Source organism: Spermophilus citellus (assembly GCF_964194105.1).
Source record: "Spermophilus citellus genome assembly, chromosome: 10".
NCBI lineage: Eukaryota > Metazoa > Chordata > Mammalia > Rodentia > Sciuridae > Spermophilus > Spermophilus citellus.
The window spans coordinates 98,560,779-99,048,365 of record NC_138197.1 but is presented as its reverse complement, the minus strand read 5'-3'; the positions used below and the strand labels follow the sequence as shown (position 1 = coordinate 99,048,365).

The following is a 487,587-nucleotide window of genomic DNA, read 5'->3' as shown; positions in this document are numbered from 1 at the left end:
ACTTAAAAACTCAATTGAGAATACTACCAGCAGAGTAGAACACTTAGAAGATAGAACATCAGACAATGAAGACAAAGTATTTCAACTTGAAAAGAACATAGACAGCTCAGCAAGACTGTTAAGGAACCATGAGCAGAACATTCAAGAAATATGGGACAACATAAAGAGACCAAACTTAAGAGTCATTGGGATACAGGAAGGTATAGAGGTCCAAACCAAAGGAATGAGCAATCTATTCAATGAAATACTATGATAAAACTTCCCAGACTTGAAGAATGAGACAGAATCCCAAATCCTAGAAGCCTACAGGACGCTGAATGTGCAAAATCATAAGAGATCCACACCTAGACACATTATAATGAAGATGCCCAGCATACAGAATAAGGAGAGAATTTTAAAAGCTACAAGAGAAAGGAAGCAGATAACATTTAGGGGTAAACCAATCAGGATAAGAGCTGATCTTTCAACACAGACTCTGAAAGCTAGAAGATCCTGGAATAACATATTTCAAACTCTGAAAGAAAATGGGTTCCAACCAAGAATCGTGTATCCAGCAAAATTAATCTTCAGGATGGAAGATGAAATTAAAACCTTCCACGATAAACAAAAGTTAAAAGAATTTGCAGCTAGAAAACCATCTCTTCAAAACATCCTTGGCAAAACATTTCAGGAAGAGGAAATGGAAAACAACAATGAAAACCAACAGTGGGAGGTAGGACAGTAAAGGGGGCAAAATAATCAAAGAGGAAAACAAACCATGTTTAGTAACATAAATAAACAAATATGGCTGGAAGAACAAACCATATCTCAATAATAACCCTAAATGTTAATGGCTTAAACTCACCAATTAAGAGACACAGGCTAGTAGAATGGATCAAAAAACAAGACCCAACAATATGCTGCCTACAGGAGACGCATTTGATAGGAAAGGATATACATAGACTGAAGGTGAAAGGTTGGGAAAAATCATATCACTCATATGGACTTTGGAAACACAGGAGTTTCCATACTCATATCAAATAAAATAGATTTCAAGCCAAAGTTAATCAAAAGGGATAAAGAGGGACACTACATACTGCTCAAGGGAACCATACACCAACAAGACATAACAATCATAAATATATATGCCCCAAACAACTGTGCAGCTATGTTCATCAAGCAAACTCTTCTCAAGTTCAAGAGTCTAATAGACCACCATACAATAATCATGGGAGACTTCAACACACCTCTCTCACCACTGGACAGATCTTCCAAACAAAAGTTGAATAAGGAAACTATAGAACTCAATAACACAATTACTAACCTAGACTTAATTGACATATATAGAATATACCACCCAACATCAAGCAGTTACACTATTTTCTCAGCAGCACATGGATCCTTCTCAAAAATAGATCATATATTATGTCACAGGGCAACTCTTAGACAATATAAAGGAGTAGAGATAATACCATGCATCTTATCTGATCATAATGGAATGAAACTGAAAATGAACAATAAAAGAAGGAAGGAAAAATCATGTATCACTTGGAGAATGAACAATAGGTTACTGAATGATCAATGGATTATAGAAGACATCAAGGAGGAAATTAAAAAATTCTTAGAGATAAATGAAAACACAGACACAACATAACGGAATCTATGGGACACATTGAAAGCAGTTCTAAGAGGAAAATTCATTGCTTGGAGTTCATTCCTTAAAAAAAGAATAAATGATCTCATACTTCATCTCAAAATCCTAGAAAAAGAAGAGCAAAACAACAGCAAAAGAAGTAGAAGGCAAGAAATAATTAAAATCAGAGCTGAAATTAATGAAATCGAAACAAAAGAAACAATTGAAAAAATTGACAAAACTAAAAGTTGGTTCTTTGAAAAAGTAAATAAAATCGACAGACCCTTAGCCATGCTAACAAAGAGAAGAAGAGAGAGAACTCAAATTACTAGCATACAGGATAAAAAAGGCAACATCACAACAGACACTTCAGAAATACAGAAGATAATCAGAAATTATTTTGAATCCTTATACTCCAATAAAATAGAAGATAGTGAAGGCATCAATAAATTTCTTAAGTCATATGATCTGCCCAGATTGAGTCAGGAGGATATAGACAACCTAAACAGACCAATATCAATTGAGGAAATAGAAGAAACCATCAAAACACTATCAACTAAGAAAAGCCCAGGACTGGATGGGTATACAGCAGAGTTTTACAAAACCTTTAAAGAGGAACTAATACCAATACTTTTCAAGCTATTTCAGGAAATAGAAAAAGAGGGAGAACTTCCAAATTCATTCTACGAGGCCAACATCACCCTGATTCCTAAACCAGACAAAGACACTTCAAAGAAAGAAAACTACAGACCAATATCTCTAATGAACATAGATGCAAAAATCCTCAATAAAATTCTGGCGAATCGGATTCAAAAACATATCAAAAAAATTGTGCATCATGATCAAGTAGGATTCATTCCTGGGATGCAAGGCTGGTTCAATATATGGAAATCAATAAATGTTATTCACCACATCAATAGACTTAAAATTAAGAACCGTATGATCATCTCGATAGATGCAGAAAAAGCATTCGACAAAGTACAGCATCCCTTTATGTTCAAAACTCTAGAAAAACTAGGGATAACAGGAACATACCTCAACATTGTAAAAGCAATCTATGCTGAGCCTCAGGCTAGAATCATTCTGAATGGAGAAAAATTGAAGGCATTCCCTCTAAAATCTGGAACAAGACAGGGATGCCCTCTCTCACCACTTCTGTTCAACATAGTTCTCGAAACACTGGCCACAGCAATTAGACAGACGGAAGAAATTAAAGGCATAAAAATAGGAAAAGAAGAACTTAAATTATCACTATTTGCTGATGACATAATTCTATACCTAGAAGACCCAGAAGGGTCTACAAAGAAACTATTAGAGCTAATAAATGAATTTAGCAAAGTGGCAGGATATAAAATCAACACGAATAAATCAAAGGCATTCCTGTATATCAGCGACAAATCCTCTGAAATGGAAATGAGGAAAAACACTCCATTCACAATATCCTCAAAAAAAATAAAATACTTGGGAATCAACCTAACAAAAGAGGTGAAAGACTTATACAATGAAAACTACAGAACCCTAAAGAGAGAAATAGAAGAAGATCTTAGAAGATGGAAAAATATACCCTGTTCATGGATAGGCAGAACTAACATCATCAAAATGGCGATATTACCAAAAGTTCTCTATAGGTTTAATGCAATGCCAATCAAAATCCCAACGGCATTTCTTGTAGAAATAGATAAAGCAATCATGAAATTCATATGGAAAAACAAAAGACCCAGAATAGCAAAAACAATGCTAAGCAGGAAGTGTGAATCAGGCAGTATAGCAATATCAGACTTCAAACTATACTACAGAGCAATAGTAACAAAAACAGCATGGTACTGGTACCAAAACAGGCGGGTGGACCAATGGTACAGAATAGAGGACACAGAAACCAATCCACAAAGTTACAACTATCTTATATTTGATAAAGGGGCTAAAAGCATGCAATGGAGGAAGGATAGCATCTTCAACAAATGGTGCTGGGAAAACTGGAAATCCATATGCATCAAAATGAAACTGAATCCTTTTCTCTCGCCATGCACAAAAGTTAACTCAAAATGGATCAAGGAGCTTGATATCAAATCAGAGACACAGTGTCTGATAGAAGAAAAATTTGGCTACGATCTACATACTGTGGGGTCGGGCCCCAAATTTCTCAATAGGACACCCATAGCACAAGAGTTAATAACTAGAATCAACAAATGGGACTTACTCAAACTAAAAAGTTTTTTCTCAGCAAAAGAAACAATAAGAGAGGTAAATAGGGAGCCTACGTCCTGGGAACAAATCTTTACTCCTCACACTTCAGATAGAGCCCTAATATCCAGAGTATACAAAGAACTCAAAAAATTAGACAATAAGATAACAAATAACCCAATCAACAGATGGGCCAAGGACCTGAACAGACAATTCTCAGAGGAGGACATACTATCAAACAACAAGCACATGAAAAAATGCTCAGCATCGCTAGCAGTCAGAGAAATGCAAATCAAAAGCACCCTAAGATACCATCTCACTCCAGTAAGATTGGCAGCCATTAGGAAGTCAAACAACAACAAATGCTGGCGAGGATGTGGGGAAAATGGTACACTTGCTCATTATTGGTGGGACTGCAAATTGGTGCAGCCAATTTGGAAAGCAGTATGGAGATTTCTTGGAAAGCTGGGAATGGAACCATCATTTGACCCAGCTATTCCCCTTCTCGGTCTATTCCCTAAAGACCTAAAAAGAACATGCTACAGGGACACTGCTACATGGATGTTCATAGCAGCACAATTCACAATAGCAGGACTGTGGAACCAACCTAGATGCCCTTCAATAGATGAATGGATAAAAAATAATGTGGCATCTATACACAATGGAGTATTACTCTGCATTAAAAATGACAAAATCATAGAATTTGGAGGGTAATGGATGGCATTAGAGCAGATTATGCTAAGTGAAGCCAGCCAATCCCTAAAAAACAAATGCCAAATGTCTTCTTTGATATAAGGAGAGTAACTAAGAACAGAGTAGGGATGAAGAGCATGAGAAGAAGATTAACATTAAACAGGGATGAGAGGTGGGAGGGAAAGCGAGAGGGAAGGGAAATTGCATGGAAATGGAAGGAGACCCTCATGGTTATACAAAATTACATACAAGAGGAAATGAGGGGTAAGGGAAAAATAATACAAGAGGGAGAAATGAATTACAGTAGAGGGGGTAGAGAGAGAAGAGGGGAGGGGAGGGGAGGGGAGGGGGGATAGTAGAGGATAGGAAAGGCAGCAGAATACAACAGACACTAGTATGGTAATATGTAAATCAATGGAAGTGTAACTGATGTGATTCTGCAATCTGTATACGGGGTAAAAATGGGAGTTCATAACCCACTTGAATCAAAATGTGAAATATGATATGTCAAGAACTATGTAATGTTTTGAACAACCAACAATTTAAAAAAAACCTGAATAACACAGGTATCAAGGAATCTATGAGAGGGCTGGGGATATAGCTCAGTTGGTAGAGTGCTTGCCTTGCATGCATAAGGCCCTGGGTTCAATCTCCAGCACCACACAAAAAAAAATCTATGATAAAGAAGTTTGAAAAATAAGAATACATTCTCTAATGACAAATGCTTCAGTAATATCAATTAATTCACTGTATAAACATGCCCACAATTTGCCATACTATATTGTTTGGTATGTACACACACATACATATATGTAAATAGATAGATAAGAATATATGAATACAAAAGTCAGTTTATCCTATACTCTTACGATTCAAGATACTTCTGTGACCTCATATGTGACTGGGGGTGGGGAGTAGTGTATCACATACATTCACCAGTAGATATCACTTGTAATCCAATTCAATTCTGACCCTACCTACCAGGAGATATTATTGGATCTTGCAGATTGGGAGCTCAGTTCTAGAAGACTTGTGTTATTCATCCTGTCACTCAAAAGCTCCAGTTTGTTTTACATGTGCTTCTGACCTGCCAGTTATAATCAGTCTCCCCACAACCCCTTCATTGAGTTCTATTAATTTTCTAGAGCAGCTCACAGAATTCAGGGAAGCACTTGACATAATTTATCAGTTTATTTTAAAGTATGTTACAAAGAACATAACTAACAAGATGCATAGGGTAAGGTGTGAGGTGAGGGGTGTGAAACTTCCTAGGTGTCTCTAGGAATATCATCCATCCTTCAGGAATTTCCATATGTTCAGGTATCTGGAAGAAGTCTGCTGGGTTTTATGGCAGCTTCATTACATAAATGTGATTGATTAAATCATTGTCCATCAGTGATCATCTCAAACTTCAGCCCCTTTTTCCTCCTGTGAGGTTGTGTTAAGGGGCTGAATGTCCCAACCCTCTAATTGTGACCTCATCCTAGGGGTGAACTCATTACCACACAAAAAGACACTTAGCACTTTGGAGTTACAAAGTTGTTTGCCAAGAAACTGGGTGAATATCAAATATATATTTTATAATATCACAGTATATTTCCTCCTGTAGCCCAGAGGACACAGGATTTATCATGAACACATCCTTGTTGCTGTCATAATGGGGACAAAAAATGTTAATTAATTACAAAAACGGATGAACAATTTTAATTGTGGCATATTGTGACCATAGAGAAAGAAGATTTGATACTGTGAGAGTGTTCACGACAAACTTGCCTTAGAACTGATGCCTAAGCTGAGCACAAAGGCACATATTTCTAGTCCTAGCTACTCTAGCTGAGGTAGGAAATTTGCTGGAGCCCAGAGCTGCCAGGTCATAGTGTATTCACACTAAGCTTGGTATCAATAGAATGGCCTCCAGTAGAAGAGAAACATCAGATTGTCTGCATCAGAAATGGAGCAGGTGAAAACTTATGACTGAGCTGAGATCAAAAAGAATGAGAATTAACAAGGTGAAGTAGAAGAGAGAACATTGTAGCAGAAAAGAATCTGTAAAGCCCCTTTGGGCTTGATAAAAGGCCCTTCGAGCAGATGTGGAGACAAAGCAGGGGCTTGACTAGAAAGGAGTAATACTAGAGAGGTAGATAGGAGTCTGCCATGCTAAAACCTTGTGGGTCATGTCAACAGAGCTTCTTCTGTTTTTACTGTACATGCAATAAGCTTAGAGGGGAAATGGAATAGTTGACATGATCAGGTGAATATTCTGAGACACTTGCTCTGGGTGCAATATGTAGAAGATATCAGAGTGGTTATGTTAATCAACTTTCTGTTGCTGTGATAAAATACCTGAGAAAATTAACTTATGGCAGAAAGACATATTCTGGTTCATGCTTTCCGAGATTTCCATCTGTGGTCAGCTGGATTCATTGCTATGGGTTTCTGGCAAGGCAGAACATCATAGCAGGGAATATCTGAAGGAGCAAAGCTGGTTACTTCATGATAGTGGGGTAGCAAAAAGAGAGAGAAGAGCCAGGGGGCAAACTACAGTTTTCAACGGCACATCTCTGATAACCTACTTCCTCCTAGGCCCAACCCCTAAAATTATTAATTCAGGAATTAATCCATGTCGAGGTCAGAGCCCATGATCCAATTATCTGCCAAAGACCCCATCTCTGAACCCTGCCAAACTGGAGACCAAGCCTTTAAAAATGTGAACTTTGGGGGAACATTTTAGATCCAAACCATAACAGTAGTATTATGCAAGTTTATTTCTGTTTCAATTAACAAAGTTCCTACCCACTCATACTAATTTAAGAAAAAAGATCATTTGTTGGCTCCAAAATTGTAAGCTGTGGCCAAGAGAAGATATTCATACATTTTAGGATCCAGTTGCTCTATGTTATTTTCAGCTATATATCTCTGTGCATCACAGCTCTGCTTTGTACTGTGTTCACTTTATTTTTAGGCAGGTCTCCTTTCTAAGGGTAAGATGACAGCTGGCAGCCTAGAGGCAAAAATCTCATATATTATCATCGCAACAGAAAGAGAGCCTCCTTTTCCCTGTAGCTCCAGCAAAATTTCCAGAACTGGCACTTACAGAGCAACTTGGTTCCCATGTCAATCCATGAAACAATCATTATGGCCACGGGGGGGGGCGGGGGGAATGTACTCATGAACTGAACAACTGCTCACTTTTGGAGCCAAGTTGTTCTATTGATTCTACCTGAACAGCATGACCCAAGAAAAGGAAATGGACAGCCCACCCCCCAAAGCATGAGTGCTATAGCAGAAGTAGGAGATCGACAGGAATTATAGAGGGACAGATTAAGAAGATCTTAAGACAGTCCCAGAGAAAAATAACCATAGTTTGGATTAAAGGTAGAGATCTGGGAAGTATTTAGGAAAGTAAATCAATAGGATTTTATAATGAATTGGTTAAGAGGATGGAGAGAGAGAGTTATGAGATAACAGAATAAGGCCTAAAATTCATGTTTACATAGCTGCTAATATCATTCACTGGAAGTGTTAACATTGGAAGAAGATCAATTTTGGAGGTAGCAAGAGGGGGGAATATGATGGACTTAATTTGGAGTATGTTGAGATGCCACTGAGACTTCTGAGAGATTTTGGAACATTTGGGTATATAGGACTTAAGATTGGGGGAGACATCTGGCATAGATGTATAAACTTTCCCAGGACTGAAACAGTCCATTGATTTGAAAGTTATTGATGACTATGGACAGTGATGGACAGAAGCAGAAATCAGTGGAGTGGGTGAATGATACGGATGCAGAGACAGTTATTATGGTAGATTAAATACGGAATCAAATTCATTACTGTTTCCTCCACTCAAGGGGGAGTTAACTTTGCTTCTTCTTGATTTTGTGCTTCCTTTTGTAACTTTCTTGACCAAAAGAATATTCTGGGCCTTCTAATACTAAGTCATAAAGAATTTCTAATACAAATTCATAAGAAGCCTTGCAACTCTTGCCTGAGTCTCCTGAAACATGTACTGTGAAGAAACTCAAATAGCTAACTGTGTTTTCTTGGGCAAATGATAAAACTCCTTAAGCCTCCATTTCCTTATATGCATAATGATTAGCACTCAATAATTGCTAGTTGCTGCTTTATCACCATTCCCAAGTGATAGAGAAGTGAATTAAATGATATAGAATTAGGATTTCTTATTTTCCCTTTAACAAAGAATTACTTATTTAAGATTATAAGACTAATGATTTTAGTGATGACTATTTATAATCTTATCATAAGCTAAGTCACAAATCAACAAAAGTATCATAATAAGAATTCTTAAAGAAAATAAATTTGATGGCCTGTGCTTTTGGGACAATATGGAGACATTCTGTGGTGATATTTTCAGAGATACTTTGCCATTTGAGCAGAGCTTTTCTGAAGTTACAAATAGCTGCACTCTGATATCCAAAAATACCACCTCCGCAAGTCAAAGAATTATATTACCACTTTAACCTAGTAACTGTCATAAGAGAAAATTTCAGGAAATACCGCTCTCAGATTAATCTGAGAATTGTTAAGAATACCATATAAATAGCAATTTATGGTTATTATATAGCCATTAATTTTATCTGTATTGCATCTTTCAAATGAGAGGAAAATGAGACAATCAAGACATCCTGAGTTGTACAGCATCTTGCTTTCAAATACCATTGGATTCAGTTTTCATATGTAACTTAGTGAACCTCCATTTCCCAGGCATGAGGAAAAGAGATGCTCTTTGGACTCATTTCTTGAGAACCTCTTCCCCATCAGATTTGCAGATGAAGATAGGGACATTGCCCTAGTTGCTTCTAAAATTTGATGGTTGCATGTTGTTTGGTTTAGATATGTGGTGTCCCTCAAAATCTCACGCATGAGACAATGCAAGAAAATGTAGAGGTGAAATGATTGGGTTACAAGAGCCTTAACCTAATCAGTGCATTAACCCCCTGTTAGGGATTAACTGAGCAGTGGTAATTATGGGCAGGTAGGGTGTGGCTGAAGGAGGTGGATTCCTGGAGGCACGACTTTGAGGTACATAGTTTATCCTGTTGACCAGCATGTTCTCTTTCTCCTTTTCTCTCTTTCTCTCTCTCCCCCCACTCTCTCCCTGCTTCTTGGTTCCATACTCTGAGCATTTTCCCTCTACCACACTCCTGCACCATCATGTTTTGCCTTACCTCAGGCTCAGAGCAAAGGAGTCAGTCAACTATGGACTCAGACCTCTGAAACTATGAGCCCCCAAACAAATTTTTCTTCCTCTAATTGTTCTTGTCAGGTCCTTTGGTCACAGCAGCACAAAGGCTCTCACCAGATGAGGTGAAGGGCTCTGATAACAAACTCAGAGGTAGCTCAGTTGTTCACTCCTGGGGATGTATAGGTGGCAGAAACCTCTCCTCACTCAAAACATTTTGTTTGTTCCACTCCTTTTCCCCTGCTACTTTCTTGAAGTAAGAAAGACTTCTCTGGATCTGAACCCATGGAAAACCAATTTACAAAGGCTTTATATCCAAAAACAAGCATATATGGCTGCAAGTGATGTGTTGTACTGGGCCATTTACTGAGTAGACACTGAATACTGAGTATTCAGTGCTGGTACATTGGAAATAGGAGTAATTGTCCAACCTGGCACAAATCCTATTGTCTTTAATCAAATGATACTCACGGTTTGCATTAAATCCAGATCCCTGGAAAAGCTCTAAAAACTCAATCATTATTATATTTACTAAGAATATCGAATACACTTGCAAAGTTATAGAAGTAAATGGGATTTGGTAAGGAAAAATTAATTCCCTTGAATTAATAGTTTTCTGTCATTTATCTGCTTAGTTTTTATGAAATAGAACAGAATGTGAATTGAATTTTAAAAAATATTTAAAAAGGTTTTTCTTTCTCATTCTAAAAACAAATCCTCAACCTCTCTACAGAAATATCAAAAGGAAAAAAGATGTGCCTAGCATAGTGTCTAATATAAGTGAATAACTCAAACTTGTGTTGAAACCTTATATAAATCTCTATCATGACCTCTTGAATTCTCTTCACCTAAAATCCTTATACCCCCAAGTCAGTGATACTCCCAAAGCACTTACTTGTGTGCTAAAAGTCAGTATTCCATATCAGGCAATGATACTAACATCGTATCATGTTGATTTTACAATGACCTCAATAATTTTTTTTTTTTTTTTAGAAATCAGTCCTTCTCCTTCCTGTATCAAATGATTTAGATTCCTTTAAGCCTGGTGACTGGTCAAGCACAGAAAACTCATCATAAAGAAGGGGAATGTTTCTGAGAACATTAGTATTGCCAAACTCTAACAGAGTCTGTCTGCTTTGGCTAGTATAAGTAACCACAAACCCTTAGCAATTTTAAATTAAGGCACAAATTAGAGGGTGAAATAAGTATTTATATTTGTTCTTTGTTAACAGCTGTTTTTAATGTTTCAGGGATGTTTCTTTCTTATTTCTCTCTAGTGCAAACTTGGGAGAATTATCCCAAGGTTGTTTCAACCTAATTTTCCACTTAATCATTTTTCATCTCAATTCTTTCTGGAAGAGCTTTAAGGTGATGACATATGTCCATTTCTCTCCCTCCTCTCTCTCTCTCTCTCTCTCTCTCTCTCTCTCTCTCTCTCACACACACACACACACACACACACACACAATTATTAAACTCAAAAAAGAAGACAACCACAGCCTGAAGTCTGCTTCTCTTAGGGATCCTTTGAGTTAGTTTTCTTATGCTGGCACTCTAACAACACAGAAAGTCAGTCCAATTCCTTTAAACAATTTTAATGACAATATTAACATATTAATATAACAAGATGGTTTCAGGCAGGAAGGAAAAGTAAATAAGACTTAACTCATGATTTCTAAGTTATTGTAGATATTAAAATCATGTAATATTGTGCGGTCTTTTAGCTTAAACATGTTGTACTGAAGAACTTCTACTTTCCCTTCACACACACACAAAACTTGACATTATATATAAAATAATAAGATAAAGGAAAAGTTTTCCTTTAACAGGCTCCCTTGAAATATGTTTAAAATAGAAATATGATATTTTTACTTGTGACATCAAGAGTTCCTAAAGTAGTCCATGAGATGGTAAATATTCAGATTTACGTATAAAACAACTGTTTATGTTCAGCCCACCTTTAAAGATTTCACGTTAATGACTGATGACATGATTAGGGTTGTTCTTTTAAAAAGTTAAGAACCAAAATATTTTTTTAGTAAACAATTTTATTTATGGTGGAATTTCCAAAATTTCTTATATCTTGAAATTATCCACAAAGTACTATTTAGTGCTTCCATTGAAAAGATGCATTTCTTATCAGAAATTTCTTATTGATATAAGAAAAGATCAAAGTATATACCATAAGGCAGTATTGCTCTATTTTTATTTAATACAATATAACAAAAGATTAAGGAGAAGAGCAAAAATTAAATATATTTCAAATTCCCTGTAACTGATTCCAGATATTAAAATGCTTTGAAGAAAAAATAAAGATCTAAACAACAAAGATATTATTTTGATGAGAAATATTTATATAAAAATATAAGTTAAGCATTGCAACAAGCTACCCTCAATGAATTACCTCCACCAGAAATAATATTATTGGAACTATATAACTAAAGAAAAGAAGATGAAGTTAAAGACAAAGAAGAAGAAAAGAAGGAGAAGGAGAAAGTATTAATTGTAACCATAACTTTTAGTTAAATATGCTTTCTTATAAAGTGGCAAGGTAATATGTACAAATTTACAACTGAAAAGAAATCATTATATACATGTTGTCTTCATTCTGGACTTGTTGGCCTTCTCCTCTTGGATAATGGGCCCTCCTGGCAAAACTGATCCAGACTAGGTATTTAGTTCATAGCACGTGATAGATAAGCCTGGAACTAGAAGCCCCTGGAGTTGCAGGCTGCAAATCAGTGCTGACAACTGGAGAGAGAGAGGCTGGGTCCTGGAAAGGCAACCCAGGTTGCTCTGAGGAGGTGATCCGATCCACAATGCTGGACAAGCAATCCAAGCTGGATAAGGAGCTTTTATCTGTAGCATATACTAATAATACAAGGGGAAAAACATTAAAAAATTATCCCTAGATAAACAGACTTGCTTATTTGACCCTTAAGCTACAGGTCAGCTCTTTTGACACCAAAGGTCAGGTGATCACAGAAAGCCTGATATAGAATTTGCAGCAAATATCTGGCAATTCCTGAGGGTGGAGTGTGGAGTGAGGAAGCCCCCTGGTAATATTTCAAGGAAAAGTGTGTGTGTGGGGGGGGGGAATTGGGAGCAGAAAATGTGAATGTATTTTATTCTGCCACAGCCTCTCCACAAGAACATTCCCTTTCCTTCCCTTTACCAATACTACCTGGAAGAATAGACTCTTCTATGATAGACTGAATTGTGAGGTTGAACTGGCCTTTAAATGCTTCTGAAATTATCAGTTCTTACCATTTGACACATCGGGACAGTAGACAGTGTCAAAACTGCTGCTCTTTCTGGACCAGACAGGACTATTACATTCAGGCTATAATACAAGAAACAAAAGATATTTGTTTTCAGGTTTGGCAAAACTGACTTAGGGCAAGGCAGTGCTTGCCACAAGCTCTGTAAACTGACCACTCTCAGTCACCTTCATTGCCTTGATTTAGGAAGGGTTAGCCCTCTCCAAATTGCCAGGGCACAGAGGTCAATCTCTGTACTGGGAGAAGAGGAGAACAACAGCAAAGCAAAGAGGGGTGGAATTCAGCAGCAATGTGCATTGGGTTAACCATGCAAAATGGATTGGAATAGAAGGAAGCCACACTAATTCTGGGAGAGAATATTTTCCCAGGGCAAAAACACATTAAAACCTGGCAGCATTGGAGCAAACGCCCTCTGAAAAGAATGCACCAACAATCTTCCAGCCAGGCCTCAGCAGAGCCTGGACTGAGGCCATGATGTTTTTATTTCTTCATTAAGTTATAAACTCTGGGGCAGGGAGAGCTTCAGATAGTTGCCTTTAAATGTTAATATATGGCAGAGGCTGCCGGTGATATAATTTGGAAATAAAACAAGTAATGGAGAAAATATCATAGCACCTATCTTGGTGCCAAATCTCTACTACAATGTCTATCTACAACCTGCTAGGAAGTCAAACTAAAATCGTATTCAAGGTTTTTTTCCTGGCATGTTTCTAAATCTGGACACCACTTTTCTCTTAAAGCCACTCAACAACTGCCTGTACCCCAGCCTATTTCACCTCACCTGATTTAATTGAGGTCTAAAGGAGTTTTAGAAAAGATTGGGGAAGCTGAGGGTAGGTACCACAGCTGTGACTTACCATGCCATCTGAGCAGTTGGAGGTGGGGCTGGTGGGCTCTGAGCAGCTCTGTCCAGGCAGGCTGTAGTAGTTCTCCACCTGTTCCCTCAACAACTCCTGCAAGCTCTCGATGTAGCGGATGGCATTTCTGAGGATCTCCACCTTGGGTAGCCTCTGGTTGGGGTTAGTCGTGGTGCATCTCTTGAGCGTCTCGAAAGCCTGGTTGACCTTCTTCAGGCGTCTCCGCTCACGCATGGTGGCTGCCTTCCGCCGATCCATAGTGGTGGACTTCCTCTTGCACGCTTTGCAGGCCCACATGAGGCAGTGACCAGCCTGGTGGTGGCCGGTAGGCGCTCGCACGTGCTCGTCCTCGTCTGAGCCCTGCAGCTCTGCTTTGTGCGCCCCAAAGGCACCCATTCGTGGCTCGAACTCATCCCCAAACTCACCCTCAGGGGACGGGATACAGGAACCATCGTAAAAGTACTCAGAAGGTGAGAACTGGCAGCCGTCCATCATGTCCATCCTGCGAACAGGCCAGCAGTGCACCTACTAGACGGCAGCTGGAGAGATAAAGGAGAAACGCGAACCTGGGGCCACTGCAGTCGGGCAAATCCCAGGCGGAGCTCACTGGTTGGTTTCTCCGGTAATTAACAAGGGCAGACGCCCGCTGGCCTGGGTCGGCCGGCTGGGGTTGGGGCTCTTTATATATTCTTGGGGGTGGGGGAGGGAGGCTGGCCCCAGTAGTCGGGCACTATTAGCATATCCCACCCTAACCCCCTCAGGGGCTGTCTGGGCAAACCTCTGCCTTTCCTCTGGGGACAATTTGCTATTTACTTCCCCCCACTTTTTGAAGCTAATGGCTTTACTGCATTTCTGCTGGGACGGGCATGGTTTCCCTACCTGCTCACTTGCACTCTACTAACCTAAATTGAGGGACCACCTAGAGTGTAACAAACAAAGGAAACAACTTATGGCAGTTGTTCACTCACAACAGGATTAATAGTGATTAAGAGTCAACAGAACTCCCTACTTGTCAGCTGACATCAAAAGCCTACTTGCCCTTTCAGTCTTGGACATGAGAAATCAACCAGTCTGGGGAGGTTTCTTTCGGTCTCTGTCTTCCTTTCTTTCTCCCCCATGAAATATTTCCTAGCAGTTTTTTTTTTTTTTCAATGAATTCGATAATGGTTGCTAAAAACTTGAAGTGACCCTTTCAATCATGGAGTGATTCCAGAGTTTCTTTTTCTTTTACCAGCTATTTTGAAAGGATTGAGGTGAGTGAATTTCTGATCAGGGTGTCATTTCATAGGCGTTATGTGAATGGGGAGAGATGGGTGGGAGCTTCCTTAAGACAGCACTCGCTTGGCGCTCTCCCTGTTATTTCTTAGGTGGGCTAAGGAGAGCCAGTAGACCGGGCACATTCCTCCCGCCCTTGCTTTCTTCCTTTCTCCCTTCTCCACATATTCGCTGAGCGCCTCCTACATCGTGCCAGGGCTCGGCTAGACCCTGAGCAGGCCGATGATCCGCATTGAGAGGGTCTCTACAGTGGCAATGGAAGAAGTCCCGTTTTAGACCTCAGACTCCCCGCAAAGTCCTTTTCCAGGAGCGAGTCTCCTTTTTTCCCTTTCTGTGCTCCGCCCGATCATTTCTACAGACTAAACAGCCAAACTGGGCTTTGGGGTCGCTAATTTTCTGCTTTCAGGCAAACTAACACCGTTACAGATGCGTCCCAGCTGCCGGCACAGCATCCCGGGCTAGTGTAAAATTTCCAATTCTTCCAACCAGGAGTGACTTCACACACTTCAATGACAAAAGCCTTCCAGTAAAGCAATCCCCAGCAGCAGTCTTTGAAATTTTGGTGGATAGAAGGCAAGTGACATTTAAATAATAATCTATTCAATCAGCTTAGTAATTACTAACACTTTTAACCCACTTTCAGATCATTTGAAGTGAGGAGATGCTGTTTATATTTAGGAAAACAATTACTTAAAGTCTACACAAACAGTTGGAGGTCTTGGACCAGGGCTTGTGGCCCATAGAAAGGAAGAGGGAGTGCTCTGGATTTCACCTAGGGATATCCAGTTCAGTATATGTGACTCAAAAGTTATTGGGTGGGGTAGAACTTTCCTTTGTATCTTTTTTTTTTTTTTTTTTTTTTTTTTTTTTTTTGCAAAACTGCTTTCCTACCTATAGTTACCAGGATACTTATAACTCTTCCCAGGTTAAGATCTCTCCCAAGTGAAGGTCCTAAAACCAGCATGAGAGTGTGACAATGTCCGTAAATGAGGTTTATACCTTTACTACCTTGCCTTTCCTCTCTTCTCATCTGTCCCCACTCTGTCATCCCTAAGACAATGATTTCCCTTGAAAATCAGAATTCTTTTCACATCAACCTCAGCTTAATTGTCTGGCCCGTGGGAAATCCATCTGCATTTTACTTAGGCCTATTTACAAGTGGATGGTTTTGAAATGAATACAGTCCCAGGGCTACCCCAGATATAAAACTTAAGTTCCTGAAGGATCGAGGTTCCTCCATCACACTGGTGGAAACATTTGAATGAGCAGCACATCACTGCCTCTAAAATACAATAGTGAGTAGATATTCTCATCCAGGAGTTCACAGCCAAGTTCCAGGATTCTGGTCAGCAAACAGCAACCCTACAAACAGCAACTATAAAGCACCCCCACTTGTGGCATCCACTGTCCACCATTAGCATATGTAAAGCAGGTAAAGCAGTGTGATTTAGAAACAAACAAACAGGCCTGGTGTCACAAGCCTGTAATTGCAGAGGCATGGGAGTCTGAGACAGGAGGATCACTGGTTCAAAGCCAGCCTCAGGGAAAAAAAAAAAAAATCTCTAAAAAAAAAAAAAATACAAAAAATCTCTAAATAAAATACAAAAAATAGGGCTGGGGATGTGGCTCAGTGGTTGAGTGTCCCTGAATTCAATCCTCGCTCCTCCCCGTCCCCCAAAAAAACTTGGTCTTGAAAGTTGAAGTGGAAGATAGAAGTTACACTTCTGCCTGCCTTTCAGCTAATTTCTGAAAGCACTTAACATGCTTTGTACCCAGTCCCCACAGCATGGGGTATGTGTAGCTAACAATTATTGAGAATTTTCTTCTTTCGGAGCAATTCTTCTTAACCCATTCCATATATTTACTCAATTAGTACTCCTGAGAACTCTGTCAGAGCTATAATCAGACCGATTTTTCAAAAGAAGGTAAAGTAAACTGGACGTATAAGATAATTTGCCCCAGGTCACACTTATTGGAAACAAGGCAGGGTGTCCTTAGAGATCGTGCTGTTAGAGGTGAGTTTGTTTGTTTTCTTCAATCAATTCCAGCTGGGTGTGCTTCCTCAGCACTAGAGCAGAAACTCACAAATGCTGGATGCTGGACATCTTGCCCTGGCTTTTGAGCCCGGGAAGACGCTGTCACTCAGGAGCCTCTGTCAGTAAGGATAGTTCTCAGAGGTTAGGCTGTCTTTGGTAAGGTGATCTCAAAACAAATTTACCAGAGTGCTGCGGGCGAGTGGAACTAAAGAAGCCAAGAAAACACGAGCACCCGGAGGCTTAATGAGACCTGCCAGGGGGGAACAGGGTCCCGGGGTTGAGGGCCCTCGGGACTCAAGTGCTGAAAATAGGATCTCAGAGCACGGAAGAAAAAATGGAGGCAAAACTTTTAAACCACTATCAGAGGTGAGAGAAGAGTGAGATCAAAAACTGGGAGGCAGTATGCAAGGAAGGAAGGAAACCCGCACCCCAAAGATGACAGGGGATCCCTGATTCAGGGGAGGTTGGCTGGGTTTTTTTTCTCAGAAGCCGGGGAGGGAAGGAGAGGAAGAAAGAGGGAGGGAGAGGTAATGAGGAACTGGATAAGCATATAGAGGACAAAAATTTAGTGGAGAAATTGAACGGGAAGCATAGGAAAAGTTCAGATCTGCTTTTAAAAAGACAACTTAGCTGTCAATGTGCCCTCTTCTACCCCCAAATAAAACTAGATTAGATTTTGTATGTCATGGAAGAAATGAAAAGATAAGCTGCTTTCCATTATATCTCCAGAGAAGTGAATTTGTTACATGTAGGGGAAACTCACATTTATTTATATGTAAACAGGTTTCTAGAAATAATATTCCAACACTGTCTGCTAGGGAAGCCTCCCAGTAAGCAAATGTGGGAAAGAAAGCTCAGCCACACTGTACCCAGCCACCCAGAGTTGAAAATGAATGCCCTCCAAGATGCTGGTGAGACAGATGGATAATTCATGTATTTGCAATTTTGAATTTCAGATTCTGAACAAAAACAAATACACGTTTAGTTTTCTAATGACTCAGACTTTCATAAACAGGCTATAATTGCAGTGACCTATAAGATTACCTCTAAGAAACTGTCAACTTTTGATCTTAGCAGAACCTATGTAAACAAATAAATAAATAAAAATAAGAACTATTGTCAATGGACAGACCACACCATCAAAATGATGTTCATCACTTTTTCCTAGTAAAATTTGCCCACTGTAGGAATTCTGTATTACTGAAAATTCATCATACTTCTCTTAGTGGGACAAACTAAATATACATAGAAAGATTACATGTGGAAAGATTAATCCATTTCAATTCACTTCTGCCCCTATCAGCAGACCCTATTAACTCCTGGAAAAAGGGAGTTCTTGGGATTTTTGGTTATCATAGATGACTTCACAATATGCTAAGCAATTTCAAACTGCTATTAGCTCTGAGAACCCCGGGGCACACCTAAGTAAACACATTAGTACCTGCCAGAGCTGTTGGAAGAATTTGTGGAGAAGACAGCTGAGGAAGACATTGGCCTCTGCTTGAATTCGAAGACTCCCAAGAGAGATCAAAGGACTAAGTTAGGACATTTAGCAGCCTTGAGAGTCCAGAAAGTAGCCAGTTCTTATAGCATTATCTTTTGTTCCAGCACATGGCATAGTCATTCCATCTCACAGACTGACTCTGAACTCAGCTTGCAGAAAAATTGCTTTTTTTGCAGACTGAATCCTGTAGGACCAAGGATCATCTTTTACAAGTTAAGTTAGTTTGTGGGAATGACTGGAGGGGCCTGTGGGAAGATACCATATTATTGCTAATTTACAAATGCATAGAATTAGACAATGAGATATTCAAAGTTTAAAAAAATATATTTTTTAAAAAAAATTTTCCTAAGTGGTGTTGTGGGAAGGGGGTTTTTAAATAAAGAAATGGGATATGGTATTACTAAATAAAGCACAAATGATAAATTCTTTTAACTAAAGAATGTCTTTTTAAGGATAAAGTTTACTTTTAACTTAGCAAGTTTGCTCTGCAGCCTCAAGAGTAGTTGGGAACACTGAATTTAAGTACCCTTCCCACCCAAAAAACATACAAAAGAGTTTGGAAGAAAAGGGAGACCACTTGGCATAATTGGATTTCCACAATATTCAGGTTTGGAATTCAATGATCCAGATATGATGATTGAAGTTAGTTTGAGAAAACTTGTATTCGATGTTCCACAAATTATTTCTATAGTTGTATAACAGAAAATCACTCATTACTTCATACCTGAAAACTGTGTATATGCCTCTGGAAAAGAGGCTCTGATTCAATCCCAAATGGCTTATCTTTACCAAGTTATTATGTCTTGATTTTTCTGCTTCCACAGCCCTGTTTGTTTTGGCTTTGGCCTTGGTAAAGATTATCATCATTAATATCAAACAAAAACATTTTAATTGCAAACACACCAAGGATTTCTTTGGAAATCCACTGTCAGCTACAGCAGTGGAGGTCACACAAAGTCTTTGGGAAATATTTGCTCTATTTAACGAAGAGACTTCCATAGGCAAACGGATTCCAAACAATTTCTCAAGTTACCTAGCTAGCTAAGAAAGATAGAGAGGATTTGGTTTGCAAAGACTGAATAAAATCTATCAACAAGCAAAGTCCATGACTTAATAAAAGCATTCTGTTGCTGAGCAATTTATAAGAGAAATCTTATTATAAATATATATGCAATTGTAAAATAAATGAATTCACCTCATCAATTAAAACATTTTATTTCAGTTGTGTAATGAATTTGATTCTTTTAAATATAGGTATGTGTGTATGTATATATATATATGTGTGTGTGTGTGTGTGTGTGTGTGTGCACGCATGCACACACACACACACACACATTTTAGAGCAAGTCTCTAGGGAAAAAAATCCAGATATATAATATGGATATTATTGGGAACATATGCAACTGGCACATATTCACACATATTTTGGTTGGATAATGTGATTGGTAAATGTTTCTAAGTTTAATTTAACAATGTCTTAATAAGGTTAAAAGTCAGGTTTCATTTCCGAATTTTTCTCTGCTAGCCTCAACAGTAGTTGAAAACATTGAATATCTTTATTCCCTGCACCCTGTGAAAGAGTTTATTTTTTAAAAATAATGTAACTGCTCTAACTTCCAGTTCACTAGCTAACCACTCTTGAGAAAGAACTTTTGGAAAACAACTGTCAAAGACCACCAAATTACTCTATAGACCATAAAGTTTTCCACGTTAATTTCCCAAAGCTTCTCTTGCAGGGTACCTGGTAGTTGAGGGTAGGACCTTGCAGCCATCTGGGCTTTATACTTGCCACATGGAAGGACCTCGCTATTCCAAAGGATCATCTTCTCTAAAGTAGACATAACAACAGTACTTCTCTCTGGCTGGTTGATGAAGGATTATGAGTCAATGTGGAAACTGCTAAGAATGGCTCATTCACATTGTCCCAGTTCTCTTTGCTATGAATACTTTCCCCATCCAGAGCCAGCAAAGGCTGAAGGAACTGGGACTTTTTGTGGAAGAAAAACCTTTTGATGGTCAATTTAGATTTATTAATGAAAAATAAAGTGATCTGGCATCTGGAGCTTATTTTGTCACTATTTTGGCTTAGGACTTTATATATCTTAGTGCATCTTTGCAACTCCAGGAATCAGGCCCTGTTGTCCTCATTATTTTGTAAATGAAGAAGTAGGCCCAAGAAGCAGCAGTGACTAGCCCAGGGCTACACAGTAGCAGCCTGAATTTAATCTAGGCAGTCCACCTCCTCCAGAGGCTCAGTGGTTTGCATCCTTAAACCTCCTGCCTGCTTCTCTCAAACCTTTAAAAGGGATTATATGTCAATATCAGTTTCCTCTATGAACTATTCTGTGTTTTATAAGTAGCATGTTCTAACCACCAAGTGCACTACTGGATCTCCCCTCTCTGCATTCTAAAAATATTTTAGAAGAAACTGCAATTATCCATGTGCTCAGAAGACTAACTACAGTCTGAGCACACCTCAATCCAGAAAATTCTAAATCAGAAATGCTCTTAAATCCAAACTTTTTGACTGCCTATATGATGCTCAAAAGTTTTCAGATTTTGGAGCATTTTGGATTTGGGAATTGTGGGATTCAGGGTGCTCAACCACAAAGCCCATACAAATATTTCAAAATCTGAAAACATTTGAAATCCAACACACTTCTGGATAAGGAATATTCAATCTGTATTACCCTTAGGAAGAGGATTTCTCTTCTAAAATGGAAAAGGGGCAAGCTATATCTCCAGCCTGCAGGGAGCGCTACTTGTGGCATTCTCAAGTGGGGTGCACAAAAGGAAGATGAGACCTTGGAGTGTTAAGAAGCCAGGTTGAACAGGGAAATACAGCAATGGGTTTGATTTTTTACATCTGTGAGCTGATTGTCAGCTGTGGGGAAGAAAGGGGTAAAGTAGAGGGGTAAGGTAGACATTAAGGGGTGGAGGTAGGAAGTGAAGGTATGCTTTGGAGAATGGAAGGGAGAAGTAGAAATTCTAAAGAAATGGCTTGCTCCTCTTCTCCACTTCACTTCCCACTGTGTTTCTTGGTGGTCTTTTCTTCCTGAAGTTACAGGATAAACAAACCTGGCACACGTTGTAAAATCCTCATGATGAGGAATTCCTGGGGCTTAGAGTCTCTGGGGCTCTGCTGTTTGGCCCAGCTAAGAGATTTCATGTGTGTTGTTGTTGTTGTTTTTTGCCCTCAACCATTTAACCCTTTCCCTCTCTTAAAGCAACCCACCTTTCAAAGAAGCCCATCCTTCTTTTATCTTTGTATTTGAAAAACAAACCCAGGCCAAAGAGGCCTTAAGGATATGCCAGTCTGATAGGGACCAGTCTAGTTCAAGAAAACTGTGGAGGAGGCCAGTACAGCCCCCTGGGTACTCAGATCAATGCTGGGAAACAGCCTGCAACATCAAGGAGAGGAAAATAATTTGGATTAAATAAGCTGAAAATCTTTTAGGGAAATCAGAAAAGAATTTTGTTTTGGAATTTCTTGCCAACAAAATTTTACTAGATTGAAAATTCAGTTGTTAACTCTGGGTAAGTAAGCCATACCCAGATCACCATGTACAGAATGGTAAGAAGAGGAAAAAAGACAAAGAAAAGGAAGAAAGAAATGGGTGCTGATAAAGGGAAAACAGATTCCTTCTGGATACTCTTCACTTCTAATTACAAGTGTAAGATCTATATGAAATATTAAATTACCCAGTTTAAATCAGACAAAAGAAAATTACTCAGCCTGAAAGAAAGCACCCCAATAAATGGGCTTCTGTGGTGTCAAAATTAAAATATGGCTCCTCTTTATTTTTGTACACATGCCCTCAAATGTATGTTTCCAGTTGAATCAAATTAAGGCCAACTTTGTTCATATAGAAACTTATTTTTAATATTACAATACCAGGATCCTCACACATTTTATATACAATCCATCAGTCCACATTTAAAATATACTTCTTAAGTTTACATTAAAAAAATGAACGTACTAAGACTATATACAAAAATACATTAAGTACCACTAAGATTAACGTTCCCACTTCGCTTTAGACAGGAATGAACTTCTTTCGCATGTGGCACAAAGGATCGCCGTAATAAAAGTTAATATATTACAAAACCAACCAAATAAAAACAAAACAGGGATGCTAGACCTAAGGCACTGGTGCGGTTCCCAAAAAAAAAAAAAAAAAAAAAAAAAAAAAAAAAAAAAAAAAAAAAAAAAGAAAAAGAAAAAAATAGAAGCCCAAAGCCAAAAGGCCCTTTCGTTTGAGTTTGAACAAGTTTCTTTATAAATATGTCTCCTTCCCTTTCCTAAAATCTGGGGTCTGGGTGTCTAAATGGTAATGAATGTGACCTAATCTAAAGGATTAGGTGGAGAAGGAGTCTTCCTGCTGCGTGGAACGCGCCGGCCCAGAGTTACTTTTCCACCACCTCCTCTACGCAAGGGAGTTTGCGTTCCTCGGAGGAAATACTGTCCACAATGGAAGAAAGGCATCGAAGGCTGCTTGAGGCCGACGAATCAACGTTTGCTCCTCCTGAACACAAGAAACAAATAGGAACACACACCAACAATGCACCGTGTAAGGAAGAGGCAGGCAGCTCTGTGCCCCGCCGGAGGCCCCTTTGACAGCGCAAGAAGACCACGTTCGTGCGCTCTGAGAGCTCGGTTCTAGCAGGATGCGCCCCTGCGCTCACTTTTGAGTCCGGAGCGAACTCCCCAGCTCCCTCCCGGGATGCTCTCTAGCGCAGCCCAGTGCCCTCCCTTTTACTTTACCTTCCTTAGCAGTTATCACGAGCCCCCTGGAATGATCCGAAACACTTGGCCACTGGGAGCTGCAGGTGCGCAGGAAATCCGCACCCTCAAGCTGGAGGGAAAACCAAAGCCACAGATTAGGAAAGAAACAAATTCCGGGGGAGGGGGCCCTTCTGGGGGTGTCTCCTCTGCTTCCTTGGGCCGGGTACGCATTTCCTGCCCATTGGAGCGACCTGGTCTTCTTGGGTCACTGGGGGTTCATCTAGAGAGGAACGGGAGGGGCAGGCAAGAAAGGAGTAAGGGAAGAGACTCGGCGCTGGAAGTTAAGGCCCCGCGGAAGGCGTTTAATCAGCCTTTACATTTCCCTCCCCGGCAGCATCTGGGGCTTACAATTTCTTGCTTGGGTCTGTAGCTGAAGGGGTCCACCCCTAGCTCCTGCATTTTATCCTGCTGATCTAATCGGTGCAGCAGGTCCTGCAGCCGCTCAATGTAGCTGATGGCGCTCCGCAGAATCTCTACTTTGGGCAGCCTCTGGTTGGGGTTGGCTACAGTTCGCCGCTTCAGTGCCTCGAAGGCCTCGTTGATTTTCTTTAGCCGCCTTCTCTCGCGCAGAGTGGCGGCTTTCCGACGGTCGGTGGGGGCAGACTTTTTCTTGCACGTCTTACAAGCCCAGATCAGACATTGGCCGGGGCAGTGGGGAGGCTGCAGGCCTGGGGGTGCCAGTACATGCTCCTCTCCGCTGCTGTCGCTCCCGGCTTCTGGGGGCATTTGGTCCTGGCAGGGAGATAGGGTACCATCACTCCCTGGATACAAAGGAGAGCCCTCTGCTACTTCTAACGGCTGCAGGGTAACATTTTCCCCGTCCAAGTAGAAGAAATAGGAGCCAGTTTCAAAAAGGTCCATCATCATGTTCTCCTCCTTGGCCTCTGACTCGATCTGAACTGGGTGATGGACTCAAAACCCAGAGGAACCACCCAGATGGCATTTAATTAGTGCGGTGACATAAGTCGACCCAGCTTTATATATAGTAGCTCCTGAAACTCAATCCAACTTTTAGCTGTCATGGAGCATCAGTCTCCCAATGTGACTGCAGCTAGTGCTCTCTAGAACATCTAGTTTGAAAGAAAACTGAGACGTGTCGCCACCCAGAGTGAAGTGACAGTCTGTATGAGGAACAGGTTAAACCAAAATACAAGAAAGAATCCCGTAATTTAAGCAAAGCCTCGAACACTTCCATTTTGGACAGTTTAGACACCAACCTGCTTACAAGACAACTTCAAAACAACTGGGGATTAACACTGCCCCATTCCCCTCCCCCTGGGCTCATCTGAATTCTAAGTATAGACTCATGGTGAGAGATTTCAAAGGCAATAGCCATTGCTCCAAAATAGCCTGGTTAATATTTGCAGTGTGGTTCAGCTCTTTCCTCTCTCCTGCCTGTCAAAAAGATGTTATTCCTGTGATTAAAACCATTACAGTCCTTCAAAGGTTACACATGACTTTCAGGCTTCAGCCTCTATAGGAGCAGGTAAATAATCTCTTTCCTCTCTTTACTAAAATGTAAGATAAGTTGGGAGCTGGAAGGGGTGGTTGAAGGGTGCACTCATATCCCATGCTCTATGAAATGACCCTCTGGATTCTTCCATAGACACCCTTCTCCTTGGCTACCTTTTTTTTTTTTTTTTAAATGGAGAGGGGCAACCAAGATCTGAATTCTGTTTCCTTCCATGGAGAGCAGTAGGACATATGAAGTAAGAGATGAGATAGAGAATGGAATACATGTAATAACTCCTCAAAAATAGTTTTAGTGAAGATAAGACTCACCCAGAGCTACCTGATATTTTTGGGATGCACCTGTGGCCCCCTCCCAGGTACTTGTGTTATGGCTCCTGTTCTACACACTGGGTGCTCACTGCTTTTTCATTGGCATTCTGGCTATCCATCTACTACCGATAAGTTGTTTGATAGGATTCATATGAGAAAGGTAGTAACCAAGGCACAAGCAGGGTTATAGATTTTTTTTTTAAATTATTGCAGCTTGTCCATGGTCCACCCCCCCCCCCCCCACACACACACAGTTCTTTGTGAGGCAGAACAGAAAAGGTGAAGTGCAAGGGCCCTAGATTCCAAAGGACTCTCTTCAAGGCCCTTAGGACTTTGTATTTATGTGCCCATGTGTAAGTACTAGGTTTTGATTTTCTTTGAGGTAATAGTGGTTGACCTACAAAGTTTGGGTAAGGTCTCAGTCAAACAATGTCATGCATGCGAGGCATATAGCATATTGCTGTTTGATGAACATCAGTTTTCATTTATAGTATAAAGCTGTGTTAGGGCTAAGACCAATTCTTATGAAGGAAAAAAAGGTACAGCTGTTGGAAAGGTTTATTCCCCCTCTGTCTGTCTCTCTCTCTCTCTCTCTCTCTCTCTCTCTCTCTCTCTTTTTGTTGTTGTTTTTGTTCTCTCTCTTCCTTTTGTTTAATGTTATTTCCTCCCCTCAAGCTCTGGAAGGACTCCCTCTATTGATAAGTGGCCCTTGGGATGACAGTCAACCTTGGTTTTGACCATTATAGTCATTGCCTGAAAAACCAGATGGAAAACATAAGGTCTTATTATTCTTCTATTTTCCCTATCACTTTGTCTCCTTTAAATAAATAGAGTGAAGATAATGCAAGAAATCAACTGTTAGACAATTTAGGAACCAGAAAAAGTTTAACTCAAGTTGCTTATTCCAGAAGGCAACTCCTCACAATCTCTATTGACTTTGGATGTTAAGTTTTGATATTTTGGGCTGTTTTTAACGGTGGATGATGATGATGATTTAGCTGCAAAATTCCTTAAAATTTAAAAAAGCTTCTTAAAATTTTGAAAAGGTAGAAAGCACAGGGAAGAGCAGCAAGAAATCAGTAGTTCTTTTGTGATATTTTCTTCCATTTCCATCAGTCCTTGCTTACTAAATTTATTAAGACTGTAGAGGAAACGCTTCAACAGCCCAGGGCAAAATTGAACATTTGTTATGGAAAATGAGTGTGGGCTCTTAGCATAGATTAAGCTACCTCTTATAAAAAGTTAATTTTTGACCAGCAAAAGTATATAGCATTGTTGTTCAAATAATTAATAACTGAAATGCATTTGTTCAATATTACTAGTCACTAAGTGTCGGATAAGTGTTGTGGGTGTTCAGGATAATGCAGTAGACTACCAATCCCTCTTCTCATGGAATAGGACTCTAGAGGGAGGAGTGAAATTTGACGGAGGCAAACAATGGAGAAATAGCCTTGAAATTGAAATGGGGACACGGAAAGCCTAGAATAGAGTTGCTTTTGGCCTATGAAGACTCAGTGAACTCTAATGTCAAAGCCTTATATTTCCATCTATAAAATTGGTATAATGACAAAAGATGTCCATCCTCTCAAGGTTTGTTATGAAGATATTTTATTTTTTTAAAAATCTGAAATCAATTAAAAAATAGAGCACATTTGGGGAGAGCAAGGTGTAGCAGGGAAAAGTTGATTAATGGGGTAGTGAGTTATAGTTAGGAGCAAGAAGTTCTGGTGAGCTATTGCATAGATGGATGACTTTCGATAGTAATAGTGAAACATTACAAATTTCAAAAAGCTACAGGAAAAGGATTTAAATTTTTTCACCATGTTATAGATTGGATAAGTGTCTTCTCTCCAAAGCTCATGTGTGAGACATGGCAAGAGTGTTCAGAGGTGAAATGCTTCAATTATGAGAGTTGTGACCTAAACATTGAATTAATTCATTGATTTGGATTAACTGTGTTTTAATTGGAGTCAGGTAGGGTGTGGCTAGAGGAGGTAGGTCACTGGGGGTGAGCCTTTGGGATTTATATTTTGTCCCTGGTGAGAAGAGCTCTGCTTCCTGTTTGCATGTCCCAAGCTGCTTTCCTCCTCCATGCCCTTCTGCCATGATGTTCTGCCTCATCTTGAGCCCAGAGCGATGGAGTTGGCCATGTATGGACTGAGACTTCTGAAACCATGAGTCCCAAATAAACTTCCCCCTCTAATTATTCCTATCAGGTCTTTTGCTCATAGCAAGACAAATACATTATTTCACATGTTTAACGAGCTAAATATGTTTAACCTGATTTAAACATTATACAACATATACATGTATCAAAATATCATGTGGTAATTAATCCATTACTGTGTACATTTTTTTTAAATGTAGCATACTCTATAAAATACTTTTATTACTGAGATTATTGGTACAGAGAAAGATGAGATATTAAAAGTATAACTATTAAAAGATTTTAGAATTTGGGTAATAAAAGTAACATTGAAGTCATACCATTCTTAGACTTGCCACTGATTTTAAGAGGTATCAGATAGATGAACAGCATGAACCTGCTAACCCTAACCCTAACCCTAACCCTAACCCTAACCCTAAACCCTAAACCCTAAACCCTAAACCCTAACCCTAACCCTAACCCTAACCCTAACCCTAACCCTAACCCTAACCCTAACCCTAACCCTTTTCCATTTCTGTTTCCTTCGTTCAGGTGTTCTCACTAGAGAAAAACCCAGGAGCGATCTCCTGGAGAAAAGTGGCTCTTTTTTTGTGTAAAGTCTACCTTTACCTGCTGAATTGCTGTGCCTTACTAAATCACAAAGCTCTTTTCCCAACATACTCTAGCACTCGGGGCAGTAAAAGTAGGTTTAGTATTCACGTTGGTTTAAACAGAGTTTCCCCTTGTTGTTGTTGTTTTGAGGGAAGAATGTGGGAGGAGAGAACACAGAAATGGCAGCTTGGGAAACAGCCATTCTTTATTAGATTAGGTCAATGGGAAAATACGCACTGATTCCAAACAACTCACTTATGAACTCTTGGAACTCAAACTGTTTACAAAATGTGAGATGCTTGTAATTGCAATTAGACTATTTCTAAGCAGAACTTGGGACACATAGACCTTGAGATGTGGTCACAACAGGTTTATATTAACCAAATCCTCCGAGCTTTAAATAGTTAAAATGTAATTTAAAAAAATTATCCAAAAAGTAGATGATAATTAGGGAATAATTGTATTATCAATAATAAACTGCTCCTAGGGCTAGAGTTCATTCACAATACAATTTGAAAACTAGGTTAAATGACAGAACTGAAATTTTTCAAGTAGTTTACCACTCTATTATTTTATTTCCATAATCTTCAGTAAAGCTTGAGTGTGTCTAATTCACCTCCTTGGAAAGGAGTAAAAAGAAAAGAACTGTGGTCAGCTTATTAACAATAGATTTTAGCTATGGGATTTAAGAAGAAGTATATGCAGTACACAGAAACAGAGCTTTAGAGCAAAACAAAAATCTAAGTCTGAAGTATTTTTAATTACGTGTCCCAAGCCTCTCAGTTTTATGAGGTCAAATGGCATATACTAGTCATATCCACAAGCTTATTAGCATGAAATGAAATAATACATGTTGACTCTATAATATGGAATATACACGTAGCAAATATTAGTTCTCAATTTATAAGACCTCTGATTGGAACATTCACAGTGAACTGAAAAACAGATTTGGTGAGAAAAAATGTTTAAGATAAATCAAGGACTTATTTAAGTTAATGTTATCATGGAAGTGAAAATATTAAACTAGTGACTCTAATTAGAGTGTCTCATGGTGTTTAAACCTCATTAAATTTCCAATTTATCAAGAGAAAATGACACTAGCTTAAAGTCACACAAATGAAATAACCGAGTTAGTAATTTGGAAGGAAAGGAACACAATCCTCTCAAAGTGTATAACAGTAAAGAGTCTCTTCTGCATGGGAAATTGGAGGTAGGATGGTTTGGGGACAGAAGCTTCTGAGATTCAGGTTTGGTATTTCTAGGGAGCAAAGTTGAAACTTTGGGGAAAATCTTTGTGTTGGAATGGTCATGACAGGAGAAGGCAGCTCAAGGAAGAAACATTCAGAGACATTGGTGAGAAATGGTGAAGATATTTTCGGGTATTATATGTAGGGGATTTGGCTCTATTGTTATATAGGTGGTTCAAAAAAAATGCAATTTTAGTCATTAGCTGAGAAAGTAGAACTGAATGCCAAAGCAAAAATGATTATGGTTTTTCAGCTATGTAAAGAGAAAAAAGAAAGAAAGGGTGGTAGAAGAAAGGAGAGAGAGAAGAAAGAAGAAAAAAGAATGAACAGAGCTCAGTCAAGCCTGCCAAGAGAGGGGTCAGCTAGCAAGGACAGTGAGTGGCCCTAAAGAGTAAAACGGTAGAGGAAGGGCCTGCTGACTGAAAGGCAGAATTCAGAAGAGGCAGATTAGTACTCTAAACTCGTGGCTACCAAATGAGTAACATGAACCCATGCACCTGTAACCTACCCAATCTGCAGACAGTTTGTGCCCAGAGATTCCCAAACATTGTGGTAAAAATAGTCTTGCACTTAGACTGACAGAAAGTTTGAGTCACTTCAGGGGAGGCGGGGCAGGGCACAAATCAAGAAGAGGAAAAGGAAAGATATTGATGGCGAATCCTCTGCCATCTCCAGATGGAGGCAGTGAGAAGTTACACATGGAAATGGGGCTGGACTCTGGACTCCTGACTGGGGAGGGCTTTGGTTGCAAGACGTGCTGTGGAACAACCTTTTACCAACAGCTCCAAAGAAATGAGTCTAGGACCATGAGGCTATTCTATAGATCTTTCTAGAAAAATACCCACACCTCAATCCCTTCAACCTGAGAGTAAGAACAAGATTCCACAAAAACCTGTGTTCAGTATATATTCTAGCCTCAAAATGGCACTCAAAAAGGATACTGCTCATTGTTAATCTCCAAACATGATTCCAGAGAAGGAGCCCATAAATGCTCTTTTACCCAAGAAACTCTCAAACCTGTTTTTTTTTTTTTTTTAAAGGTGGGGGAGTGGAGGGAAGTCCTCTTCATAAATCTGCACCTCCCTCCCTGCCCTTTTCATTGAGATTTCTGAATTTGAGAGTGGGCCATTATAATTATTCCAGGTCAAGAAGTCCTTTCTTGTGAATGACCAGCTGGTACAGGCTTGCTTAGAAGTGAGTGGGTCTGACTTTCAGCACTAAAACGGACAAAATCACAGGCAAATCAGAAAAAAAATGGTCAAACTATTTTCCAGAAAAACACCATAGGTGTTTATATGGGTCTAGTGTATAGAGTGCAGAATATATAAAGTAATTTTTCTTTCACAAAGTTGCTGTGATTACATATACTGGATTTGATGTTAAACAGAAATTCTAGGCCAAATCTGCTACATGTTCGTTGTTTGACCACAGGCAAGTTTTTTTTTTTTTATTATTAGTTGTTCAAAACATTACATAGCTCTTGACATATCATACTTCATACATTTGATTCAAGTGGGTTATGAACTCCCATTTTTTCCCGTATACAGATTGCAGAATCACATCGGTTACACATCCACGTTTTTACATACTGCCATACTAGTGTCTGTTGTATTCTGCTGCCTTTCCTATCCTCTACTATCCCCCCTCCCCTCCCCTCCCCTCCCATCTTCTCTCTCTACCCCATCTACTGTAATTCATTTCTCTCCCTTGTTTTTTTTTTTCCCTTTCCCCTCACTTCCTCTTATATGTAATTTTGTATAACGATGAGGGTCTCCTTCCATTTCCATGCAATTTCCCTTCTCTCTCCCTTTCCCTCCCACCTCTCATCCCACAGGCAAGTTTTATAACTTCTCTAAGTCCCAGTTAACTAGCCTGTAAAATGAAAACCACATCACTCTCTAAGATTATTTCAAAGCTTAAAACAATTTTATTAAAACACAATATACAACATATACTAAGCATTCCATACAAATAAATATTATGTCATTTAACCCATACTTGAAGAAAAAAAATCATCTATTATCTATCCCAACAAATCAAACTCTTTTTTACTTGCTTCCCAAATAAACAGAATTTTATTTAATATCATAAAATGTAAATTTTTATATTATATAATTTTATTTAAATATAATTATTGGACAATATTATATGTTTATACAGCCTTTTTCACTTAAAATATTACATAAACATTTTCCATGGTGCTGTATACAGCTAATATTGAAAATGTCTAAGATATATGGAATGGTTTTTCTATGTTGTTAAAATGTTTTTAAAATGAAGTGAATTGCGATATTTATATGATCCAAATTACGGAAGTGCCTGGTATTACTATCTTGCTAAGTTAGACAGATGTCTCTAGTATAGAAGAGTTAGCCAAGTATTTTGTTACCGTCCTCCAACTGGCTGGTTATGACATGCTGCCTAAAATGGTTAGTGCTTTAATGCCTATGTCAGTGTCTGCCGTGACAAATAGTCACCACTGTACAAACACATTATTCCATTACATTTCTCTACCAGTTTGGAAAAAAATAGTTGTATAATCTCTTATAGATCTCATATTTTTTCAAAAGGCCAGATATTTTTGTGTATGGATAATACATGTTAGTTTTTATGTTAGTAAGTGATATAAGGATGCCAAAAGTTGTACTATATTCATCTTGCATATAATCTGGAACTTTTTAAGTACAAATTATATTCAGCATGTCAGTGATCATGGGAAGATTAATCATATTAAATTTTATGCCCCTTGATTTCATGGATTTGTGGTAGCTGTTGGGATATTAGGAAAGCTTTGCTATATAATTTTACAATATAAGAATATTTTTTTAGACCCTTTAAATTTATATTCTCATTTTCTTCTTTAAATTTAAGCTATCATGAGGGATACACTGCTTGAATTATAGCAATACCATGTTCAAGAATTGCTGTTTTAAAAGGGAATAGAAAAATGAAAAGCAAAACACAGGCATGTATTTTTATTTCATAAAGTTCTATCTGTCATTCCACCCTTTAAAAAAACAAACGAAGAAGCAGCCATAGGCCTCTGAAGTGCTTCAAATGAAAGATATCATTGCATCTTCACAATATTTTGCCAAGTATGTTATATAATGGTGTTCATTTTAGAGAAGGAGAAAGCAACACAAAAGTATAGTTATCTGTTTACTAAAAGTCATATTATGAACTAATCTCTGGCTCCTATAGCAATAGTTCATAAAACCAAAAAATATTTATTCTGAACCTCCTTAGAGTGACCAAAAGAATAGTCTTCAAGGGCCATGAAACTGTTGAGTGTTTATTTGGTTGCTGAGAGGGTAACTTCTGCTTTTTTCTAATCGCATGGTCAAAGAATTGAGTATTGATCACTGATAGCTAAGATTAGGACCTGTGTACCGTCCCATTAAGAAATAATGATGCAATGATATTTTCTACATATACTATCATGCACATACAGCCTGTCCCAGATAGCACCAAGTAGATGTTTGGGGCTGGGGTTGTAGTTCAGTGGCAGAACACTTGCCTCATACATGTGAAGCACTGAGTTCTATCCTCAGCACCACATGAAAAATAAATAAACATCTATAACTAAAAAATAATATATATATATTTAAAAAATAGATGTTCAAATTAAGATACTTAAAATACATGATCTATTTCATTATGCCAAAACACAGTGAGAAGCACAAGGTAAAGAGGTAGACTAGTTTAGCACACATTTGTGACAGAATATAAGTGGAGTGGAGAAACCACATTATCCAAGTCCTGAGTTACACAGTGCTCTTTGTCCTATCTTTTTTCCTCCCCAAAGTCTGCCCCACTTACAAAGAGTTACAAGGACCAGGATTGAGGGTGACCAAGGGATGTCAGTAGATGGAAGGTATCTGAACAAATACACAGATGTTCTGAACGCCCAGTACAAAGCTAGTGCTCACCTAATGGAGCATCATTCCAATTGGCCATCACATGGTTTGAGGATATTATGGGATTTTTAAATTATTGGGAAGTGTAAATGCAAATGCAAAAATGGAGACAGAGAGGAAAATAAAACAAATATTGATCTTATCTGTTTCTACAAGAGAGTACATGGAAAAAACAATTCTAGGATTTTTTGGGGGAGGGGTTAGTTGTAATTATTAGTGCATGTTAATTGTACAAGAACAGGTTTCATTGTGACATTTCCATCCATGCATAAAATGTGCTTTGATTATATCCACCTTATTTGTTACCCTCTCTGAACACCCATCCTTTCTCCTGGTCCATTTTCCTTCTGTAATGATCCCTCTTCTACTTTCATGTTATCTTTTACCCCCTAGATTCCACACATGAGAGAAAACATGAGACATTTGTCTTCCTGAGTCTGGCTTTTTTTGTTAACCATGATGATCTTCCATTCATGTTTCTGAAAATGACTCAATTTTATTCTTTGTGACTGAATCATTTTCCATTGTGCATATATACTGCATTTTCTTTATCTCTTCACCTGTTGATGGGCATCTAGGCTTATTCCATAACTTAGCTATTGTGAATAGTGCTACATGTGTAAGCAGGTATCTATTGCATGCTAGCTTTGATTCCTTCAGTATATACCCATGAGTGGTAGAGCTAGATCATATGGTAGTTCTATTTTTAGTTTTAGTTTCTGTTTTCCATAGTGTTTTTGCTAAGTTGCATTTCCACCAATAGTATACAATGGTTCCTTTTCCCTAAATCCTTGCCAGCATTTGTTATATTTTGTTTTCTCAATAATAGCCATTTTGACTGGGGTAAGATAGAATCTCAATGTAGTTTTGATTTGCATTTCTCTGAGGACTAGAAAAACAATGAGCATTTTTTCACATATTGATTGGTCATTTGGACTTCTTTTGAGAAGTGTCAGTTTAGCTGACTTGCCCATTTATTAAGTGGATTACTAATTTTTTTAATGTCAAACCTTTTGAGTTCTTTATGTATTAATCCTCTTTCAGACAAATAGCTGGCAAAGATTTTCTCCCATTCTGTAAACCATCCCTTAATCTGCTGACTGTTTTCATAGCTGTACATAAGCTTGTTAATTTGATATAATCACATTTATCAAGTCTTGCTGTTATTTTTTAGTTATTAAAGTCCTGTACAGGAAATTGTTGCCTATACCTAATCTTGAGGTTTTCCCCTTGTACTTTCAAAGTTTCAAGTCTTACATTAAAGTTTTTTTTTATCTATTTTGAGTTGATTTTTGTATTTAGAACCTTTTTGAAAAGTTTTTATTTTTGAAAGTTTCCCATGATTTAATAGGCTGGAACAAATTAAATCTTAATATCATGTTTGGATATATTTAGTTTACTAATATGAATTACACTGAATATTTAAACAAAGTATTTCATGAATCATTTATAAAGAAAATCTTTACAATAAATGCCTTTCATATAATGTCCCCTAAAATGGAGATTGAATATGCTTTAAATTTTTAATTACTTTTCAGTTAAACTTTTAGTCAGATTTAATAATCAGGAAAAAATATTTTTAACTTTTATTACTTCTCATGTTCACAGAATGGAGAGAATTGATTTTAAATGAGATTACTATGGCAAAAGGCTAAACTTTAAAACAATTTAGTTCCAAATATTTTAAGTTACTCAGAAACAGGTTAGTTTGTGTCTTTTCTTTTTCAAAGTGGTGGGCACATCAGTTTAAGAATTAACACATAGGCTGAGGGTAAAATTTCTTCCTAAATTTGTTTCCAAGAAAACAGAAGAGCATATACTGTTGAAAATCAGCAAAATGAAGGTACTTACATGGCCCACAATAAAGCGATTCTTTCTGCTAACCACTGTAATGTGTACTGTGACAAGCATGACTCCTATGATAAAGTACAGTGTTCTGTTCATACAAACAAGGGCTCTATTAATATGTTTTCCTCAGCTCCCCTTCTCATTTCCAAACACTCTTGGAATTGACACCAACTGTCCATTTTGACACTTGTTCATTAATTTGCTTTCAACCGACCTATTTTCTTCACTCAGCTGTTGCAGTAGTTCAAGGTTTTACAAACTCTCTCATATGCTCTTTGTTGAACATTCTGTGTTCAGAGGACCATCTAACAACACAGTCCTAAAGGATGTCACAGAGTCATTAGCACCGTTTGCCACTTGTTCCATTACCCACTCTCACAAGGGAAACTTAAACTTGACCTCTAAAAAAAGGGAAATGAGTGAGATCAATTAGTTTTCTCCATCAGAACTTGATGGTCAGGACAGCAGTAGTTCTTACCGATGCTTTGTTTTTCAACCAGCGGACGTAGTTCCACACACATGATCTGAGTGTATCCTTTTTGTATATCCCTAATTGCAGACTTTTTGCAGATTTTTTTTTTCCCTTCAATTGGGAACCATGTGTTCACATGCTGTAGGAGTGAGCGCATTTTGTAGCTGTGGCTGGAAGCACTCACAGATCCCAGGCAAGAGAGAATGATTATCGTATCTCTTTGGGAAACAAGATCAGCCTTGCTAATTTTTATTTGTGATCAGGAAAACCCCTCAGTTTGAAGATTAACGGGCATAGATATGGATAGTATAAGGAATAGTTACAATTGTGTACATTTGTTTTGTAATAAAATGAAGTTGGACCATGAAGTGGTATGACTTTTCCACGACACAATAAGCTTTTTCTTGTGTGCCAGTTTTTGTTTTGGGTTAGTGAGAAATATCACATCACAAAGAAAGAATGCCAGAATCCAGGGTTACTTTGAGCTTTACCAATCCGTTGTGCTCTGCCTGGAAATGTTTATATTTGAGGTTTGCCAAAAGTTAGTGATTATCATACAATTGCTATGCTTAACAATGTTGTAAGTGTGATAAATGATGTTTGATTGTTTTGATATTCTTTTACCATTTTGTTCAGATCAATTAATGAGGCTTAGTCTTCAGATTTTGTATTATGTAATGATGAAATTGCATTAAAATACTTTAAAAAAATTAAAATACTTTAAAAAATAAGTATTTTTTTCAATTTTATACATAGGATACTACAATAATTAAACTTCTCATATTTCCAAATTTTATTTTTACTTCTTTGAAGATTTGGTATTTTAAATATTTTTAAAAGATTTTAATAGCTGTTTTTTTTCCTTAATCTTATTCATGTCGATTCACCAAAAAGCTTTTTTGTTTTGTTTTGTTTTTTGTTTTTTTCTGACTTTGAAGAAAATCCCAGATTTCTCAATGGAATAACTAATCTTTTTAAGATTAAAGTGATGATTAAAATCAGCTTTGGGATATATGATAATACCATAATGCTATTTTGGGCAGTGGTAAATTGAACAGTTTTATAAATACATTATCTTAACAATAACCTCAGCCTCAGGAAAAAATGAAGTTTGATCATATAAGATCATATAAGATTAGTATGAATTATTACTGGTTTTTCTGAAGGTGCAGTAATATTGATCTGCCTTCAGAAGAGGGCAACAGGACTTTTCTGGGGCTCTAAGACTTTCCATAGAGAAAAGGCAAATGATAAAGAGGGAAATAGAAGAGGAGAGGGGGAAGAGAGAGAGCAAATGAGGGATTGAGGGAAAGGCTAGAAGGGGCTAAGACAGCTAGAAGGGCTAGAATGGAGTTGTGGAGTCATTCTGAGCTCAAAATTGACCATTAGACTTTTATCCAAATCAACTCTAAAAACATCTCACAAGATTTTAAAGATCAATGCATAATCTGGATTTATTTAAAATGTTTGGTGTTATTAGATTAAGATAAAAGACCTTAAGGTATACTACATCTTCTTTTTAATAGTTTGCTTCCTTAGGTGGCAAGGGGCTGGGAGGAGTTTGGAAAAGTTAGCGTAGGAATCACAGAAAGCTGGGAAGCACTTGCTGCTGTCTCCTACATGCTCTTACTTCAAAGTTCATGACTGTGAGGAAATACTCTCATGGAGTGTGTGTGTGTGTAGTATGGATCATCACCCTATACCCATTTTTCACAACTGTCTCTTTCCACATGGCTCATACTGATTACAGTATTTGGTTCTATGATTATTTGTATCCTCACACTTATCACACTGCCCTACTGTGCATATTGGCTTATATTTCTCACTACCTAGGGCAGGAACTGTATAACCTTGACAGAAGACTACCTGCTCTAAGACATGCACTATGTAATCTTTGCAAGTGAATGAATGGAAATGGTAATTATCAAAATCTTCCCTCATCTACTTATTTAGAGATGAAGTAGCATTATTTTTTATCAGACATTTATTTGTATTTGGGACTTGTTTAAATTTTATGGGTGCTTTGCCCCCAAGATGCATTTCTAAATCATGATATTCATTTACCCTCTTTGGAAATATTTCTCAAACTTATGTCTTGGTGGGTATTTCTGGAACCTTTATGAAATGTTTATAGTCTACTGAAAAAAATATTTTGCAACAAGATTTTTCTTTTTGTTGCTGAAATTGGTAAGCTTTAGACACAAGTGTGGCTGTTACAGCTAAATCATAATATACCAGTTGACTCCAGTCATTCAGGCCATGTTTTTAATGAGAATAGTATTATTACTAACTGCATATTTAAAAAGCAGTGGAGAATTACTTATTCCTAGTTACCTGCTTCTGAATTATTGGCCATCACAGCTGTCCTCTCTATCAATGAGAGTCACTCTCTCACCCAATTGGTTCTTTAAGAGTGAGCCTCAGGACATGTGGTTACTCAATCTTTGCCTCCTCTAAAGAATGTTCCAGAAGCCAGAACTGGTGCCTTCTTCTGAATCCTGTGGTACCTGAAGGAAGTATGGAACTCAGTATGGAAAGTTGTAATACTTACCTCTGTTCTCTGTATAACTCAAATTTCTCATGAAATCTTGGATTGGATAGTCATAAAAATATTTTAATTTACCTCAAGACAATTTTGTGAAACACTCGTTAGTCTAGTAAGTCCTAGCTTTAAAGTTAGTTTGAATGTTAAATATTTGGTAGCCCACTCTTGGAGGCCTTTGAGGTTTTCACTGGCATATATGATGGTATTGAAATCATCAGACCTTGAGAGTCATGATCCTGAGATCAACTGCATCACAATCCCTAGGGGAGATTGTTAAAATCTGGATCCCCAAGATCCACTAAAGCCCTAATGAACTGGAATTACTTCTGTAATTGCTGATATGGTTGTTGACAGTATTAAATGTGTCGAGCCCAGTGGACCTCAAACTTGGCTCCCCACTAGAACCAGCTGGGAAACTTGGAAAATGACTAGTATAGCTGAGAGTGAGAATCTCCGGCCTAACACATTGCCCAACACCTATAACTGATCATTTCACCTGAGTTAGAAGAAAATTAATAACTAATTAAAAACCAATCTCTAATTCTAATTTATTAAGTGAAAGAAAAATCAGTTGAACCTCCAAATAATTTTTTTACATCAAATAGGAATAAACCTTGACTTTCAGCAAACATAAACTCTCCCAAATACATATAGTTAAGTGATTTTTACATTAGTAAAAATAAATATTATTTACATTTAAACAGTATTGATTACTGTATATATGCAACTCCTTTTCTTTAGAAAAGTTCTACTTTAAAACATGGATTCTAGAATACAATGTCAAGAAAACAACCCATAATTATATACTTAAAATTGAAAATTCTTATATGATGATAATGACAAATACCAATATGTATTGAGTACTTAGTGTAGGCCAGTTATCATTAATGTTTTTTAGGTATTCTTTTTTTCATAATATTTCTAAGAGAATTGATACCTGCCCCAAATTTTTACATTGTACAGATAAAGTAAAAATATAGTCTTAGTACACTTTGTGTTGTTATAACAAAATAACTGATTCCGAGTAATACATAATGAAAAGAGGTTTATTTGGCTCATAATTCTGATGACTAAAGTTTCAAACGTCATGGTGCCAACATCCTGGCAAGGACCCCCTGGCTACATCACACGTAATAGAGAGGTGGAAGGGAAATGTGTGTGGAGAAGGAGCTCAGTACATGGGGAACCTAACTTCACAATATCTTATTCTTACACAGGACCTAATCCATTCCAGTTAGACAGGCGTTGGCCTCTTGCAAATGTGGTTCTCCATAATCTAATCACTTTCTTCTTGGCTCCACTTCTTTCTATAACATCAATGCTGCCACAAGGGACCAATCTTTCAGCACGTGAACATCTGGAGGACATACTATATCCAAAACACAGTATAAATATATAGAAAGTAAAAGCTAGCATAAATCAATTGTCATTTTATAAAGAATTCTTTATCAGAAGTAAATTTGCATAAGCATATCTCAAATTGTAAATAATTATTATTTTATTTTAATTTTTTTGCTTATATATAATTACATACATGATTATAAGAAAAATGAGAGTTGAAATGCAAACTATCATTATGTCTACTGCTATATCATGTATCATTTCAAAATCAAGTAATGGGTTCCTGTTTGATAGAGTTAGATTGTATGAAATAAATATACAATATTATTAATGTATTAAAATAGGTATACAATATTTCCCTTTATAGATTGCCTTAACAAAGTAATATTTCAAAAAGTTAAGTAAATAAGAGAAAGTGAGATTAATGTAAAACGTAAACTTAAGTAGTGATGCAATCAACTTCTTAGATCCCATAATAAGAAAATTCAGCAGATTAGGTGGTTCCTTTCAATTGACTTAATTTAGCATATTTTCAAGTGGTTTCATTAATTTTTTTTTGTAAAAATTCATATAATTCAAGTCCAAGCCTTGAAAACAAAATGGTCATATATACTTCTAACCAGTGCTTAAATCCCTCAATTACTGTATTAGGTATCTCTATAAAATCTTAATGCATTTCTTTAGTAACAATGACAAGGGAAAAAAGCAATAGCATTACTGTAAATTGTTAATAGTAGTTATCCATAAGTACTAGAATTACAAGTGATGCTAATTTAACTTAATTTATATTTTTCTGTAGCCTGTAAACATTCTATAATAAACACTTCCACTTTTATAATAAGAAAAATCAAATAAATATAGCTTAAGAATATAAAATAAAAGGAAGAATTCAGTCACACATACCTGATAAATAACACAGAATCTTAGCTTTTAGGATCAGGAAACAAGATATGCACTACATTTTCAGGAAAGAAATCTTAATGCTGATTCAAAAGTATTACAGAAATATATCTTTTTTTGGGGGGGGGAGGAGGGATGGATAAAAACAAAATTGTTCCCAGAGTTTGGAGTGAATCTTAGCTTTCTGGTGACACTGAATAGCTTCTGATTGTGGAAGCAGGAACTGGGTAACGTGCTCTGGGTAATATGCTTTAGTCATCTGGGAAATTCAGTTATGTCTGGGGCCACCCTAGACAGGAGCTATGCACACACCTTTAAGTCCTGAGTAAAGAGTTACTGGACTGGTATTGCACCCCTGCAGTGAAAGTGGACTTTACCTCTGCTTGGATAAGAAAGGTGCAGCTCTGGGAGTGGGCGTCACCTGATGGGGTTGAATTACACCCACCTGTTTGTTGTAATCCTACTCTTTTGCCCTTTTTTGGATAGAATGTTCTATGGATTAGCTCCTCCCATTAATAAAACCCAGGTTTAAGGTGTGCTCTCTTTCTTTCTTGCCTGCCTTGCCTCCTTTGTGGGAGCTGGGTCAGAGAGGCCATCCCAGAACCCAAAGAAAAAGATATTTCTCTTTTTGTGTGTCATTATTTCATGCCAGCCCAGTTCACTTGGAGTGACCCTGACAAGTTTAGTCATGTGTTGCAACACACTTACATTAAAAAGTCGTGTAAGAGCTGAGACACAATAAAGATTTTAAGGAGTTTATTTGAGCCAGGTGGGCATGGCGTCACAGCTACTCAGGAGGTTAAGGCAGGAGGATCAAAAGTTAGAGGCCAGCCTCAGCAACTAACTTAGATCTTATCTCATAGTAAAAAATAAAAAGGGCTGGGGTGGGGGGTGGGAGGTAGCTCAGTGATAGAGTTCTCCAAGTTTAATCCCACTACTATGAAAACAAACAAAAAAACACTCTGACTTGAGAACACAGTGATTTATGAATTGGGAAGCACCAAATTGGAAGAGGTTTTGAGATCTGCAAAAGATACACAAGTAAAAGACTTTTAAGAGTACATAGAGAAAGAAGACAAGCTCATGTGGTATAGTTATCCAGTTGCTTCCTCTGGTCTTCTCCACTGGAAAGTTCCTAGTTAAATAACTGTAAGTTGATTGGTGGTTTTGATTTGTTGAGCTGGAGTTTTTTCTCTGATACTGGTATTTACAAAAGACAACTCAAATTAGATTCACCTGTGCTTGTAATTCAAGCAAGGTTAATGTTACCTTCAAAGCATAACTGGGTCTTGGTTATGTAATTTTTCAGGCCTGGTCTTGTTTTAACACTTCATTCCAAATTATAATAGATTATATTATAGGCCATTGTTATGAAATTTATTAGGCCGAGAAGTAAGGTTACTCAAAGTAGTCTAAATTTCAGGTTTTGTTTCTAGGACACACATATTTGAATTTTTCTAAATTATGGAGAAAATGTAAAGGTCTAACAATGGGCATTAGAAGCTGAGTGAACTATAATCCTGAGAAAGGTAAAATATATTTATAGACTGTAAATGAAAATATAGTATGATTTTTTTTCTCTCTCAAATTTATTTTTGTCTCCGGTGAGGGAGTTAAATCTAAAACACTTTCATTTTCTTCCTAGAAGCCAAGTTCCCTCCCATAATTTACTTAATAACATTATCTTTTCCATTGGCGGAAAGCATTTCCTTACTGGCTACTGAAATCCCATAACATGGTCTGTGCTAGAAAACCTTTCGGTTTCATTGGAGTATTGGTTGCTTTTAATCTCGACAATACACTTCCAATTCTATTTAGATAATAAAGAATTTTAATATTGGAAAGGCAGTTCCTATTAATAAAAAATGTGAAACCTACTTCACAGTTATTTCTTCTTCTGGATGAACTTAAAAGTTTTTTCAAGTTTGAAACAATCAAATACTAAAACAATTTTTAAATTAGCATTTTAAACTTATGAAGCAATTGAAGAATCATTGTATGCTTTATCATGGGCTTCCCATACTAAAAAATTAGTTACATTTTAAATTTCCCTGTCCTATAATTTTCTTCAGATATGCACACAAAGTGCCTCTTCGTTATTTTATACTTTGGACATTGTCAGTGAACTAATTTTCCCCATTATATCTTCTCACTCATATTAATTGGCTGTTCCTTACCTGAATTAGAGACTATTTTATTAGTTATAATTTTTTCAATTTATTTGTATCTTTTAGGTATACAATATTTTATATCAAATAATGGCTTTGTGTGTGTGTGTGTGTGTGCGTGCACGCGCGTGTGCGTGTGGTGCTGGGGATTGAACCCAGGGCCTTGTGCATGCAAGGAAAGCACTCTACCAAGTGAGCTATATCTCCAACCCAGCAATTTTGACTTCTCTAATTTATTTGCTTTATTATTGTTTTGATTAAACTCATCGTGGATACACTTTTGGTACTTTATTTTGATGATTTTTCTGCCTTTAAATCTTTCTGGTACACTAGTCATTTGGAATATTTATTTATTTATTTATTCATTTATTCACTTGTTCAGCTACCATTTATCTAGTATCTAGGCACTGTGAATGGTGTGTGTGTATGTGTGTGTGTGTGTGTGTGTCTGTGTGTGTCTGTGTGTGTATAGATGGTAGATAGATAGTTATAGATTATATAGGTGTTCAGATAATGAGAGGTCATAGAACCCTCTCTGGTTCTCTGCTTGGTGAATGTCCCTGAGGAAGTGAGCCACCACTGAATCTGCAGAGGAGTGCATCCAGCTCCAAACTGACGCACTTCCCTGCCACTGGCTTTACTTGGATCTGCATGGCGCCAGTTCCTGGGTTCTCTTTTAGCCTTGCTTCACCTGCCTGTTATGACATTTTACCTCTTACCAGTCGACTCTCATGTGTCCTGCCAGCCTGTTTGCCACCTGTTGCTCCTTACTGTACTCTCTGGACCTGGTGTCTGTCTCCGTGCATGTGCGCGTTGGCAGCAGAGTCCGACCTGCCTGGGCATCTCCAGCACCTGCCTCACCCTGAGGGATATCTTGTTCTAGGATATATTGAAACTGACTTACCTTATCTTTGGACTTAAATTAATTGAATGAGATCTTTTTAAAAATATGCTAAACCCATTTCTGTTTCCTTAAATAGTAAACATATAAAAGAGAAAAAACACTTCCTAACCCCATAGGGACATTGTTATATTTATTTTTATTCTATAGAGTGGCTATTGAAATATGTTGGGTTTCAACAGATATTTTTGAATTTTGGTGTTTTAAAGGTATATTTTCTTTTAATAGGAAGATGTATAAATATACATGTGTTTGTATGTACACTGAAGAATACAAACTGTCAGTTTTCTTGAAACCAGATTGCTGTGAACTAGGAACCCAAGTTTGCTGAAGTGTATATAATGAGGGGTGAGGGCAGATTATTGCTGAACTGTTTTCATAAGTTGCATAACAGTACAGAATTCCTTTTTTTATCAACCTCAGTTATTTAAATACTTCCAAGTTCCTGATTTCGTTCTGGATAATGGATAATCCTGAACAAATAATATATTAATCTACACCATTTTTCCTGTCTCTGCCAGCTTCATTTATATTTGATCCAGAGGTATTTGTTTGCTCCCTAACTGAAAAGATATTTATTTTTGCATGTGAGTATTGGTAGGAAAATATATTGCCATATAGGCAACATTATTTTAGGTCTGCTAAAGTTAACTTTCAATTGAACATATTTGCTTGAGTGTTTCTCATGTAAGATGTTAGGCTAAATGCAACATGGCTAAAATCATGAGAAATATTTAGTCCTTGTTTATAAGCAGCTGAAAAATGAAGAGCAATAAATTGAAAATACCTGTTGGTAAAAACATGTAAAAATGCCTTCAGAAAGTTACTAAGAAAGGTATTAATTGAAGAAGTGTGGCAGCCAGCATGTGGTACTGGGAATGTGTGGGATGTGTTCTAGCAAGCAATGAAACACCTGACCTTGTTCCTCCTATCTAATTTTGTACCTACTGATAACCTCTCCATATCCTGGCAGGTATTCTAATTTTAGTTACATAGAGAATAAAAGGAGAAATATTGTGGGAAAATTAATTTTTTAAGTGTTATCTTAATTCCATAGGCAACTAAAGGCTATTGAGCAGATTAGTGAAATGATCAGAACTGAAGTTAAGAGCATAAATGTGGCAACAAGTGTAGCGAGTCAGAAAGATAAATAATGAAATTTGGTTTGGAATAAATATAGGCTGGAAAAGGTAGCAAATAACACAAAGAATATTAGACTAGCTATCTGATAATAAAGGCTGGCAGTATCACTATGGTGACACAAATAATTTAATTTGCATCAAATAATAGTATCCAGATGCTTCTATTGAGAATGAGGGTGTAGTTCATGTTGTATGTGACAAGTCCAAGTAGGTAAGATCAGAGACATTATCTTTTTTTGTTGTTTGTTTAACATTATCTCCCATTACTTCTGAGGAATGAGGCTTTTTAAAAAATATCTTTATTTTATTTTTATGTGGTGCTGAGGACCGAACCCAGTGTCTCATACATGGTAGGCAAGCACTCTATCTCTGAGCCATGACACCAGCCCCCAGAGACATGATCTTAAATTTGGTGTTCTCTCTGTAATATTGCAGTGTTGGAAACGCTGCAGGCTCAGAAGCCAGACTTTCCATGTTCAAGTCTGGGCTCAGTTCTTTACTTAACATATAACCTTAGGCCAGTTCTGTACCTGTTTTTGCTTATCTCTAAAAGGCAAATAAATAATAGTACCTATTTTCAGAAATTGTCACAAGAAAAATGACTTAATACTGGTAAGGGACTAGAGTTGCAGCTCAGTGGTAGAGTGCTTACATAGTGTGCATGAGACCCTAAGTTTGATCCTCAGCACCACATCTCAAATAAAGAGAGAGAGAGAGAGAGAGAGAAAAATTGGTTTGTTCCTTCGAAGAGTGCCAGAATATGATAATGGTTCAATAAAGAAAGTTATTAATTGTAGCAAATAAAATTATAGTAGTCTGTTTTATGCAAATGATCTATTTAAGTACATACTTTAAAACATAAATACCTAAAATTCTGTAGTTAGTACCCAGGGAGTAGGTGCTAATCCTGTTACTGCCTACCAAATTTATGAATGTACTAAACTCAGACTGACTGAAGCAACCTTGTGTTCCAGGGAGAGACCAGCAAGTGAATTCGCCATGTCTTCCATGGAAGTTCACAAGGTTATAAATACCAAGTGCATAGCAGCTTAATGAATTCTCTAGAAAGCACTTGGAGCATGTCAAGTTTTATTTTTAATATTTAAACCATCAATTGTTAGTGGTAATTGCTTTGGGAATGGAGTATTAATAAATGCAAGCACATATTTCTTTCCATATTGTATTCATTCAGGCAGGAAAGCTTGATATTGATAATTTTGAAAATAATCCATAAATGTTTTGTATCATATATTTAAGTAAATAATTCAAGTTAAACACACATGATTTTAAAATTGTAAATATTTTTTTTATTATACTTTAAATTGACAGGTAAAATTGTATGTGGTTATCATATATATGTGTTAATGTACATATACATTGTGAATGCTTAATTCTAGCTAATTAACAAATGCATTTCCTCACATAGTTATCACTTTTGTGATGAGAATACTAATTATCCACTCTGTATTTTTCAAGAATCCAATATATTGTTATTAATTAGTCACCATGCCGATCAACAGAGCTCCTGAATTTATTCCTCTGATATAACTGTAATAATGTTTTGTTTTGTTTCGTTTTTTGGTACTGAGTATTGAACCCAGGGGTACTTGGCCACCAAACTGAACTACATCTCTAGACCTTTTTATTAGCATCTCACTAGGTTGCTTAGGGCCTCACTAAATTCTTGAGGTTGGTATCAAATTTTTGATCCTTCTGTTTCAGCCTCCCCTGTTGCTGGGATTACAGGTGTGTGCCACTGCTCCTAACTGATTATGTATCTTTTGATCAATAACTCCTCCCTAAGCACTCAGCCACTATGCTTACTCTCTACATATATGAGATCAACTTTTTAAGACTCTATAGATGAGTGAGATTGTGCAGTTATTAGTATCATGAAATATTTGAAAACTATAAGAAATAATATATTTTCCACTCATTAGTTAATTTTAGCAAATCTAAAAATGTGACTAAATATACTTCAAGGTTTAAAACAAAAAAAAATCACAAATATATTTGAAACTCTTGTATATTCCGATGATTCTATCTTCCTGTCTACATTCCTCCCATGACAGGGGAAATCATGATTTTTCCCACTCATTATTTTACATCTGTACTATGAAGAATGCATTCATAAAAATACTAATAAGAATTGTAATGCATTCTGCTGTTATATATAAACTAAAAAACATAAAATAAAGTGGGGATTAAAAAAATTCTACTTGTATTTAAAAGACATGTAAATGGAATATTATAACTATTTTGAAATTATTTCTCATTATATATTTCTTTGATAAACTTTATTTATATAATTTATATAAAATAAAATGAATTCATTTTATGCATGTGATTTAAAGCATTTACAGTATAAATATTTCTGTGTAAGTATGAAGAAAATCTTTACCCTCCCCAAATGTTCTCTTGTCCATTTTAATCAATGCCTCGCCCACCCAGATAAAAATTTATTCAGTTTCTGTCATCAATGATTAATTTGGCATATTCCAGAATTTCATGAAATGGATTTTTACAGTATGTTCTCTGTGTGTCTCCTTTCACTTGGCATGTTTTTGAGAATACTCCCTATTTTTGTATCAGTAGTTTATTCCTATTTTATTACCAAATTACATTTCATTGCCCCAATATACCACAACTTGTTTATACATTCCCATTGATGTTCATTTGCACTATTCATATTTGGGCTATTATGAATAAAGTTACCAAGAACATTAATACTAGTCCTTTCATGCAAGTATATTTTAAGTTTTCTTGGATAAATGAATAGAAGTGGTAATGTTGAGTGCTATGATAATATGGTAGGTAGTATGTTAAACCTTATAAGAAATTGACAAATTGTTTTCCAAAGTGACTGTATCACTTTATACTTCCAGTTCTAGCTTTTCTAAATCCTTGCTAGGATGACTTGGTATTTTCAGTACTAAAAATTTAATCTTTTGATTGGGTGTACAGTGATATTGTTTTAATTTGCATTTTCTCAATGACATCATGTGATGTATTGGCCCTGTATATATGTGTGTGTGTGTGTGTGTGTGTGTGTGTGTGTGTGTGTGTGTTACCTTGTAAATAAAAATACATTCTTGGTACTTGTATTCTATTACATATACTGTGACCCTTTTCTCCCATTCTGCCGGACTGTTGGTACAACTTTTCATCTTCTTAATACTGTTTTTGAAGAGCAGAAGGCTATATTTTTAATAAAGTGTAATTTATCAATTTTTTTACTTTGTTTATGGTCTATGAAATCTTTGCTTATTTAAAGTCATGGAGATGCTCTTTTGCTTTTGTCCATAAGATTTATAGTTATAGCCTTTCCACATAGGTCTGTGATCCATTTAAATTTAATGTTTGTGTTTGCTATGTGAAATAGAATGGGAGATTCATGATCTTTCATATGGACATCCAATTGTACCTGTACTATTTGTTGGAAGGATTATTCCTTTCTCTTTAATTACCTTGTCACCTTTGTTAAATACCAATTTACCATCCATGTGTGGGTTTATTTTGGGCATTCCATTTTTCCTTTCATTGAATCTATCTGTAGATATACCTATTGGATAGGTAATACAACTGCATGCTATTTCAAAATGATTTTAGTATTCCAGGTCTTTTACATCATTCCCATGTAAATTTTAAAATCAGCTTATCAGTTTCTAAGAAAATATTTATAAATTGTTATGAAGAAAATTAAGGTCTTAATAATATTGAATTTTTGAGTTCATGAACATGCATTTTATAAAATTTATTTGAGTCATCTTTCATTCTTGTCATCAATGTTTAGTTTTAGTTGTAGGCCTTGCACATATTTTGTTAAAATTTTCCTAAAGCTTTTCACATTTGTAGATGCTATTGTTAATGGTATCTTAAATTACAATTTCCAGTTGTTCATTACTAGTAAATAGAAATAAAACTGATTTTTGTATCTTGACCTAGTATGCCAAGACCTTATTAAAGCTACTTCTTATATCTAGCAGCTATGTTTTTGTAGATTTCTCAGGATTCTCTTCATACATGATTATGCCTCATACTTGTATAGATTTATTTCTTCCTTTCAAATTTATCCCATTTATTTCTTTTTCTTTACAGCTAGGAACAAGTAGAATGCTCAACAGAAACTGTGAGAGCAGTTTCTTTTTCTCCCTTTTTCTTTCTAATAGGGCAAAACACTTCAATATTTCACCACTGAGTATGCTACTGCTTCAAGTTTTTTTTGTAACTATAATTTTCATACCATAGCCTGTAACATTTCTGCATACAAGTCAGTTTATTTTCTTTTCTTTGATATCAAGAACAGGTATATCCTTTCTGTGTTGCCTTTGAAATTGATGTCTTTAGTTTTTGACTTGTAATAAATTATTTGATTATGATAAACTTTGGTATAAGCTGTATGCATGTGTGTGTCTATGAAGAAGTGGTTTTGTGTATGGACTGAAGTGGGAGAAATCAAATGTGTATGCATACATGTGAACATTTATCTCTTCACATTTCATTGAGATTCTTGAATATGTAAATGGACAAATAATTTGGGAAATATTTGGACATTGTTTATTGAAGAATTTTTTTCTGTCTCCTCCCATTCTGTAACTCTTATTACTGTTGTGATAAACTGCTTGAAATATCCTCCCGGTTCCTGAGGATCTTTATTTTTCCAGTCTTTATGTGTGTGTGTGTGTGTCCATGCATCAGTTTTGATGATTTCTGTTGCCCTGCTTTAGCATTTATTGATTTTCTGCAGTGTTTAATCTGTTCTTATCATATACAATTAAGTTCTGACATCAGATGTTATAGATTTCAGCCCTGAAAGTTTTAAACACATTTTTAAATTTACAGTAATATTTATTTTTCTTTATTAGCATATTTCAATAGCTATATTAAAAGATTTTGTCTGCTAATTCTATAATTTCTGTTATTTATGCATCTGTTTCTATTAATGGATCATTTTCCTGGTTATGGTTCAGATTTTACTGCTTTTTTTATGTGTCCAGCAATTTGTAGTTAGATGTTAGGTATTATAAATGTGCAATTGTTAAACATATTATCTGGGCTTCATTTTAAAAAGATTGAGGGCTTTTCACTCTAATGAAGCTTAATTTAATTTGACATTTCAAATCTTATTTTACAGTTTTGTGAAGGAAGTCTGGTTTACTGAGAGCTGTTGGCTTCTATAGAGCCTCAGGTGTTCTCTATGCATATTTCATTCAAAAAAGAATAGTTTGGAGTTTAAAATTTAGAAATTAATTTTAATAAATTTACAAATTAGTTTGGGAATAACTGATATCTTTATAATATTGTCTTGGCCCCTAAAATGTGACATATTTTTCCATTTATATAAATGGTGATTTTTATCCTTTACTTCCATATTTTCTCCAAAATCAATGTTTCACATACATCATTATTTTCATGTGATTAGCAGAAAGTCTCTAACTGGCTAGTTGGGAATTGGGACACAGAGTGATTATGACATTTATTTATAATAATCATTTCACATTTTTCAAAGCCTGTCATTTGTAACTTATGGAGGTATCTTCATAGGGTTATTGAAAGAATTTCTTTTTGGATGGGGGGAAACCAGAGAAACTCAGCTTCAACTTTAATTCTCATCTTTACTAAATTTGATTTTGAATACGGCAATTAAGCCTTCATTATCTTTACCAATGTTACAGGATCCTGCTGATCTTAAAAAGTTGTAAGGACTAACTGGAATAATGAGTATAAAAATACTCTAAAAATTTATAATTTATTAAAATGACTTCCAAGTCCAATAATAATTTTTATGAATAGTAAAATAATTTAAATGTGTGACTTTAGAAATATAATTTTGTTAACAGAGGAGTAAGAGAAGTATAATTTTTTTAACCTTCTATTAAACTAGTTTTATTTCCAAAGGATGATATTGAAGGTAATGATTCAGAATGTCCAACTGAAATATTCTGAAATGAAAATTTTCTTGACTTGATTACTGACTCATATTTTAAATTATTTGTATACATGTATATATGTATTCATTTCAATTAAAGCATTACTTAAGAGGGCTTAATTGTTCATTTATAAAAATATCGATGGTCATATATTGTAGAAATCAATATATCTACCATAATTTTCTCTTCAGTCTTCCCATGTGAACAGAGATGCAAATATGACACTAATATCACAAAGCACAATATAATACTAAACTGGGATGCATTATTTTACTGATATATATTGAACACTGACTACCCTTGGTAAAGGCTGTATTAACTTTGTAAAGTTACTGGACTTTTCAAAGCATTTTCTTACGTGTGATTTAATCTATTCCTTAAAACATCTCCCTGAGCAGGTGGACATACTAGGCCTGATTCCATATGGAAACTCTATCCATATTTGTAAAATAAATTGCCATGAAATATCACTTGTCTTAAGGAGGCAAGTTGTTTTTCTAAGATAATGCTTTATAAATTTTTCTCCCTCATTTTCACTTTTTAATATCATTGAGAATTTCTGATCATTTTGTTTTCCAAGCCTTATCAAGAAATTCACTGATTTTTTTAACATTTGGTCCATGAAAATGGACTTGGTTATCACAATAATGGCATGAACTTATAGAATACATTGCTGAACTTAAGATTCCAGTTTTAAAATCTAGTGGTTTGGTACAAACATGTGGACAGCAAATTACTGTTGTTTTTATGAAAAGGTCAAAGTTTAATTAGGATTGTTTTGCAAAAGACTTCTTTTTCATATCACCTATAAAACAAAAGAAGAAAATTATGCATTTGAATGCAGGATAAAGGTAGAGGTAATACCCACAGCTGCTCTCCTATCTGGCAAACCATTCTGAAGGGTCCTGTTTCATTTGGTTCATATGACACACATGTTGCTCATTTATTGTACATGTGCTTCAACGAATTTTGACAAATTAGATCTAAAAATGTTACAGATGTTCCTTGTTATTTTAATTTGCACTTAGTAGCCATCAATAAAATGTGGGTATACACTGACTCTTTCACAATGTAATTTAAAAAATTCAGCTATCATAAATACATGATTTTTAATTCAATCATTTTAGTTATGTTTTCTTGATATAGTGAGTCATGTGCATTTAACAAGTTTTTTTTTTCTGGTAATGAAGTCAAGTCTTTTAAAGAGTGTTTCAAGTAATTTCAGGTTGATCTAAAATCATTCCAATCCTGACTAATATCTTTTGAAGAGTCATACATTTTTTTTTTAACATATGGCCAGGGATAAGGCAGCAATATTATTAACTTGGTTACATACTAGAAATTATTCTCAGGACTAATCTATTCTTACTCAAGTAGAATTAATTTTAACACAATCCTCAGGTGATTTGTATGAAAGTTAGTTGAAGTTTGAAAAGTGTTGTTTTAGAGATCTAATGCTAGCACTCTTGTTTTATGTACTCATGTGCATATACATGAATCAAACCTGAAACTCTGTTTATATAGATATAGAAAATGGACTGGACCAAATTTTAACAATTTTTTTATTATTTAATATGCTAAAAAGTTATTCCAATAAATATTTTCCACAAGTTTTGTTTTCTGTCTTTCATGAATCCAAAACCTATATTGGTTTGCCATATGTTTTCAATGACATGAAGGACACTGGAAACTTTATAACTCCAAAATGTATCTTTTAGATTTCTCATCATTTTTATTGTTTTCTGTAACTTCATGTAAACTTGTTTGTTGGAACAGTAGTGGATTGTATTTATTTACATTTCCTTGCCATGAAAAAAAACAGATGAAAATTTTACTGTTCTAGAGATTGCTTGTTTGAATAAAGGGCTTAATTTCTTGGATAGTGAATTTCATACTAAAACAATTTACTCTTTGTTTACCTTGGGAAATGACTATATATTGATTATTTACATTATATAAATCATGTCATGCTTACTTATATGTAAAGCATTATTTTACATTATGTTATATATGATATAATTAAAATAATTATCAATTATATCTTGATTTGTAATATGAAATCAAATTTATATTTAATTAAGGACCTCTAAAATAATTCTGGAAAATAATTAATTAAATTTCAGGGGTTTTTTTGACCATTACACTTTCTATATGATTGGAACAGTAGAAATAAGCATATTTATTATAGAAGAAATAAAGTAGTTAATACTATTTACTTATGACATTAATTGAAATCTATGACAAAATAATTTCACATAGCTCAATTTATTTAGTACAATATCAGTATCTAATAAAACAGAGGCTGAAAGATTTATTTTTAAATCTCTACTTTGCTACAACCTGGTTAATTTCTTTGTTTTAAGTTCCCCTAAACACACTCCTCCATAATCACCCTTGGGAAATGAAATAAAGACCAGTTAATATAATCTCTTCAGAAGTCTGTTGGCACCACAGCAGTACATCATAAGTTCACAAGCTTGTACCACACTATATGATTTTATTATTATTTTTATACATTTCTGCTGAAGAAACATTTTAAAATTGTTAATAAGTTGAATATAAATATAATGTGCAAATACTCTGATACCTTTTTGTATTTAAATATACAATACAGTGCTATAACTTGTGCCTGACATCAGACAAATGTGGGCAGGCTAGAAAGGTACTTTATAACTTCGTTATGTGCAATTGCACTTTTAATTTTTCCTTTCATTTTTTCAAACTGAAGTTCACAATGCAATTTTAATAGCCCTAAGTTCCTCCAAAGAGCTACTGTGTGTTGTATAAAGGCTATGTAATCCCTGCAGTGTCAGGGGGTTAGTGTTCAGCTGTTCAGGATCAGGAGATGATATCTCAGCACTCATAAAACAGAGGATTCAAAACACAGAGGCATACATAGAAGTACAGATCATTATGACAGTTCTAGAAGTCATCCACAAGAAACGTCAACACCCTAGAGGCCAAAATAACACTACTGAATCAACATTTACGGCTTTTGTTCAAAATTATAACCAATATATAGGGAAGATTCACACTGAACCATTAATGCTAGTATAATAATAATTTTACATTTGGCTTGTTCCAAATATGGAGAACTTCAAAACCCTATGGGATATCTTCTCTTAAACATTTTAAATGAACAATATTTATTCTGTACAAAACAAGTGACTATGCTGAATTAGCAGTTTCCTAGAACTGTCTGTAAAATGGTCAATTCAGGTAGTAAGGCAGTAAGGGAAGCATGAAGATTTCTTTAGGATTGCATATTTCAATTCAGAAGCATGAGGGGGTAGTTTTGGCCCCTGGGGTTGAAAAATAGCTTCTTGTTGTAATCGTTGATCTGAATATTTACATGGTAGTTTCTTCCCATTCAAGCTCAACATCACCTATAACACAAAGTAGCATGTCACAAGAGAGTACTGAAGTTAACAGTTCAAAAGATTAAAATGTTTCATGGCAAAAAGACAATCCAGATGAAAAGGCATTTATCTCACATTGAATGAGAGAGAAATGAAGAAACTGATGTGCAGTAAACTAGTTTTGAAGTATTTTTAACTTATGGTTATTATAATATCAGTGCTCCTCTTATAGGCAGTAAACTAGCAAATTTGGTACACCCTGATTCTGTTTACCTTCCATGGCATCCAAAGAATCCATTTTCTGAAGTGCAGAATAGTTAACGAAACAGATAGGTTGATTGCTTCCTTTATTTGATAAAAGATCCAGAATGCACTGGTGTAAGAAGATATACTGTGCCTAGAAACAAAAGGAAAAATGATTAAATGAAGGATGGGGTGGGACTATTTCTTATAAGAGAAATTATACTGTTTCAGCAAAAAGCAGTATTGAGTTCAACAAATGTGAAATGGATAAGTTAGAGACAGATTTTATTTCAGTAAATAAACAATTTTCTACAATTTCCAAAATAATATTTTCTAAATCCCTGTGGCTTCTTGTAGCTTTGAGTTTTTTTAAATACTCATCACTAAATACAAAGTGTTAATATATTCTTTCTTGTTGTGATTATAAAAGCAGCAAGTCTTTCTGATTACTTAAATTTGTTTATGAGCCTCCTTTTTCCTGTTAGATCTAATTGAGTAATTTATAAATACTTTTCTTGTCAGAATGCAGAGCTATATTTAATCCTGCAGTTGTGAGTGAGCACATTTATACACCATCAACTCATTTAAAATACATCTAATAATTCTGCTAGTCATCTGGATTTTGGCTCTCTTAATACTAAGTATCTATTCCCCTAAATACCAACTGGTTTGCCATACAAATACCCGAACACCTAGGTGCAGGACATGGACTTCTAACATTTCATCTGAATGTATGGGGTAAATTCAGTACCATCCGGATTCATTAGACTTATTCAGTATAATTCAGTAATTCATTAGCATTTCTGAATTTTTACTTCCCCCAAAGTATTTAAGGTTAAAAACCAAAGATGTATGTTTTAAATCATCCTGATTTGTACATAAGAAGTATACCCAACTGTAAGGAATATCACCAAATGTTTTAAGACATATTTACAAACTGACAATTGATTTAAATAGAACATCCTCAAAAGTGATCATTTTAAGAGGTTATATTCCTATCTATGGCTACAATACCCCCAAACCTTTTTTTTGGAGGGGTGGAACTCCTTTATTGAAACTGTCTTTGAATATTACTGGTCACGATTAGCAATATCTCATTGTTTGTGGATTACAAAACATTCCCACTAACACTTCATCACTAGGAAGTCAGTTCTATGAGAGCAGAACTCTTAGTTGCTGCTGTGTTCCCAATGCCTGTAATAAGTGCCTAGCATATAATAGTTGTGTAATAAATGCTTGTTGATTTAGGCTTATTTAATTCTCAAAGCTAGCCAATCTTCACCATTTATGGGCAGATGTGATTTGGAGAACATCCAAAAGTCATTAGGGGTCAAACTTTGCAAGTGAAGTGAATGATCAAGTTACAGAATTCAATTTTTGGTAAGAAATGAAGTATTATAAAGCAATAATAATTCTACTGAAATTGCTGGTAAAGTAATTCTAAGAGAGTTTTTCAAATACACATCACACAGTAAATATAATAGCATTGAGATATATGTTGATGAAATGTGATTTCTTTGAAAAAAATTTAAATTGAACAATTCTGGTATTTCTAAAAAACACATTTGAGTTTGAAGTCACATTTGACACATGAAACTTCTGACTGTCCAGATCTCATCTCCTCCATGGGAGAGAATGATGGGTTAAACTGCCAGCATAGCAAGCCAAGCTCTTACAAGACAGCGCTGCAGGTTCCAAGGTCCCTCTGCCATCCTGTGTTATTGCCAAGGAGGCTGCAGAGTGTCATTGAAAAGTTCAACCCAGTTGCTACCCTTGATAGTCATGTTAACTTAAGAGAAGTTTGATGCTCTATTTCATTATCTGGAGATGCACAAAATCTATCCTGTGACTTTTAAAGGACTTAAAATGTGTAAAAATGCATGCAAATTGAATTTCAATAATGGTTAATAGTTGGATTGATATGGAGCCCTTGTAAAACCTCTGGACAAGTATCTAACTTTCAGGGCCAACTATGAATAAAAATGCAAAGTTCTTTCCTCAAAAATTAAGACTAAGAAACACACATTAAACCAAATGTAGGGCCCTTTACAGAGTGGGCATCTGTCAAACTACACAGGTTGCATATTCATGACGCCAGTCCTGGTCACATGTCATATTCTATTTCTGAAACAAACTAGGGAAGAGTGATGCTTCACTCATTTGTTCTTTTTAGCATATAAAGGAATGAACATGAACTACATTACCTAGTTTTACCTATCACAGAATTAAAATGGCTGTGAAAGATTCTTACACAGAGACTTACGTTGAAATCAAATATGCAACATGCAAGACAAAATAAATGACAAGAATTGGAAGGTCTGACATCCTTCATACTTCTAGAATAGATTTGTAGCCAAACCATGAGGTTAAAATAACAATGTAATCAGATCTGACAAAAGGCCAGATCTCTTTTTAAAAACTATAAATAATTAAAGATACATATTTATGACTATTATCAGAAATATCTTGACCTGGGTGTATTTCTTTTTGAAAATTCCTAATGATAATATGAAGCCATAGCAATTAGCAAGGTTTTCCAAATATTGCATATTTGATCTTTGGTATGTTTATCAATTATTTATTTTTCGTATATTTCATAATTCACATAATTATACAATATACATTTAAAAAATAAGTATCTGTACTAAAGTTGAATACTCAAACATTTTTTTTTTCTGAAAAGTTGGATATCTCTGACCTAGGGCAGCATTTTCCTACAGCATTAATGTCCCATGACGTGCATTACAAGTTTAGGATCTAAAAGGGTTGAAGGGTACCACAGTTGGCTCTGTATTTGTTATTTTCATGGTGTATTAGCCTAAAAGGTCTAAGGAATTCTGTACTTAAAAATTAGTTTAATTTATTTCTCACACTCATTTTATCAGGGAAGTCTGTTTCCTCACCCCTTTAATAAATTTAATGCCACTTAGTTTTTAGCACATATTTTGGAAAATACTCTGAGAGCAGATCTGTGTATTTACTACAAGAACATCTCTGTATCTGCATAGTATACAAACTTTGATCAGAAGATACAGATAGAAACGTCTCCTATTAAGTTAGATAGACTGGAATGAATTTTGGCTCTGATACTTACTAATAATATTGCATTGGAATATCACTCATGTTCTTGGAACATCTGCTTCCCTATTTTGTAACATAAAGTCAATAATACCTAGTCTATTAATCAGTTTACTGACCCTGATTCACAAATAAAGAATTAAATCAGGATTAAATAAGAAAATAAATGTAAAGGATCTAATATAGCAACTGGAAACTCCTTAACACTCAATAGAGGGTTGTTAGTCTCACTACCATTATACTGTGTTTTTAAAATTTTTGTACCAGGGATTGAACTCAGGGGCACTCAACTGCTGAGCCACATCCCCAGCCTTTTTTTTTTTCTTTTATTTACAGACAGAGTCTCACTGAGTTACTTAGTATCTCGCTGTTGCTGAGGTTGGCTTTGAACTCATGATCCTCCTGTTTCAGCCTCCAGAGACCACTGGGATTATAGGCATGTGTCACTGCACCCAGCTGTATGTTTCCTTATTGAATAAAAATCTATTTATTTTATAAATATCTTTGCCGTCATACTAAAACAATGAACAAAATATTCCCAGTTAGTTGATTATTTGCTGCAACAATCATGGTTAGTACTAATAAGTAACAGAGATAAATATGGACACATGAAATTCATAGAAACTCAGTAACATCAATATTTTACACTGTTTTCCCAATTATAAATATATTTAGCATATTTATAAGAGGAATTCATTTGAATTCACTTTCTAAGCTCCCCAAAGTTGCTAAATGATAAATACAAATCAATTTAATTAATTATTTTCTACATGCCTGTCAGTATAAACAAGGATGAACAGTCAGTAATTATACTTAAGGGTGACTTTAGTTCTCTCATCATCTCTACCAGCTGCTCTACCCAACAAGTTTATAAGGTAGGAAAAGAGTTCCTACTGTGCATATAACAGCTTCAAGTTCACTTCCAAGCAGATTGATGCACTAAGTTCCACCCACATAGAAATCCTAGAGTTGACACCAAGAAATGAGTGCAGGCTTAGTTCTCTTACCAGATTCTGCACCATACACATTCTTTCACTTCTCAATTCAGCTACTAGTCCATATATATCCACAAAGTCATGGTCATTTATATGTTGTGTCAAGTGGTCCAGAGCAATAAAAACTCCAGTTCTACCAACCCCAGCACTGCAGGAAGAACAACATTACATGGAAATTAGTCATCTATTGATGGTGACGAAGATAATGAGCTATAGCAATAGATTCTAAACAGTTTCTTTGCTTATTTGGAGATAGATTTTCTTTGGACTTTCTTTGGGTTTTGATTGTTACCAAGATTGTGTTTAGTTATACCAAGATGATTATCAATACTTTATCAAATATTTATATTTTCTTTTTTAACTACTTGAATTTTTATCTTCTTTCATAATAATATTTAATAAATATGAAGGATACTCAACTTTTTTATATTTAAGGAATTTTTAAAATCTCTTAAATTTTTTTTATTTTTGCAGTGCTGGGAACTGAACCCAGGCCGTACACATGCTAGGTAAGTGCTCTACCACTAAGCTACATCTCCAGCCTCATTCAAAATTCTTAATACCAGAAACTTCATATTGGCCATATTTTTAGTTATCCATAGAAATTCTAAATATTGAAAATATAAAATATTTGGTCCATATTGCATTTCCTATGTATCATATTAAAAATAATCTCTCACATCTTTTTAAAAATATTTTATAAGTTGTTGATGGACCTTTATTTTATTTACTTATTTATATTGTGGAGCTGAGAATCAAACCCAGTGCCTCACACATGCTAGGTAAGCACTCTACCACTGAGCCAAAACCCTAGCCCTCTCACATCATTTTGCTTTCTCCAGAGAACTTTTTTTTTAACCTCCTATAGTTAATAAAATTTGCAAGTTATTTTCTTTTAAGAAATTAATTTAATACTCAAGGACAGGTGTTCCATAGAAACTGTCAATTGAGTAACATAAGAGCCAAATATCAGTAATTTCCTATTATTCAACTTAACATTTCCAATGACGGTAGAATGAATACACACATGCCTGAACAAGGTAATCAGACGTTAAATCACTTAATACACCTTTCTAGCCATCTGAGTTATGGCAGTAAGCAATACAAAGTGCCCATGTGTGTGGAGCTTATACCCTGGAGGACAGCGGTACACAAATGAACACAGGCAAAGAAGATGGTTGGTGATAACAAGTGCTATAAAGGAAGATAAATCAGGCTAAGGAGATAGAGAGTGATAGGGCTGAATAGGGTAATCTGACAAAGCTATTCTGATAATGTAATATCTGAAAAGAAATTTGCATAAGGTTGGGGAGCAGACCAAGGAAGTGTGGTGGAGAGGACCACTAGATCCTAAGGTTACATAATGAGAAGAGATCTGAGTGAGAATATGGTCTGTGTGTTCAAGAAACAAGAAGAATGGGCGGGTGAGGTTACAATGGGAAGATGAGAGGTGCCCAGGGATGGGAGCACTTGGTGGGCTGGAGGAATGTGGAATGTGGGATATGGATGAGCAAGAGGAGGATTAAGGATGACTTCAAGGCTTACTTGACCAAAGCTGGAGGGACCTGATGTTTACCAACACTAGGACAATGAGGAGGAGTTTGGAGATAGAATCAAATGTCCTGTTTGGGACATATCAAACTTTTAGAAATTTTTAGTCATTTGGGTTATCATGTTGAATTAAAAGCTGTAGGGGATGTTTAAAGTTGTGATGAGAAATGGGAAATGTTTAGTAGACAATATAAAAATGATATTTAAAGACAATCATTAATCTGGGCATATTTTTTTCTTAAATTTTAGTTATTTAAATCTCAAAAGAGGAGATGCTATTCTTTCTGATGCTTAAACTAGAAAAGATACTTTTCTTTTTCACTGACTTTTAGTGCCATGGCAGTGTGTACACATGATTTGAAAAAGCTATAAAAGCAGCTTTTTTTTTTTTAAAGAGAGAGTGAGAGACACACACACACACAGAGAGAGAGAGAGAGAGAGAGAGAGAGAGAGAGAGAGAGAGAGAGAGGATTTTTTTTAATCTTTATTTTTTAGTTTTCGGCGGGCACAACATCTTTGTTTGTATGTGGTGCTGAGGATCGAACCCGGGCCGCACGCATGCCAGGCGAGCGCGCTACCACTTGAGCCACATCCCCAGCCCCTAAAAGCAGCTTTTTAAACTTAATTTATTGTTCATTAAAGGTTTAATTATCGATAACAAAAAACCAACCACTGGCCCTAAATACAAAATGTTATAATACGTATGCTACATATTATTCTATTAAAAATATTATGTATATGGAGAATAATTAAATTGGGAGGGCAAGCATGTAGCTTTTACTTTTTGAATTATATGCTTTGTAAATATAGACATTGTTCACACTTCATAAAATGCAAATTTATGTTTTACTCTTATAATTAAAAAATTCAAAATATCATAAGAGTTGCATAATAATTTAACTTACATATTGAGTTTTTCCTTGAAAAAGATTTGAAAATCTGATGGATTTACCTTTTCTTATATATTCAACCAAATTAATTTCAATGTATTGTTAAAAGGCTATGATTAAAATATATTGATAAAAACACATTTTATTGTTTAAAATATAGACAACAAAAACTTTACAATTTTAACAAATTTTAAATCTACAATTCTGTGATAGTAAGTACATTCTCAGTATTGTGCAACCATCTCCACTGTCCATTTCCAGGACTTTTACATCATCCCAGACTGTAAAAATAAGCCTCTCTATCCCTTTCCAAGTAATTACATTATTTTCTATATCTGTAAATGTATCTGTTTTATGTATCTTTGGTAAATGGAATCATAATACATTATATTATCACCCATTTTCCTCTAATCTCCAAACTCCAATTGTGAAAAAGACTCAAACTGAATTATGGCATTTGCAGGTAAATGGATGAAGTTGAAGAATATCATGCTAAGGGAAGTAAGCCAATGCCCCAAACCCAAGGCCGAACGTTCTGAGAAGTGGATGCTAATCTATAATGGGATGAGTGCAGGAATTTTGGATTGGGCAAAGGGGAAGGAGAGTAGGGGAGGAGGCTTAGGGATAGGAAAGACAGTGGAATGAGGTAGACATCATTACCCTAGGTACATATATAATTGCACAAATGCTGTAAACTTATTTTGTATACAACAGGATAAGTGAAAAATTGTGCTCTATTTGTGTACAATGAATCAAAGACCATTCTGCTGTCATGTATAACTGATTAGAATAAATACATTAAAAAGTTTTAAAAAAAGAAAGTTGCAATCTTGTCGAAAAAAATTTAAAAGCTCAAACTGAGATTCACTTAGGTATATTACATTAGAAAACTTAAATTATAACTGTGTGTCTAGAAAAGTTTTGAATGCTAAACAGTCTGGAATTTAATTTGTAAGAATAAAATTGCATTCCCAATGGAAATCCTGAGGAAAAAGTCAATTTACAGTCATACTTTATTAACCATGTTTAAAGTCCTCATTAAAAAAGAAAAAGATTTGAGTAAAATTTTGTAAAAATCTGGAACCATACTTGATTTTATTTTTTTAAGTTTATTTTTCCTAATTCATTCCGTGTAATTCAAAAATCTAGAAAATTTTTTCTACAAGTAAATTTTGATAGTAGAATAGGGGCAACTGAAATAATGAAAGATGAGATGTTACACAACTTGATATCATGAAAATAAAAAGTCCACTTTGGCTTTCAAGTCCATTCCCAGCATTTAAGAGAAGGTTTCTCTGAATCTTTCTTACCTGCAGTGAACAATCATAGGTGTGGTGTCATGTGCTCTGCTTGCTCGAACCAACTTTACAAAGTGAATTAGAGGGGTGCTGTTTTCAGGAACTCCATGTTCAGGCCAACCAGTAAAATTACACTGTCGAACTGTCATATAATCTCCATGCTACACAAAGCAACAGATTTATGAATAATAAAATTATTTAAGTACTACAAGAAGGCTGAAGACAATCTATGCCTGAGCTTTTGGAGATAAGCTTATAAAAATGACTATTCACCAACAGAACAGGTTCTGTTTTCATTATTTCTTATTTTTTATTGCAATAAAGAGAATTTCTTGTTGGTAGAAGGTAATAATAAAAAATTTTGGATTCAAGTCCTCCTATAGAGTATTAAAATTTAAATATAGTTAGAATATCAGATTTTGAAACAATTTTGACCCCCACACTTGAATACATTCATTAATTATACAAAACACAGGTATTGTGTATCTAATGTCAGGAAATATACAGATCCTTATATTATTTTCTGTGTGTCTAGGCATATAAACCAACAGAGTGGGACCTTGCACTAACTCTTCTGTACTGGTTCTAGATTAAATAGAAAATTAAGCCATTAGAATTTAGAAAGCAATGAGTAATGTGGGGACTTGCCATCTTAGCCCATATAAGATTATTTATAATCAAATTAAACAAACCCAGTGACTTAGTTGTTTTTCTTCCTTTTTCTGTTTTTGTCAACCTAAGAATTTGATGTTAATTACTTAATATACACTTTAATCATGTGATTGGCAATGAAACACAGTGATATAGATACTACAGGAAGATAGCAATTAAAAACTTCTATTTAGAAAACAGTGGGAGAGCCTTGTTAAATATAGAGGTATTCTTCTAAGTGATAGTTTTAGAAATTAATTTTACTTGAGACATTTAAATCATTCATATTTTATACACGTCCCCTCCCCCCTTTTTTACCCTTTCAATTTTCAGATCCCTGATGGTCCAATTTATCTGAACATCCTCCATAAGCTTTGTAATAACTATATCTCCAAAAACAGTAACAGGTTTATTGTCCTCTGGCCAATACTGATGGCATCTTATCTGCATCAGAGAAAATCAACAATCATAAATGTTACTGTTATATATACATATATGTGCTATAATGGTATATATGCTATATATGTGTGATTGTTATTTATATGTATGTATATATATGTTATATACATTCTTATATATTTGTTATATACATTGTTATATATTTGTCATATATATAAATATAACATTGTTTTATATATATATAACATTGTTATATATATATATATATATATATATATATATATATATATATATATAACATTTACTACTACTAAGTTAAAACTCCTTTACAGACATCTAAATTATTGATGACTTACAGTACTAGCTGAAATATTCACACATATTAACACAACTGTAAAATAACATTTTGTGAAAAGATTTTTATGTAACTTACCCGCCCTTTTTCAAAACACTGTGTTAGCATTACTAATGTTTTTGCTCTTGTTTCCCACACCATTCTCCAAAAATCTCCAACTGTTCCTGGCAATGGACCTTGAGTAGCAATAAACTCATTTGGACACAAGTAGCCCTAGAAAGAAATAATTACATACACTGCATCAATGTTTATATTTATATAGAATATTTCATTTTTGATCAATATCTGAAAAATATGCAAGTGGTATAAAATACTTCATGTTTTTAAATGCCAAACAATCTTAGATATTAAAAATTTTCAAAATCTACTTTTAGCTTCACAATCTGTTATATTGTAAGGGATTTGCTGATAGATAGGGTATTGAGAGAATTATATTATTCAAAAATGACTCTAAAAAAAGATGAGGAAGATTTCAGGAAGAGCATATTTGTTGGGAAAATCATGAATCCATACTGGACATTTTACCTTAAACAGCTATTAGATATTAAGTGAGCATGATATGGTGGTCATTAGGTATATTAATGTGGAATTCAGGAAGAAGTTCAAAGTAGAAAGATAAATTTGAAAGTAATTAGCACATTGATCATAAAAATCAATGACATCACAAATAAAATGAGTTTGGAAATAATAAATTCAAGGATTGATCTCTAGATATTTCAATGCTTAGAGGTCAGAGTAGATGAGAGAAAAGCAGAGACTAAGATGAAGGATCAGAGCTGCTAATAGTTCAGATAAAGTAGGGACTGACACGGTGTTGGTGTTAGTCTTTTGAGTAGTTAATTGGTGACTTGAAATTTCAGTGTTGTATTTGCTTAGCATTGAAGCATAATTTGAGTGAGTTGAACAGGTAAGAAGAAAAAGGAATTGGAGTAAGTACGGACAATTCTTCAAGGGACTCTAATGTAAATGGGACATAGAACGACAGGGAAGAAGTAAGGGAGAGCAGAGATATCAATTTTTTTTAAGATGGCAGAAACGACAATGTTTGTTTGTTTGATGGAAGAATATAATTAATTGGACAGAAAATAGAGAAAATTCCTCAAACCACATTCTTGAGAGACAAGGGATAGGCTGTTGCTGGTAGACAGGACAGCTCATCCACTGGCCATAGAGAAGAGATTGAATATATGGACATACATGCAGAGATGTGGGAAAATTTAATTGCTTCCATTTTATCCATGAAATAATGAAAAGCATAGCAGATGTAGGTGAAAATGTGGGAAGGGGTATTGAAGATGAGAGAAAGAGGGTGAGAGTTTAGAAAGGAGGGAGCCAGAAGGGATTCAGGGGGTTCATAAATACTGCTTTTCGTATGTAATCTGTATAGATCAATTGCACCTACTGTCCGGTTTCCATCTCAGTCATAGTCATATCCTGTACTGTCAGTTATCCCATATCTGGTGGAATATTAGAGAGTATGAGCTATTGATTTGTTTCTAATTATTAATGAATTAAAAAATGGTACAAATCAATAGGTATTGATACAATCAGTTGCCTTTTCCTGACCTTATAGTATCACAAAACATTAGATTATTAGTGCAGTGATTAGATGTAAATATCTGAATATATATATATATATGTATATATATACACATATATATATATATAATTATATAAATCAAAACAAAACTTCAAGATGCAGTAGAGTTAACCTAAAACAAAAATTAATAAGCATAAAATTTTGGCAAAACATTTAAAGAATTAAACATTCAAAAGACTCAAACAATTATAAATTAATAAGTAAATGTTATCATAATAGTATATTCATGTAGCTATTTCAATAGAGATTTAAAGTTCTAGCATAGAAATAGGATGAAATTCAAAGTTGCCATACCCTCCTTAAACTCTCCCTTACTTACCCTTCTAAGAAGCCTTAAATTCTCTCCTTATTCACTACTTCAACAATATGCTCCATTATATGCCTGTAATTTGGGAGTAATTATCAACCACAGAATTAGAGTAAATTCTTTTCCTCTACCATCACACTGGCTCACAGGAAATAAGACCAAGAAAATGAATGTTTGATACTAGTGAAAGGATAGAACGTTATAGCAGAAGGGCCTCAACAGAACTGAAGGAAGTTGCAGGCTTGTTTGAAAGGACTCACAAATTGGAAAACTAAAAAAAAAAAAAAAAAACAACTATGGAGAGCATGGACATACAGGAAATCATCAAGTATCTGTAGGTTCCTGTGATAATAATGATTAACCTTACATGTATCAGGAAAAAAAAAGAATTGAAGCCCATGGGTAAAAATATAAGAGGACACATTTAATTTTTTAAGCTTTAAAAAGCATATGTATAATACAGATTCGTAGAGACAGAATCATCTGCCTTAGGAGAAAGTGGATGAATCAATGACAGGAAAGGCTGACATTTAATTCCTGAGGTAAATGTCAAATTAAATGAGTGGAAAGGCACTACCAGTCCTACTCTAAGGTTCAATTAATTTTGTCAACCACAAGTGGAGGTCTTGGATGCCTGTAAGTACCTATGATGGTGATGAATACTGATGGAACATAAGAGTCATAGATAAAGGGAGAGTTGGTTCATTCAATTTTCAATCCAATGTACTATGCATTTATTATCTACAATATGCGAGAGAATACATTAAGTATGTCACAATTCTCTACAAGTGGATTCATTTATGATATGCTCATTGAGTGGCTACAATGGAGTATTCATTCTACAAGTAGCTGAGGAGAGAAAGAATAGGGCATCATCACCCACTTGAAGAACTACAAATTAGAGAGAAAAAAGTACATAATAGGTTTTTATATTGTATAGAAACAACTGCCCATTTGACTAATTTTTTCACTGAAAGAAGTCATCAGACCTTATTGTGTAGAAATAATACATTAACAAGATTTATGAAACAGTGACAAGACCAGGAGTATGTAATATCAGGTTGTATGTCTGCCATAAAATAGTAAAATGATTGTTGATCAACAGGAATCTGATCTGAGCCTCCACATTCCCATCTATAAAATGGGGGCTGTATAGTGTTGTTATAGGTAACTAGCATATTGAGGTCAGAGAATTTGTAAGGAACTTGTTTTTTAAAATATTTGGAAAGGAAATATAATTTCAGTATTTATGTTTTATAAAAATATGAAATATATAAATATGTCAACTTACGGAAACATAACTGGCATTAATGTAATCCGATCCTGGAATACTAGCATCAGCTACCAGCTTCACTCTGTTGTTATTATCTAAGAAGAAAATATAAAAAATAAATGCTAATTGACTTTCTAAATTACCACTACCTTTTTACTATGAAAGTAATGTAAGAGTTCATGAAGCTAGGGACACACAACTGTAATCTCATCTACTCTGTAGTCTGAAGTAGGGAGATCACATGTTCTGGGCCAGACTGGGCAATTTTTATTTTGGTAGGGAGGATTGAACCCAGGGGTGCTCTACCACTGAACTCCATTCCCAGCCCTTTATACTATTTTTTATCTTGAGACAGGGTCTCCCTAAGTCGCTTAGGGTCTTGCTAAATTGCCAAGGCTGGCTTTGAACTTTCGACACTCCTTCTTCAGTTTACAGAGCTGGTGGGGTTACAGTGTGTGCCACCGCATCCAGCCAGCCTGGGCAATTTAATAAGATCCCTTTACAAAAAAAAGAAAAAAGAAAAGAAAAGAAAGAAAGGCAAAAGAAAAATAAAAGAAAAGAAAGAAAAGAATAAAGAGTTCATAATATAATATTATAATTTTACAGATAAGTATAAAATTACAGTATGTTCCTCTTAGTCCATATTTCTTCTATGCAGAGATAATGACTATTGATATGTTCTTGTATATATTTTCAAAATTTTCTGTACATACTCTCAGGAAATTAACTACAAATGGTATGATATGCACCCTGTCCCACAGATTACTTTTCCCATTTACCTAATCTTTCCATATAAGCATAAATATACCTAGCTCATTATTTAAAAAGACATATTGTTTCTATTTGTTTGAATCTCATGCATTTATTTAACTCTTTATGGTGGATTAAATTGATCTCACTTGTTATTATAAAATGCTGAAAAACATAATTGAACTTTTTCATATATGTTGGATTAGTTTGTAGAAAATATTACCAGGAGTAAAATTCTCAAATCACATGTGTGCCTCTCAAATTTTGAAAGATACTGCCAAGTTCTTCTAGACTTTTATTAATTCATATTTGAACAAGTGTTTAGGAAATTCTGTTACAAAATATTCAACATTTTTATTTATATTCTTTTGATAGATACATAGTGATATTTCATGGCATTTATTTAATTTCCTTAAATATGATCAAAATTGAGCTTTTTTGCTTATGCTTATTGGTTATTTCAAATGCCTTTTCAATCCCCTGTCTTTTAATATATTCTCATTTTTTAACTTAAAAAATATTTAATGCTAGCTATACACATAAAATACATTTGTTATAAGTATTAAATTTTTTTTCTTAGAGGAAAACCAGTAGAGTAGAGGAAAGGGAGCAGTTGAGGGAGGAGGGGAGGGAAAGCAGAAATTCTGGGGATTGAAATAGAACAAATTCTATTCCATTCATGTATGTTATGTCAAAACACACCCTGTTGTTATGTATGACTACCAAGCACTAATAAAAACATAAAATTTTTTCTTCTTTATAATTTGTGTTTGGCTCTATCTTGCCATAGATAAAATTTATACTATTATGTAATCAACTTTCTCCCTTTTAAATTATAGCTTCTGGATTATGTATTGTTCATAAACTTGTTTGAAATAACAAATATTCTTATTTATACAAAATTTCTGCAGTTTCTCCTGATATCTTAATGATTTTTTTCTGATTTACTTTTAAATATTTCAATCTTTCATCTATTGGCATTCTTTTAAGGAATGTGATAGAAATATACACACATATGCATATGTATGTCTTTTATTGTTTTTTGTTATTTGGCACAATATACAGTCTAAATTTTTTAACATTCTATCCTTTACCTGATTCAAAACACCATTTCCATTGTACATTAGATTTCTCTATGTATTTTGTCTATTTTCATTGTACATTAGATTTCTCTATGTATTTTAGACCATTTACTCCTTCTCATTAATTTATTTGTCTCTAATACAAAATTTCTAATTATCATTCTTCAGAATATTTTAAGATCTTATAAAATTAGATACTCATTAATTTTTTTCATGTGTCAGAAATTTTTTCCTGATAATTTTTATCAAGTGATATAATTGAAATTATCATAATGATAATTTTAACTAAACGTGGACATGACATAAAATATCTATTATTCATGGAAGAAAAATGGGTAAAGGAGATTGGGTCTGAATTCTAGACGATCTACCTATCATACATACGCCATTGAGTGAACTACTTAGCTTCTCTGATCCTTAGTTATCTCAAGTCTAACACAACTCTATTTACTTCATATAATCCCCTTGAGGAAAATTTATGTGAAAGTTAATAGGGAGTGCTCAATACATGTTGTCAGAACTTGAGTATATACACTATATGTTAAGATAATTTAGCCATATTATCAGAAATTATCGTTACATATCCAATGTGATTAAGTTGACTGATAGGGAATTTAGACAAATTTCTGCAAAGGATTCATGTTTCCATGACACTGAATTCTGCATGATCTAAATATTTGAATGACACTGCAGCTAGTCCTGTAATTCAGGAAGGGACGCCATCGTGTTTCTATTCACTCGATATGCCTGTTTATAACTAGCTGAGTCAACAACAAGCTAAACTTTTCCTCTCAGTGTTGGAATATTAAGGTCATAGTGTCCTGTCAAACAGAGTTGGAAATCTCTTCTCCAAGTGTGTGATGCTAATTTGGGTATCTTAAAGCCCTGTAAGCGAATATCTTCTAAAATGCACTGTGATATTTGAAATTCTACTTCCTAAGTTACTCAGAGGAAACAAAGAATTTCACTTAGCTGCCTCAAGCTAAAATTAATTCTATTGAAATATGTTCCTTCCCTGCAAGGAAGGATGTGTCTTCAGCTTTATGGCAGGGGTAGGGGTTGTCTCTGTAAGCACCATGCTGTGTGTGTGTGTGTGTGTGTGTGTGTGTGTGTGTGTGTGTGTGTGAAAGAGAGAGAGAGAGAGAGAGAGAGAGAGAGAGAGAGAGAGAGAGAGAGAGAGAGAGAGAATGAGAGAGGGAGGGAGAGAGGGAGAAAAGAGATAAACTGGAGTCTTTCACCTATAGAGATGGCTATGACTTTGTAGCTTGGTTATCTCTGGACTGCAGAAGCTAAGGGCCTGTGACAATCTTTTTCTCCCAGAAAGTTTGCAGATTTTAAATGATCTATTGTTAACCTTCTTATGAACTAATGTTGAGTGCTTCCTGGGTTTCAGTACTGATCAAAGTGATTTACATATCATTTCAATTAATCCTCACAGTAACTTTTTCACTAAACAATATGCTTATAACCACTAAGGTGTTTAGAACAGAGAGAGGATTGCACCCCAGGGAGTCTGATTATTTTTGCCTTAGCCTCAGATGTGGAGAGTTGGGGTGTTCATATTCCTCAGTCCATTTTATGGTTTCAAGGTTGTTGTTTAGTTCCATCAACCACTTTTATTCCCTTACCATCTTTTAAGTAAGAAGCTGGAACTGACTTTTCTTATGGTTAAAATGGGATTCTACATAATAACACACTGATGTCTAAGTAACAGAAGATTGAAAACTCACATTTTACAAATATCTTTATAAGATCTTGAGTTTTACATGTTTTAAATTAGACAGTTCTTGGAAATAGGTAAGATATTTGAATTACTTATTACATGTGTTGATATAAATTAAGTCCTTCATATACAACAAATACAAATAGAAATACATACTAATTATTCCACTATGAGGTAGGTTAGTTAGGTGGGTAGAGGGGAAGGACAATGAAGGACTGACATTAGGCCTATGCACCAAGAGGAATCTAGGAGTCATAAAAGTGAAACAGTAGGGAACCTTATCTAAACAGGCAGGCACTGGGAAATGAGGTCTAGTATGCCTAACCTTCCCCAGGCTGCACAGAACTATAACCCCTTGAGGAATTATTACCTAAAATCCTGGGGCCCTAACTAAAATTATCAGAAAAGTGGGGTGTGGTACACCAAGACCCCCTGCTTCAGCTAATTATAACCCTTCAAGGGGAATTATGGTTTTCAAATAGGTGCCATCATATCTCTTGCAAACAACACTGTCACAAATACCCTGTCAACCAGAATATTCAGGCCCTCACCAAGGAAGTTGCTGGGTGCTATTCAAGGAGTAATAAACCAATTTAGGGGAGACAGGGAAATCAAGGCAAAAACAAAGTACATAGTTTCCTTAAAAATTCCAGCCGTTGGGCTGGGGCTGTAGCTCAGTGGCAGAGCACTTGCCTAGCATGTGTGAGGCCCTGGGTTCGATCCTCAGCACCACATAAAAATAAAATAAAGGTATTCTGTCCATCTACAACTACAAAAATAAAAAAGAAAAAAGAAAAACTCCACTCGTGTGAGTACCTCACAATCCTCTCTTTGAGGGGGTCTATGCAGTCCATCTGCTGTAAATAACCTTCTGCTTTCATTCTCTATTAAACTTTTGCTATGTTTCACTCGAATTCTTTCTGAAAAGTCATAAGGACCAGAACCCAAGGATTTGCAGTGGTTGCCCTAGCTCAACCCGGCAGGACCCCAGCTCTGTAAAACCACAGCAACTGTCTTTCAATCAGATTAGAATATTTATTTTCATAGAACAACACTGAACAAGCATGAAACAAATAGTCTAGAAGAAATTCAGTGCAGATAAATATAAAAACATGGGATTCCCCTTTAAACATATGATGTAGCCAGCCCAGGTTAACTCTCTGAAACGGAGAACAAAAGATGTTGAGAAAGGTCATGATTTTGAAGTTTAGAAATGTATTACTAATTTATTTCCTATAACAAAGTATTATTTGTCATCTTTCTCATTAAGTTATTTATTTATGATTAGTTTTTTGGTAGAAAGGATTTTAGGTGGTGAAAGAATTTGCATTTTCATCTTTGTCTGGTTCTTAGGAATTAACAGGTTGCATTAGATTACTACCTCCTGTATCATGTTTCCCTAGATCTGTAAAAGTTATCCTCCAGTTTTAGAATAACAGAATTTGGTCTGTTTCTTCATATCCACATCTTTATGTTCTGTGATTATAACCTTCTCTAAGTCCTTGAATTTCCAGATAGAAAAGTTCAATTTTTTAGAATAGAAATTTTTCCAATACACTTTGAAAATTCATAAAAATAAAATATATAATATATATGTATATACATATGTACACATATAAACTTTAAAATAAATAATATTTTAAAACTCTATGTTTTGAAATAATTTTTCAGAGCATCAAGAATATCACTTAATTTTTTAATATAAAATATATTAGATCAGAATGGTGACAGTAGGACCATCTCTTAAAAAATAAAATATAAAACATAACTATTAGTAACAGAGGAATTTCACATTTTTCCCTGTATACCACTGCCAGTTCTTAAAACAATAATACTGTTTCTTTTCTTATTGATATGAGAACTAAGATGTATTTTGGTAAAGCACATCTCTGCCTCCTTTGTAAAAGCAGTTTTGGTAAACATACATTTACTGTGATGTTTGATCAGTATTTCGTGAGGCATTTTTTATGTCCCATAGGGCTATGCTCTTGAGGGAAACTAATGCACAAAGTGTGAACTTTCTCTTTTCATTTGAGACTGGGTCTGTAGGAAGATGTAAAACATGTTCCTTACTTGGGTTAAATTACAAAGCTAAGAAACCATTAGATCTACAGTTTCTTGCACCTGCAAAAGTGAACATTGTGTGAACAAGCTGAAAACCATATATATTAACTCCAGTAAATGTGAACAAAGCAAAAGGTATAATTTGAAAGCCACTGTTAATGAGATACATTGCTATAATTCACTTAATATGAATAAAACATTTAAGAAATACAAAAAATTAAGGTGGTGAACATTTTAAAACACTTCATAGATATACCAGCAACAATAAGGGTACATACATGGTTTTATATTTGGAAAGCGATTTTTTGCTCTATTCCAAGGGAGATCTGCATCAGTTGAAGAGAGATCCTGAAGAAATTTTGGTAATTCCTGTGAAATAAAGTCATTGCAAAAATTACATTTCTCAGAAGTGCATGAGAAATGCCACAGTAAAATATGATTCTTTAAACCTTTTTAAAATTTTTTAATTGAAAACACCTATGTTAAGTGTGGAAACAAGGTCAAATGAATAGTAGTAAGTTTACCTAAGCTTTATAAGTTAATGTTCATTAACTTAATAATGTTGATCAGTTAATATTGCCCTCTATTGAGATAATTTCTTTGCACTTTGGGAGGCCCTAAGATGTGGCAACCAGGCTAGTGACTCCTTCCTATGTCACTCATGGTTTTATCAGCTACACACTGGCTTTTCCTTAATATTTTAATGTCAACTTAGTAAGACAAAGGGAGTTCATGATTTATTTTTTGTTTTTCCTCCTTGGGCAGTGTGATTTCATGCCTATTAATTGGTACAACATTGGTCAGTTTGAGAAGATGCCAGAGGTCAATTCCTGTGCTCAGTAGGCACTGTTAAATTGATAGTGGAATGCAAAGGTACTATTAAGAATTATCAGACACAGACAAAGGGTCAATAAAATCTATTATTGACATTGGGGTTAAAAAAAATCACAATATTATCTACCTTGTTCTTTGTAATACAAGCATCTTGCAGAAAGCTGCTGCAAAACATATGCATTATTTTCTTGAGCAGGTGATTTACATTTATGAAATTTGTGATTTTCCATTTTAGAACCCTCAGCTTGCCAAATTCCTTATAAATGTTAAAATGTGAGTTTTTACATTTTTTTCAACATTATTATAAAGTATTTGTTTTAAATCAATGATTCTCCTCTCTCATTTTTCCTTAAAAAGTTGAACTGGACAGTTGTTTGCATGTGGTCCTGTGTCAGAAAAGAGAGTGGAAGCAGCTGGATTCTGATGTGCTGGCACCACAGGTTTCAATTTTTTTTTTTCTTTCAGGCATTGAACCCAGGGCCTCAAGCTTTCTAGGAAAGCACTGTACACTAGCTGTACCCCTAGCCTGCTAAATTTTTTTTAATGAAATGAGGAGAACTAGAAGAACTTCCTTGTTTAAAGGCTTTGGGAGCATATAAAGAGGAGGAAAGAAATTGACTGAAAAATGGTATTTACATTTTGCAATTACTTCACATTAGAAGTGTTAGAAATTGACTGAAAAGTGGTATTTACATTTTGCAATTACTTCACATTAGAAGTTTCCACTTATAAAGTGACTCTGACCTTAATCACCAAGGTATAAGTGAATATGACCTGAGTTAAAATCTGTATCAAATATGCATTTGTTTATTACTGTATAATAATTTTGTTTTAAAAAAATAGGATAAAAACAGTTTAAATTTAAACGTTTTTTTTCTTGAAACCATGGTCTCAAAAAAAAGTTAAACTGGAAACTTTCACAATATGTGAATATGTTATTGCTAATAAAACTTTTGATCTACTTAGTCATACATAATGTAATTTTGTTCGCTCTATTCTCGCAAAATTTTACTTTTGTTCCTGAGAAAGTGAAAGTTCTCACTGTATAAATGCTAAGAAAAATTTGATGGTTCCATTGATTTTGTTAAGTCCAAACCAATATTACTTAAGAAGCATAACAAAAAAGCTGCAGGAAATACCATTAATCTTCTCACACTTTTGTTATTATTCCCTGAGAGACTGAAATATTTTAATCCTAAATTATTTAAGCCAATTATTTGAATCTTTGTTCATAAATTCACACACTGAAGCACTCATGAAAAAACAAAAAGAAATAGAGATTTTGGTGACAGAAATCTATTTTATTTTTATAATATAAAATAATTATCTAAGATAGGATAGACACAAGTCTCAAAACAGCTTACAGATTTGATATCAATCTGAGTCCTTAAATAATCTCAATTTTGTAGATATGAAATGTTAAAAACAATATAATGATTCCCAACTTTTAAAAAAGTTTTAAAGTAATAAATTCTTAAGTTTTACATGTCTCCATAATGATATATCATTTATTCCACAGTTACTTAAAAAATAGGCCTTGTAAAACAGGCCATTACTTATTTTATTTTTTTAAATTATGGGATAGTTCTAGAAATAATACTATTTTTATAGTTTCTGGAAGCATCCAGTTCTGTTCTCATATTCTTCTGAACTGCTAATGTACACTAAGCATGCAAATAAAAATGGAATAATTTAGTGTCTATATCTAAACCAATTATTTAAATGTAAAACTAAGTTTATCATATGACCTAAAGCTCATATGCAAACAAAAACTACTGAACACATTGCTCTGGATTTGCATCTACACCTAGATGAAAGAACGAGAAGAAAAGGGGCCAGGCTACCATTGAAGGGGAGGTCTGAAGATGAGCACCTTTTCCTGACACAGTAGGTGAATAATTCTGATCAGGTTGCACTAGAGGCCACCCAGTGTAACATTACTATCCAAACAATCAACCTGGTAATTGGGTATTGATTATCAAGGCCAGAGTCCTTCATGGCCTTGCATGCTTAAAATGGACATGAAATGTGACACATGAAACGAAGGGAGGTCTTGCAATGTTGTGACAACTGCTGGTAACATACCGAAAATTCTTCTTGAAACTTTAGGTTGTTGTTTGTGCAAAGCTCTTCAACATGTTGCAGAAAGGATTTCTTGCTTATTGGCCTCCATGTAAAGAAAAGTATAAAATGGAGTCTTGTTAGAATGTATTCTTTCATTTAAGCCTGGTCACTGGCTATACTGTTAACATGAAAAGAACAGGAACATTTCAAAAACCAAATGCAAAACAGACCTCTAAAGTCACTCTGTCATGAAGTTAACTTGCTCTCTTTGAGTTCATTTTCTTTGTATTCACAGTACAAAACTCTTCCAATTTTTTTCAGTGACTTTAAGTGAAGGATTTAACATTTTCATGAATAAGGTTTTTCCAGTAAATGTAAGGGCATAAAGTTATCATTGAATTCTAAAGCACATAATACCTCTTTGTCATACAGAAAACATTTTATACATTACAAGGTTTTAGAAGGTATAAAATATTGCAGTGACCTCATTCTCATAATGACATGGTTTTTAAATCCCAAGGAGTTTAAATATCCCTGTATTACTTCCCAAGCTAAAATACAGACATGCAGACTTCACCCCAGAGAGAGAGAGAGCATTTCTCCAGTTACCATGCAATTAGTCATGCTTTTATGATTTATATCCAGCTTAGAGGTTTTTCCAACAAACATACAAACAGGGAACCACACATTAAGATTGGGAGTTGATATTCAAAAGAAGAAAAAAGTATTTTGTGAACTTACTTGATAGATTTTCTATAACTAAGTAACCTGCAACAAAGATTGTGTTAAATGCATTGTGAGTTGGAGAGGACAGCTCATTCTGAAAGAATTCTAGATTAAAATCAGAAAATTATAATAAATCAGTAACGTATAATATATTACATCATAACTAACATGCAGTTATTATTTTAAATTCGACTTCACTTTTTTGAAATTACATTACTTGGCCTCAAATATGGCCAAATAATATTTTAGCTTCTCTCTCTAGCTAAAAAGGTGCTATTATTATATTCTTAAGCATCTGGGACTGTGAATTAAAATGGGCCACTTCTTATATCTTGCATAGTATTTGGTGGTCTAAAAGAAAATTAATGTAGATTTTAAAATATTTTCCTTATCTATACAGAGTTCTGGTCATGGGAGAATAAATCTGTAAAAATGACATCATTTTGCCCAAATCTTGTTCCATGAGTGTGTTTGGATGAATATACAGCCATAACAAATTACAATCATTTCAGTTACTTTAGACATGTCTACAACAGATCATTGACCAAGTTATTTACATTCTAAAAACACAAATATTTTTAATAGCCAAATAGAATATGTAACACACACAAACTTAGAGATGAATGCACTGTTAATAAAACATCATGCACAACCAATTAGCACTGCAAAAAAGGCACAAAAAGCACAAATACAATGAAATATAGTGAATAACATATAACCTTTTTCAAAGTTTTACATTTTAAATGATATTGGTAATAATCTTACTGTATTCCTTAAGTGAAAAATATTTATAAAAAGATGTATGTTTTGAAGTAACAGATGAATGAATGAAATAGAAGAATTTGGTTAAAAAACATGGTATAATGAATATTGTGAAAATGGCCACAAAGAGGTGTGTTCAATGAAGAAAATATGAACCAAAAGGAAGCATATTGCATTATAAAACAGGAATTGGTGAGGAATATGGGGATGCTGAAGTAGGTATTATCAAGAAGAATGATAAAATTCTCAATGATAGGTGGGTCTCTCCAAACATCCAATAATCAAATATGGCATCAAAATGACAAGCTAGAGCAAAGAATCTTGACACATAAGCAAAACAGAGCTTCCCACAATTTCCTGGAATGATTCTGAAAGACTTTCTGACTCTAAGTAGGTGAATACAAATAAGGCTGACTGGGCTATTTAATCAGAAGTATCCTTAACTTTTGGAAAGGGAAAAGAGTGTTTGAAACTAGGAGCTGCTAGAAGTATCTCTGGCAAAGACCAGCAAGAAGAACAGATGAAAATGAGCTTGAGCCCACACTACCTACATACACCTACTTGGGTAACTGGGGTCGAATGTTCCCATGCTGACATGTTCTTCAAAAAATAGGAAAGCAGGGCAAATTCTAGTTAACTGAGCTTAAGATGTAAATGATTAAGATGCTTCAATGAGCAAGATCCATTTCCCTGATACTGAAAAAAATGGAAATTCTTGACTTGGGTGGAGATCACTTTTATAATCACAGAGAACATTATTCTGCTTGTGATTGGTAAAACACAAACACACTATATCTGACTTAGTGACAGGCCTCTGCTCCACTTATTTAAAGGACATACTGTCATTCTACAATGAAGAAATTCTCTCTTTCCCAGAAGACCCAGGAATATTTAAGGCTGTACTAGAAAAGCACTTTTACTGGGGTAACGAATCTAAAATAGATGCTAGTTTCTGAGAAGCCAGCAATAAATAAATCTGAAGAATCAGTATACCTTTGTGAAATATCTATGAAACATTAAACATGAATAATCACATCAAAGTATAAATGCACGATAAATAGTGAAAGCATAATCTTATTCATTATTACTCATGTCCTTGCTCTTCTTTCAATAATGACCTTTATTCTTCATTTAGAAATTCTACTTAAATAAAAAAATATATTTTCTAAATCCAATTCTCTTCAGTGAAAAACTCTACAGGAAGTTGCTTTAATTTTACTGTTCTTATTTTATTTTGTCTTTAAAAGCTCTCTTGAATTATTAGAATTTTAAAATACAACTGGCTAGGTATTGAGTTTGGGTAGATATTTGCGATTCCTTGCCTCATTATAAAATATGATGACCTAGTGTCTTCAAATAACTTCTTTAATAAATACCACTTATGTTATCTTGAGCAAGTTACTCCTCTGTTTTACTTTCCAGATTTGGAGAATGGGGAAAACATGTAAATTATGCTGATGAATATAAATGGTTTAGAGAAGTCCCTGGCTTCAGTAAGGAATATGTATAAATGAGTTACCATCATTCGCATTATAATTAATATTTCTAGTTTATTTCATATATCTCAAGCAGCTCCAATTCATATAATTCTACAGCTGACACTGACATAAAGGCGAGGATGCGGGGAAAAGGTACACTCATATGTTGTTGATGGGACTGCAAATTGGTGCAGACAATATGAAAAGCAATATGGAGATTCCTTGGAAATCTGGGAATGGAACCACCATTTGACCCAGCTATCCCTCTCCTTGGACTATACCAAAGGATTTGAAAACAGCACACTATAGGGTCACAAGCCACATCAATGTTTATAGCAGCACAATTCACAACAGCTAAACTGTGGAGCCAACCTAGATGCCCTTCAGTGGATGAATGAATTAAAAAAAATGTGGCATATATACACAATGTAATTTTACTCAGCAATAAAAGAGAAAAAAATCATGGCATTTGCAGGTAAATGGATGGCATTGGAGAAGATAATGCTAAGTGAAGTTAGCCAATCCCCAAAAAACAAAAATGCCAAATGTTTTCTCTGATATAAGGAGGCTGACTCAGAGTGGGGTAGGGAGGGGGAACATGGGACAAACAGATGAATTCTAGATAGGGAAGAGGGGAGGGAGGGAAAGGAAGGAAGCAGGGGATTAGCAAGGATGGTGGAATGTGATGGACATCATTATTCAAAGTAAAGGTATGAAGACACGAATTGAGTGTCAACCTACTTTATGTACAAATAGATATGAAAAATTGTGGTATATATGTGTAATAAGAATTGTAATGCAAAAAAAAAACAAGTACATGTATAAAGACATGAATTGGCATGAACATACTTTATACAAAGATATGAAAAATTGTACTCTATATGTGTAATAAGAATTGTAATACATCTGCTGTTGTGTATTTAAAAAAATAAAATCAATTAAAAAAAAGGAAGGGATTTTTTGTTATTTTCAAAAGAACATTCTCTTTATTTTACTCAAAAGTGGGTACACTAGATAGTGCTAAATTAAACAGAAAGAGTCCCTATTGTGTTCTTCCTAATCAGCGTCCTCTATAAAGAGTGGTCACAAATATATAGACTACAAATCCAAGCTTTCAACTCAGGATACCAAACAAATAACTAATATAATGACACTATAATAATTCAGCTTTTGCATAATCACCTGAAACATTTCTAATCATGCCCACAGTTCTGACATCATTCCTTGCAAACCCCTCACATTCCCTGCTTGTACTCCAGATAGTCTCTTGCTCTCCCTTCCTCTCAAGTTGGTACCACTCCAGGTGCTCCCCCTACAATGAAATTCCACTTATTCCTTAGTATCTGATTCAAATATTAATAGCTTATTGTACAAAAAAGCCAATTATGTTTTAATTCTGTGCAATCAAAATTCTAAGGATTAGTCACCTTCTACTCTGTGCTATGGCTATTTAAGTACAAGCATTAAGGATACATGCATTTAGGTTCATATATACTTGATGCTGGGGAAGGATTAATACTCAGCTTAATTCATGCCCTTCCTAACCTTCTACATAGTAGAAATGGATCAAACATTGGGAAATATAAAATTGTGGGTGAATTCAGCCTAAGATACACAGTAAACAAAATATAAGTGCTCTGGTTATTTTTATGAATTGCACGAACTTTTTCACTAAACTATTAAGAAACAGAATTCTCATTAGGTTATAATTCAAAGCTTTAAACATGATCATGTGATTCATTAATAACTAATATGTGAATCATCATATCACCTAACATTTGACATTAATGAGTGTTAGGTGTCTTGTTAGAAAGTTGGATATGTGAACAATAAAATTGCTCTTGCTTATTCAACTGATAAAACAGGAGGTAGGCTGTGTGTTGTCTTTGTTTTCTTTTGTACAACTTGCTTTATCAAAACCCAATGACTTTATGTAATCTGTGTTTATATAACATAAGAACATATATTTAACAAATTTATGTTTATATAACAATATATAGTTATATGTATCATAATTTATGTAATAAAAAATGCTCAGCACTTTAAATTGGAAAGTAGCCAGTTATATTATTGAAATCTGGACAATTCTCAGATCTATTTCCACTAACTACTGAATATAAATTGATTTTAACCTCCACTATCAGTATAGTATTTCAATAGTAGTTTTTATGTAATTTTCAGTCTATGTTTATATTATAATTATGTGTGAATTGAAATCCTGAAATACCTAGACAGCTCAAATTTGAGAAGGCATTTTTAATAAATTATGCATTTCAAATAAAAATTGACTCCCCCAATTCTTGTCTATAGTGTACACATCATTGCTTTAACAGTTTTAGCTTCATGTTGTATGATCATATTTATCTCTTAGGTACTAGTTGTGTTTTAAGTTTTATCCTTTATATGACGTTTTTACACTTTTGTTTTAAATTTAGACAATTATTAGTTCGACAATGTATAAAGTTAGAAAAAGTGAGACATACATTGAGAAAAATGCTTCACAAAATGTTTACGAAGAATAAACTCTTTGTAGGAAAAACTGGTTAGCTAAGCATAAAAACTCAGAAACTAGTGTGTATAAAAATCAATGATATTTCAAAAGGAATGCTGTTTTCAAATCAAGTGACCTGAGGAGATATTTAAATTCAATTAGAAAAATTTTAAATTTACAGTTTTAAGACTCTGTTGAAAATTGTTAAATTTAAAAATTTTTGGCTGAGACAGTGCTCTGATTCACACATGAGAGTGAAGGTTAAAATCAAATTATATTCAGTTCATTAGTGGAAAAATCAATCTGGATTCATCCAGATTTCAGTAAGATAACTGACCACTTTTCAATATAAAGGGCTAAACGCTTTTTATTACATCAATCTTAGCTGTCTTAAGTCCTATGCCTTTTTGTTGAAAAGGGCATTATTTCACATCTGAGCTCATTTCTTTAAAGTCTATCAAAAACTTGAATTCCCACTCAGATTACTCTTGATGGATCCAGAGAGGAACCATTTATTTATGTTGGCAGTGGTGATTGAAGACCGTATTGTCACAGAGACTCAGCTTTCCCTCAAGGTCAATTAGTTGAAATCTATAGGGAATTAAAATATAGTCTTAATAGAGAGCCATAGCTGATAACCTATAGATGAGCAGCTTAAATCAGCATTAGCAGAGGCAGAGAACAAATTGAGAAACTTTGTTTTTTCTATTTAGCCAGTTAAGACAGGTTAAAAATGAAAGAACCTCAAATTTATTGCCTTCATATAAAACTATGTATATGTTCACCATAATATGTTCTGGTTATTCAAATAACAACTTTGTGAAGAATCTATGTCTCTGGTAAAATATATTAATTAATATTTCCAAGTTTTATAGAATGCTGAATATGAGTCTTTATATATTTCATTGACTAGACTAAAATTTATATCTAATTTCATGATATTCTATTACTTCTCCAAAGCAATATTGTAATGTTTTCAGAGGTATCTTCATTTTTTTTCTTTCTCTTCTTTCATTTTTTCTAGGCTTTAAAATAGTGTCCTTTAAGATATTTCTTTTCATTCTTTTACCAAATTGCCAATAATTTTTCTGGAGTCCACACTACCAATTAAAAATAATATTTTAGGGTTAGCTGGTACTATATAGCTGACTATAAAACTTCATTTGGTAAGTGAAACATATGACCTGAATCAGTGAGTGATATAATATTTTTGGTATTTAATTAGATGAGCAATTAATTAGTAAGTGATATCTAGTATTTTCTTAAAATGCCTCCTTATATCTGTAAGGACAAGTATGTTTTACAAAAGCAATAGGAACTTGAAGGACAGCTCTTTGGAAGCAATATTCCTTCCTTTAACATAGTATTTCCAGTGCATAGATAAGTGACTGGCATTCAAGAGGTGCCAGTTGAGATTTCTTTCATTCAAACAAGGTAAAATGGCCTTTAGACAGAGATGGGAATCCAATACTCTTGCTGATATCAACAATTTGAGGTGAGATTCCAGAGTAGCCAAAGTTGAATTTTATTTATTACTAAGTCTCTCCACGTTAGCACTTTAGAAAACAAATTCTTGACATATGTTTTATTTCATCAACCATGTATTCTAAATTTAAACCATGGGTATAATGTAGCTATCTCAAGGGCAATAGGGCAGAAGCTGAGGATAGAGAGGAGAGACTGCTGACAGCTGTGTGAAGAGGTGAACAAGGGCTCCAGATGAAGACTTCAATGGAGAGATGACAGAAGGCATCACACAGTCTCAAAGAAGTCTTACAGCCTGAGCTGTTTGCTAGGTAGCAATATCAGCAGGTAAGTAATGACGGCCCTGTATTGGAACTTACAAGCAGCCTCAGAAAACTAGATTTGGAAGATGCTCAAATCTGTTAATACAATGCATGTGGAGGTTCTATAAAGGTTCTGATTAACCAACCCACCCTACTAAGTTCAGCTCTGCCAAGGTAAGAGCTCATTCTGAGCAGAACATTATTTAATCATTCTGGGAAAGGAAAATTTGTGATAAACAGTGAACAGTTTTATAAATTGGAGGTAATTTTCCAAGCTCCTAATGGCATGAAGGGGGGAAAATGGAGAAGAGATTCTATTTTATGATGATGAATAAAGACATTCAACAGAGTTGCTCATCCAGACCACTTGTCAGTTTAGAATGCCAAAAGGTCAATTTTGAGTGCTCTTTGGAAATGGATATTTTACGTGTGATGTGATCAATTAAATCTTCAACCCAATAGCATCTTACTTTGACAAATGTTTGAATCCCATCAGACAGAGCCAATGAACAAAATACATTTTCATAAAATGAATTTAATTCTGTCAATGAAACTTGTTAATTAGTTAATCTGAAGTAAAACAGGGTTACTCCTGATTGCAAAATGCTAAGTGTGTTTAGACTAGAAACAGGCCTGGCTTCCTCTGTTTTAATCATACTGAATACTACTCCTGGTCAACCATAGCATCAGGAGTTCTGGCCCCATGCAGACTTATGGCTAATGGAAACTGATTCCTCTTTAGTAGATTTATGATTCTGAAATCAAATATAGTTTCATTTTCTGTCTCAATTCATGTCCTTTCCATAAAGAAATTTATTATCTCTGGGGCACTAAATCAGCTTCTGGGGGTACCTCTAATGCTGACAATCTGCTATTTTACTTTCTGATTATGTCAAGAAATTTTTGTGCCAGGATACAAATGGCATTTCTGAGCACCAGAGGAGTTTCTAGAAACAGGGACAGTTGGCTACCCATTGGTCAGGGCAGAAGAAAAATTTCATGTGCCACTCTCTGTGTGAACCAGAAGAGCAGAAGGCAGAAATAGGAAATGTCAATGTCTTGGTCTTTACAGATTCCAATCTATAGTTGTAGAAATGAGCTCCTGTGAAGTGTAAATCCTGACATCACCCATCAGATGGAGAACTGAGTTCTTATATGATGGTAGTAATATAATGAGAAACCTGCAAAGAAATCTAGGTAAAAACTTAATTTACTATTAAAGCTAATACCACATAAGCAAACACAGCAAATTTTTAAGAAATGCACATTATGAGTCAATGTGCATTTTGATAACATTAATTTTACCATATCAATAACATGCAGTCTTACAGAGGAAACATTGTAAGTACAGAGGTACAATTGTTTGGGGTCTTTGGGGAAATAGCATATGAAGCAAAAAAAAAAAAAAAAGAGTTCAATATCATGTATTTTAAAATACAGAGCACACCACCTGACAAGATTGAAATAATCACAGCAGAACTCTGCATTACCACATAACTTACTGGATGACAAAAATCTCCTTGCGTCTAAAGAAAAATGAAGAGTATCTGGAAGTAAAGAGTCATTATTTATTTAGTATACAAACACACTACATTATCTTTGATTTGCTACTACAAGAACATGAGCGTTAAATACCTTAAACTTCATTCTACTTGCAGGTATTTCTTGTATTCTGGATTCACATATTTTTGTCACTGCTTGCAAAAATAATTTAAATTTAGGACAGAAGCAAAATTAATGACTAGAATCTGTCAAACAATGATTACAATTAAAATGCTATTTTAAAAAGCTATTTTTCATAAAGTTTCATATGTCAGTCAAATATAATAAATTCTTATTGAAGAATTGCATTTCCAAAGGTTTTCCAGTTTCTCCAAGTTTATCCTTCACTAAAGTTTCATTTCCTCTCTGCCCCATATCAGGAGAAATAAATCAAAAAAGTAGTTCTCTCCTTAGACTCATTCTCAGCATAAAAATTACTGCTGGAAAAGAATACCATGGTTCTTTGTCTTTTAAGAGTGTTTACATTAGTCTCTTCTAGTGTATTTCAGAGTTAGACACTGTATACACTCATGTGCACACATGTGTGTGTATCTTGACACCTCAGAATCAGACAACTGAGCAACATCATGGCTCTCCTTACTATCTACATGACCATCATGATTATTGACAGTTACTTAACTGCCCTTTGTATCACCTTTATTTTTAATCTGCAAAATGGGGTCATGAGCACGACTTTGTGGTAACAAAGTGTTGAAACAGTTCAGTGAAATCATTGCAAATGCAATGTTTACCATATAGTAGCTGCTCATAAGCAGCAGCAATCACTGTGTTAGCAAACCATGGCAAAAATAGATTGGAGTAGTTTGTGATATTAAAAATATAAATAACAATAATAACAATACCAGATGTATTCTGGTTTATAGTTTACAAAGCACATTCATAGGCTTCTCTTAAATAATAAGTTGTTGATGATACATGGAAAAAATATTCAATATGCACTCTTCTAAAAATCCACTAAAGAGAAAGTTATTGAAGAGAGAAAGGTTCTATTAAAATAACTTTTACAATCATTCAATTATTTCCTTTTGTTAAGAATTTTAATTCTATTTATGTTTACTGGATAGGGTTTTGAGACTTAAAAATATGTGCCATTATTCACTCAACTGAAATAGGCAGATTAGTGTGAAATGATGTGCAAAATTTTGGAAAAAAATATGTTCTAAAGAAACTGAATTTCTGTCAAGCAGCATTGATTAATTTTATTTTACTTTCTTCACGCAATTTAGTCACAATATAAAACAAACTCCTATAAATTAATTGTAGAAAGATATAGTAAAAAAACTTTTCTAACAAATAAATCTTTAAACAAAAATTTATAACTCTCTTGGGAAGGTAATTTGTGTTACAATTAAACAAATTAAAGATGATCCATAGGGTCAATTTCATGGTCTTTAATAAGAGGCACAGTTTTGTATCTCACCTGTATTGATCTTGCCAACAGATTGCCCTCAAAATCTTTCTCACCTTAGTAACTCAAGTGGCTGTTTTACAGGAGTCATAAGAAGTTGTTTTGTTTATCAGATAACAAATCCCAAGGATCATTTTCTAATCTAGTGAATGTAAACTAGGTCATACTCAGATATTAAATATCCTTTCTAAAAAATATAGTTTGTGTTACCTAAACTTAAATGTAAAATGTGCATAACTGTATAATTATCAATCCAATGAAGGATGTAAAATATTATTTTAGCATATCTCTGAATGTTCTTAAGTTTAAGAGTTTAAGCAGCACCAGATTGGACCTGGTGGAGTGGAAAGAAGGGAGAGGGGATAGGAATGGGAAAGTCAGTAGAATGAATCAAACATAACTTTCCTATGTTCATATATGAATACATTACCAGTGTAACTCCACATCATGTACAACCACAAATATGGGATGTTATACTCCATGCATATATGATATCTCAAAATACATTCTACTGGGGGGAGGCAGAGAGGGAGCCTGGGGTGATACAGTGATACAGTGCTTGCCTAGCATGTGTTAGGTACTGGGTTCAATTCTCAGCACCACATTGAGTAAATAAATAAATTAAGATATTAAAAAGTACATTCTACTGTCAAGTATGACTAAAAACAACAAATAGAAAAAAGAGTTTCAGTAGTACTGTTTGGATTAGAGAAAGGGAAATGATGGAAAGGGAGGGCGAATGGGAATAGAAAAGAGTAGAATGAATTGGAAATTACTTTCCTGTGTTCATATATGAATACCCAACCAAGGCAATTCCAAATCATGTACAAACCAAAGAATGAGAAATTGTACTCCATGTATATATAATATGTCAAAATACATTCTATTGTCATGTATAACTAAAAAGAACAAATAAAAAATTTTTTAAAAAGAGTTTAAGTAGTACTGAATCATTATTTTACTTCTGTTCTTCTTTGGAAAGAAAAAATGTAACATGGAAGGCTATCTTCAAACACTTTGTGAAACAAGGTAAAACATAATTAGAGTTTACATGTACAAAAATTACAGGATGGGCTTTAAAACATAAGTATATAGTGGGGCATAAAAATTAAATAACATCTTAAATATAAAATCGCAAATCAATATAACTTTGCTTTTGTCAATGAATATTCATTAATTAATTTAAGTTATTATTTAATATTAATATTAATTTAAGACTCAATTTATTGATTAGCTATTCTCTCAAATCATTTGCTTTTGGACATGTGAAGATATAGAACACAGGAAAATTTACAAGCTCAGTTTTACATGAAAAGTTTGGCAGGTTAGAAGAAAAAGAACAAGGCTGAGATTCAAGCAGAAAGCACATATGTTAGCTGGGTAGATTTAAAAGAACTAAGTTCTTTTTTAAGATAACAAAGACACATGATGAAAGCTACACACAAATCTGGGGAGCTAACTCTACCTCCTTGATTCTTTGCTCCCAGAACCTCCACCATCAGTCCCTGATATGAAACAAATTGAGATCTTTGAGTTCTTGGAAAACAATGAAGAACTTTTCAGCTCCACTGAAGGTCAGGCCCCTGGGATATGTGCAGGTAGTTATTATTTTCCAGTCCTGTCTAATGTATTATGAGTCTACTAACATGAAAAATTATAGATCTCTATGATGAAGAGTTAATACCCAAATAACTCAATATTTATTTTTAATGAATTTCTGTAATACAACCAAAAAAATACTATTATGTGCTATTGCTATTACAAACAAGTGTTTTGAAGTCATGAATTCCAGAATCATAACACACAAATGAAAAAGTGAAAATCATGGAAATGAATATTTTCAATTTTGCTATTACTAGAGTTAATACATAATAATTTTCTATGGGGCAAAAAATATTCAAAGTATTATTTTACTTCTATAGCCTTTTACAAACCATGTACTATATAAATAAATAGACACAGAACTAGAAAATAAATAATATGGAGTCAAGGTCAAATAGGGCAGCCCCTGGATTATAAATACCCAATAATCGGCAAGCTATAAAGTCATTGCCCCACATGTCCATGATTTGAAATTTTTCTATAGCTGCAAGATGATAGTCATTGTAAAAAGTCAAAACAAAATAAGTTTTACAAACTTTACAATTTTTAAAAAAATAATGGCTGTATTCAGTGTTCAGAAGTGGAGGATGGACTAAATTGTGAACATACACTGAGCTTAGGGAAACCAGCCTCACTATAGAAGGTCCACTGCCCAGAACAGTGACCTCCTTGATAGAGAATACTTTCTCCACTCTGTGTGTGTGTGTGTGTGTGTGTGTGTGTGTGTGTTTTATATTTCTAAAGATCTGCATACAAGGGATTGTGGGGGCTTAATAAAGATTCCTTTAAAGAAAATAAAAATGTTCAGCAAGTATTATAGTCTCCTTGACATTTACAGTTTAGTATGAACAGATTCAACTAAAATTGTTTAAATCATTCAAATTAATTGTACCCAGAGATCCGAAGTTATCCCTTGTACATTTTCAGGTGTTCAGGAAAGGCCCTTGGGCTCCCAGTCTGTAGAGGGGTCACAAGGAACTGAAAAAGGAGTGCAGAAATGGAGGCAGGAGGACATACTAAAATTCAGTTGGCCCATGAGGAAAAGAGAAGAAATTTTCTTTTACTATGTAGCATGACCCCTTCAGGTCCAGAACATACCTAGTATCCTAGGGTATTATCTAGCAATACTCTACTGTTCTATCATATGGTTAGCTTTGGCAGGTCATGGTGGGAATTTCTTAATCTCTTATATATAACTTCCTAATGTAAAAAAAGATAACCTATATAATATACAATCATTTTACATGTACGTCTTTGGTACACTATCCATTTATAAATGGGAACAGACTCTATTAGAGTATAAACAAAGATCAGCATTCAAATGTTTAAAAAGTAAATTTTTGTATGCTACAAAGCAAGTTTTATTGTGGTTTAGTGATATGCTAAATAACCTTAATTTTATAACATTTGGAAAGACCCTGCTTATCCAGATGACACCTCCTTCTAAGGCACATATTAGATATTTTTTTTTTTTTTTAGACATGCTGGAAATACACTTGCAGAGTCAATCTATTAGGTAAAGACCAACTTTGAAAAGTGACAACAACAAATGATTCTTTTTGATACTCAAGACCTTTAATGTTATATTTTAAAAATTAACTAATTTTTAAAAATTACTCTTTCTTAAAATGTCAAGAGAACTGTGTAGTACTGTGTAATAATCTTGAATTTATACGCATCACATTCTGTTGGATCTTATAAGAAAAATTATTAACTTCTTAAGACAACTTGTTAAAACAGCCTGATGATAGCTACTAAGAACTTAATGAATAACTTATACACAAGTTTTAAAATGTGCCAATATTTCAAATAATTCACAATTCTTTTAAAAAGATTTAGGATTTTTAAAAATCAAGCACTTTAGTATTTCCCATACATACCAGTGACCATATTTAGTACACACATTTATACTTCTCCTTCTGAAGGTAATTTGTTGATCTGCATTTAGTTTTTAAATACTAATCAATTATAAATACTAAAATGTTATATACAGTTTATAAATTTAATTTTATACTAAAATAGGGAGGTTTAAGAGATGCTCTCAAAACTGACATAAACAATATCAAGTTATTATAAATGTAATTAAACTTGTTATTAAAAAAGTGGACATTTTGAAACAAATATGATGTATAAGAAATCTATCACATGAAATGAATTTTTAAACAAAATGTAAAACATAATGTGTAAAAATATTTGCCTCAGGAAGAAAATCTTGTTGAACATTAGAGTCCGAGGTTCATATTGAACTCAAAATATTAGAAGATTAAGTGATTCTCTGAACACCAGTGAGAAGTGTGTGGAAGACAGAGGTCACCCTTTGAAAGAAGATCTCTGTGACCTGTGTAAACTGGAGCCCCACAAACACTTCCAACAAGCATAGGTCAGGGTGGGGTCATGGCTCCAGGCCCTCTGGACCACTGTTCGCCCAGTGGAGTGTGCTCACCGCGTTAATCTCTCGTCCTTCAGCTCCAGGTCTGCCACTGTGATGAGCTGATCCAGCTTGAATTTAGTGTCAATAATTTCTGCATCCCGAGGAGAGTATGTGCCACCTTCTTTCTGCTTCTGTCGAATTCTAAAACAAGTACAATAAAGTCCAAGAAAGGAATATCTTAAAAAGCATAAGAATTAGGTTTAGTTTTCCTTTCAAAAAATTGTATTGGTGCATTATAATTATACATAATAATGGGATTCATTGTTATAGTATTACATATTCATACATGTACATGATAATAATATGGTCGATTTCATTCCCCAGTACTTCCCCTTTCTCTCTGTTCTTATTCCCAGTCCCCTTTCCCTACTGGGTTTTTTTTCTATTAGTTTTCTTTAAAAGTGAAGACATTTAATCAGATCATTTCTTTGTTAGAATCACTTCTCAGAATATGTGGCAATTTTAGAACTATTCAATTTTGTTTTGCCTGTTTTAATTCCACAGAACATTTTATACTAAAGACTTTTTAAATATAAAAATTTTGAAACAAATTGTTTGGTTTACATCCACAATTTAATAAGACTTGGTTGATCAAGGCCTGAACAACTGGCATATTTGAAATAGATGAGTCCGGGAGACTGAGGCCATGACCAGTTTCTTCTCACTTTAGCTGTCTCACTGATTTGCCATGAAAATAAAATATGTTAAAGTGGAAATAGCTCAGTACTATTAATGTCAGTGCTAAATAAATTCATTGTTTTTATATAATGAAACATTTTTACATGCATGCAAATACATATAAATGATTTTTAATTGTCTCATTGAATTTTTATGAAAATATTATGAAGAATATTATCTTTATTATAATCAGAAAACTCAGGTTCAAAATGAAGTCAGATGAATCTGACAGCCTTTTCATTGATCACTTATCTATAAATAATATTGATATTATGAGGTAATATGTAGCTATTTTATCAGCCACATAATTAACATTCATTATTTATTATGTATTACATATTGATGAAGAAATAGAAATTATAAAACATGGTCGCTATCTTCAAGGCACTAAGGACCACTGCCCTTATGGATTTCAGTCCTGCATTATTATTATTTCTTCTGGAAATCAAGCCCACCTGGATGAGTTCTCACTGCCTCTGAAGTGAAAACTCTCTCCATCCCTTTGGGTTAGGATTCCAAGAAGCTCCAGCCCACATATCCCATCCAACAAGAATTAGATGCTTCTACAAGCAATTCTAGTCTGCCTATCCTCCAATAATGATGGATAACTTCTACAAAAGTGCTCCCTGTCCTCTGCCCTGTTTGCCCACTGATAGGTTGCACATGACAGCATTAGTTTGGGACTTCTTTCAGTCTTAGTTCCTTTACTGTCCTGTCCCTCAGACTAAGGAGAGTAGTTGCTTTCTTGCATTTGCTACTTCTAGGCTCCTTAGAATTCTCTTTTACCCACTTTTAGTAGTTTACCATTTCTTTTATTTAATATTTTTCACATTAAATTTTTCCCATTCAGATTACAGGAATTCCTTCCTTAGTAAATCTATGCTGCATATGTACTTCAGAACATCAGAGTACACATGATAAATGAATAAAAAGATTTTTTCTGTCAATTTAAGAAAACTAAAAAGTAAATGTTTCCCATTCATGTAACTACTGAGGATTCTGTCTCTTGATTGGACTGTGATTGATATAATGCCCATAAAGCATCCTGGGAACGAGAGTACAAACAAATCTTACCTTGCAAATGCAAATATGGCTGTTCCAAGAAGAATTATTGAAAGGATACACAATGTTACTGAAAGAATGACCTCTACAGTTCTTTCTGAAAGTCCTTCACCTGGAAAAGAGGGGCGACATTATCAGTAAACATTGTCATAGAATACTATTTTGGGTTTCAAATCACAAAGAAAGATTTTTTTTTGTTATATTGCTCAAGAATACTAGTAAAAAAAAAAACCTACTTATTCTCTTTTCCTAGATCATTTAATTTGAGGGCTCAATCCTTGGTCCTTTCCTCTTTCTAAACTCACTCCTTTGTAATCTCATCTAACCTCATCGTTTTTACTTTTTACCTGTATGATGATGACTAGGATTTTAACCTATCAAATGCCATTCTTGTATAACCAATTGCTTACTACACAAGTTTATTTATAAGTATAACTAAAATATCAAAATTATTATGTGCGAAGCTGAGCCCCCACACTTTCTTCTTTTCAACTGCATCCTTCCATCTATCAGAAGAAATTTTATTACTCCTGTTGCTCAGGGTTAGGGTTAGAAATATATATATATATATATATAATATATATATAAATATATAAATATATATATATAAATATATAAAATTCATGAAGAAATTCTGTTGCACTGTATTCAAAGTATGTACAGTATTTACTATATGAATGCAAGGAGCCTTGGAGAGATAGTAATTCCAAAGTAGGAATAGGAGTAAAGTAAATTCAAAATATATAATGGTACCATAAAGCCAGGAAGCTAACAAAGGCTAATAGCATGAAGTGAATAAAAGATCGGGGCTGTGGTTGTGACTCAGTGGTAGAGTGCTTGCCTAGTATGTGTGAGGCACTGGGTTTGATCCTCAGCACCACATAAAAAAATGAGCAAATAAAGGTATAAAAAAATCATCTTGAAGGGGCTCCTAATGGCCAAAGAGATAATGATTTAATATGTTAAAGAATAAAAAATGAAATTTTTAAAACAGGTTGAATATATTTTAATGAATGATTTTATATTTTAAAAATGATTTTAAAAATCATTTTTATAACATTCATATTATCAATAAGAGAAAAATAAATAAAAATACTGATTTGTAAGATTTAATTATGGCAACACCATTTTCTTACTATAAATAATTGTAATCAACTCTGATTAAAATTTGTAATTTTATGGTTCATATGAATTGTATTTTATGGATTCTTTTTTTAAAGAAAATAGCCCTAGTTAAGAAGATAAAGCTCTTTGTTTGAAGAGAATTCTACTTAATAAATGTAGAAAGAATAAAATAAAAGAAATGCAGAGGGATAAAATTTTAAAATGACCATTTCATATTCTTAATGAAATAACTGATTCAAGTAACAATCATAAATGTATTTTAAAATGATTAAGAGAAAGGTTGATAGGGAATTAAACCACATCACTGAAGAGGTAAAATACTTGAGAATCTGCCTGAGTGACCATTTCATTCTCTGCAAGGGTTTGTTCAAACACCTTCTCAATGACTACTTGCTATGGACTGAACACTTATCACCCCCAAATTCATATGTTAGAGTGCTAGCCCACCAGTGCGGCTGGATTTGGAGAAAGGAAGAAATTAGTTTAAATGACATCATAAGGGTGGGGCTCTGATCAGATAGAATGAGTGTCCTTGTAAGGACAGATGCAAGAGAGTTTACATTATTGTGCTTATTCTCTCTCCTTCCTTCTTCCACTCTCCTTCCCTCTTTGCCCTCTTCCTCTCCCTTTCTACTTCCACACTTGTACCAAGTAAATGCCATGTGAGGACACAGAAAGAAGGCATCCATCTGTAAGTCAGAAAAAGGACCTCACCAGATACCACATGTGCTGGAACCTTGATCTTAGACTCTACATTGTAAGAAAATAAACTTCTGTTTTGAAGACACCTGGTCTACGGTATTTTGTGGTGGCAGTCTGATCAGACTCCACCCTATCTAGGATACCACCTGTACCTTGGATAGAGCATTAATCTCCAGGTTATACAAAGAACTCAAAAAATTCAACACCAAATAATAATAATAATAAGCTAATCAGTAAATGGGCAAAGGATTCGAACAGGCACTTAACAGAAGAAATACAAGTGGTCAACAAATATATGAAAAAAATGTTCAACATCTCTAGCAATTAGAGAAATACTAATTAAAACCACACTGAGATTCCATCTTACTCTAGTCAGAATGGCAATTATTAAAAATATAAGTAACAACAAATATTGGTGAGGATGTGGGTAGAAAGGTTCATTCATACATTGTTGGTGGAATTGCAAATTGGTGCTACCACTCTGGAAAGTAGTATGGAGATTCCTTAGAAAACCTGGAATGGAATCACCATTTGACCCAATTATCTCACTCCTTGGTCTATACCCAAAGGACTTAAAATCAGCATACTACAGTGACACAGCCATATCAATATTTATAGCAACTCAATTTACAATACCCAAGCTATGGAAGCAACCTAGGTATCCTTCAATGAATGAATAGATAAAGAAAATGTGGTATTTACACACAGTGGACTATTACTGAGCCATAAAGAATAATTAAATTGTTGCATTTGCCAGTAAATGGATAGAACTGGAGAATATCATGCTAAGTGAAATAAACCCACCCCCCAAAACCAAAGGGCAAATGTTCTCTCTGATATATGGATACTAACCCACAACAAGGAAGGGTAGGGTGGAGAAGAAAAGAAGTCCACTGATTAAACAAGGGAAATTAAGGGAAGGAATGGGAGGGGTATAGGGAGGACAGTAGAATTAATTGGACATAACTTTCCTAGCCTTGTATTTGAATACATGACCAGGTTAACTCAGCATTATGTACAACCATAGGATCCGAATTAGTATAAGTTACACTCCATGTATGTATACTATGCCAAATTACATTCTACTGTCATGTGTGACTAAAATAAATGAGCAAATAAATAAATAAAAATTTAAAAAATTAAAATAAATACACATTCCATGTACTTTCTGCCTCCCCTCTTCTACACCCCTACACTCTGTTCTGCTTTTTCTTTTCTCCATATTTCTCATGTTTTAAAATATTTACATATTTTTTATTCTTATTATTTACTGTCCAGAATGTAAGCTCCCTGAGGACAGAGGTCATTGTTCTATTCAAAACTACGGCCAAGTTCTGAGACTAGTAATGGAAAGATTGCAAATGCTCAAAACACATTTGTTAAATTTACTAATGAACAAATATATGATTTTGAAGTGATATTAAAATTTTCAGGTTGACAATTTAGCACTGAACAAAATAAGATGAAAATTATTTAACAGTTATTTTAGGCACAACTACTAATTATAAGCAATTTTAAGTTACATGATTTGTAATTTTGCTGGAAAAAAATGTTTCAGTTCAATGAAATAACACATTAACTATCTATAAAATATGCAGATTAATATTTCATCTTTTTCTCTAGATTGTTGCTTATGAATTGCTACCAATATGAAAAGGTTCCTGTGGCTATCCTGCATGGTACATTTAAATGAATAGTGAATTTTTAACAGTTATCAGAGCTCCATGGTCCCCTACTATCTCCAGCTTCATTTAAAAGATGCTGTTAACAGCCCATATCTTAAAAATATTTTAGCTGCACTGTTTTTATACATTAAAATATGGTTTGTTTTATAAATTTCACATGCTATCTCTAATTGGATATGCTTGGGAAAGGAAGCATAAAGATGAATAAAGAATCATCTTATCAGGTTCCAATGAATCACTGGGCCTTAGAACTTAGTGGGAAAAAAATGTTTTCATAGACCACACACACACAAAAACTTCAGATTAGATTTCCATTTCAAAGCACTGGCCAAGTGAGGAAATGACATATAATATATTAATAAACAATATGTAATCTTCTGGGCACATGCATTTCAAAAGTGCCACCAGGAGAGGACAAAATGTGCCCTGATTATCAAGTTCACTTTCTGATTCACTGCTGTGCATGAACCCACAGAGCATTACCAGTACAGAATGAGGTCACTTCTCCAAATCCTTTCAGAGAAAATAGAATTTTTTTACTTGCTTCTTTTTGTAATATGCACAAGTCATTTCCTGACTTGATTTAAAACACTGTGACAGAACAAATTAAATTGTTTTGCTTGCATAATTAATTGTCCTGTTGTAATTTAATTCATCATAATTTCAAAGCACTAACTTTTCATAGCATTATCTTTTAACTCAAATTATTATTTAAATTCAACATAGGGATCCAAAGTTTTAAGCTTTTAAAAACACCTATAAGAAGACCCTTGAATTAAATGACATATAAAACTTATAATACCATGTCTGGCTCCTCATACAGATACAGATAAAGTGCCTTTTTATTATTTTAAAAAGTTCTCAGAATTAAAGTGTAGGAAATTTTTCTTTCTCTTTGGTATTGGGGATTGAATCTAGGAGTGCTTAACCACTGAGCTGCATCCCAGTGCCCTCCTTTTAAAAAAATATTTTTGTTTTACACACAGGGTCTCATTATGTTGCTTTAGGTCCTCACTATGTTGCTGAGGCTACTTTGAACTTTTGATCCTCCTGCCTCAGCCTCCCAAGCTGCTAGGATTACAGGTGTGTGACACCACACCTAGCTAGGGAGTTTCTCTGTTCTTTTGATCCAGTGCTAGTCATTTGGGATATACACACACTGCACAAAGAATTACTCAATTTCATTATTTAAAAAATGTATTTAGATAGGAGAAATACATGATAAGTATTTGATGTGATAGATATATTAGTTAGAAAGATTCTCAATCTACACTGTATACATTTATCTCAGCATCATGTTGAACCCATCAATACACACAATAATACTCAATAAATGTTTTTAAAAATAAATACAAATTATAATGCTTTCGAGGGATGTCATTTCTATCCATTAAAATTGGCAACATGTTAAAAATGGATAATCAACATTTTTTGCCAGGGTGTGGGAAAAAGTCACCCTTCATTGTAAAAAGGCATTATCTTACCTATGTGCACAAAAACAAGGCCTGCTCATTTGTGAATGTGAATGATAACTTCAAAAAGTCAAGACAAGGAAATGAAAAAGACAGCAACTAAAAATAATTAAAAATATTGAGAAGACAAAGTGGTACAGCAAGGACAGGGAGCCTGTGAGAGCAGAGACGTCACCACTAGTAGTGAAAATGCAAGTTACTTGGGCACATAGTGATTTTTAGCCAGTATGGTACAGTAGTTGTAAACATAGGACTCACTGGAGTTGTGTTGTTTTGATCTGAAAGCCAAGCCTGACAACACTTTCTTTTCTTTTCTTTTCTTTTCTTTTCTTTTCTTTTCTTTTCTTTTCTTTTCTTTTCCCTTCCTTCCTTCCTTCCTTCCTTCCTTCCTTCCTTCCTTCCTTCCTTCCTTCCTTTCCTTCTTTCTTTCTTTTTTTATTTGTGGCTAAAATCCTTGGATAAACTGCTTAAAGATGTGATTCTTCAGATTTCTTGCCTATGTATTGGAACTATCATAAATAAGAGGTCATGTTACAGAGTTAGAGTGAAGAATATACAAGTTTACATGTAAAACCCCTTAAAAGCTTGGAACATGAACAAACGATGTCAGCTATCTTTATTAATGAATATTTCATATTCATACATCCATTGCCTCATCTGAATTAATCTCCTAATTAGCTTATGAGGTATATATTACAGTACTCTTTCTGAATTAATATTTCAGAAGTTAATTTGCTATGTAACCAACCTGAGGTCACAAATGCTGCATACATACTAAAATTGCCTGATTAATAATGCCTGTCTGACTGCAGAGTTTGTGAGGTCTAGCGCCACATCACTGCTTTGTTAACAAAATAAAACTCTCCTTTGCTCCTCTGGTGCCTTGGAAGAAGTGATCCTTTTGCTGCAAATGACACATAACTCCGTAGTTCTGCATCTAAGTGAGTATATTGGGACTTTTCATTGTTAGCACAGTAATTAAATGAGAAGTGTTATGACAAAAGAAAACAATCACGGAGTGCCTTTGCCATGGGGTTTAAGGTTTCATCTAGTGCAGCTTTAATGAGAGCCCTGTAAGGTGCAGAAAGGGGGTGACTGGTATTCAAATCACAGGAATCCACTATAATTAAACCTTGTAATCAAAACATTGCTTACAAGCTGTTTCCATAAACTGGTGTGCCCAAGAAGGATTTAAAAAAAAAAAGAGTTTGAATATCTTGTGAATTATGTTAATAAAAATGCTAATGCTCAGTATTGAATGAAAACAAAATATGTACATTACAAGTATGTTTTTTAAGGACTAAAGTAATGTCTATGTCATTTCCCTTGTTTATGTCTATGGTACATAAAAATTTCCCTAAATGCAGATGCTTCTTCACTGTGGCCCCATTTAACTTTGTACTTTAGTTCCTTTTACTGAACTTAAACGTTTTTTAGTTAGTCAGTCTATAGTGATTTTTCTGCCTCTATTTTTAATTCCATATAACATTTCTGAAAGGGACAACTACCACCAAAATAAATTGATATGCAAGCAACTCAGCCCGAGTTTATCGCCTGTGGTGTGCAAAATACCAATGAGTGAATGCTTATCCACGGGTGGTTGGATGACCTAGATGGGCCCTGGACTTCTTTCACTGAAGTCTAGGATTACATGCACACTTAAGTCTTTACTTGCCAGGAATGCTGACACTACTAGCCTGCTGTGGATGATATCATCTATCCTAACACACAACATATATGGGAGAAAAAGGATGCAACCGTCCTTTGCCATTTTCTGATGACACGAGGGGTATTATACCAATTACTTCACTCTTTGCTTATCCCCATCCTCATAGCCATAAAATCGTTCTTGCCATAGACTTTTGCTCATTATAGAAATTGTCACTTTTATTTCCTGTTCGAGTCTTTCTACTCTTTCTTGACAATGTTTTGTTTTTTTTTTTCCAAGAACTGTTTTGATTCTATGGCCTTCTATTAAAGTCCTCCTTTCCCATCTGTCACTTTTTTACTAGCTAAATATATATTGCACGACAAAAACCAATTACAAAGCCACTATTTATCAGGATAGACTCCTTGGAAGACCACTCTAAAGGGGAGCCTAAAAGGCCATCTTTATGTCACTGTTAACAAGTAATATACTAAAGTATGAGAAATTTGATAATAGATACATGGGACCCTTTCTTGTCAGTAAGTCTTACCAGCCCAAAGACTACTGTGTTCAGTCTATAATTCAACAGTCCCTCCATCCCTACCCTTCTCAGGATCCTGTGCTTTGTCCTTCAGGTCACATATCTCACATGCTCTAGATTCTTGCTGTTACCAGAGCACACAAACATTTGTATCTAGGCCTCTGGGGTGGTGGTGGTTATGATTCCAGTGAAGGAACCAGATAACAAACTGTGTAATTTTGTTACTTTCCATAATTGGTTGTTGTGTTCCAATACTTTGACTGTGAACGGAGGGCATAAATACAAGGCCATCGCTGAGAAGCAGCAGGATACTAGAGTGCTGGATGAAGCCCATCCTTGGCCAAAGGGAAGCCAATTGTCAGAATCTAAGGAATCATGTCCCTGAACATCAGGATTCCTAATGCCTGGCTCTCCCCATTCTTTCTTATTTCTATTACTCTGGATGCCTCCAATAAGTGAATGAACATGTCCTCCTATCTATCATCTGTATGAAGTCCGAAAGCTGAGGAGAGACAAATCACATAATACCCAGCACAGCAAGCCTAGTTCTGTTCAGCCTTGCTCCTATAAAATAGCATCCAAAACAAATGAGTTATCCATATTGTCTTTTATCATTTACCAGTAAATGTACCAGGATCACTATTTAGCTGCAGTGATGGCTTCTGAATACTGTAAGCTATAGCAAACTATACAGATGACCACAAGACATTCATTTTGCCAAGGTGGTATTAGGGTGTAATAGACTCACCTACCAACTGAAGAACTGCTTGATACAATTTCAAAATCACAAATCAAGTTGGCTATCTTGAAAAAGATTAAAATATTGGGTGAACTTAATCAGGCCAGTGATTTTATAGAATTAAACAGCTTAGCCAAAGATATTTGTTTTATTCCTCTGTAAACACTTGTTAGCAATCCATGTGCCCCCAATATTTTATTTCTTCAAGATGGAGTTTCTCTATGTAGGGCCTGCAGAAGGTGGCTCTTTATACAATTAATATTTCCACAATCTGATGAGAATTTCTGCCTAAAAATGGTAGAACAATCTATCTTTCTGCAGTTATGACTCTCACTGAAATCTACCCCTAGCTCATAATCTGTCAAGCAACAGCTCACTAGGATCTGAGCATCACAAAGTGTATACATTTTCACATAGCCCAGAGACACACTATTCTTGAGTCCCTTAAGGTATTATAGATGGCTAACTTGGGGGGTTTGAGGGAATGTGCAAAAGAAATAGGAATCCCTCTGACCTCTCAGTAAAGTCCTAGGGAAATAATTTCTCCTAAATACAGATATTTATATAATCTTGAATTATATACTATCCAAAAGAAGCTATGAAGCACTTAAAAATTCACTAAATATAAAATATTAACATCTTTACATATATTATTTCATTTTAAACTTTCAATAACCCTTCAAAAAGATGCTCCTATTACCATTTTTCAAATGGAAATTGAGATTATAAAAATTAAATTATCTGTTTTAAGTGACAGAGCCAAACATTTGAACCCAGTCCTCAAATCTTTTATCTGAAGATTGTGGTTATGGAATCCTATGCTGGCATGCTAGAATCCATGTCAGACAATTAATTATAAAAATAATCTAATGTTGGTTTCTACATCTGTAAAATGGAGCAAACATTAATACCTACATTTTCCATTTCTAACACAATTGACGCTATAGGTTGTCCTGTGCATTGTAGAAATTCAGCAGCACTCCTGACCTCTGCCCACTAGATGCCATCACCATTAACAACAGCACTGTTTTGGCAAACACAGATGGTTCCAGACACTGTCAAATATCCCCTATGGCATAAATCATGCTGGCTGAGAAACACTGAACCAACTTGTAGGGAAGGGTTCATCAGTTAATACAAGAGAAGAATCTAGAAGTGTGTCTGGTACAGAATACTTAATGTTAGAAATAATTATGGGATGGTAACTTTGATGACAATGAGGATGATGATATATATGTGCACTTGACTAAAGTGTGTGAGTATCTGATTTAGGTCTTATTTAGATGAGTGTAATTGAAGAAACTCATGAAAGAGTTGAATAAAAGAAAATAACTATATTAAGGGACTTATAATCTTCAAGTGTTTTAGATTTATTCAAGCAAAATTTCTATAAGCTTATTACTCTTTTATTAGACAACAATATTTGACACATCAGATTGTATATTTAAGAAACCAAATAGCTATTTATTTAGGTAATGTTAGCAGATGTCAGCATAGAACCAATACCCTACAAAATCTAAACCGGGATCTAAATGGACAGATAACTCTTTTCAAAGAACATTAGAAACACTATTTTTCCATACAACTAATCTTGAAATAAGTTTGCACATGAATATCCAGCCACAAATTAATAAATTTTCTAAATATTTAACAAATGTTTCAACTATAATAAACATGCTGAGATTATAAATTAAAATACAAAATTTGTCTTACCTAAAGTCTTAATAGGGTCAGAGTAATCAGAGTCAGTAAATTGTCCCATGACATTTGTGGCTCTAAATTTAAATCTATGAAGTAAAAAATAAAATTAAAAACAAACAATTTGCACATCACATGAATGAATAATTTAGCAAACAATTATGAAAACTGAATATTTTATTCAAGAGAAAATGAATTTGCAACATGTAATCTTAGAATTTAATTACCTTCAGGACAAATTATACTGAATCTATATGAGATGAATAATTATCCTGCACTTGGGCCTGTTGAGTTTGTGACTAAAAATGTGGTCAAACTCATGAAAAGTCAGAAGTTTAAGCAAATCACCTTCCTCATAGATTCATTTGGATGGAATGATTTAATATATATGAAAGTGTGTTCCACTAGGATACTTAATAAATATAAGGCATAATAACTTACATACCTCAACCATTTTTGAAAGTACTATTGAATCTGGTTATAGGATAATGTTAATTATAATGATAATACAAAACATGGCTTTTTCACATGTAAATAAGAAAAGTGCTTCTTATTTCTGTGTGTGCACAGTTGTATTTGCCCACTTTTCTTTTTGCTTTGCTTTTACAATATTGGAAATAGGAGTTCATAACCCACTTGAATCAAATGTATAAAATATGATATGTCAAGAACTATGTAATGGGGGGCCGGGGATGTGGCTCAAGCGGTAGCGCGTTCGCCTGGCATGCGTGCGGCCCAGGTTCGATCCCCAGCACCACATACAAACAAAGATGTTGTGTCTGCCGATAACTAAAAAATAAATATTAAAAAAATTATCTCTCTCTCTCACTCTCTCTTTTAAGAAAAAGAACTATGTAATGTTTTGAACAACTAATAATAAAATTTTTTTTAAAAGGTACAAAAGAAAATGAAGCCTAAAAATTACAGGGTGATTTTATGATGTCACAGACAATTGAAATCTGTCTCATTTAAAAACGCAAGACACAGGGTATTTAAAATATAAAACCAACAAATTGAAATAATGATCTACTCCCTACCATTATCAAATTCCTATGATTTTATTTGTTATATGAAGAGTGTGTTTGGGAAACAAATATACAAAATAATAAATAAGAATAAATATGAAATTTTGTGGTACATTATTTTTAAGGCTATCACATGCTTGATGGGTAAAATTCAAGCAATAACCTAGAATTTAAACAAAAGTAATTACAATTTCATACTAAATGTCAAAACATTACTTTTTTAGTTGCTTAATTTCTCTCACTTTTCTAAAGTTAACTTGGCCTAAGACATTTATAAGGAATTTATTATCCAGGTATGATGGTACAACTGTAATCCCAGCTACTATGAAGCCTGAAGCAGGAGGATCACAAGTTATAGGCCAGCCTTGGCAACTTATTGAGACATTGTCTCAAAATACACAGGTCTGAGGATGTAGCTCAGAGGTAGAACATTTGCGGTACATGCGTAAGACTCTGGGTTCAATAATTATGCTTTAACTAGTAGGAAAAACTGAAAGAACTTGGTTTTTAAAAAATAATTCATAAGAAAAACTATATTTTGAAAATCAAATAAGGTGAAGTTGCTGCTTTTAAAAATTATAGTCATATGGGGCTGGGGTTGTATCTCAGCAGTAGATTGCTTGCCTAGCATGTGCAAGACACTGGGTTCAGTACTCAGCACCACATAAAAATAAATAAATAAAATAAAGGTATTGTGTCCAACTACAACTAAAAAATAAATATAAAAAATTACAGTCTTATAATAATCGATTCAATAGAATAAATCAATCAATAAATTTAACAAAGAACTTAATAAAGCCAAAATGTCAGCACTGATTTTTAATATATTAAGTTATTAATGGCTACAAGATTCCAAAATAATAAAGTAATAAAGATTTCTATCAATCATTCAGATGTTTGGTATGATAAAAGCAGAGTTATTGCTAGGAGTGGCATACAGGGAAACCACTGTTAGTTGAGAGTATGATAGTGTTTCTGAAAACCTGTACATAAGCATACACAGTAAGATGAGTGAAAGACACATTAGTCACATTGTCCTCCACCAAACAAATTAAATTCCTCTACCTATTTATGCTCTCCAATACCATATTTTCATATTACTTTTATGTAACTTATCACATCAAAGCCTAATTTCTTTCAGATTTTCATGACTCCCATATAATACTACATATTTACAGAATGAAAAGATAACGCCTTGTTAATCTTTCAATTTCCAGTGCCTAGAAGATCAGATCCACTCCACATACTGGATGTCCAGTGCTTATTGGAAAGACGAAAGATGAGGAGATGGATGGATGAAAGATTCCTACAGACTTGCTGACAACATGTGCTTGACAGAAACTGTACTTACAAATACTGCTTTTTTGGTTTCAGAGGTCCATTGCAAATTTTGTCTTCATTGCCAGGAATCATACATGCATTATCAGCACCTATGACATAGATTTCTTCATTGCCACTGAACTTTGTCTTTCCTTCTATACATGGAGGGTTAGGGAAGCCTTCATTTGTAAAATATGGCCTTGCTTTATTAAAATATGCATCATACCACTTTGTTACATTTCCATCATGCTGAGCTAGTTTCAGGAAAAAAAGAGAATAATGATTACAAGTAACATATGAATGCATTTTCACATTTATAAAGAGTGCTTTCATAATTACACTAGGGGAATCTAGATGCAACATCACTTGCTCTGTGAACAACTAGGGATGACATAGCTGATCTGCCTTGATAGACAGGTAACCCTGTCCTGCTCCCTCACACAAATCTAAAGCATCATTATGAACAATGATTTCTCACATATAGAAAGAATGTCCTTCAGTCAAGGATCACCCTCTTCTACACACTTCAGAAGAAGCTATCATGATTCCACTTTGCCAAAATCAAAACAATTCTACCAGTGTGTGGATAAAGTAAATCATACACATTCTTTTTTGTGTGTATGATGTTGGAGATTGAACCCAGGTCCTTGTGAATGCAAGGCAAGCACTCTACCAACTGAGCTACATCCCCAGACCTAAAATACACATTTAAAAATTCCTTTTCTCATTTTGGTAAAATATATTATGCATAAATAAATGGGTACTATAATGAGTGATAATATTAATAATTTATTCAACTTGAGTTGTGTGATACTGAAATTTCTTTAGCATTCAGGAATGCACACTGCACAATTTGACAAGAGATATTGACATCTGAAGATACCTCCTGTTTCTGCCACAAGCACTTGTACACTTTTGATTGGCCCGTGATCATCATTGTAATAACATATTGGCATTCTGATTGTAATTGTTGTTGAAGTCACAAGCAGTTTTCCTGTGGCATCATAAATAGGGGTTGGCTTGGTTTTTGGTCTTGCTGGAGCTTTAAATAAAAAAAATAAATAAACATCACCATAATTGATTCTTTTGTTTCTAAACAGAAAAAAAGTTAAATTCTCATTTCATGCTGGTAATTTACAGATAAAGTGATGGAAAACATGAATAACAAATGAAACAGTTGTGTTTGGAAACAGCAGATATTTAGCAATTATCATCTTTTGGTGGTATAATTATGTATTTGAGACTTGCCTGAAATAATGGGGCCAGGTGTGATTTTTCAGGCATCTGAGTCCTCTTCATATGTTAAAAAATTTTAGTTTATTTATGCTCTCACCCATATGTAAATTTCATAAATGCATAAAAATGTTTACATATAAATAACATTTTAGTGTAAGTTTTTCTTTTACTTCCTTCAGCTGGTTCATTGATTTCTAGTCACAGCAACATCCCTCTTACAGTTAATCCATAGCAAACACCTGGCTGACAGCCTTCTATATTTGTCTTCACATTTATATAATCATACAGAAACATAAACGGTCCACAGTATGGCCTTTTCTCACTGTTTGCTTTTCCAAATAAGGTTATATCATGCAGTATGATTACCCCACATATTGCTTTACCCACTTCACCATGACTTGTATCTTTCTGAATCCCCAGGTACTATGTTAACTCATTCTTTTTTTTAATCTTTATTTTGTTTATTTATTTTCATGTGGTGCTGAGGATCGAACCTAGTGCCTCACATGTGTGAGGCAAGTGCTCTGCCACTGAGCCACAACCCCAGCCCCTAACTTATTCTTCTTAATGACTACTGTACATGGTAGAGCTGCATCACACTGACTCAACCACCCATTTTGTAATGGGAATTCACTTTTCCTCCAGTTTTGAATGCTTGCGGTAATAATTAAACCTTGCACAGTTAGCTTTATTTATTTATCCTTTTATTTTCATAGAATAAATTCTCAAGTGTAGAATTTCTGGCAAATAACACATAGATTTATAACTTTAATAGATCTTTCCAGAAAAAAAATTTTTTGAGCAGGTACCGGGTATTGAACTCAGGGGCACTTGACCACTGAGCCACATCCCCAACCCTATTTTGTATTTTATTTAGAGACAGGATCTCACTGAGTTGCTTAGTGCCTTGCTTTTGCTGAGGCTGACTTTGAACTTTCGATCCTCCTGCCTCAGCCTCGTGAGTCGCTAGAATTAGAAGTGTGTACCGCCGCACCCAGCTCCAGAATAATTTCTAAAAGTACTACAATAATTCACATTTCACTATTAATTCATACAAATATACCCCAAATCAATATTTCTAAGAGCTCTGTTTGTTTGATTTAATCTTACAGCTATATATACATACATATTATACACACACACACACACACACACACACACAGACATGTATATGTATGTGTGCACATGTATGCCCATACACATAAGTGCTATTTGAGCATCAGTTAAGTTACTTAACCAAACTTCAATTTTCATATTTTTGAAGTCTTTTTAAAAAGTCTCTCAAGAATGGCATAAAATGAGTAATACTGTTTCTATTTTATAGGCTTATGTCACAGACCTAACAAAGATTTAAGTATCAATATTTTAATCAAATCTCTTGTTTTTACTTGATTCTCTTGTTCACTCTTTTAATTGCCAAGTTCAAATGATATTTCTTGTTTGTTTTGTAGTGTCTGGGATCAAACCCAGGCTTCATGCACACAAGGCAAGCAATCTACCACTGAGTAATAGCTTCAGCCTGCATCCTCACCTGATGCATTAGTATGGTATTCTGACATATAAAAGTTAAAATGAGATTGGATGTGTAAGAGGTGTATTGGGGGAAATATGTGTGAAGAATAAAGGATCGGAGAGCAGGAGTATGTAGCAAAAGATTTCAGACCACAGATCATGGGTATGACAACTGTAAAGCGGAAAAGAAGGATGAATTTAGTAAAGAAGCTGGGGTTTCAGGGAATTTCAAACCCTCAGCTGGCTGCTGGAGAGATCCCAAGCAAAATTTCAGCTAGAGAAATCTAGTTTGGGTCATTACAACTACTTTAATGAGACTACTAATTCATTATTCCATGTTACCAATAAAATCATGCATATTACTAGAGAAAATTATTTCTTTAAGACTCTAACACTCCCACTGTACTATTAAAATTTTTCTAGACTAGTAGTAAGTCTCCCTGCCTTAGGTAAGGAGTGAAAATCAGAATCACCTTGACATCGGAAGTTTTGTTAAAACCTAAAAATCATGAGTCCACTGCTATCTGCTTGCACATCAATCTGCCACTAAATAATAGACAGAAATTAAGATGGCATGACTCATTCTCTTATCTGTGAAGTCATTTTGTGAAACAACTAATGGTTTTTAAGACATAAATGTATTTCTATATTCCAAAGTACAGAATTTATCAATTAAAATCAATTAATACTTATAAGTAGTATTTTAGATATATTGTTCATTGATTAAAGGATAAAATTTAAGGATTCCTCTAACAGTGAATATTTCTTATTCTTAATAGTACAGGTACTCTCTTAAGGCTTTTTCAAAGAGAATCTCTCTTAACCCTCACAACTATCTGTGAGGTAGGAAATGGAAAGCTCCATTTCACAGGCTTAAAGAGATTAAAAAACTTTCCCAAAGTCAAATAGATACCAAGTGGCCAATTCAGTATTCATTCTCAGGAGCCTAACCCCAAACCCAGGCAAATGCTGGCGCTTTTAATCACGTTCTCTATTTTTCCTACCAAAGACTGAGAAAAGTTACTTTTTGCTTTAGAAAGAAAAGTCATGGGTGGAATTCTCTTTAGGGTCCAAACATTTGAATTCCTTCATTGTTGTTTTTAATTTCTCTGTATTTTTTGTTGCAAATTTTTAGAGAGATGGCATAATCGATTGCTTGATTTCAGTCTGACTGACTGAATGGCCCTAAATTCCTCTAAGCAACCTTTCTTGGGTTTTGTGGGTCATTTTGGGGAGGAAAAAACTTTAGTTATATCTTCTATAAAAAATAGTCACCAGGATAATGGATCAATTGATTTACTTTATAGCCAACATCATTAAGTTGATCGGTACACAATAAAAAAATCTGATTAACTGAAAAAAAATATGATAAATCAGTCAAGACTAAATAGAACTAGTCAAAGTCTAGATGGAGACAATTTGAACAAGTTAAATTCTTGATAAAAAGAAAATTCAGGCTATAAAATTTGTTTTTGAAAATTTTAAATTTATAGCAAAAGAAGTAGAAGATAAAAGGAGGGCATTCTTTTTAACATAATAATTAATATCAGACAATTAGATTATATTAATTAAATTCTACTATTCAGACAATTAAATTCTACCTTTAAATAAGCATGTGTTAAGTAATAATTATTTGTAAATATCATTACTTAATATTATATTAATAATAAATGTCATTACTTAATACATGCTGGTTATATACATATGTATCCTTTAAATGCTTGGCTTATCTTTAATTCTTATGTGGAATTCAATTTATAATCACTCTTTGATAAAGAAAACAGCATTTTATATGAAGGCAGCTTATATGAAGGTACCTTTGATATCCATGGTTATCCTCATCTGAACTTTAGGCCCTGCACCAGCACTATTGATTGCATAAACCTAAAACAAAGAAACATTTTGTTACTATTATCAAGTTCTTTCTTATGTGTATGTATAACAGAACAAGGTGATATATAATTTTAAAATGATTCCTCTTTTAAAAACAATTGCCTGTAGCCTATTATATTTCTTGTAGCCACTCAAATGAATATAATATATATAAGAAGAACTGGAATAAGAAAGTATTTCTTAAAAACTGATATGCTGGTACTAAGCCCTGAGAACAAAGGCAGAGATCTTTTTTTTTTTTTTTTTTTTTTTTTTTTTTAATTTATTTTTTTTTATTGGTTGTTCATAACATTACAAAGCTCTTGACATATGATATTTCATACATTAGATTGAAGTGGGTTATGAACCCCCAATTTTACCCCAAATGCAGATAGCAGAATCACGTCGGTTACACATCCACAATTTTACATAATGCCCTAATAGTAATTGTTGTATTCTGCTACCTTTCCTATCCCCTACTATCCCCCCTCCCCTCCCCTCCCAACTTCTCTCTCTATCCCATCTACTGTAATTCATTTCTCTCTTTGTTTATTTTCCCATTCCCCTCACAACCTCTTATAAAGGCAGAGATCTTAACAGCTCATTCACAGAGACCAGGAAGGACTGTGGCTTCCATTTGAACTCGGAGGAGGAGCAGCGGAAAAGCCACTCCATCTACACTCTCTCCATCTACTTTAACATCTGCTACTGCTCTCAGTAGCTAGGTAACTCTGGCCTCCTATAAGTCCTCATTCAAGATCCCCCTTTTTTGCTTCTGAGATGAAATCCTATTCCTTCAACCTCCCGTTTTCCTGTATTAAATCATCCCTCTGAAAGTTGGCCTTTATGCCCTTCTTCACCCCTGCCCTGAAGTATCTGATGCTATAACCTGTGTAATGCAGCATATACACATAAAGCATTTCTGTTTGTATATTCAGAGAGTGATTTACACAAATGTGAAGGCTTTCAATTAACTCTGTGCTTAGGGAGCTGTGGAACTGGAATCTTCCTCTATTCACTTTAATCTTGCTATAAAATTTTAAAAAAACTGTTCTTGGCCAACTTCATTGTACTTGGTAAACATAATTCAGTATATAATGTATCTATTGGAATTAATAAATTTTATACATCTTTTCATTCTATCAATATTTTGAAAATATTTTAATTGGATTATATATATATATATATATATATATATATATATATATATATATATATGATATGATAGTGTTGTAAATAAACCAAGTCCATGACATATGGACTTAAAATGAATAAAGAAATATTTGCTGGTGTCTTAAATTTAAAAAAGGAAGTATTTAAAAATAAAAGTGATGGCATGGTTCATTGTTTTTACTTCTTTTTCTTTCTTTCTTTCTTTTTGGTTGTTGATAGACCTTTATTTTATTTATTTATATGTGGTGCTGAGAATCGAACCCAGTGCCTCACACATGCCAGGTAAGTGCGCTACCGCTGAGCCACTTACTTCTTTTGTTTAAAGAAATAAAAACAGGGGCTGGGGATATGGCTCAAGCGGTGGCGCGCTCGCCTCGCATGCGTGCGGCCCGGGTTCGATCCTCAGCACCACATACAAACAAGGATGTTGTGTCTGCCGAGAACTGAAAAATGAATATTAAAAATTCTCACTCTCTCTCCTCTCTCACTCTCTAAAAAAAAAAAGAAATAAAAACAGCCCCAGTCCTGTTTTTATTTCTTTATAGTATGAAATAATATATAAGTGAGATAATAAGTGAAAGAGTTGGACAGTGCTTCTCAAATAGCAGTGTGCAAAGAAATCATCTGTAAACCTTGCTAAATGCAAATATTTAGATTTTGCTTCAGTAGGTCAGTACAGGTGCCCCTTTACACATTTCTAACAAAAGGCAAGGTGTTAAAAATGCTTTATATTGTACTTTGCAAATAATGCAAAAACAGTGTTTGCAAACAGTTACAGGATTTTAAATATATTCTTTAATCATAAATTGATTATACTTTGTTTTAATTTCTGTTTTCTTTCTTACTCTCAATAGCCAAAACAGTTATAACAATAATTACCAACAAATATAAATATTTAATCTGCACAAAAATCCTATGAAGTTGTTCATTATTCCTATTACCCAGCTTTTACATAGGGAAACTGAGACATAGATGTTATAAAGTTGCCAAGATACAGAATACAGCTTTGAATCCAGGTCAGTTAGTTCTCTTAATCACCATCCTTCCCCTAGTGGATCTTTTACAATGTGGTCCACTTCATGGCATGTACAACAATAATTTAACAAGACAGATTATATGAAGATATAAAATTAAGGCATGGGAATGAATAAATATAAGGATGTATATTCATTTTATATACACAAATTATTAAAATGTTCTCATAAACAAATTTACAAAGAACTGATAGGAGGATTAATTTCTATGGTATTTATAGGTTTAGTGTGAATTCTATGATTTAAAAGATGATTTTTTGCTGAACCAAATAACTATTTGAAATTCTGAGGCATGATACAAAAAAAGAAAGGATGAAACAAATTGTGTGTGTACATGCCTGTGTACATGTATATGAACTCACGTATATATTTATGTTACACATAAACAGTTATTTCTGTTCTCTGCCTTTGAAATTTGCTTTTACATTTTCATTTATAATCACACATAAATGGTTTTCTTTGGGGGCCGAATTTTTTATTTATATTTTACTACTTTTCTACCTTCAATATGTATTTGCTTTCTCTTTTATTTCTAGATGTTTACTAATATTGTGCAAACTTCTCATTTATCTACATATTTTAATAGCACATGCTGGGGGCTCAGTTGGTAGAGTGCTTGCCTCGCATGCACAAGGACCTGGGTTCAAAAAATAATAAAAAGAAGAAGCACGTGCTGTGTTATAATAGAAAATAAGCAATGTTATTCCTCTACATCTGCTTTACTCACAAAAAGATGTGGGAAATGCAAAACATACACAAACAGTATTTTTGAATGCTGACTTTGCATTTAGGTAAACAACTAAAAGTTATAGATGCTTACACTGATATTGTATGTATGTCCACCTTTTAGTCCTTCTAACATTGCAATGACAGATGTGTCTGTTTTCTGGATGATGCTGAGGTTATGAATGTGGACAGCTGTGGGATCGTCTTCTCGGTAAACCAAAGCTTGGTATACTCGGATATTTCCATTAGGTTGAGAAGGAGGAAGGAATGTTAACTGAAATTTTGTAACTTCATCTGGTATCTTCTGAAATGTCATGTTGTTAGGTGGATCCTTGGGTGCTAAAATGAAATATATACAATTTAAAAAATTTTAATTTGTTCTTTTTGATATCCTTATGAAATTTATTTGCTTCAAATTTCTGTTTTTAAAGAGTATTATATGAATTATTTAAACCATAATTTATAGAAAACAGCAAAATGTATCATCAAATCATTGACAGTTGCAATTCATAGAAACTATAATGATGACCCAAGTTGTTTGCTTATTTATTTTGCCTTTCAAATGCATTTATTTTTATTTTTATGCAGAATGTGTTTCTATGACTTTAATACTATTTATTTATGGCAGTGCTAGAGATCAATCTTATTTTTTTATTTTAATAATAATATATAGTCCCATGTAACCTTCCCCTAGCTTTCCCTAGTAGTAACATCTTCAGTGACTGCAGTTTAACATCAAACCAGGAAACTGATGTTGATATAATGTTGTTCACTGGATTACAGATCACATTTTTTCCTTTTTTTTTCTTCAGTGCTGAGGATTGAATTCAGGGCCTCACACATAATATGCAAGTGCTATACCACTGAGCTACATCCCCAGTCCTAGATGACAGAGCTTATTCTGGTTTCACCATTGTTTCATGCTTTTGTGCATGTGTGTATAATTCTATACAAATTTATCCAATGTATAGATTCTTTAATTGCCATCTCAAACAAGATATGAAACTACCCTATCATCTTTAAGAAACCTGTTCCTATTATCCCCTTGTACTTACACTACATTCCTCTCCAAAACACAATCTTTCTCCATCTCTATTGCTTTGTCATTTTGAGACAACAATGACATAATGATCTTGAGGCCCATGGGTTTTGCTAAATGTGTCAATAGGTCATACTCTTATATTCTTGAGTAGTGTTCCATTTCATGGACGTACCAGAGATTGTTTAGTCATGGAAGGACATTTGGGTTGTTTCTAATTTTTTAATTACTAAAAAAAGGTATTAACATTCATGTATAGATTTTTTTTTTAATTTTTATTGTTGGTTGTTCAAAACATTACATAGTTCTTGACATATCATATTTCACACTTTGATTCAAGTGGGTTATGAACTCCCATTTTTACCCCGTATACAGATTGCAGAATCACATCGGTTACACATCCACTGTTTTACATATTGCCATACTAGTGTCTGTTGTATTCTGCTGCCTTTCCTATCCTCTACTATCCCCTCTCCTCTCCCCTCCCCTCCCATCTTCTCTCTCTACCCCATCTACTGTAATGTATAGATGTTTGAGTGAACATAAGTTATTGACTCTCTGTGGTCAATGTTCAAGAGTGTGATTTCAGAGTTACATGGGAAATGCATTTATAGTTCTATAAGATACTGGAAAACTACTTTCCCATGTAGCTATATCATTTCACATTTCCACTAGCAATGTATCAGATGTTCAGTCTCTGCATCTTTGCCAGAACTTAATATTATCACTATTTTAAATATTATTGTTATGTTTTTAATAAAATTATGAGGCCTTTTATATCTCATCATGGCTTTAATTTGGATTTATCTAATGGTTAATAGCATTGAAAATCTATTTTATATGTTTATTTGTCCACCATATCTACAGGGTGGTAAAATATTTGTTCATGTCTTCTGCTTATTTTCTAAGTGAATTTTTCAAGTGCTGAATTTTAAGAATTATTTATATATCTTAAATATTTCAGGTTATTTTAGATAAATAAAAAGTAGCTTATCAGGTGTTGGGATTGTGGCTCAGTGGTGGAGTGCTTGCCTAGCACACATGAGTCACTGGGTTCGATCTTCAGTACCATGTTAAAAAAAAACTAAATAAACAAAATAAATTATGAAAATGATATGCATGAAGAAAAATTATTTTATAAATATAAAATTCATAACTTTATAGGCAAAATGAATAGAGAACATAATTAAAAGACTTTCTAAAAATATTTTTACCAATTATATTACCTTACAGATAGCAGCAAATAAACTCTAACAATACATCCCTTCATCTGCTTTTTCCAGTGACATATCTGGTGGCAAAGAACATCAGGATTCTGAAGGAGGATGGGGCAAGCAGGATCTGGGAGGCTGACTTTCCACATTAAATTCCTACTTGTTATAATCTTATTCATTCAGACCCTGTTCATAGGACCTTGAGAAACTCTGTATAGATTCTGACATTTCTTGGATAGTTACATAATAAATTATATCACCTGATGAAGTAAAGAAAACATCTATGATAAATGTGATCTGGATCCTAATATTGAATTCCAGATCATTGTTTTAATTTTCATTCCTATCATAGGGTAGAAATAATTAAAATATAGTTTTAGATATAGCATTATTGGCTATAGAAGCTTAGAAAACTCATCTCTTACGCAAGGTAACTCAATTTCTGAAACACTTAGCAGATTTCATAAGCATAGAAAAGTACAACTGGGTACCTTTATGTTCCATATTTATAAGGATTGAATATTCTATATTTTCACTTTGCCTCAAAAATAAATAGCTTTAATTTTGATGATCACAGTAGCAATGAATTATTATTATTTTTATTGACATTCTTCAGAAACTTCTCAGAACTTATATTCTGTTTAATGTAGAGTGAGGAACTGTAAGACAGACAGCTTACTCAACCAATGAGGGAGGTCACTCCTACCTGATTCTAAAGTAGTCACAATGACTTCAGGGCTTGACTTCCCTTCTACATATGCAGCACTTACATTTCCAGTAAATGCAGTGATCACCACAGAATATCTGGTAAATATTTTTAAGTCTTTAATTTCCATGGTTTTATTTTCTTCATTTGACTTGACAAAGGAAATATTGAATTCATCATGATCTACCTATGAGGAAAAAACACAGTTAACAAGAAGCAATACTGGAGTATTTTGTTTTACCAGAACATAATAATACAAAGCTACATGTACATTCATATAACATTTATAGATTAACTTATTTATTTATATATTTACTTATTTAACAATCAGATAGCCCTGGAAAAATCTGAAGTGTTATTATAACAGTTCATTAATTAGTAAATATTTTAGTAATTGAAAGGAAAAGAAAATAATCAACCAGCCATGGTCAATCAATCCATCAAATGCACAAGCAAAAAAAAAAAATCATTTTTTTCAGTCAATGAAATTACTTTCTACTCTAATGCTTTGTTTAAAAAAAAGTATATAGATTTTGGACTGTGTTATCAAGGGTTCAAATGCGAATTGGCCACTTGACAAACCACTCAGGCTCTATATATCTTACCTTCTATGTATGTGAAATTGGGGTGGTAAAATAATTACAGAATTATATTGAGATTTAGAAAGAAGAGATCTTAAGTAATTGGTACAGAAATTTTGATCTTAAAAAATTACATTACCCACAAAAAGAAAATTCAGAGGTATACGTATATAAAATATGTGTGTGTGTGTGTGTGTGTGTGTGTGTGTGTGTGTGTATACGCATATGTTAACGCTCTATGACCTGAAACACAATTTTTGGAATGTAACTTCTTTCTGAAATGGACTTTGATATTTTCCACCCCTTTTATTTAACTCCATTTATTGCATTCTGATAATGACCATAGTTTGAAAAACTCTTGATCTAGCACAATGCATGACAGTGGATAAAGACTCAATTGCAAATGGCATAATTATTTAATGTGCAAAATGAGTACCTGTAGGTCTATTAAATGTAGCCATGTGACTTGTTCAAATGTGGTTTTCCTGCAATGGAAGTTCTGGCCCATTGGCTCTAGACATTAAAAATAGCCGAAATTTTTAACAGTACATAGAAGTGCTTTTCCTAAGATCCATGAGAAAATTCAAAACCCTTGTTGATTTACTACTCTAAAGTACTTGAAATAAATACTTAAAATCTGGTTTAATATATGACTAGCACTATTAAGTTCATTTTTGACTTGTTCCTCACTTGTAATTTTAAAGCTTTTGTTGTTGTTCAATATGTTTCTGTAATTAGTCTTTTCTAAGACCTTTTTTAACTTGAAGATGTTACCATGAAAGCCCAGCTAAAGGCTAATGAGTAATACCAGTATTGCAAACAGTTGAAAAGACCATTCCCAGCTCAAGACAAAGCAGTGGAGACCAATGTCCCACTTCTCTAAAGAGGCAGAAAAACTAATCAGCATACGAAGTCTATTGATCAGACATATGAACCCACTGGTAAAAAGTGTGTATTTAATTAATTGCCATTATTTAAATATCACATAAAATATGGCCTTTTTTAAGTCTAGGTTTATATTCATAATGGGTACAAATTATCTTGTTGGGTGTGATGGCACACGCTTGTAATTCCAGTAGCTCCGAAGGCTGAGGCAGAAGATCACAAGCTCAAAGCCAGACTTAGCAAGTTAACTGAGGCCCTAAGCAACTGAGTGAGACCCTGTCTGTAAATAAATAAATAAACAAACAAACAAACAAACAAAAAACCAGTCTGGGATGTGCCTCTGGATTCAATCCCTGGTACCAGAAGTAAATAAATAAATAAATAGTAGATAAATAACCTAGAGATAAGTAAGTAACAGTTGACCCCTGTAATGGGGCCTGGGTTTCCATTTCCATTTCATTTGGTTTCATTTTCATGGTTTGATGTTGCTTGCCTAACTACTACAACTATTTAAATTCTGTATTTGTAGACCTGAGATGATTTCCTCAAGATTTCATAGCTCCCCAGTAGTGGAGATGAGATTGGTTTTTTAAAAGTCCAGAACTCTCTTCACTGCGACAAGTCGATGGGCTTGATCTTATAAATTACACTATTTATAAATTAAATGATTCCAATGCTCTTCACTGAAACAATAGATAACAAATATCAAATAGCAAAAACATGGCACAACATGCATTGTGCTGTATCCTACCTTTAAAATATTTAATAAAATCTGAAAAGAATTCTGGTCCTCAAACTCAACATATACAAAAGTTCATTATATTTTCATTAAACCTACTTCACCTTGGTTGTTAACAATTACTCTCCCACTTACCCAGGATGGACACCTCAGATCATTTTACCCCTCATTTTCCTTCTATCAATTCCAAGCTTGTTTGCTCACTCCACAGTTGATCATCTATTATTAATATGAAATCACTCTTATAATTTTTGAGTTATAACAATACAATGTCAGTAATTAGACCCTGGATCTTCTTTTCCTGCCAAGCTTTTATTTTTTTTCTTCTTGTCCTACCTCACCTCTACCCTTTCTATCTGGTGTAACCTTATTCAGCCATCAAGTCTCAGAGTAAATTTAACGTGCTCTTTGAAGTCTCTATCTGTTTTCCTCCATAATAGAAACTTTAGTTTGCTAACTTGTCTTCCCCAAAACCTTCATACCTCAGACTCTATAATTAGCCATTTAAATTCCTACATCTCCCTTTTGAGTATGAGCTCCTTGAAAGCAGAACTTTACTTTTTCATTCTTGTTCTAGTGAATAAAAGCTATTCAATAACTATTTATTAAATGAAAGAGTAAAGGGAACAATGAATAAAAGACCTCAAGATGCATTCATTTTTAGTAGAATCATCCAGAATGATATCTATGCCCAAATGTATTTAGTGTCAATTTGAAAACAAATTTTGTTTGAAAGTCTTTGAAAGGAAGGTTTTTATGCTCTTGTGACTCACATTTTTCAGGAGCCAGGCTAAAGCATAAATCCTAAATGCACTGATAAGTGTTTTTCCTTGGTCTGAGAGTCAAAGATTTTAAAATGTTGATGGTTACATCTTTCTTAAATGAGCTTCAGATAAACTCTAAAGTGACAGTGACCATATCATATTTGTTCACTTCTACATAGCCAGCACCTGGCATGATGCTGACATTAGTTGCATTTATAAATGATGTTGAATTAAGGAAGGAAATAGCTCTACTCTTCAGAATGCTATCCTCAGGTACTCATCATAGTTGACATGTTCCATAGTTAATATCATCTACTCCTATAAAATTAATTATCTTCTAAATATCAACACTTCCAAAATCTGCTAATCCAGAATTTCCCTCCTGTGTTCCACAGCCATATGCAGTACTTTGTAATGGGTACGTTGACTGGAAGACTCTGAGACACCTCAATTTCAGAGTGTCTCCTACTAAACTCGTTTTTTCCTTTATGAATCTATTCCTTCTTATAATTTTGCAAGTTAAATATCCTAAAATCATTCCTGATTTGTCCTCTCACTCAATTAGATGGCTGATTTTTTTCACCAAATTTTATAAATTTAAATTATTTTTCATTCTTTTCCCTTACTACATTTATTTGTTCCTATGTTTTCTTGACTTCTGTCTCTTTGTCTAAATTTGCACCCTAACACTGGTCTCAAACCATCCACTATAAACCTACTCATCCTATACAATAGAAATCAACATCACTACTTTAATTCCTCACAAACTGCCACCCACCACTCTTTTTTATGGGGTGGGGGTGTACCAGGGATTGAACTCAGGGGCACTCAACCACTGAGCCACATCCCCAGTCCTGTTTTGTATTTTATTTAGAGACAGGGGATCACTGAGTTTCTTAGAGCCTTGCTTTGCTGAGGCTGGCTTTGAACTCGTGATCCTCCTGCCTCAGCTTCCAGAGCTCCTGGGATTACAGACATGAGCCACCAAGCCCAGCTCACCCCACTACTCTTAAAATAAAACCCAAACTCTGTAACATGTTATGTAGTTATTCTCCCAATCTAGCTTCTTAAACTCTTCTTTCTGAATGCTGTGACCTGAGATAGCAGCACCGCTCACTTTTTCTTAAATGAGAATTACTCTGTTTTCCTTTGCTTTTCAGGAACTGCCTTAATTATTTTTCAAGATTTAGTTCTGATTTTATGTTATCTGGAAGATGTTTCCCCTAATGCCTTTTCTTTTCTCATTCTCTTTTATGAGCCTATTTCTACTATATTTTAAACATTATTTGTTACAGATGGACACAATACCTTTATTTATTCATTTATTTTTATGTGATGCTGAGGATCAAACCCAGTGCCTCACATGTGTCATGCAAGTGCTCTACCACTGAGCCACAGACACAGCCCAAACCAATGCATTATTATCAATTAAACCCCTGGTGTGTGTGTGTGTGTGTGTGTGTGTGTGTGTGTGTGTGTGTATATATATAATCTATCCCCTGAGAATTAGTATAATAATAATTGTTTTACTAAAACCTGATACTTAGTAGCACTTACTTTGTGTCAGGAAATGCTCTAAGATTTTTATGCATTATTAAGTGATTTAGTCCTCATGGACTCTCTATAGACTACTATTATTTTTTATTTTACATATACAAACACTGAAACACAGAGAGATTAAGTAAACTGCCTAAGGTCTAACAGATCTGGGACTCTAAACCAAGTAGCCTGTTTCCAAAACTTGCATCCTTAATCATGATCCATACTGCCTTTTTTAAAAAAAGGTAAGACATGTATTACTGATTTGACGTCAATCAGGTAGAATGTTGGTCCAGTGATGACAGCAGGTTCACTCCAACTGATGTTGATGCTGAAAGGTGATGTTGCTACAACACGCACATTTTCAGGAGGACCATCTGGAGCTATGACAATAGAAAATCAATTATTCTGCCACACTAGTTAGCACTTGCTACAGTACAACAATAGAAAAGACCATGAAAAATGGATACTCATAATGAATTCATTTTATATTAATTTACAGTTCACAGCATGCTAAAGGTATTGGCAAATTAAATGAACTAATTATTTATACTTAAAACTTCCATCAGAAATTGGTTAATTAAAATAAAAAATATGTGATTTAAACTTAAAATCATATTTTTGAAAGAAACTATACCATTTCTAAAATAAACATTTTGAAATGTTTATTTTAGAAATAGATAATCTAGCAATGCCATTTTAAGAAAACCCTTTGAGAAACATATTTGACTACCAAAAAGAGGCAAAGGAACACAGTTGAAAATAGAAACAAATGTAAGGGAATTATGGTTAAAATATATTGTCTCACAAGTGTACAAGAGTAAATTGGGTTTGCTTAACTGTTTTCACTGAAGGGATAGAATAGTAAATAGGTCATTCCATTGTTCTGATCTATTATTAAAAATAGTAAACTTTGAATAGATCTTGAATTCACCATGATTCAAACTAATTCTTTAATTTGTCCTAATTTTCTAATTTTTTTTTTAGTCTAAAACAAGGGATAGTATCTTAAGAATTAATACTGTTGAATACCCTTATGTGTAAATTTCAAATTGCAAAACCACTAGAAATCAGAAGGGTTAAGAGTACATTGAAAAAGACTTAGTCACAGTTAATCTGACAAGGACATTAACCTTAGAACAGTGTTGTGCCCATCTCTGTCCTCCCAGGGACCCTAGTCAATTCTAATGCTGTTGAATATTGGGAGGCAAGTATTTCCTGCTTCCTACTTTTAAATTTATATGAGAAAACTTTACTGAACAAACTCTATTACATAGAATCTGATAAGATATAAAAGAAAGATAAAATATCCCTTCCCTCAAATAATTTATAACCTAGGAAGAACAACAAGCTGTACAATCTTGACAAAAGAATAAAATGTCCAGACCTCATCTCTCCATCAACTGCATATTTCATAGCATTTAAAAGAGAATCGTGAAGACGAAATATGTGAGAGTTGCTAGTTCAGTGTTGGGAACATTACTATCCAAAAATATAATAAAGGGCCTAGTTAAGATAAGGACTATCTGGAAATACAAATAATTTTCTATGAGAGGGAAAAGGGAAAGTCCTTGACTATAGACAAAGCTTGGAGGCAAGGTAAAATTGCACAGAGAAGATGGGAATTGTAGGCTTTGGAAGATGAGATAGATTTCCATAATCAGAAGGGCAGGCTTAGGGACACTCCTATACTAGGGGATCATAACAAAGCCACAAAGACACAAACAGCAGTGTGTGCAGACAGAATTGTGTTACTGTAGAACTGCTCTTCTTGGTCAGCTTCCATGTATTATTTTCCACATTCAAAAATACTCTGGGAAGGAGTCCAAAACCTTTACTAGACTTCCAAAGAAATCCATAGTACAAAAAAAATGGAATTCCTAAATTCAGGGAATAGAGATGTCACAGAGAGAGCAGGGTTTGGAGTTCATTCTTTATAACAGGATGGCACTAATGTTCTTCAGAAAGAAAGTATTTTTCTAATGACTTAGGAAGAAAACAGCAGGTGTGAGAAAAGAGAAAATGCACACTGTTTCAGCACCTTGTCTCTAGGTGGGCTATTTCCAAAAAGCCAAATGAGATAAGAGATTGTAAAGTAGAAAAGTGACAGTAGATGTAGATAAGAAGAGATGAAACCTATGGCCACTTAGACAATTTAACAATAGAAGAACCCAGGGGCAGACCAGATGTGGGTACAAAGTAAGACAGAGGAAGTAGTAAAAGTCAAGTCATGGATTAATGCTGGAATAATGTCATGATATATCTCACAACAGCACATTTTGGGAGATATGGAAGATGATAAATTTGAATTTGCACTTACTGAATCTGAGAAACTCAAAAAGACTTAGATCCTTACCTGGCAAATGGAAAGGTGAGTCTAGAACTAGGAAGATAGGACTAGGATAGAAAAGGTTCTTTTTATAAAAATTTCAGATAATTTTTAAAAAATTGGTAGAGTCTAAATATGGCAGGTACATCTGGTTTCAAGTGAACCACATGTTTTATAGAGAGTCAGGTTTTACTTCATAGGTATTTAAGATGTTGCTATGTTCTGAAGTGTCCCCTCCAAAATTTGGGTGTTGGAACCTAATGGCCTATGTGATGGTATTGAGATGTGGGGTTTTAAGAGGGGATGATGTCATGTAGGCTTCTCCCCTCATGAATGGACTAAGGCCATTATAAAAATAGACTTCACAAAATATGCAGGTAGCTTTCCCTTTAGTTTCCGATCATGTGAGGAATCCTCACCAGACAATCAGACCTGTTGGCACCTTGATCTTGGACCTTCCAGCCTCCAGAGCTATGAGAAAATAGATTTTTATTCCTTGTTAATTACTCAGTCTCTGATATTTTGTTGTGGCAACACAAATTAGGCTAAGATAGAGGTTAATAGAGTGACCACCACCTTCATAAGTGAAATGACTAATATTTACAATATATTTTCCAGGAAGATAATGTTATAAAATATATTTTAACAATAGCATTGACATATTTTAGTGACTAGTACACAAATGTAACTATAGTAATAAATGAGAGAGACAGGAAATTAGGGACAGATTGTACAGAGCCTTTAAGGTTACTGCTAAAGCTTTTGTAAGAATAAATATTATGCTGGGTACAGTGGCACACACCTGTAATGCCAGTGGCTTCGGAGACTGAGGGAGGAGGATTGCGAGTTCAAAGCCAGCCTCAGCAAAAGTGAGGCTTTAAGCAACTCAGTGAGACCCTGTCTCTAAGTAAAATACAAAATAGGGCTGGGGATGTGGCTCAGTGATCAAGTACCCCTGAGTTCAATCCCCAGTACCCCACCAAAAACAAAGAATAAATATTGGAGGGAGGAGAGGGGTAGGAAAGATGGTAGAATGAGAAGGCCATCATTACCCTAGGTATAGGTATGATTGCAGAAATGGTGCGACTCTACTTTGTGCATAACCAGAGAATAAAAAGCTGTGTTCCATTTGTGTACAATGAAATAAAATGCATTCTGTTGCCATGTATATCTAATTAGAACAAATTAAAAAATTAAAATATTTTTCTAAAAAAGGAATAAATATTACGGAGAAAAAGACAATGCCATAGATCATTATCATGAACTAGAAGAGGCTATGATAGGTTGTGGTTTTTGATATCTTACCCCATACAAGAAAGATGGGCTAACATTAATTGGACCAAAGGAGGGACAATTATCTCCAGAATCAAGTTGATTCATATACCTCTATATAATACACAAAGCACTACTGGGGCTTACACTTTAAACCAACTCATTCTAGCAGGCAATCAGAGTATCATCTCAGTGTTGGTGCCCAGGGATCATGAATAACTTGCTGAGAATTTTTTTTTGACCAAGAAAGTTGATGACATTTTTCTAATGATATTGATGGTAGTTTATGTTTGGAAATATTGTCAGGGGAATTTTTTCACATCATCTTTGCTCCAGAGTGTGGCTCTTTTTGAGTCTTAACTGAGAAAAGATCCAAAGCCATTTCCCAAGACAAACACTGACTTGCAAATATGTCTGTACCTAGCTCAGAAAATCTTGTTTCAAGTTCTTGTCTTTCACAGTAAAATGTCAACCCTGCAATCATTCCTTTGATACCAGCAATCAAAGCCCTCATCAGGGAGTGTCTGCCACCCCAAGCAGAGCTGAGAAAAAAGTGACATTCAAAGATCATTCCTGACACATCTAACTACCCATACTAATAAATATTTTACGTTCCATGCATGAATCAGTCATTTCAGAAAACCAAGGTATTTAGCTCATCACTGAGTTGAACCTAAATGTCATTTCTTGAACTTTTAATCATTCTAAGCCACATTTGTATTTTCAGTAAACTTTTAATGAAATTTCCTGTTTTGTTACACAACTGTTCCCTGTATTCTATTAACCTGTGTTTTTGAAGTAGTGGAACTCCTACATAAAACTAAAAAATAAAAGTAAATACACATAAGAGAATATATGTAAATATATTGTATGTATATAATACAAAATATATATATTTTATCTATTGGAAGTGATGAAAAGAGTTATCTTATTAATTGAGAGGTAATATAAGAGAAAGATTTTTTAAAAGTCCTCATTTATTATAAATTACCACCTAATTATTTTAGTATTATACAAATAATATGATGTACTTATAAGTACAGAAATATTTCAACCCTTTTAGGTAACTTTCTTATGGAATTTATCAAAATTCCCATGCCAAATATGCCCAGAATTATATTTCTTTTTTTAGCACAGTATATAGTAATCTATTACTAGAGTCTCATAAAAGGGAAATACAAAATTACAATTATGAATGCCAACTGCCAAAGTAAAGAAAGCTAATGATGGTAAAGGAATGGGGAGCTGAAGACATTCCAGTTTAAAAGCATAGTAACTTACAAGCATCTTTAAGAGACTTTGTTTGTCTCCCCATAAAATGTCACACTCTGATTTAGGATTGTTTGTGAAATGAATCTAGTCAGTAATGGGCCAAGATATCACTATACCCTCTCTCTTATAAATCACAACAATTTACTCAGTAGGAATGATCTATCCTTATTCTCTCATTCCCCATAATCCAATCACTTCCTCTCATAAGCACTTTTCCCCTGGTTTTCACAATAATGCATTTTCTGTAACTAACAACCATCATTTCCTGATTATCATGCTTCTATCCTTGCACAGGAATGTGGGTCTTATGTGGGTCAGGGTCATCTTTCCCATCCATCTGTGTCTCGATGCTAAGTGTGTTAGCTGAAAGGTGAGTCTGGATAGACCATCATTATGCCTAGACCATATAAAAGTTTGAATGTCTCCAAGTCTGTGCCACTTTGACTAAGAACCAATGAGCTTTAATATGTCTAATACTACACTTTCACAATAAACACAAAGACTTTTTAGCAACTTTGCATTCTGCAAATCTCTGTATGTCTAATTTAGTTGCAGAAAACACTATAGAAAATTCTGTATGGTTTAGTGCACTGTTCTATGGTGAATTTCCTAATAAGCATAAAATAAATACAAGATTTCCTAATAAGCATAAAATAAATACAAGACAGCAGTTCACAAAACATCTTGAGCTCTGTGTGTGTTGATTTAAATTTTCTGTACATATACTTGAATTTTAAGTCCAGTTTAAATTTTATTTAAAAAGCCTATCAATGGAGTATTTTAATTTCAGGATCTGATAAATGGTTCTCCCAGATTTCTAATGACTATCATCACTACATGAAGGATCCTGTTGTTTCTCAGCTATAGAAGTTTAACTATGCTGGCACTGTGAGTTTACTTTGATTCAGCACACCTGGAAGAATTTGCTTTGAGTTTTAGATGTCTCTAGAGACCAGAGGACATCTAATTGGCTGTGTGGACTCCTTGTGTTTTAAACCATTCAGGGCATCCAGGGTCCTGCAGAAGCTCAGCAATTAGATTTACCACATTTCCACCATTAAGCAACTCTGTGATAATTGGTCGTCCTTTCCTAGTGTTGGCCATTTCCCTAGAGCCCAGGAATTCACTGGCCCATATAGCATACCACTCTTGCTGTATGAAATATTTCAAGGCAAGTCATTTTACCAGACTTCAATTTTGTTTTATAGTTAAATTTCCCAACAAGGTAGTACCATAATAACAAGGACTATAAACCCAAGAATATTGGATTAAACTATTTAATGAGTACTGAGCATGATTCATGAATGTTCATAGTACTAGGTTCTACAGTATAATCACCTTATTTGATGATTAAATGAGTTATCTATCTAATTTTAGACTGGCTTAAGCTGAAAACAAAATACAAACAAAACCCCTCATTTCCATTGCTAGGAATATGAGGTAAGAATGAAAATATTCTAATTTTAGTACTATTTATTTAGGATCAGGTAATACATCTTTTCCTAAAATAGCATCATGTTTCCAAAACACTGTATACAATGGTGAGTCTCCATATATGGTCTCCAGACCAAGCAGCATCAGTTATACTGGGCAAGTCATAGAAACACAATTTTTTTTTTCTTAAGAGAGAGTGAGAGAGGAGAGAGAGAAAATTTTTAATATTTATTTTTTAGTTCTCGGCGGACACAACATCTTTTGTTGGTATGTGGTGCTGAGGATCGAACCCAGGCCGCACGCAGGCCAGGCGAGCGCGCTACCGCTTGAGCCACATCCCCAGCCCATAGAAACACAAATTCTGAAGGCAAAGCCCAGACTTACTGAATCATACCCTGGGTTTGAGGCACAATCAAATAACATGCCCTCCAGGTGTGCCTACAGTCAAGTTTGAGAACCAGTGCTCTCCAGTATTAACATACTATTTGAAAAAGTATAGACATTGTTTTTCAGATTAGGGAGTAATGTTTATAACTCTTAGTAACAAAGGTGGAAATTGGGATTAAATTACTGCATCTATGAAGGCTAGAAAAGGAGCTGTGGAGGACATTTGGAAGCTAGTGGTCAATAGTGAAGAAATGGACATTTGTGCACCAAGTTCTACAGTTTGGTCTACTCTGATGTGTCATTTTATTTTAATTCGGGAGAACCAGGAAATAGGTTCTTTTTACCATAACCTCCTCTGATCCCCAAAGTTTCTAGAATACCATGTCTTCACATTCCATAAAAACATAAGAAAATGCCACTAATTCCATACTACCTTTAAGCTCTACATGGGAACAACCTGGAATAACTGAGGTAAGACCATTAGGGCTTGGATAAACTGAACATTGCTGTTTTGTCCTCCCATTCATTTGTATACAGGCATAATCTGGGTAAAATAAATATCAAGGGTATTAATAAAGAAAAAGAAAAATTCAGAAAACCTCAAATGTTAAGTTTGAGGTTTTATGTTTTAAAGAAAGTTTTAGCCCCTTTGTGTGGGATTGGAGATGGTTGCATTTTATACTAGAAGCTTGTATAATAGCCTCAGCTATTTCTTAGACCCAATAGTCAAAGATAATAATATTGCAGAGTGAGAATCCTTATAATTTCCTTTAACTGCTGTTTTTTGTCTTAAAATTTTTTGCTTACACAAATGGGATTTCAAAGATATTTTTATTATATTCTAAAAAATTTGCTTAATAATCTGGCAAGCACTTTTCTGACATTAAATATGTAGATGGATGCTTTTAAAAATAGTTATAATTTCATATGCTAACTGTTGCCTCCTTTATGCATGAATTCACCTGAATCTGTTCTCTTTGAATTTCTTCTCTTTGTAATCACACTTAGCCACCTCCCACACTATCTTAAGGCTTTGCACAAGTCCTAGTCAAGATCTAGGAGTGCAGACTTTATGCTAGAAATGAACTAGGTTCATGAAAGTATCAAAGTGTAAAGTACTTAATGAAAGTATCAATGTGTAAAGTACTTGAACTCAACCAGCACATGAACTCCAGAGCCTGGGGTTCCCAGTGAGCCTGACCAAAAAATACCCCAATCAATAGATTTATACTTAAACCATAGGATCTTCCATAGAATTTGCTATAATTAAATGAGAGTTCTCTTTACCTCCTTAGAAAAAGCAGAGGTAACAGAGTTGAATACTTGTTGATCTAGAATCTGAACTTAGGTTAAAAACCAAAACTCACAATGTTAATCCTACTTCACACTTCTTTTTGGACCAAAAGAGAGAAGACTCTCAAAAAAGTAAAAGGAAATGCAATTCAAGGTAAGATTTGAAGTCTGAGATGAAAAAGGAAGAAAGTTCATTTGAATTTTAAAAGGATTAAATGAAGCTGAATGGGTACAAGTTTGCACAACACCCTTTCTCCCACTTTTAAAAATGAAAACAAGTCTTTAAAATATATACATGATTTATAAAAACATAGGAGTAATTTCCTTTGATTTTTTTAAAATGATTTTTCTGAAAACACATTTTACTTGCTATGTTAAGTGCAATTTCAACAATAAATAATTTTAACTATTTAAATTCTAGAAAAATCATTTAGTAATCTGACAATAGCTCTTTTGTCACTATTAAGTTGAGCAATCTATTAAATACTTTGATTTTATATGCTTACTATTTACCTCTTTAAATTACTATTTCACCCACTGTCTTTACTTTGTAGTCATATTTAGCACCCCAAATTTTAACATTATGCTTCCTCATTTTCTTTATGAGGCAACAACCTAGTATGATCCTGGCTTACTACACAAATTTATTACCAGTTCATTATTTTGAGAATGACTTGGGTATTTTGAATGCTGCAATACATTCTGAAATAAGCATTTATTAATTTTCTTCATTGTTTGAAAGCCTTTTAAATTAATTGTATACAAAATTCTTTCCTACGTGAAAGAACTTCCAGGATGGAAATAGGAAAGACAGTAGAATGAATCAGACATACCTTTCCTATGTTTTTATCTGAATACATGATCAGTGAAACTCCACAGCACATATAATCACAAGAATGGGAAGTTCTTCTCCATGTTTATATAATATGTCAGCATACATTCTACTGTCATGTATATGTAAAAAGAATAAGTAAAAATGAATAAAAAATAAATTTATTATGTTAATTAATAAAAGAGAAACTCATAAAATAATTAACAATATAAAATGTACTATTTTATTGAAATAAAATAAGCTAAATTTATCCAACAGAGACAACAACTGATCAGGAGAATTTTAATTTTGACATTAACTACACAAGTATTTGAAAGACAGATTAGACAAAAAATAAAATTAGTATAAACTGCTTTGAAATATGGAGAATTTTGACAGCCAAATGCTTTTGCATTGACATCAAACACCTTCCTTCCATACCATAATGATTTAGGTAACAAGTATACATGAAAGGTAGAAACATATAAGATATGGCTACCTGGTCACTCTTGTTTTTAAGGAATTCAGAGTCCCACAAAAGAAAGAGACATCAATAATTATGATGCAGTATGTTCAGTGCTTTAGAAACAAGCTATAGGAGGTGGGAGTGGAAAGAGGGATTTCTTGAAGGCTTTTCAAAGGAGATACTTAACATGAAATAGAAAGAAAAGGTAGTTGGTCTTCAAAAGAGGAGGATGGGAAAGATGGTAAGAAAGAACTGCTGAGATTATGCAGCATAAAGGAGGAGCAGTGCATGTATGGAGATATAAACCAAAGCACAAGTAACCACATATCACTTACTAAAAGACTGATTTTTACATGCAGGCAAATAGCAACCCATCAGAGATGTTTCAACAGAGGAATGACATGGTCAAGTAAGCATTCAAAAGCTGTGTGCAGATGAAGGGTAGAAAATAGAGACAGAAAGAACATTTTTATATCTTTGCAATAATCTAGGAGATGAATGTTAAGAGTCTGGTTTTAGAGACACTTAGCAAAGATAAATAAATAAATATAAGAGATATTTAGAACAGAAATTTAATAGAATTCAGTTATTGACTTTTGAGAGATAAAAGCAGCTAAAAAGAATTAATAATGATTCTTAGATTGCTAACTTGAATACTAGATGAACAGTGGTGCAAGACATCAAGGCAGGAAATCAGTAGGAAGACCACACTGGCAGCGGGGTGGGGCAGTGGTAATATGAAGTCTGAGATGTCTGTGGAAACTCTCATGGCCATACCAAAAACTTCAATATACAGGTCTAGAGGAGAGAGATGATGTTGTTTTGAATTATACATTTGGGAATTTCAGGCACCTAATTTACAAGAATTTCAACAGCATCTCCTTTCACAGAAGTATAATCATCATGTATAGGATAAATTATATTTATTTTCTCTAGTGACAGCAGGATAGAGCACATCCTAAAAATGTATTGCCACCAAATAGGCTTCTATATGTCTTTGGTTATATTTTCTTATTTATTTATGGTTAACATTGCTCATTAATATGCAATTTCATCTTTATAGAAAAGATAATTTCTGTGTAACCAGAGTGTTGATCACATTTTAAGTGTATTATACAGTTTAGAATAAACCAAGAAAAATAATTGAGTGTATACTAATGCATTAACAATTTTTTTAATTTCAATAATGCTAAGATGTACTCTGCTCTTTGTTTATTTTCTTCTTCTTTTTAAATTATAAAGTTACAGTACTTAGAAACTCCTTTGATGAGGCATGTTTTGTTGAATTTCTTTTTTTTAACCTAACAGATGTTTGGGTAGTTAAAATTCCTCATGAGTATGGTATCCTGCGGTTTTCACAACCTAAGTGTTACCCCAGGAATCTTCCTTTCTTGCTGTCTTCCAGTCCTGGTGGTCTATAGGAGATGCACATTACAAAAGAGACCCATCTCATTCCATACTAATTTCACACCCACACTCCTTTAAAGCTGTACAATTCCTCAGCATTGTTATGTATCTATTGTGCACCACACAGATACTTAACAGCTTTCCATTTTCCATTCCACACCAAACACAGATCTCAAATTGCTTTTGAGTATATAATCAGAAAAATAAGAGATGAGTAAGAGTCTGTAAGACTTCATTGTTTCAAGTATTTCTGCCTTTTATAATTTTTGTGCTTTTTATCTATAAACACAGCATGAAGTAGAGTTATGGGTATTCACAGATGATTTAAGGAGAAAAAACAATTAGACTTTAATTATCTAGATCAGAGAATATAGGGGAGAGAAATGTTAGCTTGAGTTGACTAAATATTGTTTCTTCCTTCACTCTGTTTTACGGTTGTAGATTCGGATTCAGAGTAAACCAATTTAATTCTCAGCTTGCATTCTGACTTTGCTTCCTGGATCTTCTATTCTGTTGCACTGCTTTATGATCTCAGAGAGAGTTCATAACAACAAATTTTCTTATGCTATGAGCCATTTTAGAGTCTTTTATAATATTTATAATTCATAATGGGCTGTATTTTATTTGAACAATTTTAAATTTTGACCAATTTAATTTCCAAATAGTTATCAAACACCAACTCTTCATCAAGAAACTCCAGGTTTTGATAAGATGTTATATTAATAAGTGCTTGGGCAAAATTTGATACCATTAGAACAAAATGCACACTAATTGGAAACAATGATTTTAAACTGTTATCTTTTTTCTAATCTAGAGAAATGGCTATTATTATTTCATCTTAAGTCATAGCATGAAATTACATACCATTTTTGAATCAATGACAGACAATACAAAACATTGATTTTGTTCATCCAGATTGCTTTTTGTTTGGACAATGTCATATTTTAATCTTTGGTATGTAGAATCAATGTATAAACATTACTCACTTTGACTCTGAAGAAAAAAATGACTACTCTTCAAGATTTTTATTGACTGAATAACTGAATAACTCATTCCTTTTCTTATTATACTATATGATATTTCAGTATACATATTATATTACAATAATATATGTGATGTCTCTTTGTCTTTCATGTCAAATGCAATCTTAGATTCTCTCTCCTTGTCTTCATATCATAAAAAATTTCCTTTACCATACAATTATGAAATTCAGAATTCAAATATATTTATTATTATAAAAATGTCCCCTCTATAATTGAAAGCAAAACATTCCTCCATTCCTCATACTAAAAGACAACCAACTCATTGTCATAATTTAAACATTAAGTAATTTATTATTTAAACATTAAGTAACTTATTATCCTCACCCACATATGATCAATCATTTGAGAAGCTATAAATTTTTGAGACTGCCAAGAACATCATTATATGCTCACCTTTCTTAATAATAGTTGTAGAAAGTCAACTTTATGAGCAACTAAAACTCTTAGCTTTAGAAATGCTTTAATCTATAAGCACTTATTTATGTTTTCTAGTTACTTATATTGGAACACTTATTCCTTTTCAACACCAACAAGCTCAAAATACCTATTCTTGTTGATTAATCCCAAACTGACTTTTATTTCCCACTGGGAAATAAAATATGATCATAAATATTAAAATGGTGGAAGAATGACATTCAAGTAGAAAGGTTTGAGAATGCAGGATTATTTAATAATTCCACTTCTAGTTTTATTTTCCAGCTTCTGAACTGATCATGTTATATTTTGTTTTATGCCAATTAAATGTCTTCCATAATAGCATCAATTAACTATGCTTATAAGAGATGGTACATTTACAAAATATATTTCTTGGCACCATGCAGTAGGTAGAAGCAGGTCATCTCCATGTGAGTGCTCATCAGGACTAAGATGAAAAACCCTTCATGACAGAAGACACATAGGTACAGGTATATTTTAACCAAAAATTACAGATGAGCTATTCACAAGCCAGATCTGATATATTCGGGTTGAACAACTAAATTTTTTTGAATTTTTAAAAATTAGTTGCAAGCAAGAAATTGAGTATTTTCTTGTTTCCCTGCAAACATCAGAAGACCTAGTAGCATGGGCTGTCTATAAGACAACATCAGCCAGAGGTAAGTGGTGGCTGCCACTTCAGAGAGTACATTCTCTTGTTAATCTGCCATGGTTTCCATCACTTCAAATTAGCACATATGAGTCAATTTCATTCATTTTGGTTCCTGTCAGACTCTTTGAAGGAACTTACAGTTCCTGGAGCTTAAAAGTTTATTCAGTCAAATGTCCCACTTTTCTATCAGATCTTGTGATTTCTAACTACGTCTGTCAATTGAAGCAACTAACACCTCTAACTTTAACCATCTTTAAATTTTTAAGCACTTATTTCTTTGTTTTCCGTTAGATTAAAGTAGGTATTTCTTACCAAGTTAGGAGGTTCAAAATAACTATTCTTATTCACTAGTCTCCAACTTGAATTTGATTTTTTAAAATTATTTCTTTCTGTTATGGTACTGCCATCTTCACCATCACCACTACAAAACAATTCCTTCTCCTTTCTCCACTACAGCTTATTCAATCAAGTTTAACTCACTCAGGAATTATCTACAGAGTATCTCTAGGGATGATTCTAGGCAATAAGAAAATAGCAAAGATTAAGCAGTCTCTAAAAACAAACAAATTAATTAAAATTTAAAAATAACAGGTATTTCTAAGTGTTTATCATAATAGATATTGTAATAGACAATTATTATGTGGCAATTTTAGATGGAGTGGTCAGAGAAATTTATTGTGAGCAGGGATCATTTAAGTAGAAATCTATACAGAGATCTCCTGCTCATATAAAGTAAGAAGTGGAAGAACATTTCATCCAAAGAAACAGGGAATGCAAATTCCCAAGTTCTAGAAGTTGAATGTGTTTAAGCAGCTAAAAAAAAGTCCAACATGAGTGGAATGCAATGGTAAGGGAGGAAATGGTCACAAACAAGGTTGATTGTGTTAGGGAAGAGCCAGATCACATAAGGATTTGTTAATCATGTTCAGAAATTTGTACTTTATTCCCAGAGCTGTGGGAATTCATTGGGTAGTCTTAAGCATGAAAGTAGCATCATCTTTTTTAGGTTTTGTAGGATCCGCCTGACAACCCAGGAGGCCAGTCAGGTTAGTGCAAATTATAGAAATAGTGATTAAGGGCTAGACTAACGCAAATTCAGAGAAGGGCTTCAAGGGTGTGGTTGAAGCGAGCCACTGGTAGAACTGAGGAGGAAAGGTGCAGTGCTTGGATTTTCATTTTCTGCCAATGGTTGAACAACAGTATACTTTACTAAGATAAAAAAATAACTGGAGATGAGAAGCTTTGTTGTTTAGACCATATTAATTTTGAGAGATTTATCTGAGACACACATCCAATGATATCGGTTGATGAGATAAAGATCCTAATGTGGAGTTCAGGGAGAACATTCAGGACTAGAAATAGAGATTTGAGAATAATCAGTATATAAGTAGAATTGAAAGTCATAAGACAGAGGACACTTGGGGTAAAATCTCCTAGGGATTGTGTGCTGGTAAAGAAGAGAAAAGACATACCTAGAGTTAAAAAAAAAAAAAAAAAAAGGCTATGAGGAGAGGTCAGCAAAAGAGCCTGGGAAAAGGCTTCAGGATGCAGGAGAAAATCCAGAAGAGCAAATCTTACAGAAACCAAAACTTTTTAAGTGCTAAAAAAAGTTGTTTGAACAATGTGTTGAAGGCTACTACCCCAAATGTTAGATTATATTAGCAAACATTTATTAGATGTTATCACAAAAATGATGCTATGCAATCTGGGGAACTGTAACAAGAGATACAATTAGGGGTCTAGGTAAAGCCTCAAGATGAAAGCTTATTTCAATATCTATAAGAGCCTAACACAGTACCCATTTGCCACAGAAAATCCAATGTGTCTCTGTGTGTGTATGTGTGTGTGTGTGTGTGTGTTTATAAACTCTACTAATAGCTACCAAAAATCTTAAGAAAATGTGATTTGGATTTTCAAGGAATCACTGAGTAAGAGCCTTGGTCAAGAAAGGAGGATGGTAGCATAAACTCTGTATTTAGAGAATTTACATGAGGTGGTATTGGGATGGGTGTCCTGACCCACCTGAAATTTGCTCTGGGAGCTGGAACTGGGATAGAAATGACTTTTCAGAGAACACAGAGAACATGACACAGAACTCTGGTTTCTGGGACTTGACAGGCAATTGCTTTGTACTGCATGAAAATCTATGTTCTATGCAGACAGGGTTCAGGATAAGTAATAGACATTTATTTACTTAATTATGGTCAATAATGTCTAAGCAAATAGGGTGACCAGTTGATTTTTAAAATATAAAACGTAAGTTGCAAGAGGAATCCTTATGTATACCTAGAGTGTTTATCATGGAAAAAACATTTAAACAGATTTTTTTTTTCTGAATGGCAAAGTCCTGAAAGATGTGTAGATAGCATAATAGTTTTGAGAAATAATTTACATTTCTTTGTATTTCTTTTTTTTTTCTCCCTTTTTCAAGCTGGGAGCCAGATGCTTGGCATTTCTTTGCCTTAGAATTCTGTTTAGAAAAAAACACAAACTGAAAAAGTGCTTACAGATCCATTAGGATTACTACACTCATGTGTGTGTGTGTGTGTGTGTGTGTGTGTGTGTGTGTAAGCCTGAAATCACTAAAGGATTTTAAAAGTCAGCATAAAAGCAGCAGAGCCTCCAGATATCAGGAGAAAATATAGGCACTAATAAAGGGTACTACCTGGCATCAATGTAGCAGTGTAGCCTAATGGTATACCCCAAGGGTCTTCCCACAGTGCTTGGCTGAAATACCAGAATTTGGGACCTTAACAAACCTCAGGAGTTTTTTAAAAAAAGCCCTAAAAGTTATTGAAATTGAATTATCCATTGGATTTCAATTAAGTTTAAATTAAATGTTATTTTTTTGTTTAGTAATTTTATGCACAATTTATTTAGTAGAAAGTATTAATATGTAGATATAAAATATAACAGAAACCAACATATACATATGTTGATATATATATATATATATATATATATATATATATATATATATATAGACAATACTTACGGCCAGGCAGGGTTTGTGTGGAAATCCAGTTGGAAGCATTGCCATAGCCAGCATTGGTGCTGGCAGACACTTGGAATCTATACCATCTAAATTTCTTTAATCCATACACTGTCTCTTCAGTTAAGTCAGCTTCATAAAGGTACTGAACTTTTTGATACTCAACACATTCTTCAGATTGCCATTCTCTGCATTCTTGAGCACGGAGTTGAGTGGTTATCTTGTAATTTTGGAAGTAACCAAGGATAGAATCAGGTCTTATCCATGTCAGTGTTGCAGTAGTTGACTGAACATCAGAAAAAGCAATGTTTGTGGGAGCACTGGGAACTAAAAATTAAAGGGAAAAAATAAAAACAATTTGGATTATCAAATATCTTATAATCAGAAGGAAGGAATAAAAATTTGAAATTTTTCTATTATGATGCACCTAGTAGAGATCTATTAGATTATTACCACACTTAGATTAACATCCACATACTTAATGAGCAGACCCCTACAGAGGACAAAACTGTGATTTTTGAAAAATTCCTAATTTTGCTCCCAAATACACTCACATGTGGCCTATGTAAACATACTTTGGTTTCAGATTTAAGAAAAAAAATTTTACTGCTACAAAAGAAAATGGCATGCTTAAACCCTCTGAAGAATTTCCTCGGTATGGTCTGAATTTTATTTTTGTATTTTTTTCCCAAGAAAGGTATTTTTATATTTAAATGTATAAATACACATAAGCACATTTTACTGATAATGTGGATTATAAAATTATTTTAAGTAAATAGGATTACTGAATGAGTTAACTTATATAATTAGTTTAATTTTATTTTATCCCATGTTTACTCAGGATTGACAAAACTTTTTCTAGAACATCGTGTGACACATTGATATTAATAGGCAGATTAAAGTATCAGTATATAATCTATAATCACATGGTCCTACTTAAGAGTCATACCATCCTTGGTTTTCTAAAGTCAAACCATGTCAGGTTCTGAGACTTGTGTTAGGGATTCAAGATACAAAAAAAAAAAAAAAAAAAAAAAAAAAAAAAAAAAAAGCTCATGTCCTGTTTGTAAGAGATGTTTTATTAGAATAGTAACATAAGCCTGTTATGGTTAAAAATATGAAGAATGAATGAACTAACAGATAATAAAACTTTTCTCAGCCATGTTGCTCTTACACATGCATGTCTTTGCCAAAATCACTGAGATGAAGAAACATAATAATGACTTGCATGACTATTACATAATTCATGAGAACTATGTTAACATTCACACTTTAAAAATAAAATTAATAAAAATTTAGAAACTCATTAATTCCTAAATATATCATAGTAGTTCAAAATACAATAAATGTCTAAAGAGCATCTAAATAGTGCAAGCACTACTGTAGGTATAAAAAATACAATGAATAAAATAGACAAAAATCCCTACTCTTGTGAAATTTACATTGGGGAGGCTAAATGTGATAAAAAACTATAATTTGGTATTATATATAGTACATTAGAAAGATTATCATTGATGTGGAAAAAAGTAAGGGAAGAAGGGTAGAAAGTTTCAGGGTTAATGACACTTTAATAGTGGTCAGAAAGGGCCTCATTAATTACAAGACATTAGGTTCCTAATGAAAGTGAGGGGTGCAGCTATGTGGAAATGTCAGGGAAGAAAATTCACAGCAGGGGAAACTATGACAAAAGGCTGTAAAGTGGAAGTGTGGCTGGTGTATTTGAAGAATAACAAGGAGTCCCGAATGACTAGCAGGAGCTGACATCTGAGAAGAGATACTGAAGGTGCACCATGTACATTATGGGAGGACATTATTATGACTTTCATTTAAGCATAAGAATGATAGGCTCCACCATGTTTCACGGAATTACTCTACCTATAGAATTGGGAATAGACTGAAAGGAGACAAGGTGGAACAAGGAGACTAGTTAGTTGGTATTGCAACATGAATGCAAGAGATCATGGTGGCCAGGACTAAGATGGTGGCAGCAGAAGTAAAAAATGCAGTTCCTGAATGTATCCAGAAGGAGAGCTGACAGGATTTACTGACATGTGACATGAGGTATAAGACAATGAGAGGAACAAAAGAAAGATTTATAGACTTTGCATTGAGCAAATAGAAAGATGAAGTCACTAATAACCAACAGGGGGATGACTATGGAAGGGCTAAGCCCTGGGAGAAATAGATTAAGCATTTGAGTATAGTAACTTTGAAATGCCTCTCAGATAGCCAAAAGGAGCTGTTGAACAGAACATGGATACTGAGTCTGGAGTTCCATAGAGAGAAGTCTAGATGTCATTTAAAAGTTTGAACTTTCAGCGGGTCCCAGTGGCTCAGGAGGCTGAGGCAGGAGGATTGGGAGTTTAAAGCCAGCCTCAGCAATTTAGCAAGGTCCTAAACAACTCAGTGAGACCCTGTCTCTAAATAAAATACAAAATAGGGCTGGGGATGTGACTTCTTCTTGACAATAACAAACTAAAAAGCTACACAACAGCTTGGGGACTCACTGTGTCAGAGGGGCTTATACAGAGCTTATGAGGCAATGGAAAGTAATCAAAGGTGTCAGAACGAAATGTTCAGAAATATATTTTATCAAGAATTGTACAATAGGAAAGTGAAAAATTCATATCTATATTGGTGGTTAACTCTATAAGGACAGGCAAATGAGCAAATCACAGACTCTCAGCATTTGAAGGAAGCATAAAGACCATCTAGGTCAAACTATTTTGGGGAAATCTTCAGATGCCCAGCTACTGAATACAAAGTTTTCTAGTTAGTTCTTCAACCAAACACTGGTCCAGGTACAGATATGAAGGAATTTTGCTGTTGGAATTAAAAATCTAGATTCTTTATTAAAATAAAATATATCCAGTGGATCTGACCTTATAACATGACTCCTTTAAATCAGAGCATTTTCTTTGGCTGATTACAGAAAAGGGACAGATTTAAAGCAAGAGATGAATTCAATGTTTGAAAACTTCTCCATTGCTATCTTTGAAGAAGGAGGAAGCTCATACTAAATAATGCATGTCAAAGAGTTGATAGCAACCCTTGGCCAAGAGCCTGTCAGTCCTAGAGTAACAAGGAACTAAATTCTATCATAACCCTATGATCTTGGAAGAAGATTCTGAATTCCATATAAAAATGTTGTTGACTTACAACTTCATTTCAGTTTGTGAGACAAATAACCCAGGCACAGCATGTGTGTGATTCTGATCCATAGCATTATGAGCTAAAGGGTGCTATTTTAAACCATCAAATTTGTCATAATTTATTACACAGCAACACAAACTCAATATAAACTGACCCCTTACTACTTAGGTAGCTTCTGCGTAAGTATATAGAACAAAGTGAAATTCAAAATCTCAAGGGGCTTTTATTTTAAAATTTATTTTTAAATAACTCTATTAGTTTGTTTAGCCTACATTATTTTGAACTGATACCTACTTACCTATAAATCTTCATGCTGCACTGAAAATCCCCAACCTAAAGAGGTCTCATCTATATTTATCTCTCCACTTGAACATTCTGTATACAAGATCTAGAAACATTTTGCTTCTGAATCCATATCAATAAAAATATTGAACAATAACTAAAATATGTATATTTCTCATAAGTTACATGCACATAAAATGTCAATTTACAAATTGGATTGTACCTCCCAGAATCTAGGCTAATGCTTGGAACAAACTAGTCATTTAATAATTTTTTTTAATATGAGCAAGTGAATAGAGGGTATAATGGGATTGAATTTAGACTGATGGCCAGTAAAGCTTGACTGATGAGGAGAAATTTAATAGGACACCTAAAAAATACAAAGTAGCTTCTCAAATGAAAAGCATAAGATGTGTTAAGACCCAGAGTAAGCCAGATGCAGTGGCACATGCCTGTTATCACAGCTACTCAGGAAACTGAGGTACAGCTGGGATTATAGGCATGTATGCAGGAGGCTGAGAAAGAAGAATCATAAGTTTGGGCAACTTAGAGAGACATGTCTCAAAATAAAAAATAAAAAGGTCCCAGGATGTAGGGGATATAAAGCACTCTTGGGTTCCATCACCAACACTGAGCAGAGGGCCACCCAGAGGAAGACATGACAAGTTGAAAGCATTTAAAGAAAGCTCCTGGATCCATAAGGAGATAAATGGAAAGACAGAAAATGGGACATGGGACATATAGATAGGAATCAACATCATGTTAAGCCTACTGAATTTAAAAGTTTTGGATCTATCCTAAATGCTGCAAAAATACTTGGAAAGTTTTATACTGACTTTTTGTTTTCATTAAAATTTTCCCCATGGGGACCAGGGAATATGGTCTGGACACTTCCCTTTCTTTGGGGATCTACTACTGATGACCCTTTCATGTTTCCACTTCCCTTTCCTAGAGTTTTCTAAGCCACTGAAGTGGGAGGGAAGCAGTCTCATCTATTCAAGAGGGATCACTACATGTCCATAGCTCTCTGACCAACTTTTTTTCCCTTCAATTATGAGAAAAAAAGACATTAATGACAAATTTTGATGCAAAATACAATTGTTGGCAAATGACTAGTGGTTCAGACTCTAGCAGTCTCCAAAAAAAGTGTTTCAGAGAAGAAAAGGTCTAAATACAAGAGTACTTTAACTTGGCAAATAAACAAGGTTCAGCCAAGTGTTATTTTTAACCTGGCTGTGGGAAGCATAACAGCATTTCAGTTGCCTACTATGTCACAGGCACAGTGATGGGACATTGGAATTTACAGGCACTCAGTATGTGTTTATTGACTGCATGAATAAATTATGGTTCACTAAAGCAATGCTTTGATTTTCATGTATGTTGTGGTTTGGATATAAGGGGTCCCTCAAAAGCTCCAGTGTTAACGCAGGGATGTTCAGGAGTGAAATGGTTACACGATGAGAGCTATAACCTAATCAATGGATTAATTCATTTGCTGGATTAATAATTTAAATGGACTAACTGGGTATAACTGTAGACAAATGAATATGAATGGAGGAGGTGGGTCAATGAGGGATTGTGCTGCATCTTATTCCCTTGGTTCCTTCTTTCCTCTCTCTGCCTCCCTGCTGTTTTGGGCTGAGTAGATTTCCTCCATTGGCCATTCAGCCATGATGAGGAGGCCACCCATGAATGGAACCTCTGGAACTGTGAGCCAAAACAAAAATTCCTCCTCTAAGTTGCTCTTGTCAGGTATTTTGATCACAGCTACAAAAAGCTAACACAATGTGGCATAAAATCCAAGTCCACATTTTTTCTATCAAGTGTATTTAAAAATATGGGCCAGAATTAAATATAATATGAGGCCAAAGATATATTAAAACCCAAAGATAATTTTTACCAACAAGTCAATTTCACAAATACTCACAAGTGACCAGGAATAGCCCTCATTTATATCTAGTATCTTCTCTTTTGATAAACTGTGTGTTGAACTGGACTATTTCAAGGCAACTGCCCTATTGAATTACAGATACAAAAAGGATTACACTCATTTTAGCATGGAGAATCAGATTTCCATTCCTTAAGAATGACTAAAAACCTCAAACTGTTCTACCCACAGATGGTACTAATTTGAACACATCATTCCATGCTTCCTGGAGTAATCACACAGCTTGCTTAAATTTTCTAAACATGACTGAACTGTGATGAAGCGATCAACGTTAACTGCCAAGGTATTCAGTAAATTACATTTTTATTCATAAATAATTCTTACTAGCAAAATAATTTCATCACAGTTGAAATGATGGTCTGCAGAATTATATAAGTAAGACTTGTTAGAGAATTAAATGTATGCCCATTTTAGTGACTAGTTAGCAGATACTACTTAGAAGATGTATGTATGTGTAAATTATTCTGTTAATTTCTGAATGTCAATTACTATAGTTTCCCAACCTCTCATGACAGGACTTTGATAATAGCTTATGCTGACTTCTCCCTGACCTGGTTAAGTACATTAACTTGGAGGACCAAGTTTTATCAGTTCTTTATTTATAACTATGTATTTTGATCTTTAAGCACAGATATACTCTTTCTTAAGCAAAACAGATGCCTGAAAATTTATATTTATGAAATATACCTATAAAACATATAAAAGTACCAACACAATCTTTCCCAGTTTTCTAAGAATATTTTAGTCTTTAGAAATTTTAAATAATTTATAACCTTTAAAACACAAGGTGCAGATGTATAATCTAAGCATACACAAATTATAGTTTGCTGACCCCAACATAGTATCATTCAATATAGAAATCGACATTCCTGAAAAGTTCATTACAAAGCAAATTTAAGCATACCATATTTGAATTTTACACTGACTTGTATTTAATCTATAACACTTTAAGTAGACATTCACCTTGAGTTGTATGGGTAGGTTACAAGTCTTAAGGTATGAAGTCCTTTTCATACACATATGAAAAATAATTTAGTTAATAGAAGCAACTACTATGAGCTTATAACAATAGGACAAGCTCAGTGGAAGATGACCTGGGAGATTATATATATACTTTTTTTTTTGGTACCAAGGATTGAACTGAGAGGCACTTGACAATTGAGCCACATCCCCCAGCCTTATTTTATATTTTATTTAGAGACAGGGTCTCACTGAGTTGCTTAGCACCTACCTTTTGCCAAGGCTGGCTTTTTATTTGTAATCCTCCTGCCTCAGCCTCCTGAGTCGCTGGGATTACAGGCATGTGCCACCATGCCTGGCTTGGGAGCTATAATTTGAAGGCAAGTGAGGATTGATGGAGATGGGGAAGAAAGGATGTTCAAGTAGGTTGAGTATGAGAAAACAAAATGTTTGTCAAGGGCTGGGAAGTATCCTGATTGGAGAAAAATAGTCAATGAAAGTAATAAGAAAAAATACGAAGGCAATGAGGTGTGGTGCTATTGAAAGAGAGAAAGTTTGAGAGAGAAGTTTATATGACTGCTGTAGGCAATGAGAACAACTGACAAATTAATTGGTAGAGTATAAATTCAAAGAAAATCTGAAATTTCGTATAGCTTACTATTAAGGCAAATTTTATGGAAACTGGTTAGATGTTATATATACATAATATAATGCTGATTATAATGATAAGAATAACCAGGAAGGGAGCTAAAAGAAAATACAGAGGAATATTGACAGAATGTGATGATCTCCTGAGTAGAAGTAAACAGAAATAAAAGAAATTGAATGAACCCAGGTTTTAGGTTAATAGACAAAATGTATGTTGCAGAAGTAGGTTTTGAATTTGATTCTGAGTGTTAGTTATAACAAACAATACAAAGATAAAAATCTATATTTTAAATTTCCATAATGATAAAGACAAACTAAATAAACAAAAACACAATAATCCCTGGTGCTGCAATCAAAGATATACTTCTTCTAAAAAATAACATAAAAGAGTGTAGCATGTAATTTAATGAAAAAGATCCTCAACAACATCTTTTCATAGTAAATACTAAATATGTCTAACTTGATTCTTTTTTATAATGTCTCTCAATGAAGGTGGATGGAATAATTTTTCAAATACTTTTAGTAAAGCTATTTTCTTCAGAGTTTGTAATTATATAATTCAAAAATACTTCTTTTTGGAAGTCTGCTTAAATCAGAAATGGAGTAGCCAGAATATCATTAACCAAAATTAGCTACACAAACATGATTTTGGGTAGCACTACAGAGAAAATATGGATTTACACATTCATATTAGTGTGCCAAATTAAATTATCTTATAATAGAAGTTTACTCTACTTGTATGAAAGAACACAAAGAAAATATCCATAAATAGGACTAAGATTTACTAAAAATGTTTCAATTCATGTACAGATGAATAACTAGGCACCCCAAATTCCATAGAATTTAGCTCTAATAATTTTAGCCTATAAACCCAATATTATTGGACACATAACCTTATTAAAATATTTTAGTCAAATCTCTTGGGGGGGAATGTCTTTTATTTTGTAGAAAACTATGAGGAAAACTGGTTTTACATGTAATTTCTGGAGATGGAATGAGTTGACATACAGTCACTAGCTTTGATGGTTCTATATAGCAAGTCAGAACATAAGAATATCTACCCAAAATAACAATTTTGATTTAGTTAACTTATCTAAAACAGTTCTTAGGGAAGTAATTAGTTAACAGACTTATCTCTTTTTGTTTTCTTCACATTTTTATAAGTGCATTACTTGTAAGTAATGATGGGATTTGTTATTAATATATTTGTACATGCATATAATATTAACATGTATACAATATTAACATGCATACAATATTAATATTTTTTTGGCCAATATCACTCCCTAGCACTTCATTGACTTGTCTCTTAAGGCAACTCCTATAACATCTGGAGTTCAAATTGAGCCATAGATGGTAATGAAGAAGTGAGAAAGACATATTCATTTTGAAGGGTTCACTTGAGGATGAGTAACAGGGACAAACAGACTTGTCTCGGAAGGAGAAGTTTTGTTATCGTTTGGATGTAAGTTGTCTCCCAAAACCACACGTGTGACACAATGCAAGAAGGTTTGGAGGAGAAATGATTAGGTTGTGAGAGTCTTAACCCAATCAGTGAATTAATTCCCTAATAGGGATTAAATGAGTGGAACATAGACTAAAGCAAAGATATGACTCTTCTGGGGTTTTGACATGAGGACTGTTTTGTTTAATCAGTTCTTTAATTTGGTGGATTTGAACTTCAACCTGTATTTCCTGTAGTCAGCAGCTTCTAAAACTTCTACTCAGAATTTCCAGCCATTGCTTTCTACTGTGCTCCTTTGATTCCCCTTAATGCATGTAATTAAGACATTGGGTAGGAATTTCAAGAGAGTGTAGACCAAAGAGTTGAGTCTAACTCCTCCACGGCTTTCTTCTTTTCAACTACTCTGGCAGCTTTGTAGTCCACTCTCAAATACTTCAAGATGATAGAGGTTTCCCTTTCAGCTGAATTCATACTAGTGATATACAGGAGAGTAAGTGTGATACAAGCTATCTCCTGATCAGACTTACTTGAATGTATTATGGCTTGGGACTAGAATAATTTTTGTGAAATTAATCTTTAACTAAAATATGAATTGAATTCCCATCAAGATCTTGTCAAATATTATGGTCAAACAAAGCACTTTTGTACATAAATAGCTTTTAGGAATATTTTGTAATGGGTACATAAAAATCTTTTCATAATCAATCTGTATAGATGGCACTAGTTTTCCTAATCTATCCATTCATTCATTCATATATACATTAATGTATTCACTTATTCACTTGTTAAAGAAATACTTATTATCAGTCTGTGCCAGACTTATATGCTTATCTGAGTTTCTTCTGACTTTCTTTCCCATACTCCCTCACTTCCCATTAACTACTGATTTGACAAGATAGCTAATTTTTCATCATCTGCTGTTCTGATGCTATAATTTCTCCCCAAAGTCTTCATTCACCATTATGATTCCAATTGCTTATGTATAGAGATATGTCCAAAAATGGCTTTTATTTGGTCCCCTATCCTAAGGTAAACTTGTTTTGGTCAGCTTTCTTTTTTGCTGCTGTGACTAAAAGGACCTAACCAGAAAAATTGTAGGGGAGTAAAAGTTTATTAGAGGGCTCATGGTTTCAGAGGTCTTAATCCATAGAAGGCTGGCCCCATTCCTCAGAGCTCAAGGTGAGGCATAACATCATGGTGGAAGAGTGTGGCATAGAAAATGATTTGAAAGAAGCTATTAAAACATTTTTACTTAACAGAAAATATGGTCATAATTAGAGATCAAATGGGGAATCTCAGCATAGAAATGAAAATAATAAAACAGAATTAAGAAAATGGATGGCAGAGTAGAGGAAAGCTATATCCCAAGCTGCTCCATGGCATGGGACTAAAGTAGTGTACAGCTTCTTAGCAAGGTAGGTGAAAGAAAGATTTCACTAAATTTTAATACTGGACACTCAAAGCAGTTTAGAGACCCAGAAATTTGGGTATAATAAACAAAGAAGAAACAATACATTGGAGCCAACCCAGTAGTCCCACTGACAGTGTGGATTCATCATGGAGGGATAGGGAACATATTCTTGGTATGAAGAAACCTGAGATAAAAAAATGCTGCCTAATCTTAACTCATCCAGAGGCTGCACTATGTGCTGGTGCTTGAAAAGTGTGCTCTTTTGCTTGAAAAGTATGCTCTGTATCTCAACTGGTTGTGGATAACTGAGGCAGAAGCCACCTTGGGCAAGTATGCCACCAGGGCAAATGTAGGACTGGGAGAAAAAAAAAAAAAACACAGCCACAGTACCTGATCAAATGACTTAAGCCGGGCTTTACAGAATGTAAGTGAAATACTCAAGGAGTAGAGGGTTCCCTAGGGGATTACTGGGAAGGGTGAAAGGGAGACTGACTTACTTCTCTATTATTTCTGGCAACTCAAGTAATTAACTAAAGCTAGTGGGATTCTGAGCAGAAAAGGGTTAATATACTCAGGGACTAAGTCCAGGAAAGCTGGGCTCCTGGGCAGTAGTGATTGGAACATCAGTTTCTCTGCCCCATGATTGAATTTCTTGGGAGTCTCCTGAGAATCAGACCACAGAAGAGATCAGCTACTGCCTAGCCTTAGGGATAGGTCAGTGTCAATCTAGTCTCACTAAAGAAGGCTTCACTCAACAAAGCCCTGAGACCTGATTAGATCTATTGGAACTCCCCTCAGAGAAAACTGCAGAAGCTCTACACTGCAAGGGCACTGAACTAGTCCAAAAGAACAAAAATCCTACTGACAGTATGTCCTAACCCATCCCACCTCCTGCTGGCAAAAAGGGAAGGTGAGTCTTCTATCAAACAGCTTCAATCTTAAGTTGTTCCAACTGGCAGCTCAGAGAGCAACACAAAAGCAGAAAGGGGTTAATAACCCCCACCCCTTGCTCTATCAGTACATAACTCAAGAAGAATGGGGGACTGTTGGACATAGGCAGTGACCACTCAATCTGGTCAACTATTTTGACCACCTTAGCGGAGAAGCTTCCCTCACCCTTCACTAAGATTTTTTATTTTTTAACAATACAGTGGCCTAAATAATATTTATTATTATTTCTTTCCCTTCTATAACAGTTTCACAAATCTAGTCTAACAAAGGAAGCACTGTTTAATGAGGTCATTCAGGGCATATTTTTTTTTCCAAATTATTGCTCTGCTCTCCCCAGAATGTCTGTGTTCTTCACCATGGTCAGAATTGGGCGACTGTAGATGGAAGAAAAAAGAGAAGGAGGAGGAAGAGGTAGAGGAAAGGAGAAGGCAACACCCCCCAAAAATATTTTTCTGTGAGTAGAGGGAGACCTAAAGTGAGTGCATAATTTATTTCTGCTCTTATTTCTTTGTTGGTATCTTGGTCACATGAGTACATATAGAAAAAGGAAGAGTGTCTAGGGTTTGTACCTTTCCCAATACCCTGTCCACAGGCAAACAATGTGTGTTCTATGTGTGCGTTTATAGATGAATGCATTCTTGAGATATGTATATTCACTCTGTTAAAATTTATTTCAGTGTATTAGATAGAGTAGAGGACTGTGTTCTTTAATTAAATGGCAGCTAACCCCAGCATCAAAAAGTATTTCTGTCCATTAGAAAAAATAAATTATAAGTATAATAACAAAATTTCCTTCAAAAAAAAGATATTTTAATATATTTTTATTTTTCATTTTTTCCTTATGTGTGTTGGGGGAGTGTGTATGCATACATGTGAATTCTGGCTGTGCTGGTTGGTTCAGGGACATACATACATACACTTAATTGTTTCTTTTTCTCTCATTTTGAGCATTTTTGTAATGTACTCATTTTTTCCTAGCATTGTCTTTTGAGAGTTTGGGTTTTGGGACTGTGTATTTTGGTTGGCTTTTTATTATTTTCATTTGTTTATTTATCTCATTTCTCTTTCTCTCTTCTCCTAATAGTCAAATTCTATTTTCCTCTCTCCCTCTTTCCCAATACCTTGCTTCTTCTGTTTTTCCCCTCTTTCCATATAAACATCACCTGCTATGTCTCTTCTGCATATTCTCTGTTCACTTTCTGAAATTTTAAAGTTTAACTTCCCATCACATTTCCTTTTCCCCTAATTAACTGTATTTTTTACCAGTTTTAAGAATTAATTGGTTTATATAACTCCTGCCATCACCAATAATGCTAATAGAATAATTACTGCTGTGGATGATAAAGCTGACATACACCATTTGCTTTAGATCTAGTTCATGGTTATTTTTTTACTGTTGATAATTTCTGAACCCACAATTCCTTTTTATTGGAGGCAATTAATGTTGAAGACATCATAGTAAGAATGGGGTATTTATTTTCACACTGTTTATTGTTTGCAGTGGTTGTTACTATTGTTAGTTTTGCCCCATTCTGAGAGGAACTGAGAACCTATGGGGACACTAAAAGTTCACAGGTTAGAGATTCTGCTCCTGAATTAAATGAAGATCCCTTGATTCCTCCAACTCAAAGAAGTGAGGAGACAAAAGCCTGGAACCAACAAAGACTCAAGGAGAAACAATTAGAGATGGAACTCAGATTCTACTGTTTGACATCTATGTATATAATTAACAACAGAGAGAAGTCTCAAAACAAATAAGGTAATTATACACAAAAGGGCACATGCACAAAAAGAGGTAGAGGAATCCACCTCAACTGATGCATAAGTCCAAGACCTCTGAAAACATGAGAAAACAGGCAAACAATTCTCTCCCAAAATCCACAATCACCCATCAAAATATTCCACTGATAATGAGGTAGATGAAAACTCAGAGAAAGATTATAAAAAACTGATTATTAAAATGGTCAATGAACTAAAAGAAGATCTAAGGAAGGAATTAAGAGTGAAATCACAGGAGATAAAAGACACATTATGTAGAAATAGAAATAGTGAAAATAAACCAAACAGAACTTCTAGTAATGAAAGTCACTATTGCCTGACATGTCCAGCAGATGGAATGACTAGCCGATGCAGGCAGTAAACTGGATTGAGAAAATTAAACATAAATTATAGAAATAAGGCAAAGAGTAATTTATTAATTAAAGCAGGGAGTGGTGGGTGACCAGCCCTGGTACAAATTGGATCTGACAACGAAATGGAGCCTGAGAAATTATGTATGGGTAGGCACACCAAAAAGATTCAATAAGGACCTTCTTCAGAAAAACAGGATGAAAATGGAGAAAACAAGTTGTTTAGAGCTTGACAGGTTACACCCATTTCTAAGTGGCTGCATTTGAGTCTAGGGTTGTGAACTAAGGCAGGCCACCAACATGATTTGGGCTTTCTTGAACTGGGGAATTTCACCCAGGAGTTCCAAGAAAAGCAACCAACCTGCCTTATGATGGCTCAAACAAACCCATAATCCATACATGGCCTCCAACAGCTCATAATCAAATTAAAAGCTCAATTGAATGTATTAGTAACAGATGAGATAGTGTAGAAAATAGAACCTCAGCCTTTTAAGACAGAACTTGAGGACTTGAAGACAGGTTACATGATCTTGAGTACACTGAAGGCAATAAAGAGGGAAAAAAACTATAGAACATGACCAGAATATACAAGAACTCTGGAACAACTTTAAAAGACCAAACCTGAAAGACATTGGGAAGGAAGAAAACATGGAGATACAAACTAAAGGCATTAAGAACATGTTCAATGTGATAATCCAAGCCCTAAAAGAAGACAACTCCCAGCCAAGGTTACTAAATCTAGCAAAGCTCACTTTCAAATTTGAGGGGAAAATAAATATTTTCCATGCCAAGAATAAGCTAAAAGAATTTGTGAGCAGTGAGCTAGCACTATAAAGGATATTCAAAAATAATCTGCACACAAAAGAACTAAAAAAAATCCAAGCTACCAAACAGAGGAAGTTCAGTAGAAGAATAATCCAGTAAATGAGAATCAATACAGGATAAAATATAGCAAAATAACCCCAAATGGCTGGAAACCACAGACACTTATCCATTGTAATGTTGAATGTTAACAGTCTCAACTCCCCAATTAAAAACACAAATTAGCAGAATGGATCAAAGAATAAGATCCCAACAATGTGCTGTTTACAAGAGAATCATCTTATAAGCATCTACAGGCTGAAGGTAAAAGGATGGCAAAAAAAAAAAAATTATTCCATGCATATGGTCCAAGAAAACAAGCAGGCCTAGCTATTCTTATACTGGCAAAACAGATTTCTAAGCAAAAAATAATCAGAGGAGACAAAGAAGGTCACCACATTCTACTAAAGAGGAAAATCCAACAAGATAAACAATAGTAAACATTTATGTCGTAAATGTCAATGCATCCAAGTACATGGAAAAAAATAATTCATGACATTAAATCCCACATAGACTTCAACACAATACTGGGTCATTTCAATGCACTCTTATCACCAGGTCATCAGAACATAAAATCAATAAAGGTATCTCTAAACACAACAACACTTATGAATCAAATGGACCTAATGGACATCTATAGTTAAGAGCCATCCGTGGGCTTTGTGTGGATTATATCAATATTGCAACCTAGTGAACAAGAAGATCTGGTGTCTGGGAACTTTCAGTGGAAATTTCCTCTGGCTAAGACAGCCCAGACACATTGTGAGTCTTATTCAAGCTCTGTCTGGTCCCACACAGTACCAGAGATGGGGTGACCTGCTTCAGCCACCTAGCCACACAACCTCTCTGAGATGGGTATGACCTGCCAAGATGCCAATCAACCTGCTGACTGCAAGACACCATGAAGCAAGACTCCACCGCTGAAACCTTATCCCTGCCTTTGATGTACCCCCTTTAATAACCATTGGAGCCATTTTCTAATTGTCTAGCTCCAGCTCCTGTGTGGACTGAACCTAACCTATCAGGCAGGGGCTCCATCCTTTGAAACTATTTTTCTGACTTTATCTTTGGTTCTCATTAATTATTCTAGACTTTAATTTCTTAGGTGGCTTATATTCACTTGAGCCACCTAATGAGGCACTGGCTTTTTCCCCATAATCTACAGAACATTTTACCCTGAAATATCTGAATTTACCTTCTTTTTGGCTATGCATTCAAATTTTCCCAAAACAAATTATATTCTAGGCTACAAAGCAAAACTTAGCAAATATAAAAAATCAGTATAATCCTATGTATCCTATCAGATCATATTAGAATGAAGCTAGAAATGTAGAGTAGGAAAAATTATAGAAACTATACAGACACATGGAGATTGAACAATACTCTCTAAAATAAAGAATGAGTCAAAGAAGAAATGAGAATAGAAAATTTTAAAAATTCTTAAAAATTAATGAGAACAGAGAGATACAATACACCAAAATTTCTGGGACAGTATGAAAGCAGTTCTAACAGGAAAACTTATAGCACTGAGTGCCTATATTTAAAAAAAAATAGATCTCAAATAAATATGCTTATGTTCCCACTGCAAGGCTTTAGAAAAAGAAGAACAAACTAACACCAAAACTAGTAGAAGAAAGGAAATAATTAGTATCAGAGTAAAAACTTAATAAAATTGAGAATAAGATAAAAAAAAATCAATGAAATTGAGAATAAGAAAACAATAAATCAATACAACAAAGAGTTATTCTTTGAAAAGATAAATAAGACTGACAAACCCTTAGCCCAACTAACCAAAAAAAAGTGAGAAGAAGCAAATCAACAAGATCAGAGATAAAAAAGGACATATCACAACAGTCCCTTCTGAAATCCAGAGGATTATCAGAACCAATTTTGAAAATATTTACTCCAATAAATTGGAAAATATGGAAGACACTGATAAATTTCTAGACACACATGACCTGCCCAAATTAAATCAGGAAAATACTGAAAACCCAAACAGACCAATATTAACTAATGAAAATGAAACAGTAATTAAAAGTCTTCCAAAAAACAAAGGCCCAATTCCTGATGGATTCTCAGCTACATTCTACCAGTCATTTACAGAAGGAACTAATACCAATCTTCCTCAAACTGTTCCATGAAATTGAAAGAGAGGGAACACCCACAAATACATTTTATGAAGTTATTATAACCATAATACCAAACCAGACAAAGATATATTAAGGAAAGAAAACTACAGACCAATATCTCTGATGCACATAGATGAACATAGATCCTTAATAAAATATTAGCAAACTGCATTCAAAAATACATCAAAAAGATAATACACCATGATCAAATGGGTTTTATTCCATGGATGCAAGGTTGTTTCAAAATATCCGAATTAGGTACCAAAACAGGCGGGTGGACCAATGGTACAGAATAGAAGACACAGAGACTAATCCACAAAGTTACAACTATCTTATATTTGATAAAGGGGCTAAAAGCATGCAATGGAGGAAGGATAGCATCTTCAACAAATGGTGCTGGGAAAATTGGAAATCCATATGCAACAAAATGAAATTGAATCCCTTTCTCTCGCCATCCACAAAAATTAACTCAAAATGGATCAGGGAGCTAGATATCAAATCAGAGACACTGCGTCTGATAGAAGAAAAAGTTGGCTACGATCTACAAATTGTGGGGTCGGGCTCCAAATTCCTTAATAGGACACCCATAGCCCAAGAGTTAACAACCAGAATAAACAAATGGGACTTACTTAAACTAAAAAGTTTTTTCTCAGCAAGAGAAACAATAAAAGAGGTAAATAGAGAGCCTACATCCTGGGAACAAATCTTTACCCCCCACACCTCTGATAGAGCCCTAATATCCAGAATGTACAAAGAACTCAAAAAATTAAATAATAAGATAACAAATAACCCAATTAACAAATGGGCCAAGGACCTCAACAGACACTTCTCAGAGGAGGACATACAATCAATCAACAAGTTCATGAAAAAATGCTCACCATCTCTAGCAATCAGAGAAATGCAAATCAAAACCACCCTAAGATACCATCTCACTCCAGTAAGATTGGCAGCCATTATGAAGTCAAACAACAACAAGTGTTGGCGGGGATGTGGGGAAAAAGGTACACTTGTACACTGCTGGTGGGGCTGCAAAATGGTGAGGCCAATTTGGAAAGCAGTATGGAGATTCCTGGGAAAGCTGGGAATGGAACCACCATTTGACCCAGCTATTGCACTTCTCGGACTATTCCCTGAGGACCTTAAAAGAGCGCACTATAGGGATACGGCTGCATCAATGATTATAGCGGCACAATTCACAATAGCTAGACTGTGGAACCAACCTAGATGCCCTTCAATAGATGAATGGATAAAGAAAATGTGGCATCTATACACAATGGAATATTATGCAGCACTAAGAAATGACAAAATCATAGAATTTGCAGGGAAATGGATGGCATTAGAGCAGATTATGCTAAGTGAAGCTAGCCAAGCCCTAAAAAACAAATGCCAAATGTCTGCTTTGATATAAAGAGAACAACTAAGAACAGAACAGGAAGGAAGAGCATGTGGAAAAGACTACAGTAAACAAAGACGAATGGGGGGAGAGAAACGGAGAGAGAAGGGAAAGCATATGGAAATGGTAGGAGACCTTCAAGGATACATAAAATTATAAGAGGCTATGAGGGGCAAGGGGGAGGGAAAAAAAAGGGAGAGAATTGAACAACAGCAGGGGAGATAGAGAGGGAAGATGGGAGGGGAGGGGAGAGGAGGGGGGATAGTAGGGGTTAGGAAAGGTAGCAGAATACAACAGACACTAATATGGCATTATGTAAAAATGTGAATATGTAACAGATGTAATTCTGCAATCTATATTTGGGGTGAAAATGGGAGTTCAAAACACAATTTGAGTCTAATGTATGAAAGATGATATATCATGAGCTATGTAATGTTTTAAATAATCAATAAAAAATTAAAAAAAAATATCCAAATCAATAAATGTAGTTCAACCTTAAGTAGAATTAAGGGCAAAAATCTGATGATTATCTCAGTAGATGCAGAAAAGGCCTTGGTAAAAGCTGACATCCATTCATCTTAAAAATATTCAAGAAGCTAGGAATCAAATGAACTCCCCTCAGTTTCACAAAGGCCATTTATGACAAGCCAAAGCCAATATTGTACTGAATGGAGAAAAACTAAAAGCATTTCCTCTAAAAATCAGGAACAGACAAAGCTTTCCACTCTCACTACTCTTATTCAATATAGTTTTTAAAACATTAATCAAAGCGATAAGCCAAGAAAAGGAAATCAAAGAGATACAAATAAGAAAATATGTCAAACAATCTCTGCTTGCCAACAATATGATCCTAAAGACCCATAAAACTTCACCAGAATACTTCTGGAGCTTATAAATAAGTTTAGCAAAGTAGCAGGACACAAGATTAAAACTCATTAATCAATAGCTTTCCTATCCTCCAATAGTGATTAAGCTGGGCAAGAAATCAGAAAAACCATCCCATTCACAGTAACCTCAAAAAAATTTAAATACTTTGGATTTAAACTAACCAAGGAGATAAAAGAGCTCTACAATGAAAACTTAAAACACTGACGAAAGAAACTGAAGAAGACCTTAGAAAGGGAAAGACACTCCCTGTCTTTGATAAGCAGAATCAGTATTGTCAAAATGACCATACTACCAAAAGCAATATAGAGATTCAATGCAATCTTCACCAAAATACCAGTGACATTCTTCACAGAATTAGAAAAAAAGAATTCTTAAATTCATTTGGAAGAATAATAAACCCAGAATAATCAAAGCAATACTAAGGGGAAAAAAAGCAGGAGGCATCACAGTACTTGATATAAAATAATATTACAGAGTTTTAGCTGACAAAAACAGCATTGCATTGACATAAAAATAGACATGAAAACCAATAGAAGAGAACAAAAGACACAAAGGCAAATCCACATCCCTATAGCCATCTGACATTTGACAAAGATGCTAAAAATATATCTTGGAAAAGAGATAGTCTTTTTAACACATGGTGCTGGGAAAACTGGTTAACTATATGTAGGAAAATGAAATTAGACCTCTCTCTCTCATGTTGTACAAAACTCAAAAATTTAGGAATTATACCAGAAACTGTATAACTGCAAGAAGAATACAGGGTAAGCACTCCATCATATAGGTGCTGGCACCAACTGCCTTAACAAGACCCCCAAAGTACAAGAAATAAAGAATTCTAGATATGATAAATATATTCAGACTTCTTAATTTATTTAATATCTACTGGCTCTGTAAGTAAAATTAATACAATACACTGGGATTTATAATATATACTATTATATTTGAAATATTTATGAAATATTTAAAATATATAGCTATCAAATATGACAACAGCAGCACAAAATATGAAAAAATAGATGAGACTACACTGTTGCAAGTTCATATATTTTATATAAGTTATACAAAATTATAGTAGATATAATTAACTAAAGAATCATATTATAATCACTTGTGCAACCACTAGAAATAATAATATAAAAAATAGCTAAAAATCTAAAAGTGGAATTAAATTATAATGCTAAAAATATTCAGTTAACCCAAAATAATACAATAAAGAACAGACAATCTAAAAAGAGACAAGACAAATAGAAACTAATCAGCAAACAGTATAACGCAACTCAACTAGTTGTATTTAAAGTCTAAGTAGACTAAATACTCAGAATATACCCAAAGGACTTAAAAACAGCATACTACAGGGACACAACCACATCAATGTTTATAGCAGCACAATTTACAATAGCTAAACTGTGGAGCCAACCTAGATGCCCTTCAATGGATGAATGGATAAAAAAATGTGGCATATATACACAATGTAATTTTACTCAGCAATAAAAAAGAATAAAATCATGGCATTTGCAGGAAAATGGATGGCATTGGAGAAGATAAGGCTAAGTGAAGTTAGCCAATCCCAAAAAAACAAATGCTGAATGTTTTCTCTGATATAAGGAGACTGACTCATAGTGGGGTATCGAGGGGGAACATGGGAGAATTAGATGAATTCTAGATAGGGAAGAGGGGTGGCAGGGAAAGGGAGGGGCAGGGGATTAGCAAGGGCAGTGGAATGTGATGGACATCATTATCTAAAGTACATGTATGAAGACTCGAATTGGGTGTCAACATACTTTATATATATATAAACAGATATGAAAAATTTTGGTATATATGTATAATAAGAATTGTAGTGCAAAAAAACCCAAAGTACATGTATAAAGGCATGAATTGGCGTGAACATACTCGATATTCAAAGATATGAAAAATTGTACTCTATATGTGTAATAAGAATGTAACGCATTCCACCGTCATATATTTAAAAAAAATAAAATCAATAAAACTAAAAATAAATAAATAAATAAATAAATAAAAAGCACTGATTGTCAGATAAGGTAAAAACAAAAGACTCAATTATATGCTGCCCACAAGGGATGTATTTTGCTGTTCACTAGAGACACATTTAAAGATGATACAAATAATTCAAAAGGAAAAGGAAAAGAAGATATAAAATGTTAATATCAGACAAAGAGTCTTTTAAGACAAGGACTGTATTCAAAATAGAAAGGGAGAACCTATAACGGGTCAGTAAGGAAAATATAACATTATAAATATGTATGTTTGTGGTAAGCATCTTTAAAGTACATGAAGAAAGTACAGATAGAATTGAAAAAAAGAAGTGAATAAATATAAAATCATAGTTTGATAATTCCTTCTCATTAATTGTTAGACTTAAGCTGACAATTAGTAATGATACAGATATTTTGCAAAACACTCTCAACAATATTGAATTAAAGACAGAATTATATAGCCAACAACTGAAGGATATACATTATTTTCAAATGTGCATGATAATCCAATGAAGAAAACATCTCAATAATTTTTAAAATTAAGTTTTATATAAGTGTTCTCCAATAAAATAGAAGTTAAAAAGGGCTTACACAAGGGTCTATAGCAAAGTCTCAAATATTTGTAAATTAAACATAATTTAATTAATCAGAAATCAATTAAATGGAAAACACAATTAATAGAGAACATTAACCAATCAAAAGTGGTTCTTTGTTATGCTTAGTGAAGCTAGCCAATCCCTCAAAAACAAATACCAAATGTCTTCTTTGATATAATGAGAGCAACTATGAACAGAGCAGGGAGGAAGAGTAGGAAGAAAAGAGTAACATTAAACAGAGACATGAGATGGGAGGGAAAGGGAGAGAAAAGGGAAATTGCATGGAAATGAAGGGAGACCCTCATTGCTATACAAAATTACATATAAGAGGTTGTGAGGGGAATGGGAAAATAAACAAGGAGAGAAATGAATTACAGTAGATGGGGTAGAGAGAGAAGATGGGAGGGGAGGGGAGGGGGGATAGTAGGGGATAGGAAAGGTAGCAGAATACAACAATTACTAATAGGGCATTATGTAAAATTGTAGATGTGTAACCGACGTGATTCTGCAATCTGCATTTGGGGTAAAATTGGGGGTTCATAACCCACTTGAATCTAATGTATGAAATATGATATGTCAAGAGCTTTGTAATGTTGTGAACAACCAATAAAAAAAAAGTGGTTCTTTGGAAAGTTTAGTAAAGTTTAGAAACACTTATCAATATGTATGAAGAGAAAAAGAGAAAAAACACATAGTTCATGTCATAAATAAAAGCAAATTATCACTACAGACGCCAAAAACCTTAAGCAAATTAATATGACCGATAAAATGGTCAAATATTTTGGAAATACAATTTTCATAAACTGATATAGGAAATATGGACAGCCCCAAATCTACTAAAGAAGTCAAAGTCATAAAAAGTCACCACAACAGAAAACTCCAATTTTAGATGGTTTCATTGTGAGATTCTATCAAACAATATATAATTAAATAATAATAATAAAACTAATTGTGAGAAGAAACAAGGAAAGAATACTTATCAACTACTTTTGTCAGGCTTGGTATAAATACCTACAGAAGATATTTCACTTTAAGGAAATGATCAGACCAATATTGTATCCTGAACATAGATACAACAACTCTACATAAAATATTAGCACATCAAAACTAGTCATACATAGTAGGTCAATGCATCTGATAAAGTATGGGTTAACCTAGGAATGTAAGTTTCACTTAACATTCAAAAATTCATGTAAGTAATCACAGTAACTGAATAAAAAATCCAACTCAAAAATTTATAAAGTCTAGTTACAAAATTCAATGTTTATTCAAAAACAAATATGTGGAGTCAACTATAGATAAAATTAATCTCAATTTGATACAGAGCATTTACAGAAAGTCTACAGCAACGTTATACAAACTGATCCTTCCCCTAAGACTAGGAAGAATGAAAAGATGTTAACTTTTACTTCTACTGAGAAATGAAATTGACTTTAAGTTATATTATGTGCATATATGAATATATAACAAAGCCCACTATAAATAATTATAATGCACCAATACAAATTACCTTTTAAAAAAGCACTGTATTAAGAAATCTAGCCAGTGTGATAAAATAAGAAAAAAATCATGGAATTAAGAAAGAGGTAAAAATGACTTTAATTCTATAACATAATATTTTAATGTAGACGATTCTAAAGGAATATATTTTTAAAACTTCTAGAATTAAGAAAAGAATTTATTGAAGACATAATATAATTCCAATGTGTTTCTATATTCTGCATCAAACTGATAACTAAAAATAAATCTACTTTAAATAACAAAAACATTTCATAGGAATAATTTTAACAAAAGACATAATAATTTTAACAAACTCACTGAAAACTATAAAATTGCTGAAATAATTAAAGGAGCCTTGAGAGATAAAGAAATAGTTCATTGACAACTTATTTTATTTTATTTTAGGTGGTACTGGAGATTGAACCCACAGACACTCTACCACTGGGCTATATACCCAGACTTTTTATTTTTTTATTTTGAGACAGGGTCTTGCTAAGATGCTGAGGCTGGCCTTGAATTTGCCATCCTCCTCAACCTCCCTAGCTGCTGGGATTACAGGGGTGCAAGACCATACCTGACTGACAGTTCAATATTACCATGTCAGTTTCCCCCAAAATTCATGTACATTCTATGGAGTTCCGATGAAAATGACACAGACATTTTTGTAAAAATTAAAGATGATTTTAAGTATGAAATTTATATGGAAATGCAAAGACCCAAAAGTAGCCAAAATTTTGAAAAAGAACATATTTGTAAAACTTATATTACCTGACTTCAAGATTTATTATACTGCTATATTAATGAAGCCAGTGTGATATTATCATAAAGATAAATAAATAAATGGAAGAAAACATTCAAAAAATAGATTCAAATGACAGTTGATTGGTTTATGATAAAAGTCCCAAGGTAATTCCAAAGGGGAAAGAAAAAGTTTTCAAAAAATTGTCCTGGAAAAATTATATAGATTTTGTAAATGTATAAAAAATGAACCTCAAATCATACTTCATACTACACACACACACAATTTGAGATGAATCAAAAAATGAATAAACTAAAATTATATAATTTCTAGAAAATATACAGAATAATATATCCTGTACCAACATGAGATTAAAAATTATTAACTTGGATTTTCATCAAAATTAAAATTACCTCCTCATCCACAGGTGTCATTAAGGAGATAGAAAGTCAATCTATCAACTAGGAGATAATACTTAGTAAATGTACATCTACTAGGGGATGTTATGGCTTGAATCTTAAATGTCCCACAAAGGCACATATGCTAAAGGATTGGTCACCTGCCTGTGGCACTACATGGAGATGGTGGAACTTTTAGGAGATGGAACCTAGTGAAGTTAGGTCATGGGGGAATGCCCTTGAAGAGGATATTGAGAACACAGCCCATCACCTCTCTTCTCTGCCCCCTAGCTGCCATGAAGTAAACAGCTTTGCTCCACCACTCAATCCTTATCATGTTGCTCTGCCTTACCACAGGCTCAAAACAACCATGGACTGAAAACTCTAAAAATGTGAGGCAAAATAAATCTTCCCTCCTGTAAGTTGTTTATCTCAGATATTTGTCATAAAGATAGAAAGCTGACTAATACAAAAGACTTGCATCCAAAATATATAAAGCACTATAATTCAATATTCAATATTCAAAGACAAAACAATTCCAGAAAACAAAAATGTACCTAAGACTTAACAGAAAATTCTCCCCAAACAGATTAACCCTCACTTTGCACATTAAATTTGATTGAATTTCTGTTACTATTGTTTAGTTAATTAACATCTGTTCCCCCAAAACAGGGTTCAAATTTGTAACCATGGTATATTAACTGTCAATAATTTTGTTAAAAAAAGCTTCACCACTAGTCCTTTTATCTGCAAAAATCACTACAAATAACAGATGCAATCAGTAACCAATCACATTTTTTCCTTTCAAGATTTGTCATCAGTTTGCCATTGTGTATTCATTATTCAGTGAGTGAACAGCTAGCAAATTATGTAATTATGTTGTCTCCTTGCCTCCCAGTGATGAACTCACAAGACACATTGGCACACAAAGATGGCAGCAGAGTAACACAAGTGGTAATACTGGAAGTTAATCTGAACCAAACTTAATTGAGTTTTAGAAGACATGGCTGACCACGGGAATGTTGACACTGCTGCTATTCAAGAAGCTTCAGATAGACAGATGGAACAACTTAGTGAAGACAAACTTATGGATGAATGAATGTAAATAAGAAAAATGGTTATGATGAAAAAGATGGAGGATGATGCCCCATGAGAAGTAATGCCAACAAAAATTTCACATTAAAGGAACTCTTACCAATATCTTATTATATTAAAGATGCAAAGGAGAAAATCTTGGAAGATGATCCAAACTTTGAAAAGAATACAACAATTCACCAAAGCACAAAAAAGATGCTTTCTATATCATAAACTAGACACTGAGAATAAGAAAACACTTTTACTAAGTCTTTTTTTTTAAAGAGAGAGAGAGAGAGAGAGAGAGAGAGAGGGGGGGGGGGAGAGTTTTTTAATATTTATTTTTCAGTTTTTGGTGGACACAACATCTTTATTTTATTTTATGTGGTGCTAAGGATCGAACCCAGTACGCCGCGCATGCCAGGCGAGCCACATCCCCAGCCCTTACTAAGTCTTTTCTAAAAATATAAAATGCTAATTCTCAATGTTTCTAACATTTTAAATTACATTACATTAAATATTAATTTCAGTACTTTTAAATTTTCACATACATTTAAAACTGACAATAAGAATGTTTTAGTGTTATCATAAAAATTTTTGAAGATCACAGAACAATTATAATTTAAGTTTTATTAAGTTTTCTTTGAATAAATTCAGCTTGTATAGTCATTTTTGAGATCCCATGCCATGTTTTAAAGCAAGGACTAGCTGTATATGAATGACCAACAACCACATGGAAGTATCCAACATCTTTAATCAATAGGGAAATGCAAACTAAAGTTACAATGATAATAGTATTTTAGACCAAACAGAATAACTAAAATTAAAAAGACTGATAATAAATTCTGCTAAAAATGAGAAGTACTTTGAACTCTCACACGTTGCTATTGAGTTTACGTTTAATGTAGTACAAACACTATTAAAAACTATTTTCTTGAATAAACATGCACCTGGCTTAACACCCAGCAATTTCATGCCAAAAAAAGTTTGTACAAAAATATGTGTAGCATTTTTGTTCATAATATTAAGATTGCAAAAAATCCATGTGTCCATCAAAAGAAAACACACAAAAAAGGAATATTCACATGATTGAAAATGAGTCATCAATGAAAGAACATATTACTGAGACTATACCAACATGAATTTCACAATTATATCAAAATAAACAGGCCCAGCTATAAAAGAGCCATTACAGTTGAAGAACAACTGAAATTAATCTATGCTGACTGAAATCAGGATGGCAGGTCCTTGAGAAGTATTTATGCCAGAAGAAATTCTGTGGGAGATGGAAATGGTTTAGATGTTAATTAGATAATGGCTATGTGGATTATGCATTTTTTTCAAATTCACTGAATTTTTAAACTTCTGTTCATTTATACAGTTCTATTCATTGCACTATATATAAATTTCCTGTAAGTAGAAAATAAAAATACAAAAAGATTTCCCATTAAAATGAAGCAATAATATCCAATTAAGTCACAAGTTATACATGTATATAGAAACTAAAAGTGCTAAATGTTGGTACTTTCTGTATAATATTTTAAAAGTATAAACTTTTAACAGAAAAAGCAATCATGAGTTTTACTCTATTCGTCATGTATCCATACAAGAAAGAAAGTCTGTGCTTACAACTGTTTTCTACTATTATTTGGTACCTGTTTACTTCATAGGCAAAGCTCCTAAAGTCACTTCTGAGAATAGCATCCTATTCAGTTTTTATTTTATTTGTTTTGGTACTGAGGATGGAACCCAGGGGCAATGTACCACTGAGCTACATCTCTATCACTTTTTTATTGTTTATTTTGAGAAAGAGTCTCACTAGGTTGCTTAGGACCTAGCTAAATTATTTGTTTTGGTGCTGGGGATTGAACCCAGGGCCTTGTGCATTCAAGGCAAGCACTCTACCAAATGAGCTTTATCCCCAGCCCCCAACCTAGCTAAATTGTTGAGATTTGCTTTGAACTTGTAATCTTCCTGCCTCAGCTTCCTAGTAACTGGGATTATAGGCAATAGTCACCATGCCTGGAAAAATAGATTTCTTTATAAATGTATTTATTTGTGGTACTATGGAATTGAATCCAGTGCCTTATACATGCTAAGCAGGTATTCAACCACTGAGCTACAAGCCCAGCCTCCTATTCAGCTTTTAAAAGGCATGTCTTAATGCATTTAAACACTAACATCCTAAATACAAAGTTCACTTTACATTTCAGATCTAAAGTTTTAAAATATTTGCTCTCTTGTGGTATAATAAATGTCATTAATGTAGTTGTATTTAAAAACATAAAACAGAATCTTGAGTTTTTAAAAACCCTATATAAAGTAGGGTTAATTTAATTAGTAACAACTTCAGAAAATTGGGCTACCAATTTTTAATGCATCCTTTAATTGATAAATATTTAATTATTGTAATCTATATGGAATAATATCAGTTTCTAATTTCATAAATTATTTTTTAAGGTAGTAATTCTTCATAACAAAGTGTCTAAGTACAAAAGAAATGCATGATTTCTTCAAGGTTGCAGTGAGAAGGTGGTGAAAAGTTAATTTACAATAATTCATTAACAACTAAGAAATGTTACTTTTATTTTATTTGGATTTTGAAAGCATTTTATCTTATAGTGGCTGCTACTTATGCATGTCTTGTATTTTAAAAAGTACCCTGTCCTAACTTAACATATTTTATGCCATGAAACTTGGACTATTTGAAATTCACTAAGCCAAGATTAACAAAAATATGTACAACGATTCCATGATTCCATTCAGTCCCTTTCTTTATATTTCATTGTACTGATTTGTAATTAAGAATAATGATGCATTGTTATTTAAGAAATATTTATGTCATCAAAACTCATTTATTCTACATTGCAGAATGTTTATACCATTAGTAAATATTTTCCATGAAGTTTATAATCTCATACAAACAGACAAAATCCTGAAACTTTCAAGTAATATGGTTACCAGAAAGAAAGAAGAGGACTTTTGCATGCAAACACACATTTACTTGAAAGGGGAAGTAAAAAAGAACAAGGGAAAAAATTAGGTAGGAGGTTGATATGTAAAGGCTGTTATGAAAAATATCAGCTACAGCTGCATAGGACAGGAATGGAAAATAGGGTAATAAGATATGCCCCAGTTCCTAAATAAGTTAATAAAATGCTGCTTGAAGAACAGCTGGCATTAGCTGGAGCTTGAATGAAGCAAAGAGTGGTTGCCTGCAGTCCACTTAATTAAAGGTATTACAACATCAATGGATTTAGGGAGAATTATGCAAAGTGACCCAAATTCATTTTGTACAAAAGATATTACATTTAAAAGGACTTTAAAATTTTAAATTTAGAATTTGATACCTAAAGCAATTTGAAAATAGTAAACATTACACTTTGGAACTGGTCCAAGACCAAAAAAAAAAAAATGTGATATGAGTCTTGGAACTTAAACTATTTCTGAGAATGGCCTCAGTATTTCATAGATCTGATTATATTAACTTACAGTATTTTTAGTGTTATAGGTTAAGCACATATTTGAAAATTGAACTTTAGTTTTCCTGACTTTTAAAACTGTTTGGACAAAAATATGTATATACTTACAAGTGTACCTGTACATGTAATTGAGAAAGTTTTTATAGTGAAAAAATTTCCCTACTTTACAATGATTCTACTTAGATATTGTGACACTGTGAAAACAAAATAAAACAAAACAAAAACTATTCCAAATCCACTACACACAAATTATCTATGGAACTTACAAAGCAGGGTAGGCATCATAATATAGTAGAAAGAGTCTTGTACTACTGACAATTTTGCTAATACCTAATTGTACAAAACAGTAGGCACTTAAGTTCTGAGCATCATTTCCCATGCCTGCAAAATGAAATGACCAAATGATGTTCTCTCTGAGTTCCAATGAAGGTCTGAAATCTTAAGCCTAAGAAATATATTGCTTTATCTGTGTTCCCAATAGTCCCTAGGAGTACTTGATACTTTAATATCAAGTATGACATTAAAAAATACACACTCTGATGGACTTTAGTTTCAAGGAAGATGGAGTTGATGAACTTTTCTCTATTCCTCTTACTATGTACAAATAAAAGCCATGGACATTACATATAAAACAAACCAAAGACAACTCTAAAGAGTTGAAAGGAAAAAGTCAAACAGGTAGGGAAACCAGGACCAGAATAACAGCATGGTGGTGAATTCCTTAAGTTTCCTTTTTGCCTTAGTATTGCCCCAAGTCAACAATCCAGAAATGCCAACCAGTTGACAAAAGCTCCCATAAAAAACCTGCTCTCTCAAGTCCATAAAAACAAATAAAATCACCACAAAACAGTGCAGCCTAGCAAGAAAGAAAAATTTTAAACAATAACAGTTCTACTCTATTCAAAAGCATAGCAAAAACAGTGGTCTTGCTCCCTCCTATGTCAATAAAGACTCACCAGGAGCTTAGTCTTCTTCCTTATCTTCTTCCCCAGTCATATTTGACAGAGTGATGTTAGAGAAGATAAAATAGGGAGCTAAGACTTCCACTCACTTTATCATAACAAGACCTCTCCACCATCAGTGGAAGATACGTGGAAGCAGTAAGAAAGCGTCCTACTCCTGGTTAGGGTGCTCTCTGTGGAGGTCAAGAGTGAGCCAAACTCTCTTGCCCAGAAAGTCCTCTCCTTAGGTGTCAATAAAGGTCAAATGGGGAAGCTGAATATCCACCCCAATATGGCAGTAACAGAGGTGCTCTTCCTTTCTCTATCAGAGTGATATCAAAGGAAGCTGCTATGATCTTAATGTTTGTGTCTTCCAAAATATGTAAGTTGAAACCTAACCACCAATGAGACCATATAAGGAGACAGAAGCTTTGGGGAAGTGATTAGGGGGGCAGAGCCCTCATGAATGGGATTTATTCCCTTATGAAGAAGGCCTCAGAGAGCCACCTTGGCTCTACACCATGTGAGTATACAGTGAGAAAGAGCCATCTATAAACAAATAATTATCCTGCTATCGCATCAACTGTGGACTTCCCAGCCTCCAGAACTATCGTAAATACATTTCTGTTGTTTATAAGCCATCCAGTTTATGGCATTTTATTATAGCAACCCAAATGGACTGAGACAGACCTTTTATAAATTTAATGTCTCTAATACTTACAGGGCCATTCAAATTTCCTTTCATATTAATGAACTATTATAGCTGCACTTTTTAAAGAATGAGTCCATTTCATCTAAAATATAAAATTTATGCAGAGTTTTTTGTAGATTTTTTAAATTATCCTGCTGATGTCTATAGTGTCTGTCATGATTTTATTTCTAAAGATTGTGATGTGTGTTTTATCTTTTTGTCTTTATCATGCTTGCTAGAGGTTTGTCAATTTCATTTATCTTTTCAAAAAATCATGTTTTATTGATTTTTCCTGTTTTTCTCTTTTCAATTGGATCAATTTCTGCTTTTATCTTTATTGTTCTCATTCTTTTGAATAATTCAGGTTTATCTTCCTTTTCTTTTCAAGACCTTGGGCAAAGGGAGATTAGATTATTAACCTGTGATATTTCCTATTTTCTACTCTATGCATTTACTACTGTTACTTTTTCCTTCACTACTTTAACTCAGTCCCATAAATTTTGATATGTTGTATTTTCATTTTAATTAAATACATTGCAATTCATTCAATTCAATGTATTTTTGAAAATTTCTTTTGAGATCTTTTTAAATCCATGGTTTATTTATAAGTACTATTTTTAAATAATTCTTTGATATTACATTTCAGTTACAAATTTGCATCCTATGAGCACATAAACATAATTTCAAAACTCTCTATAAAGAGATCTTCAGGCTGATAGTTTCACTAGGAAATTCTTCCAAAGATTTAAAAAATAACAATAATTCTACAAAATCTATTCCAGAAAGTAGAAAAAATTAATTTAATGAAGCTAGAATTCCCCTTATACAGTAACTAGACCAAGACAATGCACAGAGAGAGAGAAAGAAAGAGTGAGAGAGAGAACCCATGTAGAGGTCAACATCCCTCATGAATGTAGGTACAAAAATTCTTAGCTAAATATCAGTAAAAATAATTCAATAATTGCTGTGATTTGAATATATCCCCGAAAAGTCATGTGTTAAAGTCTCAATCCCCAAATTCACATGTTAAAGGAATTTGTAGGCAGGGCCTTTAGGAAGTAATTAAGATTAGATGAGGTTGGGGCAATCATGACATTACTGGTTTTCTACCAGAGTTAGCATGCTTGCTCTGTCTTGCCATAGGATACCCTTACATGTGTTCTGGAGCACAAAGATGACAAGCCTATGTTAGAGCCATGCTTTTGGATTCACCAGCCTTTAGAACTTTAAGCCAAGTGAATTATTCTTTAAAAATCATCTGAACTAAGGTATTTTGTTATAGCAACATAAAACAAACTAAGATAGTAATATGCAAATATATACACCATGGCCAAGGAAGGGGTCATTGATCCTAAGAACCTAAGGCTGGTTCATTTATTGGAAAACCAGTCAGATCAGTATAACTCAATATAAACCATAGAGGAAAAAATCACACAAACACATTAATGCAAACAAAAAAGCACTTGACAAAATCCAATACACATTCATATTACAAATTCTTAGAAAAATATAAATAGAGGAGAATTTCTTCAACTTGCTAAAGAGCATCTACTAAAGTTCTACAACTAAACATCATATGTAGTAGCAAAAGAATTGAATGCTTTCTACCATGAGATCAGGAACAAGGCAAGAATGTCCTGTGTCACTGCTTTTATTCAACACTGAAGTGAAGTTCTATTCAGTGCAGTAAGGCAAGAAGCAAATAAAAAGCAGACAGTTCAGAAAAGAAGAAATAGAACTGTCCCTATTTACAAACTAAACTATTCCTGTTTTTAAATAATTTTCTAAATAGAAAAGTCCAAGAAATCTACAAAAAGTTCTTAGAACTCATTGAGTTGTGGGAAAATAGCTTGGCTTGTAAGACTCAGTGAGGATGGTTATTGGGCAGCAGCCATCAGGCATCCCCCAATGGCTCTTGGATCCTTAGTGACATGTTAATACCACCACACAACATTGGCATTCACCATGTAGGCAGGGATGGCACTGCTAACCCAGGGCTCCCTGATGCTGCAGTGCTATGACCCCTGCCTGGCCCTTATGCTCATCAGTTCCTCTACTCCTGCTTCAGACACACACCTAGCCTCCTCTCTACAGCCCATTCCAGCTGGAAGCAAGCTCCCCCTTCCAATCAGCAGATTTTTCAGAAAACAAAACAAGAAGACAGCCGTTACTATCAGTAGGGACAGTTGTAAACTGTACTTAAGCAGAGTGAAGTTTGTACTTGGAAAAATCAACCTGACTCTGTATCACTCACAGGATCTAATTTTCCAGATGTCTTCCAGATAAAGAACTAGACTGTCTTTGCCTTCTGACAAGTTGTAATACTATGTATCTGTTAAAAAACTAAGAAAGTAAAGTTTGACAGGATTATAAGCAAATCCTCAATATCAAACTAGCAGAACAACTGCAATGTTTCACAAAATTTACACATGATCAAATCATGTAGCCATGTGGGACAAGGTCAATCAACTGTATCCTAAAGCTCTTTAGCATATGTGAGTACCAAGTTTGAATTCTAGCAATAGTTGCATACACTGTTTTCAACTGACTTGATATCACATTTCAGCTGAATTTTCATAGAGAAAACATTTAGCCATTTCCAAAGATCCACTTTTATACAACTTGAAAGACCTTGAAACTTTCTAGTTTCCACAGCATATATATATATATATATTTTTCTTATCCAATGGTCAGTTGTACCCTTTGATGATAGATTTTCCAAACAAAAATAACTAGAGCAGCAGTTTAGCAAAATACACCTTCAGTGGCTTTCAATAAAGGCAAAGTTTCACCATGCATAGTTCTGTAAGAAGAGTTGTGTAACAGTGTGTGTACATTTATGTGTTTTAAATTATTATTTTACAGTGTAAACTTTTTTTCCACTCTGAGGTTTTTCTGACTGTGAATTTCTGCACAACAACCATGGTTTAAAATACTTTCTTGGTTTACAAAATGTCATTAATATTTTGGGGGCATCTAAGTTATGAAGTGGATTGCTTAATGTGCAGGTATTATTGTTAAACATGGGAACTATTTCCAGACATAGGAAATGAATCAAAAGTTAGCATGTACATTAGATGTGATTATAATGTAAGTGAAATAAGACGGGCACCAAAAGACAAGTACAGCATGATCTCATTCACATGTGGAATATAAAAAATTTGATCTCATGGAAGTCAAGAGCGTGAGGTGGTTACAAGAGGTTGCAGAGACTAGGGGTGAGAATGGGGAAAGGTTGATGAATGGGTTCCAAGTGAAAGAGAGGAATAAACTGTTCTGATGTACTACTGCACAAATGGATGATTGTAGAGAACCACTACACACTGTACATTTCAAAAATCCAGAAAAAAGGATTTTGAAAGTTTTCACATGAAGAAATTATAAATGTTTGAAGAAACAGATGTTTTACCTGATTAAACTATACAGTGCCTACATGTATCAAAATATTACATGGTGCCCATTAATGTGCACAATATTTATGTTTTTTATCTAAAACAGTTAAAAAATAAATTAATAAAAACATAATGTAGGTTTGTAGTCCAAGGTCTATAAATTATTAATGAAGAATCAAAATAAAATAGAGATTGCCCTTGATATATGGTCTGCTTAGCTGTGGTAGAAAAATATGGTGACCGCTAGTCTGAAGATTCCCACAAAGGGCCTTTGTTCATCTAATTTATACAAAAAGCTCCCAATACTCTGAACCTCCAAAGGGAAAGATATCTTCTGGAGTTAGAGTATTGGGTTAGCTGGGAAGCACAGCACAGAAAATCATAAGGCTGGGCCTGACCCCAACGGCACTGCTGCTTGGGAAAAGCCTCTGCATATAGGTCATTAAAAATTAAATTTGTTTCCTTTGATCAGGTTCCCCTAAAGTATTTAAAAGATGTCCATGTTTCATTGCTTAAGCTATGCTTTTGCTTTTGGTAATTCCCTGTCCACAGTTGCTTACACTTGTCCTGCACTTTGTTTCCAAGGTCAAAGAACAGAAAGTAGCCCTTGTTTTGAGGAGGTAAAAGTTAAGGTTACATGTATTTTATACACTGGAACTAGTTCAGAATCACACATTACAAAATGCCAATTGAAAAAAGAAAGGAGAGGGAAGGAAAGTTCTATTAGAAATTTCATTTAGTTTTAATATAGAATATATATTTAAAAATTATGACTTATTTTTTTAAATTCTGGAATTATTTTTAATTATGCCAATATCTCTAAAATAAGGTGGTATTTGGAGATAGCTGTTCTAATTACATGGCTTAGAGATATTTTGGAGTATCTACATCTGGAAATTCTTTATTAATGAATCTCTTTAACTTAAATGCCACCAGACTTTAAATATTGTTCTTTGTGTATTATTATAGTATTAACAAGCGTAGTTGCAAAGAAAATACTTAAGCTTAAAAAGAAAAAGCAATTCAATAGGGGAAAGATGGTTCTTTTAACAAATGATCTGAAGCAATTAGGCATCCATAGACAAAATATGAACCTTGATCTAAGTCTCATGAATTTTACAAAAATTAATTCAAAATGGATTACAGATTTAAATTGTTAAGATTGTAATATTCTTAGAGAAAATAATACATAGGTTAAATGCTAAAGAAAAAATGGATAAACTGTATTCAATCAAAATTAAAATCTTTTGTTTTGTGAAAGACCCTACTAACAGGATGAAAAGACAAGCAAGCCTAGAAGAAAATAACCAAAAGGAAATCATTTTTTTATGCTTTACTTATGCTGCTTCTTAGTCTAAACAATGTGTCCAATTTTCCATTATAACATATTCAAACTTTTGTGACAATTATGAAAAACTGGGAGAGTAACCTTCCCTTCCATACTTTTTCCAATAAAATACCCTCTGCTCTAGTCAGTTTACATCTCAGTCTGACCCCTCATATTACACTCCTTTCACCACTACACATTTTCTATTGCTGCATTTTGGGATTCTGTTTACTCTTCACTATTAACCTCACTATTTTCATTAATAGTGACAGTGCCACAGGGTGGCTCAACAGGAGTGCTCCAGCCCATCCATAATCTCCTTCTGATCTCCCTGAAACCCCTACCCAAGATACTTCAAATGAGAGGTGTGCTTTGTTTTGATACATACAACTGACATTTTCTTTCAGTATATTGAGTAACAACAAAAAAAGAATATTTAAAAAACTAGATGATTTTATTATTCTATATCAGACTAAGTATTTGCCTATGAAATTCAAGGTTTGGAACATATACCAACTCATTCTCCTATAATTAGGTTGCTGGTTCTAAGCCTCTCTAAATTCTGAAGCTGCCAGTAAGTAACATCCAATTCATATTCCATGTCTTCATTAAACCCTTGAGTGAAATCTATTTCTCCTGAATTACTAAATGATTCAATGTATAAAACTGACCAACATGTTAGTGAGTATGCATTTATATGCATTGGATATGTCTTTATGATGCTGGTAGAGTTAGGTGAATATACAAGGCAGAGATCCCCAAGTTCTTCTGGCACTCAAATTTGGGTCTTGAATCTCAAATCCTAAGCCTTTTTAGTAAGCAGTAAACAAGTATCTGTTGGTCAACAGTCCATGGTACTGTAAGAAGTATAAAAAAACACTTATCAGATGTTAACCATAAGAAAACTATTTATATATAATAATGAAGTCTATTTAAAAGCTATACCACCTGAATTTCAATTAAATTACTAATGTTAATAGTTATTTCTTTGATCAGTGACAAGCAACTATAATGTCTTATGTTTTCAGCAGTTACAAACTGTTAAATAGAATATATCAATTCACTTGCTTAAGAACGGAGAACCAAGCCATTTTCTGAGTCCTTGACTTTTCACCTGGATTCCAAGGACGGGTGAAGAAAACAATGTGAATTTTTGAGTTAGTGTATTAATTTGCAAACATTAAAAATGTTTTTACCACCCACATTCAATCTATTAATGTTACATAAGAATTTTTAAATTCTTATAAATGATATAAATATTTTATTTTAAAAAAACAAGCTGGTAAATGGAGATCAGATTTAGCCATAATCATAGTTTTCTGAGTAATCTCTGCAGCACTTAGGGAAATCCACAAAATAAGGATCTCAATATATATTGTGAATAGTAGATTCATTTCTTAAGTAGTTTCTTGTCGGCTGTGCAGAAGAGGATTCAGAGTTTACATATATTCTAGTAAACAGTGCAGGAATATTCAATAAAATAAGAGTAGGTTAAAAATGGGGGAAAGTTAATATATTCCCAGTCAATCATATCTATCATTGTATAGTTGCAAACTCACAGTATTTCCAGTGGGTCCCTGCATGTGTGTGACAGTCCCCTTGGACAAAAGACTAATAAAGAAGTCACTGCTGAAAAAGATACTTATAAAAATTGCAACTTCATATTTTATTTCCTTTCAAGTTTTTTACATCTGATGGATGTAGCTTATGTTTTCCCTTTTGATTCTAAATTATAGAACTTTAAGAGATTGAATTAACCCAAACTATAAAATTATTTTCCACAAAGATCAAGTTTTTAAATCTTGATATCAAATCAGCACATTTACTAAGACTTGATGATAATATAAATAATCGTATGCACTTTGAGCCAATTCAAGGTTCCAAAAGTTATCTTACACACACATGGACTTGTTATATTGTTTCTATTGGTACATATGATATATGTTGACATAACATGCTTTTAAAGTACCCATGTTATGCTTTGGGGAACCCTCATTTTTACTGTCCTATTTGAACATGTTTGACTGCAATAATTGAACCAGTTTAGACACCAAACACTAATCTCCTCATAAATTCAATCACCATGATGCATGTTTAGCTGTGTCCACATACGATCAAGTTTACACTGAAAAAATACCCAATAATCCCTGGAAGGAATGTTAAGGTCAAACACCAGGAGTGAGAGAGTAAGCCAAATTTGATTTCACTTTATGTCAAAAAAAAGTATAGAGTCAGTGACTCAGAGCTGGCTATACACTGTGACTAATCTTAGACTACCATAAATTAAAGTTTGCAACAACTATAAAACTGCTTCCATTCTGAACAATGAATCCCTAGTTCTTACTCACCTCTCATCCTCAAACAATTCATGTGGACACAGATAAAACAAATTTACCTAATAAGTATTATAATTTATCTAATAAGTAATATAAACATATACCTAGACCCCAAACTTAATTTTAAAGATAAAAAAATTAAAATATTATTTAATTTGTAATTAATATTTTATTTTCATATAAATGACTCTTCTTCATTAAAATAATTTTTACATTTTCTCAGTAGAAAATATTTATAATTTTGCCTGATGGATGTGCAGAAATAATATACAGCAGTGGAGTAAACACCTTTGTGAAAAACAATACATTTTAGAAGAAAACAACTCATTTCTTCTTTCAACATTTAAGTGCCTCCAACACCTCAGATCTTCTGCTAGAAATTTTGAATAAAACAAAGACAAACACATTGTGTTTCGTTTCTAGACAAGACAAACACATCGTGTTTGTCTCTAAAACTCTTTCCCTACAAGCAAATAGTTTAGAGAGAAATTGGGTGGTTTCCAAACTTCAGCATTAACAACTTCTCTGCCTTGCTTTCCCAGTTCTGAACTTCTCTCATTTATTTCAGAATTATTGTCCCGTTTTTTTTTATTTGCCAGTTACCTAAACTTCAGCTTCTGTCCAATGATTGAGACCATTTTACCTGTGCTAGACCACCCTGATGCAGACCACCTGCCTGGATTTGAACATATTTTATTCTTGCAGACTCTGCATAGAATGATCTGCTTCCCTCCCACTGGGAAAACACCTGTCACCTTTTGAAGGACTTGTCTGACCCTGTTTGCTTATCCTCAAAAGTTCCTGAGTAATCTAATCCAGTAATTCCCCAAACTTAAGAGTGTCAGAAACACTCAGAGATGCTTAGATATATGTGGATTCAGAGACTTCACTACTTGAGGTTATGATTCAGAAAGCCTGATTTGAAGTTCAGGAACCTATAATTTTAAAGCTTGACATGTCCTTGAAAGTTTTAATGAAGACCCCACATTTAAGCTGGGATTTGAAGAATAAATAAACCTGTGTGTAACATCAAATAATATAGGTAAATGTAACAAAGAACCTAATGGCAAGATGTGTCAGGTATGTTTAAATATGAGAATTTACTCAATTATTGGCCCACAGTAGGTGTTTAACTAATATTTGCTAAAAATGAATAAATTCAATCTATTGTGCTGAATGAATAAAGTCTGGGTGGATGCATCAGCTGTATGAGGAGAAGCAGTGGAGGAATTAGAATGAAAAGCTAGAGAAGAGATAAATTCCAACTGGTGACAAATTCTAGAATATATTTTGTAGGGAATGAGATTAAGTAAAACACTTGAAATATAAAGTTACTCCTACATATTGTGCTTCTCATCCTCACCTTTATGTTTCACAGACCCAAATCTTCATGTCTGGGCCTTACTCTTCAGATAATAAACTTCGACTGAGGAGGCATATGACATCTAAATTGTATGTAAGAACAATCAATTAAAATGAGTAGATGGACAGACAGGCCGCCTATGTTAGGGTGTTATGGCTTAGATATGAGGTGTCCTTCCCAAAGCTCCCATGACAATGCAGGAATGTTTGGAAACAACATGAATATATTGTGAGAGCTTAACTAATCAGTGGATTAATCCATTTAATGGATTAATTATTTTTATAGATTACTGGGTGGTAACTACAGGTGGCATATAGGGTATGACTGGAGGAAGTAGGTCACTGGGGCATGCCCTTGGGGATTATAATATAATCATGAACCCAAAATAAAGTTTTCCTCCTCTAAGTTGCTCTTGTCAGGTATTTTGGTCACAGTGATGAAAAGCTGACTAACATAGCTACTGAGGATATCATTACAGGATGTAACAAGAGTCTAATACATAATGGTGACAGTCAAGATTGAAAAGAAGGGGTAGGCAGGCATGGCTGTGCATGACTGCAATCCCAGCAGGCCTGTATTCCCAGCTATTTGTGACACTGAGGCAGGAGGATTGCAAATTTGAGACCAGTCTGAGCACCTTAGTGAGGCCATGCCTAAAAAATAAGGATTAAGAATGTATGTGGCTCTAAGGTAAAACACCCCTGGGTTTAATCACCAGAGAAGGAAGGAAGGAAGGAAGGAAGGAAGGAAGGAAGGAAGGAAGGAAGGAAGGAAGGAAGGAAGGAAGGAAGGAAGAAAGAAAGGAAGGAAGGAAGGAAGGAAGGAAAAAAGGAAGGAAGGAAGGGGGAAGGAGGGAGGGAAGAGGAAAGGGTAGGGAAGAGAAAAGGGAAGGGAAGGGAAAGGAAGAGAGGAAACATAATAGGAATTGAACTGATAAGATCTAACAATATGTAGAAGAAATAAGGGAAAGAATCACATAGACAATGAGGCTTGGGATCCAACTTAGTATCAAGAATAAACACAGAAAAATGAGGAAAATGACATTTCATGTAAAAGGAATATTTTTAAATCCTTGAGGTTAATATGCTAGCCCAGTTCCCAGCTAAAATTTTCCAATAATTTGTATGCATGAGAAAGAGACAGAAATAGAGGATAAAATGTAAGAGAGAATGGAATAAATGGATGTAGTAATGTTGGAGACATGACATTAAAGTAAAAATGAACAGTTAGATCCCTGAAAAGAGGAAGGTGAGGACATCCTGAGAGAACATATCTAGAGGGCATAATAAAGATAAGGGTGAATTTTGATGTGAAGGACACCATTAGGTTATTAGTAAAAGAAATAATAATATCAGATATAAATGAGAGAATGTGTAGACTAGGTTTAGAATGGGAGCAAAACATTCTTAAAGAAAATGGGCAGAATTTCACCAAGAGACACACTGAAGATGGTGGGACAGCTGGGACAGTTATAAAGATTAATTCATTGCTGAACAAGGTAGAATAATTTCTGTTTTTTCCTAACAATATCCAGCAGCAATCAGATTGAGGAAAACAATCAGTGGGACCTTCTCCATTAGCAACCCTCCTAGAAGACAACTCACAAGGACATGGTTTGAGACCTAAGAAGCAGGAGATGGTGTCATTGACATGTAGACATTCCTGCCTGGAAAGGGAGAACGTGAAAGTGGAAGGACAATTTCACTGGAAAGATGAGAAGGAAAGGATGCACACCTAGATATTGAAGCCAGAGAGGAGACAGGCCGTGACCTATAACTCTTGGTTTACAGTTTCAAGGGAAGAAACATGAGCAAAATTGGGGACACAGATTTCACAAGAGGGGACAGGTTGAAAGAGGTTTCTAACATAAAGGGACTGAGGTTTACAATAGAAAGGGACTGCATTGTATGTGCCAATTCCCACAATTCCTAATAGGGCTGGCCATCCGGGGAAGAGGTATTATCAGGAAAGAATCAGGTTTTAATTTAGGTGAGCAAGCAAGAAATGGTAGAAAATAGAAGGAAGAGGGAGATTATGATAGGAAGGAGCACCATAAAGGAGAATGAGTTTCTTCTAAACTAGAGCTTATGACCCATTCTGTTATGCAAGTAGATGAATAAAGGCAAAAGAAAATAGATAAAAACAAGTCTGATCCTGCAGCCAGGGAAGCATCTAAAATTATTCTACATAAATATTTTTTAGTGATGTAAATTATTTATTTCAATATATGTTCTTTAAAAAGCTTTCAAATGTTCAAAATGTTGTAAATCTCAGGCTTAAGATAATGGGTCTCAACTGGAATTATTAAATAGTAGTCATATGATTTTTGAAACCATAATTGCTTGAATTAATATGTATATGAAATACATTAGCATATAAAATTATTTATAAAACATTTAATATAATTTCTCAAAGCAGGAATTTTGAGCTGTAGTGATCACATAGGAAGGTAGAATATGCTTAAAGTTGTAGAATCTTCTCAATACAAAATTTCATATGTCTTTTAATGAGATAACTTGCTTTTTTACTAAATATACTTACAAGTATGGCACAGTAGGATAGACATAATTGCAATTAGTGATTTGCTTTTATAATAGAGCACCTTCTTTTCACAATTAGAGGAATATTTTCAGAAATGCATTATTTTGTTACCTTAAGTATCTGCAGTTGTTTCTACCAGTGGATAAGCAAGCTGGTGGTAGGTAGGAGAAAACTGTCATTTAAAACTTTATTAAAAATTCCAACCAGGCCAAATTATAGTGAATATCCATTGGTCATAGATCTTCCCACTGAATTAAGATATAGTTTATGTATGCCAGTGAGTATAGTACACATGAATTCTAGGATCAACTTTATTGTCAACCATATTAGCTCTGACCTGACACTGTACTTTAATTCTTCACCTTCTTTTTCTACAAAAATAATTTTTTAAAAAATAACCCAACTGAGAAGTTTGCAAGTTCATTCCTTCTTTTAAATTATAATAATTTACATTTACAGAAACATAATAAGATAGATTTTCTTTTTTTCCCCTCCATTCAGTCTCCCAGTGCTGTGGACAGGTTCACTGTGCTACACAGCTGGATTCAGGTAGCACAAGGCTAGGGCCACACCTGCTGCATTTTTAATATTTGTGCCATGTGGGTAGATAAAAGTGCTGCGGCAGTAAACAGCACTGACTAGTGCACAACCCCATCCACCAGTGGTCCCATGAGATACCTGTTTCAGGTGGTGTGCTCACACTACAGGTGCTCTCACTGCCCTCTCCAGCTGATGTCGCAGCTCTTATTTTGAAGACGTATGAGGTGTTTGCAAGAAGCTTTACAAAAGTGTATGTGTGATTTTGGGGAGAAGCTTTTGCAGAATTCCTTTCCACCATTATTATATAATGCGTAATTATTCCATTTGCTTTCTTGGGAGGATCCCATGTCACTAAAACTGACTGCCAGTTGCTTGCCATACACTGCAGATTCTGTACAACATCTGGAACTTAAGAGATAAACATATGTCCAAAGTTAAAATTGATGCCTAGCATAAAATAGAGTAAATAATTTAATTATATGATGGTTAGATGAAATCATGTTTAGGAGTGCAGAAAGAATAAAAATTTGAAGGATCATCTTTTCAATGCTCACAAAGCTCTTTAGATAGGCCGAATCAAATGCTATTGGCAGACTTTCTAAGCTATCTTGTTAATGCTTAAAATACTGAACCAGTCACTGAATATTTGCCAAGGTCCAAGAAGCAATTACATTCTCAGATTCTCAGAAGCAACGGAAGCCCAGGTAGTAGTTTTGATGCCTGTTTTCTTAATCAGAAAGGTACAATCTTACAGTATCTTATTATGCAAAATATAGATATAGGTTCCTCCATAATGGGACACATTCAGGTTTTACAGTACTGGAAAACCCATAATCAATTTAGGGGACTTGGTTTTATACTGGGATTCTTCTTTGGAAGAATCCTGAGAACCTAATTCTTAAGCTTTTTAGAAATTATCAATGGAGATATTTAAGCTGTCCCATGTTGTTGTGTGTTTTTCCCCCCTTAAAACCTCTCTGAATTTTCTTGAACTCAATTTCTCAATAGTCCACTATATCTAGTTGACCTATCTAGTTGACCTAGATGAGAAATAATACTCAAGTCTTCTAAAGTGACTGCATATTGGAGACCGGTTACTCCTCATGGAAATGTCCAACAGTGTACCCTAACAGTATTAATAGTATAACTTTTATCATTAGAGTAAAAAGAGAATAGTAGCAGGAAAATTAGTATATAGTTAATGTATAGATTGCAAACTATAAGTAGCAAAATAATATAACTTCTTGTCATTAGGTAATTTTCAAATAGTGATTTCAAGAATACTCAAGTAATCTGTGACTTGCCTACAATTCTTCCTGATGGCCTAAATTTATCTCTTATAAACCTTTCTTCCTCTGTAAGATAAAGACATCAGTAAAGAAGAATAAATTTAGGAATGTTTGAATGAAGAAAAGATCATTTCTAGGATGATTAAGGCCTCAGTTCATCTGAAAAATCATAGAAAAGCTCAGAGGTCAGATTCAAATCTAGACACTGATTCAGAGCTTCCACTATGAATACTATTTATTTGACTAGTCTTATAGGAATGATATTTTTTTTAAAAAGACTCAGGTGTTCATAAGTTAATGCAAAAATTATTAATTCATCAGTGAGAGGTCTCTGGTTTCAATTTAGAGATTCACTAAAAAGAAAAAGTGCATCCAGAGATGCTAAAAAGAAATGACTGGAACAAGAATTTGCACTCATTCAGTTATCATTGACACAAGATAAAAGGGTGAGGAAGAAATGTCTTTAAATATAAGGCCCAGCTGGTAGAAATAAAAGTATACTTTAAGCCACCATTAAGTAGGTCAAAAATAAAAACTGTTGAGTCCCCACACAAAGGCAAAATGCAGCACACACCGGCACCGGACCTGCAGTAGGTAAATTGCTGGTGAATTAGGCCAGAGAGGTATTTCATAGTCCCTGAAATGTTACAGTGGTATTGTGGGAAAATAAAGGGCTTATGTAGTGACTCCTTCTTCTCAAATGTCACACTCAATCATTAAAGAAAATCATAGAGATGTTTCATAAAAATCAAAATCATCATAAAAACTTAGAACATAAAAACTTAAAAGTGACTGCTAGTAAATTTCTCCCCATCTTCCCAACTATTTCAGATAATCCTAATAATTAAGTAATTTTCACAGATGTCCAGAATCTTACTTTGTTACAAAACTAGTCTTATTTCAAATTTCACAGCTCCAAAGGGAAAACTATGTTTATATATATAGTTAACCTAGATGAGATACACACACACACACACACACACACATACACATACACACACACATATGATTTCACCAACAAAACTCAGTCTATCCTTAAAGCACTGAAATTCAATTTTCCTGTGAGTGAAATATTGAATAATGAAACTATTACATAAACTGAGAGAGGAGAAAAAACATGTTAATTATAAAAGAAAATATTTCAGCTTGTGTCTAACCTGATTCTTGGGTTGTGAAGTTTACTACATTACTAAATTGATTGCCATTTCCAACTTTCGTAAATGCAGATACACTGACAGAATAAGTGCTAACTGGTTCCAGTCCACCAAGTTTCGCTTCAGTTTGAAAACCTGAAATATTCTGAAAAATGGGGGGAAAAAGATTCTTAGTCATAATGCGCCAACAAAAATTTGTTTGTAACTAGAAGAAATATTTTAATATAATACAGAAATCTTCTATATTTAGCCTATGAGTTAATGAATATTTTAATTAAAATATAACAAATATCAACATTTTTTTTGGAACACAGGTTGTGCTCAGCTTAGGCCACAAAGATAAATCAGGCAGTACTCTCTTTGTCTTGAAGAATCCCACAATTATCATTTTTAAAAAACTAAAATATTTTATTTCCATCTTGTTTCTCTGATTTTTACATGGAATTATATACTCATTATTTCCCTTAAATTTGCAAAAATTCAGACGTTCAGTTTTTAAATTCAATTTGTGCTGGATCAGCAACACTTGATTTTTCCTGAATTTATCTAAATTCCTTTTTAATACACACTGACATGCCTATATAATCTAATTCAATCATCAACTACTGTTTGTAAGGTACTGGGGATAAAGCAGTGAATAAATAAAATCCCTGTTTCCATGAGCTTAAACTAGGAGTTGTCCCAGACAACTCTGAAATTTCTAATTTGATATAATTGTTTTAGAAAAACGAGGAAAAGAACAAAACATTTATCATAGTTGACCAAAGAAGAATATGAATTATCATACAAAAATGTACCACTCACTGTCAAATTTTCATTCAAACATAATGATCCTAACCAAAGAAGACCATTAAAATGAAACAATTATTATTACAGAGATAAGACAATCTCCTAGGTAGCAAAAGTTTAAGAATATTAAATTATATCTGTCAACATATAAAACATGTTGATTGTTTATTAAACCTTTCATTAGCAGAAATTCAATAAGAATATTAGGTTTTGATGCATTTACAATTATAGTCACATTTTAAAATAATCTCTAGTGGCATACATTGGGGACTTACTGCATCACCTTATTTCCTCTTGTTTTTCATACTTACTACTTGCAAATCATATTGATAGATGACCTGGAGATTTTAAATACATGTAAGACATGGTCCCTGCCATCAAGAAATCTTTATATTACCTAAAACAATCTACAAACAATTGCTGACTGAGAAGAAATTAAACATACAACAAGTGAATTCCAATTTTAATTAAAAGGGTATGTACCCAGAAAAAAAAAAAAAAAACTGAACCCAACAGATTACAAAGCAAGGATATGAGAGTAATTTTTGGGTAGTCACTCACTATCTCTGAGTAACCTAAGTTACCTATTGATCTTATTCAGGACCACTGAGATAGCAGTTCCATTGAGAATGATTCTGAAAATTATTATTCCTCTACAAACCCACAGATAATTTAAAAGAAGAAAATAAATTATAGAAACTGATACTGTCAGAATGCAGGGTAGATGAAAAAGAAAGAAACACAATGGAGTGGAAGCTAGGTAGAGGAAGGAAAGCAGATGTAGTAAACTGAATGTTAAAAAAGGAAAGAACGGCATTAGAGTATTAAAGCACATTTAAAGGAATTTTAAATAAATTAATATTTTGAAAACCAATGTAAGGGAAAATGTCTTCTATAAAGTAGTTTTCTTTGGGGCATGAAGTTTTAAGTAGCTGCACTTACAACTTAAAGAAACTGAGTTTTAGGAGGTTAGGCCGTTTCCCTAATGAACCCCAGTGAGTCTCAAAGACAAGGTCTGAACCAGGTAATGTGAGATCAAAGCCCTTGCTTTGCCACTCTGTTTAGGGTATCTCCTTTGGAGACTGTCATTCTAAGGAGATACGATCATACACATGCAGCCACACTTCAATGCACATACACAATTATTCTAGGCATGTGAATACACAGAGAAAATTATTATTTTTCCCTTTTGATATTTCCCCATAACCTGTACAGACAAAGGAAATTTTAAAAATAGGAAAATGTTGAGATTGAACCAGAGAATAGGTAATAGAAAGTTATAGGCTTCATATAATTAATATAATTTCACACTTCTGGGAAACAGATTCTATACCTACAGAGTCATGTAATTTAAATTCTCCCTAGCCTATCAGACTTTAAAATAGTATCTTGTTCTCCAGAAAGAAAGTCATTGTTATTGATGACAGACTTTAATCACCGCTTTTGATTTTCACTATTCACTTTGTAAACAGCACATGCTATAAAAATGATTTACCATAGTAACAAATTATAATTCATATAATATTGGACAAAATGTTTACTGTATACTTTCTGCACTGCTATTGTAATCAAGTAAGACTATTTCAGGACTTCATTCACCTTTGAAGAAAAATAAGAAAACTTTCTTAAATGCTAATTAATTATGAGATATTTTGGCAATTAAATCCTAGCAATCATGCATATGTACTTCAGATTCTTTGTTACATAGGTTCTTTGGGGGAATTTTTACTGATCCTGGATCCTAAAACATAGAAAAAGGAAGGGATATTTAGAGTTATAGATGAATTAGCAGTGAAAGTAAAAGAATAAGAATTTATCTTAGATCATTGAGTGTAGTATCATATGCTATCAGGAAAGATTATCAAAGGTGTAAATGCCTTTACAAAAGTTAAAAAAATTCATTTGGTATTTCTTTTCATTATATATATATACACACACACACACACACACACACACACACACACACACATACTGCATTTCACAATAGATTTTAAATAAGCCAGAAAAAGATTAATATATACTTTCCAGCATTAACAAAATGGTACAATTAGTTCTTAAACTGTAGATATCTAAAAGCTACAAATTTAAATATATTGCTCTAGGAAGTACACAGCTTACATAAATGCTTTTTGCACAAGCATCTTTTAAGTTTTAGGAAACAAAAAAAAATTTGAAAGGTTGCCATTGTTTAATTCATTTTTATTTTTTAAAGAGTGAGAGAGAGAGAGAGAATTTTTCAATATTTATTTTTTAGTTTTTGGCGGACACAACATCTTTGTTTGTGTGTGGTGCTGAGGATCGAACCCGGGCCACACGAATGCCAGGCAAACGCGCTACCGCTTGAGCCACATCCCCAGCCCACCATTGTTTAATTTAAAAACAGCCAATTTTCCACCTACATGTCCAAAATTCAATCTCAGAATTTTTGAAATAAACATATACTATTAGAATCAACCTACCTTATAAGATATAGTATCACTTTCATGTTCATGAATTTTAAGACTGTATATTTTAACAATACCGCCTGGAAGAGGACTGGGGCTCCATTTCAGCCATACAAAGTCTGAAGTGTAGTTGATTAAAGTCAAATTTTGAGGAGGTGCTAAAGGCACTGTAGGAAAATACATCACAAAACTTTTATTCATAACACTTGTAGCATTGAAATTGCAATGTAACTGTAGCTTCTTGAAGACACTAAATAAAGAAGGATTTAGAAAATGATCATATTTTTAATTTCAGAAACAAATACCATAAGTAATTATATTTTTGTTCTTGGAACATAATAGCTCCAAAGTAGCTTTAAACAGAACACATAATTCTGAAAATTGAATTAGGAAACGAAATTTGGCAAAGTAGATGAAAAATTGTAAGCCTGCTACAAATCAACAATCAAATATTCTTTCATTTTCCACTCTGTTCCTTAGATCAAGAGAAAGTACTGGAACAATGAAATCATTTGAAGGAATGTGGATTCCGGCTTACCTGACTCATCTGTGTAAAAGAAAAGAATACTGGGGGGACCGAGTCCTTTAACAGTTCTTGCAGCAGCAAAAAAACTATATAATGTAAATGGTGAAAGCTCTTCCAATATTATATAGTTATCAGAAGTAATAAAAGAATAATTTTCATTTGGTCCTTGTAAAATTAAGTCATAACTTATTATTGCACCATTTGGCTTTACTGGGGGATCCCATGATAGGAGAACTGAGGTAGAGGAAAGGTTTTTAAAAGTGTTGATTATTGGTGAAGTTTCTGGGACTATAAAAGAAAAAGAGAATAATAAATGAAACAAAAGCAAATTAGCATTTTAAAAAAACTTCAATTATAACTGGACTTAATTTTATTAGCAAATTTTAATTTTAATAAGCTTAGAACATGTTTATTGAAAGGCTCATTACTTGAGAACAAACAGAACCTACATAGTTGTAAGAATAATGCTTCTTATAAAAATCAATATAAATGAAGAGAACAATAGTCTGATTAATAGGCAATAAAAGGTCTAGCCTACCATCTTCTTCAGTTTTGATGAGTAGCTGGGCAGTATAGATATCAGAGAATCCCTTTTCTGTTGATGGAGTGATTTCTAATATATAATCAGTGTATTTTTCCAGATTATCAAAATATATGCTGCTGTCATATGTAACTAGAGGTGGTTTCCCATGGCGAGGAGTCTGCTGTATATTCAGTGAAACATAGTAGAAGACTAGACCGTTTGGGTGAGACGGTGGGACCCAGCTTACATTTATCGCAGTTGATGAGATAGACTGGTAAGTCAGGTTTCCAACAAGCCCTTCGGGTACTATGATAGGTAATGAGCAAAATATAAAATCATCAGTTACCCTATGCACAAACTGAGTACAATAATTGAAATGGCATCTATTACATGACAGTTCTTACATTATTATTTAAATGCAGATGCGGTCAAACATTGCCTATATAAAATACCCTTTAATAATTATTTGAGAATTATTCAAAATAAACACTGCCATCATTAATATATGAGTGAATTATTTTTATATAATATTTTCTTGACTTTTCTTTCCTGCAACATGGACTATGTGTGTGAGAAAGAGATAGAGAGTAATGTGTGTGGATTTATTTTTGAGTATTTAAATATTTTGGTAATCTGTATTGTCTAAATAATAGTTAGCTTTTTTCTTCTAAAGATTATCCTATTGAACATATGAGGAAACATACTCAGTAATAAGTGACTTGCTCAAGGTTATACTAAGGTTTTCTGATTTCAACTTATAAAAGTTCTAGTTCTCAGATATCAGCTATATTCTGAGAATCAACTTTATTAATGTAAATTTGAAATCCCACTTGGAGCATTGAAAAAATGCTTATTATTTATGGTGCTATAATTATACTTGTTAAAATATTATACATTCCAAAAATCTTGGGAGAGATCTGCATTTAAAGAATACCTGAAATGATATTGACCACATATTATACTAAAAGCATTATTTCTAAAGACTCCTTAAATTTACATTTCCACATATTTATTGTATTTTGTTGATCAACTTGCCAACTATTCAAAAAAGATTTTTTCCAACAAGGTAAGCATTCATTTCTCATGATTATAGTGTCTGTCAACTTATGACTTCCAAATAATACATATGGAATTTTACTGTCATCAGAAACATAGGTGAATACCATTTATCAATAGGAGATTAATCTTTAAAAATAAACAAATAGCCAACAGAAACAACCACAAGGGAAATAGGCAATGATCCACTTATTGTATTGTCACAACTGAAACCTAAAAAAAAATTAAGAGCTTCAATCATTTTAGTTTTCCGAATACTCAGTACAAACAGGATTCTGCAGAAACTGCAAATAAGAAATTTCTATTGAATTAAAAAATAAAGGCTATTCGGAGTATATTAGTCACAAAAACAATAAAAGAAAAGTGCTACATAAAGTCCTATGTGGATTCAAAGTCTGGAAAGGAAGCAAGTTGCTGGAGATTAAAAAAAAAAGTCATTCCTAAAGCAGATGGACAAATATATTAACAATTAGAAAATTCATCCATGGGTACAGAAGCATTTTTCATTTCTATAATGGCAGGCTGTGACACATTTTGAAGCAATAAAAGCAAGAAAAAACTAATGAATGGATGGTAGCAGTATTCATGAAATGAAGGGGCTATTATTTTTATAATAGTTTTCTTATATTAAATGAATTTTCAAATTCTTATAATGAATAAATATGCCTAAAAAGATTTTATTACCAATACGTGAAATAATCACAAAGTTTTAAAGTAACTTAATTGATATTAATAAATGTTTTTTAGTTACGTACTGTCTTGATCTGTGTATACTTGAATTATGTCACTGATTTTATTCCCATTTCCAACTGAAGTACTTGCTGTTAACCAAAATGTATAGTAGCTGAATATTGCCAGTTTATCTATTATTGCAGAAACGGTCATATTGTCAAACTCATTGGTTACTTCATAGAGTGTAAAATTCTGAAAAATAAATATATTGTTTTTGATGTACTTGGATGTTTTAAAATAATTATTATCCATGCATTGATTCTCTCTTACTTTAATATATTAAGTTTTAGAAAAATCAATATAGATTATTTTCATTGCAATAATTAAGCTGGAAATATGTTTGCTTTAAAAGAGGAATAGATGCCAATCACAAAAATACAAAAAGCAAAGGTTCTCATAAGTGGATGCTGATCCATAATGGGGGACATGGGAAAAATTGATGAGCTTTGATGGGGCAAAGTGGAGGGAGAGGTGGGAAGGGGGCATGGAGGTAGGAAAGATGGTGGAATGATATGGACATCATTCCTCTAGATACATGTATGACTGCACATATGTTGCAATGCTACATCATGTACAACCAGAGAAATGAAAAGTTGTGAGCACTAATCCATCCAGCTGAAACAACTGGTCAGCCCTTCTCATCCTACGGAGGTAAATGCCTACCGAGCCTTCATAGGTAGTGGCCACAGGTTTGAAACGGGGCTTGGGAGAGACAGTAAGGACCCACCCGTTGCATTGGTTGCCCACAAAGGGAAACAAACTGTCGCCATTTGCAAGAGATACCACCATGGCAGAGAACTCACGTCATCAGACTGCGGCAGAGGAGATAACTTCATTGAAACCTGCGGCTACAGGTGTGTAATTCCCTAGCCTTCCCTCTCAACACATCGGGGAAACCTTAAGGGCCCCTCCCAGCTCTCCCCTAAGGGCCCCTCCCAGCTCTCCCGTGAGCGCAACAGCCAGACCGAGGGAATCAGAGGTGGCGCAGGACCCGCGGCGCGGAACTACCGCTCCCACCAGTGCTGACAGCTGAGGTCTCTTGCACCAGCTACCGGGGGCGTGGCTACCGGAGGGCAAGTAAAATTTGCTGAGGATTCTCAGCCCCAAGCTCTACAAACTTAGGGTCTGAGGGAATGGCAAACTGGAAGAGTGTGCCCAGTCGTTCATGAAAACAGGGCTCCCGGGAGCAGCAGACCTGGCGTGTAGCCAGTATTGTGGTGAGCGGCACCCGTGAGAGGGGCCTGGGTAGAGGAAAAGTGGCAAGTGACTAGACACAAGAGGAGGCCCTAGGCACTCAGGATTGGAGACACGCCCAGTCTGGGAGGAGCTGCTGCACAGTGATTGGTTCCCGCGTATTGACAGGAGAAACTTGGCCTGGTGGGCACAGCGCCACCTACTGGAAGAGAAGTTAATCAAACTCTCAGACTGCATTTATTAGTTTTTTTTTTTTCATTTTTTCTTTCCTCTTTTTTTTTTGATTTGGGTTTTTCTTTCATTTTCATTTTTCTTTCATGTTGTTTTTTTAAATTTTTTTTACAATTTTTTTTAAATTTTTTTTCTTCTAATTTTAATTTTAATTTTTTTTTATTATTTAAAATTTTTTTCTTATTTTATTTCCTATTTTTTTCTTCTTTTGTCTTTTCATTTATTTTCAATTATCTTATCCCCCCTTCCTTGAACTCTCCCTGATTACTCTTATTCTCTTTAGTGACTTCTTCCCTTCCCTTCTAATACCTTTCCTCCCAAGCATCTAATAAATTTATCAGAGCAAACAGTAACTCATCAGTCAAACAGAACAAGAAGTAACATGAGCAGCTTCAAAAAGCAAGGAAGAAAAGGAGTACAAACAATGCAGGACAGCCTAAATATTCAGGAGGACCTAGAGTCATCAGAAAAATGGTCATATAAAGAACTCAAGGAACACCTTAGACAGATGGAATGGAACCTTAAAGAGGATACAAGACAGCAAATTCAAGCAGCGAAAGAACACATTGAGAATGAATTACATAAACAGATAAAAGAAGAAGTTAAGCATCTTTATCAGGAGATAGAGATTATAAAAAATAATCAAACAATAATTCTAGAAATGAAGGAAACAATAAACCAAATTAAAAACTCAATTGAGAGTATCACTAACAGAGTGGAGCAAGTAGAAGCCAGAACATCAGATAATGAAGACAAAATATATCATCTTGAAAAGAGTCTAGCCAACTCAGAAAGGCTGGTAAAAAATCACGAGAAAAACATCCAAGAGTTATGGGATAACATAAAAAAACCAAACGTATGAGTCATCGGGATAGAAGAAGGTACAGAGATTCAAACCAAGGGAATGAGTAACTTGCTGAATGAAATAATTACAAAAAAACTTTCCAGAAATGAAAAAGGAAACAGATATACAAATTGAAGATGCATACAGGACACCAAGCACACAAAATCACAGTAGACCAATGCCAAGACACATTGTTATGAAGATATCCAATATACAGAACAAAGAGAAAATATTAAAAGCTACAAGAGAAAGGAGACAGATTACATTCAGGGGTAAATTAATAAGGTTAACAACAGATTTTTCATCACAGACACTGAAAGCAAGAAGGTCATGGAACAATGTATTTCAAACACTGAAAGACAATGGATGCCAACCAAGAATTCTGTATCCAGCAAAATTAAGCTTCAGGTATGACAACGAAATAAAAATCTTTCATGATAAACAAAAGTTAAAAGAATTTGCAGCCAGAAAACCAGCATTGCAAAGCATTTTGAGCAAAACACTACACGAGGAAGAAATGAAAAACAATAACCAAAACCATCAGTAGGAAGTGCCTCAGTAAAGACAGAGGGCGAGGGGAAAGATAATCATGGAGAAACAAACTAAATTTTTTTAAGAAAAGGATGAATAATCAAACATGGATGGAAGTACAAACCATATATCAATAGTAACTCTGAATGTTAATGGCTTAAACTCTCCAATAAAGCGACATAGGCTGGTATCATGGATTAAAAAAACAAATCCAACAATATGCTGCCTCCAGGAGACAAATCTGATTGGAAAAGACATACACAGGCTGAAGGTGAAAGGATGGGAAAAAATATACCATGCACACGGTCCTCGTAAGCAAGCAGGGGTGGCCATCCTCATATCGAATAAAATCGTCTTCAAGACTAAGTTAATCAAAAGGGATAAAGAAGGACATTATATACTGTTAAAAGGAACCATTCACCAACAAGACATAACAATTATCAATATTTATGCACCAAATAATGGTGCTGCGACATTCATAAAACAAATTCTCCTCAAGTTCAAGAATCAAATAGACCACAACACAATAATTATGGGTGACTTCAACACACCTCTCTCACCATTGGACAGATCCTCCAAACAAAAGTTGAATAAAGAAACTATAGAACTCAATATCACAATCAATAACCTAGACTTAACTGACATATATAGAATATATCAACCATCATCAAATGGATATACTTTTTTCTCAGCAGCACATGGATCCTTCTCAAAAATAGACCATATATTATGCCATAGGGCAACCCTCAGTAAATATAAAGGAGTGGAGATAATACCTTGCGTTTTATCTGATCATAATGGAATGAAACTGGAAATCAATGATAAAAGAAGGAAGAAAAAATCCTACATCACATGGAAAATGAAAAATATGTTACTGAATGATCAATGGGTTACAGAAGACATAAAGGAGGAAATCAAAAAATTCTTAGAGATAAATGAAAATACAGACAGAACATATCGGAATCTATGGGACACAATGAAAGCAGTTTTAAGAGGAAAATTCATCGCCTGGTGGTCATTCCTCAAAAAAAGAAAAAACCAACAAATAAATGAGCTCACATTTCATCTCAAAGCCCTAGAAAAGGAAGAGCAAAACAACAGCAAATGTAGCAGAAGACTAGAAATAATTAAAATTAGAGTGGAAATCAATGAAATTGAAACAAAAGAAACTATTGAAAAAATTAACAAAACTAAAAGTTGGTTCTTCAAAAAAATAAATAAGATCGACAGACCTTTAGCCATGCTAACGAAGAGAAGAAGAGAGAGAACTCAAATTACTAGCATACGGGATGAAAAAGGCAATATTACAACAGATCCTACAGAAATACAGAAGACAATTAGAAATTATTTTGAAAACCTATATTCCAACAAAATAGAAGATAGTGAAGACATCGATAAATTTCTTAAGTCATATGATTTGCCCAGACTGAGTCAGGAGGATACACACAATTTGAACAGACCAATATCAATGGATGAAATTGAAGAAGCCATCAAAACACTACCAACCAAGAAAAGCCCAGGACCAGATGGGTATACAGCGGAGTTTTACAAAACCTTTAAAGAAGAATTAATACCAATACTTTTCAAGTTATTTCAGGAAATAGAAAAAGAGGGAGCTCTTCCAAATTCATTCTATGAGGCCAACATCACCCTGATTCCGAAACCAGACAAAGACACCTCAAAGAAAGAAAACTACAGACCAATATCTCTAATGAACCTAGATGCAAAAATCCTCAATAAAATTCTGGTGAATTGAATACAAAAACACATCAAAAAAATTGTGCACCATGATCAAGTTGGATTCATCCCTGGGATGCAAGGATGGTTCAATATACGGAAATCAATAAATGTTATTCACCACATCAATAGACTTAAAGATAAGAACCATATGATCATCTCGATAGATGCAGAGAAAGCATTCGACAAAGTACAGCATCCCTTTATGTTCAAAACATTAGAAAAACTAGGGATAACAGGAACTTACCTTGACATTGTAAAAGCTATCTATGCCAAGCCTCAGGCTAGCATCATTCTGAATGGACAAAAGTTAAAGGCATTCCCTCTAAAATCTGGAACAAGACAGGGATGCCCTCTATCACCACTTCTATTCAATATAGTTCTCGAAACACTGGCCAGAGCAATTAGACAGACGAAAGAAATTAAAGGCATAAAAATTGGAAAAGAAGAACTTAAATTATCACTATTTGCAGATGACATGATTCTATACCTACAAACCCCAAAAGGGTCTACAAAGAAACTACTAGAACTAATAAATGAATTCAGCAAAGTGGCAGGATATAAAATCAACACGCATAAATCAAAGGCATTTCTGTATATCAGCGACAGAACTTCTGAAACGGAAATGAGGAAAAACACTCCATTCACGATATCCTCAAAAAAAATAAAATACTTGGGAATCAACCTAACAAAAGAGGTGAAAGATTTATACAATGAAAACTACAGAACCCTAAAGAGAGAAGTAGAAGAAGATCTTATAAGATGGAAAAATATACCCTGTTCATGGATAGGCAGAACTAACATCATCAAAATGGCGATATTACCAAGAGTTCTCTATAGCTTTAATGCAATGCCAATCAAAATCCCAACGGCATTTCTTGTAGAAATAGATAAAGCAATCATGAAATTCATATGGAAAAATAAAAGACCCAGAATAGCAAAAGCAATTCTAAACAGGAAGTGTGAATCAGGCGGTATAGCTATACCAGACTTCAAACTATACTACTACAGAGCAATAGTAACAAAAACAGCATGGTACTGGTACCAAAACAGGCAGGTGGACCAATGGTACAGAATAGAGGACACAGAAACTAATCCACAAAGTTACAACTATCTTATATTTGATAAAGGGGCTAGCATCTTCAACAAATGGTGTTGGGAAAACTGGAAATCCATATGCAACAAAATGAAACTGAATCCCTTTCTCTCGCCATGCACAAAAGTTAACTCAAAATGGATCAAGGAGCTTGATATCAAATCAGAGACTCTGCGTCTGATAGAAGAAAAAGTTGGCTCCGATCTACAGATTGTGGGGTCGGGCTCCAAATTCCTTAATAGGACACCCATAGCCCAAGAGTTAATAACAAGAATCAACAAATGGGACTTACTTAAACTAAAAAGTTTTTTTCTCAGCAAGAGAAACAATAAGAGAGGTAAATAGGGAGCCTACATCCTGGGAACAAATTTTTACTCCTCACACTTCAGATAGAGCCCTAATATCCAGAGTATACAAAGAACTCAAAAAATTAGACAATAAGATAACAAATAACCCAATCAACAAATGGGCCAAGGACCTGAACAGACACTTCTCAGAGGAGGATATACAATCAATCAACAAGTACATGAAAGAATGCTCACCATCTCTAGCAGTCAGAGAAATGCAAATCAAAACCACCCTAAGATACCATCTCACTCCAGTAAGATTGGCAGCCACTATGAAGTCAAACAACAACAAGTGCTGGCGAGGATGTGGAGAAAAGGGTACACTTGTACATTGTTGGTGGGACTCCAAATTGGTGCGGCCAATTTGGAAAGCAGTTTGAAGATTCCTGGGAAAGATGGGAATGGAACCACCTATTGCTATTGCCATTCTCGGACTATTCCCTGAAGACATTAAAAGAGCATGCTACAGGGATACTGCCACATTGATGTTCATAGCAGCACAATTCACAATAGCTAGACTGTGGAACCAACCCAGATGCCCTTCAATAGATGAATGGATAAAAAAAATGTGGCATCTATACACAATAGAGTACTATGCAGCAATAAAAAATGACAAAATCATAGAATTTGCAGGGAAATGGATGGCACTAGAGCAGATTATGCTTAGTGAAGCTAGCCAAACCCTAAAAAACAAATACCAAATGTCTTCTTTGATATAATGAGAGCAACTATGAACAGAGCAGGGAGGAAGAGCAGGAAGAAAAGATTAACATTAAACAGAGACATGAGATGGGAGGGAAAGAGAGAGAAAAGGGAAATTGCATGGAAATGAAGGGAGACCCTCATTGCTATACAAAATTACATATAAGAGGTTGTGAGGGGAATGGGAAAATAAACAAGGAGAGAAATGAATTACAGTAGATGGGGTAGAGAGAGAAGATGGGAGGGGAGGGGAGGGGGGATAATGGGGGATAGGAAAGGTAGCAGAATACAACAATTACTAATAGGGCATTATGTAAAATTGTGGATGTGTAACCAACATGATTCTGCAATCTGCATTTGGGGTAAAATTGGGGGTTCATAACCCACTTCAATCTAATGTATGAAATATGATATGTCAAGAGCTTTGTAATGTTGTGAACAACCAATTAAAAAAAATTAAAAAAAAGAAAAGTTGTGCTGCAATTGTGTACAATGATTCGAAATACATTCTGCTGTCATATATACCTAATTAAAATAAATTATTTAATTAAAAAGAGGAATAGATGGTAGAAATTTTTCTTCTTTTTTTGATTTTATTTTTTGATTTTTATTTATTTTTATATGACAGTGGAGTGCATTACAATTCTTATTATACATATACAGCACAATTTTTCATATCTTTGGTTGTATACATAGTATATTCACACCAATTCGTGTCTTCATACATGAACTTTGGATAATAATGATCATCACATTCCACCATGATTAATAACCCCATGCCCCCTGCCTTCCCCTCCAACCCCTCTGACCTATCTAGAGTTTATATATTCCTCCCATGCTCCCTCTCTCCATCTCATTATGAATCAGCCTCCTTATATCAAAGAAAACATTTGGCATTTGGTTTTTTGAGATTGGCTAACCCCATCCATGTACCTGCAAATGCCATGATTTTATTCTCTTTTATTGCTGAGTAATATTCCATTGTGTATATATGCAACATTTTTTTAATCCATTCATTTATTGAAGGGCATCTAGGTTGGTTCCACAGTTTAGCTATTGTGAATTGTGCTGCCATAAACATTGATATGGCTGTGTCCCTGTAGTATGCTGTTTTTAAGTCCTTTGGGAAATTTTTCTTTAAAAAATAAATATACCAAATAATCTTTAAAGCTTATATTGGTAATGAAAGTGAAAACGCTGTAACTGTGCTGATCAGTGGCTGTTTTCCTTATGAAACACTTAAGTACTTTTCAAAGTATTCACTGTTTTTAAACAAGTTTGGAAATATAAATTTTTTAAATTTTTTCCTCTCATTAATTATAGAGGAATTATGAAAGTGTTTACCTCTTTCTATAAACTCAAATATTTATTATTATGCATCTTTAGTGAGCCCTCTTTGTTCTATAATTTTGGAGAGCAAAGAGAAATCAAATGTACTCTCTAATGTACAGAATGACATATTTAAGTTCTCATTCCTGATAGTTATATTTATCCCAAAGATTTTTTTTTAATATTTAAGGAATTCTTGCAATTGTTTTCCTTCTGGTGAAAAATTAAAAACAAATCACATAATCTAACAAAATGAATTCTAAAGTAAAGGAAAATAGATTTTTAAAAGCACACCACAAATGAGTATGAATAATTTTATAATAATGTATTTATACTAAGTAATCTGAATCATCCCAACCCACATGGAAAGCTTTGAGTCTTATAGACCTTACATTCAAGTTCTGGCAGGAAAGCCCTCAATAGATTATCTACTTCTCTTCCCACAACTGTAAAAAGCAAATGATCATCTCCACTTACAGAGAGCTTTGAAGATTAGATTACAATGAGGCACATAAAGCAATTAATACCATATTTGGCACACAGAAAAAACAATAATGGCAATTAGTTTTGTTAAAATAATTAACAATTTATAATTAATTTGACTAAATGTATAGACAAGATGGTTCTGAATTTTATCCAGAAATTACATTCAATAAAATTTTGTGGTTCTTTTCCTAGTTTGAGGGAAGAAAAGAGGGAATGAAATAAAGATTTACTTCAATTTTTTGGTTAGTTATTTTGGAACAGCCATATTAAAGTCATATAACAACACACAAAATAAGATGTATAAACTTTAATGCCTTCCAATATATTTATTTTACATATGAAATAACTGGCTAATATAAAGTATCACTTAAAAATATTAATTACTTAAAACTTCTTGGTATAAATTTTAATTTTTTATTTTTGTTTGCTACAGAATTTATTCTAATTACCTATAACATTGATGACTTGAGTAATAAATAATTTTGAATCATCAAGAAGTCCTGTTGGGTTGTGTGACTCAGCATGCATAGACATGTAATAAATTTATTAAATGAGATCAATTATCCAGATTATTATTTCATTCATCTATTTACTTTTGTCTCCAAAATGTATTTTGGTCCTAATTACCTTAATTAAGGATTATTCCTTGGTTTATGTAAATACAGTCAGAAAGTATTTAGTAAAAGCTTTCAAATTTTATTAATTAATCAACCAAAATTCACTTAGTTCTTGTTATATAAGGCATTCTGCCAGGCACACTGAAAAGACATGACATAAATTGGTAGTAATTAAAATGGATGAGAGTTAATAATCTACACAAAACAGTGTGTGACAAATAAAGAAAGAACAAGATGGACTGCCAAGTAGGGGTAGAGAGATTAAGTTCCCCAAGATAATAAGAAGGAAAGATCACTCCAAACTCAAGTGTTCCAAAATTATAACTAAGTACTGAAAATGTTTGTCAATTATAATAATTTTATATTCTTTCTATTAAAATGTTTATTGAGCATTAAAGCTATGTATACGTCACTTTGTTCCAGGGAACATGAGGGAAAGGAAAGATAATGTCACATGTTCTTTCCTTCAAAGTATTGCTACAATGTAAGGGAAATAAGAAAAGTAGCAGACACCTGCAATAGGAGTTAATATGACTTACTCAGCATGAGGTATTCTCATGGGGATAGGAAAGAAGAGAAGAAAGAACAAGGAAAAAGCTATAAACCTATTCAGCTATACAATTCTTGCTATGAGGAGTTCTTCTACAAACCCCAAATAGAAAATCAGGTAGCAAAGATGTTGATGCTATTTTTAACAATAACCTTAGGAATACTTTAAAGCAGGAATGAACTTGAAGCAATATGAGACTATACTTCTCAAGCGCTTTAACATCATTAGCCTGTGCCCTTTTGCAGCTGTCACACTTAAAAGCATTCTTAAGATTACTTAAAAGATAACATGTTCTAAGACAAATGAATTGCAAATGGGATCATATTATATACCAAGTTTGAATATATAGGTTTAGAAAAGGATGTTGAAACCATAGTTGGATGTTTATACTTGATTATTTAGATGTGGACAAAGAGAATCAAATATAATCATGTTTAAACTGTAAGCACATTGTAAGAGGCAAACATGGCTAAGATGTAGAACTATAGAAACCATTTTGCAATGCTTGTTAAATGTATGAAAGAAGAAAAATTGCAATTTGAATGCCTTTTATGATATAATGAATATTGTTAAAATTGTATACAATACTGTGGTGAAAAACTGCCTCACTAATCTCCATTTTTTTCTTTCATAAACAGAGCAGAACAAAAAGAAATGATAAAAACTACTTGATGTAAAACAGAGAATAAAACTGGACCCTTCCTTTTCTTTCTGCTCTTAAGGAATTTGTTTTTAAAATTTATACAATTAAATCTATTTCTATATCTGCAAGTCTTTAAAAAGTAGTTTTCATTTTGGCATGACGTTTTAAGTAGTTGTACTCGTACAACCCCAGGTTTAGAGGGCAGATTGCAAACACTGACCCAGCCTCTGGACTCATTTTTTTCTCTCTTCTGGACTAGTCGTGAGATGGTTTGCAAAGTTCTGCCCTTACCTATTCATTAGCCTGCAATGCATCACAGTGGCACTAAAGCAAGCCTTGCCTAATCCCAGAGGTTGTCACTCACAAGCACTGACTCTAGGACTAATCTTGGATTGTCAGGCACAAACAGGATTAGACAACTCAGAATTACAAAGTTCTATCTCTACTCTCCTGTTACTTAAAAAGATACAAAGACTTGCCACAATCACAATCAACACACAGTCCATAATTTCTTCTATTTTCAAAATTATCTTCTAACTCTTCCCACCTTTGATTCAATCACAACAACTCCAATTTTGTCCTTTACAAAGTTCTGTGAAAACTTAATCTGGATAAATACTATAATTCTGTGGAAAAAAAAATTGAAAATATTTTTCTAAATTAAATGAATTTGGGCTACCATGACTATCATCATATACATCCCATAAAGTGCCCACTACAAACAATGCAAGCCTAGAACCTTAACACCACAAATTTAAAATAATCACATTCCTAGGATCTTCATCATATCTGATTTTAAGCAATAATAATATTATAATAACTATAACATCTTGATCATAATCAAAAAATTTTTAAATGAAGAAAAACACAAACATATCCAAACCCTAAAACGATTCATATCGTAAACAAACAAAGTGAAAATGTGTTTTTAGCTATGAAAATAACAGAATAAATAAAAACCATCAACACTAAGAACAGTTCTTGGAGGAAGTATAATTGAGGGCCATCTATACATATAGAATTTTAAATAGGTGGCATCTTCATTGTTATTTAAATACACTTAAAACTGATATAGACATGGAGGGGTGTTGAACTGCATCTAATACATTCTCCACCACATTTTTCCATTGGTGGGAGTTTTATAAAATATGTCTGTGCACAATTATGAAAGTAAAATAAGTAAATTTCTTTACCACAGCAAGTCTTCATTAACAACATAACTAAAGAATGTAATAAGAGAAAATTCAGTTCTTACCTGAATAAAAGTACCTGAAGTATTTCTATAATAAACAGAATAATATTGTATAATCCCATTAGGCTTTGAAGGAGGTGTCCAAAAGAGAATTATTGATGAAGAACTGAGATTTACATAATGAACATCTCTGGGAGGATCACTGGGTGCTGTAAAACAAATAATTGAACAACAACAACAACAAAAACCCTGTACTTGTGGCCTCTAGTAGTGTCTGAAATACCTGAATTTTCCCACACTTGTTAAGCTAAAGAAATGAGAATTATTTTCTTAAAACAACTTAATATATTACCTATTTAGATGTCAGAAGTGAAATCCATAAGACACCCTGACTCATCCTACCACATTAAGAATCATTGGGACAGTCTACCATACCAATATTCAAGTGGAGGACAGATGGATTTCATACTATACTACCCTGGGGGCCAGGAGCCATGTAATGTCTATAATGTCAGCAGCTCAGGAGGCTGAGACAGGAGGATCACAAGTTCAAAGCCAGCCTCAGCAAAAATCAAGGCACTAAGCAACTCAGTGAGGAGACTCTGTCTCTAAATAAAAAATACAAAATAGGGCTGGGGATGGTACTCAATGGTTGAGTGCCCTCAGTTCAATCCCCAGAATCCCCCCCCACCCCCGCACCAAAAAAAAGTTCCCTGGCTCTAAATCTTGCTGACTACTCTAGATTTTAAAGCAACATAATAACAAGTTTCCAATAGAAAAAACAAAATAAAATACCTATCTAGTTTAGAATTGTGAAATTGAATAATAAAGGTCAGAGGTAGAGAGCTGACTTCATGCATTTTATTTTCTTCCATTTAACAATCACAAATAATAAACAAATGTTTATTATGTGTCATGTAAGTGTTGTGTTGAGTGCACTCACAAACATAAATTTATTTAATCCTCATAAGGACCATATGAGTAGATATGATATTGCTTCTACATTATAGATGGGAAATTGAGGCAAAGATTGATTAACTAGCTTTCCAACATCACACAACTAGGAAGTAGATGCAATTTTGAAAATGGATATTAGAACTGAAGATGGACCTCAGTGGTACAGTGTTTTTCTAGGAGGCAAGGCCCTGGGTTCCATCCTAGGGTCCACCAAAGAAAAAGAGAGAGAGGGAGAGAAAAAGAAGAAAGAGAAAGAAGAAGAGAAGTAGGAAAAGATGATGATGGTGACAATAATATGCATTTATCACTCAAATATTTTGATACTGAATGCTTTTCTAAGCACAATATTCTTAAAATTGGCTTCTATTCATAAGAACTCACCTCCCTCTGGTGTTCGAAAGTTAATGATATTGCTTCTTGTTTTTCCATCACCAAATCTAGTGCTAGCTGTTACATAGGCACTATATTCAACATTATAGTCCAAATCTGAAAACTCTAATGACGTTCCAGTTACATTAATGGTTTTTAATGATGATATATCCCTGAGAGAGAAAAAAGAATATTATCTGCATAATTGGCTTTTAAATTAAAAATTTCCATCTACTTTTTAAGCACAAGTATTTAAAACGTAAGTAGCATTTATATATAGAAATGTATTAATCTAAATTAATAGGATAACGATTTCACTTATCCTAAGATACTAAAAATAGTGAATTTCAGAATATTTTAGTGAATTAACTTCATTTGCTTTCAAGTACATTTAGTAATTCAATCGAGTGTTAATAACATGTTCATAATTACAGTTTGGGCCAATTTTAATGGGTCTCTAGGAATACTGTATATTCAAAGTAATTACAGCATTCCCTTTTATACTAATGGTTTACTTGTTCAAATATTTTTTCTTTTTAAATGTCAGCAAAATCTTACTTATATAACTGATTGTCAAACAAAGCTATCTTTCATATATTGTATAAAAATGGCATTAACTTCAATCAAAAAATCGTAAATACAGTTTAGTAGTATCTAAAATAGCAAGTCTATGGGCTCTCCTTTACTTATTTAATAGAAATGATATTGAAAACAACATATGTATATCATACAGGAAAGAATAAAACAGTTCACATCTCTGACTCAATCAAAATCTTATAGGTATTTAAAAGTGGCATGCCAGAAAATAAAATAAGTCAAATCAATATGAACGCAAAAACTCTCCAAGTAAGTACCAAAAAGTCCCCCAAAAGAATGAAGTGCTGCAAGTTATTTAGCACTACAACTAGTTTATTTTAGTCACATTCGCTCAGTTTCTAGAGTTTTGAATTGAACACAGATTACTATCTAAAAACAAGGAATGAACGTGTATATAGTTGTGCTAAAAATGTGCATCTGAAAAAGAAATACACGTTTTAGAACAATAAAATATTATAGAATTTCAACAAGGGAATATTATCAATATCACCGAAAAAGAATGTCTCATATAATCTCATATTTTTCTTTTCTGGAAACACAAGGTACCCAAAAAGTAACTGGATATCCCTTCTAAACAGAAAACACTCTTTCTTTACTCCTTAAATATCTAAATATGGAAATACTTAAGAGGAATAATAGATTTTACATGAAATAAGGGTAACCACCAAGAGATAACACTTCAACCATGGTTTTACTATTGCAGACTTGCCAATTTACTCCAAATACAAGTATTGTTATCTGTAAAATAAATAGCTTAGCATGGTGAGAAAAATCTTGGATTCAGAGTCTACAACTGGAGACAGGTGGGATTAGCCAGGCCATTCAGCAATTTGAAACAGTTTCATTTCTCTTCCAAAAGCAGTAGGGAGAGCTTTCTTTGACTTCATTGAGATCACAGAAGAGGAGCTTTTAAAATTCTTAATGCTGTAGCTGTTAGTTTCAGAAAAAGATGCCTTGTCATGGAAACTTGACCCAATTCTGCACTGCTGTTGTTCATAGGTCACAGTCATCAGAATACTGCAGAAGAGCTAATCCAATTCAGATCTTTAAAGCTATGGTGTTAGCTAAAGTAATCTAATTGCCTTATGTCTATTTTGAAAATTACTCTTCAAGCATATTTTACAATGCACCTTACCTCAGTATCTTCTTGCCCTGATTCTTCACAGCAAAATATTACAGATAAGTATCTGGCTACCATTAAAAAAAACCCAAATTTTGTTCTGTAGATAAGGCAGAATCAAAAAATTGCATAGAAAATGCACATTAAAATAAACTTTGTCTCAAGTATTTAGATATTATAGTAACAAGAAGATAGTCTCAATAAATTTTCCTTATAAGAAACTCAATAATTTATTTCAGTAGACATAAAGTAGATATACTTTATACATCTGTTCTGGTTTGCCATAAGAGATAAGATAGTCCTAGCTGCTGCAGTCCGGCTGCAGCAAAATAACCCGGGGGGTGACGAACAACTTGTGTACATTGATACAGCAGGAGTGGGAGCCGTTTATTGTAGGACAGGAGGGGTATATATACATTACACACAGCTTATCTTAATTAACATAAACTAGATACAGCAGTCAACCAATAAGGAATCTCCACACTTAATGGCTCGCTGGCATCATTTCACAAACCACTCCCTCTGGCAAAATGCCAGGCACCATCTTGATGTTTTACAGACCTTAACACCTAGCAAAACATTTTCAGATACTAATGCCTTATAAGTTTGGATTTTTTTTAATTTTAGAATTGTGATTGGTATTCTAATAAATGAGATAGAAGAAGATCTGAGCATAAATAAACTTTCAATGAAATAGTTCAGTATATATCTTTGGCTTGCATGAAATGTTCTGTCATAAAACTGAGAACTAAGGGGAAGGGAAAAGAAGAGACAAGTGAACTGTCACTGAGGCTCCCTCTCCATCTTCCTTATTCTGAGTATCTGTTGCCCCAATGGTGGTAACACAGAAACCTGTAGTCTAAGGCATGAGATCTCCACTCTCTAAGGAGCCAACTAGGGAGCAGTTCAACAGCAGAGAGGGTTCACTCCCTCCCACACATAAGAAACCCAGCTGAGACACTGCTGTGTTGAGCTGTACTCTTGGGATTAGCTGATTAGTTTTAAAATCTGTTTTGCTCTTAATTGACTTAAAATATTAGAAAAGAACTTTCATATGTTCCTTCATCATGCTTTATTTTCATATATAAAAATGTATGTTCTGAACCTTGATTTTCTTTCTCTTATGTTAATAAGAAATCCAAATCATTATGTTTTTATAACTACATAATTTGGGGGTATTATAGTTTTCCAGTCTTTCTTCTAAGAATTAACTTTTAGGGGGTTTCTCTTTATTTCTTTAGCTATTACTAACAATGCTGCAGTAGGCATCCTTCAATAAATACTTTTCACAATAGTAACTTCATTTCTGCTTGTTAAGTTGTGTGATTGTTAAGTCATATGGACTGATACATCCTTTATACTAATGATTATTGCTCCAAAATGATCATCATTCCAAACTTTAAATTATTATTTAGAGTCACACCAATAACATATGAGAATACATATTTTGGCAAATTCTTCATAATTTCTGCAGATCTAATTGACAAAAATTTTAGTTTGCACATCCCTGACTATGAGTCAAATGAAATGTCTTTTTATATGTCTATTGATCATTTGTGGTTCCATTTTAAAAATATCTATTCAAACATCCTCTTTGCTGTCTTCTATTGAAGTTTTTTTAAAGGAGAAGAGTATATGTCTGAATTAGGGAGGACCAATCTTTAGCCAGTGCTAAACATAGATGACTTCTTCTCCGCTCCCTGTGAAATTAGAGATGATATTGTGAACTCTATATTCAATAAAACTTGTTTAAATCTACTTTGTGCCTGGCAAAAGTAGCAAAAGCAAAAAATAAAGAGAGAGAGAGAGAGAGAGAGAGAGAGAGAGAGAGAGAGAAGAAGAAGAAGAAGAAGAAGAAGAAGAGGAGGAGGAGGAGGAGGAGGAGGAGGAGGAGGAGGAGGAGGAGGAGGAGGAGAGGGGGAGAGGGAGGGAGGGAGGGAGGAAGGGAGGGAGAGAAAACAATAATCAAAGAAATAAGTTAAGATCAAAGTAGAGAAGAGAAGACTAAGGCACACCCCAGGATACAGTAAGCTGCTCACTGGGGAGGGAGCCTGCAAAGCCTGAGAGTAGAATAGGTAGCTGAGTGGGGGAGGAAGCCAGAAGGCCCAACTGACAAAGTGATTTTAACTCTTAGTCACAGACTGTGTGAAAATGAAAGGAATATAAATGTTATACAATACTTAATTTCTTAAAATATTTCACTTTTCAATAAATGTTAATACTAAGAAAAAAATTAAGGGCAGGCTTCATTGCCATCATTTTACTGATCTAATATTAAACCTCAAAGACTATTCTTATAACTTGGAAATTTAATTTGGAAGTTTAATTTGGATTACTTTGACATTATTTTGAATAAATATAAAAATATTTTTTGTTGTTTTTGTTTTTTATCTTCACTCATAGAAGAAAATGTCTCATACCAAGAAAATATCTTATGTTGGGAAAAAATTTAGTCTTTGAGATGAAGTTATTTACTACTTAACATCTTTTTTCCTCAAAAAGGCAACCACATTTGACATCTAGATCAAAAAGGAAAAGTGGAGAATAAGAGCAATTTCTTTGCTTTACCAATTTCTTTGTTCATTTCTGATAGTTACCATGATAAGTAACAACTGTCTAGGAAGGAATCTTGAATATCCAAGCCAATGGAAGACAAACAAATTTCCCCATTGCTAAAGTATGAATATGTGTGGTTTCCTATACAAGGTTTAAGACTCTTTGAAAGGGCATCATCTTAATTATAATTCATCATTTAATATTTTGTTTCATGGAGGTAATCTAACTTGATGATATCCATTCTTGTATGCTTCTATGAATTTATTTTTTTTAAATTCTCTGCCTTTATCTAAACATTATCTAAACATTCTATTTTAATCTTTTCACTCACTAAATACTGATCTCCAAAGTAAGGAATATCTACATTCAGGGCTGGTGTTGTGTCTCAGAGGTAGAGCACTCGGCTAGCACATGCAAGGTCCTGGGTTCAATCTTCAGCACCACATAAAAAATATATAAATAAAATAAAGATATATATAATATATATATGTATATATATCTACATACACACATTTATATGATATATATATATAAAGAATATCAGCATTCAATTACTGAACTCTATCGAACTATTTTCTTCCTCATATGAATCAGTGATTCACTAATTTTCATGCCCTATAATGAAACTGCTCTTTCATGTTACACCTTATTCTAGAATAATAATTACTTATCACAGCTTGGTAATATCAGTGTTAGTAATAATGTATTCAACGGCCCCAAATTAGCCAGGTATGGAAGGTTCCAAAAACTTAGAGACAAGGAATAAGGATCCAAAATACATAAAAAGAGATTGTAGAGAGATTTTATCACCTGAGAATGGAGGCAAAGGTTAAGGATGTACATGAGTTGATAGGTTTGGAGAGCAAGTTGTTGGGGCAATAAAGTTTGAGATAGCCACCTTCATTTTCAGTGCAGAACGGAAGTTGAGTTACCTGCTATCAAAGAGGTAAGAGGGGCTGGAGGATAGAGAAAATAATTTGGGACAAATTCTAAGGAAAGCAAGAGGAAAAGCTCATCAAAACCAAGTAAAATGAATTTCAGAGGCTCTCAAAGTTCAGTAAGGATGGCAAAAGCAAGACGGAGTGAATATTATATCCTATTTAATTAGTGAATGAATTTTTATTGAGAGACTGTAATATATGTACTATAGTCTATGATGAGAATATGAAGGTGAAAAAGACTCTGCCTCTGGTTTGAAAGGTTTACATACAGTCACAGTTAAAGGATGTCATCCCCACTGGGCTCAGAAATTTGTGTTAAGGATGTCAGAAAGTGAGCTATTGGATTAATATAGAGTTATTAACTACCACTGCTTTTCTGAAGTTCATATGTATCCAGGTTTTCCATTCCTTTGAAAGTTGTAAGTTATAACTCACTAGGATTTTGTGATTTTACTCAAGTTTGAAACTTTGTTGTCAAAGTTGTTCAAAATAGCCTATTATCTCTTCATTTTTAAGTAGCTGTAGTTATGTTGACTTTTCATGAATAACATTAACTTGTGCTTTTCCTTGTTTCTCTGGATCAATTACCCCAATTACTTTCTCTCATTATTATTATATTTATTATTTTTAATTATAGTTTAAAAGCCATGTATTAATTTTACTTTCTCCTTTTGTAAATTTTTAATTTCAATATAATTTAATTTCATATGAAATTTATAACTTAAATGTGATTATTAATGACAAGCAGGTAATTATTGGTCTTTTCTTCTCTGATTGAATATTTATCCACTCTTGTACAAATGGAGACTAAAGCATCATATTTGATACTTTAAAGCATTGTGTACTAACTAATGAATACAATTTTTATGAGGAAGAAGACTCACTTTTAGTAAACAATAACTATAACGGTAGAGTATAATGATGAGTAAATAATTTTGACCTAAATTGTATTTAAATCTATAGAAGTTTGACAATCATTTAGCAGGGTTTAAATAGTGCAAATAGATCTCAAAACACTTTTCTATTGAGAAATTAGGTTATGGATTCAATAAATATAATATAAAATTAATCTTATGAATGAAATCAAGAAATAAGAAAGACATATTTTCCTCCCTAAATTTGCCAAATACAGTAGAAATTTAAAAAAAAATCTCTAAAAAGCCAAGGTCATGCACAATGCTTAATGTGTAATAAATCTTAAAGTACAATCAGTGGTGGATTGTCTGCTAATAAAAGCTTTCTAAATTATAATCACAAATATGGAAAATTGAAAAAATACGCCATCCAGGTGGTCATTTTTTGTTGTTTTTTGTGAATCAGTGCTCTCTCAACTTATTTATAGTCATTTTCTTTCTTTTTTTTATTCAGTAGTAACAAATACCTTATCACAAAATTAATTTCTCATAACAAGGCTTCATTTCTCAAAGACAGTCCTGCTTAGGACTCTATAATTTAGTTAAATGATATCAACCTTAATCCTTGCTTTAAAATATAAACATGTGGATTTTGTATTAACCTAAAATTTAGATTATTGTTATTCCTGGTCCTTACCAAAGAATACAATTTCAAACCATCTGCTTTTCAATTACTGTAAAACACTGGAAACTTTGGTTATAAAAAAAAGCTGAGGAATAGGCAAACCTCTAGATTCAATTATGATTCTAGCCTTCAAGCAAGCAGAAGCTACAGAAAGCCATCACTAGAATGCATTTGATCATTACTTTCTGTGAAATCACCTTTATTTAACTTTATACTTTAGGAGAAAATTCTTATTGCTTTCCAATTCTCTTTCTGTATCTCTACACAGAATTCACACAAATCATATTTGGAATCATAAATCCAGTTGAGTATTAAAAAAGTTTTGAATTCCAAAGTATGAAACTAGTTCTTCAGCCTAGTTTCATCCAACTAAAATCCTTCATTCTCAAAGTTAGCCTCCCTATAATCAATAATTATATAAACACCCCGATGCCCTAAATTGGCAGTTCTGGATTCTATTTCACACCCTCTCTCCATAGCTTTTGATTCCCATGTGGGTATCAATACATCAGAGAAAGCATACACAGGATGAAACATATAACTATGGAAATCCAAAGTACTAAGAAACTTAATATTGACCCAAACATTAGGATGTGCACCCACATGATCTCTTCTCCAGATTCTTCATACTCTGCTTTAGAAATTGTATTGAATACTTCCTATATGCCTGACAATGAACCAGTAACTAATGATAAGGTTTAGTCCACATTCCCCTAGAGCTTACCACGTAACTGACAGGTCCTTATTAAACAAGAAAATACGAATGGGTTGAGAATTATAGAAAGAAAACTAAGCTCTTTCAGGATTCAGGTCTTTATTAGAGTAATACCAGTAGTATATTCATTTTTTGTACTATTCATATTATTTAAGAAGGAAGTAACTGAAATAACTCAGTGACAAACTGAATTCTTAAAAATAGAGCCAAATAAATAGAAACACACACACACACACACACACACACACACACACACACACGTAAACTGGGGGGAGAAAAATGTTAAATGATTCTTAGTACTATACAGGATTTTAATTTTTCATTTAAACCTTGCACCTAAACATCACATCTCTGGAGAAAACATCCCAAGGCCATTTGATTATACTCTCAGTAAAATCCAAATTACTCATTCTGGCCTCAGAACTCCATATATTTGGCCTGTCCACCTCTAAAGCTTCATTTTTTCCCACTTTTCCTGATATTATTGAGTTCCTATATCCATCTAGTGTATCCCCCGCCATTTCAGTTACATGTATCAATGAATTTGCTTTTTCTTAAGCCAATTTAGGATGTGTCCAGTAATCAAAACTAAAAAGAAACCTGACTGCTATTAATATTGCTCTATTCTCATTCTTTTAATATTTCTTCAAATGTCTTAACCCCAAGTTTTTCCACTATCCTTATCCCTGTTCCCCTAACAAGCTCTGCCTTCTCCATATCCAACTTCAGTAACAAGTAATACAACTGGTTTGACATTTCAAAGAGTATAACTTTCATTCTCTCATAATAGGTAGCGTCCATTACCCAATGCTGACCAATAACAAACCAGTGATTTTTTTATAGAAATATCACTTATAAGTTGATACAATAAGCTTAGTCTTGTTACAATTCTGTCTTTACCAAATTAAGACTTCCTTAATCTTATAAGTATACTGCCAATTTTCTAATATTTATGCCAATTATAATATTTATAATGCCAATTATAATATTTATTCCAAATGCTATGGAAAAAGCAGGATTTGGGGGTAAGACAGACATGGGTATGATTTCCGACTGTCAACTTCAGTTCTGTAACATTAGTAAATCCTTAATCTCACTAAGATTCAGTTTCTAGAATTGTAAAATGGGGGTAATATGGAGATAATACCTTCCATTTATGGTATTTTTGCAAATATAACTAAGAAAATATGTGTGAAAATATTTGTTTTTTTATTTTGTTTTAATTAGTTATGCATGAAGATAGAATGCACTTTGATGTATCATGTATAAATGGAGTATAAACTTCTCATTCTTCTGGTTGTACATGATGTAGAATTACACAGGTTTTGTCATCATATGCATATAGGGTAATAATGTCAGATTCATTAAACTATCTTGAAACACATGTTTTAAAATGGTAACTACTGTACTGGATTGAGTACTTTTCTTCAGCCCTCTGGGACATTTTGTTCCCCAAGGCTGAAATGCAAAGAAATCACTATCTAGTCCAGTTTTGTGCATTTTACAAATATGATAAACAAACTCCCTAAATTAAGAGATTAAAAACTCAAGATTCAGACATGTAAAATAAATGACTAACAAGTTTAGATTTACACAGGGAATACTAGGAGCTATGATAAAACAGAGCAAATGCTCCACCTAAAAGGGCAGCCACTATTCAACTCCAGGTCATCTTCACTGTGGTAAATACTGTACAAGTATACCGATATTTATAAGAAACAAAAGGAACCTGGAGTTTTACTAGGTATGGACTGGTTTTTAACTGTTGACAATTAGAATTTGTGAGCTATTTGTAAGTCCAGTGTAGCATGGGTGGCCCATGGATAGTCTGTTTGTGACTTTGGCACCCAAGCTTCAGAGTGATTCATAGAAATGACTAGCAGGATAGAGCTGAGACACAGCTTTCATCATCCCACTGGAAATCTCACATTTATCTTTACAAAGCACTCTTGTACTCTTAGAGACTCCATCTACCTAGGTTTTGTTTCTCCCACTCTCCCAAGCCTAGCCCATATTCTGTTCCATAATCAACCTCCTAAAAGGTACCCTGCCTTCAATCCTTCACAGGCTGCCTCCAGGGAGACCCTCTCTAACTCATTAACTGATCTTTACCACCTTTATTCCACAATGGGAGGTCAATTCAGGAAATCTAAAATGGGCCCTTCCCATTCCTATTACTAAATTCTCTACCCATTAGATGATGTTTAATAGGGTGATAATCTTTAGAAACTAGAAGAAGCAGAACCAGGAATACTTTAAAAGCATACAAAAGGTCCTGTACAATGGTAAGTTTTTATATTATGAAGGAAATTATTTGATCAGTGATATTTAATAAAGAGTTGCATCTGAATAATTTTTACTTCCAAATCTATTTCTCAGCAAGTACTTTTTAGTTATTTCACATAGATATATTTTATCTTTAATAAGTCTAAATCATGTTAAGGTTCTAATATTTTGCATCTCCACAGGGAGGTTAGCAAACATTTGTCAAACTGAGTCAAATTTTTTCTCTCATACTTATTATTAAGAAAAATTAGAAACATTTTAAAGTCAAGATTCATATATAGCTAGAGTTTTTAGCATCACTTTCATTCCACAATATTTTAGCAATATTTTTTGGGACATTCACGTGGAAATTTTGGAAAAAACTGTTAAATTTTATTGACACTTATGAAAGCAAAACTGTTAAACAAATCTACCTTGAATTAAAAAATATAGTAAGTGAATAAGCTTTATATTAGTTTACTAGAACACTATGCCTCAATTTAAAATATAAGAGAATAAATTTATAGTACTCTAATAAATACACATTTATTAAATGGTGGTTGCCCTCAGAATGCAAGGACTGTGCATCATTTGAAAACATAATTTATTGAAATCACTGAGGAAAAATGCAACTTTACCATCTTGATAGATGAACAAAGTTATTGCAAAAGCAAACTTTAGAAGGAAAAATCATTTTTAAATGCAATGGATTAAAACCAATTCTGAACACATCATCTATAAACCAAATGTGACTCATACAGTAGTGGAAATAAATTACACATGATCCCTCATGAGCTATTCTGTACAGAAATATTCATGACAAAGAGAGAAGTCACCCAGTATAACAAATATAATACACAGCCTTTATTTTGAAAACACACTTTAAAAAACACCCAGAAGAGTATACTTAGAAGAATTTGTAATTATTAGAGCAACTGAACTATTATAAATGAGAACTAAAAGAGAAATAGGGACCCTTGAAACAGGGGTCCTGCCATTTATGACATCCACTATTTATTCATATTTTCAGAAAACACACAGATAATTGAGCAGTGAAGTCAAGATTTAATCCCACCTCACTGACTCAAATCCATGTTCATTATATCAATACCTGCTTCATATCTTCTCAATAAAATTGATTATGGCAAGAGCCCAAAAAGAGTATTAGTAATCACTAATGAGAGAATCCAGAATTATGACCATTCACTTAGCAATATTGGCTAAAGCTGCCAAAAAGTATTTTAGTAAGAAGATGTTGGAAACTTAAAAATACTTAAAAATATATACTTCATTATAATTTATATATGTTTCAGATAATATTCTTAAATATGTCTCCTTTTGTGTTTTTTTCTTTATGTGATCAATTTCACTGTAGAATTCATTATTTGAATTCTACAGTGGAATTATGGCAGAAATGACAAAAAAAAAGTCAATTTTGAGTCTCTAACTCTTAAAACATACTCTTCATTCATCATCCATTCAACAAGTAATAATTCAATTTACGTTAGTTATTTAATGCTAGTTTTATATCCTAAATATCACAATGAACAGTAGAACTTGAAGTACACAGGTATGTGTGTTTGTGTATAAACAAACCCAAGTTTTGTTGAGAGATAAGTGTTTCTGACATTCCACTTGCACAACTCTAGATGATTTGAAACCACAGAGTTTTATATTTAAGACCTGATATAAAAAGTAAGGACAATTCTATCAGTTAAGTCAAAGAAAACACCTTTTACTACAAAGAAATAAGCAGAAAAGAGCAAACTAGTCAGACTAGAGTATCCTGGGATCTTAAATGATAAAAATACCCAAATAGGTTTGGGAGGGAAATCTCAGGGCATAGAGGGTTTGCTTCAATGTAAAGAGAGTCCTGCTTCTTTTTAGCAGTGAAAGAAAAAATGCAAACCCTTAAGAAAGCTCTGTTCAGTATGGCACTCTGCAGACCTAAGAGTTCCTCCAGCAGATGACTGAGAATGGAAGAAGGATGTGGAAGTAATTTTCCTAAACACTGCACACTGCTGACTGGGACAGAGGACACAGTGGAACATATCTAGCTACCTGACCATCAAAGCATACTTTCCAGAAGAATCAGGGGACTAAGACAAGCACTGAGGCTGAACCAAGTTAAAAAGGAAAATAAAAACCTTAAAACTAGAAACTATGACTACAAGTCAGTACTGGAATAATTCCCAAGATTGCCAAGTTAGATGAATTACAACTTCACAAACCTGGAATTCCTCACTCCCTTTCCTTTCTGTTGCACCTAAAATCTATCTTGAGAAGAGAGACTAAGAATGGATACCTCTGAAAGATGAGATAAAAAGTACAAGCAGGGAGTGAGACTTTGAACTGATTGAATAAACACCCCAAGAGAGATTGAACCAAGCCCAGAGGGAGAAAGAGAAAAGAATGAGTTATCTCAAATAAGGACATTTACCATCCCCCATCATTATGGCAAAAACAAACAAAAAACAACACACACACACACACACACACACACACAGGGAACATGCTATAGAAAATAAAGTTATGTTTTATATGACATCTAAATTGCAGCATATAAAATTCTAGCCTGGCTATATTCTTAAGTAATATAATAAGTGCTATTAATTATTTTCAATAAGTCTGGCTACTATGCATTTCAGAATTCAAAACAAGTAGAATCTTTGCAAAGTTCCTAGAGTAGGTGGCTCCCATGGACCATAACAGGTCACACCCAGAAAAGAGAAGAAACAGGTAAACAGCATCCTTTAGAATATGGTCTCCAGCCACATATGTGCTACACATTATGCCAAGAATAGCTGAGGCTCTGGGAAGAGAAACCTGGTCACTACAGAGGACCACGGTTCTCACAATGTGGGACTGGAAACCAAAGGCAGAAAAATTTTGTGATAATATAAGTGAAAAAGGTTAATTATTCTCTCCTTTTATCAACCCATTTTGCTTAAATTTTTTTCTAACTTAGTAAATGACATAAATGTCTAGGATTCACCACTCTTGATTCCTCCCCCCTCCCCTTTCTTTCTTTTAATCTCTACAGCCAATGTATCACCAAGTCATATCAGCTTGTCTTCCACAGCTAAGAGATGCCCACTCTCTCTTCTACTCTGTTATCATCTCTTGCCAACACTACTAAAATATCTTCCTACCTTGGACCCTGCTAACAACTTCACCCCCTACAATTCATTTTCTGTAAAAAACCTCAAAGTCCTTGAAACACTCCATAACTCCCATTTTATTTAAAATTAGGACCAAATTCCCATCATGCTTAGTTCTTAAATTTTTTCTTCCTTCTGCCCTCTATATTACTCTTCAATGGTGCCCAAATCCCCAGCAACAGTGGCCTCTCTGGTCTTCAAAATGACAAGCTACATTTCCCCACAGAGCAAAGATAGCTGATATTTATTCTCTCTCTCTCTCTCTCTCTCTCTGGAAAGCTCCCTTCTGCAGATCATCACATGTAAGAAGCTCCTTCTTGTGATTCAGAACACACTTTAATGCCACCTTTTCAACAAGGTCTTCTGGGAACATTCTATCAAAAGCAATCCTCTTTTCCATGAGATCCATTCATTTCTGTTTATGGGTATATAATCAAGTTATCTCTTCAGAATCCAAGTTCCTTGGAGGAGTGGGTCTTGTGTGTGTCTTGTTCATATGCATTTAAGTATTCTAACAATATTGCCAAATGAAAGAAGGAGTAGGTTAATGTGGGTAGGGGGGTTAACTTCTTCCCACTGCTTCCTTTTCACTAACATCTTTTATGATACTCCCAATTTTGCCATAACATGACAAAATGACTAAGAATCAAGCAATAAAAAAACACAAGGATATGTATCTCTCAAGAACAGTAAGAAAAAGGCTTAAAAGGGGAATACGAAGAGAAAAATCTTAATTTATGAAAGAAAAATAGACTTTAAAATATTGTAGCCTCTCATTCAAGGTTGGGCCTTCCAAATCAGAAATATAAAAGAAAGGAAATGTCTGTTTTATAAAGTATTTCATTTTCTAAGTAGAAATATTTAAAATTCATTAGGAAATGTGTTACATAACTGGTGAGTCCTCCTAAGAGGACTTACATTAGATCAAAGGGAAGATTTTAATCTGCTGAGTTTTCATGAAGCAAGACAGCCATCACAAGACACACTGTTTTTTCACAAATGAAAGATAAATAAGCAATCAGCACATAAGGGATGAGAAAAAATAAACATGCTTAGTACCTCTCAATGGAAAACTGGCCTTAACAGATTTCTGAAAAAATTTTAATTGATTTTTTTTCCTTAAAGAAACTTTAAAAGACAGTGGCATGATATTCATGTAAAAATTTAGAAGAGTTTAAAATTATATGCTTGTAATCATACAAATTGGTGTATCAGACTTTTAAGAGTATAATTAGTGTAATTGTCCATAACATTATTGCTTTTTTTAAACTGCAAAAATTATATTATTTGTGCTTGGACTACTACATAATATGAGGAAAACTTACTTCTTAATAAAAGCAAATTAACTAACCTATTAATAATCAGGTTCCTAATGCAGCATCACATTCTGAAATAAAAAACTACATTCCTATCATGTTACAGATTAATATTTGTTCTCAGAACTATTTCCAAAAAAAAAAAAAATCTTACCAGACATAAACTGTGTAATAGAGGATAATTCCATTTGGCTCCAGAGGTGGTTTCCATGACAACTTCACTGTGACACCAGACAACTGTTTTACAGAGAAATCTTGAGGGGGAGAATCAGGAGCTGAAAAGTGGGTACATAGAATAATGCATTTCATTAAACACATATAAGAAAAGGTTAAGATGGAAATAGGTTTTTTTAAATGAAAAACTTTCTGGTAAATGAATCATGTTCAGAGCTTTTTTTCACAGGAACAACAGTCTGTTTACTTTCAAATGAGATGATAAAAGAAGATTTTGCATGGTGGTGTCAGAACATCTGTTTCTGTGATTCAATGGAAAAAAATATTTCATGAGAAAATAGAACAAGGGATATGTCACAGTGACTCACCTACTATTCAAGTACATCGTGGTAAATGAGCATCCTCTAATACAAATGAAAACTTTATTGGGGTGAATAAATACAATGTACAGCCAAAAGCTCTCCAGACAATAAAGAGTCTTGGGGGCAAAATCACACATCCAAGAAATGGAAAAGGAATAAGCATTACATTGGGAAAACAGTTAAAATGACTGACCTCATTAAGGAAAACTACATTCCTCAATTTCAGTTGTGCCATTAAACTGTAAAGTCATATCAAATGTATTCACTGAGTCTTCAAAATTGAATAGTTTTCAAAAGAAACACCAATGTAGCACAAAAACAAGAAAAAAATAGGATCTACTTGTAATTCTGCTATAACAATATAAGAACACAAAAAATTAGCTATTCAACATGGAATAAGTGGTATAAACAATTACTGCAACCTGGTAAGACAAATTTTTATTTCCATTTGGACAAAACATTTAGAGAGCAATTCTCATCTGCTGTATTACTGTACAATAATGTCTTAAAACTGAAAATACAACTTTTTTGCATATAAAATAGTATAACTCACCAAAATTTGGTTCACTGTTGCAGTTATGAATGAAAAGTAAACTCATAGGTAGCTAATACAGATTTTGAGAATATGTTCAGACCTTTTAACTGTGTTAATTGATATATAGTTCATGGATAGATCACTCTTTTCAATAAAAAAGCCATTCTCTACCCTGATCTTCATTAATCATATAACTTGGTCAAGAACTTAGATGGATGTTTACCTCAAAAGTCTACACTTTTAACAGCCTGCGTAATTCAGATACATAACACAAGTTGGAGTCTTGACTTGACTGGTAAAAGCTCTGACTACACAAAATGTATGTCCAGTATGGCCTGATTCCTTCATATAAAATCTCAAATTCTCACCATTAGGACTATTTGACTATATTATAGATAAAAGAGTGAGTACTATTTCCAGAAGGGCATTGTTAAAATTATTTAGTACATGTTATCATAGATCATATCTAAGAAAGAGAGCTAACCTTCACCCTTACTCTTCCATCATTGACATACTGGGAAGGATTTATTTATAAAGTTAATCTGCACTTTGAGAACAAGGAGAATCTATAAATGAAAGAAATGAAAATTCAGACAGACAGCTTTGATGGAGAGTAAGTACAATAAATATAGACAATGACAAGGGACAACTAACTCATAAGAGCACTGCACTTAGAAACTGGGGCAGCCCAGTGCAAAGTACCAGGACACTTTGGTGAAATACTTTGGTGAAAGTTAAAGAGGAAAGGAACTTGCAAAAGAAGCAAAGGGTCCCCAAGTCTTTGTTATTTTGAATAGAGTAACAGGAATGCAGGGGAAAAAAGCTTTCATCCTTTTGGAAGTGTCTAATGTACATTCCTCCCTTATGAGTGATGCTAGGGAGATGTTCAACATCGACAGGGTACAGGCTAGCTAAAAGGTAGGAATCTTGAAAGAAAGAAAGGAAGGGAAAAAACTCCATAAACACTTAAGAGGCATCCAGATCCACCCCTCATGGCAACAGGAATTCCTTTTATAAAAAAAAAAACCCTAATTGTTTCAAAATATACAGTGTATAAAATATAAAATATAAAATCCAAATCCTAATACCAACTATAGCCCTCAAAAGTCATTTTCTTAACATGATACAAATCTAATCACCTTGTGAGATGCCAACGTAAAGTGGTCTCAGTGGAAAAGCTGATTTTATTCAGGTTAGGAAAGAGTATATGTAAATATTCAATGTGAAGACTAATAACATTCAGGGCCAATTATGTTGAGAAACTTGGAAAACAGCCTGAATTCATTATAAAGCTAATTCTAATGCCATTTTAAAAATGCTTAAAGTTGTCATATACAGAATCTTCTCTAAAACTTATATAAATGCATGTTTTTATAAATGTGAAAGTGGAAAGACACAGTGGTAGCATACATCATTTAATATTCAAGTCATTCAAACCAAATATTTAGCTCTAAAAGTTCCCATGAAAAACATATTGTGTGAAGAGTAAAAATTTGCTCTCAAAATGTAGGCCCTCTGTTCACCTCACAGATAGTTTCTTTTGCTGAGAAGAAACTTTTTAGTTTGAGTCCATCCCATTTATTGATTCTTGGTTTTAATTCTTGCGCTATAGGAGTCTTATTAAGGAAGTTGGGGCCTAATCCCACATGAAGATTAGGGCCTACTTTTTCTTCTAATAGATGGAGAGTCTCTGGCTTAATTCCTAGGTCCTTGATCCAGTTTGACAGGGGTTCAATTTCATTGCGTTGCATATGGATTTCCAGTTTTCCCAGGACCATTTGTTGAAGAGGCTATCTTTTCTCCAATGCAGTTGGAGAAGATAATGCTAAGTGAAGTTAGCCAATCCCCAAAAAACAAATGGTGAGTGTTTTCTTTGATATAAGGTGACTGACTCATAGTGGGGTAGGAGGAGGGAGCATGGGATGAATAGATAAATTCTAGATAGGGCAGAGGGGTGGGAGGGGAAGGGAGGGGGCAGGGGGTTAGCAATGATGGTGGAATGTGATGGACATCATTATCCAAAGTACGTGAATGAAGACATGAATTGGTGTGAACATACTTTATATACAAACCAAGATATGAAAAATTGTATTCTATATGTGTAATAAGAATTATGATGCATTCTGCTGTCATGTATTTAAAAATTAAAAGCAATTAAAAAAAAAGAAAAACATATTGGGCTTTTTCAGAATACTGATGACTTCAAAATTTTAAAAAGCATTTTATATCTGAATTTATTTAATGTAAATCTTACTTAACTAGCTTCACGTATAACATAACAATGTAATCTTTATATAATCACGTTATGGGACATACTGATAGGTGAGGCTAGGGGAATATTTACATTAGGATTCATTTTATATATGTGTTTCTTGAAATGTTATGGAATCACAGATTATCAGTATGCACTTTTATATTTACCATCTTCCTCAGTCAATATGCCTATGGGTGCACTCCGAACTCCTTCACCTTTGAGTGTACTAGCAGACATCTCAATTACATATTGGGTATATTTTTTCAGTCCTAAAGAGAAATAAAATGAATAAGTTTGACATTTAGAAATATCCTTTAAGAATGTGAGAGAGTCAGACTATGAAATGGTTCTCAATTCCACAATTTCCCCCAAGTAAAAATTGAATAAAATGTAATTATATAGTAGTAGTAATTCCTATTATGAGAGAAAAAAATATAGGATAATGTAGAAAAGAATTAATGTAGAAAATTCTTTCATATAACATGCAATAAACTCCTGGCATATTGTACCAAAAAGAATTTTCATACCCTGTGTAGAAATAACTACACTAAAACCATTTATAATGTAAAATTCAGTTAATATTTTGAGGCCACACTGTCAATATAAATGTAAATATTCAGCATTTGATTTGTTCTTTTACCTTTAATGTTCTGGGTCAAAGAGGTTGTATTTATACTTTTTTCCTCATTTCCATTACTCCTCTTGAGATAAATTGTATATTTTTGTATAATTCCATTGGGACTATGTGGTGGAAGGAATGATATCTCAATTTCTCCAGAAGAAATATTTTTGTAAGTAATATTTTCTGGTGCACTACTGGGCACTGGATAAAATAAAACACATAATGGCATAAAACAATTTCATCCTAAAAATCTTTTCTGCTAAAATTCTCTAGAATATTTATATACAAAATTAACAAGAGTGTGATTATCATATATACCCTGAATGGATCAAGGTGTATAAAAATTGGACCTTGCACAAGTGTACAGGAAAACAATTTCAAAGGAAAATGCATACAATGATTCTGCAGAATAACACAGGATTATACATTTATTAAGAGATTTAATACTGTAAAAGCTGTTTTGAACTGCTGAAAATGCAAATGCTAGAAAGAGAACAGGAAAGCACTTAAAAATTGATTTTGTTCTTCATTAATAATACTTTTTTAAAAAAGCTTAACAGGTTAGTTTCAGACCATAGCAAATTCTCTGACAAGACAAGGAACATCTCCTAGATCTGATGCTGCAGAGTATAACCTAGCAGCAAAATTGTCTCCTAAGAATAGAGGGCATCAGTAAATAAAATATTAGTTTTCTGCATTTAATAGTGTTCCTATTATATCAAATATAATATTCATAAAATGACTCTCTGTGCATATTCAATTATAAAAACTATATATGGGATTCTAATTCTGGCAAAATATGGGAAAACATACTCTACCCTCATATCTTATTAAAAATAAAAATAAAACTCTGTATAACATTAAAACAAATTTTCTTTAAGAAATTTCAGAGTTGACAAAAAAGAAATTAGTGGTGGCCAAAGAAGAAGCAAAAAATTAAAACAGAAAACACATAAACATAGTGAAAACAGGAATCCAGAGAAGGAAGCTGTACTAACCAACCTTGCCTTATAAGTGCCCATTATCCTGACAGTACTGCATTTTCCTTATTAACATTTGTGTAGACTTCCACAGAAAGAATATAAAGCCTTAGGGATGTTGAAAGAGAAGGAATATCCTTGCATAAAGAGCTGGAACCCCCCCCCCCCCAAAATGCAATTTCAACAAGAACCAATATATTGGAGAACTCCAGGGGACACAATGAATATCTCTGTGGAAGCCACAGAGTTCAAGTGAGTGGGATCCCCAGGACCAGCAATGGGGTGCCCTCATTCTCAGTGGCTGGTAGAAATAAATCCTAATGAACAGAGGAAAGAACACACGTAGAAGAGAGAATAGAAACATTTTCCTTCTGACATTTCTGAGTGAAAAGGCAGAAAATAAAAAAATATGCCGTTTTGGAATTACAAGCCTATCCCCAAGAGCATATATGGCTTAAATCCATGATACTTGTATATAACCTAAAGAAATCTCTATTTCAGAATTTAGACTAAAATGAAACTGTGCCCTTACTCCTGAGCAACTATATGAAATAAATATAAATCCTCCCTGGAAGAACTCAACTTCAATTCAAACCACGTAAATTACTCACAGATAAAGTGGAAATATGAGCTCACTGAAAAAAAAATCACCAATACACAAACAAAAATCACTAATAACACCAACAGTAAAAGTCAGCAAAGAAGAAGGAAAAAATAACACACACACACACACACACACACACACACACACAGTAATTATCTAAAGGCTTCAGATATGAAAATTATTAAATGTTCAGTATATTTCAAAAAATTAAATGTTTTTAAAATATCAGCAAAGTACTCTATATAAATAACAATAAATAATATAGATACGTATGGAATGGATCCAAATACATTTTCTAAAACAGAAGAACAAAATAACTGAAATTTAAAAAAGCAGATTAAATAGATGAAGAGAATTCATTTAAATGATAGTAGTTTCAAAGAAATTAGCAAGAGGGTAGCTCAAATAGGAAAGACAGTGGAATGAATCTGACATAATTTCTGTATGTACATATATGACTGTTACCAGAGTGAATCTCCACATCATCTACATCCACAAGACTGGGCTCCTAATTAGAATAAGACATACTTCATGTTTATATAAATATATTAAAATATACTCTGTTATGTATACCTAAAAAGAAGAGATAAAGCAAACCAATTCATACAATAGTACAAATATGTAACAGCAAATCCAATTACTATGTATAACAATAACACACCAATAAAAATGTGGAAAATAGATAATGTAAAAGAACTCAGAATGACACCAGCAAAGTTATTACCAGTTAATGTAAAGTCCTATACGAGAACAGAGTATGTTCATTGGGTATTTGTTTTATAATCATAGAAAAAGTTTAAATGTATACTTATATAAAGCATGCAAAGTGGGATTTATCAACTGTCACAGAAAATTATAATTTAAAACATTTACATTACTTTCAGTAAAATATTCATCAGCAATTAAAAAGAGTGTGCGGCTCAAAGAAAAAATTGGGGAAAAGTGTAGAATGGTAGTTGAAAAATATAAATGATCTGCTGAAGGGGTCCAAAATAACAGAATGAAGTAAAGAAATATCTGAAGGGATAATGGCTGAGACTTCAAAATTTTTGAAAGATGTCAGAGTTCAGAAGAAGAAATCTCAATAAATCAATAGAAAGAAATTTGCTTTTAAAAAATCATGTTTTAACGCATTGTGAAAATATAGAAGATCAAAGAAGAGAAGATCTTAAAGGCACCAGAAAGAAGACAAATCAATTAAGGAATGACAGACTGACAATTGACAAGAACTGAAGAACTACTAGAATTCTATACACAGAAAAATAACCAAGGGTGAAACAAAAACGTATTCAAATAAGCAATAACTGAGAGAAAATACTATTAACACCTCCAGTAAAAGAAATGATAAACAATATAGTTTAGGTACTTACTTACTTATTTATAATGCATACTGGATACTGAATTCAGAGACACTCTACCACTGAGCTACATCCCCAGCCCTATTCATTTATTTATCTATTTGTTTATTCACAGAGTCTTGCTAAATTGCCCAGGTTAACCTCAAACTTGAGACCCTCCTGCCTCAGTCTCTTTGGTAGAGTAGCTGGGATTACATCAGGCATCATCACATCTGGCTAGGTACATTTAAAAAAAAATATTTGCCCAAGATGAAAGACCACAATTATGAAGATTATGGCTTAAAAATTGCCTGTATAGAACAATAACAATAATGACTATTTAGGGGAGGGATTAAACAGTATAAAATAAGTACGTAAGCATTATTGCCATTTTAGAGTCCTGTTATTAATATTCTTTTCTTTCAAAAAAAGAAATTTAGCCATTTATTATCAGTATTTTAAATAAAATGGGTATAAAAATTATTACTTATAAATGTGGTTAGAGTAACAAAACTTAGAAACTTTGAAAGCATAGACAATGTGTCCCCTCAATTATTATAGGGTATATAGTATCAGTTATAGGGTATGTGACATCGAAGGCAGATTTAATAGGAAAAACTGACATAAGAATGTCAAGACTTTGGGAAATTATTATTCAATGCATAGTTAGACATAACAACATATAGCAATATAATCCTACTCCCCTTCCCAACATCCTAAATCTCCACTGTCACTTTAAGCCAATCCACCATACTGAGAAAAATCCTCAAAACCCACTGTGAATGCTTCCATTATCTTCTGGTTCTAAACAAAACTTTAAACCTATTGAGTACATAACACTTGAGCTCTCTCAGGTACCAGACTTGTTCTTATAATCCCTCTAACCATAGGGTCCAGGAGTTGGGTAGTCACATATATTACTCTTCTTTTCCATATGCAGATTTTTTTTCTCCTTCTTTCTTACTAAAGAATCATAGATCCTTTGCAGACAAATTTTATCAAGCATTGTTGAGACATCTTCCTAACTGACCTCACTTAAATCACTTATGTCACTTTCCTAAAACAATCATCTGGCACCATTTCCCCCAAAGCTTAAAGATGTTGTCACCTTGGTGACTTATTTTCTCTCTACCAGTCTTAGAGATGTCAGTATCCATGCAAATAATCTGCCCAGTTCTCTGGACTCCATGTTCCTTGGTCTTCCTAATGCCAGTGCTCTTCCTCCACACCCTAACCACTTCACCACACCCTAACCACTGGCTTTCATAGCAACACCTGAAACCTGGCCATTACCATTGGCTCTCAGTTCTCTTCTCTTGGGTACCACCACCTGGCTCAAAGCTTACTGACTCTTGAATTCCCCATCCCCAAATTCTTTGACCCTTTTTCACTGCCCATCACCTTCCTTATGTAGAGCACAGAGTCACTCTAATCTTTCCCTAGCAATTTCCACTGACTCCTTCCATTTCTATGTTACTTTCCTGGCAAAACTTCAACTCAGGCGAAATCAAACTCTATACTACTTCTACATCCCCATGGTAGCATTTAAAAATGGATGCACCAAAAACCACTCTATGCAGAAAAAACACACTTCAATTTATCCTCTCAAAGGAGTCTTTTGCATTGCCTGGTACACATTTTTTAAATTTTTTTTAGTTAGTTCAGTCTGCCACTAGGTGTGTTTTCACCATCCCCTCTCTCCCTGAGCCTCTCCCTTCCTTATTCTAACCTGATAAATTTGCTTCTCATTTTACAAACTCATAAATTTGCTTCTCATTTTACAAAACATAAATTTTACAAACTCAAAACTAAATTATCTTCCTACCACAAGTTTTCCTTTAGATGCCTATTCTCCTTTCTGCTTTCCAAGGCCTAGCCTCCACTACTGCATTATATTCCATTCCTCCTGGCTATTGAAAGACTTTACAATGTGAAACTATTCAGATGTATACTCGAACACACATGCATTGTAATGTGCATCATGGTAAAAAAAAATCAATCTCCTTCAATTCCACTCACCCTTCAGTTATTGCTCCTCCCTTCTATCCTTCACTTGCTATCAAAACTCAAAAATCTGTCTTTACTCAAATTGTTACACTTTTTTACCTATTGTTCTCTCTTCATCACACTTTAGTGAGGATTGTTTTCCCATTCCTTTCTATGAAACCTACACACATGAAGTCACTGATGACCTCCATCCTGCCAAACCACCAATCAATTGTATGCTCTCATTTTTCTTCACTTCTCAACTGCATTTTTTGAAATAAGAAATATATTCCTTCTAACTGAAAAATATGAATTTACTTGGATTCCAAGACATGATCTCCAGAATTTTCTTCTTCTTCACTGGTAACTTTTGCTTAGTCCTTCACTGGCTCTTCCTTGATTTCCCAATGTCTATATTGTATTGGCCAGGATACAGTTATATGCTACTCATCATCTCTTTCTATATTCATCCTCATGTGACTTCATCTTGTCTATTGACTTCAAATACTATAAATATGGTAATGCCTTTAAATTGTGTATTTTTTGAGATTTAAACTTATTTACCCCATTGTTTTATGACAGGGTACTTGGATATCCCAAATGTGTCTAAAAGGGAACTCTTGAATTTTCTCCAAACTGACCTCTTCCTAGGATTTACCTTCAGTAAATGGCATTACCATTCACCCAGACCAATAATCCAATAACCATGATTTTCCTCTTCATTCCCATATCTAACATACTCAGCAGAAACTTTCCAAAATTGTTCATATCGTGTTCTTTTTTCTTAATTCTCCAGTACCTTCTGGTTAAAATTAAACTCCAAACTTCTTGGAATGGCTCCCAAGAACCTACAATTTGCCTCTGCATGTCTCTGTCCTCAACTGCCAATTTTCTACCAATAACTCATACTGCTTGAATGAGAGGAATGCCCAGTTCTTCATCAACCACACACACAAAAAAAATTCTCCCCATTTGCAGAATTGGCAATTGCTATTCCTCCTTCATGAATACTTTTCTTCCTGTTTTGATCTAATTTAGTCCTACAAATCATTAATTTCTGGACAAATACAACCTGAGGCCATTTTTCTTACCCACATCTCAAGTAGCTTGCTTTATATTCTATGATTATCTCTCTTCTTCTCTGGTATTTTTCTTAGTTTCTTCATAAAGCTTACCACTACACCAAAATCATAAATTTGTTTACTGTTTTTTTTTTCAAATCTATGACTTTTCCAGAATGTTAAATTCCAAGATTGGGACTTTGTCTTGTTTATTGCCATATCCACCTAGATAGTAATAGTAGCATATAATATGGAATCCAGAAAAAAATATGTTCAGTGAATGAATAAATACAATGTTACAAAATATATCAAAAATGAGGAAGAAGTTCACACATAACAAAAATAAATAATATTGTATTGAAAATCTTCTAAATCATTAGAAAAAAAGGAATTAAAAATGTTGTGGTTAAAATTTATAATAAATAACCCAATCAATAAAGGGGCCAAGGAACTGAACAGACACTCCTCAGAGGAGGATATACAATAAATCAACAAACAAATGAAAAAAAAAATGTTCAATATTACTAGAAATTAGAGAAATGCAAATCAAAACTACTCTAAGATTTCATCTCATTCCAGTCAGAGTGGCAGCTATCAAGAATACAAATAACAATAAGTGTTGGTGAGGATGTGGAGAAAAAGGCACACATACATTGCTGGTGGGACTGCAAATTGGTGCAGGCAATCTGGAAAACAGTATTTTCTCCTTGGAAAACTTGGAATGGAACCACCATTTGACCCAGCTATCCCACTCCTTGGTTTATACTCAAAGTATTTAGAAACAGAATACTACAGGGACACAACCATATCAATGTTTATAGCAGCACAAGTTTCCATAGCTAAACTGTGGAACAAATACAGATGCCCTTCAGTAGATGAGTGGATAGGGAAACTTTGGTATACATATGCAATGGAACATTATTCAGCATTAAAAGAGCATTTGCAGGGAAATGGATGGAATTGGGGAATATGATGCTAAATGAAGTAAGCCAATCCCGAAAAACCAATAGCCAAATGTTTTCTTTGATATGAGGATGCTGAATCATAATGGTGATGTTGGGGGGAGAATGGGAGGAATGGAGGAACTTTAGATAGGGCAAAGAGGAGGGAGGAGAAGGGAGGGGGCAAAGGGGTAGGAATGATGGTGGAATGAGTTAGACATCATTACTCTAAGTACATGTATGAAGACACGGTGTGAAAATATTTTGTGGACAATCAGTGACTTAAAAAATTGTGCTCTATATGTGTAATAAATATGAAATGAATTGCATTCTGCTACTAATTCTAACAAATTAGAATAAATAATAATTTAATTAAAAATTTTTGAAAATTAAAAAAAAATTATAACAGTGTAACTTCTGATTCTGAAAAACTCTAAGAATTTGTTAAGCTGTCCTTCTGCAGTTGCTTGCCTGCCACCAATGGTCAGGACAAACGTGCATCCCTAAGCTCATGCATCTCAGGCATTTCATTCCTTTATAATTAGGGTATGACCAGTGCTGGATCTTCAGCAAGACAACCCAATGACTCACTGATTCTGGGGAGTGAAGATGCACTTAGAATTTTTCAACTAGTATGAAGAGTATTCCCAACTGTAGTAATATTTTGCAAAGTATATAACTTATAAATAAAAAATAATAATTATAATTAGTTGGAAAAGCTGAATCTATTTAAAATCTAAAAATAAAAGACAAAATATGTTTCTTGATGATCCCCAAATGGGAAGTTACTCTGAATATACCAAAAGGTTTTTGTTTGGTATACATAGTAGTAATGTATGCAAACAAATTTTAAAAAGTTATTGATTGATGAAAATAAGCTTACAAGAGTTCTACTCAAATTTTTGGTAATCATCTACATCCATTAGTAGATAATGTATACATTGTTGGTCCAAATCAGAAATGTTCAAGGTGTTTGGTTAAGGTTTCACTGTAAAGAACGTTATGTCTTAGGAAGACAAGGAAATATTGCAGATAATAAAAAGATTTTTATGGGAACTTCTTAGTGTTATGTTTTTGGATAATCACACACTAAGCATGAGAAAATAAAAAAACTAATCTTAAGCTTGTAAACTGCATAATCTATAACCACAAAACAAACATACATAGATACACATACACACACTCACACAACATAAAAAAAATCAATCTAATATTGATCTTCCTGTTTAACATAGAGTATTTCACTTCCAAGCATTAGTAAACTCCAATTCTCCAAATAAGATAAGGCATTTGAATAGATAACTTACTCCTATTTGTAATTAACAGCATTAACACTTCACTGAGTTAACACATCACTCAATTTCTCACAAAACTTTATTGAAGAGTGGGTACTTATTTTGTAATAAGGAAAAGGTATTTCCCTCATTTAATAAGATTATTGAGCCTGGGCACAAAGTGTTGTTCTTGAGCACATTTTGCTTCCAAGGACATCTTGAGACCACTAAACCCTGGCTGCTGCTTCTACCCAAGGAGCTAAACTTGGGGGCTCAATCATAGTAGACTGACATAGGTATAGATTCCACTGTATTTCACTTCCACACAGATGGAGAATGCACAGACCTTGAGACCACCTCAAGTTAGGACAGAGAGCCAAAAATCAGGAGGAGAGGCACTAAACCCAAGACTATCATTTAGGTTTCTTTGTTTTCTGAGAAGTCTGTGTCAACACAACCCAACAGTAGGCTAGGAAAACCTGGGCTGAGTCACTTCTCCTCTTCAGTATTTTTCTAGGTATATCTCAGGCCTATTCATTGAATCCTAAATGGGGCTCAATAGACCTACTGTGAAGCCCCAAATTTACTTCTTATCACCTATGATTTATGAGTACTTTTACTCAAATAGTAATTGATCCTCTTGCCTATGAAGAGTTCTATGTTTTATAATGTATTGTCCAGAACTAAAATTCTTTTTAAGATTATATCTAAAATTAAATTCTTATATTCACTTGAGGTTTATAATCTCTCCCTTAGAATTAAGTCCAGACAAACAGATAATGAAAATTAAATCTACTATTTCAATTCTAAGTTAAAGAATACATACATGTACAAATCTGAAAATAAAAATTATTATATACTGCATCATTAAATTCAGATGCTCTTGATGTTGTGACCACTTAAGTAGTAAAAGATTTGGTAAGCATTCATGTATGTGGTAATTCCTTAATATCACAACAGGATGTTTCAGAGTTATTACTTTGCTTCCTCATGCTGTGCAAATAGCGAAATATCACAGTAAAAATGAACAGGGAAATCCTAAATATATTTTTTAATTTACCACCTTTATTGTTGGTCTGCAAAACAACATATGATGTGAAAGTAAAAGGGGCTTTATGGTCAGATGGGTTTGGCTTCCACTTCTAGCATCATCAATTACCACCTAGATGACCTTAAGCAATTACACATCCACCAATTAATATCAACTTCAGGAGGTCAGAAATAAATTTCTTTGACATTTCTATATAACCAGTAGGACCCAGCATATTGGAAATATTTATTCACAGAATGAGCCTCTGAGAATCTCAGTTTTTCATGAGACATAAAGATAATACCTTATGCTTTACTCTAGAATTTAAAAGACAATTTGTGTGACAGCCATTACCACAGCCCATGGCATCTAATAGGCATTCAAAATATGCTTGTTTTTTTTCCTAGGCCTAGTATAAAATAACACTGAGTCACTAAAAGGGAAATATATCCCTCAAAAATACTTATTTTAGGTATAATAGCTATAAAAGCAATGATGCATACCACATAGTTTTATGTCAGTTAACTTTAAATTAAGGAATATATCAACTCCTGAAGATATAAAATGCTCATTATTCTCCTATTGTGTCAATGGAAATTACTCTATTTCTATGAGCACTTTGTACCAACTCAACATCTTAATTTCTGTACAGAGTCTCAAGAGAATACTTTCACTCAAAGGTAAGCTGCTTTACTAGATTTGTAGATCCTCAAAGTCAAGGACAGAACCTTGCAAGTAATATCTGGATAAATCATAGAAAATTGCTGATATTTGGCCACTTATGACCTATAAAAGTGGCAATTTCATGATGTTCAGCCAGTAGACAGTTCACAAATAGTCTCCTGCCCACTCCATCTTCCTCATTAAGATTTGAGTAGCCAGTTGCAGTGGTGCACACCTGTAATCCCAGTGGTTCCCAAGGATGAAGCAGGAGGATCAGAAGTTTGAGGCCAGCCTCAGTAAGGCCCTATCCAACTTAGCAAGACCCTGTCTCAAAATTTAAAAAGTGGGGAGAAGGGAGGCTCAGGACGTGGTTCAGTAGTTAAACAGCCCTGGGTTCAATCCCCAATACCCGAAAAAAAAAAAAGAAAGAAAGAAAGAAAAAAAAAGAAAGAAAGATCGATAGATCCAGGTTGAATGCTACTTCCTCTATAAGGATTCCCCAGCCATTTTGTGTTTCCACTCTGTTTTGTTATCTATATCACTACGGAAAGTAGTATAAAGATTCCTTAGAAAACTTGGAATGGAATCACCATTTGACCCAGCTATTCCACTCCTCGGTCGGTCTATACATAAAGGATTTAAAATCAGCTTACTATAGTAACACAGCCACATTAAAGTTCATAGCAGCTCAATTCACAATAGCTAAACTGTGGAACCAACCTAGATGCCCTTCAATAGATGAATGGATAAAAAAACTGTGGTATACATACCAATGGAATATTACTCAGCATTAAAAGAGAATAAAATCATGGCTTTTGCAGGTAAATGGATGCAGCTGGAGAATATCATGCTAAATCATGTAAACCAATCCCCCAAAAACTAAAGGCCAAATTCTCTGATAAGTGAATGCTGATCCATAATGATCTATAATGGGGCAGGGGGTGGGGGGCAGGAGAAAAATGGAGGAACTTTGGGCATAAGGGAGAGAGGGGAAAGGGTATAGGGGCAGGAAAGATGGTGGAATGAGATGGACATCATTACCCTAGGTACATGTATGACTGCATATATGGTACCACTCTACATCATGTACAACCAGAGAAATGAAAAGTTGTTCTCCATTTGTGCACAATGAATCAAAATGCATTATGTTGTCTTGTAAAACAAATTAGAACAAATAACAAAAAAATATCAGAATTTATTCCTATGGGTGTGTCTCTGTTTTTGCCTAAATTAAAAGCAAGCAGTTATTCAATTCAAAATTTACAGGTACATTAAAACCGCGGGTTTCTCAAGATCTTTCATTTGTAAAATTCACTGATTTTTTTTTCCATGCTAAGGATCAAACCCAGGGCTTCATGCGTGCTAGCAAATATTTCACCACTAAACTATGCTCCAGCACAAAAGAACTGGTCTTTATTAGGAGTCATCTTGTATGTAAATCAGGCTTAAAAAAAAACTTGCATGGCCAAAACTTTTCTCACATTTTTGCCAGAAAGAAATCAAATAAATATATGAATTACACACAACAATAAAGAATCATGAGGAATTTGAAGTTAAAAATGTAAACAATACAACAATTATCAGCTACGTTTATACACCACTAGATTTTATTCAGCAACAATAACAAGAAAAACTTACCAGTCTCAGAAGTTCTTACAGAGAGTAATGCAGATGACTGATTGCCATGACCAAATTTGGTATACGACCTGACAGAAATGTTATAGAGAGTGTAAGGTTTTAAGTCCCTTAAAGTTATACTTGTTGTTGAGGTGTTCTTTATAAGCAAAGTATCCATATTTTTATAGAGAACTTCATAAGCAACAATAATCCCATTAGGTTTTTCAGGTGGTGACCACTTTAACCTTATTTCACTTGCAGATACATCTATTACTTCAACATCTTGGGGTGACGATTCTGGCTCTAGGGGAAGAAAACAAAATATTAAGCACATTGTTTAATGCTTATTCCTTCAGACATGGAAGAAGGAATGAAGCAGAAACAGTAGCCATGTAATATCACTCTCTTTCTTTCTTTTTAAGTTAAAATTGCACCTGATATTCTTACCATCTTCTGGAGTTCTCACAAAGATCTCATTTTCTTCAGACAAAGAGCTTTCTCCAACATGAGTAGAGGCAGCCACTCTCATTTTGTATTTTGTGTATTTCTTTAGCCCTGCAAGGATAATAGGAAACTGTTTAATGTATTAATGATATTTAAGATAGGGGAAGTACAAATGATTTATTAGAGGGATTGTTATCTAAATCAGTTTCCATATAATCCCAATATCCCCATATTCCTTGAACTTTTTCAGCATTTCCATGTATATGATGTCTAAGTTCTTTCCTAAAATATTAAGACACTAATCTAAAGCTGAAAAATAACTTTTGGCACATAGAAAGGGGAATGGTTGGCTTGGCAATACTTCAGCTGCTGTTCACATTCATTCAAATCTTCAACAATGAGTTACTTCAGTGTACCAGTTGTAGTATTTCCTCAGTTAAGCAAATTTCTATGAAACTTGTGATCAGATGCTTTTTATTCCTTTGTGGGTAAATACAGTTAAAGAAAAACATGTTTAATCAAGTTATTTCTGCAAGTATTTTTGAAGATATCCATGGATCTGTAGAACAACAAAATCTGAAATGATATTGCATGAATCCTGTCTTGTTTAAGGTATATAGAGATGCATATTTTCATCAAATTAGGAATATTAAAAAAACATATTTTTTTGCGCTACCTGTTATGAGAAAGCTGTTATCTATAGTAGTCATCTGGAATGCTCTGTTTGTATCCAGTTCCATTGCATAAATGGTATAATGGGTTATTTTTCCATTGGGATATTCAGGAGGATCCCAATATAGCAAAATAGATGAAGAACTAATATTTTTATAGTTTATAGTTTGAATGGAGCTTGGCACTTGAAAAGAAGAATGAAAAATTAATATGAATGAAAAGAAAAGCATTATAGTATGCAAGAGCAGTATTTGCAGGTAACTGTTTCAAAGGAAATACAGTCTTACCTTGTTCATGCGTCCTAACATTGAGAACCGTTGGTGGTCCTTCTCCCATGATGGTGAAAGCAGATACACTAATCATGTGCTCAGTGAAAGGAGCAAGTCGCCTGATAACGTAAGACAGCTGTTCGGCAGCAATGTCAGTGATATACTGATTCCTTGTGGTTACTGTTTGCATCAGTGAGGAGAGAAAAAAAATGGGGGGTGTTATTAGGAGAGCTAAAGAAATGAAAATTTTATTTGGATTCAAAACCATTTCTGTTCAGTGAAAACTGATATCACATTATTCATTAATCTCTTCATTTACTTCTCTCTATATAAAATATAGATCATAATTAATAAAAAACATAAAATCATTGATTTTAGAGATCATATTGAATATTAGTATGAATTCTAAATATTCCCCCTATAATGTCTACAAACACATTGTGCTCATAATATAGCATCATTAGTTGTCATATCTATTCTGAACATGAAATTAGTGCTTTGAGAAAATATAATTTTCTATGGGAGACTGTCTATGATTTTTTTCTGAAAACAAAGACTAGACAATAATATTAAATTGAAATATTATGAATCAACACTGTTTATTAGGAGAGCTAAAGAAACGAGAATTTTATTTGGACTCAAAATTCACCATACATTCACTAGTCAGTCCCAACAATTTCCTCAAAGCCAGCATCCTTGAATAACTGAAACATAAATATGACTGAACAGAGATGTCAAACGTTAAATTTTTACTTAATTTAGAACTGGTGCTTCCAAAATGCTTAATTAACAATTAGACAAAATTTGAAGTATTTTAGGAGACATCTTTATCAGAAATCATGGACCTCTTAATTTGTAGTGCTGCCCCTAGTCAGTTTTGCACTAGAAAAAAAAAAAGATTGCTAAATGAAATAAACATGTATCTAATAAAATGTGATTTTTAAAACTAATTCTACCATAAATAGAATAACACTTAATTTGGAGTGAGAAAAATGCCAAATCTGTGAAAAGGCAATGAAATAAAATATTCTTCTTAACATTTTATAAAAATCAAAGAGATAATCTAGAGCTGTATCATATAACCAAATATTTTTAATTTGTCACATATGACACTGTCCTTTTAGAAACAATAAGATCCACTGACCCTGAAGAGCAAGTGTATATGCTAATGACATCACCACATCATTGGGGTCACCTACACCTGTTTACTACTCCATGCACTAGAGTTGTAACTTTCTGACCTATTTACCTTTAGTGACATTTGAAAACCTATTAGTCAAAAGCTGCAAAGAATGTGAGGCCTGTAAATGATTTGAAGATATGTTAATCCCTTCCCATCACACCTGCTTTGGCAACTGTAATAACTGATTGTCTATGCAGCTTGGCCAAAGACTCTAGGGTGCTACTTTCTCTAGGAAGAAGGTCAAATGGGTTAGGTGGGGCCAGCTCCTGCCTGTGTGGCATTTCCATTTGCTGAATGAGGTTAACTGACGGTTGAAAAAAATTTGACTCCAGCCCATGGATCATTAATAATATGGTTGAACTTTAAGCTAAGGTTCACATCTCTGCTAGCTATTACTGGTGGTTTCAATGCATTTCATAGAGAATTAAAATTTTACCTACCTACGGGTGAATGCTGGTCTTCAGCTCTACTCCTTACAAGAAAGTTATTATGTACATCATTGTTATACACAAATGAAGCCAGTGAGTGCAGATCAGAAGACATCTCTGCTGAGCCCTCATAAAATCCTATCATTGGCTCCACTATATTCATCATCTCTGGAGACATGGGATCATTTATATACTGTAATTAAAAGTAGATGTTTACAATGACTAGAAACTCAGTTATACTTAATGACTTGTAGCTTTGGAGACACATATTTTGAAACAATATTATTTCCATAACTATTGCCTTCTTTATGTTATAAGATTTCATTCTCCAGCTACTAAAACTCTGCACCACCATAACACATTGTGATCACTCTACTTTTCGACAACACACTGTATTTTGAGAAGAAGCAGGTATTTGTTTCTGACTTGAGTTATTTCTGTATGGCAAGATTAGACAATCTTATGTAAAAGTTTCACGACTGAAATCCTTTCAACTTCTCATCCCACAATGGGAGGTGTTCCAGGAATCCTGACTTATTAAAGATGTGTTTGTTTTTCCTATCTAAGAATCTTTGTTTGTATGACAGGTATGAGAGTCTTGCATGCCTATTTGTAATTGTCAATGACAATAATTCATCTAACTAAAGTAAAGTTACAGAAAAGAATAAAACTTCATGGTAAGAGTTTTTAAACAGGGGCCATGGCAAATCTATCCACAGTTCTGGACCTATGAAACATTATAAATAACTGCCATTGTTCCTAGATTCCATAATGTAATTCATACATGTCAAGGTCCACTAGTGGCAGATAATGTAGCGAAGGCATCAGGAGCAGACTGTGGGTGGAGGAGAAGGTATTGCTGGGATAACAAGATGCCTTTCTCCCTATCCATCCCTAGCAAAATAACTGATTGAAACAGAATGGGAAAAGATATTTTGGTCAAAAAATATTAGATATTTATATAGAATGTCAATGTCAGAAGTAAGGTTTAATATTCATAGAAGAAAATGTTCCCTAAAGAGACTTTATACCCACTGCAGTGCAGGGCCTTTGTTGGGATTCTAATTTGAACATCTCTCTCTAGATAGGCTTTAGTGATAACCAGGGAAATTTTAATATGCTCTAGGTATTAAATGATGCCAAGACAATATTTTTATTTGTTAGTTGTAGTCATAGTACTATTAAGTGGATGAAAATGCTCATTTCTTAGTTTTTTGCTTAGCCACATAGGAGAAAAATAATGTGATGTCTAGAAATTTATTTTAAAATACAACTGCACTACCAACAGTCATGGGAACCAGCTGAGGATGTTGATAACTTTTTAATCCATGTGCATATATAGAGACATGCTGTACTCTTCTTCCACTTCTAGGCCTGCTTGAAATTTCCCAAAATAAAAGGTTTTTGTTTTTTTTAATGATGCAAACTTACTCTTTAATCAATTCCTTTTCAAGTTCTGCTTCAAAACTCACCTACAAAGCCCTTTCACAAAGAATTTATTCTATTCTTTATCAAGTCTCTGCTCAAGCTTCAACATTTGAAAGTATTTAATAGTATAGGATGTGAGTTTTTTTTTTAAGTGGCCCCTGTCTTTTAATTACTTTATATGTTTTTGAGTTGTCTTAATTCCTAGAGCCAAAAAAAGGGTTGATCATTAACATCAAAGCACTTAGTGTTTAAAAAGACAATTGTGGATATCCAGGAAAAAATTTTAGGAAGGCAAGAAATTTTAGGACAGTTCAGTTAATTCAAAAATCTACCAAGGCACCTTATTTAAACACTGTTTTCTGATAAAGAATGGAGACATAATTCAAAACAATATCCATCCTTCAAATGACATATATAAAATAAAATTACCTAAATCATTTTGCACCTTAACCACAAAAGGATTCTGCAGAAAAGCAGGGGACACCGAGGAGATCTAAAGGGTTGTGATAAAGCGCCCTGGACGGGGAGCCTCACAGAGGATAAGGTGAAGATCTTCTACCTTCCAACAGCTCACTTGAGCTCTGCCTCCACAGGGGAATTAGAGAGGGCACGAATCACAAACACATAATTCAGAGATGCTCTGGTATTCCAGTCAATAGTTTATGCCTGAGCCCCACAGCTGTTTCCACCATCAATCAGTCACCCTTTGAGAATCCAGTGTGTACAAAGGCCCTATGAACAAGACACTGAGGTAACACAAAGAATTTCCCCTTGAACTATGATTTTTTGCACTAAATCTCTCCATGTTTTCTTCTTCATGTCAGATAAATTATTGAGAGGTAAACCATAGCATTCCATCAATTACCTAAGTAGTTCTGTAGACAAACTTCCATTTTAATGTAAGAGTTAACGTGAGTACTTTTGACTCTGAATTTCTCCCAAATTGTAGTTTTCATTGAAAAAAATCCTCCACATCTCAGACAGTAATTTAAACATTGGTTTTGTAACAACCTAGAACATCACCAATCATCATTAAGTGTGCCATGTTGTAAATACCTCTCAGGCTTTGCCTTGTTCAAAAAGACATTAGATTGGATATTGGGTTTTTCAAAAGAGAAAATGAAGTAAAAATTTTAAGGGCAAAAATGATTGGAAAGAATGAAAACTTAAGAGTAATGAGAAGGGGTGGAAACATGGGTGGAAAAGCAGTAACTGACTGGGCACAGTAGCACATACCTACACATGACTACTGAATTTCTCAGAACAGTACACTAAAAAGGGGAAATATTACTGTATGTAAATTATACTTCAATAGATTGACTTTCAAAGAAGCAGATTTTTTTTTAAGTGATGGGAAAGTAGCCCAGTACAAGGGCACACAACTGTAATCCCAGCAACTCAGGAGGCTGAGGCAGGAGGATTCCAAGTACAAAGCTATCCTCAGCAACTTAGAGAGGGCTTAAGCAACTTAGTGAGGCCATGACTCAAAATAAAAAATAAAAAGGGCTGAAAATGTGGCTTAGTGGGTTCCATCCTCAATTAAAAAAAAAAAAAAACCCTAAAAACAAAAAAGAAAAAAACAGGGAACTGGAAGTTAAACAAAGCTCATTGCAACATTTAAAAGTTTGGGATCCATCAGTGCAGTGCTACTGACATTCTCTATTAGATAATTTCATCATGGGGAGCTGTCCTGTGCAGCATAAAATGTTTAGTGATATCCCTGGTCCATAACCACCAGAAACACCCTCCCACTTGTGACATTGAAAATGTCTTCAGAGATTACCATATGTCTCCTGGAGAGCACAGTTGCCCCCAGTTGAAAACCCTTGAGTCAGAGAATGTCACAATTCATCAACATGAAAGGCCTTGCATATGCTACCCGGGAATCCTTGGAATTTATGTGAAAGAATTAGAAGTCTTCAGAGTTAAATTCCTAATCCACCTGAATAAACCAACTTGATTTTACATATAATAATCTTTGTTAAAGCAAGTGCGATTTTATTTTTTATTTTTTTTAAAAAACTATTATATCTATCAATTTAGACTCACTAGAGTTCTAGTGAATTGAATTAATGAAATGTTTGACCTATTCTTAATACTTCTATTTTAAAATAGACATAATTGATACTGTTAAGAAGTAATAAAAAGAAAGTTTACAATTAGCACATGTCTGGAAACTTCCTTAAGGATACTGTGTCATTCTACACATTGTTCTGGTGAAGGAATCCTTAAGGCTCTCTAAAGCAAACACACCTCAAAGTCCTACTAAGTAAGGTTCAGTCCTCGGCCTCATTTTGTACCAACTGGTGGGGCACTTAGCTGGCTTTCTTCCCAGGTTCACCAGTGACGAACCTTGATATACTCAAGGAGTATGTACAATGAAAAGATGTACTGACATTAATACCAGAGGTTTATAATACTTAGGCAGCAAAAGAATGTCTATTGGAGGAAAAATGTTAGGCTTCTAATAGAAGAACAAGTACAGGATGAAATCAAAGTGTGAAATTCAATTAAAAAATAGCTTCTTGGAGGGATGACTTTAAGGGTTTTCAGACTTCAGACCTAAGGAAATTAATTTTTATGTTTGACTATTTTGGTCTAAGGAGAAAATAATCCCACTCAAGTTGATTCTAGTTAAATGCCATACAGTTTCTTGTTCTCCTGTGTACATTCTGGGCCTAACAGAACTTCACTGTCACTTGATAAACAGATGCTGTGGGATCATAAAGAAGAATGTTTTAAAGCTTATTGACTGCTTTTATGGTAATGAATACCCAATCATCAGAGTTGATCAAATACTTTAACAGAGGCTGGATTTCTAACCATTCCTTAGGAATGCTATAGATGAGGTTCATATGTAAGTTGAGAAGCTGAAATAAGTCTTCAAGCCCTGAGATTCCATTTTTAACATAATTTTTAAAATATCCATTTAAATATCAAAAGTAAAATCTTACACATATTTTGAATTGTTCAAATACACCCTACTTATTAAGATACAAATAAAGCATGAAGGGTGAATGGAAAAAAATTCCATAAAGGTTATGAGACCAGATCAAGCCTAGCATAGGAGGATTATATTTTAATATTTTTAAAGGTTCATCATTGGGATATAGTCACATGGTTAACAAAACTAAAACCAAGGAGTTATAAAGAATTTGTAATGAAAATAACAATGCTGTTCATATCTTCCCTATTTCAAGCCTTTCTCCTCAGAAGCAACACTTCTACCCATTTCTACCTCTTAGTGTTTATTCAATCACTAAACAGCATGTTCACACACTCCATTATGTTAGCATCTATTGACTTTCTACTTTTTATGGTAGTGAGGCATTCTCAATTTTTATTTTGTTATTTTTATCCTGTAAATAGTATTCTAAAGACTAGAAGGATAATTTTCATGGGTATGTGAAACATGAGGCAGTGGACTGGAACAGTATGGTGGTAGCCTCTCAGGGGGTCCTGTCATCCCCACCAACTGCTATTGATGCTTTTGCATACTCTCTCCCCTTGAGTTAGAAGAGACCTGTGGCTTGCATGTAACCAATAGAATAGTAGGGATGGAATGTCACTCCCATAACCATTACCTTATATAGACCCTCCCTGCTGGTTTGCTGTTCCTTAAACAATCTTTATGTCAGAGACCAAGGGAACACTCTAAGGGATGAGGGAATTCTAAGCCTGCAACTCTATACCAAGGCTTTAAGTCAGCCACTCCTCAGACCATGTTCTTCACATACTTGTCTGGATAGACCTTTTTTTTGTGTGTGTCCTGTGGAAGCCTCACAAGTCACCATTGTTGTCCCAGGACTTCTGTATTTTCAGTATCATGCTTCATCAGTACTTCACAACCTTCTTCCCACTTCCCATTCCTATATCCTATTATCCCAAGGAGGAGGGTTGTTTTGTTTTATGGGGAGAAATTAGTTTAGATATAATGAACTGTGCCAGAACCTTCCCACATCAGATACAAGTAGAAATTCATAATGTCAGAGAGAAAGGTCAGAGTGCAAAGCCAGGCAAAGAAATCACATACAAACAGGAAGCAGTGACTGAAACTGTGAAACCATACAAAGAGAGTGTTATGAGGTGGCTGAAAACAGAGCCCCCCAGAACACCTGTATCATAGAGTCAGAAAACAATAATAAGAACTAGCTCTTTTATTTTCTTCATTTTTAAATGTTTAAAGCCAAAGTATTGCAAAGTCACAACACAGAAAAGCAGAGGAAGAAATAAGAAGAAAATAGTGATGTGCTAAGGACACAGGCCATCTGGATTTAGAGCATCTGCTACTTTCATCTCCCATCACTCTCCTGAAAGGTGAACTCAAACACCAATCACATGGGAAAGCATATGTATCAAAAATGAGTTTGATCTAACAAAAAAAGATACTATCACAGACATAAAGTAGAATGTTTCCTTCTACTGAGAGAAGATAAGGGAATACTGAATGTCAAGTAGAGTGAAAGGTCCAATACCAAGAATCATAATCAAAACAGGTCACAATAATTAGCATACCACTATGTGCCAGATACAGTTCTAAGCTCTTTGCATACATTAACTCATTAAATCCTCATCATTAACCCTTTGTTCCAGGAACCTATAACCTCTGCTTCAAAGAACAGGAATCTGAAGTTTGCAACTATGCCAGGATTGAGTCATTGGTAATGGCAGAACTAGCTGTCTCTTGGGCTTACAAGCAACTCTTTTGCTATCCACACAGTAAGAGACTAGATCCACATCAGGATTTAAATCCAGATTTGTAGGCTCCAAAGGATATGCTCTCTCTACATCACAGGAATTGCATACCAGATAGAGGCAGAATCACAAGCCTTTCTATAATCACTTAGCTTCAAGAGAAAAACAGGTCTGGCTGGCCATTCAATAGATGTTATCAGCATAAGTGGGAGACCTGTTACCTGGTCCAAAGAAGGTTTTGTCTAATTTAAGACCTTCTCAGCAGGAATAAAGGTTTAAGCTTTTGCCCTTTTTTTTTTTTAAAGAGAGAGTGAGAGAGGAGAGAGAGAGAGAGAGAAGAGAATTTTTAATATTTATTTTTAGTTCTCGGGGGACACAACATCTTTGTTGGTATGTGGTGCTGAGGATCGAACCCGGGCTGCACGCATGCCAGGCGAGCGCGCTACCGCTTGAGCCACATCCCCAGCCCCTAAGCTGTTGCCCTTTGCCTGAGTTTTCAACTAGAGTATCAGAGGAAGCATAACTCAACATCCTTTACACAGAGGAAAGGAGTCAACACAAGATTAAAATTTAACCCTGGGATGGAGATGGTGAGCAACTTGGACTGACAAGTCCTGGTGGCCAGAGGGCACTAACTACATGGTAAGGTCAACTTTCAAGTGTCAGAACTGTGGGACTAGAAATAGAGTATCAGTAAGTGCGGGGAAAAGTAACCGCACAGATAGCAGGAGCAGCAATCCTGAACCCTAACAATAGAAGCCAGTTATTGAATAACTTTTAGGTATCACTTAAGGTCAAATGATGGCTGCACTGGTCCTAAGTTTGTTTATTCTTTTGAGTGCCCCAGGGAGCTGCCAGTACCTCAACATGACTAGCCTGGAGGCTGAAGGGGTCTTCACCAAGTGAGCAGCTGGCTAAGTGAGGTAAACAGAGATACTGATGCCAAATCACTGCTGCCTGCACTTCCCAGCACAAATAAAGGGTGGGGGGAATGAGATTTCCAGGATGGATAAATGCAAACATATTGTCAAAAGATCCTGTTCCTCTCATTTTAAATCTATGAAAGGCTTAAATCTCTTTTAGTTCTGTGATTTCTTTAATCAAATATGCTTTTTAAAAAAAATAAGGCAGCTCTGAGAAATTTAGCTTCCCAAGACCAAACAGGACAAAATCTTTTGTCAACAACAGCTACTAAAATCACTGTGTCTTTTCATTGGCAACTGTTCCAAATTACAATCCTCTGAAAGAGTATTAAAGTCATAACAGGAGTTTCCAAACAATTCATTAACTGAATTAGCATGATAAAATTCGAATACAGAAGTACCTTTAGTTCTGCCTAATTGCTCAGTTAAGATTTTTCATATGCTGAAAAAGGATAATGATAATAGCATTTAACTAATAATATATGTCCTAAAATGAAATATGATCTAGCCACATAATCAACATGCCCCAATTTACATCACTTTCTACTAGGAAGCTTGTCAAATTGTTTATGTGGAAGGCTGGCAAATCTTCTAAATTTTCATGGCCAGAACTAAGAAGAAAGGGCTCACAAGGTGGAAATGAAAGTGCAATACCTCGTCTTTTCCTGTAAGCAAGGTATTTTCCAAAACTACCCCGGTCTCTGAAACCAATACTTTCACTCGATATTGGTTAATGATTCCATTTGGTTGTCGTGGTTTTCTCCAAGTAATTCTAATTTCTGTGGCTTCTACATCTGCTAGTTGTAAATCAAATATTGCACCTGGAACTAAAAGAAAAAAGGGTGGGCCTTAAAAATACATTTTAAAATAAAAAATATTCCCTAAATACTTAGCTCATGATTTAAAATATGTAATCAATTCTATAAGAAAACTAACTAAAACAATTTACTAATTTATTAAAAATCAAATATAAGAGTCTCTAAATATATGGACATTTGAAGTTAAATATCTGCACAATTTCCTCAAAATGTAAATAAAGGGTAAGATAACATAAAATAATTTTCCAAAATCAAACTGCCATAATATTTGGTTGTAACAAATTAATTCATAATAATTTTCCCTGAGAAGCTATCTGTGAATGTTAATGCCCAATTGAAACCTTGAAGGCTTCATAAAAATTATAATAATATATCAAAAAAAGAATATCCAGAATACTTCAAAAAATCATACAATAAATTCAATTAAGCCATCTTTTAATTTATTTCACAAAAATTTGTGAGGAACTGATTGATTTTTTTCTTCTGAATTTTCAAATTGGTTATGTGAGCCTCAAATTTCAAGTGGCTTCATCCTTTGTAGTAGTAAAAAAAAAATAGGGATAAATTAACAATTGGTTCAAGACAATGCACCACAGGCTTAAAGCAAACTAGTTATAAAATCATCCACAGGGACATTTGGGAAACCTCCCAGTGCCCCAAAAGTAATGAACCAAAGATAAACATGTCCTGGGCTTTTGACTACTCTGTTTATAGCTCATTATATAATTACAAATATCCTTCTGATTCTGACTTACCTTATCTATAATGAGGCTAAAATTTTATCTTTCCTTTAACCACACAAGGTTACTATAAGGAATAAATGGTTCAAGGGAATTTCCAACATGTAGGTTCAAGAAAGAGAAAAAAATGCCATAAAATATTATCCCTTATGATTTATCTTCCTGACAATGGGATAGGTATAGCAAACTCTAGTTAGAAGAAAGACACATTGTTTTAAAAGAAAACAGAAGAATGACTCCATTCCCTTTAAGACTGTAGAAAGAAATTAAAAATAAAACCACAACTCCCATAAACAGCACTTACAACTAGAGAATATAATTATGCTTAAATTAATCATGTAGTAAATTATAACTATGGAATTCTCATCTGATAGATTAAGAGGTTTTTCTTTGTCTCTGTTAAATAACCAGAAAAGAACCCTCCTAGATATTGTAACCATATAAATATTTCTAAATATTTCATGGATAGTTTGTGGCTAAGTGTATGAATTAACCATTCTGTTCATCAAGATTTCAGTGCCCAGCATGGACAAAACCCATGTTTAAAACTAAGAGACAAACATAACATGGGTGCACCTACAATTTGCTAGTTCTTTGAATTTGATTTTCTAAAAACATTTCAGTCTCTGAATATAGAAGGATAACTCTTTAGATGATCTCCTCCCACAGATGTTTTAATCTCACAGAAAAATACAATCTTCTGTGGAAGGATACAGGAAACTTCTCTATCCATCCTGGGACTAGAACCCCATGACAAGAGTCACTAGTTCATCATTCAAAAGAATGAATGCTCATCACATAAACACTGCTGTAGGCACCTGAGAAGAGGAGAATGAAGACAGACAAAACCCTATTACAGGCTACATCCTATAAAAATTTTATTTCATTAAAATATACCTAGTACCTATATTCCTATCACTATTTTTGCCCATGTACTTTTTTCAATGGTAGAAAGACTTTCCAATTAATTGTGGAAATAATACAGCTATTTAAATAGCAAACCTCCCATTCCACCTTTCTTTTACACATTATTTTGGGGTTACTATGTAGAAAATATTTTAGCCAGCATTGCATAACATAAATCATACAAGATATTGGGCATTTTCACACCTAATTTGAACTGACAAAGAATCTTAACTAAAAGCCAGTTTAATGACTACATTGATCAGATTAATCAGACAACTGAACTGTACCTATTGAAGAATAAGTGAAATGGGCCAATCCTCCTGATGTAACACAGTAATGTGGTAGGAGGATATCAAATATACTCAGTAGAGCAGAATATATATATATATATATATATATATATATATATATATATATATTTGTCTTGTTTTGCAAGCCAGACCTATAAATGGTATCAAACATTGTTTATCTTTTATATTTTTCAATAAAACAAGTATTGTCCCATGATACTAGTACCTCAAATTAAAATTCAAGTAAGGATTAAGTGGTTCTATATTTTCCTATGAGGGGGGAAAAGCTCAGAGGATAAAGGAAATGGAGTAGACAGCATTGTATCTTGTCTTCAGAAAGATACTTGATCTGTTATACCACAAATTCTTACAGAGAAATCAGAGAGGTGTGGATTATACCTAATTCCTTTAATATTGATACAAAATTCACTAAAGAAAACCAAACACATAAGACGATTAGTCATGGTGCAGCATCAGTTCTGAAAGTATTACCCACAGGGAATACCTTAGAGTCATTACCAAGTCAACACAAAATCTTACTAGTAAATGAAAAACAGAATAAATATATGATTGGCCAAACATATTCCAAATAGTCTGAGGTTCTCAAATGAAAAACTATTGCAAGAAATTTAACAGGGACAAATAATATTCTAGCAAATAAAATACACTATATTGGGCTGGGGATGTGGCTCAAGCGGTAGCGCGCTCGCCTGGCATGCGTGCGGCCGGGGTTCGATCCTCAGCACCACATACCAACAAAGATGTTGTGTCCGCCAAAAACTAAAAAATAAATATTAAAAAAATTCTCTCTCTCTCTCTCTCTCTCTCTCTCCTCTCTCACTCTCTCTTTAAAAAAAAAATAAAAATAAAAAAAATAAAATACACTATATAACTTTTTTCATTTTCTAGCAAATTAAACTCTCATTAGAAGAGCATTTCAGGAAAAAAGTATTAAAAATAAAAGCACTGGAAATCACAAAATTGACAGGTTCTCAGTGTTTCTCCAACAAAGATTTTACTACTATTTTGCAGTTACTAAGGACAAAAGTCTTCAATTCCATAGTTTGTTTATGGGAGAAAATACACATTTCAAAAATGTGTCTGATTTTTAAAAATACTGACCCTACTTATATTTGACACCAGTGACAGAGAAATCATTAGGCTATACTGAAGCAATAAATTTATGTATGATTTTTTAACTTCCATACAAATAAGAAAATGTTGTTGCTTGTGTTACATTTATCAGCATTATCTAGTTTTAGAATTTGCAACTCTATGACATTTTATAACACTGGAGATTATTAAGTTATTGATTTTTCTCCAAATCATCTCTATTTCTTGCCTATGTAGATATCTACTCAGTACATATCAGTATATAATATATATTAAAGAATATATGTATAAAAATCTTAGAAAAAAGATAGGGTAATTTTATAACAGGAAGATTTTTGGTTTGTTTTTTTGCTTTTAGGGATTTAATCCAGGGACACTTTACCACTGACCTATATCTCCAGCCCTTTTTGCTTTTTATTTTGAGACAGTCTCACTAAGTTGCTTAGGGCCTCCTTAAGTTTCCAAGGCTGGCCTCGAACTTGTATCCTCCTTCCTGAGTTACTGGGATTACAGGTGTGAGGCCAGAAGGAAGTTGATTTGTTTCTGATGAAGTAGACTATGGATCATAACATCCTCAGCAATAAACCCTCTGCAATGTGAAAGCACACATTATTCACTACACAAGTCAATTCAATGTTTGTCTATGAATACTTGGAGCTTTATCAGAATCCCAGTTGTTTGAAAAGGTATTAATTTTAAACAAGAAAACTAGTCCTAATTATTTTTTAAATAGACTAGAGAGTACTTTTAAATATGGGAAATATGTTAACTTGAGTAACCTTAATTACAATACAAGGAAAATAATGGTTTAAATAATTTTTTTCATTTATTTTTGGAGAAATAAATGAAAAATAATAATCTAAAATTAAGATACTAATTTTAACTGGGTGTAGATAGTTCTAATGAATTATTAGATTGTTCTCATATAGTTTAAAGATTCCCTTATTTCAAACTTTTATTATTGGGACCAAGATTAATTATTATTGTCAGAAGCATAAAAAGTCACTTGATGATTTTGCCAGAGCATTCTATTGAAGCAATGCCTGAGGCTGAAAATCCCCCCAGAGAACTTCATGGAGGAAGGTGGGCATTAAGAGGTAAGACCCAAGCCTTTCCTGCTCTTGGTGGATCCCACCTGTTATCAAAGGGCTCCCCTGAGATCCACCACAGTATGGTCTCCATAACCAGTAGCTCAGGAAGGTAGCAGGATGAAACTCAGGACAAATTGCTTTTTTTACAGGGCAAATAGAGTCATCTGTTCAAGATGATTTGGTATGAAAAATAGCCCATATGAGAAGCATTGAACAATGTCTTTAAAGTTCTACTTATTTTGTGAATAAAAAATATGGAAACAAAGGGAAATAAATTTTAAGTAATATCCAAAGCAAACACATAGCATTACATGTGATCATATATTATCCAGTTCTCTGTCTTTGTCAAATGGTTTAGGCCAAGAATGATAATGATAAACAATTATCTTAAATTAACAGATTCAGTTTAGAAGCAACAAAATCAGCTGGACCTGAAACAAGTCAAAAGTTTAGGATGTATTTAATTGTATAACATAAGAATAGAAATTAATGGGTCAAATAGTTGGTTGAGAAAGTGCTATTAAAACCAAAGTCCAGGAGTCTGCAGTATTTAATAGCCATCCATAAACATGTCTAGCTTACTGAGAATTTAAGAGCAGTTTTTACATGGAGATAGGGCAAAAGTTAAGGTCTAATGGGAATCCACAAAAAAACAAGATTCTTCTGATAGACATTGGTAAAATTTTAGTATGAAAAAGTGAGAGCATTTTCCTATGAGTATGCATTCCTGGACATTAAAATTTTCATTTGGGAAAAAAACACTTTTTTTTTTTTTTTGCATTCTTTACAAACTCAAAATATTACCAAGGTTTGTTTCTTTGAAGGGGAAGATGTACAAAATTTTCTAATGGTTGGTGCCCTCTAATGGTCAGATACTTGAATGATTTATCTGATGAATGCATGCCCAATTTAGTTTGTGTGTGTGTGTGTGTGTGTGTGTGTGTGTGTGTAGCCCCACAAGTGTATATTTAACATAACAGTTATTGTGTATTAGCTCCCATACCAATAAAATGTGGAAAGAATTTGTTGTCAAAATGATTTTTAAAAGAGTTTATTGTAAAAATGATTTTATTATCAATAATTATAATCTCTAACTAGAAATGAAGATATTTAGCAAGTATAGTGTGAGCCGGGAAAATGTTATGAAATAGTATAATCAGCATTTTCTAAAACAGTAGAATTCACCTAAAGTAATCATGCTTAAAAAACAAATGAGAAAATTTCTTGATTAGAAATAGTATTTTGATAATTTTAGTAAATGTTGGTAAATCTGTATTAGGGACCAATTAAGAATCCTCACTTGCTTAGAATTTCCTTTGATTATAAACAGTTTGTTAATAGGCATTGAGAATACAGAAATTCCTATGAAAACTACTTTTGTGAAAAAAATTCCACCATAAACAATGTGGTTAAACAACACTAAATGTGTTCATTTTAAGTTATGACTTCTTCAGGTTTTGCCCAAATTCATTGTGAGTTCCTAACGGACTAAAACTTCATATATGTCTTTATCTTGTTTGATATTTGGCTACTTTTATAATGAAGTATGCTATAAGTTTAATGTTCTGGAGAACATATATTCAGAGCAAATTAGGCAAGAGTTTAAAAAAGAAATAATGCTGGGACTGGAGTTGTGGCTCAGAGGTAGAGCGCTTGCCTAGCATGTGCAAGGCCCTGGGTTCAATCCTCAGCACCACATAAAAATAAATAAATAAAATAAAGGTATTGTTTCCAACTACAACTAAAAAATAAATATGAAAAGGAAATGATGTTAATTAAATATAAGCCAAATTGCTTTATTTTTACCAATTCAATAAAATTGATAAGTTATCAAAAATATCTCATTAACTCCCTAAAAGAGATACTCTTACCATCTGGAGGAGTGAATATGGAAAGATTTGACTTGGGTCCAACCCCTGCACTGGTTTCAGCAGCAACATAGACATCATACAGTGTATATGGTGTTAAGTTAGTGAATGAAAATTTAAGGTCTTTTGTGCTATTATCCAAAATACGACCTACAAAAAAGCAGAAGATGCCTATGGATTATTTTTTGTCAAGCATGTAATCATTCTCATTTTTACATATAGAGCCAAGGACAATAACCAAAGTGTTAATCTATATAGTAATATTTATTATTATAATATTAAAAGTGAATGAATATATTTTAAACATTTAGCTTAATTGTAGATTGATACTACTTTAACTAAAACAATAAAAAAATCATGAAAATAATCCAGTGTTTAAAATTACTTTTACTGTCATAAAAATCTGTTGAATACCATGTTATTTTGGACATAGTTAAGAGAAACACCAGATTTTATCAACATAAAAATAGTGACATTATTTTATATTCAATTTATTCAATGTCAATGCTAAATTTTCTGTAAGAAGATATCTTTTCTGTAAGAAGATATATGTTGAAAATATTTCTAGCTTAACTTGTGAACAAAATTTTTGAATAGTCAATCAGCAGAACTCTTTAAATCCTCAACTTTACCTCTGATTATTTCCTTCACCTTTTTCTCTAATTGAAACCTGCCTATTCTCTAAGTACACTTGCTTCTGTTCCTCTGTAGCCACTCACAAACAGTGGCAGTCTATTTTTTTCACCACAGGTCTCATGATTAGGCTTCAGGTGGGTGAGAGATTTCTACCTGTTCCTTACTGACCCACCTGGGACCACTCCTGCTGCTTCCTTATAAACCCCACAGCTTTAAACCCCACATCATCAATGGCATCTCCTAGCCCTCCAGGTCTTATTTTAGGTGGTTTAGCTCTTGGTTGAATGCTGCCATTTTAATTTGTGGTGATATTAATATCCTGAAAGGTGATCACTACATCATGTTGACTTCTCCATAATATATTTCTACATCCTATCTCAGCTACTTCTTCTAGGCCATAAATTAGCACCACTACCAATAACTATAAATTATTCATTAGCTCTATTCCATGCAACTGTTTTTGACCACTTTTCTGTATCTCTTCTTCACGTATTCTAGGACCTGAAACAACAATTCTCTAAATGCACTGGAATTTCCACGTCAATCCCTTTATCTTACTACCTACTTTATTTTTCATTTTGTTTAGTCACCATTTGATGCTTTATCTAGCCTCAATGTCATAGTCAAATGCAATGGCTGCCTTATAGAAATTCTCATTTCCCTTAAACTTCCCTTGTTGAAGGAACTGAAGAAAAGCACAATAAATACCATTTCAACTAATCCTATATTGTTATCTTGATCCAATTCCTGGATTAGATTCCATTCCATTTAAAAAGATGTTAACTTCTGCCTATGCAATCATCATTCCAACAATTCTCATCTTTCCTATTTTCTTTCTTTTCAGCAAACAAACATGGTTTATTTGTTCCTAATAAAAAAATCTGTTGACTCTGATCACCCTACTCATACTTCCCACCTGCATTCATGACTTCACTTTGCAGCAAAACTCAAGAGTGTCTATATCCTCTGTTTCAATGATCTTCTCCTATTCTTTCTGAAACCATTTCAATGGTTTCAGGATGGAGTATCACCATAATTGCTCTTGAAACAATCACTAGTGATTTCATGTTGCTAACTGCCATAGTTGCTAAATGCATCTTAAAATATCAGCCAGTCTAAAAAGAAGAAAGTTTCCCTAAGTAAAGTTGTGAAAATTAATATCAGATAGAAAATATGTATCAGAAAATTATCATTTTTTAAGGAACCACACATATTTCAGAATTTTAGAAACATAAGTTACTGAAGGATGAAAAATAGAGGTTGCTTATGTGCTTCATACCATAGGAATTTCAAAATGAAATGCTTTGGAAATTTGGATCTTTTTTGATTGTTCCAAATAATAACAATATGTGGATTTGTGTTGTTTCATCATTGTTTGAAGGAAATTTCTTTCATAGAACAAAAGGTTCTCAGATTAAGAAAGAATTTTAGAGTTTCTTTAATTCACATCCCACAGTACAATATTTGAACTCCCTAAATTATTTGTAGCAAGTGATGAGGTCCTGTTTGTTTTCAATGGATAAATTGTCATCTTGTGACGTTTCCCAAATTATTATTTTTAATAGACTTCATTTTCAGAACTGTTTTAGGTTAACAGTGAAGTTTAGCTAAAGGTATAGAGAATTCCCATGTAATTATCAAAGCACAATGATGGTTCAAAATTAGATTCATTATCCTAAGTAGAAATTTGATTTAATATAATCTAAACCCATTGTTCTTCGTGGATATAAATCAAGGTCTTGGTCTAGGGCTGTAGCTCAGTGGTAGAGCTCTTGCCTAACATGCGTGAGGCACTGGGTTTGATCCCCAGCACCATATAAAAATAAATAAAATAAAGGCATTCTATCTATCTACAACTAAACAAAAATTTCTTAAAAAAATAAGTCAAGGTCTTCTTGTTTAAATACCTTGAAGGGTCATATCTCCTCCAATGCTTCCTTTATTGGGGAGTAGTCTCTAATTCCTTTACCTCCACATGAATAGTGGAGGTAAAGGAACTAGAGTTAGACTCACTTATGGTTTTAAGCAAAAAAGTCCAAAGGACTTCCTTGTTATTTTTTTTATATTTTCCTCAGGTTTAGGGTTTTTAAAAAGGAGGTTGGTAGTTTTTAAATGTTTGATACTAGTAATGCATTTAACAATTTTTACTCCAAAAGGTAAACACAAAATCAATTAAGACTTACCTGACGGCCCATATAATTCAACTCTATAACTAAACTTCCCTGTTACTACACTTGGTGGGTCCCACAAAATTGAAAAGGACTTTCCTGTAACATTGCCCGCTATACAGTTTTGTGGTGGTCCTTCAGGCACTGAAATTATTATAGAAAAAAATGAACATATAATACATATTTTAAATAAAGGAATATCCTATTAAATACACATAATAAGACATAAAATCAAGGAAAAAATCTAATAGCAAAACTTTTTTAACATACAGGAAAAATAGAGTATAATTAAAGAATTTGAGTAAGACTTGCTGAATCATTAGATTAACTTGTAAATATACAACAATTACTAATTTTATTTAGAACTGTGTGTGATTTCACATGTAATTTCATTCTTATATTCACTATAACATTCATAGTAAATGCTACATTGTCATCAAATATATATACCTGCATATATATCCTATTTGACAACATCTGAATATCTGCTGATGAACATCTTCTGTTGGATGGATAGGTGAAAGGGTCAAAAAATAATCCTCAGAATTTATTGGCAATGATCTTTACTATTTAGTACCAATATCTGTCTTTGGTTCTGAGAGGAAATTTACAACCCACTGTTATAAGATTCAACTGTAATACTCATATAAAAGTAATAATGACATTTTAAAATATCTAATTTTCACAGCTATTTCTATATCTTATTCTCTTTTAAATGAAATGAAACAATTACATGTGTTTATTCAAAACAAAATTATTGTTTACAGATTTTATTTTATGTACTACTAATGAAATTTTTTTATATCTTAAAAGAAGTAACAAGTATAGGGTTGGGGTTGGGGTTCAGTGGTAGAGCGCTTGCCTAACATGTGAGGCTCTCAGGACTGCATACAAATAAATGAATAAAATAAAGGTTCATATATCTAAAAAATATTTTTTAAAAAAGAAGTAACACATATAGACAAAGGAAAAGATTTGATTCAGAGATGATTATTTAAATTAAGAAAAAGTAATTTCAAACTTATGTATGATAGAAAATAATAGAAGCTGACAACAATATCACTAGGAAAAAAAAGAGTATCCTTTAGTGAAATTATCCTGCTAATAATTTCCAGTATACACAAAAATTAATAACTGCAACTGAATTCCTGTTACTATATTATGACATACATAATATATCAGACATTTATTATGTATATGATATATAAACTATATATATATATATATATATATATATATATATCAGTATTATGATATGTATGTGTATTCACGTAAACATCATATCATATCAAGCATCTACAATGTAGATAATATGTGTGCTAATGTGTAAATATTATGGTACTATGTCAGTAACCATATAAACTTATATACATATATTCAAGTATATAAATACTCAAACTTAAGAAATATGTCCTCTTAGAATTTATTTAATCCTAACACCATTATTTAATCCTAACAACACATTCAAACTGAAGTTACTGTTTCCATCTCCATTTTTCAGATGAGAAAACTATCCTGCAAAGAGGATATAAGTAGGTATATATTTGAGCTACAGCTTTTATCTGATACTGAATGGTAATCACATGCTAGTTCTACATCGGATAACACCCATAACATATTAAAGATGATTTAGAAAGTCAGAGTTGATTGTGAAAAAATTGCTGAGGTCATAGAATGATAAATGCTGACCATTGGATCATAGTTAGCAGCTGAGGAATCCTTCATTTCAAATCTTTGTTTTGTTTTGTTTGTTTGTTTGTTTTTTACATACTTAGTTTAGTACCATAATATAAAAGAAAATCAAAATTTTTAGATACTGCAGATGGGATGTTTATTATCTATTACCAGAGGGAAAACAGTTACGGAAAAGTAAAGAAGGTTAACAAAATAATCTAAATGGAAAACAGGAAAGATTATTTCATAAATAATTTAAATATTTTTTTCTAACCAAATGAAAGCATACCTGATTCTGGTGTTCTGACAATGGTACTATCAATATAACCTGCTTCAGTTGTAACAGCTGAAACTTCAAAAAGATAGGTTGTGTAAGGTCTCAAATGTGTCACTACAAAACTGATAGGCTCTTTCCACACAGAGCTGATCCTACTCCTTGTCAACGAGCTCGATGTATATGTGGTACGCGGTGGAGGCGTGACTCTACCAAGGGTTGGAGAAGGACTGGAGGTACTCCACAGAAAAGAATCACTGTTCTCCTGGTGAGTAAAATGAACACCAATAGGAAAATAATGTGATATCACTGGGTAAACACACAAAAATATCACTCCTGTCTTTTTCCTTTATATTCCAAATATTGATTGTCTGTGTGTGTGTGTATGTGTGTGTATGTGTGTGTGTGTGTATGTGTGTGTGTTTGAGAGAAAGATTTTAGAAGATTATATTATGGGTAAATTTGCTATATGGTAATTAGTCCACTTATGTCTACAATTTTAGAACACAATATATGTATTATATTCTTTATACTTTAATCTTTCTTATGGGTAGGATTAAAAGTGGTTTAAAATAAAGGTGAAACTATAGTAGGAATGTTGAAAATTCATGTTAACAGTATAAGAGCCAAAGAGCTAAAATAATTTTAAGTATAACCACTTTATAACTGTTAACATCATTTTTTATCATAAGTCCTCAAAATATACCACTACTAAAACATGTTAGGTGTGACAATATGTGCATAGGCATGTGTGTGTATTAGAAATGTATCATAATTTGAAAACGAAGAGTTTGAGATTTCTACAAATGATTTTTAAAAAATTGTTTTGTTTGAATGTTTCTCCATCAGTAATACCTCAATAATCACCAAAATGATTTTAGGAAAAGCATTATTATAGTACTTCTTGATGATTCTCTTTGATGATTAGAATGACAAATTATTTTTGTTTCGTTTTGTTTTGTGTGATACTAGGGATTGAATCCAGGGCTTTGTGAACCCTAGGCAAGTGTTCTACCACTAAGCCACACCCCCAGGCCTAAAAAAAAATTTCTTTCCCCAAGGTATACACTATAAAAACTAAATCTAACTCTTGCCAATTAATCCTTGCAAACTAAATTTCCTACATGTACAAATATAACCATTCCTCCAATCATCTTACACATTTTCACCTCAGGGACTTAAAATATGTCCTTTGCCTGGAAGAGCTCCCTCACAAATCTCCATTTAACCTTTTTACATGCTTATCCCAAGGTGACTTCTTTCATGAAGTTTTATTCCAGAGCTTCTTTATTTTGGTACAGAGGATAAAACTCATGAGTACTCAAGCACTGAGTCACATCCCCAGCCCTATTTTGTGTTTTATTTAGAGAAAGGTTCTCACTGAATTGCTTAGCACCTCGCCCTTGCTGAGGCTGGTTTTGAACTCACAATCCTCCTGCCTCAGCTTCCTGAGCCTCTGGGATTTCATGCATATGCCACAGCACCTGGTTTATTCCAGAGCTTCTTAAGAGCTTTTCATCTTTCTCCCAATTGCCTCCAATGATTCGTATAGATAAATATGTGTCACATTACACTATGGCCTAGTAGTATGAGTAATGAGGTAAAAATAAGCACTTTGGTGAATTATATAGTATCCAGATGCCAAACACTTCAAAACAAACATTCACCTAAAACTTCCAAGGCACAGAAAGTGTTCCAAAATGCTTACATTACATTCTGGGAGTTTCCCAGTCAAGATGTCTTCTACTCTGACAGAGACGTCTTTCACTACTGTCCCACTCCTGGCATGTTTGACACTAATCTTGAAGCTGGTAATTCTGCCATTTGGTTGCCGAGGTAAATACCAAATCAAGTTTACTGCTGAGTAGTTGAAGGCCTCAACTGTGAGATTGACCACTTTTCCTGGAGCTGGGTAAATGAAAGGGATTGAAGAAAGGTAAAAGACACTGTTACAAAATTTAGAAAGGCATTTATATACCTTCAGGATGTTAAATTTCCTTGCATTATGAAATTAAACATAAAAACAAATTGAATGGTCTACTTAAGTATAACTTCTAAAATTTAATTTGCTTTAGCCTAAAATTTTAAAAAATTCATTACTTCACCATTATTGAACGAATACATGCATTGGCAAAATAGTTCAAACAAATATGATATAATATTCAATCTATAGTTATTTGTGAATATACAAAAAAGAACAAATTTCTTACTTCCTTAAATATATTGGAATTATGTATACTAATTAGATGTTGAATCAAGTGGCAAATTGAAACAATTACCCAAACATTTGCACCAGAACAACAGGACTGTTATAAAATATGTAGTACCTAACATCAAGTAGATAGATAACCGACCAATAGTTTGTGACTATTGTATGTTGAGTTTTATATACCTCAAATTTGGCTTTCTTTAGAATTATATCATACTTTGCATTTAATCATTAATTATAATAATAATCTGATAAATGGGCCAAAGACATGAACAGATATTTCTCAGAAGATGATATACAATCAATCAACAAATATATGAGAAAATGTTCATCATCACTAGCAATTAGAGAAATGCAAATCAAAACCTCTAAGATTTCATCGCACTCCAGTCAGAATGGCAGCTATAATGAAGACAAACAACAATAAGTGTTAGCGAGGATGTGGGGAAAAAGATACACTCATACACTGCTGGTGGGACTGCAAATTGGTGCAGCCAATATGGAAAGCAGTATGGAGATTTCTTGGAAAACTGGGAATGGAACCACCATTGGACCCAGCTATACCTTTCCTTGGTCTTAAAAGCAGCATACTACAGGGACACAGCCACAATTATAGCAGCACAATTAAAGGACTTAAAAGCAGCATACTACAGGGACACAGCCACAATTATAGCAGCACAATTCACAATAGCTAAACTGTAGAACCAACCTAGATGCCCTTCAATAGATGAATGGATTAAAAAATGTAGCATATATACACAATGAAATATTACTCAGCAATAAAAGAGAATAAAATCATGGCATTTGCAGGTAAATGGATGGAGTTAGAGAAGATAATGCTATGTGAACTTAGTCAATTCCAAAAAACCAAATGCTGAATATTTTCTTTGATATAAGGAGGCTGATTCATAGTGGGATAGGAAGCAAGAGCATGGGGGGAATAGACGAACTCTAGATAGGACAGAGGGGTGAGAGGGGAATATGATGATCATTATTATTCAAAGTACATGTATGAAGACACAAATTGGTGTGAATATACTTTGTATACAACCAGAGATATGAAAAAAGTGTACTCCATATGTGTAATAAAAATTACAATGCACTCCACTGTCATATATAAATAAAAGAAAAAGAAAAATAATAATCTGAATACTATTTTAGTTGGATGAGATCAGTATGAAGCCAAGTTGAAGGAAAATTATGTCCATTAATTTAATGGTAAGATATATAAAGATATTATTTACTCTCTAGTAAATAATCAAGATCCTTCAGCTGGGCAAGATGGCAGGCTTATAATCCTATCGGCTCCAGAGGCTGAGGCAGGAGGATTGAGGTCAAAACCAATCTCAGCTACTTAGTGAGGCCCTAAGTAACCCAGAAAGACCCTGTCTCTAAATAAAATATAAAAAGAGTTGGGGATGTGGCTCAGTGGTTAAGTGCCTCTGGGTTCAATCCTTGGTACAAAAAAAAAATGTTCAACAGATAGAACAAATGTGATAAGTCACTTTGCAAAGAAACCAAAACCAAACCTTAGAAGTAAAACAGTGTATGATGGTAAAGGTGACTAGTATCATGATGACAAATAAGTAGAGTTTAGGTTTGCACTATAGTGAAGAATGCCAGGATATAACTTAGAAATAAAAGCTGTATGAATCATTTGAGGTGTACTAGGAAGCTGGGCCCTGTTGTGAACTAAATGTTAGTCAGTAGGAATGAAGAAACTTGAAGACGCTGCATTTTAGTGGAAAAAAAATGAAATACAAAAATTATTGAGAACGATTACTAAAGGATGAAATAATGGAAGAAAATTTTATCTCTAAGAGGATTTGATAAAATGGAATTAAAATGTAAGAAGTGTAATGACAATATGGTAATTCTCTGATACTAAAGATTTAAAATTTGTATTTCTCTGGAGTAAGTAAAATATAATATAACAAAAAGAAAGATGTTAAATATATGATGCTGTGAAACTGCAAAATTAAAATTTTATCATGATTATTAATCATATTTAAATTTTCTTATTTGCATAATCTATGCATTTAAGTATTCCTGAAATAGTTATATATCAATAACAAATTATATATGAGCTAACAATAAGTCTTAACAACAGTCATAAAGAACTAATCAAATTCAATTAAATCTGAAAAGCAATATCTACTAAGTAAGATATTTCTATTAACTTGTTTTATTTTTGCCTCAGAAAGACATATCTGGTGTATTTTCCTTTGTGATTTTATGGTGTTTGAAGATTAATTCCAACTCTTTTCTACGGTTGGCAGTCTTTCCCTATTTTAAATATTCTAGTTTTTACTTCTCAATTTTATGCATCAGAATTTCATTACTTCTTGATTATTTATAGGGTGAATTTATCCATCTTTATCCAATTAAAAATTTAATACTGTATATGGGCTGGGGTTATGGCTCAGTGGTAGAGCATTTGTCTAGCACGTGCAAGGCCCTGGGTTAGATCCTCAACACCACATATAGATAAAAAAAAAATAAAAGATATTGTGTCCAACTACAACTAAAAAATAAATATTAATTTTTTTTAAATTTGATACTGTACAGATGTTTTAGCACACACCTTAAGGAAGTGTATACATACACAAGCATGTGAAAGTATCTCCAATTTTCAAAGTATAATCTGTATAAAACATATCTTTTGAGTCATTAAGAACTTTAAAAATCTTCACAGAGTTTCAAAGTGTTTTTTGCATTTCCATTAGATAACAAGGTGCAAGTACTATTTTTAATATTTACCTGAAATGATATTGCACAAAAAATTAAATGTTGGGCTTTTTGAGCTCAAGGATGGAATAATATCAATTCAGTAATAGGATCACTGGTTAATCTATATTTTACTCATAGAAAGACAAATTACTTCTAATTTAACAATAATAAATGCCATTTATTCCATAATTCCGTAATTGCAAGAAATATATTGGTGATTTCTGGTCTAATTGAACATCTTCAAATTAAAAAATAAGCAGCAAGTCAGAAAAGAGACTCCTGTTCTAGCATTACTTTCACCATATCCTAGAGTTCCTCTACTTTCTCCCAATCATCAGTTGCCTGAGAGAGAACATCCCTAGAAATTAGGTTGATTAATGGAAGTACAAAATACATAGGGATCAAACTCTGTCGAATTGAAGTTATAGTCTGCTTGTACCATCTTCTAGCAGGAATCAAATCAAGATCAAGATTAACAAAATAAAACTAAATTCTATATCATTCAAAAATCATTCCAATTGTTTCCCCTAAAACGGAAAACTGACAGATTTTTTTCTCTTATATCCTACTGCCCACTTAATTTTAAAGTGATACTTTTTCCATTTTATCTTTAGTTGTACAGATAATCTGAAAGTCTGTGTTTAAAATCAACAGAAGTTAGACATCAAAAATCATTCATTTCTAATTTTAAATATTCTCCAAGTTCCCAACCCCAGTAATCTCTCATTACTCCTTCAAAGGAATTCAGCATCTGATCACAGGCTTCTCCTGATGAGGTCTCAACCAGGAACTGGATCATAAAACTTACGTTTTTTTTAACCCTGACTACTGTATCCTATTAGATACAAAAGGCCCATATAAACTTATCCTTTTGGCAGTGGACCATCAGAAGGTTTTTATCTATTGACATATAGAACATTCAGGATTGTATAACATTACAGAAATTGTTCTACAGAACTTTTCACCCATCTGACATATTACTTAGTAATACATGTATTTGTTTATCTTATCCCCCTAGAATATAAGCTCCATGGTGAACATTTGTTGCTGAAAGAAGAGGCCATAAGTTATGTAGTCATTCTCCTATATATTTGGTTCTAACAATTTGCTATTATAAATAAATAAAAGCACCTGCCTTTAATAACAACTTATTTTTATAACAAAGCTTATGTTCTGGGCTAATATATATAATAAAAATATATAAGTGAATGTGTAATGTTTCAGGTTGATCCAATGGAAAAAATATATATTTGTTGGAAATAGGGTCAGAAGGAAATGAGGGTTATTCTACAAGATGCAGCCAGAAAAATAACACATAGGATCTGCATTAGCTTGAGGAGAGAGTTCTATGGATATTTAGAGAAAGCACATCCCAGATAGGAAGAAGAGCAAGTGCAAAGGTCCTCTAGATGGAAGATCAGTGTGATTGAAGCAGATGGAGAGACAGTAGGAAATGAGGAAGTTAGAAAGAAGGAAAAGCATGCAAACAGGGAAAGGACACAGGGTTTCATTCCTAATGCCATGTAAAGAAAACAGAAGTAACATAATCTGGCCTATGTTTCAAAAGATGATGCAGCTCCTGTGGCGAGAGTTTGGCTGCAGGCAAGCAAGTTGGAAACAGGAAGACCAGTAAGGAGTTTTTCAATCATTCAGGCAAGAAAGTTGGTTGGAAAGGGTAATTAGCAATGAAGGGAAGATTCTGAATATTTTTTGATGACAGTGCTGACAGGAGTTGCTGAGATTAAATGTGTAGTGTGAGAGAAGAGTCAAGCATGACATCAAGAGTCTTCCTCTCAGCCATTGGAAGAATTGAAGCAGTCTTAAACTGGTTTGGTAATGACTGCATGTCATGGAATGAAATGATAACCATTAAAATTCATATTTCCAAAAATCTAATGTCACAAAATGCTTATAATTTAATATTTACAGGAAAAGACAGGATATAAACTTATATAACTTGTACAAGCTAATTTTCATTAATCATATATTCATACTGACATATACTCATGGGGAAAAAAAGATCAGCCAGAATTGTACTAAAGTAATAATCGGGATTTTTCGGGATGAAAGGAGTATTTATAAATTTCATTGTGAGTTTTCTTCTTATTTTTAAAAATTTTCCAAGATAACATTTAATTGACTTCTATAATCAGAAAGAACAATACATAATTAATGATTAAATTAAATATTACAAGAAATTAAAAGTAATGGAGTAGCCATGCTATTGAGAATCTTATACATTTGAGCATGATATTTTGTTTATATCCCCATTTACTTTGACTGAAACTCATGACAATATTATTTCAAAATAAATCATTTAGAAAAATGATTTACCACTTTCTGCAGTCTGGAAAAGAAAGGGATTGCTAAATATTCCAATTCCAGCACTGTTTTCAGCAGCAACCTAAAATAAATCAAAAGGATTACGTTCAAATTTTTGCTCTCCAATTAATAATAATCAGAAATTAAACTCAGACTTGACCATAGAGTAAATACCCAAATTGTCTTTTCCTCTAAGTATTACAAAATTTCCAAGGCAAATATAGAGCTATCCACAAAATCAAAACAGGAGGCACCATTGTCAATATTTTGTAGATGAGGACACTGGTCAAGTCAGGTCAACAACTTGCCCCTGGTCACAGAGGAATAAATGGTATAACAAGAATTGAGTGAAAGTTGCATTTTTTCCATAACTCAATCTTTGTCCACTATATACACTATATACATGAAACTATGATTATTTCTGTGATAAATATAAGACACCATTTATACTGTATTTGAATTTAGTTTACTCTCTACTGGGCAAATAAATACTGATGAAAAATATTTGTAAAATAGTGAATATATTTGATTAATAATTATACTGAATATAAAATATATTCTTTTTAATGAATAATAGTCAAATAGACTTAAACAATGCAATCAAATAGACATCAGACTTGAATAATGTAGTCACACAATAAACTTAATAGTAGGCAGAAAAGTATATCATAAATGAGAATACAACTCAAGTTTTTGCAAAATGTCATCATTGCAACAAGACAACCTTGGTTTAATTGTAGCTATACTAAGTCTCAGATGACTAACATTGGGCAGTTTACTTAACTATTCAAAGGCACATTTTTCTCATCCTTAAATTGGAATAATAATGTACTTAAATCATAAGAATGTTCTAAGACTAAGCGAAATAACATATGTAAAATATATAACAGGGTTTCCCCACAGTGTTGCTTATACCGAAGCTATCAAATGTACCATACCAAATACCCATTGGAATTCTGCAATGGCTAACATTTATTTGAACAAAGTAAACGTCACAATGATGATTTATAAAGTGAGAGATGAAACAAACAGTAGGGGCTGCCCTATAGGCCTGAAATAAGAGAATTCAAAGGAATAAAAATTCAGCCTCTATAAAAATAGATCTAAATAGAACTAAGTTAGTGATATCACTTTTTTCTCAACAATAGTTACTTATTTCACATTAAATTTGATATTTATTACACCAAGTAGCATATTTTAAACATAAGTTAACCTGAATATGTGCATGTTCCAAGAAATACCTACATAATGTAATTTTCAGAGGTCAAAAAAGATTGCCCATTCTTTAACTTATGCTTCTACGTGAAACAGCTATCACAATTTTTTTTTATTTTGACTTCTGCATAAACAAAAGTTTACTTATTTACTTTCTCACTGGGAAAATCCTACTATGGGCATGTGCTCTCCAATTCAGTGTTCTTAATTCCAGAAATAGGCATGTTTCCAATAAGGAAAACTTTCTGGCAAAATGTTGCCCATCATTTCTTCCCATCTAAGAAGAGCATCTCAGTTATATATGATCACATATTTAGCTTTCACAGATTTTCCTCTATGTATTCAATTATATTTAAGTCTCAAAGAACATATGGGTGTTATGTTGAAAATAGTAGGAAGACAAAAAAAAATCTCTATTCTTTACTAGCCCTTGGAAATGTCATAGATATCCCTTAATTGCAAATATTTTGATATGGCCTTACTAATTCGGATTGCTTTTTATAAGCTCTTTTTTATTTAGTATTCAATTAAGAAGCTGTTAGATTTTACATATTTAACATTGTAAAGAATTTAAAATGTCCATAAATACAAAACACATAGTAAATGCTCAACAAATATGTGTTGAATGAAATTGAATTGAATTTATTATTTTTAGTAAAACTGGCTCTTTAGAAGTTCTTAAACCAATATCCAAAATTTCAAAAATATGTATGCAAATGCAAAAGGGTAAGGAGAAAAATAACAGAGCTAACATTAAGTTTAATCAAAAAGTACTATATTTTCAGACTAGGGATATAGCTCAGTGACAGAGTACTTGCCTAACATGCATGAGGCCCTGGATTCAAACCCCAGCACCAATTAAAAAAAAAAAAGGAGAATATTGTCACTTGTAAAGCCCAAATTGCTTAAATTAAACTTATTTGCCATAAAAGGCATTGAACTAAGCTCTTTAAAACAAGTGTTGTATATAAATGTACATGTAAACTGAAATGAAAAGATATTACAACAAAGTTTTAAAATCTCAGGTGGGTGTTGAGGCTGTTGACTCAGTTTCTCATTCTTCAGTCACTGCATTCAGATTCAAGTCTTGACCAGGTGGAAAAAAAAACTACTTTTTATTTTTAAAATGAATAAAATATTAAGTAGTTATTTATAAAATAATTACCTTAATTTCATATGTTGTTCCAGGATTAAGGTTAGTAAGAAGAACTTCCAGACTGTCTGGCTTTGCCCTGACTTGTGTGTACACGGTTTGCATCCACGGGCATACCTCCTTATATTTAACAATGTAAGATATAATTCTTCCATTCGGGTTAGGTGGTGTGTTCCAAGAAAGAAGAATCCCAGCAGATCCAACTCTCTCCCCAGCTAGAAAGACTGGAGGACCTGGTTCTATTTTATTAAAAAATTAATTTTGTTAAAAGGTCAAACTATTATTGTATTTCCATCCCCCAGAAAATATGAAGAAAAGTATTTACAAATGTAAACTACCAAAGTTCCCAAAGGTTAATATTAATTTATATTCCCTAGAGCTCTGCTACATAAATAAATACTTTAATAAAAGCTTTGCAGAATACCAAAAACATTCTTTTATAAGAATGCAAAAAATGTAATGCTACTAAATACTACATGCCAAATACCCCTTTGATGCCAAATCATTTTTAAAAGAAACTTACTGATTGCAAGTCTTACGCACAAGAGCCAAACAAACAAGAAACAGCTTTAAAAACTGAAAAATCCTTTCTGAGCAAGAGCACTGAGCTTAATTTCATGGCTCTGTATTATTTAAATGTTACCATCAACAGTCTCTGATCCATTTCACAAACAGGTATAGAGTAATCATCTTTGCTCTTTAAAGGTAAAGGAAGCTAAAGAACCAGAAGAAAGCAGGTTAACAGATCACTTTCTTAAGTTTCCATTTTGCTTTAATTATTCTAAACTGTTTGCATGCATATAACACTCATACTGGAAATATAAGTCTATTCATGCAATTGAGTTTTACTGACTCCAAATATTTCATTAAAAAGTGATTTTAAAACCATATACTCACTTGTAACATTTGTTGTCACTGTTCTACTAACAGGTGAACTATATGTTGCAGCAGAAATAGAAGAGATGGTTGTGTCAAACCTAGTATTAGGAACAGCATCAGAAACATCAACCTAGAATACCAAAACCAAATAATCTTATTAAAATTATTCCTGAAAAGTGAGCTAAAATAATAAATCTATTACTACCAAAACATTAACACTTCACCACATAACTCTGCACAGTTTAAAATATCACAAAACTTCCATATTATTGTAAAATATAAATTTGTTATGTCATGTAACTATTTACCAGATAACTTATAAAAAACAATTTTACAGAGCATACTGAATCATCAAAGCTTAAATCAGTATTTCTATCTATACTAGTTCATTGTCTCAAGGAACAACTATTTAAGAATCTCTTAAAAATCTACAATCTGTTGCTCATGCCTGGTTTTTAAGAGTATATAAAATACCTGTGTCTCTGAAGTTCCAATAAAAAATAAAAGAAAAATGATAAGAAAATCCATCATTATTACATTTTTCAGGCAGTACAATCACATTGATGGCTCTAGAGAGAAATGTTGCCTGCATTAATGATTTAAAGACAGATCCTCCTGGCAAGTATACAATTAATGAGCCTGGATTACTCAATAGCTCTGCCCTTTCTTTGTTAAACTATTCATGAACTCTTGGATGGCTGGCTGTAGGTTCAGGGTAGACTTGAAAAAAAAAAAAAAAAAAACGTAGCTGCTGCTAAGGTAACAGTCAACCAATGCTGAAACTGACACTCATCAATTCAACATTGTTTTTGTCTTCATCTTATGCTTTTAAAAACACTCCAAGGAGTAAGTTTTCAGACTGGATGAATTTCATAAAGAACCTTACTACAAGGTCCAAATATAAATATAAGCAGGCTGGCCAAGTACGAAATAATGAAAACTATACCTGATATTCTCCACCTCCAAGATCTTCGATAGTAACAAAGCCACTGTCAGGAACAAGATCCACATGATACCTGTCCACATGGTTGGAGGGCAGGCTCCAGCACAGAGAAAAGTGCCATGCAGAAGTATTGAAGGCTTTAAGTTTCTAGGATTTTCCAGTTCTAATAGTGGTTTAAAATAGAGTTATTCTAAAGTTCCAGAAAATGAAAATCAATAGTCTGAGGGTTGGGTTCCAAAATAATTAAGTGTAGAAAACAGTACATCCTTCAAATTATCTCTTTGTATATCTGTAACACCTAGTTTTTAAGTACAATGATCGGAAATAATATATCAATTTATGTATCTATTCCTAGGATATCCTTTACTTGTTAAAAATCTGTTGAACATTTCTAAATGTTTATTCTCTTATTGAAAAATTGAATCATTTTAAGACAAAGTAAATGCAAACTATCCAATAACTGGAAATTTACCAAACAGAAGATAGCTGGCAAATAATGGCCAAAACCCACCAAATTTTTCAAAAAGTAAGCATTTCTGATGAATATGTGGCTAGGAAAAGGCTAATTTTTATATTGAAAATTAAATACAATTTCTCATTTTTAAATGAGAAATACCTATTGTCCTAGCTATTTCAACGTAACTATTTCTACCTTTGCTTCCACTGTTTTTCAAAATTTTGTTTATGCTGCCTGTACCTCCTTAAAGGGAGTTTTTCACATAAAGTTCCTCTGATTGGTTCCTAATGAGTCAGGTTTGCACTCTGCCTTATCTTTAGTATAGAGAGAGACTATGAAGCCAAGCATGTGAAAATATGCCTGATACAGACCCAATCTAACAGCAAAAGAAAGGAGTATGGAATTAATCATTGAATTCCACTTATTTTAAAACTCCGCTACCAGAGATTTGGCAATGGATATATTGGAAAAAGAAAATGTATATTTCCTTTACAAAATTCATAGGGCATATTATAAAAAATTAATACAATCAGCCAATTTCTTAGTATTTTAGAGGGAATATTTTGTAACAGGTTTTCTTTTATTTTCTTTGACAAATTTCCCTAATGCTTATAACATATCTTCTCCTTAGTACCTAAATCTGATATCAATTATTTACCGTTCACTCCAATATTCTCAAAGATAAAGAAATTCCCTTGGCATCATCCCCAGGTTTTCCATGTAGTGAGCACTGCCATTTTCTGGTAATTTTTTAGAAATATTGTAAACCCAGAATGAAAGATCAGAGGAATATCCAGTTAGTAATGGGTAGGCTTCCTTTCTTGTGCATAGCTGCTGGGTTTTTTTTTTTCCTAGAAAATTCTGCACACATACATATTTCCTCTGTATTTTCAAGCTTAAGAAAAGAGGGCTTGATTCTCCTTACCAGCCCACACTGAAAAACAAAATCTACCATGACGACCAATCCAACCAGCTACTCCTCTCCAGGACTGATTTATGTGAAGGTTAACATTTTTTCATGGATCCCAGAAAGTAATTAATGTCTATGAAGCTTTAAGCAAAAAACTATAAAATAACTGGAGGAGACTTTAGAAGAAAAAGGAAGATGCAAGAAGTGAAAGGCTGATTATGGGGATGGTAGTGATATGGGACTTGGTTTCCTAGACTGTGGTTTAAGATTACAGTGAAGGACTCTTGGCTAGGAATGAAATGTGTCTCACCAAGAGGAAGAATGTATTTGTCTGGAAATTTGCCAATCTGATTAAGATGAAAAGTCTAGAAGCTCCACAGGAATTAAGTAAAAATCTTTCTAAGCACAGTGGATATAAGCACTAGAAATGGAAAAAAAAAATTGGAATAACTAAAGAAAGTCAAACCGAGTTTATGGGATCAAGCAAGAAAGTGACACAGTCTGGTGATCATGCAGACTATGTTTAAAGATTTAAATTTTTTTTCCTAAATGCAATGGAAAATCACTGAAGAATTTTAAGCAGAAAAGCAATCTGATTCATGCTTTTTGTTGTTGTTGCTTTAAAAGATCATTTTGGAATATGTATATGAATTGGGTGGAGACAAAAATGGCAGCAAAAGACTAATTAGTAGGATTTTGTGGTAGTCTAGACAGAGAGGTAGGGGGAGATGGAGCAATGCCAAAGTCATTATTGAGAAGTGCAGTTTCCTGGATATGAGCTTGAATATACCATTGACTAAAAGTAGACTCCATAATATGTGATATGCTCTTTATGGAATTTAATGTCCCCAAAGGCAGGTAAATACAAAGCAAAAATACTGTTCTTGACCTAATTGTCAAGAACCAATAAAATCATATCATAAAGTGGAAATATCTGGAGTTTAAAGAGAAAAAATATCATCATATCAAATTTAATTAGGGCTAGGAAAAGGAATTCTACTCTTAGTTGTTTATTCAAGATTGTAATTTCCTAAAACCTAATCCTCAAATCTGATATCATTAAATAGATGTTCTGTAATCAAACCACTTTGTCAAATAACTCCTTCTTTAAGTTAAACAGCTTTCTTTTATTTAAGGATATTTCAGAGCCTTGGATATATGCCAGTAGGTCATGTGATTGACTAAAGCAGCACAGTCCATGAAAGTCACATAGGAAATTTTGGATTTTTGAGTAGCCATATTTAAAAAATAAAGAAAAACATGTAAAATTAATTTTAATAATAAATTTCATTTACACTAATATGTCAAAAGCATTATTTCACATACATCAATGAATAAAATGGTTTTGTGATCATTATCTATTTCCTATGTATCAGCACTGTGAGCAGCTTTGAACATGACATTTAAATTTATTATTTCATGATATAATAAATACTATAACTGATAGTGAAATCTCAGCATAAAGGCTTGTAAAATAAAAATCATTAACCCTGAACAAGTTAATGGTATAATGTGAACTGTGTTGAACACCTTTATATATTTTTATGTAACATTTATGACAGTTTCATATACTAGAAATGTTCCTGATAATGACATTACCTTAGTTGATTTTTCCTCTGACTAAATTTTGTCTCAGTGAGCAAACCCTGCCACTGGCACCAATAGCACTTCCTCCTATACCCATACATAGGTGAGAACATTTTATCACACTCTCTTCAGTCATTTATATCCAACCACTCATATCAGTGCTTACTACGGACTGATGCGATTTACTTCCTAGGGGACTTCTGACCATTTTGAACACAAATTCTGATTGGCACAATGGAGACGGTCCTGCTGGCATCTAGGGAGGAGAGGTCAAGGATGTTGCTATATATACTACAATGCACAGAATATGGTCCCACAACAGAGAATCACTCAGACAAAAAGGCCAATGGTGCTAAGGTTGAAAAGCCCTGCTGCAGACTAACACTTCAAGGATGGGTCTAATTTTAATGTGTTTGATTGTATACTTTACCCACTGTAACATCTAGAAGAAAAAGACATTTGACACTTGATTTAACATATGTGCTCTTTTGGAATTAGTAAAATGTATAGTGTCTAAAAATATGTACTATAAAAATATTTAAAATATTTATAGAATGTTTACAAGCCAAAAGAAATGCCAGAGATCATCTAATCCCAACTTCTCAGAAACCTGATGCCCTACAACAGTGGGTAACTTGCCTAAGAGTACTCAGCTAGTAAGTGTCAAATTTAGGAGTAAAGCTAGTGTATGAATTCTAAACTCATTGCTTGCTTTGCATTACCATATACATATCACATGTCAAAGAATAATAGTGTATCCTAGGCAGAATAATGTCCCTCCAAAGATACCTACATACTGAACCTTGGAACCTACAAATATATTATGTCACTGAGTAAAAAGTACGCTGCAGATGGAATTAAGATTAAAAATCAGAAAATTGAGATATTAACCTGGATTTTCCAGGTACAACCAGTCTAATCACACAAGCCCTTTAAAAATAGAAGAGAAGATAGAAGAGTCAAATATAATGGGGAAAAACTGAAGGAGATTTGAAGCCTAAGTTGATCTCAGCCCTCTTTTTTGGCTTTAAAGATGGATGAAGGGAATGACAAGTCAAGGAATCAGGCATCCCCTAGAAGTAAGGAACAACTCAGGAAATGATAACCTCTGTCCTATAATGCCAAAGAAGTAAATTCTGCAAATGGCCAAAATGAGCAAGTAAATGGATTCTGGTGTCAAGCTAAGAGAAGGGAACACATCCTACAAATACCTTGATTTAGCCAGTGAGAACTATGTTGGATTTCTGACTCACAGAATAATGCAATATAAATTTTTGCATTGGTACAAGCCACTAATATTTTGGTAATATATACAGCAGTAATATAAAATTAAGAAAGTGCACAACAGTCAAAAAATAAATGTCCATAGACCACATTATTATCATATGCCTCTGATCTGTGTGTCATATGTGAAAACCATAGCCTTAAAGATCACTTAAAGTAATCCTCATGTGTTATTACTGAAATCTTGTTATGTTTTGAAATATTGATAGGTTTTACAGCTGTACTCATATTTAAAAATTTTTCTTTGAAATATCCCAAATATGTTTTTGTTCTCTTGATATATAAAGCAAATAAAATCTTGCAATATTGAATTACTTTACCGTTCAACAAATACACAACACTCACTTTTACATTCATAATTTTGCATGGGTTGTTCCCTTTCTCTGTGGAACCCCCCCCCCTTCCTATATGCCCTCTTGTCAGATTAGCAAATTCCTAATACTTACAGATACGGCCAGCCTTAGAGAGCCTCTTCCATCCTGTCATGAGCTCAGCATTTCCTATTATGAGCAACCACAGTAAATTTGAACGTACTTCCATTGTATCACCTATTGATTTGACTTATACCCTATGTGTTTTTTTATTATTATTGGTTGTTCAAAACATTACAAAGCTTTTGACATATCATATTTCATACATTTGATTCAAGTGGGTTATGAACTCCCATTTTTACCCCGTATACAGATTGCAGAATCACATCAGTTACACATCCACGTTTTTACATATTGCCATACTACTCTATGTGTTTCCAGGCTTGTATTCTTTACTAGTCTTTAGCTATCTAAGACTGTTTTTTCATGTATACAGCACATATTAGAACATCAAAGGAAGAAAAAAGTTTTTAGGAGAATAGATTATCCCTAAATCTACAGCCTAATTTCCACTAACTAGAAATTGAGTATGTTAACTACACTTATTGAGCACCACTACATGCCAGACAGTTTCATGCCATTTATATTTACATATTATTTCAAAAATCCTCAGATATCCTAATAAAGTGAATTTTTACCATCAGAAATATTCTATAGATTATAAGTTTTCATATTTCAAAAAATTGAAATTTTTTACCTTAAATAATACAATGTGTACTATAAACATGAATTTTTAAAAGATCACAAAGCATTTGTATGCCTTCTACAACCCTAGTAAATTTGCCACTTCATTCAACACTGCCTTTTACTCTAAGTACTGTGAAGTTACATTTGTTCATAACTGTGTCCTCAGTCATCATTCCCCAGATAAAATATTCATTTGAAAGTGTTCTGTTTAGTAATGAGTGAACTTGGTTGAAATGCACATTAAATTTGCAGAAATAGTCACAGCTTTTAAGATTAAGCCACATGTTCTAGATAGTTCTACTGAAAAGGTAAATTATATGCAAATAGAAATTGTATATACAGATGTAAAATAAGGCAAATGTGAATAATGTAATTTAAACATCTATGTGGTAATCCTTGAGTTTACTTGTGTATAATATCCTACTTGTTCAGCTTTGCAAGTAGAGAAAGGACATTATATACGGGTTTTAATTCAAGTGGCATGACACACTCCCTAGTTTCCAAATATATTTCCTCATTAATCATAAATCATTCCTTTAGACTTGTGTTTGTAGCCATAAGTATTCTTAAAAGATATAATCACAATTTTGATGGCTGAAGATGAATGAGAAGAGGGAGCAAGAGCCAGGAAGAAGGCAACTCTGAAATGTGATCCTTCTCAAAGATTTTATCATGGCTGTATCACATCATTTTTAAAAATAATTTTAACTGATGCATAAAACACAACATTATACATATTCATGGGGTACTGTGTGATATTTCAATACTTGAATGCATTGTGCAAAACTTAAATCAGGTCAAAAAAACTTATCTCCTCAAACATTTATCTTTTTTTTCTGATAAAAACATTCAAAATCCTTTCTTCGAGCTTTTAGTTCACTATGGTTATTGTTGCATTTTTAATCCACTCATCAATGGAAATAATAGTTACTTTCACTATCATTTAGTCTCCATTGAGAGAGGACTTTGTAAACTTCCCCCCAAATATTATAGCAAATACTATTATTCCACCCATGCCAAACTTACAAAAACACTATAATTGATAATGAATATGTAAGTTTATTATGACTGATAATGAATTTATAAGTTTCAGGGAAGGAAAAACAGAAGACTCTGCTTATGACTCCTAGATCAGTAGAAAATGAAATGTATTTACACAATTATAGCCTAATATGTGTATGTGTGTGTATTCCAAGTGTATGATATATATAGCATGTAAATACACATACATTTATACATTTGGCTTCAGATTATTAAAAACTCTGTGTAGATCTTAATATATTTAGATATACACATACTTTTCTTTAAAATTCACTGTATTTTGAGATCTTTTAAACATATTCTTATCCATTATTATTCCTTAATTATCAGGATTTATGTTTTTATATAGTTGTAGTCTTGCTGAACCATATTATTTTTAAGGATTGTAAAATGAAAACCTTGTATTTACTTATCTCTAGTCACTTTTTTCATTACAGACACACTGTAATCTTTGCCTCTTACTGTCTTCACTTGAAACACAGTCCACACCAGGAGTCAAATTTCTAACTTTGACTTTGTTGACATAAAAAATTACTTTAAATAGCTTATATTTTCTAGATGTCACACAATAGGATATCTAGAAAAAGAGAAAAATGAATGTTTGTTTTTTATCATTTAAAAAGGATTAATTTAGCACCAACTTGTATTATTTGTATTTTCATAAATGAATACTGCAAGGTAGGAGCTGTGGTACTTCCTACACACTCAACTGGTGCTAATTAAAGCTGAATTCATGTGGTAATAGCACAGTAGACTGACTCAGAAGTGTGTGCACAAAAAAGACCAATAGTCTCACTCTTTTAAATTTCATGCACAATGTATATGCAGCATTTATATTATGGTGGAAATAGATAGAGATGACTTTCACATGTGTGACATATATGTACACACATAGGTATACTGTCAGTATTATACATGTTATAAATGTACTGATTAGATATACTTAATAATGAGTGAGACTACTTCTGTTGCTCAAATATTACATACAAGTGTATTTTAGAAACAGCTAATCTTTAGGGCCAGTATCTACAACCCACTCTTCCAACTCTGTGTAAGCAGGAGCCTAGGGAAGAAAGCAGAAATGAATAGAGTCCTGAATTCCTGGTCTTCTGGTGAACAAATTCCATGGTTTTTTTCCTGACTGAACAAGAGATGATAAACAAGATGCTTCTGCGCATACCTTGCATTCCAGTGAAATGAGGAGAGCCCCATGTGTATCACTATCATGAATTGTATACTAGAGAGATAAATCTCATAGTTACACAGGTAACAGACCTCTTGTTCAGCCCCTGTAGGTAAAGGAAATTGGAGTGAGAGAAAAGTGAAAAAAGCATAGTTGTGGACAAATGTGCACACCCTCTTTTGCCCTGGTAAAAATGCCAGCATCTCTCATGGGTCAAGAATGACCACATGCAGTGGTTGGGCTTGAATCATCTTACCAGTGTCTGACCTGACAAGCCTGGCCTTTGCTCAAGGAAACTCCAGGGGCAACTAGCAGCTGGCTATTCTGGAGGAAAGAGGCAACAGGAGTTGAAGCCAGTGTTGGGTTTGTGGCATCATAGAAGTAGGCAGTGAAAATAAACTAGAGTCCTCCAAAGAATTCACACATGTACTTTAAGAAAGGGCCCATACTTGGAGAACTATTAAACATATGCCATTGAAAACCAGTCCATGTTAGTCAGAGGCATAGCAAAAACCAACAAGAGAGAGAACTTAAAAAATAGACACCTGGAATAGAAAAAGCACTCCACATTTTTGTTAAAGGATGAATGATAAATGTCAAACTCCATGCTAAAACATCTTTCATCATACTGTGGGCCAGGTCAATCAATTATTCATTAAAGTTTGAGAATAAGCATGGCCTATAGAAAATTTCAGTGCAGTGATTTGATAGTTCTTATACCCTGGAGATTTTTCTTAATCCACTGAAAGCTACTTATAATAATCTTTATTCTTTTTTTTTAATTATTTTATTGTTGGTTGTTCAAAACATTACATAGTTCTTAATATACCATATTTCACAGATTGATTCAAGTGGGTTATGAACTCCCATTTTTACCCCGTATACAGATTGCTGTGTCACATCAGTTACATTTCCATTGATTTACAAATTGCCTTTCTAGTGACTGATGTATTCTGCTGTCTATCCCATTCTCCACTGTCCCCTCACCCCTCCCCTCCCCTCCCCTCCCCTTCTCTCTCTCCATCCCCTCTATTCTTTATCACTCCATACTTCATGCTTGTAGTATGGAAAGAAAAATATGACTCAATGAATAAATCATTAACTTACAAATTATTCAAACTTTATTATGCTTGGAAAAACAACTGTGATACGAATAAAACAAATTTCCTGGGAAGACATGGTTATCACTGTTTTATGGGAAAAGTACTTTGGTACTGAAGGAGAATAACTGTGGGATCTAGAAGACAATCATTGCTTATCTATTGATAAGGTGTCACTGACAGTAACATTGCTTGCCTGACATATGGAAAGACAGAAAGGGTCCATAGAATGCTGAGAACTTTTGGTATGAGGAAGGGTGGTAGGAGAAAGTATGTGCAATAGTAGAATATAACCTTAATGGAGTGCTAGGTTCAGTCACACTGTGAGTCATGTGAAAGCATCCATGAAAGATAAAAGGAAAAGAATCTGTCTGTAATGATTTAAGCATAAAATCATGCAACCAAATTTTTAATGCAATTCCAAAACTACAGGGTTCTCCTCTCTAAAATGAACCTAAAGCACACATGCCTAATAGAAACCAATTGAAGAAAATGTAATTTGTGCTTTATTTCTACTTTTTAAGGGTAGTATGGAGACCTGGGATAATTAATTTTAAATGAAGTGAGAAATGATCCCAATTATGCAAGTGCACTTTTCTGAGTAAACAGGATACTATTGCCTGATTCATTAAAATTTAACATATAATCTCATTGGCTGAGAAAGACTCAGATAACCATTAGTGATATAATAAAGTCCATAACAATAATATGAACTCTAACAATTAATATGTCCCCTTAAAGTCAGTGTCACTTAAAAACAGAGACATACTTACCATCCTCTGGAAAGCATGTGTTCATATAAATATCATAAAAAGTCATTGTAAGGTTATACTTTATCTAACAAAAAATAATTGTATGACCTCCATTAACCCCATGGAAAGATCGTTCCATTTGGCATGTAGCTTGAAATATGAGAATTATGACAGACAGACAAGGGTAAGAAATGAGAATCTTTTACAATTAACACTGAAAATGCTTGGACTTTTCATTACAGATTACTTATACTGAATATAGGAATGAATTGAATCACTCAAGAAAAGATGGAATTATTCATAGCTGATTTATTGCTCAGGATGCCCCTAAATGTCATGTGACAAATAGAATACTCACTCCTGACTTTGTGACCTTGCTAGTATAGAATACCCCCTCCTATTTTCCATGAGCTGAATCCTACCTGTTTTTGAAAGTTCATCTTAAGTTCAACTCTTCCCTGATAATTATATTCAGAACAGATATCTTTCCTCTGTAATCACCTCAAACATATGTGATGGTGCTGGGTGTGTAGAGTTTTATTTATTAAGCAAGTATTCATTGAACACATACTAAAGAGCAATCATTATTTGAGCATATAGGAATGCTATGGCAAAGACAGAAAAGGCTTCTGATTATAGGGAAGTTACACCCCAGTGTTGGCATCTGATAACAAGCAACTCAGTAAGTAAATTTATAATTCCATTCAATAACAGGGTTGCTAGAAAGAGAGGTTTTATCTATATTTGGTAACTACGGAAAGAGAAGAGAAAAATATATGTAAGCTGAGAAATCAATGATGGGAAAAAGTCAATCAAAACTGGAGGCCAATTTTCAAAGGGAATGTGTATGCATATAGTACTGATGGCCATGTTTGAAGAACAAAAAGAGACATATATGGTTGCTAATTTAGTAGTAATACAGGAACTTTTGGGGCTGGATAGTTAGATAAAGATCCAATCAGGTGAGATCTTGGAGACCATGGCAAGTTTAGACTTTATTTAAAGAGCAATGATAATCCACTGGAGAATGTTAAACCAATGTTATATGAATTGTATGGATATCAAGAATAGAAACAGAGAAACCAGTTAGGAGGTGAGATCCTGCTGTGAGTGTCACATGAGTTGCTCCTGTTGGTAAAAGAAGATAAGAGGAATGCAGCAGAGATGGAAGAAGTGGACACATTCAGAGTCTATTTCAGAGGTAGAAATGGCTAAATTTCCTTATGGATTGAAATAGCATGAATTGAAGACAACTGAGCAGGTGACTGCAAGACAATGTCTTCTGATAATTGTGTGGCAAAAAAAAAAGGGTAAGAAGGAATTCATTATAAATTAAGCCTCCTAATTATGAAATGAAAAGACTAAGTAAAAGATAACAATAATTCAATCATTTATTCACTGAAATAGTTAAAAGAATTAACTCTCACTATGCATTGGGCACTGGTCTCAGTAGTGGTACAAAAATTGTGGTCAAAGAAAATGTCTTTGCTCATGGAATTTACCTCTCAGGGTATTTGCCAAGCACATGATCTCATTGAATTCTCTCAACAAGTCTATAGAATAGACAGTGATCTCCATTTGACGGCTAAGAACTAGGACCAAAGTGGATAAAAACTTAAGTATGTTAGTACTTGTGCATAGATAATACCAATAAAGGATATGATAAAAGTAACACAGAAAAGGGACATTTCATGTGTCAGAAGATGTCATTGGCTGCTAGTGGGTTCAGAGAGGCTTCAAGGAAAAGTGAGAGTTGAGCTGGGTATTGATGGATCAACCTTTGCCATTCCTCCACTTTAGCAATAAATCCAGATGCCAATAGTCACGCTTTACAACTACACTGTCTAGTGTGACAGCCACTTGCCACATATGGCTAATGAGTGCCTCAGATGAGTTGGGCCAGAATTGCAATGTGTTTTTAGTTAAAACAAACACCAGATGTTGAATAGTTAATATAAAAAAATATGTAAAATATCTCAATAATATTTATGTTGGTTTACATATTAGTATTTTGAATACATTGGGATAAAATATATTTCTAAAATTATTTTCATTTATTTCTTTTTACCTTTTTAATGTTTATCATAGAAAATTTTAAATTATATATGTTTCTCATTTGTGGTGCACTTTATATTTCTTTTGGACAGTGTTGGTCTATAATACAAATTTACTCAGAATTCATAAAAACTAGATGAAAGGTGTAAGGAAGGGAATGGCAAACTTCTATAAATATTCTATATTGACTACTTGATTTTTTTCTAAATTCACACTGAATTCTGTTAGTTCTTAAATACGCAAGCCAATGTTTATTCTCATGCTCAGAATAGATTACACCTTCAATTCCATTACAGTTCTGAGATTCTTATAAAGGATATAAATCTCATTGCAATCCCAAAGCTCATGAAAAGAAAGCCAGAAATCTAATAGCTTCAAAGAATTACTAAATAGAACAAATATTTGGTGTTTAAATGAATTTCACAGTTTATCCGTAGTAATAAATGTCCCATATCTTTTGAACTCTCAGAATGCTGGGTAAAACAAAAGGATTTCTGTTCTGTTAAAATATAACTGTCTTATTAAACTTATGAGAATATTGTACATAAATATATCCCTGAGCTTAATTCTTCTTATACAAAAGATAACAAAATTAAAGTCATGTTTATTAATCTAGTGAAAAATACAAGAGTGTCCTCATGTTCTCTACAATATAGACTTTAATGACTTCATGCCTCATTTTGCATTGGTAGAGAACTTTGAGAGCCAAGGTGAATTCATATTGCAGATGTAAAATTGATAATGGAAGATTGTATTTAAGACAATTCCTTTTAAAATTTGCCTTGGTCAATCCACTAGACTTTTAACACAGAGCACCTTTTTCCCTGGTTTTAGAGGACTAGGTGATCTGCCCCTCCCAAAACTAAAGGGAAATATTATCTTATTTCCTCCAGGCAGTATTGAGCTTTCTCTAAAGTCGTCCCAAGTCTGGGGTTCTGCTTAGCAAGCACCATGAGGACAAGAACATGTGGAATGAATTTTTTTTTGAATGTTGCATGATGAATTTGTTGAATGAATGGAATTGTTTCAGAAATCACTCTGCTGTCTGAATGCATATAAAATCCCCATCCTTTGAAAACAAAAAATCTCCCTTTGCCTTTCTTCTAATCTTAATCTATTGATAATGAAAGCTGTGTAATAAAGAGACCAAGTCCATTTTTTAAATGTTTGACTAGATGTGGGTTGGATATCTATTTCAATCTGGGATCATCACATTCTCTTCTTTGGAATTTAGGGAGATACTTTTTCCCCTGTGGCTGATATATAGCATTTATGCATGAAAGCTGTGTGTGGCTCTTTTATTCACCACACGGATTTCTTAGCAGGGAAAGCCAGTCTTCAAAACAAATTATGCAAATGAGAAGAAAGAAGTAGAGAAAGAAAGAAAGAAAGAAAGAAAGAAAGAAAGAAAGAAAGAAAGAAAGAAAGAAAGAAAGAAAGAAAGAAAGAAAGAAAATTTGTCTGTCTAGGCTCTTAGTGGCCTTAATATCTAATTCTAGTTCTTCCCAACATCCAGCTGATTTCTAATTCTTCATCTCTTTGAGATATTCTTGGGTTAATATAGTCTGGTTTATTTATTTATTGCTTAAACTGTTTCAGATTATTTTATGGTATTTGAAACTGAATCTCCAGAACAAGATTGAAAGACAACCTCTGGCACAACACCCAGCTTAACCTTCTGGGATCCTTACTCTGGCCAGTGCTAACATAGAAGCTTTAGACTCCAGAACCACCAATCTGTGATTCATTTTTGTGTTCTATGTACACGTGTTTAACCAACTAAAAATCCAAACTCTTTGAAAGTTAGACAAAACTTTCACTTCTATTTGAGAAATTCCCATGAAAACTTGGTGATTTTAAATATATAAATTTAAAATTTACTTGGGAGAAGTTAAAGGAGTAATACAATGATTTCTAAAACTATCACTATAAAATGAAGGACACAAAGGAGTAATTAAAAAAAAAAGACTGTTAAGATTGTCAGAGAGTAGCACTGCTATTTACCTGGAACTTTTGAAAGTCTTCTCATAATAGTTTCCACAACAAATACATCTTGTTCTCTTTCTGCCTCCAAATCAGCAAATCTGATGGAGAGTCTGAATCCAGATCAATGAAATAAGATACCATAATGATAGCTTTAAAAAATAACATTTCTGCCATTATATTATCTACACTATACCAATAACACTGACTCTAAGGAGTACTATAGACAAGACAGAATACCTATGTAAGTATTTCTAGTCAATTTTATCACTATGTGATCTTGTCTAAGTTCTTTTACCCAAGTCCAGTCTTCCCATCTCTACAGGAAAAGGGAAAATATTTTTTCCTAAAAAATCTCTTCCAATAATTATATAAGCTATGTACTTTCACTTTTATTTTTCTCACAGCAGAATTCAAAATGAAGTTATTACAATAGTTTTTAACTTACAAATTATGTATCAAATAAAGTAAGAGATAGATCTTCTTTTAGTAAGTTCACAAACTCCTTTTCCCTTTGATTATTGAAGAAGGCTGCAGAAAATTATTTATCAAATTGGCAAAATGTCTCTATTTGTAACTGAAATTTTGAGTTAAAATATTCAATTCTTTCCTTAACTGAAAGAAATGTAATATTAAAATATTATTGCAATTTCACGCCTAAAATTCAAATTTCGCACGTGATTTTTTCCTGCATTCACATTGATTTAATTTGTTTATAATTCATTTTAGTGACAGATTTAAAGTTGAGTCACTGATTCACACTTCTTTTTTATTATATTTTTCTGTGATGTGTATTCCTTCCCAACTGGAATTATTATTCTATGTTTTGGCTCTATTTTGTATATTTATTAATATTCTATCTACTTCCAAGTAGATTTAAGGCAGCTTCCAAAGAAAGAAGAGTACAAAAAGACTAAAAATTATTAATATACACTAGAAAATAAAACACAAATTGTAAGTTGGAAAGAGTAGGGGGAAAAGTTACCACCTTGTCTGGGAGAACAGATTCATAAATTAACAATATCATGAAATAGTAAAAGTATTATTAACTCCTGGTTAGAAATGAGGAACTTCGGGTGCAAGTTGAATAATGATTGACACCAAGTTGTCATGGGCCAGTCTATATGGGCAATGACCAAACAGACTCCATTTTGCTCTGAGACTCCACGTCATATAAGAAATGCTTCTCCCATGGGAACATCCCACCTCTGTACCCAACAAGAGTTGCTTAGCATAGCATGTTTGGCAACATAAAATGGCAATTCTTATACAATGTAAAAGTGTTCCCTCTTTGGTACTGGTTTTTCCTGGAAAATGTATCCTCTCAGAGACTTATTATCTAGATGTAGTTGAGTACATTCTTTAACTTGTACTCAACTAGGGATGTTTTGGCTCACTCCCTTTTCTGATTATTTTAGATCTCATGATGTTTGTTTATGGTTTTGAATCACAGAAACAGGCACTTATGCTTTAATATGGTTTTATACTATAAAAGGTGTTCTCAAACCTGGGAGGGGATCGAAGGGTGTAGACTTGCAGCCTACCCCTTGGCCCGCCAGCTGGTGAATCTGGACAGCCAACTGGTGAATAAGATAGATCTCCTGCTTTAAGATAGATCTATTGCAATCTCACCTTAACAAAGTCACAGAGCCCAGAATGGGTAGAGTCAGGCTCTCCTGTGATGTAGAGGCATTTCCACTAAAGTAGATTGTTAGGAGGTCAGAATTTGACATCTGAGAAATGTGAGTTCAAATCTACGTGATATCATGGGTTTTGTTTTTGTGGTTTCTTTGGTTTGGTTTTTGTTTGCTTTTTATTTGTTTCTTCACAGTGCTGTGTACTGAACCCAGGGGCTTGTGCACACTAGGCAAGCACTCCACCCCTGAGTTACAACCCCAGCCCTCTGTGTCATCTTACAGAAGCTACTGAAATTCTCTATGCTTCAGTTTCCTCATTTGTGAAATATGTAAAAATATGCACCTCATTATGATTGATTGGATAAACTTTCCTTTGCCTCATTTAGAGTTAAGTGATATAAAGCACAGAAAAAGCTAGCAGAGTGACTGACAAAGGTACTTAATGGGATGTGCTCAATATGGTGATGATAACGGTGATGATGGTGATGGAGACAATCAGAATGACAGTTCAAATCTGCAGCCACAAAGCTTTCAATAATAACAAATGGTGTCATTTTAAAAAGTGAAAACTTTTTTATCTATTTCTTAGGGTGTTCTTCATGAGAGGCAGAGGAGTGTCATATCAGTTTTCGAGTCAGACAGCTGGGCTAAAACTAAAAAGGGTGCTTCATAATGAGTTACAAACTCCTGATCCTTACTTCACATTTGGGTAACCTGCAGCAATTTTGTGATTGATAGCTTAACCACAGAAGATGAATATATTGTACAATAATTGCTTGATATTTTTCAAGTTTATTTTTTTAGGAATTGATATAACTGTTACCTTCCTTCACAAAGCAACTTCTAAGATTAAGCCTTCCCTCATAATTAAGAGGGCCTTGGCCCCATCACTGAAAGGCCTCTTCAGAATGTGGCATAAGTTCAGGCAGGCATATACATAAGCAACACTCATAAGGTTAGAAAAGGTAAATTGAACCCCAAAAATGCAATCAATAAAACAGCACCATACTTTTTTCCCCCATGCTGCATGGCTTTTTTTCCCCTAAAATATTAATAGATTTAGTCAAAGTATTGGAAGAACATTGACTATTTCAATGACAACAGTACCTCCAGGTTTTAAGCACTTTGCATTTTCACAAAGAGTTTCACTTTTGATTTTAGAAAAAGATGTCTTTACCTCCTTGGGAATAATTATTCTCATTTTCTAAGTGAGAACTTAATGGCTTTGCCCAAGGCCACATATCTAATAAGTGATAGAGACAGGAATAAAACTCAGACATTCTCCATGTAAATGCAGTGCTCCTCCTAAGCATTTCACAAACCACTTCATAGTCATTTAATTAGATATTTACTTAAACACTACTATTTCCCATTTTTTTAATCCATTAAAAGTTAAATATGTAATGAACTTACAAGGGCTAAGCATGAGAACAGCAGGATGGCTTTCTTTTAGTCCCTTGGTAGTCATAACATTAATTAAAAAGTTAGTCCCCAAAGTAAGTCTATTACACATGAATGTTCTACAAGTTAAATAAAAATCACATAATAAAACATTTAGCTCAGAAAGCGTTAGAAAACTCCATTTTTCCACACCATCTACAGAAGAACTTTTTATGCATTTTATATTTTAGTGTCTACCATGGAAATTATTTGTTATGCTTAAACACAAATGGTTAATAACATATCATAGTTCTTACAAAAATCATTTAAATTAAAAATAGCATATTATTTATAAATATGACAATGCCCTGAATTCTCATTTATTGGCAAAAATAATCTCTCACTGTATGTCAGACTTAATTATTCTGATTCCATTATAGTCCAAAAAAGTTGTCTTGAAATTTTTTTCTAGTTTTTGTTTCTATTCATCCATTAACATATATATATATATATATATATATATATATATATATATATATATAAAATGCTAATTTAGTATCCCATGTAACTTTATATAATTTATTTTTTAATACTATCATACCTTTTAGTGCAAGGCAAGATTTCTTCTTTCATTAAACTTTCACTGGATATTGAAATAATGTACCCATCCTGGAGAATTCTGGCTGAAGCCCAGCAAACAGTCTCTACTATGGGTCATAAACTCAACTGCATTTGGGGCTGGATCATTTAAAGCATAGACAATAAAATCACATTTTCTACAGGATAAAGAACCTGCTTTAAAACAGGCTAAAAACATTCTTAGCTTTGACTCCCTGCAAACTCTGAGAACAACTAAGACATTCCTTTTATTCTACCAGGTAGATATAAGAAGTTAAACATTAAAAGAGAAAAAAACAACAAGAAGCATTTTAAACGGTGAACTAACCTCTGCACATGTCCAGTTGTGCTGTACTCAAATTTTCCTTTGCAAATTATATCTTAAATTTGTGCAATCATCAACCTCAGAAATATTTAATTATTGTTAGAACTTGTCCTAATTAGTGACAAGTTTAATCAGCAGGAAAATTAATTGCAATCTAAAAATGAAATGCCTCCCTGCTTTCCTAAGGGAAAACATTAAATTGAATGGCACAATATGTTTTATATACATCCATATCCATGAAAGGAACAAAAATGCCCAGATATTCTCTCTCAGTCTCATTCTTTGTTAGTACAATAAAAGAATGCCAGTCATGACCAGCTTCTAAATACATAAATCAATGTTCCCAAAGTAGCAGCGTCCACAATTAAAATCACTATTTTAGTAGAATAGTTGACAATTTTACTTCACTGGATATATGACAACTTGTACATTCTGCACACATCTTTACCAGTCACCCTTTATTTTATATGAGTACCATGGGATAAATCACCATCTGCCATTGGAAGTATGTTGCTTGCACTGGGAAAGTGACACTTCATTGTCTGCTTAGCTAAATGATGGAGAAATTAAAGCACAAGTGGAGAATCTGGCAGGCCCCAGGCAGGCAGCAACACTACTGTCAGATTGCACATACACAAAGAATGTTGTGGAAACTCGTATTAGGGGAAACCGAAAGAGACACTACACATAAAGAAAAACTGGAAGAATGAACCACTTAATTAATTTTCCCCTAAAAAGCCAAGTAAATATCTGGATACTAAAGAAATGACTAATGTGCTTACACCAGCTGTACATGTCTATATTTCTTTTATGTTAGGGTTACCATCTTTAAAACCTTCTCCAGTCCAAATTGAAAAGTCATACACAATGCCAGGATCTAGGTTAGAGAATGCTGCTGTTTCTTTAACCACCTTCGGGACCTATCAATCAAAAGGAAGAAGTTATCCAGTGTTCATTTAAGAAAAGTTTCATAACAAACACAAGCAAAAGAGCTTGGGAGTTATTTAGTTTCAGTATTATCTATTGTCGGAATGCAGTAATATTGGTTTCGACATAAGAGACTCAAGTCTAATTCCACCAAGAGCCCCCTCTAACATACCATGAAAGAAGCAGCACGGCTGATACATGTGATTTCATAATTCTGAAAACTCCCACCAGTTTGATTCCACAGCATTTCTATGGAAGAGTGTGTAACTTTGCCTTCATGGATATTTGATGGTGCTTCCAGACCCATCCAAACACATAACACGCTTAAATTTTTCTTGGATACTTTCTAATTGGGTTTTCCTTTTTAACGTATCATATTCAAGGGAATAAAAAGCATCACGAGAAACAAAGGATGATAACAAATAATTCCATCCCTCTATCCTCATTAAAAATAGTTGTTTACATAAAATGAAGCAAATAAAATGATAACCAGCTGCAATACTGAGAGCCACTTCAACGCCATTACATACAGTTTATTTTGATGTTGCAGCAAAAACTATATAGGAGCAAATTCACAAAAACAAATGGTTGACATTTAAACGAACAAAGAGGAATTAAAGCTTCCTGAAATTATCAGGATAAGCTAAAAAGCAATAAGAAAATATGAAGTCTAGACAAAGAAGTAAAAAATCCCCTCTTCATTGAATATTCACTACAAATGAAATTTTATCTGATGATGTTCAATGTGATTTTTTTGCCATTTTTAAAGATCCAGTCCATCATAAAAGAAAAAATATTTTAGAAAAATGGCAGCTTGACTCTAATCTTATATAGTGATTTATTTTGCTAATTTTGATCATGATATAATATATTCAGATGATCAAGTATTATATGCTTTTAAAGACAATAACTGTCAAATAGAATGCTGCCCAGGATGATTTATAATACAAAGAAGGAAGACATAAAAATTGCATAAAAACTGGAAACAAAAATAAACTCTAACAATGTGTTAAGATGATTATTGAGGGCTGGGGTTGTGGTTCAGTGAAAGAGTGCTTGCCTAGCATGTGTGAGGTGCTGGGTTTGATCCTCAGCACCGCACACACAAAATAAATTAAAAATAAAGTAAAAAAAAGATGATTATCAATATGCTATGATACAGAAATACTGTGGTTTGTGACATCAATTTGGGACTATATTATGGAAAAGTAGAGTTTAAGCAGAAATGGAAAGATTACAGTTTGGGGTAAAAGATACATTGTGACATAATGACATATACAGACTTATAGACAAGAAGAGCAAATAATAATGAAACTGGAGAAGTTATAGTCAGAATTATGTTTGTGGGTCTTCATGTGATTTTTGTCTATGGTGTTTATTGTTCTTTACCATTATTTCTATAATTACTCAATGAATATTTTACATAAATTTCTCATATCCAAAATGTTCAAAATTCATATTTGTAGAATTTTTAAGTGACTTAACGAGAAGATAAATCAATATAAATCTCAAATAAGTAATTTAAGATAAACATTCTATATTAACAAATGTTAATTTTAAATAGTGAAGGAGCTAAGAAAAATGTTCACTAGGGCTAGGGTCGTGCTTAGTGGTAGAACACTTGACTCATATGTATGTATGAGGCACTGGGTTCAATTCTCAGCACCACATATAAAAGTAAAATGAATAAAATAAAATTCCCATCACAACTAAACAAAAATTTTCCCTAGTTCCAGATGAATGACAGCATGAAGAGATCAAACATAGGCTTAGATTTTGAGAAGGTCCCAGGGACCTAGATATTAAAAGATAAAATCTAGCTCTCATGACTTCCTTAAAATCAGATTCATTCCTCACTCTTGGATCCAACCATGTAAAGCTCCATTTAAAATTCATACATGTTATTTGTTAATGAAAATATAAAAAATTCATGATCTCAATTTTACATAGGGTCAGCTCTACCTCTATACTTAGGTAGTGAAGAGAAGGTTCAATAGTGAACTATTTAAAAGATCATTACTCAGGAGGCTGAGACACGCAGATCACAAGTTTAAGGCCACTTAGCAAGACCCTGTCTCAAAATTTTTAAAAAATTTATAAAAAGCCTGGGGGTATAGCTCAGTGATAAAGCATACCTCTGGGTAAACCCCATCCAGTATGGAAAAAGTCTTTGAAAAGTGAATGTAGGCTACTAATTTGAAATGATACACAAAATTGAAATTACAAAAAAAGTGTATGTAAATCTTAAAACATGTATTTTAACTGCAGGCACATACTACATCATACTACATACTGCTTAATTTAGTCCTATTAATAATGGAAACAAAGAAATTATATTCTGCACCTGGGGTTAAACTACTAGCATATATTTTACTATCATGCTTTAAAATCATGATTACATTTAGCCCCCTTCAATTACATATGTATGCCATCAGTATCTCAATTTTGAGCATTTTAACAAATAATATTACAGAGGCATTATGACTTTCATAGGAAATAGCAATTCAAACTGGTTTGGGCTCTGAAAGTTAAAAAGAGATAATTAGTATTTTTAAAATTTCAAGCATATCTCTCTGTCTTTGGTCTAGGGTGTTCTAGAATTTGAGAGAGTATTAAATGCCTATGTATTACATATATTTATTATGTGAGGATAAGAAAGAAATAAAGGATCCCAGTGACTCTGGAGGCCAAGAGATTTCTCACATCCTCCCTTGAATGTATATCTCTTCGAGGATTCCAACATGGTGGCGGGTGCGGAGAGATCAAGTCTCTGACCTCTTAAGCTGTGCGGGCATAGGGAGTCCTAAACAACCTAAATCTGTTTGCTCAGGATCACTAGGCAATGCTGAGCTGACGTAGATCTGGGGCGAACAGTCTGGGCCTCTCAGAACACACACTGAGCCCGGATCAGCTGAATTCAAGCTCCCGTTCACCTGCTTCCCGCAGACAAACAGCTGTGACTCAGCATTAATCCATCCGGCTGAAACAACTGGTCAGCCCTTCTCATCCTAAGGAGGTAAATGCCTACCGAGCCTTCATAAGTAGTGGCCACAGGTTTGAAACGGGGCTTGGGAGAGACAGTAAGGACCCACCCGTTGCATTGGTCACCCGGCAAAGGGAAACAAACTGTCGCCATTTGCAAGAGACACCACTATGGCAGAGAACTGACGTCATTAGACTGCGGCGGAGGAGATAACTTCATTGAAACCTGTGGCTACAGGTGTGTAATCCCCTAGCCTTCCCTCTCCACACATTGGGGAAACCTTAAGGGCCCATCCCAGCTCTCCCGTAAGGGCCCCTCCCAGCTCTCCTGTGAGGGAATCAGAGGTGGCGCGGGACCGCTCCCACCAGGGCTGACTGCTGAGGTCTCTTGCACCAGCTACTGGGGGAGTGGCTACCGGAGGGCAAGTAAAATTCGCTGAGGATTCTCAGCCCCTAGCTCTACAAACTTACGGTCTGAGGGAATGGCAAACTGGAAGAGTGTGCCCAGTCGTTCATGAAAACAGGGCTCCCAGGAGCAGCAGACCTGGCGTGTAGCCAGTATTGTGATGAGCGGCACCCGTGAGAGGGGCCTGGCTAGAGGAAAAGTGGGAAGTGACTAGACACAAGAGGAGGCCCTAGGCACTCAGGATTGGAGACTCGCCCAGTCTGGGAGGAGCTGCTGCATAGTGATTGGTTCCTTCGTATTGACAGGAGAAACGTGACCTGGTGGGCACAGCGCCACCTACTGGAAGAGAAGTTAATCAAACTCTAAGACTGCATGTATTAGTTTTTTTTTTCTTTTTTTCTTTTCTCTTTTTTTTTTTTGATTTGGGTTTTTCTTTCATTTTCATTTTTCTTTCTTGTTGTTTTTTTAAATTTTTTACAATTTTTTAAATTTTTTTCTTCTAATTTTAATTTTAATTTTTTTTATTATTATTCTTTTTTTTAAAATTTATTTTATTTTTTTACTTCCTATTTTTTTCTTCGTTTGTCTTTTCATTTTTCTTATCCCCCCTTCCTTGAATTCTACCTGCTTACTCTCATTCTCTTTAGTGACTTCTTCCCTTCCCTTCTAATACCTTTCCTCCCAAGCATCTAATAAATTTATAGGAGTAAACAGTAACTCAGCAGTCAAACAGAACAAGAAGTAACATGAGCAGCTTCAAAAAGCAAGGAAGAAAAGGAGTACAAACAATGCAGGACAGCCTGAATATTCAGGAGGACCTAGAGTCATCAGAAAAATGGTCATATAAAGAACTCAAGGAACACCTTAGACAGATGGAATGGAACCTTAAAGAGGATACGAGACAGCAAATTCAAGCAGTGAAAGAACACATTGAGAATGAATTACATAAACAGATAAAAGAAGAAGTTAAGCATCTTTATCAGGAGATAGAGATTATAAAAAATAATCAAACAATAATTCTAGAAATGAAGGAAAGGATAAACCAAATTAAAAACTCAATTGAGAGTATCACTAACAGAGTGGAGCAAGTAGAAGCCAGAACGTCAGATAATGAAGACAAAAAATATCATCTTGAAAAGAGTCTAGCCAACTCAGAAAGGCTGGTAAAAAATCACGAGAAAAACATCCAAGAGTTATGGGATAACATAAAAAAACCAAACTTACGAGTCATCAGGATAGAAGAAGGTACAGAGATTCAAACCAAGGGAATAAGTAACCTGCTGAATGAAATAATTACAGAAAACTTTCCAGAAATAAAAAAGGAAACAGATATACAAATTGAAGATGCATACAGGACACCGAGCACACAAAATCACAGTACAACAACGCCAAGACACATTGTTATGAAGATATCCAATATACAGAACAAAGAGAAAATATTAAAAGCTACAAGAGAAAGGAGACAGATTACATTCAGGGGTAAACCAATAAGGTTAACAACAGATTTTTTATCACAGACACTGAAAGCAAAAAGGTCATGGAACAATGTACTTCAAACACTGAAAGACAATGGATGCCAACCAAGAATTCTGTATCCAGCAAAATTAAGCTTCAGGTATGACAACGAAATAAAAATCTTTCATGATAAACCAAAGTTAAAAGAATTTGCAGCCAGAAAACCAGCATTGCAAAGCATTTTGAGCAAAACACTACACGAGGAAGAAATGAAAAACAATAACCAAAACCATCAGTGGGAAGTGCCTCAGTAAAGACAGAGGGCGAGGGGAAAGATAATCATGGAGAAACAAACTAAATTTTTTAAAACAAGGATAAACAATCAAACATGGATGGAAGTACAAACCATATATCAATAGTAACTCTGAATGTTAATGGCTTAAACTCTCCAATTAAGCGACATAGGCTGGTATCATGGATTTAAAAACAAATCCAACAATATGCTGCCTCCAGGAGACACATCTGATTGGAAAAGACATACACAGGCTGAAGGTGAAAGGATGGGAAAAAATATACCATGCACACAGTCCTCGTAAGCAAGCAGGGTGGCCATCCTCATATCAAATAAAATCGACTTCAAGACTAAGTTAATCAAAAGGGATAAAGAAGGTCATTATATACTGTTAAAAGGAACCATTCACCAACAAGACATAACAATTATCAATATTTATGCACCAAATAATGGTGCTGCGACATTCATAAAACAAATTCTCCTCAAGTTCACGAATCAAATAGACCACAACACAATAATTATGGGTGACTTCAACACTCCTCTCTCACCATTGGACAGATCCTCCAAACAAAAGTTGAATAAAGAAACTATAGAACTCAATATCACAATCAATAACCTAGACTTAACTGACATATATAGAATATATCAACCATCATCAAATGGATATACTTTTTTCTCAGCAGCACATGGATCCTTCTCAAAAATAGACCATATATTATGCCATAGGGCAACCCTCAGTAAATATAAAGGTGTGGAGATAATACCATGCATCTTATCTGATCATAATGGAATGAAACTGGAAATCAATGATAAAAGAAGGAAGGAAAAATCCTACATCACATGTAAAATGAACAATATGTTACTGAATGATCAATGGGTTACAGAAGACATAAAGGAGGAAATCAACAAATTCTTAGAAATAAATGAAAATACAGACACAACATATCGGAATCTATGGGACACAATGAAAGCAGTTTTAAGAGGAAAATTCATCGCCTGGTGGTCATTCCTCAAAAAAAGAAAAAACCAACAAATAAATGAGCTCACACTTCATCTCAAAGCCCTAGAAAAGGAAGAGCAAAACAACAGCAAATGTAGCAGAAGGCAAGAAATAATTAAAATCAGAGCGAAAATCAATGAAATTGAAACAAAAGAAACTATTGAAAAAATTAACAAAACTAAGAGTTGGTTCTTCGAAAAAATAAATAAGATCGACAGACCTTTAGCCATGCTAACGAAGAGAAGAAGAAAGAGAACTCAAATTACTAACATACGGGATGAAAAAGGCAATATCACAACAGATGCTACAGAAATACAGAAGACAATTAGAAATTATTTTGAAAACCTATATTCCAATAAAATAGAAGATAGTGAAGACATCGATAAATTTCTTAAGTCATATGATTTGCCCAGACTGAGTCAGGAGGATACACACAATTTGAACAGACCAATATCAATGGATGAAATGGAAGAAGCCATCAAAAGACTACCAACCAAGAAAAGCCCAGGACCGGATGGGTATACAGCGGAGTTTTACAAAACCTTTAAAGAAGAATTAATACCAATACTTTTCAAATTATTTCAGGAAATAGAAAAAGAGGGAGCTCTTCTAAATTCATTCTATGAGGCCAACATCACCCTGATTCCGAAACCAGACAAAGACACCTCAAAGAAAGAAAACTACATACCAATATCTCTAATGAACCTAGATGCAAAAATCCTCAATAAAATTCTGGCAAATCGAATACAAAAACACATCAAAAAAATTGTGCACCATGATCAAGTAGGATTCATCCCTGGGATGCAAGGATGGTTCAACATACGGAAATCAATAAATGTTATTCACCACATCAATAGACTTAAAGATAAGAAACATATGATCATCTTGATAGATGCAGAGAAAGCATTCGACAAAGTACAGCATCCCTTTATGTTCAAAACATTAGAAAAACTAGGGATAACAGGAACTTACCTTGACATTGTAAAAGCTATCTATGCTAAGCCTCAGGCTAGCATCATTCTGAATGGACAAAAGTTAAAGGCATTCCCTCTAAAATCTGGAACAAGACAGGGATGCCCTCTATCACCACTTCTATTCAATATAGTTCCCGAAACACTGGCCAGAGCAATTAGACAGACGAAAGAAATTAAAGGCATAAAAATTGGAAAAGAAGAACTTAAATTATCACTATTTGCAGATGACATGATTCTATACCTAGAAGACCCAAAAGGGTCTACAAAGAAACTACTAGAACTAATAAATGAATTCAGCAAAGTGGCAGGATATAAAATCAACACAAATAAATCAAAGGCATTTCTGTATATCAGCGACAAAACTTCTGAAACGGAAATGAGGAAAAACACTCCATTCACAATATCCTCAAAAAAAATAAAATACTTGGGAATCAACCTAACAAAAGAGGTGAAAGATTTATACAATGAAAACTACAGAACCCTAAAGAGAGAAGTAGAAAAAGATCTTAGAAGATGGAAAAATATACCCTGTTCATGGATAGGCAGAACTAACATCATCAAAATGGCGATATTACCAAGAGTTCTCTATAGGTTTAATGCAATGCCAATCAAAATCCCAACAGCATTTCTTGTAGAAATAGATAAAGCAATCATGAAATTCATATGGAAAAATAAAAGACCCAGAATAGCAAAAGCAATTCTAAACAGGAAGTGTGAATCAGGTGGTATAGCGATACCAGATTTTAAACTATATTAGAGGGCAATAGTGACAAAAACAGCATGGTACTGGTACCAAAACAGGCGGGTGGACCAATGGTACAGAATAGAGGGCACAGAGACTAATCCACAAAGTTACAACTATCTTATATTTGATAAAGGGGCTAAAAGCATGCAATGGAGGAAGGATAGCATCTTCAACAAATGGTGTTGGGAAAACTGGAAATCCATATGCAACAAAATGAAACTGAATCCCTTTCTCTCGCCATGCACAAAAGTTAACTCAAAATGGATCAAGGAGCTTGATATCAAATCAGAGACTCTGCGTCTGATAGAAGAAAAAGTTGGCTCCGATCTACATATTGTGGGGTCGGGCTCCAAATTCCTTAATAGGACACCCATAGCACAAGAGTTAATAACAAGAATCAACAAATGGGACTTAATTAAACTTAAAAGTTTTTTCTCAGCAAGAGAAACAATAAGAGAGGTAAATAGGGAGCCTACATCCTGGGAACAAATTTTTACTCCTCACACTTCAGATAGAGCCCTAATATCCAGAGTATACAAAGAACTCAAAAAATTAGACAATAAGATAACAAATAACCCAATCAACAAATGGGCCAAGGACCTGAACAGACACTTCTCAGAGGAGGACATACAATCAATAAACAAGTACATGAAAAAAATGCTCACCATCTCTAGCAGTCAGAGAAATGCAAATCAAAACCACCCTAAGATACCATCTCACTCCAGTAAGATTGGCAGCCACTATGAAGTCAAACAACAACAAGTGCTGGCGAGGATGTGGAGAAAAGGGTACACTTGTACATTGCTGGTGGGACTGCAAATTGGTGCGGCCAATTTGGAAAGCAGTTTGGAGATTCCTGGGAAAGCTGGGAATGGAACCACCATTTGACCCTGCTATTGCCCTTCTCGGACTATTCCCTGAAGACCTTAAAAGAGCATGCTACAGGGATACTGCCACATTGATGTTCATAGCAGCACAATTCACAATAGCTAGACTGTGGAACCAACACAGATGCCCTTGAATAGATGAATGGATAAAAAAAATGTGGCATCTATACACAATGGAGTACTATACAGCAATGAAAAATGACAAAATCATAGAATTTGCAGGGAAATGGATGGCACTAGAGCAGATTATGCTTAGTGAAGCTAGCCAATCCCTAAAAAACAAATACCAAATGTCTTCTTTGATATAATGAGAGCAACTATGAACAGAGAAGGTAGGAAGAGTAGGAAGAAAAGAGTAACATTAAACAGAGACATGAGATGGGAGGGAAAGGGAAAGAAAAGGGAAATTGCATGGAAATGAAGGGAGACCCTCATTGCTATACAAAATTACATATAAGAGGTTGTGAGGGGAATGGGAAAATAAACAAGGAGAGAAATGAATTACAGTAGATGGGGTAGAGAGAGAAGATGGGAGGGGAGGGGAGGGGGGATAGTAGGGGATAGGAAAGGTAGCAGAATACAACAATTACTAATAGGGCATTATGTAAAATTGTGGATGTGTAACCGACGTGATTCTGCAATCTGCATTTGGGGTAAAATTGGGGGTTCATAACCCACTTCAATCTAATGTATGAAATATGATATGTCAAGAGCTTTGTAATGTTGTGAACAACCAATAAAAAAAAAGAAAGAAAGAAAGTGGATATTCTGACAAACTATATATAGATTTATATAGTAAAAGTGTATTATGAATTTTCATTTTCTGATTCTCAATAGTACTCCTAAGAAGCCTAAGAATCTGAGTTTTTTCAATTTTTTTACCCTCTTATCTGTTAATTAAGCAAATATTTAGAAGAACCTATACACAAGGATGTGTGCTCAATTTAAGTAAATGGGGCCAGGTTCCTGATTTCAGAGAGTTCCCCGTCTCAGGAAAGAGATGTATAGATCAGTACCTAGATCTGAGCTGAGCTAGCAACATGAGCAAAGCATTGCTTAGGGAAGAATAGGGAATCATCAGTTCTAGCAGAGACAAAGGGGAGGCCTTTCTAGAATTGAAGAGATTTTATCAGAGGCTTGAAAGATAGTAGGGGTTTACCAGTCTATAGGAAGGGGAAGTAGTGATGAGTGGATTTCATGCAAAGCAAGTAACATGAGCAAGACATGGAAGCCCAATAGGGCAACATGGTGTGTTGAAGGCACACCAGGTTCTTTCAGCCATTAATCTGCAGTGCAAAATTAGTCACTTTGCTTTCATTTCATTTGCTCTAAAATGGAAAAAAAATAGTAGTATTTATATTGTAGGTCTTTTGTGATGACTAAATAAGAGACCATTAGTATATAAAGTGCCCAGGGCAGTACCAGGCAAGTGGCAGGCACTTGGGGTAGTTAAGTCACTGGGCATATGTGATGAGCAGGGACTGGACAGAAAGTCCATCTCTGAGGCAAAATGCTGTGGTCTCTAAGAGGCTTGCGTGCCATGCTAGGGAGATGTGACTGTATCCTGTAGGCAACAGGGATTTTGAGCAGGCATATCATTTCATTTTTAGAAACATGTTCTGGCAACAGTTCGGAGGAAGGATTCATTTACATTTTACACTCTCCTTGACCTCTATTAAAGAGCTTTATTGTACCTCAATCCTCTACTGTGCTATTTAGGGCTTATTTGAAATTTTAGACAATTTCTATTCACATTATTTTTTCCTCAGGCCAATATTAGCCACTTCTATTTGTGGATTATTAGGATACCATCCAGTATTTCCACAAGTCTGCCTTTTTTCAAAGCAGGTATTGTCTTCTAAAATAAACATACTAAAAAGCATTTTCCCCCCTCCAGAGAATAGTTAGATGACCCTTCCTTTTCCATTTTATTTGCAACATCTGGCTTGATGCAATGGAACCTGTTCTAAGTTACTGTTAAATAGTTGATAATGTGATTCTGCCACTTTACTCAGAAGACAATACTATGGGAAAGAATTTCCATGCACGCTGTAATTAGCATTCTGAGACATAAAATCAATGCAATATCCCCACCAATTCACTCATCTGTAACTTGCAACCTTCTTGCCTTTTCCATTCTGGGTGGTAATGAGGAAATGTTCAATAAACTAACCACAACAGATTCCATATGGTACACTACTGGGCTTCGAGGTACATTTACCATAGTTTTCCCTTGCCAGTTATAGACCCTTGACTTTCTTTTTTCTGTCATCACTAGCATTTTCTGTGGGTTTTCTCTTTAAATTCCATACATCCTTCTAAAATTACAAAGGTCTTGCAGCAGCCATGGTCTTTCCAAAGCTAGGGTGACTTCCCAGAAGCATTCAATCCATCTCAATCTCTGGACAATGACCTAAGAAAGCTTCCAACTGTGTTTTGAGCAGGCATTAAAAGATTCAGAGATGAGAAATGAATGACCAGTACAGCTATGGAACCAATTCTTTTCTATATTCCTGAGTGCCGAACACATTTCTAAAAGAAGAGACTTTGAGCAGACATCATCTGAATGCCAGTTGTAAAAGTATATAAAGTCACTGCCATCCCCTCCAATGGGTATACATGAGGTTTTAATTCAATTCTACTTGTCCTAGGAAATGGGGTAAATGGTGTTAAGACAAAACAGTTTGCAAAGGGTTACCAAAACTGGAAAGGGGCAGAATGAGACTGAGTTCTCCCTTGTCTTTCAAACAACCGGAAAATCACACGGGGGATGATTTCATTGATTAAAAGGAAAAAAAAAGTATTGCAACATTCTAGAGATTTCTGACAGGTTTCTATCTCTGTAATTGTGACTTCTGTACTTATGTGTTTTCCTGAAAAAGCAGTATCAAAGGTAGTGGCAGCAGCATATTTAGTTTTTCAAAATGAATTGAACAGAATTAGGTCAAAATAAAAGGCTTCTATTATAGGAAAGGTAGAATAAGGTCTCAGTAATGTCTCATATACCATAAAATTTGTCCTGCTACACCAAGAGTGAAAAAGAAAACCCAAATACCAGTTCCTCTACAGATCTTCAACACTTAAGAAAACCTGGGTATGGTTAATTCCTCCAACAAAAAGAGAGACCACTCAAACAGCTGCGAGGGCTTTACTTCCCTCCCACTCTGCATGGCCACCACTCCCCAAGGCCACCCCTCTACTCCTGTTGAAAAATATAATTCACAACAAGCATTCTCACAGTGCTTACTGCCATCAAGCCCTAAGTTCCACAATTATATTAATTTCACAAAGTAGGTAAGATATTAATTATTCACATATTAAGGAGAAGGAAACTGAAGACCAAAGAACTTGAGTGACTCTGTGAAGTGTGTGAATTAAGTCAGGGAGCTCAAATCCTAACCCTGCCAATCTGGTCCCATGGGCTGTGCTCATAAGCACTCCCTTTATCCAAGTACACATTTTGTGGTTCAAGTGCACAGTCATGGAGATCTGGTTCTAGAAGTTATTTCCAGGACAAATTAGAGAGACAGACAGATAGGTTTCAAAGGGGAAAATAAAACAGATGTATCTGTAAACTCTATTTTCTTCTACATGCTTCTAACAGTTCATTAAAAGACAAATGTCTCTCCTGCTTGACTGCTTCAAATGTGTGGAAGAGAGAGAAATATGATGCTGTAAGTTATAAGCATCAAATATTCACTGAAGGTTTCCAAGGAAAAGACTTGTGCCCATGTACTTTGGGATGGGTTAATATTTGCTTTATGATCTTGAGACAAGTAAAAATGGTGAATAAATAATCTGTCAATGCTGAAAGTGATTATCAAGATGAAGGAAGGAACCAAAGACACAATAGGAGTTATGAAAGACAGTGGAGTGCTTGAAGGAAATATTGATGATTCACCTGGAAACAGAACATAGTCAACAGGGACACATAATGGATATTTGTAAACATGTCATGCCTCTCAGGTGTATCAGGAGTAGATGTCTCTGTGATGCTCTAAAAGGAGGCTTGGGTCCATGGTGGGGAAAATAATGGAAATGAGTCCTAAAGGTCCCAATTGATCAGAAACACTGCACTGGGAATTACATATCAGATGGCAAGATCTCTGCCCTAATAACTTCAAACCTCCAAATGCTATTCTTCTTCTTTGGATATGTATATATTAATACATGTTTCAGCATCCATGTTGGATAGCATATCACAAATAACTGAATTGCACAGAGGTAAAAATTCTCTGTAAGCTGTAGAAACAGAACTGATGAACAAGATTCCACAGAGCTCACTATCTGGAAAGAAAGTCCACCAAGTTTATATTTTAGATGGTAGATGTACTGAAATATGCAAAGTACCTTAGAGGCAAAGAATTATAGGATGTTTGATCTGGAAGGAAATTTAGAAGTAACTTATTCAATGTCTTAACATTTTTTTAGAAGGAAAATATAGGTCCTGGGATAATATAGAGATGTTCTCTAACCTCATATTACCAATAATTGGTAGATTTAAGAGAAATATTTTCCTTCCTTCACATTTTAGACCTTCTGTTCTGCCATTAAATACTTAGTATGTTGTTTTATAGGCATGAAATAATTCTTTTGGGTAATACCTCTTTCTTGTTTTCTCCTTCATAGCTACTTCCAACTGTAATTATCTGTAGATAGATTTTCTTAAAAATTTAAATATGGAAATGTCATACGTGAATTTAGTTTTAGTCTTAGGATGGTGAAATAGGTTGTAGTACTGGTTGAGTGTGAATACTGCTGGATCATCCTCCCTCTTACTCTCTCCTATCAATTTGCCCTTATTGTTTGCTAAAATGCCTATAAGCTCCCATAATCTTTTCTTTGGTGTCATGAATTTTTACCCAGATTGCTCAAGTTAAAACTCAAGTTCTCTCCCTTCCTTCCTCCATCATCAGCACATCAGCTTTGGCTTTCTACTGTATACTGTACAGTGTATCTTCCACTTCCTCTGCATGGTCCCTACCTTATTTACCATAGTCTCTTGCTGGGCTTCTACAACACCCTCCTGCCCAGTTCCTCTTCTTTCAGACCTTTACAATTCATTCTTTATACATAGCAAGAGGAAATTCTTTGAAGCACAGATCAAATTTCATTCTCCTGAATAAGACCCTCAGTGGCTTTCCAGATCCCTCAGAACAACAAAAGTGCTGCCTGACAGATCCATGTGATCTGACTCCTGGGAACCTCTCCATGACCATTCCCCACTACCTCTCTCCCTCCTAATTAGGTATACCATAGGCACACTCCTCTTCTCAAATGCACATGCTTTATCTTATCTCACAGCCTTTAAACTATGCATTCTCTATCTTGTCCCATGCTGAGTCCTTCTTATCCTTTGGGCTTCTATCTAAATGTAGCTTCTTTATTTTAGAGACTGTTCACAGTAGGACCCTTCATCCCTCTTCAATTATTCTATCACATCACTTTATTTTTTTACTTCTAGTATTTATTGCAATCTACAAATTATCTCAATTTAATTTTTTATTTTGAGTTTTTTGGGGTTTTTGATTAAATTATTGATTTGTTCTCATTTGTTATATATGATGGCAGAATACAGTTCATTTCATATTACACATATAGAGCAAAATTTTTCAAGTCACTTATTATACACAAAGTATTTTCACAACATTCCTGTCTTCATACATACACTTATATACATATTACTTCATTTATTTCTACTTTCAAAATTCTCAGTAATTATTTATTGAATGAATTACTTATATTTGAAAAAGAATATGGAAACATATTTGTTTGGTTTCCCCCAAATTTTATAGTTGTGCTATAATATAAGTCTATCTTTATGAACACAATTATAATATATATAACTATATTCAGGTACTATTCTAAATCATTGTATTTATTAAATCAGCATTCTAAGGACAATTCCATGAAATATGCACTATTATTTTCACTATTTTATAAAAACAGAAACTGAGGCATAAACAGGTGAATATATTGCCCAAAGTTACTCAAACAGTGGGACCCAGATTCAGATCTACGCTCTTGCAGATCTTAGGTAAAGTTCTTAATCCCAAGACAATGCTACCTTCAGACTATGATGGAGCATTTTCAGGAAAAAATTAAAATTGCTCAAGGTTATGAGGCTATCACTAGCAAAAGCATACCAAATATCTACTTAAAAAGGTGGAACCAGCTACTGGAGAAGTCCATCAAGAAACATTTTATAATACTCCTAAATGCACAAGTTATCTCACAAGAATGAAAGCTTTTGATTCTCATGTAGAGTATGCTGAGTAGTTACCAGCTCACTCAAGTTCCCATTAATGACTGTTACCATTTCAATGTCAATACCATTCCATGAATTACATTATGAATCTTAAATTTATTAGCATCCTTTATAAAAACCTTCCTGACATCACTGGGATCTAATATGAATGTGGCTTGAAGGTAGATCTCAGGGCCATTTTGTGGAGACTCCCACTGAAGAATGACAGTCTTCTCCCACATTGTCAGGATTAGCATAAATGTTCTGAGGCAGAATAATACCCAAGATTATCAAATAAATTTATACATATATCTTCCTTCATTAGCATTATTCATACCTTAAATAAAAATATATTAATAAATGTTTAAACATTATTTTAATGTTAATATTAGCATTAATATTAATAATATTATTCAGTGTTTCAATTTTAAAAATCCTTAGGATACCATGTCTTAAAAAAAGAATAATTTAAGAAAAAATTTTTATTTTTAATTCAATTTAAATTTGATTAATAGCTTTATTAGAAGGAATAAACATAAACTTTACAACTCAAGGAAAACTGGGAATATCTTCAACTGTTCAGCAAGTTCTTCAGCTTTCTAAGAGTGTTATCAGAATAATAGTCCCATTTTTGAGATTATTCATTTTTTTATCAAATACTCATGGGGACCCACTTTGTGCCTGTTACTCTTCTAGCCATGTCAAGTATGTCAATAAAAAAATAAATAAATATCCCTGTATTGGTGGGTTTTAAGTGAATACATTAGATAGTACTTTAGAAGTAATATGCACTACAGAAAAAAAAAAGAAAAAGTAGATCAGAGTAACAGAGGTAAGAGTAAAGTGGCTTTGGTATTAGGTAGGGATTTCATGGCAGGTGTCTGTGAAAAATGGAAGTTCTGGAAGAGTTAAAATGGGTGGAGGATGCAGACACAGAATTCAAGAAGAATATGAAAGTTGAAGAAACAGCTAAATAAACATCCTAAGTTGGGAGCATATTTGGTGTATTCAGGGACAGAGAGAAGCTGGAAAGAGGTTAAATTAGTATGGAGTAAACAGAAAGCCAGTTCAAGGAGGGCTTGCAGATCTTCCTCGAAATCAAATGGCAGCCAACAGGAAGTTCTGTACAGAGGCACACTACCACACTATACTAAGACCAGAGCGAGGCCACAGAACAACAGGCAGCAGGCCCATTTGCCCAGGAAAGAGAATGAGAGAGAGAGAGAGAGAGAGAGAGAGAGAGAGAGAGAGAGAGAGAGAGAGAGAGAGAGTTGGCCTGGACAAAAACAGTACCCAGCAGAGGACTGGATATAGATCAACTCTGGATTTATTCTGAATATATAGAATGCCTATAAGCTCCCACAATCTTTTCTCTGGTGTCATAAACTTTTACCCAAATTGCTCAAGTTAAAACCCTAGTTCCCACCCTTATAGCACCAACAAGTTCTCCAGACCAATTGGGAGAGAGCTTTGACAGTAACAAAAGAGTCAAGGACAACTTCATAGATTTTTACCTCAACAGCTGGGTGAATGAAATTATCATGAATTAAGATGAGGAGGGCTATGGGTAGAGTAGACTTGGGTGGAATTACCTGAGTTTATTTGAATAACAATTCTTGTGATTTTTAGAATCATACGATTCTACGGACATTGTAATGCCTTCCTTATAGCTTTGTTTGACCCTTATTATATGTTTCCATGAACTTTTAATAGTTCTTAAGTGCAACAATAAATCATCAGTTCAAGCCTATAAGGCTAGTTGTACAATTTTAAACTGCCTAGTAGTTTTATTTTAAATGATATTTAAGAAATTTTCCATGATTTTTTATAATTACTTGGTTTGCAGAAACTATAATTTGATCTCCTATCTGTTTTGATATAATTAAATATTGCATTTTAACTTTTCAGGAAAATGTCATTCTTGTGAGGGAAATCCCCTTTCATCACATATCTAAATTTCGCAAACAATAGCTAGGGTTTAAAGTGATTATTTGTCTAAAATTATCTGAAAATGCCAGGGTGAAACAACTTCAGCTCTTATATTCTTGCAAAACTTACAAACCTATTATAAACATTTACTATAATAGCTGACTTAGGTGAAATCTACTGAATGCCACACATGGCATAGATACTGAGGAATCCATAGGATTTGGTAAATCTATGATAGTCCTAAAATTACTCATAGAACTTTCTATGCACACATTTGGATTTTTATGGGCAAGAGTAAAAAGATATATGTATTTTTTTCCACAGTTTTAAAACTGTGGAAAGTCTTCATGATTCTCCAAAAGTTAAACTTTATTAAAAAAAATACACTTCCTACTATGTATCAAGGCACTTCATGTTCTGTGTCTAGCTTATATTTTTCTAGACTCTCCCAGTATACATCTCTGTATTCCAGCCACACCAAAGTAAAAATGTTCTAATGCTCAAATGTCAGTGTCTTGAAGATGCTGCCTTCTTTGGCTTTCCCAGTCATCCCCAAATAAGACATCTCTTTTCTGTTTGTCTCTGACTGTACACTGCTGTTTGTTCTTTTTTTTTTTTTTGACCCCAAAGTTTTATTTTATTTTATTTTAATTTTTTAATTAGTTACACATGACAGTACAATAATCTTGACATATCATATATTTGAATCAAATGGAGTATAATTTCTCATTATTCTGAGTGTACAGGTGGCAGAATCACATTGGTCATACAGTCAGTCATGTATATACATACAGCAATACTAGTGTTTATTGTTCTACTGGCTATGTCTTTCTGCCTTCCCAGACCCACCTGCTGGTTAATTCCCACCTTTCCTTTATGATCCATCCTTCTTTCAATCAGGTAAACCTCCATGACTATCCCTGCACCCTGACCCTGGGTAACTAATCTCTCTCCATATTTCATCATATACAAAGCATAATTCCTATAATAGCAATGGTAATGCAGCATCATCACTGGCTTTCTGCTAACTTATGCCTCATTTAATTAGTATATAAACTCATTCAGACCAATTCTTACTCAAGTAGTTATCACTGTTCCTGATACTGGAAAATAATTTATTAAGTGAATAATTTTAAATTTTTTTAAAAAATGAATATTGTCTCAAACTTCAGAGAGTTAAAAAAAGAAAAAGCACTGTTTTCCTAAATCCTAGACATGTACAAATATGTCATCTTACAGTTTATGAAATATAAAGAACAAATGGCTCCCACATTAAATGTGTAGACCCATGCTGTACCTCTCTCTAGTCCCAGTACTAAACAGGTACTTAAAATGGAATATTTTAAGTTGACTTCAAAATTAATGGGTGAGAAATCTTCCTAGTCTATGTGTCAGTTTAAAAGGAAATCACCTTCCTAAACTGTTAAGGGTCCAACCAAATATTTACTAATTATAGGCAGATAAAACACTTGCTACCTAATATTCAGTTAGAAATTTATTTTTAATTGGAATTTGCAACTCTGGATGCTTACATGTTAAACATTTGCTTTTAGTAAGCACTAAATTGTATTTTTTATTATTTTCAAAAAATCTCAAATATTCCTGACCAGAATAGAAATGTGAATTATGGCTATGCATATGCAGAGTTTCCATTCCTCCTACCTCAGCTTTAGTGTTTAAATTTTAGCTGGTGAAATTTAAAAGTAAAATAGCCTTGTATGCAGCATGTTAAATACACATGGGCAAACAAAACACTATGCTCAGAGATATACTGCCAAGATGTGCTTAGTTATGCCTAGGTTCATAAGATAGTCTTTTATATTTTCAAAAAAATATATTGCCCTATACTCAAGGGGATAAATTTAATGAGAATTAAATACTATAATTACATTCTAGACAAGGATTCAAAAACTGCCAAGTGTTTCTGAATGGAGAGCAGAAACACGTTTGCCAAAACTCACAGGATGAGACTGCCCCCTAGAGGTCAATTCATTGCATGGTGTAGGAAAATAACCAAGACTTTAAAATGAGTAAGCCTATTTGAACTGAGTAAAGTAAGATCCATATGATTATTTATCTCATGGTAAGTTTACGATCACTTTATTTTCCAGACAATGTTATTATAAGGAAGATGACTTATGAATTCTGCTAGGAAAAAAATGTAAATTGGAATAATGTTTAAAGAGTACATGTAAATCTAAATGAGTTACTTAGAATTAATTGTGATTCAACATTCAAAAGCATGTTCAACTGAGTATTTGTACCTATTAAGGTCAATATGGTTAAATTTCAATAAGCATTTTTAAATATGTGACTTGTATACTTTTGATGAATAGGCGATGTGCTTACCTGTAACTACTGAAATAGGTGTCTCAAAGCTTTCTGCTACACTGAATAGATGGACCAGATAACGATGAAAAGATTTGAGACTCCAATTTTTATTATTGTTATGTTGAATTTTTCAACAAATACCTCTTCTGATTTATTGTTTTCAACATCAAAAATAATTATAAGATGATGGTGTAAAAATATTTCTGTTGGAGTCACAGAAGTAACTCTGAAATTTTGGGGTGATAATGGGCCTGAGAGAGAAAGTATCAAATATTTGGGTATTAGCAACATGATTTGGCAGGAAAATCTCTCATTTCTCAGTGTTAATCTCTAGGGCTTGGAGATGAAAGAAAAACTTTGTTTGAGTCCTGAATTGTTTAATTACTAGTTCCACTTCCTCTGTAAACTACTAACCCTCTCTGAGTCCCAGTTTTCTTGACTGTAATATGGGATTTAAAGTAGTAGCTATCTCATAGAACTTTTGAGATGAAACAAGATTAAAGATGTACAGCACTTGGCAAAGCATTCAGAGCACATTACTGTTCAATAACTATGGTATTATCCTCACTACCAAATGGCACTTGGTATATTCAATAATAACATATTATAAATGTCTTTTACCTCCTCTGCCTTCTTCAGACTGGAGGACAAGGACTTCTTATTATTCACCCTTCATTCCCATTATCACTGGAAATCAGGTACTTACTTTCTTATAAAAATATTTTCCCACTCAAAACATTCATCCAAATCCAGTGATTTTACTAATTACTGTCTCCAGATTTTAAAACAGTGCCTTTCACATATTAGCTTCAAACTAACACACATTCCCCTTCCAATGCAACTGTGTACACCGTCTTCACATCCCTTCTTCAAGAGTGACAGCTCATAAGTTAAAATAAGTCCATCTGGGTCTCTGTGTAGCTTTTTTACTCACCAAATATTGTGATTCTATTAATTTTTCTTTTTTTTTTTTAAAGAGAGTGAAGAGAGAGAGAGAGAGAGAGAGAGAGAGAGAGAGAGAGAGAGAGAGAATTTTTAATATTTATTTTTTAGTTCTCGGCGGACACAACATCTTTGTTGGTATGTGGTGCTGAGGATCGAACCCGGGCCGCAGGCACACCTGGCGAGCGCGCTACCGCTTGAGCCACATCCCCAGCCCTGTGATTCTATTAATTTAAATAACCTTTCAAAAACTGTTTTCTCATTTTAATAGCTACTTTCTGGTTTAAAGCTAAGAAAGAATATGTTCAGAGTGCTTTGCAAAATGTAAAACAAGTGCTACAAGCTATAGCCATAATGGATTTCCACTGTAGCTAAGGTCAAGTTCAACCATATGAGACAGACACCCCCCACACTCACAAAATTAGCATCACCTTCCTCCCATTCTTATTTTACCCTCATGTCCAAGAAAATCCACTTCTTCTGTACTATTCTTCCACAATCCTCATAGCTACACTTCTGCTCACAAAATACTTTACTTGCTCCAAGTCATGAGTCAAAGCCTCTCCTTTCCAGGAGCGTTCCTGTCACTCATAGTGGACACTAATAAGCATGTATTAAGTGTATTATTGGTTGGAAGTTAGGTTATTATATTTTTTCTGTATACCCTTGCAGACTTTTAATTTTACTCCTTATTAATTTCTCCATTGTGAGCCTTTTAAAGACAGGGCTTATATCTGTTCACATCCTGCTCTGAATATGTATCAAATTCAGCTCCATAAAATTTTATATTATTTTATTTTATTTTCCTTTTTTTATTGGTTGTTCAAAACATTACAAAGCTCATGACATATCATCTTTCATACATTTGATTCAGGTGGGTTATGAACTCCCATTTTGACCCCAAATACAAATTACAGAATCACATAGGTTACACATCCACGTTTTTACATATTGCCATATTAGTGACTGTTGTATTCTGCTACCTTTCCTATCTCCTACTATCCCCCCTCCCCTTCCCTCCCATCTTCTCTCTCTACCCCATCTGCTGTAATTCAATTCTCTCCCTTGTTTTTTTTTCCCCTTTCCCCTCACAACCTCTTATATGTAATTTTGTGCAACAATGAGGGTCTCCTTCCATTTCCATGCAATTTCCCTTCTCTCTCCCTTTCCCTCCCACCACTCGTCTCTATTTAATGTTAATCTTTTCCTCATGCTCTTCCTCCCTGCTCTGTTCTTAGTTGCTCTCCTTATATCAAAAAGACATTTGGGATTTGTTTTTTAGGAATTAGCTAGCTTCACTTAGCATAATCTGCTCTAATGCCATTCATTTCCCTTCAAATTCTATGATTTTGTCATTTTTTAGTGCTGCGTAATACTCCATTGTGTATAAATGCCACATTTTTTTATCAATTCATCTATTGAAGGGCATCTAGGTTGGTTCCACAGTCTAGCTATTGTGTATTGTGCTGCTATAAACATTGATGTGGCAGTATCCCTGTAGCATGCTCTTTTAAGGTCTTCAGGGAATAGTCCGAGAAGGGTGATAGCTGGGTCAAATGGTGGTTCCATTCCAAGCTTTCCCAGGAATCTCCATACTGCTTTCCAAATTGGCTGCACCAATTTGCAGTCCCACCAGCAATGTACAAGTGTACCCTTTTCCCCGCATCCTCTCCAGCACTTGTTGTTGTTGGACTTCATAATGGCTGCCAATCTTACTGGAGTGAGATGGTATCTTAGGGTGGTTTTGATTCGCATTTCTCTGACTGCTAGAGATGGTGAGCATTTTTTCATGTACTTGTTGATTGATTGTATGTCCTCCTCTGAGAAGTGTCTGTTCAGGTCCTTGGCCCATTTGTTGATTGGGTTATTTGTTATCTTATTGTCTAATTTTTTGAGTTCTTTGTATACTCTGGATATTAGGGCTCTATCTGAAGTGTGAGGAGTAAAAATTTGTTCCCAGGATGTGGGCTCCCTATTTACCTCTCTTATTGTTTCTCTTGCTGAAAAAAATCTTTTTAGTTTAAGTAAGTCCCATTTGTTTGTTCTTGTTATTAACTCTTGGGCTATGGGTTTCTTATTAAGGAATTTGGAGCCCGACCCCACAATATGTAGATCGGAGCCAACTTTTTCTTCTATCAGATGCAGAGTCTCTGATTTGATATCAAGCTCTTTGATCCATTTTGAGTTAACTTTTGTGCATGGCAAGAGAAAGGGATTCAGCTTCATTTTGTTGCATATGGATTTCCAATTTTCCCAGCACCATTTGTTGAAGATGCTACCCTTCCTCAATTGCATGCTTTTAGCCCCTTTATCAAATATAAGAAAGTTGTAACTTTGTGGATTGGTCTCTGTGTCCTCTATTCTGTACCATTGGTCCACCCGCCTGTTTTGGTACCAGTACCATGCTGGTTTTGTTACTATTGCTCTGTAGTACATTTTGAAATCTGGTATCGCTATACCCCCTGATTCACACTTCCTGCTTAGATTTGCTTTTGCTATTCTGGGTCTTTTTTTTCCATATGAATTTCATGATTGGTTTATCTATTTCTACAAGAAATGCCATTGGGATTTTGATTGGCATTGCATTGAACCTATAGAGAACTTTGGGTAATATCGCCATTTTGATGATGTTAGTTCTGCCTATCCATGAACAGGGTATATTTTTCCATCTTCTAAGATCTTCTTCTATTTATCTCTTTAGGGTTCTGTAGTTTTCGTTGTATAAATCTTTCACCTCTTTTGTTAGGTTGATTCCCAAGTATTTTATTTTTTTTGAGGATATTGTGAATGGAGCGGTTTTCCTCATTTCCATTTCAGAAGTTTTGTTGCTGATATACAGGAATGCCTTTGATTTATGTGTGTTGATTTTATATCCTGCCACTTTGCTGAATTTATTTATTAGCTCTAGTAGTTTCTTTGTAGACCCTTTTGGGTCGGTTAGATATAGTATCATATCACCCGCAAATACTGATAATTTAAGTACTTCTATCCTATTTTTATGCCTTTAATTTATTTTGTCTGTCTAATTGCTCTGGCTAGTATTTCGAGAACTAAATTGAATAGAAGTGGTGATAGAGGGCATCCCTGTCTTGTTCCAGATTTTAGAGGGAATGCCTTCAGTTTTTCGCCATTTAGAATGATGCTAGCCTGAGGCTTAGCATAGATAGCTTTTACAATGTTGAGGTAAGTTCCTGTTATCCCTAGTTTTTCTAATGTTTTGAACATAAAGGGATGTTGTACTTTGTCGAATGCTTTTTCTGCATCTATCGAGATGATCATATGGTTCTTATCTTTAAGTCTATTGGTGTGGTGAATAACATTTATTGATTTCCGTATATTGAACCAGCTTTGCATCCCAGGGATGAATCCTACTTGATCATGGTGTACAATTTTTTTGATATGCTTTTGTATTTGATTCGCCAGGATTTTATTGAGGATTTTTGCATCCAAGTTCATTAGAGATATTGGTCTGTAGTTTTCTGTCTTTGAAGTGTCTTTCTCTGGTTTCGGGATCAGGGTGATGTTGGCCTCATAAATTTGAAAGAGCTCCTTCTTTTTCTATTTCTTGAAATAGCTTGAAAAGCATTGGTATTAATTCTTCTTTGAAGGTTTTGTAAAACTCCGCTATATACCCATCCGGTCCAGGGCTTTTCTTGTTTGGTAGTCTTTTGATGGCTTCTTCTATTTTCTCCTTTGTTATTAGTCTGTTTAAATTGTGTGTGTCTTCCTGACTCAATCTGGGCAGATCATATGACATAAGAAATTTATGGGTATCTTCACAATCATCTATTTTATTGGAAGATAGGGTTTCAAAATACTTTCTAATTATCTTCTGTATTTCTGTAGTGTCCGTTGTGATATTGCCTTTTTCATCCCGTATGTCAGTAATTTGAGTTCTCTCTCTTCTTCTCTTCGTTAGCATGGCTAAGGGCCTGTCAATCTTATTTATTTTTTCGAAGAACCAACTTTAAGTTTTATCAATTTTTTCAATGTTTTTTTTTGTTTCAATTTCATTGATTTCTTCTCTGATTTTAATTATTTCTTGTCTTCTACTACATTTGCTGTTGTTTTGCTCTTCCTTTTCTAGGATTTTGAGATGAACTGTGAGTTCATTTATTTGTTGATTTTTTCTTTTGTTGAGGAATGAACTCCAGGCAATGAATTTCCTCTTAAAACTGCTTTCATTGTGTCCCATAGATTCCAATATGTTGTGTCTGTATTGTCATTTATCTCTAAGAATTTTTTGATTTTCTCCTTTATGTCTTCTGTAACCCATTGATCATTCAGTAACATATTGTTCATTTTCCAGGTGATGTAGGATTTTTCCTTCCTTATTTTATCATTGATTTCCAGTTTCATTCCATTATGATCAGATAAGATGCACACCTTTATATTTACTAAGTGTTGCCCTATGGCATAATATATGGTCTATTTTTGAGTAGGATCCATGTGCAGCTGAGACAAACGTGTATCCACTTGATGATGGTTGATATATTCTATATATGTCAGTTAAGTCTAGGTTATTGATTGTATTATTGAGTTCCATAGTTTCTTTATTCAGCTTTTGTCTGGAGGATCTGTCTAATGGAGAGAGTGGTGTGCTGAAGTCACCCATAATTATTGTGTTGTGGTCTATTTGACTCTTGAACTTGAGGAGAGTTTGTTTTATGAACATTGCAGCATAATTGTTTGGTGCATACATATTGATAATTGTTATGTCTTGTTGGCGTATGGTTCCTTTTAACAGTATATAGTGTCCTTCTTTATCCCTTTTGATTAACTTAGGTTTGAAGTTGATTTTATTCAATATGAGTATGGCCACTCCTGCTTGCTTCCGAGGACCATGTGAATGGTATGATTTTTCCCAACCTTTCACCTTCAGCCTGTGTATGTCTTTTCCTATCATATGAGTCTCCTGAAGGCAGCTATTGTTGGATCTGTTTTTTTAATCCAGGTTACTAGCCTATGTCTCTTGATTGGTGAATTTAAGCCATTAACATTTAGGGTTACTATTGCTATATGGTTTGTACTTCCAGTCATGCTTATTTATTTATTTATTTATTTTAATTTGGCAAGTTTTTGCTCTTTGGTTATTTTTCTCCCCCTTTACTGAGATACCTCTCACTGTTAGTTTTGGGTGCTGTTTTTCAATTCCTCTTCTTGTAGTATTTTGCTCAAAATGCCTTGCAGTGCTGGTTTTCTGGATGCAAATTCTTTTAACTTTTGTTTATCGTGAAATATTTTAATTTCCTTGTCAAATCTGAAGCTTAATTTTGCTGTATACAGTATTCTTGTTTGGAATCCATTATTTTTCAGCGTTTGAAATACGTTGTTCCAGGATCTTCTCACATTCAAAGTCTGTGATGAAAAATCAGCCCTTAACCTAATTGGTTTACCCCTGAATGTAATCTGCCTCCTTTCTCTCGTAGCTTTTAATATTCTCTCCTTGTTCTGTATGTTGGATATCTTCATAATTATGTGTCTTGGAGTTGGTCTATTACGGTTTTGTATGTTTGGGGTCCTGTAGGCTTCAAGGATTTGGCAATCCATTCCATCTTTCATATCTGGGAAGTTTTCTAAGATTATTTCATTCAACAGATTGTTCATTCCTTTGGTTTGAACCTCTATACCTTCTTCTATCCCAATGACTCTCAAGTTTGGTTTTTTTATGACATCCCATATCTCTTGCATGGATTGCTTGTGATTTTTTAACATCTTTCTGCGTTGACTATTTTCTTTTCAAGTTGATAAACTTTGTCATCGTTATCTGATGTTCTGACTTCTATTTTATCTAGTCTATTTGTAATATTATCGTTTGAGTTTTTAATTTGGTTTATGGTTTCCTGCATTTCTAGGATTACTGTTTGATTTTTTTTTAAAATCTCTATCTCCTGGTAGAGTTCCTTCTTTGCCATTTGAATTTGCTTATGCAATTCATTTTCAAAGTATTCTTTCATTTTTTCGAATTGCTGTCTAATGACTTCTCTAAGATTCCATTCCATCTGAGGCAGGTATGCCTTGAGTTCTTTCTCTGTCCATTTTTCTGATGCCACTAGGTTCTCCTGTAGATTTAAGTTGTCCTGTGTTGTTTTAAACCTTTTTTCCCTTGTTTTTTCATGTTGTTCATGTTACTTTCCAACTCTGTTTAACTGTTGTGTTTCTGTTTTCTCCTATATATTTGTTTTGGTTTTGTATATCTCTGTGGTCTCTCCTTTGTGGTGGGAGACTATGCCTAGAAATGTTGGGCTTTATTGTACTTAAAAGCTGATTCATTCAATTCATAAAAGGCTTCTGGATTCTGTATGCATATAGTGATTTGTTGTTTGGTCTTAGGACTTTATGTTTAGGTTAGGTGCTATGATGGTATGAGGGTTAGTATGTCTTGGCTACTTTGGAAGATTGTTCTACTGAAGGGGGATATTAACAGGCGATTGGATCAGGGTGTTTGGTAATAGCTAGGTATTTAGGAGCCCTATAGACAGCCTCAAAACCTTCACCTATTTGCATTTAGACAATTACACGTAATGGGAAACGTAATGCTTGGGATAAAAGTTGGGGGGTAGGGGAAGGAAGGTGCTCTTAAAAAGAAAGAAGGAGAGAGAGATAGATAGAATAGAGGAGAATGGAAAGAACAATAAAACTTGAAAAGGGAAAGAAAGAAAGAAGCAAAAGGGGAGAAAAAAACTAATAAAATAGAAATTTTAAAAAATGAAGTCTTAGGGATCCATTTTCTTCTCTTCCAGTAGGCGGAGCTGTGCCCTCCAAGCCGAGCTTCTCCCCTCTATGTACCAACAGCAATCCTTGTAAGGCGGCTCCTGGGAGTCTCTCAATCCTGTTAGTCCAGAGCCATTTAACTTCTCCGGCCCCTCCCCCCCTTCCTCCTGCCAGGCAGCCAGGTCCTGCTCACTGGAGGCGGTTCCCCAAGGATCTGGTTACACTTGCAGCCCCACCACATGCCCTATTTCCCGAATGACTGAGCACTCTCTCTGTCATTCATCTAAGCCCCAGTGCTGTGGAGCGGTGATCTGGAAACCGACAGTTTAATTTTTCTGGACCCCTTTGGTGGGCACGCCCTTGGAAACTGGTGGCTAAGACCTTGGGTGTAGCCGCTGGTGGTAAGGGGAGTGGGGATTGAGAATCCCCACTGCTTCCCTCGGCCCCTACAGTCACGCCCACGCTGCTGGTGGTAGGGGGAGTTTGGGGTCGGGAGTCCCTCGGCCCCTACAGTCACACCCATGGAGAGATTTTCGAGGTTTCCCGGCTATTTGTATCTGGTGGGGGTGGGAGTCACACACCTGCTAAAGCGGATTCCACTGGGAAGGAATCTCGTCAGCCAAACTCTGGTGATGTCACCTCTCTGGTATGGCCGGCCCCAGGCTCCTTGCCGGAGTGTCCGAAGGGAGGGGTGGGACTGGCCTGTCTCTGGTCTGACCCGATCTCGGTTGGTTTCGGTTCCCGGTTCGCTATTTCATGAAGGGTTGGTTAGAGACCTCTTCATAGGGTCCCTGCACTGCGCCTGCTGATCCACCTCGGAGGCTGGTCACTGAGCCACGCAGTGGCGGGTGGCAGGTCTGGACCTCCGCGCCACATGGCGGAGATTCACTGTCTGGGGCAAACTGTCACCTCCAATAATCCTACTAATTCCCAGCAGGTCTCACTTCAGCAGACTTTTGCTAGAAATTTCTCAGCAGGTAGAATCTAAGCATATTAATGCATCTCTCTGACCCCGTTATTGAGGAGGTACTGAAAGCGCTGCCTCCCTGCCCACTGCCATGTTGGGTCCCCCCAAAATTTTATTGATTACCACTGTGGACTAAGCACCAGAATAACAGGTGATATCAGATAAATAACCTGCCCTTAGAGTTAACTGGAAAGTCAAACACATGAACAGACTGTAATCTAAAATTAAAGATAAAGGTATGCCCGGATTATTATCAGAAAATACCAGACCCGGAGGAATATCTACCAAAGACAGAATTAAATACTTAAAAATGTATACATTCAGCTCTCTTAAAACTTATGTGTTTCAACAATGAATACTGGACTTAAAATAGTTTTTGCCTCCCACTCATTTACTACAAAGAGTAAAAATCTGTAAGTATGACCTGGAGACAGTTTGATAATTGCTTTTTATTATTTGGAGGTATGCTTTCCAAATGTATAACCCAAATAATATTTAATGATTACCTTATATCCAGTTTCAGCCACTTATTCAAAATATTCCAACCACTCAAATCATTCCAACTAAATACAACTTCAGTTGTTCCAACATCCTTTAGATGAAATAAAAACCTTTCCTGAAGAGAAGGTGCTGGAAAAAAATATAAAGGAGAATGATTTTTAGTTAGAAATTATAATTCCCTAATGAAAAATGAAATAATTTAAGATAATAAAATAAAATAATAAAAAGAATGAGTGAATATAAAAAAGAATATTCAAAAATAAAATTATATTCATATTCACAAATATTTGGCAATGGAACATAACAGAAAAATCTTGTAAAGAAATAGTTTGGTCCAGTTGCATTTTGCTGTAAAATATAGCAATCTGTTTCATTCTTGGGGACCAGTAGAAAAGAAAATATTTTTAAGATGATCCATCCATCCATGAGAGATGACTTTCTTTCTGTAATAAAGTACACAAATTAAGCCAATTAAAAGGAGAAGTATCTATCTTTCATAACTGCATTTCAAATGTGTGTACTTGAATATTTTAATTAATCATACCTGTATCATAAATTTTCTAACATTTTAAAATCATCAGTTTATTATTTTTATGTGGATTGCCTTCACGGTAAAGGAGCCGGAGATAGAGCTGATTGTCATTCAGTCACTGGCCATAAGTTTTCAGGCAAATTGATGACTTTCATACTAAGTTTCTATATTCTTTTTTGCCAAATGAATATAATAATATAAATTACCTCTTAAGATTGTTGTGAAGATCAAAGAGTCAGTTTATTCAAAGGGCTTGACACAATGCCAGGCAGACAGAAATTATTCATTAAATGTTAACTAATGTTATTTTAAATCATTAGTTTCATCTAAGAGAGGTTATTATACTTTTCTGCTAAGGAATGTCCCTGATGAACATCAATAACCCAAATTCCCACAAATAATGTCATTTCTCTATATAGGCATATGACTACCCTCCTTGAAAAGGATAGCAAGAGAAGTATAAGCTCTGACAAATATATCTGTTTTCTAATATTACCTCTGTTACATGCCAATATGAATTCCTAGGCAACTTCTAATCTCTTATAAACTAAGTGTTCTCACTTGCACACAGGAGATAATCATGAATACTGTGCATGGTTGATAACAAGCTTAAAGAATGTGTGTAAAACATCCAGTAATACATAATCATATATTATATTATATATATATATGCTTTATATTTTATATATAGGTGCTATGAAAATAGAAGAACCTATGTCTATATTATAATTATCCTGCCATGCCCCCCTCAAGCTCAGCATCAACTCACTTGTGTGTCTGAGATTAAAGAGATTTCCTCCCTCCAGATATTTTAAATATATTTTAAAACAATGCATTCAAATTCACCTAACATAATGGAGAAGCACGATTTCCTTGAAGAATATGCTTTTTTGCATATATGGTGCTGTTGTTTTGGAAGCAAACAGAAGCTCAGAGACAGTATATTCAAGTGGTCAGGATATGAGTTTTGTTCAGAGGTTCAAGGCCTGACTACATGACTCTTTCCTAGCTATCCTACCCACAGAGTTTATGAAAGACATTCTCTTCATCTATAAAATGGAAATAATAATAGTACTTACATCATAATGTTGATATGAAAACTAAATGAGTGTTACCTAAGTAGCCCTAAGTAGTAGGAAAAACTACTAATCTTTCATTCATTAAGTTTCTACTGATTACCAGGTCCTAGCTGGAAGCTAGGAATGCAAGATAAATAAGACATGGTGCTTATCCTTGAAGTCCAGTAAGAAACACACATTTAAAGGTTAGTTAATTTCTCAACCTGCCACTGGGATTATTACTCAGGAGGGGACTTTGTGTCAGCCTCAAGAGACCAGTGACCAAGTCACTCTTAGAGTGACTAAAAGCAGACAGTGATGTAATGCCCCCGGAGGCAAGTTCATCTCCTTGCATCTCAATTTCCTCATGTGTCATACAAGTAACACACATAGGTGCTTTAGCATTTAGGAGGCAATACAGGAGTCAGCTATTATTAAAAATAATTTCTTATAGTTACATTCATGATTCCTTTACTGCCCCAATTATATTTTTAAATATTCAAAGGAGAGATTGTGTCTTAGATATCTTCGAATAATTTATTGCTCAGTGGTGAAGCCCTTGCCTAGCATATGCAAGGTCCTGGGTTCCATCCCCAGCACTGCCAAAAAAATACAAAATTAAAAGTCTTCCTTTATATGAATAATTTATTGCAACCAGAGATGCCTTGTAAGTCCCACTTTGATTATCATGACAATATACCCTGAGCCTTATAACAGAAATCAGTTAAACTATCCAAAGAGTACATCCAAATGTAAATGGTTTATAACAATAACATTAATTGTTAGAAATAACTATATATTCATGAATTGGTCTACTGAGAAAGTGCATGCAGGAGTGGGGGTCTAAGCCATCTGAATGTCTGAGATGAACTTTAGTTAGAGAAATCTTTATTAGAACATCATTTATTGCCTATTAAAAGATAAAAGAAGTTCAATAAAATGATAACAACTTCAATTAAAGATTGTCAAGTTTTTTTCCATAGCTTATGCAAAATTCTAGAGAAAAAAAATTGGTCTCAAATTGATAGGATTTGCCTTGGGTCACTATAGATAATGAGATCAGGGAGAAAAGATTTATCTTTGAGTGCCAGGAAGAAAAAGTAAAAGGACATCAAGAAGAAAACAGACTAAACTGAGATAATTGTTTAGGACTTGGGTTTTTCATACAAAACAATGACCAAAATGAAATTCCATAATTTTAGGAATGTCGAAGAAAAAATGTCACAAACTCCATATTTCACAGGTATTTAAAAAAATCTTTATATATATATAACATATCTATTTTAGTAATATTGAGCATCTCAACCCTGGATGTGTGAAGAAAAAGGAAGGAAATGGAGAAATTTTCCATAATTTTAGATTTGACTTACTATATTAATAGCAGAGGCTAATAAATACAGGAAGTATTCTGTTCTCTTACACCTGTTCCCACCATGTCAGGGAAAGACCTAAAACTTGGAGAAGCAAAAAACTGATTTATTCTCCTTCTCCCTGCAGTTTTCCAAACTTGGTTCAATTCTAATCAAAGATGAGTAATGGAGAAACTTCCAACAAGATGAAAGATTGATATGTGTATAATGATCATAATGGACCTTGTAATATCTGAAAATAAGACTGTTCACAGATACTTTAAAGTTATCTAAAAAGTTTTGGAATCTTGGCAAACCATTGCCAGAGTTAAGGAAGAGAATTCACTTGACACAGTTTAAAGGAAGTGGTGGGAGAAAAATAGAGTTGGTAAACTAATTCTTTGCCTTGCTAAGTCCAGTTTGTCCAATAAGTCATTCCAATGCCACAATGACAATTATAAAGTGGAGCTATGTTAGTTCATTTACAAGCAGTTTTCAGTGACTACTTGACTAGATCACTCTTAAAAAGAATGATACAACTTTCAAATTATTATAGAAAATATAATAAATATATTAATTAATAATGAACCAAAGATCTATTTACCTGTTTTAACTTAAACATCCAGACTTTGAAATACACTTTTGAAATCCAAATGCAACTGTTTGAATTCAAATGTAAATGCATATAAGGTTGCAGGTTTCAAATTCCCCCCACTTATAAACCATAACATTATTTTGTATAATTTGTGAAGAATTATTAAGAGATATTGATACTGATATGTTATTGGGAGAAAGCATATTCCAATTAAAAGAAATACTTATACTTGTTGCTATTGTTTTAATATCACTAGTTGAAATTCCACCTAAAAAAAATGAGGGAAAATAACTAGTACTGTTCAAATAAAACTGAATGAAACACTAAGTACATTGTACTATAAAAGATTTTTCATGACTGAAAATACATCTACCTGTTACAGTTTGGTAATTGTCTCACACACACACACACACACACACACACACACACACACACACACAAACACACATAAGCTCATGTTAATGCAGAAATGTTCAGAGTTGAAATGCTTACATTGTTAGAACTGTAACCTAATGAGTGGATTAATCCATCTGATGGATTAATAACTTGAAAGCACCACTGTACTGGACAGTAAATGTGGGCAGGCAGGGTGTGGCTGCAGAAAGTAAATCACTGGGGATGTGATCTTGGGGATTTATATCTTGCTCCTGGCTCCTCCTAATTTACCTCTCTGCTTCCTGTTATGAGCTCAGCAGCTTTCCTCAGCCACACCCTTCCACCATGACTGTTTCACCCCTGGTTCAGAGAAATGGAGCCAGCTGATTATGGACTGAATCTCTGAAAACATGAAACCAAATAAACTTTTCTTCTTATTATTGTCAAGTATTTTGGCACAGCAATGAAAAGCTGACTAACCTACTACCCATAAAATGTTTTATAGACTTTCTGATATCAAATCTAGATTTTAATATTCTTAGATAATCTGAATTATATGTAAAATCTCTAGTATACCTACCCATTAGCACTAGTACACATAAAATTCAAAAAAAAACACGTTTATTCTTGTCTTTTATATCTTTTATATTCTTGTCTTTTATTCTTCATTTTCCTCTAGTGTTATTGATTTCTGAAGATTTTGTGGTTCTTCCAGAATGCTTTTGATATTCTGTAAATAATCAGATTCAAATGCTTGAGAACCATTTAGTGAACATTAACCCCTATGGCCTGTTCATCACATTCATATGCAGTTCTTCAATACGGATATAAATAAATTCACAAAATATTTATTTTTACCTAAAATTTCACTGCTTTTAAAATAATTAATCTTTTATGATATATAAGTTCTGCAAAGGAAAATATAGCAATTCCTATGGAGAAGTTAAGTTGTAACATTTATTATTGAAGATATTTCATAAAACATTAACATTTTATATATTAACAAAATAAGAAAACCCAATAATTGTTAAATTGCTGTATATGATGTGGCATTTAGTTATAATAAATTTATACAATGTTTAATTTTTTGTTAGAATAAAAATATATGGCTAACTTATTTTGAAAAATTATTAACAAGTTGATATTTTAGAAAATAAAATTCAGGATTTCTTCCCATAGAAAATCTATCCCATTCAATAAATATAGTTGTTGTTTGTTTTTTTCATTGGTATATAATGGAAACTCTTTGAGATCTAAATGGAAAAGAAAATAACTGAAAAATAATAAAAATGTATTCTTAATTTTAAGTTTATTTATAAAAACTGAAGCCTAAAATATGCCATTATAATTTTTTAACTTTATAGATTTTTTTAACTTAGAAGGTAATTGTAAGCTTATTTGGCTTATGAGTCTTTTTAATTTTATAACAAATTTATTTTTTAACTGACACACAAGAACATGAAAAAGTACATATTAATGGGGTACCATGTGATATTTTAATACATATAAGCATTATATAATCAATACAAATATTTATGACTTGAGGCAAAAACTTTTGAAATTCTTTCTTCTAGCTTTTTGGGATTTAGCTCAGTGGCAGAGCGTTTGCTTAGCACGTGCAAGGCCCTGGGTTCAATCCTCAGCACCACATAAAAATCAATAAATAAAATAAAGTTTTTTAAAAAAGGAGAAAAAAAACAAACAAAAAAAGGTAACCTTTCTTCTAGCTTTTTGAGACATAAAACACAATTACTATCTACAGTCACTCAACTACGCAACATAGCATTATTCCTACGTGATTGCAACTTAGATTGCAACTCTCCTCATCCCTCTTCTATCCTACTCTCCTCAGCCTCTGGTAACCCCATTCTAGTCGCAATGTCTATGGGATCAACTTTTTATATTCCACATATGAGTGAGATCACGTAGTCTTTGTGTGACTGGCTTATTTCCATCCATGTTGTTAAAAATGACAGGATTCCATTCTTTTTATGTCTGAATAGTAATCCAGGTGTGTGTGTGTGTGTGTGTGTGTGTGTGTGTGTAAATAATTTCTTTCTCCATGATAGGACACTTGTTTTATTTCCCTTTCTTGGCTATTGTGAATAGTGTTACAATAAACATATGAATGCAAATGTCTCTTCAAATAATGATTTTATCTCTTTTGGAGATGTGTGTGTGTGTGTGTGTGTGTGTGTGTGTGTGTGTGTACCCCCCCAGTGCCAGGATTGCTGGATCATATAGTAGTTCTATTTAAAATTTTTGACAAAACTCCATTGTTCACATTCCCATTAACACTGTTCCAGTGTTTTATAAGCTTTTTCGACTGCTGTGACTAAAAGACCTGATAGGAACAATATTTGGGAACTCTTGGTTTTGGAGGTCTCAGTCCATAGAGAGTCAACTCCATTCCTCAGAACTCCAAGTATAACATCACAGCAGAAAGGTATGATACAGGAAAGTAGCTCACATGATGATCAGAAGGCAGAGAGAGACTCCACTGGCCAAATACAAAGTATATACCCCAAAGGCAAACCCCCTATGACCCACCTCCTCCAACCACACCCTACCTGCCTTCAGTTACTACTCAGTTAACCCTTATCAAGGGATTAATTCATTGATTGGGTTAAGGCTGTCACAACCCAATCATTTCACCTTTAAATGTTCTTGCATTAGCTCCTGCATGAGCTTTTGAGGGACACCTCATATCTAAACCATGCAGCCAGTTACCTTTTCTCTACATACTCACAAGCACTTGTTACACTTTGTCTTTTTTATAGTAGCCATTCTTACCAACATGCAGTGATAATTCATTATGGCTTTGATTTGCATTTCTCTGATGATTAGTAATGTTGAACATTTTTTCATATACTTTTGGTCACTTGTATATTTTCTTTTGAGAAATGTCTACTTAGGTCTTTTGCCCATTTTTAATCCAGTTATTTGAGGGGTTTTGCTATTGAGAATATGAAGTTCCTTATATATTCCAAATATTAACACCATGTAAGATGTATAGTATGCAAATATTTTCTACTGTTCTTTAGGGAATATACCAAATTATAATTCAAAAACATATCAGCAGAGTTACTCCTGAACCTGTGGAGGTTAATACCAACCGAGCCTTCATAGGCAGTGGCCACAGGATTGAGACGGGGCTTTGGAGAGCCGGTCAGGACCCACCCGTTGCATCGGACACCCAGCAAAGGGAACAAACTGTTGCCATTTGCATGGGATATCACCATGGCAGAGAACTGACGTCACCAGAATGCAGTGGAGGAGATAACTTCATTAAAACCGGCAGCAGCAGGTGAGTAACCCCCTAGCCCTCCCTCTCCACACAACGGGGAAACCTCAAGGGCCCCTCCCAGCTCTCCCATGAGCATGATAGTCAGACCGAGGGAACCAGGAGTGGTGCGGGACCTGCGGCTACCGCTCCCACCAGCACTGAAAACTGAGGTCTCTTGCACCAGCTACCTGGGGCATGGCTACCGGAGATTCTCAGCCCCACGCTCCACAACCTTAGGGTCTGAGGGAATGGCAAGCAGGGAGAGTGTGCTCAGTCGTTCAAGAAAATAGGGCCCTGGGAGCAGCAGACCTGGCATGTAGCCAGTATTGTGATGAGCTTCACCAGTGAGCGGGCCTGGATGGAGGAAAAGTGGGGAAGTGACTAGACACAAGAAAAGGCCCTAGGCACTCAGGATTAGAGACCCGCCCAGTTGGGGAGGAGGAGCTGCTGCACAGTGATTGGTTCTTGCTTATTGAGAGGAGAAGCTTGGCCCCGTGGGCAGAGCTCCACCTGCTGGAACAGAAGTTAATCGAACTCTAAGACTGCATTTTTTAAATTTTTTTATATATTTTTTTAATTTTTTTAATTTTTAATTTTAATTTTTTAAATTTTTTTTTAATTTTTTTCTTTTCTATTTTTTCTTTTGTCTTTTCATTTCTTTTCAATTTCCTTATTCACCTTTCCTTGAATTCTACCTGTTTACTCTCATTCTCTTTAGTGACTTCTTCCCTCCCCTTCTAATACCTTTCCTCCCAAGCATCATGATGCTGTTTATGTGTAATTTACTAAATATTTATAGGTAAATGTTCCGAGGTGTTATATAGTGCTACCAAGTCCCTAGCTACCCCCAAATACTCCATATCATTCTCCTGTTAATATCCCTCATCAGTAGAGCAACCTTCCAGGTTGCCAAGAGATACCAAACTCAATACGATCACATCATTCGACCTAAATATAAGTCCCAAGACCAAACTGCAGACTGCTATATGCCATCAGAATCCATACACAGTTTAAGAAACGAATGAATCTGCTTTAAAGTGCAACAAAACTCATCATCTCTAGTCATAGTCTCCCATCACAAAAGAGCGACCCCAGAGATACACAAAACCAATAAATTTATAGGAGTAAACAGTAACTCAGCAGTCAAACAGAACAAGAAGTAACATGAGCAGCATGAAAAAGCAAGGAAGAAAAGGAGTACAAACAATGCAGGACAGCCTAAATATACAGGAGGACCTAGAGGCATCAGAAAAATGGTCAAATACAGAACTTAAGGAATACCTTAGACAGATGGAATGGAATCTTAAAGAGGACATGAGACAGCAAATTCAAACAATGAAAGAACACATTGAAAATGAATTACATAAACAGATAAAAGAATCAAATAAGCATCTTTATCAGGATATAGAGATTATTAAAAAAATCAAACAATAATCCTAGAAATAAAGGAAACTATAAACCAAATTAAAAACTCAAATGAGAGGATCCCTAACAGAGTGGAGCAAGTAGAAGCCAGAACGTCAGATAATGAAGACAAAATATATCATCTTGAAAAGAGTCTGGCCAACTCAGAAAGACTGGTAAAAAATCATCAGAAAAACATCCAAGAGATACGGGATAACATAAAAAAACAAACTTAAGAGTCATCGGGATAGAGGAAGGTATAGAGGTTCAATCCAAGGGAATGAGCAATCTTTTGAATAAAATAATTATAGAAAACTTTCCAGATATAAAAAAGGAAATGGATGTACAAATTGTACATGCATGCAGGACACCAAGCATACAAAATCAAAGTAGACCAACGCCAAGACACATTGTTATGAAGATATCCAATATACAGAACAAAGAGAAAACATTAAAAGCTACAGGAGAAAGGAGGCAGATTACATTCAGGGGTAAGCCAATAAGGTTAACCACGGATTTTTTATCACAGACGCTGAAAGCGAGAAGATCCTGGAACAACGTATTTCAAACACTGAAAGTCAATGGATGCCAACCAAGAATTTTGTATCCAGCAAAATTAAGCTTCAGGTACAAAAACGAAATAAAAATCTTTCATGATAAACAAAAGTTAAAAGAATTTGCAGCCAGAAATCCAGCATTGCAAAGCATCTTGAGCAAAACACTACACGAGGAAGAAATGAAAAACAATAACCAAAAACAACAGTGGGAAGTACCTCAGTAAAGCGAGATGGCGGGGGGGAAATCTAATCATGGAGAAACAAACCAAATTTTTTAAAAAAGAGATAAATAATCAAATATGGCTGGAAGTACAAACCATATATCAATAGTAACTCTAAACGTTAATGGCTTAAACTCTCCAATAAAGTGACATAGGCTGATAACATGTATTAAAAAAATAAATCCAACAATATGCTGCCTCCAGGAGACACATCTGATTGGAAAAGACATACACAGGCTGAAGGTGAAAGGTTGGGAAAAAACATACCATGCACATGGTCCTCGTAAGCAAGCAGGGGTGGCCATCCTCACATTGAATAAAATCGACTTCAAGATTAAGTTAATCAAAAGGGATAAGGAAGGACATTATGTACTGTTAAAAGGAACCATTCACCAACAAGACATAACAATTATCAATATTTATGCACCCAATAATGGTGCTGCAACGTTCATAAAACAAACTCTCCTCAAGTTCAAGAATCAAATAGACCACAACACAATCATTATGGGTGACTTCAACACACCTCTCTCACCATTGGACAGATCCTCCAGACAAAAGTTGAATAAAGAAACTATAGAACTCAATATCACAATCAATAACCTAGATTTAACTGACATATATAGAATATATCAACCATCATCAAGTGGATATACTTTTTTCTCAATAGCACATGGATCCTTCTCAAAAATAGACCATAAATTATTCCATAGGGCAACCCTCAGTAAATATAAAGGTGTGGAGATAATACCATGCATCTTATCTGATCATAATGGAATGAAACTGGAAATCAATGATAAAATAAGAAAGGAAAAATCCTACATCACATTGAAAATGAACAATATGTTACTAAATGATCAATGGGTTACAGAAGACATAAAGGAGGAAATCAAAAAATTCTTAGAGATAAACAACAATACAGACACAACATATCAGAATCTATGGGACAAAATGAAAGCAGTTTTAAGAGGGAAATTCATTGCCTGGAGGTAATTCCTCAAAAAAAGAAAAAACCAACAAATAAATGAGCTCACACTTCATCTCAAAGCCCTAATAAAGGAAGAGCAAAACAACAGAAAATGTAGGAGAAGGCAAGAAATATTAAAATCAGAGAAGAAATCAATGAAATTGAAACAAAAGAAACTACTGAAAAAATTGACAAAACTAAAAGTTGGTTCTTCGAAAAAATAAATAAGATCGACAGACCCTTAGCCATGCTAACAAAGAGAAGAAGAGAGAGAACTCAAATTACTAATATATGGGATGAAAAAGGCAATATCATAACAGATGCTACAGAAATACAGAAGATAATTAGAAATTATTTTGAAACCCTATATTCCAATAAGATAGAAGATAATGAAGACATCGATAAATTTCTTAAGTCATATGATTTGCCCAGACTGAGTCAGGAGGATACACACAATTTGAACAGACCAATATCAATGGATGAAATTGAAGAAGCCAACAAAAGACTACCAACCAAGAAAAGCCCGGGACCGGATGGGTATACAGCAGAGTTTTACAAAACCTTTAAAGAAGAATTAATACCAATACTTTTCAAGTTATTTCAGGAAATAGAAAAAGAGGGAGCTCTTCCAAATTCATTCTATGAGGCCAACATCACCCTGATTCCGAAACCAGACAAAGACACCTCAAAGAAAGAAAACTACAGACCAATATCTCTAATGAACCTAGATGCAAAAAACCTCAATAAAATTCTGGAAAATCAGATATAAAAACACATCAAAAAAATTGTGCACCATGATCAAGTAGGATTCATCCCTGGGATGCAAGGCTGGTTCAATATACGGAAATCAATAAATGTTATTCACCACATCAATAAAATTAAGATAAGAACCATATGATCATCTCGATAGATGCAGAAAAAGCATTTGACAAAGTACAGCATCCCTTTATGTTCAAAACACTAGAAAAACTAGGGATAACAGGAACTTACCTCAACATTGTAAAAGCTATCTATGCTAAGCCTCAGGCTAGCATCATTCTAAATCGCGAAAAACTGAAGGCATTCCCTCTAAAATCTGGAACAAGACAGGGATGCCCTCTATCACCACTTCTATTCAATATAGTTCTCCAAATACTGGCCAGAGCAATTAGACAGACAAAAGAAATTAAAGGCATAAAAATAGGAAAAGAAGAACCTAAATTATCAGTATTTGCGGGCAACATGATTCTATACCTAGAAGACCCAAAAGGGTCTACAAAGAAACTACTAGAACTAATAAATGAATTCAGCAAAGTGGCAGGATATAAAATCAACATGCATAAATAAAAGGCATTCCTGTATATCAGCGACAAAACTTCTGAAATGGAAATGAGGAAAAATACCTCATTCACAATATCCTGAAAAAAATAAAATACTTGGGAATCAACCTAACAAAGAGGTGAAAGATTTATACAATGAAAACTACAGAACCCTAAAGAGAGAAATAGAAGAAGATCTTAGAAGATGGAAAAATATACCCTGTTCATGGATAGGCAGAACTAACATCATCAAAATGGCGATATTACCAAAAATTCTCTATAGGTTTAATGCAATGCCAATCAAAATCCCAATGGCATTTCTTGTAGAAATAGATAAACCAATCATGAAATTCATATGGAAAAATAAAAGACCCAGAATAGCAAAAGCAACTCTAAGCAGGAAGTGTGAATCTGGCAGTATAGCGATACCAGATTTCAAACTATACTACAGAGCAATAGTAACAAAAACAGCATGGTACTGGTACCAAAACAGGCAGGTGGACCAATGGTACAGAATAGAGGACACAGAGACTAATCCACAAAGTTACAACTATCTTATATTTGATAAAGGGGCTAAAAGCATGCAATGGAGGAAGGATAGCATCTTCAACAAATGGTGCTGGGAAAACTAGAAATTCATATGCAACAAAATGAAACTGAATCCCCTTCTCTCACCATGTACAAAAGTCAACTCAAAACGGATCAAAGAGCTTGATATCAAATCAGAGACTCTGTATCTGATACAAGAATAAGTTGGCTCCGATCTGCATATTGTTGGGTTTTGCTCCAAATTCCTTAATAGGACACCCATAGCACAAGAGTCAATAACAAGAATCAACAAATGGGACTTACTTAAACTAAAAAGTTTTTTCTCAGCAAGAGAAACAATAAGAGAGGTAAATAGGGAGCCTACATCCTGGGAACAAATTTTTACTCCTCACACTTCAGATAGAGCCCTAATATCCAGAGTATACAAAGAACTCAAAAAAATTAAACAATAAGATAACAAATAACCCAATCAACAAATGGGCCAAGGACCTGAACAGACACTTCTCAGAGGAGGACATACAATCAATCAACAAGTACATGAAAAAATGCTCACCATCTCTAGCAGTCAGAGAAATGCGAATCAAAACCACCCTAAGATACCATCTCACTCCAGTAAGATTGGCAGCTACTATGAAGTCAAACAACAACAAGTGCTGGCGAGGATGTGGAGAAAAGGGTACACTTGTACATTGTTGGTGGGACTGCAAATTGGTGCAGCCAATTTGGAAAGCAGTATGGAGATTCCTTGGAAAGCTTGGAATGGAACCACCATTTGACCCAGCTATCACCCTTCTTGGACTATTCCCTAAAGACCTTAAAAGAGCATACTATAGGGATACTGCTACAACAATGTTCATAGCAGCACAATTCACAATAGCTAGACTGTGGAACCAGTCTAGATGCCCTTCAATAGATGAAGTGATAAAAAAATATGTGGCATTTATACACAATGGAGTATTACTCAGCACTAAAAAATGACAAATTCATGGCTGTTGCAGGGAAATGGATGGCACTAGAGCAGATTATGCTAAGTGGATCTAGCCAATCCCTAAAAAATAAATGCCAAATGTCATCTCTGATATAAGGAGAGCAACTAAGAACAGAGCAGGGAGGAAGAACATGAGAAGAAGATCACCATTAAACAGGGACGAGAGCAGGGAGGGAAAGGGAGAGAGAAGGGAAATTGCATGGTAAAGGACGGAGACCCTCATTGTTATACAAAATTACATATAAGAGGAAGTCAGGGGAAAACGGAAAAAAAAAAACAAGAGAGATAAATGAATTACAGTAGATGGGGTAGAGAGAGAAGATGGGAGGGGAGGGGAGGGGAGGAGAGGGGGGATAGTAGAGGATAGGAAAGGCAGCAGAATACAGCAGACACTAGTATGGCAGTATGTAAAAAACTGGATGTGTAACCGATGTAAATCAGCAATATGTATACGGGGTAAAAATGGGAGTTCATAATCCGCTTGAATGAAATGTATGAAATATGATATGTCAAGAGCTTTGTAATGTTTTGAACAACTAATAATAAAAAAATTAAAAAAATTAAAAATTAAAAAAATAAAAAATAAAATAATTAAATTGAGGCTGCAATGGGTGACAGATTACTGTTTGATACTGTCTTGAAATTCCTGGGAAGGTCCTAAGGCTAAGAATGTGACGTTATTTTACAGATTAACTTAACCATCTAGTAGATTAAAGATCTGAGAACTTAAAGTAGTGGGAGAAATCCACTTCCTTGTACCCTCAGTAGCTCTACCAGCCACAAGGACATGTTTCTCCATTTTTCTAATGGCCAGCGAACAATCCAACTGAACACATGTTCCAAGGCATAGGAAAAGCTAAGGCAGCCCAGCATTTTCTATTTATAAAGAAAATTTAGAACACTATACATTTACTTCCTTGGAAGTTAATTCCTCACACTTTAAAACTACACCATTGTTATGAGAAATGTTTTTAAAATATTGTTGTTAAAATTGAAACTTAAATGGGGAAAACATTCAATAGTCCATTCAACTCAATATATGTTTAAAATGCATTTTTCTAGAATACATTGTTAAATGTATTTTAAAATACATTTAAAATGCTGTATTTTAAGAAATACAGCATTTCTAAGGAGGCTGGAGAACCTAAAGATCTACAAACTTTTACACTCAATGTAAGGTTAAAGAAAAATAAATATACCTGTATTTTACATATTAAATCTAAAATTGAAAATACTATTTTAATAGCAAAAGAGGTCCCCAGGATCCATTCCAAATCTCTTTAAAGCTCACACTAAAAAACTTTTCTTCCTACAAAGTCCTCTTTATTCTTATTAAGTAGGTGTTCACCTCAGATAAAATGCAACCCAGTGAAACAAAAACACCCAATACTGAATTCACAGACTTTTGCCACGAAAACCACAAAGCTTTGACCTTGTTCACTTCTCCATGCAATCTGATTTAAGCACAGTATACTCAAAATCATGGTATAAACCTGCCCCCAGCCCAAATCTAAGTGTAAATTACAATTTTAAAGGCTGTGCTATAAGAAAGAATGCTAAAGCTGAAAGATTGCTTCAGGCTGCCAGCTCCTCAAGTCCAAACCATCTCTCAAATTCAATTCTGTGAGTCACAGCATTTGAACCCATGATGGAGAAAGCAGCTGCCTGTTGCTATTTTAGAAAAAGTCCACCAATGCCAATGTTTGACCGGTGGTGGGAGGGGCGGAGTATAAAGGAAAGGATCGGGATGTTAAGAACATTTAGACAGTCAGGGAAGAACAGAAACCTGGAATATAGCCAAAAGCAACGGGCGCACAGAAGAGCAGCCTGCAGATGCCAGTGCCCTGACGCCCCCAGCAGCGAGATCCGTGGGTGCAGAGGGTCCGGCCCACCTGACTGACTTCAGCCTCACTTCCTCCCCTCACTCTGCTCCAGCTCTTCCAGCCGCTGCTCTGGGGGGTTTCATTCTGGCCAGTGAAGCCTCTCACTGGGTTGGGTTAATTAAGTGACAGTTCTCCATGGAGACTGAAAGCCAAGGAAGACGAAGGAGTGGGTGGAGAACTGCACTCCACATGGAAGAAAGGAGGAGAGGGCAGGACAATGAAGGAACTGTCACCTCCAGAAAAAGAAGCAGAAGTCGACTATGAGGCTGTCAATAGCCCACTTTGGGGTTAAGTTCATAAAGTCACTTATGACTTTATAAAGTTGCATTGTGTGTGTGTGTGTGTGTGTGTGTGTGTGTGTGTGTGTGTGTTTTCTACAGCTTTTGACAGTATCAATCCTTAATCACTTCTAAATCTTCTCAGTGAGCTTCCCTGACATGGTCCTTTGCTGGTTCTTCCAACTTCAGCAATCACTGTTCTCTGACATTTCCACCTTAAAAACTGAGGTGATCTAGCTGGGCATGATGCACACACGTGTAATCCCAGCAATCTGCCTTAGCAGGAGGATCACAAATTCAAAGCCAGTCTCAGCAACTTAGCAAGACCCTGAGCAACTTAGTGAAACCCTGTATCAAAATTAAAAAACAAAAAAATAGTAACAATAAGTGGGGTCTGGGGATGCAGCTCAGTGGTAAAGCCACACTAGATTGAATCCCCAGTACCAAAACAACAAAAACTCTGATATGATCTGTTTTCCTTGAGTCTGGGTTGTTTCATTCAATTCCATGATTTCAACTATAATCAAGATTCCTAAGATTTACTTCATTTTGGATTTCATTTTATTTCCAGGATTTCAGAGCAGCATTTACAGCACTGCAATGGGCCTTTCCACCTAGATGCCCTCCACAGGTAACTTAAAATCATCTTAAAACTAAATTCATGAACTTCCTTCTCCCAAACCCTTCTTGACAAACAACAACAAAGTGCCAACTCACTATTCTCAGAAACTTTTCCTCAAAAACTCTTTTGATTCTAATTCTAAAACATCTCTTAGAAACCTCTCTTTTCCTTTCACGGGCTTATCTGAAAGCCCTTATTATCTCTTGCTGGAAAGTCTGCAGTATTTTTAAGCATGTTCGGATCAGATCTCAGAGCTCCGCTTACTTGATGAGCATCTCTGATTGGCTGGTTGTGGTGACAAGTAAGCTTGTAGAGTACTTAGTAGAATATAAACACCTCAGTGAGTTAGCCAGGGTGGTCTTTGTGAAATCCATACATGATCATGTGTGGGCACTTGCTTAAAGCTGAACTCTTGTTGCCTACAATGTGCCATTCACCAAATCCACTTTTTAACTTCATCTTTCCTTTCCTTCTTGGTAGCCTGACTGACCCTCAGTGAGGTAACAGGCCATGAGCATTTTCATTTCTGTTTTTCTCTATAAGTTTGTGTTGAAGCATAAAAAGTTGACTTTTTATGTATTTATATCCTTAGCTAGATTAGAAGCTCTGTGATGGCAAAACTAGTCTTAATTCAAGCACATTTTTGTGAACCACATTTGCATTTTAATTCCTGGGAATTTTGTGTATCCTTTTTGCTTTTAAAAATGGAAGGTGTGAAAGGAATATTCTACAAAATTATTTCATTATCACTGAATTAGCTTTCAGGCTTTGAGAAATATGTCAAAATTTAAAGTAAATTGAGTAATGGGTGTATACTTTTAATCTGGCATTTTTGTCTCCATTTGCTTTGCAAACAATGGCATTTTAAATAAGCAGTCATCATACAACTATCATTGTCTGTGATTTAACCAATGTCTCTACTAGGTCAATAAACTTGTGCCAAGTTAATCAATAGGGTTTAATCAGCAGGCCAAAAGTTCTCTTTCTAAAGAGATGTTCTTTGATATAGTGTGTCTTTATTCCTGTATTAACCTTTTATTAGATCCTAATAAATACAGAAATTATCTGAAAGATTTGAGGAAATTATGGATCTTTGCTTGCGAAAGAAGTAAAAGTATAGATTTCATAGAATTCCATGTGTTTATTCTTAAGGAAAATAGTCATTTATTTTTTATAGACACAGACATGATCCATTTAGGCAATGATAGATGTTATCAATGTCTTACAATATGAACTCCCTATTATGAAATATGTTGTCTGGGGTTCAGATTTATACATCAGTTTATCAAAGGAAACTCATTCCTTCACTAGATGTTAGAGTAGACGGATCTGTGAGGACACATCCCTGGTAGGAAAATAACAAATACACAATTAAGTTCAACACCTCTACTTAGTTCCTCACTTTCAATTTCCAGTCATTCACTCACTCAAAAATATTTAGTACATACTGTGAGCCAAGCACTGCTAAGCACTGAGGATATAGAACCAAGTGACTGGCACTTACTTTAATGGAATTTAAATTCAAGGGAGGAACTGATCATTTTACTCTAGGTCTGCACACAACCTCACTCCTTTGTTCCTGTTGTTACTAAAAGGTCCATCAGATCCAAATTCACCCCGAATGTTAACTCCTAAAGCTAGAAAGGCATTAAAAATTATTGAAACATATATGGAAAATATGCATCTGGATAGAACTGATATAAGTTTGCCTTTATTATTTATTATACTACCAACAAAAAAAATATTCCTACAGGAGTATTTTGGCAAGAAGGTCCATTATTGTGTATACATTTATCTTATTCTCCTAACACTATTCTTACTAAGTATCCTGAGGCTGTAGGACAATTAATACTCAAAGGAGTAAGAGCAGCAAAGGGAGTGTTTGGAATTTCTCCCAATAAAATTATTACTCCATATACTATGGATCAAATTGATGAGTTAGCTAATGAGTTAAATACTTGGGCAATAATCATGTGTAAATCTAATGTTTCATTTGATAATCATTTACCATCTAATCCTTTGTTGTCTTTTTGGTCTAAGCATCCTGTAGTTTTTCCTAAAATGACAAGAAAAACACCTATCATGAATGCTCCAAATATATTCACTGATGGGTCTAATAATGGTACAGCAGCAGTAGTTACCCCTGATCAAACTTTTACATTTTTAGTACCCAAACAATCAGCTCAAAAGGTAGAGCTTAATGCAGTTTTACAAGCTTTTGTGATGTTCAAAGATTCTGTATTTAATTTATTTTCTGATAGTCAATATATAGTTAATGCTATTATATCCCTTGAAGATGCTGGTAGGATTTCCCCTTCCTCTACCATTTTCTCTTTGTTTTCTACTATATAAAGTCTAATCTGGGACAGAAAAGATCCATTCTTTATAGGACATGCTAGGGCACATACAGGATTGCCTGGAGCCCTTAGTTTGGGCAATGATTTAGCAGATAAAACTACACATGACATACATATTTTCTCTACACTAGAAGAAGCTACAAATTTTCATAAAAGGTTTCATGTTAATGCTAATACTTTACAAAAGCGTTTTAAAATAACTAAGGAACAAGCCAGACACATAATAAAACAATGTCAAAATTGTGTGACCTTTTTACCACAAGTTAATCTTGGAGTCAATCCTAGAGGACTGATACCTAACCATATTTGGCAGATGGACATCACACACTTGCCAGAATTTGGAAAATTAAAATATTTACATGTTACAGTTGATACTTCTTCCAGATTTTTGATGGGCTCCCTTCATGCCAGAGAAAAAACTAAAGATTTTATAGCTCATTGCTTACAAATTTTGCCACTGTGGGCATTCCTAAACAGTTAAAAACAGATAATGGTCCTGGTTATACCTCTACCTCTTTTAAACAATTTTGCTCATAATTTGGTATTACTCATATAACAGGAATCCCATACAATCCACAGGGACAAGGTATAGTTGAAAGAGCTCATCAAACTATCAAAACGTACTTATTAAAGCAAAAAGAGGGAATTGAAAAGGGGTATATATCCCCCAAAGATAAACTTAAAATAACCCTTTTTACTCTAAACTTTCTAAATTTGGATTCATCAGGACTTAGTGCTGCGGAAAGACATATGTATCCAAAAAATGTACATAAGCCTAAGGTACTTTGGAAAGATATTCTAACAGGACAATGGAAAGGTTCTGACCCAGTGATTGTCTGGAGTCGGGGCTCCGTTTGTATTTTTCCACAGGGAGAACAGCAGCTGATTTGGATTCCAGAGAGATTAACTAAAGCAATTTCTACAGAAAAAGAAGATGATTTGACTCAAATCCATAACAGCTGATATCCAGAGCTCCAGCTTGGCTATTCTTACATCTGCGACAGTGATTAACCAGGGTGCTTTTTTCAATATCTATTTTATTATTGCATTTTTTCCACATCATAAAGTTCTATTTTATTTTTGAGCTCATACAAACCTAGGTTAATGTTTTTCTGATCAGTTTTATTTTTTGACTGTGGAGTTTTTAAACATTGCAATGGAGATTTCACCTAGGTAAAGCTACAAGGCCTTTATTGTCTTATGTGTTGTACGTTATGTGTGCACACTTCTGTTTTGTGTTGTATGTCTGTATGTGTGTATGTCCATATTTCATATATGAGGAGCGCTCATGAAAAAATGGACCCCAATTTTTTTTTTATTCACGTGATTTAAATGGTTTAATTTAATTTAGGTAAACAGCTGTTAAGGATTGTTTTTAAAGGAGGTTAACAGATCTGTTTGTTTACTTTCACCTTTCCTTTTCATTATATTTAATAATTCTGTTCAGGATAATGTCTCTTTAGCGTCATTGCCAGAATTCCTATCTCCATCCCAATGCCGGTGAAGACTAAGATAAAACCAAACTACAGCTTCTATGATAGCTATCACAGTAAACGGTATAAACTGATGTATCAATGAATATACCTCAACAAGTAATGCTCAATCAAGGGAAGAAATGGACATATTGATAGACTCCTCTGCTTTGAACTGCTTGCAGAACTTGCCTGGACTATATATCGCTTGTATGCATTGTGAACTATCGTTTGGTGCAGCGAATTGTGGTAGTGCTGGCATATCTTTGCTGATGGAGTCACCAGTGATGCAATTTCCTTGCCAGCGCACCCCATGTTAATTGTGGTAGTGCTGGCATATCTTTGCTGATGCTGTCACCAGTGATGCAATTTTTCCAAAGGAGCCGTCAATTGGCTTGGTGTCGTGGCATTTCTGTATCCTCCTCCCTTCTACTAGTGATGGTCTAAAATTTGGGGGCCAACAGAGGTGAGGCAAAGAACCTCACCCCCCCCACTGGCACCAAGGCTAAATTTGGGGGCCAACAGAGGTGATGCAAGAACCTCACCCCCCCACTGGTGCATAGGCCTATCCACAAATATGGCTGAATGCTGGACCGGTAGTCAGTGATGGGTATGATCCAATTCCAGTGGTATCAACCTAAGACAGGAGGCTGACGCCTAGAGGTCAGTTTTTCCCATGACGGGTAAGAACCATATGTTGAATTGGACAACCTACCAGGCACGGTCCTTAAGCCACATTGCTTGTTGTTTAGTTAATCAGAAGGGGGGAGATGCTGAGGGCCATTGCCAAGTAGGAATGACACATCGAAATTTACTTGCCAGCATACCCCATGTTGCTTAGAGTAAGGACTCGTGGAAATGGACTTGCCTTGGACATTCGCTGTGACATTGCATGTATGTTTGAGAAAGGTGACCCTGCTCAAGGACCAGGGTGGATCCAGGTTTTAGGTAGTATCCCGCTCCTTGGGTTTAGGGCGTTCCCGGTTTAGGACAATCTGGGTTTAGGGCAGTTCCAGGTTTAAGGTTATTCCTGCTGGGAATAGGGCGTATCCTGCTGCCTGAGTTCCTGTTGAGTTCTCATGGAATTCAGAAAGTTTTTGGGATTCAAAGCCTGGTGGAGTACGTGAATTTGGGCCCAGAACTTGGATTTCCCCAGAACGTGTGTAGAGGCCAGTGTGAGTTCGGGAATAAAGAATTGCTGTTTGAATCTACAAAGCTGTGAGTGGCTCGTGATCTTGTGCCCAGCCAGACTGCGGCAACTCACAATGTTGCTGAAGGCTTCTTAGCTGTCCTAATTTCTTATTTTCTCATTGAGGTCCTCCACAAACATTTACAGTTCATTTCCTGTATCTTCAGTTCACACTGCTCATCTTTTTCATGAAACCTTTACTGGAGACCCCTAATAAGAATTCACATTTTCTTGCTCTATGCTTCTTTCATTCCTCTAGTGGATCACTCATCACATTCTACTTTCATATGATTATTATGATCATCTCAGGATCCCTACAGATCATAAGCTTCCTGAAGCTGTAAATTGTCAATCTTTATATTTTTTCCCAGAACCTAGGTGATAACTCACATATAGGCATTCAATGTTTCTTGAATACTTGTTGAAAGTATATTATAAAACTCTGTCCAGCTCCCTATTTTTAGGTAACTATTGGGGCTTAACAATTTGTAAAATACCAAAAACATTTTTGGAAACAGCAAATGTAAGTTTTAACATGAGTCATGTCATGCTTGAGTTACAATATCACTGCAACCTTTCATTATCAAGCATGGTTTTGCTTTGAACTCAAAACTTTCTTTGACAAGATTCCTTTATAATATACATAAGGGTCTATCTTTATGTTTAACCCTTTAGAAAGCCAAGATTCATCACATTCCAGAGTGTGTAAAAGTGTACTGCTTGAAGATTAAAATGGAAACCATACTGAAGAATATAAGACCAACATTAGAACTTCTATTCTTAAACCTGAAGAAATTAGTGGTGCCAGTTTTTTATCTTTCCTTGTATCCTCATATCCTTAAGTTTCTTGCTTTGCATGTATTTCTTTGCTTTTTTTATTTTTTGTTTGTTTGGTTTTGGTACTAGGGATTGAACTCAGGGGCACTAGACCACTGATCCACATCCCCAGCCATATTTTATATTTTATTTAGAGACAGGGTCTCACTGAGTTGCTTAGCTCCTTTCTTTTGCTGAGGCTGGTTTTGAACACATGATCCTCCTGCCTCAGCTCCTCCAGAGCCACTGGGATTACAGGTATGTGCCACTGTGCCTGGCTTGCAAGTATTTCTTAATGTACTCTTTCAAAGACATTTTACTCAAAGTTTTTTTTCACAAAAATAATACTTTTATAAACTAATAAATAATCAAAATTAATCAGAATTCTATCACTAATTAAGGGAAAGCCATTGATGCATTAGAACTCATAAACTTTATTTTACTGGCATCAGTTATAAAAAATAAAATAAAAGATGGATTAGCAGCGTTTTTGCATTGATTTTTAGTTTCTTAAATGCAATACCAAAAAGATCTGGTTCTTGTGTTTTGGGGTTTTTGTTCATTTGCTTGTTTGTTTTTATTTTTGTCCTATAACTAGACTTGGCCTTTTCCATAATGTAAAATTTCCTAAAAATTTATGGTATTATCTTTCTACCATATTCATGAAGTATAAAAATTAGTTGTTGTAACATCTTTTATGAAAAGATATTTAATCATCTAAATTAATCCAAATTAATTTACCCAAAGTGAATACAGTATGTTTAATAAAGTGTCATTGGCTATACTTCAAAATACAAGATTAAAATTTGGATTTATCTATAGCCATTGGTGTGAGCCAAAATGCAAATGTCATGTTGAGAACTAAGACTAAATCAAAAGCATTTTTATGTCTGGAGTGGAGGTGGCTGAGAAGTAATTCAGTGTTCTAGTCCATTAAGTTTAGAGCTTCCCTGATAAATTGATTAAGAAGCATGCCAGGATAAGTGAGAGATTATCAGAACATTTAACACATTTAATTGATGAATTCAGTTCAGTAAACATTTACTGAGAAATTTTAATGAAGAAATTATCTTGGATGTAGATACAGGGAAGAAAAGACAGAGTAAAACTTTGACCAGTCTTTGTAACCACAAGGGAAAATCCATTATTCTCACAACTTGAAAAGCAAGAGAAAAAGAACAAGAGAGTAGAAGATGACAGAGTCCTGTATGTTCCTATGGATAGACAATGAGCTGGCTGTACTGAGCATAATATCTGAGCTCTGTGGCAGAAAAAAGTTCTAGGAAGACACCTGAAATTCCCACCCCCTCATATTTACATTCTGTATAATCCCTTCCCTTTCTAGGTAGTACAGAACCTGTGAATCTATTGAGAAAGTCAGTGCCATAACTATGTGACATCACATAAAACTTCACTGTAGCAAAGCAAGTGGGATTCTACAGGTTAAAAGAAGTAAGGTGCCCCCCAAATAAATAACCTAATCAATAAATGGGCTAAGGAACTGAACAGACACTTCTCAGAAGAAAATATATAATCAGTTAACAAATACATGAAAAAATGTTCAACTTCTGTAGTAACTAGAGAAATGCAAACCAAAACATACTTTGAGATTTCTTCTGATTCTAGTCAAAAAGGCAATTATCAAGAATACAAGCAATAATAAATGTTGGCGAGAAAGCGGGGGAAAAGGTATACCCATACATTGTTAGTGGCACTGCAAATTAGTACAATGACTCTGGAAAGCAGTATGGAGTTCCTTAGCAAACTTGGAATGGAACCACCATTTGAATTAGCATACTATAGTGACATAGTCACATCAATGTTTATAACAGCTCAATTCACAATAGCTAAACCATGGAACCAACTCAATTGCCCTTCAATAGATAAATGGATAAAGAAAGTGGTATATATATACAATGGAATATTACTCAGCACTAACATTAAAAAAAATCATAGCATTTGCAGGTGTATGGATGAAGTTGGAAAATATCATGCTAAGGAAAGTAAGCCAATCCCCAAAAAATCAAAGGCCAAATGTTCTCTCTAATAAGTGGATGCTGATCCATAATGGGGGGGGCAGGTGCACAGGAAGAATGGAGGAACTTTGGGCAAAGGGGAAGGAGGGGAGGGGAGGAAGAATGTGGGCAGGAAAGATGGTTGAATGAGATGGACATCATTACCCCAGATACATGTATGACCACACATACCGTGCAACTCTACATCATGTACAACCAGAGAAATGAAAAGTTGTGCTCTATTTGTGTACAATGAATCAAAATGTATTCTGCTGTCATATATATCTCATTAAAATAAATAAAGAAAGAATTTTAAAAAATAAGGTGCCATAACATGAAAGGGCCATGAGGTTAAGGACATGTACATGGAGCTAAGAGTATGCCCAGCCAATAGCAAACAAGATAATAGGGATCTCAGTTCTACAATCATAAGGAACTAATTTCTGCCAACAACCTGAATTAACTTGAAAGAAGAGGATACTCAACCTCAGGTGAGATTACAATCCTAGCTAACAATTCAATTTTAGCCTTCAATATCCTGGGTAGAATCCAGGTAGCCTGTGTCCAAAGCTGCTGACCCACAGAAACTGTGTAAGATGATGAATATATTTTGTTTTAAGCAACTAAATCTGTTATAATCAGTTTCATAGCAACAGAAAATTAATACATGCCCAAATGTGACTGTAATGGAGTATCTGAACTAAAGCAGAGATAGATGCCCTCCCCTTTCTGTTGACAAAAAATGATAAAGGCTGTTGCATCAAAGATGCAATGGTCACATGAAAACTTGTCATAGTTGGAGCAACCTAAAATGCAGTGGGAGAAAATGAGGCTGAGAGAGCAACAGAAGCAGAGATTAATGCATTCAACTCCAGGTGGCATTTCATTCTCTCTTGTCTATCTCAAACTTTCATTATTGTTAGAGGGAAATATGTATCTCAAATTATTTTTAGGATATCTTCTGAAGTGACATTCATTCCCTGGATTAGTAAGTAACATCATTAGGATTTGAACTTAGTCTATCTAGTTCTTAAATCTGTTCTCCTTACCATTAATCAAACAAGGAATAATGGAATCCCCTTACTGATTGATTTAAATAATTTCTTCTTCTTATATCAGAAACTGCTAGAGAAAGAAAATTAATAAAACTACAACTAAAGGTATTTATATACTACTTTTAGTATACAGATTAATATGTTTATAGCCTATGTACTTTTCTCTACATTCTAGCATCAGATAATTATCATATATTTGATAAGTAGATATTCTTCTAAGAATATTGTATTCAGCTTCTTTCCTTAAAATTCCTGAACAAAATCTTAAGAACCTTTTGCATAATATTGATAGCTGAATCTCAGAGTTTGTACTATTTCAAAATTAAACAAGTGCTAAGATTTGGAATGCATAAAAGTATACTATCTGGATTACAAATGACATAGAACTTCTCATGAAAATAAAGAGCCAGATAAAGAGAAAGCACAAGTCAATTCCAGACTGCTCTATTTCAACTATATATGCACATAAACAAACAGCACATTTGTTATGTTAAGTCAATGTTAAACTGCTAAATATGATCTTATTTATTCACAAAGACACATATAAGCAGTGTTCCTTTTTGGTATTTCAAACTAAGTGAAGAAAAATAAATTGGAAATTTTTTAAAGACCAGAGAAAATTTATCTTTTAAATACAAACATTATTATCTTCAAATATGAGCCCAAAATTTCAAGTGAATCACAAAACAACCTCCTTCACTCCAGCTAATCAGTTCATTCTTTTCTATAAAGTATTAGTATATTTGTTGTTTGAGGTGGAATTGTTCAAAATGACTAGTCATAAAGAATAGAACTAGTCTGGTATTATGATGCCTCCTATTTCACTTTTCTTGCTAAGAATGACTTTGGTTATTCTGAGTCTCTTATTTTTCCAAATAAATTTCCTGAGTGCTTTTTCTATTTATATGAATATTGTCATTGGGATTTTAATAGTAATTTCATTAAATCTATTTATTGCTTTTGGTAGTATGGCCATTTTGACAATATTAATTCTGCCTATCCAGGAGCATGAGATAACTTTCCATCTTCTGAGGTTTTCTTCAATTTCTTTCTTTAGTGTTCTGTAGTTTTCATTGTAGAAGTCTTTCACCTCTTTTTTAGATTGATTCCCATTTTGTTGTTGTTGTTGTTGTTGGTTGTTTTTAGGCTATTGTGAATGGGGTAGTTTTCCTAATTTCTCTTTTAGTGGATTCATTGCTGATGCATAAGAATGCATTTGATTTATGGGTGTTGATTTTATATCCTGCTACTTTGCTGAATTCATTTATTAGTTCTAGAAGTTTTCTGATTTAATTTTTTGGATCTTCTAGATGTAGATCATGTCATCAGCAAATAGTTACAGTTTGAGTTCTTCTTTATCTATTTGTATTACTTTAATTTCTTTTGTCTAATTGCTTTCGCTAGAGTTTCAAGGATGATGTTGGATATTGGTGGTGAAAGAGGACATCCTTGTTTTGTTCCAGGTTTAGAGGGAATGCTTTCAATTTTTCTCCATTTAGAATAATGATGGCCTTAGGTTTAGCATATATAGCTTTTACAATGTTGAGGTATGTTCCTATTATCCCTGGTTTTTCTAGTGTTTTGAACATGAAGATGCACTATATTTTGCCAAATGCTTTTTCTGCATCTATTGAGATGATCATATGACTCTTGTTTTTAAGGCTATTAATATGATGAATGACATTTATTGATTTCCATATGTTGAACCAACTCTGCATCCCTGGGGTAAACCCCACTTCTTCGTGTTGCACTCTATTTTAATATGTTTTTGTATGCAATTTGCCAGAATTTTATTGAGAATTTTTGCATCTATGTTCATCAGAGATACTAATCTGAAGTTTTCTTGATGTGTCTTTCTCTGGTTTTGGTATCAGAGTGATATTAACCTCATAGAATGAGTTTAGAAGGTCTCCTTCCTTTTCTATTTCATGAAATATTTTGAGGAGTAGTGGTGTTAATTCTTCTTTGAAATTCTTGTAGAACTCAGCTGAGAATCTGTCTGGTCCTGGGCTTTTCTTGGTTGTTAGGCTTTTGATGGTGTTTTCCATTTCATTACTTAAAATTGATCTTTCTAACCCTAACCCTAAACCTCCTCATTCAGTTTGGGTAGGTCATATGTCTCTAGAAATTTGCCAGTGTCTTTAATATTTTTTATTTTATTGTAATATAACTTTTCAAAATATTTTCTGTATTTCAGACATGTCTGTTGTGATATTTCCTTCATCATCTCGTATTTTAGTAATTTGAGTTTTCTCTTTTTTTCTCTTCATTAGCATGGCTAGGGGCTTATCAATTTATTTTTTCAAGGAACTTTTTGTTTTGTCAATTTTTTGTGTTTCAATTTCATTGATTTCAGCTCTGATTTTAATTATTTTCTGTCTCCTACTGCTTTTGGTGTTGATTTGTTCTTCTTTTTCTAGGGCTTTGAGATACAGCATTAGGTCATTTATTTGTTGATTTTTTATTCTTTTAATGAATGCACTCAATGCAATAAACTTTCCTCTTAATACTGCCTCACAGTGTCCCCGAGATTTTGATATGTTGTATCAGTGTTCTCATTTATCTCCAAGAATTTTTTTATTTCATCCCTTATTTCTTTTACTGTCCATTCATTATTTAATAGTGTATTATTTAGTCTCCATTTGCTAGATTAGCTTTTTTTCTTATTTTATTGTTGATTTCTAATTTCATTCCCTTGTGACCTATTAGTATGCAGGGTATTATCTCTGTTTTTTTTGTATTTACTATGAGTCTTTGTGGTATAAGATATGGTCTATTTTAGAGAAGGAGCCATGTGCTGCTGAGAAGAAAGTATGTTTGCTCATTGATGGATGAAATATCCTATTTGTCTGTTAAGTCTAAATTATTGATTGTATTACTTAGTTCTATAGTTTCCTTATTTATTTTTTATGTGGAAGACCTCTCCAGTAGTGAGAGAGGTGTGTTAAAGTCATCCAGTATTATTGTGTGTGGTCTATTTGATTCTTGAAATTGAGAAGGGTTTGTTTGATGTACATAAATGCTCCATTGTTTGGAGCATAAATGTTTACAATTGTTATGGCTTGCTGATGTATACTTCCTTCAAGAAGTATGAAATGTCCTTCTTTGTCTCTTCTGATTAACTTTGGCTTGAAGTCTACTTTATCTGAAATGAGGATGGAAACTTCTCCTTTTTTACACAATCCATATGAGTTATATATGTTTTTTTTTTTCCCATCCTTTCACCTTCAGGCTATGGATGTCTTTGCTCATGAGGTGAGTTTCTTAAAGACAGCATATTGTTAGATCTTTCTTTTTAATCCAATCTGACAGTCTATGTCTTTTGATTAATGAGTTTAGATCATTAACATTCAAGGTTATTATTGAGATATGATTTGTATTTCCTGACATTTTGATTTATTCCTGGCTTTTAATTTGACTTAGTTTCTCCTTTGGTTGAATATTCCTTTAGTGTAGTTCCTGACTTTGCTAGTTTTCACTGTTTCTTTTTTTCCCTTTATCCTCATGGAATATTTTGTTGATAATTTTCTGTAGTGCAGGTTTTCTTTTAATTCTTTTAATTTTTGTTTGTCACAGAAGATTTTAATTTTATCTTCAAATCTGAAAATTAATTTTGCTGGATATAAAATTCTTGGTTGGCATCCATTTTCTTTCAGAGCTTGAAATATATTATTCCCTAAACTATACTACAGAGCTATAGTAACAAAACAGCATGGTATTGGCACCAAAATAGGCATGTAGACCAATGACACAAAATAGAAGACACAGAGACAAACCCACACAAATAAAGTTATCTCATACTAGACAAAAGTGCCAAAAACATTCACTGGAGAAAAGGTAGTCTATTCAAAAAATGGTGCTGACAAAATATGGAAATCCATATGTAGCAAAATGAAATTAAATCCATATCTCTCACCATGTACAAAAATCAACTCAAAGTGGATCAAAGACAAGCACAGAACAGAGACCCTGTGCCTAACCGAAAAAAAAAAAAAAGTAGGCCCAAATCTTCACCATGTCAGCTTAGGATCTGACTTCCTTAATAAGACCCATAAAACAAGAGAAGTAATATCAAGAATTAATAAACGGGGTGGATTCAAACTAAAAAGCTTCTTCTCGGAAAAAGAAATAATCAATGATATGAGAAGAGAGCCTCGGAGATTGTGAGAAAATCTTTACCACATGCACCTCCAATAAAGCATTAATCTCTAGGATATATAAAAAAACTCAAAAACCTTAACACCAAAAAAATAATAATAATAACCCAATCAATAAAGGGTCTAAGGATCTGAACAGACACTTCACAGAAGAAATACAATAATCAACAACTATACAAAAAATATTCAACATCTTTAGCAATTAGAGAAATACAAATCAAAACTACACTAAGATTTCATCTCACTCTGTCAGAATGGCAATCACCAAGAATACAGGCAACAATGAATGTTGATGAGGATGTGGAGGAAAAGGTACACCCATACATTGCTGTTGACACTGCAAATTGGTGCAACCACTTGGGAAAGCAGTATGGAGATTCCTCAGAAAACTTGGAATGGAACTACCATTTGACCGAGCTATTCCACTCTCTGGTTTATACCCAAAGGACTTAAAATCAGCATACTACAGTGGTGCAGCCATGTCAATGTTTATAGCAGCTCAACTCACAATAGCTAAACTATGGAACCAACCTAGGTATCCTTCAATAAATGAATGGATAAAGAAAATGTGGTATATATATTCAATGGGATATTACCCAGCTTTAAAGAAGAATGAGATTATGGCATTTGCCAGTAAATGGATGGAGTTGGAGAAAATCATGCTAAGCAAAATAAGTCAATCCCCCCCCCAAAAAAAACAAAGGCCGATGTTTTCTCTAATATGCAGATATTAATTCACAATGGGAGGGGGAACTAGAGAAGAACAAAGTTGTCTTAGATTAGGTAGAGGAAAGTGAAGGGAGAGCAGGGGAGGAGATGTGGGGATAGGAAGGATAGTAGAATGAAACAGGCATTATTACTTATGTATATATATGACTGCATAGCCAATGTGATTCTATAACATGTACACTCAGAAAAATGAGAAATTATATCCCATCTATGTATGATATATCAAAGTGCATAAATGTATTCTACTGTTATATATAACTAATTAAACAAAAATCTAAAAATTTACAAAGGAATAGAACTGCTTGTACATTAAATTAATCATATTTAATCATAATTTAATAGTCAAATATATACTTTGGGATAATTTTGGTTTTTCAATCCTTTGACAAAATTATTATTTTCCCGAGAATATCATTGTCTCTTTTTAAAATCCTGTTTGTTCATATTCCAAAATAAACACCTGCTTATTGAAGAGAATTTGGAAAATAAAGACAAGGACCAAACAGGAAAATTCACCCATAATCCCATCAGCCCAGAACAGCCAGTGTTAAACATGCTCATGTATTTCTTCTTAACATATTTTCTGTGCAAAGTACATATATCTTTCTTAAAACTATTGGAATAATATAGTTTTATATCTTGTTTTGACACACTTATAACAGTGAAGAATCTTTGAAACATGGTTTTGAATTATGCAAAATATCCCATTGTAAATGTCACAATTTATATAACGATTACCAAACTACGCAATGATAAAATATTTAAGTTCTTTCCAATTTTTGTACCATGAAAAACGTTCAAATGGGTTTTCAAGTTTAAAATTGTGCATCATAAACATTCCTTAATGTACCCCTGCTAATGTTGCCCTAAAAGTTGCAAAAACAAGCAAAAAGCCCATAAAAACAAAACAAAATAAAATCACAAATTAATTTCTTAAACAGAACCAAGTTAAGAAGACAATCTCTCCACTTCCAGTTCCTTAACTCATAGAGTTTGGGATCTATACCTACTGGTCTGAGACTATGTTGTTACATAACTGCATCTTTCAAAAGTAGCTAATGTGTCTCTCCAACTATCTCCCTGGTCTTTCTATATCTACTCAGAGATAGAAAACTAAAGGAAAGACGCAAGCTGCAACTCATGATATTTTTGTGAGTTGCTCACCAACTCAAATATAGTAGGTGACAAAAGTGTCAGGAAAAACAAAAATAGTTAAACTTTGCATGAAGAGCATATATTGTGACAATCGTGATATCAGAGAAGCATGAGGAGAGGTGGAGAAGCTGTCACTTCTATATCTCTAGAAATGTTAAGAAGTTCCAGCTAGAAAGTGAAAATTAGAAGAGTAATTGATGTTATAAATCTGCCAGCTGGAGATGTAAGAATAAAAATCATACCATTCTTCAAGTATTAGTAGAGTATAACCAAGAGTAAGTCACATAACCTAATTATTAATAAATAGTAAAAATCACATGAAAATAAGCCACAGAAACCCATAATATGTTACTGCAAAACAAGGAAAGCAAATATGCTGAAAAATAAAGGGAAGAACCAATCAACTAGGGTAATCACCCTTTTGCAAAATTCAGGGGTAAAAAATAATCGGAAAAGTGTTTGGTATTCTTTGAAGAGAATAAAATGACTTATACAAAACTGTAGAAAATATTGAGAGAAAAGGACAACCAGGTAGAGATGTAAAACAGCTTGGAGTCAAAATACTTAATGATATTAGAAATCACCTAAGAAATAAATGCAAGTAAACTGTGAATATATATTTGCAGAATTATAATCTATGTTGATGGAAGTAAAGAAGATGTGAATAAGTACTATGGAAGAAAAGCTTGAAAACTTTTACAATTATGCAGAGAAAAAGAGAGATGACAAAAGTGACAGAAAATATCATAGCTATAAAAATATATAAACATGATTAATACTCCTAAACATAAAATCAGATTAAATAAAATGAAAGCATATCTAATAAAAACATACTGGTAATAGAAAAAATATATTATCTATTGTTAGATAAGAATTGTGTGAAGAGATTTAGAAACATCCTAATAGACATCAAGGTTTGAACACTGTGGCAAACTCTAATATACTAATACCTACAAACTGACATCTTTTGCTTATTGTATCAAGCAATTTATCTGTTCCTATCTAGTGTTGATCATGATAAAGGAAGCAAACTCTTAAATACTGTTTGTGCAAGGAAAAAAAGTGAATTCAGCAGTTGTAGAAGCCAAATTTGACAAAATGAATAGAAAATTTTCAAATGACAATGCTATTTAATCCTTCAATTCCACTTTATGCTGAAGGATTTATAATAGGAAAAAAATAGAAATAAATAAATATCCATTGACAGACTGGTTTAATTTTATATTCACTTAATGAAACACTATAGAGCATAGATCTCTGCTGCATAAAAAGCTAATAAAACTGAAGTTTTTAAGAATTTAAAAATTATGGAAACAGTCAAGATCAAGACAGATGGGGAGAAAGGCAAAATTAACTAAAAAGGCAGTTGTTTACATGGTTACATTATTTTTTCTCTTACCCACAGTACATAAGAGTTTGTTTTTCACTCTTCTTCCCCACATGGCATAATTACCAGTTAAGTCTTTGTTGATTGAATAAGCTAAAAAAGGTGTCTCGTCATTGTTCTGAGCCTATCAAGAAATACATGAAAGCGTGTGTGTGTGTACACACTACACATGGTGTAGACAGCTGTCACTTACTGAAGTGGGGTGGATTCTGGGAGAAACTGATTTGAGGGAAGAGAGGTGAGGCAGGGGACAAACAAACTGAACACAAGTCACACTGTTAGCAGATCACAGACCCATGGAACACAAACTTCTTGAAAGGCCAAACGGAACCACAAGCCCTTGGAGCAGTGGAGAGGAGTGAGAAGAGCAGCGAGAGGGAGCCATTCACCTGCTGGCTCCTGGGCCTGCCACTCTGGGCCAGAGTTCACCTCCTCTGTTCCAGGATGCTTCCCACAGTTCATGAGGGTGTTTCTTCCAGGCCCAGAAGCGGTGCAAGAGGCCAGAGCTCCTATGGCGGGCAAGCGGGAAGGAAAGAGTCCTTCCTCCACACGAGAGGACTGGGCGCGGGGGCTGGAGTTGTGGCTCAGCAGTGGAGAGCTCCTCTGGCACGTGCGAGGCCCTGGGTTCGATCCTCAGCACCACATAAAAATAAATAAACAAAATAAAGGTATTGTGTCCAACTACTTCAAAAAAATATTTAAAAAGAATAATAAGAAGAAAAAGACTGGGACTGAGGTCACAGAAGGTGAGTCACTGAAGTCCAGGTCTCCGCCAGGCCTGCTGACTTAGCGCCCTCAGCAAGGTAGGCAAGCTTCCGTGAAAGCGCATGCGCGGCAGGTCCACACCACCAGCTGGGAGATGCGCGCATGCGCCTGAACTAATCTGTGATCGAGGACAGCAGGAGAGGAGCACAAAAGGAGTGGGACATATCAAGCACCAAACACCATCATACCTCCTCAGTATGGCTTTTGTCCATAAAAAATAATACCAGTGAGCTCTACCTCTATAAATTCAGTGACTCCTCATTAGCACTCCTTCTCCATTCCCTTGTATAATCTTGTGTTCCCGGAGTTTCTGTGAACCCCATCAAGGTTTCAAACTCTATTTCAACCTCTCTGACCATTCTTTCCCAGACTCCTTCCTTAACTGTTCTTTCCAAAATGACCTCTAAACATCTTCTGTCCTTAATCATGCGTCCTGTTTTCTTTCACTGTACTCTCATACTATCTAACTTCATTCTTGTAGCATTACGCTATTTCTGTTTTACCAAATCCTCTAGATATTTCTCATGGTCGTCTCTTCTTGCCACCAGACCTAAAGAAAAGGCCAAGTTCTAATAACTCATTCAGTCATCTAATAGCCATATCAACGTGACCAGAATTGAATTCTAGATCTTCCCTCTTATCCCCAAAAATGTTCCTTTCTCTCCAAGGTTTTCATTCTCCATCCACCCATCTGCTCATCAAATGCAGAGATATTCTCAAAACGGTTTGGGGTTTTTTTGTGTTTGTTTTTGTTTTTCACCACAATGATTGCCAAGGACTTTTGTCTTTACCTCCAAAATATATCTTGAATATTACTTATTCTATCAGTACTCACTACCATTTCTCACCTTTTCTACAGCAATAGCATCTTACCTATCTCTCTGCATTTATTTGGATCTGCATTACATCGTAGCCACATCTTCTACAATACATGCCCCACTCTAATTACTCCAAAATGCACAAAAACACTTCACTGTCTATCGGTTCCCTGCCTTACCCGTTTCTGCCTTCCCACAAGTCCTTAGTGTGTGCTGTTCTCTGCTGAAAAATGCTTTCTTGGTTGACTCTACTTGTCCTATGTATGGCTCACTTTGGAGGCTCCCCGGTACTGTCCACTCAGTCTAAAGTAGATTTTGCTTGTCACTTTCTCATCACAACCTCTACTCAAATACATAGAATTTGTCAGAATTTAGAGTTCATCATGTTAAGTGAAATATCTCAGGCAAAAAAGACAAATACCACATGTTCTTACTCATTTGTGGAAGCTAAAAAAAAATTTAAAATTCAAAAAAAAAAAAACCTGTTCTCAGAGAAGTAGAGTTGGAACAGTGTTCCTTAGAGAATGAGAAAGGTAAAGAGGGGAATGGGAATGGAAAGTGGTTAGATAACAAATACCAAAATATAGTTAGATAGGAGGTATTCATTCTGGTGTTCTATTGCACAGTAAGGTAACTATAGTTTACAAATTATACTATATTTTAAAATAACTACAAAAGTCCAACAGTTCAATGTCTGAGAAGACAGAAATGCTAATTATTCTGATTTGATCATTGTACATTATATACATGAATCAAATTTGTACTATACCCCATAAATATGTACAATTGTGGTGCTTTGTTGCACAACTATTATGTGCAAGGCACTAGGAATACAAAAAGTAGTGACACCGTCCAAAGTAAGTACGTGGTCTAGCACAAAAAATAAAATAAAATAAATAGAAAATCACAGTGAAATATATGCCTTTGCTGAGAAATGTAACAGAATCCATTATAAAAGAACTTAAGATTGTCTACTTCTTTATATTAGTATCTACTTACTCTATATTTAATTTAAATATTTAGAATATGTGATGTATTCATAGTTTATAAGTAAAAAAGTCATATTAAGGTTCACATGGCAAAGCCTTGTTTCCATTCCAGTCTCCATCTGCCCTGATCCCTCTCCACTATTTATTTGTGCCATATAGCCCATTGTTTACTGCCCCAGGTAAATGTGAAGTAAATAGAATTGCATTCTCTTATTTGGACCCCTATTTCTTTTAACAAAACCTAGTGTTCTACATGGTTTTTTTGTTTGTTAGTTTTTGTTTTTGCTGTTCAATATTTCTATAGTATGTCTTTTCAATTAAAACTATATTCTAGAGATTGACTCTCATCAATATATAAATTTTCTTCATTCTTTCTCACAGTTGCATCATGTTACATTGTATGAATTAACAGTTTATTCCACCTCTGATGGTTAATTTCAGTCTTTTTCAATACAAACAATGCTGCAATTAATAACCTTGCAAAAGTGCCATTTTGTGTTTGTACAGGTGCTTGTCTGGAATGTACATCCTAGATAGTTTGATCAAAACACAACATCCCTCTAATATTAGTATATATATCACTAGGTCTTCCTTAAGAGTTCTATGATTTTGTGTCATCAGCAAAGACATATGAGAGAGCCTGTTTTCCTAGTATCTTAAAAAATAATATTATTAAACTTCTGCATTTTTAGCAGTCCAGTAGGAGACAAACTGTATTTCAGTGTAGATTAAATGTGAAGTGCTTTTATTAAAAGTGTGCTTTCTTGTTGTTGATGTTGTTAAAGGGTCTACTAGTATTATTTATTTTTTCTTGGAACTATTAGTATATGACAAATTTTTCTCATCAATTATTCCCTTTTGTGATTTTTCTCAGGAACTCTTTCCATGTAGGAATACTAGACTTTGTCAGTGACACATTGCAAATACAGTCTCTTTGATTTTACTTTTTTTTTTTTTTTTTTTTGCCATGAAGACTTTGCTTGTTTCTAATTTTCTTATTAAATTTGTTTATCTTTTCTTTTAGGCTTCTAGATATTGAGTCAGAATGAGAACAGCCCTTTCCATCTAAGGTTATAATGAATCTTATAACTGTTTTAGAACTTCTGTCCTGTTGTTTTGGAACATTTGAATTACTGATTTATTTAGAGTTTATCCCAATGTCAGTGGATGTATAAATCCAAATTTCTCTGTCCCAGTGACTATCCTGTTGTTTCAACACCATTTATAGAAAGCTCACTTATGCCATTCTGCTGATTTGAGGGCTCCTTTAGCTTATACTACATTCCAATAAGTTTTGGGGTCTCCATTTGAACTTCCACATATGTACAGCTGGTTAAGGTATGCTTTCTCCCTATACTCTAAGTTAATGAAGGTGAGGGCTATGTTCATTTTGTTGGCCTGTGTTCCCAGAGTTTAAAATAGTGCCGGTAACATGAAAGAGCCTCAGTTGTTATTTGTTATATTTGGTGAATATTCACAAAGTTCTAAAAGAATTTTTCCCTTTTCCCCACAAATATATTTAAAGATCATTTAATATTTTTAATTTAATAACAAATATTTCACAGATTGGAAATTTAAAAATGGGCAATAGGTTATGTACAACATTACACACTTCTATTTGAGGTACATAACACTTTCTCTTAAGTACAATGCTAATATTTTTTTTAAAAAAACATTTATTTCAATCAATATGTTAATAAAAATCAAAGAGATTGAGATGTTTTATGTCTACAGAAAACATTTATATTAAACAAGATAAATCATTTTTATACACAGTAGATGCAGGGGAGGGACTTTGCAGATGCAATATTAATCCTTTTATCAATTTCTAAGTAACCATGGAGATCCAAGATAAATTGCAGTGTTTCTGGGAAGCATGACTGTAAAGTGGAAACATTAGTATGTGAAAGCAAATCATCTCCCTCAAGCCTGAGCCTAGCTTATTAGACCCAAGCATTTGCTTCTCACTGTCATTTTAGTGTTCTCTTATTGATGCTGGACATCCTTTGCCCCTCACACTCAGTAAGTACTCCTTTCTTTACTGAGGAAGAAACTGAGATAACTGTGTGCTCTAGGTGGCAAAGAATTTGTGAACTGGCAAAGACTTCAGGATATATGCCTTGCAAATGTCAATTATCTACTGTATTAAAAAGTGTAGCATCCCATTGTAAAATTATTAATACATTCAGTTAGTTTCAATTCTCTCTTTGTTGGCAAAGCAGCAGCATTAATGGCAAAATAGCATTCAGTTTCAATAGTATGCAGATACATCTTAAAAATCAGATGTCAGTGATACAGTAATTATCTAACTAAATGTTAACTAGTAACAACTTTAATAGCAGTTTTAATGGTAGAAAAAATAAAAGCTAAAGATATCCTTCTTCTATTAAGAAAATGATGCTCTATTTCCCTGCTCCTTACTACTGAGATAACTATTAATGTATATGTGGCATTTTTATAAACATATTGAACTTAAAATTTTTAATTATGTCCAATGAAAACTCCTTAAGAATTAAAGATTCTGGATTTAGACACCTTACTAAGCTGTTCAAAATAAAAGAACATATGATACAATAAGAGGCCTAGAACTTAATCCAGCTGTTAACATGAATTCTACACGTTGTTATGCTGAATGAATTTGCACCAGTCTTAAGTCTTCTCTAGGTATCAGTTACACCTGCAAAATGAGAGGACTTTGCAATAAAATCCCTAATATTTATTTTAGTAACCTAAAATCCTATAGCTTTATAATCTGTCTCTAAATACACAATTCTCTATTGCTATCTAGCTGCCAATTTAACTGCTCACATTTATCAAACTAAACAGTAGAAATTACAAGATATCTTAATCTGTATAGGTTTGGAAAACGGCAAATTAAAAAAAAAAACAAAACTCGTGAGTGAAATTGAAGGAATTCTGCAAAATAGCCTTGTATTTAATGGGACCATTCCAGATTTGTGCTGTGCTGCAGTTAAACATAATAGCATTTCAACTGAACAATTTATGATCATTTGATTCTCTAAAATGAAGCAATAAATCTAATAAATCTGATTTTTGCCCTTGGAGCTGTATATATTTTGTACCAACTATAAAATCATCAAATCCCAGTAGTCTTAAAAACACATTATTGTCAAACAGTATAAGTCTGCCAAGTGCCTAAATAATGGTCATAAAATTTAACTGAATTTGACATTATGATGTACAGAGTTCTTGGAATCCAAGATTTTAATTCCACTGGCATGTGCAGTCTATAGGTTCCTGGAGAGTGTACATAATTTCAGTGCCATTTCCTGAGCAATGCAGAGGCACAGTCAAGTTTCGTACTCCATTTTCACGACAACATTTGCAGAATCTTAGGTGACTTTCAACGTTGATGTTATATATGGTAGCAGATGGGCATTTTCCATCACATGATGCAACATTTATCTGTAAGGAGATATAATAAGGAAAATTATCTTAAAAATTAAAAAACACTGACTATTATTATGTTCCATAAGAAGTCAGATGAAAGCAAGGCTTTCTTCCTTATCACTTTAACCCTCGATTTCCTGCATGTTAAAAAAAAATTGTGGAAAATACAACATTGAAACCCATGGAAGTCAAGAGCGTTTCCATAATGATGCCCAAAATAGCAACACTGACAAAACCTAAAGCATCAAGTGTGCAAACGTATCTAGATGGATATGTGGGATATGCTAATCACAATCTAATCATTCTCTTGTCACTTGCGTTATGTCATGACTCAAGTAGGACATTGAATTGAGTCATTCGAAAGGGGGCAGACATGACTATAACTATTTTCATTGAGTAAAATTGCATAGTTAAGACAACATGTGGTCAAATATATTTGGATTTAATTCCCACCTCTCTGGATTGCAATTATCTTTTAGAGCTCTTGGTTATTTATACTAAGAATAAGTCATACTTCTTCACAAAGAGAATATTTAATATTTGAATATAGGAATTCTCTTAAAGTTGAACATTGTATATTGGCATTTTTTATTGGCATACAAATTTGTTACTGCTATGGGTTAGTGACACATATGCTTCTAGAAAAGCACACGTTCTTTGTGTAACAAATGATATTTTCCACTTACAGAGCTTTGGCTTACACAGTCCTGTTTCCTTATGACTGATTTAATTGTCACTTTCTGGCATATTCTTTCTTCTCGTTTGCCTAATAAAATACAGAACACATTTCATAAAAGGGCCATGTAAAATTGTTTCTTAATTTAATTAAACATAAGTATATTTAAATTTGAAATTTTATATATTTATATAAAATATATTCCAATATTAAAAGATATTTAAAATTTTACTTACACAATAATTTAGTTAACTAAATGAATAATTTAAAATTTAAAACTCCAATATTTATTTTTACTTTCTAAATAAATTCTTAGATTTTCTAGCTTTATACTTACTTTTTCTACTTCTAAACTTCTTGGTTTATAATAGGCATCATTATCATAAATCAAAACTATCTCGCACATATAATAATACTAAATGAACCTATATTGTACTATATGTGTACATATAAATTAATTTGGGAATGAGCCATGATATGTATAAGTATATATATAAATAATGCATAAACACAATTACACATCAATTTAAAATACAAATTAAGAGATTTAAAACCACATTATCTTAGCAAATATTAACATAAAATAATGCAAAAATGCAATGAATTATTTATCAATCATACTGAAATGTATGGATGAGTCATCCTTGATTTTATGGCTTTGTGATGATCTTTTAGGATTTTAAGTGAAAATATTTTTTAATCATTCATGGTACATTTGTGTACGATAGATTGTCACTAGATTATGCACCAAGAACGTATATTTAATATTGTATGGTAGTGGATATAACTCCTGAATCAGGATGTAAACGTCCAGGATTCTCACTTCACTTGTTACTAAATTTCTCTGCCACTTTAGGAAAGTCACTAAATCATTCTGGTGAGTTTCCTTATTTGCAAAAGGATGGAATTATATTACCAATTTTCAAATGAGTTTAGTCACGAAGTCTTCATCTGAAATAAAAGCTTACGTGAAATCCCATCATATAAAGTAGACCCAGAATAAACCACTCTGGTTGAAGGAGACATGAGTAGCTAAGACTGTTTGGAATTAACCTATCCTTGTCAAGATCACCCACTACCTCCAAATTGCTGAATTCAAAGCCACATCTCAGTCCTCATCACTTCTTGACAGCATCAGATCCAGTCCATCACTGTATCCTCCTTAATTCACTTTGCTCCTCATCAGTCTCCTATGCTGATCCTTCCTCTTCCCTGACTGCTCTACTTCAGCAAGGCCCAAGGCTCAGTGTTGTTGGCAGAGCACAGATTATTTTGTGTCTTGAAGTGCTTTCATCAGTAATTATTCATTAGCCCTCCTAATCTCCTGCAAGAAAGAAATCATCCTTACCATGACCTAAAAGTTTTACCTTACCCTCTTTTGTCTATCCCTCTCCTTCCTTCACTGTGTTGTAGCCATGCTTTGCTATTTCCTCTGCTTTGAACTCTTCATTGTTTGCATGTTTCCCTTAGGACACTCAGTCTCTACTCAAATGACATCTCATTAAACACGCAGTTTCTAAGCCCCTATTTAAATTAGCAACCCAACTACTCTTATTCTCCATCTCTTCTATTTGGTGCTATTTTGCTTTTGGGGGGTGGATGGGTGGGGGCAGGGTTCCAGGTATCCAACTCAGGGGCTCTCAACCATTGAGCCACATCCCCAGCCCTATTTTGTATTTTTTTAGTTAGAGACAGGGTCTCACTGAGTTCCTTAGCACATCACTTTTGCTGAGGCTGGCTTTGAACTCACAATTCTCCTACCTCTACCTCCAGAGCCACTGGGATTACAGATTGCGCCACTGTGCCTGGCTGGTGCTATTTTTCTTTAGACCACTCATCACTACTTTACACATCAGTATATATGTGTGCATTTAATGTTGTTTTCCCCCCTTTTCTTGGTAATATGTACTATCCATGCAGATATTATTTCATTCATTATTATAGTCCCAGTACCTAAAAGGGTGTCTGGCACATGTAGGGGCTCAATACAAACCTGTTTGATAAATTAATTCAACAAATGAAACTGGAACAGCATTAATTCATTGTTAGCAGAGTCTGTTTGTACTAAGACACATTTCCTATTCATTCCTCAGAGACCTTACTGTGACTGATTTTGTGAAACAGCATCTGCTATAATGTCCAACCTCCATAATTTCTCCAACACAGTCTGTTCATCCAAAAGCACAGACCACAGACCAGGTTCTCTAAAGCCAAAACAGAACTACTTCACAATTCCTTGCATATCAAATGAGAGAAACCAATATGTATTATTATTGATCTATAAATTTTAAGAGCCAGGTAGAGTTGAAAGATCTTGGGTCCAGGCATTGGACAGGTCTAAAGCCATTACTAAGGAGATCAACTTCTGTGAACTTTCATTTTCTCACCTGTAGAGGGACCATCCTTACCTCCCAGAAGACTGAAAAGATTAACTATGGTCTTATCTGTAATGGGTTTAGGAGTGTCAATGTGTGGCAGGTAAATGGTTGTTCATTAGATTAGTCACATCAATTCCCCTGTCTGCCCTCATATAAAATAAATATGCTCACTTCTCTAATAACTAACATAGGATTATAAAAACCAGGGCCTCACATTATAACATGCCTCTCTTTGTGCCTGTGTCTCATCCCTAAGAGTTTAGACATGGAGGAAGTAGAAGAGAAATAAGATATAAACCTCTTCAGATTTTACAGTAAAATTTCATTCTTTGAGCTCATGATACAATAACTATTTGATACACATTAGTTTTCATTTGATTCAGCAAACACTGAATGAAAAAATAACTATTTCTAATGAATAGAAAAAAATAATTAGTGTGTCTAAGATCTCCAGTAATTAAAAATACATAAGTGATTTTATGCTATCCTCAATGTCCAAGCAATGTAACTCTTATCAGCTGATCTTTGTCCTCCCAAAATTCCTATGCCCCTTAGAATTTTAGAATGTGACTTCATTTGGACATAAGGTCTTTACAGAGGTCATCAAGTGAAAATGAGATCATTAGTGAGCTTTAATTAATATGACTGCTGTCCTTAAAGAAAGAAATTTGGAGACAGTCACATGAGGAGACATGTCTCATGTAAACACAGAGACAGCCATCTACAATGCAAGGAGACTGACCCTTCCCCTCACGGCCCCAATTAGAAAGCCTCCCTGCCAACATACTGGTTTTGGACTTCTAGCCTCCAAATCTGTGAAGCAATGAATTTCTCTAGTTTAAGCCACCACTTTGCAGTACTTTGTCACACAGCTGCCGTAGAAATTAATCCGATGACAAGTTAGTCATCCATTTTATGTTGGACTATTTGCTTTATATATATATGCGTGTTGAATTTGGCTTTTCAGACATCATGCAAATACAACTTGGTCATATATAGTTCAGCACCTCCTCAGTCACAGAAGTTTGATAAGAACAAGTTACTTAACTCTCTGAGCTGAACATCAGGATAATTTAAAAACCTATTTTATTGAATTTTCATAAGGAATAAATACTGTGCAGAAAATTTAAGAGAGTTTCTAATTTTAAATTATTATTATGTTCCATGGTGTATATTATAGCTCTGTTGCAACATTATTTTAATGCATTTTAACAGTCTCTTCAGTAAGACTATACAGCTCTGAATAGGTAAGACTACTCTTACATATTTATGGGATTTACCGCTTCGTGAAATTCAGAAATTTCATTTGAGAAGCATGACAATTTGTATCTAAGAATCCAGCCCTACATCATGACATTATTAACCTGAACTCTTTTGCCCTTTTCCTCAAAGCATCCTCAGCAACTTTTAAATTACTATCGCAATTTTCTAAGACCTTCCATTTTTATATTGACAAAAATTCATTAAAACTTTTTTAAAAAAGAAAAATAGTTGCATGGATATGCCTCTATTCTATTTTAGTCCTTAGAATATACAAAATCACTATAATTCAAACAAACATAAAATATATCACATAACTTTATTATCAATATAATCATGGGAACTTTTATATGTACGATTTAAATACACTTCACTAAAATGATATTTCCCAAAAGTATAGAACCACAGACATGTTCAAATACATCTGGAATACATTGTACTATTTGTGTCCTTACTGCAGTTTCAAGGCCATTCTCACCATTACCTGTTTAACTTTATATAGTTCAGAATGTTCCAAGAATATTTGACCATGATGCACTCATAAATTTAAAATCTATTAAAATCCTATGCAATCCCTTTTGGGAGATTCCATAATAAAGAAATTTCTAACAATAAAATTAAAATTTATCTAAATTAAAAACATTGTATATAAACTGCAGAAGATAAAGATTAAATTAAAAAGTTATCAACCACATGATAATGTGGTTGAAATAATGTACTTTATAAAATCTGTTTTCCTCTGTAACATAGGAATCGAATCCTATGAGAAAACCACAATCACCGTGAGCAATTAAAACTAATCTATCAAGTTATTGCATGTAATATGTCTTCACTTACAAATCTTGCAACAGCCTTCATTATAAAGCTTTACAAGTCCTTCATTCTAGGAAAAGAGAAAAAGAATAAAGTAAAAAAATACAGTTTATGTGTTTCTTCCTAGACCAGAAATTGGAAACTTAACTCTTCACAATTTTTTTAATCAAATATCACAAAGCCTTTATTGAAAAGTTATTGGAATTTAACTGTTTCTAATAAGAATTTCTTAGGAGCAGATATTTTTTTTTAAATCATATTATTTCTACATTAGTAATGTGTAAAATAATGCAAAAAAACATGCTTCTTAAAAAAATGTTTCAAACGCTTCAAAATATTTTTACCAAAGAAAAATAATAACAGATAAAAAATAGATGTTATTATATTTTTTCAACTCCTCCAATCTAAACTACCCTTTTAGACTAAATTGAGTTTATCAATATAATTGTTAAATACCATATCTTTTTCTTTAATATCTTATTATTCATAAAAATTCCATTCCTTAGGTTGGCTCTTGTGTAAGGCTCAATTAACAAAATCTTATTGATTAGCTTTTATAATTCTCATAGTAATTACTAGTTGCTTTTACTTACTTTCTAATTGTAACTCAAATAAAAGAGCAATTTATTCTTTAAAAATGAGTCTGTGAAATACGATGATGCCTAAGTTTAATTCCAGTGCTTTAATTCTGTGACTTCAGTCCATGTTAAAGTTAGTTGACCAGCCATCAGCAGTAAAAGGGTGTTTCTTAGAAAAATAATCAATGGAACTATGTTATTTTTCTATAAAACTGAATGAATTTCACTTTTAATTATGGATAATTATTGCCTAAATAATTAAAAACATAAAAAATCGGGCTGGGGATGTGGCTCAAGTGGTAGCGTGCTCTCCTGGCATGCATGCAGCCCGGGTTCCATCCTCAACCCCACATACAAAACAAAGATGTTGTGTCCGCCGAAAACTAAAAAATAAATATTAAAAATTCTCTCTCTCTCTTTAAAAAAAAACATTAAAAAATCTTTTAAAATAAAATTTATATTAGTTTTTGAAATCCATTCTCTCAATAGACTCTTCTCTGAGAGAATAGATAATTTGAAAGGCAAAGGTAAAGAACCAACAATGCTATACTAAGTCCTCCAGTGGCTTGTGCTCAAAGAACCTAAGGCAAGTGTCACGTAGGCCAGCATGTATTAAAAAGTGAAATGAGCCAGGCACTGTGGCACACTACTTTAATCCCAGAAACTTGGGAGGCCAAGGCAAGAGGATCACAAGTTCAAAGCAAGTCTCACCAACTTGCTTTGTCTCAAAATAAAAAATTTTAAAAAGCTGAATATGTGGTTCAGTGGTTAAGTGCATCTGGGTTCAATCTCCATACCAAAAAAAAGTGAATGACATCATGAATCTGGCCATTTGGCTACGAAAAAAAATGGCTAAACTCAATTATGAATCTATATTACAAGGAGGGCTAGGTTTGCTGAGCACAGGACTTTTCAATAATCTTTTGACTACACATGAAAACCCAGGGATAGCAAAGTGTCCATTCAGAGACTCAAATCTGAATCACCATATAGAACTTAAAATAGCAAACTAAGGAAATAAAATAGAACTTTTATTTAGGCGAAAAAATAAAGCATGCACTATAACCTCAGATATTTTTAAATTATAGTTAATACAGAGTTTTCTTAGAAATAACAAAGTACCAACCATTTTGCATTCGGTCTCATTAAAAGGGGGACAGACCATACTGTAGTTCAGAATCATTGCTCCTTCTTCAGTCTTAACACACTCATATGTGCTGCAGTTATAATGCCAAGTATTTCCCTCCTAAAAGAGAGAGAGAGAGAGAGAGAGAGAGAGAGAGAGAGAGAGAGAGAGAGAGAGAGAGAGAGAGAGGGAGAGGGAGGGAGGGAGAGAGAAAGCTACTGTTGTGTATGTTAAAATCTGCTTACTTTCTTTTTTTTATTAGTTGTTCAAAACATTACAAAGCTCTTGACATATCATATTTCATACATTTGATTCAAGTGGGTTATGAACTCCCATTTTTACCCCATATACAGATTGCAGAATCACATCGGTTACACATCCACTTTTTTACATACTGCCATACTAGTGTCTGTTGTATTCTGCCGCCTTTCCTATCCTCTACTATCCCCCCCTCCCCTCCCCTCCCATCTTCTCTCTCTACCCCATCTACTGTAATTCATTTCTCTCCCTTGTGTTTTTCCCCCCTTTCCCTCACTTCCTCTTATATGTAATTTTGTATAACAATGAGGGTCTCCTTCCATTTCCATGCAATTTCCCTTCTCTATTCCTTTCCCTCCCACCTCTCCTCCCTGTTTAATGTTAATCTTCTTCTCATGCTCTTCCTCCCTGCTCTGTTCTTAGTTGCTCTCCTTATATGCTTACTTTCTTAAGTAAACAATTTCCCATCTTACTGAATCAATTTCAAAAGGATGCAGAGAACTTCTTGTGGAATAAATGTTCCATCTGAAAATGTCTCCAAATTTACATAAAACTATTGACAATACTTGTTTGTGTGTTTGTGTTTGGTTTCATAATAGAACAAATATGTAATTGTGAAATAAGGCAATAGAGAAGAAATCAGAAAATAGGTATCACTTTCTACTAAAAAAAATAATTATCTAATCTGGCCAAGTCTCAAAGTTCTTACTCTGACATTTCCTCACTAATTATAAAAAAACAAATCATATTACTTATACACCTCTTTTCTTGAGATTTGTTTATTCTTCCTTCTACTCCCTTATCAGAAAAAAATTTTTTAAAAATTGAATGATAGTGCTTATTGACCTATGATTCTAATTTCATATACCTTTGGTTATTATAAAACTTATTCCTATTCTTTTAACAAATACATAAATATAACATTTTGTTCCTGGTTTCAGAATTCCTATTTAGAAATAAAGTCAGCTGAAGTAATTATTACCCAAGTATTGGGCTATAATTGATCTATATCTTTATTTTGTAAGCTAAATTTTATAATTATAGTTAAACTCTGATTTGAAGATGCCATGTAGACCAGTAAAACATATTAATAAACCTGACCACTTTCTTTTCTCTAGATTCTATCTCAATTTGTGAGTAGCTTCCAGTCTTCTGTGAATGTTAATTGAAAATGATACATAAGTTCTGGCATAAAAGAAGATAAAATATTTTAATTCAGAAAACACTAATGTCTAGTTTATAAAAAAGTTATCAGTTCCAAAGAAATATTTTCTTTTTCATTTATATGTTTAGAAATCATTATTTCCCATAGCCCATTTCCCACATCTAGGAGAAAAAAGTGAAGACAATAAAACATGTTTATCTTTTGATAATAGACATTATCAAATGCTTTAAAATGTAGCAAATGTGTGCAGTGTGTTAAGTGCACTATATGTTTGTTATATGTAGAAGTATGTCTCCATGGGTGTGTGACACTTTTCAGATTTATGTAACTCAAGAATGTCATCTTCAAAAAGCAACACAAAGATCTACCTTCTAAAGAAGGTAAGAAATAAGGAATGCATACCTCATATATAACTGATGTTCCATTTTCCATATGAAATTTGCAGGATACATTTTTGCAGGTTCCACAACAATCATAATCACTTGGGGATGGAATGTACACCTGGTGCTGCATATGGTGACAGTACATTGAGTTAGCACACAACAATACAAACACTTTTATTGAATTAGTTCTGGAGCTGTTTCCCAACATAATTATATGCTCTCTCAGAACAGCCATAAGCATTTCTAAGGTTGAGTTTGAAGAGCTTTAAATAATAATTGATTCTATATAACCATATTAAAAGTGAAGTCGATGTTAACCTGTACACCTAGCAACCAAGATTCATCAAGAAAGTGAATTGTGATCTCAGGTCAAGCAAGCTGGCAAGCTGCAGATAATAAGACTCCTGAAGCTCAAGATCATACATAGGAAAGTAGAAATCTGCTTTAAATGAGTGTGTTATTACATTATAGACAGTTAAAGAACATTCAAAAGTACATTTTTAACTCATGGAGTATTCACTAGTTTGAATTCTGCAGCTGCCAATTTTAGATTCATTAACTCTTATCAGAATGACTTATAAAGAATACTTACAATATCACATTCTTTTGAACAGTTCACCATCGTAAAATTCAAAGTGTGAAACCCTGTGTGGTTATCTTTTTCTTCCAGACACTCAATTTTATAACAAAAGTCCCCTTTAAAATACTTTATCATAGATTTTCCAGGGTTCAACACTGATGCTTCTTGAAATACACACACGTCATCCTTTTCTAAAGTACAAAAAATAATACGAAAATAAAATGTTATCTTATATTAATCAATCAAATAAACTTACATTTAAGCCTATGTTTTCATGTGATATGCCAGTTTTTTTCAAAATCAAGTAAGATTCTTACACATTGGTAATAACCCTAGAGTATTAATTAATAATGAATATAGCACATTTATCCCTTATAATTCAATTACATTTACTCTATAAAATCAGTTGCTTTAACTTCCTTCAAAATATATATATTTTTTGTATGGGTTTCAGAAATATAAGATCCCAGTGAGGGGCAAGCTACTTGCTGCTTTCTCTTCAGGACACAGCACAACCACTGATGGACATGGATGCAGACAGAGGCTACATCTAATTCATGAAGTTGGGATTCTGCAGTGTTCGTGATTTTTAATGGTTATTTGAGAGCAGTTATTCAGTTTTTAGTGTTACAATATAAATAGTCATATAGATCATATTTCCTGAGGGAGAGAGCTAATTTAATGCACTCCTGTGTCTTTAAAAGTGGTAAAAATTAGGGTGATCTGGAATATGATATACTCAGCACAGCTTATATGATATACTTAGCACAGCTTTGTGCCTCTCCAACTCTGAACATAAGCTTTCTCTAATATAAAAAATACAAGAATTTCAAGCCATTGAGCAAAAGTTTTACTTCCTATTATCCTGCTACTACTTAATATGAACACTCTTTATTTCATAGAAAAATCAAGTTTACTTATGCTTTACAACGTTGACATCAATCATATACAACAAAGGGAAAAAAACCTCACACAGTTAGATATTGCCTGTTTTTAAAAATTAAATATAAACTGATATCAACTTTAAAATCCTGTGAAAGCTTTGGAAAAAAAAACGTTTTTCTTTCTTATTACCAAGTTCTCAGAACATTTTGAGATATTTCAAAAGAAAATTAATAGTACTTTTTTACTTAAATATTGGTGATTGGTTTAATATGTATCTCTCTCAAAGAAGATCATTTTAAATTTATAAACAGAAAGCAACATATACCAATAATATTCATCTATTATTTAAAAGTTATTTTAAAAAGTAGTTACCACAGAGATACTGAAAACATCCACAGTCACTCTGAAAGTTATGATCTATTGCAGTAAATTCTCCCTATTAGAAAGAAATTATTATTATTATGTGACTTATATAGCTTATTATGACAATTGTTAAAATACACATTCATTATAACATCTAATAGATGTCTTACCACACAGCTAAACACACAACAGGTGCTTGACAAGATATTTTAGTGATTATGCTTAGGTTAACCTAGTGGTCATTTCATTAGTAACCCATGGGGGTGGGTCACTGTGATCCATTGACTATAGATCACTCAATCTCTTTAAGCTTTATTACTATTAAGGGAGAGAAGGTGAATAAGATGATCTTTGTGGTCTGTCATAACTTTAAAATTACACTGTTTGATTCTGAACTTCTAGAGGGCAACTGGAGCTAAAAGAGTGCTTGACACCCTGGAAACATTGCTGTGTGGAAATGTTTGTGATCTCTATAGAGGTGGTCCAGAGCTCTGCAGTCTGCATCCAAACAAGGCTGCTATGGCAGATAGAACAGCAACAGAAGGGTGTATTGTAGCAGAAAATAGCATGAACTTGTGAACAGGACTGTAACCCTGTTCTGCCAATCCTGGCTCTGCTGTTCACTAGCTGTGTGAGCTACGGCATGTTACTTAACCAATGTGCACCTCACTTTCCTTATTGCAAAAGAGAGATAAAATATTGCTTGCCACCTAGTATTATTGAGAGAAATAAATGGATCAATGTACTTAAAGGGCTTAGAAATAGGCTGACACACAGAAAGTAGTATATAATCTTCGATTGTTAGTAAATGTTATCATGACAGATTCTCATACTTTGCCCTGTAAGGAATACCCAGGACCAGACCTAAATTTTTCTATTAGTACATTATAATTATGCATAATAGTGGGATTCATTATGCCATATTTGTACATGCATTTAACATAATTTGATCAATCCAGACTTAAATCTTTGAGAATTACATTTTAAATATAAAATTTTCCTGGGTTCCTTTAATTTTCATATCACATTAGAAATAAAATGAATTTTATTCTTTGCATAAGAAAATTATTCAAATGAATTCATAATAACATATAAAAGGCATTTCCCATAAGCTAATATCTTACTTTTTATAGCGCCTTATATATTTTAGTTTCATTAGCATTAATTCATTTGGTAATTTTATGACTTTAGTCAAAAAGACATCATTCCAATGTTATTGAAAATAAGATAAATTAGATAAATAAGATAAATTCCCAGTGGAATTTAAAAAAAAATTGCCAGTGCCTAAGCTAATCCAAAGATGAAATAAGGAAAAATTTGGCTAGTCCTAACCCTTTTAAGTAATTATACACCTGTTTTTTAATAATTAAAGCCACAGTGCTCATTCCCTTCTTTCAAGCTTAGCTTTAAGTTTTCTATTCTTCCCTATTTCATAGTCTATGCATATTTCTTTTGAGATCTTATTCACATATTTAGTTACACCTTTATTCTCAATAGTACCCACCTATAGGAATTATCCACTTGATTATTCTACCAATACTTAGTATTATATCAAATATAATGGGTTTTTTTACTCCCATATAAGCATCTTTCTCCTTTAAAGTCAGTAGTAAAATCACCTTCAGCTATCTCTACTTTGGGCCATTATAAATAGTATTTCTATGACATTTGAGATTTGAAATACCTTTCAGTTTTCAAATAATATTTTTCCATATTTTGCTTCATTTAAAAACCAGTGACCTTCAGTAAGTACAATGTTAGTAGATTTAGTCACTAGTTTAAAAAATCATGGGTTGCATTTTCCTGTCTCACATAAAATATAAAAGGTTGACTTCTGTAATAAAAGAGCACATTAATTGAATCTACTTCAGTACAATTTAATAAAGATATTTCCATTAACTCTGAAGAATTCAGAAATGAAGGAGACAAAGGAAGGGTAAATTTGAATAATAAACATTCTAAATATGTGTTCTTACCACTTCACAAGTTGGCATTATAAGGTTCTCACAGTTACACTCTAAAAGGCAAAAATCGACATATTTACATTGATCAAAATATATCAGCTTATTATAATAAAGCTTTTAAGTATGAAATTAGTTACCACAATGCCATGTTGGACAACATTGCCCAGATACATTTTCTTTGACAAGATTCATATCTTCTGCACAGTTGAGCAGTGGTGGAGGACAAAGATTTGTTTCACAGACTAGAAGGAGAAACCACATGGGTAAAGATTAATTTTATGTAATTGCTGAATCTTATTACCTACCATCTTGTTTACTGATGCAGGTCATAGACTCATCTCCCAAGTGCTGCCTCACCATGTGAAGTTGTAGATAGAACAAGTGTCTTGTAAGTAATATAGCAGTGCTAGCACAGCTCCTCAAGTGCAAAGCCCTGATAAAGGGTCTGCTGTAACAGTGCACCTAAGAGCCACTGGGCTTCTTAAACATATAAATATTTCTGGTCATTTCTTAGACACATCAAAATATTTTTAACTAGTTTCAATACACTCACCACAGTAATACTGAGGACAACAGACATGTGTGGTATTAAGATTCACCGTTAAAAATTCCCCATCAGAACATAGTGGAATAGGTTCAGTGCAAGGTTCACAAACTAAAGGTGAAACAAAAAGCCAAAAGTCACTGCTGAGCTGAAAGCAAATCAAATGTTAATTCAGGTTACAATACAAAAATCAAATCAAAACAAAATACATCAATACTAAATAAAATACGAAACAAAGAAAATAAGGCATGGTTCTTTATTTGCCCAGATGATATATTGCTTTATGCTTTCCTAAGTACAGTGACCCTACAGTACACCATCTATCAGAAATAAAGGGCATTCAGTTTTCTGGAGTAATTCATCCTTACTAAGATCAAACTATCATTGATTAATTTATTAAAGTTTACTTCATTCACTACCCTTGATTATTCTAATTTAAGGAATAACAATGGAGAAGGCACTTGTTCTGTTGAGCTGTTTAGCATCCCTCCCAAATGTAATAATTCTCTGAATAACCTTGAGAAATGTCCACCCACACAGTACCGAAATGACTGTGAATGAAGTACCTCACTCTCACCAGCCCACTTTGTAGGATAACCCATGGTAGAATAATCAAAATCTCCTCCCATGGAATTTAAATCATAAATAAAGGTACCCGGGGACAAGAAAATGGCTTGAGCTGGCTCATCACCAGTGGCCTCCACCTACAGCAGCTGGCTTTTCCTCCCAGAGCCTAGCTGGATAGCTTTCATACTTCCCCAAATTCTTCCAATAATTGCTAGTGCTTCATCTACCCCAAATCTCTTGGCTTTTGCCACTTGCAAAGGACCTTAACTGATTCAAACAAATGTGTTTTGATATTCCTAGGTATATCTGAAACCTATATTAAGCACCAATCTTTGATATGACAATTCATTTGGATTGGAAAGTAGATAATTCTTTATTTTTGAATATCCAATTTGTCAGATTACTTAGCTCTAATTATTTCCTAGATACTCTATTGTCTACCATTCTCTTTTGATATCATCAGAACTTTATATTCTGATGTGCAGAACATAAAGTTTTAAAAAGTCCTATAATGTCTTAGCAGAGCATATTATTCTAACTGGTTCTTCAAGGAAAGTCAGTAATAAATTTTTCTTCAAAAAAATTAGATACTTGCCTTATTAAAGGAAAAAAACTTGATTTTATTTTCTTGATCATGTTTTAGACAGATACATACATATATTTTGGGGTAGGGGAAGATTCTAAGAATAGTAACTGTTAAGAGTCATTTAAAATGCTGTACCTTCCTTTCCTTATTTTAATTAATTTTTTATTTAAATGTTACAGCGGAATGCATTAGAATTCTTATTACACATATACAGCACAATTTTTCAAATCTCTGGTTATATTCACATCAATTCATGTCTGTAGAAAGAATACAGTTCTTATTCAGTTTTATACCTATGAGTATAAAATTAGAATATCAGTTTCCATCAGTCACCATGAAATTCAAAGCAAATAAAGGAGTCTCTCTAGATCCTCCCTCTTCTTCCTAAAAATTATCTCTAGAATACTCACCACAGAGAGGGGGGAAACAGCAAGGTTCTCCCTGCTGAACATGAATCATAAATTGGTCTTCTCTGCATTCTGGTGTTGAAATAACAGGACACTTGAGTGGGTCACATTCTGCAGAAACACAAATGTATTTAAAAATTTGTAAGATGAAGAAATAATAAATAAAAGTAAAATAAATGAAATAATGCTTAGTTTTCTTTGAATTTAGTGATAATAAAGATCTTAATGCTAACAGAAACATAGAAATAGCAACCCTGAAATCTCTTATGACAAATTATTTTCTTGAAGATGCAAAGAAAGAGATTCTAATCCACTATTCTGAATGAACAATGAACCTTACTCAGTTTTTCCAAATTGATTAACTCACCACATTTGTACTGTGGACAACAAGAAAGAGGGCTATAACCAACAACCAATTTTTGACTAGTTGTGCATGTTGGAATGGTAGTTTCACACAAATTCATGTCACATCCTAGAAGCAAGAAACAGAACATTAAAAATAGTGGCCAAAACTAAAAACTTGGGCTGTGAACTTGAAACAGGAAAATGACTTTCACTAACATGTTTTTCCACCATCATTAAACCTATTCCATTCATAAGGCAATCTATATTTGAAAAAAAGAGCAGCTTTAAGTTTTGTCTGGTAGTCTTTCACCCCTGATTGTCACGACTTAAAGTTTTCCATATCCTTTCTCTTGTCATATATTGCTGAATAATTGTATTGTTATTAATAGCCAGAGTTTTTTGTATGTATTTGCATAATTTATTTGAGAAAATGACATTTATGGCAGGACTATATTGTTACTTCAACCCTTATATGTTTGTTTAGACCAAGCGTCAAGGACACAAAGAATGAACCTATTTTGCAGTACTAATTTGGAGGCATCAACCTGTGCACATACCACAAACTTCCTTTGAACAACAGGTCAGCTTATCAATGGTGCCCATGACAATTTCAGCTTCTCGTTCACAAAAGGGAGAGGGCTCTTCTTCACAGTCAGGTTCTACAGGAATGATGCTTCCATTCTCCAAACATTTGTACAGGGCGCACTCATCAATGCCCCCATTCCAAATCTCCCCAGCAGTTCGGGGTTGATCTTCTCTATCAGTGCAAACTTGAAGAAATTGACAATGTTATGACATTCATAACCTAGTCACTAAAATAAATCAAGCTGCTATGTTTTGAATTCAGACTGTGATTTGATCCAGTCACACAGCTGACATGTCACAAATCCATCCTGTCTCAGATTCCTTTTTTCTACATCAGCTCACATTTTTCTTTAACCAACCTGTGTATATGCCACAGAAAATATTTTTCCTTCCTACAACTATCTATACATTGATATGCCCTCTGCTATAAATAAGATGATTTTTAGTTGTTTTAAGACATGTAAGATGTTATCAATACAATTTATTTAGCTTGAACAAACTCAGTGATATAAATGTGAATTAGCTTTAAAATAATAACTGTTATAAATAAATGACATTAGAAAAAAAGTAGTCCCTATCTCACATTAAAATTCATGTCATACTAAAATATAAAACATTTCCGCTTTAAAATCTAAAAGAGAAAAGTAGGCAATTAGGAAAAATATTATATGTAAATATGGCCCTCTAGTAGTTTTTTAAGGAATAATAAAGTTAAATAGCTACAATCATATCCTCAGTATCTAAGCACGTCTCCAGCAAATCAAGCTGTTAAACCTCTAAAGTTATGAGCATAACTGTGCCTAGGTATTCTGAAGTCTTTCTTCCTTTCTTTATTGGCAATCTCAAGCTTGTTTCTAAAACTATATACATTTGCTTCTACTTACCCTTCCTTTAACTGTTAGCTAATTACCTGTCTGACCATAAGGAAGACCCCTATGACTATCAAACTACTGTGCAGTGATTTCCTCAGTTTTTCACGTTTCCATTTGCCACCACCATTTAGACAATGTGTCAAAATTAAATTGTTGGAAAATGACAGCAGAAAATTAAAATTTTCCCCAGATAATAATTCTATCTGCCATTTCTAAAGTGCTTATTTTCTCAAGGCACCATTAAATGCAAACTTCTTTTTCTTGTTTGATGTCTCTCCACGCTGACCTGATAAGTTAATAAGCACTATCATTTCTCTCATTTTGCAGAGGCATAACCTCAGGCTCAAAGGTAAAATGAAAGCTAAAGACAGAAAATAACTGGAATTTAAGTCCATCCCACAACCTATACTTTTAATTCTTAATTTTCCATGCTCTTTCCTAGTTATTACATATAAATACATATAAATATGTATATATAAAACTATCAAAATACATCATAATGAAAGCTACTAATTTTGTTAAATTCAACTGAAACCATATTAACAGCACATTACAAACTCATTTCCTTTCCAACACTTAGGTTACCTTTGATTAATTTTTCTCAGCATATCTTTCCAATATCTAAGAAAAGTTCTTATCTGTGTGTTAAATCTCAAAGAAATTATTTTGTATTTTGCTTCTTACCACATTCTCTCTCTGGAATACACTGAATTTTATCTGGCCTGTGAAGAATGGTCCCATTTTTGCACACACAGTCTTCTCTTAAATTCGAACATGAAGAGTGTCCATAGGACCATTTGTTCAGGCATGTTCTTGCCTCACAAGGTAGCACACAGGGTTGATATTCTTTCCCATCTGGGCAACTCAGAGCTATGAACAAAAAGGATGGAATTTGCTAATGACAAACATGACCCATTTGATTTCTAATAAAAGAAAGAAATGTCAGCTTGTCTCTGAAACGGAATTTTGCACATTTTAGTCTCTTCAATGTCCATTTTTTTTTATTTTCTGTGTACTGTAGATCAGGAGCAAGATCATCAATGAGTATTTTCAAGCATCTTGCAGGTGTCCAACTAATATTAAAAGTTCATCTGATTTGTATCAAATAAACATAGGCAGTCCAAGTCTGGTTTCCATGTAGTCAACTATTACAAAGTTAATGCTCTGTGCAGTCAAATGAGATATGTCATCTACTCAGAATAAACATGGAGATCAGCTTTAAATAATGTAATTCAACCAAGTCATAAAAAATGTGGGTCATATTTAGGCTTAATCTTTCACTGTTAAAAGAAAATGATTGTTGAACAGTCTTTAAATGATGCTTTAGAAAATTCTTATTAATTTTAAATAGTCTTTAAAAAGTTATACTGTTAGAAAAGAAATACTCAGATGGTAGGAGTATAAATTGGTTCAATATCAGTGGAGAACAATTTGACAGCACCCAGTGAAAGTGGAGATGGCATACATTCCAGATGAATCAGGAATGCTGCTCTCAAATAATGATTCATCTGTGGAAGGAGGAAGATAAAAGGGATAATAGAAGGGAACAGAGAAGCCTTATATGCAACTTTATTTTTTTATGTTGTTATTGGTACAATAGAATTGTACATAATAGTGTGGTTCACTGAGATATTTTCTTATGTGCAAACAACATAATTTGCTCCATTTCATTCCCCATAATTTGCTTCCTTCCCTTTCCTTCTCTTCTTCCCTCCCCTTCCTTTACTATATTAGCCTCCCTTCCATTTAATTGCATATTTTTAAATTGGTACATTATAATTATACATAAAGGTAGGATGCATTGTGATATATTTATATATGCAGATTATACAATTAGGATAATTTCATTCCTCAGTTCCTTCCCTTTCATTTGTCTCCTCCTTCCCCTTCCATCCCTTACTACTCTATTGATCTCCTTCTATTTTCTCATGAAAATAGAAGATCCCCATCTTTTATTTCTTTTTTTTCTCTAGCTTTCTCATACCAGAGAAAATGTTTGACCCTTGACTTTCTGAATCTAGCCTATTTCACTTTAGCATAGTGTTCTCCAGTTCTATCCATTTATATATACAACAAAGGACATAATTTCACTTTTCTTTATGGCTGAGTAAAAGTCCATATAAAATATACCATATTTTCTTTATCCATTCAATTGTTGACAGGCACCTACACTGGTTCCATACCTTTGCTGTTGTGAATTACATTGCTATAGACATTGGAATGCAAATCTCTCTTATAGTATGGTGATTTCAGTTCTTTTAGATCAATAGTGAGGAGCAGAATACTGGGTCAAATGATGGTCCTATTCCTGAAGAATCTCCATACTGATTTTCATAGCAGTCAAATTGATTTGCAATCAAATGGGCAAATGAACTAAAGAGACATTTCTTAAAAGAAGAAATGCAAATGGTCAACAATTATATGATAAAATGTTCAACATCCTTAGCAATCAGAGAAATGCAAATCAAAATTACATTGAGATTTCATCTCACTCAAGTAAAAATGTTAACCATCAAGAATAGAAATAACAATAAATGTTGGTGAGGATATGGAGAAAAAGGAACACTTGTAAATTTTATTTGTAAAGTTGAGTGATCTGACTTGTTTTTGATATATTGCTTTTTGTGTATCTTATGCTTATAATTACTATTTGATTAAAAATAAAAAGTAAAAGAAAAATGAATAAAAAAGAATGTTATTTAATGATTAGAAAATATTGTATAGATTTAGTGGTTACTTACTGCAGTAATCAGGTGTTCTCCAATGAATGCAGATGTCAAACTTGTTGCACAGAGCTACATATGCAGAAAGAGCATCACATTCATAGTTCCAGAAATAGGTATAATTGATCCACATCTTTTCACAAAATTCCTTTGGTGAAACCTACAAATGCATTTTGCCTTGGGATAAGTTATGCTGTTTTATTTTTCTAAAGGCCCTAAGCTAGACTAAGACAATTTGAAAAATAAAATGACAGCAAGTTGATATTCATTATAGTTCCTCTTAGATCTCAGATTTTCAAGAATTCACAATACTAGATGTCACCCCTGAATTTATATTTCCCAACAGATTTTAAATGAGATAACTGTTATCTATACTAATCTATACAAATCTTTCTTAGAAGGCTGGAAAAGAAAGAGAGTAACTCAGGTCTAGCAAAAATCTATTTCTAATATTATGATTTGGGTTACAATCATCTCTTCTATATAATACATAGGAGATTGAGCTACTATAGATAAAATTGGAAGCTACCAAAGCATTCTATAATAGTATAGAGCATCATCCATTAAACCAGTTTATAAATGCTTCTTAAAATTCTTTATATTAATATTCCATGTTCATCTTATATAATTTGTTATGCTTTATTTTCATTCAATTCTTTTTTCTATGGACTATGTTCTGTTTTGATCTAGAGACTGTGATATCTCAATAATTTGGCTTATAACTTAGAATTCATTCCAATTTTTCTCTCCCCTCATTCATTCAGTAATCACAAAATGTGCATCTATATGTAGATGCTAAATTCTGAGTTTCCCTTTTCTCAGTCTAACTGCTTCTCTAGAGGCCTAGGCCTATACTTGCCTGTAGGGAGAAAAGAGAAGTCTGCTTAGCTGATGAGTAGCCTCTTCATGCCTGCCTCACTTTATGTTTATAGAAGAATATGGTCACTTCTCTGTTCTTAATCATCCTTATGGGAGTATTGCCCTGGAAGCCAGTCATACTATGTCTAGTATGGTTCAGTCTGATTGCAGTGGCCTCAGCCAATGTGGTCACCAGCTATTATGAGTATGTCCTCCATAGCTTGACCCAGTGGCCAAAACAGAAATCTTCTAATACCAATTTCTCCATGACCTAAAACCTGGAGTTACAGGTATAATACAGTTTTGGAGGGTATGTTGCTTGACCCAGTTATAAGGCCATAGCTAGATGCCTTTTAGTTCACCTTCTTAAACAACAGGTTAAATTCACACCCCTGTCTTTTTTTCCTATGTGAAAAACTTATCTATTTACTCCTGACTATAAAAACATAAGCATTACTGTCCCCAATTAAAATGGTTTTTATCTACATAGCAGATCAAGTTATTATATTACTATATTTTGAGATATTAAATAATTATCCTTCTGTGCAAATGTCCAATTCCTCATCTATATCTGGACTCCAGTTTTCTTTTTTTTGCCATCGAATTCACTGGGAAGATCCTAAGAGAAAAGTTGAAGCTGTTGCAGACTAAATGGCACCCTGTATTACCTCTCTACAATTTGATGAGTCAAGCTGAAAACTTTCCAGTCAACCTTCTAAGTTCTCAGTTATTGATGCAATTTTTAGAATTCATGGTGCTTTAAAGAATAAATTAAAGTGACAACAACATGCATTAAATGTATTGCTTTTTAAAATTTTATGTGCATGCATTTAAAAAATTTAAACACTTAAAACTTACTTTCACTCAAATCTCTAAGTAAAGAGAACCTCCAAAAATATATGCCTTTTTATTCCATGACTTCAAACCCTTACCTTTTCCCTCAGGGAACTCATAGTGCAGGCTAACTATAGAATCTACATCTCCCCATCTAGCACATAGTGAGCTCCTTCCTGACTCAATAATTTCATCACTCTCCTTCCTAGATTCTTCCTCTATATATGTGGCACAAAACTGCTTCATTATTTTCCTTGCATGGGCTTTTACTCCAAATGTATATTTTTTTGTATATACTATTTTCTTCTGTCTAGATCTTCCTTCTTCTCCCTTCTTTCCTGGAAAACCCATCTTTCTGAACAGTTCAAAGGTCTAAACCTGCATGAAGTCTTTTCCAATCTGGTTTCTTATGGATCTTCATATTGTAACTGTAATATACTTGTTCACAGATTACCTTTCTTGTAGATTCCTTGACATCAGGGGAATTTCTTATTCCTGTATCACAAGAGTCTAACATCGTGCCTACTATGTGCTAAATGCTCATTAATTTTTAGTTAAACACTTTGTGAAATTCTGTTTGTCCTTTGTCTCTAACAATGAATCTTTTTTAAATGACATAGATTATTTAAAATATGTATTAATTATTCAAGTTAGAAGTCTAGCAAGTAATAAAGACCAATTAAGTTCTTGTAAGTTCTTACAAGAGGCCATAATTGTAAGGAAATGATTAAAGTTTCAATGTCTTAGTTCCTATACTGGGTAATCAAATGCCATTGATCTTTTTCTCTTAGAGGCATTTATTCATAGGAAAGAACTTCATTTTTTTAAGCTATAAATATAGTTCTAACAAAACATGGGATGGGAAAAAAAGATAATTATCCTTCCTGTATCTGTAAATCTATAAAAAGTAAGTGATTCTGAATTCTAAAACATACTGGCAGAAGGTTTGGAGATAAACTATTCTCAGTAGGAAAATATCATAGCAAAACCAGGAATTTATTGGCTTTTACTTTCAATATGTCTAACATGACAGTTCTTATTTATAGGTGCTTTGGCTTACTTTATCATGGCATGGAATGAAAACTCTTCTATTTAATAACTCAATGCAGTGACTGCAATCATGCTCAGTACAATTCCTAACAGGTCTTCTTGTTGTTACTGCAAAAGATTTCTCAATTTCCCAGCTCTCAATAAATAACTCTATGTCTTCCATATTCACAATAATTGTGCCGTTTTGCATCTTCAGATCATCATCTGGATCTTCATTGCAAATTCCTTGAAAGAAATGTGACATTTAGAGGGAAAAAATTTTTTTCACTTAAACCAAATATAATTAGCACAATTAAATCAGCTTAATAATTTATTTTAAATGAATTCTTTTATCAAAGTTCCAAATTATGTGTCTTTGGCTTTAGCACTGACAGGGTTTTTAAAATTATATATCTAACTCCTTTATAAAATAGCATAGAACTGCCTTAACCCAATAAGAAAAAAGTCATGGGGCTATAAGAAAGAGAAGATGGATCCTCCTCCTACACATTTCCATTATTACCACCATCTCATTAGTTCAGAGCAAATTTTTACACCTGGCAAGATATCACCTAAAATAGTGTACACTGAGTGACTGAATTCCAGGCTCACATTCACCCAGGATAACTGTGCCTGGAAATATTAAGCTTTCCCTTTCAGGAATTATCCACTGCCCCGCTCCCATTGTCCAGTGTATGACACCACTCCAGGTGAGGACCCTGATTGACATAAAGTCAATCCTTACTCCCTTATATTAGCAATTGTACAGGTAAAACAGCCAACTTATAGCAGTCACGTAACCACACAGATTTATTCATCATCTGGAAAACCATTGTCAAACTCAAGGCTTGAACTGGGAATCCCAGGACACAGACCATCTCCCTTCATTGGAGTGACATGACATATTGATGACTATGATGCTTTGAATAAGGCCAGATTGAGAATAAGCTTATTCTTCATCCAGTGGAGTACAGAGCCAAGGAAAGTACAGAGATAAGAACCAGATCCCTTATCATACCTTTCCTAAAGTCCCATCCTACATTAACACATACTTTTCTTAATTTCCAAGACTGTAAGTTATAATATATGAAGTAAACATTTTATTCAAACATCAAATCTTAATCACCAAGCAGATGCATCAGGATGAAAAAGGCTGCTGCTGCTGCAGATATCTCATCCCTACAAATATACAGGTTTCTGAGGGCAATTAAAAGGGGAAAAAAAACCCAACTTCATGCAACGTAACTGCTAAGAATTTAAGGTGAGACTTTTGAAGAGAGAGGTAATTTCTAATACAAATGTGTTTCACTGCAACTCCATCCATCACCCCAGCTGACTTCAGTGTTATATAGACTTAGATATCAATAAAGCTTTTTCCATTATGGTGTCCATGTTCAGTTTGGATAACACTCTTGTTTACCTCAGCTTTTTCAGTTGGCACCCAACCTGGTGGTTCTGACACCACTCAGATGACCCTTTAACTATCTACCTTTCTCATACTCTGAAAGTTATGGAGTTTAGGCCATGATCCTTGGTAGCAAAAAGGTGATCCTAGGAGACTGCTTTTCTACATTGCTTAGTTAACAATTCAGCTAGCAGAGTATCTATCACCTTAAAAGCAAGAGCTGAGAGCAGAGGAGGAAGAAACTATAAAAATCAAACAAAAATCATATCATTCAGAAGTGCTAACTCATAGCAAAAAATCCATTCCCAAAGTCTGAGTTGTTAATAATAACTATTGAACTACATTTACTTAACTATTTCCACATGATAAATTTAAGTCACTGCTGAAGTCCATGACAAGAAACATTTTCTTTTGTAAGGAAATATGCAAATCAGTTTAGCAAAACTTTCTACTAGATATTTGTGTTTTAAAAAAGAAACAGTCATTTCATTTAATTTTCTGAGGGCAAGAACTTGCTTAGTCATATTCATTTTTGAGTTTTTAGCATCAAAAATAATATCAAACACTCAGAAGGTAATGGAGAAACTTTTACTGAATGTTAATGAAGTTAAAATTGATGTATATTTTACAAATTACCATTTATCATCTGTTATGTAAGTAACACTTTAAGCATTCTACATTAATTTTTCACATATAATCCTATCAATGATAAATATTAAAACTTAAAATTTACATGTAATATTATGAAAATTTATGTATACAAGTTGATATTTTGATTTCTGCATATGATCTTGAAATGATATTACTGCACTAACTAGAAAGCTGAGGAAACTAATCTCTTAATATGTACAGAAAGTTGAATATAATTTCTGTTCACCTTTCCATAATGATCTTGAAATGATATTACTGCACCAACTTGAAAGATGAGGAAACTGATCTCTTAATAGGTACAGAAAGTTGAATATAATATCTGTTCACCTTTCCAGGAGACACAAGAGCCAGTACTTTTAAAATTTGTTATATTCCCACAGATTTATTTGGTTTGTTTCCTTTGACTTTTATATCTATGTAACATGTTAAGCCTAAGTGTAAAGGTACATATAAGTTGTATACCTCATAATCAAGCTGAGACATGTATTCAGAACATTGTATTATTTCAATATGACATAAAATTTCCCTGAGTTTAACCTTTACAAAAAGGAAGAAACAAAGATTTTAAGCCTGTGACCTTTCTATGCTTTATTTTTTATCAATTTTTTATCAATTACCAATTAGGACAACACATCTTATTAGGGGTTGTTAGAATAAAGTGAGTTAAAATATGCCTGATACTTTATTAATTCTCAATAAAGAAGAGTTAGTAGAAACATAAAGTATTATAGTAATAATAATAATAATAGTAAACATTCATTCCATGAAATACTCAAGCTAAACTGTTATTTCTTGCTTTCTTAGCCCTTTATTGAAAGCCACTGCTTTCTTCAATATTCACATGGGGAATTGAAAGTGAGTATCACAACTCAAGTCTGAAAAGTGGGCCAACAGTGTTCAAAACAATGTACTGTGGGCAGGAAAAGAAATATTAGAAGAAATAAAAGATCTTAAGATCAGTGCTCACCACAAAGTCCTTCTGTATAGGATGACAAGTTAAACCGGAAGCTGAAGTGAATATCTATGATTCCTGTAAGATGAGCCCACTTGATGATTAATCCAGCTGGGGTAGTAATCATGTACATAGTACCAGAATCCTCTATGAACAGTTCTTGATTTGAAAAGGGCAAAGGCACAACAATAGAATCCACTTCTACCTAGAATAATATAAATACATCTGGTAGGAAGGTATTTATTTAAATACACACTAATAAAATTCAGGACAATACAGATTATTCCATTTATTCTGTTTTAATATGGACTAATTTTTAAATGTTTAAAATTTTATTTTTCTAGCCTAAGGGATATCTGAATAAGTTTTAAAAAAAGAGAGATAAGGAAGGCTATTTTTTTCTTCCCCTTGTTGAATGACAATTGGCTTTGTATGCACAAGTAACTTAGGAAAAGAAAGACACAGTAGTGATAATACCTTTCAGGAAATTGGTAACTAGATGAAATATCATCGATTTCAGATCAAATTAAAGAGAAAAATTATTTTTATATGGACCTATGCACCTGTGCTAACTAATATAATTATTTTCAGAAAGCCTATAACATCTCAGCCAATATAAGTAAAATCTTTTTTTTTATTGATTGTTCAAAACATTACAGAGCTCATGATATATCATCTTTCATACATTAGACTCAATTGGGTTTTGAACTCCCATTTTTACCCCAAATACAGATTGCAGAATCACATCTGTTACATACTCACATTATTTCATAGTGGCATATTAGTGATTGTTGTATTCTGCTACCTTTCCTATCCCCTACTATCCCCCCTCCCCTCCCCTCCCCTCCCATCTTCCCTCTCTACCTCCTCTGCTGTTGTTCAATTGAATTGAACAATAAGTAAAATCTTTACACATCTTTTTCTTACACTTTAGAGAGGACAATTTAGATCTGAGTTAAGAACCCAGCTCATAACTCACTGTTACATCCTAAACATACAGTTCTTATGATAAGGGTCTTTCATTCAGAAGCAAGTGGCTCCTTTCAAGCTTATTCATAACACATTGTTCTTGTTTCATTTACTACAATAAAGGTAAATATTCTTTCTTTTTTTCTCATTTTAGCAATCAATTATTCATCAAAAATTTAGTGATATGAACAGTTCACAACCAGCCCTCCCCACCTCTTCTTCTCTAAGTGGTTTTCATCGTGCTCCCCAGGGCCACTGCTCTTTTCAACATCATTTCCACCTTGTCTGATTTGAAACACAAATATTAACTCTGTTATGAAGAAGCTTGGTCATCCGTATTATCTGAGGGGCATTAGAATGTTTAACAAGGCCCTTAAGTTAACCCCACAGGAAAGAGATATATGCAACAGTTGGCACATAAATGAAGGTAGAAATATAATATTAAGAAACACATTTTTAGGCTTCCCATGAAAAGAATGATTATCCATAAGAGCAATGAAACCGCACTGATACGTTTAATTTTCCTCTTTTTCCAAATGTTTTCATATAATTTCTTATTTCCATGTCATGTAAAGAAAATTTTCAATTGTGCTCTTACCTTCCTTGCTACCCTATTGACAAGAATTTTATTTACTGATGTTGTCACATTTAACTTCTTAAAACAAAGTCCAGAGATTCTTCCAGAGGAAGCCTTATTTTGAAAAAATAAAAATTAGATGAAGTTGAACATAATTTAAATCATAAACAGAATGAATTTGTTAAATAATTTGCAAATACTCACTAGCTTTTTAAATGAGTTTCCATTCTGAAAAGAAGTACAGAACATAATTTTTTAAATTTTTAACTGCTTTATTTCATAGTATTCAGATAACATACAATTAATCCATCTAAAGTATATAATTCAGTGGTTTATAATATACTCATAAAATGGTGCAACCAACAAACCATTTGAAGATACATTAATCATCCCCCAAAGAAGCTTTATACCTATTAGCAGTCATTTCCCACTATCCATTCTGGCCAGAAAACACTTTTAAAAGAAATTCATTACTTGACTTTTAAAAACATCATTTAGAGTAATATGATATGCCTTTAGATATGTTTACATAAAACACTTTTATTTAAATATCAGAAGATCAATATAAGGTTTCAAGGACCTTTTTATTCTTAAAATCTCAAATGTTACAATATATCTCAACTATATATTTATAAGGAAATGACCACAAAAATGGTTAGGACCTACCTGATTCAAGGAACACTTTTCAATATGAACAACTATGATCTCCCCAGGAATTCTTACTAAGATATAAGAAGCCATACTATATAGTGCAGCATTGTTTCCATCAAATGTAATAATGCTCAGTTCTGACAACATGGAACATCGACCTAAGATAAAGTGATGTAAAGTGGAATTAGTCTATGAACTATTTGTTTTTAGTAATAGCTGCTTTTAAAAAAATCTCTTAACTTAGCCTTACAGTTGATAAGAAGCAACTCAAAATGTCACATACTGTAAACAAAAATTTTTCAATCAAATGAAGAAAGCTCAAAAACAATAATGGTATAATGACATGATCAGTTCCAAAAAACAGCAATCTCCCCTTTTTAAAAGTTTAGCCAGCACATAAGAAATGCAAACTTACAAGGACATTCCCACTCAGGACAGCAGATATCAGTGTTCACTTGAACAGGTCTTCCCCGGAAACCACAGTCCGGCATTTCTACTTCCTTTGGGCAATTAAGAGACCAGTTGTATAATGTCCATTCCATATTAAGGCATATATATTGGCTACAGTTATATACAGGATCAAATTGCTGGGGCTGTTAATAGAAGAGAAAAAGTAGTAAGTTTTTCCCTATTTTCAACTAATATTCTCAGTTGATGTATTAGTTTCACAATCCCATTGCCTATAGTGTATACTTCCTAAATACAAAAACTCTGAAAGAAAAAATTAAAAATTTCACTACAAGTTTTTGTTGATGTGTCCTCTCTATAATATTCAATATGTACTTAATTTAAGTTTTATTTTAATATTGATTTAGCATCAGGATTACCCATACACTCAGACAAAATAAAGTCCTTTCATACATTCTGAGGTTAGCACTTGGTAAGCAAATTTGTATGATGGCAGGCAGTCTTTCCTATTATGTTATGTAGAGCTAGTATATGAATATAACTTCTGTTCATGTTGGTTTAAAAAAAAAATCACAACTTAATCCTACCCAAATATCCCATTAAAAATTCGTATGTGACATTAATAGCACATGATTAGTATAATTACAAGTTAATTTTAATATATAGTTTAAAACTTACAGATAAATATGAGTTAAAGATTTCAAAGTTCATAAATCATATTCTATTTGAAAGTATGATAATAATTATTATATTTGGGGGGGGGGTGGGTATCAGGGATTGAACTCAAGGGCACTTAAATAGGGCCACATCCCCAGCCCTATTTTGTATTTTATTTAGAGACAGGATCTCACTGAGCTGCATAGTGCCTTGCTTTTGCTGAGGCTGGCTTTGAACTTATGATCCTCCTGTCTCAGCCTCCCAAGCCGCTGGGATTATAGGCATGCCCCAGCAAGCCCAGCTTTATTTTCTTATTCTTTAAATGTTAGATACATTCTTGTCTCCGGGTATTCTCACTTGCCAGCCCCCTGTTTGGAACATTGTGTTCCTGGTCCTCTGCATTGTTCAGTCTCTCAACTTCCTTAGATCTTTTGCTCTAAAGTTACATAATCAGTAGAGATTTTCTAACAAACTTATTGAAAATAGTTTCATTACTCTCCTGAATAGTGCTTTTTCGAACATTTTAATGTGACATATTGTGCTTATTGGCAATCTCAGAAACTCCAATATAATGCAAACTCCATAAAGGCAGGAAGTTTGGCCTGCTTTTATACTTTACCAATAGTAGCTAACCAGTTCTTGGCCAGAAATGATGCTAAATAAATATTGACTAAATAAATAGCTAGTTTATCAAAATGAGTGTCATATTTGAAGAAGATATTTGCTCAAGTATCAGCTGAGAAAACTATTAGCTCTAGGGGCCAATGACTTTTTATCTTTATTGGTTGCCAATATATTGTTATCATCTTGCATGTCTGGCATATAGTAGCTGCTCAATAAATATTTTATGAATGCCTGATGGATGGAAAAGGCCACACTAGATGACTCTTTATTAGGAAATCACATTTAGGTTCTTATTTAATTTTGCTTTTACTACTGTGACTATAACATAATCAATAAGAATTATCTGTCAGTTAAGAAAACATAGTTGTTAAAATGTAATTCATATTATTATCATTATCTTTTAGCAATGATAAACCCAAAGAAGTTTAATGCTATTTGAAGAGAGAAACAAGAGCCAATGCTATTAGAAAATAAAAAGTCATACCTCACATTCCAAACCTGTTGTAGGCATTAGTGTGTCAAATACAGTAATGTCTGAGGGGGTAATCATTTCTGGACCTACTAAAAATGAAGATGAAATTCATTAGTGGAATGGTATTCATCATGCATGGAATACATGTGACAGAAAATGTGCTAAGGAATTTTATATAGATTATTTCATTTGTGAAGGAGATAAAAATGCTATCGTCATTTTACAAATAAGGAAACTAAGCTGTTGGGAAGTCAGTTTGAAAAGTGACAGGAGCAGAGTTCTAACCAGGAATTCTGATTCCAGAGCCCTGGCTTTTTTTAAATTTTTTTTATTATTAGTTGTTCAAAACATTACAAAGCTCTTGACATATCATATTTCATACATTTGATTCAAGCGGATTATGAACTCCCATTTTTACCCCATATACATATACTGATGAAGATTCACATCAGTTACACATCCACTTTTTTACATACTGCCATACTAGTGTATGTTGTATTCTGCTGCCTTTCCTGTCCTCTACTATCCCCCCTCCCATCCCCTCCCCTTCCCTCCCATCTTCTCTCTCTACCCCATCTACTGTAATTCATTTCTCTCTCTTGTTTTTTCCCCTTTCCCCTCACTTCCTCTTATATGTAATTTTGTATAACAATGTGGGTCTCCTTCCTTTACCATGCAATTTCCTTTCTCTCTCCCTTTCCCTCCCCCCCTCTTGTCCCTGTTTAATGGTGATCTTCTTCTCATGCTCTTCCTCCCTGCTCTGTTCTTGGTTGCTCTCCTTATATCAAAGATGACATTTTAATGCCCAGTCTATAAACACCTTCACTGTTTTAGCGTATTAACACAATTGTTCGAACAGGTAAAAATACCAGTGGTGTCTCCAGGCTCAGGAGTTACAAATCTTATTGCATTTTCAAAACAACTAGAGAAGCTGGTCCCTTTCCACTGGTGAAACCTTGGTATGTTCCTTGCAAACAGAATAGTGATGCTTTGGACAACATCGGTGGGTATGGTGAAGGAGTGGCCAAGAAAAGGGAAGACACAATTGGCAGATACATTTGTAAGGCACTACAATGCTTTTAGCAGAACTTGAGAAATTTCTAAAACATTCAGTCTGAAGGACTACAGAAGAGACAAAAATAATAGAAGAAATTTTCCCATGCTGTGGTTGCAATGTCCATCATTGATAGTATTTAAAAACATGGTATTTGTTTCCTATTGCTGCTGTAGCAAATTGTTGGTGCTGCTTAAAACATTATTTAAAAACCAGCTTATTATTTAGCAGATCTGGAGATCAGAAGTGCTAAAACTGAGGAATCAGCAAGGCTGTATTCTTTCTGGAGGCTTTAAAGTATGTGTTTTCTTGCCTTCAATTTCCATGGGCTGCCTGAATTCCCGGGCTTGTGCTCCCTTTCTTCACCTTTATATCACTAACTTAACATCTCCAATACTCTCTTCTCTGATTCTGTTGCCATCTTTTCTGATTCTAACGTGTCTCCTATGTGGATAATTTAGGTTAATTTCCCCCATTTTCAGATCTAGTCATAAAACTGATGAGCATCTTTACATCAACAAAGCCCTTTGCCATGTGTGGTCACATATTCACAAATTCTAGGGACTAAAACCTGGACATTTTTGGAGGGCCATTACTCAGCCTACCACAATGACATAATAGATAACTTTTACACTTTTGGTTAAATAGTTTCCACAGATAACTCCCATTTTTGTTATTATTTTGTAGTTCCCAAATTGAAGGATAGATAAAGTACAACAAAAATTCCTTGGCCTTAGGAGCAAAGTTCATGATACATGTATTAGATGTTGTATTGTATACAGAGCATGATATTTAATAGACTTAAATATGTTTATTTCCATTACCACAAACTTTCAGGCAAAGAAAGATAATACAAAGTTCTAGTACAATAAAAGCACAAATTCATAGAAAATTCTAGTGACTAGGAGGTTCAGCAGTCTAAATGTGAAGGAGTGCATTGTTAAAATAATCAAAGGATTATGAGAATTGTCTAGATATAAAATAATAGTCAATATGTCTTGACAATTACAGCTTTCAATAAGTTTTGAAATTGAGAAGTGTGAGTTTTCCAACTTTTGCTTCTTTTTCAAGATTGTTTTGGCTATACTACATTCCTTGTAATTTCATATGGCTTTAGGGTCAGTTTGTCAAGTTCTGCAAAGTACAAGCTAGGGTTATGAAAGGGATTACATGTACCTATAAAACAAATTTGAGAGTATTAGTATCTCAATATTAAATCTTCAAATCCATTTACTTTAACTGCTCAATTCCTTCAGTAATGTTTTGTAATTTTCATTGCAGATTTAAGTCTGTATTTCAACTCTTTTGCTAAATATATTCCTAAGTATGCTATTCTTTTTAAATGCTCCTATAAATATAACTATTTTCTTTTCATATTGTTCATTGCTAGTGTATAGAAATACAGCTGATTTTTTTATGTTGGTCTTGTATTCTGCAACTTTGGCGAACTCGTTTATTATTTTTAATAGGTTTTGGCAGATTCCTTAGGATAATATCTCTATCTATCTATCCACCTACCTATCTATCTATGTCATCTACAAATAGAAACAGCTTTACTTTTCTTATCCCTAAGGGTCATGAAGTATAGTTACAATTAAATAGTTTTACACATTTGCAATACATGTTAAATATTGATGGGGGGGTTATCAGGTCAAAGTAGACAGCAGCACTTAGAAGAATTAATAATCTACGCCCTGGATGTTAGAATATTCAGTCTTATTTAATAAACTTATTCCCTCCATAGATTGAACGATGTTGGAAAATTATCTCTGGCCCCGACCTAAACATGCTTTTACAAAAATAGAGTAATTGTTAACCTCTACAAGGGTGATAAACCCATTCTCTTGTGGCTCTTATAAGGTTTACATGTATGCCAAGTATTTAATTCAATGTCTGGCACGTACGATTTCAATGAATGTTAGCTAATAAGAATAATTGTACTAGTAATGCTTATAGTGAGTCCACAATTTGGAAAATGTCAAAAGACTCCTAAAGTCCTTCAGTAATTCTTCAGGGAAAACAATTCCAGGTTTTTTTGCCATGAACCTTTTACCTAGCCCCCTAATAATCTCTTTTATTCTATTTCTTGGAACTTTTCCTCACATGCTGCAGATTCAAGACATACTGACCAGCTGGATGTCTCTTCATGTGAAATATTCTCTATCATCCAGCTTTTACAGTTACTGTTACCTTCTTGTTAGAACATATTTCTTCCTACACAGTCCCTACCTTCTGTTACCCTTCTGAGACTACAACTCCAAAATAAATACAATGCCTCTCCCATGTGCTGTTCCTATGTACCCTGATTGTACTACAATCATGCCAAAGTGTCCATGGGGATTGATTACAGACTTCCCACACATACCAAAATCTACAGCAATTATGTTCCTCATATTAAAAAAAAACATAGTATTTTCATATACCCTATACACATCCTCCCACATACACATCATCTCTAGATGAATTCTAATACCTAATACAACATAAATACTGCACACACACACACACACACACTCACACACACACACACACATGTTATATTGTATTGCTTAGGGAATGATGACAAAGAAAATAATCTGTATGCATTCAGCATATCAGCACGGATGCAATCTTTGTTACCAAATATTTTTGATCTGCACTTAGTTGAATCTACAAATGTGGAACCCACAGATACAGAAGGTTGACTATACTTTAATACACTGTGGACTAGTAGCTATTCGGGGTAGGGTTGTGCTTTATCTGCCATGCCCTCAGTGCCAGGACAGATGCTGGCACAGTTGATGCTCAATTAAAACGTGTCCAATATAAATATCTGAATTTGAACTTTTCTAGATAATAATTCCAGGAAAAATAATATGATTAGTTTGGCAAGCCCCAGTGTCACTAGATTTTATTAAATTCTTTCCTGAAGCAAGTTTCATAGTGAAAGAGGGAGGCAAGGCTACTAGAGCCAGGGACAGAACACAAAAAAAAGGCAATAGAGGCTCCAAAGGAAAGTTGAATTACATCTGCATCTCCTTGGAGCCAATTCAATCACTATGCAACTTTAAGTAGGATTTAGAAAAACCTAGAATCTTAGTAGTATTCTAACTAAAAGAGTATGCAGACCCCAGTTGTAGAAAATGTGACATGCTGAGCCCATGAACAATTCCTTAATGAAGCAAAAGTACCTTCTGGGTTTTCTAGTCAATGGGATTATCCTAATGCCTGCAGCTCTGGTAAGTGTGCCAAGACTTACATTATGGAATGCTCATTTTACTGTCTAACCTTGTAATGATACCTGAAAACATGGATAGAGAGAGCTCACCTGGTGGCACTAAGGTTGGCTCTGTGGGAATCACAGGAATGCCTACAAAGAAATAAAAAATGCTCTTCTTTAATTTATATTTGTGTACAGTAAGACCCACATAATTTACACAGGGCTCTTTCCTTCAAAGAAAATGTTTTGGAGGAAAAAAACAGGAGGGATGTGAGAGGTAAGATGTACATGATTTAGAAAGTAATTAGGAATAACACCATCACAAAACCCATGGAAAGTATTTTTAAAGGCTTATGAGAGTTTATTGTCTAAAACTTCTGATTACAACCACCTGCTTCATAGAGAAAAAAAAAATCATGCTTTTCACTTGTCAGAGTAAATTAAGCAAGGTTCACACTTACAGTCTCCTGGATAAACACATTTGAGCGTGACCTCATCAAGGATCATATTTTTAGGGCAGTAAGGCAAGCATCCTTCAACCCTTTACATGGAAAAAAAAATCAAATGAGAAAAATGTAAAATGCAAAAAATAAAAACTGCATTGAATATATGAAAATAAGATACAGCCTTCCTAAAATTCTTCTGTCCCCCATTGTCAAGCTCTAAGGAGAACTCCATTTGCCCACCACTCCATCATACTTCAGTTTACAAAATCACAAGCAAGTAGATGATAAAGAATCATTATGATTAAGGCACAATTTGAATCCAGAACATTCAAAATATACACTTATATTTGAGGCACATTGAGGCCACATTCTATAAATCATTGGAAATACAGGAAAAAATTATTGATATGCTAATCTATATTAGTTGTGTTATTTCTTTCTATTCCTAAATTCCCCTACATCTAAATGGACTGACATGATCTTAGACTATCCTTGCCTTCAAGATGCCTGTAGGTCAAAAATAGCATCTTCAGTGGTTTTCCCTGTCTATTATTAAACCTACATTCATTGAAAAGAGAATCCAGACCTCTGGTGGATTGCCTGTGAGAACAGGGCCGGGGAGGGTCATCGGCTGTATTCTCAAAAGCATTGGTGTCTGTGCCCCACTGTGGCAATCCCACGGGAGGAAGTGGTTGCGTATGACCCACAGGAGCCCCAGTTTGAAGCCCCAGGACATTTTGCCATGGTAAATATCTCCAGTCCTTGTCTGTAACATGAAGAGTCCTTGTGTGATGCCAAGTAAGAGTCTCAAATTTCAACAGTCCATGGATTCAGGAAACAACACCTAGAACAGTATTCTACTAAGGAAATAAAGCTAACATAAGAACTGAGGTTACATTTCTCTCTTCACTAATTAACGTTCAGAGTCCAATTTATTCTGATTCTAAGGAAATAAATGTGATCTTTCAATAATCAAATCTGATTCTTAGGTTCATACATTCTACAGAAAATTAATGCCAATATTATTATAAAAAGGCTTTTTTAATATACATCTCAAACACACTATCAAGTTATAATAATAATTTTAGTATTTTATAAACATTTCCTTGGGTTGATCTATTAATAAAGAATTTGGACAAAAATGGTCCAGGCTGCTCCACTGCGGATCAATATGACCACTAGAGGGCACTGTTCGTGCAAGCAAATTCAGGCAACACTAAAATCCAAGGAAAACTCTTTTCTATCTTGTTGTAGAATGAGCCTTTATGAGACAAAGTTAGCAATCTCTTGAATACCTCATTCCTATTAATTTTAGTGTGGGTGTGGTCCTTAGGATTAAACCCAGGGGTGCTTTACCACTGAGCTAAACCCTCAATCCTTTTAATTATTTTGAGACAAGGTTTTGCTGAATTGTAGAGGCTGGCCTGGAAATTGAGATCCTCCTGCCTCAACTTCCAGAGTTGACAGGATGACAGGAGCACCAACAGCCATGGATTATGACATTTTTTCTTTTGGTATCAGGGGTTGAACCCAGGGATGCTTAACAACTGAGCCACATACCTAGCTCTTTTTATATTTTATTTTTGAAACAGGGTCTCACTAAGTTGTTTAGCATCTTGCTAAATTGCTGAGGCTGGCTTTCAACTTGCAATCCTCCAACCTCAGCTTCCCAAGATAATGGGATTACAGGTGTGCACCACCATGCCCGTTATAATAATTTTTGAAATATAAATAGTTAGCTTATGGGTGACCAATTGTATATTCCATAAATAAATTTGAATACGTTTTAACAGGCATATAATCCTATTCTCTAAATTTTATCAAGCAGAAGGAAAAAAAATAACATTCTGATTTTTGGAAAGACTTCAGCCAGTAGGTTACCACTAAGTGAAGTCACCTTTAATTTTTTTATGCAGCTCAACTATTTTGCAATGATTTTGTACCCATAAAAACCACAGCATACTCTTAAAATATTTTCTAACAACTATTAACTAAACCCCTTTAAAATGTCTTTATAGTCACAATTCTAGCTTTCTCTTTATTTTGTCATACAGATGTTAATCTACTCCACTTCTCACTGATAAATATAATGCTTCAGATACAGAATCATTCTTAGAATAAATCTTACGTATGGGAGTAACAATTTACATTTGCGATCTAGGGTGTGCCATTTGACATATTTTCTTATGAAGAGTTCTCATTTTCACTAGATATTTTTATTTTTAACACTTGCTTTGTGCCAGAAACTGAAATCGCCTAGAACAAGGCTGTTGGGGACACGGAGGAGGGGTGCAGGAGCACAGAAGAGGCATGGCTCCACACTTGAATGTTCAAGGACAAGGGGCAGGGGGCAGTTGTTAGGCCCCATAGCACAGGGCAAGGACACAGAGGCAGGGATGAAGGTGGAAAGGAGAAGCAGCCTGGCAGGGGTGAAGTTTCCTGAGTCTTCTAACTATACCCAAAGACAAATAGCTGCAGGCCAGTAAGCTGGGAGCATTACGGAACTGTGTTCAATCACCTTGGAGATCGATCATGTCACAAAAAGAAATAAACTAGCCAAATAACACTTCAAAATATAGCTCAATTTCCACTAGAATGTCAGGCCAGGTGTGTCCTCTGCTGTCTTCCTCCCAGTGTGCCCTCCCAGTGATGAGCCTCACTGTGGGGCCACTATGGTATCCCTGCCTCCTGATACTTCCCAGAAGAGGCAGGAAAAAGACTTGTGAATGTGAGTGGTCCAAGCAAAGGATTAGATTTCTCATAGGAAAAAGGGGAGGAAAAGATTGTTCTTATTTTAAAGGAAATATAATTTCCTTCCCTCTTCTATGGAACTTGACGCACAACAGGGCATAGTGGTTCAAAGCATGATTTCCCTGCTTACAAACTGTGTGACCTAGAGCAAATTGTGTAGCTTCTCTGTGCCTCAGTTTTCTCCTCTGCAAATGGAATGAGATTGTGCATTTTACAGGACAGTTCATATCCTGCTGAAGCACATGATATGCTATTTGTTACATTTACTTCTCTAGACCTCATCCCATTGTACTGTCATTATCTGCCTTTGTTTCTGAGTGCATTCCTCTCTCTAACGATGTTCTGGAAGGCTGGTGTTCACCAAGAATAAAAGTTCATAGATATTTCATGTAAAATGATGCTTTCAAAAATATTCCCTCCTCCTACTGATCCATTTCCCTGTTCCCCTTTACAGCAAACTCTTTGTTTAAAAAATGCTAGTTACATGCTCTGATTCTACTTTGCTTCTTCCTAGTATCCAGGTCACTAAATTCAATGAACAATTTTCAGTCTCAAATACAAGATCCTCAAAAGAAGATTCTACAATTTTCCTCTAAGCTGTTCCTCCTGACATTGTTCTTATCTCAGCAACTGGCAACACAGTGTTCTATGAAATCAAATTATATGAAATTACCAATAGTTGACCAGTTTTGACTACAAAAGTGGCAGCTACATATGGTTTTACCCAAAAATGCTGAGGCCAAATTGGAGTCCTTTATTCTTCTTCCTCTCCTCACTCATATGAAACCCACAAGCACCCCCCGTGGTCCTAAATTTAAATTACATCCAGAATCTCATCACTTCTCTGATGCCCAAGGCTACCAACCTAGTCAAATGCCCATCTTCCATTGTTTGTATAACTGACCAGTTCTTCCCTATCCTGTCTTCCCGCCCCCATCAGCCCATTCACAATACAACAGCCAAACTAATTTTAAAAAATATAAATAGATCTTGTGACTCCCCTTTCCAAAATATATCAAGCCTTCTTTCCAAAATATATCAAGCCTTCTTTCCAAAATATATCAAGCCTTCCTGTGTTACTCAAAGTCCTTACAACAGGCTGCAAGGCCTCATCTGATTTGCCTACCACTATGGTCTCTTCTACAACTCAATTCTATCCACTTGGCTCCAACAATGTCCTCCTTGTTAATTCTCAAATACACCAGGCATGTTCCCATGCCAGGAACTGTTCTCAGATCAGATTCCTTGCTTCCTTCCCATCTCTGACCAGATGTCATTGTCAGCGTATTCTTCCCTGACCACCAAGTTAATCTAGCAAACACATGCACACACCTTATACTCTGTCTCCCTCACCTTCCTTTCTTTTACTCCATAACACCTTGTAATCTACCAGTATGTTTCATTATATACTTACACTTGTGTTTATTTTCTGCTTCAACCTATTAATGCACAGGCTTCATGAGGGCAGGTACTTTTATCTATTCTGTTATAATACTGTATCCCTGGCAGCAAGAATTCCTAACACAAAACAAACCCTCAACAATTATTTTTCATCAAAATAAAATAAAGTCATGAATTAGTATATTTTGCATACATAAATTTTCATGAGAATGTTTTAAAATATAACACAGAATTTACTGAGACCAGAGGACTGTAAATATTGGAATTTGCTTATTTAGTGCTAAACATTACTTACGGTGGAAGAAATTTACATGCTAGTGCTTCAGGGTCACTGCATGTTTTAAAACAGGGAGAGGCACAAGGTTCGTATCTCCATTCACACATCCTCCTGTAAGGCACTGCTGCCTGGATTTCTGGGGAAAAAAATGTTTAGACTGTATCCATTTTTAATGCACAGCTTAAAAACTAATAGTTTATGATATGAAAGCTATTGTATAAAAATATTTTGATGGCTTGATGACCAAAGCACTTCTTGCTCAGATAATGTATCTAAATATTAATCTATCTTCCAAAGAGTTTTCAAAAGAAGGGGTTGGAAGAAGGAAAGTTCTAAATCTTCCCTTCTCTAATGTTTAATGAGTTTTCACTGATTTTCATATCAGAATAAAGTGCCGACACCACTTGTTTGCAATTAAATTTTTGCAAAGTAATTTTTTTCCATTATTCTATTTTATCCTTGCTAGAACTCTTTTGGATACATATTATTTCCAATCTCAAAATGAAGAAATCAAGGCTTCAAGCCACAAAGAAACTTGCCAACTTCAAACAATTAGGAAAATGGCAAGACCAAACTCATGGGTCAGAACCACAAATCTGGAGTAAGAATTTAGTACCTCGTCTCCTACATGATATTATTTGAATATGAAAGAATAAATGAATGGATTTGAATAATACATTTTTATAGTTATAACACCTGCCCTGATTGAAGATTTTTCTCCTGTAAACTGCTAATATCTTCCTCTTTTTACATCCTAGAGAAGCCCCTCAGTAGCAGTTCAAAATTTTCTCTGAACAAAAGAACATAGAGGGGAGAAAATTCAAGACATTGGTATGGTTCATGGACTTGGGATATAAAATTCAAGTATGGCAAAGAAAATAAGACTTCCTGAAGAGCAACTATTCATCTAAACTAATCTTGAGTTCCTGGGCTCATGGATCCTGAGAGAGGATTAGTCCTAAGACAAAAAATAGTGCATCCCACCAGAGTTTCCTAGGTTTAGGAAACCCACAAAGATCACTTTCTGAAATTCTGATGATGCCATTGGCTGCAGTTCTCTGAGTCATAAGCAGGCCTGCTGGGTCTGGTTCTAATAGAGTAAATTTCTAGAGTAAAGGGAAAACAGAGGCTGGTAAACTTCAACTTTTAATTTTAAGTAAATTCAAGTAAAATGATCATATGTGATCTATGCAATGAGGTGTAGGCATGTCGGTGACTTGTTCTCAAGAGCACATTGCAGAAGGACAGGTCCCCAGATGACCTTAGCTGGCTCCCACCTGCAGTTATTACAATAAGTGTACAATGCTCTGAGAATGTAGCATTCTGAGATAAAGAGGAACTGTCTGGACAGCCCAGATTCTGCTTCCCTCCGACCTAAAAGAAGAAAATTTGTCTCAGCAATGCCAGTGGCCCTAGAGTACAGAATCCAGAGTGGACTGCATTTGGGGTCCCTCAGCTGAAGTGCAGCTTCATGAACAAATAAGACACCATCTGCCCTTGACAATTTTCCTAAGCCTTGGGGCACTGGTTCACTGAGGACCCTAGGCTTCTGTTAATTCTTGCTGCCTATACAAAAGTAATAAAGTTAGCCTGTTGGACCTCTGTTTTATCAAACTAGAACTAAGAATCCCAGTAGTAAAAGTTTTGGAGTTCCTTTTGCCCGGCTTAGAGACCCTCACCAGGGTAGAACTCTAGCAGCTAGATTTGTGTAAAACTTCCCGCCAGACTTAGAACCTTTGATAGAATACAAGAATTCTATTCAATAGGCAAACTTTTGAAGCCAGTTTGAATTCTTTTTAATCCAAAGATTTGAGAGGTTTGCAAGAACTTATGCACAATACAAAGGAGTTCTCCCACTGAGACTGCTTCTGGGAGTTGAGTTGGTTAAGATGAAATAATTTGCTTGGGAGACTTAAGGTGGAATCAATCTTTTGGATTTTGAAAACAGAACATGACTTTTAAATATTGTATAAAGAAGTGAGGCTATTTTCTGAAACTCTTTCAATTTTTATAGACCTCTAGCAATTTAATTGCTGTAAGGCTCTACAGAAACAAGATCCGGCTTTTGCTAAACTAGGGAAATTCTCTAGAGGTTCAATAGAACCAGACACCCTTGAAATCAAAAGTCAGAGATAAATATCTTGTCCTTATCACTGACAATGAAACGAATCAGAAGTTTCCTTCTAGGAAAGAAAAAGTAACAAGTAGATACTAACACCAGGCATCAAGAAATGGTGAGTTCTAATCCCAAAGTCCAGACAGTACTGGTAGAATACTTGGGGTAATAGCCATAAATCTTTCTTTAGGGTTGTTCTTATTTCTCCAGTTCTACAGATGAATAAACTGATGGATAGCTATATTAAGAAACTTATTTAACAACATATAACTCTACTTATGTACAGCAAAAAAAGATTCTACCATTAAAAACAATCAAGAAGGTAAACAGAGAGCCTACAGAATGGGAGAAAATCTTTACCACCTGCACCTCAGAGCATTAATCTCCAGGATACATAAAGAACTCAAAAAACTTAACACCAAAAAAAAAAAAACCACAATCAATAAACAGGCTAAGGATTTGAACAGATGCTTAACAGTAGAAGAAATACAAATGTCAAAAAACATATGAAAAAATGTTCAACATCTCTAGCAATTAGAGAAATGCAAATCAAAACTATACTAAGATTTCATCTCATTCCATTCAGAATGGCAATTATGAAGAATATAAGCAACAATAAATGTTAGTGATGATGTAGGGGAAAAGGTACACTCATACATGGGTCATGGAACTGCAAATTAGTGCAACCATTTTGGAAAGCAGTATGAAGATTCCTTAGAAAATTTGTAATGAAACCTGCATTTGACCCAGTTATCCCACTCCTCAGTATATACTCAAAGAACTTAAAATCATCATACTATAGTGACAAAGCCACATCAATGTTTATAGCAGCTTAATTCACAATATCCAAGCTATGGAACCAACCTAAATGCCCTTCAATAGATGACTGGATTTTTAAAAAGAGGAATAAATATCCTTTTTTGTTATGTGCTTTAAATTTTTTATATTTGTAAAATGTATCATATTAAAGTTTTTATTGAGATATTTGACTAATTATACACACATACACACACACAATGGAATATTACTCAGCTATAAAGAAGAATTAAATTATGGTATTTGCAGGTAAAAGGATGGAACTGGAGGGTATCTTGCTAAGTGAAATAAGCCAACCCCAAAAATACAAAAGGCCACATGTTCTTTCTGATATGTGAATGCTAACCTATAACAAGGGAGGATATGGAGGGGAAGTAGAGAAGTTCATTGATTAGACAAAGGGGAATGGAGGGAAGGGAGGAGGAATGAGAATAGGAAAGATAGTAGAATGAATCAGACATAACTTTTCTATGCTTACATATGAATACACAACCAGTGTAACTCCACATCATTTCAACCACAAGAATGGGATAAAAATTGCAATGGGTTGCACCCCATGTATGTATAATATGTCAAAATACACCCTACTGTCATGTATATCTAAAAACAACAAATAAAAAAATAATAAGTGTTCTGCACACTATAAATTCTCTATTCTATTTTCAGAGATCTTGGGAACATACCTTCTATGCTGAAGCTACTTGACTGTTTGAATTCTTCAGAATCATCATATTTTGATGCTTTGACACTGGAGTCTGTGAATGTGATGAAAAAGCCCTTCTTGCTGTATAATTCAAATGCACTGTAACCAGGAATCCAGAGGCTCTGATGGTGGAAAAATGTTGCTCTCCGATGAAAGGCTGAGTTCGCTTCCCATAGCTCCAACCTAAGAGTGTCATCATTGTGGACACACAGAAAATAGTTGGGTCTTTCAGCAGATTCCAAGGAGACAAGTGCCAATGCTGTAAAACACAGAGCAGTGTTTTGACAACTCCTTGGAGTCTCAGGAGGAGGCAGGTCACTAAAGCACATGATAAGAACATGATACAATGTACCTATAAACTTGAAAAAATACTACCATGCAACTGCCATACATATTGTCAATTTCAAATATTTCAGAAATGAATTCTGAGATCTCTAAATGAAAACATAGTATTTTAAATGCAGTGAATAACAATGATAGCTTTCTTCACCCCAAAATCAATCTTGAGTGACTTGTATTTTTCAAATAATTTATGAGGCCTTTTGAGAGGAAAACAGAGCTATCAACGAGGATTCCAGAATACACAGTTACATACAAGGAACTAAATGATTAACTGGAAGTATATTTGTATTTGCAAGTTTAACATTATGAAGTGCACTAAATCTACAAACAGGTAGATTGGATGATAGAAAACAGCGAGAAAACAAAGAAATAGATCAATTTAGAAACTTCAATAATTCTGCATTCTTAATGAGTGATGTTCTTGCAAGACATTTTTCTGCATCAAGATTATTTACCCAATATTATTGTTTATTTCCAAAAAGATGATTGAATGACTAATGAGCAATTAGGCTTTACAAAATATTGTGGAATGAACATCCTTTTTTGTGCTTTAAAATTTTTCTTTATACTTGTAAAATCTATCATATTAAAGTTTTTTTAATTAAGATATTTGACTAATTTTCTTAAATAAACATTATTTGGATTTTTCTCTCAAGAACATTAGTTATTGTAAATCATAAAATGAAGAACTCTATCATATTCAATTTTATTTTAAAGGCACTTATTGTCTGGTAAAAATCTACAAGTCCCTCTGGTGAGCACTGGAAGATTCGAAGAAAAGAGAAATTTTTGTATGAAGAAAAAAAATGTGTCCAACATAAATTAAAACTTCAGAAAGTAACAGATGCTTCAAAAATTTTCTTTTTAAAAGAATTCATCCTAACTGGAGACTGGGAAGACTTCTTGGAATAAGTAAAATTAAGTTGGATTCATTGGACTCACCCATTGAAAAATTTATTCATGAACTTAAACAACATGCCATGTGTGGTTCTAAGTAAAGTACATAGTAATAACAACATACTCTAGCATCACTGGGCCAGAGGGAACCTACTGCCAGTCAACTAGATACCAAGTACAGACCTGCAAGTGCAACCAGTAAATGTAGGACCAGGTTCTAATAACCCAGGTCAGATGAGGCTCGCTAAGAATCATGTGCTGTTTCAGTGACTGTCTACATTCTGATATATACATTTGTTATTTAACTTCTTTGATATCAAATACATTTTTTCTTTTACTTTGATCTGACATTAAAATCCTTGAAATGTCAGGAATTAGTGGATGGACTTTCAAAACTTTCAAATTAAGTTCTGTCATTAATACTGAAAAAAATGTAAGCTGTGCTTTATTAGACACCAAAAACTCAAAACAAATTGCTGTTCTAAGAAAAATATGCCACTAGATAAACAAATTATTTTACATGCAAAACAGATAGTGTTTCATGGGTTAATGTCATATTTGTACTCTTAAGAGAAGCTAGAAAAATATCCAAAATATAAAATTCTCAAGTATTTGCTTAATGAATAATGAAAACCTGTAAATAGAAAACTAAATTAATATTTTCAATTATACTTACATGATGCCTTCTCTTTAAAAAGGCCTGGAGTGATCATAAAATTAAAAAATAAGTTGCCATGCATACTACTTCTTGGCAAAGAGAAAATGCTCCTACTAGTCATATTGGCACCAAGAATAAGGCCACTTTGTCCATAACTTGCCAGCATATATGGTCCTTCTCCAAGCCCTACATAAGTACAAGTAGGAGAATTACAAATTAGCATAGGATTTTATAATTTCAATCTATTATTTCAATAAAATGTTTTAATAACAACAAAAAAAACTCCAAAAATGTTGAACAACTAAAAATTTATCCCTAATAAAATAACTGAACTCTTTTTTTCAATAATATACTTTGGAATATATCATACATATTTACAAGTATGTAATCTGGAATATATAGTAAATACACATGAATATGTATACATATATGTGAAAATACATATATGCACATGTTTCTATCTCTGTATATGTCAAATAGAATTGGATAGACAATTTTCTCACCTATATGAAGAAATTTGTCTAGGTGACTTTCCATCTCTAACATTTCAAGATTCTAATCTATCCTCAATAAACAAAATAAGTTTAGCTGTATCAACAGCCACATATTATGACAGTCCTCCAAAAATCATCTCTCCTTAGTGCCAATGCATTAAAATAATGCATAGTCATAATAGACAACATTTTATTGCTCTGGGAATTACTAAATTTCACCAGTGAGGTATATCTATAAAAAAGAGAAAGTAAGACTCAGCTCAACCAAGAAATCAAAGGTCTTTACACTTAAACTACTATTTCCCATGCACTTAAATAGTTCCCAACTAAGGAAGAAAATATTCAATCCACTAAAAACTAGTTAATATAGAATCAAGCCTGAAACTCAAGAGTGATTTTTTTGCAAACTTCATCTTATAAAGATGTTATAAATGACAAATAATTTCATTGCTATTCAAAAAATGTAATTATATTTTATGATGAAATCAGTTTGACTTCACCCCAATTTCTATGTCATTTAGTGTTCTTAACATAACTGAGTATTATAAAACTTTGAAGCATCTTCTCAATCATCAAATATTAAATTATATAATTACTTTCTGTATACTTTTAACAGATATATGTGCATGAGTATATGCTTGTGTGTGCTATAGGTTATTTTAAATGTCAATATACCTGCACTAGATTATATCATAAAAGATTGTTATTACTCTTGATATATTTCACTTTCTACTTCTCTCATTTTTATCTCAAGCACAATTTTACCTTCCCAGCCCACCCTGAAGAAGAAGGAAAAAAACCAACAGATGTAAACAGGGTTTTTCTCCTTAAGGAGTGAAAACCAGGCCTGAGGAAAGGCAAGAGGGAATTATATTGGAGGGATAAGTAGTCATCCAAGTAGGAAGAGGAATAAGGATCAAAATTTCCATCATGCAGACCAAGAGGAGGAGAAACTCTGAGGACGACTTTTATTCAAGGGCTATTCTCTTCACTAACTTCATCTGGTACATGTCACCATGGAACAGCTGGGAAACACATACCACAAGAACAAGAGTCTTGTTGAGGACTCATATAATTTGAGTAGAGAAGGGGACTTGAAAACCTGTTCCCACACCAAGGCGTGGCTGAACAGTAACACTGAAGAGTGTGCCTAGAGCCTGCAGCAATGCAATCACTTCCCTATTACAAATGTACATTACACACAGTGTCACATTGTGAGTCAAAACATAAAAGAGCCAAAGAAATTTAGACCAAATGTTTTCACTACCTAATGACTAATTTTCTAGGAAGAACAAGAGCAAAATAACATTAAACTCCCAAGATGCAAATGTACTTCAATTTATAAATATGCAGATTGTGTAAATATGTAAGTAATGTATCAATAAGTAAATAAATATGTAAGTTATAATGAGATACAAGTCAAAATGAAGAAATCATAAATATAACAGTTACTTGAGGGCTTGAAGCACCCTCAAGGACACCCAACTGAAGAATGAGAAAGGAGATGGATGGCTGAACAAAACCCCCTTTCACCCTGTTGCAGATGCCTCTACTACATCAGCCCCAAGAGACAACTGTCATGGAAGAAATCCATTTGTATAAAAACTTAATGCATTAAAATTGACTCCTCATTCATTGGTACCTTGCTTCTGGAATATTTTCATGCATTTTCACCACCAATTCAGAAACAAAAGTAACTAACCTTATCATTATTTTTTTTGCAGGGAGAATATAATTTAACTATCTACTAAAAGCAATAATTTCCTACAGTGGTTCTTTAAACACAGCAATAAGCAATTCTATCTAATAAAATCATTCTAAACTTTAAAAAGTTGCAAAACAATTTTACCAGGATATCAAAGTCCTTCCTCACCTACAACAATAACAATAATAAAACCTTCACATTCTAAGTAAATCCCATAATAACGAACATGAATATATTATGTAGAATCTTTGTGCTTAGGCTTATTGAAGTAATCTCTTCTATAACCTCTGAATTCTCCTACTATTTTAAAATTTTTCTTCCACAGAATAATTGTTTTTATATATTTCCCTTAAATACATAACTATCTTAATAATAGTAGCTGCTATATGGTAAATAAAGAAAGATCAGTAATAAATGTCCTAAGTAGATGAGTTTACAAAATAGCTGTGACATTGTTTAGAATAAAACAAATCAAGAATAGTCATTTAAAACCACTTTCTTTTTATGATTATTATCAAGAGCCTCCACAATTCTGTAATCTCCTTTAATCATCTGTCTCTACTGCAATGCTTTTACAAACTCTTACTCCACATGACACATGGATTACATTTTATTACTTTGATCACAGTGCCCCTGGCACTGCGCTGAGCCTACCAGTGTTATCATGACGGCCAAATGCCTAGTGTTCACCTTCTGATATGATCAATCTGGTGTTTAAAATGGAACCAGAAGAACTGGTTTAAAGACTTCTCTAGCATATTAGAAAACAGAACCATCACTAGAAGTGCAGCTGACTTGACAGAAGGCAAAATGTACCGAGTAGTAAGCAATAGTGATTCAGTATGCAAAGAGAATTCTGACTCTTTGTGTCCAATGGTCTGCAAAAGAAATGCCAGAAAGTACAGAGGCACAGATGGAGACCTTCACAGCAGAGTTGTATGAGATAAGAATGTTTCAGTGAGGAAGTTACTGGAGCATTTTCTCAAGTCAGTGTGTGCGCACATTATGTAGAACATGAGATTAAAGTGGATGGTGTTCACCCCTACAACACTACACAAGGTACACAGAGGTCAGGCCCATTGGCTCTGAAGTGAGATTGTTTACAAGTTCCAGCTAATCATATTTTTAGCTATTTAATCTCTTCTGCCTCAATTCCCTCTTCTGTAAAGTGCTAGTAATAAAATAATAACATATTTGGAAGTTTATATGATATACGAAAAGTAGTTAAGACAGCAAAAGCTATTGCTATTTTTACTGTTGCTGTCATTAACAGGCAGTCAATTCCATTTTATTTTTGTTTTTTTTTATTCATTGTAAACAATTGCAGCACAACTTTTTTATTTCTCTGGTTGTACACAATGTAGCGTCAACACCATATGTGCAGTCATACATGTACCTAGGGTAATGATGTCCATCTCTTTCCACCATCTTTCCTATCCCCATGCACCCTCCCCACTCTTCCTCCTCTTTGCCCAACAAAATTTATCCAATTTTTCCCATGTCTCCTCCCCGATTTCATTTTAATCATGGAATCTGCAAGGACTAATATAAAGTGTTTGTGTGCATTTGTGTGTCTGCTTCTGTTTAAAATCTTGAACAAGAAATATTTTTGGTTAGGATTTCTTTAACTGCTACAGATTTTTTTTTAATATTGGATTCACCTCAACTTTCAAACTTCCATAGATGTAATAAAACAACCAAATGCTAAAATTCCCTTTTTAACTCATGATCTCTATTTCTGCAAATGTATCTAACCTTCATTAGACACTTACAGATGACAGATCCCTCCCTGGCTCAAAAGTCATCCAAAGTGCCATAGTTGCTTGATTCAACTTCTCTATAACTATCATGTTAACTTACCCATCCATCCATTGTGAGTTCAGAGTTTGTCCAGTTGACAAAATGTACTTTCCCTAAACCATCTCACTTGTCTGTATTAGGTTTTGGTGGCTATTTAATTAAATAGGTTTGATAAGAAGCAGACTTCTACTCTGCTATCTTCTGGCATTTTCACTGAGGATATAATTCTGTCTCTTCTTACTTCTATGTCTTAGCTTTAGGCAGCACACCCTCTCAGATTCTCATCATTAATCAGGATGCTTGGTAAGGCTAGATTTTCATTATCGTTCTATCAATAAGTTTCCATTCTGGGGTAAGTAAATTATTATGTTTTCCTACAGTGGTGGCAAAATAAATTCTTTATGTTATCACATTAATATTGTGTTTGGTTTCTGCAACAAAATAAAAAAAATGGATTACAGTCCTAGTCTCTTTTTTTTGTTTGTTTTTTTGGGGTTTTTTTTGTTTTTTTTATTGGTTGTTCAAAACATTACAAAGCTCTTGACATATCATATTTCATACATTAGATTCAAGTGAGTTATGAACTCCCATTTTTACCCCAAATACAGATTGCAGAATCACATCGGTTACACATCCACATTTTTACATAATGCCATATTAGTGACTGTTGTATTCTGCTACCTTTCCAAGGAGACCCTCATTGTTATACAAAATTACATATAAGAGGTTGTGAGAGGAATGGGAAAATAAACAAGGAGAGAAATGAATTACAGTAGATGGGGTAGAGAGAGAAGATGGGAGGGGAGGGGAGGGGGGATAGTTGAGTACAGTCCTAGTCTAGTCTTATGCTGTGCATTTGATCACCAGAATTTATCCTTCCTATCTAACTGAAACTTTGTAGTCTGGACCAATATATATCTCTTGCCTTCCTCATTCACCCCCTACCGCACAGCTCTGATAACCACCATTTTGCTTTCTAGTTCTGAGTTTGACTATTTTAGATTTCACATATGAATGAGATCATATGGTATTTCTCTCTCTGGCTGGCTTATTTTACTTAGCATAATATCCTCTAGATTCACCCATGTTGTTACGAATGACAGGATTTGCTGCGATTTTTTAAGGCTGCATAGATTAAAGAAAGGATTTAAAATGTTCTCACCACAAAGAAATGATAAATATTGAAGTGATGAATATGCCAATTGGACTGATTTTATCTTTCCACAATGTAGACATGTATCAAAGCACCACACTGTATACTGTAAATATGTATACACACACATAATTATTGTCAATTAAAAATGAAATTTGAAAATTTTTAAATAATGTCCATATTTATACATAGTGGTTAAAGGTATGTATTTGGTGTATGCCTTTTTATTATTTTTATTTAAGAAAAGAATCAGCTCTACTTATTTATTTATATTATCCAAAAACTATTTGTTGAAAATCTCTTAGTCCTGAGAACTTAAGCTATGTACTGTTTCATTATTTTTCAGGGATAAATTTTTACATGAATACTCAGAAATTTAGATAAATTATGAAATTTAAAGTCTTTTATAAGGTTCTATACCAAATTATTAACTATTTATACTGAGTTCACTGTACAAATTGTTAAAAAAGTTTTAATCTAAAAATATATCTAATAGAAAAATATAGTGATATTCTTTATTAAAATGTCACATACCTTCATTGTAGTATTCACAATCAAGTGCTAAAAGGGAAAGAAGAATAAGTGTTACACTATAAGAAACTGATCACTTAACCTATATGGCCATTTGTTTATCAATAGCCACAAGAAAGATCATAGAATGACATAATTATTTAGGAATTTCCTCTGAGTGAAGAGGGTTCCTTAAGGTGATATGTTGTAATTAACTAAAGTTCATAAGATTATTTTAAAGGTAGGCAAATGCACCTAACAATATAGAAACTTCAGCTACAGCTGTTCAAATGATAATCTATTCAGATAGCTAATAGCCTATACAAGTAAATAAAGTAGTCAAATTGGAAAGCAAATTAAAATTTCACAAAACATATTCTATACTTATATAATTATGTCCAAATAAACCCCAATATTACATATAACTCTAAAGCATTAATACAAAAATCAAAGATTAAAAACCAAATTTGGTAAAAAACATGTTTCTTATGATCAGAATAGTGACATTTCACAGGTGTAAGGGAACTAAAATCATAGATCATAAACAATTTCTCTGAGAATGGGATCTAATTCATACTTCAAATGTTGCAGAGATAGCAGTCAAACACAACAGAAACATTATCTCAAATTTCTGCTGTGGTAATTTGTGATTGTCAAACGAATATAAAAGTTGGGTCATCTAAAATTAATTCCATTTCCATGAGTTTCATGGAATTAGTTCTATGATAAAACAACTAAGATAGAACTTACTAAACTTTTCTACCTGACCACGTTCCAAGTAGGGTACTCACAGCACACCGTGGAGGATCTCCAGGAGACAGACACCCCTTCCTGACAGCACTTGTAAGCATAGGCTGCTACATTAGTGCATAAACATTCACAGTCCCCACCAAGATTACAGTTGCACGTGTCCTCATGGCAATTTTTGGCAAAAGAAGTAACATCAATCTGAAGATGAAGTGGAACATGACATAATTTCAATAAGTGCTCTGATTAAAACTCAAACTTAACTGGTACATTTTTAAGATTGGCATTATAAGCTTAACACTGCCACCTAGAGTTCTCATTATCTCAAATTTCCATGCTGCCAAAAGGAGAAAAGAATTATTAGGCAAATGTCATATCAAAGAACTAGAAGACAAATAATAAGAATAACAAGTATAATTATACTATCTACAATATAACATATTAAGATCTTATATTATTATTTTGGAAAGTTTATTGTTTCATTATTGGCATATTTGCCTGGTTTTTAAAAAAGTGCATGTTCAACAACTTACATTTGTATTTTTACGTGATTTTTTTTTCTTTTTATCTTCCTTTTAGGCAACATCCTACTTACCACAAAAAGCAACAACAATTTCTTTAAAATTTTTCCTATTTACTTAATTGTTTTATTTTCATTGTAATTGTTAAGTAGCTAACAAAAATATAATAAACCCACAGCAGTGGATTAAAGCTTTACAAAATTCTATTTTCCACCTCAAATATTATTAAGGACAACAAATGCCATCAGGTATTTTCCTTGAAGCCACAGACTTGTTTCACTTATTTTCAATAAAATATCTGCCAAATACCCTTGTCTGATTAACCAAATTTGTCTATCATTTGTTCTTTCAAGTAAAAATGATGTTCTGAAAGAAAAGCAGCTAACTCAGCTCACAACTCAAAAATCACTCAAGTGCCTTCCTTGAGACAGCTAGCATGTGGGTTTTGCAGCAGAAATGTTGCTTGATTTTTACAAATGTATGAAACTTCTTTTTAAACTTCTAACAGGACCTAAAATTATTATGCAGGGAAGAAGTTCAGAAATTTAAATTTCTGAAGAAATTATACTCCATCTTAAAAGGTGCTTCTAAAACCATTTGATGTTATTTTCCATAGATAGATATAAGATTGATACTCCTGCTCAGAAAATGCTGTATAAAAATAATATTTAATGAACTAGAACAGATTATAACAAATATTATGCATAAATGCATGCTGTTAAATGAGCTGTAGTGCAAGAAAAGGCAAATCAACATTTAGCATCACTTCTGCAGAAAAGCCCACTAAGAGATAGGTTAGGAAGTACATCTGAAAAGCTAACTTATCTGTCCCATTCATCTCTATATTAGAGATATCATGGTACCTTTTTAAATTTGAGATTTTAGTTAAGTATTCACTTACCACATTGCGACAGGGAGCAAAAACATCACTGTACAAAATGGAGCACTCTTTCTTGGCATAAGGAAATTTGTTTTGATGTGCCTCACAGGGTTTTATGGTTTCACTTGGATCTTCGCACTGTTGAAACATTTTAAGGGAGAAAGAGAAGTTTTTCAAGAAGTGATTCTCAAGCTGAAACCAAAGTAGCTTGACTCCATTCATGACATGGGCAGCTAATGTATACCATTCTTTTAGACAGGCTCTACCTACAGCACCTGCCCTTATCCATATATACTATTGGTAATTAGAATGTTTTATTTTTAAAATAATTGAACAAGAATATTAAAATAATAGCGTTATTAGAACGAGTAGGATCACTTTAATTTTTCTTAAATGCAATATTTACATGACAAATTCTACAAGCATGGACCTCTTTCACTTTTACCTCTCTCTCTTTTTTTTTTTTTTTTTTTTTTTGGTCATTGACCATGTTCTGAGGAATTTTATGTACTCAGGTGTGTAAGCTCATCTCCCATACACTGGGCAATTTAGCCTCTGTCTAATCTACCTGCCTGAAATTGCCCTGAGACAGTTTCCTTCCCCTCTTAACAAAGTTTAAGCCTCAAACCTCTATTTTGCTCATTCTCTACACATCCTGACTTCAACAATATGAATATACTAGCAACTACCAAATCCCTGTTTCCATCCCAGATCTCATTCCTGAATTTTGAAATTGGACATTTCTACCTAAGTACCTCCTGATCTTCTTCTCTCTAGACACAAATTAAACTGCACTTATCTCCACACCAGCCCCCACTTCCTCTATGCCCTGCTTCAGGGAAGAACAACAGCTTTTGTTATTTCAAAGCCACAAAGTAGGAATGTTTCTTGAGCCCCTCAAATCCATCCTTCCTAATGCAGTCTTTCATCAGAGGCTGGTGGTTCTCATCTTCAGTGTTCTTGAACATGTAGTTTCTCAATATTGACTGACAATGTTTCTAGCTGGAATACAGAGTCCCCTGCTCCTCTTATCTTGCAGATCTGTACTTGCAATCTAGTCATTCTCTATTTCAACTACAACCACCTTGAGATTTTGAAATTAATTTTATGTATCATACTCTCCAGCCTTGAAAGCACCTACTCCGTCCTTTTCCTTTTATGTTCTTTCTCATAATTTTCACATCTTCAGCTTCCATAAATTTAAAGAATTCATCTTCGGGGCACCTTCTGTAGGACTCTGCCTTGGACCATCTGACCTCCATGTTGTATGCACTTCTATCAAAGCATCTATCTCAGTATATTTTTATTCTTAATTTTTCTACTTGACCTACTAACTAGACTCTAAATTCCTTAAGGGGAGATGAGTTTTATTCATACTCTGTGTCTGTATATAATAGAAAACACTATGCTAAATAAAACTTAGTGAATGAACTTAGGGTGGAGAGAGAGATGGGAAAAAGCTGATCGATGAGCACTAAGCTGCAGTTAAATGAGCAAGATGCTCAGGCCACACTGTTACACTGATGTCCTCATCTATGGAGACAATAGCTTTTGCATTATAAGTTCATCATAAGAATTATATTAGAAGATAAATATGAAAGTTCATTAACCACAAATTACTTAAAATATGTAAAAAATCTAAATAAATTTTCTTTTGAGAAGAAACTGTCCTCCTAAAAATTTCTAAAAATTTTTATTTTATTCTAAAATAAATATACATTCAACTCACCTGTCCTAATGCCCAACTATCTCCAAACACCTGAGCATTTCGCACTTCCAAGTTATTAGATGTGGTCATATCATTTGAAGTACATTTGTCAAAGTTTCCACACAACCCTGATAGTTTGTTCTAAAGTAAAAGAAAATTATCATGAAATATTTTATATTCATTTTAACTTTTGAGGATGTTAAAATGAATAAATATACACATTTATACATATACATCCAAGAAGATGCGTGTATACATATATAATTTATATACAAATATAAATCTTTTAATGATGAAGGGCCCACTGACTGATATGTTTAAAATTTGGTAACAGTATAAATGTTAAAACAATGAAGATAACTTAGGTTGTTATGAGTCATAAAGTGGTATTTTAATACCCATGTGGGCTGTTCATACCAACAATATCCACTGGATTTTCTTAAAAGACTATAAAGGAGAAGGACGTGGATGATGGTCCAAAAACAATGAAACTCTTCCTTAAAACCTTGAATTTAAACTTGTTGAACTCTTTGTTCATCCCTTTGTTAATGGTGCAGTAGACTGCCCTTATCTCCAGCAAAGCTGATAACCCTAGTGTCACCATAAAGGGTCACTTACTACCCTGGAGCCTCTATTCTCAGAAACCACCTCAATCTAAAGTTCATCCAAAAACTGAGGCAGCAGTAAGAGGGAGGAGGACAAATAATTTGTTTCCAAAAAGCAGGGAAAGGAAAATACATAAAGAAGAATGCAGAGAAGTGAGTTGAAGAAGGATGGCAACCACTAGAGATTATGTTAAATCAATGGAAGATATGCAATATTTGAGCAATGCTAGGTACAGGTCTTGGGGATTTATCTCCCTTAAAATAGAAAGACTATGACTTTAATATAAAATAACGTCAAATGTAAGCATATTAAATATTTTTAAGATGTATCTTTCTTATTATTTTTTTAATATTTATTTTTTAGTTCTCAGCGGACACAACATCTTTGTTGGTATGTGGTGCTGAGGATCGAACCCGGGCCGCACGCATGCCAGGCGAGCGCGCTACCGCTTGAGCCACATCCCCAGCCCTCTTTCTTATATTTTTAATTTGTTTAAATATTTATTTTTTTAGTTGTAATTGGACACAATACCTTTATTCCATTCAATTATTTTTATGTGGTGCTGAGGATGCGACCCAGAGCCCCCACACATGCCAGGTGAGTATTCTACCACTGAGCCACAATCCCAGCCCCTCTTTCTTATATTTCTATGAGAGTATGATATTGCCATCCCAACTTTTTTTTAACTTGACACAGATTATATTCATGCATCTCAATTTCAGACTAATGGGATGTTTTTAGATATATCAATGCTTAAAAAAAATCTTTAAAATATGAATTTAAATTATATAGTCAAATTTTATTTTAAATTAAAATTTAATAATGTTTAATAAAATAATTAACAGACAATGACTCATAAAACTACTTAAAAACATAAATTGCTGGAGGCGGTGGCGCACAGCTGTAATCCCAGCAGCTCATGAAGCTGAGGCAGAAGAACCACAAGTTCAAAGCCAGCCTCAGCAATGGTGAGATGCTAAACAACTCAGTGAGACCTTGTCTCTAAATAAAATACAAAATGGGGCTGGGGATGTGGCTCAAGTACACCTGAGTTCAATCTCTGGTACCAAAAAAAAAAAAAAAAAACCAAATAATAAAAATTATAAGCAATCAGATTGAATCTTCAACCATGAATAGATAAACAAACCGGTACATTCACACAACAAAATACTATTCAGCACTATAAAGGAACAAACTATTAATTCACACAGTACAGATGAATTTTAATATATTTTTATCAAGTCAAAGAAGCCAAACTCTAAAAGCTACCAATTAAACAATTCTATTCATATTATATCTTGGAAAGAAAGAACCATAGCCATGGAAAATAGAATGGTGCTTACCCAGGACTTTGCAGGTAGGAGTAAGGATTGACAAGACATAGAACTGTGATGGTGGATCCAGCCTCCATGCATTGGTCAAAATCCACAGAACCATAGAGTAATTTAATAATATTTTATTATAATTTTACTGTGTGTAAACTTATGAAGATATTCAGAGTGGGTAGCACCATATAGAAAATAGATTGTAACAAATGAATCTAATTGCATTACAAACAAATCACATAACCAAACTGAAGGGAGAGGGAAGAAAGCAGCTGACTTAAGTAACCTTGGAAAACAGATACTGTAAGGTAAAGTCAAAAATAAACATACACGAGCACTGCACCTTAGTTAGTGAAGTTCTTCTTCACAGGAGATGATTAGTAATTTTGAAAATACAACCTAGTTTTTAAAGGAAAACATCAATCATTTTTATTTCCAAACATCAACAAGTAAATGTAATTTCACTTCCTGTATCATTTTTAAAGATTTGGTTGACTGACCTTCCACTGTGGCCCAACTTTGATGTGGATAGTTGTCTTCTTATCCCAAAGAATAGTGATGTCTTTCTCTGGGAAATATACCACTGTGTAGTGCCCAGCCTTCCAGAGCTGATATCTAGGTTTACTTTCCAGAAAAAAACCTGATCGCTTCTTCCAAAGAGAGGGAGAGAGAGAAAAAGAAGTAAAAACAGTATCATGTTATCTGACCAAACTGTAACAAGTTAATTAAGTTAAGATCTGCCAGTAACTAGCTATGAACTAGTGTTGTTGTTAGGTCATGTCTCTTCTGATTCTGTAAGAAAAGAAAACCAACTGCATAAAATAGGAACTATTTAAGAGTAATAATCAGACACAAACTAGTAGATGGTTCAACATGGATAAATCAACAAAAATAAAAGGTATTTCAGCCATAGGGTACGACCACAGAGGACTTTAAGGGAAGACCCTGCTGAGTTGGAGACCCTACATTAGTAATGAATAAATGGCTGAGAACTAAAACCATATGACCTTGCCTGCAAAGAAGAGAAATTTGGTCTTGCTCACATTTGTGAGTAGTTAAGGACAGCATGAAGATAGTCTACTGACATTCTCAAGTATGTTTTGAAAAACAAAATTATTGTTTTTTTGAAAAACAAATTTTTTCAAATTTGTCTTTGAAAAGCAAAATTATTGATTCACAATCCAGTGAAAATTTCTCTATAATATAGAATTTGATAAGAACAAAAGCACACACATACACACACACGTACACATACACACATGCACACATATTACATACATATATGGTGTGTGTGGGCAAGGAGACAGGAGAGCACAAATAGTCAAATTAGCATCAAAGGGACTTAAGAAGGCGTTTTATAGCCATGCATAGAGTAATTTAATAATATTTTATTATAATTTTACTGTGTGTAAACTTATGAAGATATTCAGAGTGGGTAGCACCATATAGAAAATAGATTGTAACAAATGAATCTAATTGCATTACAAACAAATCATATAACCAAACTGAAGGCTGGAAATGAGAATGGAGAAGAAATTATTCCAAATTGAAAAAAATGGATTTTTAAAAGTCTGATTGGCAAGAACATCCAAGGTTTGTCCAGAACTAAGAAGAGCATAAAGGGCTGAAGTATGAATTACATGATGAACACAGTCCAAGACCCATTGCGATCAAGTTACCCATAACAGAGCAAATGTAGTCTATGAAGTCTTTTTAACAGGGCAATGTCAGATCATGTTTGTACATTAAAAGAAAATAATTTAGCTACTAGACAGGGTAAAAGTAGAGATAAATTATAAATGGGACACATTGGGATATTGACTTAGAATACCTTTAGCATTGAGTAAAAGTACGTAATATTTTTGTAAACAGCAGCTATATCTTAAATATTATTACATTGAATATGACCTTGACAACAACTCATATAATAACTTCAAAAATGCATGGTTATGTCAATGTAAGCAAAACTAATTTATTCAGAAGCAGAAAGATGGGAAGGAGATATGAAATCTTTTGTTCATTTTTCTTCCCAAAGTAATAACAAAAGCATAGTTTGAGAATACTATATTACAATGGTTTTCAATAAATATTTCAAAGGGCAAACAAAATAAAGCCAGTCAAATACATGAAGAGTTTTCAGTCTCCTAGACCAAGTTTGCACTTATAACAGGCATGCATTACGGTATTGTTCAGAATACCTACATTGTATATAACCACACACATTGTTAACTGGCTCCACCTAGCCTCACATCCTTCCACTCCCCAGTCCCTCCCTTCACTGACTAGACTCTAGCCATGCTGACCTTTCTGCACTTCCAATTTGCCCAAGTCCCTACCATCTCAGCTACTATGTATCTGATATTCCTCCTGCTAGAAGCTTTCCTCCCAGACCTCGGTGTGATTACCTCTTTCCCATCATCTGTGACCCATTTGCTTTCTTCTCAGGGAGGCCTCTTTTAATTGCCTGCACAAAACTCTCACTCCCTAAATGGGCTGGATTGGTGAACCTATGGAGAGTGTAATGGTGAGACCCATGCTTAGAAGGGTCACCTCACTTGAGGTTGGATGCTCTGTAGTTGCCATCTTGAAGTTCTAATAATTCTACTTTTGAATTTATATTTCATAAGTGAAGTTCAATGGGACAATGAGCATGTACCAGTGTCTGGAGACTGTCACGCCTGCCTTCCGGGTCCTGATGTCCCCCACCTCCTCGAATTGTTTCTTAGCTGCCTGTGTCTCTGCTGCACTCCACCCACAGTACAGAGCCAGAGCAAGCTGGGGGTGGACACGAGGAGCCAAGCACCAAGTAGGAGCAATGGGGCAAGGCCATCAGCCTGCAAAGGTCTGCACTCAGCCCGTCAGTCCCCCGCACCCCACTAAGCACAGCATTATGTGATAAATAGAAAAACACTGTGATAACCATAAAAAATTTTTTTCTGTGTTGAGCAAAGGTCCTCACATTTTCATTTTGCACTAAAACCAATACTTGTGTAACTGGCTCTGCCTCCAAGTCATTCTTTGCCACAAAACCTATTTTTATTGTTTTCATTGCATCTTTCAGTACCTTTATATTATCCTATTTGTCTTAGAATTTATTGTCTTCCCCCTACAGGTTGGTTTTAAATCAGTTATCCCCATACAAAAGCACATCTTTTCTATTTGCCTTTAGTGATGAAATGCTTCATTTCATTAGGTAACACAATTTATTTTAAGAAAAATTCTTTTAGGTCAAAAGTGTTTGCTGTACTCCGTACTTTTCAGATTACAAGATAATGCTCCTTTTTAGAAGAATAAGGTATTATGAGTTGTCTAAAATATAGACATTCTCACTCCAAATGAGAATTATAGCCATTTAAACAAACTCTACCAATGTTAGAAAGATAAGATAGAAACCTAAATAACTAAAACATTTAAAGTACAATTTGGGGGTTGGGGTTGTGGCTCAGTGGTAGAGTGCTTGCCTAGCATGTGTGAGGCACTGAGTTTGATTCTCAGCACTGCAAGTAAATAAATAAATAAAATAAAGGTCCATCAACAACTAATAAAAATATTTTTAAAAAAGAATTGCCATTTAAAAAAATAATAAAGTACAGCTTGACTAAATTAATAAGATATTTATATTCTATATATTTGATTAAATTAGAATTGTGCATTTATATTTTTTAAATGAGGGGTTTTTTATATTTCCTGAATGAGCAGTCCATAAAATAAATGGTACTTATTTTCACTTTTGATGTTCAAGAAAAAATATTAGCAGGAGATTTATTATGGTCAAACTATTTTTATGACTCTTCTTAATCTTATGTCATTCTTCAGGACCTATATAAAGGAAATTCATTAACACCTGCATTCCGGTGAAAATTGGAAGTTGAAAGTTAACACATCTGTAATTACCACTTCAAAAATGTGTCAAACTGTCTTTATAAGAGCATTTACTATTTTCTCCTCCGTTTTTTAAAAACATTCTTGCTCTTAGACAGAACTTTAACCTATAAATGAATATCCAGCTGATGGTGAAGCTAAACTGCTCTAATTACTTCAAAAAGATCTCAACATGGGCTGGGGATGTGGCTCAAGTGGTAGCGCGCTCGCCTGGCATGCGTGCGGCCCGGGTTCGATCCTCAGCACCACATACCAACAAAGATGTTGTGTCCGCCGAGAACTAAAAAAATAAATATTAAAAATTCTCTCTCTCTCTCCTCTCTCACTTTCTTAAAAAAAAAAAAAAAGTGCTGGGGATGAAGCTCAGTGGTAAAAAAAAAAAAAAATCTCAACATGACTACAGAAACTGTTTCCCCCAAAGTTTAACTGCTGCCTAGTTGATATCAACATTCCTAACTGAGATGTAAGCTATTTTCCAGGGTAAAGGTTCTCAAATTTAAGTGTGCAAAAGTACTTGGGGTACAATTTAAAATACACTCTCATTTTTAACCTAAGACATCCCAAATACTGAGACAGAACACAGAAACCAGCATTTATAACAAGTGTTCCAGATGACTTTAATGATAAAGATTTCATTAAGCTTAGAGAAAATGTTCTGAAACCTCAGAGGTCACCTTTTAAAGGCCTTTCATCAGACAATTTCTTACCTATAAAATGAAGTTCAAATATCTTATGTCATTCAAGAGCCTCCATAGTCTTCCCCCAGCCTTTGCTGCTATGCCTCCAGTACTCCTGCTGATTGGAACACTTCTTCCTGGATCCCTTTGCCACATCCTTCATCCATTATTCCATATGCTATGCTTCCATCAAGCTAAATCACTTGCAGTTATCTAGACATATATTTCATCTTCCAATTCTGCTCCTTAGTGTGACATTCTTCTGTATTGTCATCTTCATCCCTCTCTTTGTCTAGCTAATACCTACTCATCCTTTAGTATTTCATTCAAATCATTACATCCAGAGCATGCTTTCTGAGTATTCAAAGGTGAGAAGGATGAAGAAGAGGAGATCCATTCCTTGAAATCCACTATTTCATATTTTCATTTCAATCCTCATATGAAATTAAGAAATAGATACTATAATCATCCCAAATTTATGGATGAGAAAGAACAGCTTGGAGAAGTTAAGTGAATCTAAAAAGATTGACATAGCTCACATGTGACAGACAGGGGTGCTAAGTCAGTCCTGGCTGACTACAAAGTACATGCCCCTAACAATTACCATAAACATCCTAGGTTGTTTCCCAGATTTCCTCTATTGACCTTTATAGACTTTAGTCCTGCAATATCAAACTTCACACCCTTATTTACTTGAGTGTAAGTTCCTTACAGGCAAGCATAGCAGTATCTTCTCACTGTTGTAGCCTCATTACTTAGCACAGGTTTGGGAATATAGTAGACATTATGAAAGAATGAGTGAATGAGAAAGTGAGGGAATGAAGGAAACTTTCATTCTTTTAATCCAGGCAGGCTCCAAGGAAAAAAGAATAAATGATAGAGACAATGACTCCAGTACTCGCATAGCTCATAGACAACTGGGGAAACAAAAAGTTTCATTAACCGTGATGCATAATCTAACAAGAGTGAGGAGGAGCTCCCTGCAGAAACGAAGACATATTGCACCAGAGTAAGTTAATTGGAAAGACAGATCCAGGTGGAAGCAATGGCATTTCATGAATAACCAGAAATGAGTCAAAGAACCTAGAGCATGTGGAGAATTGATGAAAAGCTTCAATTTTTAGAACGTGGGAATGAATAAACATTTCTGTTTTAGAAAAACTACTTTGAATGCAGTATGTGAGGCTGGGTTAGAGAGGAGGAACTAAGACTGGATACCAGGAGTCCAGTTTGGAGGCTTTTGAAGAAATCCAGGTAATAGGTGTTGATGGCTAGGGAAGGAAGAAATGGGGAAAGAATTGGATAATAAAAAAAAGTAGAGTATAAACAGAAAAGACAAGGCGTGTGTGATTTATGAAGCCACACACACACAAAAAAAAATTACCAAAGAAAGTCTTGATCTCATAACCACTTAGAGAAAGAAGTACCCTAAATTATTTCTTTTCTATTTTAAGTATCCTCAGGGCAAGTTAAAATGATCCTGAGAGAAATAGTTCACTAACCTGTTTGTAAGGAGTATCGTTCAAGTAAATTTCAGTGTCCCCAACTGAAATCAAAACACTTTTAGAACAAACAATATCGTTGTCAAAGCATTTCTTGTTCTGGGCAATGACAGATATATCTGAATCATCCGTGCTCTGTAATGTCAAAAACATTTCATTAATATAAATACACACAATATATAACTTCAGCTATTGTATAAACTATATTAAAGAAGAACAAGATTTATAATATATTGCATTGGAATTGAAAAACAATTTGCTTCTAAAATAAAAATGAAAATTATTTGTATCTAACAATGTGAAAAAATTTATGGAAAAGAAGCTCAATCCTAAACACTTACCTCTAAGGCCTCTGTTAACATTTATTCTAGCAAAGCTTCCTTTCCATCTAGTCACTATAGCTCAAATTTATCAACAACTGTCATTTTTTTATCAGTAAATATTCAACAAGACAATGAGGCAGTTAGGAAAACCTTAAATATTTTCATTTTAGACAACATGTAAAATAAAGCAGAAAGCTTGGTTTTAGGGAGTTTTCAGGCTGAATGATTATTGACTACAAATTAAAATAGATATAAAGCCCTTGGAATCAGTTAGTAAATAAAATAATGCATATTATTTGAGAGTTTGCTTTGAGTGTTATGTATGATACCTTATTTAATTCTTATGATACTTTTTGAATGTGATATTATCTCCATTTTACATATCAGGAAACTGAGGTTAAAAGGGATTAATTGATTGTTCAATGTCTCTTAAAAACTAAAAGGCAGAATTTAAATCCCTAATCTGTTTTGTCTCACTTTTATATTTCTAGTAAAGAAATTAGGAAAGGTCTAGCAATTGTTGAAGAGAAAAGTAAGCTTTAGGCTACCTTTATAGGGAATTATAAGTTTCAAAGAACATCACTTAGCCTTATACACTCTAAATCTAAGGTCTATTTAGATCCTTTCCATAGGCCAGAGTTTCTAAAGCCCACCTTTATGAATGGGCTTCTTAGGTTTGGCAGACCTCAGAAATTCATTATAAAAATTATACTACATATATTACACATACTTATGTATTTTTTCAATTTTCAATTAGCAAATTATAATTACATATACTTGGGTCAAATGTGATGAAATAATATATGTATACAATATGATATAATTAAATCCAGCTAATTAACATATTCACTAACTAACTCATATATTTAGTTTTCTCAGAAGAAAGTTCACGGTTTTTGTCCAATTTCCAAAGCAGTCCTGATCCCCCTAAAAGTTAAAAACTACTGCCTTGTAGAAATCATTTCGCCAACTCATGGGAGAATTTCATCAAAAGGAAAGAAAGGAATGTGACATTTCCCTTTGGACTCTGTGTCCAAGTTTCAAAGGCCCACAAACATTTCCTGAGGCTTCACTGTGAGACAGGTAAGTCAGTGTCTAACTTCATGGTGAGAAAACATCATCCAAGGTTTGGAAACTTTTATAGGTCTTCATGTAAATTCTCCACACTTGGTTGTTCACATCACTAGCAATATGAACATGAAAGCAATATATCTTTTAGTTTGGCAAAAATCCATCCTGACTGATTAGTATCACTACAGCCTAGTGCCTAGAGAAAAGGTTTTTAATGAATGGTGCTGACAGAGTAATTAATATGTCTTTATGTGGCCCATTTTTCTTTGATAGGTGCTGAGAGCATTTGCATCTTCTTTGATAATTCTTTTGCAAAGCATTTGCCTAAATTTTGAAAAGCAAAATAATAAGGGTCATTAAGATGATATGACATTGTACTACTAAAAAATGCCTCATATTTATGCTTTTATGAATAATTTTCAAAGAAGAAAAATATATAATTCGGGGTTTTGTTTTGTTCTTTCTCTCAAGAAGAGTTATTTAGATGGAAGAATGAGCAAAACTGGCTGAAAGGCTTTCCATTGTCATTACCCTTCTATTGCTATTAATTAAAGTTTCTTAATGTTAGCTTCATTCTTTATATTAAATCAGGGATGTCAAGAAATAATTTATATCATAGGGTCTGCCTTACAATAGCATGTTCTACTGACAGAAATTTGAAAGAATAGAAATGCCTAAGAGTCATGTTTTTAAAATTTCCATTTCTAATTTATTTCAAGTTAATATTAGGTTTGGAAATAATGCCACAGAGTTGCTAGGCAACATAGTAAGTAATGATTACAAAGTGAAGGGAAAAGGTCAATATCGATGTGTTACATGGGTTCCTCAAAACTCTTGTTCTCTTTTTTCTGAAAACATTAATAGAGAATATTCCTCCAAATGATTTCAAAACTTGAGCTGTCAGCACCTCTCAAGGTGGTATACTATCATACTCCACATCCATCTCTGAACCTGTCATAACCCAACCCCCTTTAAGGATAACTACCCCTAAAAGAAGCCTCTGCTGATAGAGTAGTCTAAGGACAAATAAGTAAATAAAACAGGGTCTAAAACTTCAAGATTTTGTTTGTTTGTTTGGTTGGTTGGTTGGTACTAGGGGCACTTACCCACTGAGCCACATCCCCAGCCCTTTTTTAAAAATATTTTTTAGTTGTCAATGGATCTTTATTTATTTATATGCGGTGCTGAGAATCAAACCCAGTGCCTCACACATGCTAGGTAAGCGCTCTACCACTGAGCCATAACCCCAACTCCTCCCCAGCCCTTTTTCATTTTTGGAAACAGGGTCTCACTGCTTTGCTTAGGGGCCTCACTAAATTGCTGAGGATGGCTTTGAACTTGGCCATCCTCCTGCCTCAGCTCCTCAGCTGTGGGGATTACAGGCGTACACCACTGTGTCTGGCTTCTTCAAGTTCTTATGAGATCCCAAGCGACTGAGGGCTTTGTGGAGAACAAAAGTGTGGAAAGGTGGAACCTGTGAGACCCATTGTTTTAAGAACCGGAGAAAGGAGCCACCAGAGAAGACTGAGGGAATCAGAGACAAAGGACTAGAATCAGCAAATTTACATCAGAGAAGGCAAGGAAACAGAGACTTCAAGACTAAAAGAAGAAGAAATTTTAAAAATTTCATTGAATTTTGTATTTGCATTTAGGTAATTATTCACTTTTACAGTAATGATTTTACATGAATTTTGTAATTAAACGAAAAACAATTCTCCCCCACCAACCTGAGGTTCAAATAAAGGAAGGCCACATCTATTTTCACTCATCACGGTTCCTCCACTTCTCAGTTTAGGGCCCAGCCTATAGCAAACACTAAAGAAATACTGTGTAATAACTACTCAATGTATCCAAATTTGAAAGTGATGAAATTAGGAAAGTTTTTAGAGGCTTCAGGAGAGCAGTGAATATTTGCAGTATTACTTGAAGAGAAAATTGAAAAACCTCATCTAGAACAAATGGCATAAAACCTAGCTGTGCAGGGGGCTTGTCATAGATTTCATGGAAGAAGCATTTGGCTCTGAAATCTGGGAGCTGGAATAAATAATTGCTGCCCATTTCTGCTGAAGTCACCGAGTTTCTCTTTCTTTGAGTTCATACCACAGCTCAAGATGCTGGTGTCTGGGGGACTTGGTGGAGGGTTCTCTCATCTTTTTTTTCCTCTTAAACCATATCTTACTTCAAGAAATAGTTATGACCTTTTTCCTAAATTTGTTTCAAGACATTAAAAAATAATTTGCTCTATTCTTTGTGCTATTTATAGTCAAAATCAAACAACCTCCACAATAATAAAAGGTCAGAGAACATGCATTTTTGAAATTAGGGTAAGTGGTCTGTCCCTGACCTTGGTTACATTTAAAAACACACAATTCAGAGATAAGAAAAAACCTACTTGAAATGTTTTCTGCACAATCACTATTTGAAAACATCTCTTCAAATGTGAGGTCAAAAAACAATATGTTTTTAAAATAAAATTAAATATTAACTTTTTAAGAGTCCATTGGAAAATAAAAGGGAAATACTTTTGAATTTGATAAATAGGGCCCAAAGAAATAAAAGACCAGTTTCACAAGACAAAAAGGTGTTATAAGTAACAAAGATAAAGGCCAAATGTTTTCTCTGTTAAGTAGATACTGATCCATAATGGGGGGTGTGTGGGGTATGGGAAGAATGGAGGAACTTTGGATTGAGCAAAGGGAAGGGTGGGTAAGAATTATGGCAGAATAAGACAGACATCATTACCTTAGTTACATGTATGATTGCACTAGTCATGTGATTCTACATCATGTATAACCAGAGAAATGAAAAGTTGTGCTCCATTTATATACAATGAATTGAAATGCATTCTGTTGTCATGTATAACTAATTAGAACAAATTTTTTTAAATTAAAAAAAAAAGATAAAGCCTGGAATTTTTCATCGACACACAAAAAAGAAAGAGAGCAGGCTGAGGAGGAAAAAAGAATTAAATCCACCATTCACAGTGGTGACTCCTGACACTAAGGCAGAGTTAATGAAAGGTGCTGGCCTCTCAAAGGAAATACTGATTCTGCCAGAGGAAGAAAGGCTCCTTCATAGCAGCTCTTGGCATTTGGAGTATGCAAAACCAAAATGCCACCAAAGAAAAATTAAGGCAGAAAATAACTCAAGCACTGTGGGGTTCGATTTGCCATAATCATATTTTAAGACTGTAAAAATTAAGTTGCATTGGCAACTTTATCTTTGATATGCAGTAACCATGTTTCATGACCAAAGGAAGTGTTTTTTAACTTACCAAGTATGTTTTGGTTAATTTGTCCTGAAACATTTCCGGGCCTGACTCTGGCTTTATTAATTTTAGTGAAATTTCCCATGGATAATAACAAATTGCTAGTATAATTATAATTTATTGTGAACAGTAAGAATAGGACTGGACTGTGAGCTGGAAACATCTCTTTGAGGGAGAAGAGGAATTCACATACAGAGAATCCCCTGAGAAAAGACATAGAAAAGAGAGGGGGCTAATGGAGACTTCTAAAGGACCGGCAAAGGCATCCTGTGAGGCAGCTCACGGGACGTCACTAAGGTTCTTAGTAAACAATAACATGGTGGCAGGATGAGTAGTTGGAAGATTTATAGAATAGAAAGATGTATTATTGTAAATCTGAGTCAGAAAGACAGGCTTGCGATTGAGGGTCAGAGCTGTGACTTGTTGACTTGGAACGCATCAGCCTGCAGGTATGGCTAAGATGGTAGGAGTGGACAAACACGCCAGGCATTAGGAGGAAAGGGCAGAGAGCCAAGAATACACAGTTAGTTCCATCAACATTCTATACCCATCACTCTTCCCCAGCCGGGTGTTCCTTCCTTGTGAAATAATGGTTACTAAAGACTTGGTCTTTACCCTGAGGGAGCCAACTCCTTCATCTAGAGATGGGGGCTTATGCAAGAAGAAAAGGCAACAAAAGTCAGAGAGGAAACCAGAAAAGATATTAAAAGACTCAAAGAGCACACACCCAGAAAGTCAAAAGCAGAAGTAACCTAAAGGAGTAGCAAAGGCACATATATATTAAAGAAAATGAGAATTAGATACAAAGTCAATCTGAAAGTTTTGAGGAGAAATCTGTGTATGCATGCAAATCTATAAACTATTAAGTATCTTTTCAAGCTTTTGAGTTTATGATCTATCTACACTTTGGGGAATGAGAAGATTCTAACATGGAATTGCTTGCTAAAATGTGGCTTCTTTGAAGAACACAAATAAAGATAGAATGGAATGCATATTTGTTATTTCACCTTCCTCATGCTTCAAAAATAATCAAAACAACACATGTATATACACACAAAAAACCCACAGGAAAGTACTTACCATCCTCTCTGTATGACTACCAAATTCATTCCCAGAATGATTTTAAGTTTCTATAAGAAACTTAAAATCATTCCTAAAAGAGATAAGTACTAATAGGGAAATTCAATAGCTTAAAATATATGCAAAAGCTTTGCTTCCATTTAGAAAGTACAGATTTTACTGTTTTTTATTTTTAATATAACTAATACAAAATGAAAATAACAGTCTACTTTCTTGATATAGGGATGTAGTCTACTTTCTTGATGAAGGATCACACACACACCTCTAATAACATAAAAGCCATACCCAGAAAAAAAATATGCATTAATTGAATTTTATTTTGCTGGAGGGAAAAATGTCATTTAGTGTATTCTTGTGTGGATCCTTTCTAAAGTTTACATTTTTCATTTAGAAATTTAGTTCTGGCATCAATGATGTCTAAATAAAATTTAGGTATACAGGTAATCCAAATATATTACATGTGTGAGAGACTTTAAGGATTTTATCAGATATCTAAAGACTAAAACTTACCAAAGTATATCTTCAAAGTAGCATTTCTAGAATTAAGAATAATCTCTCATTATCATCACAAAAAATACATAGTCCAGTGTATGGTTTAACATATTATATTTATATTCACCAAACCAAGTTAATAATAAGAAGAATGGTTGATATTTATAGATCATCATAATATATCAAACACTATCTAAGCATTTTACATATTTATGACATATTTTTAAATTTTTTTTTAGTTGTAGATGGACATAATACTTTTATTTTATTTATTTATTTTTATGTGGTGCTGAGGATCAAACCCAGAACCTCACATATGTTATTTAATTCTCAGAATTAACTTGGAGCCACATACAATTATTATCCTCATTTTATAAATTAGGAAACAGAGGCACAGAAAGCTAAAGAACTAGCCTACCACCTACAAACAGTAAAACTTAAAAATGAGTTCAGGAAATTTGTTTAAAATTGCTGTGACTTTCATAAGTTTTATTAATGATACATGAATTTATATGTCACAGATTAGTTTGTTTTCTTACTTATCTACCCTTTTCTCCTAATGTCTGATATACTCATTTACCCCTACAATCTTAGCCATACCTACAGGCTGATGTATTCCAAATCTACAAATTACATCTCTGAACCTCAACCACCGGGTTCTTTCTGAGTCAAGTTTGTCCCTTTTTTTTTTTTTTTAAATATTATCCTCCTGCTAGTTCAAGTAAAAATGAGTAACTGTGACTTACCTTTATCAAAAAAACCTGGCAATCACTGATGTAGTCATATTCCAGTCCATCAAAAGAATGATAATGCCGGTCCCCATAGATTGTACACACAGCTGGGCAAGGATAATATGTGCAATTGAACATTCCTCGTCGACAAACACTATTAAAAAATAACACAAGTTACCTTATGAAGAAATTGGCTCTAATTGGTGTTTTTCAAGTGGCACAAAAAATAGGATGGTGTGTAGGCAAAAGCATTCACTGAGCCAATAACTCATAAAAATACTGCCAACCATTCTCATAACACCTACTACATTGACAACTTAGGCATATGTTTATCCCCTTATTTAAATATATTGTCAGACAGAAAAATCAAGCCTATAGTTGTGCCTGGGTCACATGGAAAATAATTAATGAAATGAAAACTGAACATTGGTCTTTGAACATAAGTCTGATAGTGAACCAAAAAAGCAAAATGCCATCTCCTGTATATAAGTCAATTGAATACTTGACAAGAGTTTAGAATCTTTGTCTCTATTTTAAGGAAATTATATTTCAAGTTGTCTTTTATGGTATTGTTTTCATTTATTTCCAAACAGAAAAGCTATCATTAAATATGATCTCTTTGGAACATTTTAGCATTTCTTACACACTCAAGATACTTTTTCCTATTAAATTTTCAAATTGTCGTATTTCTCACTTTCCTTCTAGGTTGAACAAACACGTAAAAACAAGGGTATGGTGCCCTTGTAGATAGTAGCTCTCCACCAAACTCCTGGATGCCTTTAAAACCTTATTTCCTCAGGCTTAATTTGTACATCAAGTAAATTCAACAACATAATTGAAAGTTATACAATTGCTTAGGAAAGTTTTTGTGAAATTAATGGATCTCATTACCAGGTGTAACAAGGTGTAGCAATCACTTCTCCTGAGAGATACTCCCAGTCTTTCCAGATGCAAGGACAGCTTTCAGGAACATAACACTTTCCCTTGTGCTCTGCCATCCTTCCAGATGAAGAAATAAGATAATCAGTACAGTCTGCTAAATCCAGTTTTTTAAAAAACCACTAATCTCATCATATTCAACACTGTCTTTTATATTTACTACAGCTGTGTAAGGCATATTCTATCTGATGAATTGGGGGATTGAATCCAGTCTTTCTCCCATTTTTTAAATATATGTCACAGTATTAAGTAAAATGCCAGGCAAATTGACTACATGTGATATTTTTACCTTTTTGTTATTCACATAGTACGATTAAAAAAAAAAGAAACAAAGGCCTAAATTCGTGATAAAGCAAGTTATTCTGAAAAAAAAATGTTTAAAGAGAAAGTAAAGGACACTATCCTCACTATTTGCTATTTAAAGATTATCTGTGGGGATCTCATAACTTTTTGATGAAATAGTAAGTTATGAAATCAATGACATTTTCTACTACAGGACACAGAACAAGCAAAAGCGTCTTTCTGAGCACTTAGAGTTAAAATCATAAGAATTTTGTTTAAGTGTGCTTTCAAGTAAAAATCTATCATATCAAATATTTCATGTTCTTTTTCATTAACATGATTTTTGAGTGTTAGTTACTTTTGAGGTGTTATCTCCCTCTTAAAATGTCACTCTTTTATGAAAAAGTATCTAAATGTATCTTTAAATATAAAAATTAAAACACATATACAAATTTTGTTTTAATATATAATATAAATATTAATATGAAATTACTGTCAGAATAATTGATTTTAGTGTGTTAAAGTATTTTGATATGAAGATTAAATATATATTATATGTAGAATTTATTTCAATGCCCTCACTACAAATCTTTATTCAATATTAAAATTGTTTTCTAAAATCTTTCATAATTTATAATAACTAATAAATATTAATATAAATAAGTAATAAATATGAAAGAGATATATTATAAATATAATAATTTAAGTATATAATATAGTAATAAAATAGTACATTTAAAATAATTTATTATGTAAGTCCATGAATTAATTTATGAAATAATTTATTATTAATTACAATAAAATAATAAAAATAAATAGCTGCTAAAATAGAAAAAATATATAATTTTTCTCAATTTGCTTTAAAGTATAATAATTCAAATAAAATAATGACATATGTTTCTTTAGTGCTCAACTGTCCTTCTCATAGTTCTTCTTACTTAGGATTGTGCTTCCTCATTTGTATATGCTGTCCATAGCCTTTAGGAGGACCAGGAATATCCTGTCGATGTTTGGGTCTCAATGCCTAGCATATAGAGGATACTCAGTTGTTGAGTAAAAATGAACAAAGAAACTTATGTGTACAGATGATTATGTATAAACATATGTGTATAAATTCTTTCACACAAAAAATAGCCTAGATTTTAGAATCTTTCATCTCAACTCTCCCAAACTTCTTGTCATTCCATCTGAGCTTTGCATTTTCCTTCTTTCTAGAAAACCCTTCTCCTCATCATTTAAGTTTCAATTGAGTGCAATCTTCTCAGTGCAATCTTTTATATCCCCAATCCCCATATATGTTCCCCCCTTCTTAATAATTTTTTAAAAATCTTTATTGGAGGGCTCATCACAATGAACTAAGCACTGATTAAAAGTCTTATAGTAATAACAGGGACATCAATAACAAAAACCAATATTCTTGACTACTATGACCCAGACACTATTCAAATCATTTCAAATATGTCACTAACTCATTTTATCCCAGTTATAATACCCTACCATTAGATACTGTTAGTACCTCCTCCTGATCCCCATAGTGTCCCAAACACTGGGAGTTTCATAAACATTAATTGTCTCACCCAAATGAACCTTCATACCCACTCAAAGTAGTGGTTTTAAAAATGATTATGTATGCTGGTGAGTTTTTTATAACTGATCAAAAACTGGAAGTAGGAACAGCGGAGCACAAATCACTGTAAATTAACTTCTTTAAGTAGGTTTGGGTAGTGGGGTGTGTGATAAACATTTACTGACTCCTACCACATTACTGGTGTGCTGCACATGCTCAACCATCTGTGAAATAAATATCATGACATCCATGTTAAAAAGAGGCAATCAGTACTCCAAGTGAGAAAGTAACTCACCCTAAAGTTTACAACTAATGAGGAGGACCAATATTTAAAACTGTTATCTGACTTTGTCTACTATTCTACTTTCCATCTCTTCAGTCCACAGCAATTTCTGAACTAGAGTTATAAGGTGCTTTTATAGAGAATGAACTTCTGGCACCACCAGGCTCCATGAAAACAAGTGATACTAGGCTATAGTCCAAAATGAGCCAGATAAGGTCACATGGAAGACAAAGAAAATCACATTGCCATAACTGTCTTCATAATACAAGGTCCTGTTAATAAAATTATTTCCAAACCAATTAGAGGCCTCTAAGTCAATTTAAGCTATATTAAATACAATCACAGAAGGTAGAAGAGAATTTCTGTATTCGTAATGAGATTTGGCCAGTAAATAAATAGAACGAAGTCAGAGGTATCAGTAAATAGATGATTTTAAAAAAATAATAGCATTAAGCACACTTTATGAAACAAGATTAGGAGATGATTTTAATCAGCCTTGAATCCCTAAGAATCATAATTAAATCAAATAAATCAAACAATAGTGTAGGTTTTAATTTATTTACCATATAAAGGTTTATCTTTCCTTTTCCTTTTTATTAAATATCCTCCTTGCTCATCTGTTCTATGGGCACTTTTCTTTTGAGAACTTCTTTTCTCTGCCTCCTATGCCCTTCCTTTGTAAAGAGATTAATGCCAGTCCCACGTTATTTGGCTCTTCAGTCTGTTCCAGATGGGGGCCATTTAGACAAAGGTGATTCTCCTGGGAACCAAACCACAAGACCTCTCTCCTCTTTGCTCATGGTTTATATGAGCTGATCCCCGGAATCTCTTTGTGTGGACATGTTCATGGAAGAAGAAAAGGTGACCTGTTTGCCTGAGATGGCCCTCCCCGTGCGGGGCTCCTCTATTCACTACAGAGGAGGGAGGGCCTGGGAGAACAGATTTTATGTGTGCCTGCTAGGAAGCTATTAGTCTCCAGATTCTTTTCATCTTTCATGGGTACCAGCTTCTCTGCAACTGAAGGAAATTTACAAAGATAAGAGTAGATGCATAGCCATAAAACAGTGACCCATATTTATTGAGTGCCCCCTACACACCCCATCTCACAATGCCTAATTGAGTTTCAAAAGGAATTTGCAAAAAGAATCCCTCAGCTAACTGTGATAGAGTTGAGATTTTAGCTCCGGTTGTCTGAAGCCAGAGCTCCTACTCTTAACCAATTAATCTCTTAACCATTCCTCTGGTTAGCCTCAGTGCACTATTTTCTGTAACATCCATATGATAAGGCAATTGGCATCACTATTACAACTTAGTATCAACAAGTTACTGCAGCAACAAAATATATAGAAAATACATATTTGAATGTTTCAAATGAGGAGTGATTAGTTGTGTCAGTTTTCAAAAATCCCAGTTGAACCAAGGAAGAAATTTCAATTTCATCCTGAAATAAGTTCTCTCCTCAATTCATGTATTACTTTAATAATACTATACAAGGGCCAGACACGGTGGCACATGTCTGTAATCCCAGCAGTTCGGGAGGTAGAAGCAGGAGGATTGAGAGTTCAAAGCCAGCCTCAGCAATTTAGCAAGGCGCTAAGCAACTCAGTGAGATCCTATCTCTAATAAAATACAAAATAGGGCTTGGGATGTGGCTCAGTGGTCAAGTGCCCTTGAATTCAATCCCCGGTACCTAATAATAATAATAATAATAATAATAATAATAATAATAATATACAATGTTACATGAACCTAGCAAAATAATAACAGTCTTCTTGCTACCAACTCAAAGTTAACCACTGATCGAAACAATAATGTTGGCTATTTCTGTAAATAATATTTTTAAGAGTTCTTATGCTTTCTGTCAAATCCTGAATGGTCTGTGTTATCAAGAAAAAAAATGTCTTACCCTGGAGCACAAACACAGCCACTTATACAGGGTGAAGATGGGGCACAAGTGAAGTTCATGGCCAAGTTTGCACATGTAGTCTCACAATTTACACCACCAGCTGGTAATTCAGGATGAGGAAACCTGCAGTCAAAATATTCCTTTCCTTCTGGGCAGGCATGAACTACAGAAATAAATCGCAGATGAAATGCCCTTAACTTTATATTTGCTCCATAGACAAATAATCCTATAGATTTGTCATTGAAACAAAAGTCACCATAGACTATTGCACCAGTTTTGATGCTTTTATTAATTCTATGATTTTTTAATTTTATTTTATTCTTTTTTAGTTATTGCTAGACCTTTATTTAATTAATTTATTTATATGCAGTGCTGAGAATCAAACACAGTGCTTCACACATGCTAGACAAGTACTCTACCACTGAGCCACAACCATATCCCACCATTCTGTGATTTTTAGTTGATGGACTTACAAATATTCCCTAGGCAGCTTCTCTTTAGTCACGAAAGCTTCCAAAACTCAAAATATGAGTTTAAAATCCATAGCTGCCTTCCATAAGGCAGTAACTAATTCATTTATAATTTTCTGAGGTCACAAAACAGGCTATTTTGATTAATTCAAATGTGCATTCAAAATTTTTGAGGGCTGAGAAAACAATATATATTTAAACTTTTATAAAGCCACAACAAACAGAATATTTCTAGATCTTTCTTCACGATGAGTTATTACTTTCATCCCTATGTTGTAAACATATGGAAGTGAGTGTAATAAAAGCCCAATCAGCACTGCCTGTTCTCCAGAGAGCTTTTGAGTTCTCAGGGATCAATAAGGCCCCTTATGTGGGACCCAAAAGATAAATCTTAAGGATTCTTAAGTATGAGAAAGCTGGCTACCAGGGGTTCCCCTTTTAACAATACATCACCCTGAAGCAAATGGGGCAGAGCAGGAATGCCCTACTGAATATAAGTGTGATCCATCTCGTCTGTAAAGAAGCCCTATATTGACCTGAATACTCAGAAAGTAAATCTAGTGCATATAATTCAAAGCTAATTTATAGTAATACATAATTGGCCATTCAAAAATTAACAAAGCAATAGCTCACTATTAATTTTATCAGCCTACCTCTTCCTGTCCAATATAAATGAAAACAAGCATTATTATTTGTGTGGAATTTTTCCATAGTTGCTAAGAATTGGGGGTTCTTTCTTTGAATGATGAAAACAAATATATAGGATCCCCTAAAATGTAAGATCATCAAGAAAGCTATTCAAGTGTAAAATGACGGCTAAGGAGATATGACAACAGATGTCCTTTTATATGCCACTTTTAATAGATTGCTACCAGACCCAGATCCTTGCTACTCATAATGTAGTCCAGGAACATGCAGCATTGGCATTGCCTTGGCCATTGATAGAAATGCAAAATCTCAGGTATTGTCCCTGACCTACTGAATCACAATCTGCATTTTAATAAGATTCCATTGGTTTCATACACATTAACATCTGAGTAGTGCTGGTCTAGAGTAGAGTGTCTCAATTTCTGCATCGGTAATGGGTCACAACAAGTGTCTAGACACTATCCCTAAAGCCTTTGGGGCACCTGAAGCACAGGCAGGCAGCATTTAGGCAGCATTTAGGCAGCATCCCTGAGCTGAGCAGCTCTGCCCTAGGCAACAACATATGCTCACCCCAAACTGTCCTAGAAATACGCTAATTATAAATGTGAAAAAGTTGGGGATCACTGGAGCATCATGTTGGGAAACATTGCAAGGCTGCATCCGGGCACATGGGCAAGGAGGGCTGTGGTGGACAGAGGATTTCTCCCAGAAGACTAGGGTCAGCACCAGATTGCATTCTCCTTGAGGAAAATACTGAACTGGGACTCACCAGTGGAGGGCGTTGCTGATTCATCACATTGCACAGTCCCATTTGAACACTGGCTAGAAGTAAAGAAATAGTTAACTTCTGAATCCAAATATCTCTCTCTCTCTCTCTCTCTCTCTCTCTCTCTCTCTCTCTCTCTATCTATCTCTCTCTCTCTCTCTCTCTCTCTCTCTCTCTCTCTCTCTTTTCCTATTGCAATAATAATTTAATGTGAAAGAATTGAATACATATACAAACGTTACATTTTTTCCCACAACATTTTTTACAAATAAGTTATTACCTCAGGTCCAACTTTACAGCTATTTCAGTATAACATATTTTTATCCAACAGCTTTATGTATGGACCACTGTGAGAGGCATAGGGATAAAGACCCAGATTAATTGTCTTGACCCAAGGGCTTATATCTTGCTAGGAGAGGAAAATAGACAATAATTTATGCAGTGTGATATCTGCAATACAGAAATAGGTTTAAGAGATAGCAAAAACAAAAAAAGATATTTTAAAATCTGTTAGAAACTGACATCAAGGTGGTCAAAGGTGGTAAAGCCTGAACAATTTGAAGAATGGATGGCAGTTACGACATGGACAAGGTAGGAAGGCTCTAACACTAGATGGAAACACAAACCACGAGGGTAAAACAGTGTTCTCTGTGACTAAGTGCCATGAGGTGAGGATGGTAAAGGAGGCAGATGCCAGGTCCTACTGAGATGCTATCTTGAGTTAAGCCATATGGTTGGCTAGAATTTTAGGAAATTCATTCTGACAGCAGCACTGAAAACAGAGTGGAATCGCATCATTCTTGCAACCCAGAATCTAAAGTCAGGGCATAAGGCGAAAACAGTATCAGGCAAATTGACCTTGAAAATCCCTTCAGAAGGCAGCATGACAGGGAACAACACACGAGTTCTCAGTTAGTGGTTTTTCCTTCAACTTTGAGCAGATCCTGTGTCCTATATTTGACCCCAGATGAAGAAACTGACTGATGTATTAAGGGACCACATCACATGAAAAATATGCCTGTGCATTGTTTAACAGTACATCGACACTATGGGTGCAGAGAAACTGAGACAGACAGGCCTCAGACCATACATCCAGGTCTTCCTACCATACCTCTTCTGGGACATAGGTTTTTAAAAAAGAATGCAAATTATATCACTATACTAATTGAATTTTTTTTTATTTTTTGCAATGAGGACTTTATTCTTATTTAATTTATATAAATAAATTCAATTATATTAAATTCAACTATATTAAATTCAAAAGAGAGTCAATGTCTTGGCAAAATGAAAGTGAAGCAAGACTAAAAGCAAGAAGAATGTGGCTTGAATGTGGTTGTCTCCACCAGAACTCATGTTGAGGCCTGAACCCCAAAGGATATGGTAGTGTTATAAGGTAGGGCCTAATTGACTCCATCATAGGGGCACAATCCTAAGAAAGGATTGATGCTTTTATCAGCGAGACTGTTTACCACTGTTATAAGAAAACATCCTTGCTTGCTTGCTTGCTCCCCATCTCCCCATGGAACCTCTCCACCCCCCCCCACACACACACACACACAGAAAGAGAGAGAAAGAGAGAGAGAGAGAGAGAGAGAGAGAGAGAGAGAGAACATCCTGTGAGGTCATCTTTCACAAGGCCCTCATCAGAAGCCTTCATGGGTGCTAGGCTCTTGGGCCTCCAAAACTGTGAATTAAATAGGCCTCTTTTCTTCTGAAGTGCTCAGCCTGGGATCTTTTGTTATAGCAACCCCCACCCCCCCCAAAAAAAAAAAAAAAAACTAAGATCATTTTGAAAGATTTAGAGAAGAGAGGTTGAAAGACATTACTAACATAGAATGAGAAGAAAGGAATGGATATCTATTAAACATAAAGAATGAAATTAGGGAAAATCCAAAATTGTTGGGGATTTGTTGGCTAGGTGTGTTGAGTAGGAGAAAGGAATCAAAGAGGACTCTCAGATTTTAGCTGGGGAAACTATATGAATAGTAGTGCAATCTACTAGAGAAAGATCCAAGAGTTTAAGTGGGGGCAGGAGGAGGAGATGGAGACAACAATAAGGAAAGCTGAGTATAAATGATATCCTGCTGTAGATGCCAAGTTAGTTACTGCGCTGTCTGCAGTACAGCAAGCTCAGCAAGGTCAGTATGCCTGGGATTAAATCCTAGCTCTGCCATCAAGTTGCTTAGCCACTCATGCTTCATTTTCCTCATATATAAATTGGCATAAAGCAAAAGCACCTATCTCTTAGGGTGAGAGTGATAAGTGTTTAATAATAAATGTAAAACACAGAATGGTACCAGGACTACAGAAGGTGCACAGTAATGGCTAGAGACTATGGTTGTTATTACCATTATCTCACATTATATTATTATCGTAAGCACCTATGGTGCACCTGAAAAAGGGAGGTTAGCAGTTGGATAAAGATAAATGTGGACTGCTGCACAGACGTGCTTGTGTTTTTAATAGGCAGGCTACAATTGAAATGTAACAGGCCAGTTACAACTGGATAACGGTGATATCGTACAAGTTTTGCTGTCCCTGGGGAAGAGGTGCACTTACTCCTGTATGTGACATCATTCAAATCTATTTTGGAATTACCTTTTATGAGCTGGTAGATAAACCATGAAACTAAAACCCTTAGTAATATACAGTATATGAGTATCCATCCCACCTGTAATTTCAGTCAAAGAACTAAAACTAATTAAAAGGCTTTTGTTTCGCTGTGTGACAAATTCAGAACTCTGTCATGCAGTGATGAATACAAGACTCAGGCATTCCATATTATTTGAATGTAATTTATGCATGTATTTAATATATTCATTGAAACTTACCATAAGCCTGAGGGTGTTGGGATGAGCTCCCCAGGCTGATAAACGCTGCCCCTATAATGACACCGGCAGTAATATCTACCACAGAAAAACAAGGTTAAGTAAATAAAATGGGATATGAATTCTGTCAAGTCACTAAAAGTACACCCTGTGTTCTTAATAGGTCATTGTTAGGCATATGCTCAAGTTGTCATTATTCACAAATAGCAGAAATTGTTTAAATATAGTCTTGTGTGGCTTCAGATTTTGTTTTTCAAAATACAAATCACAAACTGTCTTAGTTTAGCTACAAGAAAAGTCACTGAATGCACTTCAGAGAAGCACAACTAATAAATCATTTAGCACTGTGTGTTACGACCAAAGTCTTCACCTCATGTGGAAACTGAGAAACTTCTGAGTGCTGACAGACATTACAATCCTGCTACTAAAATGTGCTACATAACAGTGAAACATAAGCCCTGTTACTGATTTGGATATGTGAAAAGCAAGTAGGAATAAACTTAGGATTAACTGTCAGATTCCTTAGCTCCTTCTGTAGCTATTTGTGAATATAAAAACACAAAGGGAGTGGGAAAAGGCATTAAGAAATAAGCAAGCAAGCCCATTTGACTTATAAAAATAAAAACTGATAGTATCAACCCATTTCCATGACTTACATGGGCACACAAAAGTTAAGGGTGTCTTCATAAAATTTGCCTTCAGGACAGTTACAGCCTTCAGCACAGTCATCATTGCACTGTTCCGGGGAAGAGAGAGAGGTGCAGGAATGGCGGCAAAATGAGGAACAGTGATGATACAGCATGCCCTTTTGGCATACCACAGCTAAAGACAAAGGAAAGTCACTTGAGAAAGATGTCCACAGGGCACAGAAACAGGGTACATTTACTTAAAGATTCAGGATGGACACAAATCATGAAAAAAAGCTTTTTTACATGGATTAGCATAGAACATTCCAGAATCCTACAACAGTAAATAAATAAACAATTCCTGGCCTTAGTAATAAGTATAACAGAAGAATAAAATTTCAATTTTGAAGTCATTTTAAGTGTGATACTGTACCATTCCTGGAGGTACTACAATACCAGGTTGATGTATGGAGTGGATGGAGTAAGCTCCTATTCCACCTCCCTGCTCCAAAAGTCCATTTAATATATTGTCCACAGATAGAGGATATATCAAATATTAAACTGATAAGAACAGATATTTCACTTGATCTTTAATATGTAAGGTTTTCATATATCTGAATAAACTTTCTTTTTCTCCAATTTGAATCTCGGTATTATTATACTGTCACCATCATCGTTAGAGCATTCTTTAAAACTAGGTAAACTTTCAGTCTTCTACAAAGAAGACAATTTTTGACTTTATTGATGCCCATTCATAGTTTTGTTTTGTTTTTTATTCTCCTTTTTAAAAATATTTTTAAAGTTGTCAATGGACTTTATTTATTTATATGCCTTGCAGAGAATCAAACCCAGGGCCTCACACATGCTAGGAAAGCACTCTACCACTGAGCTACGACCCCAGCCCTTTTTTCTGCTTCTTAATCATGTTTATACTTTTCTCAAAACCCTTCCAATTTCTCCAAACAGACTGATTATGGTAGACAAACAGAGATATTCTAAAAATGCACTTGTACAAACACTAAAAAGTTTTGAATAAATAAATTTATTATTTTAAATATATAATGGGAGGATATCCCAGATGCCAGAGATGAAGGGGGAAAGAAAATCCAGAGCTGTGAGAGCTGGAGGGGAGGACTGATCCTAGTAATCCTGGATCTCAGAAACAGAAAAAAAAAAAAGTTAGTCCTTTACGAAGTAAGGAATTTGGAGACCCTTAACTCAGATGCTCAAAGAGCAGCACTCTCAGCTGAAAGGAAGGACCAAAGCAAGAGTCAGAAAATTTCCTCTCCAAGGGGCCAAATATTAAGAATTTTCAGTTTTGTAGACAGTAGTATCTTTCACAACTATTCAACGTTTTGTGCTTGAAGCACAAAAACCCCCAGAGACCACATGTAAACAAAGAAGGAGGCTTTTCTCCAAAGAATTTCATCCACAAAAGCACAAGGGCCCCAGGGATGTGGCTAGCTAATGCCTGCAATTGATGAAATCTGCTAATATGATACAGAAAAAAGCTAGGAAGTGTCTGTGACAGATGTGATAAAATAAAGTTACCTGTACAAACTCATAATGCCAGACACATTCTGTACAGATTTGGTATATGAATTTATATTATTTTTATATTTATATTATTTTTTTTCTCAGAAAGCTAAAGCTAAGCAATTACCACCAATATTGGCCAATGATACTCCTGGAATAACAATGCTTTGTCAAACTACTGTGGGAGCAGAGAGGTAGACAGAGGAGTTCCCCCAAAACCTGAGTCTCACCAATTTAATTGGGGACCTGATAAAGATTCGTGAATAAAAATGTTACCAGACACACAAGGAGCCCATCCGTTTTAACTACAGATCAACTTGCCACTGTATCACATGATGCCTTTCCATATTTTTCAATATTTAAATATGACATTTTCATCCTAAGAATTTTTTCAAAATGTTCTAATTGTTTCTGATGCACATATCAAACATAATTACACTCTAATTTTGCTTACAGCATAAACAATCAAAAGTTCTTGGTCTTATCCAACATATCTCCAATTTTAGGGAACAAAATACTTCATCTGTTTTTCATGTTTGTACACTATTTCAAATAACTTACACACAATATTGAGACTTTAAAAAATAATAAGAGCAATAATTGTAAAAACAAAAATCTCTGATGTGTTTTTTGATAGTCTTTATCAGTGCCATCAAACTCACCACAGAATGAAATCTGAGCTCTAAAGTCGATGGGAACTCCACGCTGACCACAGAGGTAGGCATAGTGGGCAAGAGCATTGCACAGGCAGGGGCTCCCACACTTGCATGCATCGTGGCGGCATAGCTGATAGTACAGCCCAGGGCTCACGTAGATGTGGCAAGAAGCAAAGAGTTCCTGGTGGATGACATCACAGTGCGCTGCATACCCAACTAACAGACAAAGATTCCCATTAGCATCTCATATCTTACCCCTAATTACCAGGTTCCAGAACTATTCAAGCATATTCAAGTATCCTTGATTTCCTACTGAAGCATTCTATGTTGCACATCACTTTAAATGAGAGTCAATATACCCAGCTTCTACAGGGGTTTTTTGTGTGTGTGTTTATGATTTTGGTGATACTAATAACAACACTTAGTACATATTTAATAACTTTTTAGCCAAAAATATATCAACAACAAAAAATATTTTTGTACTTGAATGATAGGAGTAACAAAAGGGTTGATAGAAGCAGGAGCCTCAATCACCCATTGCCTGAGGACCATCTGAGGAAACCTGCTATGAAAAACTAGGGAATATTGAGAGACTTAACTCCAGACAACCACACATAATGAAAGTGGTTCCAGATTATGGATGTAAGGATAACATTATATAAGATACAATTATCCAGGAAGGATGAAGAATCATTTTTCACTCCACTGGAGTCTCCAAGGTGAATGGTAATGTGGCAGATGCCACATAATCACTGAACTCAATGTTGGCACAATGCATAGTATGCAATGCCTGGCAGACATTAAGAGCTTAATTATGCTTGATAAATGAATCTATGAATGTAAGAATAAAAGTAATGAATAGAAATTAGGCATTGGATTAAATGTTAAGGGTCACGGACCTATAACTGCCATTATCTCATTTAGAGGCAGGTCTTTATTATCAGATCTTGAAATCTATTGATTTTTCCCTTGAGAATGACTGGCCAGATATAATCCTTTATTGAATTAACAAAACAAGTTTGGCAAAATAATCTAGATCCTATCTTGCTGAAAAAGACTGGGTCTGTGGTTCCTTAATGTAGTGCTCCTGGGTTGCCATGGTTTCCTTCAGATATAGCTAATCAATCTTTACATTGTCATTGTCTTTGAGAGAGCAGATAAGCTGCTAGACATCAGAATTTTTTCAATACTAAGGAATTATACTAAACTTATTTGGTTGAGAAATTTAAGTATATTAATTATTAGTAAGGAGACATGGTAATTGCCTACATTTTTACATTTTCCCCCTCTGGGTATGCACATACATCTGAAAATAAGGCATTTAGACTTAGCAGTATATTGTTGGTATACGTATTCCTAACACAAAGGGATCCTGAACAAGCAATATAATATATGAATGAGACCATTATTGTGTGCCCTAAGGATATGTCAACCAAAAGATATTTCTACCGACATTAAGTAAAGGGTAACTCAAGAACATCTTTGTGGGAAAAAAAAAAACTTCAGAATACAGAGTAGCTATTGACTTTTGTGTATTTATTTTCCTTTCTTTGAGGATCTTCATGAATTTACCCATTCAAAAAATTTTTTCAAAATAATCACAGTTCATAGCAAAAATAAAGGAAGATAATATCTAAAATATACATTATAGAAGACATAGAGCATGGGGGAAGAGTGATGGAAAACACAGCAAAATGACATACAGTAAAAGATGAGTGGAGAAGAAACAAGAGGGAAACTGAATTTATTAATTGAGCTCTATTTAAACTTGTATATGCTATTAAAAGATAAACTTGTTGAAATATCAAGGATGAAATCTAATAATGAAGAAACAAACCAAATAAGACTATTTGAAGAAAAGGTAGGTTAGTGAAATATAGGGTATAGAATTGAGAAAAAATGTTGTTAAATAGGCATGAGATCAAAAGTAGTAAGTAAATCATAGGGGTCAAAATCTCTAGTCTAGCCATCTTTGGACAGGAAAATCAATAAAGTTAACAATCTTCTTCAACTTTAAAAGCTATCTCAACTTTCTTCTTTAGAAAAAGTATTGACAGCAATATTATCTTGTGGTTTTTTCAATACACCAAAACAACAAGGTATTAATAAAAACCATGACAATCAACAGAATCTTCCCATATAACCACCATAAAATCTAGAAATTGTATGTGAATGCCTAACCAATATTAGTAATGTTTAAAATTAACTATGTAAAAATGTTAAATCAGCCAATTAAAGGAACAAGATTAAAATTATAAGAATATCTATTTAAGCATGTACATTTTTATTTATAAAGTAATTTTACCAAAAAGAAATCTCCTTTCACTGAGAAATGAAGTAGAATTTTAACATGGTTTATTGAAGCTTTAGTTTAAAAACATACACCCCCAAATTTTTCACGTCAGTTGCATTATCTTTGCAAATTGGAATTCTGGGGCAAACTGATATCCGCCTAACAGTCCCAGACCATCTTTGGGTGACTGGCTTCCTGCTTATGGAGATGCAACATATGTTATGAGTAGGAATGGTGATGGGCGTCAATAAGATATCATGATGGGATTGTCATAAACAGGAGAATCACTAAGTTAACACACTATAGAATAGAAGTCAAATATCTCAGAACTATGACATCATTATTAAAGTATTTCCAGAGACTTTTCTTTAGCATTCAAATATTTCAAAAGCTCCAAAATGCTAACCAACAATTGGGAAGAAGGGATTTCTTTAAACACCTAAAATAAGTAATTTTGTGAGTGCAAAAGAGTAAATAAAAGTCGTTTTCTGTTCTTTTTGAAAGCCTCAATTACATGCAGTTGTAATTTTAAACAAAAATATATAAGGAATGGTACTGACTTAGCATAATAAAGAAAATTGGAATTTAAAATCACCATACAATTTCACAAAATTAGAGCAGCATATGGAACATTCTCCCTAAGTTTACATGCAGAAAGGAAGACTTACTGTTTTGTTGATTAATGTTACAGGGGTCTACCATTGGCACATGAACAGGTGCAAAACAGGTGGAGGAAACCCTCCATGCATTTGCATGAAGTTGTGGGGTTCCTTCTATCATGCCTGAGGGAGAACTACAAAGCAAAGAAAAAGTTCACTCATTCATTTTATTAGTTCATAATCTTCAAATATTTAAATAATAGAATATTATTTTTCTTAATGTACAAAAAAAATCTTAGAGCTTGAAATTTTCTGCCAGTTTTCAAAAATGTAGTGATAATAGCTTCCTGCTATTGAGAGTTTACATTTTGCCAACTTGTTGGCATACAGGATTCTATTTAATCTTCACCTCAATCTATCACTGCTTCTACAGAGAAAGCAAAGCAAAAATTCAGAGAAATATTAAATTTCATTAAGCTAATTAATGGCAAAAACAAGATTCAAATCTAGTTTTCATTGAGTTGATCAAACATTACTTACAAAACCAAAGTTTTAATGTGTGTTGTTTAAGTGCATGTGGAGACAAAGGTGTGGGTAGCTCAGATGATTATTTTCAGGCTAAAGATAAACATCTCAAAAAATAAATAAGCTATATTTTTGGTTGAACATATCAATTTCCATTATGAATCCTGACATACTGAAGTTCCATCATGAAGTAAGCAAACCAAAAGAATATTCCAAGAAAACAGTATGAAAGACACCTTTTGTCCAAGTTTGCTCACTTCTTCAGCTTCCTCAACAAACCCAAATTGAAGAAAACCATTTAGCATTCTGAAATCAGATTTAGAAACCACATCAGTGTTTAGGAGCCAATATACAATTCCATCTCCAGCAGCCATCAAGATTTATTTGATTCAACAACAAACATTTATTAAGTGACAGTCCCTACTGGACTGTCAAAACCACTTATATGGAATTAAGGTAAACTCAGTCTCCTTTTGGAAGCATTTGACGACACCACAAGTCCTGACTGCATTAATTGCCACAACAATTAGAAAGATAGGCTTTTCCTAAATTCTTCACATTGTCCTTTGGTAACTACTTTGGTAAGACTTTAGCTCAACCACCCTCAATGAAGTTTCCTCACCAGAATGACTGAGACAGGAAAGAAACAAAGGGGCTTCACAAGTCATTCCACAATGCTCATCCAATGCCCACCCCACCCTCTCCTTCCTTTTCTATTATTCTTCAAAGTCAAATCACTCTGGAACTTCGAAGAATTAGAACAAACATCTGATTCAAAATCTCATTGGTTCAATTGCATGACCTACACTAGTTCTTTCTTCTTGTTTTTTTTTTTTTTTCCCTCCACTCCCCTCCCCTTTTCTTCCCTCCCAGGGACAATAAAACAGTTTGGGATGATGCACATAGTCAGGGTTCCCAGGAGGAACTGATCCAGAGCCCTGCTCTATTTCATTTAGTTTACTTATAACAATAAATACCAAAAAAAAAAAAGAATTAGGAGCCAAAATATAGACTTATTTACTTATTATATTTCATTTTAAAAAATAGCCTTTCAGCTCAACATACTTGATTTACTTTAACAAGGCATGTAAAATAAATTTTCAATTAATAGTTTCCATTAAACTATGTTTGCAGATTCACATTAACCTTTGTGAAGCAAAGAATTTTAACTACTTTAGTTGGAAAGCTAAACAGTGTTCAAAAGTTATCTCTGACTCTGAAATATTATCCTGTACTCTTATCGCGCCTGAATGTTTATGCATGGAGGAGACTGGTGCCTTAGAAAGTGGCAGACAGATCTGCCATCTGTTAAACACTGACGGCTAACCCATTCTGACAAACAAGGCAAAGAAAGCAGGCTTAATATCTTTCCTGAACATCTTAACCAAGCCTCTTGATGTAGTATCTGTTTTTCAAGTAGGATAAAGATATTAATATTCTGACCTACAAGTAAATAAAACAAAAAATTATCTCCAAACAAATTAATCACACAGGAGATAAGATAAAAGAAATTCTTTTTAATTTCAAAAAAAAAAATTTAAATGACACTTCTCCCAACCCATTCCAAATTTTCTTCTCAATGCCTCATTAAAAGTTCTGCTCAGTTCAATTTGTCTGTCCAATATATACAAGATTCCTATGCATATAAAATAAAGGCTGGGGTGTGGCTCAGTGGTAGAGCACTTGCCTAGCATGTGTGAGGCACTGGGTTTGATTCTCAGCACCACATATAAATAAATGAATAAAATAAAGATCCACCAACAATTAAAAAAACATATATTCCTATGAATACAAGAACCAAGGATATAATCCTTAGTCTCACAGGTCTTGCAGTTTGGTGGAAACCAAACAGATAAACAAAGGATTTCCACAGACAATAAAATTAGAATTAATTTTATCTGATGGAATATAAACTAGCTTTTAGAAGTAAATAATATCTGAATTGGATTTAACAATAAGCAAAAGCTCATGAGGAAGATTAGGAGGAGGAAACAATCCCAAACAGAAAAAAAGAGTATGTGTAAAAGTATTTAAAAAAAAAAAAAAAAAAAAGCCTGCTACATGGAGGACAATTCCCCTGGGAAATGTCCCTTGACTTCTCTGCCCTAATGACCTTCTTTTAATTCCTGTTGTGCTTTTAACTACAAACACAAAGCTCAACATTTAATTTTTTAAAAAATTACCTCAGTGTTTTTATGTATTTATTGGTGAATACCTTGCCTAGCACTAAACAGTTCTTCTTTAAATTTTTTTATTAAGGTCTGGTTGGCAAATAAAAATTGTATATATTTATGGTGTGCAAAGTAATGTTTTGGTGGTATATACATGTGCCCACTGTGAAATGGTTAAATGAAACCAATGAACTTACCTGCCACCTCACCATGATCTTACAATCTTTGTGTGAGAACACAGAACATCTACTCTCTCAGCAATTTTCAAGTATATAATATATTAACTCCAGACATTATGCTGTATAATAAATCTCTATACATCCTCTCTAACTGAAACTGTTTCCTTGGACTAACATCTCCCATCCAGCCTCTGCCTTCCTCAGTCCCTAACAACCACATACTTTTTTACATTTTCAGATTCCAAATATTTCTTAAAGGTTTTGATCCCCTCCCAACCTGCAATACCAGTGCCTTGAGGAGGTAAACAATGTCATCCTGCTTAAATTGCTCTCACTGTGCTTTTAGCAAAATAACAGTTGCTCAAAACGTCTACACTAAATTATGCACTGCTTGTTTTCACAGGTATGTGATAAGTGTTAATTTTAAGGGAGGGATACAGATATATTTTATTGCTTTTCTTCCAATGGAACACAAACTTCCATAAAATACAATAAATTTAGATACAACATGTGCTTTAAAGCTATCATTACTACCAAATAATATCCATAATTTAAAGTATAACTTACTGCCACTAATACAAAATTACATTAAGATTGTCTAAAAGGCTGCATGTTTTCAAAAATAACATACTATTAAGTATTGATAGGTCGTAGAGAACAACAGGTAGTGGTTAGCCCAAAGGCTGAGTCACACTGCCAATATTCAAAGCCTAGCTCCAGTACATGAGCTAAATGACCTTGAAGATTTATATGCCACTTTGAGATCTTGGTTCCTTTCTTATCTATGAAACAAAGACACTAATCAGGGGATTGCTATACAATTTAAATATGGTGATCTATGTTAAGTTCTTCAAACAGTGACTGCTAAGCTCCTTTTAGTTAAGTAAACATTTTTAATGAATTTATATCCTCTGAATTGCCAGTCATTAAACTCAGTTGACTATTCATAAATCATACTTACAGAAAATCATCCCTTATATTTCCATTAAATGTGCCACACAGACCTAATGTTCTTCTTTTCCAGGCACTAGTGAGTTGAATATAAATTCTTTCCCCATCTATAGCAAACAAGATCTTTAAGCCAAATGTGGTTTTTAGAAGAATAAATAATGATGACAGAGTTTGAATCTCAACAATTCCTAGGGAATGAAAAGAACATATATAAATCAGTTTTAAGACATAGGCAGTGTTCAGAAATGTTAAAGTATGATTCTTCTTCTAATGGACTGGGAAGTGGGGGCGGCAGGTTTGAAGTTCCTTCCTGAGCCCTGGGGCCAAAATTTGCCACCTTATCCTGCTTTCTTTTCTTCCATTTCCCTTTCTTTCTCCTACTTTTCTGGATCATCAGTAAATCAGTGGCTTTTGCCACCTGACGAGTTATTCTTCATTGCCCCTGTATCCTTATTACAAGTTTGGCCATCCATCTGATCAAATAAGGCAGAATGATGAGACTCATTCTTTGATCACTCTCTTCCCCTCAGTGCCATTTCCAACTAACCTCAGTCTAATCCACAACTAATTTCAGTCACTACGTCTTCTTTCCATCTCTATGGTCACCACCTTGTATCAGTTCCTCCTTATTTCTTGCATACCCCACTTTACAACATCCTAACATTGTCAGTGTCTCTTGTCTAGTGATCTGCAAAGTCACTTCCACAGAGTTGTCTTTGTAATCTATCAAAGAAATCACGAAAGCTACTTAAAACTCATTGTTTCTTTGCTTGAACCATATGAGATTGCCATCTTTGTACATAAAATTGTCAGATAATGATAATTTCATATTTGACTCCATTTGAAGTTCAAGTTCCTTAGCATGATACCTGTGTAGCATCAGTATGTAATTTGTAATACAACTTGGAACATTTCTGAGAGTTTCACTCTGATATTAAAAGAAAATTATTAACAACTATGCTGTAGTCCAGTCATAAACAGGACTTATTCCATGAAATCACCATGTATGAGGCCCAATAAACAAGGTTTTTCCAGTGTCATCCCCACCTACTTTCCTAATCTCATCTCTGGACATTTCCCATTTTACCCTCTTCATGCTATAGCAGTGTCAAACCAGTTAAAGTTACCCCTACACAACTCACCCAAGTCTACACCACCCAGCTTTTCACGGACCATTTTCCCCATCTTTACCCCATGTGTTTAATGCTCAGTGAGAATTTCCTCCTTCAGATAACTTTCCATTCCTTTACTCCATGTTTCTCCCATCCCAGGGTTGCATGGGCTATACCTTATTTAAACCTACAAAGTTTGCCTACGAACCTTTGAGTGTATCACATGTTGCTAGAAACATCCATTTGCCTCTATCTCATCCCTTCCAAACTAAGTTATTAAATATTAAATCCCATAAACATGGTGGTCTTTGCTCTTTCTAACTGAGGACCTAGTGTCACAAAGGCACCCAAAAAATACAAGGTAGCCAGCCCCTGGGAAAAGACACCATGTAGGTTGTATTTGTTGCTGTTTCTAATGTACAGAAGGTGCAGCATTAGCACTGTTTCCTACCTTTCAGATTAAAGCCTTGGTTAGGACTGGTGAGGATCTGTCCTCCCCTACTAAGGGTCACTTGTTTGTTAAAATCATCCTCCAGAATTAGAGTTACAGACTGCAGGCAGACCAAGCCAAGATTCTGCATAAAAATCAAATTATCAAAGAGAGGAAAGAGAGGGAGACACAGACATAGAAAGAGACATGGTAGATGGGAAAACGGGAGGGAGAGAAAAGAAAGAAAGGAGAGAATGACTGTAAATATATTCTGGTGTACAGAAATCTTGAGCATAAGTAATATAATAACATGGCTGCTACATAATCCATGCCATATAGTCCCACTCCCAATAAAACATATCTATGGTACATTAAATATGTAATAAACATACATATATTTTATATAAAATATTAAATAAAAATGTTTTCCATAGTATATAGCTAAAATATTTTTCAAAACTCATATAACTGGTATATTTGACATATAAATTTCAATAAAGAACATACCCAAAAGATTTAAGATTCCATTTAGAAAGGTAATTCAGACTCTGGTAAGTTGCAAAGAAAAGAATTAAAATGGAAAAAAATCAAAAAAAGTAGTTCAGAATATTTGTTGGAAATAACTATTTTACATTGGAATAAAACTGAAAATTCTAAAGGTTTTAGCAAATTTTTGACCACCTATTTGAGAGATGAATAAAAGATCTTGGCTTCTTCATTTACAAAGTATTTGATGTTTGTTGTTTCACAAATATATCAAAAAGGTATATCTCAATATATTAAGAAAACCACTATATCTGTTTAGAATAATAAGAAACCTATTCAATCCTATCAAAAAATAATATCTGGGACTCGGGTTTTGGCTCAGTGGTAGAGCCCTTGCCTACCATGTGTGAGACACTGGGTTCAATTATCAGCACCACTTATAAAATAAATAAATAAATATCCATTGACAACTGAAAAAAATATTTTAAAAAATTATCTCTGTAACATAGTTTTGGAGTAATCAAAAATCTAGGCGCATTGTGCAATCATGCATGCAATTTTCAAAGTAGAAATAAAAAAAGAAAAAGCAATTAAATTTTTAAATTAAAAATTGCAATTAAATATGCAGTATTTATCTAGTCCAAGATATATTTGTTTTCACATTGTAGTATCTCTGAAATCAGAATTCATCATAAACAAAGATATGTCATGATTAATAGCATTTCTTCCTTTCTTTTGTACATCTCAATAATCATTGTCTTCTTAGTTGTGAAGACAATAACCATATTCATTCATGTTACTATTCTTAATTTAGATATGAAGTTTAAGTTTGAAAATGAATATTCTTCTGGTCATTTTGAGATGTTCTTACCTGTTCACAAGGGGCCTTCTGCAAAGTAATTGTGAATTTATCTTTTCCAGTTCCTTTCACAAGGATGTACTGGCACATGCCAATAAAAGAATAATGTCGACCATCAAAAGTTGTAAAATGAGAATCACCCACAACAGAGCATTGAACTACCAAAAAAAAAAGAATGAAGGAGGAGGAGGAAGGGGTGGGGGGAGAAGGAGAGGAGAGAAGGAGGTGAATGATGAAGAAATTATGTTAATTCTTAAAGAAAAAGGAGGTCAATTTAGGGAAAATAATCAATAATGCATTAAAAAGAACATCTAAAGTGTTTAAAATTTATTGGTTTCACAAATTTACTAGGCCAGATGAAATTATTCCACTTAATATCCATTTTAATTTTGAAATTTATTAAATGATAATTTTTCTACATACTTTATAAGTTTTATAATATGTACTAGTTTAATGAATTTTTACCAAATCTGCCTGCTCAAAGTTATCACTTATCCAATTTTCAATTTATCCTCTGAGTACCTGAATTTGTAGGTTATTGCATCTCTTGTTATATCCAAGATATATATAAAGAGATGTTTTAAAAATATTGCTATCTTCCTCCCCAGTTTAGAAAAAATTAAAAAATTTTCTTCAAAAACACTTTAAAAGATTACCTGGACAGTCATGCTCAGTGCAGTTCCAAACTCCACCAACACATACACTAAATAAAATTATAATAACATTAGTCCACTGGTATATAGAAACTGTATTAATGTTTGTACCAATGTATTGATTAATATACCAAAATATGTTTATAGTTTCAGAATAATTGGACTTAAAAAACACCTCTACAAAAGTTTAATTTACTAATAACTTTGTGCTGGTTAGCATCTAAATTATTATTTATTGTGTATTTATTTTTATTGCCACAAAGCATTGTGACAAGAGAAAAGACATCATCTATGTAAGATGAACACTACTTTCCATCTTCACAAAGAAAACAGTTTTAGAGGATGAAGGTAGAATTTCTAAAGACACCAGCATCTAAGAGCACAGTTAGGTATCTGACTGCATTTCTCTTATGTACACTAATGAGCCCAATAACAGGTAAATTTGTTTCTTTCTATGACTGTGCTAGAAGGATTTAATGTTTCCCCATAATCTTAGCTAATTTATTAAGGAAATATAAATCTTTCTAACCATCGCTCAAAATTGGCAATATAGGGAATCACTTTTTAAAAACATCCAATAGAGAAGTCCAGAAACAGCATCATGTTCTAAAAGTAAAAGTATATGCAAGTTAATTATTATAAATAATAAGAAAATGCAACAGACTTGTCATATGGGCATAGTATTTTATGAAATTGTTAAGGAAGACTGTAAAAATTACATCATAAAAGAAAATGTAGACACCCCCATGTAGTTTAAATAAAATGCAAATTGTATCTCAGAATTTTTAGAAGAAAGTAATAAGTAAATAAGAAAATAAGTAATAAGCTTTTTAAACAGTTGTTGTGATAAAGTTGTTAATAAACCAGATACCCCAAAATAATTGGCTGTACATTGATGACATACCATTTGGTACATTCTTGTTCAATTTTTGAACCAACTGCATAAGCTAATCCATGAAAACTACACGGGCAATTTTCCAAGGAGATGCAAGTCCCGTTGTCCATTATAAGGCCTATTTAAGAAAAATATATATCACATTCTCAAAAGAAATAATAAAGATTGCATTCTTTAAATATTATAATTCAATTAGCTTTTGTCAAATATCTGCTTATACTAACTGCTAGAAATTCAAATTCCTTTAGTTTCAAGGAGAATAACAGCAACCTGGCTTTCAGGCAATAGCTACCTTATAAGGGTTTATTTGTTTCTTTCTTTCTTGTTCATTCTTCTGTTTTCTCAAACCCCACAACATATAACCTAGCTTTTTACACTGAAAAAAATTATCTTTTTTTTTTAAATTTTACTGAGAAAACTAAAACAAAGATGGTGGGGTGGGGAAGGTTCTTCCATGGACTCCCATCATCATCACCTTCCCTCCAGAATCTGCGCACATAAACCCTGTCTTCCCACCCACTTCTAGATATCTATCTTTGCTCCTATCTAAAGTTAGTCTCCTCACCAGCAAACTATATCCCATCTTGTCTTAATTACTCAGTGACATTGCTCTAGCAGTTATTTCATTTCATAAGGGTCTATTTCAATGGTTTCAACATTTTTATCCCAACAAAAACTCCAGGTTCATCAAAAAGAATAAGATAACCAAATAGTGTGTCTTGTATTTGAGGGAAGAAAAAAGAGGAGGGAGAAAACATATTCTTGGGTTAGTATCTGTTCATTCTAAGGTGAGAGAGATTTGCATGGTTGTAATAGAGATAATAGAGCCAGGTCGTTCTACTCAACAGCCAACCTGCTTTTTGTACTGTTTATTAACAAGGAGGTTGAACCAGAACTTAATCAACCATGTTACTATGTACAATGTTTCATTGAGCTGGCCATTTTCTTAGCAAAACATTATAGGAGAAAGCATTCATTTCTATTTCTGTGTATGGGTTTATAATATGCTGCAACATCCTTACCTTGTCATGGAGGTAACAAACAACTCAGGACTGGCAGTGTTCAACATACTGACACCAACAGAATAATGAACTGAAGTCAACAGTCCCATTTCCGTGTAATTCTCATTATATTAAGCATATGACATGGAGGAAATCACTTAGCACCTTTGGAGTCTATTTTTTTTTAATCTGTAAAACTACCAGGGTTTGTGCATTCCTCAGTATTCTTCCTTAATGTCTATCAGTACCGAAAAATTATACTTAAAATTTTTAAACCTCATCTCTATCTCTTCTAAGTTACTTTTTATTTCAAATATTAAAATTACATTAAGACTTAAATCATATAATGGGAAAATCTGAAGGCTTTTTCTCAAACTTTCATCTTTTAAAAAATGAAAATACATAAATTATTAAATATCATTAAACATTAAGAGAACAAAATATTTGCCATGGGAACTCTAGAACTATAAATTCGAAGTTTCCTAGGGAATATAAAGTAATGAGTCCTTTATTCAAGAAAAGCAACCATTCCTCTCAAATCCTGCAAGGGTAGAAAATTGCAATAGACCTGATGGCCTTGGAGAGGACAAAAAAAATAAAACAAGATGTGATCCTTAGATTGCTGAGTTCTAGTTTCCAATGGGTAAAAACTTGGTGTCCTCACGAGGCACTTACCATCAGGACAGTAACATCCATCAAGACAGTGAAGATTGCTGCCAAGACACTGCTTCTCAAACGTGCAGGTAGGTGGGCAACAACTGATGCAATCCCGATGCACAAAGCTATCATCGCATTTATCAGCTGAAATGGGCAGACAGGAGAGCTTTAATTGTGTATACCTCTCTTCCAAAAAAATCAGTGTTTCAAATAATATGCAAATTTACAAATACAATTGCTTCAATTAAAAAATCTTTTCATTTCATTAGTTTCAATAAGTTTTGATTTCTAGGTCAAGACCAAAAGTAACAGGAAATGCATAGGGTTTGAAAAATAAAGAACATACTGCAAGCTGGAAAGTCATCTCTCCAGTCTTGAATAGGGTAGCCAGCGTGAGAACAGGCTCTGGCATACTCTGTGGCTGCTCGACAGTAGGTTTCATCATCATCAGTCCTGGGACATGAAAAGACAGAACCAGAATCACATAGGAAATATTGAGAACCCTGCCTTGGAGCTACTGACTCATAAAAATGATGAGCGCCTAGCAAACATTCCAAAAAGATGTCAGTATGCCTGTCTTAGTAGAGACAATAATGTTAAAAAAAAAAAAAACCCACCAACATGTGATTTCAGTTAAGTATGCCTGGATACACTGTCTTCATCAAAGTCTTTCAGTAATTTGACCACTTCTCTTTTGAGCCAAGAGAACACTACACTAGAAAACATTTCTGTTTTAATTATAATATTCTTACCAGAATCCTTGTAGGTAAATATTAACTTCTACACAAAGAATTCCAGACCTTTTAGGATTTAATAATCATAATAGATAAAATTTAAGTCCCACTAAACAGATAAAATTCTATCCCCTAAACAATATCAAGTATGAAAACTGTTTGCAAACACCATGCTCTTGATTGTCCACATGCCAAAAAGAAACCAATGCCAGAAGTCTGCAGCACTGAAGTACCATTCAAAAGGATTTTGATGGTTCCTCAGCAGTCCTTGCAATAAGACTCCAAAACAACTTTGAAAGATTGAAGAAATATCATTAACTTAAGATTTAAAAGAAAATTATGAATTCTTGTACCAAAGTTCGGTGTTTTTATAACATTGCCAGGAGTAAATAATCTCCAATTATTTTCTTGTAATCACTTTAGGAATTCTCCAAACAATAATTTCTTATGGGATCTGCCAATTTCCAAAGCAGGTTAACTAGGCATTTGGTTTATAACAAGTCATTGGGCTTATTTTTCAGCCCAACCCAAACTCAAAATTAAATAGCTAAATATCTTAAAAGATAACGACCTTAGGAATGTTTCATTTTGTGAATCTTAACATTTTCAGTACCTCAATTGCAAAAGCCACCATCTCAAATTTCTCTTGTCCTGTGCTACTGTAATTGGAGCTTATCCAGTCTAATTAACTGAACTTTAGAAGGGAAAAAAAAGGATTCTAAACTTTAGAAACCCAGAAAATTCTAAAACTACAAAGATCTTTTTGATAAGCAGCATAAGGTAAAAAATGCTGAACTCCTGGAAAGACATTAAGTTTATGATTTATCTTAATATATTTGCATGTTTCTTGCAATTAACAGTGGTTTTAAAAGTTAGCAAAGTAAGCAATCATTGCTTTTTCTAACCCAGTGCAACTAACATTAAAAACCCTACCATTTATTAAGTGTCTTATTACTCTAGGAATTATTTTAGGCACATTATCATACGGTTCCTCATTAAAACTCTCTACAGTTGATCAGGAAAGAAATTATTATCCCAACTTACTGAGGGGAAATGAGCTTATTTTTCCATTCTGCATGTTAACTTTAAAAACGGAAGCGAGCACTAAAGAATAGTTTTTTTCCCTACTTCAATTGACTTTGATGTGGTAAAATTAAAGTCATTTCCTTGCTGGTTTTGGCATTTCTGAAAGCACAAATGGGGGCTATAGTTTCAAGGATTGGTATTGAGTTGTCCTTCAAGCTCAAACACAAATGTCATCTCCAAGGAGTTTCAGAGGTGCTCCTGGGGAAGTCAGTGGTCCTCCACGTGCACTGAACTTTTCATGTAGAGCACTCTGTCATTGCTAGGAACCAACACTCTGTCTCACTAGAATGAGTTCCCAGGATGGAAATCACGCCTACATTGTTTCTATTTCCTCTCACTGTGGCCCAATGCTCAGCTCAGAATAGACACTCAAAAGATGAATGTTGAATTAAATTCAATATACCAGTATAAGCCAAGCCGGAAATTAATTTGTGTTCAACCAATTCACATTTTCATTGTTATGTCATAGGACCCTGTGACTTAGTTCCCTAATACAGGAAATGAAAAAGAATCATTCATTTACTATTGAATGGGAGAAAGACTGTAACCAGGTCGAGTGCTGAAGGAAATATGAGGGATGTGAAAGGCTAACTTCTATAGCTTCTCACTCCCATTCTGTTAATGTCCACTCACTCGCTTATGATGCTCTTCTTCCAATATTACATGCCTGCTCTGCCCCAAACCTGGCCTCTCCACCTCAAACACATCTCCGAAGTTATCAGCTAATTTCAACCAGTACAAAGTGTTGCTCTATCCTACTTTTTAATTTGCTCTGGAAAAAGCAAAATTTCGAAGGCCAAAGCCTAAAGATACCAGAATTTCCAAAGATAAAAATGTTAATTTCTCAATGATGAAATATCAGAAGTGCCATAGACTTATTTTTGTCTCAAATTCCCCCTTCTGTTCAATATTAGAACACGAAGATTTTGCTGGATATGAAGCTGCCCAACCAAAGACAACATTGCCAGCCTCCTTTGTATCAGGAATAGACAAGTTTCTAAGTTCTGGCCCAAATGGTTAAAAGTTGGAGTATGCATGGAACTTCCAGGTCAAAAACATGCCAGCCCTCTAGTCCCTTCTTCCATTTCTAGGGGGTTAAAATGCATATACAGTGATGGTCAACCGGTTTTGGCCATGAAATTGAAAATAACACATTAGGCCAAGGGGATGGTATGGCAACAAGATTGAACATTCAGTGGGAACTTTGTGGAACAGAGCTATGATACCAACCCAAGAGCACTTACCAGCTTGAACTTTTATATGAGAGAAACATAAACCTCTCATTTAATTTAATCCATGTTTCTTTGTCTATTGGAGCAGCTAAACAAAAATATCCCAAACTAGTAAATGAAGAATGACTTTCCTGGGCCAACTGAAAGATAGTTCATCTCAGCCTAATTGAGAAATGGATGATAAAGATGTTCATGATAATGTGATTGAAAAAAAAAAGACTATTGAATAGCAGTCCAAGAATGAGTCACTGTGGAAAAAGAAGAATTTTAGTTGCATATATATGGTGAAATAAGGATCGTGACCTACCCATGAGGATCTTCACAAAAAAGACTGAGTAAAAAACAAGGAGACATAACAAGTAGCTCTCAAACAAAAAAATAAAACCAAAAGGGAGCCGAATTTTTCAAAATATATGGTAAGATCACTATCCACTACTTTGGACAGAGAGGAAACTATTCCAAGTTTAAGAATCCTTAAAATTTAGACGATATGCAAAAATCAAGGTACAACTATATTGTACTTAAAATTAACAAGTATCACAAGTCAGTTTATTTTAGTATTTGGAAAATATTGCATTCATTACTTTTATAATAATCTTAATATAATTAAAGAGGAATAGTTAGAGATACATACCACCTCAATCTTCCTTCTCTGAGCTCATCTTTGAAAAACTTACACATCCTAACAAGCTGCCCAAGATTCCTTTTTTTTTTTTTGGTACTGGTGATTGAACTCAGGGGCACTCAACCACTGAGCCACATCCCCAGCCCTGCTTTGTATTTTATTTAGAGACAAGAATCTCACTAAGTTGCATAGAACCTTGCTTCTGCTGAGGCTGGCTTTGAACTCGTGATTCTCCTGTCCAGGGCCACTGGGATTACAGGTGTGCACCCACTGTACCCGGCTTCTAAAATTCCTTTTAAGTGGTTTTACTCAACCAAAAACTAGTCTGGTCTTTTACAAAAAGGTTCCAATGTATCATTTACACTTCTTGGGATTCATAAAATATGTAGACAGACATAGTACAATTCCTTGAGGCATTCTTGAACCTTCAATATGACTAATCACATGCACTTGGTATGTGATTTAAAAATAAATAAAAATAAAAATGACTTAATTTCAATAATGGATAATTATCCTAAATTCTGAAATGGTGAACAAAGTATGGTGAACTATTGCCTAGAATACCACCTATTCTCAGTGTTCTTAACCTAGAGTAACATGCAGCAATCTGTGACCTTGTATAGGAAAAACATTATATCTTTCTTTACACCCATCTCCTAATGAAACAGCATGGTCATTGATTATGCACATAGACAACAGATCACAGAGCACTTAGCAGTATCTATGATTTTTGTCACCAATGTACCTCACATTTCATTTTCTCATGTTTTTTTTTAATTTTCATTCCCCATTACAATTGCTATGGTTATCACAAAATATTTTTACATTCATAACTATGTCAAATTGCAGTAGTTATTAGATTTGTAACATATTTCGTTATTTCAAGCACACACACACACATAGAGTTTGGTAACTATTTCATTACATAAATTTCCTTTTTAATCTTGTGATATTTTGTGCATTTCAAACCTTTTTTTTGAAAATGGCTATATATAGATACAGATACAAATAAATATAGGTATAGATATAGAGATAGATATAATCTGGATTTTCAGAAAGGTACCAGTGAAACAAAAATCTTTAAGAGTCAATATATTCCACTCACTCTTGCTATGTAAAACATTTAGGCTTTACCTCTTATACAGCAAGCCTTTAATAACTGTAAGTAAAGATTATGTTTTATATTCCTCGTTACATTTTTTCAAATTGCAATATTTTCTGAAATGGCTGTTACAGAAGTGCTTTTTGGTTTTCATTTTACATAAAGAAAATTTCATTGAAAATACTAATCATGGGGGCTGGGGATGTGGCTCAAGCGGTAGCGCGCTGGCCTGGCATGCGTGCGGCCCGGGTTCGATCCTCAGCACCACATACCAACAAAGATGTTGTGTCCGCCGAGAACTAAAAAATAAATGTTAAAAATTCTCTCTCTCTCTCTCTCCTCTCTCACTCTCTCTTTAAAAAAAAAAAAAAAAGAAAAGAAAATACTAATCATTTCACTTACTTGCAAAGATCATTAACACAGCTGGCAATATATAAGTATGGATCAATATATTCATGGCAGCTTAGGAAAGGAAACTGCAACAGTATCTGACACTTGAAGAAGATTGCCTGTGGGGGAAAAAAGTCCAGTTGTCAGAACATGTTTTTTAATGTTGTCTCTTTTTTCTTTTTTTGGTAATGGGGTTTGAACTCAGGGGCACTCAACCACTGAGCCACATCCCTAGCCCTATTTTGTATTTTATTTAGAAACAGGATTTCACTGAGTTGCTTAGCGCCTTGCTGTTGCTGAGGCTGGCTGGCTTTGAACTCGTGATTATTCTGTCTCAGCCTCTGAGCCGCTGGGATTGCAGGCGTGCATCATCACACCCAGCTCGTTTTTTTATTGTATCTTTGTTTGTTTTTTTATTTACTGACCAATCTGCAAGATTCTTTGATATCACCAAGAAAGAGAAGGTAATGTGCACTTACAAATTTTAAACAATAGTTTTCTAACTACATATTTTCATGATGAGAACATTTATTAAACTAATTATATTCACTATTTCCAAAATTATCTTAAAAGCTGATCGATATTGCAATTACACTTCCTGAATTTCATATTTTTAATTTTGTTGTATCTGCACTAAAAAGCCTAATATTAAATATACAAATAATATGGCTATATTATTTCCAAATGCCTACATTTTTATATCAAATTTACCTCAAATGCTGGCATTCCACTGGAACATGGATTTGGGAAATCTGAGGGTGTGGGTACACATTTGGTGTCCTCTGAAGTTTGCACCAACCAGCTGTTTGCAAACATAGCAATGTCTTCCGTATAGTCCTCTATTTTACACAAACACACACACAAGCAAATAGCCATAAGCATATCATTTTCTACAAACATAGACACCATTTTTCAACATTAACTTCCAGGTCAAAAAGTTCAACTCAATAATATAATTACCAATCAAATTATAACATTACTTTAGCATGATAAAAATAAGCTGAATAAAATATAAGTACCAAAAAATTTTAATACCATTGGAGAGAAAAAGGAAACCCATTGGAACCACATGAGGAAGGATTGAAAGTGAGCTAGTCTGACATACACACCCTGACAGTGATAACTATCCAGCATTCAGTTTAGTGCTGTATAAAGGAGAAAACCTATGCACAAACTTAAAAAATAAAAATAAGAAATAAGTAAAAGTTTGGTGTGAAGTTTGTCAGGCATCTCTCGTTCCATTTTACATTAATCAGAATCTTAATAAAGTCAAACTTTCATTTTTAGGGCCCTTAACGATAAAAAAAAAAAATTGTTGAGCCCTTTGGGGTAGTTCAGAGAACAGTAACATAAACAATGAAAGACTAGAAAAGACACCTAAAAACAGAGACAATTAAGAAGGGACTCTGTGATAAACAGTGGTTCTAAAAATGCTCAGGAAAAGAGCCCAGTACCAAGAATCCTGAACCGATTCCAGACTTACTCAGAGGGAAGATTTAGGAGCTCATATATGGGCCAACAGACATTTGATGGTGAACACTTTGGACTCTTGGCTCCAAATCTAGTTTAAATGGCTTACCAAACCTGACCTGTGTACAAGTTAAAGACCTGATATGGAAATCGATCCTGCCTCACATTCACACAAAGGCTTTCTCAAGTCTCAGGGACTTGGCAGACCCAACCTGGGATGTCATGTGGAAGCTTCGTTTAACACTGTTGGATGTCAGATTTGAGCTTTGGGTTCTCTACCACTCAGATTGGCAGGACTATAGGTCCACCACCAATGGCGGTCTACTGCACCACTGAATGAATCAAAAATCTTAAACTGAATGTTTCACACTGTCTCTGATCATCTTCCAGATAGAAAGATAATGTCTGCATGTCTCTACAAATATTGTGAAGATTAAGTTCACTATCTCTAAGAATTTTTTGCTCTCTTAGGGCACACAGCTCCAAACTTCACTGTATCCCATAAGACTGAGTAATCTGGCCTCGGCACTCTCCCTACTTCCCTCCACAGACCTCCTACATCTTTTTCTCCCACTCTCACTCTTGCTCAACCTCTCCAGTCATCCTGGCTTTTTACCGCTCTTCAAACACTCAGACTCATGCCAACCTCAGGGTACTTGTTCTCACTCCTCCTTCAAGACTACTCTTCCCTCAGATCTTCCCTCTGCTCCCACTCTTAATGAATTCAGACCTCTTTGAATGTGACTCCATCACAGGGGCCTCCTTTGCTACATGATCTAGACTAACGTCAAACACACACTTGTCCTAATCCTCTTTATCTCCTTCCCCCACCATCTTTTTTTCATGGATGTTATGGCTCGCAATATATATATATGTATGTATATATTTGTTTTCTCTATTTATTATCCACCACAATATGGACCACATGAAAAGAGAGATCGTGTCTAAGCTGTTCTATTGCTGTAAATAGTTCACTATCTATCATATAGTAAGCAGGCGCTCAAAATATATTTGCTGAATGAGTAAATTAAAAAAATATAGGAAAGTTTGCAATACTTATTAAATTAGAATCCTAGAGCATTCAAACTAATCTGGACCAATTCATTATCTCTAGTTGGAAATATTACATACAGAACAAAGGATAGGCTTGCTCTACTATACTAATTTTGAAATTTATGTTCTTTTTCAAGAAAATCTTTTAAAAAATATTTATTTTTTTAGTTGTAGTTGGACACAATACCTTTATTTTATTTATTTATTTTTATGTGATGCTGAGGATCGAACCCAGGGCCTCGCACATGTAGGCAAGTGCTCTACTGCTGAGCCACAACCCAGCCCCTTCAAGAAAATCTTATATAGTCACATTTCATTTTAAATTATCATTTTTAAAAATATAAAGAATAAAGTCACACTTATTTTCAATATTTTTTCTAGCCAATCAACACTTTATTCTTCCAATTGACACCTACACAGATAACTACCATTTACCCCTTGGTCCCACCAAGGTCCCATAAGAGTAGGTTTCCTTCTTCCTTCCTAGAACAGTAAGAAAACCTCTTGTCTCAACAAGACTGGTACATGCTCACCAACCCCATCACTGTGAGACCCTGCTCTTCTGCATCATGAAAAAGCCAAAAGAGGGCAAGGGTGCAAATTTCAATGTTAATAAACCAATTAGGCAATCCCTTTGAGATCACTTCAATCCCAGCTTTTGAGCCACTTAGCTATTTTCATTCACTACATTGCATTCATAAAAGATCACAAAATTTATTTCAAAAACTTAAATCCATTTCTATTGGTGGTCTGGGAGCCTGCTGAACTAAAATTAAAATCGTTCGTATGAAATACGCTGTAAGTAGAAAAGTTTATTATTCATATTGGGACACTTTCGATAGTGAAGAGGAGACACTATTAAATTATTATGCTGGGAAAAATGAGAGCAAACCAGGGCTTCTATGTTGGTGCATAGTGAGACCCAGCCATGAATTATGGAAACAGAATTCTCAACTAGACAACAAATTTAAAACATTGTATGTGCACAGAAATTCTGAAGTCTCATTTCTTTGTGACGTCATCCTTGAAGGATGAGTAGGAATGCAGAGAGAGAAAAAATTTTTAATTACTGTTAAGAAACTGCATTCATTGACATTCAAACTGTCCAATTCTCTCTAAAGATTTTTCTAATCAGCACAGTACAGGCTGAGTTTCAAGAAAATACAAGACATCTTAAAGCTAAAGATAATACAGCTCCTCTACAGACACTTTCTTGAACTTTTATAATATGGAAGGAAATGGACAGTTTCTTGTCATATTCCCACAAGCTGTAAGTTAGATATATATTTTTTAAATTCCCCTGCCTTACACTGTGTACCAAATAAAATTGTGAAGAAGCTAAAGTCTCTTTGAGGTCTCCTCCCACATACCTTCAAAAGTCTTTGTTTTCTACTAGTTCAACCATAGCTTAGTTTAACTGCCTCCTGCCAGTTTTCTCCCACTTCTAATCTGCTAACACCCTTGTGCCTCCTGCCCCAGTTTTCTTGCTGCAAAAAAAAAAAAAAAAAAAAAAAACTATTTTATGTTCCAGGTTATCAGAATCTGGCCCTTCACTTAGATCCCTAATCTGAGTCTCCATGCCTCTAGCAAGAGTAGATGCTATTTTCTATTCTGACCCACACCACACTCACCTATGTCCCAGGGGATCACCCAAGAGAACTGGACTGAATATTACTTTTTTCATGAAGCTTTGACACAGAAGAAAAATAAATTTTAAAATGACCCTCCCTCTGATTTGTTCTGCCTAAGTCAAGACCCCAATTCCTAGAACAGTCAATAGATTCCAAATTTATGAACACTTTCATTCCAAATACCCAACTGGATGCAAAATACTATTTCATGATGATCCTAATACTGTACGTTTGTATTGTGCTCACGAATTTTTGAGCACTTTCATTTACATTTTCTCATTATATAGCTACAGTCTGGGATGCTCTCAGGGTCATTACTATTGTCTCCATTTTATGTATAAGAAAATTGACTCCTTTGAGTCCTGCTCTCTAACATAGTTCCTGCTAAACTAATCCTGATGCTGGATTATCCATCGTGGGCAAAATGTTTGCATTTTAATGAGGGCTTCTGAAAGCTATGTAAGGACGTTTTCAAACATTTTCATCTCAGCTTCATTACAGTCTTGTTGAGGAATGCTTAGAGATGATTATAAATAAAATGTATTGAGTATTATATACATGCCAGGCACTCTAAGTGTTTTACATGGATTGTCTCCTTTAAGCCTCTATGAAGCATTTGTAGTATTACATCATTCACCTTAGGAAGTTTAATAAATAGCAAAGCAGAATTTGAATCCTACAGTCTGATTCCTAAGCCCATTCTCAAAGTGGTCCTTTTATTGTCCCTTAAAACACAATGTAGAGGCAACACATATCTATTAATTTTGAAAGATAAAACAAAAAGTATCATGTAGTAAATTATAGTCTGAAAAGCAATTGCTCCTGTCTGTAAGCACAGGGCTGGGAGACAGTCAGGTCTACAGCATCTGTAATCCAACCATAACAGTATCATTTACAAGCTATGTTACATTGGGCATATTACCTTCTGTGCTCTTAAGCGCACAGAAGGTAATACCCTTCTATCCTACCCTGCAGGATGTTGTAAGGGTTGGGAACAATGTAACTATATGTTCATAATTAACACTATGACAAATAGTACTAAGGTTTATTATTATTACTAGTAGTGGTAGTAGTATTGGCTACTCTGTAATTTCAGAATTGTTATATTCCTATTTTACAGCTGAATAAACTGAGCATCTGGAAGCTTAAATTATCAAATTATAGAATTTGTTAGAGTTGGAACAAGATTCAAAGCAACGTCCACTGGTACTAAGAACAATGTTCTTTTTATGGCTTTTGGCTCTCATATTCTATTCCCATTGCATGCTAATACCCAAATTGAAACAGACTAAATTTCTAATAACTCACAGAAGTTAGTTTCATGACTTAAATTTAATAGATATTGGGTAGGTATGTAAGCCCTTTCTAAGTTACTATTCAGTTTTTATAATCCTGCCCGTATTTCATTGTATTTTTAAACGTATTATTTGTCACTTATTTAATTTATTCTTATTAAGATTAGATACAAAATGGCTTTTATCCTGAAGTAGATGTTTGATTCAGAAGGGTGTCACTCACTAGAACATAAACTCCAGGAGCAGTGGGATCTTTGTTTTGTTCACTGTTGTAGCCCAAGTTCCTATAGCAAGAGATACAGATCTATCCCATGCTGCTAACACAAAGTAAATGCTTAATTAATATTTGCTATGGGAATAAGGCTTCATTTTAATTTAGCAATAGCTACAAAACTAACTCATAGTTTTCAAGAAAGAGACAAAAATGTTTAACTATTCACTTCACTTAAAAGCACTGAAGCAGGAACAGGGTAGCCAAGAATTTTCCCCAACCTGTGACGAGTCTTCAGGGTACTAAGTGCTTAATCAGTGAGGTATGAAGACTCTAGAAAGTACCACACACTCTTCCTGTTCCACTTACCTTGCTGAATTATGAAATCATCAGACTGTATGTCATTGTGGTTTCCACACAGGCCACATGATTTTCCATTATGCTCCTCAGACAGTTTGAGGTAAATTCCTGATATTCCATCCCAAGCCAAAGAAAAGCCAAAGGTGGTTTTCACCAGAATGTAGTCAGCTAGTCTCTCAATGAAAACCTGTCCAATTGTCTGAGGCAATGTTAAACTTGAAAAATAGAATGAAGACAATCTAAGAATATGATAAAGGATCAATTATAGATGATGTATTTTCTTCTTGAAGTGACTTCGATAATAATTAAAAGACAATTGCTACTCAGTTACAGAATAAACTATGCAGTGAGATCCCCAAAGTAATCACTGTATGGGAATCTCAACATTTTTTAAAACTTTAATATTGACATTAAAATACAAGGAAAACAATCATCTTTTCCCATACCAATTTGGAGTCTACCCTTACAACCGGATGCTTCTCTTTTTTTTTTTTTTTTTTTTTTTTTTTGAGTGAAGGGGTTGGGTACCAGGAATTGAACTCAGGGGGCATTCAACCACTGAGCCATATCCCCAGCCCTATTTTGTATTTTATTTAGAGACAGGATCTCACTGATTTGCTTAGTGCCTTGCTGTTGCTGAGGCTGGTTTTGAACTTGCAATCCTCTTGTCTCAGCTTCCTGAGCCACTGGGATTACAGGCATGTGCACTGTGCCTGACTGGATGCTTCTTTTAACCAACCAAAAATGCACACTTGCTAAGTATCAGTAATTTTTTAAAATCTGCAAAGTAGCTACCTATTTAGAATAATGAGGGAGGGCTTAAGTTATGTTTTTTTCTAGAGAGTTAAAAATAATCTAAAAATCCTGCTCAACAGTTCTGAAGTCAAGACAAACAATGTTCAGAATATGCAAACATATTCAAGTTCTAACTTTCTTTAATTTTATTTTCAATGTGGCTATCAGGAAATAAGAGTTTCCATTATCAAAATATCACCTTAGCATAAACCATTGTTTTCTAAAAGAAAAATGTCTCAGAATAGTTAATCATACTTACATTAGGAATGTAATATAAATTGTCATGTAATATTGCATAGACTATTTCCTAGGTTTCAAGGTGGATACAGTGTGGCCCATTTAAACAAAGGTTAAATAAGATATTTAAACTCCTAATCTAATGTCTAATTTTTCCATTTTTCACACACAAAAAAAAAAGTGTGCTTAGGAAATCAGAAACATAAGGGAATTGAAGAAAACTGAACAACTGGACATGTAAAAAGCAAAGTCATCTAGGAAACATTTAAGAGAACACTGTTCTTCCATCCATGAGTATTGCCGAAAAAAACAGGTGCTGATAATTAAGGAAACTGGAAAAAATTCATTTCTGTTAAGATAGCATGCCAAAATAAAATCACAAACTATAATGTGAGTAAAATGGTGGTGAATAGGTATATTCATATACTTCTCTCAAAAATTTCAAATTAGTGATTTCTTCCCATAGAGCATGGATACATGCATCAGAAACTACAAAACCAAACATACTAACACATGAAGGGACAATCCCCAAAGAAGCAACTTAAAATGTCTGTAACCATTTGCACAAAGGTATTTGATAGATAAATATTTACAAAAAATTTGTTATAACATAGGAAAATAACTAAAAACTTAATTAGAGAACAAAAAGACTAAATGTTTTTATGAAAATTATAAATATGAGGAATTCATAAAGTCAGTTTGAAATAATATTGAATATTATTTGCTTGAGATTGCAAGTTTATAAAAACTATACTTGAAAAAGTAAATCATGTTTTATAAACATTTTATAGTAATGGGATGCTAATTGTAAATATAATTACTCTGTTGAGGGTAATTTTTTTTTGTCAGGTTGTCTGTTACTTGGTTTGTTACCTGTTCTGTATAATAGTTAATTTAATTGTATACACAACTGTTTAAAAGAAAAATGGGTACCTGTGCTTATTTTGAAGTTTATAACATAGAAGTATATTAGAGGAGATAGGGAATAAAAATGAGAACTAGATAAACTCCAGTTAGTCTAAGACAAACCCCAAATGTGTATAAAGTTCTGATTTTATTTTACAATAGGAAACATTAAAATGCAAGCTAAAATACATACACAGATTAATGCTAAAAAGTATTCACGGATTCATTTCTACCAAAACCCCTTATTTCACAGTTGAGAAAACTAAAATCCAGAGAGATATGGGTTAATGTGCAGAGCCACCATATTTGAGTTTATTTTAGCAAATATTTCTGTTGCACTTACTGTGAGTTAGGCTCTAGGCCATAAACAACATTAATATAAGCAACATTGCTGAGTAACAAGAAAATCATTTTTTCTATCATGTAACTGGAAATCACCATAGAAATGCTTTCTCCTTATTAAAACTAAATATATGTCTTCCACTTCACAAAGGGTTAATCTATCTGAATGGCATCTCTGTTTTACAAAACATGTAATTTTTAAGTGCCCACTATATTACCCAAATTCCCACATAGAGCATCCTAAATTAACTATTTAAATTCAGCTCTAGGAAATGCATGTTTAACTGCGCAATGCTTCCCATTCAAATGCTGTTTTTGTTTAGAAGGAAATAATCAAGAAAATAAGCCTAGAGAGATGGAGGGGCTATTCCTGGTTGCAACTGTGACAAAGCTCCTTGGTACTTTGTCAGAAGCCCTCTCTGCTACTGCCTGCTGCCTCTTGAGGAATGTAAACTGAGAAAAGGCATCATTGGTTGGTAAAGCCATTGCTCTGGAAAGAATCCTCATTGTTCAAAACGTGGTAGTGAATTCTGAATGATGGATGCAATTGTTCCAGCCCCCAATTTACTTTTTCTGGCATAACTCAGCTAGGAAATATTTAAATATTTAAAAGTGTCTCTGTAATTATTTAGATGGAAAGGTAGTTTATTCCCAGTATTTCTAGCTTTAAATGCATAAAACCTTTTGCAAAATATATAAATATACACTTCCCCAAAACTCTTGGGTCATATTCTTGGCAGACAGGAAGCCAGAAGCGGTTGCTCTCTGATCTATTCAAGAAGGCCAGTTATTTATTGTCTCTGAGTCTTTGTCAGAACTTCAATGGAAAATCTCAAGTGACACCCAAACTTCATTCACACAAACTTGGAAAGGCCTTCAATTATCATTTCAAAAATAAAACAAAATAGATTTTTGTAAGGTCCTGCTACAAAGATAAAGAGGAAATATTTAAGAAAAAAAATAATCAGGAGTTGAATATAAAATAAAATAATCAGGAGTTCAGTATAAAAATTTCTTGAATTTCTCATTTAAAAAATATGATAAACTTATCTGTACCTGTATAAACATATTTCTGTCCTGCACAAGAATTAGAAAGGTCAAACTGGTAAGATTCCTGGCTACCTGCTTGGCCTTAGATCCCACTGAAGTTTTCATATCTCCCATACAACGGAAGGGTACTGTTGAAGAAATATCTCTTCCTAATCTCCACAATTCACTTCCAGACTGAGGTATTTTAAAATTCTGTTAATCTGTTGTATCATTTTTATTATATCATTTATCATACATTACCTGATTCCATCTTTTTTAATTTCATGGCCATAAATTCGAATTTCCTCTTGGTTTGAAAAGAATAAGCTGATTGACCGATAACAAGTATACACTGAACCAAAGCATCTAGGACTATTATGAACCTTTAAGGGAGAAAAATGGAAAAAAAAAAGCATAGGAACCAATAACAATAACAAATGGAATCCACTTGGGTTACTAAACTCACAATGCATGTTTATAGTTCTGTAGCTTCATTAGTCCCAAGACATTCTACAAAGCTATATGACATTTGTGATTATTGAGAGAAAAGAAATATTTACCCCACAAGCTGGACAACAGAATTAACTTTCTAAAATGTAAATGATCAGAAATCACAGTGAATTGAACTTCAAAATTCTGAAAGTGTTTTTCAAATTATAATTAATATTTCAAGTGTTTTTCCCCCCATGCATACTTTCCAGGAAAAGAATATTTTTTCAAACTTAAAAAAAAAACTTAAGAACTAGTGAAAAGTAAGTTAAGAAAGAAGAAATGAATCCCTGTTTAAACACCACTGCAAACACTGGCTATACGTTCAGAACATCCAATAGGCTTTTCAGAGCCTGTCTCTCAAGTATGAATACAGTTCCCAGTTCACTGGACTTTCATTAGGATCCAAGAAACAGGAATACCAATATAGAGAGGGAACAAAATTCTCCAGGAGGAGATTGAATAGAAATCCCACGTGGTAGATACATAGTGGCCTCAAAAGAAATCAGTAAAGGAAATGCAGCAAACAAAAGATGGGATAACTGTTTACTCTAGGAAAATGTACAAGAGAAATAAAGTCACTCTAACCTATTGGGTGCAGCTCTAAGCAATGCTTACATAGTGACTCCAATGTAACATCCATATGTTGATTGAACCAAAAATAGTGATATAACTCTATTAGAAGGAATGAAGAAGTGGGGGTATATGTGTATGTGTGTTTGTGTATCTGCAAGTGTATCTGTTTCTGTGTGTGTGCGTGTAACTAAGTGTTAAAGTATGCTGCAATTAAGATGATTCCTCATTTTCCATAAAAGGAAGTGAATACGTAAGTTCTAACTTTTTAAAAAATTATTTTTAGTTATAGATGAACAATAAAATTATTGTTCTACATTTTATTTTATTTATTTATTTTTATGTGGTAATGAAAATTGAATCCAGTGCCTCACACATTCGAGGCAAGCCCTCTACCACTGAGCCACAACCCCAGCTCCAAATAAGTTCTAACTTTTAAAAAATAAAGAAATAATATCATATCTTTATGAAAGATTAAAAACCCAAAGAAAGAGTTTCAAAAGTTGCCTCTGTGGAGCCAAACTACAACAGGAATGAAGACAGGCTAGGTATAGTGGCACATGCCTAAAATCCCAGCTACTCTGGAGGCTGAAGCAGGAGGATTGTGAATTCAAAGCCAGCCTCCATGATTTAGTGAGGCTCTAAGCAATTTAGCAAGACTAAATAAAATGTAAAATAGGCTGGGGATGTGGCTCAGGGGTCAAGAGCCTCTGGGTTCAATCCCTCATACCAAACCAAAAAAAAAAAAAAAAAAAAAAGAAGGAAGGTAGGGTTATTTTTTGCTATTTTTATGAAATCTTTCAAATTATTGTCATGTACTATATTCATAAAAATAAAATTATATTTAAAAAGAAAAAATATCAGAAGTATAAAAAAGGAAACTGCATAAATAGTTTTTTTTTTAAATACTGATCTTAAAAACCAAAATTTCCAAAATGGACATCATTAAATCATTTGGGCATACCATGAATTGAAATGTATACAGCTAGTAAAATTTATGACATTTAAGAAAGTTCTTGATATAACATTAAGTAAAAATTTAGAACAGAAAAACAATACACAGTGTAATTTCAATTCTATAAATCTGTATAAAATGTAGAGTAAAAAAAAATCCTGTAAGGAAATATATGAAGCCATTAGCAATGGTAATGGTAGTTCTTGACTGATAATCCTAATATTATTCTTTTAGACTTCTCTGAATCTTCAAATTTTCTACACATTGTATTATTATCAAAGGATGATGATCTAGTTGATACCTTGGGCCTCAGAAGAGTAAGACACTGGACAAGAACATTTCAATGAGAAAGTCAAAGGAGTTAAGTGAATACCAGTATAGAGAAACAGGAATACCAATATAGAGAGAGAAACCTAGTGGGAGGAGGGGAAGAGGGAGTCAATGACAATGAAGAAGTTAACAGCAAGAACTTGAAAATGCATCCCACTAACTTTCCTATCTAAAGACACCTCTAATTTCTTAGCCATAGGCTCCACACTTTCAAAGGTCAATATACCTCTTTGCTTTCTGAGTTGCAGACCCAGATCCCTGAATAAAGTTTCAGTTCCTACTTTTTAATATTTGCATCATCTAAGACAGAAGAAGAATTTAGGCAACTTCAACATATAAGTTAGAAGGAAAAACAATTAGCAGGAATTTAAACACATATTGGCTATGAAAAGATTTAGCTTTTAAAGCAGGACTTCAAGCCGTTTCTTGGTTGTGCTTTGAGATGCCTAGAAATTCCCTAAAGGATAATTCACAGGGGAAGAAGTCCTGACTTTCTTCTTACTTGAACTAGAGCTACTCTGCAATTTGCATCTTGAGATGTCTCCTACTTATTCATTTGAATAAGTAGTTCTGCATCTAAGAACTAATTCTCTGAGCTCCATCATATAATATTAATCTAACTAACAATTATGTAGTTTGTATACTCCAATGAATACATGTCAGCTTCCAGTCCATACTAAGAATGCTGGTTTGTTTTGTTTTGTTTTGGTACTGGGACTTGAACTCAGGGCTGAGTATGTACCCCTCAATTAAAGTGTCAAGAAGAAAATAAGTGTAAGCAATAGGGTCGGTGACTGAACCTACCCCCCCTTTTTTTTTAAGAAAGAGTCGGGGGGGAGAGAGAGAGAGAGAGAGAGAGAGAGAGAGAGAGAGGGAGAGAATTTTTTAGTATTTTTTTTTTTTTTTTTTTTTAGTTCTTGGCGGACACAACATCTTTGTTGGTATGTGGTGCTGAGCACGCTACCGCTTGAGCCACATCCCCAGCCCCCCCTTTTCAATAATCAAGCAAAACCTGAAGATGAGAGATGATGACTGATGTTGACATCATGACATCCATAACAGACACTTATGCATTGCCTATAAGATCCTCCAACAGGGATTCAAACCCTATTTCTCACAATGCTAGGCCTCATCTCAATAGAATTATACTCAATATAACCACAAATTTGGTCTATCCATTAAAAACAGAACCCTGAGTAGTCATTCTATTATTATTATCTATTCCCCATCATTTGTCCAGGTCTTTTAAGGATACACTTTTCCAGAAATAATTTTTTTAAATGAATATATTCTAGGATCACCTACCCATACAGTGTACCGAGGCTCCAAATTACCACAGTCCTTTGCAAAAATATAGGAACAAGTTCCTGGAAAGTAATAGTAGATGCCATCAAATGTTTCAAAATGATATTGTCCCCAGGTTTTGCAAATACCATCTCTGCCACTGCCCATGTTTGGGACTGAAAAGAAATAGGAAAAAGTTCAGTAAAATGAAAGAAATTAGTTGCTTCTAGTCATGTTCAGTTATGATGATTCTAATTTTCAATGAAATAAGTATTTTCTTCTTTGGTAGTTTCTATCACAGAAAGAAAAAACTATTATGAAATTACTAGATGCTGTCAAAACTATCAAACTTTTAAAGGAAAAACAGGGTCTTCAATTTGTTCTGAAAAAGGATTGATATTAATTTTTACTTCCAAAAGGAGAGTGTAGGAGAAAGGAAGACCAAGGAAATGATATAAGAAAAGAAGGTGGTGCTGATAAAGCAAATATGTGGCTCAGAAAGGAGAAATGTCACCACTGCCTGTCCTAAAACTTTGCATAGGTAGCATTAGAGTGTTCCAGTCTCCACAGTTCTTTCAAAAATATTTTTATGGTATTCGAAGAGATACCATATTGACCAAAAGAAAACAAAACAGCATTAGTTGTTCAAAGTTTACTGGAATTTCAGAAATCATGACCTCAGAGTGGCCAAATCTCAAGCAATATCCATCTTAAATGACACAACTTCATTTCCTGTGATCATCATATCTACCCTTATCTACCCTTGTAGATATTCTGTTTAGTGCCTTTTCTTTCTTTTTGTAATTTTTACTTAAATTTACTGTTTCTGGCCAGTAAAAGACACAGGATGATTCTTTTTTTTTTTTTTTTTTTTTTTTTTGAGGCAGTCTTGCTAAATTAGTTAGGGCCTTGCTAAATTGCTGAGGCTGGCTTTGAACTTGGGATCCTTCTGCCTCAGCTTCCTGAGCTGCTGGGATTACAGACATACATCACCATGCCCAGCAGGTGATTCACTTTTAAAGCAGTCTTTCCTGCCAGTGCATATTTTCTGTGGTATATTTTCATTCATCTTGTACTTTTCTTTATAGTACATGTCACAAGTTTAATTATTGTGTATTTCTTGTATATAAGATACTATTTCTAGACTACAGCCTCCAGGAGAACAGGAACATGTCGATATTGTTCACACATGTATAGCCTTTTGCCTACATTGGGATCTAGTAAATGCTCAATAAATATTGATTAAATGAAAATTTATTGATCATATTCACATAAGATCCTATCTTAAACACTATAGATAAAAACTTAGAAAAAGAAAAAACTCCCCTGTTTTGAAGAACTCTCAATTATATTACAATATTTTTGTACAGAATAATCAATTAACTCAAATTCAAAAAGAATGTGTGGCTCCAAATAAAGAATCTAATTTACAAAATAAAAGAGAGATGACTGAGAATTTATTATGATGGACTAGTAGTGTATAAAGTGTAAAGAATACTAGGAAAACATTAGAGATCAGCATGAAGGAAAAGTATGCATATTTATTTTTATTTTACATTGTTTCAAAATCATTTCAAATCACTGAAAATAAATTGTCAGCTCTCTAGTTAATATACAACTCCCAATGGATGAACACTGCCATAGCAAAATTATGCCTTCATGTTCTTTTCAGCATCCCATAATTCTCTCACAAATATCCCTGACACTTACTAATCTGGCACCTTGTCCCAAGAGCTTGAAATATTTGACAGTCACATGTACCAGTCTTAGAACAGAAAGCTCCGTTAAGGCATTCATGAGGACAAGAACCTGAGGAGCAAAATAATAAGTTATTTTCTGGCATGCATGGGCTCTTATAAACACAATATGTCAAGATCCAACTTGGACTAACTGTAACCACCATAAACTTAAATAGAACCCTGGGCCTCTTGCACTGAGAAGCTAAAGAATTAAACCCATCAAATCTCTATCTAGCTCATTTCATTATGTGAGCTGTGAAGCAAGAAAGACAGGCTTTCACATCTGAAACTACTCTGAGTGCAAAGGTCATCCTCCTTCAAGCAATTGAAAGGTCAAGTTCCCATGTAAGGAATCACTGTCCCAGATGATGAGAACCAGAAATACACAAACTGCAGAGGATTCCATTGATGGAGTTCAGCACCAGCTGCACTTCCGATCTGCTCCTTCTCCAGGAGCAAGCATGGTACTAAAGAATGGTATCAGCATTAACTTAACGAATCATGAAAAAAAAAAAAAAAAGGAACTCCTACTATTGAATAGAATGATTAAACACTGCATTCAAAATTTGTTTATTAATCCTCAGGCTCAATATAAATGAAGCAATATCTCTGGAACCTGTGCTTAATATTGATGAGACCTAAGCCCATGTCACTGCTGGCTGTCACCAAAAGGATTACCTTTTGTGGAAAGAAAACTTGCTCCAAAGATTTACATTAAAAAAGAGGAAGCAAGTCACCACGAGCTCCAATCCTAATTTTGTTATCATCTTTGGAGTGGATTTAAAAAATGCAAATGAATCACAATAAAAATTTTTCTTCTGTCAAGGAGAGGACAAGAGGCAACTGGCAAAACTCAAGTACGAAGAACTTAAGTCACATATCAGAGGATTTAGAGAACATCTTTGAGTCACCATAAAGTATTACTAAAGAAGTTGGGCCTGCCTGGGATATGTCAAGTTCATGGAAGATACTCATCTAACTGTAGTAATTTAACCACAGTTCTGCCAGAGACAAGAATGAGAAAATCCCATTATTACTTTCCAACTTAAGATTCATTGTTATCTGTACAGTTTAAAATGCAAAAATCTCTTCATAAATCCTTAGTAGAAATGAGCTGTTTTACCTTAAACCATAAATATTGGTGAAAATTATGTTTTTCATAAACTTAAAAGCAGTTTTTTCCTTAAGGTGCACATTTATCTTTAAAGTTTATCTTAATTACAGTCTTAAGTTTTACCAATGAATATATATTTAAATATTTAAGTAAACAAATGTATCTCCTTCAAAATTTTACTTACACTCCTGTTTGTTCTCCTGAAAACAAATAGCAAACCAAAACTGGTGAGGATCCATATGATTTTAAACATCATAATAAAAATTTCTATTTTCTAGTTTCCTCTCAAATTTTAAGCTACTTAAAGGAAATGTGAAATTATTACTTAATTATTAAATGATAATTAATATTTAATTGATATTATTTATTATTTAATTATTATTTTAAGCAAAATAGGAATGTCAAGTAATTAAGGAAAAAAATAAATGATGCAGAAAAGGGGGGTTTTGATACCCAGTGACATCATTCCAGGTCTTATGGGTTTTGTCTAAATGTTTAGCTCTGGTTATTTTAAAAAATAATTTGAATTTCTATAGGAAATGAACTTAAGTTATTACTATTATTACCACCCTGGTTTAGTTTCCTCCATGAAGTACATGGAAACAATACAGAAGTGATTCAATATTATCTCCCAAAGGGACCTTTTGAGAAAACAAAACAAAAACACAGGTATAAGAACTGACCTTTTATTTTGCTCTCACCCCAGTTAATAGCTTCATGGAAAAAATATCTTGGAGAAGTTGCTTCAAGCTTTGAAAGAAATAAGAATTATTTTTTCAAGCCAAACATGCAGATGGAAAAATCCAGAAAATAGCTACAAATACAGAAATGATGAAGTACTGACTTTGTATTTCCATGGATTATAGAGACTGTCTCAGTGAGGCAGAAAGGGCTCTTTCAGGGTTGTAGGTAGATGACCTGGTTTCAAGCCTTTGTTTGGGTTCTTCCATGACTTTAACAAGTCATTTGCCTTCTCTGCTCTCATCCTCACTTTGCTTCCTCATTCTCAGGCCCATCACCCCCTTGTGAAAGGAACCTGGCTGGAGCCTAATCTGTGGATTAATTGATTGCTTTGCCTGTAGAAACAGCAGTTCTCTGACATTTCCAGGTGCAGATGAGGCTAGAAAAAACTGCATGGGGCTAATGGACCAACAGTGGGTGCTGTCTTGCAACCTGAGCACCAATCACTAGCCACAAAAGCACCAGCTGTTTCAGAGTCGACGTGTCACCTTTAGCTCCAAAGAGTTGGCACTTTAAAGTTCATGGAACATTTAAATACATCTCTTTATAGAGCCTAAGGTAGTTTCAAGTAAGGATTAAAAGCATGAATTATAGAAACAAACAGACCTGGAGTAAAGTCCTGACTCTGTCATAACTTACACTTTGGCAAGTTTCTTAACCTCTCAGTGAGTGCCTCCCTTTACTCATCTGTAAAAAGGAAACAATCATGGCACCTACTTCATTTCATAGTTACGAAAATGAAGTAAAACAAAGTTGGTAAAGTTTTCAGCATAATTCCTTCACAGAGAAATCAGTAATAAAGGGACTTATTTTAATCTGAACAACCTTTGTGAGACATTCATATCAAATAATTGTGGATTTAAAACTAATCAATTGTAGATGATTATTCCAAATCAGTACCAATTGCATATAGAACTTGGGCCATATCTCTCCCAATAGCATTTTTCATATTTGACAGAAGAAACACAAACCCCAAATTTGCCACACAATTGTCAAATAAAGCAGCTGATGATGTTGGAAAAACTGGAGAAGGGGAAGGATAAAAAGGAAGTAGGGATGAGGGACACCATATGAGAAACCGAGTCCTTTTTCCACAGATTCTGGTCACCTGCCCACATGTAAAGTTTTATTTTGGCATTTTTCCATCTCAGTACTTTTTCTTTGAATAGGAAAACCTGCTCTATGCTATATGAAACCGCTGCTTATCGGTGACAAGTCCTCCTTCCTCACATGTTGAAGTTTGAACATTAGAGAAGCAGCCCAGGCAATCATATAAAGCGGGGTTTATTTAAAAAGGGATAACACAGACTTCTCCTGGGAGAGAGAAGGGGGCCACAGCTGGTATCCTGGTATCCCAAGAAGCGAGGTGTTCTGCCCTTTTTATATGTCCTAGGCTTCCTTTGTTCTCCTCTTCTCCCCTTATCTCTCTTCTTCCTGCATAGGGGACTAGGCCCAGGAGCTTGGTTGGATGGCCAAAAGGTGGGAAACAGGTGGGCTGGAGAGGGAAAGGCAGGAGGGAGCAGCCCAGGACCTACATTAATGAACAACCTTACAGCTCCCTGGCAGGAGGGGCAATTCCTGGGACAGATTACCTTAGCAACTGGTTAGAGCAGAGGCAGTTCCTTCATAAGGGTGGAGGAAGGGATCTGAAGGCATTAACATTTCAATCCCTCAGGGGACAGTCTCCAACTTCCTGGACTCACTCAAAATTGACCTCCTTGATCCAGCCTGACTTGATTTTACCCTACCTATACTGACTGCCTGTCTAATTCTGGCTTCATTATCTCTCAATATTTGAAGACTCATTTCTTTTTATTAATTTTTTTTTTGCAGGGTGGGGGTGGGAGATACCAGGATTGAACTCAGGAGCACTTGGCCACTGAACCACATCCCCAGCCCTATCTTGTATTTTATTTAGAGACAAGGTCTCGCTGAGTTGCTTAGCTCCTTGCTTTTTTTTTTTTTTTTTTCCTATTTGAGTGATATTTATTTAGAGGTAAAAATCTTAGCAACAACAAAAGCATTTCTAGGAGTATGTAGCTCAACATTCCATCATGTACCTCAACATTCCATCATGTACAAGAAGCTCTGCTATACATAGGACTCATTTTTTTTTTAGGCATTTCTAACTTTATACAAAGGATTCATGGCTATATGTATCTTCTATGACTTATAATTTTCTTTTTTTTATTGGTTGTTTACAACATTACAAAGCTCTTGACATATCATATTTCATACATTAGATTGAAGTGGGTTATGAACCCCCAATTTTACCCCAAATGCAGATTGCAGAATCACGTCGGTTACACATCCACAATTTTACATAATACCCTATTAGTGACTGTTGTATTCTGCTACCTTTCCTATCCCCTACTATCCCCCCTCCCCTCCCCTCCCATCTTCTCTCTCTACCCCATCTACTGTAATTCATTTCTCTCCTTGTTTATTTTCCCATTCCCCTCACAACCTCTTATATGTAATTTTGTATAGCAATGAGGGTCTCCCTTCATTTCCATGCAATTTCCCTTTTCTCTCCCTTTCCCTCCCATCTCATGTCTCTGTTTAATGTTAATCTTTTCTTCCTGCTCTTCCTCCCTGCTCTGTTCATAGTTGCTCTCCTTGCTTTTTACTAAGACTGGCTTTGAATCTGCAATCCTCTTGTCTCAGCCTCCTGAGCTATTGGGATTATAGGCATGTGTAACCGTGCCCAGCTTGAAGATTATTTCTAAACTCTTTAACCCATGCCATGGCTCCAAGTTCACATCCTCCCAGGTTTCCTACTTTGCTCCCAAATGATTTTAGGCCAGTCTTGTTAGTGTAAACCAACCAATCATCTCTGATGCTCAACAAATGTGTATAGTAATTTCAATTCTGTGTCCCACATACCCTTGATAAAATTACTCAATCTGTTCAACCTCAGTTTCCCATTATATAAAAAAGGAATAATAACACCTGCTTCACAGAATTGTGAGGATTAAATGAAATCATAGAAATAATGCATTTAGTTCCAAGCACGTAACAAGGGTTAGAAACATGCTACCTACTGCTATTCTTGGGCAAAACAGAATATACTGGATAACATAAGGCCAAGGCAAAATAATATAATTTGTTTCTTGCCCCACCCAACCCACACTTCCACTATAGACACTGCAATGACTACCTAAACACCAGCCTCCTAACTACCCCCAGCCTCCATCCTATGTATCAGAGCATCATTACCCATTTCACCAGTGCTAGACATGACACTCAGCATTTAAAAAAAATAAATAAATCTGAACTTAAAATGGCATTTTACACTGATAATTAGGAGCTTTTTAAATTTTTACATCACATGGATATTGACAAGTAATTGATGGTGTCTTATATTCAATGAGCCAATTGCACAGAAATTACTTCTCTATAACCCTACTTCCACTAGACATGGAGTTTCTAGATATCAAGCCCTGCTATTCTTGTTTATATCTCTAGCATAATTCTTGATATGTTGGCAACAAACACCAACTGAACGTGGGAAAAAAAAGTCAGTTCCCAAGGGTGTTGAGAGTCATGACTACAGCAGACTCTGTTGATGCCCCTTTCAGAACTTCCTCAAATTCAGCTTGAAATCTATCTGGGTTCCTGTGCACACTGACAGCCTCCAACTTCAAACCTTGGATTCCTTCTCTCTCTGCCTGAGGACAGAGTCCAAGCAGGACAAATGACAAATAGTGCTTTCCTGGGTATTTAAAAGTCCTCAGAGGCCACTCTTGACCAGTGAGAAACAGGAATTGGTGCATAAATATTCCAGCTTCTCACTGTGGAAACAATTCTAGGATACATGCTACCCGGTTCCTCATAGGGTCCCAATAAGGGCAGGTCCTAAGTGCCGACAGCAGAAAGCCCCTCATTAATACCCTATATTCAATTTTCTCCCTTCTTCCCTCACTTTGCCTGTCCCTCATCTGTGTACTCTGCAAGTAAATAACCTGCTCCCAAGTCTATGTCTCAGCACCTGATTCCGAAGAATAATTGAACTGGAATGCAAATACAAAAATACCCCAGGCATTGGGTGCACATATTCACATAAGTGATAAAAGAGGACAGCCCATTCTTCTGCCTTACTGATTATAACTCCACAGGAGATTAAGAAGCACCAAAAAATTAAAGTCTTCATGTGGGAAATCATTGCAGCATCTGTGAAAGTCTGTCTATCATTCTCTGGATCACTTCATTGCCAATGTATTTCTGAGTACAGTTATTTACCCATCAGTGCTGTGTTCTTAAAGCATGTGAGTGAATCTATGGACATAAATGGCCTTAAAACACAAGATTTAGATCTGACAGAGTGCTGTGCATGATTATCGTCTCATTGACCTTCTTTAACATTTCTTCTTCTTTTTAAATCTGTCCATGAACATTACATGATTTTGATGCACCCTCTCTAGCTACAGAAAATAGAAGTGCAAGTCCCCTGCTCTTTGTTCTCCTGAAGGAGGACATCAAGACAAGGAAAGTGTGTTCCTCACTCAGTATCAGAAAGAAGGTGTTCATGAAAATTATACCTTGGAATGCACAATAGTATAGTCTCATCCATAGGGCACTTTATATGACTGACACCTTCGGAGTATATTTCAAAGGTCCCTCAATCTAGTGGATTCACCAGAAAGTTTTTCTCAAAATCAGATTTCTTACTGAGTCATGTGGATGACTTTGTCTAATTAACATAGTAACTTCTAGCAAACATGTACCTTTTCTTTCTTAGAGAAAAATCATTTTAACCACTTCACATGATACATAAGTACTTTGTATGCAAAACACTCTCTTTTCAGGAAAAAAAATAGTGTTTGCATTCTACATAAAATCCTTTGCCCATTCTGGAAGGAAAAAAAAGTCTCTACTCTTGACAAAAATAAATCAGTTTGGTTTCCTAAACTGTAACAACAGCATATCAAATCTGTCATACATTCATCTACTAATTCTTTTCTTCAATACCATAAAATATACAAATGCAGGCATCCATCAAAAAATGCTAGTAGAAATTGTTTGCACTTTAGCATTTGTCAAAGGCTTCCTTGAATATTTAAGCTGTTTGCTATATAAATATTCAAATCACATTACTTTCCCCAAATGCCTTTACTAAGTTAGGATTCTCTTATTTTGCAAACTATCTCTTATAGAGAAACATTTTCTGAAATCAATTCATTTGAATGTTCTGACTATAGTTTGTAGATAATGCAATTATGTTACCCAATATCTTTTATATAAAGGGACCCAAGCAAGAAGAGCTCCTCAAATTCAATGTTACCCTGTCTTCCAAAAACCAGTTACCTCTTCAGAGATGCCCACAATTTACATTCTCCAGAAAATACAAAAGCCATCTCTGTCAGGACATCAAGATATATATTTGATGCCCTCCTACAGTATTTAACTTGTATCATTTTTGATCTTTGTCCGCTCCTTCTTGAAAGTATTTGTATTATTGCTATGGTCCTGATTGACATTGTGCCTAACTTCTAAACAAATTCAAATTTCCTACCAAGTGGATGGGATTCAATCTTCCATAAATGCTTCAAGCCCATCTGTTAGATAACTAAGATGAAGAGCACACACACACACACACACACACACACACACACACACACACCAAAAAAAAAAAAAACAAAAACGTATTTCACTTCAAACATGTCAATGAGAACCAAGCATGAAATTGAGGGTCACAAAAAAAGCAGAGAAGTTACTTTGCCTCTTTCTCCCACTTTCTGTTTTGTTTTTAGCATTTTATTCCCCTCTACAAAGGTCTCATTGTTGAAGTGACAGCAGAGTCCAAAGCAGAATGGATTATTTCTCTGCCTCCCTCTCCATCTGAGGCATAACCTACCTGTGCTGCTAAAAGAGCTCTTTTCTGTCGATTTTCATTAAACTCATTTCTAGAAGAAAACAAAAAGAACTTGTATAATCAGAGGCCCCTAGGCAACCTGAACAAGCCTCTCCCAAGAGAGAGCTGGTGTTTTCCTCCTGATTTCCATCACTTTATCAAAGAGGTCTTTCTTAGTTTAACATTTAAAAGGTCCCCCTCCCCTTTTTGAAGGGGTTAGATTTGGGTGGTGGTGCTGTCTCATTTTACAAAACTTAGGAGTGTCCCCAAATCTCTCCAGTCTCTGATGTAAACTGGATTTTAGGAAGGAACTTGGAAATAGAGAAATAAAATAGTGTAACATTGTAGCACCAACCAGCATAATATTTCCACCACATGACTTGGTAAATCTGGTGAAGTCAGTTTTTGCCAAGAGTACACCCGGTTTCTTTTCAATCATAATACTCAATTCTCTCCTGTTCCATGTCATAAAGAGCAGACTAAAATTAATGTGAGTAGGGGCAGCACATTGCTATTATTCAAAACCAGTCCATTCACTAAGGTGAATATTTTTTATGGTGTTTTATATTTTTGTGTTTTATATATATTGATAAAAATTTTTGTTAATAATCAAATGCAGAATAGAATTGGTTTTTTTATTCAGCAGATTAATTTAGTCCAAAAAGTGATTTTCATTATTCAACTGCCAGAACTACTTTATTTTTTTAATCATTAAAATTTGTTTTACCTTATGTTAAGAATTCAGAAAAAAATACATTTGTAATCAATGTGTATTAATAATAAAAATTTATATTACTGCATATAGCCTCTATACAAATCTTCGAAATAAAAATCTCGTTAGTACCTATAGTTAGTGGACACCACCAAGAACTCTTCTTGTAATTAAAAGGAAATATTTTAGCTTCATAAATAAGGAAATGTATGCCAAATCACTTATAACTTGTGGAAATGTCTTATAAAATTTATTTCATTTTTTGTAAAATATGTCATTCATTTTTAAAAGCAGATACAATTGTCTGCTGAGCTGTGCTATTTCCATTATTTCATGTTTTCGAGGGTAAAAAAAAAAAAAACAAGAAATACTCACTTCGATGTTCCCATCAAGATGGATGATACACAAATATATCCTGCCAGACATAAATATATAAAGATAAGAATGAAAAGCCTACAAGTATCTTGGTCAGTGTTTTGGTTGCTTAATAGTTCATTGTAACATCAATTTCGCTGCTAATTATTTTGTACTTTACAGAGAATGCTGACCAGGACATTGTTTGTGAGACACTGGAGTTAAGTGATAATTCAAAAAGAACAAGCAGTGTACATGGATTTACACAGAGACATAATGCAACCAAGGGAGCACTAGACTTGGAATCAGAGATCCAAGTTATAGTTCCGGTCCTATCATTTCATATTTGCCAGACTTATGCAAGATAACAAACATACCACAGAATGCTGGTGTTGTGCAAGTGGATCTCCAATGTCCCTTCCAGCATCCTAGGACACCTTCTTCCTTGGATTTCCAGTCACTACTAGGATTGGAAGGTGGTGTCTTGATCTCTCCTGTGGTTTACACTTCAATAATTTTTCCCCTTTTCCCTACTATCTCCCAAGCATACAGCCTTTTTCAGGGATTAAAAACTAAAAACTAAATGTAAATATATGATTTCCCCATGAAAATATATTATAAAAACTAATTTATGGGTAAAATTACTATTAAAAATAATGGGAAATTAATTCTTAACCTCAACTGTTAAAAGTCAGTCTTCAAACAATTTTTTTTTTCCAATTTGGGGGCTTGATGGTATGAAGAAAGTTTAAATACCCAATCTTTATTCTAACATAGACAATTATTTTAAATAATCTTTTAGAAGAAAAAAATAATCAGAATTTCTAGTATAATTGCACATTATTGAAGCATGATTCTAAATAGCCATTAAAAAGACACAAAAAATAACAAGTAAAAGGTCCATGTTTTCCATATCATTAAGAATTTTCAATAAGATTACCTGAATGTCATTCCAATGACTTTAAAATGCTTTATTTAAAAAAAAAATAAAACTATTATCAATTGTAAGAGAGGCTAAAATTTGATAAATTAAGGTAAAAATTTAATGTAAGTTCTTACCTTGTAATGAAAACAGCAGTATATGGAGCAAGAATGTACCCCAAGGTATCATCAAATTGAATTTTCTCACAATGTTCATTTCAGTGTAGACTTTCTCTCTGAAATGTAACCAGATTGTGGGCCTTTATTATAATGACATTTTAGAAGTATGTGTATTTGTAGTGTGCTCAAATTCTAATAAATATAGCTGTGTAACAAAGTAATTTTAAAAGGAATTCCAGGCTTCTAACCACACACAGCATCTGAAGCTTTAGAATGTGCAACAACCCTTTAGCTGGGTTCCTCATTAGCAATGCATGGCAGCTGCTCACCTGAGCCCGTATTAGTTACAGCCCACCCCACACCCGCACATCATAGCCTCTTTAACCTATGTCTGCCTTTTATGATTTCTAAAGACAGTGGCATCAAAAAGAAAAAACTTGTTGATATCTCCTAATGACATAAGAGATAGTCATTATTCCTAAATGTTGATCCATTCTGTTTTAGATTTTTATTCATAAAAGTGTCCTTCAAAAAAAGGGGAAATAAAATCCTATCAATATTTCCTAAAATGTCTGTTCTCATAATTTTTTCTTAAAGAATTAAAAAAAACTAGACTAAAATTATGTGCATATGTTTTCAATTCTAATCCCATTATAATGTAGCTTAAGTTGACATTTTTATGTGCCCAGAGAGCTTTCAATTAAACATTCCACAATTAAAGTAGAATTTTTAAAGATAACATTATAATACTTGATTTTATAAAGTAAAAAGTAAATAAAGTTACTTACCTGGTCCTGAAAACCTTCCCTTCACACCCCCTTCTTCCATTCTCTGTGACAAATACCCAATTAGATAACAAAGACTTCTTATCCCAGCAGTAGGAGCTCTCTGCTCTAGAAGCAACTGACTGCCTAGATTGGCATCAGAGAAGAGCTCTAGTATTTCATGATGAACTGCACTGAGATGATCAAAGCCTAGGAACACGTGAAAGCCATGCTTATGTATCGGGTGCACATTTACTATAGCAGATTCCAGACGTCACCCACACAGTTATCAGACTGATTTAACAGACCTAGGCGCGGTAGTAACGACTCTCTGACTACAAAAGAATTACTTATGAAATATAAAAAGCAAGAGATTATTTACATCCTGTGGTAGCCAGACACTTCTGCAGTGACTTCTAAGTCTTTTCTGTGAAGTATCCTTGGTATCCCCACTTTGTCTGGCTCAATATCCATGATGTAAACTGTTTCCTGTTTGTGTCTCAAATTCATTGTTCCTTTACTCTTGCTCTATATGATCTTAATTCCTTTCCATGAACCAGTGGTTGATATTTGGTGGATGATGTTTGTCTATTTGGGAAAAAGGTTAAGCATGAAAACACAAGTATCACTAAAATTATAAAGTAGCTAGGTACCTGTCTATAAACACACACACACACACACACACACACACACACACACACACTCATTTTGAACTTTTAATGGATAAGTTTAAATAATTTAAGTATAGAATGTGTTTAATAATAGTTATTGAAAATTTTATAATCTATTATTCTCAAACTAATTATATAATTAATTTAATTATTCATTGTTACATTTTGGATATTGATTCAAAACTATGAATCTACTCAATCACAATGAAAACTATAAAAAAAATCCTAGATTCTTACAATGTAAATACCTCTTATGATATGGTTTAAATCTACTTAGAACACAATAATTGTCCTAAGAAATTTTTAAACTAAGAATAGCAGTCTACTATGTAAAAAAAAAAAGCAATATTTTACACGGAATGTTTATAATCTATATACATTACTGAATCCCCTCCTTAGTTTAAAATAGTTTCCTTTGGCTTTCTAACTTTGAATATAAGTCAACCTATAATATGAAAGACCTATAACTCATATTTTAGGATTTATTTTTCCAATCTAACAACTGCTTGACTTTTTTCTTTGAACTTAAAAATGTATGAGTGACACACATATAGAAAAATCTCAAATGGAAATCAAAGTTAAATTTTATAATTCAATAAAGTTTATATGTTTATAATACAGTTATTTCAAATACTCCTAGAATTTTGTGAGAAAAAATTACTAGATGGCAATATAAAGCCCTGCAAAAGGATGTTTCTCATATGAACGTTAAGAAATTAATTAAAATACAGTAACTCCAAGTTTTCATCTCAAATTTTATGCAGTATACTTAAACTCTTAGTTCAAAAGCTTACTGCTATTTTCACTGAAAAAGTTGAAAATTCTAATGCTACATCACCTGACATTTTTATTGCTATTTTTCTGTTTTGAACAGTATGCATTCAGAAACTTCCAGTTCTGTCTAGCAAAGAAAATGATAGAAATTATAAGAGGAATCCTTGAGATGGCCATTCTTGCATAGGTAGAGGCTGAGTGTGTGTCTTTTCTCTGTTTCTCCTCCATCTAGTCTTATAATAGGAAAGAAGTTAGAAAAGAAAGATGGACAGTGACCAAAAAAGCAACAGCAAAAAATCTCAAGTTCATCTTCAACTAACTACATTATGAACTTGTTACCTGAAATGGCAGCCTACATGAAAATAAGCAAAAGAGACTTTCAAGAATAGCTACAATAGAACAGAGAGCTTAGATGAGAGATTAGACCCAGAGCTACAAAAGAAAACAATAATTTATGACTGATACTAGTCTTAATTATGACTGTCAAATTTTAGTTGACAGCTTATATATTTCATTCTACCCTGACAAAGGAACTTTGGTAAAATGTGAGTCAGCACTAGCTAGTAAAGAGGTGAAATTCGCAAGAAGTCTGTAGAGACTACCATGATGCAAACAACAAACAGTTCCCTTTCTGCTAGAGAGCACTGCACATTTTCCCACATGGAATATGATCTTTAGAAAGTTGATACCTGACAGCCTATTGGCCTCAACATACCACATTAAAAATCTAGCAAGAATGAGGAAATTTTGACCTTATGGTATATATGTCAGTGATAAAGGTACATTTTAATGAAGTTCATCATCTCTGAGAAATTTACTTTCTTTGGTGAGTTACATAATACTCATTTACATTAATTGAGATCAAATCTAAACTAGATAACATTTGACTCCCATAATATCACATTCTACTAATGAAATGCAGTTATTCTTCACTTACTTTACTACACTTAACACATTTCAAGTCCTGTGATTGTATCCAGAATTTATGTTACCACTGAGCCAGCAAAAAGAACCCAATATCTCTTAGATGATTTTTACCACTCTGAATTTAAGTGCCTTATTATAAGACAGTTTGTAGTAGTATACTTATACTTTCAGGGTGTATGTTACTTGGTAATTTCTGGGATTTCTCATATAACTTAATTTAGAAGTGGCATTTATCTTAGCTTTTCTGAATAAGGGCATAATTATGTTTCATATATGGTCATGATTTCAATTTAATGTTCATATCCAAAAGTTAATGTGTTACTTTTTATAATGACATTCATTTCCTAAGATTCTAGGGTACCACTGATTTTCAATATCTAATTGATATTTTGAAAGGAGTAACATTCCTCTAATTAAAGTTTCCTCTTGTCAACATTTTAGCATCAAGTTCAACCTACATCAACACTCTCTGCAGTTCTCTTCATTCTCTGAACTACCAAAGCACTTTGTATTTGTACGATGTAGTACAATACAATATATAATACAACAAGTAATAGTATATTGAAGCTAGTTTCTCATGGTTCCAGTTTCAGTTTGTATTTTCACCAATTTAATGTGCTAATTTTAGAGTGTGGAGGAAGAATGTGGGAATTTCTCAAGGAGGGTGGTAGTGTTTATAATTCTGCTGTTTGATGTGTTTGCTTCTCCCTGGTTATATTTTCTTATGGGTTTTGTAATTTTGAATTTTAGATTCATGGGTGGCAGAACATTTTCTATTGGAATTATTTACTTGCCAGGATTGAGGATGTGTCCCTTCAAAAAAGATTTTGTCTCTACTTCTGCCTAGTGTTTCGGGGAATTTCATGTTAATTTTTCAGCTTGAGGGTTCTCAGACCATGGAATATAAATGCAAATCATAAACTCAAAGTGACGGAAGGTCAAGTCCAGTTTCTACTTTGTGTTCTGATGATATCCTTTACATACTTGTGAAATCTTCGAACTATTTACATAATTGTTTATTTTTTTAATTTGGTATTTCCAAATATTTTATAACTGGCAAATTTTTAGATCATCCAATCTGCCATGTTGTTAAAAACAAAACTACCAACCATCAAACATGTTCCTTTCTTTGCTAAATATTTTATGTATTTGCTTTTTTACTTTTGTCAGCTTAATTACAACTTACTTAATTACAAACAAAAGCTATTCAAAATAACAATACATTTATAAAGAAAACCCATCAAAATATCTTCTTCATGGATCAAATTATTTAAATTATAAAACAAAACCTGTCAGATCCCTCAATGTCATGATTGAAAGCTTCCTACAACACAATATACCGACTCAGACTCAGACATCTGACAGTCTGATTTATCACCCTAGCCACTGTAACCGTTGTGGAATGTCAAACATCAGTTTTTCATCTTCCACTACCCCTGAATTGGAAAAGTTGATATAGAAAAACTACAATTGGATATACAGGGTTATTGAGATTTGCAGCAGAGTATAAATCAGTATGAGAACACAACTCAGAAGAAACTAAGCCCTTCTTTGTGGTGAGGGAAGTATAAAGATGGATCAACTCCCCCCAAAAAATTCTCCCCTTATCTTGACATGATCTCTTCACCTGTTCCCCTGAATTAGAGTCTTACTAAATTGCACACCAAATTGTTATCTCCCAGAAGCTGAAAAAACCCTAATTCCCTTGGAAGGTTTTCTTTAGTTTTCTCTTCTAACAAGATGAATTTATCAGCTTTACTTAGAATACAGTGGAGGTTCTCTAACTGATGTATTCAAAAGTTACCTAGGAAGCATATTAGAGGCACAGATTCCCAAAACCACTTCCACTACATCTCATGTTTTCTGCTGAAGTCTAAAGTCATTAGGCATGTGTATTTTGATAAAGAGAGAATCCAATTTTAAGAAAATAAAATATCAAGCTAAGTGGAAAAAGGAAAGTGAGCAAATTATAAACAGGCAGACTTCAATAGAATCCTCTGGAGGGAAAAGACGCAAAAAAATAGAAAAATTAAGTGGAGGTTGAAAGCCAGTCTCAGTAGCCTTACTGAGCATTTTAGATGAATGAACCTACTATGTAATTCTCCTACCCTTTCACACTCCTTATGCAAAGATACTCTTCCCATTCACCTCTGCTTCACTGGCAACATAACCTTTATGACTCTCACCATGATAGGTGAGGTAATGTGCTCCCCATTCACAACCCTCTGGGCAAAGATGTCCCTGTCCTAATTCCCAGAACCCGTGAACTTTATCTTACATAGGAAAACAGGCTTTGCAGATATGATTAAGGATTTTGGGATAGGGAGATTATCCTAAACTATACATGTGGTCCCACTGTAATCACCCTTACAGGTAAGAAGAGAGCAGGAGAGTCAGAGTGTAAGACTTAAAAATGGAGGAAGCAGACATAAGCCAAGCAAACAGCCTCTAGATGACAGAAAAGGCAAAGGAATGGATTCTCTTCTAGAGATTCCAGGAGGAATGTGATCCTGCCAATGTCTTGATGTTAGCAGAGTGAAACCCCTTTCAGATCTCTGGTATCCAAATGCTGTTGTTTTAAAGCCACTGAGTTTGTGGTAATCAGTGCCAATAAGAAACAAATACACTCAAACTTTCCAGCAACTAGGGATAGATTTTGGACTGTAAGAATAATCACATTGGTGGTCCTAGAACTGACCTGGTCCTCTTCCTCAGGTATTGAAATATAAATCACAGACATAAAAGCAATGTTGTCATAAGGTTGTGGGCCATGGAGCTTTGTGGTAAGGTGATATTGAAGATGGCAGCTATTTTTTATTTATATACATTCTGTTAAATAAGAAAAGAAGGGTATTCTGCAGAGAGAAGTAGGAGAATGGAGCAGTTGTTCAGAAATAAGCAAAAAAAAAAATTTACCTAAGCAAAATTGTTTTCATGACTCCATCTATCCAGTAACTTTGTTTTCACTTGCGTTAACTTGATTAGAATTTTATTCCCTGAGAAGTGGTTTCCATGACTACATCTATCCAGTAACTTTCTTCTTACTTGGGTTAACTTGATTAGGATTTTATTCCTTGATATGTAATAGTTCATAATGGAGGCAAAGAAATGGAGAAAAAAGATGATGGCTCTGTTGATTCATCTCATAAAATGGCTAAAGGGTGTCCAGATAATAGGTTACACAATATTCTCAATATTCCTGGATAAGATTAACATTTGAATCAATAGATTAAATAAAGTGGATTGTCCTTTCCAATTCAGGTAAGCCTCATCCAATCCATTGAAGACCTGAATAGAACAAAACAGTGGAATAAGAAAAAATTTACTCCCCCTGCCTGGCTCTCTGGGGAAAAAGTTTTCTCCTGCCTTCAGATTCAGAATCAGACTGAAACTATACTATCTGCTCTCTCGAATCTCCAGCATACCAAGGGCAGATCTTAGGACTTCTCAGTCTCCATAATTAATTACATGATCCAATTCCCTGTAAATATATCCTACTGGTAGCTCTTCTCTGGCCTTCTATTAAGGGGGTATATCTCAGTCCATTTTCTGTTGCTGTAATAAAATATGTGGAGCCAGGTACTTTATAAAAGAGAAGAAGTTTACTTAGCTTGTTTATTTAGTTTATTTAGAAGAGGTTTATTTAGTTTTGGAAGATGAAAGTCTAAGATCAAGTGGGTCTGTGGTCTAATCAGCTTTTCCATTGCTGTGACCAAAAGACCTGAGAAGAACAATTAGAGGAGGAAAAGTTTATTTTGGGGCTTCTGGTTTCCCAGGTCTTAGTCCATAGATGGTCAGCTCCATTGCTCAGAGCCCAAGATAGGGCATGATATCATGGCGGCAGAAGAATGTAGCAGAGGGAACCAGATCAGAAAGTGGCCACCAAGAAGTAGAGAGAGCTCTGCTCAGTGACAAAATAGATATCCCAAAGACATACCTGAGACCCACCTTTTCCAGCTATACCCTACTGCCTACAGTTACTACCAGTTAATCCCTATCAGGGGATTAATGCACTGATTAGGACAAGAACCTCGTAATCCAATCATTTCACCTCCAAACTGTCTTGAATTGACTCACACGTGAGCTTTTGGGGCACACTTCATATCACAATGGCAGGAAAGCATGATCACATGAGAATACAGCAGACAGATTCAAAAGCCAGACTTCTCTCTTTATAACAACCTGCTCTCACAGGAACTAAACAATCCTCACAAAAGCTATATTAATCCCTTCTGAGGACAGTCCCCCCACCCACAGTGACCTAATCACCTTCCACCAGGCCTGACCTCTTGAAGGTCCCACCATTGCTCAACATGACCATGCTTATGATGTGCCTCTAGCATATTTCCTTTCCCCATTTATGTTAGAATTGTCAGTGACTTTCTCTGGATAAATTAATGTTAGCAGACATAACTCCAGAAGAGGCTTCAAATAGACATGAGAATTTGTTGTACTTCTGCTAATCACAAGAAAAAGAACGTACCCTGACTGGCACTAGTCCAAAGAGAATGAAAAAACACATGGAAAAGACTCCACCCTGAAATAGCCTCAAAGAGTTGACTCACACAGGCAAGAGAAATAAATGTGTGATATGCCAAGATCTCAGTTTGTTGGTTCTATGAAGTGTTATTGTAGACTCTATCTGACTTACTTATCTATGAGCCCAGTGCTTCAATGGATGGAGCAGCTAGGATGATGATGTAGCCCAGTGCTGGCTGGATTCACCAGGTGAGCTTGAAGAAAGCACCAATTCCATCTTCATTTATGTTATATAATTGTGGTGTGTATTATTAAAGAAAAACTCAAGGTTCTCTGAGAGGGACTTACAAGAAAGGGAAAGGCCCAAAAGTTCTTTTCAGAAAAAATTACTGTGGGGGGAGGACAACCAGCGCCTCATTAAGGGGTCCTTCTTCCTACCCAGGATAACCCAAGCCACCCCTAAGACTTAGTCTCAAATAATCAGTAAATAACAAAGCACAAATACTCAGAAATATATTTACAGAATGCAAAGCCCCTGATAGATTTAATCCACATGGGTTCTGGACCTAGATGAAGGACAAATGGCTCCACTGATTTATTTAATGGAGTAAATGTCCACTGGTCATTCCCAGACTCCAGATGTCTCTATCCATGAGACTTCCACTGCGTGGTGACCCATATGCAACCCATGAACAGCTCCTGACAAGTTACTTTTCAACTGAAAACTGTAGTTAGCCATACAGAACTCAGATTTTACCAGGTAGGGAAAATAGCTGATGTAGATTCCTTAAGAAGGAAGGGGCTTAGTAGGATTGAGGAAATAAAAGACCCAGCATTGCCAGAGCAGAGTGAACTGGGAAGAGAATGGTGCAAAGCTGGGCTATGCAGAAAAGTGAGGTCATTTGAGAACTTTAGACCATTCTAAGAATTTTGGATACCATCCCAATAAAAATAGAAACTAGTGGAGAGTTTGAAGCAAAAGAGTAACATAACATGATTGTGTATGTAAGTGTATACATATATACACATATACAAATATATATACATATAAATACACATATACACACTCATATATGCTGTATGTTTTGTATATATTTTTTATTTTTTAATTTCACTCTGTGTTCAAGGAGAATAAAGGTAAATGGAAGAAAATAGCCACAGGAAACCACAATAGTCCATAAAGTATGATGTCAATTTAGTCTAGGATGGAAGGTAGGAAAGTTTGAGAAGACTTTGGAATTAGAATAACAGAATTTTCTAGTTAATCAGACATTGATATGAAGAGAACGAAGATGTAAAAGATGATGTTTTCAGTTGTGAATAATTGAGTGGTGATATCATTTACTAAGAAAGATAACATTGTAGAAAATACAGGTTTGGCAGATGTGAAGTTCATGGAAAGCTATTTTGTTAATTTAGAGGAATGCAAGTGGTTGTTTTAAAGCTGATAGGAAGACTATCACAGAGAGGGAGATGCTGAAGACACATCTCAAGGAGGATAATCAAGATAGGACCATTCTGGGAGGAGCTTCCAAGCCAGAGCATGAGAGAAGCAAATGTATGAGGAGAATGTTTGAAGTGTAGTAATATGAGTCTCTCTCTGCAATTTCATGTGTATGACCTTCTTTCACGCATCTGCCTTGGGGATTCGGATTATTTCAGCCAGAAAACAAAAAGGGAAATATGATATTCAGCTTCACACATACAAAATAGGATTTTGTTTTGTTTTTGTGTGCAAAAAGACAATAAATTTGACAGCCAAGCTTTTCCAAGACAGAAAGGAATTTTCTGTATTATTCATCTTCCCCATTTATACATTCAGGGGCAAAATTGAAAGATTGAATCTTAAGAGTTTTATGTCAATAGAGACAAGAGGAGGAAGGTGTTAAAGCTCATAGCTCCCAGCCAAAGGGACTGTAGGAAGGAAAAAGAATCAGAGGCAAGCAAGAAAATGACTCCACAAAAGGTAGAAACACAGTGTGGATACGCAAACAGAGGACAAGCGTTCAGCTCTCATAGGCAGCCCTCAGGTACCACTTGAGAATTGAGATCACAGGTCTCTGAGCTAATACCAGAAAAGGGGTTGAGAGTCTGGCTTCAAGAGTTACAAGAGGCCTCTCTCTTAGGAAAGAACCACCTCCACAGCAGAAGCCTTCAGGCTAAATTGCCTGACCAGGGACTCACAGATTCAGGAAGTGCTACAAGGCCAGTGAGAATTGATGTAGGGCCCTGAATCATCAGAGAAAATAACCAGATGAACAAAGCAGGAATTACAGTGGCTTCCATCAGACATCAGCTGAGTTCCAGGATAAGACCAACTTGTAGCAGAGACCATGAGCTGAAGGGGAATCCCAGCACTGGCAAGAGAGACCAGAACTCCTCCATTGAATGTCACAGATAACTAAGATCCTGCCTCTTAAAGACAAACAAGGACAAGCAAGCCACCCTCCAGCCTCCACGCCTAGATGACAACAAGGAAAGGGACTGGAATCCTGAAAGACATTTACCTAAGTCAACCAAATAGAGTAAACAGATGGTGATCACAGTTAAGCTAGAGGAAAAAATAACAATAATAACATAACTGTTCATTGTGCATCTGAATGTTGTGTTAATAAAGCTGACACCCCCAACACATTTAAAAACAACAATATTATTACGTCACCAATGTCAGATGCTGTGTGAAGCATGTAGTTGAAAAGCTACAGCATTTTAGAAGGCACAACTGAGACACACATTAAGCATCCCTAGGAAATTACATTTACTACACTCTATGAAAAGTCATAGAGGACAAAATAAGAAATGGTAAGGGAAGAGAGGCTGCAGCTCAAGGCTCACATACACACCAAGTCACACTCACCCTATCATCCTCTACAACCCCTAGGGTGGATCTATGTCTACTTCTAGATCCTACTCCACCCATTAGAAGAGAAAGAACCAGATGGAACTCTCAATATTTTAAAAACTGAAAGCAAACCTTCCAAGATGACTTTTTGTATTCTCAGCTATGCTGGACAGGGCAGGCATGAAGAGTCATGACAACATATTTGTGGTGATGGATAGCACAATTCTCAAGAAAATCCCCTTTCTGTTATGTCCAGTGACATGCTGGTAAACGTTTAAATAACTCCAGAGGAAAGGGAGAACCCTAATTTGTAGCATTTTCATATTTCTGTGATGTAACTCTTCTTACCATGGCCAACTTTGGTCTATAATATAATTTCAAGTGGCTCATAAAATTCCTACAACTTTAATAACTGGCTTTCATGAGCCTGTAAAAACTGGTTCCAGTAGGGTACAATGGCTCACACCTATAATCCCAGCAACTCAGGAGGTGGATGCAGGACGATAGCAAGTTTAAGGCCAGACTCTACAACTAAGTAAGGTCATAAGCAACTTAGCAAGACCTTGTCTAAAAAAAAAAAAAAAAAAAAAAAAAAAAACCTCAAAATAAAAAAATAGCTGAGTGGTAAAGAAGCTTCAAGTCCCTTGAATGACTGACTGGGTTCAATCTTCAGTACAAAAAAAAAAAAAAAAAAAAAAAAAACCTACCTCCAGCACACCAGTATGACCCCATAAAAGGGTCATGATAGAGCACTGTCCATATCAAAATCTAATGTGAGTGGACCCCACAAACTGGTAAGATTTTTACCTACTTTTCTACCTGAGTAATAAACATTGTGATCTTTAAAAGGATGGTAAGTCAAATATCAAGTTGAATTCAACCACATAACCTTCATCCTGCTAACCAGCTTCTCTTATTTTTATTTACGTTTATGTCTAGGAAACAGATTTCCCTTTAACCTGAGCTTATATTTTATATGGTAATCTTTCTTCCTTTGTGCTAGGAACTGGCCATTAACAAGTCACTTTTTGCATGTATAGAAAAGCCCTCTGCTGGCTCACTTTTGAAACTCAACATGTATCCTCTTGGGCTGCTTACATTCTTTGCCCTTGCCTTGCCAAGCTGACACCAACCACAAATTTTGCCTTAAAATGCCATTAAGATAAGAATGGCCTGCTTCTAGTAGATTTCATTGTTAATACATAAGACTTGTCAGTTCATAAATCATATAATACTGCATTATTCCAAAGATAAGTTATAATAGCCTAAAGAAACTTTTATAAACATCAAGCTCCTTTTTAAAAAGTGTATTCTGAGTCATGAAGGGCGGGGGTGAGTGTCCATTTGCTGGATACATTTAAAGGAATTACATTAAAAAGAAAAATGAGGTTTTCGTAACATATTTTCTAAATAGCAGAGTTAAGCCAAATGCTTTTGAGAAGGAATTTGAAAGGGGAAAAATGTTAAAGGTCTTATTATTTCACTGTTATTTTAGTCTGATTCAGACATCATATATTTCTATATATGCTTGTTGCTTATACTAGTTTTCCATTTTGTAGCTTGTTTGCTTTTTCTCTTGCTTCTAACAGGAAAACAAGCTATAGTTTATCCAATTTATATAGGTTTTAAGATTTATTAGGAAGGAGCTGCACAAAACTAATCAGTATGACTTTTGTATTTAGAAAAAATAAATGTGAATGCTGTACTGAAATGTAATTTTAGCATACTCCCTGGTATAATGTATATAAAGAAAATTTATCTCATTGAGTCAATAAATTTATTACGATAGTGTTATCAGGTTATTCTTCCCACAATTGTAATTTTGTCACAGTTCAAAATATTTTGAACATAATACTCTAGTTATGCTTCTGGTGAGGGCATTTATAGGAGTATTTTTATTTTTCCTATATAAATGCTTCTTAAATTGCTCTTGGTGACTTATGGCGACATTGTTGAGAGATTCAAATTTTTTTGCTTCATTTCGTTGGCGTAGATGGTAGCTGCTGGAATTACTTAAGGTTCTTTGTTTTCAAGTATCAGAAACTAACTCTGGCCAACTTGAGCAAAAAGGGGAATTATCAGCCGGTTACTGGAGAACCCATAGAACAAATAGGAAGGTTGAAGAATCATGCTCAGTTAAATGGATGTTAGGTTATCACCTAAGATAAAGGAATTCCAAATGCTTCATATTTCCTTGCAAAAACTCTGCTGAAGACTTCAAGTCCCTTGAGTGACTGACTGGGTCACATGCCTAACCTTTGGCTATACAGAGGGTTTCTAGGGACCCCTCTGCTTCCTTTACTAGTTTCCCAAGATTCCAAGTTTGAGGAATGGAATTCTCAAAAGAAAATCAGGGTTTCTAGGAAGAAGCAACTAAATGTTTTCCTGCACCATCACTAACTCCATCAATGTAAGAAAAAGACAGCTACCTCTCTGAGTCTCAGTTTCTTCCTTTGTATGAGAAGGATTTATTAAATGACTTCAAGCTTCCTATATTTCACATTCATGATTACAACTAGACAGAACAGGAGGCCACCCTTGGAAAGTGCTTCGATCTAGACAAAGGGACCTTTCCTAACCTTTGCACTCCTTGGTCCTCACCACCCCAACCCTCACCCCCTCCAGTTACACTCAAGTCTTTGGAGAACATCCACAGCTTTTTGGTTCATGCACCTGACACTGCAAGCCTTCAGGACTCAATAGATCTCACCTGGGGAACTTAAAAATCAAATACACTTTAGTAAATTCGAGGACAAATTATGTTGTCTGAAATATAACATTTTCTTCACCAAACAGATGCTCTGGAAACATACGCCACAGTTAAGAATAGGTGCTTTAAGCTATTTTTTGTTTAAAATGGAGTTCTGAAGTTCCTTTCACAAAAAATAAGAATTATTTTTCCTAACAAAGAAAAGCCTGGTGCTCCATCTAGAGGACATTTTGATTTTTTCCAGTCTAAGGGGCTTAGGGGTTTATTAGAGATCCTCTGGTTAGGTCTTAGGGGGCTTACTATAGTCCTCTGATTCTTGCTATGATAATTCTACCAACAATTTTATAAAACACAACTAATTTTTTAAAATATTTTAATGTGCTCATACTATGAGAGAATAAAGAGGATATTTCACTTCATCTCCCTATCTGAACAGTTGATTATCTAAATATTATTTTTTTTGTCCATGAGATACTTGGAATATATATTTAGAACACATATGCTCACCGTGCTTTACCAAGAGTTTATGGTTTAAAAAATTAAATATGATTATTCTTTTAAAATCTTAAGTTTTTAATCATTTTGTTGATTTATAAAAGCTTTTCTTTTTAGTCAGCTATTTCACCTAGTTTAAAATATAATTTAAAAAATTGGACAAAAAAATCCACATGTTCTTTTTCACATAAAATTACACAGCCTTTTCCTTCAAAAAGACCCACCTGTTGAAAAAGTGTGTTGTTTTTATTTTCAGTAACATTGCTGCAGTTGGGTAATCCCCGCAGCATCTTAGAGAAACTTGCTTTTTATATAAAATCTAAGGTTGTATTTTAACAAACGCAATGGAAATTCATATTCAATCAAATGGGGCACATACACCTCAATTTTCCCATAGAATTCTATGAGAAAGTAAGGTCATGTGGCAAGAGTGAAGAAGGTCATGTGGAATTCTCTCACAGCAAAAAGAACTGGGAGAGAATTCCAAGGGGAGAGGGGGTTTCCTTGACTGGTCTGAACGAAATCCATCTCAGGCAGGGTGGTGCAGCCATCCTGGCTGGACAAGCAGGCTGGAGCCCACCCAGGGATGCTGCACTGGTGTTGTTAGAGGTAGAAAACCAACAGAACAGCAAGGCCTATGAGAACAGAAGCAATCACTGAGCAGAGTTTTGCTCTGGGGTCTGACTTGTCATCCTGGTCTCATCAAAAAGTTTACATATGTCCTGTAGGTATCAAAGAGTGACAAAGTAACACATCCTAATTTCTGAGCTACACAAGCCAAGGAAGTAGATTTTTTTCATAGAAGGAAAGAGCAAGAGAGGATGAAGAAAGAGAGAGAGAAAGAGAGAGAGAGAGAGAGAGAGAGAGAGAGAGAGAGAGAGAGAGAGAGGGAGGGAGGGGGGAAGGGAGGGAGGGAGAAAGGGAGGAAGGGGAGACTAATGTAATAACTTGTATTCTGGTATAGAGTTCTCAAAAGCACATCTGAATGATATTTCACTCAAAATTTCTTCGATAAAATGTAAATCACATTGAATGCATCACAGGATTTACAGCTGGGACAGCATTTCCAATTTCTTCTCTAATCCTTTGCACTGAGATTAAGGTCATTTGCCCAAAGTCTGAGAGCTAAAGAGTAGCAAATCTGGGACCAGAACTCGATCACTCTTGCTGATCCCCAGCTCTCTATTATAATATAATCATTATAAAACTAGATAACACCAAAGCTTTTACAGAAACCAGTTGTCAATAAAATTTCAGTACCTTATCTCAGTAAGAGGTCAGTTGTTTGAATGTTACATTTTTTTTTCTGAAGAACAAATAATAAACAGTACAGAACTTTTTATAAAATGTAACCATATTTGGTTCTTTGAGTAAACGTGAATATATTAAGAAGCACATTAAGTGGTTTTTAAAAATTCACTTAGCTCTTCCCTGCCTTGTTCCAAAACAGTATCTGGGCAGTATCCAATAATTTTAGAGCCACAATGTAAAAACAAACTTGAGGATGTCTTTTGGCCCGGTTTGATCTACCCTGAAAGGTAAAGAGAAAGCAGTCTAAGGTCTGTGGATTCCATGTCCCTGTCTCTTCCAGCTCACAGTAACTGAAAGTCCACCTAATGGGAGATTTTCCCCACCTTCCCTGTTAGCTATAGCCTTTCCAAGGATCCCCTGTACCAGCCTGGGAAAAGCATGAACTACAAAGTAAAGGAAGAACTATTTTTTTTTTGCCATTATAAAATAGCAAACACAAGAACCTTAGAACAATTTAACTCCATTTTTAACTCCATTTATTCACCTTTGCCTTTTGAGGTACAGTTGTAATGTAATTTTATTTTTATTTTATTTTATTTTTTTAATTTTATTACTTTTATTGGTTGTTCACAACATTACAAAGCTCTTGACATATCATATTTCATACATTAGATTGAAGTGGGTTATGAACCCCCAATTTTACCCCAAATGCAGATTGCAGAATCACGTCGGTTACACATCCACAATTTTACATAATGCCCTATTAGTAATTGTTGTATTCTGCTACCTTTCCTATCCCCTACTATCCCCCCTCCCCTCTTCTCTCTCTACCCCATCTACTGTAATTCATTTCTCTCCTTGTTTATTTTCCCATTCCCCTCACAACCTCTTATATGTAATTTTGTATAGCAATGAGGGTCTCCCTTCATTTCCATGCAATTTCCCTTTTCTCTCCCTTTCCCTCCCATCTCATGTCTCTGTTTAATGTTAATCTTTTCTTCCTGCTCTTCCTCCCTGCTCTGTTCATAGTTGCTCTCATTATATCAAAGAAGACATTTGGTATTTGTTTTTGAGGGATTGGCTAGCTTCACTAAGAAGGAAGAACTATTTTTAAAAAGGAACCACTAAGAATACTAACGTTAAACAAAACTTGGATTCATTCTCACACGAGATGTAAAGGTTTACTTTTCCTGCAGTTTTTGCAAGAGATAAAGTCATGAATATATTCTTCCCAAACTGCAAGCATTGATTTGATATCAGTAAAACCTAATGTCCAAAAAAACAAAGATAAAAGTGAACTTAAACTATTTTTGTGCTTCTTTGAATTTCTTACTTCTAAGCTTTACAGTATTTTTAAAATGCACTAGTTGATGTCTGCATTTTACTGAAGAGGCTTTTTTACATGTCCATTAAGATTCAGGGCACATACTCTTCCCGAACAAATGACTCAGCAAATATTAGTGCATGAGTAAAACAGCCTAATAAGTCATATCCAAATATAATTTCAACGAAGATAATTGCTATAGATGAAATTACAATCCAAAATAAATCATGAAAATAACAGCATTGCTATGTATCCAAATTGAAAAAAAAAAAAAAAAACTAAGCAGAGTCTATAATATTTCAGCCAGCTACAAAAAATAATGGTGCCCAAATTCTGTGGCCAGCTTTAGAAGGAGCCAGCCTCAGGAGACTCATAACCTGATTCCCCAACTTCCAATCATTCAAGCGACACTGGAGGTCTAGTCATGCCTCAGAAAGAAGTAGAAATCAGTTCTCCATGAGTCTTTCCATCGTGGTCAGCTATTTTCTATCCCTCCAGAGCTTCTTTCCTTACTGCTATCATGTCTTAGTTTCACTTTAAATTATTGCGGAGCAAAGAAGACAACCCTAAAAGAAAGATACAAATCTGTAGACCTGCTGTCCATCTGAATATTGTGGTGCAGGTGCAGCAAATAATGATGCTCAAGCTCAGCCTGCACACTTAGAATCATCCTGTAGAGAGCCGTATCCTAAGACCAATGAGATTCCACTTATGGGACTCAGGCATTAGTATTCTGTTTTTAAGCTTCCTAGGCAATTCCAGTGCAGCTTTGTGGCTAGATACTCTCTGGTCAACCTTTAACGATATGAGTTTTGCAGTCAACCCATTTTTGTCTTTCAAATATATTCTAGTACCAGAAGCCTCCTAGAAATTTACCTCTTCTAAAAATCAAATTAATACGGAATAAATTTTGCTAAATGAAGCAGGAGTAGTTCAAGAAAAAAAAAAAAGACATCTTATGAGACTTAACTAACTCAATTGGTCCAAGACTGGCTTGTTTTATTCAGAGGCACGCTTGCTATCAGTGCTTAAAAGAAAATACACATTAAACTAAAGACAGTGTTGAGTAAAAAAGATTATTCAATTGGGATTCACAAAATCTGGGTCATGTTCAGCAGTTAATAGTTGTGGGACATGAGCCCTTGAACTTATCACTCCGTGTGTCATTTTCCCATCAGAAAAAACTGAATAATACACTTCCTTCTTCCAAATATTCTATTAATCTGTCTGAATATCTATTTATGACCTGTTGATCAAAATACCTGAAAAGATGCATTTTTTTTCTTTTCTAACAATGGCAAAATGGAGGGATATAGACTTTTTCCTTATGTATTCGCACAAAGACATTGAATTAGAAAGGCCAAATTATAAAATCCTTAGAAAATTAAAAACAGATAAAACAATTAAAGTTGTGCTGTGGGAAAGCTTTACTCAAACTAAAATACTGAAAGGTCTGTGGAGAATCGATTGTTTATGATCCTGTTCTCTAGAGACTGAAATTCCTTGGATACACCAGATGGTTTTATTTATATAGCAAAAGTTCAGCTCTAGTGAGGTGCTGCTTGCAAATTCACACGCAAATAAAAGAAACTGTATTTATATAGGCGTACATATCCTTGCTTGCAAGATTGATTCCCTTTGTTTGGATGGATCTTTGCACAAATTTTAGATTTAATAATGCTAAAGAGAAGGCCAACCTCATTTAAAAGGAACAGCAGCCATCCAATAAGGCAAAGTAACCCAGAGGATCCAACCTTTAACGCAAGAAAGTTTCAGAGTTTTGTGGATCCGTTTTATCCAAGTGCATGACAAATCGCCCTTAATTCACTCTTTGAAGTTTATATCCCCTCAAAAAGCATTATTGAAAATGGGGCGGGGGGGGGGGGGGACAAAAACAACAACAACAAAAAAAAAAACAGCCCTCTCCCCAACTGAATATTTCAAGCTGCATCCTGTGCAACTCCTGGCACTGACCCAGCCTCATCAGCCCAATTTAGAGCACATGGCCGTGATCCAACTCATTGTGGCTGTTTGTGGACCCCAGATCAGGTTTCAAAAAAGAAGGGGCAGCAATCCGGTGACCTTCTCAAGACAGTAAAGAACTCTGCTCATGACCGACACCTGATCTTTCTGCTAACATTAGCTTCTAATCAAAGATGGTGCCAAGATTGCATCAGGCACCAGCCCACAAACCTTTCCTTCCTCCTAGGAGAGGTGTGGAGCATCCTGTCACCCGCTGAGTTTCAGTTTTGGAATGCCTTTCCCTTTCAGATCCAAGGAAGTTGGGTTTTATTGACATTTGAGATAAAGTTCAAGGCCTGTCTTAATTGAGCTCTCCTGTTATTTATAGTGCATTCCTATTTACTATTCATTGTCTCTGTACCTAGTCAGGTTCAGTGTGATTCATTACAAAGACATGGTCATAGAGTTCTAAAATTAACAACCCTGGGACACTGGTATCATACGAGAGACACCATCCACTGGGGACCTTTTTTCTGTGCATTTCTCATCCTCTCATCCTTTCATAAAAACATAAGGATGATTCTTTTCTGGGCTCCAAGTCATCCTTCCTCTCTACTTCTGCTGAATCTTCAAGTATGTGTCAGGCAGGGGCATAAACTGGAGAACCTGCAAGATTTACAAAAATGCACTTAACCTTCTAGGCCAGTCCCTATTTTTCTTAATTGGCCAAATTCTTAGTATCAGTATGAAAAATGACCTTGCCTCTTGCTTCAGTAGTCCCTAAGTCAGGAAGTTATTCTTACTCTGGGAGGGCCATGAGAGAATGTCATTCTTTTCTATAAAAAGCCCGTGTTGAGACCTGCCGAAGATTTTTGGAGCTCTGGGATGCGTTCAAAGTAACTATTGGTTTTACCCCAATAAATAAATAGTTTATATATACTATATGATTTGAATCAGTAGAGTTCCAAGTTTTCTATACAGAATTTTATCTTCTTTCTGTCTCCCTAAATGAACAGTCTTTGAAGTTAGATAAAAATGAGAAAAGAGAACGGAATTATTTCACCCTGCCTTGTTTGTTTTCCATGAGGGTTCTAACCAAAAGGAAAAGATGAGTCATGCAGCATCACTCCCTATTTGGTGGTTTGGACTCTGGCTACTGTAACCAAAAGAGGGCAGCACTCCATGGGTTTTGAATTCGCAGAAATCAAAACTGTTTTTCATTAAGCTCTTCATCATAAGCAAGGCACGTACACTGTTGCACAGGATACAGAGATGAAAAAGACAGCTCTAAGTATGTAAGAATCGGGAAAGAATAGAGCACTGGGAACAGCAGTTAGAACACTGCCATGTGTCTGGGAATACGAAAGATAAGTCTGAAAATAAGAATCGGATGAGACAGTGAGCATTCCTTGACTGTCAGGCATTTGTCCTTTATTCGAAATGCAATAGGAAGCCACTCAAAAGTTTTGAGGGGAGTAATACAAGTAGAACTCTTGTTGAGGGAGATACACATCTGATAGGGATTGAAACACGGTGAGATCAAAGGGCAGAGCGAAAAATACAAAGGCTGCCCAAAAAGTGACAATCGCAAGTACAGGGATGGCAGTGAGGATGGAAGGGTGGGGCCTGATGGGAGACACTCTCCAAATAAGGAAAGATGACTTTAATGAAGTAGATACCAGAAAAAGGGACCAAGATAAGTACAAAGGTTCACTCCTGAGAACTGGGCATATGGAAGCCTTTAACCAAAATTAGGGAGATCTGGCACTGTGTGCAACAGAGGCCCCCACAGATTACCTCAATTTCAAGAATGCTCAAGGCCCTCCCCCTAGATAGGGCCATTTCTGCCTTCTCCAAAGACTTGAGGAGCTTCCCCTACTTTAGAAACTCTACCTCCACACTTTAGAAAACTAATTTTTATTTTCTATTAATTTATTATGGAAGCCAAGGGAACCCAAGTTCTCTCAAACCTTCCTGTTATGGGAAAGAATAATAAAATACCTCTTATTCTATCAATTCCCTTACATTAGTCAGAATGAAAAAAAATTATTTAATATTTTCTCAATACCTTTATTTTATTTATTTATTTTTATGTGGTGCTCAGGATCGAACCCAGTGCCTGACACATGCTAGGTGAGTACTCTGCCAGTGAGCCACAACCCCAGTCCCCAGAATGAAAAATATTGAGATATCTATTAGTCTATCCCTAAAAGAGAGAAAAAAAGGAAGAATTAAAGTAATGAATTAATATTAAAGGGGTTTGCCTTCTTATGAGGCCAGAATTTAAACCTGGAATGGCAAATACATTATGTCTA

General features: G+C 34.3%; 4 protein-coding genes and 1 long non-coding RNA gene across 6 annotated transcripts; 1 reads left to right on the top strand and 4 right to left on the bottom strand.

Annotated features, from left to right (window-relative positions):
* Positions 1-11,288: 11,288 nt before the first annotated feature.
* MYF5 (myogenic factor 5) lies at positions 11,289-14,765 on the bottom strand. Its single transcript, XM_081310932.1, has 3 exons — positions 13,828-14,765; positions 12,957-13,032; positions 11,289-12,560 (listed from the first exon to the last, which is right to left on the bottom strand). Exons 1-3 carry the CDS (start codon positions 14,326-14,328, stop codon positions 12,370-12,372), a joined length of 768 nt encoding a protein of 255 aa, XP_081167058.1. The 5' UTR covers positions 14,329-14,765; the 3' UTR covers positions 11,289-12,369.
* A 7,651-nt stretch (positions 14,766-22,416) lies between these two features.
* Positions 22,417-24,377, bottom strand: MYF6 (myogenic factor 6). The gene is made up of 3 exons (XM_081311878.1): positions 23,777-24,377; positions 23,408-23,498; positions 22,417-23,168 (listed from the first exon to the last, which is right to left on the bottom strand). The coding sequence occupies exons 1-3, from the start codon at positions 24,293-24,295 to the stop codon at positions 23,050-23,052; spliced, it is 729 nt and encodes a 242-aa protein (XP_081168004.1). The 5' UTR covers positions 24,296-24,377; the 3' UTR covers positions 22,417-23,049.
* A 399-nt stretch (positions 24,378-24,776) lies between these two features.
* LOC308658035 lies at positions 24,777-78,766 on the top strand. Its single transcript, XR_014024126.1, has 3 exons — positions 24,777-24,914; positions 58,529-58,563; positions 77,979-78,766. It is a non-coding gene; the product is annotated as an uncharacterized lncRNA (long non-coding RNA).
* On the bottom strand, positions 53,412-258,433 carry PTPRQ (protein tyrosine phosphatase receptor type Q; the record flags this gene model as incomplete). Its single annotated transcript, XM_081310467.1, has 45 exons — positions 53,412-53,765; positions 54,012-54,135; positions 58,067-58,202; positions 61,806-61,954; positions 62,763-62,888; positions 63,277-63,411; positions 66,397-66,473; positions 72,276-72,366; positions 74,917-74,998; positions 75,637-75,663; positions 89,156-89,284; positions 90,896-90,995; positions 100,509-100,582; positions 102,870-103,092; positions 103,722-103,880; positions 107,404-107,470; positions 110,486-110,730; positions 113,351-113,537; positions 118,120-118,241; positions 133,655-133,978; positions 174,928-175,197; positions 177,236-177,377; positions 180,481-180,632; positions 181,004-181,279; positions 181,530-181,820; positions 183,326-183,494; positions 194,865-195,010; positions 196,140-196,300; positions 210,492-210,612; positions 213,830-213,931; positions 214,303-214,485; positions 225,799-226,080; positions 226,225-226,332; positions 226,898-227,077; positions 227,181-227,342; positions 228,786-228,966; positions 236,474-236,646; positions 242,649-242,795; positions 245,465-245,593; positions 247,413-247,662; positions 249,106-249,305; positions 254,671-254,740; positions 257,039-257,265; positions 257,924-258,035; positions 258,380-258,433. The coding sequence occupies 45 exons, from the start codon at positions 258,431-258,433 to the stop codon at positions 53,728-53,730; spliced, it is 6,903 nt and encodes a 2,300-aa protein (XP_081166593.1). The 3' UTR covers positions 53,412-53,727.
* An 85,172-nt stretch (positions 258,434-343,605) lies between these two features.
* Positions 343,606-467,170, bottom strand: OTOGL (otogelin like; the record flags this gene model as incomplete). Of its 2 annotated transcripts, XM_081311620.1 has the most annotated exons (58): positions 343,606-343,806; positions 344,478-344,557; positions 348,943-348,988; positions 350,623-350,742; positions 352,448-352,552; positions 353,021-353,199; positions 354,266-354,329; positions 356,233-356,273; positions 356,358-356,462; positions 356,774-356,875; positions 358,328-358,435; positions 358,692-358,796; positions 359,227-359,439; positions 360,811-360,996; positions 362,868-363,009; positions 365,602-365,816; positions 368,594-368,783; positions 370,146-370,238; positions 370,329-370,352; positions 370,791-370,933; positions 371,191-371,368; positions 372,949-373,022; positions 377,271-377,339; positions 377,651-377,730; positions 382,083-382,200; positions 385,680-385,958; positions 387,615-387,782; positions 393,283-393,309; positions 394,050-394,206; positions 395,428-395,544; positions 397,136-397,255; positions 399,546-399,695; positions 405,107-405,241; positions 412,087-412,225; positions 412,963-413,070; positions 417,049-417,211; positions 418,936-418,988; positions 421,764-421,838; positions 422,417-422,582; positions 424,585-424,794; positions 427,540-427,664; positions 431,307-431,484; positions 432,860-432,983; positions 434,196-434,341; positions 434,840-434,886; positions 435,741-435,849; positions 437,408-437,533; positions 437,736-437,842; positions 442,571-442,677; positions 443,270-443,397; positions 448,588-448,793; positions 452,149-452,270; positions 455,540-455,694; positions 457,229-457,327; positions 459,055-459,121; positions 464,970-465,018; positions 466,054-466,093; positions 467,092-467,170. In XM_081311620.1, the coding sequence occupies 58 exons, from the start codon at positions 467,168-467,170 to the stop codon at positions 343,606-343,608; spliced, it is 7,062 nt and encodes a 2,353-aa protein (XP_081167746.1). The 2 variants fall into 2 exon arrangements, with proteins under 2 accessions (XP_081167746.1, XP_081167747.1); XM_081311621.1 differs by lacking the exon at positions 405,107-405,241.
* Positions 467,171-487,587: the final 20,417 nt, after the last annotated feature.

Coding starts and splice junctions, on each gene's coding strand:
- MYF6 (XM_081311878.1), bottom strand. CDS start 24,295: ATGATGATGGACCTTTTTGAAACTGGCTCCTATTTCTTCTACTTGGAC. Junction 23,499..23,776: donor ACAGACCCAAGCAAGAAATT/GTAAGCCCCAGA, acceptor TTTTCCCTCCAG/CTTGAGGGTGCGGATTTCCT. Junction 23,169..23,407: donor CGTGATAACTGCTAAGGAAG/GTAAAGTAAAAG, acceptor TCTTGTGTTCAG/GAGGAGCAAACGTTGATTCG.
- MYF5 (XM_081310932.1), bottom strand. CDS start 14,328: ATGGACATGATGGACGGCTGCCAGTTCTCACCTTCTGAGTACTTTTAC. Junction 13,033..13,827: donor CCAACTGCTCAGATGGCATG/GTAAGTCACAGC, acceptor CTTGTATTATAG/CCTGAATGTAATAGTCCTGT. Junction 12,561..12,956: donor CTGTCCCGATGTGTCAAATG/GTAAGAACTGAT, acceptor TTGTATTATTAG/TATATGCTACAGATAAAAGC.